Below are 522,332 nucleotides of genomic sequence, written 5' to 3' on the forward strand. Positions count from 1 at the left end.
ATTCAGAGGAAGGAGAAATAAATATAATTAGGGAATTAGGGAAAGTTTCATGAAGAAATTGCATTTAACTAGGCTGTAGATATGATTTGGATAGGTAGAGCTGGTGGAAGAGGACATTCTAGGCTTAGGGAATTGTATGAAGGACATCAAGATCTCTAAATCAGCACTTTTGCAGGGCACATCTAGTGGTCTATTTTGACTATGCTATTAGAATACATTATAGGGAGTGGTTTGAATTGAGACGAAGATTGCAGCCAGATTGTGGAAGGTTTCAAGCACCAGAGTCAGGCATTTGTAAATTATTCTGTTAGCAATGAGAGGTAGAAAGAATTTAAAGTCCTGACTGCTTTCTTCGAAGGGGATTGGACTAGGAGAATCAGAAGTTCCTTTAAGTCTTAAAGTAAGATTAAATTGTTAAATTTTTGGTTGGGCTAGATGATCTTTAATATCTACAATTGATGCTACCAATGTGACTTTGGGAAAATCATTAAGCCTCTTGGTTTTTTTCATCTATCAAGTGAGGGGGTTGACCTACATAATCTCTAAGCTTCCTTCCAGCTCTCACACTTGGTGATTGAATCAATAGTTATTTTTAAGTAGAGGAATGAAATGATCAGTGCAGTACTTACAACAATGAGTAGGATGATTTGAAGAAAGAAGTGAGACTGTAGCTAAAGAAACTAGGTATAAGATTATTAGAATAATCCAACATGGAAGCTGAGCAGGTTTAAACTAAAGTAACAGCAGTAGAAATAGAGTAGCCACAGATGCAAAGTAAACTGTGAAAGTAGAATCAACAAGATTAAATCTATGAGAGAAAGAGTAGTCAAATATGACTGCTAGGTTTTTGAGCATGAATATCAATGGAAAGGGAAGCTAGATGAGAAGAATGAGGGAGGGAGATGATTGGTTTGGATTTAGTAAAACAAAACAAAACAAAAACCATTTATTATGTCTCTTCCATTAAAATGCAAGGAACTTGAAGACAAACAGATGTTCTGTTTTTTTTCTCTGTACCCTTACCTATTATATAGTAAGAGCTTAATAGTCATTCAATTCATTCAGTCAGCATATTTTGTATAACACGTTGGTGTAGAAAGCCTAGGAGATGGTGTGTGTGATAAATAATCCACTGAAAAAAATAGACTCCTCTGAACATAAAAGAAAGTTTATTTTGGCTTTTCTCAGGAAAAGGGCACACTTGAAGTCTCACAAAGGTAGCGAAGATCAAGGAGCTGACCCAAGGTGACAGTTAAGCAAGATTATAAGGCCTAACAAGATCCCCTCCTTCTCTTCCTATGGACCCTCTCTGTGGACTTATTGGTTAGTCTTCAGAGTTTGGGGTTTTTTTTTTCCCCAAGGCAATGGGGTTAAGTGTCTTGCCCAAGGCCACACAGCTAGGTAGTTATTAAGTGTCTGAGGCTGGATTTGAACTCAGGTACTCCTGACTCCAAGGCTGGTGCTCTATCCACTGTGCCACCTAGCTGCCCCCAGTCTTCAGAGCTACATTCTACTTGTGAAAATCTACCCCAGCAACAAAGAAAAGAATGAAAGGTTTTCATAAAATATGACCTGACCATCCAGATGGTGAGAATAAGCTTCAGGATTATAACTATCTTATTGAAGTAACAGTCTACTTATGAAACAATTAGAGTCTTATGAGCTTTATTGGAATGCAAGGTTTTTCTCATGGGAACAGTCTACTGTTCTCCCAGTTAAGATAGTTTTATCATCAAATGACTAAAAATGCAAGGTCTCTCTGGAAATAATCCACTATTTCCCCCCCACTACAGAATTGGGAGGGTGTCTGGCTGGGAATGCAAGGGCCTCTCTCCCTCTCCTAAGAATAGTCTAAGGGTAATAGTCTGTCTGTTTTCAGGATTTTTAACCCTGAGAGGACTTCACTAGCAATGTTAACTCTTAAGAGGGAACATCCCTCTTACTGTGTGATCTTGGGCAGGTGGCTTCCACTCTCTGTTTGGCTCTGTAACACATACATTGCTCACCTGCCTTTCTGTGTTGTTGTGCAAAGGAAAAGAGAACTATTATTTATCGATGCCAATAGTGAACCTTAGAACATGGGCTGCTGATTACAATTTCTATTAGAAATAGACAGAGGGGTGGCTAGGTGGCCCTGGAGTTCAAATCTGACCTCAGACAATAATTACCTAGCTGTGTGTCCTTGGGCAAGCCACTTAACCCCATTTGCCTGGCAAAAACCTAAAAAAAATAAATTAATAATAATAATAATAAATTACCTAGCTGTGTGACCTTGGGCAAACCACTTAATCCCATTGCCTTGCAAAAAAGAAAAAAGAAATAAGACTGAGAGGTGGCTAGGTGGCCCTGAAGTCAGGAGGACCTGAGTTCAAATTCGACCTCACTTAGTAATTACTTACTTGTGTGACCTTGGGCAAGTCACTTAAGCCTTGTAAAAACTAAAAAAAAAGAGAGAGAGAGAGAGAGGGAGGGAGGGAGGGAGGGAGGGAGGAAGGAAGGAAGGAAGGAAGGAAGGAAGGAAGGAAGGAAGGAAGGAAGGAAGGAAGCAAGCCTGAGGAGGCCGTGCAAGCAGGCAGCAGGCGGCACAACAATCCATGGCGTCATTCACCTCCGGGTCGGTGCAAAGTTCAGGGCCCCGCGCCGGAAGTCCCCAGCACGTGCCTGTCCGAGCCCGAGGGCTCGTCGCCATGACGACCAGCGCCGCCTCCGCCGCCACGCGGCGCTCGGCGCTCGCTTGGCCTTGCCTGGCCGCGGCTCGGCGCTCTGCGCCCTCCCCTCGCGCCTGCGCCGTCCGTCCCCTGCCAGTCACCCCGGCTCGGATCGGGAAGTGTCAGCCCGGAGCCGGTCTCCGCCGCGCCGGCTGCCGCCGCCTCCGGAGCCCCGAGGCCCCCGGCCCTGGCCCGGCCGGGCCCAGCCGTCATGACGAACGGTGAGAGCGGCGCCGGGCGGGGGGAGACGTGGCGGCCCGGGGAGGAGGGGAGGCGGGCGGGGCCCGCACTGACGTGGCCTCTCTCCCCGCCCTCTCCGGCCCCGGCCCTCGGGGAGTCTGGGGGGGGGGGCGCGCAGGACCGGTAACGGGGGTGGGGGAGGGGCGGGCTGGCCGCGCCCCCTTCCATTCCTCGCTCCCCGGGCGGGGGGGGGGGCCGGGCCCGAGAGCGCAGGCGCCAGAAGTTTAGAGCCTGGGGACCGGCCCTGGAGGGGAAACTGAGGCCCGGAGGTGCGTCCTCGCGCGGCTCGGGCCCCCGGGTTCTGGCAGAGGCTCCTCCCTCACCTGCGCCCTGGCACCGGCCTGGCAGCGCCGAATTCTGCGGGAAGTGGGAGCGGGGGCCAGAGAGCGAGCTTTCTAGAGACCGGAGGAGCCGGACCTGCGCCGGAGCCTAAGGGTCAGGGGCCCGCACAGCCCAAGGACTTGGCCATTTCTGCCCTGGTCAGCAAGATCGCTAGCTGGCACGAGTTGGCAAACGCAAAAACGTCTTCCTTGTGCCGTCACTGGCCCTGATCCCCGAGGCTTAAAATGACCCCATTCGGATTCTTGCCCTTACGTTGTCCCATGTTAAAATAAAAATTACTCCCTGAGTATTACTCCCATATATTATGTTATGTTATGTTATATTGTATTATATTACTCCCTTATATATTGTTATATTAATCCCTTATATTATTTATTATATTACATTACTTCCTTATATTATATTATTACATAACATTATATTATATCACTCCTTTATATTATGTATTATTATATATTATATAAACAACTTAAAATTCTTTTATTATGAGACCCTTTTAGCTCTAATTCTGCCTTTCCTTATGGGGTCTTTTCCAATATGATTGATTTCTGAGAGTTAAGTTTTAAGATGGAATAGGTTTAGGGCAGTGAGGTGATACAGGGGTTAGAGCACTGGGCCTATTGTCAGGAAAACTCTTCCTGAATTCAAATCTTGGTTTACTAGCCAGATGGTCCTGGGCAAGTCACTTCACTCAGTTTGCCTCCGTTTCCTCATCTGTAAAATGAGCTGAAGGTGAAATGGAGAACCACTCCAGTCTCTCTGGCCAAAAAAAACAAAACAACAAACCATAATGCAGGGACGGGGGGCAAAGAGACAGACACAACTGAGCAGTAAGGTCTAGAGCAGAGTTTGTGTGTCCCTTGAAGGCAGTCTTTGTGAGGTGGCTGGGTAGGCAGTAGTTGACATGAAGGCCTAGGAATTTTTGTGTGAAAGGTGGAAGGATATCAGAATTGTGTGCACAATTTTCAAATTTTTCCTTAGGATTAAAATTTTCCTTTATGGATAGGAAATCTAAGATATAGTTAAAATCATAGATTTAGAGCTGAAAGAAGGCATAAGGATTACTTACTTAGGTCAAATCCCTTATTCTACTGGCGAGGAAACAGGCTCAGAGAAATTAGAAATCAAAAAAGGCTGGGATTTGGACCAAGGTTCCATGACTGCTGGTCTGGCAGCTTTCCTCTGCACCACCCTGTCTTAATCATCTCAAGTTGAAGGAATAAGAAAAAGAACTCAAGACTTCAAAAACCCTGATTTGTCATTCTAGTTGCCACTTTCCTTAGCTCAATAAAGAACCTAACTCCTTTTTTTTTTTTTACTTCTTTAAGAAGTTAGAGGTTTTGTTTTAGGATCTTGTTCTATTTTCTGACTAGTAAGAGAATGCCATGCTCACAGTTGCTAATTATGGACCAGTAATTAAACATATATGAGCTCCAAGCCCTACAGCTTGTGGAACTTTGCATCTTCCTTAACCTGTTGTGCCAACAGGCTCAAATATGATATATTTAGCTGTGAACTTGCCTCTCCTTTCTAAAATAAAAGAATGAGTGTATTATAACAAGAATTTGTTCAGTTTTCTCTGCTTGGCCTCAGAAGTGTCTCCTGGCCAGTCAACCTCTTGTCATCTGTGGTGCATAGAAACCTGATTCTAGAAGAGCTGATGACCTATTTTGTTCTGTTGTTTTTTTGACTGGGGGATGCTATTTTGTTTAATATTATTTAGGTTCCAGACATTAAAAGTAGCAAGTTGTCTCACACTTGAAACTCAAAAGCATTATTAAGACTTAAAAAAGATGGGTGTGTATATCTGTATGTGTCTCGCTTGTTGGCAAGTTTTCAGTGCTATCATTTGGGTGGCATTGTAAAGGAGGGACTCCCTGGGGGAGAGATCCTCTTAGGTAGTCTGGCTTCAGAATTCTTGAGTCCAAGTCTTAGATTCCAGTTTGCCTGTTCCTGAAGATACAGTGGGTTTTGATGGGTTGGGGTTGCAAGACCAGTTATTTCCTGGACCACTCCATGATTACCTCTTGGGACTGTTGTGCTTCCCAGTTCTTTTCCATTCCTTAGGGACACCAGCAATAACTAGGTCATCCTTTGAAACATTGCCCTTTACCTGATGGTTTATGCCATCCTTTTATGCCCCCCAAAACCCCAATGGGGTCATAAAGAGTCAAACATAATTGAACAAGTTCTAGAGCAGTTTGTTGACTGGGTAAGGCAATGCTAGATAACAGACTGAAGCTCCCCCACCCCAATCAAGCAGAATTGGAGAATGGGGATTCCTGCACAGGATTTCTCTATTGACTAGAATCAACAACAGTACTATACTAATAGAATGTAATAAATGAATCTAGTCCAGTTTCAAACTTTTCCAGGATGCCCTTTGGTTAACTGAATACAACTCCCCTTCTGGCCAGATTAGCCTCCCTTCTGGTCCATACATGTGATATTCTGCTTCCTGCCTCTGGGCCTCTGCAAGGGCTGTGCTTCTTCATCTCTCTCTCTTCTCTCTTAGAATCCCTTTCTTCAAAGTTCAATCAAGTATCACCTCCTATATGAAGCCTCTCTTAATTCCCCCAATGTTCTCTCCTCCCCCAATTATATTTATATTGAATATATTTTGTATTTATATACATTCATATTCTTCTCCCTCCTTTGTTGCCCTCCTCTTCCCTCCCACCCCCCCACATGAGAGATATTTTAGACCTATTCCATTTTTGGTTTTATATCTCTACCACCCACCTAGTCTATAAGAGCTGGTTAATAAATGCTTGTGTAATTAATGAATGACAATTTTTTTACCTCTCCAGTATACTTGTGGCAGGTTGACCAGCAAGAATTTGAAGTTGGCCTAAAGGAGGTTTTAGGAAGTTTTTGAGAGAACTAGGGTCCTATTTCATGGTCTTGCTTTCAATAAATATTTATTGGAATTTAACTGAGGTAATTTGCTAATACCAGAAAATTCCTGTTGACCTAACCAGATCAGGTCATTGACTAACTGCTATCCCCCCATTCTGCCCTCTACTAATCATTTGTTATTAAGCCATATTTTGTTTCTTTTCCCTTTCATAGTGTATTCCCTGGACGGGATCCTGGTATTTGGTTTGCTCTTTGTTTGTACCTGTGCCTACTTCAAGAAGGTGCCTCGCCTCAGGACCTGGCTGCTCTCTGAGAAGAAGGGAGTCTGGGGGGTATTCTACAAAGGTGAGATTGCGCTGGGGTTGGAAGAAAAGATCTGTGTGGCCACACTTGAGGCAGGAAGGGTTCTCAGAATCCAAAAGTGAGAGGAGCATTAAAAACAGGAGTCATGAGGAACTCAAGGATTTAATTTGGTGCCTTGAACAACATATTTTAAAATGATATGACAAAAAGTTTTTGACAAAGCTGGAGTTTGTTGAGAAGGCTGTAATCTAATCAAAGGTCTTAGGCCAGCTCACAGTTTTCCAATTCTGGGAAAGATCATCTGGGCTCTCATTGCTCTCTCACTTTCTGGCCTCCTTAGCATGGGGGCAATCAGATAAAGGAACTACAATCTAACAACAAGGGCAAGGATAATTTATGAAGCTCTTACTGTGGCCTAGTGTCCAGTCCAGTTCATTACAGCAGCCCAGTGGCTTTCTCAGAAGAGGTAGGTTGGCTAGGAAGTCCAAAAGTTTTTGAGTCTTTTTTATTGGCATATTTTAATTGCCATAAGGGTCAGTGTGTGGTCTAATGTGAGGTACCAGGAAACCACTATTGTCAGGAGAATAGAAGAAGGTTTCAGGGCAAGGGATATTTGGGGTCTTCTTTACCACAGACATAAACATACAGTTGTGCCTTTGTTTCTGAGAGAGGCTAAAATGCAGAGACTTTCAGGTTACTGGAGGAGGGGGCGGGGGAAGAAAGGAAGAGAGACTTATTTTACCAGAGGCTGCCTTTGAGAATTGCCACATTCTTGTCTGAGTTATGCCAAGTTATGCCAAGCTCTCGTCACTCCTCCTAGGTTGGGATTGGATTGTCTGGGCTTGAGATTTCTGCTTCCTTTTCCCTCTCTTCACTCCACTCCACTTCCCCCCAACCCCTCCCCCCCCCCATAGAAGTTCTTTTAGCTGGGAGAAGTCAGAATTGGAGGGTTCCAGAAAAGGGGCAAGGAAGAAGGAAACATCAGTACCAAAGGCAGACAAACCTCATGGCCTGAAAACTGAAAAAAAAAAAAACAACCCTTTTTTTGACAATCACACTTGGCATCTCAAAAATTTTCACAGAAGGTGAGAAATTGTTTGAAAGACAGGGGGTCATTTTGCTCTTTGCTTTTTTCTTTCTTTTTTTTTTTTTACCAGCTGCTGTGATTGGAACCAGACTGCACGCTGCTGTGGCAATTGCCTGCATTGTGATGGCATTTTATGTTCTGTTTATAAAGTGAACTCTAAGATATCTGAACTGCCAACTGCCAATCAAGGGGCCTGGGGCAAGAGGGCTCTCAGGGACTTATGCCCCCTGTAGAAGAGTCGGACTGAGATCAGCAAAGCCCCAGGATGATGCCGCATTCTCTGCCCCTGCCAGGCCTAGGAAAAAGCTCCTCGGGATCACTCATATTATTCAGGATTGGGGGGATTCCAGAAAGTCTATTTCTCTACCTTCCTCTGATTTGTTTATAAATTAATCCACTGCAAAGAGTCTATGGTGTTCAGCTACATAGTGAACCTCTTGGTAATGACATTACATACCTCTTGCTGAAGAGTACCTGTCATGTGTTTTGTTCCGCAGCAGTTCTTTAGGATCTCACAGAACTGAGCAAACATGAGAAGAGTAGGAAGAGTAGGCTGGGCCATGATTTCTTGGGAGGGAATATTTTTAAAGTCTCACTTATCCCCTGTTTGATCTGGATTAGGCAAATTGGATAAATGGGAGTTATACAATGCCAAGGAAGAGTTTGGCTTTGGAAAGTTCTCTTTTTTTATGTCCATCTGGGGATATAATAGAGAGACACTGCCTTCTGTGCACAAGGAGAGCAGATGAATGACTAGCTGGGTGTTGAATGTTCAGGAGTTCTGCCAAGACAGTTTTTGGAAATGGCTACAGTTGGGTAAGGGCCTGTCTTTTTGGTATCAGGCCAGAAAATAGAAACCTCCCTAGATAAGAGAAAGAGCTGGTATCTAGAAAGGCAGAGGGCTGAGGGTTTTGCCAGACCAAATGGCATACGGAGAATTAGTAAGCTGTTATTTTTCTTAAACCTTGGTAAATTTTTCAAATTTCCTAAATTTGAATGCTGTCATTAAAGAAGTTTGAAATGTAGCCATTGGGGGGAGGGGGAACTTTGAAGGAAAGCACCTTTCAATTTATTTGCAGTTGAGAGTGGGGGATAACCTGCCATATTACAAACATTTGTTATTAGATATTTAGAAAGATTGGTATTTCTACACAATAAACTATTCAGATCCATACTTACTCTTTGAAAAGACTAGGTAGTTAAAGACAGTTCTCAATTGATTACTTCTCCTTTTGTCTGGCTACCTCTTGTGATCCCAATATTATACTTTTCTTGAAAACTACTGTCGTTGGGGAAAAATGGGAAGAGTTGAGGCTGGCAAGGGGGCAAAGTTTTGCCATATGGATGGTCTTCATCCACGTATTGTTTCACAGTATCTAAACAAATTAGGGCTTTTTCATGCTTCTTAAATGTTAGAAACCAGGATGAATTTGAGTTTGAAATTAGGGGAGTTTTCCAGAATGATTGCTCAAGTCTGTTTGGAGAACCCCAGATTTAAAAAAAAAAAAAGTATTGACATCTTCACCTCTCTCCTTTGATCTACAGTGGAATCATTGACCTTGGTGAGGCCAGGGCCTCTGCATCAAAAAATAGACTTTATAATAAAGGCTGAACACATTAAATTACATTGAATAGCAAGCATATATATGAGTCTGTTAATTGTCAAGATTTAAAAAGAAGTGGTTCCACTTTTCCTAAAACTCTCAGAGGGAATGTATTTTGTTCTGCCTGCCACAGTGAATTTATCTTTTGCACCTTCTGGAAAGTAGGGTTTAGGCAAAATGAATCAGTTGGCTTTGGAGCTCCTGGAAGCAGTAAAGAGTCATCAAGTAGGACTCAACAAGAGCAGCGATCTGATTGCTGTGCTCCTTCAGGATTCATAGGATCTTTGAACAGGAAGAAAGCCACTTTAAGTGACTGATTTAGAAAAGATGAGACACCCCCCCCCCCCCCCCCCCCCCCCCCGTGAGTTTGGGATGATTCACTAGAGACCCAGGTTCCACCCATTTTGCACTTACTGAGTTCAGTAGCTTTAATATATTTTCTTTTCCAATATGCCTCACATCTCTGAAGTTGGTGCCTAGAGCAGCCTCATAGTTTAAATTAGTCCCGTTTCACTGCAGTTTGCCCATACCAGTCTTTATTACTTTCTTGAGGATCAGTGTGAACTTTTGAAAGGTTTTATTCTGAAATGCTTTTCTTATCAAAATGAACCAAAAATTCATGGGGTGAGCATATTTACTCCACGGGAAGAAAATACTCATTGTGTTTTTCACAGCTTGTTCAATTCTATATGTAAACAGAGAACCAGGAACTACTTAACCAAGTGAGATTATCAGCTTAGCTAATATGTCCTAACACCCCAAAACAAAACATAACACTACAAAAACATTTCTTTGGGCAGTGATGAATTAGTGGTTGAGGGAAGAAAGATGTCAATGTTGCTTTTCTGATATTGACATTCAGTATAAAAAACTAGAATTACCATAAATCTGTCCCCTTTATGTCAGGTAGATTGAGGAGGGCAGCTCCTTTTTTCTAGTTAAAAATATAATTTTTTTACTTAACCATTGTCTGTACAAATTCTTGGAAATAAAATCTCTTTCCCTATAGCTTTGTCTTCTTCTATTTGTCTTATGCAGATTTTAATGAATCCTGAATACAAGCCAGCAGTCTGCCTCAATATTATCTTTGGGACTCCTTAGTCAACCCTAAAGCTCAGGTCTGATCATGTCACTTACTAGCTCAAAAATACTCAGGTGGCTCTCTGGTCAAGATAAAAACCCAATGCTTCGATTTGACATTTAAAGTCCTTCACATTGGAGTCCTTTGATTCCAGTTATCTTTCCAGACTCCCCCTAATGTATTCTTCATTTCAGCTAAATTGGCCTATTTGTTGCTTCCCCAATTTGGCTTTACATGGATGTGAAATGCTCTTTTCTTGCCTCTGTCTCATGGAATAAATAACTCCATTTAAAGTCCAAGTCAAGGGTCACCTCTTAAAAGAATCCTTTACAGATCACTGCTCATACCCATACCCACTTAGTGTTCCCCCTCCTAAAATACTTTATTTTGTGTATGTTTTATGTTAACATCCCCTTCAGATAATATAAACTTTGTGAGGGGAAGATGTATTTTCATTTTTGTTTTTCTATCTCTGCCAATTGGTACGGTGCCGGGCTTCATAAATCTTGCTGAATACTAAAGAAAAGGGTAATTACCTACTTTTGTGTATTTAAAGTGTTCCAAGAAAGGCTCCTTGGGAAAAATGCAATAACCTCTCATGTATTTGAGAGGGGCAGCTAAGTGGTATGGTTGATGAGTGCCAGACCTGGAGTCAGGAAGACTGAAGGGACTGAGTTCAGAATCTGCCTCAGATACTTGCCAGCTGGGTGACCCCTGGGCAAATCATTTAACCCAGTTTCCCTCATCTATGAAATGAATTAGAAAAGGAAATGGCAAACTACTTTGCCAAGAAAACCTCAAACAGGGTCATAAGTCAGACATATCTGAAAAATGACACAACAGAAAGCCACTATTGTCTTTGTTGATAATAAAAATTTCATTACTCATTTAATACCGGGGAAAAATACTATCCTCTGAGTCTTTACATTTTAATGGGGTAGACCATTTATACATTGCTAGGAACATGCAAGATAACAGAAGATGGAAGATAACCTCAGGGGGGGAAGCAGTAGCAGATGATCAGGGAAGGCTGCTCACAATGGATACTTTTATGATTGAACCTTGAATGGAGCCAGAGGTTCTGTCAAACTGATTAGAAGGAGAACATCTGACTGTGGAGGATCACCAGATGGAACCATGTGTGTGAAGACTGGTAAGTGGGTCAGTCCAGTTGGATTGTAGAGGAAATAGAGGGAAGTAATTTGAAAAAGACTAGAAAAATAGGGAAGGGTCAAGTGTAGAGGGCCAGCATCTGTGGAGTTGGAATGCAGGTGTTCCTGGAACGAAGGTTACCAGAGATCAAGCATGTATCATTTTTTGCTCATTAAATGGAATGGTTGGCTCACTATCAAATCTTGACCTAAACATCTGCTGAGCTCCAAGTGTATGACAAAAATTCTGATAAGGAATACTAAAATACTTCAAAGCCCAAGTATTGTAAATTCAACCAGGGAAGCCATGCATCTGGATTTTGTCTGACTTGTCATGTCTGAGATAAGTTTTGTTATAAGAGTCTGGATATTCAATAATAAAGTTAAGAGAAGGTTATTCACAACATTAAGTTGTTTGTGGCTTTTTCTTCATCCCAGCTGTCATCAATACCCAGGCCCACACAGAACCGGCTGGCTGCAGTCTTAAGTTAGGAAGATCTTTAAAGGATTGTATAACGTCCTTGGAGTAATATGGTACCACTGGAGTTTATTGAGTTGGAGGGTGGGGTGGGAAGAGAAGGGGAATGTTTTCATTTTGCAAAGCACTTTATAGAATGTTCTCTCATTTGGTCCTCATAACAGTTTTAGTAATTAAGTGTTTTTAATTCTCCCTCTTACATTTAAGGAAATAGTCTGAGAATGTGTTGAGTGACTTATCCAGGGTCACATAGCCAGTAAACTACTGAGACAGAATTTGAACTTTGGTTTTCCTGAGTCTAAATTCAGCAATATTCATTGTACCATCTGGGTGTGATATGTGGGAGTTGGTGAAATGAAGTGAAAGAGCAGAGAGAGAAAAGGAAAGAGAGTTTAGGACAGAGCCTTTGGGGAAATTTCCCATTGATAGATATAGCTTGGAGATTCTATAAAATAAATTAAGAAAGGAGTGGTCAAAGATAGGAGACTCAAAAGACAGAAGCACCATAAAAAACCCAGAGAAGAAAGAGGATTCAGGGGAGTGATGTGATTAGTATTGTCTCTTTAAGATCACAGATACGGAACTGGAAGGGTCTTCAGAAGTTATCTAGTCCTATCCATTTTATAGCTGAGGAAAGCGGGACTGAGGAGGTAACTTGCCACACAGGTAGTGAGTAACGCTAGCTGGATTTAAGCTTGGAGATCAGATCAGTACTCTTCCCATTGTACCACCAGCATCAACTACTGTGGGGGTGGTCAAGCAGTAGGAAGATTCTTGCTCCTTCCAGCCTCCCATCCAGAAGGATGGCCCTTGCTCTGACTCTTCCTTGAACCAAGTGGAGCTCCATGGGCTTCATCATGTTGCCTGCTTAACCCAAGCTGCCCTCCCCACCCCTCTATCTCTGCCCCCCCCCAACAGCAAGATAGAGATGATGATCAACCTCAAAGGACATCCTCATTCCATAAGTACAACAATCAAAGACAATTTTGGCATATCTGTGATAGACAATACCCTCTGTATTCGAAGAAACAACTGTGGAGTTTCAACAAAGTTCAAGTACTATTCCCTTTAATTTAGAGAAAAAAAATATCTTATTGGCTGATCTTGTTATCTCTTAGACTTCATTTTTTTTTTGCCCTTAAGGATATGATTTCTCTCTCCTCACATTCAACTTAGATCAATGTCTACCATGGAAACAATGTAAAGACTAACAGACTGCCTTCTGGGGGTGGAGGGAGGGAAGTAAGATTAGGGAAAAATTGTAAAATTCAAAATAAATTTGAAAAAACAAGTATGAAGATTGAGAAAGGGTAATTAGATTTGAAAATAAGAGAAATATAGGTCATTTTGCAGAAAGCATTTTCAGGTGGGATTTGAAAAGGTAGTTTGCAGAAAGTGATTTCAGGTGGGACTTAAAAATGTGATAGGACAGAGGGATAAGGGATTCAAGGATAGAGGATAGTGTTGTATTGAACTGTCTCACCAAGAGTTAGAAACTGAAGAGTGTGACCAGAGTATGGCTTGGGGTGGCTTGGGAAAATTCTAAAAGATGGAGAAATTGGAGGACAAATAAGATAAAGGATCGAAAGGCAGAGGAAGAGATGGAATGATAAAATATCCAATAGAGTAATTTAGTTCTCAAATACAGAAGTGAAACATTTGTGGGTAATGGTAATGTCAAGAGTATGATCATCTCTGCATCTGGCTGAGACACTAAGGCACTAAGAAGACTATAAGAAATTTAGGAATTGGAAAATTATGATATTTGAAGGACTATATATATATTGAAATCCCCCAGGAGGAAAGCAGAAGTTGACGGGGAGAGGGAGACTGTGAGCCACTAATGAGGCACCAAGCTTACTGAGGAAAGAGGGTCAGAGGGTCAGTAGGTAACTATACACTACAATCTGGAATGTGTGGAAAATTTGAATCCCAAAAAATGAGAGATGACTGAATGATTATGGTAGAGGGAGAATGTAGAAAAGTTCAAGATTGTGTGTGTGTATGTGTCTGTCTTTCAGTCTGAATGTCTGTCTGTATTGAAGGTTGGGAACAAATAGATGGTGGGGTGGATGAGGCAAGGTATGACCAGTACTGGACAGGGCAACCAGGGATTCATTATCATCTGAATTAAGCTAGGTATGAGTGAGTACTATAAGGTGGAAGGAGCAAGATAGAAGAGGTTCAAAATGAAGTTGGTTAATTATGGAACAGGAGTTCCAGATGGCACCGTGGGAAGGACAGGTAGATCTGGAGTAGGACATTGAAGGGAAGAGAGTTGATGTGGTTAGGAACAAGAAAGGGGACAGCTGGGGTTGGGGAATATGTTTGCTCATCAGAAACTGGGAATTCATATCATTGAATTCATATCATAGAGGAAGAAGGGGCAGAAGTGTATCATTTCAGAATGATTCCATCAGTGGAGAGAGAGCTTATGCTAAAGGCAGGTAATCAAAAGTTCCAGCATCAGCCCTTAAAATCTCAGCACCCAGGGGCAGCTAGGTGGCGCAGTGGATAAATTACTGGCCCTGGAGTCAGGAGTACCTGGGTTCAAATCCGGTCTCAGACACTTAATAATTACCTAGCTGTGTGGCCTTGGGCAAGCCACTTAACCCCATTTGTCTTGCAAAAACCTAAAAAATAAAATAAAATCTCAGCACCCCCTCATGGCATTTGGTATTTGTGTTCTAGGAATTATTTGGAAACCTGCCTCAAGATAAAAATGAGCAGGAGGAGGGTCACCAGGAACCCAAGCAGGAGGCAAGAGTTGATGTGTTCTAGGGCTCTGCTTTAGCACCCCACTTTCCTGGCAAGCACAAGCAGGGTCTAGCAGCCTGGTAGTTTTGAAGGCCAATACATATATATATATATATATATATATATATATATATATATATATACACACACACACACACACACACACACACATATATATATCACAATTTGTTCAGCCATTCCTCAATTGATAGGCATTCACTCAATTTCCAATTCTTTGCCACCACAAACAGGGCTGCTATGAATATTTTTGTACAAGAGATAGTTTTACTCTTTTTCATGATCTCCTCAAGGTATAGACCCAGTAATGGTATTGCTGGATCAAATGGGGTGCCCATTTTTATTGCCCTTTGGGTGTAATTCCAAATTGCTCTCCAAAAAGGTTAGATGAGTTCACAGTTCCACCAACAATGTATTAATGTCCCAGATTTCCCACATCCCTTCCAACATTGATCATTGTCCTTTCTGGTCATATTAGCCAATCTGATAGGTGTGAGATGATGCTTCAGAGCTGGGAAGCAGCACCTTTAAAAAAAATTTTTTTATTGGTATCTTTTGTTTTTACATTTCCTAAATTTCCCAGTGTGTCCCTCCTCTTCTCAGAGAACATACATTATGAGATACTCTTTCTTAATTTCATTCATATCTAAGGAATTTCTAGGTGATTACCAGTGCAGGTAGGTGCCTTTTCTTCAACTTAAGGTTTTCTTTCTACAGTTGTCTAAGCATGGAGAAGTTAAATGACTTGAATAGGACCACATAGTATGTGTCAGAGATAATACTTGCACCCAAGTTTTCCTGGTTCTAAAGCCATGCTGTCTTTTATACCTTATAATAAATGATGAGGAAAACAAATTTTCAAGATTAAGCAACATATTGGAAAAAGTCTGATGTTCTACATAATGTCTCATCACAGTCTCCTCTCTCTGCCAGGTAAAGATGGGAGTGTAAAGGCCTGTATCTTTAAAAATCTCATTTTTATTGAGAACTTGTGTGTATATATTACCTAGGAATTCCTCTCCTTGTCAAACCATTCCTGTGACAAAGAAAACAAAGTTCATAAAACTAATCACCATATCCAGAAAACCTGGTGTATGCAATGTTTCACAGGCTCCCACCTCTTTAAAGAAGGGGGTGGGGAAAGGTTTCTTTTTCTTCTCTGAGCTAAGCTTTATTATTATAATTTTGAGTCATTGTTTCATTTGTTTTCATTTACACTGTAGGCATTTTGCATAGTTTCCCTTTTTTTTTTCTTACTTTGTACCAGTTCTTAAGAAACACGTTTTTAAGGCTGCTCAGAAGTGACTCATCTCAGATTTGGTGCTTGAATTTTTATTACATTAAAGGAGAAGGAGAATTGAATGAGTGTTGAGGGGAAGCTTCAGGGACTCCATCAAAATAAACAAATATATAAACTTCAAAGACTAATTACAAGGGATTCAATAAGGACAAATTGTTTATTATATATATGTGGAAATGTAAACCATATATCCAAGGTTGTTGTTAATGAGGTAGTTCAAAGGAAAGATGGGAGTGGAGTTGATTCTTAAAAGTAAAATGATCTAGAAAAAAGATTTTTAAAAAAGATAACTTACACAAGTGAGGTATGAGAAGAGTTGATACAAAGGAATTAGATGGGGAAGGAGAGCTGGTAGTTATGGAAACTCATTCATCAGGAATGGCTTAAAGAAGGGCAATGCATATGCTTACATATAAACATACACATATATGTGTATATACATATATATCTATATATGAATATATATGGATATATATATATATATATATATATATATAGAGAGAGAGAGAGAGAGAGAGAGAGAGAGAGAGAGAGAGCACTACAAAAACTGTCTAAATCCAGAAAGAAGAGGAGGGAATAGAGAAAATGAGTTAGAAGGTAAGGGAATAGGATAAGAGGGTATATAAAAGGGTGTGTAAATCAATGTGGGGGGTGTATTAGGATGTAAGGGAGGGACCCTTCGAAGGGTAGTTGATTAAGAAACAAGACAACAAAGTAGCCAATAGAGTAAAGGAGTGAGGAGGGGCTGCTGCTTTCAGGAAATGTTGTATATTTCTCTTGGTATACCTATGCTCTATGTGTGTATGTATGTATATAAGTATACATGTATATATTATGTGTCTGTGTGTAATATACATATATGTCTAGGTTGGTTGGTTGGTTCTTGTCCTTCATTATCAAAGAAGAACAAAAGAACATCACTATGTTTGAGACAAATTACAAGTGTGTCTGACTGGCTGATCAGCCCCATATGAGCTCGGAATGCTCTATCACAGATTGGACACAAATAGTCCATATGAATGCTAGGGTGGGTTCTCCAAACTTACATATGTCACATTTCCTTTGAGCTGCTTCAATTCTGCCTCAGTGAGGGCACCCCATGCTGTAAATCAATTTTTAAGTTCTCCAATGAGACCTTCAGGGTGTCCTGGCATCACTTCACCTGACCCTCTTGTGAGCGCTTGCCCTATGTGAGTTCTCCATAAAATAATTTTTTTGGCAAGTATATATTTGGTATTTTAACAGTGACTGGCTCATTGTAGTTGCACTTTCTGAGGTAATATTGGAATGCTAGGCAGTTCAGCTTGAGAAAGAAACTCGGTGTCCAATATCTTCTGCCAGGTGATCTTCAGAATCTTCCTAAAATAATTTAAATGGAAGTGATTCAGTTTTCTGACATGGCACTGGTTGACTATCCAAGTTTCACAGGCATATAGCAATGAGGTCAAAACAAAGGCTCTGTAGACCTCCAGCTTGGTAGTCAGTCTAATACCTCTTCTCTCCATACTTTCTTTTGGAGTCTTCCAAATATTAAGCTAGCTCTGGCAATGCAAGTGCCCACCTCATTGTCTTTGTGTACCTCCTTGCAAAGGACACTGCCAAGGTAAGTGAACTTGTCCACAATATTCAAAACTTCTCCATTTGCTTCAATCAACGGTTCCACATATGGATGATGTGGTACTGGCCGATGGAGCACTTGTGTTTTCTTGGTATTAATTGTTAGACCAAAATTAGCACAAGCAGCAGAGAATCCATCCATACTTTGTTGCATCTGAGCTTCAGAGGCTGCATTGAGTGCACAATCATCTGCAAACTGAAGATCATGCACTAACACTTCCTCTACTTGGTCTTGGCTTGTAGCCTTTTCAAGTTGAAGAATTTACCATTAGTGCTATAGCTGACCTTGAAGTCAAGTTCATCCTCAGTGAAGGCATTCGATAACATGGCTGAAAATATGCTAAAAAGTATGGGAGCAAAGATACATCCTTGTTTCACTTCCAGGGTGACCGGGAAATCCCAAGAGCATCATCCACTATCCAGAAGCCAGGCATGCATGAAATTGGTGTACAATACTGTTGAACTTTTCCAGGCAACCAGATTTTGTCATAATTTTCCATAAGCCTTCACAAATGACACTATCAAAGGCCTTGGTCAGATCTATAAATGTTGTATAGAAGAATCTTACCAGCAATGACTAAAAGAGAAATACCTCTGGGATTGCCACAGGACATTCTATTCCCTTTACCTTTATGGAGATGGATAGTGGAGGCATCTTTGAATTCTTGGGGATAATCCCTTCAAGCCATATAACCTGGAAATTTCAGTCAGTTTTTGGATGAGCAATGGACCCTCCACCCTTGATCAGCACCAGGTGCTTTGCCACTTGAAAGCATAAAATGGCATTCAAAACCTCTTCTTTAGTTGGAACTTCAGCAAGGGAGTGATTGACTTCAACTTGAGGTAAACAGTCAATGGCTTCTGCATTGTTTGATGATGGTTTGTTAAGAGCCCTATGGAAGTGTTCAACCTGTCTTTCTGGGATCCTGTATATCCCTATGGTTATCAATGTGGATCTAACAGCAAAATATCCATACTTATATCATCCTGGTGAGAGGTGGGAGGGGAAAAAAAAGCCAGGGCACAACAGAGAAGAGAAGAAAACCTATAAGAAGGCAAAGATGGATAATTTTTACTTTTTTGAAGCTAAAATTTGTTTTTATGATGGAACTATGTTTTGTGCATATGTGACAATGTTTTATTTTGTAAAATAAAATAGATAAAAATAATAAATATATCCCAAATACCTTCTACATGTAAAGCACTGGGCATATAAGAAGGAATATAAAATCTCATCTCCTCAGTAGATTTATACTTTAAACCAGGCAAATTCATTCTAAAGAAAGAACTATCTGTAGAAGAGATGAACAGAGGGGCGGACTTATGAAGTAGTGCTCTCCCAGGGCACTCAGTAGATAAAACTGAACTTGTAGTCTGGAATGACAGATTCAGATTCTGAATTTGCATGACCTGGGTAAGCCACTGCCCCCCCTCAGGTACCTCGGCCCCGTGCCTCCCTCAGGGAAGCAGCCTGGCATAATGGGTGCTGCAGGCTCCTGAGGACAGCTAGTGGTGCCTGTGAACCTGAACCTGAGCCTCTGGGCTCGCCCTACCCTAGCGCTGCCAAGCTGTCGGAGGCGGAGGGCAGGTCCCAGCCATTGCATTAGCCCCTCTCTCGGGGGCTCGTAAGGCCGGTGGAGCTCTGTGTTGTTATTCAGTTCCAGATGTTTTATCATGAAGCCATCATTTCCCGGGAAGCCGGCCACGTACCCACCGAGCTGGGCTGGTTCCCGGGCTTCACCGGCAGGGGGCAGCGGCCGCCAGGGGGCAGCGGCCGCCAGGGCTGCGAGACGCTCTATCCGCGAGAGCTCTATGGTTGCTCCCACAATCCCTTAGGGCGGAAAAGGGAGGAAGCTATAAAAGGCGCTGCCGGAAGGGAAGCGGCTCCATAGACGGACGGGCCAGGCGAGCGGTGAGGCTTCCCCGCGGGTGTGTGTGATGCGTGAAGTGGTTGAGTGAAGCGTGCAAGGCGCGTGCGAGGCGAGTGTGTGCGCGCGTGCGCGTGCGAGGCGAGCGTGTGCGCGCGTGCGAGGCGAGCGCGTGCCGCGGCCAGCCGACCCTTCCTGGCCCCCCACACTCTTGATCTTATTTGATCGGGCCGCGCTGGGCCGCCGGCCGGCCCGAGGTGAGAAGCCCCCTCCCGCGAAGCCCCCGGGCGCTGTGCGGCGAGGCCTTGCCACAGGCGGCGGCCGTCCGGCCCCGAGCCGGGCTCAGAAGTGATGAGTTGATCAGATAGACGAGGCGGGCCCGGCCCTGCCCGTGAGTATCGAGGCGATTCTGATCTGAGCCGGCCGGGCCGGGCCGGGCGGGCCCAACCCGGGGCCACGTGGCACGTGTGCGCGTGTGTAGGTGACACGTGACGCCGGCTTAGAGCCGCGAGTTTATGCAAACGGCGGAGCAGGGATCTGAAGGATTTTAGTCATCTCACTAGGCATGCGTTTGGGGTTTATTGTACCAGGGCATTAGATGCTAAGGTACCGAGGAGGGCAGCAAAAGGCCGGCTTCTGAGGACCTGGAATTTTAATGGGAACCTCGGAAGTTCTGGGGGCAGTTGGTCAACTGGTGGATTTTAAATGGAGACGTGAAGGAATCCAAGAAAGAGCTTTCCAAGCCTGGGAGAGAGTGGGTGCACTGTGATGAGGGAAATGTGGTACAGTCTGAGGGTGAAGAACACAAGTAAGTGATGGGAAGGGGAGACCGAGTTGCAAAAGTAAATTCAGATAAGGTCCAGGGAGGAATATTAAGAGAAAAAAATGGCTTCCATCTGGAGGAGAAAAACAGCAGCATCGGGTTGGGGCCTAGAAAAATAGGTCTATGTGAAGCTCATTCTAGGCAGAGATAGGGAGTCAACAGAGACAAAGAAACAGGAAAAGACAGAATAGAATAAGGGCCAGAAAATAGCTTTGGTTGGAACAGTATTGAGATAAGATTGATAGATAAGTTATAGTCAACTTAGGGGAGACCTTGAAAGTCAGAGTCAAAAGTTTGCTTTAACTAGGGAGGCAATGAAAAGCTTAGTAAAGGTTTCCAACTAAAGGAGTGGCACAATCCGGTGCAATGAAGATTATTCAGGAGGAGTGGAAGATGGATTGGGAAAGAGAGAGAGGCAGGAAACCTAATTAGGAAGCTGTTAAAATAATTGAGAGAAGATAAATTCCAGAACTAGCTGACTTCAGAGGGAATGGAGGACTGGAGATGAAAGAAATTTGCAAGTTTAGAAATCCCATCTGACTGCTGAGTTGAGTAAGGAGAGACCAAGTCAAAGGTGACTGCAGGGTTATACACCTGATTGACATAAATTAGGTCTGGAGGAGGCCAATTGAGGGATAGAAGATGAAGTGCAGTTTTCAGTATGTTCAGTTTCAGGTCCCCAGCCAGATAACAGCACTCCACTGGAAATGATGGTTGGTGGAAAGAAGTTTGAGGGCTGGGGCAGGGGCCTGGGGGTTGGAGATAAAGACTCAGGAGTCATGTGAATAGAGGAACTAATGAGCTCCTGAAAATGACACCACCAGTGAAAGGGTATAGAAAGACCATCTTAAGAAACACCTATACTTAAATGACTTTTCACACTTTGACACTGAACAGTCATTACCCAATAAAAAGCTACCCATTTTTGCCTCCATCCCCTAAGGGACAATTACATGTGTCTGATCCTCAAGTCCTGTCTCCCTTCCCTTAATGTTTATCTCTTGTATTCTACCTTTTAATTTCACTCTATCAGCCTTTGTATAGAGCTTTTCCTAATCAAGTCAAATTATCCTTCCCTTTGCTATAGGCTAGAAGCAGGGACAGAATATAAAATATAACTTCCCTGGTGTTACTTTCCTGGCAGAAAAAATGCCAAGTGGGAGAATGAAATTGCTAGTTTATTATGATGACCTAGAAACCAAAATTCTCTTTGCTCTGGATTTTACAATAAATTGAACCTCCTAGACTGCTATTTTGAATGTTCTGATTACATTAAATAAACCACCAGTGTAAGAGATTGGTAACTGTTGCTCAGGGATCTGCCCTTTCTGTAATCTTGGATCTCTATACAACTGAGCTGATTAACTTTCTAAAGTTTGGACTGAGCATCTATTCTATCACCAGTCTCTTAATGTAATGGACATTTCCTCAGTCAAATTGAGACCTGTTAAAAGACCTCAGCTTAAAAACCCAAGATCTCCCACTGCATCCAGGACCACCTCCAGTAGTCCTGATCCGGATCTGGCTACTGGACCCAGATGGCTCCAGAGGAGAAAGTGAGGCTGGGGACTTAGCAAGCCCTCCCCCCACTTCCACCCCCCCTTAAATCCAATTCACTTGCATGTCATTTCATCACCTCCCTAATGTGATCCTCTTTCAAGAGTGAAAGACAGACAGCATTATGTAAGTGCATTACACAATAGATTTCCATCTCTGACTCAAAGGTGGTCCACTAGGTTTCCTCAATTCAAATAGCAGAGAGGTATCAGTACTTGCACTGGATGGTGTTATTTGTTGGAGAATGGTACTTCTCTAACAAGTTACTAGTGTTAGTATTTCATGTTATTTAGATTAAGCTCAAGGGAAATTTGGTTTTAGGTTAAAGAAATTGTGACAAGAAAAGATAGAAAAGAAACCAAAACCTTAGATTTGAAACCCTAATTGGAAGATAAAAACTAACAACTATATCAAAGGGTTCATCTCCAAGTCACCAAAGATAATCCCACAATTCATTTCTGCAGAAGAAATACTGTGGACTCTTGAAGCTTATGTTTGAGAAGACCTGATGCAAGTGGGTATCCAGAGCCACAAAAAGAAGTGACTAACTTGCAAGCTGCTCTTCAGTCATTTCCAACTCTCTGATCTTATTTGGGGTTTCTTTGGCAAAGATCCTGGAGTGGCTTTGACATTATCTTCTCCAGCTCATTTTACAGTTGAGCAAATTGAGGTAAACAGGCTTTAAGTGACTTGACCAGGTTTATACAGCAAGTGTCTGAGGATAGATGAATCTTCCTGACTCCAAGCCCAACACCTAGCTGCCCCTAATTTACCAGCTGTTCTCACCTAAACCTTTGCTCTTCCATTCCAAATCCATGGGGTTTTTTTGTTTTGGTTTGGTTTTTTTGCTTTTTACCTATGCAACTTTTCAAGCCCGGTATCCAGATGTTAAGCCTCCTCCCTTCCCCTAGAAATATCAGATACATTCAAAGGTTTTATCTGAACACAAATTTATTTAATGGAGGCAAGTGGCAGGAGGAGGGACTAGCAGGTGCAGAGCCTCTGCTTGGGTTACTCATGTGGGCAATAAAAGACTAGGTGGAGAAGAATCCACCATCATTCTTGCGGGAGAACCCACCATTGGTGGCTGCATTGTGAGGGGGCACTGCAGAGAAATGAGAGACAGAGTTAGTAGCCTGTGATGCTCAGTTGCCCTCTCCGAGAATCCATCACTCCTGAAGTCTCAGTGTACTGTTGAAGGAGACTCTTATTTCTTGCTTCAGGAAGTAGCTATTTATGGCAGGACTTTGCAGAAGAAGTAAGACTTGCCCCCTTCTGCTGTCTTTTTTCAGTTCTCATACTCTACCCCCATCACTCTCAGGAACTGCCTTTCAGGTTAATTTTCTGGGTAGCCCTTTGTCTCCTTGGGCTAGGTTGAGCCACCCAGGTGCTCCCCTTACCTAATGTTTCCCAGTAGGTGGCAACACCAGACACTACCCAACTCCTTAAATGTCTCCATCTTTGCTTTCAGTTAGGAAGGCATGTGGCTTACGTGCCTTTTGTTTTGTTTTGTTTTGTTTTTTTAGATTTTTGGAAGGCAGATGGGGTTAAGTGGCTTGCCCAAGGCCACACAGCTGGGTAATTATTAAATGTCTGAGGCCGGATTTGAACCCAGGTACTCGTGACTTAAGGGCCTCTGCTCTATGCACTGTGCCACCTAGCTACCCCTTATGTGGCCTTTTTACAAACACCCTCCACAGCCCCCCCTCCCCACTCTTACCTATGATCCCTTGGACACTGTGGATTGAGTCCTTCTTGGGGCTGACCCATTGCCTAATCGTTGCTCGACTAGTAATGGGAGGAAGAGGCTGTATTTCATCTGGATTCTGGAGTTTGATGGCTCTGGAACAAACCAGGGGGAAAAGCCAGAAGGTGGTCATATACAGCTGACTCATAAGAATAGCTTTGCAGAAGCTCAAGGTTCATGTGGTCACAGTCTTTTTTTAAACAGTCACTTTTAAAATGTGATTTAAAACTTAACCTTTATATAGCACCTTCATAGTTAGAAAGCTTTTTGCATACATTTTCTCATTTGAGAAATAGGTAGTACAAGGATTTTCTATGAGAAACAAGCGGGGTGGATTGGTGGATAGAGTACTGACCCTGGAGTCAGAAAACCTGGGTTTTAATGCTAAGATACAACTGAGATACTGCACAAATCGTTCACCTTCTGTAGGCCTTGGTTTTCCCAGATATAAAATGAGAGCATTGAATTCAATGGCCTCTCAGTTCTTTCTGGCTCCAAACCTATGATCCTATAAACCTTTGGACTCACTTGAGTACATGCAAAGAGTAAATGGAAGAAGGAAGGCATAAAGGACAAGGCAGGACTTGGAGTCAACAAGACTCGGATTCAGAATCTTATGGGTCTGAGTTAATTTTCTTTTGTCTTAGTATAGTGGAAAAAACTTTGACCTTGATGTCGGGAAATCTTAATATAAAACAAGTTCTGACCTGATTAATACTTACACATTACTCTCCATCCCTAAGAAGTCTTCCTGGTAGAATTTAAGCTACTCAGGCTCTTATTCGGAGGGCAAGAACATTTTCAATTTTGTTTTTGTATCCTTAGGGCCTAGGCCTTACATAGTAATTTTGTTTTTTAGGTTTTTGCAAGACAAATGGGGTTAAGTGGCTTGCCCAAGGTCACACAGCTAGGTAATTGTTGTCTAAGGCTGGATTTGAATTCAGGTACTACTGACTCCAGGGCCGGTACTCTATCCAGTGCACCACCTAGCCACCCATTACATAGTAATTCTTTGCTGAAGAAGTAAAACTTCCCCTGCTGTAAAAGTCGTCTGCTGTCTTTTTTTTCAGTTCTCATACTCTGCCCCCATCACTCCTTGAAGTAGCTGAATCACAGATTAAACATTTTTAAAACCAATTTTGTCCATTTACCTTTATTCACTTAAAGTTTCAGCCTTAGTATTCTTAATGGTAAACTGGGAATACTATATGCACTACCTTTTTTATAGGGTGGTTATTAGAAAAAGTGCTTTTTTTAAAAAAAATATTTCTTCAACTACATGCAACTGTACTTTTCAACAATCTTTTTCCTGCAAGGTTTTGAATTTCACATTTTTCTCCCTCCCCTGATAGAAAGCAATCTAATTAGGCTATACGTGTATAACCATGCTAAACCTAGATCCATGTTAATCATGTAAAAAAAAGAAATCAAAACAGGAAGAAAACATTAGAAGAAATAATACATAAGACAACTTAAAAATTAAAGATAGCTTGGTCTGAATTTAAACTCCATAGTTCCTTCTCTGGATGTGTATGGTATTTTCCATCTCAAGTGTTTTAGAATTGGCTTTGATCATTGTACTGTTGACATGAACAGATCCATCATAATTGATCATCTCATGTTGCTGTTAATGTGTATAATGCTCGGGTTCTGTTCACTTCCCTCAGCATCAGTTCATGGAAGTCTTTCCAGGCTATTCTGAAGTCCCATTCCTCATGATTTCTTAGAGAACAGTAGTACTCCGTAACATTCATATGCCTCAATTTGTTCAGTCATTCCCCAGTTGATAGGCATCCCCTCAATTTCCAATCCTTTGCCATTACTAAAAGAGGTGCTATATTTTTGAACATATGGGCTTTATATGCCTTTTGGGGGGATCTCTTTGGGATGCAGACCTAGTAGGGTATTTGCTAGATCAAAGGGTACACACAGTTTTATTGCCCTTTGGACATAATTCCAAATTGCTCTCCAGAAAGGTTGGATCCCTTCACAACACCAACAATGCCTTAGTGTCCTAGTTTTTCAACATCCCCTCTAATATTAGTCATGAAAAGTGGTTTGAAAATGTTAAAGGTCTGTATAAATGAGATTATCATTATTCATACCAGCTAAAGCTAGAAAAAAAGTAATTTTCAATCCTCTGAATCTTGAGCTTATGTGTCTCAACTGATGCAGAAAAACTGTAAATTATTTGAAATTGATTGCAACAGTATTTCTGCTGAGCAGCTGGGGTGGGCTGATTTATGAGGATCTCTAGCAAGGGAGGGTATAGAGGATATAAACATGAAAAATTTATCAGGTGTGTGTGTACACACACAAAATATATGTATATATATAAATTAAAATAATATTTATTCAAGCCAACAATTTCTCTTTTGTTATCCTATTTTTTCTTTTTGTAAGGCAAATGGGGTTAAGTGGTTTGCCCAAGGCCACACAGCTAGGTAATTATTAAGTGTCTGAGACCAGGTTTGAACCCAGGTACTCCTGACTCCAAGGCCAGTGCTTTATCCACTATGCCACCTAGTGGCCCCTTGTGATCCTATTTTTGAAAAAATGTGGCCCAGTGGATAGGACCACTAGAGTCAGAATGTCCTAGGTTCAAATTTCTTTATGATATTTAGATACTGGGCTTTTAGTCAATTCTAGGATTTATCTATTAAGTTATATTAAGAAATCAGCTCCTTCCTGAATATTTGGCATAATTTTATTGTAATATTGAAGTGAGAAAGTGGCAGGTAGAGTCAGCCTTCACCTTAGGGCCAAACTCTTCCCCTTAAGGTCCTGCCTGCTCTTACTAGAGTTCTCTGTCTCATCCACTTACCCATGGGTATCATTGATAGTCTCTTGATGGATTAGCACTTGGGCCTTGTCCTGAAGCAATCCAGTATGGTGGTTGTATAGGGATGTTATACGGAAATCCAAGTCATCCAAGGGAATCTGCAATGGAGGCCAGCAGGACAGTCATTTTTCTTGTCAAGCTGTGTCTCTCTTTACTTCTCCCCCAAAGGGCTTAGTAGAGACTCTGCTTGGGCCAAGATTCAGCAGCAAGTCTTCTACAAGGTGTCCCAAAAGAGGGCTTAAAAGCTATTGCTTTGAGGTCTAATTGATTAAAACTGCACTAAGACTTTTGGAACATGCTGCATAAAACAGACTCCTCAATGCTTAACAGGATAATCCCTTAACTATGATCAAGTTTGATTTGCTGATTTAGATGAATCTAATCTCTACTTTCTATTAAAGACCCTGGAGAGGGCTTTAGACTTGTTGAACTATTTTAGAACAATATAAATCCATTCCATACTTAGGCTCCTCTTGCATTTTAGCCAGTGGAAAGTGGGGAACCCAGAGATATAATGACTTGCTCAAGGTGAACCAGAGCCAAGAACAGAATTTACTCTTAGTGAATTTTTTTTTTCCAGAGACCTGAAAATGGGGCTGGAAGTTGACCAGGAGAGTCCTGCATTATTTTTTTTTCGTAGACCTTTGGATTACAGATACAAGGAAGGAAACACCTTCCAAAAGATCAAAGTATGATCCTATTCCTTTAGAAACTATTCTCCTAAATGGTTCCAGGACAGAAAGAAATGAATTCTTAGTTCTCTGTACCTCTGGATCATAGAAATATACATCCCGCCTAATACTGGCAATTGTGGTAGCTGCATGGAGTCGGTTCCAAGGATCCTGAGGCCGAGTATTTTGGTTCTGAGCTTTCTGCAAGACACAAATCACACTTATTAGAAGATTATGTCCTGGTGGTTTTCATGATATGTTTCTCTGCATCAAGAAGCAGCATCTCTACAGTCAGATATAGGATGGCAGTAGTTGCCAGAATCTTGACCCTTGAATGTTTCAAGTCTTGATAACTAGCAGGGTGATGGTTATCATTTAATGACAGGGAAGTCAAAAGGAGATGCTTCTTTGGCTGTAAAGTGAGTTTCAAGTCAAAGATACTGTGATTTGGAGTGACATTATCCAAGTGTAAATACCCTAGTAGGGTGCTCAATCCACTGTGCCACTTAGCTGCCCCTACATACTAGAGTTTGAGGAGAGTGTCTAGAATGCAGGTGGAGATGGAGATCACCTGCAAAAAAGTAATAATTGAAACCATGAGAGTGGTTGAGCTTTCTCCAAGAGAGGAGAAATGAAGAAAGAAAAGCAAAGATAAGAGGAAAAAATTCCAGCAGAAATTAGAAGACCAAACAAGAAGTGGTAAAAGAGAGAGGGAAATCAGGAAGATTTGTCACAGAGACAAAATATAGAATTTTTTTTTTAAATAACGGGTCTGGCCAACTCAGTGTCATGATATGTCAAGGGGAATAAAAAATAATTCATGGGATATGAAAGAAAAAAATTACAAAAACATCAAACCATAGTAACTAGTATCCTAACCTCAGGTAGAACCCCATTACCTTATTGAAACTAATAAAATTATATTAAAACTATACCATATGGTTGTGTGCTTATTTTACCTCTTTAGAGTCAAAATTTTCTGATTTTGAGCTATGTCCTGCAAGCATTAGATTTTTTTCCCTATAAAATAGCAATTACTCGTAATTTCTCTTATCCTTCCCTACTTCAAACAGCTGAATCATTTAAGAACAAGTATTTAAATTCCCAAATAGTGTCAAATCATATCAACACTAACTTTGAATTCAAATTGGCTACTCTATTTGAAATAATGTGCTGGGGGGGGGGGGGGCTAGGTGGTGCAGCAGATAGAGCCCCGGTCCTGGAGTTAGGAGTACCTGGGTTCAAACCCGGCCCCAGACACGTAATGACCTAGCCGTGTGGCCTTGGGCAAGCCACTTAACTCCAGTACCTTGCAAAAACCTAAAAAAAAAGTGCTAGAGCAGGGAATGCAAAAAACTGAGTTCTTTTTCTCAAGGATCTCGGGATCTGTTGAAGGGAACAAAAGAATACACTGATATTTAATTAATAATTAATACTTTAATAATAATATAGGCTGCACGAGAAAATGAAAATTGAGGGAGGGCCTCCACGACCATTTGTGGCTCTGGCGCATTTTTAAAGTCCAGGAGCTGGTCGGGGATGGGGGAGGGTGTTAAGTCAGCTCGGACCCTTTCGCCCTCCTTTGGAGCGCGCGCTTCCGTGGCCAGGAGGGTCCTAGGGGCAGCGGGCTAGTGTGCCCAGCAGCCGCAGGCGCGCACGTCCCTTTTCTGATCACGAATAATAGCGATCATCCTTTATTCGGGGCAGTGGGGCGGCGCGGCTTGCCCAGGCCCCCCGGCGCCCGCTCTACCTCGCAGTCCCTCCTGCCCGCGTAGGTCTCCTCGCTGTGGGCCCGCGCGGGGTCTCGGGGCATCCTGGGCGGGGGGCCGGGCCGGGCCGGGCCGGGGCGCGCTTGTTTGGAGCCCCCGCCGCGTTGCCAGGCGACGCCCCGCCGCCTCTGTGACTCGGGCGGCCGCTAGCGGCGGCATTCGAGGGCCGGCCGGACTGGCAGCGCGCCGGGACCGCCTCGCGAGGTGCGGGCAGGGGGCGGCCCCGGGGCCCGGGGGGCGGGGGGCGGCGGGCACCTGCGCGCGGAGCCCCGCGGCGGGCGGCGGGCCGAGGGCACCAGGGCCTCACCGCGGGCCTCCTTCTCTCCTAGCCGCAGCCTCCGCGCCCCCCGCGGCCGAGCCGATGCCCCCGGAGCCCGGGCCCGCCCAGCGCTCCCCCATGTCTCCGGCCCCCGCGCCGCGCGCGGCTCCCGCCTGGGTCCAGCCGTTGGCCGGCCTCCGGCGCGCGCCCTGCCACGCGCGGCGCGCTCCCGGGCGGTAGCCGGCGCGGCCACGGCCACGGCCACGGCCACGGGCAGGTGAGCGCCTTCCCCGCCGCGCGGAGGGAGGAGGAGGCGGTCGCCTAGGCGACGCGGGCCGGAGCCGGCGGAGGATGGGCGGCCCCGGGCCGGCGGCGGGGAGGGGACCGCGGCCGCCCCACCCTCGCCTCCTCCCCCCCGGCCCCCGCGCCCCGCCCGCAGAAGCGGGGGGCCGCGCACCTGAGGCTGCTCTCTCTCCCGGCAGCGCGATGGCCCGCGCGGGGGGCGCCCCGCACCCTTCCGCCGGGCCCCGGGAGCCGAGGCCGAGGCCGCCGGCGCTGCTGCTGCTGCTGCTGCTGCTCCGGGCCGGCGCTGCCCCGCGGGGGGCCGGAGGAGCCGAGCTGCACGCCTGCAAAGAGGTACCCCTGCCCCGGGGGGCGCGGGCCGGTGGGGGGCGCGGGGCGCGGAGGGCAGGACGAGCGTGGGGGGCAGCCGGAGCATCCAGAGCAGAGGCTGGAAGTCACGGGGAGCCTGGCACGGGAGAGGCACCAAGTGGCAGGACGGGGGGGGCGGACCGGGGTCCACTGCCAAGGGCAGAAGTGGGCGGGGGGGGGAGCCAGGGTGTCCCCCCTTCTTCCCCAGCATAGTCTCCCCCGCTTTTCTATCCGGTAACTTTTTATGCCGGGAAGTGGACCAGAGCCTGTCTTCTCCGTAGCCTTTGAAGGGAGAACCCGGCTTTTTTTTTCTTTGCACCTGCCCGGGATACCATCGCCTTCCAGAGCTCCTTGAGTGCTCCCTGTATCCACTCCCGCAGTCGATTCCGCAACTTGCCTACGAGCTGGATTTTCCAGCTGTTTCTGAAACGTCGATGGCACGCTTGAGCTATTGACTCTTGCAATATTGTCGGGATGGCGGATGTTAGAAGCGGTAAAGCCTCTCGAGTTTCCTCCCATGGACCTGGATGGTTCGGGTTCCCCTCTGAGTAACCCTTCCTAACCATATGGCACAGTTAGTGATAGAGGATTTACGGCATTAGGGGAGACGCAGCAGACCTCACACCGTTATCTCTCTGAAATGTCCACTATTTCAAAACCAGCCTCAGATGTCAAAGAATAATCGCAAATTTCCAATTTGACATTCCATTTGATGAAACTTTTTATTTGCCAGAGATTGTGGAGCGACAGAAAGAGGACACTCGGGATTTCATTCCATTTCTTGGTAGCTTGTAAGCCTACTGGCCAGATCATGGACAGAGAGTTGAGCAGCTTGAGATGACTTTTTAGATGAATAAATGAATATGCTCTCCTTCACATAAATAATTATCCTCAGGATCCGATGTCAGCCACTCTGTTTGGCATTTAAAGGTCTTAGGAAACCTGACTCCCTTCTACTTTTCCAGTCATTTTACACATTTATGAATTTGCACTATGAATTTAGACCCCACCCCCAATATTCTTGAGGCCATCTGGTTTTATTTCCTTTAGAGTATATTAGACCACAGTCAAGCTAGACTATTGTAGCTGGCAGCTAGCATAGCATTGTTTGCACACACCTTCTCCAAACAATGACCAGGAACTCACCAGAGACTCCCCAAGAATCCACCCCTGGGAAAGAAATAAAATCACCTCTTTGTGAGTCTGAATTTAGGAGGGGTTGAATTAGATCCGGAAAGACTCTAGATTTTTAAACCATACCCATAACATAATCTTGCAGAGGGGAAATTTATCTCCAGATTGGTTAGACGATTTCAAGTTTAAGATCTTCATTTGAACTTAAATTAATTCCGGGGAATCCAGCCCAAGGTGTTTAATGCTAGGAAATATTTTGTTCTGAGGCTACAGTCCCCAGCAACACACTAGCATTTAATAACCAGCCAGCATTTACACCATGCTGGAAACACCCTATATGCATTTGCATGTGTGCTTTGAAATCATTGAATGAAGCAAATTCTTTTTAGCAACATTCTAACTGTTTCTAACCCTTCTGACAATTGCTAATGACGCTGCCTTGGTTTCTGAGAGCCAGAGCAATCCCCTTGGGATCTATTAAGGCAGAAGAAACACTAAATCACTTGATTAGTTGGGACAGAAGTGGTAGAATGAGTGTGAGGCCTCGACTCTTAAATGTGTGCTAAGGCTTGATGGAGTTGTTCTAGATTTACCATGGTCGGTGATTGCAGCAATACGAAACATCCTGTTTGGGTGCTTGTTTTTAATTAATTATTTAATGGCCCCTGAGCTAGTGTTGACTCAGTGCCAACTGATGGACTGTTTCTTATGAAAGTAGCATATCTCCATTAAAGAATATAGAAGCCCGAGAATTGTCTTTGATTTTAACTTTGTTCTTTATTCAGAAACCAGGAACTAAGAATACAAGATGTGTGGTTCCCTTATCTCTTTTTAAAAGAATTTATTGAAGATTTATTGAAGAGAAACCTCTAAGGAAAAAAACGATTTCTAATACATGAAATTGAATTTTGGCTAGACTCTGGACCTGAAGAACCCTTATTAGCTCCAAATACTTCCTTAGTACTTGCACATATCAATGGTCTTGTTAACATGGAACTCTCTTCCATGGTGCAGATTACAACCATTCCACACAGTCATCCTGGCTGACTCTTTGTATCCTCCAATAAATTCTCCATAGGGGACCCACCCAAGATGCTAGGAGCCTTCCTCAAGGTCTTTTCATATTCCATGGGTTACTGTGCCCTTTTTGGGATGCCTGACTTTTATCCTTTATTCTTTGATACATGATTGGTCTTATTTTCCCTTCACATCTCTTGGAAAGATGTCTTTGACTTATTCTTTTTTTTTTTTTAGGTTTTTGCAAGGCAAATGGGGTTAAGTGGCTTGCCCAAGGCCACACAGCTAGGTAATTATTAAGTGTCTGAGGCCACATTTGAACTCAGGTACTCTTGACTCTAGGGCCAGTGCTCTATCCATTGTGCCACCTAGCCGCCCCTTTTGACTTATTTGAAACTAGTGAATTGTTGTTTATAATGCCCATCTTGTACTCTATTGCCATTTGGGTTGCCTTTAATTTTGACTCATTGGACACTTAATGTTCTATGATTTGCAACCAGAGAGCATGACAGGAAGACTATTAGATTATTAAAAAAAAGATATTTGTTTCAAGGTAAGCCCTATATAATACATTTTTAAAAATGGCAAATTTTAAAGTACCAAATAGCTAGGTCACTATTACTGGATCACTTTCTATTCTTAGGAAAAATCATTTTTTTTATCATTATTTTTTCCTTTTCTCTACAAGTAAACATTTACTACATAGCAATCACTTTTTTTAAAAAAGTTTTTCTTTGCAAGCAATGGGGTTAAGTGGCTTGCCCAAGGCCACACAGCTAGGTAATTATTAAGTGTCTGAGGCTGGATTTGAACTCAGGTACTCCTGACTCCAGGGCAGGTGCTCTATCCACTGCCCCACCTAGTGGCCCCCTTAATCATGCTTTCAAGTGTCAACTGAAGGCCGACCTTCTGCAAGAGAACCATTCTTGGCCTCGACATTTCCTTCAGCCAATCCTCCTATGACATGGACTGATTGCCCTCCACTGTATGCCCTCTAGTTTATCAGCATCCTTCCTAAAAGGTTGTATTCCAGATAGGGCCTGCCCATGGCAGAGTAAGGTAGAACTATCAACTCCTGACATTCTTGAAAGAATGGTGTGGCCCAAGATTGCATTAACTTTTGGGGTTTCCATATTGTATTGCTGACTTTGCACCCATGATTCACTAAACCCCCCCCCCCCAGATCTTTTTCAAACAGACTATTATCTAGTCACTTTCTCCCTATTTTTGAAGTTTCTTTTGGTTATTTGTTTGGAAACCAAATTTAGATTATCCTTCCCAAATTTCATTTTACTGGTTTTTACCCAGTATTATAATGGATAAAGATCTTTTGTAAGTCTTCACTTTGTCCTCCATTGTGTTAGCTATCTCTTCTAGCTTTGATTAACATGCTAACTATAGTTTCTTGGTTGTTTGTTTTTTAATCAAAATTGAATAGCAAAGGACCAAGCATAACTCCTGGGGTACTCCACTAAAGACCTGTAAGTGGAAGATAACATTATTGAAACCTTTTAAGTCCAATCATTTAGCCAGTTTCAAATCCATTTAATTGTCTAGTTTATGCCCCTCCATATTTCTCACAAGAATCTTAGGAAATATTAGCAACTTTGCAAAAATCTAGATAAACTATATAAGGCAAAAGCATACAGGTGAGAAAAATTCAGGTCTACTACAGGGAACATTGAGCAATTCATATGATTAGTACATACATACAAATAGGGGAATTCATAGAAAATGGAATTAAGCAAGTTGTTTGGAGCCATATTGGGAGTCTTTGAATGTAGTTTTAATTTAATTCAGCTGACAGTGGAAGCCACTGAAGGTCTTTGAGCATAGGAGTGATGTGATCAAAGTGGTGCTGTTGGGACAATTAATCTGATTGTAGTGACAGAACAGTGGGGGATCAGAGACCGGAAGATGACTATCTTATAAGTCTAAAAGTGAGATAGTAAGGTCTTCAATTAGAGTGGAGGGACTAAGATTGAAGATTCTAATTAAAATAATTAGTAGGATTTGGAACCTGGTTATATGTAGTAGGGAAAGGACACTAAAGGCTGAGGAAGTGAGAGAATTAGCTGTGCCATTAACATTTTAGAGCCTTTAATAGATGTTGGGAAGTTATAAGGAGGAGTTTTGCTAGATAATGTAGACACATGGCTTTTCAACTCTAAATTCTCTTTACTGATTTATGTTTATACCAACTGGGAAAACTAACAAGGCTTGGGTAGACTCTTTCCTTGTCTCATAGCACTTTCTAGGCCTTATACAAGTTCTAGTGCCTTATTTGTAATTCCAGCTCTGTAGAAAGAAGGGTTAGTACAGAAGATTTTCAGAAATAGTGTGTTAATATGGCAAATATTGAATTATTCCTTATGTTCTTCAGTTATTTAAATTGGGGGTTGCAAAAGAGAGGAATTTGATTTCCAGAGAGGAAATCAAAGTTCTCTACTTTATTTGATATAAATTTAGATCCCTCTTGGATCATTGCTTTGTCATGGTGAAAGGGCTTGTGTGATTCAATGAAACTATGAAGTTTACCCAAGATGGACAGGTCATAGGGGAGTGTTTTGACAAAAAGTAATTCACCAGAGAAGGAATTGGCAAATCACTCCATTATCTTTGCCAAGAAAACCCTATGGACAGTACTAAGATGATAAAAGCGATGACGCTGGAAGATGAGCTCCTCAGGTTGAAGAGCCTGGCATGCGATGGTTCACTGGGTCAGGAAGAGTTGGACATGACTGAACAACAACAAAGTGATCTATGTAACTGCCATATTTTGTTTGATGGGGTGGAAAGAACTAAAGATTTACATGATCTTGGGACTGGAAGAAACTCAAGAGATCATCTAGTCCCCCTGCTTCAAGGTATAATGACAACTTGTGCAGTTTGTATCATAGAACAGAACTGAAGCCACACAAATAACAAATTCTAGTGAGTTTGGTTTTAAATCTAAAATCGTCCACCTTCATTTCCTAAATAATTTTATTTTCCCACTGTTCCACTAATCACTGTTTAGTGAAAGTCACATGCCTTACTCAGGGTGTCCTTCATTACTAAATCAATATAACCAACTTGGACTGGACCACCTGTACTCGGGAAGGTGGACAATTCCTGCAATTAAGGCAAAAGCTTAGAACCTCTGGGGAATGTTGCCCTTCTGAGGTTTCGATTTCTTCTAGCTATTGTTAATACTCTGTGATGCCAATTGTATGGGGGGATTTAGGACATTGTGAAAGGAAGAGAGTTTGACAGAATGGATAGAGAATAGGAATAACCATACTACCACCCATTTGGGAAACATCCTGATACCTAAGTTTGTTTGGATTAGGTTTTATTTTAGCAACTTAAAATATTAATGGTTTCATAACTATTAATTAAAAATATATAATAACTAATTTAATACATATTTTAACTAATAGCAGTTTGTTGTTTTGTTGTGTTTGACTCTATGGGGACAAAGTCCATGGAGTCTTCTTAGCAAAGATATTGCAGTGGTTTTCTATTTCTTTCTCCAGTGTGTTCCCATTTTACATATGAGGAGCTGAGGGAAGGGGTTAAGCCCAGGGTCTCACAGCTAATAAGTGTCTAAGTCCAAATTTGAAGTCTGGGTCCCTCTGACCTAGGCTTCAGTAACAGTTTAATCACAGTCAAATTCAGTACCATTCTTCTCACCTGTTAAAGTTTGGAAGAATAAAATGCAGAACTTTGGACATTTAAAATTCAAGCTTCCAAGGAAATCATGATCCCTGGTATTAGGGCTTTTTGGAATATCAGCAGTTTTAAATTTAAATTTAAAGCTGGCTTACTCTCCTTCTATATTAGACAAAATTTAAATGCTCTTCTCTGACCTGTTCTTGATATACCTCATTCTGAAAAAGAAATTTACCAGTGAGGGAATCTTATCATTTGTCTATAGGACTTATTATCCTATCCCCAATCTTTCAATAGAGGGCATAGATACTTTTGCTACTTCCTCCTGAATGCTAACATGACCTCATTGGTTTTTATCTGGGACTCTCTAAGGACAATGATGTCATTGTCCAAGGCTTACAGTGTATAATGTTGAAATGTCTCTAACACACTCAGCACAAGTGCTTAATAATATTTGTTCTTTGATTATTGAATGAAAGGCTGTTGAATGTGCACTGACTTTGGAGTCAGGGAGAGCAGGGTTCAAATTCTGGCTTAGTGTTGTGTGACTTCAATAAAGTAACTTCACTTCCCTAAGCCTCAGATGCTTCATTTGAAAAAAGTATAATAATACCTTTATTATTATAAAGTTTTATTATAGAGTTATTCTGAGAAAAGAATTTAGCAAACTGAAGTCCCCAGATAAATGTGAGTGATGAGACAAGGAGTGCTATTAGAATTGCAGGATGGAACCTGGTGCTTTACCCATTAAACATCCACTGAACACCTTTTAAATGGAAAATTTCAGAGACCCAAAAATAAGAAAGCAGGACTAGAGAAATTAACCTCTTATTTTCCAAATTTCTGAGAGGTCAAGTTCATGCCTTTCCAACTTTAGTGCTGGAAGAACTGTTGAGTTTAACCACTATAATTCTTTTTTTTTTTAGGATTTTTTCAAGGCAATGGGGTTAAGTGGCTTGCCCAAGGCCACACAGCTAGGTAATTATTAAGTGTCCGAGGTCGGATTTGAACTCAGGTCCTCCTGACTCCAGGGCCAGTGCTCTATCCACTGCGCCACCTAGCTTCCTGAATTTAACCACTATGAAGGATGATGCAAATTTGTACCCCAAGATGTTTTTAGACAATTATGTTTGATTCAAGGACTGCATTGCCCATCCTCAGTTTTTTCAATTGATCCTTGTGTACTATAGTTTTGAATCCATTTGTCATCTTGGCTTTGGCCCTTAGGACACAATCTAGTCTCTTTAAACTCTTGAATAGAGGAGATCATGGATGGGGCATTACTACATATTGACATTAAATAGAGTAATTAGCACATGGCCTGTAGATTGTGGACTTTGTAGTGAGTTGTCTTTTCTGGCTTCTGGAGCCCCTGTTATATGCATATCGTGTCAATAGACTTGGAATGGGGTTTTGCTCAGCTCCTTCATTTGTGAAATAAAAAGGGTGGGACTAAATGATCTGTAAGATCTTTCTGTGGCCCTCAGTCCAATGGATCTGTTGTGGCAAGGAGAGTTCCCCCACAGGTAGCAGGAGGGTGTATATGTGGCTGGAAAAGACATAAACATCTCCAGCTTTTGTCCCCTTACCTTTCTCTAAGAGAAATAATTCCTGCCTGGTGGTGAGGGCAGGGATAGGGGAAGCAAGAGGTTAGACGTAGAAATCTGGCTGTTTTGCTCTCCTCAGAAAAGGGGCATCAGACTAGAATTACATTTCTCAGCTCCATTAAATAGTCTCGGGGAGTGTGGTTTTCAAGTTCAATCTAACTTTGGATCACTTTTTCTCATTAGGGAAAGGAGAACTCTTAAGCTTTATATCCAAGGCTTGACTCCCTTCTCACCAAACACCAGTTTTACAAAGAACACATATAGTCAAAATCACAAAAACATCCATTTATACAAATCATAGCAAAGCAGGGAAAGTAAACAGAAGATTGCATACCAGACAATACTAGTAGAGTGAAGGAGCTCTCCCAATGGGAGTAAGGTAACTCAGAGTCCTCTATTTCACCCAAGGGGAAATTCCTCAAAATCTCTAGTATAGAAACTTGGGAATAGGGAGCTAGTGGAGAAGACTAACTCCTCTCATGGCGACTTCTTCCCAGAGTCTTTTCCTTCAGCAACATAAAGTGGGATTTGTATCTTCCATCTCTCTTGAAGTCAAAAATACCTGAAGTGACATGAAGAAGCTCTTGGACAAGAGATTGAAATTCTCATTTCGGACACTCTGGCCAACTCCACCCCAGGCGAGTGACTGCCACCAAAAAGGAGAAAGGACTATCTCAAGGAGATTTGGGATTCAGGTTACATTCACTCAAGTAAATGGAACATTAAAACCCAAATCTAGTCAGTCAAGTAGCCTCTGGGACAAAGGGGGGCAATAGGAGAGGTGGGTAGACCTTCACAGGTGCTTTCTGACATATGTAGCATATGTAGAATGAGAAATTGGCAGATTGGCTCTTGCTTTTCTTTTTCTCATTGAGGATTCTTGCCTCTCAGGTGATGAAAGCTGCCCAATTTGTCATATTTTCTTCCAGAGCTGTGCTCCTGGGTCCTAGAGAAATGGAAATGTAATTATGGCTGGCAAGCATTGGAAAGCTTTTAAAAAGAAAAATCGTTTTCATAATTCCTAGGTATTCCATTTTTAAAACCCCATGTGTAAGCCACAGTCTGTAACCTATTTTGAGGTTGTCAATTGCTTTTTTTCAAGGGATTTCCATCATCTTTGGCTTGTCTTGTATTACTTAACCCAGAATTACAGATTAAATCATAGAATTGTGGCATTGGAAGGGATCCTGGAGAATACTTGTATTTAAGACCTTCCCCAAAGCATGAATCCTGTCTATAACAACCCTGACAAAGGGTTATTGACTTCTGATTAAAGACCACTACTGCTAGGGAACTCACTGCCCTCCTGTTTGATAACTCTAATTATTAGTATTTTTTCCTAAAATAAAGTAAAAATCTACCTCCCTATAATTTCCATCCATTGTTCCTAGTTCTTCCTTGTGGGGCCAAACAGAATCAATATTATACTTTTTCCACATGACAACCGTTTAATTATAATTGAAGACAAAATAACATGTCCCCCTTAAACTTTCTCTTCTCTAAGCTAAACATCCTCAGCTTTTTCAATTGATCCTTGTGTACTATAGTTTTGAATCCATTTGTTGTCTTGGCCTTGGTCCCCAGGACACAATCTAGTTTCCAATGTACCTTCTAAAAGAAACATAGTTGCCCAGAGGCCACTCCTTTTGCACAGTGGACTCCTACTGTGACTCACCTGGATGAGCTTTAATCTGGGGGGACCTTTAAGAGAGAAGGATTCAGACTTTTCCACACACTGGTTCATTATGCCACCACCTGAAATTATTTCAGGAAAAAAATTTTAAACATGTTGATTTTTGTTCAGTTGTGTCCAACTTTTCATGATCCTATTTGGGTTTTCTTGATCAAGATACTGGAATGGTTTGCCATTTCCTTCTCTAGCTCATTTTTTCAGACTAGAACTGAGGGTAGACAGGATTAATTAAGTGACTTACCCAGGGTCACACAATTAGTAAATTTTAGTCTGAAGTAGATTTGAACTCAGGTCCTCCTGACTCCAGGGCTGGCACTCTATCTACTACACCACCTAGTTGCCCAAACAAATGTTCGGTATTGCTTGCATCTAGAGTCTTTCCCAAAAGCAATCAAGTCCCTTCCAGAAATTTTCTTAATATGCAGAGTAGTAGGAATCAGGTATAGAATCAGCTGTTTCCTCTATCAAAAAGAAATGCTTAAAATAGAAAAGCTTCATAAGCATGAAATGACATACCTAAAACAAAACAGTAAGCCATAACTCCTGTTACATTTTCATGGGAGATAAGCTACTGAAGACTCGTGAGACTGCTAAATAGACATTTCATTTTCATGTTGGAGCAGGTCTCTTCTGGCCATCTTGGCATGTGTATCTCATGCTCCTGTCTCTGGTCATTTTTGTTTCCAGTTCCTGGAACATCACCAGCTTCCAGAACTTGGACTTCTCAGTGACTCGAGTTCATGAGATAGCCATCAAGGTGAAAACATCCATCTCAAGATTACTATTGTGTCACCTATGCTCAAGGAAAAGAAACACGAACACTAAAGTTTTGTTTTGCCTATTTTAAGGCAGTTGGTGACTTAATAACTAGTCTCAGGGGAGCATGTATACTCGTTGCCTTGTGCTTGTCAAGAAAAAGAGAAATGAGGAGGGGACTTAAAAGGGGGTTTCAAAACTTTCTCAAAATGATATTTGATTCAAAGGTTACACCCCTGACCCCGCCCCCCCTGAACCTGAGAAATCATGCCAGGAAGATTGTTCATGCCCTCTATCAAGGGACCTTCTAGAACATGTTTTTGGAATGATCCCTTCATCCTAAGTGCAAATCTCAATCTCAAATCACAAGTCTTCCAATGCAAAATCAGAATACAGATTACCCCCAGAAGGGCACAGGATACATCCATTCTCAATGCTCTTTACTTTATTTCATATAGTATAGGCAGTATTCTAGATGTGAAGGCAGAATAACAGGGAAACCATGTCTGGTTCCAAATGCTTTGATTAAAGGCAGACTGAGGTGACCTTTATTTTTGTTCATTGTCATATTACCTTGTGGGCTCACATTGAGCTCTAGGTGTCCACCAAAAGGTATTTTTCCTATGAATGGCTAGTACCTGTGTAATTGATTTTTCAAATCTAAGACCAGGATTTTCTGTCAAATTTCATCTTAGCTTTAGAACTTTTTCTGATTCTGTCATCTTAGACAGAACTAACTAGCTTCATATCATCTGCAAATTTGAAGAGTTATCTCTGCAACAAAACAAAGAGGTTTTCCAGTTTGCAAAGGTCTAAAAGAACCTAATATTTAGACTTAAGAATGTAGCTTCCTAAATGTGATTTTCAGTGCTGATGCAAAATGAAAGACAAAATAAATGTAAACTTGAATGATAATTGAGATGCTGTTTCCTATATCTAGTGCAATTAGAAGCATAAGAAGAAGTTACTCCCAGATTGGAATGAAGCTAAGACTGAAAAGCATAATGAAAGTAACCACTTTGTTCTTAGGAAATAGATTAATTTGAACTCAATTATGTAGAATAAAAACAGTGAACAATAAAACAAGAGTATATGAGGAAGCATGGTGTCATAGAAAGAGCCCAGGACAAGTCTGAAAACTCGGATCCAAGACCCTATTCTGCTGCTTGCTGTGTGATACTTTGTGTACAGCTCTTATTTTCTGTGGGCCCCATTTTATCATCTGGTAAAATGGTGGAGTTAGACTAGACAGCATCAAACAAGCTTTCCAACTTTAAATTTCAAATTTTAAAGAGCAGAAAAATAGAGTGAAATAGATGTCTTTATCTAGCATTGCTAAAACCCTTATTTGGAAAGGGTTTAGCTAGAACAAAGTTTTAGGGAAAAAATGAAGTTTAGTGGGGGAGAGGAAATTAAATCCCTTGGATTTCACTGATTTTCTACTTTGTTGCTCATTTAGGAAGAATAAGTAAAAAAGATTATCTTCTTTTGGTAATGATGATGATGGTGATGGTGATATTATAATGCTAGTGATGATGATGTGATGATGATGATGATGATGATATTGCCTCCTTGTTACTGACTTTAACCTGATATAACCTCTGAGAAATTCAGAAGTGCCTTTGCCTTCAGCTGTTCCCACCCTGTGTGTCTCCAACTCTGTGACTCATCCTTTTAGAGATTCCTAATGCTTTTCAAATGCATCATGATGCAATGAAAAGAGTGCTGAATTTGAATTTAGGGAAGCTAGGTACAAATTTTGGCTCTGTTACTCTTTATGGGACCATGGGCAAGTCATTTATGCTGGACCTCAGTTTCCTTGTAATGTAAATTGAGGGGTTGTACCATATGACCTTGAAAGTACCTTGTAGCCCCAAATCTCTGATCCTAAGATTGATTCCTCCTGTGTTCAGAGCCTTTTCGTGCTGTCAACTCACATAGGGATGGAATTAATTTGAGGCATGTAGTTAAAAAGAACATGGAGTCCATTTCTGGGCATACTCCCTCTTCCCATTCTTTTGAACACATTTTGTCATCATTTATACAATTTTAACTTAACTTGAAATAATAACTGATTAAACTTAAATATCTTAAATTTTTTTTTTAATTTTTGTGAGGCAATGGGGTTAAGCGTTTTACCTAAGCTGAATTAAATGTCTGAGATCGCATTTGAACTCAGGTCCTCCTGACTACAGGGCTCTATCCACTGCGCCATTAGCTGTCCCTAAACCTAAAATTCTAACTAAATTATACTTTGAATTATTTGATGTCAATAACACAATATTTATTCTCTGTTCCCTTCAATTCATTATCTTTATTTGCTCATTGATTATATTTTCTGTTTATGGTCTCTTAGCCTAGTAAGATGGGGAGAAATAGAGGGACTGGATATGACTAGAAGTAAATGAAGGTGGTTGCTAACTATGGGCAAGTTTGAGCCTATCTGGGGGACTAGGTAGACTACCCGGAACCTGTCTGTGAACTAGAGATCCCTTTGCATTTCAAATTATTGAAAAATTTCAAGCACATTATGTTTATTACATTACACCTATGAGATGAGTGTTATATGTGGATAATAGGCCCATGGTTTTATCAGTTTGGATATTTCCATTTTTGCATATCATACCATCTCTGTGAATCTTCATCATATGTGATTTCTATCCATATCTCCTCACAAATACTCTAGAAAAGGTGGATCCAACATCCCTGACAACTTTCCTCTGGTTCTTTTTATATATTGAGGGAAACAAAGTGGTACTTGGAATGCCCATATGGAGTTGTCTTTCATTCTCCATACATGACATGACTCATAAACCTCATTAATCACTTTTATTCATTGATATCTTATAAGTCACTTCTTTTTTGGAAGGCAGAAGGAAAAAGGCACAAAGGCACCCCAAATTCCTTTATGAAGATATCTTTTGACATCATCAAAAAGGGTCTGGCTTCTCTGGCAAGAGTTCATCTTCTTGAGTCCAAGCCAGTCTTAATCTTGGGGTCAACCCAATTATTGAAAGCCATCTCCTATACCTAAAAGGTGTTATGGGGCAGTGCCAAACTAAACACTTACTAACTGTGTGACCCTGGACAAGTCCCTTAATATCTGTGTGCTTCAGTTTCCTCTACTGTTAAATGGGATTCGTAAGCTCCCTACCTTGAAGGTCTGTGAAGATCAAATTGATCAAATCAAATAATCAAAATTATTACAATATCTAGTACAAAATAGGTGCTTTATATTTCCTTCCCTCCTTCCCCTTAGCAAGATGAAAATGGGAACCTCTGTGCCTCAGTTTCTTCATGGGAAAAAGAAGGGGATTAGATTCATGTCTTCTAGAGACTCTTTCAGTTCTAAATATATTTATAATCTTGTCCATACACATTTCAAAAGTCACATAGTGAATGAATTCACTTAGTAAAGAAATAAATGAATCAATGCTTGCTGATAGATCAACCAAACAATCAGTTTTTTTGACTTGTAAATTCAGCAAATGGTATAAAAATCTCCCCAGCATTAAGCTCTTATTTTGGAAAGTGCTTCACTTAAGAATCAAATCAGGAGAATTAGGTCCATATCACGGCTCATTGTTTGCTGTGTGACCCTAGGCAAATTACATCACAGGTCTCCTTTGTAAAATGGTAGACTATTAATTGCCCTTTAGGGTTGTTGTGAGGAAAAGTGCTTTGTAAACTTTTAAGTGTTACATAAGAGTAAGTTATTATTGGTACACCCCCAGCATTTCTTTCTGAAGCTTATTTTGACAGTGTGCTTCAAAAGGAATTTTAGATCAAGATCTTGATGACATTGACTTATTGAAGGCTTGTCATATTTTTTTCTGAGACATTACTGTCATCATTTAAGAATTGCTAAGAGAGTTTTTGTCTAATGAGAAAGTCTGGAAAAACTAGAAAGGAGTTTTTGGGAAGAGAATGCAAATTACTTTCCTGAAAACTTTGAAAAATCAGATGGGTGGGGAGCTAGATGGAGCAGTAGATAGAGCACCAGCCCTGGAGTCAGGATGGATCTGAGTTCAAATCCAGCCTCAGACACTTAATAATTATCTAGCTGCATGACCTTGGGCAAGCCACTTAACCCCACTTAAAGTCTTAAATAAATAAAATCAGAAAGAAAATTTAAAGAAAAGAAAAATCAGATGGATGTCTATAGGAGTCAGCAACGAAGAGAGCACTGACTTCGGAGTCAGAGAGCCTTGGTTCACATCTCATCTAGTATGCTTTCTACCCTTGTGGCTTAACCACCTCCTGCCTTAGTTTCCTTTTCTTAAAATAAGGAAATTGGATTAGTGTGTAAAAGGCCTCTCAAGTCTCTTCCAAATCTTTGTCTATGATTCTTTGAGAGCAAGATGGTTTAGATAAATTTAGGAGGAAACTTTTAGCCTAAAAATCTAACATTTAGGAAAATTCTTTTCCTACAGCCAATTCAGTCAAACATTTTTTAGGCACCAATGTACAAGGTACTGTGTCAAGTACTGAGGTTACAAAGACAAAAATGAAACCTTCTCTACCTCCTTGACCAGTATTTGCTTTCATAGTTCATGGTACTGTGATTTCACCTCTTTGCATACTCTTTCCCCTGAAACAGATTGAAGCCCATCTGTGACTTAGATGGTCTTAGAGAGTTTCTGTGTCCAAAAATAATGATCAACCAAGTGATGAATGAACCCTTTAGAGAGAGACTGGCTGCTCCTTAGAAAGCATAAAAATCTATCTCTGAGGCTATATTCAAAGACTTTTCAGTTAGGTTTGGTTTGTCTACTTGCCCTCTTCTGGCAGAGCCTTTGAGAACCCAAGGACATTCATTTCCCCTGCACAATGAGACATTGGATGAGGACTTTAGTGGAGGATTTACAAGTCAGAAAGCATAATTGGTCATCTTATGGACTGGATACATATGTAGTAACAGCTAAAGTTATATAGATAGATATGATATAGATACAGATATATATATATATGTATATATTCATATTTTTGAATCTAAAGAACCTTCGAACATAGCCATTTGGCATACTGTTTGAAAAACGGAAATGGTAGTTTCTCTAAGAGGCACTGTATGTGATTTAGATAGACTGCTGGACCTAGAGTGAGGAGATCTGGATTTAATTCTTGACTCTTAACATTAGCTCTGTGGTTCTGGCCAATCCATTTAAACCTCATTGCTTCTCAGTTTCCTCTTCCAAAAAACAGGTACTTTTAAAAAAAATGAATTTATTAATATCTTTTTGGATTTTTTACATCACCAAAATTTCTCCCAGAGTTGGCCCTTCTCTATCAGAGCCATCTCCTATAACAAATAATGTTTAAGGAAAGAAGAAAAAAATTAGCAAAAATGATTACTACATTAAAAATTATGAAAATATTCACCTCTCATGAACTTCCTAGTTCTACATAGGAGTAGAGGGGGGAATTGTTTTCTCACATCTCTTCTTAAAGCCATGTGATTTTGTAACATTCACCTTGAAATTGTTTTGTAGTGATTATTTTGATCTATGTTGTTAAAGTTACTGTATTTGTGTATGCTTGTCTGTGTATATTTTTCCCCAATCTCTGCTTACTTTGCTCAATATCAGTTCATGTAGATATTTCTATATTTCTCTGCATTCCTCTCATCATTTCTTATAGCCCAGAAAAATTTCATTTATATTTATGTACTACAATTGTTTTATCCATTCTTAATAAATGGGCATCAAATGGAATAATATTGAGTTAATCTTAAAACACAGCATAAAGAAAAGCTGTTGTTTTCTTTACAAGTCTGAGAAATAAAGTCTCTGAGAAAACTGGGACTCTTTATTATATGCATGTTTTACTTTTATTATTTAATTTTAATTAAACAAGACACATTTATTAAGTATCTACCAGGAGCAAAATACTGAACTGAGTGCTGGTGGTACAAAGACTTTAAACAATCCCTGACCACCGAAGAACTTGCCTTCTTTTTTGGGCAAGGTGGTGGAGTGGGGATAAATCCATAGATAACTAAAGACAGATAATATACAGAGAAGTTTCATGAAGGAGAGCCTTCAAAATGGGGGGGGGTGCAATGATGAGGGGGATCAGGAGGCCTCCTATAGGAGGAGATATCAGAGTTGTGTTTTGGAGGAAGTAAAGGTAAAAATGGGGAAGGAATGTATATAAAAGTAGTGGGAGAATTTGTGCAAGGGCAGGAGGTAGAAGTTGGAGTGTTTGGAGAGCAGCTACTATGCCAGTTTGACTGGATTGGAGAGTGAGTATATGGAGGTAAGTAATGTGAAATTAGATTGGAATAGTAATGGGATTTAGATTGTGGAGAACTTTAAATGCCATGTTGAGGATTTTGTATATATTCTGGAGGGTAAAAGGAAGCCACCGAATATTTCTGAGGCAAGAGAAGAAAATATGCATTAGGTATGTGACTGTGTGGGTAGGCAAGCTGTGAGGGGTGGAAAGCAAAAGGGAGAGAGAGTGGAAGCAGAGATCAGTTATGGAGGTTATTAGAATTTAATACATTTGAGAGGCAGTGAGGAACTGCAATAAGTGCTGTGAGTGTAGAGAGAAGGAAACAAATGTGAGAAATATGTAGACAGATTCTATGAGTCTTCTTAAGAGGTGAGGAAGAATGAAGAGCCAAGAATGACTCTGGGGTTATGAACCTGAGTGACTGGGGAACACAGTGATGCCATCAACAAATAGAGAATAGGTCTTGGAGGAATTAAATGAAATATCAGTTAATTTCCTTTTAAATTAAATTAACTTTCCATAATTTTTAAAAGTTAAAAAATTTAAGTTGTACCTGTTATAAATTAGGTTTTATTGTTGTAAAGCCTTACCCAGGCTATGGAAATAACTGAATTTACTTAGGAAATCTTATGTCAGAGGCTTCTTCCTATCACTACTTGCCAATTTACTACCTGTATTCTTTTCTTAAGTAGAAACCTTCCCTGTGACAATATGGTTCAGCAAAACAAATCAACGTCTTGCCCATATCGGTGAATGCCTATCTCATTCTGCACCTGAAGTCCATTATCTGCGTGTCAAGAGACAGGAGTTTATTTCCTTATCAGTTTTTAAAGTCAGGATTATTTATTGCTTTAGTAAGAATTCTGAGCCCCTGACACTTGTTTTCCTTCATATTGCTGTCATCATGCAATTTGTTCTCCTGGTCACTTTGCACCCAGTTTATACACATCTTAACTGAAATCATTGTGTATGTCATTTCTTATCTATGAAGAATATTCCATTTACATTTGTGTGCTTAGATTCAAATAAAAAAGAAAAGTGGAAATGGGAATGTTAAAACATACAATTTGTTCATTCTGTAACTGAGAGACACCTATTTCATCTCTAGTTCTTTGTTACCACAGAAAGTACTGCTTTAAATACTCTTGTACTTAGGGTCTTTTTCTCTATCCTTCATCTACTTGGGATCTATGACCATATTACCTAGTAATAGTATGATTGAGTCAGAGTCTGTATAATTTGGGGATTTCGGGGATAGGGTGTAGTTGCAAGTTGTTTTCCAGAATGATTGAACCAATTTGCAGCTCTACATTAGTGTGGCTATTCACCCTAATTGCTATTTTCCTCTTTTATCATTTTTGCCATCTTTGATGAGTGTGAGATGATGTCTCAAAATTGTTTTCATATTCACTTCTCTAATTATCTATTTGGGGTATTACTTAACTTGCTTATCTTTTGGAAATAACTGGGGTATATGAAAGTAATCTCTCATCAGAGGCTTCTTACTGAATGAAGGATCTGAGTACTTACAAATTTCTCAAACTTGTCTGCCCCCAACCAGATGAACCCTTGGTAAGTCTAGAGTCAAGCCCTCAAAAAGAGGTTGTCAATTCATCCAGTCATCATCTAACATTTATTAAGTGCCTACTGATTGTCAGACAATGTGGTCAGCACATATAAAATGAGACAATTCCTGTCTTCAAAGGGCTTACCTTTTGTGGCAGCCAGGGAGGAATACGATATGTTCATAGAGACAAAGAAAAGCAAAGTGGGTTTTTGGGGGATAGTGGGTATTAATAACTGGGAAAATCAAGAAAAGTCTTTTTGAAGAGGTGGCCCTTAAGGGAAGCTAGAGTTCCAAGAAGCAGAGATGAAGGGGTGGGGGAGGAGAGAGAGAGAGAGAGACAGACAGACAGACAGAGACATAGCCTTCCAAAAGCTAGAAGGAGATGGACTGTTGACAATGAGGAATAGCATGTCTATGAACCAGTGGAGTATGAAGAGTAATGATGTACAATTAGCCTAGAAGATAGATTGAAGTCTGACCATGAATGGTTGGTTATAATTGCCAAAGAGAATAATATTTATTTGATCATAGAATCAATTGAATAGAGAAGTGACCTGATCAGACCTAGGTTTGAGGCAGTGATATAGATTAAACCTACAACAGTTTGGTGGCTTTGTGTAAGATGGCTTGGAGCAAGGAGAGATTCGTTACAGAGACACCAATTAGGAATCTGTATTGCAATAGTCCAGAACTAAAACCTGGCCTTGTAAACCTACTGCTTATAAGGGAAGTTGATATTCACCCACTAGGACAGCATCATGCACCAGGTGCCACTTAGAAGGTACAATCAGACAATTCTCCACAAATGCATTACTTTAGACCCTTGTATTAAAAAAAAAAGAACACAGAAAGGACTCACAACTGAACTTTCAGATAGTAAATCAATGAGTACTTATGATCACCAAGCACTGTGTTAGGTTCTTTCTTTTGCCAAGGGCCATTTAAATATGCATAACATCATTTGCTGGCCATACAAAATTATCGACTTAAAAATTAGTCTGCTATATATTTGGTCAAACATTCAATTAATTCACCCTTAAAAAGCTCCTAGATTTATTGGGTTTCTGTTCTGGCCTGCAGTTGCTTTGGTAGCCCCAGACCAAATGATTTAGAGGGTCTTATACAGCCCCTTTTCTAGGAGTACAAAGAAAGGCAAAAAACTCTTCCTTCTGTCATGGAGCTTATTGTCTAATACATAAATATTAGACTACATAAATTATTAGACAATATATAAATAACTAGGTACAAAAAGATATATACAAAATATATAGAAAGTTATCTGAGAGGAGATGGAACTAATACAGCCTTTAGGCTGTGCTAAGAAGGGGACCAGAAAAGGTTCCTGTAGAAAGGAGTGGGGCGGCTAGGTGGCACAGTGGATAGAACACCAGCCCTGTAGTCAGTAGTACCTGGGTTCAAATCAGGTCTCAGACACTTAATAATTACCTAACTGTGTGGCCTTGGACAAGCCACTTAACCCCATTTGCCTTGCAAAAACCTAAAAAAAAAAGTGTACCTTCAGACGAATCTTGAAGGATTCTAGGGAAACCAAGAGGTAGAAGTTAGGGGTCAGGGCATTCTAGGAAAAGGACAGATAGCCTACAAAGAAGCACAGAGACAAGAATGTTGTGGTTAAAGACTTTGAGTTGGTTGGTGCAGTTGGGTCAGAGAAACTATGGAAGGAAGTATAGTGCCAAAAAACTGGGAAGGTAGGTAGGAGCCAGGTCATGATGAGCTTTAAATACCCCCCAAAAGGTATTTATTTGGCAATAATAGGAAGCCACTGGAGTTTATTGAATAGAGGAATGGCATACTCAGACCTAAGTATCAGGATAGGAACAGATTGGGGAGAGATTTAAAGCTGGGAGATATCTAGTGTGAATAAAAACAAAAACAAAACTTCTGTTTGTGCCTCATCCTTAGCCTACTTCTCTATTCCTTCTTACAACACTTTAGATTTCACCTTGACTCCCAAATCTATATAATATATACAGCCTGTTCCCTTCAGTATCTTAAACTCAACCTGAACAAAACTTTTCTCCTAAACTGTCTCTTCTCCTAATCTATCTTTCCAACTTTTTGTAGCACCCCTAGTATCATCCTTTTTTTCTCTCCTTTCTTCTTTCCTTTCTTCTGTCAGTTATTAAGTCCCATTGATTTTACTTGTGAACTTTCACATCCATCTTTTGTTTTTTTTCAGTTAATAAAGATAGTTTTCAGAATTCATTTTTGTAAGATTTTTCATTCCAACTTTTTTCCCTCATCTCCCCCACCCCAAGACAGCAAGTAATCTGACATAGTTATACATGTATAATTATGTTTAACATATTTCCATATTAATATATTGTGAAAGAATAATCAGAACAAAAGGGTATAACCACAAGAAAGAAAAACCAAAAAACCAAAAATAGTATGCTTTGTCTGCATTCAGACTCCATAGTTCTTTGGAATTGTCTTTTATCATTACATTGCTGTGAAGAGCTAAGTCTATCTTAGTTCCAACACAACGTTGCTTGTTAATGTGTACAAAGTTCTCCTACAGATGTATCTTTTCATGCCACTTTTCCTAATTCAAGATCTTATCTCTCAAACTATTACAGTTGCTTTCGAATTATTCTCCCTTGCCTATAGCTTTTCCCCTCCACATTTCATTCTTCATACACCTGTCAGTTATCTTTCTAATATAAAAACCTGATTGCCTCACTCAAATTCCTTAGCTTAGCATCCAGAATCTTCTACTTTATCCAGACTTTTCTCAAGGTACTATCTTTCACATATATTCTAGACAAACTGTAATACTTTGTCTCTCTCCCAGGGATGTGTGGTGAGGGGCAGGGCAGGGGCAGAGCTGAACCTCACCTCTGATTGTGAACACACCTGGCTCCAGCTTAGTGTGTGCTCTGCCTTACCTGCTGCCCCTCATCACATTCCACTACTGGTGGAACAAAATCTGGTCCCTCTCATATACCCCCACATATCTTTGCTATTCTTCAAGGTGAAACTTCCTCCTTGTTTGTTTTCACATTTTGAGGTGATGTATTCCTCCTTAAATCTTTCAGTCTGGTTTACCCACTTAAGTAATTTTTTTTAACCTATGTAATTTGTGGGAGACATCTGGCCTATGCACAAACACAGATAGTCTTCTGGGAACCTTGGAATTGAACTCATAATCATACTAGTTTTCATGTTAGACAATTAAGGAAAGGCAACCTGAGGTTTCTAAAAATCATTTAAACATAGATGATTCAGGATGGTAATGAAGAGAAAAAGAGCCCATGGTAGAAGTGTTCCCCCATAGTGGAAACAATTAGTAAAGTTATTACTCCCCTTTCTGACAAGTTTCATATTTTCTTTTCCCAAGATGATTACAGATGTGTAGCTGGATCTAGTTCTGTTTTCTAATTTTGTAGAAAACTGAGACTCCAAGAGGTTAAATGATTACCTCCAAGGTATCTGAGACAAGATTCAATACCTCCAAGGTATCTGAGACAAGATTCAAACTCAGGCCTTGACTCTGTTCTTCCAGATTCACCACACCAGTTGTTAAAATTCCAATTACCTAGGAACCTACCAGACAGGTCCCTGAGGCAGACTTTGCTGCCAGCACCCTTAGTTTTATAGTCTTATCACTGTTTCCATCACCATTCTATAGTTTCTGGCTTACCTCTTTTTAGCACTGTCTTACAGTTCTTCATCCTGGCTCATAAATTTCTTAGTCACACCTCTTTTTTTTTTAGATATAATCACTGACCATTTCAATTGATTTGGAACTTTTCTCATAACCCTTCTGTTATCCATGACCCAGGATTCCTCCAAGAGATTCTGGGCTTATCTGGGCCAAATTTGATCCAGGGGGTTTTGAGTACATAGCAATAAAATTTTCTCTTTGACTCTAGTCCAATCCTGGAGTAAAACTCCAAAGAAAGCTCTAAAAAAAGAAAGCTTTTAAAATAAGCCTTAGCTATGGCTCCTATCTGAGGATTCTCCATAGGTAACAGTGTTACTTACCTCTTGCAAAGGTATTCCAGGCCAATCAAGCAATCATTCAATCAATAAACCTTTATTAGGTGACTACTATATGCCAGACAAAAGATAGTCCCTGCCCTCAAGGATCCCATATATCTCCCCCATCCTTAAAAAAACTCTCAATTGATCTGAGCCAACCAGCTCAGCTCCAGTCCTATTTGTTCTCCCTTTCATGACTAAATTATTTGAGAAAATTGTCTATACTACCTGCCTCTACTTTCTTTCCTCTCACTGTCTTTTAAATCTTCTGGCTTTTGATTGATGTCATAATTCAGCAGAATCTCTCAAGTTACCTTAATTGTTAGATCTAATGATTTTTTTTCTCAAAAAAAAAGGTTGAAACCCTTAACAATTGATCAGTCATTTCTCCTGGACACTTTCTCCTCTTTAGATTTTCATGAAACTCCCCTCTTCTGGCTCTCCTCCTACCTTTCTATCAATTCCTCTTTCTTTTTTGCTGGTTCATCATCCAGATGATGTTCACTAATCATGGCTAAGTTCCTTAATTTTTTTAAAGATTTTATTTATTTTGAGTTTTACAATTTTCCCCCAATCTTACTTCCCTCCCCCACCCCCCACAAGGTTCCTTAAGTTTTGGACACTCTTTTCTTCTTCTATACTGTCTCATTTGGTGATCTCATTAGCTCCCATGGATTCAATGATCATCTTTTTAAAAAAAATTAAGGCATTGGGGTTAGGTGACTTGCCCAAGGTCACAAAGCTGGGCAATTATTAAGTATCAGAGGCCAGATTTGAACTCAGGTCCTCCTGACTCCAGGACTGGTGCTCTATCCACTGTGCCACTTAGCTGCCCTAATTATCCTCTTTATGAAGATGATTCTCAGATCTGTTTATTCAGTCCTAATATCTCTCCTGATCTCTAGTCTTATATCAACTTCTTATTGGAAGATAGAATTCTGAGAAGATGCCAAAGTAGGTCAGGAAACTTTCAGCTCTTCAAATTTCCTCTTAAAAAAAAAAGACAACATCACCTCAAAGGGAACCTAGAGAAGGGGAAATAAAGAAAAATTCAGGGTAAAGCAATTGTTTTCCTAAGACTAGTTGAGAAGATCCCAGGAAAGACCCAGCCTCTGGGGCAGAGATTCCATCTGAGGGAAATGTAAACACCTCCAGGAGGATCCTGGAGGATTAAACTAGCCTAGGGACAGTTATTGATGGGAGGTAACCTTACTGTTCAGCCTTAGAAACTTTCATCTCTCAAACAGTGTGTAAGACAGTTTGAGGGTCTGGTGCTTGAGTAGAAGACTGAAGGATCTTGCGCTGTCAAGGGACACAGCTATACAGTTGCCAGGGATAAGGAACTAGCACAGACCTGGTTTTGTGCAGTGGCAGAGGGGCAGGGACCGGCTAGCTTTGGGCAGAGTTTTTGGTTTCAGTTCTGGGGCAGAGAGGATGATTGTAGTTTGCCCCGGAGGGACAGCAAGGGAATAAGATCATTTGTGGAACTGTGTGGCTAGAGGTCCTAGCCATTTAAGAGTGGAGAGGAGAACCCAAGGTTGAGCCCAGGGACAGAAGATAAAAGTAAGAAAAACCTGAGGCTTGGTGGGGGGGGGGGGTATCCTTAGGGCTAGAACTTAATAGCTGCTAAAAAGAAAACATTTTAAAAATGAATGAGCAAAGATAGCTTTTATAGACATGATGGCTACTATAGAGATAGAGAGGATTTGGATTCATATTCAGAGAAAGATAATGGAACTATTAAAAAGCCACTCCTTTTTCAATAAGAAACATCAAATGACCCCAAGCACAAAAATAGTTCTTGTAAAGAACCTAAAAAGGACTTTAAAAATCAGAGAGATTGAGGAAAAATTAGAAAAAAATCAATTCAAGAAAATTATGAAAACATAGTTAACCAATTTGAAATTAAAAACTTAAAAAGATTCTTGAAAACTAGGGTTGGACAAAGGGAAGCTAATGATGTTTGAAGACACCAAGAAATAAAAAAAAATCAAAAGAATGAAAAAATAAAACATCTCATCAGAAAAACAAAGCTGATAAAGAGTTTGAACAAAGTTCAAGGACTATTCCCTTTAATTTAGAAAAAAACTGATATCTTATTGTCTGATCTTATTATCTCTTAATACTTTTTTGTTTCTTCCTTAAGGATATGATTTCTCTCTCATCACACTCAATTTGGATCAATGTACAACATGGAAACAAAGTAAAGACTGACAAATTGTTTTCTGTGTGGGGGGGGAGAGGGAAGTAAGATGGAGGAAAAATTGTAAAACTCAAAATAAAATCTTTAATAAAAAAATTGTAAAACTCAAAATAAAATCTTTAATAAAAAAAGAAAAACAACTGATTTGAAGAACAAATAGAGGAGAAATAAGAATATTCAGATTACCTGAAAATTATGACTAAAAAAAGAATCTTGATATAATGGTATAAGAAACTATCAAGGAAAATTGTTCTGAAGTTCTAAAACAAGAAGGAAAAGTAGAATAACCACTGAAAGGGAATATGAGGAAAAAAACTTAGATTATCATAGCCAAGTTACAAAGCTCCCAGGTTAAGAAGAAAATGATGATGTTTGTCCTTCATTCTTTTTTTTAAAAAAAGTTTAAATTTAAAAATATTTTTAATTTTACAAAGGTTTTATTAATTTTGAGTTTTGTAATTTTTCCCTCAATCTTGCTTCCCTCCCCCCCCAGAAGGCAGTTTGTTAGTTTTTACATCATTCCCATAGTATGCATTGATCTAAGTTGAATGTGATGAGAAATCCTATCCTTAAAGAAGAAACATATAGTATGTGATAAGGCAGTTACATAATAAGATAACATTTTTTTTTAAATTAAAGGTAATAGGGGAGGCTAGGTGGTACAGGGGATAGAGCACTGGCCCTGGAGTCAGGAGTACCTGAGTTCAAATGCGGCCTCAGACACTTAATAATTACCTAAAAGTGGCTTTGGGCAAGCCACTTAATCCCATTGCCTTGCAAAAACCTTAAAAAAAAAAAAGAATTACACAAGATCTAGAAGCTATTGGGGTTAAAAGACACAGATTTTAGAATGCAGAACAAAAGAACTGGGGTTGCAACCAAAGATTATATACCCAGCAAAGTTAAGTATAATCCTGAATAAAAAATGAATATTTAATGAACCTAAATACTTTCAGGTATTTATGACAAAAACAACAGAACTTAAGGGAAAATCTGACATATAACATCCAAGAGGATATAAGATAAAGGTTAAAAACCAATTATAAGGACCCTAATAAGGTTAATTGTTTACTTTTTATATGTGAAAATATTATCAGTACTCTATGGATATCATTATTTAGGGATGTTGAAAGAAAGACTTGAACAGAGCTGGGTAATGGGGTGATGCTAAAAAAATAAAACTTTGTAGGGAGAGATAAAAAAGTAATCTTATTTTTTATTGAAATTTTATTTTATTTTTCCAATTACATGCAATGGTAGTTTTTCAACCTAATTGTACATTTTCTACCATTCTCCCTTCCCTCTCTCCTCTCCATGGTAGCGAACAATCTGATAAAAGTTGTACATGTACATTCGTGTTTAACATATTTACATATTAGTCATGTTGTAAAAGAGGAATTAGAACTAAGGGAAAGAAAAAACATGGGAAAGGATAAACATAAAAGAAGTTTTTAAAAAGTGAAAATAATATGCATTCAAACTCGAAAGCTTTTTCCCCCCCTCTGGTTGTGGGTGGCATTGTCCATAACAGTTCTCTTAGAGTTGTCTTGAGCTCTGAACCACTGTAAGGAGCTGCATTCATCATACTGTTTGTTTGTTAATGTGTACAGTGTTCTCTTGGTTCTGCTCACTTCACTCAGCATCAGTTCATATAATTCTTTCCATGCTTCTCTAAAGTCTAACCACTCATGATTTCTTATAGAGCAATAGTTCTCCTTAACTTTCATATTCTATAACTTGTTCATTCTCCAATTGACAAATGGTCAAAGGATATGAACAAGCAATTTTTAGATGAAGAAATCAAAGTTGTTTACAATCATATGAAAAGATGATGCAAATCATTATTGATTAGAGAAATGAAAATTAAAACAACTTTGAGGGTACTACCTCACATCTATCAGATTGGTTAAGATGACAAAAAAGGAAAAATGATTGTTTTGGAGAGGGTATAGGAAAATTGAGCTATTGTTGCATTTTTGGTGGAGTTGTGAACTGATCCAGCCATGAGCAGTAAAACTTATCATATCTTTGACCCAACAATATTAATATATATTCCCAGAAACATAAAAAACAGTAAAAGCCTCACATGTTCAAAAATATTTCTAGCAGCTCTTTTTTTAGTGGCAAAGAATTGGAAATTGGAAGAGTAATTATCTTAAATGAGATATTAAAAGAAAAAATGATAGAGAAGCTAGTAGAGGATGGTAGTTGCTGGAACCTTAAATGGGTTAAAGAGAGACCTATATGCATATATATTTTATATATATAAGAGTATCTAGAAGGCTATTAAAGTCTTTTAAATTCAGAAAGAAATGAGGGTAAGGGACTAGGGCAGGGGGAGAGGATAATGGAGAGACTCTTGAAGAAGTGGGTAAGTTAAGGAAAAAAGAGAACAAGTTGTTTTTGTTGTAATGGCTAGAATAAAAGCAAAGGAATGAGGAGAAATAGGAATAGGGCAAGAATAGTGGGGAAATACAGGGAGGAGGAAAATATAGAACAATTAATTATAGCTTCAAATGTAAATGGGAAGAATTTACCCATAAAGGGGCAGCTAGGTGGCACAGTGAATAATGCACTGGTCCTGGAGTCAGGAGGACCTGAGTTCAAATGTGACCTCAGACACTTAATAATGACCTAGCTGTGTGGCATTGGGCAAGCCACTTAACCCCACTGCCTTGCAAAAACCTAAAAAAAAAAATTCATATGGAGTAGCAAAAGTTTAGGAACTTCAAAGAAACCAGGAAAAAAAAAAGATGGAAAGGAAGCAGATTCAGTAGTATCAGACTTTAAACTATATTATAAGGTGAGAGCATTGTTGAATATAAAATGGATAATTTTGATTATTTTAAATTAAAATTTACTTGTCTAAATAATACCTATATAGCCAATAATAGAAGGAATGAAGAGAATTGTGGAAGATTTTTTTTCATATACAATCTCAGATAAATGTGATTGGGATGGAATGTTGCTGTGGTGTAGGAAATATGAGTTGATTGATTTAGGAAAAAAACATGCAAAGATTTGGACTTTGAAGGAAAATGCTATCTTTGAAACCTTTGACAAGAGGAAATAAGCACAGTATAATCTATCATATGTATTTATGTGCATATACTTGTATGTTTATAGATATCTATGTAAATGTATATATATGTATATGCATATATATATATATATATATATATATATATATATATATAAAACCATGCTTTATTGTAACTGCCTTTAGGACCTGGGGTGGGGGGGGGGGGAAAGGAGGGGAAAAAATAAAGTAAAAAGCTTACATAGGGGCAACTAGGTGGCAGAGTGGATAGAACACTGGCCCTGGAGTCAGGAGGACCTGAGTTCAAATGTGGCCTCAGACATTTAATAATTAACTAGCTGTGTGACCCTAGGCAAGTCACTTAATCCCATTGCCTTGCAAAAAAAAACCCAAAAAGTAAACAGCAGAAAGCAACATAAAACCTATAGGAAAGCAAAGAAATTCTTGCAGCTTTGAATGCAATGTATAAGATTTATTATGTAGATTTTCTTAAAATGGAAATTTATTGTTTTATGTTGAATCCTCTCATGTTCTGTTGTGTACATGGCAATTTTTTTCTTTTCTCATTTTATTTTTGAGTTTAAAATAAATTTTAAATTTTACAACAAAAAAAGAGGCAGAAGCAAAAAAAAAAAAGCAAAACTTCTTATTGGAACTCTTAAATTGGATGTCTTATAGACATCTCAGAGTCAAAATACCCAAAACAGAATTAAACCATCCCTTCTTCTGAATTTCCTAATACTGGTGACAGAACTTCCATCCTCCCAGTCATCCAAGCTTGCAATCTCAGTATCATCTTTCATCTCTTCCCTCTCACTTATCCCACGTATACAATCTATTGTTTCTGACTTCACAGTATCTTCCTTATGCATCCTCTCTTTCTACTCACATAGCTGTCATGCTAGTACAGGTCCTCATCACTTCACACCTAGACTATTGCCTGCTGGGTGGTCTCCTCACTCCACTCCAACCTCCACCCACTTGCCAAATGATCTTCCTAAAGTGCAAGTCTGACTGTCACCCACTCCCTAGCCCCATTCATTTAACTCTAATGACTCCCTATCACCTTCAGGTGCAGTAGACCTTTACAGGCTTCTTATACCTTAACCCCTCCTTGCTCACCGCCTTTCTGTTCTTGAATACTACACTACATTTCCCAACTACAGGTATTTTCATTATCTGTCCCTTATACCCGTAATTCTCTATGTCCTCATCTCTGCCTCTTGGCTTCCCTGGTTTCAAGCTCCAACTCAAATCTCACCTGCAGAAGGCTACCTTTCCTCCTCCCCTCCTGGTCTTTTCTCTGAGATTAATTCCCATTTACACTATATTTTTTTCAGATATATATAGTTTGCTTATATATATATATATATATATATATATATAAATTGTTTTCATGTTGCGTATATATATATATATGTAAATTGTTTTCATGTTGTTTTCCCCATTAGACTGTGCTTTCCTGAAGAGGGTAGATAGAGAATATTTTTTTCCTTTATGTTTGCAGTCCTTAAGAATAGTGACTGGTACAGAGTAAGTAATACTTGAATGATGCCTAATATTAACAGATATGGGCAAGTTTTTATTTCCTTCACTACAGAATATACATCTAAAGTAATGACTTATAGACATGCATGAACAAATATAGGAAACATGCAATACTCAAGTGACTCATTGGACTTTATAGTCTCATCATTGAAGGCAAAGACACTTTGGGGAACTGCTAAATAACTTTATAAATAAACACTAAATAAGTATAAATTGTCCAGATTTTTCTTTGCCTGGCTTTAATCCTTCAGTTGCAGAATCCATTGGTGGATTTTTTGCTTGCATTTTTTAAATCTTAGAGGACAGCTAGTTAACTTTCAAACTTGGAAACTTTTGAACTCCTCAGTATTACCTAGGCAGTAATCTCCAAGGCTGGAAACCTACATTCTCAGGAACTCTGACATCTGACTTAACACTCAAAAAAGGAAATAAAAAGCATAAGACATCCAGGACTAGGTCTAGAAACTCCCCATCTTACATGGTTTACCTTGTTCCTCTTCTCTATTTTCTCTTTTTTGGGAGCAGGGAGAAGGAAGAAATCCCCTCCTCTAACTTGATATACTCAAGTATGGAAGCAGGGGTATTAAGAGACTTAAATGAGATAATGATAATATAAACTTTTCAAACTTTTTAGTATTCTATAAATGCTTATCATTATTATTATTTGCAGTAGTAGTAGTAGTGGTGGTGGTGGTGGTGGTAGTAGTAGTGGTAGTGGTGGTGGTAGTAGTAGTGGCAGTAGTGGTAGTAGTGGTGGTGGTAGTGGTTGTGGTTGTGGTGGTGGTAGTAGTAGTGGTAGTGGTAATAGTAGTGGTAGTAGTAGTAGGAGGAGGAGGAGGAGGAGGGGGTGATGGTGGTGGTGGTAGGAGTAGTAGTAGAGTAGTAGTAGTAGGTAATGGTAGTGGTAATAGGAGTAGTGGTAGTAGTGGTGGTAGTGGTAGTAGTAGTAGTAGTGGTAATAGTAGTAGTGGTAGTGGGTAATGGTGGTGGTAGTAGGAGTAGTAGTGGTAGTAGTGGTAGTAGTAGTTAATAGTGGTGGTAGTGGTAGTAGTGGTGGTAGTAGTAATAGTAGTAGTAGTAGTGGTGGTGGTGGTGGTGGTGGTAGTAGTAGTAGTGCCTTCCAGTCAGGTGATGATTTCATTCCCTGAAGCCTTCTACTGCACCCCAACAAATTTTTTTAATTAAAAAGCTTAAACAATTTTTTCAATTACATGTAAAGAAAGTTTTTAACATTCATTTTTTGTAAGATTTTGGTAAGTTACACGTTTTTCTTCCTTCCTTCCTCCCCCCTCCCTTGACAGTGGATAATCTGATATAGATTACATAAAACAGATTTTCTTAAAGTGAAAAATAGTATGCTTTGGTCTCCATTCAGACTCCATAGTTTTCTCTCTGTGTATGTAGATGGTATTTTCCAACATACTTATAAGTACTGCTGAGAAGAGCTAAGTCTATTCATAGCTGATCATTTCACTATGTAGATGTTAATGTGTACAATGTTCTCCTGGTTCTGCTCACTTCCCTCAGCATCTGTTCACTCAAGTCTTTCTAGCTCATTTCTTCCAGAACAATAGTTTCCCATCATACTCATATACCACAATTTGTTGGGCCATTCCCCCAGTCGATGGACCTACCTTTAATTTCCAATTCTTGCCACTTCAAAAAAAGCTGCTATAAATATTTTTGTAAAGGTGGATCTTTTCCCTTTTTTAAAATGATCTCTTTGGGATATAGACTTAATAGTGGCATTCCAGGATCAAAGAGTATACACAATTTTATAGCCCTTTGGGCATAAGCCCAAATTTTAAACAATGTTTTATAGAGAAATACAGGGATGTGGTGATAAATGTTTAACAGCTGGACTCCAGAAAAAAATAAGTACACACTTTTAAATTTAATTCTGTATTAGAAATACTCTTTTAAATATAGATAATTAATAGAACTATAAGTCTCTGGTTTGTAGTAAATTTAACAATGGGCTCTTGTGGTCAGAACTGACTTTTCCATCCCTTTGTGGAACTTGAAGGGAGAGAAAGTCATTAAAAGGGAAACAGGGCAAAGGGGAGGGTCATTTCACAATTCACTGATATAACTCCTCCTTTGCTTGCCATTATTTTAAGTTTTTACAGTTTACATAGTTATCCTTTTATCGTAGTTATTTAGGTATATGTCTTAACATTCCTAATAGACTGTGCATCTACCAATAAGGAAACTGGGTTTAGTTTTCATCTTTATATCCTCTACATCTAGAGCAGGGCATTGCATACAGCAAGGGATTAATAAGTATTTGCTTAATTCAACTGAACTGAATTGTTTCTACAATTTTCTTATCATGCAGGAGGAAACACAACACAGACTTGGAGAAAGGCTCAAAATTAAATACACTCTCTTCTCTGTCCCCAACCCTTTTGCCCCTTTAGAATATAATGATATAATTTCCCATTGTAACTGTTGGTTAAGCTTGGTTCTAGGTTTATTTAGGAAAGGTGATGATATTTACCAAAAGTGGGATAGATAGGAACTTTGTATTGACCTTCAATCCTTGCAATAGCTTTCGACACCTGTATTTTGCCTTTATTGTTGTTGTTTCCAGTCTTTTCTATCAAGAAATCAGATTACTCCTGAGAAAAATCCTTGAATCTTCCAACCTTTTCTTGGCTAATGTGAAAATGAACATCTGTCCAGTTGAATATTATGCTTTTATGACTTGTCTCCTGTTGGTTTACTGTTAGGAAGTGAATGCAAGTACAGTCTGCTTCCCCAAATACTTTAAATAAATTTCTCATCTTGATTGTAAGATTTACGTGTAGCAGATAAGGTGGATTTGTGTTCAATATTACTGGGTTTTTTTAGATGTCCTTTTGTGGCTTTCAAAGCAGCTTGCCAACTAGGCTCAGTCTACTTCATTTTCATTTAGCAAAAAGTGACAAAGAGGGTGGCTAGGTGGCGTAGTGGATAAAGCACCAGCCTTGGAGTCAGGAGTACCTGGCTTCAAATCCAGGCTCAGACATTTAATAATTACCTAGCTGTGTGGCCTTGGGTAAGTCACTTAACCCCATTTGCCTTGCAGAAACCTAAAAAAAAAGCGACAAAGAACTTTGGCATCTTGAGTGATGGCCCAGCTAGAGTTCTCCCCAAGAAATCATGTTTTCTTAAGCATTGGATTATTAGGAAATCATTAGCTTAAGCAAAATAGGGAAAGATTGAGCCAATTTTTTTTCTCTTCTCAGAATCACAAAATTTTAGTCTTGGAATGGACTTTGTAGATCATCTCTAGTTGATCAGGAATCCCATTGAGATGAACAGTTAGTTGTACCATCTTGATTTGAAGCTTTCCAGTGAAAGGGAATCAATCCACTGTCTCCAAAAGTGGCCCCAGTAATTTGGAACAGCTTTGATTGTTGGGAAATTATTCATTAGACAATCCTAAATCTGCTTCTCTGCAGTTTCACCCACTACTACAAATTTTGCTTTCAGGAGATAAAAAGAATATATCATCCCTCTTCATATCCCTGAAGACAGCTTTCATTTCCCTGCCTAAGTCTCTAGGCTGAACATCCTTCAACTAAATTTCATATCACCCAGTCTTCATCTTTTTACCATCCTGGTCCTCAATTCATTCTCCAGAGAGCTGTCAAAGTGATATTGCTAAGTCACAGGTCACTCCCCCATCAACAATTTTTTTTAAAAAATAGCATTTCTATAATGCCTATCACACACTTTATAAATATTAGCTCATTTGATCCTCACAACAACCTTTAGAGGCTGGTGTTTTTATTATCCCTATTTTACAGTTGAGGAAACTTGAGTTAACAAAGTGACCTGCCCAAGGCCACAGAGCTAATAAGTATCTGAGGATGGATTTGAAGTCAAGTCTTCCTGACTCTAGTACCACTGCTGTATCTTTTGTGCCACCACCTATTCCTCTGTATTGCCTCTAGGATAAAATATAAACTCTCTACTATTTGACATTTAAAGTTCTTCACATTTCTTAATTCAGTTTTCTGGGTTTATTCTCCATTCTCCATTCACGTTTCCTTCCAGCCAAACTGGCCTTTAACCATATTTTATACAGGACTGTTCATCTGCTATCTTCATGCCTTTGCACAGGCTGTTTCCCCTCCAGGAATGCCTTCTCCCTTCTCACATATACCTCATAACTCCAAGCTTCCTTCAAAGCTGAAGTTTTCCCTCTTACATAAGACTTTTCCTGGACTCCCAACTATCCATGCTTTCCTTCATCACTAATGCATACATATGCACACATATATTATATATAGAACTTAACATTTACATGTTATTTCCTTCAAGCCTTTGAAGCTAGCGGTGATTTGGTTTTTAATTTATAGCTATATAAATATAATATATAAATATTAAAGTAAATACCCATTGAGTACTTGTTGGTTAATTGACAAATCATTTTCTTTTGTACATACCCTAAATGCCTATGTCCTTTGTAAAATATTGTGACCAAAATACTCTGTGTGGTCTACCCAGAGCTGATACAGTGACACTAGGAGACCTGTCTTTATTCACACACTGTGATTCTCTTATTGCATACTTGACTAGCATTAGCATTTTTGGTCACCTTAATAGAACATTGACTCACCTCAGGGTCAACTAAATCTCCCATAGCTTTTTTGCAGAGAATATCATTTATGAACTCAAATGTAGAATTTTGTGGCTTGCTTTTTCCTTTTCTCTTGGTGGAGACCTCGTATTCTACCTGCCAGCCTAGACTGACTTGAGGCAGAGGCTGTTGTGGTCATTGATCTGGGTACCCACCTCCACAGGTACAGATTTAACCCATCCATATTTTATCATCTTATGCAATTATTGTCTATAGTCTACTATAACCCCCCCCTTTCTGGGGAAAGTTTCTCTAGAATGCTTGATATTTTAGGGTGCCAGTAATACACATGAGCCATCTCAGGATAACTATCTTTTGCTCTTGATCCATGACTGGTCCTCTTTTTCCAGTAGTAAATATGATGTCTTTTATTTCATTTTTTTATATATGCAGTAGGAAATATGCTGCAGCCAATTTATGCATATTTTGTTTATCCATCACCCATTGGGTAAATTGCAGTACTAATCTTTTAAGAGACTGTAGTATTCAATGCTTTGTAGCAAGACAGCACCAGTGGAAGAATACTGTCATTAAAAATATAGATCTTTGGGGAGGCTAGGTGGTGCAGTGGATAAAGCACCGGCCCTGGAGTCAGGAGTACCTGGGTTCAAATCCGGTCTCAGACACTTAATAATTACCTAGCTGTGTGTGGCCTTGGGCAAGCCACTTAACCCCGTTTGCCTTACAAAAACCTAAAAACAAAAAAAAAATATAGATCTTTGATCAAGGAAGAGTCTTGGAAGGCTTAAAAAAGTCTTTCCCAAATGCAATTCAGCTCATTGACCTTTTTTTTGTTCAATTGTAGGCCTTGTTCCTTTCCACTTGCAGCAGCTATCCAAGATAGATGTCCTGAGCAGTTTTATGAATTTGGATCCATCTAAATATCACTGTGTGGACAAGTAGGCATTTCTTATTGACTTATTCACCCTATGGGTATACATTTAGATTGAACAATTTTTTGCATGATTATGTCTCTCCCATGTTCTGGGGTTTGATGCAGTGAGTGCAATATCATCCATGAATAGGCATCTAGAAGAGGACCCTACTTTTTTCATTTGGACACTGCACTGGAAATTCTCCATGATAAAGACTAAAACCATTGGTCAGCATAGTTCTTCCTATCTTATCATATAATATATAATATCAGAAGGTTGCTGTAAAAAAAGTTATCTGTTGTGTCTTTTAAGGACTTTTGTCTGATTTTGACTATAAGGGAACGTTTTGAAGTGTAGATGAGAAAATAGAAGCATGAAATGCATAAGTACTTCAAAGTAAGCCTTGAAAATGAATCGAGGAGTGTCTTAGATATATCTTTGTCAATTAACTGACAAATTTGAGCACCTAGGAAAGGCGGCACAGGCATAAATGGATGATGGATTGAGGTATTTGCTCCCTTTTGTTAGAGGGAGGGGAATAATTGGGATGTGACTATATTTTTAAAAAAACCTAAATCATAAAAAAATAAAAACAAAATAAATATTTGTCCATGGAAAGAGAGTTTTGTTGAGTTGAAGTAGGAAATTAGATCACCATCCTACTCTAAAATTTTTTTAGACATCTATGAACCATTTATTGAGTTTCCGCTGTGACCTGAGCTAGATTTAATGGTTATTATATTTGTATTATTATTATATATTATATTATATCATATCATATTATATAATATCTATAAGAATGAAGTATGGTCAGTGCCCACAAGGAGTTTAAAAATGTCCATATAAAAGATTCACGATCAGCAACAAGAGTAGCAGCCTCTCTGCCTCAAGTCAGTCTAGGCTGGCAGGTAGGATACGAGATCTCCACCAAGTTAGAAGTGCCAAATGAATGACAGAGCAAATGAGCATAAATTGGGAGTTTAAACATTAGATTCAATGGTCAGAGAAGACTTTGCAAAGGTCAATTAGTTGCTTAAGGAAGAAATTTGGGTGGAAAAAGGAGGCATAAAGCAGAAGGACATGATCAATGAACAAAAAACTAGGGAATTTTTTTTTCTGACTCTTGCTTGTGATCAGAAATATAAACTTATACCATTGGCAGGGGCTGAGAAGGAATGGGAGTGCACTAACAATACCATTCATCATATAGTAGTCATTGTGATGGGAACAAGGGAAAAGTGAAACTTGGTTTTTTTTACGATTTTTAGTAATGCTCAACAGAATAAAAACTCACTTGGTTCTTTGTAAATAATAGCAGATATTTTAGTCTCATGAGACTTCTAGTCGTTATTGGGATGAAAAGAGGTCTTCTTAACTAGAGCCCAAAGCTACCAGATTTCAGTGTTAAAAAAAAAACAACTTAAAAAACATGCCCAAGGCAAACTTCTATTCCTCATTTGTTCCCAGGTATTAAAGCTTTTGAGTTACAGCGGGAATATTTACACAATAATCAGGAGCTTGCCAGATGGAATTATTTTTTTATGAGTAGGTATAAGTATTTACCAGGGAACAGCTAGATCTAAATAAATTTCTTGAAATTGATTCCACCCTTTGAAGAAATGGATCAAATTTAATAGAGAAAAGCACAACTTTGGGTCAGAATTTTTGTTAGCTTTTTTTTTTCCTGACTTAGGGAAAGCACTGCCCTGGAAGTTAGCATTAAGTAAGGAAAAAAATGTTAAATTCTTTTCTGTTGTCTTCAAATCAATTTCAAGGCCCATCAATGACACTGGAGAAAGAAAACAGGTAGAAAACAGTCAGTCTCCCCAACTTGGACTCTGTATCTTACTACAGTGAAGTTCTAATTGCTAATGGAATTCCCATACTTCCTTTTGCTTCTTGTTGCAAGACAAATGCATTATGAGAGATAGTGTTTTCGGATTCCTCCATAGGTAGCTAAATTTATCAGCTTCTCAATTTTAAAGAACATTTTCCAAGGAGCACATCTTCTGAGAAGTACCAGTGGCAATATCAGAAGCCTCCCTAAAACTGGATGGTGAGTTGCTGTTTTTTTTAGGCTACAGTTTGAACCTCTGTGGTGAATGCTCTTTAGAAGCCTAGAGCTGTAACTGGGATGGTCTGCCTGGAGCTTTTGTTCAAAAGTATTTGGGTCTAAAGGGAAGGGGTACTTCCACTGTCTGGTGGGCTTCCAACCAACTTTGTGGCCATGAAATCCTCAGGAACTCATCAAACTTGCCTTTCCTCATCCTTAAATGCAAAGAGGGAGGGAGAGAGAGAGAGAGAGAGAGAGAGAGATTATTCAGAAATAATATATTATTTATATATATACACATTCACATACAGCGGTATGCACATATACATGGGGACAACTAGCTGGCACAATGAATAAAGGGATGGATCTGGAGGTATGAATACTAACTAGTTGTTTGACCCTAGAAAAATCACTTAGCCTTTATTTGCCTCAGTTTTCTCTTATGTAAAATGGGGACAATCATGGTGCCTACCTCCTAAGGTGGTTGTGAGGATCAAATGAGAATGATAATTGTAAAACACTTAAGAGTAGTATGTGGCTAAAAATAAATTATGTATATTGTTAGCTATTCGTATGTATATATAAACATGTAAACATACCTATATATGTATGTGTGTGCACATATATATGTGTAAAACCTAATTAGCTAAGGATTTTTTAAGGGTCCATTGTCCTTTTATAGTCTTTGATGGGGAAAATTCAGTCACAGATTATTAGGCTTCATAAGATGACCCCCCCCTTCAATTATTCCTCTTTTCCCTTCTTCCCTGAATTTATCCAATATCACTGAAGCTGGTTTTTGGTCCCTGCAGGGAAGATTATAAAGAGTTTCCAATCCAAGGCAGGTTGTGTCCTCAGTTTCTTATCTATCTTGATTTGTGCCAGTGTAGTCATGACTGATTGCATGACCTAGACTGGCTATATCCAGACCCACCTCTTTGTCTTGACCTGAGCATAAACTGTGCCCCCACCCTCCACCCCCTGCTTTGTTCTCAAGCTTTGTCTTGGCCTTACCCGATCCTCCCTTTTATTTCCTCAATCCATCACTATTGTCAGCCCATTTTAAGGAACAGCATGTGTGCAGGAATGGTTCAAAGATCACAAGACAATAGATTTTGAGCTTGAGGGAGCCTTTCATGGCTCTGCACAGACAAGTTAATTCAGGTTCACTGAAATTGAATCACTTGCCCAAGGTAGCAAAGGTAGGAGACTGGGATTTGAACTCAAAGCAGAACTCTTTTTTTCATTGCAAAACGAGGTTAAAAAACCCAGGCTTACCTGTTCCTTCCCCATTTTTCTGGGTTTTACAACTTAGCCCAGATAAGTGATATCATTAAAATAGTTTTTCATTCCAATACCATGACCTGCTATGAGACCTCAGAGATCTCCAATAGTTTTCATTCCAATACCATGACCTGCTATGAGACCTCAAAGATCTTCAAGATGCAGCGTCATACAATGGAAAGAGCCCTGGTCTTAGGTGGATCAGAGACTTGGTTTTGAATTGTTGCTTCTGCTGTTTACCAGCAGTGTGGGAGCCATTTTTTAAGCCTCAGCATTCTCATCTCAATGATGGAGATAATGATCCCTGGAGAAGCCAACTCATGAGGTTTTCATGATTGGCAGAAGAGCTACAACATGTAGATCTTTAGAATCAAAGGGATCTACTGCTGAAAGGTATCTTGGAGATCATAGTCTGTAAATCTTAAATGCACTAAATGAATGTCAGAAACTACTGTCTTTAGAGGAAATGAGAAAAGAATGCTATAAACCAAAAATGTTGGTCCATCTCTGTCTTGGAATCCCTCCTTAAATGGAAGAATAATAAATAAAGTAGTTATTAAGCACATTGTACAAAGCACACATCTATATAAGTAGAGGAGTCAGAGGAGTCCTTGTTCTCAGGGAGTATATATATCCTAGCTGGACATGGAGTGAATGAAAAGGTCCTTTGGTCACTGAGGTACAAGAGCAAAGCAGATGGACAAGCCTCTATGTTAATGTTATTTTCATTGACAAAATCACACCAGTTTCTAATGATGAACCTCTGGATCTCCAAGGACTTTGGATACAAGAAATTTCTTCAGGAGCAGGAGTTGGCAGTAGGTTGCATCTCCATAGGAGTTGCTTCCCAGGAAAATGGCAGAGGGCGTTGGACTGGAAGCATTGCTGTTCCCAAGGCTTTTGGACTTGGGGGCATTAGACTGTCTTCACTAGCATTTGAGGGAAGATGGTTTTATGTGGTGGTAGGAGCCTGGCCCATGCTGCCTCCTAACTCTCCCTCAACTAGGTAGACAGTTAATGGATAGTTAGTAGGGGATAACTGGTCAGAGGAATTCCTCCTGGTGATCACTGTCAGCATTAAACAGGTAGGACTACTGGTCTGGTGGCAGTTTGTCATACGTTGTAGTTTCTGCTAATAGAATAATGATATTAGTAGCCCATATTTATACATATTTTTCATGTGATAACAAGAAGTCTTTAAAGTAGGGGCTAGCTCCATTTTACAAATAGGGGAAACTGAGTCTTGGGGAAAGTTTAGTGACTTTCTCAGGTGCACATTTTAAAAAAAATTATTTTTTTCCAATCACATGCATTTTCAAGTTTATTCCACATTTTTCTACCATCCTCCCTTTCCTCTCCCCTCACCATGGCAGCAAACAATCTGGCAAAAATGGTATATATACAATTGTGTTTGATATGTTTCCATATTAGTCATGTTGTAAAAGAGGAGTTAGAACTAAGCAGGAAAATATCATGAGAAAGAAGCAAAGGGAGCACCTTAGTGACACAGTGGATAGAGCATGGCCCTAGAGTCAGAAGGACCTGAGTTTAAATCTGGCCTCAGACACAATAATTATTTAGCTGTGTGACTTGGGCAAGTCACTTAACTCCATTGCCTTGCAAAAAAAAAAAAAAGAAGCAGCAAAGGAAGCTTAGATGAAATTCTTATATTAAAAGATAATCTTAGATAATAATGATTTAAAACTGGAAGGAGCCAAATAGAGTTAGAAACCCTAGTCTAGGGCTCTTAAACTTTTTTTCATTTCATGGGCCTGGTGAAGCTCTTATACTATTGCTCAGAAATGCATAAAATAAAATACATAAGATTACAAAAGAAACCAATTATGTTAAAATCCATTATCAAAATATAAATTAAGATGTTCATAGAATGATTAACCCTTTCTCAGCAGTGCTGTGACCCAAGAGAACTCTGAAGAAGTTATGATAAAGAATACTATCCATCCCATAGACAGAGCTGTTGGTGTCTGATACCGATTGAAGTATACTTTTTTCCCTTGATTTCTCTTGAGGTTTCACAACATTAGTATTATTTTAATGTTTTTCATGACTAAACATTTTAAACCTATATCAAATAACTTGCTTTCTCAAGAGGAGGTTTGGGGTGGGATGAAGGGAGAAAATTCAGAACTGAAGGGTTTCAAAGTGAATGCTGTATCTTTTTTTTTTTGCATGTAATTGGGGAAAAATAAAATAAAATAGAATACAAAAAAAGTTCACAGAGCCCAGGTTCAGTTCACCCATCTAATCCAGTTCCCTTGCTTTTGAAGACAAAGAAAGTGAGATTCAGAGAGCTTAGACTTTACTCCACCAAACTAGTTCAGAATTCTTCTCCAAAACCATCTGTGCCTCCCTGTCAGCAAATAGTTCAAAACCCTTCTTTTTTACTCATTTAAAAATGAGTCAAACATTTTAAAATCGACCCATTTTGGCTTCAATCTTTTTCCCAACCTTCCACTATTCTTTTTTATACACTAATTCCTATCTTTTTTTTTTTGTCAAGGTTTAACTCAAATACCGTCTCTTTCATGAAGCCTTCTCAGACCTTGCCCTCAGTCAGAAGTGACTTCTCTTTCCTTGTAATTACCGTAGATAGATAGATAGATATAGATAGATTTTATTCTTCTTGGTTGTCTTCACAGTGAACATAGTAGATAAACACTAAATGTATGTATGAATATACAAATAAGCATACAATATTACTATTGTAATGTGTCTGCTCTGACCCCATTCTGAGACCTGATACCTCTTACTACCTGGAAGAGTCGGTCTTCTCTTCCAGTGACTTGAACTCCCACTGTGATTTGGTTTACCCCAAAGTTTAAAGGTTGCTGATACCAGTTTCCTTTAGTCATTTAACTTCATGCTTTTACAAAGTGACATTTACTTCAAAGATACAGCAAGAAGAGACATACAAATATTTGCCTAATATTTGAAGGCCTAATTTCCTTCTGCCCATACCATCTCAGTCATTTGGAAAGGAGAGGGGGCATTAAGATCACAACTTAACTCAGTTCCTACATAGCAATAGCCCCCCCACCCCAAGTTCAGGACCTCCTCCCTCTCTTTCCCAAACTGAGGCTAGCATCAGGAACCCTTATTCCTTGGGGCTTTCCTGCTGCCTTAACTGCAACCCCCATTCTGGTTGTTGCCCTTTCCCCCCCCAGGTGTGTCTTGGCCTAAAAGGTGTAAGAGAAGGAGGTAACTCTGAGGTCCTTCCCCCTTATCTCTTGGTGTGAGTGGTGGGAATGCATAAAGAAAGAGTTCCCCTGGTAATCGGTTAGGCATTTTTACAAAGGCTGCTCCCCATCACATGCTAGGTAGGCTGATGCAGAATGTCTATAGTTGGGTCAGTTCTCCAATCTCCCAGAAGTGGACCTTGGCATCTTCCACATAGGGATGCCATTATAGATTGTTAAGGCAACTGCCAACTTTTTATAGACTATAGAAGATGTGATAAGATGGAACTTAAAAAGGTACTCCCAAATCATCCCTCTTTTTTCTTCCTACTGAAGTGTTAAATTTCCTTGCTAAGGTTCTTTTTTCTTTAGCTCACTTCAAGTATAATTGATTGAGTCACAGCTAGTTCATATACCTGTAAGTCTCCTAACAGAGCAAATTACACTCTAGAGATTCTCAGTATTTCCCATGTTAGGAAGATTATAGCACTACAGTCTGATCCTTAGTACAAGAGTAGTTGTGGTTGTTGTTTGTAGGTCCTCCTTGAAGAGGACCATGATGTCTGGGTGAATTGGATTTAAGTCACCTCAATCCAGTGGCCAGATATTCATCAGGTTGCCTGGAGGTGGTCCTGGAAGAGGTAAAGAACTAGAAAGGGTAGGAGAACTATACTCTTTATGGGCCTGAATGAGAGTCCTTTGCATTTTCTGTTGGATTGATGACTGCTTGGGGGCTGAGGATCCTTTTTCTTTTGTTATGAAGATTTGGATTGGAGTCAAATCCCTCAATTCTCAGAGGAAACCCAGGTTGGGAGCCTGAGGCAAAAAAAGAGATTATGCAAGAAGTTCTCTTTGGTTACACTATTAATAGAATTGTCAGAATGTAGGGGTCTGTAACTGGTATAGTGGATTGAATAAATGAATAATTAATTAAATGCTTAATTGTTTGCAAACCTCTGCACTAAGAGTAGGAGAAAGAAACAGAAAAATCCAATAGCCCCTGCTCTCTAGGTGCTCCCATTCTGATGGGGGGAGACAATATGTGTGAAAGGTTTCAGCTGACAAATGGAAAAGGCCCCATGGTTCTTAAGGTGAAACAACAAAGCAAATGGTCAAGCCTTTTCTCTACTGTCATTTCAACTGAGAAAATCATCCATTTTTGACAGGGTCAGAAGCTTGGAAGGGCAAGAACTTTCTTTTCTGAGACTTCAGTAGTGCTGGCTGTAGCTCCTGCAGGAATCTGCTAGAATTTATCCCCACAGTATACAAATCCTTCTGTTGATGACTGAGGACCCTAGGCTTGGAGGCACTGCTATTCCCAAGGTTCTTGGGTTCAGGGTCTTGGGCTGTCTCCACTTGGGTGAGATGGCTGATGGTAATGGCTTGACTTGCCTGGCTCTCCCTCAAGGTACCCTCTGCTTTTGCTGAGTGGACTTGGCTGCCCTATGGGTGGGCAGTTGGTCGACAATGGGGATGGCTGGCACCTTCCCTAGAAAATTTGCTTCCTCAAGACTGACTGTGAGGGATAGAAATAGGTTTGAGAGCTGACTTTAGATTCAGGAAAACCTGGATTCAAATGATGCCTCTAACACCTCCTGGGCAAGTTATTTAACCTATTATTTAACCTATTATTTCTCTAGGATTGGCTTCTCTATGGAGAAAGTTTCTTTCTTAGGACTTTTCTACCCCAATCAAATCACAAGATTCAGACAAAAATAAATCAATAGAAAAAAAGAAATAATCTGCTAATAATAATCGAGAGGTTGTGCTACTGGGAGTAAGAGGAATATGTTTATCATTTGTTGATCATTTCAGATTATTCTCAAATTAATTCAGCAAGTTTGTATTGTACTTTGGTAGTTAGAGACAGAAAAAAAATATAGGACAGAGTCATTATTTTATCTGCCATCTGATTGGAAAATTAAGTCATACACAAGGAAACAATTAGAAATACAAGAAAATAATGTTATTAATTGCCCAAATAGTTGGAATAGATATATTAGTAGATCAGACTATGGAGAGGTCAATCTGTACTCATTAGTCTAAAAAATTTGGTGGAAGTCTTGGAGAGTTTTTTTAAAGATGACATTGAAGATAGGAAAGGGCATCCCAGTCTTGAAGGACAATTCTAGATAGAAAAGGAATTGGAATAAAGAGATAAGCTTGACTAGAGAAGAAAAACAGCACTCTGCTTGTTAAATGAATGAAAAAAGTATGGTATGATTATAAGTAGGAAAATTTAGGAACATTAATCCCTTACAAATGATATCAAGAAACAGTCATGTCCTATTATAGTATTATGAGGAGGGAGAGTAATAATGGAGGTGATGTCATGACAAGGCCTAGATTGGAATGAGTGAGGAGGGTGCTGTGCTAAATTGCCAGTCTCACTTTCTCCTCTAGAGTCATCTGGGTCCAGTGGCCAGAGATGGATCAGGATGACTGGACATGACCCTGGATATGAGGCAATGGGGTTAAGTGACTTGACCAAAGTCACAAATAGAGTCAAGTGCCTTTAGTCGTATTTGAACTCAGGTCCTCCTGACTCTTAAGGGGAGAGTAGTTTAACAAGGTCAAGTGAGGCCAGATTTTGAAGGGTCTTGAATAGCAGTCTGAAGAGTTGAAATTTGATCCTAACCATTAGGGGAACTATTAGAGACATGTAAACAGGTTCTGCTGACACTTAAGGAATATGAATCTAGTAAATGTTTTGGAGTGGGTAAGTATCAAACCTTTGAATTGTTTTTTATATTTTTCTGATACAGAAAAATGGAGACCCAGAGATTGTATCTTTTTAAAAAATCTCAGTTTAATAGATTACAAAATGTAAGATCTCTTTTTTGTTTTCTAAAATTTTTGCTAATTTTTTTTAAATTTTGGATTTTTGCAAGGCAGTGGGGTTAAATAACTTGTCCAAGGTCACACAGCTAAGTCATTGTCTGAGGTCAGATTTGAACTCAGGTCCTCCTGACTCCAGGGTCAGTGTTCCATCCAATGCATCACCTAGCTGCCCCTTATTATGTTTAACATCTTTAAAAAAATTTTGAGTTCCATTTTCTCTTCCTTCCTGCTCTTCCCCTCCCATTAAGAAGGCAAGCAATATGGTAACACATGTGGAATCATGCAAAATATATTTCATAATAGTTATGTTACCAAAAATCCCCAAGAAAAATAAAGTGAAAAATTATGCTTCATTTTGTACTCAGATTCCATCAATTCTTTCTGGAGGTGGATAGCATTTTTCATCATGAATCCTTTGGCATTGTCTTGGATCATTGTTATTGATCAGAGTAGTTAAGTCTTCCCACGGTTCTGCTTATTTCATTTTGCATCAGTTCATTTATATCTCTCCAGGTTTTTCTGAAATCATCCTGCTTGTCATTTCTTATGAACAATGATAGTATTCCATCACAATCATATATTTCAACATGTTCATCCATTCCCTAAATGAGAAGTATCCCTTCAACTTCCAATTCTTCATCACCACAAAAAGATCTGTTAAAAATATTTTGGTACATGTAGTTCCCTTTCCTTTTGGTATTCAGACCCAGAGGTGGTATTGCCCCGCCAAAGGGTATGCATAGTCGGGAATATGTTTCAAGTCCTCCTGATGATTTTCTTTCTTCCAACTTATTGCAAAACATGGAGAAATCTGATTTGAACAAAAGATCTCTAACATATCCATCTTATACTACTAGTTTGCTGCTGCTGAGATTGATTTCCCAAGAAAATTCTTCTAGGGCTTGAGAGAAAAGATATAGTTCACATATCTCAAGGCTCCAGTTGGAAAATAGACCTTGAAAATAGAAGTTTGTTGATCAAACTAGCATGGTGAGGCGGGCTCAACTAACCCCTCTGTCCCAGAGTTGAAGGTCAGTTGATTCAGCAACACACACAATGCCAAGGAAACCACTACTATTTGAGGGGAAAAATCAATTTTATCACCTAAGGGATTGCAGTGTTGCCTACTCCCTTGTCATTGCTCTAGTCAGGGGAAGTAGTCCTGCAGCCCTAGGTATTAACCTTTAATTTCAGGGTCTCTTGTTTACATATTGTATTACAAGCTACCTGTGTCCTTGGGAGTTTTGAACTCGGTTTGGATAAAGTTGGCTTAGACCTGACAAATATGATTAAATGCTTAGGGTAAATTAAAAAAAAAGATTATATTGATCTTAGTAAGAAACGAAAAGACACACATTTGAGCATATTAGTGTGGGAGAGTTCTCAGACATGTATCCTGAATGGGAACCTTCACCTATGAGGGGGTTAAAAGGATTAAACAGCAGCATCTGGTTTCCTAGTAACAAAGATGACTCAATCCTGGGGATATCTGCGAATCAGCCTGAAAAATCAGATGTGCTTGATGAGCCCACTTCTTTGCGGGTATCTATAAATGTCAGTTCTTAGCTTCCCCCTAGGGATTAGCTGTGGAGAATAGTTTTTTAGGAAGGAGAGCAGAATAAAAAACAGATGTTGTTCCATATGGATGAGGAGAGAGTGATCAGAGAGGAGGGTGAGGGTAGGACAGGAGGTAAACACAAGCAACTGGGAGCAAAGAAAGATATGAATATTGTAATCTTTTTGATAACATCAGAAATGTCACCAGTGCTTGTTTTCTTTAGTCTTTTTGACTGAAAGCATAGGGACTGCCTGGAACATCTCATGTCCTTATATAAGGACATGTCCTTAATAAGGACTTCCTTATTAACTGACTTTTTTTAATCAAAAAAACTCCAAAACCACACTACCAAAGGGAAAAAAATCCAACCCTCATCCTCCGGGAAGCCTAACTATATATTAACTCCACTGTTTTCAAAGTTTTCACTCAAGCCTTCATTGTCTCAGCATGATAGTAAGGATAATAGCTTCCCAGAGTTCTGGGCATGAACTTGCTCTCCAGGTAATTTTCTCTTTTTCTTCTCCCTCCTTTTTTAGACAGTGATCTTACCAAACACCTGGACTGAGTCTATAGACTTTGTACACAGTAGGTTCACTTTAAATGTGATTGACTGCCAGGAGGGCTGGCTGAACAACAAAGGCATCTGCCCTTATTGGGCTAAGACCTTCCCAACAAGAAAATACAATCCCTCTTTTGAGTGATCACAGGAACAATGTCCCCTTCATCTTCACTCTTTGAGGATATTGAGTTTTTTCCCCCCAGAGTGAAAAATGTCAAGCTCAGAGAAGTCATTAGAAGCCTACCAAGATTTCCTGTGCTTCATAGAAGAGGAATACTTGTAATCTGTTTTTAAGTAACAGGAGTGTGTTGAGGGATTGCTAGTGTCTACACATCTTTTAGATCTAGACTTTCTCAAACTGATTAGATTGCCTGCTCAGTGTGATAGCCAAAAGTGTTCTAATTCAATCTTAGTGCAGAAAGCTTTTTTGAGGGGGGGGCATCCTGTATTTCTCTTGCTATCATATCTGAAATTCCATCACTGGAAAGTCACTTTCATTATAAGGTTTTTTTATCTTTGGAATCTCCTTTTTAAAGTGTAAATGCCCAAAATGAGAAATATTAAACCAGGTATGGAAGTAGGAAACTCAGGGCAACTGGAGAAAATAATGAGAACTGATATTTATATAGCGCTTTACTTAAGTTATCTCATTTGATGCTTACAATCTGGTGAAGTGGGCACTACAGATAGTATTTTAAAGATTAAGAAACTGAGGTTTAGAAAGACAGAGTAGTTTGCACATGGTCACATATTTAGCGTCAGAGACATGATTCAAACTTGGGTCTTTCTGACTTGGTAAAATGGCCAAATCTTGTCTCAGATGGACCAAGCTTGAGTTCCAGATGGAAAGATATACAAGACTTCCTTCACATGTCTCTCCCCACTCAACTGTCCTAAGCTTGTTCACCATGTCTCAGATGCCTTCTCACCCTGGATCTTTCCTCTCAATGGTAATTTCCTTCTGGAAGCTCCATTTTGAGGAAATGTACAGGTTAGCTATCTTTCCTTTTCCTCCCTGATCTGTTTCTGATTATTGCCACTGTGCCCCCATGGGGAGGGGGATTACTACATTCTGCTCCTACCTCTGACCCTCATCCTCATTTCAGCTCCTTTTTATCTATTACCTTTCCTAAATAGAATGTAAGTTCTCTTGAAATATGATTGTCTTTCTTTTCCTTCCTTTCCTTCCCTCCTTCTCTCCTTCCTTCCTTCTTCCTTCCTTCCTTCCTTCCTTCCTTCCTTCCTTCCTTCCTTCCTTCCTTCCTTCCTTTCTCTTTTTTACTTAAATTCATATTTTTGTCACAGCACAGGACCTGGTACATAATAAATACGTGTCAACTTGGCCTGTTAACACAAAAATGAAAAGAATAAGAATTGGGCTTGAGGAACAATTTGGGCCAGTGTGAGACTTAACTTAAGAATCACATTCTTAGAATGATTTTTAAGATTTTACAACATTCCCCTCCCCCCAGTCCTCCAAACATACATAATGAGCTTTCTCATCTCATGGAAAATGAGCTCTATTCTCTCGAATTTCATCCTTTCTCAATAACTGGTCACTGAGGTGACTCAATAGATAAAGCACCAGCCCTGGAGTCAGGAGGACCTGAGACATTTAATAGTTACGTGTGTGACCTTGGGCAAGTCACATAACCCCATTGCCTTGCAAAAAAAATTTTTTTCTGAAATTTGGGGAGGGGTTTAGAAGTCACATGGTCCTATGGGTGGGATTTGAGAGAGAGTAGTAGAAAAAAGCAGAGGTTTGGGAACTGGGGTTCCCTGGATTCACTGCAGACTGCTTCTTCTGTGATCTTAATCACAGTACCTCTGGGTTCAGTTTCCTCCTCATCTATAAAATGAGAGGGTAGGGCTCTTAAATTCCCTTTCAAACCCTAAATTCTATAAGCTTAATTAGTGGAGACTAGTTTTAGTATCTATTTTTTTGCCAAGAAAAAGATTTACAAATGCATTGTGAATCATTGATTAAATATTTATTGGATGCAAGGGACATAGTTAGACTTCAAATACATTTCTCTGGCCCTCATGCACACCTATTTCAACATTTTTTTGAATTATATTTCAGCCTAATGCATAGTCCTAGTGGGATGAAAACAGCTACTCCTGTGACTCCCCTGGAAGGTTCTGATTCCCCTGAGCCTGTGGTAGGGCTGCCAAAGAGAGAGGATCGAAGTGGGGGTAGGGGGCAGCAGGATTGCAAATTTCTAAAATGCTTCCCTCTGGCACTAATATGAATCCGGGTTTGTCTAACAACTAGTTTATTACTCAGGCTCAGATCTTGCCAAAGCAAACACTAGAGGCCTGGGTCATGCTGATCTCCTCATTGTGAGAATGAAAATTTGTTCAAGAATGACATTATCACAGAAGCAAAGTTGTTTCAGAACTGGTTGAGACTGCAGAATCTATGTGGTCTCACCCTGATCTGAAAAAAAAATCTGAAAAAAAATCATTTCTAGAACATTCCTAATAAAATGATCATCCAGTCTTTGTTTGAATTAATTATCAAATGGGATATATCCGGGTATTCAAGGAAGACTTAACACTTCTTGTATGAGGGCTGTTCAGGGCTGGTTTTCCACCTTTGGAGTCTACCTGCACTCAACTTTAACTTGTGACTCCAAGAAACAGTTGGGAGCAGCAGCCACACCCTTGTCAAACCATCTTGTCAGTAAACTATGTTGAGGGCAACCAACTGGCATTAAACCTGTTGATGAATTAGAGGGATGTCTGCCTCAAATCTGTGAAGACTTCTTCCAGTGGAATGGGCAGTTAAGAACAATTTGTTTCAACAGTTGCAAGGCGGCTGAAGCAGGTGCTGTAGGATGGTCTCAGATTTTGATCAGACGTGGAAGATGAGAAGGCCACTGCATCTAGGGTCATCATTGCCAGGCATCTTGATTTTGGTCTTGCCACTGGACTTTGATGCCTCACTTAAATGCAAATCCTGGGAGAGTCAAGACCAGTAATGTCATTGGTCCTCTTCGAAAACAAGGACAAATAACAATCAACAAGTACCTACCAAGGGGTTATTATTAGTGTGTTCTGAAACTGATGATGCAAGAACAAAAACAAAATACTCCTAGGCTCACACATTCCAAGTGGATATAACTTAACATTAGAGGTAAAGGCATGATTTAGTGATGGGGAAGGAAGCAGGGAAGGAGATGCCATAAGTAGGTGGCACTTGAACTGAATCTCAGAAGACACCAGGGATTCCAATTGAGAAAGGAGGAAAGGCCATAAGGCCAATTTAGTTGATGAAATATTGTATGTGAGCAATAGAAAACAGGCCAGTATAGTACTATCTAGTGTGAGGAGGGAAGGAATGTGGCAGAAGAGTAGAGGAATTAGCTGGAAAAAGGACCACATTGGGAAAATTATTGCTTCCAAAAAGAAGCATTTCAGGGCAGCCAAGTGGTATAGTGGATAGAGCACCAGCCCTGGAGTCAGGAGGACCTGAGTTCAAATGTGACCTCAGACAATTAATTACCAGCTGTGTGATCTTGGGCAAGTCATTTAACCCCATTACCTTGCAAAAACCCCCAACAAAAAGAAGCATTTATATTATGTCATAGAAGTACTAGGGGGAACTGTGAAGTAAAGAGGTGAGATACTCAATCTCAATGAAGAGGATGGATTTGCTTGGGGAGACACTTGAGGCTGGGAGACCCATTGGGAAGCTAATGCAGTAGTTGAGGTGAAAGGTGATAAGCATCTAAACCAGGGTGGTAACTGGGAGAGAAAGGAGACTCAGGCAGAGATGATGTGGAGATGGAAATGCTAAGATTTGGCAATTAATTTTGGATATCTGGGCAGAGTAAAAGCGAGGAATTGGGACAGCTAGGTGATACAGCCCCTGAAATTGGAAGAATCTGAGAGTTCACATCTGGCCTGTGACAATTGCTAGCTGTTTGGCCCTGGACAAATAATTTTAATTTCATTTGCTTCAAAAAAAAAAAAAGTAAGGGAAAGGTAAGGGTAGCACCAAAGCTGCAAACTCAGATAGCTAAAACGAATTGTTATATCCCATACAGTAAAAGGGGCATTTGAAAGATGGCTGGGTTTGAGAAAGAAAGATAGGGAGTCTTCTCATTTTAGATACGTTGTTTTTTTTTTATGAAATGTCTATGGGACATCGTTTGAAATCTTCAATAGGTGATTGATGATTGTACCCTAAGTTTTCTCTTCTCCTAGCTAAATATATCTAGTTATTTCAACTAATCCTCATATGACATTATGATTTTTCCTCCTGTTGCCCAAAACAGAATCCAATATCTGAGGATAATACATCTTAACAAGAAAAGCTGTGTACATTAGCTTTTGTGAATGTCATATCACATAATGACATTTTTAGCAAACAATTCACTAAAATCTCTAGTTTGTTTTGAAAGGAACCACTGTCTAGCCATACTACCTATTTTACCTGGCCTGAATTGGTAAAATTTATTGTTCTTGAATACAAGCATAAGACATAATTTACAAATAGAACCTCTCCAACTTAACCTATTTAAACAAATTACTTATGCTGAATAAAGGAAAATCTTTAAAAAAGAACATCTGTTCCAGTGCCACAATGGGGAGACCAAAAAAAAAAACCTGGAAACCATCTTAGCCAGGTAATAGGTGACCTCATTGCCAAGTGGAAAATAATGATTTAAAATATAAACACTTTTATAAAATATAGCAAGGAAGAAGTGGAAGGGAAAACATCTTTATAGAAAGCTAGGGCATTCTGACAGCAATTAAGGGTTAAACTGGATGAACATCAAGCTAAGGAAAAATATCTGTCAAGAACAAAATATTTTCTTCATCAAATATGTCACAGTATCTGGAATCTAATATCATAGTCTTCAATCTATTGGATGAGAAAATACAAATGGCATGAAAGAAAATGAAGATGGGAAGAGTAACTAGACTAAGCCATAATACATAATATATAGGGGAAGTATACTTTCAAAGCAATGTAATTTTGATGGAATTGAAGGATAGATCCTTAAGATATCTGATAGGAGGAAGGATCCTTAATAAATGAAAAAAATCATGGATATTATTACTACTAAAAAAATGATTCATTCCTTTTTGGAAATGAGGGGCCATGGTTGTATGATACTTCATATAACATTTAAATTTATTATTATTTAATTTCTTTTTGAATCCTCTCCTTCTTCCCTCTTCCAATATGAATATGTATAGCCATGCAAAACAAATTCCCACATTAGCCATGTCAAGAAAAGAAAAGGAAGATACTTTAATATGCATACTAAATGTTAGCTCTTTATTTGAAGATGATAGGCATGTTTTATCACTAGTCCTTTGGAATTGTTTTGGTTATTGTATTGATTTAGACTCTTCGAGTCCTCCTTTTTTTAAATTTTTAAAAAAATTTAATTAAGGCTGGGGCGGCTAGGTGGTGCAGTGGATAGAGCACCAGCCCTGGAGTCAGGAGTACCTGAGTTCCAATCTAGCTTCAGACACTTAATAATTACCTAGCTGTGTGGCCTTGGGCAAGCTACTTAACCCCACTGCCTAGCAAAAAACTAAAAAAAAAATTAAGGCAATGGGGTTGTGACTTGCCCAAGGTCACACAGCTAGGCAATTATAAAGTGTCTGAGACTGGATTTGAACTCCGGTCCTCCTGACTCCTAGACTGGTGCTCTATCCGCTACACCACCTAGCTGCCCCCAAGTCCTTCATTCTGTAAGTTTTTTTCCAATTTCCTGTAAAAACAACTTTTAATATCTTAAAATTTTTAGTTCCAAATTTCCTCCTTTCCTCTCTCCCCTGTCCCATTGAGAAGGCAACCAATCTGATAGTTTATGTCTATGAAATCATGAAAAACATAGGTCCAAATTAGTTCTTATCCTTCATTATTGAAGAAGACCAAAACGACATCACTATATTAGAAACCAGGTTATCCAGGAAATTTTAATATATTTTAGATAAATGGAAGATAATGTTTGTGATGGAGAAGGTCATGAAGTCTTCAGTAGTAGGTGACTCATGCTGTTGCTGTTTCCAACTCCGTTCCTCCCAAGGACTCCCTGCCATGTCTAGTAGTCTGAACCTGCTCACTCAGAGTAATTAACTTGTCCTCTTTTGATACCTTGATGAGAAAGATCTCCAAGTCTTAATAAAATCTTTGACCATATCAGGGTTCATCATGGTGGGAGCATAAGCACTGATGATTGGTGGCGTGCCAGTGTTAGTTGCATTGTCATGAGCCTTCCTGTCCTTCACAAGCTAGATTAGTTTGAGTTGCAAAATCTACCCCTGCTTCACGCTTCCCTGCAGCACCCCAGAAAAAATGTATCCAGCTCTGGCTTCAGTAAGCTGGCCTTCGTTTGCCAGCCTTGTTTTACACAGTTTTGCTATTTGGTTATGGGTCTTTTGATTCATGTAGGAGTTGGATTTGTGAGGCAGAGTTGACAAAATTGTTACCTTCACTCTCTGTTCCAAAACTGTGGACTGTGGTCCAGCGGTGAGTCCATCATGACAACGTGATGATTCTAAATGCCATGAATGATCTTGGCATCTTCTATTTCTAACCAAGCTCCAAGCACCTACTTCAACTGCTTCATGTTGTTTTCTGCCCATTTCACCAGTAGAAATCTACCCACATGCTTGGAGTAGAACCCCCCCCCCCAACTCACTGACAGGTTTGAGACCCTTTTAGTTACCCTCAATCTGGTTTAGTCCATTTGCTGAAGCAGTTTACCAGGGTATAGCTTCTGTACATGCTATAGCTTCTTGGAGCCACAGGTAAAAGTTAGGTAGCTCAGGTGGACATCAAAGGTGGAAAGCAGCCCTCATACCAGAGGTATGAACAACACCCTATCCTCCAATCTCCATATTATCTCCATATTAGTCATGATGTGAAGGAAACCACCCACCAAAAAAAAACCAAGAAAAATAAGAAAGTTAAAAAAAAAAGTATGTTTTGATCCACATTCATTCAGATTCCATCAGTTTCCTTTGGAGGTAAATAGCAATTTTCATTGGAATTGTCTTGGATCTTTGTATTGCCAAGAATAGTCTCAAGTCTTTTGGAGTTGATTATCATTACAATATTGTTTATAGTTTATCTTCTGGTTCTGCTTTTGTCACTTTGCATCATTTCATACAACTGAAACCATTCCCTTCATTATATCTTGTTTTGTTTTTGTTTTTGTTTTTATGTTTTTGCAAGGCAAATGGGATTAAGTGGCTTGCCCAAGGTCACGCAGCTGGGTAATTAAGTGTCTGAGATCAGATTTGAACCCAGGTACTCCTGACTCCAGGGCCGGTGCTTTATCCACTGCACCACATAGCCACCCCCCTTCATTATATCTTACAGTACAATGATACTGTATAACATTGATACTTTGATTTAATTTAGTATACTTTAGTTTTTGTAGAAAACATTTTCTTCCTTTTTGCTTTGTTATACAGGATAGCTCTCTGCAGGGCGAAAGAAAACAATGGAAAAGATCTTATATAAGACACACTATTTCATTGTAGCTTATTTAAGAAAAAAGAGGTAATTGAGAAAATATCAATAACTACTGCCATTAATAACACATACCTTACTTTCTCCCCCCTTTCTAAAAAAAACTATAACCTTCAGGATTACCTTCACCTCCCAACTCAAATGACAATCAGATTCTTAAATACTTTGTGGGTCCTCACTCCTTACTCCTCTGTGGCACATTCTCCTTTAAAAGGCATTGGACATAATTCAAAGCAAAGACTATTACTGGGGTTACCATTACCCCAGGGTTCACCATAGTACAAATTCATACATCATCAGTGGGAAGAATTGGGTACAGTAAGTTCATTGAGAGAGAGAGGTTCACATATAAAGCATGACCAAAGCAACTCATACTTTTGGCAGTGTCTTCTCTTAATGGTGTCCTTCCATTCCTTTCTCTGGGTGCAGTATCTCTGAGGGGACAGTCCACTGACCTCATGGGTCTGCTTCTCTCTGCAGCTAAACTCGTCTCGTAAGCTGAACCATCAGAGCCTCCTCTCTTTGGGGCACAGGGTCTCCTACTGAGTGTATTTCTGTACTGAAAAAATGCCATTATTAGTGATGGGTGAAGATGGGAGGAAAAACCTTCTCCCTTCCTACTACTTCCCTACCACTTTGGAAGAGGCAAAAAAAGAAAAGATAAAAGATCTATTTCCTCTTATAAGCTATGTTCTTCCTCTATCATTTACTCTCTTTTCTATTGCCAGGGATAACTGCCTCCAGAACTTTCCTTCCTTTATAAAAGTCAGCAGGAAAGGATATTTGAGACACCCAGCCAGATCTGGGAAAACTCCAAAGCCACATCTCTGAATAGCTTCCAAGAAAGATTCAGACTGTTCTTGCCCCATCCAGAGTCTGCTGGTCATATAAGTAGATAGGTATGGTGGCTTATACTTGTGGGGAACACTAGAATTGTGTTCTAGTCTATAAAACGCCACTCCCAGTAGCTTTGTGGTATCTGGAATTCCACATTTTCCAATTTATTACTTTGTCTTAATTTTTGTCTTCTGTCAAAATGCCTGGCTGTGCTAACACATTAAACCATTTGTATTTATAGCATGGGATGAATGAAAGTCTCATTCACTCCTTTTTTGAAAGCAGGTTTGGGTAAGGGGTAAAGAATGTGTGAATCCTCAGCTAGTCCTGGAATCCCATCAATTAATGGTAGAATTTCACATCTCCTTTATCCTTTCTGGCCCTCTGAAAGGGGTGAACCCTTTGAGAGGGAGATTCTGTTTTAATTTGTCATCCTTCATAATCTGAGAATAGGTTACTTAGGGTATATGGCTACAAGATTTTATGTACATGAGGATGAGCTGCAAAAGCAACACCTAAAGGAACATAACTTTAAGATGTCATCATCTTTGTTATCTGACCCTTTTAAGATCCTACCATGTTTGTTGTTAATTTGCTATAAAAAAAAGGATTTGAATTGACAGAGCAAAATGCCACCTTAAAGGCTCTCCTCCAACATGGCGAGGGCAGGAGGTTTCATAATGGCCAGAGTGCAGGGGCCTGGAATCAGGAAGACTTGTCTTCCTGAATTCAAATCTGACCTCAAATACTTACTACTGACCTGCACAAATCACTTATCTCCATCTGTAAAATGAGTTAAAGAAGGATACCACTCTGATATCTTTATCAAGAAAACCCAAACATGAAAGTTGTAAAGAGTTGGCCTCAGCTACACAACAGGCTAGAAGAAGATACAGCAAGCATCATGGTACAATAAAAGAGAATCCTAGCTCCAGAGTCAGAGAACTTGGGTTGATTTCCCTCTCCTAACTGGCTCTTGTCTCATCCACAATGAGATAGAGATCCTTCTCCAAACCCAAGCTGTTGACTTGCCAGAAAATGCTGATGACTCTCAAAAGGGACAGTTATTTTGAAGGCCCCCAGAGAAATCCTGTACAGATTTCAACCCCGGCAATGTTGAATGTAGTTTCCTTGGAAAGAAGAATAAAAAGTCTAATTTGACAGGTGCTGGGATCATCCAAAGGAACTCACAGCAACTTGTACAATCTGTCTATGATGCAAAACATGATCAAAGGCACTACCCTGGTTTTCTGTACAAGATGAGTTCTCGGAATATTTGATTTCCTATTACTTTTTTTTAAAGATAATGACTTACTCCATTGTCAATCAAAAACTTGTTGGATAAAAAAAATCCACAAAATGTACATGAGACTAGATGTGGTTGCTTTCCCTTCTTAAGTTGAATTAGTTCTTGAGGAAAATGACATCAAACTTATACCAAATTGAATTGTTCCCGATCCAACAGGCCACAATGATTAAAAAAAATAAGAATATTCAAAAATTTTTGATGGTACTTTTTTAAAGAGAAAGATACAATTCAAAAGATTGATGAATAAGTTTTAAAAGTTGTATAGTACTGAAGGCTATGTCCTGTGGAATCAACCCTTACTCAGATTTTATAACAAAAATGCATTTGGTCCTTTATGGGGAAAGAAAAGAAAATTATTGATTACAGGTCTTCTGTCAAATTCAATTATAGAATCTAGACTATAGGATTTAGGATATACTCTATACATTTTAATAATTTTTCTAAATTTAAGAGAGGGAATCAGTCACCTCTGCCAACTTGTGAAGGTGACATTCACCATCAGTGATTGTCTTTTTTGTGCTTCTTTTCTCCATTCATCAGACACTCCCAGTTTACTAACAACTTCTCCCTACTCATATCTCTCCCATCCTCAAAAACTCTTATTTGATTCATCCATCTATATTAGTACCAGCCTATATGTTTGCTTTTTTTTGTGACTAAATTGCTTAAGAAGTCCATCTACCATAGGTGACCTTCACTTCCCAAAATGGGCAGTTAGGTGGCACAGTGGATAGAATACAAGACTTGGAGATAGGAAGACCCATCTTCCTAAGTTCAAATCTGGCCCACTAATTGAGTGACCCTGGACTTTGTTGTTTAATTCTATTTGTCCCCATTTCCTCATTTGTAAAAAAAAGCCAAGAAAACCTCAAATGGGGCTAGCAAAGAGTTGAACATGACTGAAAAAGACCCAACAACAACAAAGCTGATTTACTATCCCATTCATTAAAGTAACTTTTCTAAATCTTAAATACTTTTTCTCCTTCCTCAAGCCTCTAATCAACTCCCCTTCTTCCACTTATTTTCACTGAAAAATAGAGCCCATTTTCAGTAAAACAGTTGAATAAAAGATATATAGAAAATACAATATTCATTTTGTATAAAGTACTAGTTTAAGTAGAGCAAGATGTAATCTTAGAGGTTCTCCTCCAACAAGGTGACTTCTGTGGTTATGTTAAGATGTTGCCAGATTCGTTGATAAATGCAAACCAAGGCAATAATTTTGTTAAAAAAATTCTCTAATTAGTGATATCAGTCAAATCATAAAATAGGGAATTGTGCTTTCCAAATGTGTTTAACACTATCATGGAGGAGTCAAAATGGAAGAGGACTTTCTCCAGACGTTCCTGCTTGTATTGATATAGTACCAATTGCCTCAATCCCCCCAATACTCTTGGTTCTTTTCTTCTCTCCCTTTCTCCCCCCCCCCCTTTTTTTTAGGGTTTTGCAAGGCAAACAGGGTTAAGTGGCTTGCCCAAGGCCACATGGCTAGGTAATTATTAAGTGTCTGAGACCGGATTTGAACCCAGGTACTCCTGACTCCAAGGCCGGTGCTTTATCCACTACGCCACCTAGCCACCCTCCCACCCACCCTTTTGTGAGGCATTGAGGTTAAGTGACTTTCCCAGGGTCATACAACTAGTACGTGTCAAGGGTCTGAGGCTGCATTTGAACTCAGGTCCTCCTGATGACTTCAGGGCTGGTCTCTATCCAACTACACCACCTAGCTGTCCCTATAGGACCTTTTCATTGAGATCTACAGAAACTGGTTCAACAGTCCACTCAGGAAAAATCAAATGAATAAAGAATACTCATGTTCAATTCAGTTTAACTCTATTCAATTAAGCAAATTGAGGAGGCAAAGATAGAAGTGAACTTTTACTCCTACTCTGAGGTTTAAATCCTACCCTTAAGGCATTTAGGGTGATTCAGCATGAGCATAGGTTAATAAATACAAGGTAATGTGAGGAGAGATGCTAGGGATATCAAAAAAAATAGGTTTAATAGGGGAAATAATGTGTACACACAACAAACAAACTGGCACAACAAAATGGCAGGGAGCACTAGCAGCTAGGCAACTTGGAAATCCTTGTGTTAAAGAAGGTACTTGAACTCAGTTTTGAAGGAAACTCTAGGGACTCTTGGAAGCAGAGAAAAGGTGATTGTAAAGCTAGGAGACTAGAAGGATACTGGTACCCTTGCCAGAAATAGGGAAATTGGGAAGATGAGGGATTTGGGGTGAGGAAAACACAAGTTAATGTTTGATATGTCTAGAGAGTTAAGATACATTTAGAGTGCAGCTTGATGCAGTAGAGTGAGGATTAGGCTCAAAGTTAAGATGACCAGAGTTCAAATCTCACCTCAAGAGACTTACTAGCTGTGGAACCCTGAGCAAGTCACTAACCTCTCTGGCCCTTGGATGCAGATCTTGAAATCCTGCTCTACTCCATCCCCCAGGAGTGAAACAGTCAGGTCTTCAAGATTCTTGGCATAACAGAATTCACTGACCATGCTTTGCTAGCTCCAGCAAGTCCCCAGGTGCCAGAGACATGGTGCCTTTTCAGGAGTGGAGTAGGAGGCATCCTGAAGAGGGAGATAATTCCTATTTGACTCCAGAGGAATACAACTTTAGTGTTTCCTTTCTTCCCTTCTTTCTGTTCCTGTGGGAATTAAGGTGATGTACTGTGCCTCATGACTGTACCAGTTTGGGGCCCTTCATTCTTCTCCAAAAGAATAGTCAGTGTTGGTGTGAAATTGTGTGGTGTGCCAAGTGGTTGTCTCTACTGACCATGATTAATTAAACATTTTGTAAAATTTGTAAATGCTACCTATATATACTTCCAGGAGGGCCTCAGGTAAACTGAGGCAAGATACCAAAAGAGATGATTTATCCACAGGGCTTTCAGTGCACCTGAGGAATTCTCTTCCCCTCTTTTACCTGTCATTTGCCCCTCTTTAAAGTTCTCATTCACAGTATTATTGTCTCCAGACTTGGAACCATCACAAGCAGAGACAACAGAGGCAGCCACCCTGGTTGTTGTAAATCTATCCAGATAACAAGCAATAAATTAGCACATATTTGAAAGGAAAGATCTGACTGCCATTTGCCCAGGAATCCTCCCACTGCAGGAGGACCCAGGGGAGAACAGATGAAAAAAGATAGAGATGGAATTGTTCCATTCATTTCTCCAAGGGAAAAATGCAATCAGACTGAAGAGAAACTCTTACTGGACACATTAGCTTTTTAATAGCACTTCTGAGAGATGGTGGGGTTGAACCTGGCTGGAAGAGAACACTAACCCACTCAGTTCCTAAACCTAGGACCTCATCTAGGTATTACTAGGTAATGAGTGAGAGGAAGTAGGTGGGGAGGGCTATGCAGCAAGACTCGCCAAAAGCACAGATAAAATGCTCTGACAGACTTTTTGCTATTATCTTCATGCCCAAGATTGTATGCTTGTAACTAATAAAGTCACTTCAATCATTATTCATTACTCCCATTACTTTTGTTGTTCTAAATTTGCTCTTCATGACCCAATTTGAGGTTTTCCCTGGCAAAGATACTGTAGTGGTTTGTCATTTCCTCCTCCAGCTCATCCTACAAATGAAGAAACTGAGGCAAACAAGGTTGAGTGACTTGCCAGTGGTTACCCAGCTTGGGGTATCTGAGGTTAGATTTGAACTCAAAAGATGAGTCTTCCCAACTCCAGGCCAGATGCTCTATCCAATGCTCCACCTACCTGCCCCTTATTTTTTACTTGCTAGGGACAAATTTTTGTTTACTCTGGTGGAAAAGAAAAGGGACTATTTACAGTAAATATTGCTACTGAATAGTAGGAACTTTCTATTTTGGATAATCAGACCTAGGATATACAGTACTCTTAAAAACAATCTAAAGGGTTCAATGCATTACAAATATGTTAACATTCTTCTCCTTACCTCTTTGTGAGATAGGGAGAGGAGGAAAGTAGAAAATAGGATCCCCACAAGGAGCTTGCCTAAAGCATATGGATTAACATCAGGATGAAAACAGGTCTTTCTCTAGCCCTAAACTCTTTCCTAGATATTGGCATCAAGACCTGAAGTAAAGGGTTGTGAGGGAAAAAAAAGAAAATCTCGAAATTTTCCAAATTTTAATCTAACTGGTCTACTTAAAGATTAAACCCTCCTCAGTACTTAATATTTCTTGTGCTGAGTATATAAGTGTTCAATAAATACTTTTAATGATGTATATTGAAACATCATTAAAAATATTTATTGAACACTTATATACTCAGCACAAGATGGAAACAGAAATGAAATGAAATTCCAAAATTGTCATTTTGGCAGGGTGGTCAGGGTTAAGTGATTTACCAAGGGTCACACCAATAGTAAAAGGCAACTATCTGAGGCTAAATATGAACTCACATCCTCTTGACTCCAAAGTCAGTATCCACTCTGCCACCTCTAGTGGCCCCCAAAATTAATTTTTAAATATCTATCAGAAACTCTTTATCTCAGAACTAGAAATAATGTTATTTGTTAATTGATCTTTCCTTTCCAGAGAATAAAACAATTTGTTTTATAAGATTATATTTCCCCATAGTAGACTTGAAAACCATTCATTCCTAGTCTTCATGTAGTTTCTGGTGATTCTTTATTACATTTTTTACATTCTTTATTACACGGTAGAAAATAAAAATGGGGAGAAAGGAACCAAAAATCCAGGTTCAAAGATCAATAAAAATCCATATTCAAAGATTAATGGATCTGGAACTGAAGGGGACCTTAATTGTTAGGGACTGTTGTATGTGGGAGCACGGTAAACTATCATCACCTAGTGGTCTTGAGCACCAGAGCCTTATTTTGCTAAGTGTCATGGGAGTGGGAGAGGATTAGGGATTGGGAAGGTATTTAAGCATAGGTATTTTGGTAAATAAACAGAGACCTTGGAGACCTTGGTGTATAGGGAGAAACTTGTCTTCTGCCCCATCAACCCTCACCTGGGGAAGATTGAGGGAATCCAGAAAGGGACTCAACATGTGACATCCGAACTGGGACTCAACACTTAATGGCCATCTTATTTCCTTCATTTTGATAGTGATGATGATGGTAGCAATTAGCATTTTTTGCATCTTAAGATTTGCAAAGTGCTTTATATCCATGGCAACCTTTTTTCTGTTATTATCCCCATTTTACAGATGAGGAAAAGACATGGAAAGGGTAAATGACTTTTCCAGGGTCATACACATAGCAATAGTTGAGGCAGAATTTGAACTTGGATCTTTTGAACTCAAAGCCTTAACCCTCTCTCTCTGCTAAGGCCACCAAGTTTCATTTTAATAAATAAAGAAACCGAGGCCCAGGAAACTGCTCTCTGCCACCTACTTGCATTTTTGACTTTGGGTAAATCTCTTCACCTGTCTGGTCCTATATCTTCATCTTTAAAATGAGATGATCTATATGCTCTCTCCTAGCTCTAAGATACTCTGAACCGTTTTTCAAGTTTTAAACCATTTCAGTAAGTGGCAAGGTACAGATAAAACAGACAGGGATGAGTCATATTGTGACCAGTTCTATTGTTTGTATTTTTAAAGTTTTAAGTGTCTGAACAATGTTTTAAAAAATAAAAGTTTATAAGGACATTTGGCAGTTCTATTGTGTAGTCTCTCTTTGAAACAATATTGGACTGTTAGCTGCTTAGTCAGTTCTTTCTAGAACTAATAAGATAAAATGAACAGAACTGGGAATTATCCCTTTTATATAGAAGAGAGAGTTTAAAGGATAGTGAATAGATTTTATATCCAACTAGTGTGGGATTAAAAAGTGAGGGCTGGGGGCGGCTAGGTGGCACAGTGGATAGAGCACTGGCCCTGGAGTCAAGAGTACCTGAGTTCAAATCTGGCTTCAGACACTTAATAATTAACCTAGCTGTGTGGCCTTGGGCAAGCCACTTAACCCTGTTTGCCTTGCAAAAACCTAAAAAAGAAAGTGAGGGCCCCAATATCCCGCTGTGTCACCTGTCAACTACAAGGCCTTCCATTGTATAGTGGGAGGGGGCCTGAGAGATACAGGGAGCAACAGTTAGCATCATCAGTTACTCAATTTATATTGTGGCCTGGCCCAACCTCTGTTCTTCAGTTTGAGGCAATCCAAGCTCTCCTCCTTGCCAGCACCGTCCACTCTCCCTGCCCCCCAATAGCTTTTCTGTTTATTTTCTTTTAGCTCTTCTCTTAGTCTTGCTGGCCAGTGTCCTTTTGTTCATCAGGAAATGAGAAAGGATCCTAACATGCCTCTATGATAAACTTGTCAATCCAATGACAGGATAACATCTCAGCCAAGAAAAGCAAACCAAGCCACTTCCAGTGCTGATAATCAGTCTACCCTTGAGTCCTTGCCATCTGGTAGCTGGGGTATTGGGGAACTTGGAAGGCTTGAATTGGGGAAGTAAGGGCCAGCAGGTATGCCTAGGTAGGACTGGGGCTGGGCCCTCCTCACCCTGTGGTATTTCCTCTCTCTCCCCTACAGTCCGAGTATCACTACGAGTATACTGCCTGTGACAGCTTGGGCTCCAGATGGAGGGTCGCCGTACCCCACACCCCTGGACTGTGCACCAGCCTCCCCGATCCAGTCAAAGGCACAGAATGTTGTAAGCAACCATCTCTCCAGACTCACCTTGTGTTTGACCTCTGCCTGTGTCCTTTCACATGTAGTATTTCCTTTAAGTCTTCAATAACCCTTTACAATCAATAAGGAAGGTATTATAAATCCTGTTTTACAGATGAAGACACTAAGGTTCAATGAGTATTTGCCCCAGCTCACTCAACTAGCCCTTGCTTGGCACAGACTTGGCTTCTCTGAGCCCTGTTGCTGCTCAGTTGTAGGAGGGGAAGGGGAGGGAGTGGTCTTGGGAGAATCAGATCTTTTACTATACACTTATCTTTTCTTTTTCGACTTTCTTTGGTAGAGAAACATTTCTTGTGATACAGACTGAATACTTGGATGTAGTTTTTTTCCCCCTAAGCCTTTTGAATGCAGCTGAGCTGCATTTTCAGATGTTTTCTTCTCTTGGGTAGTTAGTTTCCATTATGTTTAGGCATTCTTAGCCCAGCCATTCACTGGGCAACTATAATCACTCGTTAGTGAAGATTGCAGCCCATTTTCATCCTTGGAAAGGAAGCCAGAAAAGATGGATTGCTGCAGAGGCAGACCTTTAAAATACATTGAGTGTCAATTCAGAGAAATAGAAATCTCATTTGGAAGGTGGGACTGATTGTGCATTCAAAAACATGAGGACTTGTCTGAAGCTCACGTTCTCATTTCGTGTAACTGTATTTAATAATCACAACCTTTCAGATGGCTGGCACCTGTTTTCTTTTTTTTTTTCTTCTGATAGGACAGGAAAAGGGGAAAGAACTGATCAGTTGAAAATGTTATTGAATTTTTTTTAATGTATACAGCACCAGCCTTGGAGACAGGAGGACCTGAGTTCAAATTCGGCCTGAGATACTTAATATTTGCCTAGCTGTGGGACCTTGGACAAGTCACTTAATCCTATCAATTTAAATATTTTTTTTAAAAAGTGTATATAAGAAGATTGCTCAAAGTAAGGCTTCCTTTAAAGGGACTTTAACCAGACCAAGAAACCATGAGCAAATGAATTATTTTATAAACCAAAAAAAAAAGAGATAGGAATTTGTATTCTAACTCTGCTACTTACATATTATCTGTGTGGCCTTAAGCTAGTCAATTAACCCCCCAGGCCTCTATTTCCTTATTTTCAAAGTGAAAGAGATGAACTGGAAAATCTCCAAGGTCTTTTTCTGGGACCATCTATGATCTTTTGAAAGCATTGAGACAGTGATGAAAATCAGGAACTTTCAGAGTAGGAAAGGCGCCTCTCAACCAATATTAAACCTGAAGTCAGGTGGCCTGGGAATGAATAGGACTCCTAAGTTAGGGAGCCTAAATAGGCAGAACCCTTGCCTTCTGGCAGATTCGGTTCCTTTCAATGAGCTATCAAGACTTCCTCCCCACCATGAAGAACTGCAACTCATCAATTTTCCCTTGAACAATAACCTTAATATGACCAACTTCTATTCTTATTCTTTTTAGCCTTTTCCTGCAAAGCTGGGGAATTCTTGGACATGAAGGACCAGTCATGTAAGCCATGTGCCAAAGGCCGATATTCTCTAGGCACAGGAATTCGATTTGATGAATGGGATGAATTACCACATGGATTTGCTAGCCTAGCATCCAACATGGAGATTGATGAAGACTTGACTGAGACATCAGAGAATTGTACTTCGTGAGTTTAACTCCTCCTGTGACATACTTACCCCCCAACCCTACTTCTCTAGGAACAAGGTTGCCTTACAGGCCAGTTAGGCATAAGCAAGTTTGGCAAGAGCTTTCACATATGTTATTTCTTTTGAGTTTTCCAATAATCCTTTTAAGGTCAGCAAGGAAGGTATTAACAATCTCATTTTATAGATAAAGAAACTAAGGTTCAATGAGGATTTGCCACAGGTCATATAGCTGGTCTTTGGCAAAGCCAGACCTTGAACTCATTAAGAGCTAAAGTGAAATGCCTATTCACTTGGCTGTCTATTCATTCTAATAAATTGTCATAAAGAAAATACATCTTAATCCCTTACTGTATACAGTACACAGTACCATTAATTACAACTAGGACTTTTTATATAGGACTTTTATGCTTAATGTTAAATGGTTTGATCCTCAGAAGGTTTGGAAGGTAGATTGAGTGAGTTGTCTGGAATCACATAGTAATTGTCTAAGATTAGATTTGAGGGGCGGCTAGGTGATACAGTGGATAGAGCACCAGCCTTGGAGTCAGTAGTACCTGAGTTCAAATCCAGTCTCAGACACTTAATAATTACCTAGGTGTGTGGCCTTGGGCAAGCCACTTAACCCCATTTGCCTTGCAAAAAAAAAACCTATTAAAAATACAATAAAATAAAGATTTGAACTCAGATCTTTCTGATTCTAAGCCAACTATTCTACCACTGCATCTCCTACCTATCTCTTTGTTTTTGTTGTTCTTGTTTTAGTTATATGTGACTCTTTATGACTCCATTTAGGGTTTTCTTTCCTCCTTCAGCTCATTTTACAGATGAGGAAACTGAGGGGAAGTAAGGTTAAGTGACTTGCCCAGACAGTAAGTCTGAGGTCTAATTGAATTCAGGTATTCCTGACTTTAGAAATGGAGCTCTCTATCCACAGTGCCACCTAACTGTCCATAGCTTCCTCTAGTAATGGATATAAAGATGGGGAAGAGAGTATGAGAAAAAGAAGCAAGCTCAGAAGTCATTAGGTTATAGGTGAGAGCAATAACTTGACCAAATCCCTGAGACTATGAGTGGTTTCCCATCACAACACCTAACCTCCTCCTACTATTAGGTGGATACTATTTTCAAGGAGTTAAAGGGCAAAGGGTTCAAGAAAAATTCCTATTTAAAAACAAAAATCCTATTTGGATTAGGTATGTATATTTGAATAGGCTAATTCATTCCATAAGGTTTTGCATTAAGAGCTATAATTTCATCAGTTAACATATGACCTCTAGCAATGCAAATCACAACCTGAAGTCACTCAGTGATCCTTGAAAATATTCTGCCCACTAATCTCTTAAAAAAAAATTATTATCTTTTGTTTTTATGTCATCTGCATTTTCTGATGTGTTCTTTTCTCTGTCTCTTCCCAAACAGCAATCCCACATAATAAACAATAAAAAAGAGAAGGAACTCTAGAGTTCAACTAAATTAATCCATATAATGAAAAATCTTGGCATTATATATAGTGTTCTTTAACCATAGTTGCCCATCTTTGCAAAGAAGCGTTTTCATGTTTGGAATAACTTGAGAACTGTGAGTTCTAATTCCAGTTTGCTGAATGCTTGCTAAGATTCCAAAAGAATTAGTGATCCTGATGGCTGAAGGAAGAAGTTTTAAGAGACTGGAGAAAAGCAGTGTTTTCCACTTTCCCAAAAAGGGGGGTGAGGAGGCAAGGCTATTGGTGACTGAGTGTGATCTTAATTCTTAGAAGAAAAATTTTAGAAAGTATTAAATGGTGATCATGAGAGCCAGCATGATTTCAGCCAGATCAGGTGATGCTAGATCAAATCTGTTTCTTTTTTTTCCACAGGTAAAAATCAAGGGAATGTTGAGTTGACAAAATTTTCATGATGAGATGTAGATTTGATTATAGATGGTACAGTTAATTGAATCCTGAATTGTTGAAGAACTTGATCCAAAGAGGAGTCACTAATGATTTGATGTCACTTTGAAGGAGGTCTTTAGTAGAATTCTTCAGAGAATTGTCCTTAGTTCTAGGATCTTTAACACTTTTATCAGGGATTTAGATGAAGGTACAGATGCTAAGCTTATCAAATTAGTAGAGGTGATGACATAAAGCTGGAAGAGATCAGTGGATGATGGAGTCAAGATGCAAAAAACAATATGGGAGGCTTGAATATTGAATCAAATCTCTAATACTTTAATGGATCCTACAACTCATCCATATCTCTCCTTGGATTAAGTCTGATAAATTTAAATTAAATACAGTTTCATTTATGTTCTGTCAATGGACACTTATTAAGTTTGTGACTGTCACTGGGTTAGGAAGTAGGGAAACAAAAAAATGATGCCATTTCTACTCTGAGAGAATTTACATTCTGTTAGGAGAGATGTATATACATATAAGGATATTCAGAGTAAATACAATATAAATATGAGGGAGTTGGGGAAGGAGAGCACTAGAAATCTGGAGAAGTCAGAAAGGCATCATGTGAAAGCTGGTATTTGAGCTGTCTTGAAGAAAGAAAGAGATTTGAAAAGACAATTTCACAAATATAATATGGAGGAGGCATGACTGGATAGTGGTTCATCTAAAAAAGATCTGGGAGTCTATAGTGCCCAATATAAGTCAATAAATATGGCAGCTAAAATGCTAAGGTAAGCTTATACTATAGTGAAACCCATAGTACCCAGAAACATGGAAGTGTGAAGTATTTATAAATATTCTGCCCATTTATCATATTAACTTCTAAATGTGATCCTTAACAAGTTTTTGTTGAATGATATGGCCCCAGAAGAGCTAAAACATTGGACACTACTGATCTAGACGATTGGATTCTGTTCTAGATACACATTTTAGGGGTGTCATTGATAAACTAGTGATTGTCTAGAGGAAGCTAAGCAAGGTAATACAGGTTTAAGAATGGATGGACTATATCAGATTGCTCACTGCCATGGGGAGGGGAGGGAGGGTGGTTGAAAAATATGGAACTCGAAAGCTTGCAAAAGAATAGATGAATGTAGAAAACTACCAGATTTCCCCATGGATAAGACACTCCCATGTATGTATAAGACACACCTTAATTTTGGGGCCCAGAATTTGAAAAAAAATGTATTACATAAAATTATTGAACTCAAGTTTTATTCATCATAAAATTCATACAAAACCTCATCAGTATCAAAACTCCCATCCATTAGCCTGTCCTGATCTGTGTTTGATAAAGAATCACTGTCTTAAGAGAGGCTCTGACCACTCTCCTGCCTGTGCTCTGCTTTGGGGTTGACCACAAGCACTCCCTGGGCAAGTCTGTGCACGGAAACATGCTTAGTTCATTCTGTCTCATGAACCTGAAACACCAATTGAGTATCCCTGGAAATCAGTCACTTTTTAATCAGCAATTCTTGCCTCCTGCTGAATCATCTTTGTGGACACAGGGATTCCAATGGCACTTTGCTCTTCAATCCATCTCTTCAATTCCATCTCTTCAATTCCATCTCTGCATCAGACCATTGGCTGACTTGCTTCTTATAGCCTTCTTCTTTTGGGGTATTTTCAGTTGTGTTTCTTCTTCCAGTAGCCAGCCTCAGATTGTTTTCACAAGTGGAGGAGGACCAAACTGAGGTTCAGCAGCATGATTTCCATTCACTTTTGCAAACTGGATCACTTTGAACTTGAATTCAGCACTGGACGAAAATCTTTTCTGAGCCATTTCTGGGCAGAATATGGCAACATCACCTAATGTACTGGTAACAAATGTGAAACAATGAGTACAAAGACAACAAACACAAAAAAGTGAGAAATGCAAGTTTAAAAATCTGCAACCACTGCATAAGATGCTTCCAGTTTTTTTTGGAAAAGGGTGTGTTTTATACATGGGGAAATACAGTATCTTTTCATGTAATTGAGAGAGGGATGGGTTGAAAGAACTGTGGATGCTTGATCCAGAGAACATTCAGATGGGACATAATCACTGTCTTAAACAATGAGAATGGCTGCCATATTTATGGGAGAGAGATTTGATTTGTTCCCATTAGACTTGACCCCAGAAAACAGAACTAGGGATTTGGAGAGAAGGCAGACTTAGGTTCTGGGTAAGAACAAACTTCCTGACAAGTGGAAATTTTGAAAGTGGAATTGAGGTGCTTTTCAAGAAGAAACTCATTGTCAGGAATATTAGAGGATTCTTGCTCAGGTCTGCGTGAGATTAGATGATTTCATGATTCCCTTCCAAATCTGAGATTCTGTGAATCATGTACTATTCCCTCTAAACCTTGGAAGATTATAATTGAATCTTTTGAGTCCCAAAATTTGTTACCTGTGGTCCACTTGGTGATTAGTCTGTCTAAAACTACATTAAACCAGTACAGTCTATCACCAAGCCCCAAGTCAAAGCCTTTCTAGCTTGATAGGATCTTGAAGAAGCAGATTAGCATGGTGGAGAAAGTGTTGATCAAGTCTTACTTTCAGAGAAATACTAATCTAAGCAGTTTAGGGGTTCAGGGAGTGGACTATCAGGCTTAGAGAGTCAGGAATACTAAACCTTGGCCTCAGAAACTTAATAGCTGGGTGACCTTACATCACTCTGTTAGCTCCCATTTTCTCATCTGTAAAATGAAGATGATAATAACACCTACTTCCCAGGATTATTTTGAGGATAAAATGGATATTTGTTTTATAAACCTTAAACCACTACATATGATGGTTATTATTCATCCATTTCAGTCAGATCTAACTCTTTGTGACTCTTTTTGGGATTATCTTGGCAAAATATTGCACTGGTTTAATATCTCTTTTTCCAGCTCATTTTACAGATAAGGAAACTGAGGTAAACATGGTTAAGTGACTTGCCCAGGGTCACACATCTAGTAAGTATCTGAAACCAGATTCGAACCAAAACACTACATACATATTGCTATTATTACTATTACTGGGATTGCTACTTAATCTCTGTGGGGTCTTGGTTACTTCATTTGTAAAATGAGAGGTTAGCTTTGATGGCCTCTGAGGTCTTTTCAGTTCTAAATCTATAATTCAGTAAAGCTTCCACTCCATTGGTATTCCCTTCAAGGACCCAGGGTTACCTACATAATACAATGAAGTATTAGAGAAAAAAAATGTTGTGGAAATAAATCTCACTAAAATTAGTCATATATTCTTATTACCCCACATTGAAATATAGTGAACCATGCAAAGGGTTGGGCTTTCTTCTTGGGACCTGGTATCAACTCAACTTTGGTCTTGCAACCAAATCCAAATGGTGGGACTCTTGGGGACAGAGAATGTGTTAATCATTACTTAACTGCCAAAGTCTATTATAGCCTGAAGTTTCAAAAATCTCTCATTTAAAGAGATCTTTGCTAAGAAGTCAAAGAGATACCAAACAGCAGTGTTTATTGGAGATGCTGGTCCAGCACTATCATAATTTTGGATATTTTTTCTTTCATTCAACAAATATTTATTTAGCATTTATTATGTACAGACACTAAACATACATAGACATTGTGAAGGATACAAAGATTTGAGGCATTGCGCATTATGCTTTGTTAAATAGTGTTGACATTGAGAAAAAATGCCATTGATGAAGAAAGAAAACAAATGAGTATTTCCTTTTAATTAATAACAACCTAACACTTAGATACAAGTGAAACACTGGATCAGGTCTTGAATTTGGAAAACAGGGGGAGGCTTCTCAAATCCTTAAGTTACATCTCCTAGAAGCCCCATTAAATCTGCCTGTGTTAAACAGAATAGACATTTAATAGAACAATTGGACTTAGCATTCATTTTTATGTTCTTTGGGCATTAATATGACAACAGGTTTCCTGAGGGATGGGAGAAATTGAGACAAGCTGGTGACAAAAAAAATTAAAAAAAGAAGAGGAGACAGAGTATATAGGGTTAAGAGAACCATGATTAAAGTCCTAATGGAGAATGTAATTTGGTCAGAACAAGATGCAGGCTCAGCCCATATGATCAATTCACTTCCCTGCATAGAAAGGTTTTCTAAGCTCTCTAGAGACACCCCTAAGATAGATTTCAGAGATTATCCCTCAGCTCAGTTCAGTGAAGCAGGATGTAGGATAATATAACATCTCTTTCCTCAGTGACTTCCTTCTAGGAGTTCAGAAGGCTTCTGAGACTGGTTTCATTCATTTCTTTCACACACTTTAAGGACAGGAATTTTTATTTCCCCTAATGAAAAGTGAGAAATGGAAAGAGGTCCACTGGGGTTGGTGATTTACTCAAGATGTCAGAGCAAAGCAATGATTCAATTGGGACTGAAACTCAGAAATAGGGTTTTCCAGGTCTATTGTGTAATTTATCTAATCAGCATTTCCCAGAGTGGGGTTCTGAGATGACCCTTGGTGTTGGACCTGATATAAGAAAAAAATGGGGATCAGAGTCCAAGGAATAAGAAAACAAAGATAATTTGGTCAAGGGAAAGAAAGAGCAAAAAGCTGAAGAAAAATGAAGAAAGGAAACAACTACCAATGAAGAAAATAGAGAATGATCTTAGACCTAGAGTTGGAAGAAGGGTCCTTATAGGTCATCTAGTCCAAGCCCCTGAAGATACTGAGATACATAGGAAGAGAAGTGACTTGCTCAAGGTCATGCAAGTAGTAAGCAACAGACCCTGGATTTGAACCCAGTTCCTCTGATTCCTGATTCGGCCCTCTTTCTACCGTACCTCACTGCCTTGGGAGACCCAACATTTCATAACCCCTGATCTAGGCTATATTATTTCTCTTTTCTCTTTACCAGCATGATGAAGCTAAGATTACTGGTTACTGATTACTCTTTTTATTGTGAAACCTCACTTGTCATGACTGTTCCTTTGTTTCCCCAAGGCCATCATAGTAGGAATGAAATTGCTAAGTAATTCCCCTTGTGATCCTTCTTTTTGTCTATCTAGATCTGGACCTGGAAGTGCTTTTGTCCACGAAGCTTCTCCCCTTTGACAGGGACACTGAGACCCAACAAAAATCAAGGCTGATTATATACAACTTGCAAATGTAACCTACTTTTGGCATCAATTTAATAATTCATCAAACCTCAGAGGTTATTTATAGCTGATGCTGGGTGGCAAGTTTTGTCTTTTTTTTTTTCAGAACAGGAGAAATCAATGCCATTTAGGTTAATGATGAGCTCAGCTTTGGGGAGTTGAAAGGATTTCTATTTAATGAGGAGCACTGTTGCATTTTGTGGCAAAAAGTAAATGGAGGACTCTTTCAGAGAATAGTCTTCAGGGTAAAACACAAAATCCTCTGTCTGGCATTTAAAAGCCTTTACAGTCTAGTCCCCCTTTCCAGGCTTATTTCACATCACCCTCCTTCACCAACTCATCAAAAATCTATCATTCCATCTCCTCTCTCTCGGACTCTATCCATGCCAGAAATGTACACACTCCTCACCTTGACTTTTGAACCTTCAAAGCTCCCTTCTAGCACTACCATCTTCAAACAAAATCTTTCCCTTTCTTCTAATATTACCTTCAATTACACTCTGCATCTCTTGTATGTGTGTTATCGTTTGCATAGTTTTCCCCATTAGAATGTGAACTATTTGAGAGAGTATTTTTGCCTTTTTTTATATTTCCAAAGCTTAGCCAGGTACATAATAGTGCTTAATAAATACTTGTTGAATAATGAATAGATGTATGAAGGCTTTTTTTAAAGGAATATGACAAGATAGGTGACTTGGCCACAAAAAAGTAATATATTGTGTAAAATATATATATTATATATGAATATGTATATACATACATACACACACATATAAATTTTCTAGAGTCAGCATGGAGAGAGAACCTATTTCTAGAGAAATATATTGAGCTAAACTGAGCACCAGAACCCCTGGTTCTACTTGTGTCATTCCTTTTGACTTGTTTTGAGTATATAGATATACTCCAAATAATTTGGATATTTTGACTTCCCTCCCTAAACCTTGGTTGGAGGTACTAGGAGGAAAATGAAGATTTCCATTCGAGAGAGCAGTTAAAGGTCCTGGAGAGTAGATCAAAACCTTAGGATAATCTTTTAATATTTATTACTTTCAAGTTTTCTGCCCCACAACTTAGAGAAAAGAAGAGAAAGAAGAGGAAGAAGAGGAAAAAGAAAGAGAAGAAGGAGAAAAAAAGAAGGGAGAAGGAAGAAGAAGAAACAACCACAACATCGATAACATGCAAGGAGAGAGGGAAAGAAAGGGAGATTCCAAATTAGGGTCTGATGGAGGTTATTTGAGCCATAGAATAATTATTCTCAGTCCCTTATGTCTACTTTAGCACCTTGTAGAATACAAAGCCCTTTATTTTCAACAATGGTTGAGTCAGAACAGACTCAAATCAACCCTATCTCATCCCAGAAAGACTAAATAATTCACTCATGGTCACACAGCTAGATATGAAAATTATAACAGGAGAATTTGCATATATATATGATGGGATTGTGTAGCCAGAATCCTGCATATAGCAGCCCTTAACACGTTTGCTGAGTGGTGTTGGTTAATAGCTACCCCTCCCCATCTCTGCTGAGCTCAAAATAAAAGCACATGAATTTTTTTTGAACAAAAATACATTTTGAACATATGATAGAGCATTGTGGCTTCATAATCTGTAAATTGTAATGCCTTGCTAGTAGATCTTTGAGAGTTGTATGGATGAGTCCAGAGAGACTCACAGAATAGTTTAAGGGTTGTGTTACCTGGGCTTGACAAGATGCCTAGGAAGTCTAAAGCATTTATTTCATTTCTAAAGCATGAAAAGCCCTTGTGATCTATGACATTTAAAGGTTCCCAGTCAATCAGTTTATATTAATCAATGGTTATTCTATATCAAGAAATCAGTGAGTATTTATGAAGTACCTACTAGATACAAAGACTTAAGTGAAAAAAATCCCCACCATCAAGGACTTTACATTCCAAGGGAGAGATAACATGTACATATATAAATACATACAGAATAAATGCAGCTTCTGAGATGGGTAGAGGAAAAAGAGAAGGTTAAGGGGTTGCTAGTACCTGGAGGCTAGGGGTGCAAATCTATCAGCTCTGTGGATTATGATACACAGAATATAAATAGCAGTTGAACTAAAATTAGGTTGTAGTAACCAGAGCTTTATCCCAGGGTGCTAAAATTCAGAGGCTGTTAATAGTGCTTGTACTTTTTAACCTGAAGGAAAAAAAAAAACAGATCTTAATATTTAGTATCTAGCTGTTTCTCGGTGGTTTTTAGGCTAATTCTTTGTGACCCCATTTGGGATTTTCTTGGCAATGATAGTATTGTGGTTTTACATTTCCTTCTCTAGTTCATTTGACAGAGGGGAAACTGAGGCAAATAGGGTTAAGTGACTTGCCTGGGGTCAATCAGAAAGATGTCTTTCTGACTTAAAAGCTGGCACTCTATCCACTGTGCCACCTTGCCCTAGTAGCTAGTAAGCAAGAGTAATTGATTGAAATAGAAAGCTACCAAATGGCCCACTTCCCTCTCACCTTCACTTTATGTCTGTACCCCAGGTAAGTTCCTCTCCTGACTCTGTTCACCTCCCCCATGTTAAGTGTCCTTGTAGTGGTCTTTTGGTGCTCTCTCCAAAGTCTCCATTCACTCTCAACTTAATTTGTCCTTAAAAAGTTGATTTGAGAATTATATCTCATGATGTTTCCCCTGGACACAAAACTTATTAGAATTCAGCAGCAGGGAAGTGCTGAAATACTTCATTCCACACAAATCTGATTCTTTGAGGTTGTAAGTGAATGTTTGAAAATAATCTTAAATTTTAAGGTGGTTGCTATTTTTAAAAAATCCTATGTGAATCTTAGTAAAGCATACTTTTGTAAAATGAATGAATTGGATTTCTTAGTAGCTAAACATCCCTGAGGGTAGACATTAGGCTCCTCTAACTTTCTCAAGACTCTCCAGTGTCCTGCAATGTGATTTTTTTTCTCCAAAAATTTAGCAATGATGCTTCAATTCCCTCACTTTATAAAACAATGGAGTTTTAAATTTTTCAACATTTTTATTTAAAGTGTTGAGTTCCGAATTCAATCCCTCCCTCCAAACCTCTTGAGCTATCAGATAGAGGTTATATATGTGCAATTATATTAAACATTTCCATATTAATCATTTTTTTCCAAGAAGAATCGAAAAAAAATAGAGAAAGTGAAAAATAGCATGCTTCAGTCTGTATTTAAATAATATCAGCTCTTTCTCTAGAGGGGGATAGTTTGCTTCATCATTAGTCTTGCTGAGTCATTTACAGTTCTTCATGGAACAATATTGCCATTGCTTTGTACAATGTTCTCCTGGTTCTGTTCACTTCACTATGCATCAGTTCATGTAATTGCTTCAGCCTATTTCAAATGTCCTTTCTAATAACTCTATGAAAAATTCTTCCTAGTTCAAGGAAACTTGGCGCTCATTGGTTTTGGAATCCCCCAGGGTACCTGCCAGAGGCTTTGGGCAACCTCTCCTTCCAGCTTCCCTCCAATGATTTTGGCTTCTTTCTCCACCCTAGGTCAACCTGGGTTCCCTTGGGTGACTACATCGCCTCGAACACAGATGAATGCACAGCCACATTAATATATGCTGTCAACCTAAAGCAGTCAGGCACCGTATCGTTTGAATATTTATACCCGGACACTGGCATCATCTTTGAATTTTTTGTAAGCTCTCAGGCAGACGGGTTATTGGACTTGCCAAGGGCTGAAATCTGTTAGGAGCCACTAGGGAAAGACTGGGTGGGCAGTGAAGACTAAGCAGGACCATAAAGGCTAAAGAGGATTAGAAGAGCCAGCCCCAAAAGCTCTAGGGGACTGAAAGTATCAGAACTGAGAGATACTGTGGAAGAGGGTGGGTTGGGTGAGAAGGAAATCAGAGCCTGGAAGGTTTCTAAGTGTTTTGATTTGGATTTATTATGCAAATCATATGTAAATTACATTAGTAGTAGTTTTGTGATTTTTTTTTTAAATGAGACTAGTATTACTCTAAGGTCTTGAAGTCTCACTGTTATAAGGAGCAAAAGGTTCCTGGTTTCCACTTCCAGATTAAAGCTGTTGTTCTCAGGTAAATTGGTAACTTTTTTCCTGACACCCAAAAGTTCATTAAGAGTTTGAGTTAGGTAATCCCATTGACATAAAGAGTTTGAGTTAGTATGGTCTCAGGTGAAAAATGAATGCATTCATTCCCTAAGAACTTGAGCTCTGATTTCATCCATCCTTCTGTCCCAGGTTCAGAATGATCAGTGTCAACCTAACATAGAAGACTCTAGATGGATGAAAACTACAGAAAAGGGGTGGGAATACCACAGTGTAAGTATGCTACAAACCTTCTTTCTGGGTATAGCAAAACAAAAACAAAAACAAGTCTTCCCTCCCAACTCATGCTTCTCACTAGTTTCTCCATTCCAAAGTTGCTGTAGTAGTATTAGAGGACAGTGGGTCTGAGGGGATAAAAAAAAAAACTTAATCTCTTTTCTCTGAGATGAATGCACAAATGTGGAATCTTCCCATTCATATGGGTTTGATCAAGGCATGGACAGTTTCTCATCTCCAGATGCTGATTTTCCAGTTACTAGGGATGGAGAGACACAGGTAGTGATGAGAGATTGTCAGCACTTCTGCCCTAGGGCTCCCCAAAAGGGTTGTCAGTGGAGGATGTGGCTGGAATCACAGTAAGAGAGGTCATGAGAGCAGTTGAGGTGAAAGGAGACTTGGCAGGAGAGGTGAAGGAAGTACAAGATGGAATACTGATGTGACCCTGGGCAAATTGCTTCTTCTATTTGGGGTTATTTTCACTTCTATAAGGATGTTGGATTAGGTAATAGATAAGATTCCACCCACCTCTAAATCCTTGGGTAAATAGGGGTAGGGGAAGGTACTAGGCTATTCCTAGTTCAATTCTCTATGCAGATATACAGCCTGAGTCTCCTCTCTCTCTCTCTCTCTCTCTCTCTCTCTCTCTCTCTCTCTCTCTCCTCTTTCCTCTCTCTCCTCCCTCTCTCCTCTGCCTGTCTCTGTCTCTGTCTCTCTTCTTTCCTTCCTCTCTCCTCTTTCTCTCCTCTCTCTCCTCCCTCTCTCCTTCTCTTTCTCCCCTCTCCTCTTTGTTTCTCTTTCCCTGCCTCTCTCTCCCTGTCTCCCTTTCTCTCTCTTCCTCTCTCTGTTAATCTTTCTCTCTTTCTCCCTCTCTACCCCACCCAACTATATCTTACACCCATCTACCTGTTATTCATTGAATGAGCACTGCCTCTTGCAAACTGAGACCTGGGAAAGACCTTAATTTAGAAAGGCTAAGGTCATCCCCTTTGGCCATGGCCAGTCATCTTAACTTTTGTTTTGCCACTGGATGTCAATGACTGGAGGAGAGTGTAAGACTGCGGACTTTGCCCAGCTCTGCCTCACTTCAAGCCAACTCACCAGCAAGTCAAGACATCACCCATGAAGTCACTGGTCCATTTCAAGAAGGAAGGACCACAGCAGCACAGCATCCAAAGTGATTTTCTTAGAGTGCTGCTCTGACCATGTCATTCCCCCTTTAGTCAATTCTAGTCCTTCACTATTAGCCCTAGGATCATACAAAAACTCTTGAGTGGCATTGGAATTTTTCACCAGGCTTTACTCTTCTCCGAGTCGAGCCAAAGTAGTCTTTTTGCTGTTCCTACAAGAGGATGCTCCATGACTCTCCACCTCCTGTCTCCTTGACTTTACTGTGTGTGTGTGTGTGTGTATCTGTTGTGTCTGTCGTCTCCCTTGACAGAATATAAGTTCTTTGAGGAGGACTAGTTTCCCCTTTGTTATTGTATCCCCAGTGCCCAACAGGTGTAAAATAAATGCTTGTTGATTGGCCGACTGACATTTGATAGATGCTAAGGAGAGGAGGGAGGGGGAGGAGAGACTGCGGTATTCCAGGTTCTTTGGTGTGCTCTTGGCTCCCCAATGGAGGGAATGACTCTTTTACTCATGTCTTCAGGTGGAGTTAAATCGTGGCAACAATGTTCTGTATTGGAGAACCACGGCCTTCTCAGTCTGGTCCAAAGTCCGGAAGCCTGTACTGGTGAGGAATATCGCCATTACAGGTACAGAATGTGGGGTTCAGATTCAGCCTCCAGGTACTATGCTGAACCCTACTCTGGACCCAAACTCTGCTTTTTCTCCACAGGGGTTGCCTACACTTCAGAATGCTTCCCCTGCAAACCTGGGACCTATGCTCCAAAGGAAGGCTCCTCTACCTGCAAGCTCTGCCCAGCAAACTCTTATTCCAATAAGGGAGAAACCTCCTGCCACAAGTGTGACTCAGACAAATACTCAGGTGATGTTTCTAAAAGCTAAGGGAGTTAGGGGGACCACCAAACCCAAGGACACACCATAGAAAGTAAGGGAAATGATTATTCTCTTGACTGGCCTTGAAATGGTGAATGTCAAAATCCCCCTTTCCAGGAAGACCCAGATAGTGTGCTACAATTGCAGAAAAGATGTTATTTGGGCAGAGTTTTCTAAACTGAAAAGTACCTTTTCAATGAGAGATATTATTATGCCTCACTAAACTTCAAAAATAAAAATAGAATCAAAATCCCATTCCTACACTTATTTGAAAGAAAAAGGGGGTTCAGTTAGAAATGATTTATTTCCATGATCTTTCCTGATAACTCCCTATCCCTAGCCAAGTTGAGAATCATTGCCTGGGGATGAGGAAAATAATTTCAGGTCAGCATAGCCAGGTATTCAGGATAGTCCTTTAAATGTGAAGGGGGAGAAGGAGGGCAGGGTCTGACACAGAGGGGAGGAAAGAGTTTCCAATGTAACTCTACTGTTCAGGCCTGCCCTCCAGGTTTCAAGACTAGACCTAAAATAAATTGATCAGTTTGGAAATGGTGTACAGTGAGCCCTCTCCCCCCAACCCATTCATACCATTTTCCTCATTTTTTCCCCCTCATACAACCAAATTCAGACTCATTGAATATATTCAAAGATTTGTAGTCCCAGAAACTGCCACCCTATCAACCCCATTTCCTTATAAATCCATATTCACAAATCATCCATTGAAGTGTTTGCTCAGTTAAGAATGGGAATTGACCTAACATTCATTTTCTCACTATTGATAAAATGAAAAGTATTAGTCATTATCAGAGAGCTGGCCAGCTTAATGTAACTTTAGGCAAGAATAGGAATGTTTAGGTCTGGCAAACAAATGGTTTTCTCTGTATGTCTAAATTCCTGTTTTTCCACTTGGATTTCTTTCTAATCCTGTGCCTCCATCAATGGCAGCCTTTGTTCCTGCTCTCAGGCTCCCCTTTCCAGCCCACCGATTGTGCAATGGTTTGAAAGACAAAGCTCTGGCAAAATCGCCTGGGTCTGTTTTGATGATGTAAATAAGTTTGCAGCCTTGGGACCTGAGATTTGTGAACTAGTTTGAGAATCAGGATTTTGTGCTTCCATTCTTTGGCCTCTGACTGAGAAGTTGGCCCTCCAATGTAAATCTTTTGAGTAGGAATTGAGTCTTTTCAGTCTGTTTGGATTTTGGACAATGTGGTGCTAGCACTTTAGCTTGGAGTGTATCATAATGGACTGAGTGAGAGAATGGGGAGAATGGAAGGGGAAAAGGAAAAAGCTTTTATAAAGAACTTACTCTGTGGCAGACTTTGCAGACTTGATCTTTAGGACATCCCTGTGAGGGTAGGTATGATTATTATCCTCCTTTTCAATTGAGGAAATTAAGGCAGACAGATGTTGAGACTCTTAACATTTCCCACAGCTAGTAAGTGTCTAAGGCAGAATTTGAACTTGGGTTTTCTTCACTCCTGGTCTAGCCCTCTAGTTGCCTTAAAAAATTAAGGGAATACAAAGACTAACAGTATCTGGAGCATTCTATAGGAGTTGAAAGACCACTGGGTTTGTAGCCAAAAGACATGGGCCTCGGGTCCAGCTCTTCCACTTACCTAGTTCTGTGGTCACAGATGAGCCTCTTTAACTTCTGAGCTTATTTCCTAATCTGTAAAATGGAGATGTTGGACTCAATGACCTGCTCTAATGGGAAATGATCTGTAATTCTTTGATCTAACTTTTATGTTCATCTGACTGTTTTCAACTGAAAGTACGAGATGCTCTCCGAATCAGAGTTCAGTTGCTCAAGGGCCTATTTTATAGTGAAACATTTCCTCAACCCCTCATCTGTTAGGATCCTCTCTTCTCAAAATTACTGTTTCTACTTCATATTTATTTTCCGAGAGCCTGCATATGTATGTATTGTCTTTCCTATAGGATGTAAACATTTTGAGGACAGGGACTATTTCCTTTTTGTCTCTGTAACCCCAGAATCTAGCACAATGCTTGGCTCATGGTAAGCTACTATTAAATATTTGTTATTTAACTGATAGAATATAAGTCCTTGAGACAAGGACTTTTTTCCCCTTTCTTTGGTTTTTGTATATACCTTGAGCCCAGGACAAAGTAGATGCTTACTAAGTACTTGCTGAATCCAATTGTTGAAATATAGGCAGAGCTAAGGATCACCATAAACTGGGAGATTCAGACTTTGATTTCCTTGATTTTGATAACATTTATCTATTTTGTGGCGGCTAAAATGAGGCTTACAGGAGATTTGTTTTTTCCAAGGATGCTGAACTAGTATCAAAATTGAATAATCAAGGGATGATGCAACCTAGACCAGCCTCTCATATATGAGAGGGTTTGTTGGACTACCTGTGGCATTTGGAGGAGAGAGGATGCCAAAAGGTCATCTAACCAAACTATTTTGACAAAAACCTGAAATTTTACCATTAGTATTTTTTTTTACTTTGTATTAATCAGCTGAGTAAATATGCAGAGATGGAGCTCGCTAACATCTTGGGGCTAAAGAGTTGGTTGATATTTTTGCTTTGCTTTGTTGGAATAGCTAGAGGCAACTCAAAAGAGGGAGGGGCAGAGAGAAAAAGGAGGGAATGATTCAGAAAGGGGACTAAAGATCTGGAGACAAGCTCATCACAGTTTTTTCCAGGGCCCACCCAGCTCAAACCAGTTTCCTTTCCCTTCCTAAACACCATATCCAGTCTCTCTCGTTTTTAAAAATTAGTGGCCCCCAGTTTATGTGTTTCACTGAGACCTTCTGACCAGGAAAATTGAATGTGCCATGACATGAGTTAATCATTGATTAGACCAGACAGTCAACAAGCCAACAGCTGCACCATTTCTATGAAGCCAGAAGGGAGGCTGTCACACAGAGCAAATATTTGCCAAGCCCGAGAAGCCCTCCTTGTCATGCAGATGTTATTTTGCAGTAGGTAACCAGGTGGACTAGAGGAAGAGAGGGAGGGGGGGAGGGGAGAGGAGGGAGGGGGAAAGGGGAAGGGAGGGGGAGAGAGAGAGAGAGGTGGAGGAGAGAAGGAAAAGGAGAGGGGGGGGAGAGGAAGAACTCTTAACTCTCAAGGGTCCTGGGAAAGAGTTTATTTTCAAAACCTTCCCCAATCCTTTTTGAATCAAATCAGCCAGATTCAAGAGGCTCCGGATCTATTAGCCTCCTTGCTTAAGAGGGCCTCTAGCTTGTTAATCTAGTTAATGAGCTGAGAAGGTACCAGCTGCTTCTCTGCCATTAATTCCACCCTGCCTGTACTAATAAGACTGGAGTTTTGGAGAGCTGGGAAATCTGCTGTTTGAAGGAAGCCCCCAAAACAATCACAAGAGCTCACCTCTAATAGCTTTGGGTGATATTGGAAGGGAAGGGGAGGGGTGGGGTGCAGCATTTAAGAAACTACTCCTTGCCTAGGGATGTGGAGGGAGTGCTATTGTCATTTGTATTAAAGCCAGCAAAGGCCTATGCTAAGTGTTGGGACTCAAAGGAAAAGGGAAAATAACTTATCCTAAAGGAGGGGAGATAATCAATCAACTTTATTAGCACTGTGCTGTTAGTAATTCAAATAGGAAAAAGACAATTGTGCCCTCAAAGAGCTTATAATGGAAAAAGAGAAAAATACAGAAAGAAGCTGAAAAGTCTTTGAAGGGGGTGGGGAAGGGTTAGTGAATGAGGTGAGGAAGGTCCCTCTGCAGAGGGGAAGAAAAAAACAGAAGTCTCAAAGCAGTGCAGCCAGGTGACAACTGAGATGTCTGAGGTCGGCTCCTTCAGTGGAGGTGGGATGTTTGTAGCTCTAGTCTCCTTTCAGAGAGACAGAGGATCGTGATAAGATGGAGTCCCAAAGTGGCTTTCATATACATATGTGTGTATGCGTTTGAGTGTGTATCATGGAGTCACAGAGCTGATGAAATCTTTTTTTTTCCTTTTTTTTTGGCAAGGCATTGGGGGTTAAGTGACTTGCCCAAGGTCACACAACTAGGTGTCTGAGGTCAGATTTGAACTGACTACAGGGCCAATGTTCTATTCACTATGCCACAAAATGGATGAAATCTTTTTTTATTTAATTAAAGATTTTATTTATTTTGAGTTTTACATTCCCCCCCCCCATCTTACTTCCTTCCCCCAACCTCCGGAAGAAGGCAGTTTGTCAGTCTTTACATTGTTTCCATGGTATACCCTGATCCAAATTGAGTGTGATGAGAGAGAAATCATATCCTTAAGGAAGAAACATAAAGTATAAGAGATAGCAAAATCAGACAATAAGATATCAGGGTTTTTTTTTCTAAATTAAAAGGTAATAGTCCTTGGTCTTTGTTCAAACTCTGGATACAGATGGTATTCTCCTTTGCAGACAGGCCATAATTGTCCCTGGTTGTAGCACTGATGCAATGAGCGAGTCCATCAAGGTTGACTATCACTCCCATGTTGCTGTTAGGGTGTACAGTGTTTTTCTGGTTCTGCTCATCTCACTCAGCATCAGTTCATGCAAATCCCTCCAGTCTTCCCTGAATTCCCATCCCTCCTGGTTTCTAATAGAACAATAGTGTTCCATGACATACATATACCACAGTTTGCTAAGCCATTCCCCAGTTGAAGGACATTTACTTGATTTCCAATTCTTTGCCACCACAAACAGGGCTGCCATGAATATTTTTGTACAAGTGATGTTTTTATCCTTTTTCGTCATCTCTTTAGGGTATAGACCCAGTAGTAGTATTAAAGCTGATGATTTTTTTTTTGCAAGGCAAATGGGGTTAAGTGGCTTGCCCAAGGCCACACAGCTAGGTAATTATTAAGTGTCTGAGACTGGATTTGAACCCAGGTACTCCTGACTCCAGGGCTGGTGCTTTATCCACTATGCCACCTAGCTGCCCCATGCCACCTAGCCGCCCCTGATGAAATCTTAAAAGAAAGCATTTAACATATATAAATACTAGATACATCCAGAGTAGATGGAAGGTAGCCTTAGAAGGGAAGGCATTAGCAGCAGGAAAAGGCTCCTACATGAAAATAAGTCTTGAAGGATTTTGTGAATGCTGCCAAGTGTACATATATCACAGCTATGGTAAAAGATTCTCATCATCATTCCCAAGATCTGTTCAATGCCTTTGCAGTATTTGGGGCACTGCTAATAAAACCATGCAGAAGCAATCTATGTCTTCTAGGGTCTAAAAATTGGGAAAAGATATGGCTCTATAATGAACATACAATACAGAGGATATGATAGAGAAATTTTCAAGCTAAGTGATATTTGTCCTTCATTTTGAAGACCATGATATCAGGGAGGTAATGCCATGACAAGCACATGATTTGAGTGAGGGGATTCTGTGCTGTCACCAGCCTCACTTTCTCCTCCAGAGCCATCTGGGTCTAGTGTCCAGATATGAATCAGGACAACTGGAGATGGCCCTGGATGTGAGGCAGGGTGTCCAAAATCACCAAGCTAGTGAGTTTCTGAGGTCACATTTGAACTAGGTCCTGACCTGGAGTGGTGGAAGTGAGAGAGTTTTAGCCTAAATCTATGTAGGGTTGAAGATTTTTGCCTCTTCTGATTAGTTTGGGAAGCTTACAGGGAAGAAGGAAAAATCTTCTTTGCTAATGGAAGAGAGTCTACTTGCTGCTCTGGGAAGGGAGAGGGTATCCCAGGGGTAGAGAGACCCTCTAGTCTAACACTAGTTTTCCAAAGGCTCAGTGACTCAGTATAGTACATGTAGGAGGAAGTCTGGAGGCAGCAGTCAAATAATTGTATAAGGAGGGCATGTTTTTCTTCCACCATGGAACAAGAGGACACTGTACCCAGGCAGGGATTATGAGGAGGGCGCTGCTGAAATCTGATAGGTTTATTATCCTGGTATTAAGCCATGTGCATTTGGAACCAGTCCCTTGGCCAAGCCAAACCCTTGACTTTCTATACCATGTCCTCTCCCCCCCCCCCAGCCTCTCCCATAGCCTTTCTTAGTGACTGAGAGCCAGTCTAAAGATCCCACATCTATAGCAGAAGGTGACCTTGGAGGTCAGTAAGCCCAACACTGTCATCATGCAGGAGGAAACAATTCCTAGCAGATAAGGAACTAGGGTTGCCTAGGTGGTAGCCGCACAATTTGCTCTTCTGATTTCAAACCCAGCAGTCTTTCCACTCCCAAGTAATCAGTGCTTTGACACAAGTGAGTAATAAGAGACTCTGGTGCCATTATCTGACCCTGCCTGGAGAGGTTCAGGCTCTGCAGGTGAAATGTTTGCTCTCACAAACCAGCCAAGAAAGATGTCTGTATTGCTAACGTAAGATAATGGTGTTTTCCCCCGCTTTTGGTTTCTAGAACAAGGATCCTCTTCCTGCAAGTTACGTCCTGCCTGCACAGACAAAGATTATTTCTACACACACACAGCCTGTGATGCCAATGGAGAGGTAGGTACAGCGACCACAAAGCCCAAGAGTGCTTGATAGCGGCCAGCCCAGGATCCTATGGGCAGCCTACTGCTGAGCAGTTCCCCAAGGGAATCCCTGGAAAGAGCCTGCGACAGATGGGAAGGTTAGGAGAGCGGGCAGATGGCTCAGGAAGTGGAGGGAAAAGGTTCTCCTGGGTCTCATCATCTTGGGGGTCAGAGGCTGTTTTTGTTTTATTATTTTCACTGTTCCTCAAATCCTGCCCTGATAACTGAGTCATTTAATTTGCTTTGGAGACTCTTGTCTCTGTACTCCCTGACCTACAGGTAATTGAGCAGGACCTCCTCTTCCAACCACTACTCCCATCTCTGGTGAAGCCCCTCAAACAAATTTCCTTACAGAGAAAATCTCACATGTGTGCTCCATTAGCTCTGTAAAGGGGTTGGGTTCTTCCAAGTTGCTTCAGTGGGGGTTGCTTAGATTCTGGAAGTGTGAATTTATATGTTTTAGTGCTTATCCCCAAATTAGAATCTAGCCCTCCAAAATAAACTCACTTCCTTTGCAGCTTGAATTGTCCTTCTGGTGGGCCCCTAGGACCTAGATTTAGAGTTAGAAGTAATCCTAGAACCCTCCTAATCCAAATCCCTCCTTGTCCATATTTGTAACCAGAGGCCCAAAAAGAGAAATCCTAACTCCCAAGTCCACTCCCCACTGCAATCATGACATGGAAGCAACTTCAAAGAATACACAAAAGAGTGTTGGACTCGAATTTGAGTCGCAACTCACTAGTTCTATGACAATGGGCCCTTATAATATTTCTGAACATCATTTTCCTCTTCTTTAAAGTGGGGACAATAAAGTCCCAAGTAAGCTAGGATGACTAGGAGGTCCAGCTAAAGTGTTTTGCAAATTTTAAATAACTAGGTCTGCACACACATGGCAGAGATTTTAAGACTTCCCTATCCATCCAGGAAGATCCTTTTCAGAAGACCAGAAAATCTGGGTTTGTAATTTGGCATCCACTCCGGGAAATTGTTAAACATAAGGACAAGTTGAGCAGAAATTCATAGAGTTTCATTATACAAGTGAATTTTAAAAGAAATAAAAAGACAACAACTTAGCTATTATATTCTATCACTGATGCAATGTTATAGCTTCTCTTTCAGCTCTTTAGTTTTACAATGATTAATTTTAAAAGAATAAATTTCCATTTTAAAGCTTTTGTTCAAAGACAACATATATTTCACGTGTGAGCTAAAATGTGTTTTACCCAACAAGATATATTACACTTTGAAGTTTGTAATCTTTCCCTGTTTTTAAGTTTTAAACATAAATGCAAATTCTAGGTGACCATAGAGAACGACAGAATTGAAGTGTACTTCAAACTCTTTTATTAATCTATAAAATAATATTGCAGAAAGGGTAGAGCAACTTGAAAACATCACCAATGTGAATGGCTCCAGCAAATATCATCTATAAAAATTATTAACTGGAGGACCTTTCTGATCAGGGAAAATAGGAATCACCATTGTTCATTTTGAATCTACTGTTTAAATGCAGGAGCTACAGACAAACTCTTCCCTGAACTGAACTCAAACAGTTTGAACACTTATAAACTTGAGCCTTATAACAGAGTCTGAGGGCCTACTACCATCAAGCAAAAATTGTTTAAAAACAAAAGGGCTTTTTTTTAAGGAGGAAGAGTTTATTGCTAACATTGTTTAGAATTGTCAGCACATGCTGGTAATAAAAAAGCAGACTTAATCAATTTTATTATTTATTATTCATATTGTTGTTTTAATTTTGCTCCCTAACTGATGAAGACTACCTTCAATAAAATCTTTCCCATATGGAACTTCTTTGTTCCTATAGAAGGCACTATTCATCTAGTCTCCCAAGTTCACATATTTGGCATTATTCCTAGTTCCTTATGCAGCCATAAGTTGCCAGATGTTGTTTCCATCTTTACAACATCTAGTGTTTGTCCCTTTCTCTCCCTTCACAGAGCCACCACTCTAATCCAGGTCCTTACCATCTCTCCCATGGACTATTGTAGTAGCCTCCTAACTGATCTCCCTGCCTCAGGTCTATCCCTACTCTTTTATATCCTCCACAGTTGCCAAAGAGATTTTCCTAAAGGGCAAGTCTGAACCACACACTTTTGTATTCAATAGACTCATGACTCTCCATTGCCTCTAAGGGTTAATGAATGACTTCTCTGGTCCTTTATAGTCTGACCTCAAACTACCTTTCCAGCCTCTTCATATATTACTCCCCCTTCTTGGATTCTATGATGCATCTGTATTGGCCTTCTCTATGTTCCTAGCTCTCAGAACTTCACCTCCTATCTCTAGGCCTCCATTTTGCTTGTCTCCCATACTTTTCTTTGGCAAGGCAATGAGTTTAAGGGACTTGCCCAAGGCCACACAGTAAGTATCAAGTGTCTTGAGACCGGATTTGAACTCAGGTCCCCCTGACTCCTGGACTGGTCTCTATCTACTTTGCCACCTAGCTGCCCAATGTCTCATACTTTTACTACAATGTCTCCTCACCTTTGCTTCACAGAATCTCTCACTTCAAGATTAAAGTTTAAGCATTACTTTTCTACGTGAATTGTTGCTAAGAATAGTTTGGTATATATGAGACTCCCCCACCCCCGTCTTTGACATCCTTAGGTTATATACCTAGCCTTGGAATCCCTGAGTGAAAGAGTATGGGTATATTAGTCATAATATAGTGATTCTATATTGCTTTCCAGAATGGTTGTACTAATTCACAACTCCACCAACAGTGGAACCAGTGGTATGCCTATCTTTTGACTATTTCCCATCTTTTGGGATAATATTTTTAATGCTACTTCAAGCATTAAAATAGCACTAATAACATGCTATGATTTAATAGCATTCGCAGTCTGTTTTATCTTTATCCTTTGGGTACCCTACAAATCTGATCCTTCTGAGAGTATGCTGTTCCATGAGTCACAGCCATATATAACTTTATTCTGTAACTATAGAATATAGGCAGGTGGTCACATTTCAAGGCTGACACTTTTTTTATCCCCTTGCCCCAATTAATTATCCCCTTTCCTAAGTGGTTTCTGAGCAATGGAGGGATCCTATCCATGAATTCTAAACCAGGATGTTGCTGATCAATGTGTTTATTTTGATTCTCCTACTTTTACAAATTCTTCTTTAAAGGAGACATCCTGAGGGGTCACCTTTTGTGGAAAGGGTTCCATTATAAATGAAGTAGGACCTTAGCAACCTAGGTACTTGGGTTTTCTTTACAGCAATTGTGATTTGATGATTAAGGGTGGGAGCTAACATTCACCAGCATCATAAACATAGGGTTTCTGCCATTTTTTAAAAAAAATGATGCATAGTGGTGGCTAGGTGGCGTAGTGGATAGAGCACCAGCCCTGGAGTCAGGATTACCTGAGTTCAAATCTGGCCTCAGACATTTAATAATTACCTAGCTGTGTGGCCTTGGACAAGCCACTTAACCCCATTGCCTTGCAAAAACCTAAAAAAAAAATATACGCACAATTTAGTTAGTAGAGTGATTAGAACTGGCATATTTATAATTTTCTATCCATTACTTCCACAGGTATGCTTAAAATCAGGTATTTCAATTGCAGATAGCATCAATTCAAATTGAAATAAAAAAATGTTTTTTCCCTCTCCTTACTTGCCTCATGACTAAGCATAAAAATTCTGAAGAGACACATTTGATTCTATAACAAACCACAGTTTGTTATATCTGCTTCACTGCTTTCCCACCTGTGCACCATAGTCACACTCAAGTCACTTTTCCCCTTAATGTTCCTATCATGATAGTTTGGACAATTGACTTCAGAAGACTGGTAGTCAAATGTGCCTTCCTCTTGGAAGAGAGGTGCATTAGGTACATATTTCAGACAGGACCTATTTGTTGCTCTGTTTTGCCCAATTATATGTATTTTTTACAAGGGAGAATTTTTAGAGAAAGGGAGAGGGGACAGTGCAATCAGAATGTAAATTTGTTTTAAGGAGGGATTATTTAATTTTTCTGTAATTATATACCCAGCTCCTAATTCATAGTAAATGCATTATTGGTGCTTGTTGACTGATTGGGAAGATGACAGATTAGATAAAGTTGTCTTTGTGATTCCTAGAAAAAAAAACCCATACTATTCCTTTTCTTCAACTTGTTATGCGCTCCTAAGTTCTCTTTACCAACTTCCCCACTTCATTTTGTGCTGTAGTACAAGGTGTTCAAAAGTGTGCCCTAAGACTTTTGAAACATTTGTATAAAACATTATTGTGAAGTTACAGGAAAAAGTCATCATCAACTGTGGAGGTGATGGATCAGGAAAAGATTCATGAAATTGAACTTTAAAAACAGCTAGTTAGGGAAGGGAGGGAGGGATTCTAGGTGAAGAGAATGACCTGAGCAGCAATGGAGAAGGGTGAGAACCCAGTGCTATTTAGGGTCATAGAATGATCTAGTTTTGCTAGAGCATAGAGTGTGTGAAAAGAACTAATATGAAATAAAGTCTTGGTAGGTTGAAAAGATGGGTGGATGCCAGGTTGTCAAGAGCCTTGGATGACAGCCAGAGGAGTTTATAATTTATTTGACAGATAACAAGGAACCAGTAAAGATCTGGGAGGGCAAAGCAACATGATCAAATCTTAGCAAAATAGTGAATAAATATTTCTTAAATGCCAACTTTTGAGTGTTTTGTTCACTTGTTTTTTGGTTATGTCTGAATCTTCTTGATCCCATTTGGGGTTTTCTTGGCAGAGCTATTGGAGTGGTTTGCCATTTCCTTCTCCAACTTATTTTACAAATGAGGAAACTGAGGCAAACAGAGCTTAGTGACTTTACAAGGATCATAATCTGGTAATTTTCCAAGGTTAGATTTGAACTCAGGAAGATGAGTCTTCCTGACTTCAGGCCTGGCATTGTATCTACTGCACCATCTACCTACCCCATATATACAAAAAAAAAGAAAGAAAAGAAAATCAAGTCCTTACAATTTAATGGGAACAAAAAATGTACAAGAAAAAGTTTAAAAGGCTGTGAGATGGGGGTGCAATCACAGGTACCAGGTTCAGGAAATCACAACCAAGCAGATGGAAAATGGGAGAGTTGCCTGGAAAGTTCTGGACTGCATAAGAAAGATTTAGGGAGTGATTCATTGCTCCACCTTCCAGCCTTCCAATCAGAGGGGAGAGACTACTGAAGGTGCTGAGCATCAAAGTTGACTCTATCCTCCTGATGATAAGATATATGATGATGAGCCTATTCTGGGGGAGGATGTTCATGGTGTTGATATCAGAGCACCTGAAGGAAAGTAAAATTTTTCTGGTAGTTGTATGAAAGGTAGATTAAAGTGGAGAGAAAATGAAAGCTGATTGCAAAAAAACCCTTTCTAACCATTTATTGTGCGAATCCATATATTTACAAGACATCTTTGTTCTGAAATCCCTCCAGCTTTTCAAACTCAGCATATCCACAACAGAATTTATCTTTTCCCCCAAAATGGCTCTCCCTTTTAACTTCCATATTTATTTCAATGACACCACCAATCACCTAAATCACCCATAATCAGAACCTTAATATTATTTGTTTGAAACTTTGTCCTTCACCTTTCTCATTCAATCTATTAAGTCATATTAATTCAATCTCTTTCAAATATCTCTAATTCACTCCCTCCTTTCTCTTCCCTGTATTTCCATTTTAGCACAATCATTATTACTGGCTGCCTGAAGAATCACTGTGCCAGTTTCCTTATTAGTATGTCTTAACTCCAGTTGTTTCCTATACCAAATCCAGATTTTAACCTATTTCCAGACTAATCTTCTTATGCATAAATTTGACATGTTTTCTTTGCTCAAATCCTTCAAGGGTTCCTTATTGACTACCCAACAGAGGTTAGATTCCTTAACTTTGATTTAACAAGTTGATGCCTCCCCATACTATATCCCTCTGCTTCAACTATAATCCATCCAAATTGTCCTATAGCGCCCAGACCTAAATTGAAAGTCCAAAACCCCACTTGGACTCAAGACCCCAGGCACCACGATTTCTTCAGGTTTCTCTACCATCCTACCTGCAATCTGGGATCCAAGGGGACCATGGCTGGAATTTCTAGTCAAGTAGAATGATGAGGAAGGACAAAGTCACAGAGGAGAAGCCAACATTCTCCAGACCCATCTCTTTGAACTAGGGGGAAAAGAGAAAGAGCAGGGGAGGAACTATGAACTTCACATATGTAGTTGGCACTTAAGAAATATTTATTCACTATTTTGCTAAGAGAGAGAGAGAGAGAGAGAGAGAGGAGAGAAAGAGACAGAGGGAGATAGAGGCAGAGAAAAAAAGAGACAGAGAAACTGAGAGGTCTCAGTCTTGCCAATTTTAAAGTCGACTGTGTAGCCAATCAAAGCCTACCCACCTATATGCCCCCCAAATCCCTCAAGGTTAAGCAATCTGGGCATGCCTTGATTTACACATATGATACTACAGTGAAAATCTTTGACATATAGCTCTTTTCTTTTGTTCCTCATTATACTTTCCCAACCGAATTATTGGATATTATTGAGTATGATTTTAAAACTTTTAACTGTATTCTATTCTACAGTTATCCAAAACAAAGTTACGATTCCTGTAAAACTGAATGAGTTCATTTGTTTAACACAACTCTACTAGCAATGAATTTCTTTGCTTTTCATTATTTTTGCAGATTTGATAGATGTGAGATGGCACCTCAAATTGTTCTAATTTGCATCTCTTTAATTTTTAACAAGATTGAACTTCTTTTTCAAATGACTATCAGTAATTTGAGTTTCTTCTTTTGAAAATTATTCATAGATTTTGCCTATCCATCCTGGAATAGAGTTACCTTTGTAACAGTTGCTTCTATATTTTAGAAATCAGCTTTTTTTCTATTATATTTATGATAAACCTTTTCACCAGTATTTGATTTTTATTACATGTTCCTTTGTTGTACAGATATTTTTAATGTAACCATGGCCTAGAATCTCAAGATGTAGAATTACATAGACCAGGTTCAATCTCAAAGGTGGTTTCCTCAAATCACTTTCTTTGTCATGTGTTGCCCTCTTCTCTCTCCTTGCTTCTGAGAACTCTTAGAATATAGTGCAGACAAGACTTACGTCCATTAAGTCCAAGACTTATGTCCATTTCTCTACAATGAAAGTTAAAGGGTCCACAGAGTCCATAGAAATCCATAAATATTCATATAAGTATAACGTATATGGGGCAGATGATAAAATTTGCAAGGTAAATGCATATATTATGTATAGGTTAGCCTTGAGCCCCACCTATTGAAAGCCTATAAAGGATTAATTAAAGAATTAAAAGTTCTCTCATAAGCCCCACTTTTTCTAAGATCTTAAAGACTTACAGAAAGAAGCCCATCCTATAATTCTGATTCCTTTCCAAAAGGAAGCAAACTTGGAGTTGTACAAAGCACTTCCCTCCTTTTCTCATAAGACCAGTACCATCCAAATAATCTGGATCTATGTACTTAGGTACCAGGGCAGAGTACTGAGGAAGCAATCCCCTCCAAGGCCTCCCTAACTTTAGAAATTATGTACCTCTTAATATATCTCAAGCTCAAGTTCTCATTTTTGGCTGCCACATTTGGGAACCCACATTGAGCTTGCAATTCACTAGGACCCATAAGTCTTTTTCAGAATTGCTGTCTATCAGCTTATCCAATTTTAGAAAGTTGAGGTTGTTTTATATATAAATTATAAGACTTTATTTTATTCCTTTTGAATTCTATTAGATTACTCCAATGCTTTTGGATCCTGACTTTTATCATTCCCTCCTTAGTAGCTATCTCTGCCACCTATGTGTCATCTGGAAATTTGATGAGTATTAATCTGTGTTTTAATTCAGATCATTGATAAAAATGTGTAAGAGAACAGGACCAACTACCTAAGATTCTCCACTGACCCTCCAGCTCTCTTTGACATTAAACCATTAACAACTTTTCTTTTAGTGTGGTCATCTAATCAGTGCTGAATTAATCTGATTGTATTATCATCTAACCTATATCCCTTCCTTTTTTCTCTACAAGACTGTATGACATATTTTATCAATAGCTGTGCTAAAACCTAAGTAATAACAGCATTCCCCTGATTTACCAGTTTGATAATCCTTCTGTCATGAGCTGTTCTTAGGGAACCAATGCTAACTCTTTGTGATTGCTGCTTCCTTTTCTAGATATTAACTAATCCTCTCTTTAATAATTCACTCTAGATTTTTGGTCTTAGGACGTATTTGATACAATTTTGGTATTAGGCATATCTGATGAGAAACCTCTACTTGAGAGCATTGAATTGAGAGGTTAAGTTTGAACTTGCCCAGAATCATATAATTAATATGTGTTGGATGGAAGACTTGGACCCAGTCTTCTGACTCTGAGATCAGCTTTCTGTCCAGTTCTTCATACTATCTCTCAGGAACCTTAGTAACCAACTAAGATAATACTAAAAAAAGAAAAATCATAACCCAGTTTCCCTAATGAATGTAAAAGTGCTGAATAAAATATTAACTAATGGAACACAGTAATACATTAAAATATTATTCATCATGATCAAGTTGGCTTTATATGAGGGATCAAAGACTGCTTAGAAAATCAGAAAAACTCAATAAAACACAACAATTTTTTAAAAAATTCATCCATATAATTTTAATAATTATATAGGTAAGCAATAGAATTGCGGGGAAAAATATGGAAGCAACTTCTCTGATGGACTTAGGATAAAGAAAATTCAATACATCCCAGAGAGAACTGATAGTATCTGAACCCAGACTGAATTTATTTTTGAGTTTTCTCTATCTTGGGGGGGGGGTTATGCTTACTTTTACAAAAAGACTATTGTAGTAATGTAAAAATAAATAAATTTTAAAAATAAATAAAAATAAAATAAAGGGGATCAGGAAAAAAATAATTACATAGCTATCATGGAGAGGATGGTAACCATGAGTTTTTCCAACCTGTGGTTGGCCTAATTTGACACAGCAGAGGTCAGTGAACCAATGAGGAAAAAGGAATCAGGAATGATTTCTGGAGATTTTCACCTTAATAGGTTACATGCAAATTGGATGCCAGATACTATGACCAGTGCTTGGTTAGCTGGAGAAATTCCTGAACTATAAGTTGCTCTGAGGTTTAAGAGGTAATTTCAACTTAAAAAAGCATTTTCCTGCCTCACCTTTATTTATATTATTCTGTATGCCTGAATATATTATCTGGCCTATAAAATATGGAGTAATTTAGGCTATTAGGAATTCTAGCAATAAAATAAGATTATATGTGTGCATGTTTGTGTGTATGTGCATAGATATTTGAAATTCAGCTGCTTCAATAAAAAATGATAGAGGTAATATTATATCATTATTATATAGTAAAATGTATTTGTCATATCCCTTTCTTTCCAAATTGTTAGTTCTTTGTGGGCACAGGTAATATATTCTTAAATTTTTTGCTAAATTTTCTTTTTTATTAATATGAACTTGACAAACTTCTCATTTCCATATACAAAGAAGAAAAGAAAAAAGGACATTGTATGTAAAGTTATGAATTCTTAATACATTGTTCAAGTGTATATATATTCAGTTTAACATGGTAGTTCCAACAGAGTCTATGGATATTTCAATTATCTTTGTCTCTCCCTTATTGTACTAAACACTATGGCATGTGTGTGTATGTATGTATGTGTGTATATATATGTGTATATATATATATAAATATAAAATGTACTAGTCACTAAAAAAATTTGATTGATGTGTAAATGAATGAATGAATCAATAAATGAATGACAATCCCTCTTCTCTATAATTTCCACTGCCCATTGGTTTGATTTCCAATGATCTAATTGTTTATTCATTGAACCCTTTTGATATGTTTGTTGTGAGTCCTACCAGGTAAATGAATGACTAGCAAGCCTTGGATCTTTTCTTTTTTCTTTTTTTTTCTTTTTCAGACACAGCTCATGTACAAATGGGCAGAGCCAAAAACTTGCAGTGAGGATCTTAAGGGAGCAATGAAACTTCCAGCCTCTGGAATGAAGACCCGTTGCCCACCCTGTAACCCAGGATTCTTCAAAACTAACACCAGCACCTGTGAACCCTGTCCCTATGGCTCCTTCTCCAATGGTTCAGGTAATTTATGCTCCTCACCTTATGTCCTGACCTAGTTTTTTATCCATTTGTTTTTCACCCTTCAGTGGTTCTTTGGGTAGGTTGATAAATCCCACCATGAATGCTGAACTCAACTGTTTATCTCCAGAAGAATGGACTAAGAACCGGATGCCTCTGATCTGAGGGGGAACACTAGCTCGAGTGCCATCTTAGGATTCAGGACACCTGAGTCTTAGTCCCTTCCCTTCAGAATCTCTTTCCTTGCTTCCTTTTAGCAGTGAAATTTTACAGACTCTGGCACAGGTGGGTATGAGGTGCCTATGATTCAACAACAGAGACCACTTCTACCTGGGCAAAAGATGTTACCACTAGACTTCCCAGTTCCAAATTGCCCAATTAGATGGGAAATGATAGGGAAGAAAGGAATTAGGAATGAATTACATCTTCTATGTGTTGGGCTTGAAGATGTCCTGAACAATAAGATGCCTCAGGGTTTTAGATTTGAGAAGCCTGCATTTGTAGGTACTTGTCTATCTTTTTTTTTTTTTGCCTTTGCTCTCATCATTCTATATGTCTGGATATGCATCTGATCTATAAAATACAGATCAGGTTTTTTTTTTTGCTATTTTGGAATTTGTTAAATACGGTAAATGAGAATTAGGTTTTTTGAGTTAGTGGATTAGGCATTTTTTTCTGCACTGTGCCTTTTTTCTCCATCTGGCTCCAGTTTGGGTCAATAATCTTCCTGCTTACATTCCCCAGTTGACAAATGATCAAAGGAGATGCAAAGGCAATTTACAGATGAGATCAAAGCAATCCATAGCCATATGAAAAATTGCTCTAAATCATTAATTATTAGAGAAATGCAAATTAAAGTTTCTCTGAGGTACCACCTCACACCTCTCAGACTGGCCAATATGACCAGAAAGGACAATGATCATTGTTGGAAAGGTTGTGGGAAATCTGGGACACTATTACATTGTTGGTAGAGCTGTGAACTCATCCAACCTTTCTGGAGAGAAATTTGGATCTACACCTAAAGGGCAACAAAAATGAGCATACCCTTTGACCCAGCAATACCACTACTGGGTCTATACCCCTGAAGAGATTATGAAAAAGGGTAAAAACATTACTTGTACAAAAATATTCATAGCAGCCCTGTTTGTGGTGGCAAAGAATTGGAAATCAAGTAAATGTCCTTCAATTGGGGAATGGCTTAGCAAACTGTGGTATATGTATGTCATGGAACACTATTGTTCTATTAGAAATCAGGAGGGAGAGGATTTCAGGGAAGCCTGGAGGGATTTGTATGAACTGAGGCTGAGTGAGATGAGCAGAAACAGAGAATCACTGTACATCCTAACAGCAACATGGGGGTGATGATCAACCTTGAAGGACTGGCTCATTCCATCAGTGCAACAATCGGGAACAATTTTTGGGCTGCCTGTTATGGAGAATACTATCTGTATCCAGAGAAAGAATTGTAGAGTTTGAACAAAGTTCAAGGACTATTCCCTTTAATTTAGGAAAAGAAAAACATATCTTATTGGCTGATCTTGTTACCTCTTAGACTTCTTGTCTCTTCTTTAAGGATATGACTTCTCTCTCATCACACTCAATTTGGATCAATGTACAACATGGAAACAAAGTAAAGACTGACAGAGTGCTTTCCGTGGGGGTGGGGGTGGGGAGGGAAGTAAGATTGGGGGAAAAATTGTAAAACTCCAATAATATGTTTAATAAAAAAGTGTAAGACCTTACAAAAAAATAATCTTCCTGCTTAGTAACTCTTGTGTTTCACCTCCTGTTAGGCTGTGTTAGCTGCCCAGCTGGGACTGAACCGGCTCTGGGTTTTGAATATAAATGGTGGAACACACTGCCCACAAACATGGAAACTACGGTTCTTAGTGGAATCAATTTTGAGTACAAGGGCATGGCAGGTAAGCCCCCTCCCCTTTCTCCTCTGTGCCTTCTACCTCTCTGCCCACCTTAGTGACTTTTCAATATTCCCTGGTGTCCTTTAGAAATGAGCATTGCCTTCCAAAATCTTAGTTCTTTTTCCTCTTGCTCTGATGGTTTCTAGGTCTTTGACCAGAATAACTGGATCACCTCATGACCCTTTTGACTGGGGACTGAGGGATTTGGCCCATTTTAGAAATTCATTTTGCCTCATTCTGTGAGTTTGGTCATAATCGACCCTACTGCTCAGGGTCTCAGGAATGCACCCTCTTCTCCCTGATTTTCCAGGCTGGGAGGTGGCTGGTGACCATATTTATACAGCTGCTGGAGCCTCAGATAATGACTTCATGATTCTTACGCTGATTGTGCCAGGATTCAGGTGAGGAATATAACCTGCCAGAAGGGGTGGAAGCTGAAGCTGCCACATATAAATCACAGAAAACTTAAGTTTTTCTAAGAGGTAGTCTGAGGCTTGAAATCTGAAGGAAATCAGTTTCCTGACAGCTGCACATGCAAGTGTACCCTGGAAAACCCCACAAGGGCAGCATAGCATCCCCATTGTCTGGCTGCTTAACAAAGCTGGAAGGGACATTAGAAATTTAGTCTAAAACTTTATTTTTCATATGAGAAAACTTAAGGTCAAGAGTAGCTAAGGAACTCGAGTCATCCATTTACTCTTGTTGAGTAGTTTCAGTCATGTCCAATTCCAACACCCCATTTGGGTTTTCTTGGCAGAGTAGATCTTGCCATTCTCTGGCTCATTTTACAGATGAATAAGTTAAGGCAAATAGGATTAAGTGACTTTCCAAGGGTTATACATTTAGTAAATGTTTGAAGCTATATAAGCTATTGAAGATGAGCCTTCCTAACTCTGGGCCTGGTGCTTTGACCACTATGCCACCTAGTTGCCCTGTTTTACCTAGTTACAGAGCTTATCCTCAATCATAAGCCTTTTCATGACTCTCATACCCATTATCTTTCTAGCATACAATATTTACCCCTCACTCTTGTCCCTCACCATTACAGAAAGGGCATTATTATCTGGTCTCTACAAGAAGATGCATTTTCCCCTTTCATTAAATCTTTTGGTTCTCTTTGGCCAAGAAGTATTATTTGAATATTTCCTCTTCCCTTTCTAAGGAGGATATGAATGGGTATCCTGGAAAAGGTATATGACTAAGAGTAAAGAGACTGGGGGTGCTTCCCAGGATCTAGTCATGGCTTTGTCATTAACCTTGGACAAATCACTTAATCCTTCTGGGCCTGCCTCCTCTCTATTCACATAGACCTGATTAGAACTTTCAAGACCCTTTCAGCTCTAAAATTCTCCTTGGCTTGGGCTCTTGTGAACCCAAGCTAAGATTTTCCTTCTCATCCAATAGTTAATAGAACTATTGGTTTAGGAATAGAGGTCCTGGGGATGTAGGGGGGCTAGAGTGGTAAGCAAAAGTGGATTTCTCCAGAGTCAATGTGAATTTTTTTTGTTCCAGCTCTTTTTTACAAGGGGAAAAAAACCCCAAACTCTCTGATTAACTTTTCCTTTGCCAGTACGACTACCTATTCTTCCTTTTTATTCTGCTTGAATCCAATCCTGAGTTTATCATGAGAGGATATATCTAATTTGGGGGATTTCTGTTGGTGTTTCTGGTGCTTTCTAGTCAAGTGCCTGATCATCTTCCAATAGTCCCCAACACTGTTTCTCTTGTCCAAATTATCAGACACCCTTAGCAAAGGAAAGGGTTGTATTCACAGCATGGGAAGAGCTGGCATTTGAGCTGGGTAGGCCCAGGCAGGCCTTAAATGAAATGAGGCTAGAAATCTGACAGTCTCTTCCAGAGCAGCCAGCATCTCATCCTGCCCTCTCTCCCTTTTGACCTGTGTTGTTCTTTTTAAAATGGCTGTTTATGGCCCCCCAGAAGTGACATCTAACTTTTGTTCCCACAGCCCCCCACATTCAATGATGGCAGACACAGAGAATAAAGAGGTTGCCAGAATCACTTTTGTCTTTGAGACTGTGTGTTCCGTGAACTGTGAACTCTATTTCATGGTGGTAGGTGTGCTTCCCTGGCTTGTTGAGGGATCTCCTGGGACCAGAGGGAGGGTTAGCCTCATCTACTCACTTTGTTAAGCATCTACTGTGTGTGGGATATATGAAGTAGTGGGGAAAGAACCTATTCATCAATGCCCTGAAGAGATTCAGAAGAAGAAGAAGGAACCATCTTGTTCACAGACTAATTAAGAGTCTAATGATTACTCTAACTAGGGCATCATGGTCTACTTGTTCATTCACCGAAATGAGGAAGATGGGATGGAGAGAGCGGGGCAGATATAGGGAGGGTTTCAGACTCAGTGCAAAAGTTCAATACTTGTTTTGGATTCAGGGAATGAATTCCAGGACCAACACCCCAGTGGAAACATGGAAGGGGTCCAAGGGCAAACAGTCCTACACTTATATCATTGAGAAGAACTCCAGCATGAGCTTCACCTGGGCCTTCCAGAGGACCACTTCCCATGAAACAGTAAGATCCTCCACTCACCCCAGCTCTCATCCTCAGGAAGCGTCATTTTTTCAAGAAAAGACAGTTTGGACAAGGGAGAATTCTTAAAACTAGCTTGGGAGTGTGGACTCTAGGAGATCATCTCTCTTCTCTTAACTAATCTGGGATACTTATTTCTGCTATCTGAGATAAATAATCTAGATGAGGCTCTAGTAATATACTAATGATACTCTCCAGGATAGGTGGTGCCTCCCAGATATCTAACAACCTCTCTTGTCACAAAGATCTTCTCTGTGTCTATTCTAGATTTGACCTAGTATTTAAATGGGAAGAAATGCCATATTTAATAGCTATTTAGTAGATATTTGTGGAATGAGCAGATGAGTGGTAGAATGAATACAATAAACACAGCAAAATATTTCTCTGTTTATTCTCTAATTATAGGATAAGAGATTAATCTGTTGATCCCCAGGGACTTCAACTGTGGATTCCTCCCCTGGGTCTCAAATACTTAATCCTTTTTATTTCCTTTCTGTGTCTTGGTTTCAGGGTCGAAAGTACACCAATGATGTTGCCAAGCTCTACTCCATCAATGTTACCAATGTCATGGATGGAGTGGCCTCCTTCTGCCGACTCTGTGCTCTGGAGGCCTCTGAATCTGGCTCCTCCTGTACTTCCTGTCCTGCTGGCTACTACATTAATCGGAAATCTGGGGCCTGCCACTCCTGCCCCCCTAACACGTTCCTGAGAGCACACCAGCCCTATGGCATCCAGGCCTGTGTACCTTGCGGCCCAGGGACTCAGAGTAACAAGGTGCCACCCAATCTCCTCCACCCTTCACTTTCCTTGTCAGATTGTTTGCTATGTCATCAAGTCAAAGAGATCTTAAACTTCTGGGCTTATCCCCAGGATGCCAGAAGCCCAGAACATGTTGGTCCTAGATCACTGGATGTACTTTACTTTCCAAAACCCTGTCCTCCCTCTAACCTTTGGGAGATGGAATGTAATTGAGTTTATTTTGTCCTGTTCCTTTTGGGATAAGAGAGAATTCATTTAAATCTAGAGGGTAATGAGGGCCCTAACAAGTAAAGATGCTTATTTTTCTTTTTTTTTTTTTTAAAGTGGGGGAAAGGAGTGAAAAGGGAGAGAAGGAAGTCCTGCTACCCCAAGTTTCCAGTTCATATCCCTCTAATCCAGCCTGATTGCATAACAATTTGTCTAGTTTGGGGAATCTAATTTTTTTTCTTTGGGGAAGGGTTACCATCACTATCTTCTATGATGACATCCATCTCTTTCTTTCCATGGCACAGCATGACCACCAGGCTCAAATGAAGTACTGTGTATGTGAAGCTTTGTGCAAACTTTAACATGTTCTATAACCATCAATTATTATCAGTTATTAAGATCCCTGAATGACTTCCCTAAAAAAGAAGCAATGAATAAAATGAGGAGAAAGAGAGTAACCAGGGGGTGGGGGTGGGGGGGAGGGGGAGGGTGGTCCTTTCACATCATCCTAAGAAGTGAGATTGGGGAAAAATGGTGAAATAAGAGATTTAGGTTGTCAACCAGGTTATTTCTGTCTTGGAAATCTGAGTCCTGGGTTAAATATGAAGATCATGTTTGGAGAGAGATTCATTATTATTTATTAATTATTGATAATTATTAATCACTCATTATTATCAACAACAATATTGCAATTCTGTCCTTATTTTCTCCTCCTTCCTCTCATTCTGGGCTGATTCAATCAGGGAAAGTGTTCTATCCCAAGTCTTCACTGAATTTAACTTTGATTTGGTTCTTTGGGAGGGTCAAACAATCTGAAAGAATTTCCATTTTCCCTGCAGATCCACTCACTCTGTTTCAATGATTGCAACTTCTCACTCACCAATGCAGCCAGGACCTTCAACTATGATTTCTCAGCTTTGGAAAACCCAATCTCTCTGTCGGGGGGACCAAGCTTTACTTCCAAAGGCCTCAAATACTTCCACCACTTTACCCTCAGCCTCTGTGGAAATCAGGTAAAAAGTGTGCAAGTGTATGCATGGGGAGAGAACATGGGAAAGACTGCTGATAGATGGGATATTTAACACCCCCCCCAAAAAAGATGGCAAAATAATTTTTCCCTCCAGGACATTTTTTTCTTGAATTAAAATTTTAGGATTATATTTTTAAAACTTTTAAAAAATATAATTAAATAAATATTTATTAAATGCAGATGTACAAAGCATTAAACTGGGGCAGATATAAAAATTAACATGAAATAATCCTTGCTCTCATGGAGCTTATGATTTAGTGGAAGGGCATAATATGTAAGAGAAATAGTTCAATATGCAAAATAGAATAAGATAAGTACATGAGAGAGGAATAGATAAAGTGCTGTGAGAATGAGAAAGCTCATTTTAAGCTGAAGAGATTATTTTTATTTTGGAGGGGAAGAAGAAGAGGATAGACATTTATTTGGCAGATTGACCACAGGACAAGGACTGTACAAGTGCTTTTTAAAAATATTATCTCATTTGATCCTCATAATTACATTACAGTTATTATTCTAAACACCTCATTTTACATTTGAGGAACATGAGGCAAACTGATATTAAGTGACTTGGGGTCACACAGCCTCCTAGTCAATGTCAGAGGCTGAGTTGGGACTCAGATCTTCCTGACTTCGAGCCCAACTTGAATATACTACCTAGCTACTTAAGATTTAGGAAGTTCATTGAATCTTTTTTTCCTAATCTTTATTTATTTGTTTATTTATTTTCCAGTTACATACAAAGATAATTTCCAGTTACATGCAAAGATAGTTTATCCTTTTGCAAATTTTTGAGTTGCACATTTTTCTACCACCCTCCCTTACCTAGCTGTGTGACCTTGGGCAAGTCACTTAACCCTACTGCCTTGTAACAAAAAAAAACAAAAAACCTAAAGATTATCAATTCTGTATTTCCCTCCATCCTATCTCCCCCACTTTGTACTTTTCTCTCTCTTTTCCCTTTATCCCTCCTCGCCAATGTTTTGCTTCTAATAGTTGCATTTTTAAAAATCTTAATAGTATTTTATCCTGATTGTACATGTACAATTTATATCAGATTTCTCATTATTTATGAGGAGTGAGAAGGAAAGAGAGGGTGCTAGAAAAATGTGGAACTCAAAAACTTACAAAAAAGGATGAATGCTGAAAATTCTTTTGTATGTAATTGGAAAAATTAAAATGAAAGGGGAAAATAGTGTTTTATTTTACTTTTCCTAATGATGTGTAGGGATAGTTTTAAACATTAATTTTTATTAAATTTTCTCCCTCTCTACCTTACCTCCCCTCTTCCCAAGAAAGCAAGCATTCTGATATAAGTTAAACATGCACTATCATATTAAACATATTTCCATATTAGTCATGTTGTGAAAGAATTAAAACAAAAGGGAAAAAACTATGAGAGAAACAAATTTTTAAAAAAACAAAAATTGTAGTCTGCATTTAGACTCTGTAGTTCTTTCTCTCAATGTGGATGGTATTTTCCATCACAAGATTTTTAGAATTGTCTTTGATCACTATTTTGCTGAGAAGAGCTGAGTCCATCATAGTTGATCATCACACAGTGTTGCTGTTACTATGTACAATGTTCTCTTGGTTCTGCTCATTTACTCATCAACAGTTCATGTAAGTCTTTCCAAGTTTTTCTGAAATCAGCCTGCTCATCATTTCTTATACAATAATGGTGTTTCATTACAGTCATATACTATAACCTGTTCAATTATTCCTCAATTGATGTTGTCTCCTCAATTTCTAATTCTTTGCCACTACAAAAAGATGTTCACTGAATCTTGGTGGATACTTAGAATTTCAGCAGACAGAAAATGGAGTAAGGGGTGGGAAAGGTATTTAAGACATTGATTGTAGCCTGAATATAGGCACCAAAACAACAAATCATTGAACATGAATGGAGAATGGTTAGAAATCTACTGAATTTTCCCATGTATAAGACGCACCTTAATTTTGGGGCCTGAAACTTGGAAAAAATGTATTATATAAATTATTGAATTCAAGTTTTATTGATCATGAAATTCAAGGACTTTCTGCTCATAGCTTTCAGGCATCTGGGAAAGTCTGATGCACGGACACATGCTTAGTCCATTTCATTTCATGAACCTGAAACATCAGTTGTGTCCTCATTTGAAATCAGTCACTTCTTTTTCATTGGCCATTCTTCTGAATTCCTGCTGAATCATCTTTGTGGACACAGGGATTCCAATGGCCCTTTGCTCTTCAGTCCATATCTTCAGTTCCCTCTCTAACTCAGGTCATTTGACTGACTTGTCTCTCATGGCCTTCTTCTGCTGGGGCATTTTCAGTTGGGTTTCTTCTTCCCATAACCAGTCTCAGATTGTTTTCTCTGTTGGAGGAAGACCAGACTGACATTCAGCAGCACAATTTCCATTCACTTTTGCAAACTGGATCACTTTGACCTTGAATTCAGCACTGTATGAAAAACTTTTCTGAGCCATTTCTAGGCAGAAGTTAGCAAAATGTAACCTAATATACCAGTAACAAATGGCAAACAATGAGCACAAATATAACAAGTGCAAAAAAAGTGGGAAATGCAAGTAAAAAAATCTACATGTGCTGTAGAAGACACTCCCAATTTTCAGATCAGAAATTTTTCAGAAATGGGTGTGTCTTATACATGGAGAAATGTAGTAGCTTGCCATGAGGAATATTGTGAAAAGACTACAAAGTCGATTGGAATCATATTATTAAAAACAAAATTAAGGAATTTAAGTTTTATTTGATAGCTGCCAGGAAACTATTGGGGTGGGGAAGGGCAGCTAGATGTTCAGTGCATTGCAAGCTGGGCCTGGAGTCAGGAGGACCTAAGTTCAAATCTGGCCTCAGACATTTGATACTTACTAGCTGTGTGACCTTGGGCAAGTCACTTAACCCTGACTGCTTCACATCCAGGGTCATTTTCAGTCATCCTGATTTCATATCTGATCACTGGACTCAGATAGTTCTGGAGTAGAAAGTGAGACTGGTGACTTGGTACAACACCCCATCACTAAATCTAATTTGTTGGCTTGCCATGGCATTACCTCTCTGATGTCATGGTCTTCTCTGAGAACAAAGGACAAACAACAACATCATCATCATCATCATCATCATCCCCATTTTACAGTTGAAGAAGATGAAGCAGATAGAAGAGAAATGATTAGCCTAGGTCACATAGCTAGTAAATGTCTGAGATTGGATTTGAACTCAGGTCTTCCTGACTCCAGACCCAGCCTCCTATCCACTTTGCTACCTAATTGTGCATTCCCTTCCAGCCCCATCCCACATCCAATGAATGTCAATAATGCCATCTAGAGGGTTAAAAGAAAAGAACAAGCCTACACTCAGTACACTGAGTCCTCCAGATCAGCAGACAATAAGGAGATTGATTGCTTTGTCATCTCAAGTATATCCATCCATCTATCTATCTATCTATCTATCTAAAGATATAGATATGGTATTTGTATGTATATCTATATGTATGTTCATCTAGATATACATATCAAATGTTGGCTTTTTCTAATGCAAGCTTGGAAAGAATGAGGGTAACAACTTGGAACTCAAAATGCAAATAAATGAAAGAATAAATGAAATTAGGTCTCCCATGTCATCACTTCAAACCTGAAGTGATCTCAAACCATTTCACATGAAAAATTTTTTTTTCACAAAAGGAATTGTCATATATTGTCTCAAAAGCCAAGACACATGGGACTTGGTCTTCATTTTCTCCCTAGTTTGTAATTTAGACTGAAATGAGTTATTCCATGTTCTGGAACACAGAAAAGCTGAAATCTTAGACATTAGCCAATGTATCTTCTCTTCTCCTTTGAAGGTTTCTCCTAACAGTTGATCCATTTCCTCCCTAGGGTAAGAAAATGGCTTTATGCACAGATAATGTCACTGACATACGGATCCCAGAGGGGGAGTCAGGCTTCTCTAAATCTATCACATCCTACGCCTGTCAGTCGGTCATCATCCCCTCGGAGGTGACAGGCTATAAGTCTGGAGTCTCCTCACAGCCTGTCAGCCTTGCTGATCGACTTGTAGGTGAGTGATTCAGTCAGCCAGGTCTCAAGGTTAGAAGAAAAAGTCCCAAGAGTATGTTAAGCATAAAGGAATTGTGTTCCTGCCCAGTTCTTCACTTGTTTATGACTCTTGAACCTTTGAACCATAGCATGCTAGGTCCATCAATTCTCCACTCTTTTTGTCTGAACAAATTCATGTTCATTGTTTCTATGACACCATCTATCCATTTCTTCTGCCATCCTCTTTTTTCTTTTTCCTTCAATCTCTCCCAGCATCAGGTAGAGTCTTTTGCAATTAAGTCCTGTTTTCTTATGATGTGACCAAAGTATTTAAACTTTAGCTTCAGTACTTGACCTGCATGAATTAATTTCTTATAAGTATTGACTGATTAAATATCCTTGCTGTCCAATAGACTCTCAAAAGTCCTTTTCATTGCCACAATTGAAAAAACATGATTTGTCAATCTTGGGTGACCCTGTGATCTCATAATTATGACCTATCTGTCCTGGGCTGCCCTGCACAGCATAGCTCATAGTTCCATTGAGCTTTGCCAGTTTCTCTGCCACAACAAAGCAATGATTCACATAGGAAACAGTAAATACGTGAATGAGTAGGTGAATGAATAAATGAAGGAAAAGACTGCATCAATGGTTAGAGATTCAGACTGGGCACTTGAACTTCAAGATTCTATTTCTAATTCTATTCCCAATTCACCATGTTTCTTTTTTCCTTCTTTTGGACCTTTGCCCCATTCATTAACTCTCCCCAGGGGATAGTATGAGATATTGTTTTGCAAAACTGTTGAGATACAGGGCTAGAAGGAATAGAGTAGTTCTCAGCTTGTGTTCTTACTGAGAATTAACTGGGAGACTTTGTTTTGACAGGGGTGACAACAGATATAAACCTAGAGGGAATAACCTCCCCACCTGAACTTTTTCCCTCTGAAAGTCTGAGGGTGCCGGATGTGATCTTCTTTTACAGGTGAGGCACTATTCAGAGGTCTGATATGTAAAGAAACTACCCTTGGTTAAAGTAGTGTGTACTTTGGCAACTGTCCATACATCCATCCATCCATCCATCCATCCATCCATCCATGCATGCATCCATCCATATCTATCTACCCATTCATACATCCATTTCTACTTGGCCATCAGAAATCCTGAGGGTCTTCCCCTTCCAGACTGATTTTTTTGACTAGGTAAAACAGCTATTCTTTGACTCATTTCTTACCTAGCCTTAATCATTGAATGAGTGTGGTCTTTGACAAAATGAGATCTGTTAAAGACCTTAACTTAAAAAGGCCAAGGAACTGCCACTGTATCCAGGACCATCTCCAGGCATCTGATCCATATTTAGCCACTGAACCCAGATGGTTCTGGAGGAGAAAGTGAGGCTGGTGACTTTGCAAAGTCCTCCCTCATTTAAATCCAATTTACATGCATGTCATGACATCACCTCCCTAATGTCATGGTTCTCTTGGATAACAACCTTGGCCACACCCCAACATAAAATTACTGTGACCTAAGAAACATCTGTCTATAAAGGGCAGTTATGGTCCATTGATTATAGTCCACTGACTACAGCATCTTCTGGAATTCTGTATTATCCTTGGGGCAGTCCTGTCTAGGGAGCAAGAGGAAGAGCTCTATGGTCTGTATGAACCTCTTCAAAGATTTTCCAGTCTAAATCAATCAACCAACAGTATTTATTAAATGTCTATTATGTTCTGAGCACTGGGCTGTACACTGGGAATACAATGTACAAAGAATGAAACACTCCATACTCAGTGAACCATATTCTTGTGTTTCATTCCTCAAATCCTTTAAAATCTTTCCTTTTTTTCTTTTAAATTGTCACCTCTGCCTCCACTATAGAATCTTATCTTGTAACAAATAAGTTCAGTCAAACAAGACCATGAAAACATGATCCACATCTGAAAATGTACACCCCCATTCTGCCTCTGCCATTGCTTCTTTGCTGTACCATGAAACCATCTAATCTCCTGATTCTTCCTTTTTCCTGAGGCTCCTGATCTTTCTCCCTTGCCCTCTTTTAGTCTTGAGTAAATATATCCAACACCAGTCATCTCTGCTGTCCCTGAGCATCCTCATAGCCAGCAGAGGACCTCAAGGCCATGACAGGTTGACTCCTCAGGAGCATTCTCCTAAGTGGTCTGGATTCCTTTGCAGGTCCAATGAGGTGACACAATCCTGTGCTTCTGGAAGGTCAACCACTGTCCGAGTCAGATGCAATCCATTGAAACCTGCCGTTGGAAGCCTCTCGCTGCCAGCGTAAGTATAATAGATGAGGAATACTTTCACCCAAGGTATACTCTTTCCCTCAGCTGCATATGTTCTCCATTACTAAGGAAATGGTTAAAAGGAAGGAAGAGAGAAGGCATCTTGGGCCTTCTCAGGTCCTTGGGTTATAAAGTGCCCTGAACCCTCAATAGATTCAGGAACCAATCAATTAAAAAAGCAATTATTATGTGCCTATTATATGGGCCCTAGGGATAGAAAGACAGAAAATAAACAAAAACCTCCCACCCTCAAAAAACTTACCACTTGGAGGAAATAACATGAATGCACATAAATAAATGTAAAACATACATGAAATAATTAAATACACAGTAATCTCAAGAAAGCAATTGTAAATAATGAGCAAGGCTTCACATAGGAGGTGGCCCTAGGGTTGAACTCTAACGATTATGAGATAGAAAAGAGGCAGCTAGGTCAGTTGAGCACCAGCCCTGGAGTCAGGAGGACTTGAGTTTAAATCTGATTTCAGACACTTACTAGCTGGATGACCTTGGGCAAGTCATTTAACCCTGACTGCCTTGCATCTAGAGCTATCTCCACTCATCCTGATTCATATCTGGTCACTGGACCCAGATGAGACTGGAAGAGAAAGTGAAGCTGGTGACTTAGCACAGCCCCCATCACTCAAATCCAATTCATGTTCTTGACATGGCATCACCTCTCTGATATCATGGTCTTTTTCAAGAATGAAGGACAAACATGATGATGATAATGAGGCAGAAGTAAGGAAGGAGAACATTCCAAGCATGGCAGGGGATAGCCTTTCAAAGACTCAGAGATGGAATATCATGGGTGAGGAACCCACAGGAAGATGAGTTTGACTGGACCATGGAGTATGTGAATGGGCATGATATCTAATTAACCTGGAAAGATAGGTTTGTGAAGCCAGATTGTGAAGGACTTCCAAAGAGAAGAGGAATAAATCAATGGAAGATGTTAAATCCATTCTCTACTGTAAAATTACAACTGAGGATCGCTATGAGGGGTGCTGCTCAGGCTAATTTGTTCTTCACAAATACAGAAGAAGATTCTGTCTCTGCATTATATTTTTATACATAATTAACTAGTTATTTTTTTTGGTTGGTTTTTTTTTTAAGTTTTTGCTAGGCAGTGGGGTTAAGTGGCTTGCCCAAGGCCACACAGCTAGCTCATTATTAAGTGTCTGAGACTGGATTTGAACCCAGGTACTCCTGACTCCAGAGCTGGTGCTTTATCCACTGTGCCACCTAGCCACCCCCATTAACTAGTTCTTTAAAGCGGCATGGGAGGTGTGAGCTACAAGGGACCTACATGAGACAAGTGTTGATTTGGAGGCTCACCCTTAGTGGATATTGATGGGCAGAGAGGTTGGGGTACAGTAGGCAACCAAACAAAAGAGGAGTGGGGCAGCTAGATTGCACTGTGACTAGAGCACCAGTCATGGAGTCAGAAGGACCTGAATTCAAATGTGACCTCAGACACTTAATAATTGCCTAACTGTGTGACCTTGGGTAAGTCACTTAACCCCATTGCCTTGCAAAAACAAACAAAACAAAAACACAAGAGGAGACACCATAGATTGGACAAGGCACCTTTAACACACATTTATTTGTATTCAGTGATATTAAAATGGTTATGTTAGCAATTAGGGTAGACAGACCATAGTGGAAATCAAAGTTTGGGAGAAATATGGAGCATCTGGATAAAAAAAAAGGGTAAGTCAGAAAATCTATGAGAAGGGTGGAAACCTAGGATATTCTACCATATGTCCCCTCCCCACGATTAATATTATTCTCCTCTCTCCTCTTAGGAAATGCTCTGATGGGACTTGTGATGGCTGTAACTTCCACTTCTTGTTGGAGAGTGTGGCGGCTTGTCCCCTCTGCTCCAACTCTGACTACCATGCTATTGTCAGTAGTTGTGTGGCTGGAATCCAGGTAAGGTCCTTTGTATGAGTGTTCACTAATCCAGACAGAGTGAAGGTTTGTCACTAAATCCTTGTTTCCCTCCCCAACAGAGAACCACTTATGTGTGGCGAGAACCGAAGCTGTGTACAGGAGGCATCTCCCTGCCTGACCAGAGTGTTACCATCTGCAAGACCATGGATTTTTGGCTCAAAGTGGGCATATCTGCTGGCACCTGTGCTGCTATTCTTCTTACAGTCATGACCTGTTACTTCTGGAAAAAGAACCAAAAGTACACGACTAGATATTTGGGTAGAGAGAGAGATGGAAGGAGAAGAGGAGTGGGGGTGGAATCGGGAGGTTGGGGTAACATCTCACATCCCAGGAGTCAGAATTGCTGGGATCTTTTCAGCCCTCAACCTTGTAAATCTATGTCTAATCACTTATCTTTCTACAAGCTTCTTAAGGGACAATAATAATATTGACCATCATCATCATCAGGAGCTGGGAAATTCACAACCAAAAGTGCTGGGCGTGTTTATTTTTTCATCTTTCTATTATTACCCTGAATATTATTGTTCTCATGGTATTTTGTTATATTTAGATTATGCTTTGAAATTCACCAAAGCAGCCAACATTAGAAAACAGATTATTAGGGGCAACAAGGTGGCACAGTGGATAGAGCATTGACCTTGGAGTCAAATATGACTTCAGACACTTAATACTTATCTATGTGACTTTGGGCAAGTCACTTAATCCTATTACCTTGCAAAAAAAAAATAAAAACAAACCAAAAAAAAGAGAGAGACAACATATTATTGAATTGAAAGCTAAGATAATGTGTAGCCTACTCTCAACCTTGCCAGCTCTTCTCTATAATTCACCTTCCCCTGCTATGAAAGGGAAATAAGTCGCTGGCCAGCTCACACGCATCAACCCAAACTGATGTGTTTTGTTTTCCACTGATGTGTTTGCTTTCCTTACCTTCTCTTTCATAGACTGGAGTACAAATATTCCAAGCTGGTAATGAATGCCACCCTTAAGGACTGTGACTTGCCCGCTGCTGACAGCTGCGCCATCATGGAGGGTGAGGATGTAGAGGATGATCTCATATTCACCAGCAAAAAGTCACTCTTCGGGAAGATCAAGTCGTTTACTTCTAAGGTAAGTTGGGTGAGGCACATGATGCCAAAGGGCAAATGCTAAAGCTGGGCATCAGTCCCAGGAAGGAAAACTCTCTGGGGAACTGAGTGGCCCAGAATTACTCAGTGATGTATGGATTTGCTGTTCCTATCATCCCTATCCCTGCTTTCTACCCTTGTTTTTTTCATTCCAATATAATCAAGCTTTCCTCTAGATATAATACTAATCTTTATTTATGTTTATATTTATTTTATATACATATTTTATATGTATATTCATATGTATATATATATAAGCACAAAGCATTTTGCTCAAAAAACCTTATTTAATAAGTAATAAAACTATTATCTTCATTTACATATGAGGAAACTAAGGCTCATTTGCTGCTGTTAGAATTGGGACTCAAGCCCAGGTTTCCTGACTTTAATTAAGATTAGTGCTTTTCTTGGAATGACAGTTCTATCCAGCATTAACCAATGGAAGAGTCTTAAGATCTGAGTTAAAATCCCAGCCCTGTTGCTTTCTACCCATATGACTTTGGGCTAGGCACTTCCTCTCTTTGGTCCTCAGTTTCCTCATCTGTAAAATGAGGGGATTGGAACAGATGACCCCTAAAGTCCCTTCCAATGGTAAACCTATGGTGGTGTAATCCCATTTCTCCTCGACTCCATCCATGTTCCAGTTTGCACCCTCCTCCAAGGTCTTCTCTATGCAGTTTGGGCCTGTTGATCATCTGACATCCCTCTTAGGCTAAATAAGAAATCTTTCTTTTTTGTAGGCAAACTACTCAGCAACTTTTTCTGGAAATGTAAATAAACCAACCCATATTAGGACCATACATTTATATTGTAGAGAACATTTGGTTTTTAATTAGGCTGCCTCTATCCTTTTGGAAAGCTAGTGCTTTATCAATGTGGACTAGCCTTTTTATTGTTCCTAGGCTAAAATTTGGCTTCAGTCTAATAATGGGCCACCTTATCTAGTCAGCAGAGGGAGCTGTCCCTCTAGACATCCTCCGGAGCAATGACTTGGAGCTGATGTTCATTGTGTGAGTGGCTTAGAGCTGGGAGGGAGAGGGGCAGAATGATGCTCATAAATAAGACCACCAGACCCTGCTTTATGGCTGGGCAGGGAACCAAGCAGAAGACTTTGCCAGTGGGAGTTCTTCTACAGTTCTACCCAGACCCTAATCCCTGCCCTGGACCAAGGGCTTAAAAGCATGGGTGTAATCATAATAACAATAATAATACGTAACACCTACTTTGTGTCAGACTAAATGTGTTAAATGCATTATGCATATTCTCATTTTATCCTGATAACCCTAGGAAATAGGTGCTTTTATCATCCCCTTTTACAGTTGAGGAAACTGAGGCAAACATGGGAAGAAAGGGGAATTGGAGCTGTTGGGGGGGGGGGGGGGAAGGAAGGTCTGAATTCCTGAATGATGGTCGCTTTACTAAGCAGCTTTTTAAATCTCTCCTGTTTTCATTTGTTTATTTGTTTTTCCTGGTAGGTCAATCCTAGAACCTTGGAAGTAGGGAATGGAGTGGGGAGGCACAATATATAAAGATTCATTATTATGTCATAGAGAGGGTTTTGTTTTAATTAGTTTGATGAGGCAGAGGAAGGTTTTCATTTTTCTCTTAACTTTTATTTCTAGCTTTTCTAATTCCCTTGAATGTAAGGTGTCCTTGGGGAAAAAACAAAACAAATCAAGAAGACAATTCAAATACTGATTGAAATTCTCATTTCTATGTAGTTATTGAAATCAGTTTTACCCTTCCACTTAACAACCAGTTTCCTATTCTTTAGTCCCCTGGCAATGCCTCTCCCCCTTCAACCCCTATTTCCTGCTTCTCCCTGTTGGTATCAAAGAAGACTAAGGGTGCCAGCCATCCCCAATTACTGTGTCTCTTCCAGAGAACACCAGATGGATTTGACTCCGTGCCATTGAAGACATCCTCAGGAGACATGGACATGTGAGGAGCCCAGACCTGCCTCTTGCTTCCTCACCTAGGCAGATTGTTTTGTGAGCCCATGGTGACTTGGCTGCCTAGCTCTCACCCACACACCTACAGCTGGAAGATTCTTTATGTGGCCTTATCATAAAATGTTTAAATTTCAGATTTTTTTTATATACACACCCAAACCTCCCACCCTGCTTACCCTAAACCTGCCAAACATACCCACAATTATCTGCACAATTATCTCCTTTGCTTGCTTTCTGTCTGTCAAAATGATCCAGCCTCCCAAATTGTAGCTTTATCTACCAATGGTTCTAATTGTTCCAAAATGAAAAAAAAAAGTTCTTTCTAAATATGGAACTGACTTCTACTGGCTCTTTATCTAAAGGCACAAACTCTCCTTGTATTTCCTTAGTTTCCTGCTGGGGAACTAGGTGCCAAGTCAGCTGGGTTCTCTTGAGTTCCTTTCCTACTGATGATGCTTTGAATAAAAAAACTGCTTTTCCTCTGGACACCCAGTTGAACCTGGAGTGGAGAGTTGACAGGTGTGGCAAGCATAATAGGAAGCAACATTGTTATGAACTTTAAAAGGAGCCAAGGAGTTTTGTTTTAAGGATTTCTCTCCCCTATACTAGATGGTATTTTCCCCTTTCTTATAACAGAGATGTTCTCATTGGAGCCAACTAAGACAGTTAATAAAGAAATTCATTAAAGAATCTGGTCAAATATTTTCCCTCCCTTCATGTGATACTGAAGGATTCCATCTCCATAGTCCCCTGTCTTCCTGCCATCTCCCTCTGGCCCCCAAGGGACAGAGACAAGCCCAAACCTGGGCTTGTCTAGCTCTGCCCCTTTGTTTCATTTTACACCTCACTAAAACTGTAAGAAGAGAGCCTGAAGAAAACTAGCTCAAGAGTCAAAGTCATATTATCCCACTGACAGTTCTCCCTCCACTGTACTGTTTGAGATGATGATGACGGTCCCTCTGCCAATGGCCCACTTCTCAGCTTTTTCTGTCTGCACTATTTAATGGTCAGTTGCTCTCTGACTTGTTTTACAGAATGGGTTATCTGTCCTTCATAATGATTGGGTTAGCTACAGTTGACCTAGAAATTCTTTCATTAAAACAGCCATTCTACTCTAAACCACCCTCAGGAGGGATCCTGATGGGAGGGTAGGGTTTATCAATGGATACACAAGTTCTCTATTTGTTGTGGTTTCTACTGGGAAATTCTCCCCCAGATTTGCACACATTTTACTCTGTAGCTCTACCACTACCATTGCTCCAGTGACCCTAGACCTCTCTATTTGGGAGAGAACTTTTCTTTCCTCTTATCTAGTTTATCCTTCTGCCTCAAAGTACATGGAAAGAGCTCCCAGACCCCTCTCAAAAACAATCATACCTCCTTCAACTCTCAGTTTCCATAGTGTGTAGCCAAAGTCTGGGCCCCTTCAGAGCAACCCTTGAATACCATTGATTTGGTTAAAACATTTCAAAGGTACTTTTTTTCTATTCCTCAGGGTACAGACAGGGGATCTATCTGAGAGACCATCAGGGTCACTAGTAGCCATCTTGAGCTCTTTAGACATGCATTTGTGTTTTGGAAATGTTTTAGATGTGATTTCTGAGAAAGCCTTTTTTTTTTTTTTGGCCAAGGAATATAATATCTTATACAAACTTTCTGAAGGTAATTGACTTTAAAATCTTCATTTGATATGCCCAAAGTCCTGGGACATAGGAATTAGTCATCTTGTCAAGTAATTTCTATGTTTGCCTGAGGGCACAAATGAAAATTATGATGTATTAAAGGACCGGGTGATTTCTTAGGCCAACTACCAAGATTTTTTTGTTGACTTTTTTTGGCACGATTGTACATTAAATATAAGACTGACTATATTTATACAACAGAGACTTTGTAATACATTTTTCAGCTTTGTGAAACCAAAATTCTGTCTTGTCAAAACGGGTTGAATTTCCTTTTTACACTGTTTTCCAAGAATTTGTAGTTTGTTAGGGGATGGGTATTGCATGTAATATGTATGTGAAATAAAAATGTACCTTTTGGCTTTATTTTCCTTGAATGTGGACTTGGGGAGTGGTTGAGTAGATTAAGAGTGAGCATTGGGGGGTGGCTAGGTGGCATAGTGGATAAAGCACCACCTTGGAGTCAGGAGTACCTGGGTTCAAATCCGGTCTCAGACACTTAATAATTACCTAGCTGTGTGGCCTTGGGCAAGCCACTTAACCCCATTTGCCTTGCAAAAAAAAAAACCCTAAAAAAAAAAGAATGAGCATTGGGGGGTGGCTAGGTGGCGAAGTGGATAGAGCACTGGCCCTGAAGTCAGGAGTCCCTGAGTTAAAATCCAGCCTCAGACACTTAGTAATTACTAGCTGTGTGACCTTGGGCAAGCCACTTAACCCCATTTGCCTTGCAAAAAAAAAAACCTAAAAAAAATGGGCATTGGCAAGCAAAAAAGAGCTAAGTGCTCCTCTGTAACTTTAGAGCTAGCTGACTGACTTCTCTGATCAAGAAATACTTACTGAGTGTTGGGTATAAGTCATAGAAGGAGAGAAGATGAAAGAAGCATATAGTCTAGTGGAAGAGTTGGAAACTCCACTAATATCTACAAAAATGGGCCCCCAACAAACATGGCTCTCTAAAAGCTACACAAGGTTTAAGCAGCTTTTAAAAACATGAGGCCCTTTTGAATGCTGGGTTTTTTTTTAACCAGAACAGAAAACAAAACAAAAAGGTGATTAAAAAGGTAAATAACAAGAAACCCCCTCCTACCATCTACACATTTGCTACCCCTGAGAGAATGCACATGTTCCATCCAGAAAACTCATTCTCCTAGTTTTATATCCCTGCTGGAACACCTGTCTCCAGAGCTACCACTTGCTGTAAACCCAAATGAGCTGCTAAGCTATCACTACCTGCTTCTCTGTTGCCTTTTCCCTAGAGAAGAGTAGGTACAGATCTTTTGAGAGATGACCTATTTCAGTTCTCTTGTGAGTCTGCCACATAGTAACCCAGTCAGCATTAGAGAAAAATCCTTTAGGGCAAATCTGCCTCAAAATTCATCCTATTCTCTTCAGTAGCAACTTGAGTTTCGTTAATAGCCCTTCAGCTTCCATCATACTCCTAAGAGCTGACCTACATAGAATCACAGACTTAGAGTTGGAAGAGAACTCAAGAGGTTCTCCAGATTTCAAATGCCTCGTTTTAAAGATAGGGAAACTGAGACCCAGAAAATTAATTTCCCCAAGACCACAAAGTGGCATGATTAAAACTCAGGCCCTCAAGTCTGAAGCCCAGAATTCTTTTTCTAGTACTATACCATTTACAAGCACATTAGCATTAAATTCATTTAGCAGGGATGAATTGGTCACTTTGAAATATTGCAACTATTTTCTAAATCGCAAAATAATAGTGCATTAAAAAAGTTTAAAGAGATTACTTTTGGAAGAGGAGACATGAGAGAAGACATACAGTAAGCAACATTGGAACTTAAGATAGGATTTCAAGGCAAACATTGGTGAATTGGCCATTTTAGACTTAATGGGACTGTGATTGGAGGACATCCACAAGAAAAATTAGCCCACAGAATGCATGTCTTTAAAATACTTGAATGACAGATTATATAATTTATGAGGCAATCAGGTTTTCCTGCTTCTACACTGTCCTCAATTCTCAGAGATTTTCTCTATTCTCATTCGAGGACAAGTTTTTATTTTGAAAGTTCTATTACAAAAACTGCAGACTTTTCCTAGCATGTTAGGAGTGATAGTGCCAGAACTCCATGGTTAAATGTTGGTTCTAGATGAATGATATTCAGACGCTTCTGTAAGAGTGGAAAGTTTTATGTGTCAGTAGTTGTTTTACATGGCTTAACTTTTTTAAGGGAATGTATCAGAGTTGGAGTAAGGGGTGGGAAAGATTAGTAAGAAATGTTGAAACTCCCCCAAATTTTTCAATATATTTTAGATTTTTTTTCAAGGCAATGGGGTTAAGTGGCTTGCCCAAGGCCACATGGCTAGGTAATTATTAAATGTCTGAGGTCAAATTTGAACTCAGGTCCTCCTGACTGCAAGGCTGGTGCTCTATCTACTATGCCACCTCAAGATATTTTAAACAATATTGGCAACTAAATGGTATAATAGGTAGAATTCCAGTCCTGAAGTCAGGAAGACCTGAGTTCAAATTTGACCCCAGAAACTTATTAGCTGTTTAACCTTGGGCAAATCACTTATCCCTGATTGCTTCATGTCTATGGGCCATCTCTAGATATCCTGATCCATATCTGGCCACCAGATCCAGATGGCTCCAGAGGAGAAAGTGAGGCTGGTTACTTAGCACAACCCCTTCACTCAAATCCAATTCATGTGCTTGTCATACCATCACTTCACTGATGTCATGGTGGTCTTCAAAAATGAAGGGCAGCTGGGTGGTACAGTGGATAGAGCACTGGTCCTGGAGGCAGGAGGACTTGAGTTCAAATTCAGCCTTAGACTCTTAATAATTACCTAGTTGTGTGACCTTGGTCAAGTCATTTAACTCCACTATCTTGCCAAAAAAGGCAAAACAAAACTTTTTAAAAAATAGACAAACATTATCATCACTACCACAGAACCCAGATTAAAGATAAGCCATGGCTAACCCAGATGAACCAAGGGAGGAGCTGAAAAAAAAAGATTCAAGGTAAGAGGTTAGGGCAAAGGACACTAAGGAAGGGGATAGTGAGGAGCAAGTAGGGTTTCTGCGATTTTTCAATTATTCAACTTCATTACATGACTGCCTTTATGACAGATTGATCTAAGGCACCTCCAGGACTACAATTGCCCATGTTTATATAATACTTGAAGGTGGAAAGTATTTTCTCCAATACCATACTGTAAAGTAGATAAAACTGACATTTCTTAAGCACATACTGTAATAAACTATGTTGATGGAGGAAGTTGGGGAAAACTTGGGGAAATACAAAGAAACAAAGCAATCCTGGTCTTCAAGGAGCCTACATTCTATTTAAGGAGTGGGGGGGAAATAACTTGCAAGTAAGCAACAAAATTGGTAGTATCCTTATTTTTCAGATGAGAATTCAGAGGCTCAAAGAGAATTAATGTCAAAACAATTTTAAACTTAGATCTCCAATTCCAACTAATCCAGTGAACTCTATAGAAGCTGGTCCAGACACCTCACCTTTCCAAAGTTCATGTTTTGAGATTTAGCTTCTATAATATCTGAACACAACTTTGATTTGTCACTTGGGGATTCATCCCAAGAAATAATATTCAACCCTGTAATTCAACCTACCAATAAAATGATTTGGGAGGAGTTTCAGGAATATCTTGTTTCCCTGCCTTACCACATCTCTGTGGATTACTTCTCTTTGCACCTGCTTGCCCTTGGGTTTAGACACTACCACCCTAGGTCGGCTGAATTGGAGGGGGGCAGGTCCAGGCAGCCCCACTTTGTAAGACTCCAAGGATCCACATGCCAAGTCTACAGCTGTCAGACTTGTTCTGTAGCTCAGGGCCCATTGGCAGAACCTTGTTGGAGAGAGGGGCAAACAGGTTGTAGGCAGGTGGAACTCACATGTTTCTGGTAGACCTAGTTTCAGAATTGTTAGTACAGTGTTCTATGACCTACTTGTGGCTAACACTGGGGAACTGGTGGAAGAATTATAGTTGACTGGGTAGTTTACTAAATCATCCCCCTCCCCATCCCTCTCAGAAGAGGACTTCTCTTTATTCTTTGATGTAAAAATTGATGTCATCTATTTTTTTTAGGTTTTTGCAAGGCAAACGGGGTTAAGTGGCTTGCCAAAGGCCACACAGCTAGGTAATTATTAAGTGTCTGAGATGGGATTTGAACCCAGGTATGCCTGACACCAAGGCCGGTGTTTTATCCACTATGCCACCTAGCCACCCCTGTCATCTATTTTTTATCTCCAATTTATCCTGCATCTGTTATATATATAGCTGTTTGCATGTTGCTCTCCTTGAAAGTAGAGATTGGAATTTTTTTTGGGGGGGGGCTTGTGAGGCAAGGGGCTTTGCCTTTCTTGATATCCACATCACTTAGCATTCAGGAATTAATAAAGGCTTGCTGACTAGACTTCCGTTTGCATCATGTTCATTTCCAAATATACCTTTCTATTCTTCCCGCCTCACTAAACTTTCTCGGGTAATGGGGGGATAAAGGAGCTCCACTAACATCCTCTATATGTTTTGATACACATATATATGTGGAATATATATATGTGTGCGTAAATGTATGCATGTGTATGTATTATCTGAAACATTTCACACCCAGAGCCCCTCTCATCTCTCACAAAAGGAGAAGATGAACCTCTTTCTTAGGGGCTGAGTTCCTTCATTTTAATTACACATTCAATTATGAGGTAGTCCAATAATTGTTTAAATGCCCCCTTACATGCTGATCACTGGGTATACAAAACTAATACCAAAACATTTCTTGTCCAAAGAGTCAGACATGACTGAAACAACTGAATAACAACAAATATAATTGCGATGGAATATCACTGTGCTATAAGAAATGATAAGCAGATTGATTTTTAGGGAAAAACCATGGAAAGACTTGCATGAAATAAATATAGAGGAAAATGAGAGAATATTGTTTATAGTAAGAGTAATAGTGATCAAAGAATAACCATGAATGACTAAACTATTCTGAGTAATATGAACATTGAAATCAACTATGAAGGACTTATGAAGGAAAACTTCATCCACCCCCAGAGTAAGATCTGATGTATTGTAGAGTTCAACATATATATTTATATCTATGGATGGCCTCTAATGTGGGGTTGGGAGGGAGGTAGTTAATGCTCTCTTCCCCACACATCTGGAAATTCCTTCAAATATAATGTTCTGTGCACATGTAGTTTCTTCCCAATAGAAAGGAAGCTACTTGAGAGCAGGAAATATTTTGGTTTTGGTTTTGTGTACCCAGTGATCAGCATAGAGAGGGCACTTAAACAATTATTGGACTACTGCAAAGCTAAATAATGTATTATTAAAATGAATAAGCTTAGCCCCTAAGAGAAAAAATGCATCTAATGATCTTTTTATGCTATCAAGAAGATGGCATTTAACATGGTTCACTAACTCCTCCTTCTGAATAGTTTCTTCTCCCTGTTTTTTCCTAATAGTACTTTTGTGGTTCTCTGTCTGCCTAATTGATTTTTTTTGGCTTCCTCTGCAGGATCATTATCTGTTTCCTTTTCCCCTTTTTAGAATTTTTGCTTCTTTAAAAGGGAGTATATGCTTTTTCACTTTTCAATATGTGGGTAGATCTCACAACTCTATCAGAGGCTCTCTTCTCTCCCTAAACACTCTTTCAATGATTTCCTCAGCTCCTGTGTATTCAACTATTAGCCCTCTGTAGATGATTCTGGGAACTACATAGCTTTCTTCTCTCTCCTGAGTACTGCATCTCCATTTACCTCCTGGATTGCTTACTCATATTGGACGTCTAATAAACATTTCAAATAATTCATGTCTAAAACATAACTAATTATATTTTCCCATTACTGTTAAAAATACATTATCTACATTCCTCAATTAATAAATGACCAAAGAATATGAACAGGCAATTTTCAGATGAATCAAAGTTTTCTATAGTCCTTTGAAAAAACACTCTAAATCATAATTAGAGGAATGCAAATTAAAACGACTCTGAGGGGTGGCTAGGTGGCACAGTAGATAGAGCACCGACCCTAGAGTTAGGAGTACCTGAGTTCAAATCTAGCCTCAGACATTTAATAATTACCTAGCTGTGTGACCTTAGGCAAGCCACTTAACCCCATTTGCCTTGCAAAAAAACCCAAACGATTCTGAGGTATCACTTCACCCTATTAGAATGACTAATATGACAGAAAAATATTATAAATGTTGATAAAGATGTGAGAAAATTGTGACATTGATGCACTGTTGGTGGAGTTGTGAACTGATCCAAACATTCTGGAGAGCAATTTGGAACTATGCCCAAATCAAAACTGTTCATATCCTTTGATCCAGCAGTAATACCACTACTAAGTGTGTATCTTAAGGAGATTTTTTTAAGAGGAAAAGGACATATTTATATCAACTCTTTTTGTGGTGGCAAAGAATTGGAAACTGAGGGGATGTCCATCAACTGGACAATGACTGAATAAGTTATATAGTATATGAATGTAATAGAATACTATAAGATAAATGCCATAAGAAATGATGAGCAGATATATTTCAGAAAAAGCTGGAAAGACTTACATGAACTGATATAAAGTGAAATGAGCAGAACCAAGAGAACATTTATGCAATAAAAACAATATTGTATGATGATTAACTCTGAATGACTTAGCTAGTCTCAGTGATACAATGATCCAATACAATTACAAAGGACTTGTGATTAAATGTGCTATCCAGATCCAGAGAAAGAACTGATGGAGCCTGAATACAACTCAAAGTATATTAAAATTTTTCCCCTGGTTATATGTAAAAAAACAAATTTCAGCATTCTCTTCCAAAACTTTGAATTCCAAATTCTCTCCCTCCCAACCCACTCCCCCTCATTGAGAAAGCAAGTTTACTTGATATAGTTTAAAAATGTGTATCATGAAAAACATTACCATAATAATCATGTAATCATGTAAAAGTAAACATACCCTCCCCCCAAAAAGAGAAACATCAAGAAAAATAAAGTGAAAAAAATGCTTCAATCTGCACTCAAGAACCAGCTCTATCTTTGGGATGGTATTCTTTATCATAAGTCCTTCAGAGTTCTCTTGGATCACAACATTGCTGAGAAAAGGTCTGATCATCTTGCAATATTGCGTTATTTTATATAGTTTTTTAAAAAAAATTAATACATTTATTTATGTTTCAACTACATGCAAAGATAGTTTTCAAAATTCATTCCTTTCTCCCTTCCAGTGATTAATCATGTTTAACATATTTGAAGCATACTATTTTAACTTTTTTGTGTCTTTTTTCCCCCCTTTGGTCTATTTCTTCTTTTATAACATGACTAATATGGAAATATGTTTTACATATATATCAAATTGTTTATCATCTCAAGGAGGGGGTATGGGAGAGAGGAAGAAAATCTGGAATTCAAAATTTTTTAAATGAATTGTTAAAATTTGTCTTTACATGTAATTGGAAAAAATAAAATAATATTTAAAAATAGAGATACCATTATTCTAATTCTAATCTTCTTGGCCCCCATACATGCAACATTGGTTTCTGCCTCAACTCATCATTTTTCATATATCCCATCAACTGCCAAATCTTTTTGTTTCTATCTCACACTAGTTCAGACCATCACCATCTCTTGCCAGTACTACAAGAGGTTCTTAAATGGTCTCTCAGCCTTGTCAACAAATAATTTTCCTGAAGTACAAGTTTAACTATGTTACTTATTGAATAAATTCTAACAGTTCCCTATTGCTTCTTGGATCAAATATAAACTCTTGTTTGGCATTTAAAACTCTTCACATCCTGATCCCATCTTATCTTTACAGCTTTTTTGCGTATTACTTTCCCCCTGCCCACTCTGTGATCCAGTCATATTGGTCAGTCACATACACCATTCTATCTCCAGGTAGTTAGTTAGATGGATCGATGGATGGACAGATGTAGATAGTAGTAGATAGATGAGAGAGAAAGAGAAGGAGTGAGGGAGGGATGGATGTGTGGGCAGCCAAGAAAGGTAAAACAACTCCATTTTATTTTCCTCTATCTTGTCCCTGACTATTTGTATCGTAGCCCCTGCACTAGTGTATGACCTTCTTTGCTGGTGAAACAGCAAGTATCCAGAACAATCTTATCCCCTAGGGATGTCGTTGTTTGTCTTTCATTTTCCAAGAGGATTGTGACATGAGGGAGGTGATACCATGACATACACATGAATTGGATTTAAGAGAGGGATGGCTAGGAAGTCTTCTGGGTCCAAGAGCCAGATATGAATCAGGACAGCTAGAGATGGCCTTGAATGCAATGGGCCTTGGGCTTTTTAAGCTGTTTTTTAAACACATCTCAGTTTGACTAAGGCAATGCCCATTCAGTGATTAATAGGCAAAAAAAAAATGAGTCAAAGAAGGTCCTCTTTTATCTAGTCAAAAAAAAAATATCAGTTTGGGAGGAGAATACTCTCAGGATTCTAGGCCAAAACAGGAACAATTGCTATTTACATTCACTCTGAACTAATTTGGTTTCAAACAATGACCAAGTGATTGACCAGTCAATGAGAGTTGTGATTTAGGTTTAAGGTGTGGTCCTTAAAATGATAATATTCTCCTTCATTCTACAGGAATACAGTGACATCTGGGAGGTGATGCACATGTGAATTGGATTTGAGTGAGGGGGCTTGTGCTAAGGCACCAGCCTTACTTTAGGCCAGATATGAAAATCAGGACTATTAGAGATGGTCCTGGATGCAATCAGGGTTAAGTGACTTCCCCAAGGTCAACAGCTAGTAAGTATGAGGTCATGAGGTCAGATATGAACTCAGGTCCCCCTAACTCCAAGATTGGTGCTAGATTCCCTGGTCCCCCCAAAAAAGTTACTTGATATTTACTAGCTCTGTGACCTTGGGCAAGTCACTCAATCTCATTGCCTTTAAAAGAAAGGAAATAAATCTATAAACCTTAATATATCTAATGAGATTTCAAAGATCAAAATTTATACTCCTTTGGGCAGAACACCTGCTGGTAAAGGCATGGTACCCTTTAAGGATAGAATCTATAAAGAGTAGAGAAATAGCTAGCCCAAACAAATGCCTTTCCTGTTACACATTCCTAATCTTATCCCCAAGTTTCCAGTAACAACCCAATTCATTCAAAAGGTACCTTATACTCAATATGTCTCTAGCCTAATTAAAATCTATATAATCCGTGTCTTTTTTGCTCCTTGGGAAGATTCTCTGACCCACGGATAGGGCTCCCTGGCTGGTGAGCCCAATCCCACAAACCATCTTTGGTTCCTATATCTCTGCTTCTGGTTTTGATTTGTTCCAGCACTGACAATTTAACCCACAAATAGAGTGTTTATTAAGTAATTACTGTCTGCTAAGACTGTGCTAAGTGCTGGAAATACAAAAGTAAACAAAAAGTAGACAAGTCTCTTCTTCAAGACACATCAATTCTGATGGAGGAAGGCAACACATGGAAGAATAGGATCTAATGAGACTAAGGAAGGTGCCTTACTTTCAACCATGTGCAGGAGATGGAAACATTAGAAGTGAGCAGTGCTAAGGAAGCATGACTGGCCTGGCCACACAAATGGAAGTTCCAGAGAAGAACTAGCTGCAATGCAGGGTTGGGGGAGGCTAGGGACTGGACCTGGTTTTGAAGTGAACATGGCCATACTGAACAGTCCATCAAATGGAAGTTCCTGACTCCCTCCCTTTGTACTCACTCACTGCCCTTCCTATCTGGATGTTCCTCTGCTTCTCAGATTCCCTAGTTTTCTTTCTTTTCTTAGCTCTAGTACTTACTTGTGTATAAGGTCTTTTCTGATGCCCCAGTCAGTAATGTCTTTTCTTCTAAGGTTATCCTAAATGTATATATGTTTGTATATAGCATCTCTTTTGTTAGAACATAAGCTCCTTGAGGGCAGGGACTATTTCACTTTTGCCATTGTTTCTCCAGTGCTTCTCACATCCTCAAAAGGCTCTGTGATATCATTCATTCAGGAATACCCTTCTGCATATGGATAGCAACCCATCTATGCCTGCCCATCTTGTGCAACTTTCATCCTCATCTTCCCAAAAGCCTGTCATGCAGGATCCAATCAACATGCTGGAAGGTCTTCTAACATTGAGAGTATACCAGTAGGAACTTAATAAAATGCTAGATTGATTTCCCTAATTATTAGCCTTCCCCATTAAAAAAAATCATTTTGTATTTATCTCGTCGGTATTAGTAGACAGGTATTTACTTAACTGTCAAGTTCATATCTCCCAAAAAGAGTGGCTTGATGAAGAAGACTTTTGGTTTTTTGTCTTTGTACTGTTAGCTGGTACAATGGATAGAAGCTCATTCATCTTCTGAGTTCAAATTTGGCCTCAGACACTTACTAGTTGTGTGACTCTAGATGAGTCATTTTACCCTGTGTGCCTTGGTTTCCTCATCTGTAAAATTATCTTGAGTATGAATTTTTTTGACTTTAGGCCAGGAGCTCTATCTACTGCACCATCTAGCTGCCTGTCTACCTCTACATCCATCCATCCAGCTCTCTATCTCTCTTCAGCATTGCTGAATTCCTCTATTGGTGTGAGCACTGCTTGGGGAGAATACTTGGGTTAAAATATTATTGTTTTTATTTTTCTACATTTTACTTATTTTTCCAATTTGATTATATTTTTTAATAAATTGACCAAGAATATTAATAAAGAATAAATGTTCCCTTTATGTAAAACAAAAGGAGAGAGAAAGTGAAAGAGACAGAGAGGATAGAAACAGAGATAAAGAGAAAGAGAGCAAGACAGAGAGAGAGAGAGAGAGAGAGAGAGAGAGGAGAGAAAGACAGAGACAGAGAGAGAGAGAAACAGAGAGACAGAAACAGACAGAGGCAGAGATAGAGAGAGAGACAGAGACAGAGAGAGACAGAGACAGAGATAGAGATAGAGAGACAGAGGCAGAGAGAGAGAGACAGAGACAGATAGAGAGAGAGACAGAGAGACAGAGATAGAGAGACAGAGACAGAGAGAGACAGAGATAGACAGAGACAGAGACAGAGATAGAGAAAGAGACAGAGAGAGACAGAGACAGAGACAGAGATAGAGAGAGAGACAGAGACAGAGAGACAGAGAGAGAGAGACAGAGACAGAGATAGAGAGAGACAGAGACAGAGAGACAGAGATAGAGAGAGACAGAGAGACAGAGATAGAGATAGAGAGACAGAGACAGAGATAGAGAGAGACAGAGAGAGATAGAGAGAGACAGAGACAGAGATAGAGAGAGACAGAGACAGAGATAGAAAGACAGAGAGACAGAGACAGAGAGACAGAGAGAGACAGAGAGACAGAGATAGAGGGAGAGACAGAGAGACAGAGAGAGACAGAGAGACAGAGAGACAGAGACAGAGATAGAGGGAGAGACAGAGAGACAGAGAGACAGAAATAGAGAGAGACAGAGACAGAGATAGAGAGACAGAGATAGAGAGACAGCGACAAAGAGACAGAGATAGAGACAGAGACAGAGACAGAGGTAGAGAGAGAGACAGAGAGACAGACACAGAGTCAGAGACAGGGTGTCCAAGGTCATGAGCGCACGAGCTCCTCCTGACTTCTCTGCTCTCAGCCCGCCCCGCCCTCCAAGTCCGGGAAGTTGCTGCATCTCCACCGCCGACCGGAGGCGGCGCTCTAGGCCCCCGACGCTCCGGCCGCTCTCTCCGGCCGCGCCTGCGCATTACGCTGGCCTGCCGCGCGCAGCCGCAGTGCGCTGCTAGCCGGCGGGCCGGAGGAAGCCGAGGAGCCTGCAGCCTGCGCCCGGGGAGGAGGCCGGCGGAGAAGGGAAGATGGTGCTGGACCTGGATCTGTTTCGCGTCGATAAGGGCGGGGACCCGGCGCTGATCCGGGAGAGCCAGGAGAAGCGCTTCAAGGACCCGGGGCTGGTGGAGCAGCTGGTGCGGGCGGACAGCGAGTGGCGACGCTGTAAGTGCGGGGCCTCCCCTCGGGCCCCCGGCCCGCCCGCGGCAGGTTGGGAAGGGGTCCCGGGTCCCCCGCCCCCCCCCAGCCCCCCAGCTCGGGCGCAGCCCCCCGGGACCCCTCCCAGGGCCTTCCGGCCGCGGCCGGCGCGGCGCATGCGTGTGCAGAGCGAGCTGTCAGCCTGCCCGCCGGCCCCGGGGCGCCCCCCCCGCCACGCGCGCCCGCGAAGCCCCCGGGACAGCCGCCTTCGGCATTGCGGGCGAGGGGCGGGGGGCCCGGAACGCGGGGTCCCCGGGCCCCGCAGACCGAGGGGCGCCGCGTCCTTTCCGCTTCCCGGCGGCGGAGGAGCCCGGAGCGGGCGCGGCCGCATCCTCCGCCGTCCCAGGGGCTCACTATTTGGCAGGACGCGGCCTCTGACCCGCTCGGCTGACGCAACGCCCGGCAACCAGCCGGGGCCCAGGCGCCAGGGTGATGCGGCCGGGGCCGGGGCCGGGGCCGGGGCCGGGGCCGGGGCCGGGGCCGGGGCCGGGGCCGGGCAGAAATCCCTCCCCAGAGCAGGGGCGCCCAGAATCAGCCGATTCCCTTCGGTGATGACAGTTTAAAGGGACACGTGCAATGCCACAACTTGCCGGAGCATTCACACCCTCCATGTCCTTTCCTGAAGCCTTCTTGTTGCGGCAGAGTCCTGCTGCCTTCGCTGACAGGAGGGGCGGCTACGTGGCGCAGTGGACAGAGCACCGGCCCTGGAGTCAGGAGTCCCTGAGTTCAATTCCAGCCTCAGACACTTCATAATGACCTAGCTGTGTGGCCTTGGGCAAGCCGCTTAACCCCTGCCTTGCAAAAACCTAAAAAAAAAAAACCTGACCAGACACAACCATTATTTATCCTTAGAGAAAAATTAAGCAAGCTCTGACCAAAAGTCAGGAGGCCCAAGTTCTTGAATCAGCTTGGTCCCTAATTTTGCCAAGACCCTGGCCACTCCATATGCAAAAGGAGGTTGTAAAAAGCAAATACACAACTCTCTTGAACAAATAGGCACTTCTTTCCCCTAAATCTGACATCTAAAATGAAGTTGTAACTAATAATTGGTATTGCTTTTCATTGTATATTAATATATCCATTTTCTCATGAAGATATCTCATGTTAGGAATACAGCACATATTAGAATTAGAGGCTCCACATATTTGGTAAGACCCTTTGAGTTCTTCGATAGAGGGAACTCTATCCATGAAAATCAGCAGCTTTTCTACAACTTCTGTTCTTGTAGTAATGTCCATGGCGATGACTCTGAGGGTGACTTAACTGGTATTTATCAGTTTAATCCAGGTCTTCTTGACTCTGAGGCCAGCTGTTTGCACCTGAAGTACCCCATGATAATGAAGTCACAGATTGTGTGACAGTCCACCCCTCCTGCTCCCCTCTTCTTTCCCCCTGTCCCCCTGCCAAAAAAAAAAAAAGACAAGTTTCAGAGAGGTGCTGTTTTAGATTTAGGAAGACCTTGTATACTTCTAGTTTTGTGAATGGATGGGCCACTTCTCTCAGCCTGTTTCCTCATCTATAAAATGGAGATTTTACTTGTAAAGCTCAAATAAATGGTGTAGAGTATGTAAAACTCAGTGCAGTCCATATAGTTGGAAAATGTTTAACAAAATTCAAAAATATACAATACACTATAAATAGGTTATTTGGTTATTTTCTAAGATACTATTTAGCCAGAAGGGATCTGTTTCTATTTGAATTGTATACCACTAGCATAAAGTACCTTGCACACCTCTGCAATTTGTTATTAAACAAATCAATGCTATATGTTTAAGAAGAAATAGGGGCAGCTAGGTGGCGCAGTGGATAAAGCACTGGCCTTGGAGTCAGGAGTACCTGGGTTCAATTCTGGTCTCAGACACTTAATAGTTACCTAGCTTGTATGGCCTTGGGCAAGCCACTTAACCCCATGTGCCTTGAAAAAAAAACAACCTAAAAAAAAAACCAACCTAAAAAGAAGAAGTGAGACTAGCACATCTTCAGAGTGCTTTGAATCCCTTGGATGAAAGAATTTTAAAAGCAGTTCTTTTTAATACAACTATTGGGGGCGACCAGGTGGTGTAGTGGATAAAGCACCAGCCTTGGAGTCAGGAGTACCTGGGTTCAAATCCAGTCTCAGACGCTTAATAATTACCTAGCTGTGTGGCCTTGGGCAAGCCACTTAACCCCATTTGCCTTTGCAAAAAAAAACCCCTAAAAAACAAAACAAATAATACAACTATTGGTCTTCTGGGGCAGCTAGGTGGTGCACTTTAGATTCATCCTCAGACACTAGTAGTATGATTAAAGGCAAGTCACTTAACCCTGACTAAAGGCAAGTTACTTAACCCTGTTTGCCTCAGTTTCTTCATCTGTCAAATCAACTAGAGACAAAATGACAATTCATTCGAGTATCTTAGTCCAGAAAACTCCAATGGGGTGACAAAGAGTCAATCATAACTGAAATGATTGAACAACAGAAAATTGGTTTTCTATGTTTTGAAGCAACAGTAAGCAGTACCAGTTTAATGAGTGTATCATATATTGTAAATAGTTTTTATATTTAAGGTTTACAAAATAGGTTCCTCACAAATTCCTGTGAAATAGGTTAATCTAAATTATTCTTGTTTTACCCAGGAGGAAATTGAAACACATAACGATTGACTTAGGCTCAAGCAACTGGTAATTATTATATAACTTGGACTTGGACAGGGATAGGATCAGCCTAGAGATTTCCAAGGGCCTCCGCAGTTCTGCATCCTGTGATGATAGTAGCAATCAACATTTATGTTATAACCTGTTTCCATTTACAAAGTGCTTTCCCTTCACCAATGTAATCTTCATAAAGGAAGATAAATGTCAAGAGAGTGAAGGATGACTTAGAGGAGAGACTGTTGAAGAGACTGAAGAAGACTTATACTGGGAAATGGCAATAGATGAAGAAAGGCATGGATTTACTAAAGATCTGAGAAGGTTAGGACAGGACTTCATAAACTTATTTTAGTGGAGACAGTGACCTTAGGATCCCCAGTTAGTAAGTATCTGAAACCTGATTTGAGCTCAGGTCCTCCTAAGCCTTGGGCAGCTCCTCTATCTCTCCACTGTGCCACCTAGCTGCTCCTAATCCTTGAAGTTTTGACCCACTCCCAAATTCTCTAATTTCTCATTCTAGCCAAGACACCATATTTGGAACATGGGCCTTCTGGTTTGCTACCAGACAGAAATTCCATGCTCCCCAGAAAGGGTGATTTTTTTTTAAAGATATTATATTAAAAAAAAATTTTTATTAAAGATTTTATTTGAGTTACAATTTTCCCCCCAATCTTACTCCCCCCCCCCACAGAAAGCAATCTGTCAGTCTTTACTTTGTTTCCATGTTGTACATTCATCCAAATTGAGTGTGATGAGAGAGAAATCATATCCTTAAGGAAGAGACAAGAAGTCTAAGAGGTAACAAGATCAGACAATAAGATATCTGGGTTTTTTCCCCTAAATTAAAAGGAATAGTTTTTAGGGTTTTTTTTTTTTTTGCAAGGCAAACAGGGTTAAGTGGCTTGCCCAAGGCCACACAGCTAGGTAATTATTAAGTGTCTGAGACCGGATTTGAACCCAGGTAATCCTGACTCCAGAGCCGGTGCTTTATCCACTACACCACCTAGCCACCCCAAAAGAAATAGTTTTTGAACTTTGTTCAAACTCCACGGCTCTTTCTCTGGATGCAAATGGTATTCTTCATTGCAGACAGCCCAAAATTATCCCTGACTGTTGTACTGATGGAATGAGCGAGTCCATCAAGGTTGATCATCCCCCCCTCCTTGTTGCTGTTAGGGTGTACAGTGTTTTTTCCTGGTTCTGCTCATCTCACTCAGCATAAAGATAATATTTTTTCAGATAAACTTTTTTTTTTTTAGATTTTGGCAAGGCAAATGGGGTTAAGTGGCTTGCCCAAGGCCACACGGCTAGGTAATTATTATTAAGTGTCTGAGACCGGATTTGAACCCAGGTACTCCTGACTCCAGGGCCGGTGCTTTATCCACTGCGCCACCTAGCTGCCCCTCAGATAAACATTTCATCCTTAATCATTTTTGTTTTTCTTCTTTGTACTTTAATGAAAGGTTTCAAAGATCAGAACTGCTGAAGGGAATTTCCTTTATGAAGTCTGCTCATCCCTTCAGCTTAATTTAATCCTGAATCCTTCATTCCTAGGCAGATTTCGGGCAGACAACTTAAACAAGCTGAAGAACTTATGTAGCAAGACAATTGGAGAGAAAATGAAGGTAAGTAAACTATGAAAATGATAAGGATAGGAATGAGATATTTGGCACAGATACTAGTTTCATTCTCATTAAGTTCTATAAGACTAGTATCTCAAGTGCTGCCCCATTTCTTATTTAGTGACTAAATTTATGGGATATTGAGTTAGTTCTCATTTGTATAGAAATTATACAAATCTTCAACTAAGAGCAGTCTCTAGACAGGTGCTAAGAGAATCTATGATTTAATCAATAATAGATATTCCCTTCATTAACATAAATGACAAATCCTCTATGTATTTCATCATAGAGGATCTTCTCTATTTTGGAGATTTTCTTTTTGTTCTCTTTACTTTCTCAAGATTTTGTTAGAACCATACCCAAGTCATTCATCAAATCTTTGCACCATTCTGAAAAATTATGCTGGGAAGTAGATTCCTCTCTTTTTCCAAGTATAACAATTACAGTGCCTGGCACACAAAAGACCTTTAATAATGTTTATTGATAGAGAAAAGGTTCCTTCTGGTGCATTTTAGGCTCATTTCCTCTTGTTCTTTCTTTGCTTTTACACCAGCCACACTTCTAAATAATGCATTCCCCCAAATGAATCCTCCCTTGTAACAAAGAAAAGTAATTAAGCAGGCCAATGAATACATTGACAGAGTGTGTAACATTCCATACCCACAGTCCCTAGCATCTTTACCAAATAAGAAGACATGCTTCTTCATTTCTTGTCCTAAGATTGGTTATTACAATTACTTAGCTTATTATAAAACAGTAATCATTAGTACTATTTTTTTATTGATTGCAAAATATGAGTAGATCAGTGGAACAGACTAAAAAAAGTGAGTCATAAATTATTGAACACTCTTTTAAAAACCCAACAATGCAAACTACTTCATAAGAAAATATGGAAAGTGGGGGCAGCTAGGTGGTGTAGTAGATAAGAGTACTAGCCCTGGAGTCAGGAGAAGCTGAGTTCAAGTTAGGCCTCAGACACTTAGTGATTGCCTAGCTGTGTGGCCTTGAGCAAGTCACTTGATCCCATTGCCTTAAATAAATAAAAAATAAAAAAAAAGAAAATATGAAAATGATTTGGCAGAAATTAGGTTTAAACCAACATTTTGAGAGAGAATTATTTTTGTCCATAATTTTTTTAGAGAAACTATGGCAAAATTAGCCACCCCATTAAAAATGTCTGATGTTCTGAACTCATAATGCCCTACTTCTGCAAAAATGCTGGGAACCTATCTTCTCATCTCTGTCTTTTTTTTTGGGGGGGGAGAAATTTAGTCATTGTGATATCACAGCATAAATCTTTGATTGTTTTATTGTTGTTCTTTCCATTTATGTTCCATTGTCTTGAGAACAACATACACAATGGGTTTAACAATGTGAAGATCAAAAAATTTAAACTTAATGCTACATAATGATAAAGATCAAGCTTAAATTGAGAAGAGTTGAGAAAATACATTCCCTCCCTTTGTTTCAGATGTGGAAAGCTAGGGGTGTGGACTATACTATATATTATCAGCCACAGGTGGTGTTGGTTAGTTTTGTTTGGATTTTTTCACCCTCTTTTAATCTTTGTTTTAAGGCATGACTTGCTGGATAGAAAGGAGGATTGATATATTCAAAGATAAATGTGACATAAAAATTAAAAACAATAAAAATAAGATAATATAAAAAGTACTTAGTTTTTAGCTTTGTCTTATTCTTTTCATTTTCAATATTTTAGTTATTGTTATATTTTCTTCCTGGTTCTGCTTACTTAACTGAATTGGGACAAATTTTCCAAAGGCCCCAAGTTTCTCATGCTTGTAGTTCTTAAGGCTATAATATCTCATCACATTCTACGATTTGTTCACCTATTCTATTTCTCCTGATTCCTTCATCAACAAAGTGATCCCTCTTCTAAAAATCTTTTATATACTTAAAGAAAGTCAAATTGTAGTTCAGCCTCATTTTAGGTAAAATAACTCTTAATACTACTAACCTTGTCTGTGACAAGTTACTTAGTCTCTGTTTGCCTTAGTTTATTCATTTTTATGACTGTTGAACTTGATGGACTCTTGATCATTTGATAGTTTTATGAACTTTCCCTTTATTTAAAAATTACTTTGATCATTTTTCTCTACTTTTTAGATCAAATATTTTTATATCCTTCAAGTTGTGATTGGCTTAAGTGCATACTCTGTGCTGAATAGTAGATACAGAAAGAGGCAAAAGACAGCCCCTAATCTTAAGGAAACCACAGTATCATAGGGTAGACAAAATGCAAGCAATATATGCAAACAAATTATATACGGGATAAATAGGAAAGGGATAAAGAGGGAAAGCCCTAGAAATAAGAAGGGTTGGAAAAGGCTTCCCATAGAAGGTGAGATTTTAGTTTGGGACTTGAAGGAAGTCAAGGAACAGAGATCGAGAGTGTCTGCTAAGTAATGGGGACAGTCAGAGAAAAATGCCTGGAGTTAAGACATGGAGTGACTTGTTTGTGGAATACCAAGAAGTCAAAGTCATTAGATTGAAGTTGGGAGTGTTGGGAGTGAGTAAGAAGCCTGGGAAAGTGTGGGGTGGGGGTGGGGGGGCAGACTAGGTCATAAAGGATTTTGAATTCCAGTGCCAAATGGCATTTTGTATTTGATCCTAAAGGTGATCGGGAGCTGTTGGAGTTTATGGAGTGGGGATGATGGTCAAACTTGGACTTTAAGAAAGTCACTTTGGTGATTGAATGGAGGGTGGATTGGATAAGGGAGGGACATGAGACAGGCCAAACCCACCAACCTGGTATTACAATACTCCAGGGACAGCTGTGTCAGAGGAGAGAAGGGAGTATATTAGAGAGATTCAGTAAAAGCAAATTGACAGGCCTTGACAAAAACTTGGGGAGGGCAGGTGAGAGATAATAAAGATCCAGGATGATCTAAGTGGTGAGCCTGAAGGACTGGGAGAATTATAATAATAGGGAAGGTAAGAAGACCAGAGGATTTAAGGGGAAAGATAATGAGTTCAGGTTTGGACAGGTTGTATTTAAAATGTCTGTGGGAAATCCAGCTCAAAATATCCAATAGACATAAATCCAAAAGACACAGATTTGGATCTGTGATGCAGCAAGATGACCAATGAAGACTCTGCTGGAAAGTTGTTAGTTTTTTTAAGTTTCAATAAATTACTCTTCTACTGGCACTTACTTTTTTTGTTTTGTTTTTTTCTTTTTTCCCATTTATTTATTTATTCTTATTTTGTACAGATGTTTTTTATACATTACTAAAATATTCTCGTTTAAGAGTAAACATAATACCCCCTCCCCCAAAAAAATATAGACCCGCATGAGTGATAAAGAAAAGGAGAGAAAAAAATTAAAATTAATATTAAAAAATAATAATAATAATTGTAGGTATGGCCAGGTGGCACAGTGGCCCTGGAGCCAGGAGCACCTGAGCTCAAGTCCGGCCCCATACATCCAACAATCACCCAGCTGTGTGACCCCATGCAAGCCACCCCAACCCCATTGCCCTGCAAAAACCAAAATAATAATAATAATAATAAAATAGTAATAATAATAATAATAGTAGTAGGGGTGGCTGGGTGGCGGACAGAACACTGGCCCTTGAGCCAGGAGCACCTGGATCCAAATCCGGCCCCAGGCACCCAACAATCACACAGCTGTGCGGCCCCAGGCAGGCCACCTAGCCCTATTTGCCTTGCAACCCCCCCCCAAAAAAAAAATAATAATAAAAAAATGTGCTTCAGTCTGTGTTCTAACACCACCAGCTCTGTCACAGGTGGATCACATTCTTTATGATAAGTCTATCACAAAAGTTACTTCCATATTTTTCCACTGTTGGCACTTTTTAATAAAACTGTTGCATATTTGGCAAATGACCTTCTATGACCTTTAGATATCTATAGTCATGGAAATTATTTTCTCTGGGAATCTTGACTATGTTGTTGTGGAACTATTTGCATACTGTTTGTATCCTGGCTGAGGTCCCAGAACTGTATTATTTCCCTTCTTTCCCTCCCAGTCTCCTCTCCCCCCACTTTCCCCCCAGTGCTCTCTTTGGATATATACACAAACATTGCCAGTCATTCTCCATTGCAAGGAAATGAAACTGTGTGTTCCAATTTTGATAAAACAGTCCTACACTTGACTTGATTGTCAGCTGCATAGTATGGCAGGACAATTTTCTTGACTCCTTTGGAAGCTCCTATTAATTCAAAGAGTTCTTCAGTGAAAAGTGACCTACTGGGTATACTTCCTATCTTTGAGATTCTTACATAGACAACATCCATTTGTGATTTGATATTTAGGCAGTTTGGTTTTCTTCCCTAGATACATTCAACTCAACAAATATTAAGTTGCTTCTAGAGGCAGCTAGATGAGTACATTGGATAGAGTACTAGATCTGAGTTCGAATTCAATCTTGGATTCTTACTAGTTGTGTGATCTTAGGCAAGTCACTTAACATTCCTCTGCTGTAGTTTCCTCAACTCTAAAATTCTCTATATTTACCTCACAGGAATGTTTGTTGTGACAATCAAATGAGATAATATTTGTAAAAAGTGCTATATAAATGTTTATTTCCTCCTTTCATCCCTTCTTTCTATATCATTGGAGACACAAAGACAAAAATGAAGCAACCCCCACCTTTAAGGAATTTATATTCTACCGGATACATTCCTTTCTCCCTTTAAGTCTCATTCAGTGTTTTTTCTTCCCTTTTATCCAAGTCATATTGAGTAATCATCCTTTCCTTTTAAGGAACTGTACATCTTCAATTTGTTTATGCAGAATATAATGATAGGGATACTGAAGGAGTAGTGTCTGCTCTCTACCAGCTATTTCTATAGGAGCAAGTCACATATTTAGGGAAATAGAATTTATAACTAAGAAGCTTCTGGAGATCATGGAGTCCATTTCCCTAATTTTATAGATGGATATTCAGTTCTGGGAAGGGAGATTACTTGCCAATCTTTTTTTTTTAGATTTTTGCAAGGCAGATGGGGTTAAGTGGCTTGCCCAAGGCCACACAGCTAGGTAATTATTAAGTGTCTGAGACTGGATTTGAATCCAGGTACTCCTGACTCCAAGGCTGGTGCTTTATCCACTATGCCACCTAGCCACCTTAACTTGCCAATCTTTTGCAGCAGAACTTGAATTCTAATCCAGTGCTCTGTTCAAGTTGCCATAGCTCCCTACTAGGTCTAAAGAGGGAGCTTGAGCATTTGCCTTGAAAAAGAAATGTCCCAGTGTCACCAGAGCCTTGTATTCTAACTCTGCTCTTTAGTGTTCAGTGTCAGCTATGACTCAATTCTCCCCAAAAGTGTCATGTTCTTTGACTTTCATGGCCTTCCAAACTTCTTATCTGTTGTTGGAAAGGGACAAGTAACTCCCAATTTTCACCAAATGAATTTCTCAGTTTTCTACGGGTTTTTCCCTATCTTCTTTATCAGAAGCAGTATTATATAATAAATAGAGGATCTCCCTGTAAGTTCTGCATCCTGTACTGGTTGGGGGGGTCCCTGGGCTAGTCATTTAACCTGTCAGGTCTCTAGACAACTTTCTACGATTGTAAACTGCAAATAATTGGTACAAGCCAGCATCACTAGAAAGCATTTCCAAACTGGCTTCCTCAGAACTATGAAACACAGGTGAAGATCAAAAATAATTCCCAAGTGTCCCCATATTATTTGTCTCCTAGTCTCTGTGTTTAGATTAAGTGAAGAAAAGAGGATGTGAATTTGTGGACAACCTTACTTAGGTCAGGAGTACTTATTTGAAAGGTACTTGGTCAAGAGTGTGTTTTTTGTAGTTTGGTTGTGTTGAGGAGTGATGATGAGAAGGACTGATAAGAAAAGAAAATTCTTCTAAAATTCTCAAAACATTTACAGTTGAATGGCAACTTTGGGCAAAATGTATTATAAAATAATGGCAAAGAGCCTGATTTCCTAATCCTGCTACATACTGATGGGTTGCTTAAATTTGGACAAAGCACAATGGTCCCAGTTTTGTTTATTTTTAAGTGAGTTATTTCTCTTATACTCCTTCCATTCCTGCAGATCTCAGTCCATCCATATTTTATCCTGTGCAGATATTTTTCCTTTATCTTTCCTTTAATCCTCCTTAGAGAATTAACCCAATACATTAGAAATTTTCTTCCAATTATTTTAATATTTAATTACCTTATTCTCAAGTAGCTGGGCTGCTTCCTTTTCTGGAATATGCATATCCTTTATATTGTCTTTTTAAAAAAAGTTTTATTATATTTTTTAAACATCTGTGTCATTTCTTAATGACTATACCATCCTTACTCCAAAACCTCTTCTAACAGACTACAGTTAAGCAAAACAATCAACACAGTGGTCATTTTGAAAAGTGTATGCTTCATTCTGCACATGTGGCCTCATATATCTCTAACAAGAGCCGGGAGGCGCACTTCTCTGTTACTACTTTGAAGTCAGATTTAGTCACTTCTTTTCTCTTTCATTGTTCTTTTCTCTGACCTTATTGTGATCATCATATAAATCATTCTCCTGGTTGTACTCACTTCACTCAGCATCAGTTGATCTATGACTTGCCAGGATTCTCGGAATTCTTCATATTTTTAATTTTTTTACATTTAATAGTCTCTTACATTTAAATGCTGCTATTTATTCAAGTTTTCTGTAGTTGATAGACCCTGGCAGCTCTTCGCTACCACAAAAAGGACTGCTATCGGTATTTTTATCTCTCTGGGACCTTTCCCTCTGTTTCTGACCTAAGTGAGGTATGAGGATTTCTTTTATGCTATTTCTTCATGTTTGTCCATATTCTAGGATTACTGAAAAAATACTTAAAGTTAATAAAATAGTTTGAACTTTTTCAAAATTATTTTATATCAAAGTCTTTATTAGGTGTACATTTATAGAACTATGTTGGAGTTTTTCTCTTATAGTGTTGGATTTCTTTCTTTTTACAGAAAAAAGAGCCTGTGGGAGACAATGAATCCTTACCAGAGAATGTGTTGAATCTTGATGACCTGACTGCAGACATAATAGCGGTATGTTAGATTTTCTTTTTTGCTGGCACAGCATGACTGAATTCAGTTTTCTGTCCTTTTTTTTCCTGTGATCTTATTCTGAAATTCCAAGTATAGGCACTCAACTCTACTGTCCTTATTTCCTTCAACTTTTCTGAACTTGCACAGTTTGCAAAATAAAAAGCCTAAACATAGGTCACTCCTTTACTGTCCCCTATATTCCAAAGTCTTCATTGTTCATTAATGATGAGCAGATGAAAAATAGCTGTGGAAAGGAGAAATGTAGAGTGGAAATTGAAAAAGTTGGTGTGCTAGACCAACATTTAGGTTTAGGTAATTTCATTTTTTCCTTCTTTACTTCCCAAATACAATCCAGTGTTTTGAATTTGAATCTACAAATATATTTACTGCTGTATGACCATCATTGTACAGTGCTGTGAGAAAGACAAAGGAAGTATCAGGAAACTTTCCTAGGAAAACTATAAATATATAAAACAATTGGGAAACAATAAAAGATAATATCTACTTTATTACTTAATTAGAATTCTCAGGAAGATTTCAGAGAGAATTCTTATGAGGGATCCCATACTATGCTATACCATCAAAACTCACAGTATATAGAGAGGGAAAATGGATGGAAATCCACCTGTGTTCTAGGCATTCCAGGGAAAACATGAATATGATTATAAGATTTGGATATTTTGCATATTTAATCCCTCCATGTACTAATTCTCAATACTTTGAAAACCCAAGTTGTTGTTGTTGTTTGTAAAATGAGACAGTGGTTTTTTTTTGTTGGTTTTTTTTTTTTTTTGTGAATTCACATAATGAGGAGTCAGGTTACTCAGATCTGTTCTTAGCTCTAAGACCCCAACTTAGAGTAACCTGGAACTGGCCTGGGTTTCTTGATGTATAGAGCCTGAAAGTGACACAAATAAAAAAAGTCCGACTCCTCATTGATGAAGCCATTGTCAAGTGTGATGCTGAGAGGATACAATTAGAAGCAGAGCGATTTGAAAGTCTCCGAGAAATTGGGAACCTCCTCCATCCCTCTGTACCCATCAGTAATGACGAGGTAAGTGCAGAAAACCATATTAAGAAAGTATCTTAAATTGCTGTCTCTGTTCATGGGGGAAGAACTGTGAAACATTGGCACTCGCTGAATAACAGGCCCTGGGTCACAAGCAAGTTCTTTGTGTCTTCCTTCTGCCCACCAGTTGGGAATTGAAGCAGTCAGATCCCAGCCTGATTAGGAAGTAGCAGAGGCAGCAGGTAGGAAGAGATGCTGGCACAGAAGTCTCTTCTAAATGGGACTGCTCTCCCACACTGCTTGTTGCCCAGGGAAGCAGGGGGTTTGGTGGGAGGGGTCTGCTAAATCAACCTAACCCCCTCACCCACACCCAACTGAGAAGAGGCAGGTTGAAGGGAAATCTGCATGATAAAAGTTTCCTGTGGAGCTGGAGCTTCCAGAGCACAAAGCAGCTCTGAGCTCAGTCTTTGTTCTATGACACCCCAGCCATAGCAAGGCCCATCTGTGCCTCTTTCATTCATTCTCTGTTGAGCATTAAACTCTCTGAGGCCTGGTGTGCAAGAGACTACAGAGCTGAGACAGGCAGTCGGGGTCAAGGCCCTGAGCCCGCCCCTAGTATGGCCTCTGGACCAATGAGCACCAGCAAAAAAGAGATTGCATTCTCACCAGTATGCAGGCAGTGCTGATTGTCACAAGAAGGTTGCCCTGGTAGGGGCCTTTCTAGAAGGGGGGCAGAGTCATTTAAAAGGGTAAAAGCAAAAAGAGGACTCCAGGTCTCCTGAAAACTCATGATCTCATTCATCATGTTTCCAGTCTCCTGGACTTTCCAATCCAGCATTTATGCCTTGAATAAAGCTCCATGCAATGTCTCTACTCTAGGCTCTGTTTACAGTGAACAAAGCTCAGTTGTGATTAGTTAGAGGCTTTCTTCACAAAACTGTTCACTCTTAGAGTAGGAGTGAGACAAAGCTCAGTTGTGAGCAAGCTAGGGGCCTTCTTCACAAAACTATTTCCTCTTGGTGTAGGCATCAGATAGAAGGTGATTACAGAATGAGGACTCCTTGTTCTCTCTCTCTTTCCTGTATGTATTCAGGATGCTGACAACAAAGTAGAGAGGATTTGGGGTGATTGTACTGTGAGAAAGAAATATTCTCATGTGGACCTGGTGGTGATGGTGGACGGCTTTGAAGGTGAAAAAGGAGCAGTGGTGGCTGGAAGCCGAGGCTACTTCCTAAAGGTGAGATTCGGGAAAGAGTGTCTAGAGAAAGATGAGTCTGTAGAACAGACCAGCCTGCTAGAGAGAACCGTCTTTGTTGTCTCATCTCTATAAGACATTGGTATTGTATTCAAATCCTGTCACTCAAGTGGACAGTGAGAGATTTTGATTGGAGTCAAATGTCAATAGTGAGAGGGAAAAGGTAAAAAGAGCATATTAAATTCTTGTCTGGGGTGGGTTCCATCTACTCATTATTTAGCCAAGAAAGCAGTTAATTCTAATAGTGGGTGATTGTTTTCTAGGCATGAGTGTTTCTTGAAGCCATTCCAAATGGGGCCTCTTTTGGAAAACCAAAGGTCATGGTTTTTACACCTGCTTCCTCACTAAGCAGCTGGGAAAGGTCACCACTATTTCTTATGTCTGCTACCCAGATGTCCCTTGGGAGTGATGGTTAGTCCCAATTGGGTTAGTTTAAAGAGATGTCCAAGAGGGAGGAGGTTGGGGTCTGAACTTCTTTAAATTAGTTAGTCCCCCAAAACACTCATTCTAGACTTGATTCTTTTCACTTCTGAAAAAGTATCCACAGAAATCCCATCATCTTTTTAATTACCCCTAAGCACATGTCATTACTAATGAGAATTCCTATCTCCAGCCAGAATTACTGCTAAAAGAGAACCCAGTGAAAGGGAAATGCAGTGTTTTAAAAAACAAGCTGGAGGAGGCCTTGCTTTGAGTTCCTTTTTAATAGTAGAGTCGGGGGGAAAAGTAGGGTCTGCTGTCATATTTTTTTAATGAATTAAGTATTTATTCATTTTTGGTTTTTGCAAGACAATGGGGTTAAGTGACTTGCACCTAGGTAATTATTAAGTGTCTGAGACTAGGACTGGATAGCCAGGGTATTTTCCAGATTTCAAAGTTTGTGCTTTTCCTCAAAGGGATTTCATTTAGTGGCACTTGGAGGCAAATAACCTCCTGGATTTGTTGCTTACAATTCAGAAGTTTTCTTGGCTTCTTCAGTAATGACTAGATTTTTCTAGGTCCTGTCTACCAAACTCCTCCTGTTTTAATTCTGGCACCTGGCTTAACTCTTCAAGATTCAATAAACTCTTTGTTCCACAGGGAGTCCTTGTGTTCTTGGAGCAAGCCCTTATCCAGTTTGCCCTTCGAACCCTTGCTAGCAGGGGCTACACTCCTATCTACACCCCTTTCTTCATGAGAAAAGAGGTGATGCAGGAGGTGGCGCAACTCAGCCAATTTGATGAGGAACTGTACAAGGTGTGTATCCTGGGACCAAATGGACAATCTCTGTGCATAAGGAAGATAAACCTGCCTGTAGTGGGAGAGAGAGACCACTGGCAAAAATCTTTTAGGGAGCCAGCAGAGTTAGAAGAGAGGAAAAGTGATTACAGCACTGGCTAACTGATGAGAGCTTATTATCTACTTGCTCTTCCCCCTTGTTCAGTGCTTTGGAGGGAGGATCCCTGAAGTTCCAGCCCAGAGGGGCACCTCCCTTGTCTCACTCATCTGAGCCATTCTGTATCAGGTGGCCCAGCTAAACTCAGTGTTTCTTCTTGTTAGCTACAACAGGAGAGGGGAAAGAGGTGGGTATTCCTTCAGTGTAGTAAAATATAAAGAGGGCTTGATTTGGAGTCACGAGTGGTTTGGGTCAGTCAGTTCTGCTTTGCCATGTGACCTTGGGCCAGTCCTTTCACAACCCTTAAGTCTCATTTTCCTCAACTGTAAAATGAGGTTTGTCTAAATGACTTTCAATACCACTTACAGTTCTAAAATCTGGGCTGTGATCCTTGCAGGTGATTGGTAAAGGCAGTGAAAAATCTGATGATAATTCCTATGATGAAAAGTACTTGATTGCTACATCAGAACAGCCTATTGCCGCTCTACACCGGGATGAGTGGCTTCGGCCAGAGGACTTGCCCATCAAGTATGCTGGCTTTTCTACCTGCTTCCGCCAGGAGGTGGGCTCCCATGGTCGTGACACTCGTGGCATCTTTCGGGTTCACCAGTTTGAGAAGGTGAGTAGATAGAGTCAGAATAAGGAGCAGAAATTCCTCTCTATCCAAGATAGCTAGAGGAAATAATCTAATCTGATAGTGAGTCCATTGAGGTCACTTTGGACCACATCCCTCCTCTTTTGCTCCTGCCCGAAAAGTGCCTCTCCTTATTTGTAGGCTCCATGACTCCTTAGTTGTGTCCCCAACTTTCTAGGGAGAGAAAAACAATCTCAGAATATGGCTCTTACTCTGCATCCATTTCTTTCATTGAACTTTCTAGTTTGGGGATTGTTTTTGGTGGAGAACTTAAAGGAGAAGAATTCTGGTTTAATAGAATAATTTATTAAGGGAAAGGGCAAGAGAGTCCTGAATATGTCCTGCCTCTGACACTCATTGTGTAGCCATTGACAAGTCACTGCTTCTCTGAGCCTGTTTTCTTCTTTGTATCTGGGGGATAAAAATGGCTGCAGTGCCTTCCTTACAGGAGATTGCATACCTTAAAGTGTTATCTGTCAGTGGTATTGGGGAGCTCTGACTGTTCTGGGGCCCTGGCATTCAGTGCCCCCGATGGCCATCTCTAGCTGCTGGACCCCATGGGCTCAGGGTGGCAGGTCAACAGCAAAAGAGCCAGATAATTCAATTCTCTACCTCCCCAGTCCTTCTGATCCTCCAGATCCTCTGCTGATCCATCCTAACCTTGCACTGTTGCTGCCTTTGCCTTGGCTCACTCTCTAGATCGAGCAATTTGTCTATGCATCACCACATGACAACAAATCATGGGAGATGTTTGAAGAGATGATCAGCACTGCCGAGGAGTTCTACCAAGCCCTGGGCATACCGTACCACATTGTGAATATTGTCTCAGGTATGCAACCCACAGTGACTGCCCACTGTCTTCGCTGTCTCTTCTCACTGCATCCCAGAGATATCTTCATCATTTGGACTACTTGACAGAGATATAAAACAGCCCTACTAATTGGATACATTAATTAAATGATTATAATTCCATCTGTAAACTGAAATTAAAATATGTGCTCTTCTCACTGCTCTGGAATTAGCATATAAATTTTACTACCTTGGGAAAAGGACCTTTAGTGAGTTTCAGACACCTCCTTTCTGTGCTGCATTCTGTGCTATAGTTGATGGGAATGAGATAAAGGGAAAGTAGCTTCAGCCCAACTTGATAGGGAGTTCAGTGAAAGGAAGTAGAAAATCCCTGAGTCCTGGCAAAGTTTTCCATTCCTCTGTCATGAATTTTGGGGTTTTTCTTCCCAGGTTCTTTGAATCATGCTGCCAGTAAGAAGCTGGACCTGGAGGCCTGGTTCCCTGGCTCAGGAGCCTTCCGTGAATTAGTGTCCTGCTCCAATTGCACAGACTATCAGGCCCGCCGACTCCGCATCCGCTATGGACAAACCAAGAAGATGATGGATAAGGTAGGAGGCCCTGGGCTTAGAGTTAGAGCATAGTTCATAGCAAATTGAAGCCTGCAGAAGGAGGCAAGTCCGGCAGCGTCCAGGGTGGATAGTCAGAGTTGACACCAGCTCAAGTCTTTGGCTTGAGAGAAGGATGACTAATTCCTTGCACGAACTCGTTGAAGATAGTTGCTGGGCTTCAGGGTGGCCAACAGCACCTGGGTTTGAGTAACACTGGGCGGGGGGGGGCACCTTCTTCCAGGTGGAGTTTGTCCATATGCTCAATGCCACTATGTGTGCCACCACTCGTACCATCTGCGCCATCCTAGAAAACTACCAGACAGAGAAGGGCATCCTTGTGCCAGAGAAGTTAAAGGAATTCATGCCATCAGGTGAGACTTCTTCCCCTTGTTCCTCTCTTTCTCTGCTCAGTTTCCCTATACTCTCTTACTACCCACCTTACATCTCAGATCCCAACTGGAAGACACCTTCCCTCCCCCCCTTACCTGTTTCCTTCCTTTTCTCCTCCTAGCCCCCCAATGTACTCAAGAGTTTTCTTGTTTTACATTTATCTCAAACACTTTGTCTTCTGAGCCTCTCAAAGATCATAATAAAGGAAATGAAACAAACAGGAGAGAAATACAAATGTAGCTAAAATCATAGTTCAAGGAAGAGTGTCATTATAAAATTTCCTTTCCTGGAGGGTCTGTTCACTCAGTTCTTCCATGGGCTCTTTACCTCCTACTCCCTAACCATTAGAAACCATTTGGTTTTGTCCTTTTTCCTTCTAGGGCTTCAAGAATTGATCCCCTTTGTCAAACCCGCCCCAATTGACCAGGAGCCATCCAAGAAACAAAAGAAACAGCATGAGGGTGGCAAAAAGAAAATGCCTGCAGGAGATGCGGCTTTGGAAGGTCGGCTGCAGAACATGGAGGTCACTGATGCCTGAACTTAGCTTCCTCAACTTCCCATTCTTTCATCTCTGAAAGCCCCTGTCCCTGCCCAGGGATAACAGAACCACCCATCCCATTCTGGCTCTGAAGCTAAGAGAACCAGTCTGCTCTCACAACACACCAGTCTGCTCTCACAATACACCAGTCTGCTCTCACAACATACCAGTCTGCTCTCACAACGCACCTGCCTCTGCCTGGACATAGGATTTTATTTGATGACTGACAAAATGTATAATAAAGAATCTGTGGAAGGGCCAGTGCTTCTTCACTCATCCTCACTGCACATTATTGCTATATCTGACCCTTGTCACTGCCTTGCTATCTATGCCTGCCCTTCTGCATCAGTTGTCACTGAGTTTTCTGTTTCACAAAAATAATTGCCCTTTGACTTTGAGTAGGGGTATCTCCCACTAGTCTGGAGTACCAAGCCAAGCATGGAAATTTCTATCCAGGCCCTGGAGATCTAAAGTGGAGGCGGGGGGGAGAAAAGTGAAACTTTAGGGAATACAGATTTACTGGCCTGGAACATAGTGGTTTTAATGATGACTGCTATTGGGCAGGGACAACTACATACAATCAATGATTGATTTGTAAAGCTTCACAAGTCCTTTGCTGCAGGGGTGGTACAGGAATACTTCATTAATTCAGATCAATTGAATTAATGCATTAAGTGTTAAGGCCTCTTATGTGTAAGATGCTGCTTAGAGCTGGGGAGACCAGTAGAAGTGAAATCCACTGCCTTCAGTTCTGAGGAGAAGGTGGCAGTGCTGAAACCACATATATGCACAGAAGAAAAGGAAATTGAGCCAGTAATCATTTATTAAGTTTTGTGCCATACTAATTGTTGGGAAAGTGGTTTGGGGTGGGGATAGAGAAGAAGAGAACATCGACAGTTGAGTCATCTTGAGCAGTTCTTGTATAGATGGTGACCAGATATGAAGAAGGAAGAGCATTCTTTGGGCAGGAGACATTCTATTCAAAGATCAAGGGGTCTGATCAGCCTGTCATGTTGGATGTGACAAGGTCAATTTAAGTATGAAGGAGAGTAAGGTGAGATAATGTCTGAAAAGATGGGCTGAAGTAGGTGACCTGGTGGCATGGCAGGAGCAAAGGATGCAAGCAAGCATAGCCAGAGTACTATACTGATACCTTCAAAATGGTGGAAGATATTAAGGAAAGCCCCAACTGGAAGAAAATGGACAACAGTCAGCCAAGATGGACAGCTGTTTGATTAGAAGGAGCTCTAATTGGTGAGATCATAGATCCATTAGAGTATTGAGTATCTAAGTAACAAACTTGGTCATATCCATGCCTTAGGAATATCAGTTTGTTAATTGTGTGAAGGACAGATTGGAAAGAAGAAAGATTAGAAGCAGGGGTTGCAATTAGAAGGTTGGATTGTCCAGTTCTGAGATAATGAGAACCTGAAGCAGGAGGGCAACCCTGTGCTAGTAAGAGGATACTAGAAATGTTTCAGAAGCAGATTCAGCATGACAGCAACCAATTGGACTTGGTGGGTGAGGGAAAAGGAAAAGTCAGGCACCGTGTAAGCACTAATAGGAAGTACAAATGGAATCAAATTATAATATCTAGAAAACAAAGAAGCAGCAGAAAAAAAGTCCCTGTCCTCAAGGAGCTTACATTCCAATTCTGAAAAACAGAAGACAAGGAAAGAGAAGGGGTCTACAGGAGGCATGAATGGAGCCAGTGGAAGGAGGGAGTGAACATGGTAGGTCTTGGCCCTTAAAATGGAGGTTACAGATTGGAAGTAACCAACTAGTTAGAGTGAACCTCCAGGTTGAGAAGGCTACCAGGGCATTATGGAGAACAAAGTCCAATAAGTTGGAATCAAAGCTGGGAAAGGAATGAAGGAGAGTAGAAGACGACTTGAAGCTTGTAAACCTGGGAAACTTAGATGATTATGCTTTGACAAAAATGTGGAAGAATGAAAAAAACCAGTGGTTTGGTTTATGGATGGAATGGATGAGATCCAATCTTGAGCTGATATGAGCTTGAAGAACCTATTGGACATCTAGTGGTCAATTCATAGTGATAAGAGATGGTTGTGCAGGAGAGCTATTAGGGTTGGGCGTGTTTGTTATAGGGTTAGCAGAGGGGATGATAATTGAGCCTAACAAAGTCACTGAGAGAAGAGAGCCCTGAGTTTATACCATGATTGATAATGCAGAAAAGGATATTCAAGTGAGAATGGAGGCAGGTAAAAGAACAAAGAATAGCATCAGGAAAGCCATGAAGAATAGGTAACCAGGAGGGGATAGTAAGTTTCAAAAGCATCAATGAGGTCCAAAAAGTTGAGAAATAAGGAAAGACCATTGTATTCAGTGCAGTCAGAAAGAGTTGTTTGAATTGGGTGGTGAGGTTGGAAGCCAGATTGGAAGGGGTTGAAGAGTGAATGGGAACCCAGACTACGAAGGAGGGCAAAGATGTGGGAAATTGGCTTGAAAGGCATCTCCTTTCCAGATGTGGGAAATGACAATCCAAACCAATGGGTAGCACCAATTGCACAAGATAGGGAATGGGGGGCGGTTCTCACTCCCTTTGTGGTGTTTCCAGCGATAATTTGACACAACCCACCTCCTCCTGGTTCACTGTGATATTCAGAGTCTATATTTACCCTGTGCCTTTCATCCTAGGATCTATCTACAGACACTTTTCTTTAATAACACCTTCTGAGGTCTTCTGACAACCCTAAATGCCAACCATTTATTATTTGTTTTATCCTTATGACATTCCTAAAAAGGTAGGAATAATGATACCCATTGCAACCGGGGGGAAACTGAAGCCAAGAATATGATACGCAGACAGCATTTAATACACATTGTCTCATTTCGTCCTCACAATCCTATGAGGTAGCTTACTCCACTGAGGTTCAGAGAAGGGTCGTAAATGGCAGAGACCGGAGACAAACCTGTGTCTCCTGACTCCAGATCCATTACTAACCGCACCCCACCCCCTTTACACACACACACACACACACACACACACACACACACACACACACACACACACTCCACCTCTACACCATGCTCCCAGTGACAGGCTTCCAGGTTATCCTCCGTAAGTTTTATGCCTTATGCCTGGGCCCATGAATCTCTTGCTGGGACCCTGGCCTGTGGCCTTGCCCATTCGCCCTTTTCTCAGCTCCCTTTCCCAAGGAAAACAGTCCAGACCTCCCTGAGTCGGCCACAAGGGAGCCCAGGGGTCTTACACAGGCCTGCCTGTCCACCAGGAGGGTTGATCCTATTAATCACGCTACTAGAAATCCCGGTCAAACTTGAGGCACGTGAATGGGCCACCGAGACACCCATGGGTCGCCTTGATTGGCTGGCGCTGAGCGGGGGACCCAGGCCTTTAGAAGCCGGTTGAGTGTGTGCCTGCCTTTGCTGGCGCTGATTGGCCCCTGTCACCCCGCTCTGGGATAGATAACAAAGCCAACAGCCTGACAAAGGAAGGCTGCAAGCGGCGCCCATTTGTAATTCAAAAGGCCTTGGAATCTGGCATTCCTGCAGCCCTCTGGACCCAAAGAAAGGGCAGCTTAAAGGGCTTTGATTTAAGAGGCAGAACCAAGGAGGCTCTTACTCTCTTCTGGGAGGCTGGCTGCCGCTTTGCCCCACTGCTCAGCCTCCTATGGGGCGCCAGAGAAAGGAGTTCATGGGTGGCTTTGAGCATCTCTGTCGTCCTCCTTCCTGCAGCCAATCACTGGGGCCCTGGCCCCGCCAAGAAATATTGTTTGATTTGGGAGGACCCTGGGAAGGCCTTTCCTTCGGCCTCCCCGCACCCTCTTCAGGGGTTGGCAGCCTTCCCGCCACCAGGAGGCACTTCTGAGCGAGGCCCCACGGAGCCATGTGGGAGGGGGAGGGAGGGGAGGGCAGGCACTGGAGCCCCTTCAGGGCTGGGTCCTGTTTCTAGCTCCCCCGCAGAGGGAAGGCCTGCCCTCCAATTTCTCACCCAACTCGTTCTCAGGAGCTGGTTGCCTTTGAAGCTGGGCCTCAACTTATCAGCTTCTGCTCTGCCAGGAGAGCCCGGCCCCTCCTCTGTTGTGCTACTTGGTAAGGAGGACTCGGGGCAATCCAGAGGGACCCCCTCCCCTCTCTAAAGCCTCCTGCCCAGGATGAGGAGATGGCACAAGCCAGGCCGCATGCTGCCAAGTCCAGGGGGTTGGAGGAAGCTTCCCAGCTAGAAAGAACCCAGTCCTCCGCCAGTAAGGAAACCTGAACTCTCTTCTCAGGGGGACAGAGAAGCTCAGGATCATAGACTGAGAGTTAAGAGGCCATTGGATTCAACCCTGTCATTTTTCACATGGGGAAACTGGGTTACCCCAGCCAACTTTGAGGGCCAACTGAAGATGAGGTTTCTTCTCTCCACCCCAGCTCCTGGGGATGGATGGGCTGGGGCTAAAGGAAAGCTCAGATCCAATGAATGGGCTGGCCCAGGAAGGCAGGGAAGCTGAAGAGAGATTGCCCTGATCCTAAAAGTAAGCAGAATTAAGGTTAGGAGCTCTTGGGAATGGACTCAGATCCCACAGACAGAGGCTCCACCCTACCAGCTCCCTTTTCAGCCCACGGCTCATTCTCTCATGCCTGGCAAGCCATCCAGCGCCCCATTGCCAGGGGTTGGTCGACTTGGTACAACAAGCCCTGCAGGCCCAGTGAGGTGAATCATGGAGCACCGGGTCCCACACCAGCCCCTAATTCCCACACCTTGGAAGTCAGAGCCCAAGATTCGGGTTCAGACGCTGAGGAAGGCAAGACAGACTGAAAGGGCCAGACCCAGCCTTCATCCTTCTCTCTGGAGGGATGGGAAAACACTCCCTAAAACACATTTTGTTTTCCCAGCAGCAACCTGAAGAATTGAGTCAATAGGGAACCTTAAATATATGGGGAGACAAGAAATAACTAGAAACGAGGCTAACCACCCTACACCCAGGGTGCAACCCCACTTGACTTCTGGAAACTGAGCCCCTGAGGATTTGAGACTTCCCCACTCCCTGGAGTCCCTCTTGCTTTCCCTTCCCGGAGGCTTTTCCTGTCTCCCATGGGCCCTGGGAATGTTTCACTTACCCCCATCACCTCCCACTGAGGCCTGGGGGAGCCCTGGCTGAATTCCCAGGATGAGTCTGACAGAGTTGGGCTGGGTCCCAGAGAAATGTGCGGCTTGTTGGGGCCTGCTAGAGGGATCAGGAGCTTAGTCTGGCCCCCAAGCCACCTCTGCTTTTTGGGACCCCCCCTCCCGGTGGTACACCTGGGCCCCAGCCCCACCTAGTCCCACACAGAAGCAGAGGCACCCCACAGCCCCCCTTCAAGCAGATCCTCAAGACTAGAGATTGGTGTTACCTACTCTGTTATTGCCCTTTTAAGAACCTTCCTACTCTCACTTTGGGGGGTGGGGGGAGGCCGTTGCTGCAGGCTGGCTCTTGTTGCAGAAAGCAGGGGCTCCCAGCCTCTCCATGTCTAGCATCCCCACACCCTTGGTCCTGAATCTCCTCATCCCCCAGGAAGTGCGGTCCCGAGGTAGGACTTAGAGAGGACCTTTGGTTCAGGGAATGATTGTCTTCCAGACTGGATATTCTGATTGCTAATTTTATAAACCCTATGGGTTGATGAGTCGCCCTGGAGACTTCTATATAGACAACTGCATCAGGTAAGGAAGGAATAACTTCTTCCTCCCTCCTCCCTATCCAAACCTGTTCTTAGAAAAAATCCAAGAAGAATCCAAAAAAACAAAACTGCACTGTTATAAATGATGGATGTGGACAAATATGCTTCCTTGCCAGTGGCAGTTTTAGCATCTCAACACAAAGGAAGGAAGATAAAAACTCGTGGAATTTTAAACATCAACTTTGCCAGCCCATGCTATGGAAAATTATATTTCAAGGGTTAGCAGCTGTCTTCAGGCAGTTATCTAAAATAATAATCACAGTAACAGGTGATATTTCTGCAAGTGCCTTTAAGGTTTGCAGAGCACTTTAAACCTATTATCTTATTTGATCCTTAACAAAAACCATGTGAAGTAGATGCTATGATTTTTCCTATTTTACGAATGAAAAAAACTAAGGCTGCCCAACAAATTTAAATGAAAGGTGTTAAAGGAAAGGGTTAAAAAAGAACCATTAGAGACCATTTAACCCAACACAACTCCTCCCCCCATTTTAGAGATGAGGAAACTGAGGCACAGAGAGATTCAGTGCCTTAGCTTGGATTCCACAAAGCATCTGAGATGGGATTCAAACCCTATTCTTCCAACTACAATTCCAATGCCCTCTCCATTATGCCACACTTCCTTCTCATAACATGTCCTGCAGAGAGATACCTAGCCTGTACCTTTATGAAAACAGCCCAGGAAAATGATGATTGTTGTGATGTAGATATTGCTTCAGCAAATAAGGTTATAGTAGTAGTGCCACGCAGAGAGAAGAAGTTGCATTCAGCCTTTTCATACATTAGCTTTGTTACCATGGGTCAGCCACTTAACTCATCTAAGTCTCAGTTCCTTGATCTGTAAAATAAAGATAATGATACTTGGAAAACCTCCCTCACTGTTGGGAGGATCAGTGAAATCTTGAATATAAAATTCCTTTGTAAACCTTAAAGCACCTATTAATTGGCTGGTTTAGTTAGGGTCTGTGATTTTATCTGCTGTGATGGGGAATAACTCACAGTAACCTCCACTAAAGCAAATGACAATATATTTCAGAGAATTTTAGAGAAGATCCAAGGTCACAACACTTGAACTCAGATCTTTCTGAACCTAACTCTAGACCTCTAGCCACCATATCATGCTACCTCTATATTGTTGTTGCTGTTGTTGTTAGTGTAAGTTGTTAGGTGTGATGTTGTATGTTTGTAGTCCTTACTGCTAGGAAGTCTGAGGCTAGTGGAATGCTCGAGCTTGGGAGATAGAGGTGCAAAAGAGTTAAAGTCAACTTGTTATCAGAACTGAGCCCAGTGGGCAGTTAGGTGTAGGTGCCTCAGTGGATAGATCATCAGTCCTGGAGTCAGGAGAACCCGAGTTCAAAACTGGCCTCAGACACTTGATACTTACTAGCTGTGTAGTCTTGGGTGAATCACTCAACCCCCTATTGCCTTAGAAAATTAAGAAAATATAGTGCTGGGTCTGGAGACTGGAAGATCTGAATTCAAATCTGGTCTCAGACTCTTATTAACTGAGTGGCCTTGAGCAAGTCACTTGACCTTTGTTGCCTCAGTTTCCTTAACTGTAAAACAGGAATCATAATAGTACCAGGGCTGTTATGTTATGTTAAATGAGATAATATTTGTAAATTGCTTAGTGCAATGCCTTCAGAAAGGAGGTAAGAGAGGCAGCCGACTAAGAAGGAACCAACTGGTCTAGGTCAGGAAAATGGAGCAGATCAAAGTTTCTGTGCTGATCAGCATTGTTAAGAGGCTCATGAGTGGCCAAACTACCAGTCTGGACAATATAGAGGCAAAGGGAGAGAGAGAGAGAGAGAGAGAGAGAGAGAGAGAAGCAAAGAGAGACAGAACAAAACAGAGATACAGAGAGGAAGGGAGGAAACAAAGTTCTATGTGATTGATGCCCTGAAAGAGATTTATAAATGCATAGATAGGGATTTATAGTAGAGAGAAGTCATACCTAGTTGAGGGCATCATCAGGAAAAGCTTAATGGAAGAACTGGCAACTTAATTTGGGCTATGAGGGGTTTTGATAGGTGAAGAATGTGGGGTAAGGAATCATTCTAAGCCAAGCCAAGATACAGAATTTAAAACAGGAGGAGACTGGAAAATGGCAAATAGCTGTAGAATCATAGAATTCCAATTCTGGAAGTGACTCACAGGTCATCCAGTCCAACTTTTACCTAAAGTATGAATCATATAAAAAAACATGCCTAACAAGGGGTCATCAAGCCTCTACTTGAGCAGGCAGAAATAGGGAACTCAGTGCCTCATGATGAAGACCATTCTCTGTCTTTGAACAGTTCTTAATTGATAGAAAGTTCTTTATATTAAGCTAAGACTCTTTGTAACTTCTACTTAGAAGTTCCAAATCTTTCCACTAGCTCCAAGCAAAATAAATCTAGTCCCTTTTCTGCAAGAGGACCTTTTAAATACTTGAAGACATCCTATCCTGACTTATCGCTTCCAATTGAAAAACTTAAACAGTTCCCTCAACTATTCTTCATTTGACATGAAGTCCCATCAATGTGTTATCCTGATTTATTTAGTTCAGTGTGTGACAATCATCTCCTTTTTTTTCTGGATACTTTAATTTTATTAAAGCAGCCTAATATTAAGGCTAAGCATGAGTCTTTCTGTTAGCCCCATCAAACTGTGAATTTTCAGTCAATAAAAAATACTCAAGTCTTTTTCGTGTGATTTGTGAATAGTTCAAAATCATTTGCTTAAGTCTAGTGTGTAGCAGAGTAGGCATTTAATAAAGGTTGACTTAATTGAATGAAATGCAGTTTAGCTACTTCTCACCTTGCTGGTACCATTGATTTTTTTGAAACTAAGAGCAGAACTTGGTTAACATTTCATAAAGTTTCATCATTCTACATTCTCTCCTGTATTCCATCCAATTTTAGACCTCCTTGTCATTAAACACAATGTCTAGCTTCCTCAGTTTCTTGCCATCTTCAGATTGAATGATAACAGAATCAGTATTTAGGTTGATGTTTAAAATGTTGAACAAATCATAGCAGGTTGATAGTGATCCATTAATTGACACTCTCAGGGTCTAGGTGAGAACTACAGTTCTTCAGTTTGTCTACAAGGCCAGCATTATTTGAGCAAATGCTTTGCTAAAATTAGGGGCACAGTGGATAGAGCACTAGCCCTGGAGTCAAGAGGACCTAAGTTCAAATCCAGCATCAGAAACTTAATCATTGCCTAGCTGAGTGACCTTGGGCAAGTCACTTAACCCCATTGCCCTAAATAAAAATAAATTTTAAAGGCTTTACTAAAATTGAATAATCATATATCCATATAACATTCTCCTAATTTTGGCATTGACTTAAATGGAAATGGAATTAAACTAGCCTGAATTGTTCTTGGTGAGCCCATGTTGGCTCCTAGTAACACTTTCCTTTTTAAATATTCACAAATCATTAAACAAACCCCTCTAGAAATATGCCTGGAATCCACCTCATGTGTACTAATCTGTAATTTATTAACTTCACTTTTTTCCCCTTTGTAAAAATCAAGAAGGTACAGCTGGATGGTACAGTGGTTAGAATGCTAAGTCTGGAGTTAAAAAGACTCATCTTTGTGAGTTCAAATCTGGCTTCAGATGCTCAGGGCAGGTCACCCAACTCTGGTTACCTCAGTTTCTTTATTTGTGAAATGAGCTGGAGAAGGAAATGGCACTTTCCAGTATCTTTGACAAGAAAATCCCAAGGAGTCAGACATAACTGAAAAAAGTGACTGAACAGCAACAACAGCCAAAAAAACAAAAATTAAGAAAATATCTTCAAGATACAATAAGGGGGCCTGGTAGAGAGCTGACCTAGTAGTTTACTAGATTACTGGCTTTGGAGTCAAGAGGACAGGAGCTCGAATCCAGCCTCGGGTATTTACTAGCTGTGTGACCTTGGGCAAGTCACTTAACCCTGATTGCCCCACATCCAGGGCCATCTCCTATTGTCATGATTCATATTTGGCCACCAGATTCAGACGGCTCTGGAGGAGAAAGTGAGGCTGGTGACTTAGCACAGCCCCCCCTCACTCCAATCCAATTCATGTGCTTGTCATGGCATCACCTCCTTGATGTCATGGTCTTCTTCAGGAATGAAGGACAAATCAGTATTACTAAATCACTAGCTTGTGGGTAAGTTGCATAATGTCACTCAACCTCACCTTCCTCTTCTATGAATCGGGGATAACAGTATCTATGTGGAGGGTCTTTGTGAGGTTCCAATGAGATAATAATAATAATAACTAGATTAATATAGCACTTGAAAATCACTTTGCATATATGTTAATTTATTTGATCACCATAACAACTCTGTGAGGGAGATAATAGCATCTATTATTTCTAGTTTATAGATGAGAAAACTGAGGCAGAAAGAGATTAAGGGCCTTGCTATTAAGAGTCTGAGGCAAGGATTGAAATTTGAATCTTTCTGACTCCATGTCTCCCATTTTACATCAATGTAGGAAACAGCAGAGCAGAATTATAACTCAGATCTCCCACTTCCAAGTCAAGGACTCTTCTCCCCTATATACTAAACCCTAAATAAGATTTTGGTTTTATGATGCTTCTAAAGGACATTATGCCTTTACCAATCCTTTGTGATATTGGACATAGAACTGCTTCATCTAGCCAAGAGTTCCTTTAATTTTTTATTTACAACTATTGACAACATCCATTCTTTCTGTCACCACTACTGCAATTGTCTCTCCTTCCCCAGTTCATCCTGCAGACCAGTCACTGCCAGATCATGTCACTCAAATGCTCAAAAATGACTTCAATGGCTCCCTGTGCCTATGGAATAAAGTCCAAGCTTTTCAATCTCCCTCTCCTCTAGACTCCAGATAAACTGGACTGTTCCTGATCACAACCTATACTTTCCTGCCTCAGCTCTATGCTTAAGGCTTCAGGCACTGCTCCCATTTTTCCATGACCCTCAAAGAATACTGCAAGGATTTCACAATTGAATTGATGTGTTTTTCCAGTACTCTGGAATGAAATTTGTCTAAGCCAAGAGGTCTAAATTCATTTGGTGTTGCTATGTGCTCTCTTATACCTCACCTATGTTCAGCAACCAATTTACCCTTAACCATATTTGTTCTGTCCTTCTTAATCTGAAGAGCATTCTTCTTCACAGAGAAAATAGAAGCAAAATATTAGCTAGTAGTTGTTTTGTCGGCAGAAGCAGTGAACCTACCCTTTCTTGTTCCTATTCTTGCATTAAATATATCTTTTAAAAGCTTGTTTTGTCATCCTTTACATATTTCTCAGGTCACCGTGAGTTTAGCCTTCTTAACATTATTGTATTTGTAAAGTGACTTGTATTCAGTACTGGGATTCCAGTAGAAGGAAAGATCCTTGAAAGTTAAAATTGTTCCTTTTAATCTTTTGTGCTCCCAATGCCTTGCAAAAAGTCAGTGCTTAATAAATGTGAGTTTAATTGACTTGTTGATTATTCAGAAGAATATCATGAGAATTTAATTCTTGATAATCTCTCCTTGAGTTAACTTCCCTTTTACAATCTGTGACCTTGGTACTGCCCTATTTTTTTTTTTTTTTTACCTTTTTGAATTCTTCTTTGTCAATGTCTGGATCCTCCTCTGTCTATGCCCCCACTTTTGGTTATCACAAATTCCAGAATGACCTGCTCATATTCTCCCAAGACTCCCATTACTTCTAATTCATGAATCAGTTCTTTCTTGGTTATAGGAATTTGTTGGTAAGAATTTGGGTACCAAATATCTGGTTCCTCCTTCCTTCTGATGTATGAAACTATCAAAAAGATCAGACTCTAATTTACTTTTTCTAGAAGACATCTGGGTCTTCCATCTCTATCATGGATTAGTGTAAAGTCAGAGTTTGAAAGATGCCCAGAGGTTGTACTAGTCCAACCTGAACCCAAATAGGAATCTCACCTATCATCTCACCTATAATATGGGTGTTTATGTAGTCTCTGCTTGAAGACCTCCAGGGTTGGGGAATTCACTCCCTCTAGAGAAAGTCTAGTCTGCTTTTAGGCAGATCTAATTGTTAAGAATTTTTTTCCTGACATGGGACTAATTGACTTTCTGCCCCTTCCACTCATTCTTCTTAGATCTCTATTCTGGGAAGAAGCCCAATTCCTTCTCCACAAGAAAGTCTTATTGTCTAGATAATTCAGGTCCTGTCTCTCCCCTCAAGTATTCTGTTCTTGTAGGTGACACTCCTCCCAGCTCCGAGCATTCTTCACCAACAGTCCTCCATGCCTGAAATGCTCTTCCTCCTCCTCTCTGCCTCTTGGATTCCCTGGCTTTCTTCAAGTCCCAGTTAAAATCCTGCCTTCTGCAAAAAGACTCCCAGCCCTCCTTAACTTTAAAGCCTTCCCTCTGCAATTTATCTCATCTATATCTTTTTTGCACATAGTTGTTCACTTATTGCCTCCCTCATTAGGCTGTAAGATCTGAGAGGATAAGAACTATTTTTTGTTTTTCTTTGTTATTCCTAGGTTTTGGAACAAGGACTGACACCTCTCACATTTTCCCGAAAATAAGACCTAGCATGATTTTTTCAGGTTGTTCGTAATATAAATCCTAGCTTCAAAATAGGCCCCATCAGCCAGATGGACACATTTAGTACATCCATTGCAACACATAATGGATGTATTGAATTATAAAATAATAAGATTAATATATAATTAAATATAACTAAATAATATTGACATTAATCCTTAAAATAGATTTTTGTACATGAATAATGATAAATATTTTGTACAGGAATAATGATGTAACGATAAATTGTTCTATACCAAATAAGACATCCCCTGAAATTAAGCCCTAATGTGTCTTTTAGAGCAAAAATTAATATAATTAATATAAAATCCAATCTTATTTGTGGTAGTAGACTAGATGCTTAATAACAAAGCTTGTCAACTTGAAGGTAAGCTAAACTCAAATTTCTTCAGCTGATCTTTTTAAAGCATCATCTGCAATCTTCTTATTATACTGTTCCAAATTGTCAAAGACCATTCTAAAGCCTGGTGCCCACAACTGAAAAGAATCCTCCAAATGCTGTTTCCCTCAGACAGAGTCCCATAGATCTACTTCTGCCCTTGTTCTAGACACTACGCCTCTGTTAATACAGAGTAAGATGTCATTAGTTTGTGGGGTTTTTTTTGGTTGTTGTTGCTGTTGTTAGCCATACCATACTATTGACTCATTAAGCTTACCACCAACTCATATGAGCTATGAACCATTCAGGAAAGCACTTGCCTAACTCTAGCTTGGTTTTTTTCCTGTCCTGAGCCAGCTCTTAGCTAATTTTAAGTTTTAATGTTTCTGATGCCATTTTTCACAGGACTAAATTCATGCTGAGTCACCTGGTGTTTTTGCATCTCCTCAGTTGGTCAATAAATATCCTGTGCATCCAAATTGTTCTGGTTAGCTCCTTTCCTTTCTCACAGAAGTGAAAAGTAATTACTTCTCACAGAAATAATTTGAGTTCATCAGAATTTTGTTCCTGAGAGCATTCCATTCCTCTTGGTCTGACTTCACTTGGAGGATTTTTAAGATCCTATTCATTTTTAACTCTGGATTCTTTGAAATCTGCTATAGTGTGCATGTTTGACTCAACTTTTCTCCTTATGTATGAGAAATTTCAGGGCAGGCTTTATTTCTTCATCTTTTGAAGAATTACATTATTTTAAAAATAAGTGGTTCTGTTGTTCCTCCTTTGTTTTCCAAGAGGACCAATGCCATCACAGGGTGATGTCTTGACTTGCACATGAATTGGATTTTGGCGAAGCAGAATTGCACAATGTATTCAGCACAGTGTAGTCTCTTCCAGAGTCATTGAGGTCCAGTGGCAAGGTAAAAGTTAAGATGCCTGACTGTAGCCTGGGATACAGTGGATGACCTTGGTGTCTTCTGCATCTGACCAAGATCTAAGTGCTCCACGTGCCTGCTGCCCTCACACCAGAGATGTTAATAAGTGAAGATCACATAGAACTTAAGGGACCTTAGCCTCTAGCCCAGACATCCCAAATTCCTTCAGCTTATCTTTTGATGGTATCATCCATCTCCAGTTTTGGCATCATACTGTTACAGTTTGCCAAAGGTCTTCCTAAAACATGGAGCTCACAACTAAATAGAATGCTTCAAATGCTGCCTGACCCTGGCAGAGTACCATGGAACCATTTCTTCCTTCAACTAGGGAATTCTAGATGATTTCATCTGGTTTGACCTCATAATGTTACAGCTGAAGAAACTTAAGCCAAGAGAGATGGTATAACTTACCCAGGGTTACAAAGAGAGTAAATGCCAGAGCCAGGATTTAAATCCAGGCTCTCTGCCTCCAAATTCATTGTAGAAAATTATCTCTCAAAGTCCTCTATCATTAAGAGATCATTCTCTATGCCATTTGTGATCCACTTCCTAAAGACTTCCTCCTTCATGATCTTTTTTCTTCCATCTGGTCAGGTGGTTTATATCATACATTTGCCATAATGTTTTTTTCTAATTCTTTCTCATTGATCATCTAAATGCTCTCCATCATGCTTCTTCCCAGTCAGTTTAGGGGTTTCCTCACATGACTATTGTTTCTTGAGACTTAGCATGAGTTCATAGTGTACTGGAACTGGAGTCAGGAAGACCTGAATTTAAATCCCACCTCAAACATGACCCTGAGTAAGTCCTTGATCTCTTCTGTGTCTTGGTTTCTTCATCTATAAAATAAGGAGGTTGGATTGAATGACCTAAGGTCCTTTCCAGTTCCAAATCTATAATGCTTTGTTTTCTCCTCCCTCAGAGATTCTTCACTGTTTTGTGTCATAGACCATTTGAAGGTCTAGGGAAACCTTTGGACTTCTCTTCAGAAAGAATAACACTTTCAAATTTGTAAAATAAAATACATAGAATTATAAAGGAAATAAATACATTGAAATACAGTCATCAACATCTTTTTTTTTGTTTGTTTTTTGTAAGGCAAATGGGGTTAAGTGGCTTGCCCAAGGCCACACAGCTAGGTAATTATTAAGTGTCTGAGACCGGATTTGAACCCAGGTACTCCTGACTCCAGGGCCGGTGCTTTATCCACTACGCCACCTATCTACCCCATCATCAACATCTTTTTTTAAAGAAGTTTGGGGGCAGCTAGGTGAAGCAGTGGGTAGAGCACTGGCCCAGGAATCAGAAGGACCTGAAGTTCAAATCTGACCTCAGACACTTAATAATTACCTAGCTGTGTGGCCTTGGGCAAGCCCAGGTCAATGTTCTTTCCACTATACCACATCACCTTCACATAGATGGGGTGTCCCAAAAGTCTTAGTGCAATTTTAAATTTTAATTGCTTAAATTAGCCTCCTATCTGGTTCCCCCATCTCCAGTCTCACCACCACTTCCTAACCATCATACATTCTGATCATGTAAATCCTCCACTCAAAAATTTTCCATGGTTTCTGAACTTTTCATTTGTTATTAAAGATCCAATCATAGAGTTTGTCTATTCTTTCTGACTTCATTTTTCCTTATTTATCAATAATATAGATGTTTAAGTGAAACAACTCTGATGGAAAATTAGTACTGTATGTGGGGGGGGGGGGAGTCCCAAAGTAGCACTGTATATAAGACCAAAAGTCTTAGTTCAGTTTTAAGTTATTAAAACCTAAAACTAAAGAAAGACATTGGAGTTTAAGTAAGGTTATTTCTTTTGAATAAATTTATGAATAATTCCTTTTGATCATTGTTTTAGCTGAATAATATATAAAATGGAGAAGAGATCCAGAAAGACAAATTGAAGCAATATGATTGAGCCTTGAATAACAGACTGAAAAGTTTGTATTTTATCCTATAGGCAACCTGGAACCATAGAAGGTTTTTGAGCTAGGGAGTAACATGATCAGAGCTGAATGCTATATGTAAGATGGTTTGGAGATAGTGATGGGACTGGAAATGAGGAAACAAGATAAGAGGCTCATTGTAATAATACAAATCACAAGGTCATTTTATTCAGAACAACATCAGCTATTGGTTGCATATTAAGAACTTGGACTGGAGTAGTAGAAGAAATGGAAATGGAAATGGAAATGGAAAAATGGAGTAGATATATAAGATTTTGTAGAGGTAGAAACAACAGGATCTGATAGGATTCAAAAGTAAATCAAAGATTGTTCTAACATTTTGAACCAGACCCTAACCTTTCTTCTGACCTCCAGTCTCATATCTCTCAGTTTACTGAATATCTTGAAACGAATGATCCAAGAATATTTTAAATTCATTGTGACCAAAACTGATCTTTTTATGCTTCCCCTCAAATTCTCCCCTCTTCTGAACTACCCTGTTTCCTCCAAGGATACCACTGTTCTCCCAGTCATTCCGGTTCTCAACCTCTTCTCCCCACTTTTTCACCTCTCATGTCCAATATGTTTCAAAGTCACCTTCGTAACATCTCTCATATAAGCTCACCCTACTACTGTCCTCTGTTACCACCACTGGCCTAGTGTAAGTCCTGATCACCTCATGACTGCACTATTAGGCCTGGTAATTGGTCTCCCTGTCCCTCAAGTCTCTGTGCACTGGAATCCATTCTTCACTGAGCTTTGAAACTGATCTTCTTAAAGTGAAGCTTATGTCACACATACACACACATACATAAATACAGACAGACAGACACATACACACACACACACACATATACATACACACATACAAACCTTCCATTCAATAAACACCAATGACTCCCTATTACCTCCAGAATCAAATCTAGAATCTTCTGTTCAGTTTTCAAAGTCTTTCACAACCTGGTGCCATTCTTCCCACCCCATACACTCCTTTCCAATCTTTTTATACCTTACTCATCCCAGGTACTATATGAGCCAGTGATATTAACCTCCTAACCATTCCTTAAAACATTCCCATTTTCTGGCTGGATAATTTTCCTGACTGTTATTCATATCTGAAATTCTCTTCCTCCATATCTCTACCTTCTGTCTTCCCTGGCCTCCCTCAAGTCTCCAACCAAAATCACACAATCTGCAAGAAATCTTTCCTAATTTCTTTTATGTTTTTTTCTTTCTTAATAATTTTTTTCTCCTTAGTTCTAATTCCTCTTTCACAATATGATTGAAATGGAAATATGTTAAACTTGATTGTTCATGTACAACTTATACCAGATTGTTTACTGCCATGGGTAGGAGGGAGAGGGAAGGGAGAAGGGTAGAAAAATGTGAAATTCAAAAATTTACAAAAAGATGAATGTTGAAAACTATCTTTGCATGTAATTGAAAAATAAAAAAGAGAGCTCTTTCCTGATCCCCTTTAAATTCTAACTCCTTCCTTCTATTGCTTACTTCAGTAAAGGACTATATAGGGTGTTTGTACATAGTTATTAGAATATTATCTCTGCCACGGAACTATGAGATCTGTCTTTTGCCTTTGTATTTCCGATGTTTAGTACAGTAATTGGGCTTAATAAATGCTTGTTGACCCACTGATTGATCATTAGCAGAAATGTTTACCATGGAAAATCTGCTATATGGCAACCACTTTCCTAGAGCCATGAAGACTACAGGGACCACAGGGCTTCTGTTCCTGAAGGAGTTGGCTGGCAAAACCACTAAGAGAAAAGATGTGAAAATGGTAGCAACTGCACAAAGCCAAAATGGGACTCTTTTCCCCTAAATCCTCTTCTTTCTAACTTTCCAATTGAAATTACCACCAGTCTTCCCATCATTCACAGCTCTTCCCTACTCTCATTCCCCATTCTAACCAGTTGCCAAGGCTTGTTCATTCTGTTTTGATTTTTTTTTATCATATCTCTTCCCTTCTCTCCATTCATTCCCATGGCTACTATTTTAGTTTAGGCTCTCTTTACTTCTCACCTGACTTTTGCAACAATCTTGTAAATGATCTCTATGCCTCGAGCCTTTCCTCTTTACAATGCATTTTCTACACAGATGTCAAGCTGATATTCCTGAAACATAGGCCTAACAGTCCCATTTAACTGCTACTGCTCAAGAAATTTTAGTAGCTCCCCATTCCCTATTGAATAAAAATAAAATTTTCCCTGTTCTAATACTTAAAGCCCTTAGCAATTCTAGCCTATCTATGATTTACGATGTCTGATTTCTCTCACATTAGTCCTCTTACATTCTACATACTAGATAACCAGATCTGCTTACCACATATACCATATACTAATATCATATACCACAGTCTGTCTCCTGCCAGAGTGAATAGTGGGTGTCCTCAGAATAAGGATGACCTGGATTCAGTCTTTCCTCTGACATATGATGACTGGCAGTTCCTGGGCAAATCCCTTAATTTCTCCATGCCCCCCCCCACTAGGCTTTAAGACTCTTAAGTATCAGAACACTTAACTGATCCACATGAGAGGGGGAGATTCCTCACCATGAATTCTCCATATAAATGGAATCACAGATTGCATCCCATAAATTCAGTAACACATGAAAATGAATTTGTGTTTTACTAAGCATAATAGCATCTGTAAACAGCTAAAATAGCAATGCATATTTATATAAGTCATAGTAATTATTCAGCTTCCAGAATGCTTGTTCTGATACCTCCCAATGGGCTAGGGGTGACCCTAGGTTTACAAAGGCTATGTTAATGGAATGCAAGTCCTAGCAGGTTCTATCTCACCGGAAAGACTTCAGGTGGGGTGGCTAGGTGGCGCCAGGTGGCTAGGTGGTGCAGTGGATAGAGCACCTGCCTTGGAGTCAGGAGTACCTGGGTTCAAATCCAACCTCAGACACTTAATACTTACCTAGCTGTGTGGCCTTGGGCAAGCCACTTAACCCCATTGCCTTGAAAAATCAAAAAAAAAAAAAGACTTCAGGTATAAGCCCAGCAGCTGGCTATGTCTGCTTTCCAAGGACCAGCTTAGCCTAAGGACTAAGAGGTTTGTCCCCAAGACAGTAGCCACTTGGTGATGAAGTCCTTGACTATAGCAACCTAGGAGACAAAGCCAAAAATGGACTTCTGTTCTACTTAACTTCCTGTTTTTTTTGCAGTGACAAAAGGTGGGCAGTGGAAAAAGTGGGCAGAAGTTGCTAAGAATCATGATTTTTTTAAAGACCAACTATCAATACTAACAATACTCTAAACATGAAATCCTTATCTAGGTAACAATGTGTAGTATGCTACTGAAAGAAATATATCTTATCCATTCCAACATACTTGCCATAGATGAAACTGGAAGACAAAGTAAGTTGCCACTTATAGAAGGATAGCTCAGAGCTTGTCCTTGGAGATGCCTATAAAGGAACTTGTGGAAATGGTTTTATCTTCCATTTGAAGCCAATAAGAACATCATTTCATGAGATATTTGCAATGCCTATGTGAAGACTGTGTAAAAAGATCAGAAAGAAGATAATTTGGGCTTATTTTCCAACATCTGTTACAGAGGATACAAAAGAAGACAAATTATATGAGGAACTCAATAAGACCTTTAAATTAAATCAACATATACTTTGTGTTGTTGAATTGTTTGTCAGGCATGTCCAACTCTTTGGGATACCATTTTGTGTTTTCTTGGCAAAAATACAGGAGTGATTTGCCTTTTCCTTATCCAGCTCAGTTTACAGATGAGAAACTGAGGCAAATAGGGTTAAATGATTTGACCAGGGTCATACAGCTAGTGAGTTTCTGAGTCCAGATCTGAACACAGGAAGATAAGTTTTCCTGTTTCTAGGCCCAGTGCTCATCCCCTCTGCCACCTAGCTGCCTTGGTGACATCAATGCAAGGGTGGGCATAAAGGAAGATGACAAAAAAGTATAAAAATATAATGTATGTATTTATGGGTGTGTTTATATGTATGTGCATATATATGTATATGTAGGTAGATAAATAGATAGGTAAGTAGATTCATAAATAGTAAAACAATAATTGAGGAGTAAGAAATGAGAGAGGCCCAAGAGCATACAAAAGCCTGATGTCTATAAATCAAGGCTACTTTCTTCACAAAGGGAGACAGGAGACCATGGACTTCATTAGCACCAACTAAAATAACTAAGAAATGAAATTGTTTGGATTCTATGAGACAGGCAATAAATAACGCTACTGCTGAGGGAATCATTTTCAAATCAGTTATTGGTGTACAATCAGACAATTATTGTTTGCATACAATCAGATAATTATTGACTTGCTTAGAATAAAAATCAAAACCAATACCAAATTTTTAAAAAAGAGTAAAAATAAGAAGATAGGCAGTTCAGTTGGACTAACTCTGACCTGACCTATTTAAACAAGCTATTGACCTGGAAAAATAGGAAGTGGATGAAAGGACAGATATTAAAACAGATTATTGCTACTTCTTAAAGAAGTTTAATAAACACAAGTGAGTCATCTAAATGAGATTTCCAGGAACCTAGGAACTGCTTTAGCTGCAAATAGTTGATCTTGCCCAGCAAAGAAATCTGTCAGCCAAGGGCAGTGTTGGTTTAGAAAATAAACTCATTTGTAAAATCTTATGGGGGAGGATGGTGGGAGATTATTAGCAGCACTACCTAATAAACCAATGAGATGAAATAGAAGGAAAAACACACATTTAAAGAATACTTGGTGAGAAACCAATGAAGTCAGATCATCACAAGAACACCTAAGGCTGAAAATAGGAGGAAAACCAACAGCCAAAAAATTGGGAAAACATCAAGATTTCTGTAACAAATTTTCAACTCTTTTCTATCAGTGCCTGTGGAACCAATACATTTGATCACTAACATCATGATTCCTGATGCATTACTTGAAGAAACAAAAATATTATGAAATAAAACAAAGTTGGGAAAACAGCTGGACTAGATCAAGTGTACAAAAGGGAGGCATTGCTGGAAATGACGGAATTCTAAGGGCAATGAGGATTCTTAAGATGTTGGAAAAGGAGGAAGATGCCAAGTAATTTGGAAAAATAATAGCTTTGAAGATTACCAGGTAAAAGTGATTAAGAAAATAATACAAGCTTACTTTCTCATTTCTACAACATCTTTATGGGATTAATCTACATGTATAATGATGAGCTGCTTGATGAAAGTATAAGAAAGGAATAAGTAGGCTTTCCCAGATGATAGCCTATAACAGAGAGACCTTTCCAGGTCCACAATTAATAGGTGCAGAAAAGACAGGATCCCACTGTGTTTATTTAGTTTCTTGAATACAAAACAAAAGCAACAAAACATTAATTTACTGGTAACCCAAAAATGCCATCTTAAAGGCATCTTTCTATCATGGTAGCTCCATTTTGGTTTTGATTTTACTCCAGATCTAAGCTTTCATTGGCAAAGCAATCTCTTAGTGGGGCAACTCCCTCTGCTAGAGTAGGCCAGCTACTATCCTGCAACCTTTAGACTTGTAGAGTTCTTAGGGAAACTGAGAAGTTAAGTAATTTGTCTAGTCACACAGTTATTGTGTATCAGATGCCGTGTCATGTGATTAAAAAATACAAAGATAAAAAAATGAAATGAGGTCTCTGCCATCAAGAAGCTTGCATGTTACTGGAGGATACAATATATACAGATAAAGTAGCTTTCAGCTATATAGAAAGTAAATACAAAGTAATCTGAGGGGATAGTGAGGTTGGTGGAGGAGGGGTGGGGATGAAATAATACTTTTCTGTATCTTCATTGTTGTGTCACACAGAACTATTCATATAATATATTCTCAGCAAAAAGATTAAATCAATGTTTTATTGGTGACTTTTGTTCCCACAAAGCCAGTACAATGAACCCCCCCTTCCTTTCCCCCCTACACATATAAAAACCCTTCTTTCCTCACAATTAAATAGATAAAATAAGCCAATACTTTGGTCATGTCTGAGGGAGATAGCTTGCAGTGAGCACTCTGAAGTCAAGATTGGTCCTTGAATTAATGTTGATTCTGATGGTTTTCTTTTATATTATTACTTCACTCATTGTCTAAATTGCTCCCCTGGTTCTGCTTGCTTCAATCTGTATCCATTCATAGAAGTCTTCCTAAATTTCTCTGCATTTTTCATATTTGAAAACAATATTCCATTACTGTCACATGCCACAATTTGCTTTCTTCTTCAATCTGAAAACAATATTCCATTACTGTCACATGCCACAATTTGCTTTCTTCTTCAATCAATGGATTCTCAATTTAATTCTAGTCTTTTTTTAACTCAGTAAAATCTTCATCATAAGAAATATGACCCTCCATTCTCTTCATTGACCTATCCTGCCAGTCCCACTTCCCCTTTCCCTCACTTTAACCATTAGGGACAGGGGAAAGGATTGTCTAAGCTTCATGGGTATAGTCTTTCCCTCAAGGGAGAAGGGAGAGGGGGGAAAAGGGAAAGGACAGAGCTTGTGGTTGTTTGGAGACTTTAGATAACTTACAAAGACTGGGAATTGTTCTTGTATTAAGAGATAGAAGGATTTCTTAAGAATAGGGGGGTGAGGGGGATGGCACTGGGGAGAGGCAGGGTTGACTCACCCTAGGGCTGAGGGTGAGCTGCTCAACCTGTCTCTGCCCCTGGGGGGATGGGTAGGGGATTAATAACTATTTTCAGAACATGCATGGAGATCAGGAGAAGAAAGTACCAGGGAAGTGTCACTCCCTGGAGCTGGAGAAGAGTCCCAACTCTGTCTCTCCAAGGCCAAAGGTGCCTGCCTGTCTACTCTCTGACAGCCCTTTCAGAAAGATGACTCATTCCAGTCTCTCTTCCCTCTTTACCTTTTCTCCTTACTCCCCAATCTCCCTCCAGCCAGGGCAGAGGCCCATAGCTACCTGGCACCAACCCCCTTCATACATAAACTCTGAAACCATATTCTATGGCCAGAAGCCAGGCCTGTCATTCTCTCAGCCCCACAATTTCCTCTGGGTTTCTGTTCTCTCCCACCCAAGCAGATTATTTTTAGACACAAAGGGAGAAAAATAAATTGAGAGCCACAGTTCTACCATGTGTTTGGTTGGGACCTTGTTGAAAAAGAAAGTCTTAATTACCCAACCTCCATTCAAGGGATAATTAACAGATGGTATAATTTCCTAGCCTTTTCTGTATCACATATGGCTAGTAGGTGAGGGGCAGAGTGCCCATGCAACCCCCAAATCTTTCCAAATAACAGAATCAAAAGAACCCTAATAGAACAGGGTTCTGTTGTACTGGGAAAGCCCCAGACTAGGAAGTAAGCTGGACTACAGTCCCTGCTCTGCGGTTCTCTAGCTGTGTGAACTTGGGCAAGTCATTCTCTAGGCCTCAGTGAAGAAAAATAATGAGAAGTTAGACTAGATGGATGGTCTGTAGTAATCTGTCTAGCTCAGAAGTTCTGTGATTCTGCAGAGGTCATTTGGTCTGCCCATCTGCCTGAAGAAAGAACTATTCTTTGTTTTTTTTTTTTACTTTTTAATATTTTTTTCCAAATACATGTAAAATTTCTTAACATTTTTTTTAATTTTTGAGTTCCAATTTCCAAATTCTCTTTCCCCCCTTCCTGTACCCCCTCCTTAAGATGGCAAGCAATTTGATGTAGTTATACTTGTGCAGCAGATAGGATTGCCTTTGACTCATCCTAGAAATAATCTTGTTTCTCAAGGTATTCTAACAAAGGCAATGCATTTTGGGGACTGAGGCAAGTGCTGGGGGCTCAGGGCCTAATACAAGAACAGTTCCCACAATTCCATCTCCAGGTAGAAAGAGCCCCAGATTGGGAATCCAGAGTTTTGACTTTATTTCTAACAAGTGGGGTGATCTTGAGTAAGCTAATTCCTTGAGATCTTGGTTTTCTTTTCTGTAAAAGGAGATTGAACAAATTGCTTTCTTTCTACTCCAAAATTCAAAATTTTAGCAACTGAACACATTTATTCAACTTCTTCACCTTGCATCTTTCACTGTTGAAAAATTCTTCATAATAAGAGGTAGAGAAGGTACTAAATAGAGAACTGGCCTCTGAGTCCAGAAGGTCGGCGTTCAAATCCCATCTGTGAACCCTGGGGTCCAGAGGTTCCCGCCTCTGACATATACTGGCAGACTCTGGTCAAGTCCCTTTGTCTGTCCATTGGTATTTGGGACGACTAAGACAATAAGTTGCAGAGAAGGAATTGATCCACTTCGGAGCCAACCAATATTGCCTTAAGTCAATGAAATCACAGGGCCAGTCCTTCATTTGACGGGTTATGCAAGCAAAATCCTGGAGAGGGAAAGTCATTTGTCTAAAGTCACACACATAGAACCCAGATCAGAGATCAGAGGACTTAGAGATCTTCAGCCAACGCCTAGGCCCAGGATCTTGGAGCCACTTAGTGGTCTGGTGAGATTAGAATTCCATGCTCCCAGGCTCTTCCCAGTCCTTCTCCAGGTTCTAGAGCCTTTGTCAGATTCGGGGTTTCTGAAGGTCATTCTGTGCAGGTCCGGAGAGGAGAGTTCTTCTAAGGCTTGGGCACGGGCCCTCTCTTCAATGGAGAGCCAGTGTCCCCACTGCGCCTGAGGGCTTGATGGGCAGGATGACAGAAGTGTTCTTTAGAAGCAAAAATCGGTAGCGGTGTGCCCGAGGGTGACTTTGCTGAGACCAATGCTAAGTTCGAAATGTTGTGAAAATGTAAAAAGGCTTTCCAGATTCAGCGCTGTGCCATTCGGGTTATTAGGCTTAGCCCTGGGCCTCGCCTCTTTGTTAAAGTCTCCGTAGCCGCCGAGGGAGCCTGCGAAGGTGGCCCAGACAAAGGAAACGGTCGGAGGAGCGGGGTCCGGGGTCCGGCATCAGGACCTCGGCCACGGGGCAGGGGCCCGGGGCTGCAGCTGGAGAGGAGGGGGAGTGGGCCGGGAGCTCGGGTTGGGGTGGGCCCACTTTAGCCCGCTCGGGCCTGGCGTCGCCGCTTTAAGAGTCGCCTAGGAGCGGAGCAGGTCTATGGTAATGAGCCGCCCGCAGCCGCCGCGGCTCTGCAGAGCTCACCGCCGGGGAGGCGAGGCGAGCGCGGGGGGCGCGGGCCAGCGGAGAGCCGGCCGGGGCCGCAGGGGGCGCGAGGGGCGCGGGGCCGGCGCTCCGGGGGCCCGGGGGGCGAGCGGGAGGCGCAGGTGGGCGATGGAGTAGCCCTGGGCAGGCTCGGAGGGGGAGGGGGAAGGCGGAGGGGGTGCGCAGGGACCGAGCCGGAGCTGCGGCGGTGTGGGGGAGCTCGCGGGGGTCCGGGGCGCGGGGGGACGGGAGCCCTGCGGGAGAGCCCGGGAGGCGCAGGTGAGAGCCGGGGAGGCAGGTGGGAGTTTCGGGGACAGAGCGGGGGGCCAGGAGAGGAGGGCGGGCCGGAGGCGGACCCCCTCGGAGGGTGGCTCTGAGGGGGGGCGCGGGAGGGGTCCGGGGCGGTTGCGGGGCGCCGCGGCGGGGCGGGGAGCCGGGAAACTCGAGGGCGCGGGAGCTCGGCTGAGGCCCGGGCCCCGGGGGGGAGCGCACGGGAAGGTCCCGGCCATCAGGTGCCCCCGGCCCGGGCATGCGGCGCGGCGGGGCCGGGAGGAGCCGCTGACCCGGCCGGCCGGGAGGAGGGAGAGATGCGGGGCCGGGCCGCCCGCGCCCCCCTCCCGCCGCTGCTGCTGCCGCCGCTGCTGCTGCCGCTGCTGCTGCTCCCGCCGGGCCCGGGCAGTGCCCTGGCCGCGGCGCCCTGCCGCTCCCTGGAAGCCCTGGAGCCGGGCTCCGCGGCTCGCTGCACCCCCCAGCTCTGGGTCTGCCCGGCCGGGACCGAGGGCCACTGGCTGCACGTCGGCCGCTGCCGGGCCGGGGGGCCGGAGCTCAGCAGCCGCCTGGTGCCCCTGGATAGCTTGACGAGGGCCTGGTGCCCGCAGCCCGGGACTGCTATTCCCCTGCCCCCAGCCCCCCCAGGCTGCCCCTGGAGCTGCCGCCTGCTGGGCGCCCTAGGCCGCATCTCCCCACAGGGCAGGCTCACCCTGCCCCCGGGGCACGAGTGTATCCCGGTACCGCAGCTGCGGTGCCAGCTCTGTAAGCTGGCATGGACCCAGGGGCACTGGGTGGAGAAGTGGATGGCCGGGGAGCTCCCAGGAAGTCGAAGGAAACGCAATGTGAACACAGCCCCCCAGTTCCAGTCACCTGTCTATCAGGCCACTGTGCCTGAGAACCAGCCGGTGGGCACACCGGTGGCATCACTGAGGGCTGTGGACCCCGATGAAGGCGAAGCAGGACGGCTAGAGTATACCATGGATGCCCTCTTTGATAGCAGATCCAATCAGTTCTTCTCCTTGGACCCAGTCACTGGAGCTGTGACTACTGCTGAAGAACTGGACAGGGAGACCAAGAGCACCCACGTCTTCAGGGTCACTGCCCAGGACCATGGCACACCTCGGCGAAGTGCCCTGGCCACACTGACCATCACGGTGACTGACACCAATGACCACAACCCTGTTTTTGAGCAATCTGAGTACAAAGAGAGCTTGAGGGAGAACCTGGAGGTGGGCTATGAGGTACTAACAGTTCGAGCCACAGATGGTGATGCCCCTCCCAATGCCAACATCCTCTATCGTCTGGTGGAGGGGCCTGGTGGCAGCCCCCCTGAGGTCTTTGAGATCGATCCTCGTTCTGGGGTGATTCGCACCCGGGGACCTGTGGACCGAGAGACTGTGGAATCGTACCAGCTGACTGTGGAAGCGAGTGATCAGGGCCGGGATCCCGGTCCCCGGAGTGCCACGGCGGCCGTGTGTCTATCTGTGGAGGATGACAATGATAATGCTCCACAGTTCAGCGAGAAGCGCTATGTGGTGCAGGTGAGGGAAGACGTGACCCCGGGTGCCCCTGTGCTTCGGGTCACAGCCACAGACCGTGACAAAGGCAGCAACGCTCTGGTCCACTACAGTATCATGAGTGGCAACGCCCGTGGCCAGTTTTACTTGGACGCCCAGACAGGGGCATTGGATGTCGTGAGCCCCCTTGACTATGAGACGGCCAAGGAATACACCCTCCGGATTCGGGCCCAGGATGGGGGCCGTCCTCCTCTCTCCAATGTCTCAGGCCTGGTGACGGTGCAAGTCCTAGACATCAATGACAATGCCCCCATATTTGTCAGTACTCCCTTCCAGGCTACAGTGCTAGAGAGTGTCCCACTGGGCTATCTGGTCCTCCATGTTCAGGCCATCGATGCCGATGCAGGTGACAATGCCCGTCTGGAATATCGATTGGCTGGTGTTGGGCCTGACTTTCCCTTCACCATCAATAATGGTACGGGTTGGATCTCTGTGGCTGCTGAGCTGGACCGGGAAGAGGTCGACTTTTACAGTTTTGGGGTCGAGGCGAGGGATCACGGCACACCGCCGTTAACGGCCTCGGCCAGCGTCAGTGTAACCATTCTTGACGTCAACGACAACAACCCAACCTTCACTCAACCAGAGTATGCGGTGCGCCTGAATGAAGACGCAGCCGTGGGTACCAGCGTGGTGACAGTTTCTGCCGTGGACCGGGATGCTCATAGTGTCATCACTTACCAGATCGCTAGCGGCAATACTCGAAACCGATTCTCCATCACCAGCCAGAGTGGCGGAGGGCTGGTTTCCCTGGCATTGCCACTTGACTACAAGTTGGAGCGACAGTATGTGTTGGCAGTCACTGCCTCGGATGGCACACGTCAGGATACAGCCCAAGTGGTAGTAAATGTCACAGATGCCAACACCCACCGCCCAGTCTTCCAGAGTTCCCACTATACTGTCAATGTCAATGAGGACAGGCCACCGGGCACCACCGTAGTCTTGATCAGTGCCACAGATGAAGACACAGGTGAGAATGCTCGAATCACCTATTTCATGGAGGACAGTATACCCCAGTTCCGCATTGATGGAGACACGGGGGCTGTTACCACCCAGGCTGAACTGGACTATGAGGACCAGGTTTCCTACACCCTGGCCATCACTGCCCGGGACAATGGCATTCCCCAGAAGTCAGACACCACATACTTGGAAATCCTAGTCAATGATGTCAATGATAATGCCCCCCAGTTCCTTCGTGATTCCTATCAAGGTAGCATCTATGAGGATGTGCCACCCTTCACTAGTGTCCTACAGATTTCAGCCACGGACCGTGATTCTGGATTAAATGGCAGAGTATTTTACACCTTTCAAGGTGGGGATGATGGCGATGGTGACTTTATTGTTGAGTCCACGTCAGGCATAGTGCGCACACTGCGGAGGTTAGACCGGGAGAATGTGGCCCAGTATGTCCTACGGGCATTTGCAGTGGACAAGGGAGTCCCCCCAGCCCGGACACCAGTGGAGGTAATGGTGACTATACTGGATGTAAATGACAATCCACCTGTTTTTGAACAAGATGAGTTTGATGTATTTGTGGAAGAGAATAGCCCGATTGGTTTGGCCGTGGCTCGAGTCACAGCCACAGACCCTGATGAGGGTACCAATGCTCAGATCATGTATCAGATTGTGGAAGGTAACATCCCTGAGGTCTTCCAGCTAGATATCTTTTCTGGGGAGCTGACTGCCTTGGTGGACCTGGACTATGAGACCCGGGCAGAGTATGTCCTTGTAATCCAAGCCACCTCCGCCCCACTGGTCAGCCGTGCCACTGTCCATGTCCGCCTCCTTGACCGCAATGACAACCCACCTGTCCTGGGTAACTTTGAGATCCTCTTCAACAACTATGTCACGAATCGCTCCAGTAGCTTCCCTGGGGGTGCTATTGGCAGGGTGCCAGCTCATGACCCTGACATCTCTGACACACTGAGCTATAGCTTTGAACGTGGGAATGAGCTAAGCCTGGTGCTGCTTAACGCCTCCACAGGGGAACTGAGGCTGAGCAAGGCCCTGGACAACAACCGACCTCTGGAGGCCATCATGAGTGTGTCAGTGACAGGTATGTACTGGGGAAATGTGGTCCCCTTAGAGTTTGGGAGGGGCTATGAGGAAGTCTCAGGGGAGTTTGGGGGCAGGCCTGGCATGGGCCTGGGGATAAGAGGAGAGGTCTAGAGACTAGGAAGGCAATAAGACAGTATTGGGGTAAGGTAAGGGGAAGGGGGCAGCTAGACCCTCTGGAAGTGGAGGGCAGTACACCCTGGCCTGGGAATACACCCAGAGGAATACTAGCTCCTCATATTCTTTCTGTCTTCTGGTCCACAGCTTGGGTTGGTCTGTTGCAGTTGCATGCCCCTGCCTCCCTTCTTCCCGCCCTATTCTGATGTGGAGGGCAGTAGGGTTTATAGATTTTTTTTTTTTGCCTTTGGTACAACTGCCAAGAAACTGAAAAAAATCTGGTGAGGGAGACTCCAGAGGGGCAGGTAGGTTGAGGTGGAGAGATGAAGGCAGGTTTAAATTTAAATTATCCCTTATGCCCAATCTGTCTCCGGTAGCTGAGAGAAGGTCTGGGTTTCCTTCCCACACTTACCCCTGCACTTTGACCATCACCCCCAGGCCCCTGGCCCATGAGGCTTCTGTGATCTCATCCACCAACTAGGGCCAAAGCTGGTCTGGGTATGTGGAGGGGGGAGGGGGAACACAGTAAGGTCAGGACCCCAGAATCCAGCCCCTTCTGGCCTCCTCTCCCTCTAGGCTGAGCAGGAGACTGATGGGGACTTTGTCTAGTACATTCTTTCCCCTCTAGGCTGAAAGAGCTGGGGCTGCTACCCCCCTCCAGAGCTCACTGCAGGAAGTGAGCCCAGAGCTCATTGTCTCTGTCCAAACAAACCCCACTGTCACGGGCTGTGGTTTGGGGTCCTGGTGGGGCAGAGGATGTAAAGTAGGCAGGCACTGGCTGGGCCCCTTGGACTCTTTGAGCCTGTATCTCCCTCCCCCCTACACACACACACACACACACACACACACACACACACACCCCAGGGGAGGCAAACCTTCCCTTTCTCCCATCTGAAAGCTGGATTCCCACAGAGCTATCCTTCCTCCCCCAGGTCAAAGGAATGTAAGTTTAGGGGGTCAGGATGAGCAGTGTGGAGGAAAGGATCCCTAGAACATTCTACCTTCCTTACCTTTTAGGACATTTTCTGTGTGTGTGTGTGTGTGTGTGTGTGTGTGTGAGAGAGAGAGAGAGAGAGAGAGAGAGAGAGAGAGAGAGAGAGAGAGAGAGAGAGAGAGAGAGAGAGATCTGGCCAGAACCCAAGCTGAGGCATTCCTGGTGCCCGGCAGAGCAGTACAGCCTGCAAACTCCCCCGGGGACAGAGTGGAGGGCATTCTACCCCTTTCTGCTAGATACTATCCTCATGTTTAGCATACCTTTGGTTGGTGGGGAGATGAGTCTTGGGACTGAAGAACTGAGATTTCTCCTTCCACACTAAGATGGGGAACAGATGAGATCCCAGTGAGAGATATCAGTCTAAGGTGGAGGAAGTATGCAGAGAAATCATTTGGCGGTAATAGCTAGGGAAGAAGGGTATACCATCTGCTTATCCATATTGGGGTTAGGGTTGTAGAACATGTGGGGTCTTACCAGCCTGAAGTGAGAGGCCAAAAGAAAAGTGACCTCAAGGCTTCTACCTTTCCCCATGGCTATGTATAGGGAAGGAGCTAATTTGGGGGGGTATAAATGCCCCCCCCAGGTTTTGCCAGGGAACTTACATAGGGCATAACTGGGAGTGGGAAATTAAACATACAGTGGAAGAGATAGAAAGAACATTAGAGAACTTCTTGTCTAATACCCCCATTCTGCAGGTGAGGAAATTGAGTCCCAGGAAAGTTAAGTGACTCAGGGAGAGCTCCTGCTTTCCTTGTTTCCTCAGTTTCCCCACTCTCAAGAGAAGTGAAAGAAGTGAAAGCTAAAGTGAAAACTTAAAACTGAGGTTTTAAAAAAAATGATAACTATATTTCAATAGAATTGGTTTCTTTCGTAACCCTATATACTTTATGCTCTTAAAAACATTATTCTGAGGTGTCAATAAAACTCTCAAGGTGATCTGTGACATCCAAAAAGATTAAGAACCCCTACGCTATGGGGATGGAGCTGAGCTCAAGGGGCAAGCATCCAGAGGGCTGGGGCTCGTCGGTAAGGATCCTGGAGGTTATTGAGTCTAGTCCCTTGGAGCAGGAGCACAAAGAGCCAGTAGTGCACTGGGGTGGAAAAAGAGAAAATCAAGTCCGGGAAGGGTACCTCCGGCTCTTTTATCCCTTGCCAGGGCACAGTCTTTCCCAGTCTTGCGTGCCCTTGTGATGCCCTGGTTCTCTCAGAGAATTAAATGGGGAGGGAATTCAGAGGCGCCTTGTGGTCCCACCCCTGCCCCTCCCCCAGATTCAGAACCCCACCCTCTCTCCTAGGCTCTGACCCTTGGAGGCAGTCACTATGGCAACCCCAAAGTTAAGCATTAGGCTGAGGAGGGGGAAGCCAGTTGCTGCCCCTAGACCTTTGTCTCTCTTCCCCTATTCTTTGTCCCCTTCTTTCTCTTTCTCTTGGCCATGTTGCTTTCCTCTCCTCCCAGCCCCCCCTCGCCCTCCTATGCTGTGGATCTCTCTGTCTTTCTTCAGTTTGAGTTTTTCCAGTCTCATTCTATTTGAATTTCTTTTATCTCTTTTGCCATCACTGGCTCCCTTTCTCTGTTTCTTTTTTCTCTTTTCTACCTCCCTCCCTAGGTCTCTCTTTCCAGGTCTCTTTGTTTCTTTGCATGTGTCTCTTTGTCTCTCTATCTAGATTCCTACTTCTGCTTTTCTGTCTCTCTTTGTCTCTCTACCTCCCTTTCATTTTCCCTGGAGCCTACAGAGCCTCAACTTCAGTCCTACCAATTTTCCATTAGTTGGAACCATCTCTTTCCCTCTCCTCCCTTCTCTCTCTCTCTCTCTCTCTCTCTCTCTCTCTCTCTCTCTCTCTCTCTCTCTCTCTCTCTCTCTCTCTCCCCACCCCCCACCCCTCTTTCTCTCTGTCTCTGTCTGTTTTTGTGTCTCTGTCTCTCTCCCTATCTCCCTTGCCCTGGTCCTCTCCCCTCTCCCCTCTCTCCCCTCTCCCCTCTCCTCTCTCCCCTCTCCCCTCTCCCCCTCTCCTCTCTCCCCTCTCTCTCATCCTCCCCTCTTTGATTCCGACATAGAAATACTTCCTATTTAGTGCCCCCGATCCACTTCTCTCTTGGAAATGAGCATTTCTGGGCTAAGTTAGGTCTGTAATAGGTGGCAGAGGGACAGTTTAGGACTGGAGTGGTTTCTGTGATGGCCACTGCCCTGGGGCCATCCCTGAGTAATGAGGGATTACAAATCCCTCCTGGAGGATAGCTGGGTAAAGGGGCGGACTGTCTTCCAGCCTAACTCTCCCCTTTTCCTCAATTTCCCCACTGCTCTCTTCTACACCCATACTTCTCTGGGGCCCTAAGTAGGGAGGATAAGTGGATGGGGTAACAGGGAGGTTGAGGGAAGAAGGAGAAAAGAGAACAGAGTGGGGCAGGTGGTTGCAAATGGAAGACCAGATGGGAAGCAACAGGGTGGAATGGAGCAAGGGAGAAGGGGACAGACAGACACAGATGCCCAAGATGGAATGGGGGAGGGGACAGGGCAGGAGGCTAGTCCTTAGATTCATTCTCTGGAGTGGAGGAAATCCGACCACCTGGACCACAGAGGGGAGAGATGGAGACACATTGATCACCAAAGAATCTTTTTCAACTATTTGCCATGTGATCACACAATCACTTTCTTAAACTCTTTTGTGTGTATAGCTGAGAGCTGGATTCTGTTTGGAGGCAATAAGGAAGGAGGAGAAAATGCCCCTTTGTTTAAGGGGTTCTTAATCTAGTGGAAAAAAAATCTGAGAAATGCACAAGTGATATGAAAACAAGTAGAAATAATTGAGTCCCCCTACTGTTAGTGCCTAATGAGATTATCTTCCATTTACACTGTTTAGATCTTGTATGTACATTGTCTACCCAGTCAGGGACTGAATTCTTGATTTACTTTGTGTCCAAGTGGATGGAACCCTGGGTCTGGAGTTAGGAAGACCCGAGTTCAAATCTAATCTTAGACACTTATCAGCTATATGACCCTGGGCAGATCACTTAACCTATCTGCCTCAGTTTCCTCAGCTGTAAAGTGGGAATGATGATAGCACCTACTTCCCAGGGTTGTTGGGAGGATTGAATGAAATATTTGTTAAGTTCTTAATACAGTGTCTGGCACATAGCAGGCACCATATAAATGTTTATTTTTTTTCTCCTTTCTTTTTTTCACTTCCTTTTTCCCTTGTTTCCCTCTTTTCCTTCCTCCCTTCTTCCTTATTTTTTTCTTCCTCTCTTCTTCCCTTCCTTCCTCCTTTCCTTCCCTTCCTTCCTCCCTCCTTCTGTTTTCCTTTCCTTTCCTTTCCTTCCTTCTTTCTTTCCCCTACCTTTCTTCTTTTCTCCCACCCCTTCCTTTCTTCCTCCCTTCTTTCTTCCTCTCTTATTCCCTTCCTTCCTTCCTTCCTTCCTTCTTCCAGCACACCCAGAATATAATAAGTGCTTAAGAAATATCATTGACTGACTGGCTGATTGTAAAATCTATAGTGGAAAAATTTTGGACTTAAAATCAGGAGAACCAATGTTTCAGATCTGAACTGAGCACTCACTTTAGACAAGGCCCTTAACCTTGAAGAGCCTCAGCTTCCTCATTTTTAAATAGGGGTAATACATTTCTTACTTCATAGGACTGTGGCAAGTGTTTACTAAGCTTGAAGTATTATGTAAATGTGAGTTGTTATTATCATTATGTCATTGGATGTCATGAGGAAAGTGCTTTACAAGCAAAAAAGTGATAAAGAAATATGAGCTCTATTATTAATAATAATTCAATTGGACAAACCTTTATAGGCTTTGACAGTATCAAGTTCACAGAGCTTGAATGTGAATCTTCTGGCTCTCCATAGCTTATGAGCAAGGAACTTATTGCTGTTTAATGGAGGATTGCAGAGCCAGAGGGGGCCAAGCCAGGTTTCCTGGAGGTGGTGAATTAGAGCAGGGTTTGAAACAATGACAAGCTCATAGATTGGTCTAGAGGAGAGGAAGGCAGGGAGGCATGTCAGGTCAGGAAGAGTGGCCTATTTAGAGGCTGGGAGGGCCTAGGATCATAGATTTAGAGCTGAAAAGACCCTTAGAGGTCATTTAGTCCAGACAGATTGAGGTCCAGAGAGTCAGAAGGACCAGCCCATATTCACGTGGGTAATTAGTAGCAAAGGCTTTGGTTCCAGAGAAAGCATTTTATCTTCTGTACCAGAAGTGGGAAGTGGGGGGGGTACAAGGTTTGCTTAACTAGGGCATCAGGTCTTGTTAGGCTAATCACAAGGAGGAAGGGTCCATAGTGGGGCATCTGGTTTATTGCAAGATTATCATAAGGATCTTAAGGGGTCCTCTAGTTCAACTGCTGAATTTTACACAAAAGCCCAAATAAGATATGTATGGGTCAAGGGTGGAATACAAACGACTTTGCATTTATTGTATTATTTAGCCAGGCTTATTCTAGACCTGGATGGTCCCATTTGTTGTTTTCTTCCCTCCCCCTTTCCCCTGCCCCATTTCCTTTTAAAACCAACCCAGGAGCCCCCTCCTCCATGAAAACAGACTCTGCCATCAAGAGGTAAAAACTTTTCCCTTGGACTGCTTTGTATTTTACCTCTCTGATTCATGTATCATGTCAAATTGTACATTACAGTTATTTGTAACTGTGCTTTAAATTCATCTTGTATCCAGCACCTAGAAGATGCTTGATCTCTATGTGTTGAGTTAGGGTCCCACCCAGGACAGAGATTCTCCTCTTCCAGTCTCAGTCACTCATTTCTGTGTGTCACACCCTTCTGAGTATTTTTATGAAGTCCTCCATATTAAAGGACAGAACCGCTCCTTTGCCATGGAGAACAAGTCTGTTGCAGCTTCTATCACTTTAATCCTTCCTAGACCTAAAGGGATTAGCTAGACCAGCATGCTCATTTTAATAATGATAATGATAGTAATAATAATAATAATAACTAACATTAATATGTGAACCAGGCACCTAAATACAGTTTTCTCATTTGATCCTTGCAACAACCTTGAAAGATAGATCGCTAATATTATCCCCATGTTACAGATGAGGAAACTGAGGCAAACAGATAATTTTAGAGGCTGGTCCAAATTATCTCCTGGTCCAGAATCACACAGTTGGTAAATGTCTAATACCAGACTTGAACTCGGGTCTTTCTGATTCCAGGTTGCCAGGTGCTATTTTACAGATGAGGAAGATGAGACTTGTGTAAAGTCAGACAGATATAAGTAACAAATCCAGAATTCAAATCCAAACTTATCTCTATATCTTCTGCTCAACCTCTACATTATAGTTTTCAGCTGATTCATATAGAGAACCTGGCTTCCATTGCTCTTGCCATCTTGGTTGGTCTCCTCTGGATCTGTATAATTGTCTTTGGATCTTTCTAAATTGTGTCCAGAACCTTTTATATGCAGAGTGTGATGGATATCGAGAAACAAAGATTGGGCCTGGCCTTAATGGAACTCACAACTTACAAAAATGCATAATGACTATGGTATAGAATGATAGATGATAAATGCATAATACTAATAACTGACATTTACATTGAGCTTTTGAACTTTGCAAAGCACTTTCCACAAATTATCTCATCTACATCTCATAATAAACCCATGAAATAGGTTCTAGATGGATTATTCACCCCATTTTACAAATGAAGAAACACATTTGAATAGCTTGTGATCCTGACTATAGGAGTCAGAAGTAGGATTTTAATTTAGGCATTCTAGGTTCTAGATTCCTCAATTCTGGCTTTTTATTTTGAGGGGATGGGAGTCAGGGAGGGATGGAATAAAGGCTCATTCCTGACTGGAGGTTCAGGGAGGTCCCCATGGAAGGGATGAACTTTGAATTTGATCTTGAATAAGGGAGGTAGGAAGTGGTGTTCTAGGGATAGGGACTGGACATGCAACTTGAGAGATGGAGGTGGCAGGGTGGGGAGTGGGGTGTATCTGGGTAAGGAAACTCCTATCAATGCAATTCAGACTCCTATCACACACACACACACACACACACACACACACACACACACACACACACTCCTCTCCCTCTCACATGCAATCACACACATCTCTCACATACACCCTGTCTTCTCTCTCTCTGTCTCTGTCTGTCTCTCTGTCTCTGTCTCTGTCTCTCTCTCTCACACACACACCCCTCTCCCCTCTGTCTCTCTCTGTCTCTGTCTCTCTCTCCTCTCTCTCTCTCTATACACTGTTTCTCTATCTCTGTCTCTCTGTCTCTCTGTCTCTCTCTCTCTGACACACACACACCCTCTCCCCTCTCTTTCTCTCCCCCTCTGTCTCTTTTTCCCTTTTTTTCTCACCCATCTCTCTATTTTCAGGTTGCAGCCCTATTTCTTCTATGTATTTAGGAGTGTGTGACTGTGTTTCTGAATACATATGCGCTAGTAGGTATCTTTAAGTTCGGTATGCTACAGGAGCGTGTGCAGTTAAGCATGTATGTATTTATGGTCAGAAGTAGGTGTGCTTATGTAAGAGACTTAAATAGTTCAATGTACAATGTACGTCTTTATCTGTGTCTGTGCCTGTGTCTGTCTGAAGAGCAGTTAGAGAAGCCTTTTGCAAAGACTTTTTGGGGGATGGAGAAGTAGGGGAGACTTGGCAAAGGTCCTATCCTCAAATCCTGTGCCAAGGAAGGACCTGGTCCACAGCACCCATCTGGCCCCTCCCCTCCAGTTCTGAAAGCTCGCATACAGAAGTGTGTGTGTGTGTGTGTGTGTGTGTGTGTGTGTGTGTGTGTGTGTGTGTGTTTGTGTGTGTGTGTAGGGTGGGGTCATTTCCCCACCCAACTAAGGAGGGTTGACTCTGGATTCCCTGGGGTGGGGTTGGAGCTGCCTGGGCCTAGCTGGGCTCCCTGAGGACAGGAGGAAAGGAATGCTTTGTGTTGGGGCAGTTACCATGGGGATGGAGGTCCTGCTTCCAGGCAGCTGTAGGAGCTGGGAGGGGGGTGGAGGGAAGGGGACCTGGGGAGGGGGAAGTTCCAAAGCTAGAGCCCATCATCCATTGTTCTGTCCTACCCTCCTGCTTCCCTAGACTGGGTTGGGGGCAGGGGGTGTGAAGATGATAGTGAGGAGAGACTGGGACCTCTGTTAATCTCCTGGACTCCACTGTCTCTTTCCTGGGGCTTCTGAAGATGCAGAGGAAGGAAGGGATAAATAAGGTCCCTGCCCCCTGGATGGTCCGGTCTTCTGGGAGAGACTCGACATACACACAAAATGAGACAGATTCCAAAAACAGATAGAAAAAGAAGTCTGTCCCACTCCTTCCCATTCCATAGCAAATGAATTCCTGAAAAGTTGGGCATACATAGGAATTTTTACAAATTCAATTAGATCACATTCTAAGAGCACTGGGAAGGTTGGCTTCTTCAAAGGAATCATATGGTAAGACTCCATCCATTTAGCTTTGTCATCAATCAAGAGTTTCCTCAGTGGGGGTTGCTAAAGAGAGAAAGGTCTGTTGGAATAATAGAGACAGCGTGGGAGTGCCACAGATAACTGGAAAGCCAGCCTGATTCTGGGAGTCTTGGGCCAGAGCTCAGCTCTGATGTGAGCTGGCACTGCCACTCTGTCCCACACCTCCTGGCCTCCCCAGAAGGGGCAGGTGCCCGCCTGCACGGGCAGAGGGGGATTTCTCCAGGGGAATTCCTTCCCATGTTGAATTCACAGAGCCAAATAAATAACAACTGACATTTCCTTATACAGGCCCTTGCAAAAGTCTTAGCAGAGAGAGAAAGCTTTCAGTTTAGGGCATCAGAGAAAACTGCAGGAAGATCATGTTGGTATCCCAAGCAAGGCTTTTGGGACAATGCCTTGAAGTTTTTTTTCTTTTAAATTGTGTTTCTTATTGTGAACTTTTGACAGTAAAGAAACACTATTATTTGGTTATCCTCCTTTGGCCTCTATTTCCTCATCAGTAAAATTTAAATAGCGAAGGTTCAGCCCTTAATAAATTTAATATTTAATTTTTTTATTTAATAAATGCTTGCTAGAGCATCTTTGTGATGCAGTGAATAGAGACCTGGAGTCAGGAGGACCTGAGTTCCCATCTTACGTCAGATACTTGATACTTCTTAGCCGTAGGACCTTGGGCAATCCACTTAACCCCACTGCCCAACAAAAACCAAAAAATTAAAATAGTAATAATAAATGCTTGCAGATGGACAGCAACACCCCCCCTAAAAAAAGAACTAATATCCTTCAAAACACTTTGCAAATCTTAAAAGTACTTTTCTCAGGGCGGTGGATAGAGGACCCCCCTAGAGTCAGGAGGACCTGAGTTCAAATCCGACCTCAGACACTTACTAGTCATCTAGCTGTGTGACGCTTAACTCCATTGTCTTGCAAAAAAAAAACCCGAAAAACTATTTTTGTTGTAGAGACCGCAGACTATAAAGTGTGCAAGGGTCACGCGCAGTGGCAGGCCCGGCCTCTTGCAGCCAGCCAAGGAGCCTGTCCTAAGGACCGGGCCTCAGGGAGCGCCTGCTCTGTGAGAGGGGGTGGGAGAGGGCAGCTGGGCACGGGACAGGGGCTCCTTCAGTAAAGGGGGGGCTCTCGGGTGCGGAGGGCAGGGGGCTGGCGCGCCTGTGCAGAAGCGCTCACGAAGCGCGTCTTTATATTTTGGCGAGGTGATTGGGGTTGAGCGGTTGGCCCAGGGTCACACACAGCTAATGGCAAGTGTCTGAGGTTGCATTTGAACTCAGGCCCCGGGGACCTCCCGGGCTTAGCCACTTGGGGGAGGGGAGAAGGGAGGAGCGAGAGCGCGCAGACACGGCGGTATTTGCGGGAATTCCCTCGTCCTGAGGGGCGGCGCCACGAGCACGTGGCGAGGGCTGGGGCGGGGGGGGGGGCAGCCGGGCTCGCCCCAAGCCTCGCGAGGTCCCCGAGTCTCGCGGGGTCCCCAAGTCTCGCGAGCTCCCCAAGCCTCGCGAGCTCTCCGCTTCCCGCCCGCCCCGCCGGCCTCGCGCCGCCGCTCACGACGCCCTCTCTCCCGCCCCGCAGATGGCGCGCACAGCGTGAGCGCCCAGTGTGTGCTGCGGGTCACCATCATCACGGACGAGATGCTCACGCACAGCATCACGCTGCGCCTGCTGGACATGTCGCCCGAGCGCTTCCTGTCGCCGCTGCTGGGCCTCTTCATCCGCGGCGTGGCCGCCACGCTGGCCGCGCCGCCGGACCACGTGGTGGTGTTCAACGTGCAGCGGGACACGGACGCGCCGGGCGCGCACATCCTCAACGTGAGCCTGTCGGTGGGGCGGCCGCCGGGGCCCGCGGGCGGGCCGCCCTTCGTGCCCTCGGAGGACCTGCAGGAGCGCCTCTACCTGAACCGCAGCCTGCTGGCCGCCATCTCGGCGCAGCGCGTGCTGCCCTTCGACGACAACATCTGCCTGCGGGAGCCCTGCGAGAACTACATGCGCTGCGTGTCGGTGCTGCGCTTCGACTCGTCGGCGCCCTTCATCGCCTCGGCCTCCGTGCTCTTCCGGCCCATCCACCCCGTGGGCGGCCTGCGCTGCCGCTGCCCGCCCGGCTTCACCGGGGACTACTGCGAGACGGAGGTGGACCTGTGCTACTCCCGGCCCTGCGGCCCCCACGGGCGCTGCCGCAGCCGCGAGGGCGGCTACACCTGCCTCTGCCGGGAGGGCTTCACCGGTGAGGGCACGGGCATGCCCGCCGGGCGGGGGTGGGTGCCGCTGCTGGGGCGTGGGGGCAGCAAGTGGGAGGGGAGCCGCTGACGGTGCGAGGGAAGGTTCGTGGGTGAGGCGAGGAGGGGTGGCAGAAAGACAAGGGACGGGGGAGCCAAAGAGGAGCCTAGGGCGGCCGGGTGGCGACGAGCCAGGAGGACCTGTGGTCAAGTCCGGCCTCAGACCCTTAATAACGACCTAGCTGCGCCCTTGGGCAAGCCGCTTCACCCCGGTTGCCTTGCAAAAACCTAAAAAAAAGGAAAGAAAGAAAGAGGAGCCGAGGGGCTCCCCCCAGGAGATACAGGCTCCAGGGCGAGGAGCATCTGTCCCCATATCCCCACGAGGAAGGTGAGGCAAGGGCCTTATCCTGCCCACGCAGCCTCCCACAGCTGAAGTGATTTGCCCTTGGTTACACAGTCAGAGACAAGAGTTCAGGTCAGCCTTTATTGAGCGACCCCCAGATAGCTGAGTACGAACACAAAGGCATATCGAAGCGGTCCCTGCTCCGGGGAAGCCGGATGATGTGGACAAAGACAGATAGGGTATAAGGTAAGGAATGGAAGGGGGAAAGGAGATTCTAGGAGTTTTTGAGGACAGAGAAACCACTTTTGGTTTAGGGGATCATGGAGGCTTCACAGGGGAAAGGGCACTTGAGGGAAGTAAACCTTGAAGGGAAAGACAATGAAAGTCAGAGATGTGGAAGAAGAGCTTCTCAGACTAGCTTTCCAGTTTGGCTAGAACAAAGTGTTTGAATCATCAAGAACTTTCAGTGCCAGGCTGAGGAGTCTGAATTTTATGCTAGAAGCATTAGGGAGTCACTGGAGGCTTCTGAGAAAGGGAATAACATGACCATAATGTTCGTGCCCTAGGCTTTCTGAAGATTATTTTGACACCTTGTGAAGGATGATTTGGAGAGCGGAGAGAGTAGAAGCAGGAAGACCAATTATGGCTGTTAAAAAGAGTCCAAGTGAATTAGAGATTTTGAACTAGGGTGCTGACTTTGTGGGAGTAGAAAGAAGGGAACAGATGTGAGAGAGGCTGAGGAGGTAGAACCAACAGGACTTGGCAGATGATCGGATGTGAGAGAGAAGAAGCCAAGATTAGATGTCTGGGAGGCTTGCGCCATAGAGAGAGGGAAGTTTGGAAGGAAAGTCAATGTTGCTATAGAGACCATCCTGAAGGGAGGAAAGGTAGTTCAGAAAAGGGATTATGGATCAGAAGAACCAGAAAAGGTTCGGGAGACTGGAGGTCAGGGTGAGGTAGAAGAGCAGGTTTAGGTGGAGTAAGACAGAGGTGAAAGCATCTGAGATAGAGATCAGAGAGGGCAAGTTGAGTTTAAGATCACAGAGGTGGAACAGTCACCATTGATGGGGAAGTCTTAAGGTGTGACCACTTCTGTAGGGGACTGAGATAGACTGGAGATGTAGGTCATGAGAACTGAGGAGGTGGATGAACCAGGAGACCAGAGTGTTTGAAGGGTTATTGGTCTTAATAAAGGAAGCCCAGTGGGGCAGGGGAGCACAGAAAGATAACAGGAGAGGAAGGAAGGCTTGAAGTAGGCACTGAACTCACTGAGAAAGGAAGGAAAGATGGCACCTTGAGAGTAGAAGATGCTATCAACAAGGTTATGGACACAGGGAATGAGAAAGGAGTGGGATTCAAAGGAGGATCTGGAAGTGGAGGGTGGGGAAGAAAGAGAATTTATTCCACTTCTTTTGGACTTTGGGAGCAAGCTGCCAACACTGGAGAAAGTTGTAAAGGGTAGTTTTCAGAAGAAAACCAGGTTTTTGTGAGTTTCAGAAGCTGGGGAGATGGGAAGCATGTGAAAGGGAGAAGATAGCCTAGAGTGAATGGAGAAGAAGAGAAGGAAGGAAAGAAAAAGAACATTATACTGCTTATTATGTGTTAGACATTGTGCTAAGCATGGAGGATACAGATACAAAAAAATATACACCCTGTCCTCGAAGGACTTGCCCTTTTATAATTTGTTAACGAGAGAAGTTGAGGACTGTGGAACTGGGGAAGGAGAGGACTAAGGCTGGAGGTGGGTGTGGGGAGAGATAACCAAAACTAAATCCTGTGCTCAGTGGAGTGAAAGGTGAGCTGCTGCTGGGCCAGAAGTGGAGGACCAACTGCAGATGGACCCCACTATTATTGCATGGAGTTGGAGGGTGAGAGGGTTGATGCTAGTGGAGGTGGCATTTGAATCCAGTCCTCCTGATTCTGAGTTGAATGCTCTTATCATGTCACCACATGGAGTGGACTTCCCTGAGATAATTCTTCAAATTTTTAATGCATTAGGAATCAAGTTAAAAGGAGAATTCTTAGAAGAGTCTGAAAAGTAGCAGGGCTGTCCCTTTTGCCTGGCAACTAAGAGGGACTCCTGGGTTGATGTGTGTATGATGAGCCTCAGGATTAGGGTGGTAGTTGTTGTTTTTGTATTAGCTGATACCCTAGTATACTGAAGGTCCTAGAATCTGTGACTGTTGAGTTCTTATTAGTGATCTTCAAAAGAACGTAGAGAATAGAAGAGGGCCTGCGGGAGTGGAGGACAGTGGACTAAATAAAAGGACAACAGTGGAAGCTGCACATTTTAAGTGAATCACCTTGTCAATTTCCCTTTTTTTTTTTTTTTTTTTTAGATTTTTGCAAGGCGAATGGGGTTAAGTGGCTTGCCCAAGGCCACACAGCTAGGTGATTATTAAGTGTCTGAGACTGGATTTGAACTCAGGTTCTCCTGATCCCAGGGAGGGTGCTCTATCCACTGTGCCATCTAGCTGCCTCCATCTTGGCAATTTCTGACAAAACTTCTGTAAAACATTATTAAAATGTTGGTTAGCTACCATATAGAAGAAGCAGCAGTGATCACAAAGAACCAACAGGGCTTTATAAAAAAACAGGCCACCCTACATCCATCTTTTTTCCCTTTTGGGAGGATCAGATGGGGAACTAAATTAATAGACTAAAAGAATCTTGTACATACTTTTAACAAAATATTTGCTAAAAATCTCATTATTCTTATGGAAAGGAGAGAGAGATGTGAGTTAGATGAGAATATAGTTAAATGGATTTGAAATTGGTTGAATGACTAGACTGAGAGGAGTCAGTTGGTAAGAGGTCTCCATTAAAAGCCCCAGGATTAGTGCTTGACCTTGTGCTGCTTCACATTTATGTCTCACTTGAATAAAGTCATCAGATCTGCAGATGGCCCAAAGCTGGAGGGATAGCAATGCAGCACAAGATAGATGAAAAAAGATCTTGACAGGCTTGAGCTTGGCAGTTCTCAGGGTATGGCCTGATAACTGTTGGGCATCCCTGAGACCTCTTTAGGGTTCCATGAACTATTTTCATAGGCTCATAATATTATTTACATGATAACCAAAGATGTTTTCATTTCTTATATGGTAAGAATCAATAGCCATAACCCCCACAGAGGTAGCTGGGTTGCTGAGTGGATAGAGCACTGGGCCTGTAGTAAGGAAAACCTGGGTTCAAATCTGGCCTGAGATACTAGCCATATGACTCTGGGCAAGTCATTGAACTTCTGTTTTCCATTGGTGAAGGAAAATGACAAAGCATTCCAATATCTGCCAAGAAAGCTCCATGGACAGCATTGGTATGCTGTGGTCTACAAGGTCATGAAGAGTGAGACATGACTGAATGACTGAGCAACATAATACCCCCCCCCCCATAAAAGCTCTTTGGAGTGTTCAGTAATTTTAGAGTAAAATTTATAGTCTTAAACAATATTCAATTATTTATTTATTTTCACATTACTACAAAAGTTTTATAAAAGTAAACATTATCCCCCCCCCCACAAAGATGAAGAAACTTCAAGAAAAAATGAGAAAGAAAAAAAAATTAACTTCAGTCTGTGTTTAGATACCATCAACTCTGTCTCTGGGGTGGATCACATTCTTTATCATAAGTCCATCAAAAAAGTTGCTTCAATGTAAAATTTATAGTCTTATGCCCCCAAAGTTTGAGAACTTGGACTGAATATAATAGGGAGAAATGTAAAGTCTTACACTTGGGTTCAGAAATTCAAGTACAGGGGCAGCTAGGTTGCGTAGGAGGACCTGAGTTCAAATGTGGCCTCAGATACTTAATAATTACCTACCTGTGTGACCTTGGGCAAGTCACTTAACCCCATTTGCCTTGCAAAAAAACCCCCAACAACAGAAATTCAAGTACAGAAATATAGAGACGGCATGGCTAGATAGCGTATTGTTTTTTAGTAGCTTTTCTGTAACCTCAAAAGCTCCTTATGTTAACAATATGATTTATCTACCAAAAAAGTTAAAGTGGTCATGGGCTTATATTAAAGTTACAGCTTCCAGGACACCTTTGAGCTCTGGATCAATTTTGATCAGTTCCCATCTACATGCTTGTGTTCAGATCACAGACCTCATTGAAGAAGACTATTGATAAACTGGCAGGTCTAAAAGGGGTGGACCTTGGAATCATGGTTTATGAGTATAGTTGAAAGATTTGAAGATATTTCGCTTAGGAAGTAAGGTGGTATCTGTCCTCAGAGAGTAGGAAGAGCTGTCATTTGGAAGAAGAATTAGACTTATTTGCTTGGTCCTCTAAGATAGAACCAGGAGTAATGAAGGGAAGTTGCAAAGAAAAAGGCAGGTTTGATGTTCAGTAAATCTTCCTAACAATTGAAAATGCTCCCATGTGGAATGAGCCCTCTTGGGTGGCAAGTGTAATGTTGGCTGTGTGATTGTTCAGCTCTTTTTAAACATGGGATCCTAGTTCTGCACTGGGAGGGACCTTCGAGGTCATGGAGTACAGCCTCCTCTGGGTCCTCAAAAGGGAAGTGACTTTCCCAGGGTCACATGTCTGTTGAGGCTGAATCCAAAGTCTTCCTGCCTTCCAGTCCAGGCTCTGTCCATCTCATGATTGCCTTTCATCTCAGCAGTATGGAATTCATCCATTTGGGAGTGATTTACTTAGTTGTAGGACAACTGATTATTGGGAAATTCTTCTATATATTTAAGTCTGCAACTCAGTTCAACAATTGCCTGCTGTGAGCGCACAGCTCTGTGTCAAGGATACAGAGATTTATCTGGAGCTTTATAAATGCTTGTTGATGTTTTAAATGGCACAGCCCTGGGAGTGTAATAGCGCTGTACCCAGGGAAGGGTGTGGCAGGGCCAGGATGAGAGCCAGGTGAATGCTTGAGGAAGAAAGAGGGGACTTGTGGATGAGGTTGGAGGCAAGATGAGAGGAAATCATGGAGGAGCTGGCACTCGATGAGCTTAGAAGAAAAAGATTTCAGCAGTTAAGGTAAAGGGAAAGTGCATCCTGGGCCATGATCAAGGAATATATCAGGAGAAGGAGGAAAATACTAACCTTGAAAACTTGACTGTAGCCTGACTGATGAGGGAGTTAAATGTCAGACTGAGGTTTTTATTTTATCTGGAGCATTAGGGAACCAGAGAAGGTTTTTAAGTAGGGAAATGACACGGTCAGACTTTTATCTTAGGAAGATTATTTTTGAAATATATATGAATAATAATAGCTAACCATTATATAATATTTTATATAACATTACTTTCATACTTTATATTTGATCATTATCCCCATGTTATAAATGGGGAATTGAGTCTGAGAGAAATTAAGTGACTCACCCAGAGTGATTTAACTGACTCTCAGTCAAGGCCTTCCTTATTCACTACCCCACCCAACTGCCTAGAAACTAATGCTTTGTAATATATATATATATATATATATATATATCTCTTGGTAGTAGTCCTTCTCTCAGGAGCAATGTAGGACAATCACTACAAGCCTAGTTCTACTTAAGAAACCTTCAGATATTTTAAGGCTTCAGAGGAGCTAGTATTTTAGTTGGGGCCTGAAGATAGAGATTGGGAATGGGGAATTTGTATCCTCCAAGCCTCCTACCCCCCAACACTGTCCTTCTTTTCACTATCCCTCTCCCACAAATATTCTTCCTAGGCAAATATTTGCTGTTCATCGTTCTTCCCTAGACCTGAGGCCTAATTTAATCTAATTTTTAACCAAAGCATCCTCATGCTCTGTCCCAAGAAGTCATTCCACATTCTTAGGAAGACCTAATAGCCTCATTTTGAAGAACTCACCATCAATAAAGGCAGCCCATTTTACTTTTTGATTTCTCTACTAGAAAACTTTTCCTTAAGTTTGCTTCCTAGTTCTGGTGCTGGTTCTGTCACATAGGACCCAAACAGAAATAGCCTAATTCCACTTCCGTATATCAACCTTTTAAATATTTGAAGACAATTATTATCTCTATCCTCTTTTCTTTAGGAGCAAGCATTCTTAAGTCCTTTAGATTTATGAAAAGGCATTTATTAAATATTCTCTTCATATGTCCTAGGCTTGAGACTTCTCATCATCCTTGCCACTCTTCTTCAGGCATACTCTGACTTATCAGCATCTCTATAATAATCTAATGCTCAAAACAGGAACATGGGTGTAGTCTAAGACAGGCTACAGTGGTATTAACCTACCCCATCCATACTTCAGATATTAAACCTCTCTTAATGAAACCTAAGATTGCTATAACATCATCTTGCTGAGAGACATCATGACATGATAGCTAGGGAGCTAACTTTGGAGTAATGAAGATGTGGATTCAAGTCCTGTCTTGGACACATACTGATAGTATGACCCTAGACAACTCATTTAAACTCTTACTCTTAATGCCCCAGCCTATTCTCATGAAATTATAAGTGCAAGATGGTTGAAAATTTACATTGATAATGGTGCAGTGTGTAGAGCACTGGCCATGGAGTCAGGACAGGAGTTCAAATCCAACCTCTGATACTTCTTACTAGCTGTGTGATACTGAGGCAAGTCACTTAATACTGATTGCCTCACATCCAGGGCCATCTCCAGTCATTCTGATTCCTGTTTGGCCACTGAACCCAGATGGAGGAAGTGAAGCTGGTGACTTAGCACAGCATTCTCCTCACTCAAATCCAGTTCTTGTGTTTGTTATGACATGACCTCCCTGATGTCGTGTTCTTCTTTGAAAATTAAGGACAAACATAATTACTCCACAAAAGATATTACAGGTCTTGACAACCCCCCCAAAAAAATTCTCTTGCTGCCCCTTACTGAATTTGTAGTCTACTCTAAATCTTTTTGACATGCATTGTAAACATCCACATCTTCACTCTCTACTGATGCAATTGATTGTTTAAGCTAAGAACAAGACTTTACATTTATCCCTATTAATTTCTTCTCATTAGCTTTAGCTCTCCGATCTTAGCTCATAGAGATATTTTTAGATCCTGATAATGTAATCTAATGCATTATGAATTCCTTCTAGCTTTGTGTCACCAGCATATTTGACAAGTATTACATAAATGTGAGCTATGACATCAACTGGATCTGGGCCAAGGACTAAGTCCTGTGGTGTTCCATCGGAAACCTTCCTGTGGTGTTCCATTGGAAACCTTCTTCTGGGTTGACATCAGTCTATTAGTAATCAACAGGTATTCTCTGGGTTGGTTAAATAGGGCAATTTTTAATCCATCTTGTTATCTTGTCCTCCAGTCCTGTTGCTTCATCTTATCCACAATAGCATTGAGAGAGATTATTGTTAGATATATTGCTGAAATCCAGATAATATTATGTAAATTTTCCTGTCATTCAGTTTTCCCCAATCATCCCCTTCTCTCCTCAGACTACCACCAGATGGGGCAGACCCTCATCACCTCATTCCTAGACAATTGTAGTAGTTGCTGGTGGGAATCCCTCCTCCAGGGCATGTGCAGATCCAAAGTGCAGATCTGACCCTGTCTCCTCCTTGTCACTTCAAGGTGACCTCCCTAACCTGCCCTCCCTCCTCTTTGCAGTCTTCTTATAGTTTATACATGCTCAATACATGCTCCTCAGTCTCAGCCCAGTCTCCTGGCTGGTCCTCAAGAAAGACACCCCATCTCTGACTCCAGCATGTTCAATGATGAACTCTGCCGTGCCTGGGCCTTCTCTTTGTCTCTGCCTCCCGGCTTCCCTGGCATCCTTCAGCCCTTCTGCAGAAAGCTTTCCCCAATCTCCCTTAATTCTAGGACCTTCATTTTCTTGATTATTGCCTACTGATCCTGTATTTCATTGTATTAGACTGGAAGCTCCTGGAGAGCAGGGATCCTCATGCCTTTTGTCTCCCCCCATGCTTAACACAGTTCCTGGCCCATAGTAGACACATAATAGAGCTCCTAGACCAGCTGACCAACTATGGCCCCCAGCAATCTCTAATCTCTATCAGAAAAGAAAATTGTATTTGTCATACCTGTTTTTTCTAATGAACCTAGTGTCTCATAGTGATCACCTCTTCTCTTTTTGAATCTCCCCACTCTGGAATTCTTCTCCATCAAGAGCCAACATTCTACCTTCTTTTCTATCCCATTTCTTAGCTTCTTCCATGAAGCCTCCCTCTCTATTCTCACAGATCAGTTTAATTTATTAGACTCCAATTGTGTGCCAGGCACTATGGATATACAAAGACCCCCCAAAATTGAAACAGCCCCTCATCTTCAAGTAATTTACATCTTAATTGAGGAAAATAAATGAGAAATCTGTAGAAAATACATTTAGAAGGGGAAGATGGGCAGATTGAGATGTCCCAGAAACAAGCCTCAGTTTGTCTTAGATGTAGAGCATGTGACAGATTGATTAGATGTGACTGGGAGGAGAGATGGAACCAGATTGTGAAGGACCTTAAGTTCCTAGTAGAGAACTTTGTATTTTGTCCTAGGGTTAGTGGGGCTCATAAGGCTGCTTCAGGAGGGAAGTGAGGTGGAAAATCAGTTTGGCTGCTGGGTAGAGAATGGATTTCAGTGAGGAAAGACTGGTTCAGAGAACCTGATTAGGAAGAAAGCATCCTCTTCTCTCTTTCCTCCCCCCCATCCAGAATTCCTTTGTTCCTGCTGCTCCCCCTCCTTACATACATCAGATCACACCCTCTAATTCTGTTTGGGGCATATCTGACAGGAAGAACCCCCCCCCAAGATGAGAGGATAGAGAAGTAACCTAGGGTAGGCAGCACTGACAAGGCAGATGGAAAGCCTGTTCATGAACACTGGCCCTGAAGCAGACACAGACTTGGAGCCCTTCTGTCACTTAGGCCAGTCTTTGCAGTCCCATCCTGTCTGCCTGCTTCCTATTCTACTTCAGGTAAAGAAGAAAAGAGGGAGGGGGGAATGGAAACCTAGGAGAAGAGAGGGGTAGTCTTTCTCCAGGAGAAGAGGAGGAGGAAGAAGAAGGGGCTCGGGTGGGAGGACAAGAGTTTCCATGGTAACAGGCGGTCAGGAAGCACAGGATCTGAGAACTCATCTCTAGAACTTAGAGGATTGGTTGGTTTGGGGATGGGGGAGGGATAGGGAATGAGATAGAGTGGGCCAAGTGAGGGAGTCAGGGACATGAGATTAGGATTTTTATTAGACTTGAATTCTATTAATGGCTTTTTGAAAACCTGAATAACCAGAATCCACCTTTAGCTTTTCAGGTCTCCAGCCCCAGAGAATCCTCTGATCCTTACAAAGCCCTCTAGCTTGACTCCAGATCCCAAAAGATCGAGCAACAATGCCTTGATTTTTCCTGTCTGGGAAATAGACAGATTATAGTGGGATCCCTTGCCCCTCTCCCACCTTATGGGTGGGGAGAAAACCTGATCTTACTGTTCATTAGTGACTGGAGTTGAGGTCACTAGGAGCAGGAGATTCTCTGGATCAGTCTCTGCATCTGCCCAAAGAAGCATCCAAGACCACAGAGCCAAGGGGGCAGGGAGCTTGGGCTTTGAAAGCTTAGCCCAACTAAGTTCATGGAATCAGTTTGGTGCATTAAAACTGTGAACCCAGGAGATCAGAGGGAGCAGTGGGGAGGGAAAGGAGTTACAGGGCTATGTATTTGGAGATGACATAGGTTTACCTCTCTCTAAATTAAGCACTTTTTACTGTGTACCTGTGCTATATATTGTGATAGAGTCCTCTGTGTTTGGCAAGAGAGTGGGACTTTAGGGCAGTGAGAGTTTTCCTGGATGGAGGAGATGATGATGTGTTTGTTGGTGGCAAGAAAGAAACTTTCCAAACTTGAAAGCACTCTCTACATATGAGTTAATATTGTTACTACTACTATCCACCATTGTCCTTCTCTGTGACAGGGACAATCTGACTGAGGGAATTGTTCCAACAGGTCTTCTCACTTAGATCCTCTGATTCTGTGAGCCATCCTCTCCTTCCCACAAACACTGCCACCCCCCCATCTACTTTCTAACTCCCTCCTCTTTTCCCTCATTCTCCATCATCTCCTGTTATCTCAAAACTGTTCCCATTCTCCCTCCAAAGACCACCTTGCTAGGGAGAGGGAATTGAGGGAAGGATTTACCCTGGACCCAGGTGAGATTAGAAAACAAACTTGTAATGGACCCAGTCCGCTGGTTTGAGTGATTTCCCTTAGCTTTGTAAATCTGCCAAAATCACAAGGGATTCTTGTTTTATTTCATTCAGGCAAAGCCCCTGACTAGCTGTACCTCATACTTTTAACATGTGAAGTTGATTTTTTGGACCTAATTGCTTTCTATTAAATCTCATCCTGTTAAATTTAGGAGAGTAGTGGGGTACAGTTCAGTGGGGTCAGATTGAAATAAAATCATTTATTTTGAGATCCCATTATCTATGTTGTGTTATATATTTGTTTATTAAGTAGTTCCTAAGAAATCTTGTTTGGACACTTGACTAGTGAGTTTTGCTTCTGTTTGTGGCAAGTTTGACATTTCTGGTGTAGTGAATAGTGAGTGAGCTGTCCTTGAAGCCAGGAAGTCCTGCCTCTTGCCCCTGTGGCTGTAGGACCTGGGGAGTTGCTTCCCTGACCAGTGCTCTGCCACAGTGAAGCCAAATACAAATAGAAAGTACGGCTGCTTAACTGGGGCAACTTAGAAAACCACGTGTTAATGTTTTTTGTATTTATTAATTCAGCATGTTCGAGTTATGTGCTGCTCTGATTTGGCCTCACTCTGGTGTTCTGGGCTACATAGGAGAGAACTCTCTAGGCAGCTCTCAGACTGCAAAGTTGCAAGGGAAGGTGTTCGACTGCATCGGCAGAGTCTCCAGGCTTCTGTCTTCATCATATTAGATCTGACTCAAAATTGTAGTCTCTTAGGATCTTTATTTCCTCCCAATTCTGCCATCTGCCATCCTAGCCATTCTGACTAGCTCTGAGTTCTCTGCAGATGTCATCACGATGCCATCTCTCTTTCTTTCCAGGACTTCAGTAAGCATATTCAGGGGCTCTCCCTTTTAAAGGGGTGACTCCAGCTCACCTTGGATGTTAGTTCTACTCTTCTGAGTCAGGCCATTCAATCTCCTTCACATCTAATCTCCCTGCACTCTCAACTGTCTGGAGTCTTCCTGTTCAGCACAAAAGAACAGCTTAGAGAAATTGTCCCAGGTGCAGCCAGCAATGCCCTCATTCCTCCCACAGCTACTTGATCAGGAACCCTTAGCTTCTTTTTGGACCCATCTTAGGTGCCACTTCCTCTGTAAAACCTCTCCATGGTCTCCTGGTTGGTGTTTCCTCCCTGCTCAGTCGAACACTGGGCCAGACTCTCAGGATACAAAGACTGTAAGAAACAGTCCCTGACCAGGAGGCTGACAGTTTGAATGGGAGAGACCTCAGACAGATATGCAAAGACTATGGGCATATAAGATCTAAATAGCATAAATGAGTGGTCATCTAAGGGGGCATGCACTAGAATTGGGGAGACTATGAAAGACTTTTGCAGAAGTTGGGGTTCAAGGTGAATCTTGAGGGAAGTCAGGCAGCAGAGGTAAGGAGGCATAGTCTATGAGAGGAACTCCAAGGCTAGTGTTGCTGGAGCTCAGGTTGTGTGGAGTAAAGGAAGGTAGATGGGATTTAAATAAAGCACCAAATAGCCTTTTTCTATTTGATCCTGGGGACAGAGGGAGCCACTGGAGTTTAGTCAATAGGGTGGTAATATGGTCACATGGACACTTAACCCACTGGGGTACTGAATGGAGGATGGCTTCAGTGGGATAGTGGATATGAGGGGGGTGACCAAATAGAAGCCTGTTACAGTAGTTCAGGCTGGACATTCTGCTAGCTTAGGTTCTAAGCTCTTTGAGGCCAGAGTTTATTTCCTTTCAGTCTTTATAATGACCATCATAGAGTAAGTGCTTAACAAGTATTGGATTGAATTGAATTGCATGCCTGTTAGGGAGTTATTGTAGTAATAAAAGCCTGATTTGGGATTGTGGCAGCCAGGATGGAGATGACAGCATCAGAAGACATTCCAGAAGTAGAATGGTCAGGGTTTGTTAACTGGTTGGACTTGAGAGGTGAGGGAGGGGAAAGGGAGATTCGAGACAGGATAGAACAGTACCACCACCAGTCATGGAGGGGGTGCTGTGGGTGTGAAGGGAGTGGTGAAAGATTGGGGATTGACCTAGACAGTGTGTGATGGGGCTTAGGAAATTAGGAGATGACAAAGCAGTGAAGTGGAGGATATAAAGTTGAGGGTGAGAGGACAGGGGAATAGAGAGGAGAAGGGGCAGTGTATATATGTCTAGAAGATTGAGAATTGTGTCAATGATGAGGTGTGCATGTGTGTGTGGGGGGATCTAAGGGTGAGAAAATGTGTAAGGGAACAGAATAGTGGAGAGTGAGTGGGATTTGGAACATGGGTGTTGGGAAGAAAGATGTTAGAAGGATGGAGGCCTAGGTCCTAGTGAATTTTCCTTGCATCTTTCTAAGTATCTGAGGTCTTGGATAGTGGTATCCTTGCCAACATGAGTGCTGAGTTTCCTATTGATTCCTCTCTCTCCCATTATTCAGGCGAGCACTGTGAAGTGAGTGCCCGCTCAGGCCGATGTGCTCCAGGAGTCTGCAAGAATGGGGGTACCTGTGTCAACTTGTTGGTTGGTGGTTTCAAATGTGACTGCCCATCAGGTGATTATGAGAAACCTTACTGCCAAGTGACCACACGCAGCTTCCCAGCTCGCTCCTTCCTCACCCTCCGAGGCCTCCGACAGCGCTTCCACTTCACCCTAGCCCTCACGTGAGTGAAGATGGGGAGAATGGCACAGCTTGTCCCAAAGTAAAGGGATTGGGGGAAGTTGGAGAAGAATCCAATGGCCCCAGAAAATGTCTGAAAATTATTTAGCTCCCCTTTATCCTCATATACAAGTTTAAACTCATGCCCCGAACCAGCATGTTTCAGAGAGATCATGTGACACTGGCTAGAGGGTTGGACTTGGAGCCCAGAAGATGCCCCTTCTCATATTAACTAGCTGGGTGACCTTGAGCAGATCACTTCTTTCATTTCTTTGGAACCCAGTGTCCTCTCCTCTGGACTTTGGTGAAGACCCGAGATAATCTGTGTAGAACACTGTGTAGAGCCTTGTAGTGCTCTTTAGATGAGAGAAGTTCCTGGGATTGTTGTCCCTGTCCACCAGGAGCTATAAGCTATAAGCCTTTGCTTGGAACTTGACTTAACCCGAAATGATTGTGCTGTGAAGAGAGGACCTGTGTATTTTTGAGAATGGAGAGGCGGTGACTTGTAATCTCATTGGTCCGAGAAATTCCTCAGAGACATCACTGCATCCACAGCTCCTTCTCTAGTTATTTCAGAGTTGAGCCCTTGGGACTTACTTGCCTTAGGTCATAGGGACAGAATGACTTAGAGGTGGGACTTTAAGTCTCATTTCCCTGACTTTATGATCAACTCTCCACTTGTGTTGTGCTGCCTCTATGCATTTATAATGTACCTATAAATTACACTCATAAAAGTATGCATTTCCAAAAAAGCAATTTTGAAAGTATTCCTTGTTTTGACCCTGAATTGAGCTGTTTCTCTTGGTCTTGGATCTGATCAGAACAGGATAGTAATTCCCCCTGACATTTCCATGGTGATTGATACTTTTCCCTATTAGTTTTCCATCAGTTATCACATATGATCTTCCCAACAACCCTCTCAGGTAGACAGGGAGGTTGATGGGAACCCTATTTACCTATCACTAAGCTGGGATCTTAGGATCTACTAGGGTTGTCAAGTCATTGCCAGGGCTAAGCCTAGACCCCAAGTCTCCTAGTTGTCACCTAGTACAAGCTCTTAACAAATCAGCTTTTGCGGCTGTTTTCCCTGTGGAGTTCCTAGAAGAGGGAGGCCCTTCCTTGGAGAAGAGGGGAGTGGGCCCACCCCCTTCCCATCAGCCCTGACAACTTGGATATTCCTGTCTTCTGGGCAGGCCTGCCCACTCTCACTGTAGCTCATCTGAGGGTTTACTCTCTACATCATCTTGCCTATTTCTTACCCCTTTCCTTATCCTCCATGCAGGTTTGCCACAAAGGAGAGGGATGGGCTTCTTCTGTATAATGGGCGCTTCAATGAAAAGCATGACTTTGTGGCCCTTGAAGTGATTCAGGAGCAGGTTCAGCTCACTTTCTCTGCAGGTGTGTCCTCTTTCTTCTCTCTGAGCCTCATCTACCTTTGCTTGAATTTCTCTGCCTCTTGCTTTCTTTCCCCTCCCCTATCTTTCATCCAAGACCTTGCTCAGACTTGACTTTATTTACCTCTCCTGAGGACAGCAGGTCATCCCAACTTTCACCCCTTCCTATCCAGCCCCTCCTCCTTTACCAGCAGGTGTCTTCCTTTTTCCCAGGGGAGTCAACAACCACCGTGTCCCCATTCATCCCTGGAGGAGTCAGTGATGGCCAGTGGCACACCGTCCAACTGCAGTATTACAATAAGGTGAGTCTTGTCTGGACATTGTCCCAGGAGACCAGGCTCCTGTTGAACCAGGGGCAGAAAAGCCTTAAGCGGGTCATGATGGTGTTCTGAGATGGGAAGGGGAACTGGTTTATTGTGCTTGGCTTCAAGGGGATAACACTGTGACCAGTGGGTAGTCACTTCAGAGAGGAAGAGATCAGCTTCTGATTTGACAATTAATGCTTTTGGCCACCGGAGTTAAAAGTGTGACAGACTGACTAGAGTGTTGGCTACCTCAGAGGCAGAGATGGCTTCAGTGTCTGAGTCTTCCACATGGCAGCAGCTGTGGGACCCTAGGAAAGTCCCACCATTTCTCTTGTCCTCCAGGCAACTTTCTTCTGATTATCTATTGCAGCACAGTTGTTGAACTGCTTTGGTAGAAAGAATATCCTTACCAGGATTTCTCTACACCTCTGAATAAGCAAAATAAATGAGAGTTGTCTTACAGGAGAATACATTTCCTTGGGAAGTATGGGTTCCTCAAAACTGGAGGAAGTTGAATGACTGTTGTGGAGGAAGGTGTAGGGTTGATGACTGGAGGGTTGGACTGGATCCCAGGGTCCTCAAACTGAGGTCCATGGAAAAAAAAGTAATTCTATGAATGAAGTAGCAGATGTGATTCTAAGACAAGTTCCATAGTTTTGGCCAGTCTGCCACAAAGGTCTGTAATATGCCCAGAAATATGTCACACGAATTTGTGGACAAGTGAACCTGAAAGTCTGAATAGATTTCTTCAGAATCTTATTTTTACTGGTATCTTTTCCTTTTCTACCAAACTTTCAATTCTAATTATATCCTCCCTCCCCACCCCATTCATGAAGTCATCTCTTTTCTTTTACTTAAAGATTTTATTTATTTTGAGTTTTACAATTTTTCCCCTAATCTTACTCCCTCCCCCCCCCCCACTCCCAACAGAAGGCAGTGTCAGTCTTTACATTGTTTCCATGGTATACATTGATCCAAATTGAATGTGATGAGAGAGAAATCATATCCTTAATCAAGAAACATAAAGTATAAGAGATAGCAAGCTCAGACAATAAGATATCAGGTTTTTTTTTTCTAAATTAAAGGTAATAGTCCTTGGTCTTTGCTCAAACTCCACAGTTCTTTCTCTGGATACAGATGGTATTCTCCATTGCAGACAGCCCAAAATTGTCCCTGATTGTTGCACTGGTGGAATGAGCAAGTCCAACAAAGTTGATCATCACCCCCATGTCGCTGTTAGGGTATACAGTGTTTTTTGCTCATTTCATTCAGCATCAGTTCATGCAAATCCCTCCAGGCTTCCCTGAATTGCCATCCTCCTGAATTCTAATAGAACAATAGTGTTCCATGACATACATATACCACAGTTGGCTAAACCATTCCCCAATTGAAGGACATTTACTTGATTTCCAATTCTTTGCCACCACAAACAGGGCTGCCATGAATATCTTTGCACCAATGATGTTTCTACCCTTTTTCATCATCATCTCAGGGTATAGACCCAGTAGTAGTAGTATTGCTGGATCAAAGGGTCTGCACATTTTTGTTGCCCTTTGGGCATAGTTCCGAATTGCTCTCCAGAAATGTTGGATGAGTTCACAGCTCCACCAACAATGTCATAGTGTCGCAGATTTCCCACAACCCTCATGAAGTCATCTCTTAAAATAAAGGTAAAAAATAAAGTAGCAAAACCAGCCAAAACATCAGTTGGGCCTGAAGGTCTATAGACATGATACACCCCACCCCTAACCTCCCCTCTGTAGAGACTCTGCTGGCCTCTATAACACTTAGGGGCTGGTGGTTAAATTTATGTTGTGGTCACTACATATTTTTTCCTGGGTACTATAGGCTTGACATCCCAGGCCTTCCCTTTTAAATTCTTCATAGTTAGAGCACAGAGCTAGTCTGTGATCTTTGTACATTATTTTTTTGTTTAGTGGTTTCCCATTTGATGGTCTTCTGATGTGTTTCTGCAAAAAGTGATACTGTAAATATTTTGGTGGACCTGAGAATATATGTTTTATCATCATTATCCTTCAGGAAAATACCTGGCAAAGGGATGTTGGGTGAAAGAGGATGGATGCTTGGATACTTTCCTAGTTTGGTTCCAAATTGCTTCCAGAATGTTCAAGCTGATCCCTTGCTCCAGCCACAATGTATTCATGTGCTGTCAAATCAGCTTTGCTGATTTTCTGGGTCTAAGATGAAATCTTGATTGTTTGATCAACTAACCACAAGTTTTCTGATATGGATGTAGTGCTTAGCCAAGAGGTCACAAAGGCAAAAAAACAAGGAATAGTCCCTGCTGTCCATGGCCTTGCCTTCAGGAATGCTGGGAAGTAAGGCAGCTAGGTCACCTAATGGGTGCACGAGCCTCTTTCTTTTCATTGGTAAAGTGAGGACAACTACAGTGCCTTCTCACAGGGTTGCTGTAAGTACCACAAAAGATAAAAGATGTAAAGTCCTTTGCAAACTTAGATAAATGGACCCCTAAGTGAACCGCCCTTCCAATAGGCACTTGGGTCTGGCCATTCTTTAGATAGGCTATAGGGAGGACCCAGGGAATGGACAGAGGAGTCAAGTGTGCTCAGGTGTTGGCCTCCCCCACAACCCTGAGCCTGAGCCTTTCCATCTCTACTCCACAGCCACTGCTAGGGCGCACTGGACTCCCTCAGGGCCCCTCTGAACTGAAGGTGGCTGTGGTGACGGTGGACGACTGTGACCCTGGAGTGGCACTGCGCTTTGGAGCCGTCCTGGGAAACTATTCCTGTGCTGCCCAGGGGACCCAGGCTGGCAGCAAAAAGTGAGAGAGGGTCCTGGGGTGCTGGGCACATTCTTCCCTCTTTTCCTTTATCCTGCAAGCTATGCTGAGCCTCAGAGGTGTGTAGTGTGTGTGGGGGGGGGGGGTGAAGAGCAGGAGAAAAGAAATCCAAGAGCAAAAGAATTGAGTTAAGGAGTTGCAGAGGATTCAGAGGGAGCTGAATGCAGGTCATCCTGACCAACTGTGGATGTTATCGTCAACTCCCCCCTGAGTCTCTGTGATTCCCCCATCACTGGCCCTACCCAGGGTCTGCCAACTGCCCCTTCTGGAGCCTGAGCTCTGAACAGCTAGAGGTGAAGCATTCTTCTCCTCCCCTTCCCCTTACTTCTACTTCTGTGATGTCTGGATCAGGTCCCTGGATCTGACAGGTCCCCTGCTGCTGGGTGGGGTCCCTGACCTGCCTGAAAGCTTCCCCATCCGAACCCGCCACTTTGTGGGCTGTATGCGAAATCTGCAGGTAGACAGCCGGCGTGTGGACATGGCTGACTTCATTGCCAACAATGGCACTGTACCTGGTAAGAAGGGGCACAAGGAGGGGGACTTTGGGGGGATGACTGACCCAGGTGAGAGCAGTTATTGTCTGCTCTGCCAGTAGCTGCTCTGCCACTAGGCCCACCCTGAGACCCTCTCCCTCTTCTAGGGTGCCCAGCCAAGAAGAATGTATGTGACAGTAACACCTGCCACAATGGAGGTACCTGCGTCAACCAATGGGATACATTCAGTTGCGAGTGTCCTCTAGGCTATGGTGGCAAGAGCTGTGCCCAGGGTAAGCTGACCATTCATAACTGAGCATGGGGCAAGCTTTGCTCACTCTGACTCTCTGCTTCTCCTCCAGGCTTGTGAGCCAGGATGTCTCAGAGACAGAGCGAGGCTGTCTGTGGGTGGAAAAGCTTGCCTGGGCGAAGCTGCCCTGGAGTGGGCAGCAGAGGAGACAATGAGCCCAGTCAGGCTGCGGGTCTGAGTCTGGCTCCTGGGGTGTGGTGGGAAGAGTATTGTGGGGCTGGGACTAGGGGCATAGGGCAGGGCAGGTATCTCTACCCTCCAATCCCCTGGTGGCTTTAACCACTTCTCCTCCAAACTCTCTATCCATTGTTCCATTTTTCTTGACTTGTTCAGAGATGGCGAATCCTCAGCGCTTCCTCGGTAGAAGCCTCATGGCCTGGCATGGCTTGGCCCTTCCTATCACCCAGTCCTGGCACCTCAGCCTCATGTTTCGTACCCGTCAGGCAGATGGCATCCTACTGCAAGGGATCACCAGAGGGCATAGTACCATCACCTTACAGGTGAACATTCAGGGTGGGAATAGAGAAGAGGGGATGGACCCCTGGGGTCAAAGCTAGGAAAGGGCTTCAGAAAAAGAGGAGCTTGTCTTCCTTGGAGGAGTGGACAACAGCGCTATCTGCTGGGCACCTGCATCCCATCACCCTGTGCCCTTTCTATACGAGTTGAGTGGAAAGGTTGGGCAGGAGACTAAGCAGCTATAGAGATGGGAATGGGTATCCAGACATTTTCTCTTCTCTGCTCTCCACTGCCCCAGATGAGAGAGGGCCATGTGATGCTGAGCGTGGAGGGGACTGGCGTCCAAACATCTTCTCTCCAGCTGGAGCCAGGCCGGGCCAACGATGGGGACTGGCACCATGTGCAGCTTGTGCTTGGAGTCAGCGGGGGTGCCCGAGAGCCCGGCCACGCTGTCCTGTCCTTTGACTATGGGCAGCAGCAGGTGGAGGGCAACCTGGGCCCCCGGCTACATGGGCTGCACCTCACAAATGTCACCGTGGGCGGGGTGGCAGGGCCTGGTGGTGCTGTGGCCCAGGGCTTCCGGGGCTGCATGCAGGTGAGCTGGGGAGCTGGGATGCTGCCTTTTTGCTGGCTCTGACACCCTGCCCACTCTGAGGGTTGTGAACCCTACCTGCCCTCCCCCATAGGGTGTGCGAGTTGGGGAGACGGCTGAGGGGGCCAGCAGCCTGGAGCCTAGCAGAGCAGAGCGGGCCAATGTCGAGCAGGGTTGCAGCCTCCCTGACCCCTGTGACTCGAACCCCTGCCCAACCAACAGCTATTGCAGTGATGACTGGGACAGCTACTCCTGCAGCTGTGATCCTGGTACCTAATGGGGCTGGTGGGTAGATGGGTGGGCAGAGACCTGGGGAGGGGGGACCCCGGAGCAAGGGAGGGTGGGAGCCCGAGAGGATTAGGCCCTGATGACTTGGTCTATGACCTCAGGTTACTATGGGGATAGCTGTGCCAACGTCTGTACCCTGAACCCCTGTGAGCACCAGTCTGTGTGTACCCGCAAGCCCAGTGCCCCTCATGGCTACACCTGCGAGTGTCCCCACAACTACTTGGGGCCATACTGTGAGACCAGGTGTGTGGTCTTGGGCTGGGGTGGGGGTATGGAAAGTCTTTCTGGGAGGCTGACATGATGCAGGGGGGGGGTATCTCTGGTAGAGATAGTTGATAGAGTTGGACAAGCCAGGGGGCCTGGTTCTTCAATATGAGTGACCATGTTGGGGCACTTAAGAGGAATTAATGATCAGTGATCCAGTGCAAGGTGGAGTCCACCTTGGGATGGACAGAGATGTGGCCTCAGAGGAGGAAGCCCTGGGCCTATCCTGCCTTTGTTGCCCATTAGAGCTCTGACTCTGGCACATCTGCCACCAGCAGATCAGGTCGAGTAAGCATCAGGAATTCCTGACACCAGGGACATTTAGTCCCTTCAGAAGGTGCCAGATGCTCAGTTAGATGCTGGGGATGAAAAGACCAGAGTGACTGTCCTTGAGGTCGCCCTGGGGCACAGTGGGGGGAAACCGGCCTTAGCCCCTGGAAGTGCTGTGACCATGTGAGAAGTCGCTTCACCTTGTCTATAGGAGAGCGGCAGCAGCATCTATTTCACAGAGTGCTGTGAATGTTAGCTAGTGTAACTGGTATGTAGCCATAACATGTTGGCACTTCTTTATCAAGGAGCTTGGTACCTGGGGGTGAGGAGGAGCAGCCACATCAGGGAGACCCCAAGCATTTGTTCATGGTTTACTTGTGCCAGACCCAGTGTGAGCTCTAGAGCAGACGTGTCCAACCTGCGGCCCATCCATGCGCTGTGATTACATTTTATGATCGTACTTAGTGCTAATACAGGTCAAGTTGTAGTCATAAATGAATGTTACAGTCTACATGTGACCCAGGGGAACTGAAAGCTCCCCATGCTCTAGAGACACAAAGGTAGTTTTAAAAGAATCACTTCTGCCCTTGAGGAGCTTCACTTTCATGCAAGCTTTCACTTGCATGAAAATGGGGACACCAGTGTGGGGTTTCTATAGAACAGAGTAGGAGTGGCAGGGTCAGAATGAGTGGAGGTGGGATTGGAACAGTCTTAAAGAGACATGAGTGAAGGGGGGGGAGCAGTGTGGAGGTATTAGGGAGCCACTGATCTCAGGAGAAAGAGGAAAAGACTGGGCAGCCCCAGACTTCGGTCAGCTCTTTGAGACAGGGAGGAGAGATAGGAAGTGATCTCCTCCACAAGGTAGTGGGTACATGAGTGCAGAGAAGGGGGGGACTTCGGGGTTGGGATGGATGGGCAATGGGAGGCACGTGGAGTGAACTCCAGGCCTCTGTGTCATAGAATTCTGGGTTGAGGCGTCTGGTGCAACCCCTCCCTGGTGTGATGGGGACAACTCAGGGTCAGGCAGGTTGAATCTTGTCATCCAGCTACTTGGCCAGTGCTCTCTGTGCCACACCACTGTAGATGATGTGTGGGATTGCCCCTTATGTGTGTGGTGGCCTTTCTTTGTAGGATTGACCAGCCCTGCCCTCGAGGCTGGTGGGGACATCCCACGTGTGGCCCATGCAACTGTGATGTCAGCCAAGGCTTTGATCCTGACTGTAACAAGACGAGTGGAGAATGCCGCTGCAAGGTCACTGGCACTAGCTGGCTTGTCAAGGAGAATCTGCAGACCTGCTTTACCCTCTTCCCCACCCAACCCCCTGCCTACCCAAGTCCTCACTGCTGTGTTAGGGCCACAGAGGAAGAATGCAGAGGAGAGGGATGTTAGGCAAGAGGTCGGGGGAGCAAATAAGAGGGCCTCCATTCAGATGAGTGCTCTTCTTGCTTCACGGTCCAGGCTTCTGCCCTGAAGATCTTTACCTGAGAGGTCATGGAGAATGGGACCTTGGGAAGAAATGGTTGTCCCTGGCTCTTCTCTCATCATCTCCCCTTCCTTTTTTCCTTCCCCCATTAGGAGAATCACTACCGCCCCCCAGGCAGCCCTGCCTGCCTCCTCTGTGATTGTTACCCCACGGGTTCTCTGTCCCGGGTCTGTGATCCAGAGGATGGCCAGTGCCCTTGCAAACCAGGAGTCATCGGCCGTCAATGTGACCAGTGTGACAACCCTTTTGCTGAGGTGACAGCCAATGGTTGTGAAGGTGGGTGTCCAGGTTGTGGGAGATCAAGTCTGGGCCCCAAGGTTGGCTGGGTAGCATCCTTCTGGGAGGGCCCTGTGCCAAGAGCTCTGCAGAGGGGGCTGAACTCTACCATCACCACCTCCCACCGCTCCCCACAGACCTCCAGGGCTTCTGGGAAGCCTGCTAACCCCTTCTCAGAGAAATAATAAGAGCTTACCCTTAAGGAAGCTTCTCCTGGAGAAGAATATGTGGAAAGGAGTTTCTGTGGTAGCCCTGTCCCACACCCCAGTAACCCTCTCTCATTGCAGTGAATTATGACAGCTGCCCAAGGGCAATCGAAGCCGGCATCTGGTGGCCTCGGACACGATTTGGGCTGCCCGCTGCAGCCCCATGCCCCAAGGGCTCCTTCGGTAGGTTTTCCTGACCCTAGAAAGCCATCTATACTTGGACCCTGCTGAGGATGGAGAAGCTCTTCTACCTGCTGACTCCTCTAATCTGAGTTCAGGGGTCACCCCCTCCTTTTTCCCTTCCCCCTTGGGGGGAGGCAGGGCAGGAGGTTTCCTGCAGCTGCTGGGGAGCCACTACTGATGTTCTGGACCTGGGTACCCTGATGTCCTGTTCCCTGACCTGTCCTGGGCTCCCTGGCGACAAGCTGCTGCTCAGTCAGCCAGCAGATATTTACAGAGCACCTACAGGCATTGGATTTTGGACTGATCAGCCTCGCTTCTCACCCTGGGGTGGGCTTATATTAACTAGCAAAGATTGCCAAGGTTACAGGTGGTATAGGATGGTTCTGGGTGTGAGCTGGCTACCCTCTGACTCTGCTGACAATGGGCTATCATATAAAGAAGAATGGGCTCTGAAGGACAAAGTGGATAAAGCACCAGCCTTGGAGCCAGCAGGCCTGGGTCAGGTTCTGCCTCTCCTGTATTTTGGCTTTGTGACCCTGGGCAAGTCCATTCACTAACAGAACAGTATTGAGGGCAACTCTCTAAGACTGGAGGTGGCAGCCGAGGGGGCCTACCTGCCAGGGTAAAGGCAGTCTCCATACTAGGAGCTCCCTATTTCAGTGAAGGCCCAGGCCCAGACCCAGGCCCAGTCACTCTCAAGGAAGGACAGGTTACTTAGAGGTAGGTAAGAGAATGTCTGTCAAACACTTAGTATTTGGGCTTTGCTCTTTGAAAGGAACATCTAAGATGAGGACCTGTGACTGGCAGGGGCCCAACTTATCAAGGCTTTAGGGAGTAAGTACTTGGAATTCTCTACCTAGCCCAGCTCTCCAGCAGTCAGGGTACAAGGTTTTCTCAAGTCCATTTCCAGCAGGCCAACTGCCTCAACTGCAGCCATCTAAAGAGCAGTTGATCTGATAGAGGATGAGGGACAAGAGCTTGATATACTTGTGACCACCCAGAGGGTAGAAAAGATCAAAAACAGGAGCACGAGGTGAGTCTGGGTCTCAAGAGGTCCCCTCTCTATTCAACAGGGACGGCGGTGAGGCACTGTGATGAACACCGAGGCTGGCTGCCCCCTGACCTCTTCAACTGTACTTCGGTCACCTTCTCAGAGCTGAAGGGCTTTGTGAGTAGTGCTCCCCCATCAGTCTAGGGGATGTCAGGAAAAGAGGCCCCTCCTTTGTCTCTGCCTCAGAGTTAGGACATGCATGGCCTGGACAAGTCACAAGCTGCCCAGCTCTAGGACCTCCCTGAGGTCCTCTCTAGAGGGAGGCCACCTTCGGGATGAGCCTTCTCAGCAGCTATTGTTTCCAGGCCACTGCTGCTTGAAGAGAAGAGTTCCAAATGTACTACCCCTTCCTCCCCGCCCCAACCAAAGAAAGAAAATCAAAACCATTTCAGATACACACAGTAAAACAAAACAGTCCCCTGCTTCGATGGGAATAGAGGCAGCTGGAAGGCTGGACAGAGTCCTGTGCCTGGTGTCAGGAAGATCTGAGTGCAAATCTGACCTTACTTGTTTGCTGGGTGACCCTGGTCAATCACTTCACCCTGTTTGCCTCTGGTTCCTCATCTGTCAGATCAGGATTGTTGTGAGGGTCACATGAGATCATATTTATAAAAACTGCTTAGCACAGTACCCAGCTAGTAGGTTTTTGGTCAGCATTTATTCCCTCCCCTTCCCACTCCAGAGCTCCTCAGGCTTTCAGAGTGTTTCAGGAGGGCATCCATGGTTCTCCTGCTCCCTTCCCTAGGCTACTCAGGTCTAGAGCTTGCTCAGCCATTGCCTCATTAGAGGTACCTTCTGCAATTTGCAGCACTTTGCTACCACAGGCACCACTGCTGTAGATATATTTTGGTATCTGTGGGCCCTTTTCCTCTCTCTTTGACCTCTTTGGGGTCTGAATATAGTAGTAGAATCCCTGCCAGCTTTATAGCTTTTGGGGCAGAGTTCATATTGCCTTCCAGAATGTCTGGGCCAGCCCGCAGCTCCCCTGAGAGACTGTTGGTGACCTCCTTTCCCACGGCTCCTCCAGCTTGGACATTCCCTTTTTTGTCTGCTTTGCCAGTCTGGTGGGCAAGAGGTGGTTTGGCTAGAATGTCTTATGTCACTCCTCTCCATGCTACTTGCGCATGCTACACACTGTCCTTCAGCCTCCTGTACTTCACAGAGAGAAGAAAGGAAGGTTACAGTTCTGCTCCTCAAAGACCCAAACCCCCTCAGGGAAGCAGTGCCCTTGGGGTATCGCCAGTGGCCTGCCAACCTGGGAGTGGGGAAGGTCTGGCTTTATGGTCCCAGACAATGCCTTTAGCCCCCAACTCTTATTTCCTCACCTGACAGTAATCCCAGTAGCGCCCCTGCCTTCCTGCATCGTGAGCCTTGGGTGAAGGGCTCTTCAGGCTGAAGCTCATCATGATATCCTCATCTCCATGTGTTCCCCTCCCACTGGTTTCTCATTTCTCTGTGTCTGCATCCTTAGGCTGAACGCCTGCAGAGGAATGAGTCAGGCCTGGACTCTGGGCGCTCCCAGCGACTGGCAGTGCTGCTCCGAAACGCCACCCAGCACACAGCTGGCTACTTTGGCAGTGATGTCAAAGTGGCTTACCAGCTGGCCACTAAGCTGCTGGCCCACGAGAGTGTCCAGCGGGGCTTTGGGCTGGCTGCCACCCAGGATGTACACTTCACAGAGGTGGGGCAGGGCCCTCAGGGTGGAAATGGAGGTGGGGGTGGCAGGGGGAACCTCAGCCAGGGCCAGGAAGGTCTGACATTAGGAGAGGCTCTCCCCAAACAGATGGCCATTCTGGGCAGGCTGGGCACAGAGCTGGGGTCAGGACCCAATCCTTTCCCTTTAGAAGCTTGTAGGGTGGTCAGAGCAAAAAGTCCAAAGAAATGCCATCAGGACTCAGGCAGATGGCTAGGATTGAACAGAGAAGGAAAGACTTCCTGGAGAAGATGGCTTCAATGAAGGAGACAGGAGGAGAAAAGCTTCTCTGCTCTAGAGCTAATTCAGATTCAGATCAAGACAGGAAGGGAGAATGTCTGAGTGACCTCCTTTGTCCACTGCTGTACCAAGGGAATGGGTGAGGAGAGCTAGGTCTCCATGGCCTGACTCTGCTTCTCTCTCACAGAATCTGTTGAGGGTTGGCAGCGCCCTTCTCGATGTTGGCAACAAGCGTCACTGGGAACTAATTCAGCAGACAGAGGGTGGCACAGCCTGGTTGCTACACCACTATGAGGCCTATGCCAGCGCTCTTGCCCAGAATATGCGCCACACCTACCTGAGCCCCTTCACGATCATCACACCCAACATTGGTCAGCACAAGTCCTTTCTGGGGGTGGGGGAGGTGAGGGGGCTAAGTCTTGGGAGACCTGACCTATCATATCCTCTTCCCCTAGTCATCTCTGTTGTGCGCCTGGACAAGGGGAATTTTGCTGGGGCCAAGCTACCCCACTATGAGGCACTTCGGGGAGAGCGACCCCCTGACCTTGAGACAACTGTCATCCTCCCTGAATCTGTTTTTAAGCCAACAGAAAGTCAAGGTGAGCATTGCTAGGGTGAGATCCTAGGAGGAGATACAGATGGATTGGAAGGCAGAGGTTTAGAGGTTCATGGGGTATCTTAGAGGAAGAGAAGGGGGGAGGCCCTTGAGCTGAAAGTCGCCTGTCGTACTCCTCAGACCATCATCCGGCCAGTGGGCCAGTGGTGCCAGGGGAGACCCGGGAGCAGGAGGAACTGGGACGGCGGCAAAGGAGACACCCAGAGCTAAGCCAGGGCCAGGCAGTGGCCAGCGTCATCATCTACCGCACCCTGGCTGGGCTGCTGCCCCACAACTATGACCCGGACAAGCGCAGTCTTCGGTGAGCTGAGCCGGGGCCTGCTGCCTATGGGGAGGGAGAGGATCCTGGGTGGTAGCAGTCTGCTGTGAGAGGGACTGGCACTCACAGTGCTTTAGGGTTCACACTGTCTGTTCCTTGTATTACTCAGTCTTCACAGCAGCCCAATCAGGGGTGCACAGGGGACGTATAGGATTGTGGATTAGTGTGTCCAAGAAAATGGAGCCACAGCATGTGTGTGCATGGGCTTCTATGACCCTGTCTGGCCCCGGGGGGGTGTCTCCTTCCTCCCTACCAGGGTCCCCAAGCGTCCCGTCATCAACACACCAGTGGTGAGCATCAGTGTCCACGACGACGAGGACCAGCTGCCACGGGCACTGGACAAACCAGTCACTGTGCAGTTCCGCCTCCTGGAGACTGAGGAGCGCTCCAAACCCATCTGCGTCTTCTGGAATCATTCAATCTTGTGAGCTGGGGCCAGGAGGGGATGGTCAACATCAAGGTCCAGGACCCCACGCGTCCCCTGCCTTGCCTCCTTCCCTTCCCTCTGTGCTCACTTAGGTCGCCAGTGGCAGGGACTCAGGGCTGCCCCCCACCTTGAGTGGGCTCCCCACCCTGTTCTCCCCCTCATAAAACAAACTCTGCTTTGTAACTGCTGGAAACTGGATGTGTGAGCAAGGAGGGTTCCAGAGGTTGACCACAGGCCCCCTACCCAGCTCTGGGCCTTGGTTACCCCCAGCCCACTGATGTCCTGCTTCCCTTCCCTTTCCCCAGGGTGAGTGGGACAGGTGGCTGGTCAGCCCGGGGCTGCGAGGTGGTCTTCAGGAATGAGAGCCATGTCAGCTGCCAGTGTAACCACATGACCAGCTTCGCGGTGCTCATGGATGTGTCCCGCCGGGAGGTGGGAGCTGTGGGGCTGGGAGCTGTGGGGCTGCCCAGGACTGGGGGCCAAGGGGCAGAAGTACAGAAAGAAATGAATATCTTGTGCCTTGCCCTGCAGAATGGAGAGATCCTGCCCCTGAAGACAGTGACATATGCAGCCCTGGGGGTGACCCTGGCCGCCTTGTTCCTCACCTTCCTCTTCCTCACTTCCCTGCGGGCCCTACGTTCCAACCAGCATGGCATCCGCAGAAACCTGGTTGCTGCCCTTGGTCTGGCCCAGCTCGTCTTCCTGCTGGGCATCAATCAAGCTGATCTGCCTGTGAGTGACCTGTGGCCCTCTCTATCTTTCCTGGGGAGATCCTTGTCAGCCAGAGGAGACCCTTCCCCTGCCTCAGACCCTTCCACCATCCAGGCCTCCTGTGGGTACCTCCTTCCAGGAGCCCTGACATGCCCTAAACCCTCCCTCCATGACTCAGTGTGCCCCCCACTCCCTGTATAACCCCCTTCACCCCATCCCCCATCCTGTCTCTTATATCTATCTCTGTCTCTTTCTGTCTGTCTGTCTCTCTCTCTCTCTCTATTTCCCTGCCACTTCCTGCCACTTTCTCCCAACTCACCTCTGACATTCTCTATGACACTCCTAGTTAGACCCTCCTTTTCTGTGAGTCTCTTTGTTCTGGGACTCTTCTCAGGATCATATATGTAAAATGAAATACAGAGAATTATCCCAAGTTTCCCCACTCCAGACCCCAGAATAAGAACCCCACGTGACCCCCCAGACTGTAGCTTCAGGGAAGGGACTGCAGAATCTGGGCCCAGTCCCTGGCCTGGTCTGAAAGCTGCTTGGGTCCTGACCGGGCTGAGACCTGGTCCATGCTCTGCTCTCACAGTTCGCCTGCACAGTCATTGCCATCCTTTTGCACTTTCTGTATCTCTGCGCCTTCTCCTGGGCCCTGCTGGAGGCACTTCACTTGTACCGAGCCCTTACTGAGGTTCGCGACGTCAACACTGGCCCCATGCGCTTCTACTACATGCTGGGCTGGGGTGTGCCCGCCTTCATCACAGGTACCCACATCTTGCATAGTAACCCTGTCCCTGCCTGCTGTTGGCACCAGTTTCACCCAGACCATGCAGGAGTTGATCATCTATCATGGAGCTCTGGGACCCAAAGCTAGGCCCCTGTGGATCAGGGTTCTAGTGTTAAAGGGAGCACTTTATGAGAAGCCCCTGGGGAAGAAGGCACCAGAGCCTGGGACCTGCCATCTCCTCCTGTGAGGCAGCTGGGGGCCCTGCAGATCAAGCCTGACTAGGAGGCAGGTGCAGAAACCCTTTCCTCTGTTTCCCTCCACCATAAAATGAGAAGATGGTGATATCTCCTGCCTTCCAGGCATGGGCCTCACCCCCTCTGTAAATGCTGATTAGGGCAAGAATACTAAACATTATCATCCTCACAGATCCTTTCAGGCTTCAGTCCCTGACCCTTCTCTTCCCTGTGTCCACAGGCCTGGCTGTAGGACTGGATCCTGAAGGCTATGGGAACCCCGACTTCTGCTGGCTCTCCATCTATGACACACTCATCTGGAGTTTTGCCGGCCCTGTGGCTTTTGCAGTCTCGGTGAGAGCTGGGAAGTGAGGTCTCCTGGTCCCCAGGAGACATGGAATTGGGGTGTGAGAGTCTGACTGGGAAGGGGAGGGAGGTCGTGTTCAGAAAAGCAAACTGGAAATATTAACAAGTCCATGCTGGGTGAGAGCCAGGTGAGCCGGGCACCACCTGCCCCTGCCCTCGGCCACTCATGTTCAATGGGGAGACCTCTAGGAGCTTGTACCTAGGGTGTCCAAGCTAACATCCTAGATGCACCAGGAGAGGTGGAGGAAAGGCCACACCCTCTTGAGAGAGGGCCCCACAGGTAACACTCCTCTCCTGCCCTCAGATGAGTGTCTTCCTGTATCTCCTGGCAGCCCGAGCTTCCTGTGCTGCCCAACGCCAAGGCTTTGAGAAGAAGGGGACTGTGTGAGTATGGGGTGGCAGGGCCGGGGGGGGGCATGATCCTCGGCTGTGCCCACAGGGGTCCATGTGTGGCCCAGGCCTAACTGGGCAGTGTCTGTGTCTCTTCAGTTCAGGCTTGCGCTCAGCCTTTGCTGTGCTGCTCCTGCTCAGTGCCACCTGGCTGCTGGCCTTGCTCTCTGTCAACAGCGATGCCCTCCTCTTCCACCACCTCTTTGCTGCCTGCAACTGCATCCAGGTAGTAGCTGTGGATGGGAGAGGGGACGGGCGCTGGGCTAGCCAAGATTTGGAGGACAGGGTGGGCAGGGAGGGCTACTGAAGGGCTGAGGGGCTGTCGGGAGTCTGTGGTCACGAGGGGGTGTCTGGGTTGCCTGGATACTCCCTCCCTCCCTCCTCTTCTTCCAGGGCCCCTTCATCTTCCTCTCATATGTAGTACTCAGCAAGGAGGTCCGGAAGGCCCTGAAATTCGCCTGTAGCCACAAACCCAGCCCTGATCCTGCCCTCACTACCAAATCAACTCTAACCTCGGTGAGGGCTCAGGCTGCGGGGAAGGGACCTGGAGTGGGCAGGGAGGGCCAGACGCCTTGGAGGGGGTCTGAGTCTCAGGGCCTCGCAAAGTGACTTGAATGGAGTTGGTGGCAGATGTTTAGGAAATGTTAGTTGGATTAAATATCACTCCCCCGATCCTCTCTGTTCCCCAGAGGCAGAATGGGAGAGTGTTTCTGTCTAGGAGAAAGTAATCATGGGGTGCAAGGATCCAAAAACTTATATCTGACTTGTGGTTCTAGAGGGAACTAGTGGGAGCTTTGGGGAGACAATAATGGGGACAGTTTCTGCCCCCCAGAAATATTTTCTTGCAGAAAGTAGCAAATGCTTGAACTGAGAGGGCCTTGAAGAGGGCTGAGTCCCTTTACAAGGGCCCACTCACCACCCTCAGAAATGTTTTATTTTGCTTTTTACTGCCTGGGGGAGGGACCAGTACTAGGGCTGTGTGTGGGGGGGGGTCATCTTGCCAAACCAAGCGAAAGTGAGGACCAGGAATCTAGGGCCTGCCCTTTGAGAAACAGAGTCAGCTATGGGGGAAGTTCCCTGGCTATCACCGCCTCCCTCTATGTCCATCTCCAGTCCTACAACTGCCCCAGCCCCTATGTAGACGGACGGCTCTACCAGCCCTACGGAGACTCAGCCGGTTCCCTGCACAGTGCCAGCCGCTCAGGCAAGAGTCAGCCCAGCTACATCCCCTTCCTGCTCAGGTGAGGCCCTTGGGCAGGAGAGATGGGCATCCCCAAAATGAGGTGCTCTCATGAGACCGCTTTGGCCTATCAGCTCAGCTGGGCATTGAAAGCTAGAAAGGGAGAGAGATGAAGATGAGGTGGGGTGTGGAAGAGAGCCAGAGCAGAGGGAGAGTTGGAGCTGGGGAGAAACTGAGCAGGCCGCCATCTGGAAATGGCCCCGGCTCCGGGTGGGCTTGTCTCCCTGCAGGGAAGAATCAAGCCTGAACACTGGCCAAGGGCCGGCTGCACTGGGGGACCCGGGAGTCCTGTTCCTGGAAGCTCAAGACCAGCAGCACGGTGAGCTTTGGAGGCCCCCTGGTGGGCATGGTGGGGAATGTACGCCATCCCACACATGCCCTCCACCGCCACCACCCCACCCCACAACTGGGTTCCTCCAGGTTTGTAGCTTTCTGGACTGCAGAGCTGTCTCTGACTCCCCCCCCCCCCATCCACCCTGTCCAGGGCCCGACACAGACTCGGACAGTGACCTGTCTCTTGAAGATGACCAGAGTGGCTCTTATGCGTCCACCCATTCGTCGGACAGTGAGGAGGAAGAGGAGGATGGTGCTTTCCCTGGGGAGCCAGGCTGGGACAGTTTGCTGGGCCCTGGTGCTGAGAGATTGCCATTGCATAGTACCCCCAAAGGTAGATGGGGCAATTGGGTGAGTGGGAGACATTAACCTGGGGAAAGGTGGGTAGATGAATCTGAGGGAGACTCTCCCCAGACCCTGACCTGCTTCCTTCCTCCAGCTGATAGTAGCACAGGGTCTGGCAAAGCGCCCTGGCCTAGTGAGCTGGTGACAGCCTCCAAGGAGGAGAACGGGGAAGCCTTGTGTCGAGACAGCCCCGTGGGCCCCCTGCCTGGACCCACCATGCAGCCCCACAAAGGTGAGCTTAACCTCTAACCTGTTGTTTTCTCACCTAAATACAGCTTCCTCCCACTAGGCCCCAGAGAATGCCCTACCCTTCCTGTACTCTGGGACGGGTGTCATGTTGGGTGGCAGATCCCAGCTCTCCCAAAGAACCAACTGCCATATTCTTAGGAACTCTGCCTTTTGGCTATTCCATAGGACCCGTTTTCTCCACCTCTCTACCCTCCTTGGCCTATTCCTCAGGTCCTAAATACTGCTACTTACTCCCCTCCAGGCATACTCAAGAAGAAGTGTCTCCCGACCATCAGTGAGAAAAGCAACCTGCTTCGGCTGCCCCCTGAGCCAGGCACTGCGTCTTCCCGGGGCTCATCAGCCAGCGAGGGCAGTCGGGCCGGCCCCCTCCCACCTCGCCCGCCTCCCCGACAGACGCTGCAGGAGCAGCTGAATGGGGTCACCCCTATTGCCATGAGCATCAAGGCAGGCACAGTGGATGAGGATTCTTCAGGCTCAGAGTGAGTATATGACCCGGGGAGGGTCCGACAAGCTTCCCTTCTCCTTTACTCCCTCCCCAAGGGAGCCACTCTGGTGGCGGGGGCAGGGGTGGCAGGGTTCCCAGTGCTCTCTGGGGGGTCCTGTCAGTGAAGCCGTTAGCTCTCCCCAGCACTCTGAAGTGGGTCGGGAGGCAGCCAGAAGCCTGGCCCAGGCCAGGGTGGGGACCCAGATTTCAAGTGGGGAAGTCGAGGAAGCCGAGGGCTGGGGGCTCTTTCCTGTTTTCCTTCTGTTTAAAAGCTTCTGTCTCCTCTGCTCTGAAACTAACCCGCTCTCTGCCTTTCTGTCACTTTTCCTTTCCTGCATCTCTAGATTTCTCTTCTTTAATTTCCTGCATTAACCCTGGGCCTGTGGCCCCCACGCCCAAGGCTTCCCTCCCCTCACGGTCACTCTCACGCCCCTATACCGGGTCTTGTGCTTTTCCCCTTGTCCCCCTCCCCCCCCCCAAACTTCCCTCTTCCTGCCCCACAGCAGTGACGAGACATCCATCTGAGGAGCCTTTGGGCATTGCCAGGAGGGATGCCCACTCCCCCAGCCTATCTGTGCCAATCACCCCCTGCCATCTCCCCTTGGCCCCAACGCACTTTGGACCCCTGGGGCCATACTTCCAAGGAAACGTTTTTTCAGAAAAGAGGAAAAAAAGAAAGAAAAAAAACTGGAAGGATCTCCGCTCTTGTGTCTTCAGGGATGAATTTTTTATATGATGAAAACTGACTCTACTCCGCCCACTTGAGGATGGGAGCTCCCAGGATTCTCCCCTACCTCCCCCCAGTTTCCCATCTGCTGTGCCTCTGGGAGGAGGGGAAGGTCCTGGGGGGCATGGGAATTTCCTGCCCCACTTCTGCCATCACCAAAAGAAAAGGACAAAGCCACACACTTCCTGCAGGGGACACTCAGCCTTGCCAGCTGGACCCTCAGATAGACTCCAATTTGGGGGAGAGAAGAGGACAAGAAAGACACAATTGCCCCTTGAAGTGTCCTCTCAAGAAGTGAAGACCCCTGTCTAAGGGCAGGAAGGGTGGTAGAAGGACCAGCCTCCCTGCCCCCCAATGCTGCATGAACAAATGTAAAGGGGAAAGGATGCAGGAGTCCATGACCCCCAGCTGGGGATGGTTCCCCTTTCCTTTTCTCTAGGCCTCTGGCAGTGCTCAAGAACCAAGGTTTTTGCTCAGTTTGCTGACCCAAAAGTGCTTTTTTTTTTCTTTCTGCCCAAACTATGCTGGGGAGGGGCCGTTTACATTGTTTACCTTTGCTCTGGAGATGGATGGGAAAGGTTCAAGGCCCCAGGGGACCAGTCTCTCCCAAGTTGGGCTGGACTGGCCCAAGGGATGAGGAGGGGTCCTTAGGTTTTGGTTCAGCTCTTGACTGCATCTCCCCTGCTGTCACCGGCTGTGGCCTCTGAGGTAGGTTCCAATTTTCAATTTCTTCTTGGAATTGCCTCTCATCTTCAAAGTCCCAAGAACTATTCTCCTCTTCCTTCCTTGTCCTCCCCTCTCTCTTCCCTCTTCCCACCCCCCAATTCCCTCTGAAGAGAGAGATAATATATATTATTTTTAATTTATTTGCCTTTTATGTTGGGATGGGATTGTGTCTGGCCCCAGAGGATGTCATGGATGCCATCTGATGTCATGGATTTAGTGTTTCTCTTGGTCTTTTGACTTGGAGGCCAGAGTCCCCAGGCCTCTTGCTTTTGGCTCAGGCTCCCCATCAAGGGAGAAGCTGGTTTCAGCCCTGTCTCCTGCTGCCCCTCCCCCCATCTTACCAGCTGCCATTCACCTGAGTCAGTTTACCCGAAGCATGTGGACCAAATTCTGATGTCACTGATTTTCCTCCTGGAAGAAAGACTCCAGACTGGTCAACTTGAGGTTTCTTATCTGGAAGCTTAGCTTTCCTTTAGGGCTCTTCCTGTGGCCTCAAAGTGCCCAGCTCTTTCCCAGTCCTTTCCTCCCCTTCCAATTCCTGCAAAGGGTTAAAACTGTAACTGCTTTTACTACTTGAAAACTTTAAAAAAGAAACCACAAAGATGCTGGACTCAACTTGTTACTAATTGTTGGATTGTACAGTTTGATTGTTACTGTAAATATTTATAGGGGTTTTTGTTTTGTTTTGTTTGTTTGTTTGGCCTTCTCCCTCTACTGAATAAAACTAGTTCTGTGCAGGTTTGAGCACTGCCAAATCAGCCCATTTGCTTCTTTCTTCCTAAAGGGAAGTTGGTGTGGACAAAGAAACCTCAGACAGACTTGGGGTGGTGGGCTTTGAGTCAGAGCTTTGGGTGGCAGCCTCCTGCCAACCACCTGACGAGAGCCCCTCTCCTGCCCTGTTTCATCTGACTCCTCACCACAAAACCCCAGGCAGCACCAGAGCTGTCGTGGTCATTCTTGAGGAGCCTGGTCCTGCTGGGGAGCCCACACACAGCTGTTTGGACACGAGGGACTGACCTAGATGGGAGGACCTCACACCCCATGTGGCTACCACAGCAGCCCTGTCACAGCCGTGTCCATGGGAGCAGGGCTGAGAACCTCGCACCTTGAGTCTGGTGAGCTATTTGTTCATGGGACTGGATCCTTTGATTTATGAGAGTGCCTCTTCAGATCCTGCCTCTGCCTCTTATGGGGCCCTCCACGTTCCGGACAAGACCCTCAGCCTATCCAGGCCTTGGTCCTTCATTTGAAGGTGTGATACTGAATGGCCTCTAGGGTCCCTTCTAATTCAACAGCTAGCGTCTGTCTGGAAATTTTTTCCCAGTAGTGCCCCAAAGAACATGGATGGGGTCAGGATCTAGGTTCACACCCCATCTCAATTCTCACATTCCTGTGACATATCTGGTTCAGCAGGTGGGGCCTGAAGCCCCTTGCAGCTCTTATCTGATTCTTTGGCAGAAGAGTGTGCCCTGGGTCTGTGGGGCAAAGTTGTGGCTGAGATTCAGAGGGAGGGGATGAGAAGAGGAAGGAGAATAACAAAAGGAGGGGGAAGGAAAAACCTGGAAATAAAAATAGCCAGGACAACTGATGAGGGACTTGGCACTGCCACGGGTGTAATGGGCTGTGTGGCCCTAGGGGTGACAGAACACACACACATTGTTTGACATCTACACCACATGTCAACACTGGGCTGTTAAAGTTCTCATTTGGACCGACCAGGCCTGACCCTTAGGAAAATGTGACCACTGTAAACTGTTGCTCTGTGCATTTAACTAGGTTGCATTTTTGCTTTCTTGAAGTTAGGTTCTGATCTCAGTCCCCTTCTAGAAGATAAGGTGGGACTCCATGGCCTTGGGCATCATCCAGTTCTGGCTCATGAGCAGAGTACTGGGGATTTGTCTTCACCTGGATGCAGAGGTGAGACCTCAGGCTTGCCATTCTCTATCAGTTTGCTCTGTTCCTCCCTATGGCCTCCCTCTTCCCTTGGCCATCAAGGGTCTTAGGAGAGCAGTAGGGGTGACTAGGTGTAGTGACTGCATTTAGGGTTACTGGTGCTTTCCTCATGCACCGGGGATGGAAAGTGTGGAGCTTAAAAACAAGAAACAGGCTTAGCAAAGTGGGTGAAGTTATTTGTGTCTGATCCAAAAACTGGTAAATACCAACAGTGCCCATGCACCAGGCTGTGTTCACATCCAGGCCCTTGGAAAGAGCAGATTCATGTGCCCTTCCCATGCACAAGCATTTGAATAGGAGTAACAATTATATAAAGAACCTCAGTGATTTGGAAGGCTGCCATATAGAGACCCTGCAGAGGGGAGTGTACCTTGGTTGAGGTGTGGGGGCTCGTGGCCCCGATAACAGAGCAGAGCAGCACACCCCCTCTGGCCTCCCCAGTGCTCAGAGGAAGGAAGGGACAGCCCTGTTGGCCTGCTTTCATTGGAGCCAAGTTTCCAGATGAGGCGCTCACTCTAACAGTGCAGATGGGCTCCTGCTTCACAGATGACAGACTTAAGAAGGTCTCACCCAGGCCATGTGTCTTCCTGAAGGAGGCTAATCTCTTTCTCAGTAACCCTAAATTCTCAGTGTACTTGTGATCTGGACTCTTGAGACTAGGAGGTTCTCCTTCCACCTCCCAAAAACCTGGAGTTTGGAGCTAAGGCTGCTCCAACACCACCACCTTTCAGAGGGAAACAGCTTCCCATGAGCCAAGAGCCCCAAGTCTGTGACTGGGACTGGATTTGTCACTAATTGTTAGTGTTCTCAGATCCTCACCCCAACCCATCCCTCCTCTCCAAAACCTCAAAGTCAAGCAAAATTTGAACAATCACTTTCTATAAGACACAAAAATTATGTTTTAAAAAATACCTTTTTTAAAAAAAGAAAAAAATAGTATGAGAATCATAAAACTGGTCCTTTAGAAACTAAAAAGTATTTACAACAGACAAACTGGAAAAAGAATAGAACTTGGCTCAGCTAGTCCCAAGCCAACATTGAGTCCAGTGGTGGAGGACTCCAAAACACCTCTTTGGGAAGTTGAGATACCGAGACCCCATGAGAGTGGGCACTTTGTAAACAGCTTTGCCCAGCTGGATAATATCTAAAGGGTCAAACCTATAGCCAAAGGGTTGTATGGAGATGAGATGGGAGAAGGCACTATCATTTTTTCACTTTTTTGATGCCAGGTGGGGGGCATATTTGACTTCAGGCAACAAAAATTTCCCCTTCCCTTTCAACCCAGAAATACTTCATCTGAAGCCAGATTCCCCCTTCCCCCCCAAGGGTCTCTGGCCAGGGCCTGGGAGGGCCTGGACCTTGTCCAGGTGGTAATGATGCCAGCAGAGCCTCTTAAAAGTTGGAGGAAGATAGACAGCTTGGGCAGTGGTTTGGTCCTAGGGTTTGTTTTCTCATTACCTAAAAAAGACAGAATGAGGAGCACCTTAAATCACTGAGGTCCCCCAACAGTCCTGCTACATCTGCTCCCCCAGCTGAGCTCTGAATGTTACCCACTCAGCGACTGGGGCAGCAAACTTGAGTAGTATATCATACAATATACCGGTGTGTGTGTGTGTGTGTGTATACATATATATATATATATATATATATATATGTATGTATGTTACCTCGTGAGTCCCTGGGTTGTCACCTTCTTGGGGGTCTGCAGTTGGTTTCGGGAGGCAGCAGAGATTGGGAGGCCAGATCGTTGGGTAGCAGGAACTTGGTGGGGGGAAAACAAAAGAAATAAAAAGGAGATAAAACATCCTTGGAAATCATGGGACCAGCCGTCCCAAGAGCAAAGCCCACAAGACCCAGCTGTTCAGAACCGGGGGTGGGGGGTGTTTCAGAAACCCACTCTCTCTGACTGTCACCCGATCTTTAAGGCATATGAATGAAAAGGAGAGCAGAAAGTTTTTGCTGTTGCCCATTTGCAAGTGTGAAATCACGATGGAGCTATCTGATGTTCTTCCTTGAGGGCCCACTCCCCAAGTCCTTCCCCCCTCACCTCTGAGTCCGGCTGTGCTGGGCCTTGGCAGCCCTTTGCGAGGCAGAGTGGATTCTGGGGGCAGGCTGCCTTTCCCAGACAGGGGACTCTTGCCAGAGAGCAGTGCCTGGCTGGCTGGTTTGGGGATGGCAGTAGGTGTGGGCAGCCTGCTGGGCCTGATGGCTGGGCCCTGCGCTCGGGCTGGACGCTGCCCGGTGTTTGGTGGAAGTTGTGGTGTGAGGGCCGGCCTTGCGGTGGGAGCTGAGCCTGAGGGTAAAGAAGAGTGTTTCTAAGCCAAGAGAAGCACCAGCTCCCCAGCTCCTAGGACCTGTCCCTCCTCCTTACCAGAAGCAGGTGCTCTCCCACTGGGTCCCACTTTTCCCCGGGCTGGAGGGGTGATTCGGCTTAGGGGAGAAGACTGACTTCTGCTGGCAGGCACCTCCTGAGAAGAAAACAGAGAGGAAGTTGAGGGGGTGCAAGGACAGTCACGTTAGAGGATACCTGGGCTGGGTTGGGCAAATGTCTCAATTTGGAAAGGGGAGGGTCACAGAGCAAGTCTCTCTGTCACACAACTGCCCTTCAAATTAACTGCATGTCCCCCTTAAGGTTCCTCAAGTCTAAAGATGCCCCAAAGCAGCTGGGAGGTGCCACTGTGATCAGTGCCAGGCTGCAGCCAGGAAGAAGTGCAAATCAGTGTCCTCTGTATTTGGGATTTAATAACTGTACAGGCTTGGCAAGTCAGGGTGCTCATAAGGGCTAGTTGTTTCAGCACGGTCGTTAGTTCCCATTCCTCTCCATCCCCGGGGTTGCCTTCCACCCTCCCATGTCAACGTTCAAGTGTGGCTGCCAGCTCTGAACGCAACCCTTCCGTCTGGAACCCCATTTGTACAGGTCACGCTAAATGGGCTATGACCGGTCTCTAGGTCCCACCCCCAAGATGCCCCTTCCTTCTCACCTTCTTTGTGCTAGAAGGCTTCTTCACAGATGTAGCTCGAAGAGCCCGGCCTGACCCCTTCTTCTCACTGCTCCGGAGTCGGGGGGTCAGGCCTCCCGGAGTAGAGACCCCCCGGAGGGAGGAGCTCACGGTGGGCAACAAGGCTCGGACGGGGCTGTTCTTCACCACAAATGTCTCCCTTCGGGGACTGGCTTTCACCCGCCGCCCTTTGCCGTCCCCGGCGGGGTCCCTGTCCTGGAGGGCACATTGCTCCAGTCGAGCCGCCAGACGGTTGGCCTCGTCGAGAATTTCCTCCAACTTCTCGGGGCTGAGGGGGCCTAAGCTCAGCCTTAACCCCTGGGGTTCTTCGGCCACCGTATTCAGGTCACTCCGGTGGGCCAGGCCCCGCCTAGGAGGCCGCTCCGGGATCACAGGGTCAGTAGCCTCTTCCTCCTCATGGCTGAGTCAAGAGAACAAACCTAGTTTATTCTAGAAGCAGGCACCACTCCCACCCAGGGGAAAGAAGGGGCAGGAGGGGACTAGGGAACAAGCAGCAGGTCTGTCAGTGGAACCCCAAATCAGTTCTCCACTCTTAGGAGAGAAGTTCTTTCTGATTGTACATTTATAGCCTATATCAGAGGGGCATTTAGATGGCACAGGATGGGAGTTTGAATCCAGCCTCAGACATTTACTAGCTGTGTGACCTTGGACAAGTCACTTCTCTCCAGTCGTCCTGATTCGTATCTGGCCACTGGACCCAGATGATTCTAGAGGGATGGTGAGGCTGGTGATGTAGCACAGCCCCCCTCCCCCACTCAAGTCCAACACGTGCTCGTCATGGCATCACCTCCTGTGTGGTCTCTTTCGGGATTGAAGGACAAATATATCAGATGATTCACTCTCATGGTGGTGCTGGGGGATGTGTGGAACTCAAAAGCTTACAGAAAGATGAATGTTGAAAACTCTTTGCATGTAATTGGAAAAAATTAAATTATAAAAAAAGTTCTTTGGTGGCAGGGTTAAAATAGTTCCTTGTCAGTGTTTACCCCAGTGCCCTGTCCATGCAAAGCGATTCATAATTTCTTTTTTCATCCACTCAAAGTTCTAGTTTTCCTCTGCTGCAGTCTAGATGCTTCTTGGAATGCCAACAAGCATGTTCTGGAGTCAGCTTATTCCGGCTCCAGGGGCGACTGCTCAGCGTTCATCGTGAGCATTTATGTCTCAGAAACTGGCAAATGCTACAAATCAGACCTAGGTTTGCTTTGTGGATTAGCAATGATGAAGACAGTAATACAGCGTCACCAATGAAAACGACCCACGTTGCAACTAGCCATTGCAGCGGCCAACAGACTTGGGCAAAGCTGGCCCTGGAGAATGCCACACTGCCAGTGAGCCAACGTCTTCTCTTTTTGCCATCATGGGGACCACCATTCCCTCCTAGCTCTATTACTGTTAATCCTCGATGGCACCAATTGCCCACCTCCCACCCCAGCCCATTTATGCCAGCCTCCCCAAACCACCCAGCCCTCGAGGCAGATGGGGAGAAAAGGGACTCTTACCCCTCGGAAGGTGAGGGCACGCTAAAATCCAATGTCTCATCCACGATGAACTTCACATCTGGGGGAGGGATGACAAACTAAGGCTGACACCCCTTCCCCGGCCCACCTTGGTCTTGAGACTGCCTCCTCCCAGCCGGAGAGTTCTCACCTTCCTCCAGGTTCTCCATGCCGGCGGCTACAGGAGCAGAGTCAGCTGGAGCCCGGACTGGAAAGAAAGCAAGGCGCTCTGGGCTCTCCCCGTCCCGCCGCGCCAGCACGGAGCCGGCCCCGGGCTTCTGCCAGGGCCGGACGGCGGCCCCGGGCCGGCGGCCAAGCTAGAGAAGCGGATTTTGAGCCGCATAGACTGAACAATAAGCGCCGTCTCTGAAGACGGGGGCGGGGTCTCCCCGCTGGGTGTTCAAGGAGCTGGATAACCTCCGGGGGACATGATGGGGGGGGGCGGGCCGCAGGACCCTCCCCCGACAGACGCCGGACTGTCCGGCACGAGCTTCTGGGCTGTTACACTCAGTTCACTGGCCCTTTCTTAAGCACTACGAGCCGGACCCGCGGGGGCACAGGGCCAAGGACCAGCCCAAACCGCAAGACCCTCTGACTCGCGGGGCGGGGGGCTACGCGGGGAAGCGCACAACATTCACAGATTTAGCAGAAGCGGCCCCGTTCCTGCAGGCGCAGCTCGGGATCGCGGGCCCGGACACAAGCCCAGGCACCGGGTGACGGGTCTGCCCGCTCTGGTGCCCGGAGCATCTGCTCTCCTGCTCGCGCCCGCCCCATTTACAGCTGGGGAAACTGAGGCCGGGGGACGGCGGGCGACCTGCCCAGAGTCTTCCAGAGCCCGGGACCAGGACCCGCCTCCGCCGGGCAGGACACCTGGCGGCGGGGGGCGGGGCGGGGGGCGGGGATGGGGAGCCTGTCCCCCCGCGGCCGCTGCACGTGCGTGCCCCCTCCTCACGGCCGTGCCAGGCGCCTCCCCCCGTGCACGTCCCTCCTTCCGGCCTCGCACCCCCCGCCCCGGGCCCCCGGCCCAGCCCCGCAGCCCCCCACGTCCTGCGCAGCCCCCACCCTCCGCTCCTGCCGCTGCACGCCCCCTGCCCCGGCCCCGGAACCCCACCCCAGCCCCCCAGCCCCCGGCCCCCCCGGCCTTGCGGCCCCCCAGCCCCCGGCCCTGCGGCCCCCCCCAGCCCCCCAGCCCCTGCGGCCCCCCCACAGTCCCCCAGCCCCAACCCTGCAGCCCCCCAGTCCCCATCCCCCAATTCTGCAGCCCCCCCACAGTCCCCCCCAGCCCTGCAGCCCCTGGTCCTGCGGCCCCCCCACAGCCCCCCTGACCCAGACTTGCAGCCCCCCGGCCCTGCAGCCCCCAGCCCCCCCAGCCCTTGGTTCTGCGGCCCCCCCCAGCCCCAGTTCCTCCATCCCCCATTCCTGAAGCCCCCCCCACAGCCCCCCTGCCCCAGCCCTGCAGCCCCCCCAGTCCCTCCATCCCCCAACCCTGCAGCCCCCATCCCCCGGCCCCATCCCACCCGTGGGGAGCCCTCCCCCCGCCCCGTCTTCCTCCTCACCTCCGGCCCCCCGGCGCCCCGCACCTCACGGCTCACGCGCCCGCCGCCCCGCGCAGCCCCGGGACCCCTTTTCTCTGCGGACCCCGAGGCGCGGGCACCTTTCGAATCTCGCGGGCCCCACCCCCTTTCCCCGAAGCGCTCTCTGATTGGTCACTCCGCTCCCGGACTCCGCCCCCGGAGGGGAGGGGCGGGGCGTCTCGGCCGGAAGTTCCAGGGAGGAGGGGCGGGGCGGCCCGAGCGCGGCCGAGAAAGGGGCCGGGGGGGGGGGGGGGCTCGGCCCCGCCCATGTCCCCTCCCCCCCCAGGACCCAGGCTCCGCGAGGGCGGGCGCGTGCACGGGCCGCAGGGGGCGCCACCCCGTGTCACCCCGGTGTCACCCCAGCCCCGCACCAGCTCCGCACCGGCCCCGCACCAGCCCCGCGCCGGCCCCGCACCGGCCCCGCACCGGCCCCGCACCGGCCCCGCGCCAGCCCCGCGCCGGCTCCGCACCAGCCCCGCACCAGCCCCGCACCAGCTCCGCACCGGCCCCGCACCAGCCCCGCACCAGCCCCGCGCCAGCCCCGCACCGGCCCCGCACCAGCCCCGCACCAGCTCCGCACCGGCCCCGCACCAGCCCCGCGCCGGCCCCGCGCCCGCCCCGCGCTCCCCAGTTTGCCGCCCCCTGCGCCCCTCCCCCAGGCGCGCGTCCGCAGAGCTGGGGGAGCCAGGCCTCGGCGCGCCCAGAGCGCGGCCAGGGCCCGCGGCACCTGTCGGGGACCCCCTCGGGGCGCTAGGAGTGAGGGGTGCGGGCAGAAGGCAAGGGCGACGCGGGCGGCCGCGGGTCCGCGGAGCTCCGGCCTGGGGAGGCCTGGGGTCCCGGCAGAGCCCGGAGAACCCGCAGGCCCTGCCTTGAGGGGTCCCCTTGTGCCCCCCGCGCCCCCACCACCCCGTGTCCGCGCAGGACGCGGGGGGACTCGGAGCCCCTTTGAGGCTGGCCCGGGGTTCCCCCCTGACGTGGCAGAATCCGAGGGACAAGCCGGCGCCCCGGGGCCCCCCATGGCTGGGGCTTTAGTTTCCTCAACAGAAGCAGCGCCCCAAACACGGCCCCCGCGGCCTCGGGAACCGCCGCCTCCGCCTCGGCGCGCTCACCGGGCCCTAAGGGCCTGCGGGCGGCCAGACCAAGCCCTGAACAACCCCATTTTACCCCATTCCTTGCTCAGGTGCGCTTCAGGGCGGGGAGACGACCCGCGACACCGGGTGCAGGCGTCAGGAAGGGCTCCGGGGTAGCGCCGCGCTCTTCTGTTCCCCGAATCATCCAGCATCATTTTTTTCATCAACCCTCGACTCGGACGTTGTTGAAGCGCAAAGACACATCTGGCGACCGCACTAGCCGCTCCGGCGTCCAAGGCCTGAGAGCATTTTTCAACACCGAAGTGCCTTCCCTAGACATCCCGGCCAAAGCCAGTCCTTGGTCTGCTCCAAAGCCTCACTCAAAGGCCACCCAGCCTCTCACTCCAAATGGCTTTTCAAGAACCTGCCATGAGAGGGATTTGCATGAACTGATGCTGAGCGAGATGAGCAGAACCAGAAGAACACCGTACACCCCAACAGCAACACGGGGGTGATGGTCCACCTTGAAGGACTCGCTCATTCCATCAGGGCAACAATCAGAGACAGTTTGGGGCTGTCTGCGATGGAGAATGCCGTCTGTATCCAGAGAAAGAGCTGCGGAGGTTGAACAAAGACCCAGGACTATTAACTTTAATTTAGAAAAAAAAAAAAACCTGATATCTTATTGTCTGATCTTGTTATCTCTTTTACTTTGTTTCTTGCTTAAGGATATGATTTCTCTTTCATCGCATTCAATGTGGATCAATGTATACCATGGAAACAATGTAAAAGACGGACAAATTGCCTTCTGTGGGGGCAGGGAGAGGGAAGGAAGATCGGGGGGGAAATTGTAAAACTCAAAATAAAAAAATAAAAAACCTTCCATGATGTAAGACCAGGACCATTTATTTGGGGGGTGGGAAGAAGGCAAACCAACTACAGTTCATTACTTTTAGGGTATGATCTGTGTACAGCCTTAGATAAAAGAAATGAAAAAGGCACAAATGTAGGCAAGAGGGTCCCTCCAGGCAAGACTCACTCAGGTATTCAATGTGATTTTCCCTCCTTCCATTACTCCATTAAGTTCTTGATTTTTATATTGGTTATTAATGTCTTTCGTATGTGTCCTGTCTCTCCTTATGATTTCCTCTTCCTCTCTCCCATCTCTGCCAGGGCACTTCTGAACCCCAATGAGGCTACAATAAAATTCTATATTCTGTTCTTATCACATTCTTGCTAGGAAAAAAGTGTTCCCCCTCCAAACCAAGCCTCATAGAAAAACTCTGAGCATCAATGGCAGATGGTTCTGCTCCCATGACAGAGACAAAAGATGAGCAGAACCTCAGGCTACATGGGTACAAATGAATATCTATAGGAGCAATGATTCAAGGTTAACAAAGAACTTTCTTAACAACCACCATGCAAAATAATAGAAGGAACACCAGTCTCCCCGCCTTCCTCCTTCTATGTAAGTATCTTTCCCATTTTTCATATGAGAAAACTAGGTCTCAGAGAACTGAAATGATTTGCTCATAACTACATGTTTAGAAAGGTTTGAAATGGGATTTGAACCCAGATCTCCTGATATCTAATCCAGAGCCCTTTCCAATACTAACTTCAGTGCATAAGGCTTGGGACTCCGAGTTTCTGCTAACAGAATCAATGTTTTTTGGGAATTTCTGGTCAGAAAGGTCCTTAACCTATCCTGTAGAGATGATCAAGTCTACCCATGCTCTAGAGAGGCAAGGAGCTTATTACCAGTAGACTTTTGCTTTTGACTTCTGGTGACACACCACTTCATACAGCCTCCCCAAACAAGCTTCCTCCACCTTTAGACAGTCACTCCATTCCTCACAAGCAGGATTTGTGAAATCTGGATGTAGAGGTCTTTGCAAAGGCAAAGACATAACATGGTGTCACAATCTCCCCATGACAGGGGGAAAAATGCTGAGTTTGGGAGAATAAAATTTGACTAGAGGATGAGGGTACCTTGTTCAATTGGGGTTTTTTCAGTCTTGTCTAATTCTTTGTGACCCCATTTGGAGTTTTCTTGGTAGAGACAATGAAGTGGTTTGACATTTGCTTCTCTAGCTCATTTTACAGATGAGGAAACTGAGGCAAACAGGGTGAAGTGACTTGCTCAGGCTTACACAGTAAGGGGCTGAGATCAAATTTGAACTCAGAAAGATGAGTCCTCCCGACTCCAGGCCAAGCATTCTATCCACTAGTATCCAATGTACCACCAGGGTACATGTAACCCTAGAAATAAGGATCATGGAATCATACTTTAGAAAAGGACCTTGGGGTAGCTAGCACAGTGGATAGTGCACCAGCCCTAGAGTCAGGAGGACTTGAGTTCAAATTCGGCCTCAGACACTTGATAATTATTTTGCTGTGTGACCTTAGGCAAGTCACTTAACCCCATTGACTTGTAAAAACAAAACAAAACAAAACAAAACAAAAAAGGACCTTAGTGTTTACTCAACCCAAAGTCCCATCTCAGGAGGGAATAGTATCTCCTATTATCTGGCCAACCTCTCTGGCTTCAACACTTCTGGTGAATGAGGAACTCATCTAATAAGGCAGTGTTATGCCATTAAAAACTTAGAAAGTTCTTTACACTGAACTGAAATGCGCCTTTGATTCTTTTTAAAAATGTGTCTTATTTTTATTATTATGTATTTTACACTTTATTTGTTTCTATTTGTCCCTCCTTATCCCTCTCCAGCCCAGTGAACCATCCCTAGTAGCAATGATATGCAAGGAGAGGGGAAAAATCAGTTCAGTAAAACTAGCTTTCATATTGATGATGTCTGACAGAAGGCAATGTTCCCCCACATCTGAAACAAAGGGATGGAGGTGAATTTTCTCAACTTTTTTCTAGGGTCAACCTTCCAGTCCTTAGAATACTATGACAGCTCTCTGGAGTTACGGATAATAAACTTACTCTTCCTTCCATGTAACGGCCCTTCAAATATTTAGACAGCCACGCTGGTCCCCCGTCTCCCCCTCTCCTTTTCCTAAGTTTTAACTTCATTAAACTAAATCTACTATCCTCATGTGATGTCCCCTCCCCATCCTACCCTGGTTTCTCTCCTCTTGTTTCTTTAACCAACTCTGCCTTTGATGGCTTTATAACATGTTCTCCATACCTTCATTCATTCCTTTTTTTAAAAAAGTTTTTGCAAGGCAATGGGGTTAAGACTTGCCCACGATCACAGAGCTAAGTAATTATTAAGTCTCTGAGGTTGGATTTGAACTCAGGTCCTCTTGGCCCCAGGGCCAGTGCTCTATCCACTGTGCCACCTAGCTACCCCTATTCCTTTCTCTAGTGAATGTGATCCCTGCTCTCATTTCCCTCCTTGGATGGAAAATGAATGAAAACTGTACAATGCTGAATACCTCCAAGAAGATATTAGTGTGATGTATAATACATTAGTTTAATAACATAAAGTTATTAAAATTATAGAATATTTAAGAAATAAGTCATGAATGAAAAATCTAAAATTACCAACAAGCTGAGTGATTTTTATCCTTTTTGCATCCTCAGTTTTCTCATCCATAAAATGGCAATAGGATTACTACTTAGACCTATATATCTCCCAGGTTTCTTCTGAGAATAAAATGAAATAATGTATGACAACGAGCAGCTGAGCCTCATCAGTAGTTTCTACCCTGAGACTTTCCCTACCTCAATCAAACCACCAGTCTAAATACAGTTATTCTTGCAGTAAACATGTATCAGATCATCCCAGACAGCTGGGAATTTTCAAAGCCCTCTAGAGAATAGATTCTATAAACATCCTTAGCTTTTCTTTACATTTCTAAAAAAAAAAATCCACACTATCAGAGTTGATTCTTATGTTTAACCAAAATTCCACATTCTGCAGTTAAAGTTAATTTCTTCTCCCAGTGGAGAGGAGAAACAGTTGATGATCATTCTATCTTAGTTAAATAGGTCTTATTTAAATTAGATATTATTTTCCATCCCTTTCACTGGCTCTTCTGTTCCCACATTTTTCATGTCCCCTTTTATCAAACAGCATTTGGATACAGAAATCTAACAAGAGGCTAATGTTGGCTGTAATGGAGCTCATGGTTTCTATGTGCTCACCTTCCCCTTCCTTATGGGCTATGAAAGAAATTAAGAGAGTTGAAAAGCATCCCCCTAACTCCCAGCATGTAGGTCTGGTCAACTTGGTTTTCCTGACTATCCCCATTCTTCTCTGTCCCTAAAACCAATCACTGAGGGGCAGCTAGGTGGAGCAGTGGATAGAGCACCGGCCCTGGAGTCAGGAGGTCCTGAGTTCAAAGCCATCTCAGATGCTTAATTACCTAGCTGTGTGACACTTAACACCATTGCCTTACAAAAAAAGAATAAAGAAAAGAATGAAACATTACACCTCTTTGGTTCCCTGTACCTTATGCTCAACACTTCCCTAGGATCTTTTATATGGATCCTCAAAACATGATCAATTTTAAACCTAACCTCCAAGGTCAGGTCTGGGAGATCAAGGCCTTCTCCACATACCCTGCCAGAGGTAGCTGAACAAATTGAAGGGTTTTCACCTAGACATGGATTGTGTTCCTCTTTTCAGAATAGAAGCTGTTTTATAGGGATACTCCATGGGAGCAGGGGACATTTACTATTTCACCAAAACGGCATTCTGGTGCAGGGGAAAGCCAACACTTTATCAGAGAATGACCTTGTTGGACTGAGGCATTGGATTTGAGCAGAAGCAGCAAGGTATCCTTGGGTGTAGTCAAGGAGTCAATAATATAAAATGATCTTAAGTGTCTGAGGCTGGATTTGAACTCAGGTATTCCTTACTCCAGGACTGGTGCTCTATCCACTGTGCTACCTAGCTGCTCCTGTAATGTTTTATTCTTTCAAAATACTTCTGGAACTCTGCAAGGGGAGCCAACTGCAAAACAGCAAATGACACTCTGGGACCTATTGCATTTTTTACTCTGTTGGTGAGATGCCCAGGTCAAGGAATGATAACTCTCAGGCATGTTCAGCCATCTCTTCTATCCTGCCTCAGACTGGATATATTATCCTTGTAAGATGAGAGCATGATAACTGCTTTGGACCTAACTAAAGTTACTCTCTATGACTTGTATCCCTCATGGGAAAGTCAGTCTTTCTTGGCTACACCATGAAATAAGCATTTTGGTGTCTAAACAGAAATTCTGAGCTGGCAGAGATCTGCTATGTTTTAGATTTAGGCTCTAATTGATAGGGAGAAATGTATTAACCCCCCTCCCCCAACCTGATGATACCCTTTCTCAGGCACCCTATAAATCCACTTTTTAAATTAATTATGTCACATTATATTATGTCACACTGTATGCACATAGTCATTTATGTGTGTGTGGCTGTTTAGGCAAGACTAGCATCTCTGGTGTGAGGACTGCTTCCCATCTTTGGTTTCCACATGCCATCTCACCTGTGGCTCCAAGATATAGCATGCAGAGCAGCCACGTTCTGGTAAAACATTTCGGCTGATGGGCTAAACCAGGTTGAGAATCACCACGGGGTGAATAGAGGTGGGGGGCAGTGTACTCCAAGCCTGTGAAGACTTCTCCAGCAGAATAGGCAGAAGTGAGCAATTTGTTCCCATAGGCCATGAAGGCAGCAGAAGCAGATACTGTGGGACACTTAGTTTGGGTAGGCATTGAAGACACCAAGGTCACCCACTGCATCCCAGGTTGTCAGTCATCTTGACTTTGGAAGAGGTATTATGGTTAATGACTTTGTGCAATTTTGCCCCACTCAAATACAATTTATGCTCAAGTCAAAAGACATCACCTATACCATTTTACCGTTTTTACCTACCTATGGCAACAGGAAAGTGATGAAAAAGCAAGTGTAAATACAGTAGTCACAACCCTGCCCAAGCCATAAGGTCTCAATGAACTAAAACATTAGAAGGATTTGAGAGCCCTCTGATTGTTCTGAGCTTTTCTTAAGAACTGCACTGTCCTTTGTGAGGAAAGGGCTAGAAAGGGTGCTCTAAAAACTGTCTGCTTCACTTAATCGTCTCTGCTCAGTATAGCAGATTGGGATACTACTCTGTGATCAAAACAAAAAAAAATGTATAAAAATTTTTGCAAAGATGATTCCCCACATCATTGGTACACAGAACGTATGCACACTTATGGACAGTATGAAATCCAGTAGATCTGAAAAATGAATTGCTGGGTTTTTTTGTGAAAGAACTGAGAAATTGGAGCGGCTAGGCTGTGCACTGGCCCTGGAGTCAGGAGGACCTGAGTTCAAATCCAGCCTCAGACACTTAATAATGACCTAGCTGTGTGGCCTTGGGCAAGCCACTTAACCCCATTGCCCTGCAAAAACTAAAAAAAAAAGAACTGAGAAATTATCATATTCAAATGGCAGCCCTGAGAGAAACAAGGCTGGCAAATGAAGGCCAGCTTATGGGAGTCAGAGTTGAACACACATTTTTCTGGCATGGCCACAATGAAGCTGGCATACAATTTGTATCCAGTCAATAAACTTGTATGTCTCCCAATAAGAAATCCATAACAATGTGATTGCCAGTTACAGGAAAGTACCATACCACTAACATCAATATGTATGTTCCCACCATGACAAACCCTGATGGGGCCAGAGACAAATTTTAGGAAGACTTGGAGTTCTCATCTTCAATGTGCCAAAAGAAGACAATATTATAATCCTGGGTGACTTTAATGCCAGAGTAGGCGCAACCTATTAGACGTGGCAGAGAGTCCTGGGGAGGAATAGAACTGGAAAGAAGACTATTAAGTCACTTCCTACTGAAGACTTATGTGTTTCCTCATCTTCTTATCATCAACACTGTCTTTTGTTTACCTAAACACAATAAAACTTCATGGATGCACCTCACAGCAAACACTAAGTTTTAATTATGTCATTGTAAGGAGAAGAGACAGATAGGGTATGAGAATGATAAAGGCAATGTTTCGCACAGAATGCTGAACTGATCATAGTCTCATCCTCTCCAAACTAAATATTTGCATCCAACAAAAGTGGCTGACCCCAAGTTAAGATGACTACCGGAAAACTTAATATCAACAGATTAGAACAGTTCTCCAAGCACAAACAGTTCATTACTACCTTGGAGGAAAAGTTGAACCCACACACGGTTGGCAACAGTGGAACAGAAAAGGAGTGGGTAGCTTTCACAGGTCAGAATAATCACAATAAGATTGGTTTGACAAAAATCACAGGGAAATTGAGAAGTTGCTAAATGACAAAATGAGAATCCCACAGGATTTACCAGAATGATAATTTATTTCTCTTTAAGAATGCAGTATTTAACTCCATCAAAAGTGAAACATAAATGAAGTATAGAGAGATGCAGAATTCCTGGCTCAGAAAGAAGGCGGATGAGATTCAGTTTAATAATGATAGTAACAATTCAAAGCACTTTTATGATGCCTTGAAGGCTATTTGTGCACTAAAGATCAATGATAAATCTCATCTACTTAGTGCTAATGGAGTCTTGTTGATTATTATTTAAGAACATGATCCTAGAGAGCTGAATTCTCATTAGATCATCATCAACAAATGCTGAAGTCACCAACCATATACCTCAGATTGAAACCAATCCTTCTCTGGTCAGTCTTCCATTGAAAAAGATTTTGACTGCCATTTGGCTCCTCTACTGTGGCAAAGTTTATGATGTTGATTCTGTACCAGCCGAGACTTGCAAGGCAAGGGGTCCACTGCTCATACAAATGCTGACTGAAATTATCCAGGTTATATGGCAAGAGGAGGTTACTCTCATGTCTTAGTGATTCCGTTGTCCATCCCTATAAAGGTAAAAGAAATAAGTGTGACAATTACATTGCCAGCAAGATTCTTGCCAGAGTCCTCTTTAACAGGCTGATCCTTCACCTCTTAGACAGTCAAATACCCAAGAGCCAGTGTGGCTTCAGAAAAGGCCAAGGAATAGAACAAAACAGAGGTCTGTACAAAACATTCCTCAATCTGACCAAGATCCGTCGGTGATGAGGACTGGAAGATTCTGGGCAAAATTTGGTTGCCAGAACAGTTATCAATATTTTACTCTAGTTCTATGATGACATGGACAGGTGCTTGCTCCCACCGCACTGATGGTTAAGACTACTCGGTGACTTTGTTCACAGCAGACCATTCACTTAAAGTAGCCTTCGAGACTGAAATGCAACAGTGTGGATCAATTTTCTGCTGCTTGTGCTACTTTTGGCCTGATGATTAACACCAAGAAAACAAAGGTGCTCCATCAGCCAGCCCCACACCATTCATAGGGGGGACCATCAGTTACAGTAAATGGAGAAATATTTGATGCTGTAGACAAGTTAATATTCTTTGGTAGAATACTCTCTAGGGTTATGCACATAGATGAAGAAGTTGATATATGCATTGCCAGAGTTAACTCAGTTTGGGAAGCTCCTAAGGAAAGTATGGGAGAGAGGAGGTATCAGACTGACTACCAAAGTGAACGTCTACAGAGCCATTATGCTGGCCCCATGGGCAGTGGACCAGCGCCATGTCAGGGAATGGAATCATTACCATTTGAATTCCTAGGGAGATTCTGAAGATTACCTGGCAAGATAAGGTAACAAACACTGAGGTCCTTCCTTGAACTGAACTGCCAAGCATTCAAACTACTGCAAAAGGCACAACTCAGATGGGTTGGCCATGTGGTCTGAATGCCAAAGGTACTTAAAGAATTTTATTAAGAAAAAATGTTTTATGAAGAACTCTCACAAGGTAAGCACTCACAAGGAGGTCAGAAGAAACGATACAAGGACACTCTCAAGGTCTCCCTGAAGAACTCTGGAATTGATTGTGAGACATGGGAGACCCAAGACCACCAGCATGGTGTGTCCTCCTCAGAGAAGGTGTTGTGCTCTATGAGCAAGACAGAATTGCAGTAGCTCAGAAGAAACCTGAGATGTGGAAATTTAAAGACATCTGTCCTCCAAATGTTCACATGGCCTATTGGTATCCAAGCTGAGAGTAGAGCCTTCTGAGCTTGGATTGATCTGATGAGCCACAGTTGAGACACACTGTATCTGGACCCTGACATAATACCACCATTTTGGTCCTCTTTGACATCAAAGACAACCACCACTCTTATGTAGACTTCCCCAGTGACTGGGATGTGATATTTCTTAGTTTGTACTCTTCTAGGCAGAATACAACCCACAAAAGGGACTCAGGTCCTCTGAAATAACATCCCGGTTTAATACTACTCAGAACCTGTTTGTTTTTTTCATAAGGAACTCAATGGGAACATTAGAGCAACAGAGTCACTAACTCAAGAATCCTGAAGTTAATGAACCTGATGTAAGTCTCCCTCAGGGACAGGATATTAAGGATAAAAGTAAAATATTAGAGTATAATACCATGATTAGTAAACCAAGGAGGTGGGAATGGGTTGTCTTTTTATTTTATGTTATATTTTTGAGAGAGAGGCAATATCCCTCCATCTTCCTTGGACTTAGTAGCTGAGGGTTCATCTTATGGTTTCTTTGGCACCAGAGAGAGCAGTAGGAGAGGATGGGCATAAGGTTGAAGCAGTTGGCAAAGTGCTAGAGGTAGCAGAAGAATATTGGACAACTCCAGATGGTCCAACTAAACAGTTGAGTGAGTTCTCTACTTGTTCCCCCAGTTTGACTCTGGCCTGTTTCACCATAGTTAACACTTGGCCTTGTTTATTTTAGCAAATGAATGTTCATTCACAGAACTCTCTTCGTACATCCACTAACAGGAGAGGTGCTAATTATACTGACCTTGCTGAGTAGTCTTGACTTTTCCCCTAGATTTCAAGGTCTTTCATGCAGTGGCTCCATTGAATAATCAACTATGGATGCTCAATGGAGCAGCCCAAAGGTTTTTGTTTGTTTGTTGCTTGTTTTTTTAATTAATATTTTTATTTGTTTTTCTAACAACATGCAAAGGTAGTATTTACCAGTCATTTTTTGGCAAGGTTTTGAGTTTTATATTTTTCTTCCTTTCTTCCTCCCCCCACCTCCAATAGAAAGCAATCTAATATAGACTCTACATGTGCAATTATGCTAAAAAAGAGATCCATATTAAGCAAGTTGTAAAAGAAGAATCAAATCTAAATGGAAGTGACAGCTAGGTGGTGCAGTGAATAGAGCATCGGCCCTGGAGTCAGGAGGTCCTGAGTTCAAATTTGACCCCAGTCACTTAACTACCTAGCTATGGGACCTTGGGCAAGTCATTTAACCCCAGTGCCTTAAATAAATGGGGAAAAAAAAAAAAGAAATTCTTCCACAAACCCTTCATAGACTGACAGTTTCTCTTTCTTCCTCCCTATCCTGTTGGGAAATGGAACTCCCCAGTCAATCCCTGACCTTTCGAGGATGTAAATACCTTATTGCTGGTTCATTTACCTAGTAATGTTCTTGTTTGTTACAGAATTTAGAGCCTCTGTAAAGTAAGAACTGCCTATGGGGCTTCTCATGGCAGGAAGGCGAATCCTGCTTTCATCCTAATACAACACAAAATGGGGTATAATACAGTGGACTTTGGGGATCCACATAAAATGGGATATAATATGATGGATACTGGGGATCCACACAAAATGGAGTACGATATGGTAGATATTAGGGATATTTTGCTGACGCACACGTGTAAGATTTGGGAAGCACATTTTTCAAGAGCTAAAGGAAAGGTAGTAAACCCTTTAAGGAACCAAGATGGAAACAAGTGAACAGGAAACATGCCTTCCCACTGGTGTGCAGATTTGGTATTTTAGAGGTACTTCATTCCTCTGTGCCTCCTTATGGAACCCCAGATTTCCTCTTACCTTCTTCCTTATATCTGAGCAAAAAGAATTCTCATTAGTAGGGATGGACAATGGAGTCTAAACTACCCCCTCTCAAAAAGCGTGTAGCTATCCAGTTCAAAGACCTAGGATTCACAGAAGTCTCCCAGGTCAGTGTCACAGAGCTATCAATCACAGACTCCATAGCCAAGGGCATGGAGGTGAGGGATGGGGAACTGGGTGGTCTAGAAATCAGAGGGCCAGGATGTTGGAGATAGCTACCATGAACTATTTCAATATTCCTCCTCCTTTAGTTGTCTCCACTGAGAATATGAATTTTTTTTTTTAGGATTTTGCAAGGCAAATGGGGTTAAGTGGCTTGCCCAAGGCCACACAGCTAGGTAATTATTAAGTGTCTGAGACCGGATTTGAACTCAGGTACTCCTGACTCCAGGGCCGGTGCTTTATCCACTGCACCACCTAGCTGCCCCGAGAATATGAAATTTAAGGGTAACCAGCCCCCCCAACCCAAACCTCTTCTTCTGGGTAAGGTTGTCCTTAAAAGGCCAAGAGGCTTGGTTGTTTTTAAATGCTTCCCTACTTTATCTCTGCTTGGGCCTAGAGTAACCCCTGGGGTGACAGACATATTCCTTAATGCTTAGAAGTTCAATCCTGTGGTGATGGTCATGGGGAGAGGGAGCATGTTATCATTGTGGTCACTTGACCTGTTGCCATCTCTTTATTGCCTATTTTCTCTCTAGGGCCTCCATTGCTATATAATTTCCAATTACACAAACTTCTGTTTTCTGCTTTCCTCTACCAATTCATTATTGACTATCAGGGGAGAAGACAAGAAATATGGGAGGGTAATTGCTAATTCCGATTCTAATTCTCCCTTGTCCACTTCCTCCTATAGAACCTATCCCTATAGAACAAATTATCAAGGAAAGAAAATATACAAAGAAACAGAATTTTAAATTGTTAAAAATTAATGTGCAAATATACTGATTTTTCAACCAAAACCAACCCACAAACATATCAAGAAAAATCATACCTCAACAGCAAAAATCTTTCTAAGAACATGCCCCCAAAATAGCTTCAGTGAACAGGGCCCCTGCACCAATTGTTAAAATTGTTCAGAGGTAATCCTTGAGTACAAATACTAAATTAGGACAAAGTCAGGACATCTGTTTCTTTCCTGTGTTCTGAACTCCCATAGCACTTTTTTCTTGCTATGTTTATTATGATCTATTTTCCCTTATATATGTATCTTTTATTTCCCTACTGGACTGCAATGTTCATAGCACAATGCTCTTATACATGTAAGATACTTGAAGAAGTTAATACCTGTATGTGTGTGTCTCAACTTAAAGAATAGCCCTTATCTCACTTCATGTATTTAGGCTTCTGGATCTCCCCATAACTAGACAAGATGCTCACATTCATCATCTTTTTTAGGGGCAGAGGCATTATTGATACAGGGATGACAATATGAGTTAGATTGGCTTGGCCCAGGCAGACTTTCTACCATCAGTGTGGGTCCTGGAACTGCTTCAGTGCTAGGATTTCCTCCGACAGTCTTATTTATCATGAAGGTAGGTGAACTGGATTTCAGCTCTGGAGTCTTCACAACCTCTGGTTGGGAGAAACTGAGCACTTGCATCTCTAGGCTGATAGCTTCAGCTCCTTGGGCTGTCCCTTTCCAGCTTATCCACTTCTAGTTGCAAGGATGAGGGGGCTTTGGGGAAGAGATAATAATAGCTCCAAGAGGAGGGACTCTGGATGTCCATCACTGCCTGGATCCTGGTGCAGAGTGTGACCTCTCCAACCTTTTCAGAGAGCATCAAGAAGATAGCCCAAGGGTGGCTAGGTGGCGTAGTGGATAAAGCACCGGCCCTGGAGTCAGGAGTACCTAGGTTCAAATCTGGCCTCAGACACTTAATAATTACCTAGCTGTGTGGCCTTGGGCAAGCCACTTAACCCCATTTGCCTTGCAAAAACCTAAAAAAAAAGATAGCCCAGATCTTTCTTCTAGAGTCTATGATCTTAGACCATACTATAGGAACTATATAATCCACAGTATTTGATAACTGATTGAATTTGAGGAGAGAGGAAGAGGATTTGAATGGGAATAACCCCTTGGAAGGTCCTTGTAAATGTTTGGGACCTTAAAGCTCAATACTAGACCCTCGTACTTAGTTTTTTTGACCCCTTTTCACCATCCTGCACCCCCAAAATCCAATCAGTTGCATCTGTCCCCCCAATTGCCAATGTGACCCCTGAATATAGTTCAGGTCTCCATCACTTGGTTCCCTATTGCTTTATTAAAGTCTAAACTCGGGCAGAGCCAAGATGGCCACAAGAGAGGATCGTGTCTTAGGTGCTCTCTCATAAATCTTCGAAACTAAGGACTCTAACTAAACTTTCGAGAGACAGAACCCACAGATGGACCCAGTGAGGCAGTTCTCCTACTCAAGGTAACCTGGAAAAGAGCAGAAAGGCTCTGCTCCCCGGGGTTAGAGGGGTGGCCCGCCAGAGGGGTGGCCCACCAGAGTGAAAGATCTTCAGCTTCCCAGAGGCAGCCCCAGGGCACTGGGAGCCACAGCTCACAGCAGCTGGTGAGTTTCCTGAGCTACACCCCGGGGGAGCCCCGGGCACAGAGTGGGGGAACAACGGGGGACCTCTGTCAGAGAGAGCACGTGAAGCCCAGCCCTCAGGGCACACAGCTAGCAACACAGCCCAGATCCAGGAAACAGAAGCAGGTACAGCAGGTAAGCCGGAGCCCCCAGGGCATGAGCCCATTGAACCTAGGGAGGGGAGTGAAGAGACTGCCAGCTCTGTCCTCTGCCCCTGGAAAAGGACTCTGGGGCTCTGACCACATTCAGATCCTGATCGCAGTCTAGGCCCCCCCATAGAACAACAGGGCCCCCCACCTCAGCCCTGCGGCAGAGGTGGGGGCGTTTATGGTCATTCACAGACCAGGAGGGAGGACACAGCCTCACACACTGAGACCCTTGTGGGAATGTCCCAAAAGCTCAGGAAGCACCCCCAAACCAGGCTTAGGCTGGGAAAATGAGCAAGCAGAGAAAAAAGAGGAACACCATTAAGAAATATTTTGCATATGAGCCCAAGAAGGATCAAAATACTCAGTCTGAAGATGAGGAAGCACAAGATCCTGCATATAAAGACTCCAAGAAAAAACAGAAATTGGGCTCAGGCTATGATAGAGCTCAAAAAAGACTTTGAAAATCAAATGAGGGAGTTAGAAGAAAAACTGAGAAAAGAAAGGAAAGAGATGCAGGAAAAACATGAAAATGAAGTCAGCAGCCTAGTCAAGGAAATCCAAAAAAATGCTGAAGAAAATAACATGCTAAAAACCAGTTTAGGTCAAATGGATAAAACAGTTAAAAAGTTATTGAGGAGAAGAATGCTTTAAAAAGCAAAATTGACCAGATGGAAAAAGAGATAAGAAGACTCTCTGAGGAGAACAAATCCTTCAAAGAATGGAACTCAGGGAGATTGATGAATTTACCAGAAATCAGGAATCAATACTTCAAAACCAAAAAAATGAAAAATTAGAAGAAAATGTGAAATATCTCATTGAAAAAACAACTAATATGGAAAACAGACTTAGGAAAGATAATTTAAAAATTATTGGAATACCTGAAAGTCATGATAGGGAAAAGAGCCTTGACATCATTTTCAAAGAATTAGTACAGGAAAATTGCCCTGATATTCTAGAAGCAGAGGGCAAAATAGAAATGGAGAGAATCCACCGATCCCCCCAAGAAAGAGATCCCAAAAAACCAACTCCTAGGAAGATTATAGCCAAGTTCCAGAACTCCCAAGTCAAAGAGAAAATATTACAAGCAGCCAGAAGGACACAGTTCAAATATCGTGGAGCTGCAGTCAGGATCACACAGGACTCAGCAGCAACTACATTAAAAGCTCGTAGGGCTTGTAATATAATATACCAGAAGGCAAAAGAGCTTGGAATGCAGCCAAGAATGAACTACCCAGCAAGGCTGAATGTCCTCTTCCAGGGAAAAGATGGACTTTCAATGAACCAGGGGAATTTCAAATGTTCCTGTTGGAATGGCCAGAGCTGAACATAAGGTTTGATCTTCAGATACAGGACTCAGGTGAAGCATGGAGATTGGAGAAGGGGAAAATATGAGGGACTTAATGATGATGAACTGCATGTATTCCTGCATAGAAAAATGACACTGATAATACTCATATGAACCTTCTCAGTTAATAGAGCAGGTAGAGGGAGTTTTTATAGTTGAAGCACAGGAGAAAGCTGAATTTGAAGATAAAATATGGTGTAAAAATGGAGTCAATAGAAAAAAAGGGAAATGTAATGGGAGAAAGAAAAAAGGAGAGGGGGAATAGGCCAAGATATCTCATATAATAAGATTTTTCTTTATTTCAATGAGCTATTGCAATGATATGGAAGAGGGGAAGGCAAGGGGGAATGAGGGAATCTTCGCTCTCATCAGAGGGGGCAAGAAGAGGAAACAGCATATATACTCAATGGGGTATAGACAACTGGAGTAAGAAGAAGAGAAGGGGAACAGGGGAAGGAGGAGATGTGAGTGATGGAGGAGAGGATGGACCATGGGGGGAGAGTGGTCAGATATAACACATTTTCTTTTTTACTTCTTGCAAGGGGTTGGGATTGGATGTCCTGTCCAGGACCATAGGGCCAGGTGGATTCTGGGCCTAAGGGGTGGTATGGGGGCTCAGGGCTTCTTGGCCCCAGGACCAGGGATCTATCTGCTGCGCCACTCAGCTACTCTACAGCAGAGTCAGAGTGAAAGGAGAGAGAAAATATAGTACATGGTAGTGGAGAAATAAGAAAGGAGGGAGTTGCAATCAGCAATGGCAATGGTGGAAAAATATGGAAGTAACTTTTGTGATGGACTTATCATAAAGAATGAGATCCACGCATGACAGAGTTGTTGGTGTTGGAACAAAGACTGAAGCACATTTTTTATTATTGTTATTTTTTGGGGGGGGGGTACGGGGCAAATGGGGCTGGGTGGCCTGCCTGGTGCCACATAGCAGGGTGATCTTTGGGTATCTGGGGCTGGATTTGGACCCAAGTGCTCCTGGCTCAAGGGCCAATGCTCTGTCTGCCACCCAGCCACCCCTACTATTATTACTATTTTATTTTGGGTCTTCTTTTTGGTTTTTGCAGGGCAGTGGGGTTCGGGTGGCTTGCATGTCACACAGCTGGGTGATTGTTGGGTGTACGGGGCCAGATGTGGGCTTGGGTGCTCATGGCTCCAGGGCTGGTGCTCTGTCCATTGCACCATCTGGCCATACCTACAATTATTACTATTATTTTTTTAATTTTAATTTTTTCCCCTCCTCTTTATCGCTCAAGCAAGTCTATATTTATGGGGGGGAGTATTTCATTTACTCTTAAACAAGAACATTTTATTAATGTAAAAAAACATTATTTGTACAAAATGAGAATAAATATTAAATAAAGAGAAAAAAATAAAGTCTAAACTCCCAAAGATGGAATTCATTTGAGACTTTATGATCAGTTCTCAATTTTCAGTAGTATTCTCCCTGCATTACTTCCTGTTCTCTTTCCCTTTCCTTACCTTTTCATCTTTTTGCTCAGAATACCTAACCTACCCCATCTCAAATCCCTATTTTTGTTGAAATCTTGTGTTTCAATTCAAATGCTCCCATCTCCATGAAGACTCCTCAGAATGCCTGTTTCTTTCCCGTGTTCTTAACTCCTATGGTACTTTTTTCTTGCTATGTTTATTATGATCTACTTTTATATACTATTAGCTATATTATTTTATATACTGTTATACTTGTGTACCTTTGCCTACTACACTGCAGCATCCACAACACAATGCTTTTACACATGTAAGATGCTTGGATGAAGAAGTTAAATCTCTTGTTTTTCCCTGGGATTTCTTACCTTCACTCCACTCTCCCTCAATTAACACATTGGCTAGGACACAGAGCCTTGAGACAAAGGCCATGGACCAGAGTTCAAGAGCATCTCTGTAAACTGGGCTCAGTGGACTTTGTGCTGGGCAGGCATCCTGTTGCCATTTCTTCTGGATGTGTTGGAGCTGGGTCTGTTTAGTGAGAACAAATGACAGGCAGCTGGGGTCTCTGTGATGCTAGGTAGGAGAGCAGTGCTACATATTGAGCCCTGGAAGTACGAGGGCCTCACCTGACACTGTCCAGGCTCCTGGGTGACCATTCATGGCCTTTGGGAACACAACTGGACAGACACCAGTTTCTGGAACACAAATTCCTCTTGGCTTCAGCTCCTACCACAAAAGTACTGGTGAAAGGACAGCTTAGCTTTAACTTCCCTGTGGGGGCTGGCATCGAATTTTTTCCACTTCCCGACGGCTCCCACGTGGTGGTCATGAAAGGTCAAGGGGACTTGCCTCCTTTGGAGGACAAATTCCTATGGAATTTGTCAAGGGGGGTGGGGGCTATTTGGGCTTCACTTTTCTTAGCTAAACAGAGGTCAAGTAGCTCCAACACTGTGACTGGTGTCTAAAGTACTGGTTTATATGATGAATTATTGAGCTTCTATCTCTCAAAGATCCTTTCCACCTTCCCTTAATCCCAACACTAGAGGGAAAATACTAAAGGAGTTACAAGGTTGCAGTAGGCTCTGATCAAGGTTGGCAGCAGCAAAGTAGCTGAGATTGGCTTTAGACAATTAGTCCTTCTCTGTTCACTATTCCCCTCGGCCTGACTTCCTTTTTAGTCTCACTTTAAATAGCTCACTTGGCCAAGACGGTGAAAGGGTAGTGGGTGGGTAAAGGGCATGGGATCCTTGGAAGGTGCAAGTAATTTGCAAGAGGACAGTCACTGGCAAGAGTCCTCTGCCCCCCCCCCCCCAAATCTTCCTTCATACTGAATTCTACCTTTAGGGATTTTTATTCCTTTGGGTCTCATTAAAAAATACAAACATCCTTGGAGGTGTCAATCTACCCCAGCTGGTACCTTAGCTGCTAGTTAAGTGGAAGAGAGGCCTTGAGGGGAAAGGACTCAGGGGTTGGAAAAGGATAAAGGCAGCACAAGCCATAGTCCTATCCTCACCTCACAATGTTGTCCCCACATCAGCCTTCATATATGAAACATCTAATAATGATTTCTGGGACAAGAAGGAAGAAGCAAGTAACTTCATCTGAACTCTCAAGGGGGACAAGAGGACAACTGAGGGACTCAGAATGCCTAGGGATAGGGTCAGCCCAGAATGGAGACATCAGCAACATGCTCTTAGACCCAGCATATCTGATCCTGTTTACTAAACCAGACCAAAGAATCCCTGAATATGCCTATTTCCCATCTGTGACATGGATTGAGTCTTTGGGTAGCCTCCCTTTGGACTGCCAGTTTTAAAAATTTGTTTAAGGTGGGAACAGCAGAAAAACAATCATCTTAACAAACTGTAGCCCAGTCATTTCAATAGATTGGGTAACACAAAGTCCATTCTGTTTTATTTCTAACCCAAATATTGCAAATATACAGAAAAATACCAGTACAAAGTTAAACACATCCAGATTTATTTACATAATGCTAAAGAAATTTTGAGTTTCATTTCAATCTTTTTGACCCTTTCTTGGGAGCTACTAAATATGGAAAAGAGTTGGTGTATGTGTATTTGTGTGTGTGTAATGGCTTTATTGCATAACTGACATGGGTTACTAGGACATGATTTTACTGCCCTACATGCAATTGGCTGTGCCAAGAAAAGAGAAAATGACTATTAGAGCACATGCAGCAATGCTGTCTCCAGGACTGCCTTATGCCTTGGTAGGAAGCAGCTGCCTTCAGATGGGGAAGCACTGGGACCATTTGCTTAGGAAGGGGCAAGAAATAGGCACAGATGTCAAACAGAGAGAGACTCTCATTGTTTTGATCCACTAAGACAAAAGGAGAGTCTAACCAATAGTCGTCCTCCCAGACTTTCTGAAGAAAACAATTTCCACAGAGTTGTTATGTTAACTGAATAGAAAAGTGAGGGTGGAAGTTTCATTAAAATTCTGGGCCACATCAATAAATCATTATTATGTAGAATATAAAGTTTTCATATGTATATACATACATTTATATATATATGTATATATATATACATATATATATATGGTACAGATTAGTTTTATGACTTATGTATAAACAAGGACCATTAAGAATGTACCAGTTTGAAAAAATGCACATAGAAAGCTGTTGTGGATAATTCCAAGTTAGTATTTCAATTCTGACAGTTTCATTATAACTTAAGAGAAATCAAGATCCTGTTATGACAGTCATCCTCTATGGGGAAGAAGCCTGGAGCACTTGTAGGTATGGCTATCAATTCACTGGAAAGGGCAGCGTTCCCAAGCTGGCTGCATATGGGGGATGAGGGCAGGAGGGGACCACGAGCGTCCAAAGGCTGGCAGATGCAGCCAATCTGAACTTTGGTTGTTTAAAAGATGCTGAAGCACATATATATGTTCCCTTGCTTTGACTGGAGAGGGAGGTGCTGGTGTTCAGATTTGCTTACGCAACTGGATTATGGCTCCATCAGATTCTCATGACAGAAGTTAGATGGCCAAGGGGCCCCCCCAGCCTCCCCCAGACCTCTCAGCCCTCCCAGGCATTAGGCTGTGGGGGGTGGGAAGCAGAGGGGCTTCCTGTCCTTTTCTAGGGACTCCAACCTAACATGGATAACAATCACGATTTACAGACTAGAGTCTATAGCAGGATGGGGCAGAACACTCTCACCCACACCGTCTCTAGTTCACACCTGTTAGTGGATGGAGACCAACTCAGGAAAATTAGGGAACCTGGAAGCAAATCAGAGTTGTACTGAATAGTTACAGAATACTTAAGTTGATCAAGAATATTTTCTGGGCCACTGAGGAGGTGAGGAAGGCTGATGGAAGACAGAAAGGCTGCTAGAAGGCCTTTAAAAATAGCTATCCCTCACATCTGTCTCCCGTGTATCCACACACTAGCCCAAGACTGGGGAACCAGAGCACTTGGCCTCAAAGTACTTCTAAAAGTAGAGAAGGTTTCCAGTTCTTTCTCACCGAAATCAAACGGCTCAGTATATCTTGGGTTAGCCCTAGACACTTCTGGCATATCTTTACTTCTATAAATGCTACTAGTTAAAGTTCCAGAACACACTCCTGTTTTCATAGTGTTTAGGAGGGAAATGAATGCTATGGACCCAGCACAAGGAGGATTTAAGTTTCAAGTTCCTTTTTGTCCTAGAAGCAGTAAGAGTTCTGTGAATGGACCAACTCTTCTGCACAAGGATTCTCATCTGTCAAAGAGCATTGAAAGAGTTTTGAAGTTTGCAACTGCAGAACAGCAGTTAAACAGAGTATACAGGAAAATGCCTCCATGATCTAGGTTTCACTAACATTCTCTAACCAACTGGGCTAATAGGTGAAATGATAAGTTGGGTTTTCCTTTATCTTGCAGGCATAAATAGAAATATTATCAAGTCCTTTTCTGAAGACTCATAGTTAAGTCATCAGAAGCTAAAGATAAAAAATAAGTGTCCAGTATAGGATTATAAGAAGTAAAATGGGGTGGCTAGGTGGCACAGTGGATAGAGCACCAGCCCTGGAGTCAGGAGTACCTGAGTTCAGATCTGGCCTCAGACACTTCATAATTACCTAGCTGTGTGGCCTTGGGCAAGCCACTTAACCCCATTGCCTAGCAAAAACCTTAAGAAAAAAAAAAAGTAAAATGTCCGAAGTTGTCTTAAGATGACTGCAGCAAGTTCTGCCCCTCAATGCACTGTAGCCTTGGGGAAGTCACGCCTTTGTCAATTTTATCACCTGCAAAATGGGGATAATCCTAGGCCTACATATTTCAGGAATGCAGAGTATGAAATGTGAACATACCCAGAAGTGCTTTGTATATGAAAATGTAAGAATAGGTAGTAGTCAAGTAAAAAATATTAACTTTTTCCATCGCATATATGTGCTGTCATTATTCTGTGTATTATTTTCTAACATTTACACTAAAGGGAAGACAGTACCAGTTCCTAATTTAATATAAAATGAGCTGGGGGATGAGAAAAATATAAAGTCTTTTCTAAGCATCAGTTTTAAGCAGAAGGAGATGAATTGCTGAAAATATTATAATTTGGAATCTGGTATATTTTCAGAATGATTTAAGAGAGTTTATTAAGAGTTTATTAAAGAAAAACCTTTTCATTCAAAAAGCCTGGTGTTCTCTAGCCTTAACATATGCCAGCTCCTTCTCTAAAAACTGGTAACTTTCTGTCTCATCTTCTCCCTAAGTAATCCTGATTCTCATAATTTACTATAGTTTCAAAGTCTCCTGGATTCTTTTCTCCCCTACTTTCCCTGCCATTGTTGATCCATGCTGCTGATGGAGAATTTAGCCATCTGTTATTCAAGCATGTCAACAAAAGTTAATTTGGCACATTTAATCTTCACTGACTTTCTAACCACAATCTGACCCTAGCAGAAAAACAGTAGCTCCTAAGGACAGAAAAATCCCAAATCATGGTTAAAGGGGAAAATGAAAAACTGTGACCAGCACAGAATATATAAACTCAACTTATTATACTGTATCATGTATAGCAAATATTTAAGCTATAGCAAAACTAATGATTGCAACTTTTGTTTATTCTGTGAGAAAAATAATCTGCTTCTACTTCTATAATTCATTTACCATGGAAAAATATCAAATGAAGGTGGTTCCCCTTTCTTCCCAATTTTTAAATAAAACTTCAGTCATCTGGGCTAGAAGATGTTTTCCAAGCAACACGGCTCCATATGGGCAAGGTTATAGCCAAAATCTTTGAGTTAACAATTTGCTTGGCAGAATAGGAAACAGAGATGAAGAGGGCAATCCAGGAATACAATACATTTTTTAAAAAGCCTGTTAAGTTTGAAAATCTTGGTCCTAACTAACTTGATGAAAGATAACAGCAACTCAAAAAAAGCAAAAATACGCATCTGTTTTTATAATTCAATTAGTGAGGTATTGAAGGGCCAAAACCCAAAAGAAATGGAATACAGCAATGCCTAACCCTATGGAGGCTGCACTGCTCATTCAAAAAAATGAGTTCTTGAAGAAATCATTTAACCTAATCAAGCATCCATATCAAATACATACTTTGCAGCAAGTTCATCAGCACACACATACACAAAGTATGTCTGACAAAATGCCTCAGAAGGAGCAATAATTTCTTCTGTACTTGATTCTAGATCTAATATATATTCCCCTCTATGTCCCCCCTCCCTCCCCAGTTAAGAATATTTCTCTTTATGTTTTCCTGATTTAGTATTTCAGAAGCTCATGGCTCAGTTTAAACTCAGAGGGTAAGGGTATTGCCTGATGAAAATGGGGAAATAAAAACCACTGTGGTCTATGACCCCTGTAAAATACCGGGAGGAGTTGTGTGCTGGGCTAGGGCCTGCTGTTCTTAGATCAGCACTGTCCCCAGATGGAGAAAAACCTGCTAGGCTTATGTCAGTCTTTGCAGCCTCCATCCTCATTCCTGCAGCTGCTTCATGAGAAAGCTCAATGACAGCAGGGAGCACAATGGGAGAGTCTATGCGAGAGCTGGCAGCTACCCTGAGGTAGGCACCATGTAAAAAGACAGCAATAATAATAGCATTAGTGAAATGGTCCCTTCAAATTCCATTTCATTTCCCTTAAAAAAAAATCCCTACCACACTCAGCAGAAGGCCAAATTAAAAAGAAATTATTTAAGAACTTCTTCTCCCCAGAGGCATTGAATCCTGAAGAGTCTTGGGGGTTTCCCTTTCCCATCTTGCATTTCTGTGGTGAAGGTCCTTTGGGTCTCGATGGAAGCAGCAAAAAAAATGGAGCTGGGTTCCTCATATCGGGAAAGCCATTCCCCCGATCAGAGAAACAGGCACCATGAGAGGCAATGTAGATTCATCACCAGCACTTGAGCCTGTCTGTCCCAACTCCTTCAGAAGACTATTCGAGGAGATCCTGAGGAAAAAGAAAAACCAAGACTTCATGTCTTTTTTTTTTCAAGGCAAATGGGGTTAAGTGGCTTGCCCAAGGCCACACAGCTAGGTAATTATTAAGTGTCTGAGACCAGATTTGAACCCAGGTACTCCTGACTCCAAGGATGGTGCTTTATCCACTATGCCACCTAGCCGCCCAAGACTTCATGTCTTGAGACCAGTCGCTCACTTTCTGGGTTTAAAAATTCTTGTAACATTGATGCATTTTCCAGTTAATATCATATGTTAAAAAGAACAAGAACCACATTTGGTGTTTTAGCAGCCTCTCTGCCTCTCTTGGTCAACTTCTCCCATGACCTCATTGGTTGGATAAGCAAGAGATGGTCTTACCTCATCCGAGTCATCGTGGTAGTTACTTTTATTGTTATGGGAAACTGTGTCCAAAGTATCTACTCCGTCAACACCATTTGCCTCTGCGTGCTGCTGGAGAATTGAATACCTGTGTACCAAAAACCTGTAAATAGAAAACTTCTGTCAACCTTCTGCTGAGACAGGGACAGGAACCTTAAGAAACATGGTTCAAACACAGAGGGAACACACTAGGATTGATTTTGTATCTAGTTTGCAGATGCTTAGAATGTAAACTCTCAGAGGGCTGGCAGAGCTTCATTTCTATTTTCATATCCCCACTAGCTACCACACATTGCCTAGAAGACAAATGTTCTTGATGATTGATTGACAGATGATTCTTCAAAAGAATAAATCATGAACAGATTTGGCTGTGATTCTTTCACAAGATCTCTCTACATGTGATCTACATTTTAAGGATAGACCCAGGTGGTTCAGGGGTTATAAGCCATATTCTGGCTATTTTTTCCATTTTTTTTGTTTTTTGTTTTTTTGCAAGGCAAATGGGGTTAAGTGGCTTGCCCAAGGCCACGCGGCTAGGTAATTATTAAGTGTCTGAGATCAGATTTGAACCCAGGTACTCCTGACTCCAGGGCCAGTGCTTTATCCACTGCGCCACCTAGCTGCCCCATTATTTTTTCCATTTGAATGAACATCTTTGCTCCATGGTCCTTACCTGCCCCCACAGACGTATTTCTTTACAATGAGAACGCCGGCTATGATTGTGATCAACATCAGTCCCACAATGGCCAGGATAATTGGAGTAGAATTTGAAGAAGATTTCTTGGTAAAGAGAAAACACACACAAATACTTCTGATAGTAATGTATATTCTTGAGCAGAATTCAGACATTCCCCTCTTTCCTTTTGTAAAACAATTTCCCGTTCCTAATCTGAAGCTAAACAGAGGGGATGTTCCCCACTGCCTCAAACTCAGCAGTTGGAATGTGCAAGTCATATTCCTGGGATAACAATATCTTAGGGTCAAACCACTGAAAGACAAGAACTGTCCCCAGCGATTTCTGATTACTGGCACCCTGGCCTCAAGGGCAGAAGTCCGAGAATCTAGGACATGACAGGAGGTGGATTTGGGACTGTATTTTAGTGTCGAGGGAAAGACTCCTCAAGACTGAGGACCCTAGTTTGAACCAAGATTCTACTGTCAGATTAGGAGTGAGGACCCATCAGTGTAATCAGCAAATGGCTGCAATACTCCCCACTCCTCCAATTTGTATTACACAAATTTCAGCTATTGTTAGTGTTTTCAGTCTATGTGACATTGCACAAGTCTTTAAACTTCTTGCCATCTTCATGTGCAAGAGGTGGGAGTTCAACTAGATAATCTGAGGCCATGGATTCTATATTTAGACTGAAGCTGTCCTCAAATGCTACTTGAAAAGTAGGTATTCCAGTACTTTCTTGTAGAAATAAGGAATGATTTCATTTTCTCTTACTATATACTTTATTTTGTAATTTCTTAATGTCAGAGTTTGCAGCTGACCTACCTAAGACTCAGTACCTCATTAGGAGTGTGTATTTTCCAGAATACACATTAGGGATTCAGTCACAAGCTTTCCCTGTGGATGGGAGTCTTGCTACTATATAAACTTTTGATTGGTCTTACTACTACTGCCCCCCCCCCTCCTCTTAATCATCATACTACCTTGTTTGACTTTATATTATCTGACCTTTCTCCCTGTCCCACAATCTTTAAACAAAAATGTTCTTTGTAAATTTATAGTTCTAAACTAACCAGGTCCAAACTCAAAAGCCCTCACCAGCTCACTCAACTTGATCCTCTATGCCCCCAGCTTCTTGGACCTTTCTTCTTCCCAATGAGTTCCATAAATTTACTTATTTCTGTGCTTCTAGTACTTTGACTTTACCAACCTTTGTTTTTCTCCTGCTGCAATGGGAGTTCAATGTGCTATGCAACCCCCCTGCCCTTTAATTGCTCCCAACTCAGTGGATGGCTGACCTTCTTGGGACAAGAGAGTACCCAACTAGTACCTGCTTGTCCGGACTCAAGTAACTGCTTGTACACTTCTTCTTTAAATTTTTTTCCTCTCGGTCTGGACTCATCCCCCCTTGACATTTGTCTCCAGGAATTTTCCGATATCTGAAATTTCAAAAGAGGCATTCAGATACAAAGAAATGAAGGACCCACTCCTGGAGCTCTCACAGCAGTCACCCTGAAACTTTAAGGACCCTCCTAAGTCTTTGGTTTCAGCATCATGAGAGGAAAAACCCTGGCAAGGACTGCTCTGTGCTCCCCTGCTTGTATCCCTAGGAAAAACACCCAACAAATTCCAAAAGATCTGAAGGACTGTTGGCCTCTCCAGGGGCAGGGAGCCCTAAAAAGTTCAAAACTGTTCCAGGGCTGACAGGAGTGAATTGTCTCTTCATTTCAGGGCAGGTAACCTGGCTGTCAGAGCAGGTGGGACTGAGACATGGGTTAGAACCAGTCCCCTTAACTTTGGAACATAAACCATTCATTCTAGATGTGTCCACTTTACCCTTTTGTTGTTAAATGCTCTTCTGTTCCATAGAGACAGAACTCGAGATCATGGCCCTTCAGCTCAGGTTGTTCTACACACTTGGAATCATTTTCTGGACGGAAGTAGCCAAAATCACTGTAAAGGATAGAATAAAAATGAGAGTCACCTGAAGGTCTATGGAAAGGCTGTGTAAGTAAGTCGTCAGCAAGAGAATGGTTTTGGGGGCAGCTAGGTGGTGCAGTGGATAGAGCACTGGTCCTGGAGTCAGGAGGACCTGAGTTCAAACCTGGTCTCAGACACTTCATAATTACCTAGCTGTGTGACTTTGGGCAAGTCACTTAATCCCACTGCCTTGCAGAGAGAGAGGGAGAGAGAGGGAGAGGGAGAGGGAGAGGGAGAGAGAGGGAGAATGAGAATGAATGGTTTTTATTGTTGCTGTTTTTGTTTTTGGAGGGGGAAGGGAGCAGAGTAATACTCTATTTCTATTTCACTAGAAGAAGAATCTGGGAGAACATTACAATCACTGAGGAAAGCTCATTTTCTTTCTTTTTTTTTTTTTTAAAAAGAAAGAAATATTCAGTCTCATAAGAAAAGACTGGACTGGATGTGAGAGGCACCCTAACCAAGCACCTCAGGCCCAACTTAAGAGGGTCCACAAAGGTAGAGGGTCCAAGCCTGCCAATTCAGAATTAGGATAGGGGGACTCAAGAAAGAAGTAGCTAAGGAAGAAATCCTCATTAAGGGGCATTAGTTTCATGTAAAACTTGTGTTTTAAAGCAGCTTTATTTCCACATTTCTATAACTCAATTTTGTTAAAAGAATATTTTCCTAGGACAATGATCAGTGTCAGAAGGAATGTGGGAAATCTGGGACACTAATACATTGTTGATGGAGCTGTGAACTTATCCAACCTTTCTGGAGAGCAATTTGGAATTAAGCCCAAAGGGTGATAAAAATGTGCATACCCTTTGACCCAGCAATACCACTACTGGGTCTATACCCTGAAGAGATTATGAAAAAGGGTAAAAACATCACTTGTACAAAAATATTCATAGCAGCCTTGTTTGTGGTGGCAAAGAATTGGAAATCAAGTAAATGTCCTTCAATTGGGGAATGGTTTAACAAACTGTGGTATATGTATGTCATGGAACACTATTGTTCTATTAGAAACCAAGAGGGATGGGAATTCAGGGAAGCCTGGAAGGATTTGCATGAACTGATGCTGAGTGAGATGAGCAGAACCAGAGAAACACTACTGTACACCCTAATGGCGGCATGGGGGTGATGATCAACCTTAATGGATTCGCTCATTCCATCAGTGCAACAATCAGGGACAATTATGGGCTGTCTGCAATGGAGAATACCATCTGAATCCAGAGAAAGAATTGTGGAATTTAAAAAAAGACCAAAGACTATTACCTTTAATTTAGGAAAAAAACCCATTATCTTATGTCATTTTGCTATCTCTTATACTTTATTTTTCTTCCTTAAAGATATGATTTCTCTCTCAACACATTCAACTCAGATCACTGTATACCATGGAAACAATGTGAAGACTAACAGACTGCCTCCTTTGGGGGTGGGGGAGGGAAGATTAGAGGGAAAATTGTATAACTCAGAATAAATATAATCTTTAAAAAAAGAAACGAATACTTTCCTTCTAACTTTCAGGCTTCCAAGAAAACAATTCAGGAAAGACTTCTCACCCCTATTAATTAAAACCCTGCCTATTTCAGGGAAGTTTACCTCTTATGGTATATAAAGGGGCATTGCCTTGTGTGTCTCCTAAAATAGTTGTGCTTGGGTCACTCAAGCATTTCCCCATCTTAGCACAAGAAGTAACTGGTCCAAAATGTCAGTGATGCAAGGGAAGGCTCCACAAAGCTTGATAATACCACTTTAGGAAGCTACTGCCTCCATGTCCCCTGCATGGCAGTCTTGACTTCTACCTATTTTGTAGGAGGCTTCCATAACCTGGTGTTCTACCTCTGAACACTAGGCCTCTGCAATTCTCTGAGTCAAATATGCCATAGGCATAGTTTCTTAGGGATTTTTTTCTTGATGTTTTCTACAGATTTTTTGGTTTCATTCTCTTCTCACTTTTTCCAAGTCAGAATTATTGAGTTAAAAGTTCATGGCCCTGCCTCAATTTCTTTCTTTTTTTTTTTTTAAGATTTTTCAAGGCAATGGGGTTAAGTGGCTTGCCCAAGGCCACACCGGCTAGGTAATTATTAAGTGTCTGAGGCCAGATTTGAACTCAGGTACTCCTGACTCCAAGGCCAGTGCTCTATCCACTGCACCACCTAGCTGCCCCTACCCTGCCTCAATTTCACTCAGCTGATGGAATATCCTTCTTCCCTCTCCATTTCCTGTAGAATAGCATTCATCTACTCTGGGAAAGCTCCACAAACATTTGAAAAATACTGAAATTTTGTCAGATTAAAAATAGGTCTATTAAATAAAGACACCCTTAGGGAGACAATGCCTTCCCTAGTGACATGCCAAAAGGGGAAAGGGCAGAGAAGTGCTGAAATGAAGGATGTGTCTACCAGAGAAAGTCCTCAAGGGTGCAGGGGCAGACGGATGGCTGCTTGGTCACCACGTAGTCTCGGCCATTATGACAGACTGAAGACTTGCGCAATCGCAGGTACTCTTCCTTGTAGCCCAGGATACATCCATCATCATGGTCTCCAGGGTCTGTGGAGTGAGCCAGCCATATGGTATAGTCCTTCTCCTCACCTGAGGAAGGAAATGTGAAGCAATGTGAAACAGCTGCTGTACTTCAACCAGTGACATCAGTATCTGACTGCCTTCTCGGGGTTGGGGGGCAGGGGAGGGAATTGTAAAATTCAAAACCTTACAAAAAGTGATAGGTGGAAACTACTATTGTATATAATTGGAAAACAAATAAAATATCTATCTTTAAAAAATCAAAACGAGATACCAGAAGGGGAAAGGAGGGAAGCTATACAACCTTAGCTTCACTTTGGAATTGAAACAGAACCACAGGATAAATCTGGAGCTCAAAACCCACTGAATTTCCATTTATTTGTAAATTGTTCATATCTGCCCCTAATGTGGGATAAGCACTTGGAGTGCAGGTGTTAATTCTCTTTTCATTTCAGGAGCAGGAAACTCAATTGCTAGAACAAAGCATAAATAAGACAAAGATTGTTAAGTCCAATCCTAATATATGTCAGCTTCCAAGCAGAGGGGTTAGTGGTGAAGAACATCAGTTTGGTTGTGCTCACAGTCTATATCCCTAATTTCAGCCAATCATTTTGCAATAGTATGCTGCAGATCTCAAGAGAATTAGACTAGAGACAATAACCCAAAGCTCAGAATAATCTATGACCACAACCAGAAAAACAAATCCAAAGATCAGGTTCTGATGACAGTGGGTAGTGTGACCATCTTGTACATGAACATTGCTAATTTAACTTAAATGCTCTGTAGGATGGTCATAGTTTAGGGAAAAGAGGATAGCTATCTATTCCAGGAAAGCTAGGTCACCTCCCACAGTCTATTTAATTAATTTAGATCAGAGTGACTCATGAGTGCTAAATGAATCTTTAAGCTGCGGAGTCACTGAAATAAGATTTGGAGAGACTGGATAAAAAAGCTCTTATAAATGGTCAAACCTAGAATTTGATTGCATCCTCTTCACAGCATGATAAAACCATCTCAGATACTGTCAACAATCCATGTCACTCATGGATCATTGTCATTCTTGAAGCCCTGCTCTGGACCTGACATCTGTTGTGTCACTTGCCTGAGCATAGAGCCCTTGAAGAATGATCTAAAAATGTTCCTAAGCCAAGAAGTTTCAAGCCCACCTAGCTCCTGTCCTGGGTTCACGCTGTGGACAAAGCAAATAAATCAATGTTCAGAATCTCTTCTCCTACAACAAATTGTGTGAGAACAAATGACTACAATTAAGCCTCTGAATCAGTTAGGTGGTGCATAGAGTGGATAGAGCTCTGGTCCTGGAATTAGAAGGACCAGAGTTCAAATCCAGCTTCAGACACTTAATAATTGCCTAGCTGTGTGACCTTGGGCAAGTCACTTAACCCCAATGCCTTAAATAAACAAAAAAAAATTTTAAAAAGAAAAGCAAATAAGCCTCTGAAAAGCTCCAATAGTAAAACAATGTCTTCTGACATGCCTCAACAATTAAGTCCAAAATCTTTCTTTCATTTTGATTTTGAAAAACATTGCTTGGGGACTTAGGTGGCTTGGCTACAAGAAGATAACCTCCATTGGTTCCTCATGTCTCTCTCCTCCCACAGCACCTCTCCCTGCCCTCTCCTCCCCCCCAAGGTGGGTTCACAGGGCAGGCATAGTAAACACTCACAGTTCCTGACAAGGATGTCTTTAAAATCGATGGTATAGGAGAACCATTTCCGGGAAAATAAAGATTCCGTGAAACCCCAAATACTGATATTCATGGACTTAGCCCCCGGCTCTGATGCTAGGCCAGTGAAATAAATGGGTTCCTTGGAAAATGTGTATAAATTCCAGCACTGTCCTTCATCTGTGGAGAACCTAAACACACATTGGTTGAGAGTTATAAAGAGGTTCTGATGTTAACAGTGGAATCCAGTAAAGATGGGGAGCACTGAGGAGCCACCTTATATTGGCAGGACCAAACTGGAGGCAGCAGTTCAAGCTAAGCAGAGGCTGGCTTCTCTACCAGCTTCATCCTTCTTGCTCACAGTTATTGGGAAAGAAACAGGGGGTTCATTCAGTGAGTCACCTATAATGTTAGATGTGAAGAAGGTCCAGAAAAATTATCTTAAAGGAAAGGATGGGTGAAGATGGTGGCCATGGGCTAAGGTAAGGAGAGGCTCCAAAATCAAATAGAAACTATTCCATCATAACAGCACTGGGGAAATTTATTTTTAAACCAGATTGTCTGAATAACATTCTGAGGCAGGAAAACTGGCAAAAACTCTTAAGGAATTGGAAAGAGAAAGGAAGAGACAAGCCATGACTTTTATTCAGAGTAGATATGCCATCAATGCCTTCCAGGAGCCCTCCCTGATGTTCTGTAGGGTCTGAAGTCCTCACACCCTCCTCTGCCCTCCCACTTCCAGACTGCAGACCATCCCCATATCTGCCCTGGGTGGGGACAGTGTGAGTGGAGTTGAGCTCATGCATACTTAATCACATTGATAGGATGGCCGCTGTGCTCAATGGCTACGATAAGGCCTCCTGAATCCAGGATAGTGTAATAATGAGGTCCTTCTAGCATCTTTGTCCAGGAGTAGCCGCCATCATCGGTGATGTAGACGTCTGGGATCATCACTGAGATGGCATCTCCCACACTACCTGCAATACAAGTCACCACTTCTCATTAGCAGATCCTGGCAGGACAGGGGATTCCTGCCAGCAATTCTGAATGAATGTAATCTGATCTCTTCTATGAAAAGAAGAGCAGGCTATTTAAGAGACAGGATATGGGGGATCTCTGCTCAGGTGTTCTATAAACTGTGTGTGTGAGTGAAGTACTAATTGTCTCTGAATAGGAAATGCAAAGAAGACAAACCCAACCTAGAAGAGTGCTTCTTTCAGTACCTTTAGCTGCCTCCTTACCATGAGCGATGACTATGCCCACAGCATTGGGCTCTGAGAGGGGTGCCATTGGAACATTCAGCTTCTGAGAAATACTGTAGGAGGCATGGATGTGAAGACTACACTGTAAACAGAAACCCAGAAGAATCGGTTTAAGTTGAGATCAAATGGCTATCCTAAACAATAGCTTTTCCAATAAAACGTTTAATTTAACTTAGACTTCAATAAAACATCCCTGATTCAGAAGCATATAATTTTTTATTTTAGGTTCTTTTTTTTTAAGTTTTTGCAAGGCAATGGGATTAAGTGGCTTACCCAAGGTCACACAGCTAGGTAATTATTAAGTGTCTGACTCCAGGGCCAGTGCTCTATCCACTGCACCACCTAGCCACCCCTATTTTAGGTTCTAAAGGGAGTTTTGTTAATTTTTTAATTTGTTAATTTTTACTCCTGTATATAGAAAATTTCCATATAAACTGAGAATGATAATGAAGCCAGACCATCAATAATCAATCTGCTGAGGCTGCTCACAAGAGGCAGCATGACACTAGATCTTAGTCAAGCAGCCCTTGGTTCTTGGGTCTGCCTCTCACAAGCTGCTGGCTAACCCTGGGGAGCTCACTCATCCTCTATCCTAATCTCCAGTCTCACATCTCACATTAAATGTCCCATAAACATTTTATGCTTCCTAAGCCCAAACTCCCATTTCTTCTTTCCCCTGCAAATCTAGACTCTTATTAACTTTTGTTACTGTCAGGTCCTTCATCTTTCATTCTTACTCTCCACAGAAGCTGCAGCTGAGGCCTGTCAATCCCTTTCACAACATCTCTCATTTGTCTCTGTTCCCTTATCAGCCCTGACCCCACTATCACCATGGTATAAGCCTTTATCACCTGGGCCTCCTGCCCCAGTCCTTCCTCTACTCAACTACAAAATGATCTTCAAGAGAAGATCTGACCATTTCACTGCCTGTGTAATAAACTCTGATGACTCCCATAGTTTTTCTTGGGGTCATTTTTGAAGAAAAATCTCATAAGGCCAAGATGACCTCACTCAGACCTGCAGAACCAAAATCCAGATGTCTGTCTTTTCCTTTTCTTACCTCTCAGTCCCAACATGTCTACTTTTTGGATCTCAGGTAGTTAGTCACCTCACATTTCTAGACTTCTTTCCTAAGACTGTTTGTTCCATTTACTGCTCTTGAAAGCACATACTAAGAGTGATTAACTGATTTCCCCTGTATCAGCTCCTAAAGGTAGAGGAGACTTTTATTCTACCCTTACTTGACAAAATATTCTTACATTTCACAGAACTTTGGGAGATCTCGACAGACACTTGAGCTTTTCATATTAAAATCTTGTCATCAATATACTATCCATTCACCATAGCAACAGAATATGCATTGTGCTGATTCCAACATACTAATACCTGAATATGTCCACATCCCAAAATGAGAGATTTAAAAGAAAAAGATATGTCAGACTCTAGATCAATGGGATAAAACAACTACTTTCCTTCTCAAATGAATAATTGCAAGTGCTGAAGTAATTCGCCATCAGCTAAGGTATTTTCACCTCTAAATTCTCCATCTTAAGTTGTGGATCCTAAGTAATTAGATATTAAAGATAGTGATTTTAAGACTTCTGCCGGTGATATAGCATGGGAACAAAGAAACTCTTTAAACAAACCTCCTCTTTATTTTTAGCTGTTGAGTCACACTTGCTGTTTTCAGGTTTCCTCAGGAGCTTCCACCTTCCTCCTTGGTCAAAAGTAATCATAGACTGGATAGAATTATCTGATTGGAGAAAAGAGACACTTAGTATGAATAGTCAAAAGTTCCTGAATTTATTTATATTATACCTCTTTCTCTAAATAAAAAGAATACAGCCTTTTATCTCCTGGAGCCCAGATACCAACAAATATTTATTAACTAGTATTGAACTAGTATTCAATACTACAGAATGATGACTTTCCAAAGGAAATCAACTGGAGTAATGGAAAGATCTCTAAAAGATCTTAAATTGAAAATCTTCCCCCACTCACCTCCCACCCCAGCAAAACCCTTGAAGAAACAAATAGATATATAGCCTTTCTCCATGCTTCTCCTGGAGATGAAGTCATCCAGGAGATCCTCTATGATCTTTATTCCAACAGATTGATGGCACTTGATGGGCTTCAAAGATTCTCTGAGGCTAGTTATTATTTCCAATTTACAAATTAGATAAACTGCAGAGTCTTCTACCTCTATTGCCCCTTGTCCTTTCTATTAAAGCTCTCCTGCTTTTTAATTTCATGAATCATTAAGCACAAAATAAGCTCCCACTACCTCATAGGAGGATAAAAAGACAAAATGAGATCTCTTAGTTTATATTCTCCCTGGGGATAATTGCCAAAAGAGGACTTTACAACTGATCCTAAGGGGAGTCACTGAAGTTTCCCGAGGGCCATGACCAGAACTGTACTTAAATGACACCATGTTGATGACTGTGTGTGGATGGGAGTTGGGAGTAATATTAGACAAGAAGATCCACTGGGATCTTCCACTCTCATAGCCAAAGAGAGATGAGGAGGGCCAGAGTAGTGGTGTTGGCCTTGTGAGCAGAGAAGGAGGAAGAATATATTCATTTCTCTACTGTTGCTGAGGGTGCCTGTTCAGGAACCTCTGAACCATTCCTCTTCATTTTCTGTCACCCCTCTTCTCTGATCAGTTGTCCAAACTTTTCTATTCTGCTATTTCTCTCCCATCTGTTCCCTTTTCACTCATATGATCACTGCCCTGAGATCTGGCCTCGTTACCTTTCACCCAGATTAGTGTGACACCCTCTTCATTGATCTCTCTCCAATCTTTCCTATAACACATAGCTGCCAATGATTTTCCTTTTTTAAATTTTTATTAGTATTGATGTCTTCTTTTTTTGACATCACTTTTATTCACAAATATATTCCTCTCTTCTCTTCCTATCCAGGCACCATCCCTTGTGACAAATACTAAAAGAGGGGAAAAAACAGTGAAGCAAAACTAAGCATCAACTGACCCTAATGGCACAGTGGGTGTTCCCCAGTCATCATGTTCCTTATCAGCAAAGGAGGAAGAGATGCATGCCAGGGATCTTTTCTAAAGCTCAGTTTTGACTCTGTCATGCTCACTTTCAAAGAACTGATGGGTCCATATCACCTCTGGGATAGCCCACAAACTATTCTTGGCATTCTACAACCTGGTTGCAGCATATCTTCCAGTCAGACTAAAGGAGGCAGGCTCACCCAAGTCACCAAGCCCATTGCTGGGTCTCCCCTAAGTCTCAAGTCACTTCTGATAATCCTGCAAGGAAGTCCCCTGGGATGCCACCTCCTAACTAGGGCCTCTCCTCATCCCCCAGCTGCCACTGCCATTTCATTAAAATGATTGTGTTCACATTATCCTTATAGAGGCACATGTTGCTTCAGCCAATACAATATAAGCTCCTCAAGAACAAGATCCAATTTGTTTCTGTCTTTGTACCCTAGGTTTATATCATTGTTCTGGGTAAACAGTAAGTGCCTAATAACTTCTGAGGGGGAAGACTCATCTTCATGAGTTCAAATTTAGCCTCAGATATTTACTCAGAAACTTATCCAGACGTAGGCAAATCACTTAACCCTGCTTGCCTCAGTTTCCTCATCTGTAAAATGATCTGGAGAAGGAAATGACAAATCACTCCAGCACCTTTACCAAGAAAATGGGCTCATGAAGAGTAGATACAACTGAAATAATTTAACAAATAACAGCTGATTGATTTCCCTAGTTTTTAGTTTTACTATATACACATTTGCAAGTTGATAGACCTTATAATTTAAAATAAACAAACCTCTAGGAGTCAGAGTCTTATAATATGCTGCTGTAACATGTACAATAACCCTGTGGGCCATAGCTATTGTTTTCCCTTCATCCCACAGCCACCTTCAAAGAGACCATGGTAGGGTCAGTCAGACTGGTTCAACCTAAGGTCTAGAGACTGACAACTATCACCAAACTTCTTCCTTTGGTCCAGCTCTGCCCACTTTTCCATCCTTCCAAGACTCTCCTGAACAATTTACTTCAAACAGAGGGCTACAATACAAATAGATGCGATGAAGGAAGAAAGACTCATAAAACTGAATTAAAGATAAGACTTCACCTTTTAGAGTCTTATCCTATCAGCTAAGATTCTTTTAGAGAGGGGATTCAAGAGTTCATCCCTTGAAAGCCTAGTCTTTCAATTAGCACAACAAGATAGAAAAGAAATGTGTACATGTAACCCACCTTCAGAGAGGACACTGGTCATGTAAACCCCTCGAAGGGAAGTCACATTGGTGAAGTCTGTGTCCCCTCCTGTTGTAGTATAGAGATGGCGCTCCAGTGATTTGGAATAAACAATGCCTCGATCATCTGAGATATAGATTGTGCCAAATCCAGTATCTGAAACAAACAAAAGCAACTCTTAGAAAGAAATATCAGAGAAAACATTGCAAACCCTAAAGAATTCTTCCTCTTGCTGGTGCAGAGGCAGAGCACTGGCAAGGAAAGCTTAATGCTCATGAAATTCTGACACACCCCCTTTCATCAGAGATATTATAAAAGGCCCTGGGGCAGCTGGGTGGCACAGTGGATACAGCACTGGCCTTGGAATAAGGAGGACAAGAGTTTGAATCCAGCCTCTGACACATACTAGTTATATGACCTTGGGCAAGTCACTTAATCTGATTGCCTCCTCATGTCCAGGGCTATCTCCAGGATCTCTGATTCATATCTGGAGGAGAAAGAGAGGCTGGTGACTTAGCACAGCAACCCTCACTCAAATCCAACTCATGTGCTGTCATGGAATCACCTCCCTGATGTTATGGTCTTCTTTGAGAATAAAGGACAAACATTATTATTATTTTAAAAGGTCATAGAGTAGATATATTCTTTCGGTACCACACTGAACTAGGTCATTCCTATCTCTAAGCTTTTGTGTTCCCCAAGAAATGAACAAATGTACACCTCAAGCACATATACCATCATGTTGGGTGACTTTTTTTAAAAGAGAAGCTAATATATTTTGCTAATAGGATATAAGTAGAAAAGAAAAAGCAGCACTTGAGAATCTGAGAGGCAGCCTGATGAAGGAATAGACAGCTGGCTTCAGAATTTAGACAAAATGGGCTCAAGCCCTAATTTCACACACACACACACACACACACACACACACACACACACACACACACACACTCTCTCTCTCTCCATGTGAACATAAACAAGTTACTTAACTTCTTGGCATCCCAGGCAGCCTTCTTAGGCTAAATTTCACCAAGAAGTTCCCTAGATCAATTAAATAATAAGTCCATACACATTGGAGCCCTCCCTCCTCTGAGAAGTTATGGGAAAACTTTAAAGAGATAGATAGATATTGAAGAACATGCAATGAAAACGAGCTCACCTCCAGGTTCATCAACATGCATGAACACCATATCATCATTGGCAGCTAAAATAGAATAGAACTGTTCCTGTCCCACAGAAGGTAGTTGGGCCATATTCCATGTCTCTCCTTCATCTATGGACACATGAATCCTTCTTGTTGAGCCCTGCAAAAAAGGGGAAGATTTATCCTTCAATCTCACTCAGATGCCACACACACACACACACACACACACACACACACACACACACACTAACATGTGTATATATAGATATATATGCATGCACATATACACACACAGACATTAAAGTAAAGTAATGTCTCATTCATTCAGATGAACAATGAATGACCCAAGGAGAAAAAAGTCAGGAACCTGAAAAAGCAATAATCAGAAAAAGGAGTAATGGAAGCATGGACAACACAGTAGCCCAAATAATCATGGGCTTCCTCTTTGGATAAAGAGGATTTGGGGGTTTTGATAAACTGCAGTTCAACGTTAAGTGAACAGAGTGACATGGCAGACAAAAATGCTAATGTGTACAAGAAGGTAGACATAGCCTATGAAGAGAGGAGATGAGCTCTGTTCTACTCTGTCCTGATCAGACCACACCTGGAGGGAGCACTGAATTCAATCCTGTGGTGCCACGTTTCCGAATGATCTCAACACCTTCCTTCTTAATCAAACAATACTCATCCCTCCATCCTATGGCTAGCAAGCATCGACTTTCTTCTTTCTCTACTGCCTATGATTTAGAGCCTAAACCCCTCCCCCCTCTCTCGTTTCCATTCATCTCAGCCCTCCCTTCTTCCTATTCCGTCTCTAACTCCCATTCTATTGTTAACATACTTTCCTTTGTCTTAGACCATGTCTGATCACACTACTTTCCCCTTATGGGGTGATTGGGTTTCTATGTATACAAGAAAGCAGGGCATCAGGTTTTCCTCTCTGCTATCAGGTAGGCTTTTTCTCATAAGCCCAACCTACTAGGACCAGAGAGCAGACATACTTAGAGCTTCTTGTGAGACTCACAGACATTCTTCCTGCCATTAACACTGAAATCTTTCCATCTTCGATATACACTCTGCCCACCTACAACTCTTTATTGAGATCCTCACTAGCCCCTGGGGTCATTCTCTCTCCTTTCTCAAGTTCAACCCCTGGTTCAGCCTCCCTCTGTCCCCCCAAGTTTTACCTGTGCACTTGTAAATATGAATACATTTCAATATTTCATTATACATGCTGGTGCTTTCACTTCGCACCCTTGCATTTTAGTTCATCAACTTCCTTCTCTCACTGACACACACTAATTCAATTCAGCCTGGTCTACCAAAAAATCACATCCTTGATCTTATCATGTTTGTAAATGATTTACGTTGGCAATTCTGAAATTCCTCCCCATCATCACTTTGCCTCCAAGTCCAGGGCCTGGCCCCCAAGGTTCCAGGCATCATCACCTGCCTCCAAGCATCTTCTGCTTTTCCAGATCCCATAGGTTGTTGTTAGAGAGCTCTTTTGCTTCATAAAGTTGTCTTTAACTTCTTCGTGGGCGTAAATGAGGTATTCTAACTCTAAACTCCTTACTTTTGCTAGATTTACTCTGATTGTTAGGAAAAAACTTTCTAATAATTAGAGCTGTTCAAAATTGGGATGGATCATCTAGAGAAATAGCAGCTCCCCTCTCTCTACTCCCTTCCTTTGTCTTTAAACAAAGGCTGGATGATCATCCATTGCATATATTGTAGGAGAAATTTTTCTGAGGAATGTACTGGATTAGATGGTTACTGAAGTCTCTTCTAATTTTCAAAGTTTTTGATCTGTCATAGATTTGTGCTGTTCTGGAATAATATGACATGATGAAGCAGGAGCTTGTATTCACCTAAATTCCCAATTACCTTTTAGGTAAATAGGTAAATAGCACAATCCATAAAACCATTATCAGCTGCAGCTCTCATCCATAAAACATGGCAATTTAGTATTAATTTTGGTTTCTATATTTCATCCTCTCTTCTGTGGGGAAGGTTGTATTTTTTTTTTGCAAAAATAAGCTTTATTATAACCCAGGTGATTTTTTTTCTTTCAACTGATATTTTATTTTTCCAACTACATATTATGAAAGTTTTTCAATATTTATCCAAATACATATGCATATTTTAAAGTTACATAATTTCCTCCCATCCCATCTCCCTCCCCACAGCAGCAAACATTCAGGCAAATACTATATATGTGTGTGTGTGTGTGTGTGTGTGTGTGTGTGTGTGTGTTTAACATTTATAGTTTAGTCATTTTCAGTATGAGGAATTAAGATTAAGGGAAAAGAAAGAACACTATGAGATAGGAAAGAAATATATAATAGAAATTTTTTAAAAAGTGAATGTAATATTCATTCAGATTCTGCAGGGATTTTTTTTGTTTTGTTTTGTTTTGTTTTTCTTTCTCTGAATGGGGATAGTATTGTCCATAGCTGATCTCCTAGGGTTATCCTACTGAACTGCTGAAAGGAGCCATAACAATGTTGTTGTTGTTAATATGTTCTCTTGTTACTGCTCAAAGGTGTTTTTTTTTTCAAACAGTTTGGACCATTATCTATTGTTTGTCAGCACCTTACCTTCCACCTAGTCTCAGAAGACTGCTTAGATAAGAAAGGACTTGCCTAGAGCCATATGGTCAGTAAGGCTGGGAGGCAGAGCATGAACTCAAGTCTTCCTGATTCCAAAGACAGCTCCACAGGTTTCATGATTATGGGCTTCAAGTTCACTAGCCTTAGGATCTTCTTTGCTACTTCTTTCTTTTGACCTATGTTTAGCTGAGTTAAAAGTATTTAAAATTGTGAACAAAGTCCTTAATTTAACTGAGTTGTTGTTCAACTTATTCAGAACACAGTTATTTAAAAAAAAAACCCAAATGTAAATTATCTTAAAGAAGGACTAAACCTTTAAAATTTTCTTTGGAAATCTCATTAATGGGCCTGATTATAAAAAAGATAAACTTTCTTTTCCCATTCTCTTCTTGGAGAAACCAAAGCATTAGAGAAACCATTTTGAGAGTCTTTCTGATAACAGGGAGACTTTGAGTTCAGAAAACCAGCCTAACTACAGTAGCTGCTAATAGAAATTAAAAGCAAAGAGTGTTAAGAGGGCAGTGTTAAAGGCACTAATATTTATATTCCAGCAAACATCTTGGAGATGTTCACTTATACAATAAATATTATTTATGAGATACAATGAAACAGACTTGAGAATAAGTCCAATAAAGGCCAAGGAAAATTTTAGGCAAACCTTAATTAAATCAAATAAGTTAATATAAGGAAAACATTTTGTGAACCTTAAAGCACTATCTATATAAATCTATAAATCTACATAAATAAACAAAGAGTTAACAAGAATTAATATGTTCTACTCAGGTGAAATATTTTGAATCTTGCTCTAAATTTACTCCAATTTAAAAACAGAATCTAGAAGTCAAAATATATGTTGTTAATATAACAAAAACAAAAAACCATTTTTGCAGGCAAAAAAATTGAATGGATATATTATATATCTGCTATTTTCAATTATCCACATTTGAAGAACACTAAGTTTATAAACTAAAAAAAGAAACCATAATTGACTTGGTGGAAATTACCTCAAGTCAAAGTATAGACTTTAAAATGAATTAAACTCTAAAAAGGCTTTTCTTTAGAATCTCAACCTCCTTTTAAATGATTTTGAATGTAAATAGGACAAGGAAGTCTCTGTATCTTCAACAGAAAAGGTTTTTGAGATCATGTCCTCATTTGGCAAAGCTCAAGAAAAAAAAAGACTTACCTTATCAGCCATTACTGAAGCAAAGAGGAATCGTCCCCCCAAGCCAAAAGAATAGATTTTTACTCCAATGGTCTTGATGCTTTTGCCAAAATCAGAGGTTCTTTTTAATTCCAATACTCCAAGATCAGCTTCTTAAAGAAAACAAAATGTGAATTAACATTTTTTGAAAAATTGTATGTTTTAAGTGGTTTTGAATTCAACAATTTATACTTCAAAATAGTTGCCTACTGAGCTGCTCTGAGCTACAATGCACTTATAGATCACCTTCTGTGGATCATAAAAGTACCTTGAACATTTTAATGCAGTAATGGTGCAATTGTCAACAGATTTAACTTTTCAGGAAAACAATTTTTAGTACAATTGTACTAAAAAGACACAAACTTTTTGTCTCAGCAATACCACTAAACTACATAGATCTCGGGGGCTCAAAGATAGAAAATTACTATGTATAAAAAATATTTTTAACCCTACCTTTCAAAGTAATAAAGGACTCAAAGGAAAGCAAATATTTATCTATTAGAGAATGACTGAATGAACTGTAGTATATGAATGTAATGGAATATAATTGTACCATATGAAATGAAGAATATGAAGAATTAGGAAGAACTTGGAATGACTTGAAACAGAATCAGAACAAATTACATGACAACTACACTGAAGCCCACAAAAAAAATAATATTGAAAGACTTCAGAATTTGTATAAAGGCTCTGCTCAATAGTGACTTTCAAGAACTGACAACAAACTAAGTCTCTCTTCTTTTGTTGGGAGTGTGTGGAAGAAGGCATACTCTTCAGGCGTCACCAGTGTGTCAGTTAGCTTTGCTTGCCTATGCTTTCTTTCTACAGGGAGGATTAAAGGGGAAGCCTTTGGGAGGTGACCTGATGTAAAAAAGAAAGAAAAGTATTTTAAAAAGAAAACAAACAAAAAAAAAAAAAACCCAAAGCAAAAAAGTATTTAAAAAGAAAACAAAATAAAATGAGAAGCACCCTAACCATCAAAGTTACAGTAGCAAACTAGACAATTTCTGAAACTAGGTAATTATAAAGAAAAATGTAAATCAAAACCACTCTCAAGTTTTTACCTCCCACCCATCAAACTGGCAGAAACAAAAGGTGGAGCAGTAAGAGAGGGAGTTGACTGTGGGAAGGGGGGCATGGCAGTTTGGAGCTGATGAAGCTTCAAGCTTGAGCATTCAAGATGACTACAAAGTCCATCTTTTAATCCTGTGATCTAAAGCTAGACATATGCTCTAAGGAGATCAGCAATAGAGGCATCACTGCCATCAGAACATTTGTTAATCACTGGAAAATAGCTTCCATGGGCAAAATGTAATCTGACCATAAAAGAAAGGAGAATCACTGTGGGAAACCTGAAGTGAACTTAGATTTAGTAAGTAAAATCAACAGAACTAGGAGAACCAGATAAGACATTGGTTACACCAATCAACATGGGAAAAAAACCAACAAAATGAGCATAATGATAGTGATCTATAATGGCCCTGAAGAAGAGAACATGTGCTGCCTCCCCCTCTTTACAGAGGAAGAAGCCTACAAATTTGGAACATTGTCTATACTATCAGATTTGATTGATAGTGACAGTAATTTTGCTGGCCTGGCTTTTCTCTTTTTCATTTTTCATTACATAGAATTGTTCAGTAAGAAGGGGGAGAGAAAGGAATGAAGGGGATATAAAAACATCAGTAAAATGTTTTTAAAAAAGAAACTAAGCTATTACAAACTATAACAATGCCCTTCACATAATTTAATTTGTTCTTATTAATAAATATAGAAAATATCAAACATTTGCTTTAAACATTTCCATAAGCAACAAAAATGGTCTACATGTTACAGCAAAAAGTATTTTAACTATACTATAATTTGTTTTAAGACTTTTTGATATATTAATTTATACCAACACATTTGTAGTAAAATTCTTACTTGCAACATAGCAGCTTAGGTTTTATTTCTGACCAATACAGCTTTCTTCTGGGGGGCCATGCACATAAAAATGCACATTTGTTGAATTGACTTACAGTATCTTCCAAGTTTCTGTCTCCTATAGTTCAATGGTTCTCAATGGACACAGAATCAAAGAGACTGGCTAGTCTAACTCTTAATTAACTAAGGTTCAAACAAGTTCAGTGACCTAGTCAAAATTATACAACTAGATAGGGAAAGAGCCTGGAAGAGAAGTCAGGTTCCCAGGGGTTGAGAACTTGATAGCACGCAGGCTATTCTGATGACCTTTTCTAGAAATTAAACATACTTACTGCAGGAGCCATTCACATAGGTGGTGAAAAAGATGGTGTTGTGTAATCCCCTAAAACAAGGCAAAGACAGAAAAAGATTGCAGTTCAGATCTGCTGCTTACTTTGATTGTGGTTCAGTTCTGTTTGTTTTAGGAACAAAATGACAGAAGTTTAACAGGTCTTCATCTTGGGGAGAACAGCTTCTCTCAAAGCTTCTTCACAACCTCCTTTTATCCCAGCCTTCCCATCAATGTGACCCTAAGCAAGTCATTTAACATCTCAGCTTCTCAGTGCTTCATCTTATAAATGAGAAAATCTGGACAAATCACTGAGATTCCTAAAACTCTAACATCAGAAGTAAAACACTGAATGCCATAGCGAGATCATGGGTGGGAGTCAGGAAGCCTTGGGTTAGAATCCTGCTGTAAATGTACTTTCTTCACATGACTCTGAATGAATTGCTTCCCACCATGATGTTTCAGTTTCCTCAGATATTCATTGAGGGGTTTGGCCTTGGTAAGTTCTCAGCCTCCTCTTACAATTCAAAATTTAGGATCATATGATCAATACATCTTCCTGAATCATTTAATTGGGACCAAAAATGATCCCAACCAACTATCCAATTAAGTAATAGATTTTTAAGATTTAAAAGATCTATGATTTCATTCATTTGGGAAATTCCAAGGCAATTCTTAGGTAGTAGATAAATCCTTAGATGTCTGAGGAACACGAAATTTGTGACTTTGGAAATAATAAGAGCTATAAGGAAAAAAACAGTTTTGATATAATGGAACCACAATTAGAATTACACAAGACCTAGCAGCGGCTATTTTAAAAGGCTACAAGTCTTAAAATACTACAGATCAAAGAGCAAAAGAACTGGGGTTGTGGAAGAAAATATCATACCCAGCAAAGTTAAGCATAATCCTGAACAAAAAAAAAAAAAAAAGACATTCAACAAATTGCTAGAATTTCAGGATTTTCTCATGTGGGAAGTTACTGAGATTATCCGGAGGAAATGTCTTGCAAGGTCATAGAACATGTATCAAAATATCAGGATACAAAATGTATTCCCAAATGTTCTGAGACCACTGTGGGTTATAAACCAGCATTAGTCACCTGCTGATTATTAGTAAAGAAGCTCTTTCAAAGGTATTCCACTGAAACAAGGACGTTAGCCAGGCGTACACACTGATGACTCTACTTCAACAAAAGATAGCCCATGTAGAAAAGGATAAACAAACATTTTGAGGTGGTAAGGGAGGGCTGAGCAAGGACTTTCTAATTAATGAATTAATGAAAACTCTATGTCTGCAAAGACAATTTTTTCTGTGTTTAAATCTTTTGCTGCAAGATTTAGAAAACTTGCTCATTGACAAATAGTGCTAATGTGACTTCAACCTAAGGCTTTTACCAAATACCTGGAATTTCAGTTTACAGGTGCAAGAATGCACTCCATTTAGAGTTCATCATAGAAGAAAGAGTGATAGATCTGAACCTGTCTGCTTGAAAATAAAAGCTATACAATTTCTAGCAGAAAAAACTAGGTTAGCAAGTGCTGACATGGGCAGCGAGGTGCAACAGTGAATAAAGCACTGGATCTGGAGTCAGGAAGACCTGAGTTTAAATCTGGTCTCAGAATCTTATTAACTGTGTGAATCTGAGCAAGTCACATAGCCCTGTTTGTCTTAGTTTCCTCATATGTAAATATGAGCTGGAGAATAGCAAGCCACTCCAGTGTCCTTGCCAAGAAAACCCAAATGGGGGTACCATGAGTCATATATGATTAACATGAATGAACAACAAGAAGCACTGACAAAAAAAACATGTTTTGAAAATGAAAATACAAGAAACCAAGGGAAAAATTTTTATGGTAATTATAGCTGACCAAAATCTGACATCTCAACTCTAAAGAACCAATAAGGATACAAATCCATAAAGATAACTTCCACTCTTCAATGAAAAAATAGTTAAAAGGCATTTTCTGAAGGTAGAAATATTTAAAAACACCCCCAATATGTTCAAACATTGTAGTAATCACAGAAATGTAAATTAAAATAGCTTTAGGATTTCATTATATATATTCACTAAATTGTCAAAATAACAAGAATTTCTCATAAGTAGGGTTACATGGTAATAAGTCCTCTACTACATTCTGGTAAGGCTATATATTGATGCAGAACTTACAGCAAAAGCAAAATGGCCAGAGCAACCACAGATACTAATATTAACCATAAGATTTTTGTGTTATTAATATATTATATTACTGAAAGGGAAAAATCAGCTTTCTGTACAAAAATATTCAAAACAAGTTTATTTGGAAAGAGTGAAAAAACTGGAAACAATAAAGTAAGCACTGGGACTAAACAAATTGTAGAACATTTATATTTATTGAACCATTTCAGTATCTAAAGAATCTATTATTTTGATGTTGTAGGTATTATCCCCATGGGCAAAGATTGCTACCTTTCCATAACTCAGTAGATGATGTTTGTTAGTTGTTGATTTCAAGTACCACAAGTCATAAAAGATGACAAATATGAAAATTTTAAAAATTAGGAAAAGAGAAAATTAAACAAAGTAAAGAAAGAATGAAAATATATACATTTACTGTGACTATACAAAAATGGCAATAAAACTTTATAAATATATGTAGATCAAAAGATTAGAAAAAAGAGCAAACTAGTGGTGGCTTTTCAAAGTGCCTGTTGAATAAATTTTCTGTTTTCATCAAAATGTTAACAGCATGTATTTTATGGTTATGCTTCATATTCTATTTATTTATATTTTGGTTACTTAGGCTAGGTTTATAAGAAAACAAAATTAACAAAAAAAAAACACCTCAAGAAGTTAGCAAGAAGCTTTCTTAAGTGTATGAGGCATTCAAACAAGTTTGGAGTACTGAACTTAGAATTACATGAGAGAAATCTTTGAGGGCAGCTAGGTGGCGCAGTGGATAGAGCATCAGCCCTGGAGTCAAGAGGACCTGAGTTCAAATATAGCCTCAGACACTTATTAATTACCTAGCTGTGTGACATTTGGCAAGTCACTTAACACCACTGCCTTAAATAAAAACAAATAAACAAACAAACAAATAAAGAGAGAAATCCTTGCATTGAATTCAAGATTGATGGACTTTATTAGAGAAAGTTATAAAGTTAGTTATAAAGAGTAGGAATGAACAAGTATGCCAGCATCTAATTTATCTTTAAGGGACAATCCCTTTTCTCATTATTAAACTATTTTAAAAAATGTCTACTATATTAAATTTTAAAAATTACTGGAATTTGGGTTAGGGTTACACCATAAGAGTAAGAAACACTAATTCTTATTCATCATCATAAGGGGATTTGATGGTCTAAAAGTATATTTTCCAGAAACTGAAGTTCATACCAAAGTCTTTTATGTTTTTAACCATGTTTAATCAAAGTCTACTAAAATGTATTAATATTTAATTGTGTCTTCTAAAATAATAGGCAGAAAAATGTCTTTTCTTGGCATGTTCAATTCTTGTATCATATAGTAACAACACTGGTTATAGAGTTGTATAAAGTTGTTCATCCTTATACTATATGACTCTTGATTGCTATTCTTCTGAGTTACTATGTTTGCTATTTTCTGTCTTTTAAGACTTAAATTATACAACAATTATCTCATTTTCCTACTGTCAGTAGACTTGCCTCTCATAGTCCATTCTCTTCTAATCTGTTGTGGGCTGGGACATCTGATAATTAAATTTAGAAGAACTGAGTATAAATAGTTTTAGCAAGGTCCTAAAGGGCTCTCCTGCCAGAGAATCATAGAATTGAAAAAGACTAGACTCTAATACAGATCTCTCTTATTTGACAAATAAGAAACCTGAGACCCAGAGAGATTAATAATATGATTTAAACAATTGATAAGAATCCTAGAAATCTAGTCCAATATCTTCAACTCAATTCAATCTTCACTCACTTTCAGAAGAGGAAAGTCAAGTTCCCCAAATATAAAGTCACTTGCTCAAGGTTCAAGGATATTAGTGGTAGAACTGGGATTAGAACTCAAGTAAGTCTCTTGCACCCCAATCTCATGCTCTTTTCTTTCACTGATCATCAGTAATAGAAGCATGCATTAGTGTACAGCAGATTTGCATCTTATGTGAAGATTAGATTTTAAAGAAAATCTTTTTGATTGTACCTAAAGCCCAGTCATAGTATCTTTATACACTTGCAGCTAGAAAGAGACCAGTCTCTTTAAAAGGCTTCATGTGAGATAGCTTTTATTTTATTTTTCATGATGCCCAGATTAGTGGAAGACAGAAGTAGAACTTCTATTCAAATAGAATAGAAAAGATTTGCCTGGCAGGAATACCAAAGATTATAGAAAAGATGCTCTTATAGGGGTTTTTTCACATATGACTACAGAACTTTCTGCTTCCTGCTTCATCATGAAGAGAGGGAAGACAAAGCCAAAGGGATCACAGCCAGGTCTTCTACTAACCAGAGATTTTAGGAAGGCTGAATGAGGTTGTCTCATTAGCTTGACCAGCCTAAGTAGAGTGAATAGACTCTTTGTGGGTGTGATGAAGAAGAGGTTCTAACCTCACTCTCAGTGGGATGAAGAGCACTGAGAAAGGGGCTGAGCACCCAGTGACTCCTTCAAAGTTACATGCACATGCTCAGGGGAGAATTTGGAATAGTTTATCCTGTAAGAGTTAAAACAGAAGTCCAGTTGCACTCACCCCAACCCCCAAATGTATCACCCTCAGTTAGTTACTCACCACTTGGCCAAACACACCGCTTTGTGAATTTCTTCCCATTTTCCACCAAAGTTCCTCGATACCCACAGGCCATTCTGAAAGATCACAAATGACTTGTTAGCTCAATCCAGGGTCTCCCCTAGATGCAGCTGGAACAAGACTTCTGACCTGGGCTGTGGCTAATAGGACAAGTCGATTGGCCTTCCTGTGCCTCTCAACAGCTGACAACCAAGCCCAAGCAGAGTATCTTCTGGGCCATCTCTGTGGATTTCTAAGGACTGTGCAGCTAAAGTATTCTCTCACTGCAGGCTTCCCCAAACACTCCTTAAGTCTCTCCTCTGTATAAGAACATAAATAACAAAAAGAGAGCTTCTATCCTCCAGAACTTTGAGTTTAATTCAGTGGGGAGGGGGAGGATAGGAGTGGGGAGGGGATGAAAGGGCCATGAATGAGCACTTGGTGCTGGGAGTTGGGGAAGCAGGGAGGCTGCTCAAAACAGATCCTTGAGTCCCTGCTTACAGAGAGCTCATATTTTAGGGAGGACAGAAAAGACATCTCTAGAGGGGCTCCTGTGGGGCAAAAGGAAAGGCTCCAGCAATTGTGAGGGCATGGCAGTGGAGAGGACCACTGAGCCTATAGGTTAGGTGGACAAACCCACTCAACTCAGCACAGAACACTGCAGAGAGAAAGGACTGGAATTGGAACTAAGCCTTGAAGGAAGACAGGGCATCTGAGGCTCAGAGAGAACCCACTACAGGCACGAGGGACATGAGTTCAGGGAAGGGGGCAGATAAAAGTGCCCACTTTAGAGAAAGAGTCAAGGGGTCTGAATAGATGGAAGGTAGAGGGCATGAAAGGAAGCAGCATGAATTGCCTATGGCTAAAAATGCAGGCCAGAGCTGGGTGTGGGTGAGCAAAGGAAACTGCAGTGGTTTGAGTTGAGCAGTGTGGGATATGGTCAGAAGAAGGGCCAGAAGAAGACAATTCTGGCAGCTGTGGAGAGCCAATGAGAGAGGAGTGATGAGAAGAAGGAAGGGGATAAGAAATACTGAGAGCTTGGATTAAGTTGATGATATTTGTCTTTCAGTTTCAAAGAACTATAACATCAGGGAGGTGATGCCATGAGAAGCACATGAATTGTATTTGAGTAAAGGGGTGCTGTGCTAAGTCTCCAGCCTCACTTTCTCCTCTGGAGCCATCTAGTCCAGTGGCCAGATTATGGATCGGGACAACTGGAGAAAGCCCTGGATAAGGGACAATCAAGATTAAGTGACTTGTCCAAGGTCACACAACTAGAATGTGCCATCTTTGAGGCTGAATTCGCTCTCCCATCATCCTGGAATCCTCCTAACTTTAAGGCCAGAGCTCTATCCTCTGTGCCAGAGAAATGGATAAGATAAGAAAGAGACAGAATCCACAAGAATAGGCCACTGATTGGGTGGAGAAGAAACTGAGAATTAACTCAGAGGCAATTTCCCTGGGTAAATGAAAAGATGTTACAAAGTCTAGAGAGTGCATGTTTAGGGAAGATGAAAATCTCAAATGTGAGATACCAACCTCAGGGGGAGGCAGCCAGCACGCAGTAGGGGATATGCAATTGGAGTTGAGGAAACTTCTTAAGAATGTGATATATAGATTTAGGAGTTATCAGCATAGAGTCAGCTGAACTCATAGGAGCTAATACAATCACCAAGAGCAAGTGTGTCTAACGAGGAGCTCACATTTGGTGTGGGTTGCATTGTGTTCATGAATTGGTAGTGAATTTTGTCCATGGCCTTTGATCAATTTTGTTGTTATTGAGTAATGTGGATCAGGAAAGCTAAAAGGTTGGACACCCCTGCCCTAAAGAGTGGCTAACAAAGCTGAAGAAGTCACACTTAATGGACCAATTGGTCCACTACATTATTATGTTAACCAGTTTCATTGGCTACTTCCTGGAGCAAGGCAAGTCTCTTATGCCTCTGTTTAAACCTCTTCTCTCCTCAAGCCTTCCATAACACCCCATCCACTCCTCTCCTGGGAGGAGAACAGAGGTAATTTGCTCCCTCTTTTCCCCATCTTGACATTCATCCTCTCTCCTTTATACACAACCAATCCCTGATGAAGAGGTGACCCTTCTAGCCAGTCCCTCTACATGTTCTCTTGACCTCATCTTACCACAATCACTGATTCTCTTTCCATCTTCAATCACTTCATGACTACTGGCTCTCTCTCTGCTGCTATAAACATACCCAAGTCTCCCCATCCTTAAAAGAAAAACCTCACTTTACTATTTTCTTAAATGATAAGCCTATAATCATCCTTCTTTTCACAGTCTAATTCCTAGAAAAACTGTCATCTCTTGTTGCTTTCATGTCTTGATACTGCTTTCTTTTGATTTTCTCTTCCTACTTTTGTAACCACCCTTTGTTGGTCTTGTGGAATCATCATGCCCGTAATGGGCAAGACCAGAGCTTGAGGACTTCTCTTTTCTCTCCACATTCACAATATCCTCATTTGCTTGAACCTCATCAACTTGAATGGGTTCATGTCTTTAGCTCTATCATCAATATCTCCATTATCAATTAGATATTTTGAACTAGATGTTCTATAAGCATTTCAAACTCAACATGTACAAAACAGAAATCATTATCTTCCCCCTTTTTCCTAACTTTCTTATTTTGTTGAGGGCATGACTCTTCGACCTTCTTCTCCTCCATATCTACTGAGCTGCCCCCATAATGCCCTCATGTATCTACTCCTTCAATCTTTGGCTCTCATGATCTCTCCCTTAGCCTATCACCTCTTAAATAGTATCCACACCTCAGGCATCTAACCCTTCTAGGCATCACACTATCGCACATATGTGACCCTCTCCTAATAGAATTTTAGTTCTATTCCCTAATTTTACAGTTCAGGGAACTGAGAAATATAAAGGTTAAGCCATTTACTAAGATCCAAGAGGCTTGAACAGAGGCATAAGAGACTTGTCTTGCTCCAGAAATTACTCAATGAAACTGGTTAACATATTTCTATAGTGGACTAATTGGTCCATTTGTATGACTTCTTCAGCTTTGTTTGCCACTCTTTAGGGCAAGGGTGTCCCAACATTGTTTCTATGAACAAATACAAATGTTGACTTTAAAACCCTTTACCACCAGGTCTAGCACAAGCCTTACTATATCTTATTGCCCTCCAAGTGCTTCATGCTCCAGCCCAAGTGACCTACCTGATGCTCTTCACACAGTCTTTGCCCAGTACCCCACATCTGGAATAGGGTCCTTCCTCATAGATGTCTCTTGGAATTCCCCAGTTTTCTTGAAAACTCAGTTCAAGTACAACTTTCTAAATAAGCAGTTCTTAATTTGGAACAAGTGATTTATACTGAATTTTTTTCATAATTAGATCTGACTTCCTTTTTTAATCTCATGTTTTTTATTTTATGCATTTTAAAATATTATCCTAAGAAAGGATCCCCAGACTGCCAAAGGAACCATGGCAACATGGTGAAAATCCTCTGCTCTAGATGAAGCTTTTTCTGACTCCCTCCAGCTGCTGGTGCCTGTCCCCTCAGAAATTACTTTTTATTTGTTTTGTACATACATATATGCACATGTTGTTTTCTCTAATAGAATATAAACTCCTTGAAAGCAGGACTATTTCATTTCTGTCTCTGTCTCCCCAAAGACTAGTATAAAACCTGGCAGATAATAAATACTTGATTGAATAAATTTGTTTTCTTTGCCAATACTACACTATTCTTTGGTGACTTAAAAATGTAACAGCAAATGTCATATTTACTTGTGAACATTTTTTTTTAGGTTTTTTGCAAGGCAAACGGGGCCACACAGCTACTTGTGAACATTTTTTAAAAACCAAACACAATCATATATTCTAAAAACAGTTTAAGAGACATCTTCATTTTCTATCCCTGACCAGGGGAAATGAGGTACTTAGTAACTGCATCCTTCAGAGGAAGGTAGAACTACATATTTCAGGTGTCAGTGGTAGGAAGTTCAGCCCAAAAGCAACACTCAAATATAGAAAATTCTTTTCAGTTTATTTATGTTGAGACTATAAACATATAAGACTTGATTAGACTTACTTCAGAGCTGACGACCAAAAGATAATCAGAATTCTGGGGATTATAAGTCATCTGAGTCAGAGGGTGAAAAGGCAGATCTGTCTGAACAAAATTCTTTGCAAAGTCAGATGACCTAAAGATTCTTCCTCCATGACTTCCTCCAGACACGTCTCCTGTCAAAATTACCTAGAAGAGAAGATTAACCACTGGATTAGGATAAAATCCTCTATCTATGAAAACTTCAGGTAGAGTTTGGCTGAGAACAATCTTAGTTCACAAGCAAAAACCAGAAAATATCTTGAATAAAACTAAAAAGCAACAGGTGAAAATAAATGTTATCTTCTTTATATTCTTAATATATAATGTCTATACATCTATAAATTTGAATTTGTCAAGGATTACTTGGATGATTTCTAAGCATTCCATAAATGTGAATTAAGTCATGCCAATCTTCAGATTTTATATTGTATTTGCACTAAGAGGCTGTCTTTGGTAGGTTCATGCAGTGGCACCAACTTACAGCCAAAACTGACTTGTAATAAAAGTCTTTTGGTACTTCAATAATTAAACTCATTTGGATAGAATTTCATCCCAGACAGAGCCTTCTTTATTCTGAGTCAACTACAAGGAGAATAGCATTATAATGGGCTTCAACTGCATTCATATAGTATTAAATACATTTTATTCTTTATATAAAAGTTTACTGTTTTATTAATAGATTTCTACAATAACTAAATTTGCTAATCTAAATGCAAGTGTATACTTAAGTATTAGAAAGCAAAGACTCAGACCTTCCCAGAGTTTTCAGGTCCAATCGCCATTCCAAATTCAGTCCGAATAAAAGTGTTATTGATGAGATTTGTGATATCCTTAAAGTTCTTTCCATAGTCCTCACTGAATGAAAAGAGAAAAAAAAATCATTTAGAACACAGCTTCTTTCCCACACAAGGTAGAAGTTCTTTCAAAGGCTTTTACAATTCCATGATGCAGGGGAAAAAATGTGAGAAACAAAGTTCTCTATGCTAACTTTAGGAATACTTAAAAATGTTAGACATTCATTCTGAGAACACTTCCAGAATATAAATAGAGAAAATAAAAAGTCAGTGTGTGATCTTATGCAAATCACTTAACCTCTTTGAGCCTCCTATGGGGATGTAAATACTTGCTCAGAAGGTTATGATGAAAGCAATCTGAAACCCCTGAAAAGCAGTTGTAAAGATAAGTTATTTTTAATTAATACCACTACCTCCCCTGTTTCAAGTCTTGCAACACGATACTAGATCACTAATTTTCATAGAATTTAAGCTTTCAATGGGAAGTGTAGACTCTTACCAATGGATAACTAATAACTAATTAAGAAGCAGTTTTCAAAGGCTTAATATTAAAACTCTAGGCACAAAAGTAAATATTCCAAGAATGAAACTATAGGCAAAGAATTACAAAATAACAGTACTATAAGGGACCTTAAAGTTTTAGTTCTATTCCCTAATTTTACAGATCACAAAAGAGAAATAGAAAGGTTAAAGTCATTTTCTCAAAATCAAATTTCTAACTAAATGGAAGACGGAAGACTTTTAAAAAAATTTTTATTTACTTTTGAATTTTATAATTTTTCCTCTAATCTCGCTTCCCTCCCCTCACACTCCACAGAAGGCAGCAGTCTGATAGTCTTTACATTATTTCCATGCTACATTGATCTAAATTGAATGTGTTGAGAGAGGAATCATATCTTAAGGAATATATATACAGACACACACACACACACACACACACATATATATGAAAGAGATAGCAAAATTACATAATAAAATAACAGGTTTTTTAAAATTCTTTCTCTGGATACAGATGGTATTCTCCATTGCAAGATAAATCCAAAATTGTCCCTGATCGTTGCACTGATGAAACGAGCAAGTCCATTAAGATTGATCATCAACCCTATGTTGCTGTTATGGTATATAGTGATCTTCTGTTCTGTTCATCTCACTCATCATCCATTCATGCAAATCCTTCCAGGCTTCTCTGAATTCCCATCCTTCCTGGTTTCTAATAGAACAATAGTGTTCCATAATGTACATATACTACAGTTTGTTCAGCCATTCCCCAAATGATGGACATTCACTCAATTTCCAATTCTTTGCCACCACAAACAGAGCTGCTATAAATATTTTTGTACAAGTGATGTTTTACCCTTTTTCCTGATCTTTTCAGGGTACAGACCCAGTAGTGGTATGCCTGGATTAAAGGGTATGCACTTTTTTATTGCCCTTTGGGCATAATTCCAAATTGCTCTCCAGAAAGTTTGGATGAGTTCACAGCTCCACCAACAATGCATTAGAGTCCCAGATTTTCCATATCCCTTAATGGAAGACTTTCAATTCAGAACTGAATCAAGTCTTAATTTATGTGAGTAGATCATTATTATAACTTGAGGTTTTCATCTATCTATGCAGGACCTATGATTATATATTTTAAATTGAATGAGAAGAAAAAAGAGGTATTTGTGCATTTATGTGGCTGATTGTGATTCTAGCTACCATTCAAATTTCTTATTAAATACAAAACAGGAGCCTGAAGAAGGTGGACAAAGATCACCAAAACCTGGCAGCTGCTCTGGGTTGCTCAAATGACAATGGTCTACAATCATTTAAGCTCTTGATACTTGAAAGAGAAATTTAAAGTTATGGAAGAGCTACTGAACTGCGTCAGTAGGAAGGAGTACCCACACTGATGAAATCACAAATGTGGATCCCTCCCAAAATAAAGTGTTTGACCCAGAGAATACAAAGACAGAGATGGAATCATTCTACCTTCTAATGGGAGAAACTACCAGTCCACAATATACATGCCTAGGTATTATCTATACTTTTCCTCTTTCCTTTGGAGCAGATAGAGACACAAAATTGTCTATGTTGTCAATACAACATAAGGATAAGATAAGGAACTTGGAGGAGGAATAGGTATTAAACAGCTTCCTATCTTACCCCTCTAGGGCTGTGACTCTAAGAACAGTATTTATCTTTTGATAGCAAGTATATGCAGAAGCAGAGATCCAGGGGTTAGTTATATTTGCAGGTTAAACAGTTCCAGGTTGTTGTATAATGCAATCATTAACACTCTTATGGCCTTGCAATGGCAGGATTTACATTGGTTTTAAAACTTTCCTTCCTTATGCCACACCTAAGAACATTCATTGCATGGGATTCAGGTCAGCTTATTTCTTAAGAACTTGGCACAGCAAACAGATAAACTTGTCCTTCAGAAAAGCAAAGAACAAAACAAAATAAAAAATCTGGCACAATAATCAGTTAACTGGAGAATAATGGAGGAAGATCAATTTGGAAAAATTGAAAGAGGGAACCCTAAAGGACCTTTTTTGGATCCCACAGCTGGGCGAAAACCTTAAATTTGGAAAATGAGGCCCTGGGTTTGAATCCCAACTCAACCCAGCACTCCACCTGTATGTCCTTTGGCCAATCACATGACTTTTTTCTGGGTTTCAGTTTTTTTATGGGGGTTTAAGCTAAAAGACCTTTAAGTACTTTCTGGCTCTAAAACTCTGAATCTATGATACAATTAGAGTTCAAAGTGACCTTGGTAAAGTGACAAAGTATCCGAAAAACAAAACTTCTATTCAATCAGAAATCGTGTATATTTTTTAAAAAAAGTATATGAAACCACACAAATAAGGAGATGGGGGGAAGGTCTAGGCAGCTGATGTTCAAGCAGCAATGAAAGGATGCTATTTGAGTTTTTTTTAAAGCAATTACAATAATGGAGAGCTCAAAGAAGAAAAAGAGAGATTGTCCCATTATGTTCTCTATCTGATTAGAACCAAGAATATAAGGTCCTGTTCTGGACTGAAAAAATGAAGGAGATGTCAAAAATTTAATATGTTTTTTATTTATATGAATGTTTTTGATGTTGGTTACTAAATTAAAATTTTTTTTAAATAAAGAACAAGATGGGGCAGCTAAATGGTGCAGTGGATAGAGTACTGGCCCTGAAATCAAGAAGACCTGAGTTCAAATTCAGATTCAGACATTTAGTAATCACCTAGTTGTGTGATCTTGAGCAAGTTACTTAACCCCATTGCCTTGCAAAAAAAAAAAATAGAATTCATTTCCCTACCTGCATTTTGCCACACCTTGATAGTGCAACAAATGAAACCCCAATCTGCAAAGCAATCTTTTTGTTTTGTTTTGGTTTTTTTTTAGGTTTTTTTCAAGGCAAATGGGGTTAAGTGGCTTGCCCAAGGCCACACAGCTAGGTAATTATTAAGTGTCTGAGGCTGGATTTGAACTCGGGTACTCCTGATTCTAGGGACGGTGCTCTAGCTGCCCCACTGCAAAGCAATCTTGTACAAAGCAGTGGAAGCATAGTGCCAAGTGGTATATGTGGCAAGAGCACTGAATTTGAAATTAGGGAAATTAGGTCTCTTTCCCACTTCTGCTAAGGGCATACTGTTTCTTCAGGCTCCTGGGCATAAGACCTCCATGCTACCCTCATCTGCTCACCTACTCTCACTCCACAAAATCAATCATCTGCCAGGTCTCACTGGTTTGACCTCCTCCTCAGACCCCTTTTCTATTCATGGCATCATTTCCATTTAGACTTTTGTCACCTCTTGCCTCAACTAAAGTAGCTGCCTCCTCTTTGGCTTCAGTTTCCTCATGCTCCAATTCTCCTCAGAATTGCCAAAGTGATTTTCCTTGGGTATAGGCCTGACCATATCAGTCTAGGACACAAACTTTGGTGGCTCTAGCTACCTTTAAATGAGCCCTTCATTCAATGCTGAAAGCCCTTTGGCATGGCCTCTACCCTGGACTCCAGGCTGATCACACATACTGGAGCTCACACTCCAGCCACATTGGCTCCTGGCTGTACACAATGTTCTACCTGCTGTCTCTGAGATTTCCAACAGGTTGCCTCCCATGTCTGAAATGTTCCCTTTCAGTCTCTAGAACCCCTAATTTCATCACAAGAACTTTCAAATTTCCACTGCCATAAATGCTCCTGGTCCCCAAAATCTACTTTATTTTACATTTACTTCCCTATGATTATGTTGTATCATTCCCCCAACAGAAAATAAATTCCCTAAGGGCAAGAACTTTCTCTTCCCTGTGCCTAACAGTACCTGTTAGACAGTAGGTACTTAATACTTATCATTAATTTTTTTTTAAAATAAGAACAATGAGATTTTCAACTAATCATAAAGATGAATTAGGATAATTCAATTTGGAGACTGTTGAAAAAGCATTTACTAATTTTCACAAACGTGAAGGTCACTGACATAATGTTTTCAATTACCAATGAAAACTGGGTAATTTAAAACTAGATAGAACTGCCTAAGAAATTTGGAGAGACATGAGGGACTTTTTCTTCTTGACAGTAAGGTCTGTTAACCACTGGAATGAAACAAGTAGTTACAGAATCTTCCCCTTCCTGTCCCACCCCCCTCCCAAAAAACCAACCAGTATAGACTGTCTCTATTTAGGAAGAATCCGTGGATCAGAGATTTATAAAAGTGATCTTAGAAAATGTTTAGGGGACGGCTAGGTGGCACAGTGGCTAAAGCACTGGCCTTGGAGTCAGGAGTACCCGGGTTCAAATCTGGTCTCAGACACTTAATAATTACCTAGCTGTGTGGCCTTGGGCAAGCCACTTAACCCCGTCTGCCTTGCAAAAACTAAAAAAAAAATGGTTAGGTTAAACTTTGATTTTGCAGATAAGGGATCTGAGGTTCAGACATGTGACACATGTAGAGCTCAGACTCATTACCAGGTCCTCTAACCTCAAATTCTGTGCTTGTTCTTTTGTATCACAAGTGTGAGAACTCAGGAAAGCAAACTAAATGATGGTAAAAGTCCTCTTCTAGACTCAAGAAACCATAATTTGTTGTTACTCTCTAAAACAAAACAGACTGTCTTCCTATGAATTGCTAAGAATTCTTCATAATCCTTTCTTGATCTTACACTGGTATTTATTATTTGTAAACTAATATTCTCTGCCAGAGGGGACACTATGACTCCTGACTCTGTGGCTGTAGGAGAATGTGAATGGAGGTTCTCATCTCTCTACTCAGGAGTCACTGTTCTGGGCCAGCAGCTAACATATAGATTCTCTGTGGTCCCAGAAGACTGCAAAGGAGCTTCCCAAGCTTCCTTCCATGGTTAATTGTGAATTGGACTTAGAGGAAGTCACAATGACTTTTTAAGGATTCTTTGATGAGACAGTCTCAAAAACATTTGTGAGGCCAAATCTCTTTGATCCCTGGTGGGAGCTGACACTGGTACTCATGAAGTTAAGGCAAAAGCTTTTGCAGCAAAAAACAAACAAACAAACAAAAAACTAGAACAACTTTAATAGCTTAAAACTGTTCTATGACTAGATGGTGCAGTAGATAGAGCACCAGCCCTGGAGTCAAGAGGACAGGGGTTCAAATCCAGCCTCGCACACTTGACACTTACTAGCTGTGTGTAAGTCACTTGGGCAAGGCAAAATTGCCTCACATCCTGTTTGCCACCTCACATCCAGGGCCACCTCCAGTTGTCCTGATTCATATCTGGTGACTGGACCCAGATGGCTCTAGAGGAGAAAATGAGGCTGGTGACTTAGCACAGCATCCCCTTACTCAAATCCAATTCACATTCTTGTCATGGCATCTCCTCCCTGATATCATGGTTTTGTTTGAGAATGAAGGACAAACATCAAGCCTTCTGGGCTAACGTGCAAGAATATAATTTTATATTCAAAAACAGAACCCTAGATAACTCTCCTTACAATAAACATGGTGCATTAGGTCTTCCTCATATTAGCATAGTTCCCAGCCATAGGATCTTTACTATTCTTTCCTGACTCAAGCTTACCAGTTCCTTGGAAGGAGTTCTTTTTTTTTTTTTTTACGTCAGGGAGATAACCATAATCAGCATGGGTGAGGGGTGGAAGTAGAAGAGTACACAGATCTGAGGCCCTTTTCAGTTACCAAACTAACAATATTAAAATGTGTCTTCCCTTCTCAAATACACTTATTTATGAGTCTTACCTTCGATAAAGCTTAGACTGCCCAAATGTCATAATCACCAGTGGTACATGAAATGTGGTTAAGACCAGAATGACCTGGAGGGAGACAAAAGCAAACCATCATCAACAGCTGGTTTGGATGGATTTTTTACAGAAAGAAATCAAGTTACTGCTAAGACAGACATGTCAACATTTAAACATCAAATTTTCACCATGTCAAGAATTACTTGGAGACAAATGTCAGAACTCACTGAAATTTAAGATGACTTTAAATCATTAAGTTGGAATAGTTTCCAGCTTTTACATAAGAGAAATGAGGGGTTACTCATGGATTTTAATAATAGGAAGTATTTATATTGTACTTCTGTACAGTACTACTGCAGTTCTTCAGGCTGCTTTGATAGGGGTATTACTGTCAGCAGACAGTGTAATAATGAAGTCAATGTACCTACAGTAAGTACTTGGAGCACTACAATTTAAAATAGGGAAACCTGGAACCACTATAGAAAGTTTGACTGAGGCAGTATTTCTAATTACTTTTCTGTGCCCAGGGTCTAACAACAATGCCTATATTGGAAAATTCCCACCATGCTTGAAATAGGGATATCAAGCACCACTTGATGGCCAAGAGCAAATGGATGGTAATCACTATTTGGCAGAAACAGTTGAATAATAACCTATTTTGAGGAAGCTGGGTGTTATGACAAGTTGGACCTAGTTTTCTGTCTCATTGGTTGTTCTACCATCTCCCCCAATATCCACATTTCTTTGGAGGTTCACCAAAATAAGCCTCTTTTTAATTTTAAACAATCTCCAAGACCCAGAAGATAACCAGTCTCAAGATCCTGAGTCTGCTAAAGATACCATCTTCCAAGAATAAACTAGTCTCAAGACAGTATTTTTGAAGTTGAAACTTTTTAGGTGCTTTTTTGGTAAATTAAGTGAAGGCCAACCTGAAGGCAGAAGAGCCAACTGACTGACCATTCCATTCTTATATTTCTACAGAGACAATAAAATATTATATATTATAATTTATATATATAAATATGCATAAATATTATATTATAGCTCCCTGTTATTTTGTACTTTAGACAAAATGAATTTTCCACAAATAAGGAAAAATTCTAAAAACAATGTCACATAATGACATTTAAGATATAAAATCCTAAAACTGAAAATGTTTGCTATACACACTGTATACACACTGTATACGGGATTACTAAGTTACTTACCCCAGTGCTATCTCCAACCCATGATAGAGACACTAAGCCACTGAGATCATTAAATACATGCTGCAAGAAAAATAAAAAGAAAATTAATCTATTTAAGAATTACACCAATCTCATCCCAGTCTTTGACCTATTCAAACAATTCAAAATAAATTCTTTCTTTACCAAGAATTAAAAGAATGTCAATAGGGAAACACCTTGATTCCTAGAATAGAATATGAGAATCATAGGATTTAAATGACTAATTCTGATACTCAGTGGCCTGGAAAATTTAAGTTTCTCTCCATTTCCCCAATCCATTCCATTCCCTTCCCCAAACAAGTCATGCAGGTGAACTTTCTACCTGTAACAGCTGGGGGAATGTAGTTGCTTTTATCCAATCATCTAAAAAGACAGTATTAGCAAAGTAATTTTTTTTTAAGGTTTTTGCAAGGCAAATGGATTTAAGTGGCTCGCCCAAGGCCACACAGCTAGGTAATTATCAAGTGTCTGAGACCGGATTTGAACCCAGGTACTCCTGACTCCAGGGCCGGTGCTTTATCCACTGCGCCACCTAGCTGCCCCATTAGCAAAGTATTTTTGAAGATGTTTTTAAAAGAGCCCACATTGATAATCAAGCACTAAAACTTGTTCAACCTAAAAAACTTGACCTATTATACCCAACTGATTAACCTATTAACAGAATGAGTAATTTTAATCTTCCCAGTTTTTCTAAGACAGGCAATTAAATAGTCTTTGCATTTCTTTTGTTTTGTGTTTAATTCAAGATGACAATGGCTGAAGAAAAAATCCTCAGAAGTATAAAAATATTTGTAGCTAGAATTTTTAATCTAGGGTCAAAAATAAACTATAGAATCTTTTCTTTTAGCTGCCCCTAAACTATAGAATCTTAGTAAGTATAACTATAGACTGTTAAAAGAAGGGAAAGAAATGATCACTTATCTGGTTTAAAACTTCGTTAGAGTGGGGCAGCTAGGTGGCGCAGTGGATAAAGCACCGGCCCTGGAGTCAGGAGTACCTGGGTTCAAATCCGGTCTCAGACACTTGATAATTACCTAGCTGTGTGGCCTTGGGCGAGCCACTTAACCCCATTTGCCTTGCAAAAAAACCTAAAAAACAAAACAAAAAACAAAACAAAAAAACAAAAACTTCTTTAGAACTCAAAATGTGTTCTGCATGTTGAATCTTTTAGGTTCTGTTCAAAGTTGATATTCTTTGGACATTTCCCGACTCCTCAACTAACCTCTTGGCTAGTCAGGAACCATCTCTCCTAACTTGCCTGAAGTGTTCTTCTGCACACAGCAGTACTGAAATATATAATGACTTAAATACACTTACTTCCTATTCTAATTCTCAAATATTTCACTTACAAAATATCAGATCTGTCAACAACTTTGCTGACTCAAGGCTACCATCTCCATAAGTCTGAAACAACATAAATGAAGAATTTAACTAGTTCACTCTACCTTCATTATTCTGTACTGATTTCAGAGAAGGGACCCACTATTTATCAATACACTTCCTCCTTGACATTCCAGTTGTCATTGTTTTAAGAACTTGTGGCTGAGAAATTTGGTCTTTCAGAAAATGAATCCCTGCTGTGCTATTTAGTAACCTACATGACCTTGAACAAGTCATTTCTCTCATATTCTCAGTTTCCTCAATTGTAAAGTGAGGGGTTTTATTTAATTATGTCAAATCTTAGATGGTCTCAATGTTGGAAGGACTCCAAAAACACTGACATTAATATATTATTGGTGAAACAATGAATTGGTCCTGAAATACAATTTCTGAATTATGCTTAACATGTGACCAAAAGCCTTTTTTCCTTTGAATCAGAGATCCCACTGTTAGGCATATCGCCTAAGAAAGTCAAAGAAATAAAGGCCCCATATCCACCAAAATATCCATGTTCCATTTTTTTTTTTGTGGTAGAAAAGAACTGAAAATAAAAGTTGATATCTATAAGCTGAGAAATGACTAAACATTGTGCTACATGAGATGTAATAGAATGTTACAGTGCTATAAGAAACCATGAGGGGTGGCTAGGTGGTGCAGTGGATAAAGCACCGGCTCTGGAGTCAGGAGTACCTGGGTTCAAATCCAGTCTCAGACACTTAACAATGACCTAGCTGTGTGGCCTTGGGCAAGCCACTTAACCCCATTGCCTTGCAAAAAAACCTAAAAAAAAAGGAAAAAAAGAAACCATGACCATCAAGAATTCAGAGGAGCAAGAAAACAATTCTATGAAAGTAAAGTGAAATAAAAAGAATTGGTATAACCCCCTATGGCAAGACTACATCAATGAAAATGGAAAGAACACTACCAAAAGAAACTGAATGTATTAGTTATGGTGCCCAAAAGAATGTGCACATCCTTCCCTTGGGGTGAGGGTGGGAGCATGGGTGTGGAACACTATGTACATTGTTAGGCCAGGCTGATATTCTTGTTGGTTATGCTAAACTGCTTTTCTTTCCCCTCTTTTAAAAAAAGTCACAAGAGATTAGCTCTGTAGGTAAGGGAGAAGGAAAATATTGTCAGAATTAAAAGTAATGTAAAAACAAAAAGATAACGTCTTCTGTATACTCTAAAAAGCATAGTCAATGCTTCCTTACACATAGTCAATGTTTTGAGAGGATCTCACAAGTCTCAGGGAATAAAGCTTACTTTTGCTTATAAACTACACATCTGAAGAAGTGAGGCCTGGCTGGCTGTATAACAATTTACATTGGCTACATACATAGCAAGACCAGATACTCACTTCATCAGTCCTAAAGTCACTAAAATTGTCTGAAGAAGTCACTTGAGACTCAATAGTGGGAATATTCAGAGGCTACCACAAAAAACAAAATATAAACCACATGGGTTAGCACTGATTTAAAACACAGGCTATCTTTTCAAGGAGGGTCTTACTGGCAACAACTAAAATGGAAGAAAAAAATTCCCAAATAATAGCTCTGTGATTTAGGGTTGCCTTGGTCTGACTGTAACACTCATAATAAGTCTTGTTCCTGCCAGATCTATAGCCTTCCATTTTCAGGCAACGCCCCACAACTACACACCCAGTCATGTTCAATGTAGTCCCAAAGCAGCCACTGCTTCTATTACTAAATCACATAAATATCTTATAGAGCAGTCTTATTTAAAGATAACATTTCTGGAGTTAGAAGCTCCCAATTGCATCTAATGAGTTAAAAATCAAATTCTGCTCATTGATTATATAGATTTGTATTTGTTTTGTTTATTTTTTGTCTTTTGTTCTCAAAGAGGTCCATGAAAAGAAAGCAACATCCAAAGATTCACCTTAGAAACACAGACTGAATTTACAGAAAATTATTTTTAATCTTTCCATTCTGCCCTCAATATTATTTTTCTCTTAACTTCAACACCATAAAAATCATCAATGAGAAAAACCTGGCTTTTAAAGCAAAAGTAACTCATCCTTGTGGGATGAAAGTGGAAATGAAAATAAATTCTAACCCTCAGGTTAAGGAGAAAATATTAGGCGCAATAAGAAAAAAAAATTCAAATATGCTGGAATTACATGATCTAGCAGTGGCTACTTTAAAAGACCACAGGTCTTGGAACTACATATTAAAGAGCAAAAGAAATGGGGTTGTGGACAAAAATACCCTACCCAGCAAAGTTAAGTATAATGCTGAACAGAAAAAAAGGACATTCAATGAACTGCCAGACTTTGAGGATTTTGTTGCACAAAGACTAAGAGAAATAGAAGGGAAATATCAGACTAATTACAGGGGGCTTAATAGGGACAAATTATTTACTATCCATACTTGAAAATGAAAACCGAATGTCCACTATTGTTATTAGTAACTGAGTTGTTCAAAGGAAACATTAGGTAGAGCCAGTAGGATAGGATTCTTGAAAGTAAAATGATGTAGGAAAGGATTAAAAAGAGTTATCTTATAGAAATGAGGTGTGAGAGGAAGAACTGATAAAGAGAAATTAGATGGGAAAGAAGAGCTGGTAGTTCTGGAAACTTACTCATTGAAATAAAGAGGAAACAATCACACACACACACACACACACACACACACACACACACACACACTCATCCAAAGGGTGTAAAAGCCTTTTAAATTAAAAAAGAAATAAGAGGGGATAGGGAGGGTATGCAGTTAGAGGATGAGGGAATAAGATAAGAGGGTATATAGAAGGGTATATAGATCCATGGGGAAGAGGGGGGGAGGGCAAGTTTGTGAGTAGAAATAAAGTAGAATTGTTGCTTTCAGGAAATGTTATAAAAATGAGATACACAAACCAAATATATAGACATCGATGAATATGTATGTGTATATGTATCTATATGCAGAGTATGTGTATATATGTATAAGTATGTGTATATATCTGTGTTTAATTGTAGCTGTCTAGGGTGGAGGATGGGGGAACAGTGCACAGCAGAGAATAGAAAAAAACTTACAAGGAAGCAAAGATGGACAATTCTGAACACAACATGTAATATTAAGTATGTAGGCTTTCTGGAAATGTAAATTTACTGCTTTGGATTATATTATGAATCTTCTCGTAATTTTTCCCTTATTTTGTATTGTTTAAAATAAAAAAAACAAAAAGAAACAAAAACAAATAAAAAAGAAAATAAATTCCAGTAAGTGATTAGAGGACTGTGAGGAAGAATGATCAGAACTGGAAACAATCTCAGTTGGGGGTAGACTTCTATTCTAGGTCTTCAATAGCAGAAGAAATATAGACAATTTAGAAGAAAAAATGGACAATTTACCTTCCAAAGTGTCACTGACAAAGGTCTGTAATCATGTTTTAAAAAACTCTAATACTTAAGGTTTATTATGTTGGTCAGAAGTAACATTTCCTATCTGTATAATAACATTTAAAAATTTAAAAAAACCCAGAAAATTAAACATAGCAGTGTCATTAATTTTGACATCTTTTTCTTTAGGTTGGTTACCTCTGACCTAGAATGTAGGAAGGGTACTGATAAGTTAACTTATCTTAATTCTTTTTTTAATGACATTCTGTAGGCTCCTCAATTATTACTCCATTATTACTTCCTTTCTCCCCCTTTTATGGTATATAATTCATCTTTTGTGTCAAGCTATTATCCATCCACCTCTCCCCCAATTTCAACATATGTTACCCCACCTTCCTACAAGTCTTCCTGGCACCCAACTACAACACAAAATTAATTCAAGATGGTGAGAATATTTTTAAAACATCTTTGCCTACTCCTTTTTTTTTTTAAAAAAAAAGCTTTTTTTAAAAAAAGAGTAAGTTCCTTAAGGATAGTGGGCTATCTTTATGGTTTTAAATGTTACATAATTCCTATGCACAAACAACAACAATTACAATATTCCTGTATAGAACCATGAGCATGGAGATGTTTCAAGCTGTCAATAATAAAACTCAAATCTATTGAACTCCAGTCTTATTAATTTCCAAGAATGGAAAATAAATTTGAGCTGCCTTATCAAAAAGGTTCATGGCTTCTTAGATGACTCTTTATAATACATGGCAAAACATCACTAAAACAGGTTGTGGCTTGTCCCAATAACATAACATTGTTCTTAATTAAAATAAATTTCTTCTTGATATTTTGCTTTTACAAAATTTTTAAAATTAATTTCCAAATATATCCCTATTCCTTGCCTTGGGAAGCATCAATTTGTAATAAAAGATTTTTAAAAAGTGGGAAAAAGAACTAAAAATGAACTAAAAAAATATATCAATCACTATTACAATGGCACACACCCAGAGTCCAACCCACCTCTACCAAGAAGGAAAAGAGGTATATTTTCTCATTCCTTCTCAAAGCTCAGAGGGTCACTATAAATAACATTCAATCTTTGCTGTTCTTTCCATTTACATTGTTGCAAGTTACTGAGAATAATGTATTTCTGGTTCTTCTTATTTTACTTTGTATCAGTTTATATCTTCTCATATTTCTTGGGAATTATGAAATACTTTTAAAAAACATAACCAAGCAAATATGATTTTAAAAGATATCAGAGCAAAGTGATAAAAATAACTAGAATAAAATACAGATTTAGTGCTAAACCAAAGCACCAAGAGAATATTTTATTAAGCAAGACCAAAAGGGGAAAAAAGCCAACAGAATTTGGAAGAACCAAATCAAATCCAGATTATCAAGGGAAACAGTTAAAAAAAAAAGAAAGGATGGAATAGCACTTCTGGACTTCAAGTTATAAAGTAATAATCAAAACTATTTGGTACTGGTTAAAAAATAAGAAAATGGGTTAATAAAACAAGGGTAGATAAGGAACAACTTGAAATCAATTCAATAAGGCAATGTACAATAAACTCCAAAACAAATCACATATGGAAGCACTCCATGTATGACAAGAATGAATAGAAAAACTGGAAGACAGTCTGACAGAAATGAGGTTAAGACCAACAGTTTCCATCACCTACCAGCACAAATTCCACATGGAAAGAAAGACAGAAACAAGCATAGTATGGGCCAGAGTGCGTAAAAATATTATCTCAGTGGATGTGATCAAATGATATAATATGGACAAAGTGCTCTGTAAACTTTCATATGCTATATAAATATTGGCTAGTATTATGCAACTTGAATATTAAGAATCATTTCATTTAAAAAACTGGAAGAGAACCAGAAAAGTATCTTCTGAGTGATGAGAAGAGGATGAATTCTTAACTCCCTAAGAATGTTTTTGTTGTTGTTGTCCTGTTTCTCAATCTCGAAGACCATGACATCAGTCAGGGGAGATGATGCCCATGAATTGGATTTGGGGGGGGGGCATACTAAGTCACCTTCTTCAGTTTCTTCTCCAGAGCCATCTGGATCCAGTGACCAGATATGATCAGAATGACTGGAAATGGCCTTGAATATGAGATAATTAGGATTATATGACTTGCCCAAGATCACACAGCTAGAAAGAATAAAGTGTCTGAGGCTATATTCAAACTCCTCTCCTCCTGACTCCAGTGCTCTATCCACTACATCATCTAGCTGTCCTGGAACCCTAAGAATAGATAGATAATTGCATTATATGAAACTGAAAAACTTTTCCCCTAAGTAAAATTAATTTAGCTTGATAAAGAGATCTATTGACTGGGGGGGGGGTATCACTGCAAAGGAGTGGGACAAGTATCTTCTCAAAGTTTGTTGTTTAAGCTATGCTTGCTCTTTATTATTTTGCAACATTCACTTTTTTTGTAATTATTCTTTCTATATATATATCTTGTAGTCATTTGTATGTTGTTTCCTTGGCTCTGTTTGTTTTATTTTGCATCTTGAAAATTCATAAGGCTTTTCAGGCCTCTCTATAGTCATCATTCAACATTTCTTACAATCTAGTAATATTAGTTTAGGAGATGCCAACTGACTGGTTACAACTAAATATGTTGTAATACATGAAGGTAAAGGAATATTATTGATGAAGAACATGACAAATTCAGAGAAGCATGGGAAGTCTTATGTGAATTTATACAATGGAAAATGAAGTTAAGTGGAGTCAAGAAAACAGAACACACAATGACTACATGAAAAGCTACTAAAAAAAAATGAAGGGCAGCTGGGTGGCACAGTAGATAGAGCACTGGACCTGGAGTCAGTTGACCTAAAGTCAAATTTGGCCTCAGAGACTTATTAGTTATGTGACTCTTGGCAAGCCACTTAAACCCTTTTTACCTCAGTTTCCTCATTTGTCAATTAACTTGGAGAAGGAAATAGCAAACCACTTCAGTACCTCTGCTCTTCAGTACTTCTGCCAAGAAAACCATAAAAGGGGTAATCACAAAGTGCTGGACACAACTGGAAAGCAATTAAAAAACAATGGCAATACGGATGGAAAGAATAGTAGTAAAACAATTGATACTGAGTGCTGTAAAATTATAATGATCAAGTTTAGCCCTGAGGAAGAGCTGAAAAGTCACTTTTTTCTTTCCAAAGGAATGGGATGAGTGTAGAATACTACCATTCTGATAAGACATTTTCAATGTGTTGAATAGATTTGCTGTACTATTTTTGGTTTTTTTAAAAATTTTATTATTAGGGATAGCTCTCTAGAAGCAAAGGATACCTTGGGAAATGTAGTAGATATAAAAACAAATTCTATCAATAAAAACTTATTTGATGAGTTCCTGCTCTGAATTTGACCCTATAAAAATATAATTTTCTTTGGAGTCTATAAAAATTAATTTTTTTTGAAATTCCTTCAAAATGATTCTCAAATCTATGGCTTACTACCATTGCCTCCCCTATCCTCGTTAACTCTTTATAATCTCAATTCTACTTTATCTATTTACATTAGGTTTCTAAATTCCCTGACCCAGTATTTCTTTCATGCAAAGTGTCTGATCTTCTACCACCAAATGCATCTTTCCAAAGTGCTGTTTTGATTACATCACTTTTCTGTTCAAACATTTTTTATGGTTCCTGGAATAAAATTCAATTTCCTAGGGCAGTAGTAAAGGTCCTTCATGGTTTGGCCTCAATTTACTTTTTCAGTCTTATCTTCCACCCTTTATGAGAACGGAATCCTTTGGTTGATGTCTATTTGTCTGACATACCTTATATTTTCTGACCTCTGGGAATGTGACTTTTATCATTTCATCAGGTTGAACACCTTTCCTTTTCTGCTTCACCTATCAAAATCCAACCTACACAGTTCAGCTAAGATTCTAACTCTTACATGATGTTCTCAAATTAGCCTAACTGGAATCTTTCATTCCATCCTCTCATCCTATTCCAGGTACATGACTTGTACAAACAGTAAGGTTATATATCTTTGCTTCCATCAAGAAGATACCTGAACCAGAAACAATTTCCCTATACCTACTCTAAAAAACAGGAAAGCAGATAGATGGTTCAAGGGAGAGAACACTGAATCTCACAGGGTTGTGAATATAAAATTTTATATATATATATATATATATATATATATATATATATATATATATATATATATATATATATATATATATATATAAATATATACATATATAGCTTTGCAAACTTTAGAGGACTGTATAAGTGTTATAATAATAATAATAATAATAATAATATCTTAAAATTTTCACCAAACCAAATAATGATCAAGAAATCCACTGATAAATTTATTCTACATAAAGTCAGACAACAGTCCATGGGCAATGGGACAGGTGGGGTAGTGGGGTTGAGACCTCTTAAGCAAAGGGAACACTAGTGGGTCCAGAGACAGTTTGGAATTTTCTGTTATTTTTAATTTGGAATCATGTTCATATTATATGTCTTTTCATGCCTTTCTGCATTCATAATAGTCATCAATTCTTATATTCATGTTCCATAACTGTTTATCTTCTTCAACACCATCTGTATATAGGAGCATCTGGGGGCTGTCACCCTCTCTAGAGAATCCTTCTTCTATCTGAAGGCTCCACAGGTCAGTCTCCTGAATAATGTAAATACCTTTGTTGAGGAAACATTTTATGTTTCCCCTGATACCATCAAATTAGAGGATCACTGAGCCAATTTATCTGTCACTTTTCCAAGAAATCTTACACAAGTTTACATAAATGAGAGATAACCTTATGGGAATATAGGTTTTTAAGCATGTTTTGTTCTCCCTCTAGTTCAACAAAATGGCTAAGAGGAAGTAAACAAAACTGAGTTGAAGCCACAAAATTACTCAATTGGAACAGAAAAAGTTTCAAATAAGATATAGCTATAGATAATTAGTCAACAAGTCATGGTCCAATTGATCTAATTAAGGTAGAAGAAACTGAATAAGAGAATCTAAAAAAAAGGGGGAAGAGACTTTTTGGAACTTGCAAAGATGGATGGAAAAGTATAGCAGTTCCCTTGAGAAAACTGAAACCCAAACCACCTAACAGAACTTTACTGTCAAAGAATCCACAATATCAAATACTATAACTAAAAATTTACAGTGGTGAAATATGAATAAATAAGTTCACAACCTGGGTGAAGGTAACTGTTTATTCAGGGAAGTCAGTTTCTTTCCGCTTTATAAATGATAGCTTCATGTAGTTACTTTCGTTCATGAGTTGGGACCAAAATTCTTCTTGAGGGAGAAAGATTTTAAAGGATCCTAGATCATACAGCTAGAGTTGAAAGGAATTCTATACACTATCTAAGCCAAGCCCCTTATTTTATAGATGAGAACTGAGACCCAGATATGTGAAGGGATGCATGGAAGTTTACACAGGTGATGAGTACAAATTGGTTCAAATCTGCCATATGTTTTAATTCTGTAACTCAATGCCTGTGTCAGCTTTGAAGGCACAATACTAATCCACTAACATGGAGTTTACAAAAGCTATGATCAAGAAACAGGTACATCAGGTTTGCTAAGAGAGAAGTAGTGATTTTGCTGTTTTCTTGACCAGCCAACTAAAGCCAACACTCATTGTAATAGACAGTAGGTGACTAGACCAGATAAGCAAACCACACTCCACAGGGACTTGATCCTAAACCACAGTTTGGAACCAAATGTATCAGTCTCTAGTAGCCCATGGGGAGAGTGTAGGGGGAAGGACACCAATATCGGCCCAAAGTAGAAGAATCCTTTTCTGGGTGGGAAAATGCTTAAACTGGATGGAAGCTAAGCAGAGTCAAAGCTGGGATTTCAAGCCAAGAATGCTTGATCTGAGGCCTTAACTGCACAAGTCCCAATCCCAAATTGTTAATATTCATCAGTTCCATTTTATCTACCCCAGAAAATATAAGTTCTTCAAATGCTGGAACTCTTGCGTTTTCTTTCCAGATCCTAGTATGGTGTGTGGTACACAAAAGGCCCTTGATGTTTACTTAACTAGGAAAAGCGAGTGTGGAGTAGCAGAAAGACAAGGGGAGCTCTCCTCCAGATCTAGAAAATGCACCAGACTAAATGCTGATAAGAAAATTCAATCACAAGGTATTATTTCCCCAGCCCAGGGAGAAAGAGAGCACTGAAACTGCTGGGAGCTAGGGTGTGCAGCAGCCAGGGAGGGATTGTAGCAACAGGGCAAGAGAAGGTACCTGGGCCTGGGAATGGGAATATAGGCCACCTGGCAGCTTTTCAGAGATCACAGAGTCAAGAGGGTCTAAAGAGGCACCTCCCCACCACCATCTGAGAGGAGCAGAGGGGCTGCAGAGAACCCAGGAGTACATAAGAGCAGTCTCTTCAGCTGAGAGTGAGTCTAACAGCAATCTACCTAGGCTTAGAGGGTGGGGCAAGAGTATAGAGAGCAAGCAGACTTTGCCCTAGATCTGAACACTGAGAGAAGCAGTGAAAACTTGCAGGTCCCTAAAGGCCAGGAACAAAAACACTATTCAACACCCCTAAAAGATATCAACAGGAGCAGCTTAGACCTTCCTTCCAGAAATGTTGCAGAGCCCACCCTAAAAATCTAAAATCAGGAAGGAGACTGGAAGAATGAACAAACAAAAAAGAACCTCACTATAAAAATCTATTATGGTGACAGGGAAGCTCAAGACAGAAACCTAGAAGAAAATGACTCCAAAACATCCACAAGCAGAATCTCAAAGAAAAATACAGATTGGGCATAATAAATTCAAACAGAATTCCTGAAAGAAATTTAGAGAGTTTTTTTAAATCCCTAAAAATTGAAAGGGCTACAGAGAAAAACATTGGAAAAGAAATGAGAGCTATGGAAGAAAAGAAATGGGAAGTGAATTAACAAATTGGCATAAGAAAGACAAAATCTTGCCCAAAAACAAAATGTCTGAAAATTGAAATGGATCAAATTGAAGCCAATGATTTTAAGAGACAAGAAATATTATAACAAAGTCAAAAGATGAAAATTTTTTTTAAATGTAAGGTATTGGGGTGGTTAGGTGGCGCAGTGGTAGAGCACTGGCCCTGGAGTCAGGAGTACCTGAGTTCAAATCAGACATCAGACACTTAATAATTACCTAGCTGTATGGCCTTGGGCAAGCCACTTAACCCCATTGCCTTGCAAAAACCTTAAAAAAAAAAAGTAAGGTATTTCATATTAAAAACAACTGACCTAAACAGATCATGAAGAAAAAAATTAAGAATCACTAGACTACCACCTGAATGTCATGACCAAAACAAAAAAAAGACAAAAACAAAACAAACAAAAAAAGCCTAGACATCATATTTCAAAAAATCTTAAAAGAAAACTGTCTAGATCTCAGAGTGAAAGAGCAAAGTGGAATCCACTATTGTTCCAATTTCTCCTTGCAGAAGGGCATCTTGTAACTGCTGTTCAGCTCCAGTGCATGTTTCTGGTCTTTTGCTCCGCCCAGATTCCTGAGATCTAATGTGCTGCCATCTTTCTAACTTTCTCTGATTTCTGACCCCTACTATCTTGACCTACAACTTCTGGTCCTTTAGATATGCCTGACCTTTAAGTTTTTATCTTGATTCTACAACCTTTCTTCCCTGTTTTTTTGTAATCTGCTTTCACTTAGGTCTAATAGAGTCACTCATTATTCTTGGTGCACATAGCTGAAGTAACTAGGGTCAATCATCTAAACATATTATGTCTAAAGATACTCCCTACATCTGTTAAATATTTTAAAGTTCCTCTATCAAAAGATAAAGATGGGGGCAGCTAGGTGGCTCAGTGGATAGAGCACTGGGCACCGACCCAGGAGTCAGGAGTACCTGACTTCAAATCCGGCCTCAGATACTTAATAGTTACCTAGCTGTGTGACCCTGGGCAAGTCATTTAACCCCACTGCCTTGCAAAAACAGAAAAAAATAAAACAGCAAAAAAAAAGATAAATATGTAGCATAATAAGAATTATGGAGTTCTGGGTTGTAATAAAAGAATCTTACTGGTAAGTTCTAGAGTCATTCATGTCACGGGCTTTTAATAATATACATTTTGACTCTAACATAAGGGATAGGAAAATATATGGTTTCTGCCCTTGCATTGCTTGGAATCAAATTGGGGAAAAGAGCCATAGTTGGCACATCAAAGAACAAAAAACAATTCTAAGGTAATAAATAAGCAATTGTGAAATAGTGCAGTACAAAAACCATATACAAATTGTTATTTTATCAGCTATTTGGACAATGTTATACATAGATAGGTACTTATTAAATGATTTATTATTACTGATAGACTAGCCAAGGTTACAGATGGGTCAGTGATGGACTAAGACCCAGTAAATGAGGACACACTGGCTTCTTTGTGATTTTTTTTCCAAAGGTCATAGTGCAAGACTCTATGATTACTCTCCCATTACCATCTTAAGGCAGCATGAGAAGCAATAAGGATATACATTTTTGTGGACTATGAATTAACTGAGGCATCTAATCTAACAGCACAGACAATTCCTAAGTGTTAATAAATGTAAAATAGTCATAACACTTAATTGAGCTTCACATCTAATTAAACTAGAGGTCTAATTAAATAAGTGTTACTATATTTTAGAGAACTCGAGAATTGGTCCCTGGAGCAATTGCAGCTTGGAAAAAACCTAGTAACGGAGACACTCCTACCTCTTTACTTATATACCTGAAACCTAAAATAAAACCCCTGAAAAGAGTCCAGGGGTGAAAGAGTGAACGTGGATCTATTTTCACATGGGAGGCACCTATTTAAAGTCTGCAGATGTCAGACCAATATGGTATCAGGAATAATATGCTTGACAAGTAAATTAGTGGTTAAATTCAGTGATTGACTGCCATCAATGAGCATAGAAAGGGAATTTCTTTTGCTAAATAGTGCAAAAGCAGAGATAGCAAGTTGATGTTTTATTTTCCCAATCTGTAAGAGATAGATTTTTTAGGTGGACAGGCTGGGAGGTCAATGGTCTCAAGTTCTGGTCCTGACTTAACATTAACTGGCTGAATGAGCTGGATCAAGTAAAACTCTTTGGGTCTTGATTCCTCATTTGTAAAATAGGGATTCTACTACTTGCTCTATATGCTTAACAGGAACATTTAGGTTAGGAGAATACTTTATACTTTGCAAAGAATCATAAAGATGTTCAATAATGTAATTCTAGAGTGCTAGGATAGGACTTTAGGTGATGATTTTGCAATTTCAGCTAGAAAGTGTAAGAGGTAGATAGGATGAGGCAAAAAAGAGGCCTGAAGAATGGTGGATGTGGTGTTCTTGCAAGTGGGGGAAAATGCAAGAATGTGGTTTTTAATATTAGAATATAGTTCTCTTAAATGACAAGGCACTACTAAGTTCATAAAACATGAACTAAAAATAAAACCACAAATGTTGCAGCTCTCACAGAGACTATTTTTAGAAACTGAAAAGTCAAATACAAAACATTTTAAGAAAGCTTTTCATAAGAGACAAAATCCTCAAACATAGGGAGTCAGAAGTGTTCTGGAACAACAGGGCTCTAGAGTAAGCCTTAAAATTCAATTAATTTCTCAAGGCCCTAGTTTCCTTTATGAAATGAGGGATTTAGAGTAGATTATGCCTAAGATACCTACTAGCTCTAAACTTGGTGGAGTTTCTCAGTCATTTAATCAGTGAAGAGTTTGATTATCCACTGCTTCCTATAGAAATGTTCCTTCCATGTTTACACTTAACCAGTAACTACAACCAGATTGAAAATCTGAACACAGTCAAAAATTAAAAGCAGCTAAAATGGGTGATTTCAATCTATGTTCTAAAAAAATTTCCAAGCAGAACTTTGGCTTAACAAGAAACACTTTTAGGCCCTCACTCAAGAGTCTATAGAGTCTTATTTTAGATAACATCCTAATAAGCTTAGTTACCTAGATCCCTAGTCCATAAGAAATCAAAAGAAATAAATCCAATAAAGGAGAAATTTCTGAGGACAGACATATTAATAGAAGAAATAAAAATATTCTAAAAGCAGACAGGAGAACTTCACCTTCAATAGATGAGAACATCATTTTTTAAAATAAAACACAACACAATAAAATTCATTTATGAAATTCCCTTTATCCCTTACAAATACCTTAGGCTTATCTTCAACCTAAGGTCTGTCACTTGAATGTTTCCCTAGCCTACAATCCCTTCCTCCTCTCTTCTCTCAATACCTTCCAACCATTCCTTACCTACCAATCTTTCTTCCTAGGTAGTCCCAACTTTTTCTGAATAGTTTCCAGGCTATATGCTGTCACTTCATTGGAAAAATGTCATGAAACTGAGGTAAGGACAAAACCTCAACTTAGGGCCTCATGGTTGACAATCCATGTTTTCTTTTCTAATAGATTTAGAAAAAGAGGTATCAAGAATAGTTCGTGTCAGACTAAGCAAAGGTCATTAATTCCATTTTAATGTATGTATACATTAATGTTTATAATAGATTAATGTATTCAAGGGCCTGCTGTAGACATTGCTTACATAAATATTAACAAAACATTTGATAAAGGTTCTCATGCTATTCTCATGGAAAAGATGGAGAGATGTAGGCTATTTTAGAAGTATCAAATTCCCAGTCTACTAAATATGGAATTAGGAAATGTTTAACAAAATAAATAAAAATATATCATGGATAATGCAAATTTGTGGTTTCCTAAGTCAATATGCTGCCTGCAAAATCAATTTCTATCTGATCCTAGGTTAGATGACAGGACAATTAGATGAATTCTGAAAAGCAGAACACTTAGCTAAACCCATGCAGTTGAAAGGACTTACCCAATGTCACATAAACAGTTAAGTGTCAAAGACAGAATTTGAACCAAGGTGTCCTCTGACTTCTGAGTCTTTAATCTTTTCACTCTACTATATGGCAGTTTGATTGAAAAAGACATAGGGAACCAAGAGAACAATGTACACAATAAGAGCAACACTGTGAGATGATCAACCCTAATCGAAGCAGCTCTTCTTAGTCAGAGAGCTAGGACAACCATGTAAGACCAGCTATGGACAATGTTGTCCCCACCCAGAGGAAGAAAAACAACAACAAAAAAGAAAAACCAACCCTTCAGAATCTGATGAACACTTTATTAAAATTATCTCATATATATTTCCCTTAATCCTAATTCCTCATACCAAAAATGACTATTATGTAAACATGCTTGTCCAAAATATGTTTGTATAATGCTAACCTGACTGTTCAGTGCTGAGAAGAGGGGGGGGGCGGGAAGGGAGGGTGGAAGAAAATTTTGTAACTTAAAAATATATATGCGCATATGGATGAAAATAAATAAATAAATGTTTTTTTTTAAAAAAAGACTAAATAAGTAGCTATTAAGAAAGATGACAACATTAAAAAAAAAAGAAAGACATAAGGGTTTTAGAGAAATGCAAATTCAGTATCAATCAACAGTTTGTAACATTAATGTGGTCTCAGTCACAATTGAGAGGCAGCTTCCAGGAAGGAGAAGGTGATAATTTCATTCTTATTGCCTTGATGAGGGAGCTTCTTGCATTCATGGATCACATAACATGTTCAGTTCTGCTTAACATATTTTAAGAAAGATAATGATCAGATAGCAAGCTTTCAGAGAACAATAAGAACAATGGAGGTCCTAGAGGTCCTGGAGCTCCATTTGAAGATCAATTTCGCCTAGAGAAATTGGGGGTGGAGGTGGAGAAGACAGGAGAGCTGTTTTCTAGTATATAAAGGAAGAGGGTTCAACTTATTCTATTTAGTCCCATAAATAGAACAAGAATCAATAGAATTAAAGTTGCAGAGATGCAGATTTAGACAATGTCAGGAAAAAACAGTAACAATAAACACCTCATAATAATGAGGTATCAGAAAGTAGAATTGGGTCCTTTGGAGGTTGCAAGGTCTCCCTGACCATTCAACTATTGCTGGGCAACCACTTGCAAGGCTAGCTTGGGGGAATGTTTTTCATGTATGGGTTGAACTCTGTAGTTTCCATCTGTAAAATTCTATGAATTTTCAATTTCATTTCCCTGGGGCTTTTCCATATCTTACAGTTATTCTGGGCAGCCAGATGGGCAAAGTAGAAAGTGCCAGACCTGAAGTCGGGAAGATTCATCTTTGTGAGTTCAAATCTGGCCTTAGACACTTATTATCTGTGTGTCCCTGAGCAAGTCACTTCACCCTGTTTCCCTTCGTTTCCTGATCTCTCAAATGAGCTGGAGAAGGAACTGGCAAACCATTCCAGTATCTTTGCCAAGTAAACCCCACAAAGAGTTGGAGATAACAGAAATGAATGAACAACAATAAAAGAGTTCTTCTAAATCATTTAGCTGGTTGTGATGCACTGGAAAGAGCCCTGGGCTTAGAGTCTGGAGATATTGCAAGTTGTGTGCAAGGTTGATAAAATCAGTAGTGATGAACTCATAACCACATAACCAGGCCTCCTTGTGGCAGGCTCTTCATCAACTTTGATGCTTTCCACAGTCATCTTTCTCTGTAAAACAGTTTATAGATAAGACTGTTTCCCTGCCTTTGGTTACTCTTACCTCATGATATAGTGGATCCTGATTCAAATTCTGCTTCTGTTACCTTTGTAACCTTATACAGGTCAATTAAATTATGTGGTTACACTTTGTTTTCCTTCTCTGTTGTTGCAGAAACTAAGTATGTTTGCCTGCAGATGAAAAAACTTAGGTAGAGACATGGAGATTCAATCTGTTCTGTTAGTGTATTAGTGTATTTAGCAAAGGGTTTGACATACATAATCTCATTTTGTCTTTACAGCAACTCTGTGAGATAGGGGCATAGAAATCGTTAACCACATTTTACAGGTAAGGAATCTGGGATTCAATCAAATCAAGTGACTTGCTGTAGTCACATATTCCTTAAGTGTCTGAAAGCAGAATCCAAGCCCAAGTACTGGTTACATCAAGTACTGTCTCCATCATACCATGCTGCCTCTTAAAATGATGGCATGGAAAGTCAGTGTGGTACATTAGAAAAAACACAGGACATCCAGTTTGAGGACCTGAATTTGAATCTGCATCTGTTCCCTGTGTTTAACCTGTGCTCAGGATTCCTCATCTATAAAATGAGGAGCATGAACCAGATCATCTTTAAGGTCCCCCTCTAGCTCTAAACATGTCGGAATCTCAATTAAAAAATTATTTACAAGTCAGTCTTCTACTTCTATCTACTATAGCCCTAGTTGTACATTAGGTGCTTAACAAAATAAGTTGATTTATTTTGTTTGCTAAACAAAATATAACTTCATTTATTTTCCTAGTACTAGCACCTACCTCATAGGGTTGTGGTGAGGATCAAAAGAAATAATATTTGTAAAAAATACTTATTTAGTACAGTGACTGGTACAAAGTAGGCACTATGGAAATACTTAGTCCCTTCCATCTCTTCCTCTTTCCTCAGGTAAGTCTTAATGAATCAAATTTGCAAGTTGCAAGAGAAAATTATACTTTGTTTTTCAGAAGAGTAAGGAAAAACTTTCAACAAAAATAAACACAGAAACGATAGCAGTCTTAAACCTTGGAAAGGGAGAATGCACAAAGAATATTCTTCTCATGGAAATAAATGGAGCCAATTAGTTTACAAGGAAGTCCTAGTAAGAGGCCCCAGTGTGCAGATGCTACTACACACTAATGGTATGTGTACATCATCCTATTTTCAGACATACAGGCAGCCAGGAAGAAAAGATCCTCAGCTTTGGCAGAAGTCTGTATAAAAAGAAAAAAAAACAAAAACCCCAAATGTACTACCACTTATACTAAGAATGTGAAGCCTTTGGATTGTCAAACCTAATAGCTTTTATTAGCAGCAATAAACAAATTTTATTCAGAAAGAATCAAAGCATCACTTTTTTAAAAAATAGGCAAATATTCTTCTGTACAATAAAAGTAACATTTCTATTTTTTAAAACACTCAGATTTCACTGAAGCAAGATCAGGAGGTGGCAACAAATTACACCCAGATGTGAAAATCTGTACTAGGTTCAAGTTCAGCAATTTGGAAAGCAGACCAACTGCAATTCCCTTCTACTGCTGTATCAGTCATTAAACATTAATGATAGCAACTTTGTGCTTTCTTTTTTCCCAAAAAGCAAAATAAAATTTACACACACACATACACACAAAATAACATTTCTAGTTGAACATCAAGGATTTAGTATTCACTGTGGATTTCTTAGAAAAAGAGAAACTCCCAACTTCAAACTTTAAAAAGTCATGGTTCAGGGCAGCTAGGTGGCGCAATGGGTAGAGTACTGGCCCTGAAGTCAGGAGGACCTGAGTTCAAATGTCAATTCAGACACTTAATAACTGCCTAGCTATGTGACCTTGGGCAAGTCACTTAACCCCATTGCCTTAAATTTTTTTTTAAAAAAAGAAGTCATGGTTCCAGCATTCACCTAATAGCCTTAATGGGTATGAAACATTATTATGATGAATCATTCAACTCAGGTAGCTTTAAGCTACTTTGCATCTAACCATCTGACACTGAATGTGGTCATGACTATATTAACAAATAACTCTGCCAAGAACTAATCAAACTGATCAGCTTATTCCTCTACTCTGGAGTTCTTAGTCTTTTTTATGTCATGGGCCCCTTTGACAGATGGTGAAGATTATGGAACCTGTCTCAGAAGAAGATATAAAATAAAATATACAAGATTACAAAGGAAATCTATTATATTGAAAGTTATCAAAATAGAAACAACAAAAAACAAATTTGGAGATTCCCAGGATAAGAATTTCTCTGCTCTAGGGTTAAAAGTCTGAAAACTACCTAGAGCCTCCATAGTTATCTAAAAGAAGTGTCACTGTGTTAGAAGAAAGAAGCTACAAAACACTAACTACTAAACTTTCATTTAAGGATAGAAAGAAACATGGAGAAAAACATGCAAAAAGATCCTCATAACCAGGATCTTGACAAGGTGATTCACCATTCTACCAGTTCAGTCCTCTAAGTGCTGATGTCAGCAAGGAGAGGCAGAGATATCATCAGACAATGCTCTAACTTTGTTGTATCATGAGTTTAACAAAATAGATAGTTTTGCTTGCTCTGTTATTAACTCTTGATCATGTTAAGTCAATAGGAAAGGCAATTTCTTAGATTTTTCTTTTAAAATTAAGAAGAAAAGAATATTGCAATAAGATAAAGTTACCCTGCTGGTGTGGTCAACTCCACCCTGGATCTGACAGCAGAAAACCATGTTGAACGGCAAAAAAAATTCTGAAGACTCCTAATCAAGAACCTAATGGGTTAGAACAGAATTAGCAGAATGCAGAATCAATTCTGCTATCTTCTGAACTTGAAATTTAGGGTGAGTGAAAAAAATGGGACCCAGAAATTGTAATCCCAAAATAGAAAATGATCATGTTATGAGAATTTCTGGAATATAAAAATGCCTGCAAATCCACGTTCGGAAGGAACTTGTTTATTAATAAGAAATCCAAAGAGTCAAAATCATGTTCAAAACTCATAGTTTAACTGAGTAACCAAAACCAAAAAAACCTAGCCAATAACCCCAAAGCATACACTTATAGTCACTGGTTGCATCATTAAGTAGCTCTACCTCCTCACATCCAATAATTTCCTTGCTAAGATTTTCTCTTCACAAATAAACTACATTCTACTCCTGCAGGTCTGCTTAAAGCTTCATCCTTAATTAAGTCACTTCAAAGGTCCTCTGGTACAACTAAAAGTACAGTCAGGATCAAGATGAGAAGATTTAGGGAGGACTATGCTTAGCACAAGTTTGGAGAGTCATAAAGATGGTCAGCAGGGACTGCTTTGCTCAACAAGGAAAAATGATCAACTGGTTCTATATGAATTCTATTTTGCCAAAAGATTAGTGAAGCATAACCTCTCAAGATAAGAGCCTTAAGAAAAGAGAAGCTAAGCATTTCAATAATTTAGGCCAATGTTTCTCAATCTATCTTCCACAGAACTCTACAATGTTCTGTAAAATAGTCAGTGTTTCTGTGAAGAAAAAAAAATGCAAAGAAAAGCATGCATGCCAAAATACAATACAAAAGCTGTTAATCCTGCAGAGATTGAGCAGAAATTGAGCTATATCTATGGGACCAAAAGGTCTAGAGTCACTGACAGTTCTCAATAGTGTATGGTGGAGGCAGAGTAGACAGTTCTGATTAAGGTGCATGTAAAGTTAATAAATATCCATTTACATTATTTTATTATTATTATTATTAATTTTTTATATTACTGGCCATCCTAGTTAAGGGGATAAAATGAGAAAGTTTGAAGAGGCCAAAAAAAAAGTTTTATTATTAAACCCTACTCTTGATAGTGAAACAAACATTCATAAATCTTGTTCAAGTACCAAATTAAAAAACACAAAAGAAATGCAAACCTGACTGCTCACTCCAATTTGAGTTTACTTCTAGTGATCCTGATAAGGAATGTATATTGTCACAAACTTTTTTTAAAGTTCTGGCAAAGTTATAAGAAGCATTTGCCTATAGAAAAGTAAACTTGGAAACAAAAACTCCTAAGGAAAAATGTTTCTTTTGAAACAATTTCCTAAAAGGTTTACTAACAAAAAGAAAAATGAAAATGGTAAAATATTTTACTAGGTGAGTTACCACAGCCAAAGTTGTTCCCAATTGCAAAAAGTTATTACTAGTGAGGACATAAGACTCTACAAAGTTTTGTTTCTAATACTGTCAAATTCTAGATCTTAGATCTAGAGCCAGAAGGAGTTCATTTAGTCCAACTCCTTCATTTTAGGAGAAAATAGAAGTTGGGGGGAGGTTAAAAACTTATCCAAGGTATATTTCAGATGCAGGATTTAAACCCATCCTTGGTCATCAGTCACTACGCTTTCCACTGAACACACTGTTTTGAATAAAACTGATCTGAAAATACGTAGCTAAAAAAAGTATTCTTATGTAATATGGGACCATTAATAATAAGCATAAAAACATTAATTTCAAAGATTTTACTACAAGGTTACACCAAAGGTTTATTTAAAATAAAGATTTTTTTTTCCCACTACAAAAAGTTTAAGAACTACTTATATGATGACCAAAACAGTTCAAGAAGGCAAAGACCTTCAGGTTTCCTAGCCTGGAAGGCAGTCTGGTGATCCAGGATAAAAGGCTGAGCACTGAGGATCCCACAAGTCTCCAACAGGCACCTTCAGTCCCTGAATAGGCTAGGGCTCAGCCCTGCCAGCACCAGCAAACAAACACACACATTCTTCTCTGTGCTGACACACCACACAACGCAGCTTCTCTCTAGGGCCTGTTTATTTAAGAAACCAAATGCTTTGATGTTTTTTGTAGAAGTTGTGGAGTTATGTGTCAAGAAGAAGTTAGTGACAGAAACAGAGGAGGAGGCTAAAAAAAAAACCAAAATAAGGAACAATTCATGGCTACATAAACCAGGGGTTCAGAAAGTATGGAAATTGTCTAATGAACTGAGTACAAATTCCGAAATTAAGAAAATATAAATCAAATGATGTTATCAAGACATTTCACTGCTTTAAGATGGCATGAATACCTCTATCCAAAGGAGTTCTTAAGGGAGAAATGTTTTGAAGTAATACAACTTAAGCAGTAGAAAATTAATAAATCATCTGAAACAATTTTTCTTTCATTTGTTCAAGAGTTATTCATATCATGAATGAAGCTTTTGCTCCTATCAGTTATTTTCTAAATAGATGTTGATGCATTTATTTTTTAGCATTCATTTAAATTTTTTTTAAGTTTTGAATTCTCTTTTCCCCCCTCCCCCAGCCATTAGGAAGGCAATAAATGTAATTTCGATTATACATGTGAAATCATGCAAAACACATTACCATATTCATCATGCCGAAAACAAGAAAAATAAAATTAAAAAATCATGCTTCAATCTGTATTCAAACTCTGAAAGTTCTTTCTCTGGAGGTGAATAGTATTTTTTCCATCATAAGTCCTATGTAATTATCTTGAATCATTGAACTTAAAAGAATAGCAAAGTCATTCACAGTTGATCATCATATGATACAGCTGTTACTGTGTACAATGTTCTCCTGCTTCTTCTCACTTCATTTTTCATCAGTTCATATAAATTCTTTCTGAGTTTTTTTGAAACTGTCCTTTCTAATGGCAAAATAGTATTCCATCACAACCAAATACTACAACTCATTTAGCCATTCCTCTATCAATCATTTGAAAGAATCAACAAGCATTAGGCCCTAGAAAACAGTCCCAAAAGAATAGGATTCCAATATTTAAGACACTAAAAATTTTTTTTTTTGCTTTTCATTTAGACTATAATAGATTTAGCTCTCTCAGTACAGTAATACAGTAAGCAAAGACAATTCCAAAAGACTTATCGATAGGAAATGCTATCCACATCCAGAGGAAAAAACTATGGAGTCTGAATGCAGACCAAAAGCATACTATTTTCACTTTAAAAAAAATGTTTTCTCATTTTTTTTTCTTTTGTTCTAATTCTTCCTTCACAACATGATTAATATGGTGTTTAATACGATAGTGCACATATAATCTACATCAGAATCTTTGAGGGAAGGAGAAAAATTTGGAACTCAAAATATTTCAAAAATGAATGCTGAAACAATCTTTACATGAAACTGGAGAAAAATAAAATACTTTTAATTAAAAAATAATTTTAGTTATGAGATCATTTCTACTTGTTTTTTGGCAACTCTCACCTAATTCCAAATGGAACTCTATATATTTATTTCTCTACATAGGAAATTTATAATGATTCTTCCATGGGAAAGATAAACACTAATTCTAATTTATCAATTATACTTTGCCAACATTTAAATCAGTATTGAGTAAAAATGAAGAATGTTTCCCCAAAGAGAAATGGATGGAAATACAAGTTATAACCTATATCCATAAGTCTTGTAAAATTCTAAAACATTAGATATCAACTCTTTAAAATATACTGCAATATTTCATTTGATTTTACATTTATGAAAAGCTGGAAATCAATATTTGTCAGTCTAAAAAGTAAAACCAGTCTTATGATTCATAGTACCATTAATAACAGCCATTAAAAATCAATATTTTAACTTGATAAGACCCTCTGAGATTTAAATTTTTGTGTTGTTTCTGTGTTATTTTGTTCTTTTTCATGTTAAATAATAGGAAATCATAAGAAATATTGATCCAAATAGGATAATGGAATCCATACACAGTGGTAAGAGTGGAAAGAGTACTTACTGGCTTTGTTGCCAGATGACCTGAACTTGAAACATGGTTCCAAGACTTACTACAGACAGATTAACTCTGGACTTCAGTTTTCTGTAAGAGAAGGGGATTGGACTAGATGATCTCCAAGATTGCCTCCAAGCTCTAAAATACTGAGATTCAATTCCCATTTCTACTAAGGAATCAATTTGATCTTATACAAGAAAAATTCTCTGTCCTTTTTCACCTCGATAATTGGGGATACAACCCAAAATTACTCTAGCCTAGCTGGTGGAATTCAAAAAGAAACAGATCCCTCAGGCTAGGAAAACCACAAATTAACATTATCTATGCTGTACTGAATTTCAATTTATTTTGTTAAATATTTCTCAATTACATTTTAATTTATTCTCTCACTCAAGAATTTTGCCAGTTTTGCCTCTCCTAGAGATCTGTTACACCTCTGCTGTAGCAATAGCTCTAGCTGCTGTTACAATGACGTTCAAGTATCCATTCACTTTAATGAACTTAAAATCAATGTTGTCTTGTGGAATCTAAGGCTACTACTGAAAGGTAAAAAAGGAATGATTATTAGAGAGCAATTCTCGACTGTGAAGTTAGCTGTTTAGGAGCTACCTTGTTCAAATATCCACAAAATGGGGAGGCTAGGTGGCGTAGTGAATAGAGCACCGGCCTTGGGGTCAGGAGTACCTGGGTTCAAATCTGATCTCAGACACTTAATAATTAGCTAGCTGTGTGGCCTTGGGCAAGCCACTTAACCCCATTGCCTTGAAAAATCTAAAAAAATAAAATAAAATAATAAATAATAAACAAATATCCACAAACTGAAAGTAGTTTCTGACTTATGAACCTTACTTTTTAACTTTTCACCAGAGTATAAAAATGGGAAATAAGAGAAGTTCCTTAAAGACAACTTGGGATAAGTATAAAACAACAATAAGTTAGTGGGGCGGCTAGGTGGCGTAGTGGATAAAGCACCGGCCCTGGAGTCAGGAGTACCTGGGTTCAAATCCGGTCTCAGACACTTAATAATTACCTAGCTGTGTGGCCTTGGGCAAGCCACTTAACCCCATTTGCCTTGCAAAAAAATAAATAAATAAAAACAAAACAATAAGTTAGTGAAGCGGGACAAGACAATAGTTAAGACTATAACAAAGACTGAAGGAATGTATATTACTAGCTGAAATTAAAAAAAAATTTCATGGTCTGTCTTCACAATCTTACTTCTCCTATTCAATTAAATTGATATGAGATTCCAGACTTTCTTAATTCTTAACCCATTGCTTTAAAAAGTAGTGTTGCTAAACTGGTCCTTTCACCATGGGCAAATAAGCATGAACAAACAAAAAGCTGCCTAGGTCAGACATTTTTACAGGTACTGTGGTTAGGAAAGGGGAAATCCCTGACTGAAGGGGTATATACAGCAGCAGCAACAGCAGCCGACAGGAAGGTGGGGCAATCACCAAAGCAGGAATCCCACCAAATGTGGAATAGGAATGCCTAAGACTAACTGACCCAAGGAAAGAAGCTGTGCAGGGAAAAAGTGGAAAGGATGTAAACCAGAGTAGGAAGCTGGAAAAGGATGACTTAAACAATTTTTTTTCTCTCTTTAGTTAGGGAGATTTTCCACATCTCCAACAGTAATATCATCCTGCTGTCACCCTGTCCCAAATCTAAGATCAACTGCCTTCTTAAAAGCTCAATTTAGATACCTTCAAACAACCACCTAGACTGTATATTGAGTCATATTATCTCTGTAAGTAAAATTTGTGAATGCTCTGAGGCTCAGTGAGATTCGTAAGGGCAACATGATATAATGGGAAAAGCATGGTATTGTAGTTGAGTTCTGCTTCTGACCTTTTTCAGTATGAGACAAATCTCTTAACCCCTCTGACCTTCACTTTCCTTCTTCTCCTTAGCTACCACATAGGGAAATATAAATAGTATGCAAATGGTTAGATGATTAGTACTGCATTAAGAGAGAACACTGTAGATTCTGATTTGGGGATCTGGATATTTGGAAAATGGAAACAGACCAAGGAAAGTAAGTAGTCATGAACATGAGTCTTTATCCAAAATAGTTGAAAAGAATATTATGGAATACAATAATATAGAATACCAAAGTCAAGAAAATATCAAATGAAAACACTGAAAATAGTATAACTGACTTCCTTAATTTTTTTTTTAACAACACAAGCTAGGGATTTATAGAATAGTAAGAATTAAATAGAAGTATCTGCAAGGGCCAGATAACAATTGGGCTCCCAAAAAAGAAACTCTGTCGTTGCTTATCACTATGAAAGGACAGCATGATCTTGTAGCAAACACACAGACCTTGGACTCAGAGGTCCTGGATTTGAGTTCTACCATTAGTGAAACTAGTTAAGTTCTCAGCCTGAGTTTTCTTATCTAAACTACTCACTTCATGGGGTTGTTATGAGGAAGAGGGCTTTGTAAACTATAAATCTAATACAAATGTAATTCAATGAACTCAATCTCCTAAATGCAGTAATAGGTATAATCTAGGAACCTTTGCACTACCAAGATAAGGATAATAATGTATTTCATTTGCCAACTTGCTGTGTAAAAGCCAATGTATTCCAATTCTGGAGATATGGGTCAATAGTTCCTAGTACTTTGGGAGATTAGATAACATGGAAGAGAGTAAAGGTACCATCCTTTCACGTCTAAGTAACTTTGTTCCTCTGTTAAAAAAAAGTTTTAAAATAGCCTAAATGACTATTAAACTTGGGAATACACAAGGGAAGACTTAGAAAGACTATTACAATAATGCCAGTAAAGTGACAAAACAGCTGTTTCCTTGAATTTCACCTAGGATCAGGACTTTAAAGAGACACTATTGAGAAAGACAGTGAAATACAGAGAGAGACAGACAGAGACAGAGTGAGACAATGAAATAGTGAGAGTGTGAGAGAAAGTGATAGTGAATGTGTGAGAGACACAGAGACAGTAAACAGTGTGTGTGGGAATGATAGAGAGAGAGAGATGGAGACAGAGAGAGACAGCGACAGACAGAGAGAGAGACAAAGAGAGACAGAGAGACAGAGAGTGAGACAATGAAATAGTGAGAGTGTGAGAGAAAGTGATAGTGAATGTGTGAGAGACACAGAGACAGTAAACAGTGTGTGTGGGAATGATAGAGAGAGACAGAGAGAGAGAGATGGAGACAGAGAGAGACAGAGACAGACAGAGAGAGAGACAGAGAGAGAGACAGAGATAGAGACAATGAAATAGTGAGAGTGTGAGAGAAAGTGATAGTGAATGTTTGAGAGACACAGAGACAGTGAACAGAGTGTGTGTGGGAATGAGAGAGAGAGAGAGAGAGAGATGGAGACAGAGAGAGACAGAGACAGAGAGAGAGAGACAGAGAGAGAGACAGAGATAGAGACAATGAAATAGTGAGAGTGTGAGAGAAAGTGATAGTGAATGTTTGAGAGACACAGAGACAGTGAACAGAGTGTGTGTGGGAATGAGAGAGAGAGAGAGAGAGAGAGAGAGAGAGAGAGAGAGAGAGGGAGAGAGGGAGAGAGGGAGAGAGAGAGAGGGAGAGAGGGAGAGGGAGGAGAGAGGAGTCCCGGTGGGGGGAAGGGTGGCGAAGCGCAGCCCTGGGCCTGGGTTGGGGCTGGGGAGGGGGAGGGGAGGAGGACAAATACGCTTCCCGCCCCCCACCCCGAATTCTCACGAATCCCCGAAAGGTCACAGGAGACAACAAAGCCCCGGGACGCGCCACCAGCCCCCGCGGCCCGGCGCGCGGGGGGCGTCGAGGCAGGAGCCGCCGGGGGGCCGCCGGGGTGCGGGGGGCGTCGAGGCAGGAGCCGCCGGGGGGCCGCCGGGGCCCGGGGGGCGGCGGGGACGGCCGGGCTGGGGGCTCACCTGGTGGGTGTTGTTGACGAGGGCGGCCTCGAAGCCCTGGAGCGGGCCGCAGCCCTCGCTCTCCGCGCCGGGGCTCCGCCGCCGCCGGCCGCCGCCGGGGCCCAGCTCGGCCGCCCAGGGCCGGCTCCCGGCCGAGGGCCCCGGCGGGCCGGCCGGCCGTGCGGTCCGAGTCCCGGCTGCCGGCGGCCGCGGGGCGTCCAGGCGGTCCCGGCCGAGGCCGGCGGGGACGGCGGGCAGCAGGAGCAGGAGGCCGAGGCCGCGGAGCCAAAGCGAGCGACCCCCGACGGCGGCGGCGGCGGCTCCCCGGGGCGGCTCCATCGCGGTGGGACGCCGACGCCGACACCTGCAACCTCAAACGCCCGCTCCCCTCTTTGGCGGCCCGCCACACCCCCTCCGCCGAGGCTCGCCCTGATTGGCCGCCGCCTGCCGGGCCTCTCCGGTCCCTTAGGTCGGCCCGCGAGTCCGTCTCGCCGCTGCCGCGCCCCATTGGCCGGCGAAGCCTCCAGCTTCGGGCGTCTCCGGTTCGGCCGCCCAGGCGCGGAGCCGATTGGCCGAGCGGCGAGGCTTTTCCAGGGCCTTCTCTGATTGGTCGGGAGGGGCTGAGGTCATCGCTCCCCTGTCCAGCGCATTCGTGGCCGGGCTCGGCGAGTTAGCGCCGGAGGAGCCCCGGGGAGGCGGCGGCGGCTCCCGCTCCCGGCCCGGCCCCCGAACCCCGGCTTGGATCCGGGCCCCCTTCCCGGGCCGAGGGGGGATCGGGGCCGTTCGAGCATCCGACGACCCCTGGGGGGGGGAACGTGATGGGGGGCGGGGGCGGGGGCTGGCCACCCCAGGGGGTGCAGGAGCGCGGGGTAGGCCGGAGCCTACCGGCCCCCCGAGCCCGCGGGCCGCCCCGGCTCTGCCCAGGCCCGGGAATGGGGCGCCCTGGGCCGGGAGGAGCGCCACCACGGGGCGAACGTGCCCGGGCACCCGCTCACGCAGCGACGCCCCGTCCTCCTCCAGCCCCGGGGCCACCTTTGATTTCTAGGGCATTGCGGAACGACTCCCTGCGAGTCAGCAATTACCCACCGCGGCTCGGGGCTCGGAGGCGCCTCAGGTCGGACCAGTTCTGTCTGCCCGCTCCACCCTGACGTGAGAAAGTTGCTGCGCCTTTGGGTGCCTCCCCTCTCCCCCAGGGCAAGATGCTAACTCCCACCTGGGGAATGGGGATTGGTCGGTGAAGTGGTGGCGGTGTGTTGGTGAAAAGGGACCCCCCAACACACACACACACACGCACACACACACACACACACACACGTATACACACACACACGTACACACACACACACACCCTTGGTAAATCTAAATGAAAAACAATGCCAGTCTATTAGATCAAATGTCATCCTAATCGTTGTAGGATTCTTTGGATTAGTTTAGAAAACAAAAACTATGCAAGGAGTTCTCAAAATAACAGAAATGCAATACTAAAGTGGAGACAAATTTCAAGCAGAGAACTGAAGAAAACTCAATTTAAATCTCCAGTTGCTAGGCACAAAGAGATAATGCCTGTTGACAAGAGTCCCTGAAAAGCAAAACACTTTGTCCCCACCATTATGATTGACTGTTTCTTATCCACCCTCCACCCCACCCCCCCAAACTTTTAATCTGTACCAACTATGAAGTAGATCACAAGACAGTCAGTGCTAGTAGCCTTGTGATTAATGGAGGGTATAAAGGATTATTTCTTTGTTTGGGTGACACTCAAGGATGAATGGGCTATTGTCTGTTTTGGGGGAAAAAACAGTGCCACCTCCTGGAAAGATCAGCAAAGCACATGCTTACTTTTTATTAAAGATAATTTTTAAGTCAGAAATTCATTTGTTCTGTACAAACTTAGCCCTAAGGTAAATGAACAAGTATTTACTTTAAAATTCAAGAATTTTACAATTATCTGTACCTTTATTTGGTATTCACCGAGCAGCATGGTTCAAAAGAAAGAGAAATTGTAAGAAAAGAGGAGGAAAAAGGAAAGAATAAAGGGAAAGGAAAGAGAGAGGAAAGCAAGGAAGAAAGAGGGAGGAAAAAAAGGGAAGGAAGGAAGGAAGGAGGGTAGGCAGGCTATGGAGATATTTCAAATACTGCCTGATGCTTAAATTTTGATAGTCACTTAACCTCCCTTGGCCTCAAGTCGCCTCAATTACAAATAAAGGAGTTGGACTAAAAGGCCTCTTGAGTCTTCAATATATAAAATACCTCTAAAAAGGTTGGTTGGTTGGTTAGTTCTTGTCCTTCGTTACTGAGGACCAAAATGATATCACTATGTTAGTGTAAAGTTGCACTGAGTTTGACTGTGGCTGACCAGACCAATTCAAGATAAGAACGCTCTAACAACAGGTTGTGCACACATAGGCCATGTGACTACCTCTGGTAGAGTCTCTAAACTTATGCATCTCACACTTCCTTTCACTTTCTTCCATTTTACTTTGCTCATAGAGTATAGCATAGCACCTTCTTTTGTTCCTGCACCAGTGTCTCCCATGTCTCCCAAATCAATTCCAAAGTTCTTCAGGGAGACTTTGAGAATGTCTTTGCATCACTTCTTTTGACGCCCTTGTGAGCACTTATGCTGTGTGAGTTGTGCTCTTGGTAGTAACCTTTGAAGGCTTGGCAGTTTAGCTCAAGAAAGGACCTCAGTGTCTGGTGTCTTCTCCTGCCAGGTGATCTTCAGGATCTTCCCAAGACAATTAAAATGGAAGTGACTGAGTTTCCTGACATGACTCTGGTGGACTGTGCAGTTTTCACAGGCATATAGCAACGAGGTCAGCATATCAGCTCTGTAAATCTTCAGTTTAATAGTTAGTCTAACACCTTTTCTCTTCCGCACTTTTTTCCACAGCCTCCCAAATATTGAGCTGGCTCTGGCAATGCGAGTGTTGACCTCATTGTCAACGTGTACCTCCTTGGAAAGGATACTGCCAAGGTAGGTGAACTTGTTCACAGAACTCAAAACCTCTATTTGCTGCAATCAATGGTCCCACATATGGATGGTGTGGTGCTGGCTGATGGAGCACCTGGGTTTTCTTAGTATTAGTTGACATTAGCACAATAGCAAAGAATTGATCCATAGTTTGTTGCATCTCAGCTTCAGGGGCTGCATCGAGTGCAGGAAAACAAGATCATGCATCAGCACTCCCTCCACTTTGGTCTTGGTTTGTACTCCTTTCAAGTTGAAGAATTTACCATCAGTGCAGTAACTGAACTTAATGGATGTCATCGTCAGTGAAAGCATTTGATGACCTGACTGAAAACATCATGCTAAAAAGCATGGGAGCAAAGACACAGCCTTGTTTCACTCCATTGGTGATGTGGAAATCTTGAGAGCATCATCCACTATCCAGAATCCAGGCAAGCAAACTGATGTAGAATACTGATGAACTCCGGGTGACCACATTTTGACATAATTTTCCATAAGCCTCATGTCTGACGGTATCAAAGGCCTTGGTTAGATCTTCAAATGCTGTATGCAGACCTCTGATCTGCTCTTGGCATTTTTCCTAGAGTTATTGGGCAAGAAACCTTGGACCCTTTCTGAAGCTATACTGGTTCTCAGGAAGGTGACCACCTTCCAGGTGCAGGATCAGCTATTATGATCTGGCAAGAATCTTGCCAGCAATGATTGAGAGAAACACATCTGATTCAATATATAATGCTAAAATACATATTAAAAGGTAACAATAGTAGTGTGTGACTTGTCCTGTCAGCCGTGGTCAGCTGTCCAAGTCAGCTTGTAGTAACTTCAACAGTAAGGCCATCATCTACTTTGTCTCCCCACAATGCCTTCACAGAATAGGTGCTTATTTTGTAACAATTTGTAAATATTTGTGAACTTCACATTTTTTCTTTTCAACATTTCTTCTATTCAATACAAAAGTTGGGAGTCATAAATTACTTTTATCCAATATACTGTTTCCATTTCATTTGTCTAGTCAAAAGGTATTAAAATATTTTATTCTCTATTCAAACTTTCTCCAAGATAATTTTGCCAGGCAAATGGGTTGATATGAATAACAAAAATGCCTTAGAACTTTGAAAGCTAATGGGTATTGTATAGTTCTGTCAATTCAATAGTTTCAAGAGTCAACAAAAGAGAAAATCTTAAATGTGGAATTGTTGTATAAAACATCAAAGTTTGTCCTAGTCAGAGAGCCCGTGAAATTATTTAAGGTACAAAGTGCACTTTGGATTTAGTGGGTGCACTCTTAATAAAAATGAAGCATCAGATTCTCAAAGGAAACACATAAAGCATGAGTTACATACTGTTTAGAGCTGTGGACTAAGTGTTACTCCTAGCTCACAGTTTTCTTGCCAAATTAAGGCACAAGATCATACACACTCAAAAATTTATCACCTCTCTTCAAAGGGGTGAGATGACTTCGATAATTTCTATCCTGGTTTTCATTCATCTAAATATAGCTAACATCATTCTACAATTGGGATGGATTCATTCATTAACTATATTAAAGTGAGTTAAGCCGTAGGAAAATTTAGTTAAGCCAGGATTCTTAACCTCTTAGAGCTTAATGCTAGGGACTTCAGATTCTTTGAAGACACATCATTAAATAAACATTTGCATAATAAATTAATGAATTGTAAGCCATAAATTCTCAAGCAAAGAGGAATAAGATAACCTAAAGTTTTCAATTTTTATCATTTACCAGGAAATGAAGGTGAACATGAAGAGAAATTAACCCATAAGGTAAATTTGACATAGTACCTATTAAAGCATTTCTTTAGAATTCAGTCCTTTTGATTTCAAATTACTTAATTCCTTTAGTTTTCAAATGTGATAAAAGTCCCTATATTAAACAACTTGGTTTCTAATATTGTGTGAACTTGGCAAGTGAACCTCTTTAGGCCCCATTTTCCTAAATTGTAAAGAGATTAGATTAAAAGATCTTTAAAAGCCTTTCTATAAGCTATTATATTTTTATGCTAGAAATTGGATTGAGATTTTAGTTTCTTCCTACAATCAGAACCAATTTAAAATTTATTCACTGATTATTTTCCCAGGTCTATGATTTTATTAGTGTATGGTATTCCCACAGTGAGAAAACTTCAACAAGCAAATGCCAAGAGACAATTGTTTAGGGATTTTATAGTTTAAAGAATTGCAGAGGTCAGTGGGTTTAAGTGACTTGTCCAAAGTCACAAAGGTAGTGATTATTAGAGACAGGACTCGGACCAACTCTTAATTCAATACACCATTCTCCTATTTGCAACTATTAGAACTAGTCTAACATTCTTCAATGCTTTCTTTTTAAACACTAATACATATTTCAGAGTTAAGGAAATAATTTCTGTGGCTCCCAGAGAATTACAATCAACTCTTGATTTTTCCACAATTTTTAATTTTTTATCCTTTCATCCTATTTTCTACCAAATGCAAGGTTTCCCTCCCAAACTTTTGGTTATCCATAATTCTGTCCTATTGATAGTTAAAATTTGAAGAATGACTTAGTTCTGTGCTTCATAATTTGACTAGGTTCTAATACAAGACCAGAATCATGCTTTTACATGACTAATATGGAAACATGCTTAGATGATCCTGTATCAAATTGCTTGTGTCTTGGGGAGGTGGAGATGAGAAAGGGAGAAAATTTTTCAAAAATGGATGTTAAAATAAATGCTGCTTGACTATAAAAAAAAAGAACTAAAAGTGGGAGGGAGGGAGATTGAAAACATGAATTTTATTTCAGGGGTCAATCAGTATTTCCCAGAAATAGTTACCCGACTATACTGTCTCAGTAGACTGCCACCTTATGTAACAGGTCTTATGGGAAAACAAGCCCCAAAGTAGTAAATGGTTTATATTATCCATCACGATTATTTGGGTTAATGGGGGGTGGGGTGTAGAAGAGAGGTGACCAGAGATCTGTTGGATCATCTTCTAAGATCTGTTAAATAGAAGTTTGTTTTAAGTGATAGGGGTGTTCTGTGGCACTATCCTCTGAAGGCCACAAGAGGGAGTTTTGCTAGTTTGAATTCACATAAAACGGGCTGCATGGATGCCTTCTAAGTTATAAGTGCCAGAAGACTCAAGAGATTTGAGGGGGCACACTATTTTTTTTTAGGTTTTTGCAAAGCAAATGGGGTTAAGTGGCTTGCCCAAGGCCACACAGCTAGGTAATTATTAAGTGTTTGAGACCAGATTTGAACCCAGGTACTCCTGACTCCAGGGCCGGTGCTTTATCCACTGTGCCACCTAGCCGCCCCAGGGAGCACACTACTTTTAAGAGTTACAGCATGGAAAAATTAATGACATCTTTTCTTTTACTAATATAAGCACTTACACAGACACAGAGCACCATACCCCTCTACATTATAAGGTATAGTTCAACAAATTAGTTTTCAGTTTCTCTTTATTTCAGTCTTCCTTTATGTACATAAATTGTAAAAAACACATAAACATCAACTACTCTGGGAAACTTCTTCCCAGGGAGTAGAGAGCGGAAATAAAAAATTGCAATCAGGAAAGTTGAAAGTTAAAGAGAGCCACATTGAAACTCTGGAGAGTCCCTCTTCTTTCAAATATCCTTGATAACCTCTTCCAGCTCCTCTTTTGTGAACATGTGGAACTTCAGACCAGGCTCCACTGTGGCCAGCTAGAAAAGAAAAAGGCCAAGATTAGAGAGCTGGGTTGGTTTCCTTCCATACAGAGCACAGAAAGCCTGGTTAAGGAGGGGGCTGCTGGGGGTGCAGCTGTTCACTTAGGGGCTAAAGGATCTGCTGTCCTAAGGATATTTTTTCCAGGCTGGAACTGTTCTGTAGGTCACTAAAATAGCTCTGGGTCTCCAAATTAAAACTTTTTATTTACCAGATCTCTTCCTTTAAAGTGAATAATACTTGGGGGGAATCTAATTCCTTGGATCTACAAGAAAAATACCAAAAACTCAACAGCATGAGAATATGGTTCTGGTAGTTTTGAAGAATGCCTATATTTGCAAACAGATACTCTTTTGTGGTTTTTCAAGATTATGGACCATATGGCAACTTCACCAGTGTTAAAATCTAATTTTTTCCTTCTAAAAACACAGGATATTATTTAACCAGTGAAACAGGAAATCAGTGATAATGAACAGTCATGATCTTTTCTGTCCATCAAGGCACAAGTGAGGGAGGTGAGAAGATATTCTTATGGTTAAGGCTACTGGAGCTTTCAGCACTTCTTCCTTAGTTTCATAAGCACCAATTTTATTTTCACTACTTAGGGAAAAATGCTATCGTACCATTTTGATGTTCAGCTGAAAGTAGTTCAGTTTGTATATTTGGTTTTTTAAACTCATTCCATTTGAATCATACTACTCACCTTTTAAAATGTAAAATTAAATGCCTTTTTCCCAAACATGCTACCATAAATTGAAGAATAGACATTATTGTTACTTAGTGAAGTTTTATAAATGTTAAAATGGTGAGTCAAAGGCTTGACCTGGTTTTGCTCCTTGCTACCTTTCTATGTATTTGGTTTCCTGCCCTGAAAAATGATGAGGTTGAAACTGATTGCAAAGTCCCTTCCAACTCCAAATCTATGCTCCAGCCATAACCATATTACTGGCTGTTTCCATCTCATCTATAATGAAAGGTTTGAGAAAGTTAGAACTGATATCATGGAGATCTGAAGATTTTGCTTTGTATTTGATTTAGAAAGGAAGCATTCTCTTTACCCTTAGCCCCAAGTCTAGACTAGAGTCTTAAGGGCCACATCCAGTACCTGGATATAAGAGCACCCATGGTTCTAAAGAATATAGAGGGGATGGGGTAGCTATCAATTCATTATTATAGAGAACTCCCACTGGAGAAACTTCTACTTATGCAGGTCAACACCTTTTCTGTAACCTATCATCTAAGAAATTTGCCCTAGAACTGTGGCTCTCAAAGTGTTATCTGGGGACTTCTGGAGATCCTCTAAATTCTTTTAAGGGGATGAGGGATTCAGAGATCAAAACTATTTTCATAATAATACTAAGAAATTTAAATTCTTTTTGTTTTTTAGATTTTTCAAGGCAATGGGGTTAAGTGGCTTGCCCAAGGCCACACGGCTAGGTAATTATCAAGTGTCTGAGGTCGTATTTGAACCCAGGTACTCCTGACTAGAGCCGGTGCTCTATTCACTGCACCACCTAGCCCTAGCCACCCCTTGAAATTTAAATTCTAATATGTAGCTATAACTAGATATAACCCACATAAACAAAACCTCTTTGGGGCATTCTCAATAATTTTTAAGAATGGAAGTTTGAAAACTGTGTTTCCCCTAGAGCATAGCTGTCCAATCTTACTTTTAAAATTTTTTATTGAAACAATAAATACATTTTGATTTGCCATTTTTAGTGAGAGTTCTTCAGTAGCTAGGCTTCATTTACTAAAGTATTTAGTAAACCCACAGGCAGGCCACATTTTGGACAGTCCTGCCCTAGAGCACTGTGAAGTTAGGTATCTTGTTCAGGATCATATAGTCAATGTTTCAACAAGGGGACCTGAACCTTGGTTTTCCTGGTTTCAAGGCCAACTCTTATTTACAGCATCACATCCTGACCCTCTCAGTTGCAAAATATTTGTGTATAAATATGCCCACATGAATTATTTTCTCCAACAATTACAAAATTCAAGCACTATTACTCCCCTAAAATTTCATTTCTTTGTGTTTTTCCCCCCTTAATCTTTCCTATCTTACTCACAATTCCTTAATATTGTACCACATAGGTACAGAGGAAAAGAGGAAAGTCAGAGGAAAGAGAGAAAATCAACTCCATCTGAAACTTATGATAAGGTAATAATAGTCTATATAAGGTGGTTTGGAAAATAATGTACTAAACATATAGGAATTGGGGAGAAAGCTAAGTTACAGAACCAGTGTACAAAATGAAGGCTGTCAAAAATGTCATAAAATTCCGAAGATATTTATGGCAAAGATATCATCCTTTGGGTCCAAATATACCTCTACTGGCATCATCATCTTTTATTTCTATCATATTAGTTATTTGGGAATAACCACATGGACAAGAGTTGCAGAGAATGGACAATCATGGATGGACTGCATTTTGCAGTACTGGAGAAGTACCACACCTAAATAAAAACAAATATTCATACTAGTAATGTGGTATGATAACTACTCTACACATCATCTCCTAATGTTTGATTATCAACTCCATAAGAGCTGGGATCACATCTTAGTAATATTTTGTATCTTCTCCAGAGTTAGCACAGCATTCTGCAAAGCTGATACTTGTATGTGTTTCTTTTTTTTTAAAAAGGTTTTTTTGTAAGGCAATGAGGTTAAGTGGCTTGTCCAAGGCCACACAGCTAGGTAATATATTAAGTATCTGAGGTCAGATTTGAACTCAGGTACTCCTGACTCCAGGGCTGGTGCTCTATCCACTGTGCCACCTAGCCACCCCTGTATGTGTGTTTCTTGAACTGAATATGAATTCTTTACTTTTGTAGACTAAAAATATAACAATATATAAACAATAATATACATAATTGCAACAGATGTTATACACTCACATTTGCATGGAGTTGGGTAATAAACTTTTCCCAAGTGTTCTCCGACCTATCATTTTACTCAATACTCACATTATCTGAGCCTTTCAAAATTTGGAAGTCTCCATTGCCACCTACCAGACCTGAATAGGAAGCCCCTCTACAACACACCTGCTGCTCCTTGTTTGATCCTCTAAGGATATCAGCTATCAGCTGCCACATCACAACTGACACCTTGTTTCAAGTCTGCAATACACCAACTCCCCCCAGACTCTTTTCAAAATAATTGCTATTTATCCAGGCCTTCTTCATTTGACATTAGCGGAGGTGATTGTTTTTGATATCTAAGGGCAAGACCTTACATTTGTCCTTTCTGCATTTCATCATACTCTCTCTTTTTTCAATGGTTTAAGAGATGCATTTTTATTAGAATTTCTTAAATATTTCATTTGAGCTTTACAATCATACTTAAATTTTTTTTTTTTTACCTATTTAAGACAATGGGGTTAAGTGACTTGCCCAAGTCACACAACTTGGCAATTATAAAGTGTCTGAGGCTGAATTTGAACTCAGGTCCACCTGACTCCAGGACAGGAGCCCTAACCACTGTGCCACTTGGCTGCCCCTCTGCATTTTATCATATAAGGTATTCTAGCCTACCAAGATTCTTTTTTTTTGTTTGTTTTTGCAAGGCAATGGGGTAAAGTGGCTTGCCCAAGGTCATACAGCTAGGTAATTATTAAGTGTCTGAGGCCGGATTTGAAATGAGGTCCTCCTGATTCCAGGGCAAGTGCTCTATCCACTGCACCACCCAGCTGCCCCCCTCAAGATCTTTTTAGATATTATCCAGTCTATTAGTTACCCTTCCCAGTTTTGTTATATATAGACATTTGATAAGCCTACAATCTATGACTTTATCTAAGTCACTGATAAAAATGTTAAAAAGCGCAAGGTCAAGGATGAGTCCCTAGGGACCTCCCACCTTGGTGATACTGAAAGATTAATAATTTTTGAGTACAGCCATCCACAAGAGTCTGTTTCCAAGCTGATATCAAATGTTTATTTTTTTTGGATACAACTATTCATCTTATTTCAAAGTTCAGTTACTTGCTAAAATCTAGCTTTATTCAGCATTCCCCTGATCCATCAGTCTGATACTTAGAATATTCTGTGCTTGATGACACTGGATGGACTATTCAGATCACTGTTGTTTCTACATGCTCACTATCCATCCCTCTAATAAGAAACTGCATATTTTACCAAGAATCGAAGTCAAGTTCACCAGCTTATCAGCAGTGGACTCCATTCTTTTTACTTTTCTGAAAACTGGAACATTACTCTTCTCCTTTCCTATCTAGTCTTCCAAAGATGCCTATGATCGAGTAATCACAGCTGCCAGTTCTTTCATTATCTCAGAAGGTAGCTCATCTGGGTCTGCTAATCCATATGGTATACTATATTTACTTATCTTGGCTACCAGCTCCCTATTAATTATTTTTGTTCTGATCTTTCTAGTCCAAAGATCACTCTCGCTTAAGAAAATGGAATCGTTACAAAAAAAGTTAATTTTCTCTACCTTCTCTTCATGTTATCCCTTATGTGTCCAAAATAGTCCTATCTCTTCTTTGAGACACTTTGTCTTCAATGGAACTAAAAATCTAAACCAAACATTTCTTGTTCTTAGCTACCCTCAGTCTCAATGTATTCTGTGTTTCAACATTCCTAATATCACAGGTCAAAACTTTGTTTTTCCATTTCTCTTTTGCTACTGTTTTGTTACTACCTTTCATACAGAGGGTGTGTGTGTGTATGTGTGTGTGTCTAAGATATCTAAGGCACTACCTAGCTGCCTCTCATATAGGTATTTTTAAACCTTTGAGATGGTCAGTAAAATCCCTTCTGCAGCCACATCAGTCTCTCCAGACAACTTCTCTTATTGGTCCTCAGCAGAATGGTTTCTATGTCAGTATTCATTCTTGGCAGCTTCTCACCCCTCTTAGGCTGTTCTAGGAAGGTCCTGTGATTTTCCTTTAAGAATTTGCAGGTGAAAATATAGAAAGGAAATTGCCATTATAAGGTCCCCTATCCTTTAGAGGATGAAATTATTCTTTTGCTGTTATTGAGTCATTTCATTGTTTCTAACTCTCTGTGACCTCATTTAGGGGGAGTCTTTCTTTCTTCAGCTAACTTTATATAAAGAAACTGAGGCAAATAGAATTAAATAAATTGCCCAGGGTCGAACAGCTAGTCCATGACTGAGCCCAGATTTAAACTCAGGTCCTTCAGATTCTAGGCCCATTATTCTATCCACTGCCCACCTAACTCATCCTCTTAGCTAAAAATTATTAAACTGTTTTGTTTGGAATAGTGAGAGAACTCTTACTGAAATGTGGACCACCTTTCTAGATCTGTTCTCAACTATTTACATTTTTTCATCCAAGTGGTCTGAAGAAGATTCCACCAACAACCATGTTTCTTTTCTGTCTCTGTTGGGTCTTTACCCAAATGCTTCCCTCTCTGATTCCTCAGAGCTTGGCACAGTGACTGGCACTGATCCAGCACCTGACAAATCCTTTGGTCTGGACTTGACTCTAATAAACATTCATTCCTTATATACAAGGGTATTCTATACTCACCCTACTGTTTTTTACCTGGGCTATTTCTATTCAATAAAGTGCACCATCCCAGAATTATATTTCAGTCATGGGATTTAGCCCACCAGATCTGAATGATACTCCAGGGGTCAAATTTGTCTCCTTGCATTAAAGCTATCTAGGTCACTTTGTTTCTTACCCATACTTTGTGTATTTGGGTTGAGATAGCTGAAGTCACATGTTTATGCTTGTGTTTTTTTCTAGGATCTCATCTGTGAATTTGGGACACTCTTCCTACCCTGGAACTTGTCTCTATCTAGTTTTGTTAGGGACATGTAGACAGTCTCCCCAACCCTGATTCTTATTCAGTTAAATACTCTGATTATATCTGAAAGACTTTAGACAAATACATTTCTAGAAATCTTCGGTAGGTATAGTTATCCTTGGTCAGGAGTTCACCAATCCTATACTTGAAGCTCTGTTAAATTAGGCATATGAAATGAATAGAGTGGAGAAATGCAGAGGTAAAAGCAGGGTTTGTTGATACTTCTCAAGTTCTCAATAAGAATCTCTAGAGCTATATAGTATAGGAAGAAAAAGAAATTAGCCCTCAAGTTACCTCTATGTTAGTTGCATTCAGTTTTTCTTCCATCACTTGTTTGAGAATTATGAGCGATGACTTGATTGCTTCTTTCAGGGTCATAGCCTTGAGGGAGGGGGGGAAGGGAAGAAGAGAAAGAAAGGTTGTGGCTAAGGTATTTCTTAGGAAGCAAATCATCCTTCCTTGAAAAATCTTGTCCTAATGCATTATTGGAACTGTGATTTGGTCCACCAACTATGGAAAATATCACTGCATAAGAATTCCAAGGAAGTTAAAGACAGAAGAAAGACCTTACACACACACACACACACACACACACATATACACATATATATATTATAAACATTGGCAACAACAACATGGCAAAAAATCAAAAATAAAGTAGGTACCTATCAGTTGAAAAATACAGTGATTTTTTTAATGTAATGAAAAATATATCATATAAATGATTTAAAGAATAAGCAGTTTGTGAAGATTATATGAACTGATATACAATGAAATAAACAAGACCAAAAGAAATCAATGACCACCTTAGTGTAAAAGCAAATAACACTAAAAGACAAAGGAATTTAGACCAATGCAATCTTAACTCTGGAAAGTCAGAAGAAACATACCTCTCTCCTTTCAGGAGGAGGGTACTGGACTAAGGGGGAGGAATGGGACATATGTTTTCATACATGTTCATCATATTGGCACATTTTGTTTAGCTTTTATGTCTTTATCACAAAAAAGAATTCTATTAAGGACAAGGGGTGGAAATTTGGAAGTAACAATAAAAGGAAAAAAACCAACAACAAACCCCAAAGAATCAATGGGGAAAACTGGCTTTAAAAGTCTGCCCTATCTTTAAGAAAAAAACCCAAAACAATTGTTAAGTATTGACAAATTCAAAACCCAGATAGGTTAACAAGTGAAATGAATCAATGTTTAAATATATATCCATATGGATTCACAAAAAATCTAAGCCATCAAAGCAATTATAGATAATTCCTCTATGGTTCCTTATCTTAGAGGAAGTTCTGGAAAATGGTTTATTTCTTTTATTATTTAGGTTCACTTTAAAAAAGAAGACCATTTCCTCTTGAGGACCTCCAATAGGTTATATCCTCAAAACACAAAAGTGTCTTTCCTACTTTCCTGCGATCTATCTCCGTCACCTAAATTTGTCCAACCATAAAATAAAGCCTACCTGACACTCACATAAATCAGGGATACTATTGGGGATTATGTGGGCTGATTGCTGCCCTAACCCTCGTGAGTGATGGAGCAGAAAAAGAAGCAGCACAGACATTTCTGTTTCTTTTCCATTAATTTTTAAGCTCTGAGACTGAGAAATCTCAAATGATCTTATGACTCTAGAGGGTTTGAGTTAAATCCCAAGTGGTTAAAGAATCAGGTGCAGCCTAAGTAGAAACACTTTGATCAGGTCTGCATACCTTGTGATAAACTTCCTGCAAAGAGCTCTGGGCACCTTCTGAAGCAGAGCCAATTGCTCGAGCATCACACTGTACAAAGGTTCCTGAAGGGTCCATATGAAACCTACCAGTTGGGAAAAAATGAGAATTAAATACATCACCTGGATGATATCACACAACTCTATGGAATTCAAACACACTTTCTTAAACATTCAGTCAAGTAAAAAAAGGGAAAGGAAGTCCAAATAACACAGTGGAACACAGAAAAAAGCTAGTTAGGGTGCTTAAGAAAACAAACAGCAATTGTTGGGATTTCAAAGAGAGAAATTTTCATGTAAATAAAACACTTGAGGGTACTCATTAAATAATATTTGATCACCTAATTAAGAACAAAAGGACCTGAGAGATGATTTAGTCTAGTGCTCTCATTTTACATCTAAAAAAAATGGGGCTCTAGGAAATGACTTACCCCAAAGTTACAGAGCCAATATTTGAATCTTGGGTCTTTGACTCCAAATGCAGTCGTTTCAAAGAGAAGCTCTGAAATTTTGTATCTTAAGGATACAAAGAAATAGCAAGAGGGACTAGACTTGTGATTTCATCTGTAGAGGAAACTCCCTCTACCAATTCAAGTTGGTACCTTCTCTGCCACTTAGAAAAGTCTTATGGAGATTGTCTGGAACAGAGGAATCAAACGTGTAGCCTACTACTTACTACACTGTCAAGTGCAGCCTGAACCAGATTAAAATTATAATAAAGCACAGATAATACTAATACATGGCTAAGTCAATGTGGCTTATGTAATGGTCTGGTCTTCCCAAGTTCTGAATGGACCTCACTGGTCTCTAGCACTGAAAGGGATGTGATTTGATTGGAGTTCTATTGGTTCTGGCCCCTCATTCTCTTGTGACAGACTTCCTACAAGGAGCTCTGAGTACCTTCTCAAGTAGGGCCAACTGCCGCCACAGTGGGCAGGCTCCAGAATCCAAAGGAAATCTACTGGACATAAAACTCTTCTTTTTAGAGAGTAAGAACTTAGGACCCTCTGTACTGCACCATGCTGCTTAGAGATACAAAACTTCAACCAAACTGAAATACTATTTCTTCCCAAACAGGATTGATCCCAATAGCAGAACTCTGCAAAGAAGCCTTCTCAATTCTCTCTTTTGTGTATATGTGGATGTGGTGTGGGGTGTTGTGGGTGTGTGTTTAAGGAAGTGGGGGGGCACGGAAAGGGAGAGATAAAACAAAGTCAAACCCTTCTGTGGGTCACAGAGTCTGGCTAATTTACTGTAGTTTCTCTTAATTCTCAGGAGAGTCCAGTACTCTGGCCATCATGGAAGCCCCTCGGGTGGGCAATCTCAATGTCAAAAGCTGCTGAAATCCTGCCACCATTAGGTCTATCTCCCACACATACCCAAGTATACCATCTGGGTTTTTCTTTCCCAGACACATATAGTATATTGGGTATGAAATCAGACTAGAACCTAGTAACACTGACTCTCATAAATTTTGGATCAAATTATGCTTTCCAAACTATAACTGCATATGGGAAAAAGCTTAATATAACAACATTAACCATATGATGTATTTGTGCTATTTTCTTGACATCAGTATTACGAAGATACTAGGTAGTGGCAAAAAAAAAAAAGTTATTTCAGATGTTCTCCTAGGTTTAAAATGACCCCCATCCCAGGGATCTTGACCCTGGACAATAATCTAATTCATAAATTTCTCATTGACAGGCTGAATGAGAATTTTCTCATAACTCATTTTAAGTCCTGAGAAGAAAGACACAACAATCAAGACAGGTTAGATAGTAGCAGCAGTTTCTTGTGTTCTGAGAAGCCCCTTTTCAAGAACTTCAGAATAATGTCTATAGTGGCTTAAAGAACATCTCCTTCTAGTGATTGAAAGCTACCACTACTTTGCCAAACGAAAAAAATCCCTTAAAAAGAATCCAAAACTGCAAAACAAAACATTACTTACAGCTGTGGTCCCTTTTCATCAACTCCTCCAAATAATAGTGCCACTCCAAATGGACGAGACTAGAATGAGAGAAAAGTAGACAGACAGATATAAGAAGTTGGTGATTCTATTAGTAAGAGTCCTTAATCATATAGAACAGTAAGAAGACTCAATACAAACAACATACTTACCATGGCACCAGGATCAGCATCCTCTTCCCCAAACTGCAAAGCCAGGTTGGAAACAGCCTGGGTCACACTCTCCACTGTCATTGTCTCATTGTAGGTGAACCAGTGGTTCTAAGAGAATAGCAAAATATAGTATAACCTTCATTTTAACCCTAGTGCTGGATGGCTACAGTTGCAAAGAGAAGACAAGTCCCATGGGCTGAAGGAACCAGGAAGAGAAAGATCAACATACAGTCACAGACTCTTGAGACTTAGTGAAAATGAAGAAAACTGTTTTTGGAAATATCCCTTTCAGGAGCAGCTAGGTGACATAGTGGATAGAGCACTGGTCCTGGAACTGGGAGGACCCGAGTTCAAATCTGACCTCAGACACTTCATAATTACCTAGTTGTGTGACCTTGGATAAGTCACTTAACTCCATTTACTTTCAAAAAAAAAAGAAATAGCCCTTCCATATGAAGTGTCCCAAAAATCTTTGTATGGTTAATGAAACTTTATCAAGATTCCAAGGAATAATTGATGGTTTATCCCAATCCTGAAACAAAGAGCTAATCTCAGAAAACTAAACTGCATCTTTAGTGAATGAATGCAAAAACTTCCCTCAAAGTCCTCATATTAGCCCTCTTTTAAGACTATTAAAATCAAAATTTATATTTACAAATATACTGAAAGCAACATTATAAATAAGTTCAAAGAATTTTTTAGTTCATGACTTTTTTCCTTATTAGTGTGGTCTTCAGATTAAATGTCAACTGACACATAACATTTTAAGGTCTATGAAGCATTTTACAAAATTTTATCATTTAATCCAAGCAGGCACTGAGAAACAGTAAAAACACAACCAAAAACTTCCAATGAAATCAGTATTTCCAATCAGACACTCAACTAAAATCATTATTCACCATAGGAAAAATATTATTTTACTGAACAAAAAAAAGTTAGAAACAAAAGGGACCTTAGAGATAATTTTCATTTTACAGATGTGGAAACCCAAGTCTATATAAAGGTTAATTCTCTTGCCTGGGGGCATCCTGCTAATAAATGGAAGAGTCCCAACTGGAATCTAAGCCTTCACCTTGTTCCCAAGTTCCTGTTGGTATAGTACACAATGCAATTTCTTGTTTCATATCAAAATAAGGCCAACAGAAAAGCAGGCACCAGCTCTTTTGCTGTGGGAGTCCTTTTTGTGAGGAGCTCTGGTGAGTTAGGCTCTAAGCCTCAGACAAGTGAAAATTGTGGGTTCAACTCCGAAGGATCCCCACAGTATTTGATGCTGACCCAAACAAGTACAATACAATCTAGGGTGGCTATGTTACCACTAGGGAAAGAATGTGGGTTGCATGCTAAAGAGGAAAGATGCCTTTGAAGCATTCATTACCTGTGTCTCCACTCTGGCTTTATCAATCAAAGTCTTTGCATCAGCAATTAACCCACTCATGGCACAACCTGCAATGCAGAAGCAACAGTGACCCACTGGGTAAAGCTCTTCAGTTTCCCTCTTGGATGCTTTATAACATTTCACCTATTTATGAAATGCTGCAATTTCTGGAGTGGAACAATGGCAGCTGTTCAATGACCCTCAGGCTGTACTCCCAAACAATTCACTTTGTAACCAAGTGAAATCATGTTGCAAAAAACTAGAGGGAAAAACCCATGGCAGAGATGAGAACGAAGCCCAGCTGTCAACAGTAATGGTTATCATTTAGACAAAGCTCTGAAAATAATATCTATGGTTATCTTAACTTAAAAGATTGTTGAGAGGCTCAAATGCTTTAGGGGTTTGCAAAGAGCTGTGCAGACATTTCATTTAACCCTCTAACAACTATTTCTTCCCATTTTACAGATAAGAAAACTGGGGCTTGGAAAAATTAATTGACTTGCTCATAGTCACACAGCTATTAAGTGTACGTAACTGGATTCAAACCCAAGCCTTCTCACTCTGCCAGCACACTCTCTAAGAAACTACTTTGTGACCACCAAGTAGGACACAGGACCAGGAAAGTTTTTCCAAATAGAGCAAACACTTCCGAGCAATGTCTTTAGCACTTTCAATCTGAGGATCTCAATAGTAATTAGCATTTCTCTCCCCATGAAGAAAGGTTTACAAGTCAAATGAAGAAAACGGTCCTGGGTCCTGACTATGGCTACAGCAAAGGCCCTTTAACATTTCCTAGTCCTAAATTCAGATCAGAAATGAACTGTTCCAAATGAGGAGCTGAAGCCCTAATAGGAGATTAACGCCAGAATAAGAGGCAAAGATGACCACTATGCAACCTCCATAAAGTAGGTGGCCACACAATACTCAGTTAATTGAGTCGATGTGCTGACCTTGAATGGTCACATCCTCTCTGGGATTCAGTTTCCATATCTAAAAATACTACTTAGTATTGAGCTCTTAAGGGGAGCTTTTTCAAGTGAAAAACCTAATTCTGTGGTCTGAAAGTCACCCAGGCGAGGCAAACCACCTGTTCTACCTGAGAGACTTTAGTTCGGTAAATGGAGAGGTCACCACGAAATTGCCTTTGGATAGCTAATTTAAATGCCATGCTATAAATAAGTAGAACTGTTCACCCTGCAATGCTACAAGGATGCCAGCAGCTACAGAAAAGGGACTGTAGTCACAGGGACAGGGTTAAATAAGAGAAACCACCAGAAAAGGGAGATAAGCCATATTCAGTGGAAGGCTCTACTCCACTCCTACTCTCTTTTAACCTTTGTCACTTAGAAGATCTGTTTTAAGAGCTCCCACTTTTCCTAGGGGACAACCTTGGCCCCCTGTATCTGATCATCTCCATTTAGAGCAGGTGGCCCTCTTCCAGGGCTAACATTATACACCAATGAAGACACAGCCACCGTAGGGAGCTGGCCCATGACCAATCCTTTACACATTTCAACAACTCTGGTCTGCCAAGTCTAAATTTGAGGGGGAAGGGCACTTTGGGGAGAAGTTAAACACAAACGAGTGCTGCAGCTGCTGCTTCCTGCTCCTCCAATTATGCCCTATTGGCCTGATGCCTGGAAAACCAGCTATCACAAGCCAGTTACCTTCTGAGGGAATTTCTACACTTCTCAGGATCTCCCCTGATGTACCCACATTTCATGGAATCTGCCTTGAAGCACTGTGGAAGATTGACTAACTCAGGCCTGATCTTATGGACAAGTCTTCCTCCAACCCTTACCTATATGAGCATCGATCTCTACAATTTTCTCAATGCTGCTGGGTTCCATAAGTGGGGAGGTGATTCTCTTCTCCACAGCAAGACATACGCCCTCTGATGTCTGGATCCCAATGGCTGTGGAGCCAAGCTAAAGACAGAGATGCACTGGTTATAAATAGCAAAAAATAGGAACAACAGTGTAAAATCCTGGCTGGCACAAAACTACCTATACAGTTTGGTTAAAACTTGACACTTAACCAAATATACTTCTGCATGAATAGGAACCAATGTTCCCTGGAAAAGTCTACATCTGGCTTAGGTCATACTTGCTATATAGTTTCATGAAAAGAGTACTTCAGAATCAGGATACTGATTATCTGAGCTCTGGCCCTGCCATTTACAGGCTCTACAGCCTTAGGCAAGTCGATGTGTAAAAAATGGGAAGAACATTACTAAATCTGCATCTAGTGAGTCTCATCTGTAAAATGGGAATAATACTAAATAATACCTTACAGAATTTTTGTACCTCTCAAAAGCAAATGCATGTAAGCCCTTTGTAAACTCAAAAGTGCTACATTATTATTGGATAATATTATTGCTATTTCTAAGACATATAAAGTCATAACCTTAAGGTTAATAGTAAAGGGGAGATTCTAGGGGCAGCTAGGTGGCGCAGTGGATAGAGCACCGGCCCTGGAGTCAGGAGTACCTGAGTTCAAATCTGACCTCAGACACTTAATAACTGCCTAGCTGTGTGACCTTGGGCAAGCCACTTAACTCCATTTGCCTTGCAAAAAATAAAAAAAAGGGGAGGGGATTCTAAGTTAAAATGAAGGTTCCAGCCCTAGATGACTTAGAAACAACAGGGTGAACAGCCTAAATCAGAGAACTCAGATAAACTATGCACTTGGCCTCTGCTGTGCCATTCTGATCTAATGATGATATTAATCAGGTTTGAGGGCATAATGACACAATTCTTTTTGCTTAAAACTGAATTTTTAAAACCAGATCCTAAAAAACAAATCACAGTAACATGAATGGCATAATCTTCTTCAGTTTTTCTTCTTCCCATTCTATCTACCTACTTTCCCATTCTATCTATCTACCACTAGTCCAGACCCTCACCTCCTCATGACTACACTGCTACAACAGTCTACTTTCCCTCTGGCTTCTCTTCACTTCAATCTATCCTGCACATTGATGCTCACTGTTTTCATCATGGTCTTTCCCACCTGAAGAACCAACAATGGCTCTCAAGTCCCCCTGCTATCATGCCCAAAATTTCCCATTCTTCCCCAGTTCAAAAGCTCAACTCCAATCTAAGTCATTTCTTTACACTGAACAAGGCTTGCACATATAAAGGCTTTCACTAATATTTCTTCCCTTTTGTGGAAATTCTCCTGCCATATCCAAACCCATCTCATACATCAAAAGTTAGCCCAAATCCAATCTCCTTATTTTGCCTTCTCTGATACTATTTCCCTTCTCAACTCCAAATGCACTTAAAAAAAATTTTTTTCTCACTCTGCCAGCACACCCTCTGAGAAGCTACTTTGTGACCAGTAGGACACAGGACCAGGTGGTAGTACACATAGAAAATATCAGGAAAGCGTTTCCATATAAAGCAAACTCTTCTGAGCGATGTCTTCAGTACTTTCAATCTGAGGATCTCAATAGTAATTACCATTTCTCTCCCCATGAAGAAAGGTTAGCCTAGCAAAGGATCTGGCCACTGCTTATCCCCTTCTCTTTCCATCTCCCTTCCCTGCCCCCTCATTGTTCAATGTATATTAATTATACTCAGTTTTAGTATATTCCTATTATTTCCCCACACCCAAATGAAAACCCCTAGCACAGTGCTGGGAACATAAGTCCTCACAAACACTTGAGTAATTTTGGGAGAAGAAATTCAGTGGCAAATCCACAGAACTGGTTTTTGTCCCAAAAATCTAAATAGCTTTCCTTCACTAGGTTTTTGCTTGAATAAAAAGTCATAATTCTTAGGTGGCTCCAAAGATAGATACAAAATACTCACTTCATACTAAATATCCAGTCTAAGTTCCAAAAACATTCACTCCTCTATCCTGACATTTCTTTCTGGGGATAATTGTACTTTTCCTCACCATAGTGACCAACATCCAGGTATCAAACTAATATTAAAACGCCAGAAATGCTAATATCTTGTATCTACCTTGATTCCAAATGTCAAAACACCATAAAGAACATGTTAATGTAATCATGAAGTTGTCCCTATTTACTGTTTAAAAAAAAAAAATTCAAGGTTGAAATGGTTACAAATATTTGTCTTATATGCTGCTGCTCAAAGCCCACACAAAGGACACTAAATTCTGACAAAGTGATGAAGTAAAAAAGTATGAAGATTTATATGAATGGGAGCTGATGTGACACTTCAGTAACTAATCCCCAGCGTTTTTCAAACATGGGATTCAAGTCATGAAACTGAAAAGATCCTAGAGAAGAACAATTTCAAAATTCTCTGCAATGAACTAATGAGAGATGTTTCAAACAGGTTTGTTGTTATCATACCTTGATGGCTTCAATGGCATATTCCACCTGAAATAATCTTCCCTCAGGAGAAAAAGTATTCACACCCCTGCAATGAAAAACAAGTCACGAATAAATGTCAGCAAGCAATGGAAGTAGAGTTTCTCACTATCAGTTGGAAGTAGAGTTTCTCACTATCAGTTGCTCGGTTAGATTGGTATTATTTTCTTTTCCATATTACTATAGATAGCAATCATTATCACACATTAAATAACACTCTCAAAAGAATGGGGTCTATCCATAGAGAAGACTCTTTCTAGATGGTACCAAGGACATTTATTGCTTATCCCTAACTGGAATAAGAACTCTTTGGTTGTTTTATGCCCCCATATCTCTCTAGGCAATCTTCAAATATTATGACCTTATTCTTGTCCTCTTCTTAAGTTGTCTTCCTTATAGATATTGCTTTTTTTTTAATGTCATGAATTTCTACTTTATTCTCAGCATCCATCAGTGTCCATCTGTGTGTGCCAAGATGGTGCTGCTACAATATGGAAAATGAAAGGATACAGGGATTTGGTGGAGGTCCCAACTCAAAGATTTCTAAAACAAGGATTACTGACTTTAAAAGAAGATATTGCTTTTTAGTTATGCTTTAGTTATTCCTTTTACCTATTTGCTTCAATCCTCTTATTTTAGATTGTATGCTTCTAGAAAGCAAAGAATGTATCTGTGCCCAGGGTCTTGGTCATAGAATCTTAAAACTGGAAAAGACCTTAGTAATACTTTCATTATATGGATGGAGAAACTGAGGTCCAGAGAAACGATAACTTGCCTAAAGGATCACAGTAAATAGTATAACTCACATTTGAATCTAGATCTTCTAATCTGAAATCCAGTATTCTTGTAAAAGTTTATAGTCATAGTTAAGAGCCCTATGGGGGTAAAGGCTATGAGTACTGCTCTCCTCATGTTACAGATAATGAAGGAGTTAGATAAATGGTATAGTCCAGCTAAAAACTGGCATTCCTGACTCTAAATTCAGTGCTCTATTATCCTATTCTACACAAATGTACTTCTGAAAATTAATCCTCTCACCTCCACCCCCATCCCAGTCATATAGCCATTATCCTAGTGTAAGTCCTTACCTTTTATTTATTTAATAATCTCTCAAATCTTCTCCCTGATTTCAGACTCTTTCTACCCCAATCTATTGTACACACCAGAGATGAATTTGCTAAAGTATGGTTGTTATCATGTCACTTGCCTGCTCAAAAACTTTCAGTGGCTCTCCAATGATTTCCAAAAATCTGAATTTCTTAGTTCGATACTGAAAGCACTCCATAAATGGACCTCAAGATATATTATTTACCTTTATCTTATACTATTCCCTTAATCTAACCCAAATTCCTATCTTGATCTGTAAACAAAGTCTTATTTTTCTCATCTCCATCTAGCCATATCATGTTCACCCTTAAAAAGCCACAAATGCTACGTTCTCCACAACCCTCCCATTTGTTCCCTTTGAAACCTAGCAGCATCTTGTTCTTACTCTTCTTATAGTTATTGTCTGTCTTGAATTATAGTTAAGTATATGCAAGTATTACTTTCCACAAGATTGTGTAATCATTATACTTCCCTCAATGTACATGACATTTAGTTAACATTCTGTGAACAAAAGAATGTTTCATTTGCAAGTAGGTTAAAGGTCAGCAGAGATGATGACTTTTTTTTAGTTTTTTTGCAAGACAGTGGGGCAAGTGACTTGCCCAAGGCCACACAGCTAGGTAATTATTAAGTGTCTGAGGCTGGATTTGAACTCGGATACTCCTGACTCCAGGGCCGGTGCTCTATGCACTGCACCACCTAGGTAAAATATGCTCACCTAATGCTGATATGTCATAGCATAGAGACAGTCATTCTCAATGCTCCGGGGGGAAAATATGATGTAAGTCTGGGCAAAGGCAAGTCTTTGAAACTGAAGAAACTACAGTGGAAAGAGTACTGTCCTTGGAGCTCCCAGTACCTGAGTTCGAATCTTGCCTCTGTCGCTACCAGGATGACCTTGGGGCAGGTCTCTGTTTCATCACCCGTAAAATGGGGCCAGGAGGACTAAATAGGCTCTAAGTGTGAGATTTCATATCTATACATTATACATTCACACAGGCCTTTTATTGAATATAGAAAAGGAGGGGGGAAATTACCCTCCTTGTGACAGGACAGCAAACATACTTGATATTCAACTCGGTTCTCAACTTTCTACGGTTCAGACCTGTAGAAGAAAAACACCTTCCTCTCCAGATTCAAAGCTTTTGGCCCATATAAAAACAGAAACTGAAAGCAAAAAGGCCCTTCGGGCTTCCTGCTGCCGCCCGGCGGAGCTCCCTTGCCGGGCCACGAAGCGGAATAGTCAGAAGGAGGCTTGCGCGGGGTGGCGGAGCTCCGCCCGGACCGGCCTTGCCCTAAGGGCCGGCGCGGTGCGGGGCTGCGGGGGCCGGGCCGGCGCGGTGCGGGGCTGCGGGGGCCGGGCCGGCGCGGGGGCCCGCAGGCCCCAGCATGGACGCTGCCGCCGGGCGCGGCCCCCTCCGGAGGACGTCCTGCCGCCCGGCCTCGGGCCCGCTGCCTCGCTGCCGGGGCCCCCGAGCCCCGAGCCCCGAGCGGGGCGGGCGGCCTCCCCGGCCCCGGGCCCGCGCCGAGCCGGCGCCTCATGACGAGGCAGATCCGAGGCCGGGCTCGGGGCCTGGCCCGCTCCGGGCCTCTGTCTCCCCGCGTCTGCCCCGGGACTCGTCCGCCCTCACGCACCTGTCGTACTCGGACCGGGTGAGGAACATGGCGAGGGGCAGGACTCGGCGGCCGCACAGATCGTCCTCGGGCCCAACGTGCCTCCGCCGGCCCCGGACGAGCAGACAAATCCCCCACGGAGAGCCCAGGCCCAGACGGCGCAGGCGCCGGCGACCCTGCAGCCCGCCCTCTCCTCCTGGCCTCTCATTGGCCGAACGCGGGGCCTCCCGAGTCGATTGGGTCCCGGGCTTCCCGGCACGTCTCCGATTGGCTTAGGAAAGCCCAGGCAAGGGGCGGGGCAAGCACAGCTCTTCCGCTTCCAGGGGCGGGTGGTTGCTAGGGGCAGCGGGCGGAGACGTCCAAGATGGATCCATCCACGGGCGTGCTGCTGGCCCCCTCACCCAGAACCCGACTTGGTCCGCCTCTTCCGGGAGCACCTCCTGCTCGGGCCTTGGGATGGCGAGCGGGGCCTGGACGCCGAAGCCCGGAGAAGGCTCCCCGGTCCTCCCGGCCCCAGGCCCCGTGGCGAGCGGCGACACAAAGGCCCGGGGGCCGGCCCGGTCCCGTGAGTCCCGGCCTGACTCACGGCGCATGCGCCTCTGCCCCCCCTCACCCGTGCCCGAGCCCAGACAAAAAGGGGCAGCCCTCGGGGGCGCGGGCCGGGACACGTGCCCTCCGGGCGCCGGGAGCCTTGAACCCCAACTCCACCCATGTGTCTGTGAATCTGAATCCTTGCCCACTGATGAGCAGAGTTCTCGAATTTTGACCTTCTGCCCTCCTCCCCTCCCCTCCCCCATTTCTGATCGCAATTCAGGTCCTCTGAGGACATTATAAAAATGTTTTATTTAATATGGATTTATATTGTGTGTATGATATACTTCATATATATATTCTCTCTCTCTCTCTCTCTATATATATATATATATATATATATATATATCGAATGCTTGTTGATTGCTCTATCTCCTCTGGAAAAATGACAGAATAGCCCCCTAGGAATATTGTGAAATTATTGAATAACAAAGTGTCATTTAATAGATGAGTTTTAGGTGATTGCATTAGCTTCTTAACTGGACACCCATTATCAGAGCTCCCTACACATTGCAGCCAGAATAACTATTAATTATTGTTATATAGATCCTGATATGCCTTATCTGTGACTCTTCTGTCTTCATCTGCTACTGTTACATACAAAGAACTTTGCTTCGGTCCTCCTAAGTCTGTTCTCACCATGACCTTTATTCTTTCCATCTTTCCTTGCTCCTCTAGTCCATCACCCCTACTCTAATCTCTGTTTTCCCTATAGTTTTGGTCGGCTGTGGCTGACCAGTTTGACCATACACCATCAGGTTGCCCCTGTATCCCTTGTCTTATCAGTATTCAAGCCTTGCTAAACTCTAAACTTTGGAGCATCTTCTTTCTCTGGTCGCATTCATATGGTTTGTTTATTTGTTTAGTTTTTCCTAGGCAATGGGGTTAAGTGACTTGCCCAAGGCCACACAGCTAGGTAACTATTAAGTTCTGAGGCCAAATTTGAACTCAGGTACTCCTGACTCCAGGGCAGGTGCTCTATCCACTGCACCACCTAGCTTCCCACATTCAGATGTTTTTGAATCTTTCTGGGAAACCATCAACTCACAATAATTTTGGTCACTATAAGTTCATATTATCTAATTATGATAGACCACTAATTCATTCTTAGTATTCTTTTATTCTTTCATGATTAGCTCTATTAATCCTTTGAGGGTAATTTTTTAAGGATTTTTTGCAAGGCAATGGGGTTAAATGGCTTGCCCAAGGCCACACAGCTAGGTAATTATTAAGTGTCTGAGACCGGATTTGAACTCAGGTACTCCTGACTCCAGGACCGGTGTTCTGTGCCACCTAGCCACCTCTGAAGAAGGAAGTTTCTAACAACTATGCTTCCATCTTCCCTTTTACAACAACAACAACAACAAAAAAAAATTGAGATTGAAGAAACAGAAAGCATCTACTTCTGTTAACCCCAGTCTTGAGTGCATAGAGCCAGTGCTCTATCCACCGTACCACCTAGCCACCACCCCCTTTGAGGATAATTCTAAAATTTCTGTCTCCCCTAAGGCCTCCTAAATCACCCTGCCCCAAATCTCTTAGGGAATTTTGCCTCCTGCTTTGCTGAGAAGATAGAAGCCATCCATTTTCAGCTGTCTATTCTTCATTCGCACTTCATAATAAATCTTCTCCCCCCACCCCAGTTCTCCCCTCCTTTGCTCAAGTTTCTGATTAAGAACTGGATTTTTGTAATGTCCATAAAGGAATTCAGTAGCTTTTCCCCTTCAGTAGTTTCAATAATTGCATTTCACCCCTACCACCCATCTTCAGTCTCTCCTTATTTACTGGATCCTTCTCTGCTGCTTACAAGTATGCTTAGGCCTTTCCTTAAAAACATTTTCACTTTACCCTCAAGCTATTGTCTTATTTCTCTCACTTTCACAACCAAATTTGTGAAAGGTTATCTATTCCCATTGTCTTCATCTCACCTACACCCCCCCCCCCCACTCACCTCTCAATCCCTTATAGTCAGTCCTCTAGTCATTCCACCCAACTACCACTCAGCTTCTTTTAGGTTATATTAAACATTCTCTTAAACCACTAATTGCATTGGCCTTTTTCTTACTAACACTGTTGACTGCCTCTTGCTTCTAATTGCTTTCTCCTCCTTTGTCTTTTATAGCACTGCTCTCTCTTGGTTTACTTCCTATTTTATTGCTCCTCAGTTTCTTTTATTGGATTACCATACTCCTTCTACCTAGGATGTGTAGATATCTCCCAAAAGCTTTCTCTTGGGTCATCTTATCAATACCTTGTTGATCCCAAGGATGGAGTTATCAATCTCAATGACTCCCAATTCTTTCTAATTTTAATGTCTTTTGAACTCTAATCCTGGATTATCAAATGCCTGCTAGGCTTCCCCATTTGAATGTCCATTTTATAAGATTCTCAAACTCACATCTAAAAAGTAAATCATTTTCTAAAACCCTCATTCCTCTTCCAAATTTTCCTTTCTCCATTGAAGATACTATTATTCTTCCAGCTGCTCAGTTTCATAACACAGTTGTCATAGTTTAGGGTGACATTCTATCATACCTGTATTTGACTCACTACCCATGCGTCCCCTTCCATAGTTTATTTACTGATCTCTCTGTTTTCAGTTTCCTTACCTCAATCCATCTTCCAAATTAATATTCCTAAAACATGGGTCTTACTATGTCAACCCACCCTCCTTTATAATTCTAGGATAAGCACAGAATCCTAAGTCTGCTACTTAAATCTCTCCACAGCTAGGCTCCCTCTTACAATTCCAATCTTATTTTATATCACTTCCTTTCAATTCAGTCCCTTTTCCAGGCAAACTTGCTTGCTAATTATTCCCAGCTGAGAAGAAAGGGAAAAGGGGAGCCATTCTAGTTTTGATGAGGGATGAAAAAGTTTTTATAAGGCCAGGTTTAGGAAGGATTGCCTAGAAACAATGATGACCTAGTTGAGGTGATATAACTTAAATTTACTGTGGACTCAGTCAAAAAGGCTGTACTTTTCTTTACCCTTGTTTAGCAACATGTGTATAGTAAGATGAAGAATGATGGGAATGATAAAGGCTATGGCTTGGCAGAGCATAATTATCAGTGAAATAATAAGGGGGCTAGGAACTTAAGTAGGGATAATAGTGTATAATTGAATTGATTCATCAAGGGGTCAGGATCAGAAAATTACCCAGGAAAGAATGGTGGGGTAAAAAAAATGCAAATAAAGAGTAGGATTTTCTTTTTCCTGAAAAAATATTTTCCAGGGTTTTTTTTTTTAATCAAGGCTTTCAAGGTAGACCAATAATTAGTAAATGATCTCTCCTGTATCTATTTTCTAAGCCATTCCCCCCCCCCCCCAGGTACTTTACATTTTCTTCTATTTTTTCAGCCTTTTGGTTTTATTTGATGGAATCTTGGTGTCTCATAGAATCATTAGTTTCCATTTGTCCAATTTATTTTCTTAAGTTAGTTTTGGGTTTCTTTTTTCAGTTGACTAATTTTACTTTTAGAGTTATTTTCCTTTTCCAGTTGGTTAATTTTACTTACTGATGAGTTACTTTCCTTTTCCAGTTGATGGATTTTATTTTGGGGGGTTACTTTCTTTTTCCAGGTGGTCATTTTTACTTTTAAAGGAGTTGATTTCTTTAGTTGATTTATCATAATTCTCCTTTATGGCTATCATTTCTTCTTTTTTCCCATTTTTCTTCCTCTCTTCTTTGGTTTTTAAAATTCTTTTTGAACTCTTCCAAGAGGTTTTGGATTTAAATTCAATTCATAAACTCCTTTGAAGCCTCACATGTAGGCAATTAGTCTGCTTGCTTTTTCTGAGATGTCATTTTTGTTGTCCCTATTAGAATATAGCTTTCTATGGTTAGTGCTCTTTTTGGTTTTTTTTTGTTCATTTTGATAGTTGAGCTCTGCTTCTGGAGTATAGGGGAATATAATCCCAAGATTTTTGTGCTGAGGCAGAGAACTGGTCCCTGGCTTATTGTTTGCCAAGGTGTTGCCTATGCAGCCCAGGCATTGTCTATGCAAAGGTTTGTTTCCTCCTTTATGCCAAAGCTTCCACTTATGCTGCGGTTTGTTCCCAAGTCAGAGAAAGCAGAGGGAGAGGTGAAAAGCCTCACTGATTATTGTTGGTTAAGGGGATTTCAGAGTCCTTGAATGTACAGCCGGTATGGTTGTGGATAATGGCAAAATTAAGGCTATGATCATCTTTGTGACTGAGTTGGGGGTAAGAGTTTATTATTGAGTGGAAGATAATGCACCTCTTCCCAAAGGAGGCTAGAGACAGGAATAGTGTGAGATGATAGGCACACTGTCAGATGACCACTTGGTAGGTCTCAATTCACTATTCTTCCCTCTAATGATGTAGATTAGTCAGGAAAGGACAAAGCTGTAGATGGAAGTCAAACCTGCTTGGAAGAAGAAAAAAAGTCCTATTTGCCACCAACTTTCCTTTTCCTCTTCCCTCAAGGGAGAGGCACAACAGTAGATGGAAGACCTGAGGTCAAAGGGAGGTTGCTCCTCCTTGCTCATGAGGTTCTCCACCTCCTATTTAGACCAGGCAGGCAATAAGAGGTGGAAGCTGCCTTTTGCTGGCACAGATGGAAGGCACTGTTTTGGAGTAGATGAAAGATATTTGATCAGGCCCTTTGCCACCTTCTCTCAGGGTATACAGTGATCTCAGAAGGTGATGAAAGGCACAGGAAGTCAGAGAAAGGTTCAGTTCCTCTTCTCATCTGAGGATCCAGTAAGGTTGAAAATCAGGGTTAAAGCATAGAGAAGGATGGAATCATAACATTATGATCAAGTGCAGTGAGAAAAATGATAAAAGGGATATTTGAAAGAAACCTGGGAAGACTTGTATGAACTGATAGCGAATAAAGTGAGCAGAAACAGGATAATAATATCTAAGCTAACAAGATTAACAACAATGAACAATTTTGAGAGACTTAAAAACTTTGATCAATTCAATGACCAATAGTGATTCCAGAGGACTGATGATGAAGAACATTATCCACCTACTAACAGAGAAGCAATGGATTCATTACTCAGTATGATTTGTATATTTTTGGCCAGTGTAGGAATTGTTTTGCTTGGTTATATATATATATATATATATATATATATATATATATTTATATATATATATATATATAAATAATATGGTAGGGTTTTTTTCTTTTTTCCAATGGAGAAAAGGTAGAAGACAAAATTTTGTTAATTAAAAAAAAGTTATTTGAAAGATTACTACTATTTTTGGTGGTGGTGGTTATCTGTTTTTAAAGAGGAACAAAATGACATTACTATATTAAAGTAAGGTTACAGTATGTTTGACTGTGGCTGATCAGACCAATATGAGCTCAAAGTGCTTCTACTCTACCACAGGTTGGGCACAAATAGGGCATGGGAACATTTGGGGTAGATTCTCTAAATTTGTGCATCTCAAGTTTCTTTTGAGCTACTAAAGTAGCTTATAGAGCACAGCACCTTCTCTGATGAAGACAGACCATGCTGGATAGTACTGTGCCAGTGTCTCCCATGAGTACATTTCAATTCCAGAATTCTTCAGAGAGAACTTTAGGGTGTCCTTGTATCACTTCTTCTGATCACCATGTTAGCACTTGCCCAGTGTGAGTTCTCCATAAAATGGTCTTTTTGACAGACCAAAGGCATCTTCCATCTCTTGTTATCTGCCTGATCTCCTAACTAGGAGGTGTGCTCTGTGTAGTAGAGTTTGAGTAGTAGGCCATTTAGTTCCAGAAAGGACCTAAAGTGTCTGGTATCTTCTGCCATGATCTTCAGAATCTTCCTATGACAAATAGAAGTGATATAGTTTCCTGGTATGGTACTGGTAGACTACCCAGGTTTTACAGGCATACAACACTGAAACCTGCGCAATGGATCTGTAGACCTTCAGTTTGGTGATTAGTCTAATACCACTTCTCTTCCACACTTTGCTTCAGAGTTTCCTGAACACCGAGCTAACTCTGGCAATGCATGTGTCAACTTCATTATGCATCCCTGGAAAGTGCAGTGCCTTCTGACAAAGGACTCATTTCTAAAATATACACAATTGAGTCACATTTAAAAAACTATTCCCCAATTGACAAATGGTCAAAGGATATGCAAAGGAAATTTACAGAGGAGGAAATCAAAGCAATCCATAGTCATATGAAAAATTGCTCTAAATCATTACTTATTAGAGAATGCAAATTAAAGCTTCTCTGAGGTACCACCTCACACCTCTCAGACTGGCCAATATGATCAGAAAGTTGTGACAATGATCATTGTTGGAAGTGTTGTGGGAAATCTGGGACACTATTACATTTTTGATGGAGCTGTGAACTCATCCAACCTTTCTGGAGAGCAATTTGTCCAAAGGGCAACAAAAATGTGCATCCCCTTTGATCCAGCAATAGCACTGTTGGTCTATACCTTGAAAAGATGATGAAAAAGGGTAAAAACATCACTTGTACAAAAATATTCGTAGCAGTCCTGTTTGTGTTGGCAAAGAATTGGAAATCAAGTGAATGTCCTTCAGTTGGGGAATGGCTTAGCAAACTGTGGTATATGTATGTCATGGAACACTATTGTTCTGTTAGAAACCAGGAGGGACAGGAATTCAGGGAAGCCTGGAGGGATTTACATGAACTGATGCTGAGTGAGATGAGCAGAACCAGAAAAACACTGTATACCCTAACAGCAACATGGGGGTGATGATCAACCTTGATGGACTCATTCATTCCATCATTGCAACAATCAGGGACAATTTTGGACTGTCCGCAATGGAGAATACCATCTGTATCCAGATAAAGAACCATGGAGTTTGAACAAAGTCCTAGGACTTATTTCCTTTGATTTAGAAAAAATACTGATATCTTATTGTCTGATCTTGTTATCTCTTATACTTTATGTTTCTTCCTTAAGGATGTGATTTCTCTCTCATAACACTCAATTTGGATCAATGTACAACGTAGAAACCATGTAAAGACTGATAAATTGCTTTCTGTGGGGGATGGGGGAGGGAAATAAGATTAGGTGAAAATTGTAAAACTCAAAATAAATAAAATCTTTAATAAAAAAAAGTGTACTGCCAAACTAAGTGAACTTATCCACAGTATTCAAAGCTTCTCCACTTGCTATAATCAGTAGTCCATGGATGGATAGTGTGGTGCTGGCTCTCCAGTCATTCAGACTTCCAACCTAAGGGTCATCTTCAACTCCTCACTCTCTCACCCTACCCCCCGCCCCATATCCAGGCTATTTCCATAGTCTATCAATTTTACCTTGGTGTTTTCTCTCATAAATATCCTTTTTTTTCCTTTGACACTGGTGCAGGAACTTGACATCTCAAACCTGGACTAGTTTACTGCTCTGCTAGGTCATCACCTTACCCTAGTATCTCTTCCATTCATTTGTCAAAGTGAGCTGTTGGGGCCTCTGAGTTCTTGTTGTTTAGCCAAAATTAGCACAACAGCAGAGAACTGATCTATGCTTGCTTTAGAGGCTGCATTGAATGCACAGTCATCTGCAAACAAAAAAAAATCATGCATTAACACTCCTTCCAGTTTATTTCTAGTGTGTGGCCTTTTCAAGTAGAAGAATTTGCCAATAGTGTAGTAGCTGCTCTTGGTGTCATTTTTTCATCTCCATTGGAGTTATTTGAGATATGGCTGAAAACAATGCTAAAAAATCACTGGAGCAAACACACAGTTTTATTTCAGTCCACTGGTGACTAGGAAAACTCAGGAGCATTGCTGGGCAAGCAATACTGATGAACTTCTCCAGGTAACCAAATTTTACCATAATTTTCCACAAGCCCTCATGACTGACAGTATCAAAGACCATGGTCAGATCTACAAATGCTGTATCCAAAACTATTATTTGAAAGACTATAATTAGATAAAGGAATTTTGAAATTTATGCACATTGTGATGAGAAGATAAATGGTATAATGGTCTATCTGCAGCTGAGAAGGATTTGAGGAAGAGGTCATACAAATTGAGCAGATTGAGGAACCTTATTTGAGAGGGAGATTTGGGAGGGGAGAATTTAGTCAGGAAGACCATTTGAAACGATTATGATTCAGGCCTATAACAAAATCCCAAACTAGGATAATGGTGTTCTGAATGGAAAGGAAGGAACCAATTCTGGAGATAACATGAATCTATAAGTCTTGATGACTAATCAGATATGAGGTATAAGAGAGAAGAAAGAATCATATGACTCCAAAGTTTTGATCCTAGATGACTGGAAAGATAACACCAACCAAAAAATAATTGGGAAATTAATCTCTATAATTCCTTTTTGTGTAGGCACTCACCAGGTGTTAGAAACCAAAAAATTCATGATTTACCTTATTTAACTTAACTGAAGATTTTTTTTGTGGGTAGACTTTTTTCAAACCACATTTCTGATATGTGAATAAAGTTTGAATCCTTGTCTTTTCTCAGAGCAATTGGAATACTTGGCTTTAAAGATGATATGGCAAACACATGATGCAGTGTGCAAAATACCAGCCTTGGAGTTGGTAGGACCTGAGTTCAAATCAACCTCATATACTTGATTAGCTGTGTAACCCTGGGCAAGTCATTTAACCCTGATTACCTGCCCACTCCCCACTCCCACCACCCATACACACAAAAAATAAAGAGGAGCCACATGTCCCACTAAGAAAAGAGAAAAAGTAACCAATGGAATAGTTTAAAAGAGAGATGATGATGATGATGATGATGATGACTGTTATTCTTATCAATTATTACACCTTTATATAGAAGCTTAAGGTTTGCAATGTAGGAATTTGTTTTGCTTTTCTATACATATTTATAATAGCGATTTTACCCCTCTCTGATAGTAGGGGAGAGGGAGAAGGAAAGATTGTTAATTGAAAAAAATATACTTTAGTTAAAGATGGAAAGGTTAGTTAGAGAAAGTGTTGGCTAGACCAAGGAAGGGAACCAGTATGAAGTGTTCCTCTACAGTTAAACTTGGTCTCTATGTAGCAACTCAGCGTGAGAAAAAGAATTGGATTTGGGTAGCTGGGTGCACAGTGGATAGTGTACCAGCCCTGGAGTCAGGAGGACTTGAATTCAAATCTACCCTCAGACACTTCATAATTGTCTAGCTGTGTGACCTCGGGCAAGTCACTCAATCCCATTGCTTCAAATATTTTTTTTTAAAAAAGAATTGGATTTAGGGAGGATCCATGTGTCTAACTTGACTGTGCCTCTTAATGTCTGTCTGATCTTAGTCAAGTCACTACATACCTTTGAGCTTCAAGTTCCACATAGGATCAGAAGTTTGGATTAGATAACCTTTCCAGGATCTTGATTGCATTCTACACATTTGTCTTTGCCAGACTTGTAATCTGTCCTTCTATCCTCACTGCATCTAATAAAATAAATATTACTACATTCAAAAAGAGTGCTCGATGTAGAATTTATTGGCCTTATGATTACAGTGCAAAATGGCAAAAAGAAGATAAGGGATGGGCTTCATTCCCAAGGCCATGACCACAAGTGAGCCCTCTGGACTTTGAGTGGTGGCAGCAGAGGCAAGCAAACTAACTATCAAACAGCTGCTGTACTTCCTTGGATACTGAACCACAAACATAATTTAGGAAGCCTCATGGTGCCTTTTTGAGAGGGAAAAGTGAGAGCCTCTCAGTTTAGAGATAAAACTATCAACAGGTTTTATTGTGTGCCTGCTATGTGGTTACCCAAAATAGATGAGAAATAAGAGAATTACTGGCAACTGGGAGGTCAGCAGAAAATCCAGTAGTTCTGATTCCCAATCTTGATATAGCATAGTGGATCTAATGTTAAATGTGAATTCAGAAAAACCTGGGTTCAAATCCTACCTCTGATATATACAAATTATGTGATTATAGACAAGTCAACCTCTGAGCCTGTTTATCTGAAAATCAGAAAAAATAATAGTAGTACCTATATAGTTGTGTCATTATTATGAGGCTCAAAAAATGATCTCTGATCATATGTAAACTTTAAGGTACTATATAAATGCCCGTTATTATTATTATTATTATATTATTATTATTATTAGCTTTATTTATTTTAAAAAATATTTAAGATATATTTTAATTTTAATTAATTTATTTATTATTTGATAGTACAGATTCAAAGCTATACCTTTTTTATTATAATAATCCTTTTAGGCAAATCCTTGGAAGGCAAAGAGCAAAATGTCATTTTGGCATTAAAGTTGGTTCTATATTCACCTAAAATACTGGGTCTGTTATTATGCTATAATTTAACATTTTTTGAAAGAATATTGCAAAAAAAGTAGTTTCATACTTGTTTCAACATAGAGTTGCGATAACCATTTTAGAAAGCAAAGACAATGAAGTATGACATTGTCTGTCTTGCATTTTCATTGATCAAATTTGATTTTAGATTTTCTGTGCAAAAGTAATTAAATTTTCACAATTAAACTTCCAAAATCATAGACTGTTAGAGTTGGAACAAACTCAGAAACAGGTAAAATAATCTGGCCATTTTAATAGGCAAAAATAGGTCTCATAAGTGCTGAGATTAGCTATCCAGTCACATATATAACCTCTATGACATACTGCTTTAGATATATATATATATATATGTATATATATATATACATATATATATATAGGCGGTCAATTGAAGATTAAAACCATTCACAAGATGTTATATTAACCAAAAATAAGTGTAGGTCCACTGGATCTTCTTAGATGTTTTCCAAATCCATTTGCTTAGATTTATCTCTGGATGGTTTGATTTATTAGTTACATAAACTAGATATTTTTGATTTGACTGGCTTGCTTTATGCTATTTTATTTTGGTCTTACTGAGATGAAAAAGTTTTTTAATATGCTTATCTTTTGTATTTTTGTCGCATTTACTTCCAAATATCTCTTTCCCCAACTCCCTATTCACCGAGTAGTTTCTTGCAAGAGAGAGAGAGAGAGAGAGAGAGAGAGAGAGAGAGAGAGAGAGAGAGAGAGAGAATTCAGCAAAACTAACTACCCAAATCCAGCTTCTGATACTGACTACCTATATGACCTTGGGTAAATAACAAAACTTTGGATACCTCAATTTCCTTATCTGTAAAACAAGAGCTGAATTAGTTGCCTACTAAGGTCCCTTATGGTTAATAGATTTATGATCCTGTAAACTTATAACTGAATCTGACAGTATATGCCATATTTTATACCCATAGTGTTCCACCTCTACAAAGAAGGGAAATGGGTGTATTTTTCTCAACCCTTCTTTCCCATGGTCAAAATTCCTGGTCATTGTAATTATGGAACATTCAATTTTTTTATTTGTTCTTTCCGTTTACATTGATATAGCTATTGTATATTATTTTCTTGGTTCTGTTTACTTCATTCTATATCAGTTCATATAAATCTTTTTCATATCTCCCTATATTTTTCATATTCATTTCTTACAACACAATGATATTGCACTATATGAATTTGCCACGATTTCCTTATCAATTTCCCAGTTGATGGGTGTCTGCATTGTGCCTAGCTTTTTTGTTGCTATGAAAAAATATCTTGAATATTTTGATATATATAGACTCTTTAATTCTTTGACTTCTTTGAACTCTATGGCTAGCAATGAGATCTTTAGGCTAAGAATGTAGATATTTTAATCATTTTTAATAGAAAAATTTTAAATTGCTTTCCAAACTGGTTGTACCAGTCTAAAATGGAATTTTTAAGATAACAGATTTTAATAATCAAATTGCAGGATTTAGGAGTTCCAAGGAACCTTAAAGATCATCTAGTTCAATCAATTTTCAAATAGAAATTTCTTCAAGATTCCCTATAAATTCTCAGTCTGTATATCACCTCCAGTGACATAGAAGCAGCCCATTTCACTTTTTTGCACAAATCTTAACTTAGAGGAAGTTGTTTCCTTATATCAAGCCTCAGTCTATCTATGCAAATTCTTTTTTATTGATCCTAGCTCCACTCTCTCCCGTCAAATTCTAGTCTAATCTCCTTTCACGTAGTTGACAAACTTTTAAATACTTGAAGAGTAAAACAAGGCTGTGTCCTTGCTCCCATGTTTTTTAGCATGTTTTCAACTATGTTATCCTACACCTTCACTGAAGATGAACTTGGCCTCAAGGTCAGCTACTGCATTGATGGCAAATTCTTCATCTTGAAAAGACTGCAAACCAAGACTAAAGTGGAAGGAGTGTTGGTGCATGAGCTTCTGTTTGCAAATGGTTGTGCCCTCAATGCAGCCTTTAAAGCTGAGATGCAGCAAAGTATGGATAGATTCTCTGCTGCTTGTGCTCATTTTGGTCTAACAATGAACACCAAAAAAACCCAGCTGCTCCATCAACCAGCACCACACCATCTATATGTGGAACCATCGATTACAACAAATGGAGAAGTTTTGAGGACTGTGGACAAGTTCACTTAGCTTGTCCTTTCCAAGGAAGTAGACTATTGACAATGAGGTTGATACATGCATTGTCAGAGCTAGCTCAGTATTTGGAAGGCTCCGAAAGACAGTATGGGAGAGAAGAGGTATCAGACTGACTACCAAACTGAAGGTCTACAGAACTGTTGTGCTGACCTCATTGCTGTATGCCTGTGAAACCTAGACAGTCAACCAGTACCATGTTGGGAAAGTGAATTGCTTCCATTTAAATTGTCTTGGGAAGATTCTGAAGATCACCTGGCAGGAGAAGATACCAGACACTGAGGTCCTTTCTCGAGCTAAACTGCCTAGCATTTCATCATTACTACAGAAAGTGCTACTATGATGGGCTGGTCATGTTGTTATAATGCTAGATGTATGCTTGCCAAAAAGACTTTTCTATGTAGAACTCACACACAGGGAAAGCGCTCACAAGATATCAGAAGTGCTATGAGACATCCTGAAGGTCTCTCTTAAGAACTCTGAAATTGGGGCAGCTAGGTGGTGCAGTGGATAGAGCACCGGCCCTGGAGTCAGGAGTACCTGAGTTCAAATCCAGCCTCAGACACTTAATAATTACCTAGCTGTGTGGCCTTGGGCAAGCCACTTAACCCCATTTGCTTTGCAAAAAAACCTAAAAAAAAAGAACTCTGAAATTGATTGTGCAGCATGGGAGACATTGGCACAGGCCCAGTCCAGCATGGCATGCCCTCATCAATAAGGGTGCTACACTCTTGACTGATGTTCTGGTTTTCTTTGAGAATGAAGTATTGATGTCCTTCATTCTCAAAGAAGACTCAGGGAGGTGATGCCGTGAATTGGATTTGAGTGAGGGGTGCTATGCTAAATCACCTGACTCACTTTCTCCTCCAGAGTCATCTGGATCCACTGACCAGATATGGATCAGGACCTGTATGTGAGGCTGATCAGGTTAAGTAACTTGCCCAAGTTCACACAGCTAGTGTCAATTGTCATATTTGAGCTCTATGAAAAGGGTAGAATTGAAGCAGCTTAAAGGAAACATGACATACAAAAGTTTAGAATACCATCTCAGGTGTTCACACAGACTTTTTGTGCCCGACTTGTGGTAGAGCATTTCAGCTCATATTGGACTGATCAGCCATAGTCAGGCACATTGTAATTTGTCTCAAACATAGTGATGTCATTTTGGTCTTCTTTGAGAATGAAGGACAAGAATCAACCATTTCTGCAAACCTGTCTACCCAACATACAAAATCTAATCTCCAAGTTGAACATCTTTGTTCATTCAAACAATTTTCATATGGCATAGTTTCCAGGTCTCCAGCCATCTTTTCTGGATTCATTTCAATTTTAACACCATCCTCCTAAAATGGTCAGTTAAAAAAACAAACTATTTCAAATGTGATCTAACCTATAGAAGAGTACAGCAGAGTATAGGATCTCAACATCCCCTTTCCCACATTTTCCCCAAAGTCATCCCATATATCTTTTAAATCCAAAAGAAAAAGAAAATCAGCATAACTGAAGTACACATTTAAAAAGTCCTAAAATTGTGTGCGATGTGAAGTATAATACATTGTGAAATACCATGAAACACTAACTTAAAGCAAAACTCTTGTGAACTGATCCAAACTTTCTGGTGAACAACTTAGAATTATGCCCAAAAGGCATAAAATGGGAATACTCTTTAACCTGGCATTACCTCTACTTGGGGCTATATTCATGAAGCGATCATGAAAAAGGGAAAAATTCCACATGTATGAAAATATTCATAGCAGTTCTTTTGTGGTGGCAAAGAATTGGAAATTGAGGGGAATGGCTGAACAAATTGTGGTAAATGTTTGTTATGGAACACTATTCTATTACAAATCACAAGGGATAGGATTTCAGAAAAGCCTGAAAAGACTTGCATGAATTGATGCTAAGTGAAATGAACAGAACCAGAAGAATATTATACATAAAACAACATGGGGTGATGATCAACTATAATGAACTTCTTCATTTCAGCAGTACAATAATCAAAGACAATTTTAAAAGATTTATGATGGAAAATAACATCTCAAAATGGAGGTAAAACAACCGCCCAGCTGCCCCCAGCTTGACTCCGGACACCGTTGCTGCCGCGGGGGGTGGAGGGTCATGATCCAAAGGAACTAGAGCAGTTGAGAAAACTGTTTATTGGTGGCTTGAGCTTTGAAACTATGGATGATAGTTTAAGAGAACACTTTGAAAAATGGGGCACTCTCACAGATTGTGTGGTGATGAGAGATCCCCAAACAAAACATTCCAGAGGCTTTGGCTTTGTGACTTATTCTTGTGTAGAAGAGGTAGATGCAGCAATGTGTGCTTGACCACATAAGGTTGATGGGCATGTAGTGGAACCAAAGAGAGCTGTGTCTAGAGAGGATTCTGTAAAACCTGGTGCACATCTAGCCATGAAGAAAATTTTCATTGGTGGTATTAAAGAAGATACAGAAGAATATAATTTAAGAGACTACTTTAAAAAGTATAGCAAGGTTGAAACTACAGAAGTTATGGAAGATGGACAGAGTGGAAAGAAGAGAGGATTTACTTTTGTAACTTTTGATGATCATGATACAGTTGACAAAATTTTTGTTTAGAAATATCATACTATTAATGGGCATAACTGTGAAGTGAAAAAGGCCCTTTCGAAACAAGAAATGCAGCCTGCTGGCTCACAAAGAGGTGGCTCAGGCAATTTTATGGGTCAAGGAGGAAACTTTGGAGGTATTGGAGGAAACTTTGGCCATGGAAGAAACTTTGGTGGAAGAGGTGGTTATGGTGGAGGTGATGGTGGCAGCAGAGGCAGTTATGGAGGTGGAGATGGTGGATATAATGGATTTGGAAGAGATGGTGGCAACTATGGAGGTGGTCCTGGCTACAGTAGTAGAGGAGGTTATGGTGGAGGTGGTGGACCTGGATATGGAAACCAAGGTGGTGGATATGGTGGTGGTGGAGGAGGATATGATGGTTACAGTGAAGGATGAAATTTTGGTGGTGGTAACTATGGTGGCAGTAGGAACTATAATGATTTTGGAAATTATAGTGGGCAGCAGCAATCAAATTATGGATCCATGAAAGGAGGCAGCTTTGGTGGAAGGAGCTCAGGCAGTCCTTATGGTGTTGATTATCGATCTGATGGTGGAAGTAGTGGTGGATATGATAGCAGAAGGTTCTAAAAACTCAAGAGAAGAGGGCTACAGTTCTTAGCAGGAGAGAGAGCAAGGAGTTGTCAGGAAAGCTTCAGGTTACTTTGAGACAGTCATCCCAAATGCATTAGAGGAACTGTAAAAATCTGCCACAGAAGGAAGGATGATCCATAGTCAGAAAAGTTACTGTAGCTTAAACAGGAAACCCTTCTTGTTCAGGACTGTCATAGTCATAGTTTATAAAAAGTGCAGCTATTGATTAATGCAATGTAGTGTCAATTAGATGTACATTCCTGAGGTCTTTTATCTGTTGTAGCTTTGTCTTTTCTTTTTCTTTTCATTACGTCAGGTATATTGTCTTGTAAATTGCGGTAGTGGTACCAGGAATAAAAAATTAAGGAATTTTTAATTTAAAAAAAAAAGAAAAGAAAATAACATCTATCTCAGGCAAAGGAGCTGTAGAGTTTAAATGAAGACAAAAGCATATTATTTTAAATTTTTAAAAGTGTTATGTATTATGTCATTTTTTCTTTCTAATTTTTCTTTCATTTGGATTTGATTCTTCTCTCAATACAATCAATATGAATCTATTGTTTATCATGGTTATAAATGTAGAGCTTATGGCAGATTTCTATCTGTCAGGGGAAGAGGAAGGAGAGAGAACAGAGGGAGAAAATATATAAAACTCAAAACCTGACAAAAAAATGATTGGTAAAAATTTATGTTGCTTTTAGTTGGAAAAGCAAATAAACATTTTTTTTTAAAAAAGCAAAACTCTAACCTCACTTGTTCCTGATATTATGCCTTATCAGTGTTACTTATGATAAAGGTAACTTTTTTGACTGTAATTTCATAGTTCTATTCATATTAATTTTGTAGCCCACCAAAATCCCCAGACCTCTTTCATAAGAACCATCTAAACTATTTCTAGTTAAGTGAAATTATTTTTACTGAGAAATCTCAAAACTGGGTATGACAGAGCAGGTATGGGATTACTTCATTCATTGGGGCTTTGCCCTGTGGAAGTTCAAGAAGAGAAACTATACATACATTTTGGGGGCTTGAGTGATCTTCCCAGGACAAGTCCATATTCAGGACAATACAATGATTACATTTGTAACCATCCAAGTAGGAATCCCGTGAGAATGGCTAAGTTGAATGCATAGTTTTGGGGGCTTAGAATAGTACAGTACAGTAGACCAGAAAGATGAATACATTGCAAAAGACCTCAGCAGGTATCCTGTCCAAAAAATAACTCTGACTGAAGCAAGACTGTCAAATGAAGCTCAGATTACCAAAGTTGGAACTGGAAACATGTTATTCTGGAGTGACCATAGTAATAGGGAGCACTGTGAAGCTGGCCTAGGTTTCATAATCAAAACTAATCTAGTCAACAAAGTTATATGCCTGCCAACAATGGGTAGCTAGGTGACACAGTGGAAAGAGCACTGGCTTTGGAGTCAAAAGGAGTGGAGTTTGAATCCAGCCTTAGATACTTGCCACTTACTAGCTCTGTGACCTTGGACAAGTCACTTAACCCTGATTGCCTTGCATCCAGAGCCATCTCCAGTCATCCTCATTCATACCTGACCACTGGATCCAGATGGTTTTGGAGGAGAAAATGAAGTTAGTGACTTAGCACAGCACCTTCTCACTCAAATCCAATTCAAGGGCTTCTTATAGCATGACCTCCCTAATATCAAGGTCCTCTTCAATAATGAAAGTCTTCCCTGAGTGAGTCCTCTCTGCCTCCCTGGCCCAGTCAGCTCTGCTTGACTCTTCTTTTGTCTTTCTTTACCTATCATTTTTTTTAGGTTTTTGCAAGGCAAATAGAGTTAAGTGGTTTGCCCAAGGCCACACAGCTAGGTAATTATACCTATTTATCATTTTCTTATGTGTTGTAACTTCTTTAATAAATTTTTGTTTTATTTCCAAGAAAAGAATGAAAGACAAACATCATCATCATGCTTCCCAACAGTGTGAACAAAAGATTCATAAGAATATGAGTGCTCCTTGTAGAAAAGTGCCACAATCACCACCAGTGCTTATGTTTCTACCATAATGAATCTTGTTGAAGTCAAAGAAAATTTTTATGAAGATCTGGAGACCCTCATCATCAATTTACCAAAATAGGATAAGGTTGTAATTTTGAGTGACTTTAATTCCAGAAAAGGCACAGTCTATCAGATGTAGTAGGGAGTCTTGGGAAAGAATAAAGTTGGAAATAACAGCAATGGTCACATAATTACTGAATACTTGTGTATCTCATTACTAACACTTGTCTTCTGTTTACCTAAGCACGATAAAAGCATAAACGTATCCTTGAAGTAGACATTGGCATTTAATAGATTATGTCATTGTAAGGAGAAGAGTCAGGATGTGAGAGAAGCAAAGGTGAAATATGGTACAGAATGCTGAACCAATCATAGACTTATTCTCTCCAAGCTAAATATTCGGATTCAACTAAAAGAACTGACCCCAAGGTAAGATGATATCCAGAAGACTTAAATGTCAACAAATTAGAGCATTTATCTAAGCACAAACAGTTCATTGTTAACTTGGAGGGAAAGCTAAGTCAACATAGGGTTATCAACCGAAGAGTAAAAAAGGAATGAATAGCTTTGAGAAATTTAGGGTACAGCACCAAATTCACTCATCTGGGCTTGTACATTTTCAAACATCAATTGGCTTGTTGAAAATGATGAGAAATTCAGAAATTGCTCAATGAAAAATGAGAACTCTATGGAGTTTACTAACAGGATAGTTCCCCATGAAGATAACATTTAATGGGGCAGCTAGGTGGCTCAGTGGATAGAGCACCGGCCCTGGAGTCAGGAGTACCTGAATTCAAATCCGACCTCAGACAATAACTACCTAGTGTGACCTTGGGCAAGTCACTTAAACCCATTTGCCTAGCCAAAAAAAAAAAAAACCCCTAACATTTAATTCCATCAAAAATAAAGTATACATGAAACTTAGATGTAGCATTCTTGGCTCAGTCCAAAGACAGGAGAAATTCAGTTTCACACTGATAGTAATGATCTAAAACACTTTTATGATGTCTTAAAGGTTATTTATAGGTCAAAACTATGGTCCATCTCAGCTACTCAGTGCTGATGAAACCATATTGATCATTGAGAGAAAAAGATCCTGGAGAGATCGACTTCTATAGTATTCTCAACAGATCATCAATGCTGAAACCATTGGCCATATACCTCAGGTTGAAGTCAATCACACTCTAGCCAAATCTCCAAATGAAAGAGATTTTTAAGGTCATCTTGTTCCTCTTGTGTGGCTAAGTGCCTGGTACTGATTCTATTCCAGTTGAGTTTTACAAGGCAAGGGGTCCCCTACTCATACACAAGCTGACTGAAATTTTCTGGGTTATATGGCAAGAGGAGGTTATATCTCAAAAATTCAAGGATGTTTCCATTGTCCATTTCTGTAAAGGATGGGAAAATAGTTTATCCTGTGACAATCACATGTTATAGAAGAGGGGATCCTGTCTCTCAGTCATTGCTGGCAGGATTCTTGGCCAGAGTTCTCTTTTTAACAGGGGGATCCCACACCTGGAATATTATTTACCCAAGAACCAATGTGGCTTCAGAAGAGACTGAGAAATGGTCAGTATGGTGTTTGCTGACCAACAAATCCAGACAAATTGCCAGGAGTAGAAGAGAGATCTGAACAAAAAAGTTTATTAACCTAAGCAAGACCTGTGAGGCTGTTAATTGTGAGGGCTTATGAAAAATTATGGCAAAATCTGGTTGCCTGGAGAAGTTTATCAGTATTATACATTAGTTCCTTGAGAGAATGCTTAAATGGGTTCTGGATAATGGAAGATGCTTTTAAACTTTTCCAGTCACCAGCTGAGTGAAACAAGACATGGGGCTTGCTCCAGTGCTTTTCTTAGCACTTTTCAGTCCTGTCATCAAACAACTTCAATGAGGATGACATGGCACCAAGGTCAGCTTACTACACTGATGCTAAATTCTTCAACTTGAAAAGATTACAAGCCAAGAGTAAAGTGGAGGGAGTATTGGTGCATGATTTTTTTTTTGTTTATAGATGATTGTACAATCAATGCAATCTCTGAAGCTGAGATACCACAAAGTATGATCAGTTCCCTGCTGCTTGTACTAATTTTGGCTTAGCAAAATACTGGAGCTCCATCAGCCAGCACCACACCATCCATATGCGAATCCTTGATTATACTAAGTGAAGAAATTTTGAATACTATGAATAAATTCACTTACTTTGGCAATATATTTTCCAGGGATGTCCACATAGATAATGAAGTTGACATATGCATTGCCAGAGCTAGCTCACGTGTTTGGGAATCTCTGTAGGAAGGTGGAAGAGAAGTATTTGACTGACTACCAAACTGAATTGTGGCATGTCTGTGAAATCTGAACAGTGTATCAGCACCATGCCAGGAAACTGAATCACTTCCATTGGAATTGTCTTAGGAAGATTCTGAAGATCACCTGGCAGGATAATATACCAGATACTGAAGTACTTTCTCGAACTAAACTACCAAACATTCAAACTCTACTACACAGAGCACAACTCAGATGGACTGGCCATGTTGTTCAAATGCCAAATGTGTGATTGCCAAAAATACTGTTTTATGTAGAACTCACAAATGTCAAATGCTCTCATGGTGGTCATAAAAAGTGATACAAGGACACTCTTAAGGTCTCTTAAGAATTTTGGAATTGAAATGTACTCATGATGTTGTACCCCAAATCAGATGCAAGAAACAGAGACCAATTGAATTTTGGAATGGAGTATATTTACCTGGAGGGTTGCTGGGGTAAAACCCAAATCTAACAACCCAGAGAATAGAAAGAGCTCAGTTTTTATAACATTTTGAGGTGCAGGGGCATTGTGAGCAAGCAGAGTACAAAAGCAGAAATAGTAGTTAGATATATTTCCTTGTCAGACTATTGAACACATGTGACATAGTACAGATAGGAGGTAAATAAAAGATGGAAGGGGGTCAAGGTCTGCCTTAGACCTTAATATGTGTCCTGTGGTACAGGACAGTCACAGACCAGAGAGAGGGTTGGGGAGTCGCCTGTGGCACAGGACAGTCACATACCAGGGAGACTTAGGTCTGGTGGAGTTTACTATCTCACAGCTCCAGTTGCACCTGGGGAGGGAGGAGGCAGTTTTAGGAGGGAGCAGGAATACTGCAGAAACAGAAAAACAATTAAGTTAACAAGAACATTAGGTGAGTCTCAGATAAAATTTATAGTATATCTTGTGACCCTCAGGGTCAACTATTTTAGCCCTGTCAGGGAGTTCCCAGATTTAGGGGTATTAGCCAAACTGAGAAGCTTCTTGGGCCCCAGAAGTGTCAAGGGCCCCCTTTATACAAGGGTTACCTAAGTATTAACATTGTACTTCAATGAGGGACCCTAGCATAGAACTACCCAGCATGGTGTGGCCTCATCAAAGAGGATATTGTTCTCTTTGAGCAAAACAAAATTGCAGTAGCCAAAAAGAAACATGAGATGTGCAAAATTAAGTGATTTCTTTACACCAAATGTTCACATGGTCTATTTGTTCCCAAATTGTTATAGAGTCTTCTAAGCTTGTTTTGATCTAATGAGCCACATTTGGACTCACTATACCTTAACCCCCAATATAGTGATGTCATGTGATCCTCTTTGAGAATGAAGGACAAAAATAAACCACTTACTTCCTGCTCATTTCCACACAGACCCATGTAACCTCTCCTTCCTTCTACTTTCTAGCTCCCCTTTATATGGTGTTTTCCACCATTAGAATGTAAGCTTTTAGAGGACAGGGACTGTCTTATTGTCTGATATTTGCATCCCTTGAATTTAGCATTGTGATCGACAAATAGTAAGCACTTAATAAATCCCCTATTTGTAACCACATTTTAAATTAACTTTATGCTGATTTTTTAAAATAGTATTTTATTTTTCCAATTACACATAAAGACAATTTTAACATTACTTTTTATATATAAAGTTTTGAGTTTCAAATTTTCTCCTTCCTTCTTTTTCCCCTCCCTAAAATAGTAAACAATTTAAGTTATTTATGTGCAATTTTGTAAAATATATTTTCCTTATTAGTCATGTTTTAAAAGAAAAAACAAACAAAAGGAATAAACTATGAAAAAAATAAAGTAAAAATTGTATGCTTTGATCTGTATTCAAACTCCATTAGTTCTTCCTCTGGATATTGATAGCATTTTCTAGCTTGAGTCCTTTGGAATTGTCTTGGATCATTGCATTTATGAGAAGAGCTAATCACAGTTGATCATTGCACAATGTTGCTGTTACTGTATACAATGTGCTCCTGGTTCTTCTCATGCCATTCAGTCTCTGTTCATGCAAATTTTTGAGATTTTTCTGAAATCCATCTGACTCCAGGGCCAGTGCTCTATCCATTGTGCCACCTAGCTGCCCCAGTACACTAGTTTTTCATTACATTCATATACCACTACTTGTTCTGTCATTCCCCAATTTATGGTCACCCCCTCAATTTACAATTCTTTGTCAACACAAAAAGAGCTCCTTTCCTTTTTTATTATCTCTTTAGGATATAGACCTAGAAATGATATTGCTGGATCAAAGGGTATGCACAGTTTGGTTGCCCTTTGAGCATAGTTCCAAATTGCTCTCCAGAATGGTTGGATCACTTCACAACTTCAATACCAATTAATTAGTGTTCCAATTTTCCCACATCTCTCCATTTATCATTTTCTTTTTCTGTCATATTAGCCAATTTGATAGGTATGAGGTTGTATCTCAGACTTGTTTTAATCTAATCAATAGTAATTTAGAACATTTTTTCATAAGACTATAGATAACTTTGATTTCTTCATCTGAAAACTGCCTGTTCATATTCTTTGACCATTTGTCAACTGGGGAATGACCTGTATTTTTATAAATATTTCTATTTATTTATTATTTATCTCTATAAATATTTCTCCCTATATATTTGAGAAATGAAGCCTTTATCAGAGACACTTGCTGTAAAAATTGTTTCCCAGTTTTTTCTTTCCTTCTAATTTTGTTATCCAAAATTTTTGAACAAAAATATAGGACCTTATATTAACACATTAATTTTTTATCTTATTATATTTGGCTTATCATTCTAGTCTGTTAAGATCTTTTTGGATACTGATTATCATTAAATTTGTTAACTGTCCTTCCTAATTTGTATCATTTGCAATTTAATAAACATTCTCTCCCTTCATTCATATCCTTGCTAAAAACAAATATTAGGGCAGCTCTTGGAATCAGGAGGACAGGCATTCAAATCCAGATTCAGATACTTGACACTTACTATTTGACCTTGGGCAAGCTTTATGATTTGAAGCTATCAGGGTTAAGTGATTTGCCCAAAGTCTTCTTCAAGAATGAAGGACAAAAATCATCAAAAAACAAATATTAAACAGCTGAGGGCCAATGACAGGTTTCTGGTGCACTTCATGATTAAATACTTTTTTCTCCCTCAGGATAATGTTGACCATTAATCAATCTAGTTTCCTCAACAAACTTGAATTCACCTGATTCTACCAATATCTAAAACCCATCTTTATTTTATGTAAAAGAATATTTCTTTCAAGTCATGCTTGTTCCATATGCTTTTGCAACATTCTACAAATTGAAAAAAAAATGAAAAATTTACAGTAAATGTTAGAGGCATTGAAGAATAATAAACATGGAGCTGTAAATTGGTTCAACTATTTGGAAAAAATTTGTTACATTCCCAACCTATACTTTCACGGAACTGGGAGGTCCATAGGTATTTTACATTGTATGTTTTAAGACTTTTTTACATCTTGATCAGTTGTGCTAATTTTTTTCCACTTCTTTGTCTTTTAAAAATTGCCATTTGTTATATGAAATGATATTCTGAAAGAGGGGAAGGGAAAGGATACTGGGGAAAATGATGCTGTAAAAAAAAGATCAATAAAACTTTCATTTTAAAAAGTTACTTATCTGGGGCAGCTAGGTAGCGCATTAGATAGAGCACCGGCCATGGAGTCAGGAGGACCTGAGTTCAAATTCAGCCTCAGACCTAGCTGTGTAGCCTTGGGCAAGCCACTTAACCCCATTGCCTTGCCAAAAAAAAACCAAAACTTAAAAAAATTATCTATCAGAGGTAGAGGGTACTGAATGGTGTTTGTCAGAAGTCATCACAATGATCATTGGTTTTGCTAGATTGTTTTTCTTTCTTACAGTGTAAAACTGTTGGGAGAAAGAATGATATATCTGAAGTAACTGTTGTTAGGTTAGTTCTTCAATTTTTGAAGAAGATCAATGACATGGGGTGATATCTTGACTAGCTTGTGAATTGGATTTAAATGAAATAGACTTGTGCAGTCTCCATCTTCACTCTCTCTTCCAGAATCATCAAAATCCGGGGGCAAGACAAAAGTACACCTAGGTAGCAGTAGATGACATTGGTGACTTCAATGTCTGATGAAATTCCAACACCAGCTTCAGTTACCATTGGAACAAATTGTTCTCATCTGCCCATTCAGCTAGGGAAAATCTTCACCTACTTGGGGTAATCATTCCTCTAAATCGGATAGATTTGAGGTTTGTTGGTTACCAAACTGTCAATTAGTAACTAAACTATATTTAATTAGATCTGCAGCTTCCACTCAACTGCTCCTGATTGTATCTTCTGAGACCAACAATAAGAAACTTAATTGTCTTTATGATAATTCTCAAGATACTTAAAGTGAATCATCATGTTCTCCCAATGTCCACTCCTCTCCAGGCTCACCATTCCTTCTTTCTATGTGAACCAGTCCTCTTCTCTTGAATCCCTTACCAATGACTGCATTATTCTGTTGCTGATTTTGCCTGGCCAAGCCTTAACCTTAGATTGCTCCCACCGTCTGCTTGCCTCTGCTCTCACTTATGTGCTGCTCACAAAATTGTGCTGCCTGGGACCACTATAAATTTATCTTACATAATTTTGATTGGGCCTTCACTGTACAAAGTCAATACTTTTATGTGTCCCTAATTAACTCATTATCTCATGGTGACTCTTCCAAACCTTTCATTCCTTCTCAGACCTCCTACATCTTCCTCTTCCCCCACTCATTTAGCTGAGAACCTTACTATATTTCACTGAAAACTTGGGACCACTGAGAGCCCTCCTTTCTCTCTTTTCATCTCTCTCCTTGCCAATACAAGTGATCCAATGGGATCCTGTCTTCTCCAGTAGATTGTCTCGTCTCCTTTATAATTCCCACTCTCACTTATCTTCAGTCTCTCTTTGTCCACTGACTGCTTCCTGACTGCCCATAAATGTGCTCATGTTGCTTCATCCTTAAAAACCTCTTAATCCATCCCTATCCTATAATCTCCCTATTATCCCATGTCATTCCTCCCTTTTCTGACTTAATATTCCCACTTCCTTTCCTCTGATTCTTTTCTTAAGGCTTCTCCATGAGTCTTCTGACTTCATCTTTTAACTGAAACTGTTATCTTCAAAGTTTCCAGATGTCTTAATTGCCAAATTTAAGGGTTGACACTATTGTGATAATCTTCTCTTACTTGATACTCTGTCTTTTCTTTTGGTATTCAGGACCCAACTCGCCTTGGTTCTCTGCCTACCTCTGTCTCTGCTCCTGTTTCCTTTGTTGGATGTTCAATCAAGTCATGCCTGCTAAAGGTAAGTACTCTGGCCAGGAACCACTTCTTTTCTCTTCTGTATATTTTCACTTGTTGATCTCATCAGTTCTCATATATTTAATTGTCATCTCAATGTTGATAATTCTCAAATCTATTTTCAAGTCCTAACCAGAGTTACTTCTCCAACTTCACTGGATGATCTATAGACTTCTAAACTACTCACATCCAAAACTGAAATAATTATCTTTTCTCCAAAACCCTCCCTTCTAAACTTGACTGTTACAATTGAGGGTATCATATCCTCTTAGCTGTCTACTTTAAAAAACTCAACTCCTCACTGCCTTTCACCTCCAAATCCAATGTATTTCCAAGAACTATCAATTTCACCCTCATAACATCTCTCAAATATGTCCCCATTTCTTCTCTGGCATTGCTATCATCCTAAAACAGGTCATTATCTCATATCTATACTACTAAAACAGTCTTTTTCCCTGCCCTAATTCATCCTCTAATCAGATGCCAAAGTAAACCTCTTGTTTGCCTGTATGAGTCCCACTATGCAATAAAAACTTCAGTGGTTCCTATAACCTCCTAGCTCAAATGTAAAATCCTCTGGTGTTCAAAGCCAAACTCTGTAATTACACATCTCACTGAAGAAGCTCTGCAATGTCACTTGCCAACAGGAGCTACTGGAGGATTACACCATTAGCAGAGAATCCCTCTTTAAGGTAAATGCTTGGATGTCTTCCATGATAGGGGCATATACATTTGGCAAGTATATATCTCCTTATCTTAGACCTTGCTTAATATTAATAGAAAGTTGTCAAACGAACTTATCTCTGTTGCCATGTCTTTGATAAGACATTTTGTTCTACCAAATCAAATGCTTTTTTTGTAGTCAGCAAATGACAAGCATCTGGGACCTCGCTTTTTGTACTTTCAGTCTATCTGGAAATACATGGTTTGTTGTAGAATATTATTTGTGAAAGCCTTTTTGAACCTTCATCCAACATGTATTCAATGCCTGGGAAGGCTATTCTTACAAAGATTTTTGTCAAAAAATAAAAAGGAGGGACAGCTAGGTGGCGCAGTGGTTAGAACATGAACCCTGGAGTCAAGAGGACCTGATTTCAAATTTAGCCTTAGACATTTGATACTTACTAGCTATGTGAGCTTGGGCAAATCACTTAGTCCCAAACAAACAAAACTGGATAAGAAAAGAGAAGTACCAATTATAGACTTCAAAACTGAACTAATCCTTGGAATCTCTTTGAGAGGCCTACCCAGCAGAAAGACATATCCAAGAAAGGGAGAGAGCACTCAAAGAAGGGAGAAAGGGCTTTTAGCAATATCAGAAGTGGTGAGTTATCCCATTGCTCTTCCATGCATACCTCACTCCGGCTATTCATGTGGACATTATGTATTTGTAGGAGAGTAAATCCCAGGTTTATAGGAGAATATTTTGTACCAACTGTTCTTACTCTCATATCTTTTTTTTTTTAGATTTTTGCAAGGCAATGGGGTTAAGTGGCTTGCCCAAGGCCACACCTTACTCTCGTATCTTAATAAATGACTTTGCTCAAGTTAATTAAGTCTATTTTAAAATTATGGACTTAATAGCTATTAAACAAGATAACTTCCACATAAATAAAAAGAATAAAAAAGATTGCTAATGAAATTCTGATTCTGCAGTTTGCTTCTCTAAGTATAAACAAATTTAATATGTTATTTGAAGGCTATCTGACTTATCTATTCCCTTCTTTTTTTTAGGTTTTTGCAGGGCAAATGGGGTTAAGTGGCTTGCCCAAGCCCACACAGGTAATTATTACATGTCTGAGGCTGGATTTGAACTCGGGTATTCCTGACTCCAGGGTTGGTGCTCTATCCACTGTGCCACCTAGCCACCCTATGTTTCCTTCTAACCTTTCTTCTGTTCTTTAAAATAATATTGCAATGATTCACTTTTCTTATTTTTCTATTTTTTATTCCGTTCTTCTCAAACTCTCCTTCTCCACTCCCCCAAATTGAAAGAAAGATAAAACCCTTGAATCAAATATGTAGAGTCAAGCAGGACAAATCCCCATGTTACCAGGTCCAAAAATACATGTCTCCTTCTCTACTTTGAGTTCATCATGTGATTGACAGAAGATGGATGGCATTTTTTAACACAAGTCTTCTGGAACCATGTTTGGTCATTGCATTGAGCAGAGTTCTTAAGCCTTCTGAAGTTATTTTTCTATACAATGATGTTGTTCTTGTATAAATTGCCCTTTGGTTCAGCATATTTCACTTTGTATCAGTGCATATCTCATATTTGTCTAAAAATATCCCATTTTTAATGGTATAATAACATTCCATTAATTTATATACAGTAGCTTGTTCACCCATTCCACAGCTGATGGTACTCTTTTAGTTTCTATATAAAGAGCAGCTATAAATGGATTTGTACATATGGGATCTTTTCCTTTTTGATTCCTTTGGGGTATGAGCTTAGGCATGGTTTCTCTAGGTCATTTAGGGTATGCCTAGTTGAGGGATATTTTGAGTTTAGTTCAAAATTGCTTTCCAGAATAGTTGCACCCATTCCCAATTCCTTCTAAAATGTAGTTGTATACCTGCCTTCCTGCAGCCCCCCCTTAATTTTCCCTTTTGGGGTCATTTTTTCTTATCTGATGGATGTGAGATAGAACATCAGAGTTGTTTTAATTTGCATTCTCTGATTATTAGTAATTTGGAGAATTTTTTTCATAATTCTATTGATAGCTTGATTTCTTCCTTTGAGAATTATCTGTTCCTAGACATTAATCCTATTGTTTGTTAATTAAAAAAACATTTTGGTGGAACCTCAAAGAGATATAGTTGTGTTAAAAGTCTAGCTCTATAGAGTTATCCCTATAATGGCCACCCTCTGTATACATTTCGGTGAATGGTACAGAGGGGTCATTACATGTGCATGACAAAAGTTCACTGTTTCATATACAGGGTTTTTTTGTTTCTGTATGTTTCAGCGTCTGTTGATTAATTGTTAATAATTTTAAAAGATTTTATGAAGATGGGAAAGTAGACAAATTGATTGGTATTTATTGATATTCATTCAAATGCTTTTTTCAGTAATAATTAAGTCTTTGTTTTCTCCCCCAAGCATATATCCTTCTTTTTTCAGATACTGAAAATCAATATCTCTATGCCCTCAAAATTTCATCATTTCCAGCATAGGCCTTCTCTTATGCACTTGATCTAGTTGAATAACTCTTCCTGTTCCTCTGCAATCTGGCTTCCAAACTCATTATTCAACTGAGACTGCTCTTTCCAAAGCTACCAATGTTCTATTTTAATTTTAGCCCCCCCACCATGATCTTTTAATTGACAAATCTAATAAGCTTTTTTCAGTCTTCATCCTTCTTGGCCTCTCTGTTGCTTTTGTCATTCCTTGTTGATAAGCCTTTTGTCTTGACATTGTTCTTTCCTGGTTCTTCTATCTGTTGATTGTTCCTTTTCAGTATTCTTTGCTGGATCTTTGGGTGTCCCCCATGGCTCTATCCTTGATTCTCTTCTCTTCTCCCTTATCCTACCTCACTTGGTAACCTATCAGGTCTCATGTATTCATTATCATTATTAAATAGATGATTCTCAGAGAAGGGATGAAAATGAACATTTATATAACATCTACTATATGCCAGACACTATGTTGTTATATCACTGAAGGTTGCTGTCAGAAAATCCTGGAAAGACATACCTGAACTGATACAAAGTCAAATGAGCAGAACCAAGATAACATGATACATAAAAGCAATATTGTACAACAATAAATTGAATTGCTTTAGCTATTTTCAGAAATACAAATATCCAAGAAAAGTCTGAGGGACTTATAGTGAAAAATACTATCCACTTCCAGAGACAGAACTGATGGAGTCTGAATGCATATTAAAATATACCATTTTTGCTTTATTTTTCATGTTTTTTACCTATCTTTTACAACATGACTAATATGGGAATATGTTTTACATGACTGCACATGTATAACCTTTACCAAATTATTTACTATCATAGGGAGAGGGAAAGTGAGGGAGGGGAGAGAGGGAGATAATTTGAATTTTAAATAAAAAAAAGAATGTTAAAATTATTTCAGCATATTATTGGAAAAATAAAGAAATAAAATAGTATTTCATTGATCCTCACAACAGTCCTGTGAAGTAAGTAAAATTATTATCCTAATTTTACAGTTGAGGAAACAGAGACAGAGGTTAAGTGACTTGCCTTGGATCACACAATAAGAGTTTGAAGTTGGATTTGAACATAGGTCTTCCTGATTTTAGATTCAATGCTCTATCACATGGTTGCCTTTTATGTATTCATCTGACCCTAACTTCTCTGCTGGCCTCCAGTCTTATATATCCAACTGTTCTGTAGACATTTTAAACTCAGGATGACCAAACGATCTTCATTTTCTTCCTCAGATTCTCCCCCTTTCCAGTTTTTCCTGTTTCTGTCTAGGACACCATCATTGTCCCAGTCACTGAGGCTCACAGCATAGGGGTCCTCTTTCACTCCTCACTCATTCTCATCTCAATCTGTAAACAAATCCTCTTGTTTCTCCCTTCTCAACATATGTCTCCTCCTCTCCATTCACATAGCCCTCATCACCTCACACTTGGACTACTGCAGTAGCTACTGGTAGATCTGCCTGCTTCACTTCTTTCCCTACTCCAGTCCATCCATCTGCTATTCAGTAAACTTCAGAGACTCCTTATAAAATCCTTATCAAACTCCAATATCAAAGATAAAAATCTTCTGCTTGGATTTTAAAGCCCTTCACAATGTGACTCCATCTTATCTTTCTTTTTTTTTTGGGGGGGGTTGCAAGGCAAATGGGGTTAAGTGGCTTGCCCAAGGCCACTCATCTAGGTAATTTTTTATTTTTTAGATTTTTCAAGGCAATGTGGTTAAGCGGCTTGCCCAAGGCCACATGGCTAGGTAATTAAGTGTCTGAGGCTGAATTTGAATTCAGGTACTCCTGACTCCAGGGCAGATGCCCTATCCACTGTGCCACCTAGCTGCTCCCATCCTATCTTTCTAATCTTACATCTTATTTCACTTAGTCGACAATCCAGTGATTGACCTTTTTGCTGGTCTTGGTGCATAATGTTCCATTTCCTGAATTTGGACCTAATCGATGGTTGTTGCCCATGTCTGGGATGCTCTCCCTACTCCAATCAGTTTTCTGGATTTCTTGACTTCTTGAAGACTTATTCAAATACCACTTTCTACAAAAGTTTTTCCTGGTCTCTGTCTCTCCCTGCCAGTAGTTTTCCCTCTAATTTTAATTCCCATTGTCTTGTACCTAAGGTACATGTACTCGAGCTCCTGTGCCAATTAATCATTTTCTATCTCTTAGAATATACTCAATTTTGTTACTTTCTTTTCTTCTTTTTTTTTTTAACTTTGAAGATAAGAAGCTTTGGTCTTCATTCAAACTCCACAGTTCCTTCTCTGGATTTGGGTCTTTTAAAATTATCTTTGATTATTGTACAGCTGAAATGAGCAAGTTTATCATGGTTGATCATCATCCCTATGTTGCTGTTAGGGTATATAATGTTCTTCTGGTTCTGCTCATCTCATTCAGCAATAATTCAATGCAAGTCTTTCCAGGCTTTTCTGAAATCCCATCCCTCATGAACACAATAATGCTCCATCACATACATATACCACAATTTATTTAGCCATTCTTTTTTTTCCTTAGTTTTGTTGCAAGGCAATGGGGTTAAGTGGCTTGCCCAAGGCCACACGGCTAGGTAATTATTAAGTGTCTGAGGCCGGATTTGAACTCAGGTACTCCTGACTCCAAGGCCAGTGCCCTATCCACTGCGCCACCTAGCCACCCCCATTTAGCCATTCTTAATACTTTTTCTTAAGGGTAGTGTTCATTATATAACTTGTCTATAAGACAAGAAACTTCTATATAGTGTGCAAGGTTTGACCTCTTTCTATCTGTGTGTGTGTATGTGTTTCTGTTTCTGTCTCTGTCTCTCTCTTTCTGAATCATATTTTCAAATTATTTGGCATTCTCTTCCTGTCACTTTTGCATTGAAATCACCAAGTATTAAAGTGTTATGATGATTTAATTTAGAAGTTTTATTGAATTTTTCTTAGAATTTCTCTATGTCTTCATAATTAACAATAGATGATAGTGTAGAGGCTGTGATTATATTCCAGGTAGTCTTTTTGCATATGCTTATTGTGACTATTGCAATATGAGAGGACTAAGTGAAAAGGTATTTCTTTTTTTAACCTTTGGACACATGATGAAATCAACTCTGCTATTTACTCTGTTTTCTTCTCTAAGGATAACTTGTGAGTCATTCTTCCATTTAGCTACAACTTTTTTCTATCTTCTAGCTTCATTTATATGATGAATATCAAGATTGACATAATTATTTCTTCAGAAGTATGTTGGTCATTGGATAAGGAACTACTGACATTTACACTGTTAATTAAAATTTATCTTATTACATTTGGCATATCATTCTTGGTTTGTTGAGTTCCTTTTGAATTTTAGTTCCATTACCTATTGTGTTAACTAGATTTCACAGCTTCAGGTTGTATGCAAATTTTAAAAATATACCTTCATCCAAATCAATAATAAAATCCTTAAAGAGGGTAGGACCAAGAAAGCCACACACAGGGGTGGCTAGGTGACGCAGTGGATAGGGCACTGGCCTTGGAGTCAGGAGTACCTGAGTTCAAATCCGGCCTCAGACACTTAATAATTACCTAGCCCTGTGGCCTTGGGCAAGCCACTTAACCCCATTGCCTTACAAAAATCTAAAAAGAAAAAAAAAACCACACACCACCAAAAACCTCTCTAAGCTGGCATCAACCAATTAACCACTTCTTTGGGACTGATCTTTTTTCAACCAGTTTCTAATAGACCTAACCACTTCCATGACATAGCTGCTAGGGCATTGAACTTGAAGTCAAGAACTGAGTGTGTCTAGCCACTTATTAGCTACAAGATGATGGACAAATCATTTAATCACTCTGAGCCTCAGTGTTCTCATCTGCAAAATGGGAATAACAATAATACCCAACTCATAATTTTTGTGAGGATGAAAAAAAGCTGATGTATGAAAAGTGCTTTGCAAATTTCAAAGCCCTACACAAATGAATTATTGTTGCTACTGTTTATACTATCATCACCCACATCTGTCTATTCTGTCTATAAGAATGGCATGAGATGCTTTGTCAAATACTTTGGTGAAATACAACCAAGAGACTTTTATCTATGAAATTTCCTTGAGGCTTCTAAGAGGTAACCATTAAAAGAAGGAAACAAAGTGATAGGATCAATCTTAAAAGATTTGAGCAGCTTTGATGACTCCCTTGGAAAATAATAAATCATTCAGATTTTATTTTATCAACTGGAAAACTGAATCAAAAGGTTATAGAACAACTTTGATTATGACCAGCTTTCAATGATCCACATCATTCTAAAAAGGAGGTCAGACCACCTGTCAATGATGCACCTGCAGTTGTAATTTTTAGCTCTGTCCCTCCATTTTTAGATCATATTCCTCTTTGATATCAGATTCCAGTAACACTTTACTTGTATGGAGGTCATGCTTAACAGCTTCAATGACCTAGAGCATAGATAAAAACAATCTCTCCCCTTCCCCACTAAACAACATGATAATTTAATAAGCATATATTAGTCTGTGACTAATAAAGGTTCCTCTATGAGACTTTTTTCAGTTTCAGAAGTCTTCTGTTGCTTCCTATTGCTTACTAAGTAAAAGTTCAAAATTAGGGTTTCTCGTCATTTGGTTAACTAGCCTATCCTTTTAGCCACATGTCCACACACTCTGTGCTAGGGATTTTTCACCTTTTTTTGTCATGGGTTCCACTGGTTGTCTGATGAAGCCTATTAACCTCTTCTCAGAAGAATACTATTTTTAAAAACTAATAATAATGGGTAAAGTAAATGCTCAAATTAGTTAGAGGTTAATGAAAATTAAAATATAATTTGTTTCTCATCCAAGATCATAGATCCCTTGAAATCTATCTACCAGCTACCTTGGCGGGGGGGTCTATGGGCCCTAGATTGAATTCTTACTCTATTCTATAGCCTATAAGTAAATTACCTTTTCTCCTTGTCCCATCTTTGTTCACATTTTTCTCTATACCTGGAATATCAGCTTCTCTTCTTTTTACTCAAGTTTCTATTTATTAAGACCCAAGTCAAATGTCCTTCTTTATGAAATCCTCTTAATTTCAGTCTTCATCTTCTACCTAGACAATAACTTTTCCCTTCTTGATCTCATAAAATTTTGTACCTTCCTTTACATATTACTTATATGTGGTTTTGTGTTGTAGTTATTTATGTATGCCATATTATCTCCAGAGATATGACCAAAAAGATGCTGAATGCTTTTAGCAATCATGGCCACAAAGTTTGTAGAATGCAGAATCAAGGAAATGCAATATGGGTTAGAGAAGGAATACACATATGAATGAAATCAAAGTTCTGAGAAGAATCAAAGGGTAAATCCCCTTAATAGAATATTGAAATGAAAGTAATTATTCACCAAGTTTAAATTTTTTAGCATCAAGTAGTTAGGTAGAATTTTCCAAAAATAAAAAAAATATCTGCTTAGAAAATATTTCATGGACAAAGGAGGAAAAGTTGGTGATCTTTTTTGTGGGGGGAGTTCAAAAAAAAGGGGGATGACTTTCTTAAATAAAATGAGATCAATGATGCAAACTTTTAAAATTTCCCCCTCCTTTCTAATAGTATTTTTAAATCTTTCCCTTTAGATTCAGAGGAAGAGAGAATCCCTTACCTTATCAAATCTAATCTTTTTGCCTATATCTTTGAACCCATCTTCCCAGCCTGCCTCCTCCATGACCCTGTTCTACCAGAAATCCTTTCTTTTGATTCTTCCAGCCCTCCATCTCTACTGGCTCCCCTTACAAACGGTTCCATAAACAGGTACAAAGCACTATGTTAGATCACAGAATCACAGAAGTTTAGAATTGGAGGGGACTTCAATCACTATCTAACCCATTCCATACTAACAAAATATCCCTATTAGTAGTCATCTAGACTTTGCTTGAAGACATCCAGTAAATGGGAACTCATCCCTTCCTGAGGTAGCCAAGTCTGCTTTGACATAGCCCTCATTGCTAGGAGAAGTTTTTGATTACTTTGACCATTTTTTTCACTGCAGTTTCCACCCATCTGTCCTAAGTCTGCCATCTGGGGTCAAACAGAACAAATCTAATCCTCCACTCACGTGATAACCATTCAGATACTTGAAGACACCTGTCATGTCTCCTCAAGTCTGCTTTCCCTGCTCAATAGCCCTAGTTCTTCTACTGTTCTGGAAGAGGACTAAAGTCTAAAGAAGACAGTCCCTGCCTTTTATTAGTCAATCTTCAAACATTTGTGAATTATCTACTATATAAAGAATAGTTCTACTCAGTGACATAAAAAGTTTATTGAAATGCACTCCTTCCTTTCATAGAGCTATAGTTTACCAGAAAGCATTACCAAACAATATATTGATTTTGATTGTTCAACTACAATGTAACTCAATAACAAATTGGGATACAAAATCACATATCAGCAACAAATTTATATTTGTTACTATGCAGATAAAATAAAGAGTTGCAAAACAAAGTGCTTTGTAAAGTATAAGGGTGAGAATAATTATCAATGAAGGGGATCAGGGAAGATATTATTTATCAGGGAAGAAACAATTGGCTTCAACTTCAAATAATGGGTAAGAATTCAAAAGCCATAAATGGAGAACAGATTCCAAAAATGGAGAACAGAGTGCAACCTGTAGATCAAGGCAGGAAGGTGGAAAAGCCTAGGGTGTGTTCAGGAGCAGAGAATTGTCCAATTTAGCTGGGCAGTAGGGCTGGAAATAAAGCTGGAAAGTTAGACCAGTGCCAGTTTGTGAAGGATACTTTAATGCCACGCAAAGGAGTTTGAATTTTACTCAGTAGGCAATAGGGAATCACTGAAGATATTTGAGTACAGGCTTGACATTACTATATCTGTGCGTAAGGAAGCTTATTCTAGCAACAGTGGGCTTGATGGATTGGAGCAAAGAGGGAGTGGAGGCAGGAAAGCCAGTTAGCAGCCAACTGTAATAGCCTAGGCAGGTGGTTCTGAAAGCCTGTTCTAAGGTTATAGAAATGGGAACAGAGAGTAGGGGATAGAAGCAAGAGCTGCTGAAGATGGAAATTAGACAGCATTGATTACCTACAAAGAAATGAAGAGGGTAGGGATACAAGCAAGCCCAAGGTTACAAACAGGGAAGGGTGTCACAGTGGTACCATAGACCAGGTCCAGAGGTATAGCTTTGGGAGTGGCAGACATAAAAGTAGAGGTGTGTGTATGTGTATAAGAGATTACCATGAGTCAGGAATACCTGAGTTCAAATTCAGCCTCTGGTGACCTTGGGAAAGTTACTTAACCAGTCTGCCTCAATTTTCTCCCATATCAAAAGGGAATAATAATAGCACCCTCTTCACAGGGTTATTGTGAGGATCAAATGAGATACTTGTAAAAAGAGTGCCTGTCACCTTGGCTTGTTTCCTTTTTTTTTTCAAGCAATCCAGTACAGAGAGGGGCAGCCAGGTGGTATAGTGGCTAGAGCACCAGCCCTGGAATCAGGAGTACCTGAGTTCAAATCTGACCTCAAACACTCAATTACTTAACCCCATTGCCTTACAAAAATGGGAGAAAAAAGAGTAAAAGAAAAGAGACAGAGGGCCAAAAACAACTTTGAGGGATGCACATTCAGGAATTAGGTGGAGAATGAAGAGCTAGTTAGAAAGGTAAGTTAAAAAGATCTCTTAGAAAGGTAAGAAGAAAGTATGAAGTCTTCAGAGCAGAAAAGTGAGAGAGCATATAAGTAAGGTTAACAACAATGTCAAAAGTCCAAAAGAGGATAATGGGAATAAGGAATTTTTTAAATTGGAAAACAAATGGGGCAACTAGGTAACACAGTGGATGGAGACTCAGCCCTGGAGTCAGGAGGACCTAAGTTCAAATCCACCCTTAGACACTTAATACTTACTAGCTAGGTGACCTTGGACAAATCACTTAACCCCACTGTCTCAGAAAAATAGAAAATGGAAAATGAAACTGCTGTATGACTGTAATGAACCAATTTCTCCCTGGAAAGGGGATGAGAAAATGTATCTTCCATTCTTTGCAGAGGTGTGGGATTGTGTATGTAATATCACATATATTCTCAGACATCGTTAGTTTTGCTTATCTTCCTTTTCCCCTTCTATTATTTATTATAAAGCATTAATCACTAGATGGGTAGGAATATGAGAGGGATATATTTGGAAATTAAAGTGACATAAAAGCAAAGGCTATTGTAGTACATGATCTGCTACTCCCCCTTCCCCACCTTGACACCAGTAGGCCAGGACCACAAGCAAGGCTCTTTCCTTTCCTAAGGATAACCTTGAGTAGTTTGCGGGTATTTTTTCAATGTTATAGCTCATGAGCCCCAATAATCCCCCCTCAATTATTAATTGATATGTCGGTAAACTTAACTTTTTAAAGGGGATAGTTAATGATGTGATATATAAATAAACACAGTGAATACACAATATCTCCTAAGGAGGCCTCACTTCTAAATGATTTCTTCTTAAGAGTTAGACTGGAAAAACATCACCCAAGTCTGCCAGATATTCAAATCTCTGATTCCAAAGCTAGCTTCCAATTTTATACATTCTGCACCATTTGGAATGTCTTTAATTCAACAGATATGTCCAGATTTTGTTTACACCTTTGATGGATTGATCCAATTGGGATCAGCATTAGGGCTAAATGGGGTAGGCTGGTTGACTTATTGACTCAACTGACCCTAGCCTTATAATACTAGCAATTTTTATTTTTGGGTTTTTGTAACTAGGTAATTATTAAATGTATGAGACCGGATTTGAACCCAGGTACTCCTGACTCCAGGGCTGGTGCTTTATCCACTACGACACCTAGCCACCCCAAAATAACATCTTTTTTTTTTAAGTTTTTGCAAGGCAAATGGGTTAAGTGGCTTGCCCAAGGCCACACAACTAGGTAATTATTATGTGTATGAGACCGGATTTGAACCCAGGTACTCCTGATTCCAAGGCCGGTGCTTTATCCACTATGCCACTTAGTCGCCCCATAATACTAACAATTTTTTAAAGAAGAAAAGACATCACCATTTATAGGATTTTAGTGTGTCGCTGGTAAACATAATGAGAATAACTTCATAAGAATGGTAGGGTGTGGAAACCTAGTTGATTGAGGGATTGAGAAAGAATTGAAGACATTGCAGATAAACATCTTTTTCGAGAAGTTTAATGGCAAAAGACCTCAAGATGGTCTTGAGAAAACCTAAGTATGTTTAAAAGCAAAGAATGGAAGTGCAGGAGAAATTGCGGATACTTGAGAGAGAAAGAGAAGACTATGAGAGACAGATCTTAGTGAAGGTGAGAAGGAATGGAATGAGGAACACAGGTAGAAAGATGAAATGTCTTAATGAAGAGCAGGGTTAGGTAATCTTGTGTGTTCTTCTGTGACCAGTAAGAAGATTGAAATTGTGTGATGAAGCTGAGAAATTTTGAGAATTGAGAGATGCTGAGGGTTCAAACCAAATGGCCTCAATTCTCTTTGTAAAGAGTTAGTAAGTAAGGTTAATAAGACTAGGTTATAGTCTGTAAGTATGGAGGATAAAGAGAAACATTTCAAGGAAGAGAAAGATTTGGAATACATAGCATAAAGAATCAGATATAGAACTGATAACTGTAGTGTTTAAGAACTGTAGAGTTCCCAGATGATGTTTTAGAACATATATTTGTAGAAGATGAAATCACTGCATTTCTGATTTTTCTACATCCCTGGAGTAGGGTTGAAGAAACTGGTGGGGTTACCTGAGGATGGGGGTTCTTAGCTTGGATATTATAAAAGACACAGATTCTTAGGTACTAGGTAATGTAATATCTGAGGACACTTCCCAGCTTTCATAGGAGAACCCCAGGCAGGTCTAACCAAAATTTTTAACCTTTATCTAGAAAATATAGTTACAGGGCAGTGAGATGGATATAATAGATAGAGTTCTAGGCCTGGAATCACCTTTATAAGCTCAAATCTAGCCTCAAATACTGTGTGACCCTGAACAAGTCATTTATCCCTGGAGAAGAAAATGTCAAACTATTCCATTATCTTTGCCAAGAAAACCCCAAATGGGGAGACAGAGACAGAAATGACTCAACAACAAAAAAACCCAGTTAATCCAAATCAAAGTTTTTAATGAAGTAGCACAGTAGAAATAAAGTATTTCCTCAATACACCTAAAACATATTCTACCATAGATACCCACATTACTTTTGGAAAGAGGGATGATGTTTTGTCCTTTATTCTCAAAGAGGACCATGACATCAGGAAGGGGATGCCATAAGAAGCACATGAATTGGATTTGAGTGAGGGGGGTGCTGTACTAAGTCACCAGCCTCACTTTCTCCTCCATAGCCATCGGGTCCAGTGGTCTTTTATGAATCATTAATGATTAGAGATGGTTCTGGATATGAGACAATCAAGGTTAAAAGGTTTACACAATTAGGAAGTATTCAAATTCCTGTCCTCCTGACTCAAAGGCTAGTGTTCTATCTACTACACCATCTAGTTACCCCTATTAGAAAGAGTGGACACAGATGAATATATGAAGGCAATCCATGTGGCTGAGATATATATATGCATGGAGGGGCAAATGGGTAAGAAATGAATGTGATCTGGGGCATTTCATGTGATAGGCTATCTTCTGTTGATGTAATCATACTACTTTACAATTTTTTTGTGGATATATACTCTGCCAGTTTTGGGTCCTTGATATTCTCTTGGCATAAAGAGAGGAAGTAGCATGATGACATCACTGGAAATGCATGGTTATGACATGTTAGAAATGTGAGATGCCCTTCAAGCATTCATCTCTACTATGTGTGTCCTATGTGGGTGCTCTCCATGTATGTTTTCTGTATCTCTACATTTTTCACTGATGATATGAATACCAGTGGAAGAATATACCTTATATTATGAATGTTCTATTGCTATTTCTCTCATCAAGCTATTTCATTAAATGGCTTTACTTTGAACTAATTTTGTTCCAGTAAAAGTAATACATCACTAAAGGGGCTTTTGAGCTATGGTTTTGTTTTGTTTTGTTTTGGGAGGATTTTTTTGAGTGGCTTTAGATCCACAGATTACTTTAAATTTTGTATAGCTCTTTCTGGGGGAGAAAGTTGTCCCCATTTAAAAATCTCCCTGAAATTAAGGCTATATCAAAATGGCCCTAGTTAATTGTGAGTTCTCCATTATTTAGTCTTAGAAGTCCTAGAAGTACATTAATAGGAAGTGTCAAATTGAGATAGGTGAGAGTACCACTTTACTCTGTTCTGGTAAGATCACATCTTGAGTATTATAATTAGTTCTGGCATCTCATTTTAGGAAATACATTGACAAGCTAGAATGATCATTAATTGACTGTTTGACCACTTATCAGATGTATTATGGAAGGGTTCTTCTTCGGAGTTGAACTAGCAGACCATTATGATAATTTCTATTTGAGTCTAAGATTCTTTCAACCCTAGAGATAGAATCTTAAACTCTTAAAAGGAAATTATCTTTATAGACCTGTAGTGAAATTATATTGCATGTATTGGTTACTTTTAAATAACAACAACTCTAATTTTAATAAAGAATGGAACACTGATATAGAACGTTTTTTAAAAATAGCATTTTAGGGGCAACTAGGTGGTGCAGTGGATAGAGCACCAGCTCTGGAGTTAGGAGAACCTGAGTTCAAATCCAGCCTCAGACACTTAATACTTACTTAACTGTGTGACCTTGGGCATGTAACTTTAACCCCATTGCCTTGCAAAAACCAAAACAAGCAAAAATTAGTTCTCTTTGTTTTCTCTAATTCCAAGTAGAAACCATTTTCCTACAAATTAATTTATTTTTTCAACTACATGCAGATGTTTTCAACATTCATTTTTATAAGATTTTGAGTCTCATATTTTTCTCCCTCCCCTTCTCCCTTCTCTTGATATAATATAAGTAATACATGTATAACTATGTGAAATATATTTCCGCATTAGTCATGTGGTAAAAGAAGAATCAGAACAAAAGCTGGGAGCAAACCATGAGAGGGAAAAAAAAATCATAAATTTTTTTTAAAATTTTGGGTTCCAAATTCTCTCTCTTCCTTCCTCCTCCCTGAGATGGTAAACATCTGGATATAGATTATACATGTGCTATCATGTAAACATATTTCTATATTAGTCATTTTATGGAAGAAAACTCAAACCAAAGAACCTCAAATCCCAAAATAAAAAATAGTATGCTTTGGTCTGCACACAGATTCCATGGAGGAAAATAGTATTTTTCATCATGAGTCCTTGAGATCAACTTGGTTTGTTGTATTACTGAAAATGGCTGTCATTCACAGTTGGTCATTATACAATATTGCTGTACAATGCTACTGTGTATAAAGTTCTTCTAGTTTTGCTCACTTCACTCTACATCAGTTCACGTAAGTCTTTTCAGCTTTTCCAAAATCATCTTGCTCATCAATTCTTTTTGTTTCTGAAAGAGATGACCATTTTATTGGTTAATTTAATTTAATTTTTCTTTTTTAAAAATATGGAGAGAAGAAATGATTCTAGTTTTTAATAATACTTTTCCCAATTACAGAAAATTTTAGCATTAATTTTTACAAGATTTTGAGTTCCAAATTTTACTCCCATACTCCTTCCCCTCCCCTCTTCTGAAAATGGTAGGCAGTTCGATATAGTTTACACATGTCCATGTATCAACATATTTCTGTATGTCCATAAAACATATTTCCATATTAATCTCAGTTATGGAAGAAGAAACAGATCAAAAGGGAAAAAACACAAGAAAGAATAAGGTAATTTATTTTTTATTTTTTTAGATTTTTGCAAGGCAAATGGGGTTAAAATGGCTTGCCCAAGGCTACACAGCTAGGTAATTATTAAGTGTCTGAGGCCAGATTTGAGCTCAGGTACTCCTGACTCCATGGCTGGTACTCTATTCACTACGCCACCTAACCGCCCCCTAGAATAAGGTAATTTTAATAAATGTTTCAATTGGTATTCAGAGTTCATCAATTCTTTCTCTGGATATGGTTTGCATTTTCCTTTATGAGTCCTTTGTACTTGTCTTGAATCCTTAACTGAGTCATTCATAGTTGATATTGCTGATACTGTGTACTTTGTTTTCCTGGTTCTGCTCATTTCACTTTGCATCAGTTTATACAAGTCTTTGCAGGCTTTTCTAAAAATCTGTCTGTTCATCATGTCTTATGGCACAATAATATTCCATTACAATCATAAGGTATTGAATTTTTTGAGTGGTAGAAGAAGGAGGGAATCTTTCAGTGAGAAAACGCCCTTGTTCAACACAGACCTGCAACCATTCTACAATTTAGTCTTAGAGATTATTTTGGGAGTAATTAAAAAGTCAAGTACCTTGCTCAGGGTCACATAGTTAGTATAGGTGGCAGGTCCTCTACCATTCCATCTCTCTCTGTAGCATAATGTAATAATAATTTAAATGAGGATCCAGCTGTTTCTTATTCAGAATAGATCAGCCTGGATATAACTCTACTGGATATAATTCTCTCAGGGTAAGGGACCTTAGATCCAGGTCCCCATGCTGAGGCAGCAATTCCAGATGGCCTGAGCCCAGCTCTGGGCTCTTTGCCACCAGAAGCTTGGAAATACCACTTTCTCAATGGGAGTGAATTTCACTAATCATGGACAAATTTTGATTTTCTAAAACCAGTCATTCTGAAATGTCAAGTGGGGAGTTCTGGGAAAGACTCCTTGACAAAGAGAGACAAACTTTGCAAAGCAAATTCCTAGGAAGAACAGAGAATAAAGAGAGTTCTCTCTCATTGGCTGTTTGCCACTGGTTCTCTCTATGACCTTGGCCAAATACTTTAACCTTTCTGTACTTCAGTTTCCTCTACTGTAAAAATGAACATAGATACCTCATGTTTCTGTATAGTTGAAAGAACCTTGGTCTTGGAAATAGAACACTTGAATGGGAATCCAAACTACCACCTTGGGCTTGTCACTAAATTTCTTGGGGTCTCAATTTCCTTATTTTTTATTTTCATTTTTTTTGTTGTCATATAAGAAGAATAATAACTTTGCTAGCTTTCAAAGAGTTTGTGTGAGATTTGAATGAAATAAATATGAAACACCTTAATGTTAGTTGATTAATATTGCTAGCTAGTATAATAGGTTTATGGTTAACAGAGTTTATAAATGGCATTCCAAAGTCCAATCAGTTGCTAAGTCCTGTTAGTATCCAGTGAGCCTTTCTTAGTACTAATTGAATGAATCACTCTAACGTCTTCACATCACATATACACATAATTTCCACTGCCATTGTTTTAATTCACATAACATCTTATTTGGATTATTGTAAGAATCTCCTATTTGTTTTCCTCATTTCCTCTCTTCAATTTATCTTTCACACCACACCCCATTCTCCCTGTTGCTTTGATCTGATCATGGCATAGCACTATTCAAAAAGCTTCAATGACTATTGTTAGCAACAATAAATTTCCAAAACCCAGCTTGGCATACAAGACCATTCACAATCTGGTTCCAAGCTTCTTTTCCAGTCTTATCTCATACTACTTCCCCTTGTAATCTGTATTCTGGCCAGACTATTCAGCATCCTCTGAACATAACCCATGTTCTCCTGCCTCAGCTCCTAGGAACAGGGCTCTGTACCTCTGAAATAATCTTTCCTGTATCCATCTATTGACATACTTTCCTTTCACTTACACTCCTGCTCCCAACCAAGACTTCTTCCATTCTACTTTAGAACACCTTCCACTGCAGTTTCTCCATACTTTATACTTCTCATAGAAACATTCTATACTCTAAGTTGTATCTTTATCTGTATACATGTCTTATTTCTCCACTAGCCTTTTAGATTGAGAGTGGTGGTCTTATTTGCTTTTCCTTTATTTTCTTTTTCTAAAAAAGCCTTTTTAACTTTTTTTTATTTTTTAAAGATTTTATTTATTTTGAGTTTTACAATTTTCCCCCAATCTTACTTCCCTCCCCCCACCCCCACAGAAAGCAATTTGCCAGTCTTTATATTGTTTCCATGGTATACATTGATGCAAGTTGAATGCAATGAGAGAGAAATCATATCCTTAAGGAAGAAATATAAAGTATAAGAGATAGCAAAATCAGACAATAAGATAACAGTTTTTTTCCTAAATTAAAGATAATAGTCCTTGGTCTTTGTTCAAACTCCACAATTATTTATCTGGATACAGATGGTATTCTCCATTGCAGACAGCCCCAAATCGTCCCTGGTTGTTGCACTGATGGAATGAGTGAGTCCATCAAGGTTGATCATCACTCCCATGTTGCTGTTAGGGTGTACAGTGTTTTTCTGGTTCTGGTCATCTCACTCAGCATCAGTTCATGCAAATCTCTCCAGGCTTCCCTGAATTCCCATCCCTCCTGGTTTCTAATAGAACAATAGTGTTCCATGGCATACATATACCACAGTTTGCTGAACCATTCCCCAATTGAAGAACATTCACTTGACTTCCAATTCTTTGCCACCACAAACAGGACTGCTATGAATATCCTTGTACAAGTGATGTTTCTACCCTTTTTAATCATCTCTTTAGAGACCCAATAGACCCAATTGCCGGATCAAAGGGTATGCCTTTTGGAGGAAGTTCCAGATAGCTCTCCAGAAAGGTTGGATGAGTTCACAGCTCCATCCTTTATTTCCTTTCTCAGATCATAGTATCATATTGCTTTTATAGCATGTCTCTAATAAATGCTTATTGAATGAATGAATGAGAGAATGAATTAAATATTGTATCATCATAGACAATTAGTTCTTTTTTTCCTCCGTTTATAAATTCTGGGTGTTTCGGAGTGGGTGGGTGTCACCAAGGTTAATATTTCCAAGATGGTGGTAACAAAAATGCTTTCCAGGTTCATGGGGTTTTAAGCTCACTTATGTAGCACCTTGGTCTAATGGCAAGGCTGGGTCTAGTGATCGGGTGGCTTCACTGCCTGCTAGCCAGGTCTCCAGTGCTTGGGGGTAGTGCCTGAGACCTAGCAGGACCTCCATAAATGTTATTGATTAAGTGATTGAGATCGACAGGATACTCCCACCCTACTGTACCTGCTCTGTAAATTTTAATGTCACGGTCCCTATTGATATTTTCTAGGGTTGGGTCTTAGAAACATTGTCCTCCGAGGAGATTTGTTTTATTTTTTAATCTGGGTCTTCCATTACTGCTAAAGATGAAGAGAAAGAGAAATCCAGTTACCAGGACAGTGGATGGAAGAGAGAGAAAAGACTGAAAGGCTCCGGGACTGGCTCTTAGCGCTTGGTGAAGGGATTCATTCGGGTGAGGGGAGAGAGACAGAGACAGAGAGAGAGAGAGAGAGAGAGAGAGAGAGAGAGAGAGAGAGAGACAGAGAGAGAGAGAGACAGAGAGACAGAGACAGAGAGAGACAGAGAGAGAGAGAGAGAGAGAGAGAGAGAGAGAGAGACAGAGAGACAGAGAGACAGAGACAGAGAGAGACAGAGACAGAGACAGAGAGAGAGACAGATAGAGAGACAGACAGACAGACAGAGAGACAGACAGACAGACAGAGAGACAGAGACACAGACAGACAGACAGATAGAGAGACAGACAGACAGACAGAGAGACAGACAGACAGAGAGCGCGCGCGGGCGCGGGGCTGAGGTGGGGGAGCCTGCCGGGGCCGGGCGGTCCAGCAGCAGAGCTGGCCGTGGCTCGCCGCTCCCTTTAAGGACGGACAAGCTGAGAGGAGGGAGAGCAGCCGGGGGGGGGGGGGGGTCGGAGGGCCGGGGGAGGCCAGAGGGAGGGGTCGGGGCGCGGGCTCGCCACGTGACTCCCCCGCCGAGTCTCCCTGCAAGTTTGACAGAAGTTTGAATCAGGCTCGAGGGCTCGTTCCAGGGGCTGCGGGAGCCGAAGCGGCGGCAGCGGCGGCAGCGCCCCCGGCTCCTGCGCCCGACCAGCCTGGATCCCGGCCCGCCGCCGCGTGGGCTTCGTCCAAGACCGGCCGCGAGCCGCCCCTCCGGCCGCCCGGCCCCCGCTCGGCCCCGGCCCCCGCCGCCCGGCCCGCGCCCGCGCCCGCAGCATGTCTACGCCCGAGAGCCCCGGCCGCTCTGCCGACAGGGATCCCCGGCAGCAGGTACAGTGCCCTCTGCTCCTGCCCCGTCTGCCCCTGCCTCAGTCTCTCTCTCTGCCCCTGCCTCAGTTTCTGCTTCTGCCCCTGCCCAGTTTCCCTGACTCTGCCCCAATCTCTCTGCCCCTGCCCAGTTTCCCTGACTGCCCCAATCTCTCTGCCCCTGCCCCTGCCCCTGCTTCTCCTGGGGCTAAGTCCTCCGTGAGTACTTTCTGGTCCTTTCCATGCCATCTGCTCTCTCTCGTCTTCTTTTGATGTCTGTATGACTCTCAGCTTCTCCTTTCCCCAGTCTGCTCCCCCTCCGGTGTCTCTCTCCCTGTGTCTCTCCCCGTGGGCGCCCACCTCGGACCCCACCCCATTGGCCCTAATGGCAGGGACCTTGTCTCCCCAGGTGGACCGCCTCCTCTCGGGGCTGCGATGGGGGCGCCTGGAGGAGCCACTAGGCTTCATCAAGGTTCTCCAGTGGGTGAGTGAGTCCTCTAACCCCGTGTCTATTTCGGGAGCCTGGGCTGTGACGCTGCCCCGAAGTAATGCGGTCCATTCTGGGGGTGAGCCATGCTGGCCGGGGATTGGGGTGGGGGTGGGGGTGCTGTCATTGGCCGGGGGAGGGCGGTGGGTGGTGACACATGTGGGCGGGGGGGGGGGCGCAGGGGAGGGCAGGGGTGGGCTGGGGGCTGCTTCCCTAGGACCCGGTTGCAGGACTGCAAAGCAGTAAAGCATGTGGAGCCCGGGAGTCGGCCCTTCTATGTGCAAGGATCCCCGGCCCGATGCGCTCACATTTCACTGGGGCGAGAGGACCTGGGTGTAACCTTTCCAGAGCTCTGATCGGGCACATACCGAGCCTCGGCCCAGGGCCCCTGGAGGGGGGTGGGAAAGAGGGAGGGACAAGGAGCAGCCAAGTCTGGCCGGAGGGCGCTGAGGGCAAAGGCAGAAGAGGGGCTACCTTGGGAAAGACTCTCAGGCTCCAGGACCAATGGGCAGGGTCACTAAGGGGATCGCCTTTTGGATGTGATATACTGGAAAGATCTGTCTGGTCCCTTTGGAAGGAAAAGAGTCAAATGAATGGAGATGTCTGAACAGAGCTCTTTAAGTTTTTAAAATGTAAAACCTAGCAGGCCAAGTGAGCCCTGGCACTACAGGGTTAGTCTACCGGGGGGCAGCTCTTACAGTAGAAAGAGCACTGAATTAAGTGTTCAGGAAGCCTGGGTTCTTTTGTCTTGAATCTGCCACTAGCTAACTGAACTGGCGGGAAGTCATTTACTGTCTCTAGACTCAGTCTTATCAGCTACAAAAGGGGTGTATTTAATTGGATGATCCCTAAATTGTCTTCCAATTCCAACATTCTAGAATTCTAATTCAATTCTGCCATTGGACTTACTGGGTAACCTTGAGCAAATCCTTCCTGTGTTTGAGTGACAGTTTCTACATCTGAAACAAGGGAGGTGGGGGGGGAGAGAACTGAGGGGATTTAAAATAAATTCTTCTAGCCTCCTCTTTTCATTTATATTATGAGCCCTAGGGAGAGTCTGCCCTTCCTAGAACTCTTGTTCTCTTCAGTAGGCCTTTCGAGATTCATTCAGCTCTTTCAAATCATAAGGACTTTGGGGACCACATAGTGAACCAGAGCAGAGGAATTTGTAGCTAATCTATGCTCCCAGTGATACATACTAATAAGTAAAAAAAATTAATTCAATGTTAGGGTTCCAGTATAAATAAGCACCTAAAACTTAGGGTCACAGTATAAATAAGCAACAAACATCTAATCAGGCAGGGAGTGAAGTAACTGGAGAAAATAGGAGATGGTTAGAGAAAAATAGGAGGTCATGGTGTTTAAAAGTTCTTAGAACTCCCAGGAGATAAATGCTCACTTATGAGTCAGATGAGGACCAGCAAGCCTGGAATTCAGAGGTCAGCAATATGGGTCAGGAGAGGTTATCCTCAGGATGTCCAAGATCCTGACCCAAGCCCCAGGCTGGAGTCCCAGGCTGTATTTCTCCCTTCTTTCACAACAACCTTCTCCCACTCCCCAGAGTTCCCATACCTGGACAAGGAGACATGACAGTGTCTTTCTGCTGTATTTAATTTAACTAATGGCTTCAGGGTTCAAGCAGACTGAGGCCAACCTCCTGGTCCTGCTGCCCTGATACACTTCACAGGATCACCTACACTTGCCCTGAAGGAGTTCACATGAAAATAATATTAATGCTGTCTCCAAGGGGTTGGCTGAGGAGAGCCATTTTTGAATGATCCAGAGGGTTAAGACAATCTCAAATCTAAGTGTAGAGTCTTATCACCAAATCATAGAAACATAGCTAAGGGAAATTTGAGATGGACGGGTCAAAGAAGAGAGAAAAACACTAAGATTATTAGACCATAAAATTATCTTCTTTAGAGTCTGAAAAGCTTTACCCATTCTTCCCTGCTTCCTTCTCCCTCAATCCCAAACACACACAAGTGTTCAGAGCATTTGAATGAAGCCTTGTATAAGGCTACACTAGAAGAAATGATCCAACCTATCTCCAGGGGCAGAGCAGATGCTCTAAGAGTTAAGAACTGCCTGACTTTCATGATTCTTGACCTCTAAGATAGGGGCTATTCAAAATATAGTCCCATCCCCTCTCATTCAGGCAAATCTGGGATCCTAGTGTTTGGGCTCTGAAATCAGCCTATTTTCTCAGTCTGCTTCCTAGTTAAACATAGTTTGCATTTTTGCCATGGCCATGGTGGCCACTAGAGTTGGGGGGTGGGAGGAAGAGGGCTTGAGTATCACCAGCCCTGAGCCTTTCTTTGTTGATGAGTTACCACAATAATATTCAGGAACCAGTCACACTGGTGTGGGGTGAAAGAGTTTTCAGTGAAGGAAGGACATAAATTGTCATTTGAGCTTTGTAACCATTTCCTTTTTGAAAGAATTAAATGCTCATTATCGGTGGGGGGAGGGGGAGAGAAAAAAAAAAACCAAACTAAATCATTATTGGAATGGTAATTTCCACTAAAAATCCAAAGTTCTGCTGTCAAGATAAAACCTGAAATGAAAGGAGTACTCCATTCCCAGGCTCCCAACTTAAAAGAGTAGGATAGGATATGGTCAAAAGGTGAGGAGCAGAGATGTTTTTTCTTTTCTTGGCAGGGTTTCCTCAAAGAACTGTTCCCTACTTATCTGAAACTATCACAGCTAACATCTGGGAACAGCACCTCTTGCCCTTCCCCCAGCTCACTTAGTGGCAAGCCAGTAGACACTGCCCAAGATCCTACAGCTCTTTGTTGAGTCTGTGCTGTTCTAGAGAACTAATACAGTTCTAACACAATCATTCCTACCAATATTGGTTTCTTCACAAAATCTCATGTCATTCCAATAGACTTTGGTAGTTTTATTCAGGTGTCACTACTTAACATTCACTTAGCTGCTTCAAATAGCATCACATTATGTCATTGGGAAGTGAGCCACACTTAATAACCCAGTTGATGATTTGCATCTTTGAGCTTTGTTGTCTTGACCAACTCTTCAGGACCCCATTTGGGGTTTTCTTGGCAAAGATACTAGAGTGGTTTGTCATTTCCTTCTCTAGCTCATTTTACAGATGAGGCAATTGCCCAAGGTCACACAGCTAGTAAGGGTCTGAGGTGGGGTCTGAATGCAGAAAGAAGAGTCTTTCTGATTCCAGGCCTGGTGCTTCATCCAGTTGCTGTGCCACCTAGCTGTTGAGCATGATCCACAGGCCAATAGCTCACTTTGGTTTCCCCAAATCACTTTATAACTCTATATCTTTACAATAAAAATAAATTGGTTTATAACAACAGCTAGATGTTCAAGTGGTTAGAGCACTGGGCCTGGAGTCAAGAAGACCTGAGTTTAAATAGAGTTTCAAATACGGGGAAAGTTGTGTGACCTTAGGTGAATCACTTAACTTCTGTTTGCCTCAGTTTCCTCAAAAGTAAATGGTGATAATAATAATATCCCAGAGCTATTATGAAGATAAAATGAGATATTTGTAAAATATTTTGCAAAACTTAAAACTACATAAATGTTAGTTATTATAATGAAATTATTAAATCACCTAGAAGTATGTAGACCAGAAAATATTTTAGAACTGCTGCCCTAGAGAATGGCATAGGTGGTGTAAGTTCAGATCTACCATGACTTTCAGAATTGAACTCATTCTTTTTCTCCCAAACCCTCACCTCTTCCTAACTTCCCAATTTCTGCTGAGGAAAAAATCATCCTTCCTGTTTCCCAGTTTTGAAACCTAGTCATTCTCAATCCCAGACTCTCCCTCACCCCCACAGTCAATCAGCTGCCAAGTCTTGTTAATTCTATCTCCTCAGCATCTCTCCAATCTGCCCCTTCTCTCTATTTATATCACAACTACTCTAGTCCAGGCCCTCACTGCCTCTTGCCTAGACCATTGCGGTAATTCCTTAATTGATCTCTGTATCTAGTGCTTCTTTCTCCAGTCCAGCCTCCCCACAGCTGCCAAATGGGTATTACTAAAGTCCAGCTCTGACCACATCACTCCTCTTCTCAAGAAGTCTTATTGGCTCCCTAATTCCTATGAAAGAAAATACAAATTGCTTTTTGGGCATTTAACATTCTTCCCAATTTGTCTTTAGCCTATCTTTCCAGCCCTGTTTCATATTATTCATCCTCATTTATTTTATATTTCAGCAAAACAATTCTCCAGCTATGATATTCTATCTCCTGCCCTCCATACCATTTCACTGGCTGTGTTCCATATGGAAAATGTTCTTTGGTCTCACCTCCTCTTGAAATCGCTAGTTCCCTTCAGGATCAGCATCAGTACCATCTCCTTCTAGAAGCCTTTTCTAATCCCTCCAGTTATTAATGTGCCCCTCCCCCATCATTTTGTGACATATATAAGTATAAATGTGTGTGTGTGTGTGTGTGTGTGTGTGTGTGTGAAACATTCAGTAGAATTTCAGCTCCTTGAGTAGGGACTATCTCTCTTTTGTATTTATATACAAAGTTCTAGCCCAATATCTGGCATACAATACCTAACTAGAAATGTCTGTTGATTGATTTAGGTTGGAAAAGGTCATCTCCCCACCATATATCACCAACATGTCTTCTATAATGGTTCTCCCTTTTCTCCATTGTGTCCTTGTCACCTAGTACTCAGGCATCATTATGACAAACAGTATTATTACTGGGTTCATCTTGAACAAATCAACAGAATCAAAATGTCATGATAAAAAAAATGGATTGGAATGGTTGTGGAGGGGAAGTTTAAGAGAAGGGTACCTAACTTCTAGGAGTCCTGGATCAAAAACAAGTGATTTGTTCCCCAGGACTGATTATACCTCAGTGAAAAGAAACTAGATGAGAGCATGAATGGAACCTTTCATCCTCAAGCCTGAGGACCCATCTCATCTCTTTTCAAATGGGGATAGGGAAGAAGGGAAACAAATGTTCATCAAAGGCTTACTATATCCTGGACCTTATACTGAGCACTTTAGCAATAGCATCTCATTTGATTTTCCCTTCAACCATGTGAGATAGAAGATATTATGATCTCCATTTTACAGGTGAGGAAACTAAGGTTGAAAGTGGTGAAATGACTTGTCTAGGGTCACACAACTAAGAAGTATCTTAGGCTGGATTTGAACCTGAGTCTTCCTGACTCCAGGTCCAGCACTAGATCCACTGAACATCACTAAAGACCATATTTTCTCTTAGCAACCAATTTACAGGAAGAGGAAGCTGAAAATTTGTTTCTGTATGTGTTCATCCAAGGTCCATAAGTACAACTCTGATGGGATGGGATGGAAGGCCACCTCTTCCTGATTGACCTCCCTTTCCTGGAGTCCCTGACTGGCAAGCAGCTCTTCTTTCAGACTCCTTGATTAATCATGTTAATGCATTATTCCCTGGTCACAGGGGTGGTTTCACTGCTGTTCCCCAATGTTCCCCTGCTGAACCTTCTGGGACAATGAGAGAAAAAAGTCCTTGGCACTAGATTCTCCCCAAGGACCACAGCCTTCCCTGACAAAGTAAGCATATTATAGTGTATAGCTGGAGAATAGGGTATTTAAATTTAATTTTTTAAAATACTGGTTAATGGTGATTTACAATGAGATTTAAGTGTGGGTTACAGCTAGGTGGAACAGTGAACAGTGTTTTCTAGGGCTGAAGTCATGAAGACATGAGTTCAAGTCTAACCTTGGACACAGCTGTGTGATCCTTGGGCAAATTAATTAATCTCTGTTTGCCTTAGTTTTTCATATGTAAAATGGGGTTGTTTTGAAGATCAAATACAATAAATAATAATAATAATAATAAAAAATAATACTTAGCATAATACCTAATATAAATAAGCACTATATGGATATTATCTATTATAGTATTAGTATAAAATAATATTTTATATTTCTCAAACACATGTTAAGACAATTATTAACATTCTTTTTTTAAAAATTTGAGTTCCACATCCTTCCTGAGACAGTAAGCAATTTGATATAGATTATACAGTGCAATCATGTGAAACATATTAATACTATTACTCATTTTCAAAGACTCAGAATAGAATATACTTAACACCATATTTACCGTGCATACTTTAATCTGATTCAGAAGGCACTTTAGCACCATCATTACAAATATCAATTATTATCCACCACCATAAGTGTCCCAAGTGCTGATTAAGAGAGGATTCAAGTCAGTACATTGCAGGATATAAGAATATTTATTGCTACAAGTTGGCTATATTCATTCCTTTGGGTCTTTAGGCAACTAATTAGTATCTGTTATAGAATATAAGTCCCTTTAAGGACCAGTTGTGTTCATAAGAACCTAAGCTAAGAGAAGGAAAATACAAAGAGGAGTCAGAAAGTTATAGAGATGAGGAAAGGGTTAGGGAAATCCTTTGAGGAAAGGCTAATTGTAGGGATTGTTGAACTTCAGGAGGAGGAAGTTTATGGGGTAACAGAAATAGAAATCATAGGTTCTTGGATCTAGAAGGGTCCTTAGAGATCATTTAGTTCAAACATCTCACTTTCTAGATGAGGTGACTGCAGTCCAGAGAAAGTAAAGTGCCTTCTGGGACACTACTCCAGAGTCACTAATACATGAAGGATTACTACAGAGAAGGGATTCTTAGCATTTTTATAGATGTGTCATGGATCCTAAATTTAACTGTTCAGTAAGGTCTGTGGACCCTACTCAGAATAATGTTTCTTAAAGATACAAAATGAAACACACTGGTTTACAAAGAAAAAAATTATATTGAATATATATATATATATATATATATATATACATGCATGCATACGTATTTTCATCTAAGTTCATGCAAGCCTTGAAATCTATTCACAGTTGCTGTGGGGGATCTGTGGACCCACAGGTTAAGAACCCTTGTTGTTAAGAATGGTGAGCAGCTACTCTCTAGTTTCATCAAGAGGAAATGAGGTTAAGTTCTACCTCCCACTATATATAGTAGACATTTTGGGGGCCCAGATAAATGATTTCATCAATGAAGTTTGAGAGCTAGGCAATTTATTTGTAGCATGTAGTCTAGGACATTGAGAGGTCAAATGACTTGTGTGTCATTTGGGAGACAGAGGCAGAGTATGAATCCAGATTTCCCTAACTCATTTCCACTTCCTCTATCCATTGTACTAGACTGCCTCTCAGATCAAATGGAAGGAAGGCTTTTTAGGCAGTGGAGATTAGTAGCTGTTGGAATGGGTGAAGAAGGAGGTTGTGTTTCCCCTAAATATATATATATATATATATATATATATATATATATATATATATACATATATATATATATATATATATATAGAGAGAGAGAGAGAGAGAGAGAAAGAGAGAGAGAGAGAGAGAGAGAGAGAGAGAGAGAGAGAGCGAGCATATACCTCCTGGAAGCAGGAAAGTGGACCAAATGGCTTTTCAAGATAATACTTTAAAGATTTAATCCCTTCAAACTTGATCAGGTTTTACAGATATAAATTGGGTATAATGAAACAAAACAACACCAGAGGGCAGTGTGGGGCCTTTACCTGATGTAAGCTAAGGGGGGAAAAAAGCCTTTAGAATGGTCATCACAAAATTGAGGAATGTACAAAGTGGAAGGAATCTTTGAAGTCTTTTAGTCAGGCCTAAAGAGATGGAGAAATTTCCTAAAACCAAGAGGCAGATCCAGGAAGAGAAAGAATTTTTGACTCTCAGTCCAGACGTTTTTTTTTTTTGGTTTGGGGTTTTTTCCCCCATTATGTCAGTGTTCTCCAGATTATGAAACCAAGAAAAGGTGGAAATAGGAAGGATGGATGGTGTTGAGGTGGGGAATTTCAGTGTTAGTGATATTCTAACTTCAATGAAATTGCACAAATATAAAAAAATACTATATAGGACAGTGTTTTACTTCAAAAAATGGGTTGAATTTTCTCTCTTTTGTTCCAAAATTTCCCAGACACCTTATATTTTATCCTGCCTAATGTTCCAAAGGTACATTGAGTCATGGCCCATATTTTATAGGTTCTATCCCTATAGTTCATAAACCAAAGATCTTTGAACAAATGAGTTTAGGAACTCTATAACCCCATCATTAAGACTGAGTTTTGGGCATCTTAGTGTGGGATTTTAGGCAGGTAAGGAAGGGAGGAAGGAAGGAAGGAAGGAAAAGAGGGAGGAAGTCTCCTCTTGGAGAGTTCAGATCAGACCTCTGATACTAGTTGGGCAAACTGGATAAGTGACTTAACCCTGTTTACCTCAGTTTCCTCATCTGTAAAATGAGCTGGAGAAGGAAATGACAACTACTCCAATATCCATTTCAAGAAAACCCCAAACGGAGTCAGGAAGAGTCAGAGACAACGTTAAACAAAATCCCGACACAGCATCACCGAGGGATGATATTTTAGCCCACCAGGTGGTTACAATTTAAAACACCTGGGAACTGAAGAACCCGTGGAAGGTTCAGATCATGAATAAAAAACACTGAAAAGATAATATAGGCTGATAAGAATAAATGCTTATATTGTAGACAAGCCAAGGGTAAGTATACTCAAGTGTAAGCTTAAGAGGAAAATTGATAAGAACTAATTAGTACCAACTGCTGGCCCCCTTCTCTAACTAGACTGTAGTTACTCAAGTATCCTTCTCCCTAGCAGGAAGTTTGAAAGTGTCAGAAAGAAGGAGCCCATTGGGAATTTGCATTCCACTGAACCTCCTACTACCTCCTACTACCACAGCCTGAAAAAAGGGAGGGAAAGAGTTGGGGGTGCTAAGCAAACTAAAGGGAAAAAAACATAATTCAAGTTATTCTGTTGCTTTACTATAGGAAATGATAGCAGGCCAACAGATGTGATAAGGAGAATTATGAAACACGGTCTGGAAACTCTAGTGGGGAAAAACAAAGGTTAAGAACCCAAGAGGAAGGTGTTTCCTGTTTTATGAGCCAAGTTACTTTGTCACAGCAAGGCCAAAGTAGACCTGGAAACGCATCCCAGTTTGGGAAAGGGAGCTGTAAATATGGGGACTAGGGATTTACACTTTCAGCTCTGAATTCAACTCTACTTAAATCCTGTGTCATTGTGAAGCCCTCCACATCCTCCTGCCCAAGTCTCTCCTCATCCTTCCATGTCACCTTTGTCCAACAGCACCTACTGGGCAAGTATGTCTGATCCAAGGAAAAATAGGAAACAATTTCCCTCTTGGTGGTTGCAGCAGGAAAGGTTGCTGAGAGATACTTCTTACTTGATTTGGAAATACAAATCTAAAGGCTCACCTGGTTCTCTTGGGCTTTTAACTTTCTACCCCAGGCTAGAGGATTCTGCATGGTACTCTGACTTGGAAAAATTCTATGATTGAACCAGCATCTTAAGGAAGATGGACATCAATGATTCTCCCAATGAATAGAGAATACCTTTGGGTCATCCTGGGTCTTCTTTTTTGGAATGGGGAGGATTTTTCTTTGAAATCACTCCTCCACAACCCCACTCCATTCTAACCTTATTTATTTGGCTGGTTTGCTTACTTGTAAAATTTGTACTCATCTTCATGATTCCCCTTTCTTTCCCCCACATCCCCGCTCATCCACACTTAAGCCTGACCTGAAATGCTAACATTCTGGTTGGGGGGGGGGCATAGAGCTGGAAGAACTAGAAGGATATAGTCCATTCCCCTCATTTTAAAGATGAGGGAAAAAAGGCCTTTATGGGCCAAGTAACTTGCTCAAATTCACACAGAGAGTAGGTGGCAGAGAGAAATGAAACCCAAATCCTCTGACTGAAGTCAGAGCACTCTTTTTACTGGGTGTTCCTTCTGGAAACTTTTAGGGGTTGTGGGTCAGGCAGTGTTGTTCTACTGTCTCTTGAATAGGTCTTTCTCTTTCCCTCCATTCCCAGCTCTTTGCTATTTTCGCCTTCGGGTGCTGCGGCTCCTACAGCGGGGAGACGGGGGCAACGGTGCGATGCAACAACGAAGCAAAGGATGTGAGCTCCATCCTTGTTTTATTCGGCTATCCCTTCAGGTAAGCAGATGGCCATTGTCACTAGGGTGGTCCCACTCAGGTGGCATCACCTACTTTGTCGTGGACAGATGTGGAAGGAGGTAGGCATCATAAGATTAAGAGGAGGAAAGGACTTTGATGATCATTTAATGCAAGGGTTATTTACCTTTTGTGTGTGTTCTGAATCTCTTTGAGCAACCTGGAGGAGCCTATGGACCTTTTCTTGGAACCATGTTTTTAAATGCATAAAATACAATACATTACTGAGGAAACAAATTATGTTAAAATGCAGATAACAAAAATATTTTAAAAATCATATTCACAGACCACTTGAAATCTATCCCAGAGTGAATTTGGCTTTGGGTTGTAACTTTGGTTTGTAGACCTCTTGCCAGCTGTGAAAGGGAAGTCTAACCACTTACAGCTTCATGGTTTTCTTACTTGGCAGTAGCAGATGTAGGTTCCACAGCTGTAGTGGGTGAATACTCAGAACGGGGAGGATAAGAGCCAGGGTCTCCACATTGGCACTGGCCCCAGCTCTTTCCTAAAGGCTATAAATGCTTTCTAGAAGAAAAAAATGAATAGTTTGATGAAAGTGGATATCTTCCACCTGTTTCCCCTTTCTCTTGGATCATTCTGACAGGTAAGGCAGTTAGGCAATGAAAACCAGATAGAGAGAAGTTGGAGTAGGAAATACCTGAGTAGGGAACATCTTGCTTCAGACATCACTTGTGGGACCCTTTCTGTCTGCCTCAGTTTCCTCATATGTAAAGTGAAGGAGCTGGCCTTTACATATAGGATCCTGTGAGTGTGGGCCTGACAATAGACTGTGCACTTCTCTTCTAAGGACCAGCTTAGGTCACCACCAAAGGACTGACCATCTGATGATAAATATTTGGGCTATAGAGACTCAAGAAGATCATTGATTTAGTCACAAAGAAGCTGCAATCTATCTTGAAGAAATAAATATTTACATCAGTGTAATCAAATATCCCCCCCAAATCTTGAAGTATATGAACATATTATATATATATATATATATATATATATATATATATATATATATATACAAAGATCTGTGCCTCCAAAAATGTCAACTATTATAATTCAGATCAGAGATTGAGAACTAGAAAAACTCCATACCCTAGTGGACAGAGAGCTAGTCTCTGAGCTGGGAAGACCTCAGTTCTACCAATACCTCTGACCTATCCTGGGTATGGAACCCTGGTCTGATCACTTTATCTCTCAGTGCTCTGGGAAACTCTCCTAAGACTTTCAAGTTGTAGAGAAGGGGCTGGCCTGCATGGGCAGAACCAGTTTCTTCATCCAGGAGTTAGTTCTTAATAATAGGTCCAATTTCTATCACTAGGTATATATTTATATACACACATATTTATGCATCTTATACCCACAAAGATAGATGGATAGACAGATAGACAGACAGATAGATCAATGGAAAGTTGGATAGTAGACTAAAAACAGGGCCTTAGGCCAAGAAGGCTGTGGAGAGGAGTGGAAATAGGACTGGATGTGAAAGTCTGTGTATTTGAATCCCAGCTCTGATACTTAGTACCTTCACTTTTCTGGGCTCTTTCTCCTCATATCTAAAATGAGAGGGATGGACTGGATGACTTCCAGGTCTTAGTCTATGATTCTAAAAATTTACATCAAATGTTGATTGGGTACAAATGTCACTTGGGATCAAGTAGGGGGATAACTAGATACTAGTTCTAGAACTGGAAAGCACCTCAGAGGTCACTTAGCTCGACATCTTTCATTTTACCAATGAGGAAACTGAGATCTGGGTAGGTTAAGTAACTTTCTCAAGATTGTAATTAGCAACAGAGACGGAATAAATGTCATTTGGGATAAAGTATGGAAAGGAGAGCAGCAACAAGAAATAGTGGATAGAGGATCAGTCTTGGAGTCAGAAAGACCTGGATTCAAGTCCAACCTTTGGTCCATCCTGGTTTTTTTTACCATGATTGGGCAAATCACTTAACCTAATGGTATTCTAAGGCCATAAACTACAGGTTAATCCATCATTTGAGTGAATTTCAACATTCAACATTTGCATAGCAATTTCAACATTCCCAGAGGTCTGAACCATAAACAAGAAAATGAATGGATGGATGTATACATGGATGGATGGATAAATGAATGTAAGAGTGTATATATGGGGGCGACTAGGTGGCGCAGTGGATAAAGCACCGGCCCTGGAGTCAGGAATCCCTGGGTTCAAATCTGGTCTCAGACACTTAATAATTACCTATCTCTGTAGTCTTGGGCAAGCCATTTAACCCCATTTTACCTTGCAAAATACCTAAAAACAAAAACATAAAAAAATAAAAAAAGAGTATATGTATGCATGAACAAGCAAATAAATAAGAGAAGAAGATAGGAAGAATTTCTCCAAACCTCCACTTTGTCTCTCTCTTGGAATGAAGAATTTTGTTGGTAACTAGATCACTATAATGTAGGATAGTGCTTCTTGGCAAGAAAGTGGAGAAGCTTTAGATTCTTTTTTTAGAGTCAAAAAGATAGGCCCTTCTAGAAATCCCCCATATGTGATCCCCCATAAAGAAAATTTCTTTTGGATCTGACTAGACATTGTAGACAATTCCATCTATTCCAGATAGTCTCTCTCAGGAATCTAATACAGGCCTGGAATCTAGCAGTTCTAATTTTATTTCTAAATTAGCTACAGGGGATAGCTAAGTGACACAGTGGATAGAGCACCAGCCCTGGAGTCAGGAGGACCTGAGTTCAAATCTGACCTCAGACACTTAATAATTGCCTAGCTGTGAAGCCTTGGGCAAGTCACTCAAACCCCATTGCCTTAAAAAATTCAAAAAACAAACAAGATAGCCATCCTAGTCTTTGGCCATTGTCGTTGGGGAGGATCAGGGAGGTGTGTGTGTGTTTGTGTGTGTATGTAGAGCCCGGAGAGTCAGGGCATGGGCATAGGTAGGGAGTTTCACTTCCTAAAGTTTTATAGGTTGGACATGGGGTGGGGTGTGAAGGTCCTGGTTGAGAAGAAACAGAATTTTTACCCCACTGTCTCTCGCCCAGTGGAAAGAATTTGCTATAGTCTTACACTGATCACAAGGTTTTCAGAGAGACAGCTAATTCATGAGTGTCCACTCTCTTGATTCTCCAAATCTCAGGCACCAGAGTAGCATCTGAGCCCTGGCAATCAATCAACAAGTCAGCCAGGATTTATTAAATGCTTCTGATGTGCTGGCCATCATGCTCTCTGATCTCCTTCTGGCCAGGGTCCCTATTGACTCAGGGCTTTTTCCTCCTCCCACTGGGCAGGCTGAACCGGGTCCAGTATGAGATGCCCCTTTGTGATGAAGAATCCACCTCCAAGACCCTGAACCTCATGGGAGACTTTTCAGCACCTGCTGAGTTCTTTGTAACCCTGGGCATCTTCTCCTTCTTTTACACCATGGCTGCTTTGATTCTTTACCTTCGTTTCCACAACCTGTATTCTAAGAATAAGCGTTTTCCTCTGGTGGTAAGTGGATAGGGTTGAGGGCACAGGGGAAAGGAGTCAATAAAATGACTTGAGTGATGGAGAGAAGAGTGACATACTGGGGATCCCCTGCAACCTCTGACATTGAGTTGGGTCAATCTGGAATGATTTAGTCTTCTTATAGTATAAAGCAATTTCTGATTCCTATAGCTATCCATTAGCCATCCCCTCCCAGCCCTCCCCTCTCTCTTCTATGCTGGCTGGAACCATCCCAGAGAGGGGTGTCTCTGGGCTGTCATGCTCCCTTTCCACCTCATCTCTCCCTCTCTTGCCCCCCTCAGCTTCGGCAGAGCCCTCCGATGTTGCTGGGAGCAAAGGAGAGTGCAGGAGGAGGGAGGGGAGGGGGAGTAACCTAGGCAACCTCAGGGTTGAATCGAGCTCCTGATAGTGAGAGACACAGGACAGGCCTTTGGGCTGGAGCTGTCTAAGGGGCCCCCTGGAAGAATGGGCTGGCAAGCCTTGGATGGGGGCAGCCCCCAGGGAAGAAGCTACCTTGGGGCTAGTGTTTGGCTTGCCCAGGGAGACCCAGGCCTTGGCTTGCACCCCCTCCTTATTCCCCAAGATCTAGCTGAGTCATGGATTGGAATGGAGGAGGTGGGAGAGCTGTCAGTGGAATTCCCTCTGAGCAGTATTCCCTTTCTCCCCACCCACTTTAGGACTTCTGTGTGACCGTCTCCTTCACCTTCTTCTGGCTGGTGGCAGCAGCGGCATGGGGCAAAGGTCTGACGGACGTGAAAGGGGCCACTCGCCCTTCTAGCCTGATTGCCGCCATGTCAGTGTGCCACGGGGATGAGGCGGTCTGCAGTGCCGGGGCCACCCCCTCCATGGGGCTTGCCAACATCTCTGTGGTAAGAGTCGTTGTCCCTGGGAGAAGGGGGAATCAGCACAGAGACTCATCCTAGCCAACATTCTGAAAGATGAATGCACTTGTCCCCAGGGCCACAGAGGCTGGCTCCTGCTTGGAGCCTGGCCCACCTCTTCACCCCTCCCCACTCAATGCTACTTCTCCCTAGTGGTCAGGAAGGTTAGAATAACTAATCTCCTGCTACTGGCTGGAGGGGCTTCAGGCTCCCTGAGAAGCCCTGCCTTTCTTGGCCTCAGGTACAGAACACAGGATAATCACTCATGTAGAGAAGGTTGGGCACAGTGGAAGGGTGTGGGATACAGCTTTAACCTCTTCCTTATTTCCTCACTTCCCTCTATCTCCAAACAGAATCTCTGCTTGCCACCTCCCACTCCTCTGGGGTTATAGGTGTGGATGTATATGTATGAACCAGAAAGAATATTATCAAGGAGAACAGGGAATGGGAGCCAGCAAGATGGCTGGAAAGGTCAGATTCTTTATTAGAGGAGGTTAGGGTCAGAGCGAGAAGGGGCCTGACACCAGAGAAATAACTCATATCACCCAGCCTAGAGTAGGGGCTGCAAGAAGGGCATTTAGGCCTGGCCCTAGGCCTCCTTGAGGGGTCGGGAGAAAGACCCTGAGGGGAGGGGCTTCCTTGAACGGGCAGGCCACCAACTCTAATGGTTGAAAAAAAGTGGTGACAGACATTGGCCATGTAAAGCTCCTTCAAGTCCAACACAAAGGCCTCTCTGATGCTCAGCCAATTAACCCCCTCTTCATTATTCTCTATCACCCAGGGAGCCAGATCTTCCCGGAGAGCCAGCTACTCACTGGACATATGTTGGCTATAGATCTGGATACACACTATTGTATCTGTATTAAGTCTTTCAGACCGCTAGGGTACCATTTAGCATGATGGCGACAGTTCCCCTGCCCTTGGATTCCTTGCCTCTGGCACGATCTCTTGCTCTCTGCCTCCCAACCCCTTTCTTTTTTTCTATCCTGTGTACATACCTGTCTACTACACGCAACCGGTCATAAGTGCACGTGATGGCTGTCGCCTCCTGCTTTGGGATTCTTCTCCACCACCCCAGTCTCCAGCTTTCAACCTCTTTCTATCCCTGTCAGTAGCCTATCCACACACAGGCTCCCACCTGAGACCCCACACGACTGAGGGCAATTTCCCTCATGTGCCTGCCTATGTGGGGACACACACAAGTGGATGTGACGAGATCTCTCTCTTCACAACAGGGCTTGACCATCCCTTCTGCTCTCATTGCAGCTCTTTGGCTTCATCAACTTCTTCCTGTGGGCCGGGAACTGTTGGTTTGTGTTCAAGGAGACCCCGTGGCACGGGCAGGCCCAGGGCCAGGAGCAGGACCAGGGTGACAGCAAGGAGAGTGCCGCTGAGCAGGGCGCTGTGGAGAAGCAGTAACTGGCCCTCCTGTCCCTCTCCTGTCCACCTCCCCCGGCTTCTTCGACTTCCTTCCAGGACTTCCCTCCTCCTCTTGTACCTCTCCCCTCCTCGCTGATTCTTCTGGGCTGGGTGCTTGGGGATGATGGATGGGCCGGCACCCCACCTCCCTCCCAGGGGCCATCATCCCTCTGAGTTCCCATTTCCTCTCCTCTGTCCCAGGGTCTCAGGACCTGGGTCTGGGCAGGAACTCGGCACTGCCGGTCTTCTGGTGGTCTTCCTCAAGTCTGAGCTGAATCTGAGGATCAGTATCCTGCTGAACAGGGGCCGGTGGGAGGTCGGAGTAGGGCATGCCTAGCCCGGAGGGCTGTTCCCTTTAGTATCCCCCAGGGATGGTCCAGCCCAGCTCCAATAACCAAGGGTTGGGGGGGAGTAGAAAGGTACAGGAGAGGGGCTGGATGATGGGTCCTCCCTCAGATGGGAGGGCCCAGCAGAGACTTGTCTGCCTTTTATGGGCTGTGGTGGGTCAGACTCTGGAGTCCCTGTTATCTTCATTCAAACAAGTTTTCCCTGTTCCTTCCATTCACCTCTGGGGTCTCTGTTTTCCAGGGGCCAATCAGTCTGTACTGTCACCCAGGCAGGTCCCTGGGGCTCTTTCCCCTGGGCCCACCTATCTGTGCAGATCCAGAGAGGCAAGGCTGAGGCAGGAGAGCTGGCTATTTCCTCCCTGCCTAGACAGATAGGAACACAGGGTCCTGAACACACAGAGTTCTGGCAGGGACAACTCTCTGTATGTTGGGGGCTGGGGGGGAGGGGAAGAAGGCTGGCCTAGAAAATGGACTGTTCTTGAGTCATCCCTGCTGAGGCCTACATTCTGTGTGGCAGACGAATTGTAACTTGGGCCTCCTCCTTCAGCAGTTCTGGGTCTGGAAACTGCTGGCAGAGGCAGTTTTTGCTGTTTCTGAGGGAACCCCTTCCCTGGAGGGAGCTGGGTTGAGCTCTGCCCCAGGGACACCCTCTCTCTACTTGGATGTCCTTTAGCAGCTCCTGGTTCCAGTCAAGTCAGCCCCGACATCAAGTGCCTACTCTGTGAAAAGCCTCAGGGAGATGGGGAGAACTTGAAGGTGAAAAAGCAAGCTAGCAACATCCCTGCCTTCAGGGAGTTTTCAGTTTGTGAAGGAAGGGATCAAACACAAGTGAGATAAGTACAATGCCAGGGGCAATGAGATTAGAAACATAGGGCAGATTCAGATCAAGGGTTATCTGAGGAGAGAGGGCCCTAAGCATCCCTGTGCTCCTTTCCACATTTGGAAAGAGGCTTGTGACACCGATCGATAATTATTTATTAATCAATCAACAAACATTGTTTAAGCATTTACGAGTCAGACACTGTCACCAGAAAGCTCCCAGACCTGCCTCATTTTAGGATTCTGAAAATCTAGTCTTGGCTCCCTTATCCACTCTTTCATCCAGCATCAGAGCTCATGGGTCCCTTGCCTTGCCTTTCTACTAACTCTGCCTAAGCTTTTCTTCCATTCCTCTGAGGAGGCCAGGTATGAGAGGGGTTTCAGAAGAGCCCAAGGGACATACCCAGATATATATTCTAGGTTTCATATACATTGGGTTGGCCTGTCCCCCCCCCCCTTTACTTGGCCTATTTTTCTTGTTTCATGTTTTTGCCGTCCTGATCTTTTCCTTCTCCTTCAATCTCTTGTGGCCCTATCCTCTTTCCATCTGTCTGAACAGGCCAATATTATTGGTGCTTCATCTCTTTGGGACCTTATATTCAACCATGACCCAGTTTCACATTTGCCTCCGTTTTCTCTCTTCCTGAGACCTCTACTAGACCCTTCTGTCTCCCCAAGGTCCTGCGTAAGTGGCTCTTAACCAGAACTCACTGGTTTTCTGAGAGTCCCAGGCCACTATGACGACTTCCCCTGATTTCCTCTTTCCTCTCAATCCCATTCAAGAAAACTTTGGATTAGTTTTACTTTGTTAATTGTCTAGGCTAGAAATCAGAACTCCTGGGTTCTAGCCCAGATGTTGTGATCCCAACTGGGTCAGTTGATCCCTCTCTTGAAATTACCCCACCTATGAAAGTACACTGGAGTCCTTTGAGTGGGAAGAATTAGGGTGTCTGATGAGAACTGTTTTTTCTTGAATGGGGGAAGGGGCTTGGAGATGGAGGAAAAGAGCTTGTCCCCAGGCTTGATCCTGGCCCAAGATGTGCCCATATACACTTAAAGACACCTGTGGATGGCTCTGACCACAGCTCTGACAAGGAATAGCAATGGATTTTTTTTTTTCATTTTTCTTCAAGCTAGCCCTAATGGGGGGCTCTGTGAGTAGTGTCTACTGTGATTTGTTTGAATCCTGTGTTATGTATTTATTTATTTGAAATGTGAAAGAGAAAAGTGTTCAAATGAGCTGGCTGAAATCAGCACCTGGCCCTTCACCAGGGAAGTGGGGTATGCTAAGGATCCCCAGTCCATTTTACTGTGTGGAGGCCAAACTTTCTCCTCAGCCCTCACCACTGATGGGAAGTCACGAGATGTGGAGGAAACAGGGTTGGGATGGGAAATCGAAGGCCGGGGTGGGAAAAGTAACTCTGCTATGTGACACCTGGGTGGCCTTGGAGAAAGTCCTTAACTTCCTTGGGAGGCCTTAGTTTTTCTGTCTCTTCTAAAAGGAGAGACTAGATGATCTTCAAAGGTTCTTCCCCCCAAGTCTATTATCTCGTGACTTCTTTGTGGTCACCAAGAGGCTGATTTGATTTTAGCTAGAGATAACCCTAATTTGGGCTCCTTGGGTGGCCTTATTGCGCTCTCTTTCTCTCTCTCTCTCTGGCCATCCTAAGGAGAAAGATCATCTCATTTTTTTATTACCTCCGGGTGGGGGCAGAACTTGAGAGGGTCCTGGGCTCAGCACACAGGACTGTTGTCCCTTGGAACCAGGGGTCCTTGCTTGGCACGGCCCCGAGTGAGGAAGGCATAAGCAGTCTGTGTCCCCATTCTCCAAGCACAGTGGAGAGCTGGTCCACGGGGCCCTTGGCCCTGGGCTGCTCGCCCGTCCGGGTGCCCGCCTGGGACCCTCGGTGCCATGGGAGCCCCTGCCCCTCTGCTTCACGGGAGTGATGCTGCATGTCGTTTTCCGGTGCTTGTGACTGGAGCTTCAATAAACAGCCGTGTGCCAGTTTGCCATGAAGGCCCCCGTCTTGGCATGTGTCCTCCGTGCCGCCCCTGCCCTGCCCCGGGGGGCCGGCGCCCACTCCCCGCACGCGCTGGAGCGCCGCCTCCCGCAGGGGGCCCGACAGGTGCTGCGGCCCGGCCCCGCCGGCTCCGGGGAAGGGGTGTGGCCTGCGGCCGCCCCGCGGAGGCCGCCCCCGGCGGATGTGCTCCCCGCCCCCTCCGGCGTCCTCGGCCCAGCCTCCCCGCAGCCTCCCCCTGCCCTCTCGGCTGACCCCACCCACCCACCCCGCCGCCCGCCGGGAGGGCAGCGCCGCCGCGGACGCGGAGCCCGGGGCAGGCCGGCCGCCGGGGCCCCGCCGCCGTCGCGAGTGGGGCCCCGTGGAGGAGCGCGCGGGCCGCCGGACCGTGAGCCGGGCCCGCGGCCGCGCCGCCGCGCGCCCCGCCCCGCCTATGAGCGGCCTCAGCATCCTCCCCACCCCTGCCGGGACTACGCTTCCCAGCGGGCTGTGCGCGGGGGCGGGGGCCGGGCGCGGAGGGCCGGCGGGCCGCGCCACGCCTGCGCAGGGCGCGGGGCGGCCCGCGGGGGGCGTGCCCGCGGTGGGGCGGAGGGGAAGCCGGGGGGGCGCGCGGAGGCGCCGGGGCGGGCGCGCGTCCGCGGCGGTGATGGCGGTGCGTGAACGCGCGGCGGCAGCAATGGCCGCTCTGGAGCGGCGGGTGCCGAGTCTCGATGACTTCGCGGGACAGAGCTGGAGCTCGTGGGTGGAGCGGGCCGACCTGCCCGCGGCCGACGGTGAGCGAAGCGCCCCCCGCGCCCCGGGGCCCCGGCCGGCGCCTCCCCTCCCCCCCTCCCGGCCCCCGCCGGCCGAGGGGAGCCGCCGACGGGAGCCGCCGTCCGGCGCCCCGGCCCCCGAACAAAGGACCCGCCGGGTCCTAGTGCCCGCCCGCCGCGGCGGCGCGGCGCCCCCGGGTCCTAGCGCCGGCCGCCGGCGCCGCCGCCGCCGCTCCTCCTCCCCTCCCCCGCCCGGCCCCCGCTTCCGCCCCCCGCCCCGGGCCGCTTCCACGTGTTTCCCACGCACCCCGCTTCCCTGCGCCCCCGACCCCCGGCTCGCCGCTCCTCCTCCTCCTGGGCGCCCCCCCCTGCCCCGGCGGGGCCTCCCCGCGCTCTTTGACCCCGGGGCCGCGGGAGCGCCCGGCCTTTCGGGGTGACAGCGGCGCCGCACCCCCGAAGTTTGCGGGCCGAGGCTGGGCCCCTCGGCCGGCGCGGGACGGACTCGGGAGGGGGCGCCCCCCGCGGCGGGGGGCTCCGCAGGCCCGGCCCGCGGCGGGGGCGCCAGTGCCGGCCTCGGGGCGCCTTAGGAGCCGGAAATGGAATCGGGCGGCTTGGTCAGAGAGGAGCCCCCAGGAGGAGGCAGGGTCGGGGGGCCCTCCCCCCCCCCGGGCCGGCCCAAGGGGGGCCCCCGGGGCCCCGGGCCGCAGTTTGTTTATTCTTACCCCGGACCGTTCCCAGACCTCGGGAGCCGGGCCGGGCCCGGGGGGCTGCTCCGGGGGTCCATCCCCGGTGACTTGGGAGAATGGCCCCCAGGGGCCCTGGGAAGGGCCGGAAAGTGGAGGAGGGTCTGGAATGAAAGGCTCCGCGTTGGGGGGAGGGAGGGGAGCCCAGGCTCGCCCCTTTAAATAGAGGACCGTGCCTTCCAGGGGGTGGCACTGGCCCACGGCCACCGGGAAGGGGCTGTAGAGTGGCCCAGAAGCTGGGTCCTTGAGGAAGTGGCTGCGGGTGGGAGGTGGGCAGCAGCGCTGAAGCCTCTGGAAGGGCCCTTAGGAGCACTTGGAGTGACCCCCAAGGATGCCCCAAATAGCCCTCAGCACCAGGGAATGTTTGCACACCTCCCCACCCCCTCTCGGAGGGTTCGGGCCACACTGACATGGAGAAGAACCACAAGAGGCGAGGTCTCTGGATTGGACGCTTGCAGCCTGGCCACCCAAGGATACCGGGGGGCTCCCCAAGGAGCGACGTGGTGCTGACCCGGCTGTGTCTCTCTCAGGCGCTGAGCTGGAGGAGAGCAACAAGAATGGGAAGAAGAAGCTGGATGCCATGACCCTCATCAAGGAAGGTGGGAGCCGGCAGAGCTGAGCCTTGAGACCCCAGGCCGACCGATCCGCGCTCTTGGGTGACCTTGGGAAAATTAGTTCTCCTTTCCGGGCCTCTGTTTCCCTGTCTGTACGGTGATGGATTTGGCTCGGATGGCTTCGAAGTCCTTTCTATGTCTAGATCTGCCATCTTCACTCCTTGCAAGAGGAGCTTGGTTTGGAAGCATCAGGTCATGGGGATGGTTTCTCTTCCTAAGAGAAGAAGTATGGTTGCCCGGCTCTGTCCCTCCCATATCCCAGAGCTTAGGAGGCTGGGCACCCTCTGGGGGATCGGTGGCATTGGGATGGGGGGACAGCTCAAGCCCTTTTGCAAAATGATGGGAACCCCTGTCATTGCAGACATGTCCATCTTTGGGCACTGCCCTGCCCATGATGAGTTCTACCTGGTCGTGTGTAACCACTGCAGCCAAGTGGTGAAGCCTCAAGCTTTCCAGAAGCATTGTGGTGAGGGACGCAAGGGGCTGGGGGCATGAGGAGGAAGGACCAGAGGAGCAAGGAGGGGCAGCCGGAGGGGGAGGAAGCAGTCACTTAGAGACGAAAGGAAGGATGTTGGGGTTGGTGTATGGCCAACAGAAACTTTCATTCAGCTTGGAGAAGAGGAGAGACCCCCAAAGGGGGTAGTACATTTGGGGGTAAACCTCCAAGGACAATACTCTTGAGAGGAGAGGGGCATGGAAGAAGCTGGGATATAGAAGGAAGGAGGTGGTTGATGCCATTCACTTTGGGTTGCTTTGCCCTTTACTGTGACAGAAAGAAGACACGGGCCCCTCAGCAAACTGTATGCCCGGGCTCAGGCCTCTGCCACTTCTCAGAAATGCCATGCAGTCAATGGGCAAGGTCCGACTTGTGGGGGCCAGGGCCCAACCAAAGCCTCCTCAAAGGAGAAGGTGCCAGGGGGCCGAGGTCGGGCCAATCATCCCCCTGAGAAGGCACAAAAGGACAACCTCTGGTAAGGAGAGGCTGAGGCCTCATCTTGGGCGCCTTCTCACCTTGGGCAAAGAAGGGTTTAATGGAGGAGGCATACCACCCCTGGGCTGGCTGAGGTCACTGCCCAAGGCTGAAGGGTGTACAACCTGTCCTCACCTCCTCAACTGCCAAGATGACCGAGGCCTTTGGCACCCAGTGCCCCCTTGGGAAGCTTCTAAGGCTCCAGGGAAAGCCTCCAGAAGGCAGAGACCCCTAGTGGGGATAGAGCTGAAGCCTTGGGGAAGGCTCTGGCCCCTCCCTGCTCCCAGAGCCTCTCCCTTCAGCCTGCTTCCACTCTTTCCTTCTAGTCTCTTCGTGCCTGTGGTGAATTTGGAGAAGATTTCCAGTCTCCCTAAACCTGATGGACAAGGGATCAGAGTGAACCCCAAGCCTCTGCCTCCTCATTCCACTTTCCTCGGCCCACCCAGTGGTCTTCCTAAGGATGCCCCCGGGAAAGCCCCCACAGCTCCCTCTTCCAAAGAGCTTCCCAGCAAAGGGAGCAACGATTCAGTCCTCAAGGAGGGGCCTAGCCCCCAGGCAGAGAGCAGTAGCCCCCCTGAGAAGGAGCCCAGTGTTGCTCGGCTTCAGCCCAAGGCCCACAAGAAGATGGCGCGTGAGTTGTGATTTTGGAGGCAGGAGTGAAGGGCAGGGATGGGCTCCTCTGCTTTGCTGAAAGGGCTGTCCTAGCAGTAGCAGGTGGAGGAGCCTGGGGGAGGAGGCTTCTGAGGTAGAAGAGGCCAAGAGGCTGCCCAGGGAGCCAGCATGAGGTCAGGCCCTCTGGGGGTTGATACGTAGCATCAGACAATTGAGAATCCCTTGTAACTAGTTTTCCAGGTGTGAGATGCAACCCTTGTTTTCTGATAGGTTTTGCTTTGAGTCTGGATGCCTGCAAAGGGATCTCTCTATCTCCACTTTCCTAAGTGATCCCCTAGCTTCACCCCCAAGGAGAGCCAAAGGCAGCTTCAGCCTAAGCCCATGTGGTTCCCAGGAGCCCCCCCTCCAGGGCTACGTGACGCTCTTGGGGGCCCACAGGAGCTGGGCACTAAGTTGAGGCTGCCCACTCTCTCTCTGCAGGGAAGGAGTGTGATCTGAACAGGCAGTGTGGGGTGGTGAACCCAGAGACCAAAAAGATCTGTACCCGCCTGCTGACCTGCAAGGTATCCGTTGATTGGGGAGGGCAGGCCCAGGCCTAGACCGTTGGGAAGGAAAGGTTGGGGAAACCCTGGTATCCAGAGGGCAGCTTCTAAGGACCTAGACCAAGAACCGGCTGAGGGGAAGAAGCTGGCCCGAGTCCATCGCTCCAGAGACTGGGTGATGGTCTTTGTTTCCAGAAGGTTCAAGCAAGGGAAGAGCAGGTTGGGTGATGAAAATTGGGGAGAACTCAAATACAATTGCTTGTGTCCAAACCCTTTGGTTGAGCTCTCTCAAACCTGTGTTCCAGATTCACTCGGTGCATCAGCGCCGGGAGGTCCAGGGTCGGGCCAAGGATTTTGATGTGCTGGTGGCAGAGCTGAAAGCCAATTCCCGAAAAGGGGAGTCCCCCAAAGAGAAGAGTCCTGGGCGCAAGGACCTGGGCCCCGAGCGCCTCTCTCAGGAGCTGCCTTCCTCAGCCCAGACAGTGGCAGCTCTGCCTGGCAGCACCTTCCCACCCAGGGCCAAGCAGACCTATTCCTACTGTACACTGCCTAGGTAAGGGTCCACCTCTTCCCCCAGATCTGCTGTATCTGTACCCCAAGAAAGAAAGATCTCAGAGGAGTGGTGAATGGGGGGGGCTCTCCTGGCATCCTCCTAGGATCTATTTTTGTCTGGGGGTCAGGTTCTGTTTTTTCAGAGAGGAGTCTCACTCTGGGGAGCAGAGAAGGGAGAGACAGTGAAGGGGATGCTTCTGATCTGGTCTTGATATCCAGACAGATGATCATTATTCCTCATCTCCTTGATGCTGCGCTTGCTCCTTTAAAAAGAATGTCTGGGGCTGGGGGGTCAGAAGCTTTAGGGGACTCAGGAGGGAGGGTGTTAATCCCTCATGCATCCCTGTGCCTTGTGCAGCAGACTGAAGCTTAGTAAGGCACGGACAGGGCCTGGACCCTAAGTGAAATGGGGAACATCCTCTTGATATCCCCTAGGGCCCAAAGTATTGTGCTGGGGATGGGGGTGCTGCCCTCCTCTGGCAGCCGAGTGAGACTCAGCCAGGCATCTCAGCACAGAGGGCCAGGCTGGTCAGGGAGCCAGACTTGACTTAGTGCTTGGAGCCCTGAGAAGGAGGGACAGAGATGGGGTCCTGGAGGAAGTGACAAGAGGCAGGGGGAGTGATCAAGAACTGGGAAAATGTGTTTGGAGGCGGTGCCCGGTGTGGATGTGGAGAGGCCGCTTGTGCCGTGAGTCCCTGTGGCAGCTGAGGTGCCGCTCCTGCCCAGGCTCCAGCAGCTTGGCAGCATAAGGCAGGCTTTCAGAGGCAACCCCCTCCCTGTTCTCTTTGGCCCTTCCAGGTCACGGGTCTCCTCTGAGAGCGAGCTAGATGACGAAGGCCCCTGCGGCAGCGATCGAGACCCAGGCCTGTTTCCTTTTCCTCTGCCTCGGGGTGGGGCCCAGGCCTCCAGTGAGGAGAGTGAGGATGATGTAGCCCCTGAGGACATCCACCACCTCCCCGACTGTCATTATGCAACTCGGCCCCCTCGGCCACAGGCGGTGAGCGGGGGTGGCGGATGGTGCTGGCATCCATGAGTGAGCCCCGGGAGCAGGGCTGGGCCACGGGAAGGCGGTCCCTCATCCCCTTGAGCCCTTCCACGGTCCAATTTCACGTACACTAGAGTGTGCACACGCAGTACATAAAACTGCCCACGTATGTACCACATCTCCACAGCTCTCTCGGGCCCAGGCCCGCTCACGGGCGGTTTCCTTTCCCACCCTAGTTCTGCACCTTTGGGAGTCGGCTGGTGAGCCCGGGATGCTACGTGTTTAGTCGGCGGCTGGACCGGTTCTGCTCGGCGCTCAGCTCCATGCTAGAGCGACATCTCAGCTCACACATGTGGAAGTGAGTCCCCAGCCCGAGGGTCCCTGAGCTCCTTGACCCCACCCCCAAGGGGTCTGCAGGCCAGAGACCCCTCACCCAGAGTCCCTGCTGTCCGCTTCAGCTCCAGAGAATACCCAGTGGTCGCTCGGCCTGTGGGGCTGCAGCTGGGGTTCCAGCCGCTTGGGAGCCTCCGCTCAGACCGGCCCGGGGCGGGGCCCAGGAGCCCTGGACGGGGTGCCGCCCCCTCCCCTCCCTGCCAGCAGGGGCCTGGGCTCGGGGCGGGGCTGGGGGCCCCGGGAGGACTCGGGCCCTCAGGTTGCGCTTGTCTCCCGCAGGAAGATCCCGCCGGCGGCCGAGCCCCCCGCGCACCTGCTCGCCGCGCCCCCGCCCGTGCCCCCGAGCCCCTCCTCAGCAGGCACCTGCCCGCGCCTGTCGGGCGCCGGCCACAGGCCCCCCTTCCCGCCCTCGGCCCCCGTCGCCAAGGACAGCCCGGGCCCCGGCTACCCCGCGGGCTCCCCCAGCGTGGGCGCCGCCTGCAGCCAGGCCGAGTGCACGGGGGGCAGCCAGGCCATCACCTCGCCGCTGCCCGCCAACACGCCTTCGCCCTCCTTCAGCAAGCTGCCTCCTTCCAAGGCCGGCAAGCCGGCCAAGGCCAAGGACGGGACGGACGCCGAGGCGCCCTCGCGCAAGCGCAAGCTGTCCCCCGGCCCCGCGGCCTTCAAACGGACCTGTATCCTGGACGGCCCCGGCAAGGCCAAGCCCACGGGCTGCCGGGCCCCGCCCGCCAAGGCCAAGCCGGGCCTGGGCATCGGGCTCAACGGGGCGGTGGGGCCCCGGGTGAAGCGGGCGGGGCCGCTGGACTGCCGGGGCCCCCCGCACCCGCCCCCCGCGCCCGTCAAGGCCTCGCAGCTGGAGAACCGGGGGGGCGCGGGGCCCCCCGCCAAGGCCCTGCCGCCCGGCTGCCTCTCGGAGGAGGAGGCCAAGAAGAGGAAGAACCTGGCCACCTACTGCCGCCCGGTCAAGGCCAAGCACTGCCCCGCGGGGCCGCCCGCCGACGCCTGCCCCGTGCGCAGGAAGAAGCCCGGCCCGGGCCTGGGCTTCGAGGAGAAGTGCACCACGCTCAAGGTAGCGGGCGCGGGCCGGGGGCGGCGGGGGGCCGGGGGGGCGTCGTGCCCCTCGGGGGCGTCGTGCCCCTCGGGGGCGTCGTGCCCCTCGGGGGCGTCGTGCCCGGCCGGGCCGGCCCCCACGCGCGTCTCTGCCTCTTGTCTTCCGCAGTCAAAAGCGCATTAACGAGAAAGTGCCTGCCCCGCCGGAGCGCCAGGACCCGGGCCCCAGGCCGCCGCCGCTGCCGCTTTTTATAACTTTATATTATTTTTTGTAAGAAAAAAAAACTATAAAAATACCTCAAGACTGTCTCCCTGTTGTTACTGCCAAGGGAAGCGAGGCGGGGCCCGGGGCGGGGCCCGGGGCGGGGCGGGGCGTGCCCGCGGGCGGGGGCCCTTCCGGGGCGCCAGGGGGCGCTGCCCGACGCGCCGCGTCCCGGGGGAGGAGCCGCTCCCGCCGCGGCCCGGCGCCACGCTCGGGAACCCGGAAGCGGCGGCGCGGCGGCCGGGAGAAGCCGGTCCCCGCAGCCCGGCCATGCCGCCCGCGGCCCCGGGGCCCGGCCCGGCCCCGGCCCCGGCCGCGTCCCCGGCGCCCCGGCTGGCCCGCTGGCTGCGCTGCGGCAGCGGCGTCCTGGCGCACCTGGTGGCGCTGGGCTTCACCCTCTTCCTGACCGTGCTGTCCCGGCCCGGGACCAGTGAGTACGGGTGGGGCAGGGGGGCGGGGCGCGGGCCGGGGCGGGGCCGGGGAATGAATGAGGGGCGGGGCTCCGGGGAGACCGAGGGGGCGGGGCGGGGCCGGGGAATGAATGGAAGGGAGCCGGGTCTGCGGGGGGACGGGCGGGGGCGGGGCCGGAGAGAGACGGGGCCGGGGCCGGGGCCAGAGAGGCGGGGGCGGGGGCGGGGCCGGAGCGGCGGGGGCGGGGCCGGAGAGACGGGGCCGGGGGCGGGGCCGGAGCTGCGGGGGCGGGGCCGGGGCCGGGGCCAGAGCGGCGGGGGCGGGGCCGGAGAGAGACGGGGCCGGGGCCAGAGCGGCGGGGGCGGGGCCAGAGAGACGGGGCCAGGGCCGGGGCCAGAGAGACGGGGGCGGGGCCGGAGAGAGGCAGGGCCGGGGCCGGGGCCAGAGCGGCGGGGGCGGGGCCGGAGAAAGGCGGGGGCGGGGCCGGAGAGAGACGGGGCCGGGGCCAGAGCGGCGGGGGCGGGGCCAGAGCGGCGGGGGCGGGGCCAGAGAGACGGGGCCAGGGCCGGGGCCAGAGAGACGGGGGCGGGGCCGGAGAGAGGCAGGGCCGGGGCCGGGGCCAGAGCGGCGGGGGCGGGGCCGGAGAAAGGCGGGGGCGGGGCCGGAGAGAGGCGGGGGCGGGGCCAGAGAGCGGCGGGGCCGGGGCCGGAGAGGCGGGGGCGGGGCCGGAGAGCGGCGTGGCCGGGGCCAGAGCGGCGGGGGCGGGGCCAGAGAGGCGGGGCCGTCTTCCAATGGGGTGAAGGCAGGGGCGGGGCGGGGCCGAGGAGGTGCCCGGGGCGGGGCCAGGGCTCCCCGCGGGGCGGGGCTCCGGGGTGGAGGGTCCTCCTCGGGAACATGCAGGTCCGGAGCCCGGGGGTCCGGGGGAGGAGCGGCCGGGGCCGGGGCCTCCAGCCCGGCGGCCACCGCTCGCCTCGGGCCCTTGTGTGCGGGGCCCGGGCGGGCTGGACGCTGAGGTTCTGGGGTTCCCGAGTGGGGGCGGGGCGGGGCCTGGAATCCAGGAGGAGCGGAGGCTCAGGGCTGGGGGAAGCTGGAGGGTCGGGTCCCTGGAGGGCGCCGGGGTGCTGGGCCCAGGAGGCAGGGTCCCATGGGTCCAGGCTGGAGAGGACTTCCCCGAGGACCGCGGTCAGCGAGGGCGAGCACACAGGGGAAGGGTCTTAGGAGCCAGAGAGGGAAGGGCAGCAGTGTGGGAGGGGAGAGTGGAAGCGCCTGCAGAAAAGCGACCGTGGGGGGAGTGGGTGTTGGTGCCAAGGCAGCCTCTAAGGAGGGCAGAGTTCCCCATAGAGGGAGGTGGTGGTGGGGTGCTGAGGAGGCTCAACAAGGACTCAGAGGGCTGGCTGATGCCTGTGTTCTTGGTCAGCATTTGGACTGGACATGTAGTGGGGGGCTCCCTTGGGATGGAAAGATAGCCCTGGCCTGGGGAAACAGAGCAAAGTGGTCCTCATCCTGCTCGTTTTTGATTTCCAGGTCTCTTCTCTTGGCACCCTGTGTTCATGGCCTTGGCGGTGAGTTGGAACTCTTCACTCCAGTCTTCTCCTCTTTGCCATGGCTTGTGTCCCTAGATTTCTCACTTCCTTCCCCTTGGATCTAGAGTCACATTTGGATTCTTGAGTTACTGAAAACTGGCCTCGGGATGATCCTTTCCCACTTCTAAAGTCTTCAGAGGCACAGTGCTATGCCCTCTCCCTCCTCCCCCTGTGGGTGGCCACCCGTGGGGTTCAGCAGTCCAGATTCTCTCCCTCACTCCCAAATTCTCCACTGTTTGTGGCTTTGGTTAGGTGACCCCTTATTCTTCTGTTGTCCCTCCTCTTGGCTGACCGGGCCACTTAAGATATCCTCCTTTGTATTTGCAGTTCTGCCTGTGCATGGCCGAAGCCATCCTGCTCTTCTCTCCTGACCACTCCCCGTTCTTCTTCTGCTCTCGAAAGGCCCGGATCCGACTCCATTGGGTAGGGCAGACCCTGACTATCCTGTGTGCTTTCCTGGGCCTGGCCTTCATCATCTCCAGCAGGACCCGAAGCGAGCTGCCCCATCTCGTGTCCTGGCACAGCTACGTGGGGGCTCTGACCCTGCTGGCCACCCTTGGGCAATCCTTTTGTGGGCTTAGCCTTCTTTGCCCTCGGGCAGCCAGGGTCACTCGGGTGGCTCGCCTCAAACTCTACCACCTGACATGCGGGCTGGCGGTCTACCTGATGGCCACCCTCACTGTGCTCCTGGGCATGTACTCGGCCTGGTTCCAGGCCCAGATCAAGGGGGCTGCATGGTATCTCTGTTTGTTCCTACCCATCTATCCAGCCCTGGTGATCATGCATCAGATCTCCAGTGCGTATTTGCCAAAGAAGAAAATGCAAATCTGATTGCAAGCTCCTACCTGGATTCTCCGCCCCCCCCCCCTTTTTCCCCTTAGCTTCCTGGCCTCCAGAGTAGGGCAGTTGCTTTCCTCTTCTGTGACTTTTCCTATATTATTGCCCCAGCTCATTGAGACAATCTGGCATTTTAGAAACCCGAGTTGCCATTGGGTGGTGTCGGAAACGTCCAGGAATAGAATAATATTAGAACTGGGTGGAAGAGGTCAGGGCATTGTGAAGAGCTTGGGTTCCTCAGTAGTTAATGTATTTTATTGAGGGGTGAGGGTTTTATTTGGTTATGAAAGGAAGCTAGGGATGGATGCATATTCTAATCTACCAGAGACAGAGTGGTCTAGGAGTCAGAAGACTCACTCTCTGTTCCAGCTCTGACAGAAAACCATCTGGGCTACTTTGGATCAGCTTTCAGGTTCCGGTGAGCACCTCCCCTTTCGCACACAGAGAATGAGGCATTGTGTCAGACTAGCTCTAAGTTTCTATTCAGCTCCTAAGCTGAGGAGGATATCTACCCTCTTCTGACACATCCCTCGGTGCTCTTGTCCTAGAGACCAGCCTGGATAATGGGGCTGACCTAGGGTGGTCATTCTTTACATTTATTTTTGGACTGCCTTCAGGGGAAGAGAAGAATGTGTATGGGGGGCCTCTTCTCAGGGCCAGGGCCAGCTTTATAGGCAGCAAGGGAGCAGGTCAGGCTGGGGCCCATTCCAGGTGTCCTGGAAACCAGACAGGGATGCACTAGAGTCACTTTAGCACTTTGGGGTGAGGAGGGGAAGATGGAGAAACTCAGCCATGCCCTTCCACAGCCTGCTGTCTCTGAGAACTCAGGATTTGTTGGGACTCAAGGACTGAGCACTGTCTTCAGGATGGGCCATACAGGCTGGGGCTAGGGGCTTGCAGGGTTTTCTCTTTCCCCTTAAGTAGAGTCCCCAGGAAAGCGTGACGGCTCCAGCATCTCAATCCTTTCCTCTTTTTTTAGGGTTGTTTTTTTTTTTAGTTTTTTGCAAGGCAATGAGGTTAAGTGGCTTGCCCAAATCCACACAGCTAGGTAATTATTAAGTGTCTGAGACCGGATTTGAACCCAGGTACTCCTGACTTCAGGGCCGGTGCTCTATCCACTGTGCCACCTAGCCACCCCAATCCTTTCCTTTTGTCCTTTTTAGGGTTTAGGTTCTCACTTTGGCAAAGTCCCTTGAGAGTCAGGGAGAGGTTGGATTGACCCTAGTCAGGGCCAGGGCCTGCAGGTGTATGTGAGGGTTCAACTAAAAAGTGTGGTAGGGCAGCCCTTGATTCAGCATATCCTTTGCTCTTCCTCTCCTCATTCTCTATCCTTCCTTAGACCCATCTCTCATCACATTGTATCTTGTGGCACAGGGTCCTGGTTAACTGAACTTGGTGCCAGGAGTCAAGGGGTAGACTACTCTCAACAGAATCTTCTCACCCAACCCACAAACTCTGGTCCTCTTTCCCGATCTTATTAGTCATTCTTCGCCAAGGGGGATTGAGTCCCAGAGTAGGGCAGGAGGGCAGGACTTTGGGAAGTCCATTTCAGAAGAGACTCCAAGGAGGGAGGGACCTCAGGATAGTGAGGAAGGGCTGGAGTTAAGGATGGGGATGGGACCCAGCCAGAGCCCAGCCTTCTGGTAACAATGCATCAATGGGCTTTGGGATGAAGTTCTTAAATATTGCCTGGTGAGTGCCCTGGGCCTGAGATGGTGCCTGGGCAAGGTGAGAGGAAGGATGGAATGGTCTCCAAGATCTCCCTCTGGGATGGGAGGTCATTGTCCCTGGCATTTGAAGGGACAGAGCAGGCTCATCTGGGCAGAAGAACAAGGGACAGAGCAGGGGGGAGGGGGTCCGCCCCCTGTAGCCTTTCTAAACTGGATATTTATGGGGGAACCCTTAGTTGTGCTGAGCACAAAGGCAAGCCTTGTTCTTTAAAGTCTGTATTGGAGCAGAATGGTTGCTAGGGGGAAGGGGGTGGGGGTCTTGGCAAAGTGTTGCCACTCGGGCCCCAGTTGTCCAGCCCCATTTCCTTTCCCCCATCCTGGGCACCACCCTTTTCTGCCCCGTACCTGGTGTGAGGATGGAGATGCTGGATGGCCAAACAGGCCTGACCTGAGAGCCACACAGTGGGGCTCCATAAAGTCTCGGCTTGCCTGGGGTGCTGTAACCTCCCAGGTGGTGAGGGGGTGGCGGGCAGGCGGGTGTGTTGACAGCCAGCCGGCAGTGTGCGTGGGCTGTGCCAGCTGATGTCTATTCCCGGCCCTAGATGGGGAGAAGCCATTTCTGTTCTGCAAGAGGATGGCCCGGCTGCCATGGCCTTCCGGCATCTTCCAGCCCTCTGTTGTCTCAGGGCCCCGCAGGGCCAGGGACACACCAGGATGATGGAAGGCCAATCTGACTGGCTGACTGTAATGTGGGCAGTAGATCACCAGAGGGAGCCCTCTTCCTTGGCAGGAGTTTCCTCCCCCTCCCCCCCTTTCCACCTGGCTTCCCATCCAGCCACAGCAGCTGGACCCCCATTAGCCCTCCGAGCCAGGGCTCTGTCCCTCCAGCTGGGATGGCAGAAGCTGCCGGCTGTTTGTAGCTCTCTCCTCCACCCTCCTCTCCTGCTTCTCCATCTGGGATGCTTGGCTTTATGGAGGGGAGCTGGGGCCAGGGGCCCGGGGCTGACCACTCTCCCCTTGACCTTGCCCCTGGGATGTGGCTTGGGTGGGCTGCTAGCAATCGGGGCTTTTTTTTTTTAAGTTGGAGTGCTTGGATTTCAAGAAACCTTGCATGTCATTTGCACAAATTTGTGTAGACACTGAAACTGTAGAATAAACCCATAATTAGGTTCAAAGTAAATATTAAGGATAATAGATGTATAAAATTTAGATTTTTTTGAGACAGCACAGTTTAATTCAATCCCAGATTAAGAGACTTGCCTCTGCAGCCCTCCTGGCTTGGTTGATCTCTCAACCAGTAGCTTCTCCTTGAACTGGGAATTGGAAGAGAATGGGAATTGGTCCCCCCAGGTCCCATCCTCTGGACCATCAGAGGCCACAGCAGCCTGGTCTTCTCCACTCTGCTGTCTGACCAGGAAGGCTTCCTCTGCTCCCTGACCTCCCAGCTTGTTCCTGGTCCGTCCCATCCCTTTTCTTTGATTTTCACTCTCCCCCTCCCCTTTCCCCTCCTATGCACAGATTCCACATAGCTTCTTTTTGAAACCTCAATGTGGGAGATCCAGGCCCCCTCCCTGAGACAGCTGTGCCGAGGCCTGTTCAGAATTAATAATAATCATTAGCTGACACGGTGCTGGTGCCTTTCAGTTCCAGATCTCTAAGCACTTTGAAGGCTGAGTCAGGCGGCCCTCCCCCTCCCCCCAGGATGGTAGCTGGTGGGAGTCTCATCTAGCCTTTCATTGAGGAGCCTTTCCTTTCTGAGTGGGAGGAGAGAGTCCTGGTGTTCTAGAAGGACTGTTAGACCCATAGACAAGGTCTGGGGAATAACAGTGAAAGTGTCTAGCCCAGCCTGGCATCCGAATACCATGGCCCTGGCCTTTCTGAGACCCCCCCCAAAAGCTCAGGATTCTGCATGTCTGATTTGTATCCTCTGGTGGGAAGCGACCCCCCAAATCAGGAGCCCCGGGCAGGTGCTGAAAGGAGCTACTTGGGTTCATCTACCTCGAAGGGTATCGCAAGATTAACTTGCGGGGAGGGAGGCAGATGTAGTGAAGTTCTGAAGCTGCCACTTACTGTGTGACCTTGGGTGAGTCACTTAACTGGAATCTGCATTGGGTTGCTATCTTGTTACTACCTACCTCATAGGGTGGTTGTGAGGTTCGGATCAGATAATGGCTGTGAAAGCGCTTCACTTGTAAATGCTGTAAGCCTACAAGCTACTGTAACGGAGATGAAAGCACTTTAAACTGGATAAAGCACTAGACACACGACAAGTGGTGGTATTTGATCTTTCTCCTCCTGTCCAGTTGAGTGTTTATGGTGGTCATGGGTGTCTCCTGAAGGTCCACATCACCCTTTGCAGGTTGGGCCTTTCCTACCCAGGGACCTAAAACTTCTTTGTTAGGTTGTTTCATTTTTGCTAGCCTCAGGCTGTTGGAATTGGGATCACAATTCCATTCTTCCCCAAAGCTTTCTATTGAAATCAAAAGGGAGGAAGAAGCCATGAAAGCAGTTCCATTTGCATTAGGGAAAGAATAATTTCCATTCCATTTGTCCGAGAATAGCCAGTAAGTCTGCCAGGGTTAGAAGCAAAGGGGCAGGAGCAACAACAGCAGCACGGAGACCGAAGTATTCATTTCTCATCCTAATTGTTTCTCTTTGTCCCAGGATCCAGGAATGAAACTCTGGTTAGGCATTTGGGGCAGTGCCGTCCCTGCCAGCATGGGACAGAAGATATGAGCTGGTATTCAGCTGAGTGGGCCCATGCTGGAGGCTTGTTTGGTTTGGACAGCCCACAGGGACCAGGCTCGTTTTTGAGAGGAGGCCAGAGTCAAGGGAGAGTGCTCAGAGAGTGGGTGGTGCACACCAGCCAGGGAGCCCCCAAATTCATCTCAAAGACTAGAGATCAAGATTCCATTCATCTAGTTGCCTCAGTCAAAAATGCTTTTTTTCTCCCTCTTTGGATGCCACCTACTTTAGAGTATCTGGCTGAATCTAGGGATCTCATGATTTCTTTCATCAAATAAGGGTGAGTGGTACCCTGGTCCTCTAGACACAAAAAAGCTAACCTAGTGGTGGAAGGGGACCTTAGGTCACAGGCTGATTGGGCTACACACGAAAGCTCCTGTTGGATCAACATCACTGGGGCGGGGGCAGCAGTGGAGTTGAGGAAGAAGTGGCAGGAGCCCACTGGATGCAGCATCTTCCAGGAGCCCCCCATCCATTTTAGGCAGAGGTGACTTCTCCCACCTCTGTCTGTTGGATTTGTTCCATCCCTTCAGCACACTATAAACTCCTTTAGGGCAGGGACTTGTTCCCTGTTGTTGCCACATTCAGTAAGCCCTTCATAAATGCTTGCTGGATTGGAATGAATCACTTAGAATTTCCAGGTTCAACATTGGCTTGCTTTTTGAAAAGGCAAATTCTCTCTGGCAACAGAGAGCCAAAGGCGGTGGGGGTGAGCAGAGGGTCTTAGCTGTCTCTCAGGCTCTTGACCTTTTTCATCTGACATAGGAATGATGAAGAGGCTTGACTCTGGCCGATGATTTAGCTTTCCTCTCAGTACCCCGGAGAGCGAGAGTTGGGCACCGGCTCAAGAGCGGCTGACCAGAGCAGAGCTGCCAGTCCTGCTGCTGAGGCCCAAGCCTTCTCTGCATTGTTGGGGGGGGGGGGAGCGAGGCTCTCCTGTTGGTTTCCTGGGAAACAAGATAAGCAATAAAGGGACTGTAGTTGCAAAGAGGGAAGGAGGAGTTCATAGATCAAGAGAGGAGAGCAGATTTCTGGCTGGGAGGCTCCCAGAACACTTCCCCTTTTCCTGCATTCGGAGGTGAGGCAGCTCTTGGATGGCTCCCCAGCAGTGCTAAATAACAGGAGCCAAAGACACAGCAGCACTGGATCGAATAAGCAGAATGAGAAGGACCAGCCAGGATCTGGGGAAACTATGGGCAAAGACCAAGGGCTAGGGCTCCCCTTCCCCTTAGGGCTGTGTAAGGGGGATGCCAGGCCCGGCCCCAGGATGAAGCTAAGCCAGATGCAGACATCCCTATAGCTAGCCTCTCATGGTCCCTTGGGTGAAAGCGCTTCCAGACTTCCTAACTCATTCCTAACTGTTTCCCTCCTTGTATCCTCCTTTGGGGAGGACATACAGCTAGGAGTGGCCAGAGAAAGTGTTCAGTTGGGGGGGGGATCTAATCTGGTTTCTAACAGAACATAGATGCTCAAAAAGGTGGGGACTGTTAACTGTCCTAGGCAATGTTCAGCACATCATCACCAGCCTATCCCATGGAAGTCCTATGGTCTAAGGTAATAGAAAGTAAAGTGTTTTGAAAATGAGTCAACTTCCCCATGGCCTGGCATTATTTAATGCAATCCAAATGGTTTTCCTAGTAGCTAATGGATAACAGAGTTGGGCCTGTTGCCTGAGCCAGTGACTTCCGGGCCCAGGCTAGACTGCGTCAGAAGGCAGCCAACCTCACAGACAGGTGCGGCGGGGGCTGAGGAGACGGCAGAGCAGTGATTCAGGCCACTGAAACAGGTCGGCTGTCTCTGAAGGTCATTGGTTATGAAATTCTCAGTTGCCAGAATTGGCTATTTATCGGAGCCCAGGTTCATGCCCAGGCCCTGCATCCTGCCCTAGTATCAACCATCCCTCTTCCCCATGGAGAGCAGTGGGCCCTACTCCCAGCTGACACAGCTACTAGAGAAATAAATCAGTCACAACCAACATGGAGCAGACTCATGCCTGGTTTAATGATCACTGTCTATTCTTTGGAGCAGAGGCTCAGACAGATGGTGGAGTCAGGAGGCTGTGGGGTCTGCCAGCCTGGCTGTACACAAGTGGGAGGAGAGGGAACCTGGACACAAAGAGCCCCATTTGCTTTGCCAGCAAGGGGACAAGGGCTGGTGGGGGAGGGGAAGGACAGGAACATACACCAAGTCAGATGCAATATGCTTTCAGCGACCTGCCTGGGCAGGGTGGAAGGCAGCCCCTCTTTATCAGAACCCCACAATACAAGTAAAGAAAAAAAAGATTACACATAAACACAGATTGTGCAGCCACGTCATAACCAGTCTTCAGGGACACCGGCTTCCAAGATTTTTTTCTGTCCCATTAGCCTTCTTTCTACCAATGCCCTGATGGTTCTCTTCACAGGACACCAGGAAACCCTATAATGGTAAAGACTCAATTCCCCAGGCAGGAAGCCATTGAGGGAGGAGGGGATCTATCAACAGGAATCAGGGTAGGGTCTGCTTATCAGAAGTGTATTTCATTAGCAAATCTTGGAGGAACAGGGGCTTTCTTCATTTTGCAGGGAGTCAGTTGGTTGGCCAGTTAACTAGCCAGAGGCCCAAGTCGCTGGGAACACCCTCAGAATCCATTTCATGATCTTTCTGAAGATTCTCAGAATCTCAGAGAGAGTTTGACCTCAAAAAGTTAAACAGCCAAGTTCCCAGTTCTTAACTCTAGGAAAGCAATGTCCCTTAAGGCCTTTGGAAGACCACCAGGTACTGGAATTTCAGTTTTTAGTCTTTCCTCCTCTCCCTGGCTGATGACATGAGTCCCCAGTTTTATCACTTAACTAGTGGTTTGCTGACACTCCCTCATACTCTGAGCCTTGACCAACAAACTGCCAAGACAAATGCCACTTTGGAATCTCATGGCTGCTGTCTAAAGAATATCTTAGATCAAAGTGAAATTTCCAAGGAACCGAGGACCCAGCTCCAAATTCCCTCAAAACCCCAGCAAGTGTAGGAAAGTCACAGGGTGTGGTGATCATAGACTACTACTACTAGCTCACACTTATACAGTGCTTTAGGTTTGCAAAGCACTTTACATAGATGATCTCATATGAGCCTCACAACAACCCTGTGAGGTGGGTGTTATTCCCCTGTCTACAAATGAGGAAAGACAGAGAAGCAAAGTGACTTGTCCAAGATTGTACAGCTAGTGTCTAATTCAAATTCCAAGTTCAGGTTGTTCCCCACTGTGCTGCAATGCCTCTTAGGAAAGGGGTGAAGCTCCAGAAACTCCAGGAGGGGAAAGTTCACATGGCTTTATACTGATTTTGCAGGATCATCAGAATGCCTTTGCTAGAACACAGTATATTTTTAAAGCTGTGTGAATGTGAGGATAACTCTGTGGGTACTGGAAGAAATCAAAGGAGACACACTGGCTAGGTCAAGGCCAAAATGCTGGTGTGCATGCATACCTATAAGATGTAAATAATGGGGAAATGCTGCATCTCTCTACTGTATAAACTGCTGATAACAGGTGGAAAGCAGTCCAAAGAGCCCAAGGATGGATGGGGGCAGCATTTCAAGCACTAGATCCCTTGTACAAGTAACTGGCAACCTTCACCCCTATATGTGTGACCCCGTCCAACTCACTGAACTTCCTAAAACTTGTTTCCGACTGTAAAATGATGGAATGATACTAGATGAACTCTAAGGTCTCTTTTCAGAACTGAATCTCTGATCCTTTAATTCCCCTAGGAGATGCCAAGTTAGGAATGCCTCCTCCTTGGGACAGAAAGTGGTTCAAATGCCTGAAGAGAGCATTCCTGGTTCCAGAGCCAACTGGAGAGAAAACAGGGCCAACATAGGAGGGGAAGGAGCAGCTGGAAAAATGCAGAGGAAAATAGATCTATTCTTCCCCATCTCCAACCTCTGTGTAGCCTGACCTCAGTCGCTCAGAATAACCTTGCCAAGACTGTGGTTCTTAAATGCCATTGGAAAAACTACTGTGTATACATACATATATATATATATATATATATATGTATACATACACACACACACACATATATATATATATATATGAGAGAGAGGAGCTACAGGGTCCAAGCTGGTCTCCACCCTAGAAGGAAGGACTATTTGCTGTCCACCCCACCCCCCCACACCCGTGGTTGGTCAGGAAGTTCAACCACCTTTAGGTGGGAGAGACTTAAGTAAGGGCAAAGGTGGCAGCATCAGCTTCCCTCTTGGGTTTTATTCAACTTATCTGACCTGCAGTAGGATTGCTTGCAAGTTGGAGCAAGTGTAGACTTTAAGCCCATCCATTCCCCAGGCTATTTTAGGACAAGGCATTCCTCTCAAGCTTTGTCTTACTCTACCCTCGCAGCAGGTGAGGAAAATGACTTAAGATCACTGCCCTGAATTTTCAGAGCCCATTAACCTAGACCTGAGAAGGAAACCTTGCCAATTCGAGGAAGCTTCATGTTAAGATTACCCTTCCCTTCACCCAAACACCCATCTATCAGTTTACCATAAGATCATGCTGGTTAATTGCTTCTGTGATTATTCTCTTCTTGGGAAAGAGGAAGATGGAAAAGTTTCAGAACAGTTTTGGGGAACATTCTTGATTCAGGGGAAGGTTTTCAACTCTTCTGTCTATGAGATGTAGGTTTCTAATCAAAGAGGATCTACCTGTAGATGAAGCTACTAGAATTAGGTTAACTGTCCAAATCTGCTCCCATTTAAGACCCACCCCAAATCCCTGGGTAGAGGTGGAAGAACACATTGAAAAAAAAAATCCCTTTTTTCTTTCAAATGTTTGGACAATGACCACTCTCTTATGGGGCCAAAGATGATGTGGTTAATGCTTAGAGAATCTATTTGCCACTGGACCCACCTGTCTTAGACATGTTCCTTCATCATCAGCTGAACTTGCTAGAACTTTGGATAGGGGTGCAGCATTTCCTGAGAGTTACAGATCCATATTTGAAAATCTTCTGCACCCAGGGATGGGGCTTCTTGCCTGTTGTTGCATCTGTGCAACAACACAGGGGGAAACCAAGACCCTCAGGCAGCCCTCTTCTTCCCCCTTTCATCCTTTGGAGGTTACCATTACCTCTTTTCAGGGGATCTTCCCATCAACCCCACCCTACTCACACCACAATGGGTGTATCAGAGAAGACTGAGCTGACTGATTCTGGATCAGACATTTTCCTCTGGCCTTTGGGACCCTCGGGTACAGGGAGGGTGTTGCCAGGCTTTAGTTTGCCATTTTGGCCCTGCCCGGGTCCCGTAGGTTCCAGGAAGGCCACTCGACGGTCAAAGCCACTGTCCTTGCCACCGCCACCAGCCATCGGATCATGGTTTGGGGTGGTGCTAAGCATGGAAGAGCTGAGGCTGTCTCCCTGATGGCTTGTGGGTCTCTCCCCAGGGCGACACCAGCAGCGGCACGGGGTGAGGTACAGATAGATCAGGACCAGGACCACACTGAGGATGCAGCCCACCAGCGTGGTATAGGCCGTGTTGAGAGTGTCATGAGGCCCGTGCTGGGTGAAGTTGTGGACCTTGAGCTCCACAGAGAGCGTTTCGTTGAACACCTCCCCCACCGCATAGCAGGTGTACAGTCCCTGGTCCTCAACCCGGATTTGCTTTAACTGAAGGCTACCGTCATCCAACACCTTCACTGAGGAGTTGACCACCTCCTTCTGAACCCTTTCGTTGTTTGGCGTCACCCATTCCCTGGTCATCTCCTGATACTTGGTGTCGCAGCGAATGATCAAAGTGTCACCCAGGTGGGCTTCGAGCGCATTCTCCTTGACCTCCGGGCAGTTGAGGGTGCTGCTCACGTTGAAGACGCTGAAAGTCTTCTTGGATTCTAAACAGTACAGATCCTCCTGGAAGTCCACCACGGAGCTCAGCTGGCGGTTTTGCCAGCGGGTGAAGAGCTCATATATCTGGCAGGTACAGGTGAGGGAGTTGTTATGCAGGTACAGTCCATTTTTCATCCAGGCTGGCAGATCTTTCAGATCCGAGGTGGGTAACATCTTCAGTTTATTAGAAGATAGATCCAGGAGGGTCAGTCGGGGCAGCTTGGATTGATCCTTGACCAGTTCTACAGGAAAGCGAGTAATCTGGTTCTGGCTCAAATAGAGTTTCTGTAGGCGGGTCATGTCATCGAAGGCGCTCCGATCCACCTCCACGATCCGGTTGTTGTACAATAACAACACCTCCAGCTCCTGAAGTTCACTGAACAGGAACTCCTCCAGGGTCCGCAAGTGATTGGAGGAGAGGTCCAGGTAGCGCAGCCTGGGCACCGGGGAGAAGGCCTCCGTGGAGATGAAGTGCAAGTAGTTATGGCTGAGGAACAAGGAGTGAAGATGGGTCAAGCGGACGGAGGTCCATTGCGCTCGCAGCTGGGTCAGGTTGTTGTGGCTCAGGTCCAGCTGCGCCGTGTAGCGCGGCAGAGACTGTGGCACGTTCACCAGCCCCCGTTTGGTGCAGCTGAGGATGTTGCTGGCACAAAGGCAGGTGGCAGGGCAGCCGAGAAGGGGGCGCCCGGCTCTGGCCACCCCAAGGCTGGACAGGAACAGGGACAGGGGCAGGAGCCAGGTGCCTCGGCGCCCCCTCCGGGGTTGCATAGTGTCACCGGTGGGCTCGGGGGTGTCACAGTGGGAGGCCTGGAGGAGGGGGCACCGGGGAGTGCTCGGCCGGGAGGGGGGCGGCGAGCGGGGGGCGCATAGTGGCCCGGGGCTGGCCACGGGGAAGCGGCCCCGGGGCGGGGGGGGGGGCGCCGGGACCAGGCTGCTCCGGCGGGGGAGGGGCGAAGAGAAAGCTGCGGCCCCTCCTCAGAGTCTGGGGGCGCCCCCCGCGCCCTCTGCTACGGCCGGCTCCCAGGAGCTCTCCAGGGTGCTGCGGGGGAGAGCGCTGCGGGGGAGCGGGGGGTCCCGGGCCCGTCCCCCCGGGGTGGGGGCTCGGGAGGGGCTGCGGCCGCGCCCCCCACAGCCGCCGCCTCGGGCGGGGAGCGGCGGCCCGGCGGCGCCTCAGAGGCCGAGCTGGGCCGGGGCCGGGGCCGGGGCCGGGGCCGGCATCGCCCCCCACCCGCCGCGCTCCGAGCCGCCTCCTCACCCGCCGCCGCTGTCTCGCCGCCGCCGCCGCCGCCGCCTCTGGCCGGGTCTGCGCGGCCCCGGGCTGCAGCCGCAGGAGCCGCCGATCCGGGGGAGCCGGGGGGGAGGGGAGGCCGCTGGCGGGGGCCCCGGGCGCGTGCGCGGGGAGGGGCGGGGGCGCACGTGCGAGTGTTTGTGTCTCCGCGGCTCCGGGCTGCGGGCAGAGCCCCGGGCGGCGAGGGCGCGTGCCGAGGGCGCATGCGCGCCGCGGCGTGACGCGCGGGGGGGCCGGGGCCGGGCCGGCGCTGGGCCGGCGCTCCGGCGGCCGCACATGCGCACAGGCGCCCCTGCGCACAGGCGCCCGGGCCGGCCCGGGTCTCCGCAGACTGACGGGCGCTGCCGGGCCGGTCCTGAGGAGAGTGGGCAGAGGGGCGGCCTGGCCCGCCCGCCCGGCTCTCTGTCTGGCGCCGGCTTTCTGTCCCTCTGTCTCTCTCTCTCACTCTCTCTGTGTGTCTCTCTCTCTCTCTCTCTCTCTCTCTGTCTTTGCCTCTGTGTCTCTCTCTCTCTCTCTCTCTCTCTGTCTCTCTCTCTCTGTCTCTCTCTCTCTGTCTGTCTCTCCTCTCTCTTTCTCTGTCTTTGCCTCTCTCTCTCTCTCTGTCTGTCTCTCCTCTCTCTTTCTCTGTCTTTGCCTCTGTGTCTCTCTCTCTCTGCCGCTTCCTCTGTCTGTCTCTCCTCTCTCTGTCTTTGCCTCTGTGTCTCTCTCTCCCCTCTCTCTCTCTGTCTCTGTCTCTCTCTTTCTCTCTGTCTCTGTTTCTGTCTCTCTCTCTCTGTCTGTCTCTCTCTCTGTCTGTCTCTCTCTGTCTGTCTCTCTATCTCTGTCTCTCCTCTCTCTCTCTCTCTCTCTCTCTCTCTCTCTATCTCTGTCTCTCCTCTCTCTCTGTCTCTCTCTCTCTGTCTGTCTCTCCTTTCTCTGTCTTTGCCTCTGTCTCTGTCTCTGTCTCTGTCTCTCTCTCTCTCTCTCTCTCTGTCTGTCTCTCCTCTCTCTTTCTCTGTCTTTGCCTCTGTGTCTCTCTCTCTCTGCCGCTTCACCCCGCCAGCCCCCACATTCCACTTTGCATTCCCCCGGATCCCAGCTTGTTTCCGTCCTGCCAACCTAGGTGGATGACGGACAGGTGCTCAGGGCCTCCGGCCCAGGCCTGCTTCAGAGAGGGGCCTCCCTGGGCCCTCTAGCAGGTCTCAGTGGCTCTCTGGTCCTCTCCCTCACATAGTAAGGTCGGCAGCCTGGAGCAGGCTCTTGGGCAGTTTGATTGAAGGGTGGGTAGGGGGATGGGGGAGGCTACAGGCCTTTTCTGACTTCTAAGGACTGTGGCAGTGAATTTGGGAACAGAAGGCCTTGTCTTCTACTGTTTCTGGAGCGTCAGGAAGAGCTGAGTTCAGATCCGAGACGTTTAATGGTTGTTTGACCCTGAGCAAGTTGCTTACACCCTGTTTGCCTCAGTTTCCCCATCTGCAAAACAGGCTTAATCATAATTGTAAAGCACTCAGTACATTGCCTGCAGCATAGTAACTGTTTTATAAATGTTAACTGTCAACATCATCCTCATCATCTTCTGTGACCTTGAGGAAGTTTTCTGCTCCTCTCTTTCTTTAAAAGCTGTTGGATCCCAAGGGGTCCAGAGGGCTCCTTTCAGCTCTAAATTCTATGACTTCACTTTAGTCTCTATCTTGTCTCTCAGTATCCAAATTAGAGACTATCTGAAGTTGCTTTTTCAAGTCATTTTTCCCATCGATCCTTTTCATCTTGTAACTTGTCCCTCACTTTGACTGGGTATCAGTCTCTTCCCGGTCCAAATTTCAAATTTTCCTTTTCTGACCAACTGATATTTTTTTCCTTCACCACCAACCTGAAGCCAGTCTTCAAATTTTCCTTGATCTGCTCAAACTATGCAACAGAAGAGTCAGAAAGGATAATGCCATGGGAATGGGTTCAAGGGGGTTCCTTTGGAGAGGGCCTCATCAATCCTCTGGGGTTGAATATTCATATCAACTGGCATTTATGGAGTGCTTTAGGGTCTATTCACTCTGATTTATTTATCAAAACAAGCCAGTAAGCTATTATCCTCATTTTACAGATAAGGAAACTGAGGCTCAGGGAGGTCAATGACTTACTCCTGGATGAACATTAGTAAGTGGAAATGGCAGGCTTAGAACTCAGGACTCATGATGCCCAGTTCTGTGCCCCCTCCATTATCTCACACTGCCTCTTTGAACAAACCCTAGTTTTTAAATCAGTCTCAAGAGCTACCTTCTTTACTTTAAAGCCAAATGCTCCCAATTGGGACATGCTGCTAATTTAAGGATGTACAATCCTTCTGGCCAATTCATAAACATTTTTAGAACATCTGGCCTCCATATTGGTCCAAATTTAGACTACCTCCTAAAATGAGATTTTTTTTTGAAATATTTTCCCAATTACATGTAAAAACAATTTTTAACATTTAACAATTTTTTAAATTCCAAATTCTTGCCCTTCCCACCCCCATTAAGCAATTCAATATAGATGATACATGTGTAGTCATTTCCATATTTTTCAGGTTATGAAAGAAAACACAGACCAAAAGACACACAAAAATTCAAGAAAAGTAAAGTAAAACAGCATACTTCAATTCATATTCAGACTCCATCAGTTCTTTCTCTAGAGGTAGATAACATTTTTCATCATAAGTCCTTCAGTGTTGTCTTGGATGTTTGTATTTCTGAGAAGAGCTAAGTAAATCTCAGTGGATCATTGTACAGTATTGCTAATACTCCGTATAATGTTCTCCTGATTTTGCCCATTTCACTTTTGCATAAGATCATGTAAGTCTTTCCAGGTTTTCCCTGATTTTCACTTTTTTAAAATACAATATTTTAAAATACAATATTCCTTCACAAATACTTGTTCCACATTTCCCAGTTGATGGATATTCCCCCAATTACCAATTCTTTGCTACCACAAAAAGCTACTATAAATACTTCTGTATACATGGGTCCTTTTCCTTTAATTTTTTATTTCTCTTTAGAAAACAAACTTAGTTGTTGTATTGCTGTGTCAAGGGGTTTGCAAACTCTTATAATTATTTAGCTATAGTTCCAGATTGTTCTCCAGAATGGTTGAATTGGTTCACAACTCTATCAACACTGCTTTAGTGTCCCAATTTTCCCACATTCCTTCCATTTATCATTTTCCTTTTCAGTTATATTATCCCATTTAAAAGGTTTGAGGTAGTACCTCAGAGTCATTTTAATTTGCATTTCTCTAATCAATAGTGATTGAGAGCATTTTTTTTTCTTGTGACTATAGATATCTTTGATTTCTTTTTCTGAAAACTGCCTGTTCATATCCTTTGATCATTTATTAGTTGGGGAGTGACTTGTAGTCTTATAAATTTGAATCAGTTTTCTATATTTTTGAGATACAAGGCCTTTATCAGAGGAACTTGCTGCAAAAAGTTTTTTCACAGTTATGATTACTGTCTTCTGGGACAGAGCCAAGATGGGTCTCAAAGCTAGCCTGCCCCTGGAGCTTTTCCCAACACAACTTTAAATGAAGCCTCTACACAGTCGTTAAAGCTACAGTTCTACAAGTTCTCAACTCAAGATATCATGGAGGGTCTTCAGGAAAAGACTGTCTCTTCAGTCAGCAGGCAGACAGGAAGGGTCCCAACCCAGACAAAGCCAGAGCCCTGGGAGTACTGGGGCAACAGATGGGATTGAGATGGGAACAAACCACTGCATAGGCAACACCTTGGCAAGCAATAAGCCAGTGATGAGATCCTGGCCCCAGAACAAAAAGCTTGGGTCTTTATTCTCTGTATCCCAGGAGCAGAGCTCAACTGACAAAATAAGCAAAAAAAAGCAAAAAGAGTGCTAACCATAGAAAGCTACTCTTCAGATAGGGATGATAAAAATGCCATCTCAGAAGAAGAAAAGTATGAACAAATTGCCTACATATGAAGCCTCAAATGATTTATGAATTGGCCTCAAATTTCAAAAAGGATTTTACAAATCAAAGAAAAGAGGAAGAAATGCAAAAAAAGAAATGATATCCATGCAGGATAATTATGAAAAGTTGACTGAAGAAAACAACTCAAAAGTTAACAAAAGAAAATAAAATCCTAAAAATTAGAATCAGATCTCTATGAGACACCAAACTTCCATCAAATAAAATCAAAAGGCTGAAAAAATAGAAGATAATGTAGGAAAAACAAATGACCTGGAAAATCAATCCAAAAGAGATAATTTAAAAATTATTGGTCTACTTGAAAGCCTTGATTAAAAATAAAGAGCTTGGAAAATATCTTTCATGAAATTATTGTGGAAAGCTACTCTAATATCCTAAAACAAGAAGACAAAATACTCCTTGAAAGAATCCACCAATCACTTCCAGAAAGAGACCCCAGAATAAAAATTCCAAGGAATATTGTAGCCAAATTCTAGAATTCTCACCTAAAGGAGGAAATACTGCAAGTAGCCAAAAAAAACCAGCTGAAAAACCTGGTCCCCTTCTCTTGTCCCCTTCCCTTCCTACTTCTGGGTAGAATAAGATACTATACCCAATTGAGTGTGTATGTTATTCCCTTTTTGAGCAGTTCCATTGAGAGTAAAATTCAAGTGTTGTCTGCCACCCCCTCCTCCATTTCATCCTCCAGTTTCTTGCCTCTTTTATATGAGATAATTTACCCCCTTCTACCTCTCCCTTTCCTCTTCTTCCAGTCCTACTTTCTTATTTATTAATTTTATTTTTTAGCTATCATCCTATCTTAGTCAACCCATACCCATGCCCTCTGTGTATACTCTTAATTGCCCAAAATAATGATAAAATAAATTAGATTTTTTAAAATAAAAAATAAAACTGAAAAATAATCCTTCAAGATTACTATTTAAAAATATTTACTGTGAATTGTTGGTTTTTGAGGGGGTGGGGTGGAGGTAACTTTTTTTAACTTAAAATAACAATGTTTTGCTCCCCCACACACACTCTTCCCAAGATCATTTGGATCTCCCTGGAGAGTTGCGGAAGGGGAATTGGTGCTTTTCTCTCACTCCCTTCACATGGCAGCTACTGAACTAGATATTTTAGCTGAGTATTTTGTTCATCTGGACTTAGTGGATTTGTTCTCCACTGATTGACATAGTCTCTGATTGCTCAACTGAAATCCTTGACTAGGAAATTTCTAGACTCTTTCAGAAAGAGTTGAAAATCTCACATTCATTCAATGGTCAGAATGATAGAGAAACTTCTTCAGTTTGATCTCTAGCTAACAATGTTCTACACTCTTATGTAATCAGTTGTGTTTTATTGTTTAGGAAATACCCCAATTTGATTAAGACTTGGTTCACCCCCTTTTATATGAGTATTTGGTATCTTGAATTAAAATAATTATCTTCTTTTCCTCTCCCTTTCTACCTCTTGTTCTGAGAACAGTAGCCAAATCAAAGCTACCTGTACCCCTAGAAAGGGCATATTTGTGGATTTCCCCATGTTCTATTTCCTGTCTTGGTGGCTTCCCAGAAGATAACGCTCTTCCCTGGCTGTCATCTTCTTCTTGTCTCCTCCATTGGAGAATGGGGTCTATGAAATCAGGAGCTATCCTGGTTGATTCTTCAGGGATCTTGAAGTCAACACAAGCCTCTGATTCCCTCTATGCAAAATGGGAATAATAATCACACCTACTTCATGGACTTAACACATTCAGTCCTTTGCAAACCTTAAAGTACATTATGAACACTAGATATGTATTCCTACTATAAATTTGTATTTGGACCCTTTGATACATAGTAAGCATTTTATAAATGATTTTCATTCATTTTTATTTAAAAAGTTTTGTGGATATCTTTTGTTTTCCATTTCTGGAAACAGGAAAATGTTCCCCTATTCCCCCCTACCTCCCTTATAAAAACAAAGGAAAAGAAAAAAGAAAAGCAAGCAAAAGTGACTGATTCAGTGGCTGGATCAATCAATATATGTAACATTTTGGCTTGGTAGATCTTCCCCTTCATTTTTGGCCAAGAGGAAGAAGGCATGTTGAATCTGCACTCCAGAATTAGAGTTATTACAGGTATTATATAAGTTCAGCTTCCTTTTATATATTTCAGTTTATAAAAATTGGATTTAGGGTAAAGTGAGGCTATAGTCAGATCGACACAGAATTAAAAACAGTTTGGCATTAAATATCATTGGTTTTTGTCTTTGGAGTATAACTACAATGACCAATAGATTCATGTTTCAGGATGTTCCATTAACTTTCCTAGAAGTTTCCTTTCTTACTTATCAACTTGTGGCTAATTTGAAGCCTTTGTGACTGGATACTCTGCTCAAAACACATTCTGTAAATTCATTTTAGTTGGTGTGGCCAACCTAGATAACTGAGACATTGGGTTTTAGGAAGATCAGTATCATAATAGGGAGAAGATTTGTGTGCTGTTTCTGTTGGTGTTACTTAGCATTTTAACTCAAATGGAATAAGTTTCTGTTTCCTCATTATATAATGGGTATAATATTAACTTTTCTACCTAACAGAATTGTTATGAAGAACAAATAAAATAACATATATGAATATTCATTGAAAACTAAAAAGTGCTATTCAAATATAAAGCCAGATTGTTGGATTATGGGAAGTGAAGATTAGCTTTAAATATGTACACACACACACACACACACACATTTAGAATTTTCTTCTTCTAATGAATTGATTAAATGATAAAATGGCTAAAATCCCAAAAGGAAGATCCTATTATAGAAGAATATGAAATAAAAAACTTTATTTTAGGGGGTTTTTTTTTGCAAGGCAAATGGGGTTAAATGGCTTGACCAAGGCCACACAGCTAGATAATTATTAAGTGTCTGAGGCTGGATTTGAACTCAGGTACTCCTGACTCCAGGGCCAGTTCTCTATCCACTGCACCACCTAGCTGCCCCCAATAGCAAATAAATTTAAAAAAAAAACCAGGATTAACTCTAACTCTTCTAATGATGTAGTTTTGGGCTAAATACTCATACATACAATATGATATAAAGCTATGATATATGCACACATATATATATGGACATACATTATATATATACAATATATGTTTTCGTTTCCTTGATGTCTTTTGATTCTATACTCATTATACACATTTCTGAATATGCCCCCTCCCCTTCACAGTGAGGATTCCTTTTCTTTTGGGGATGACCTGGACCTATGATGTCATCAATTTAGAGAGCTTCCTAGTGAGGAAAGTCACTCTACCAGCATAGATTGGCAATTGCACTTATGTTTTGGAGAGTTCCTTTAGCACTAAGGGGTTAATGCTGAGGGTCTCCCATCTATTATGTGTCAGAGTTGGAATCTGAAACCTCCTGATAGAAGCCCTTCCTGACCCTGAGCCACTTCTCTTGCAGCTTATCCCAAGGTGCTTCTCTGTGTCTTCCCTTCTAACAAAGATTAAAAAAAAAAACATTTCAGCAAATCCAAAACACAGAGCAGCCACACCTGAGATTATATGCAACATTTGATAACCAAAGTCCTCCAGAGCAAGATATGTTTTTCATCTTTTGTTCTCTAGAACTGAAATTGTTCATTACAGTTAATTTGAAGACATTTGCTTGTCATTGTTTTCTTTACATCATTGTATTTTTCATGTATATCATTCTGGTTTTTGGGTTCCTTTGACCTTCTAAAATTCTCTTATTTTTTGTTTCTTATGGTGAAATAATATCCCATTACATTCATTTACCATAATTTATTCAGTCATTTTCCAATCGATGGGCACCCACTTTGTTTCTAGTTTTTTGCTACCACAAAGAGTCCTACTATGAATATTTTATATATGTATATGGGTTTTCATTCTCTCATTGACTTTCTGACCTTGTATATGCCCACTAGCCATTTGTTTTTGTTGATTGGTCTTTTCTTGCCCAGTCCTCTGTTTTGAATTCTAGATTCTTAACTATTCATTTTATGTCACAGATCTTATTTACTTATAGAGTTTTTAATTCTTTCATGAAAAATAGCTATACATGCATAAAGGATGGTTGGTCTTCCTCATAGAGGAGAGAGTAAAAGAAAGGCTTCCCAGACACTTCTCTGCTTTTTCAGGCTACCAGGGAGAAGATAATGTTCTTCCAAAGTTGCCCTAAGAAGAAAACAAAAGGGCGAAAAAAATCTGAAAAGGAGGAAAGGAATCCACCTGAGATGGAAAGATCCCATAGTGAAGTCAGGAAGGGATCTCTTAGAGCAGTGATTCTTATCTTTTTTCATCTGAGGACCCCTGTACCTTATTAAAACTTATCAAGAACCCAAAGTATGTTATATCTATTGATACTTAAACCTATTGATATTTATTATATTAGAAACTAAAAGATAGTTTAAAAATATTTAATTTATTTAAAATAATGATAAACCCATCTCACATTAGCATACTTTATGAAAAGTAACTATTTTTTCAAAACCAAAAAAAACACAATAATTACATTGTTTTACATATTTTTTGTAAATCTATTGTCTGGATTAATAAAAGATAGTCAAGTTCTCTTATTTGTTTCTCTATTTAATTGACTTTAATACTCTGTTTTGGATGACATATATGATGAAAATCTGACCATAGTTATATAGCAGGAAAAGGGATGGAATGTTTTAATAGCAAATAATATTTAGTGTTATTTTGAAAAAAGTTTTGACCTCTTAAACACCATGAAAGGGTCTTGGGGATCATGAAGGATTTGTGGATCACTCTTTGAGAACCACTAACTAAGAGGATGGAATTGATACTTCTGAGGCAGATTCTTATCTTTAAGGAATGACCTTGTGAATCCACACATGTGACTAGAGGTCATCCAATACTGATCAAAGGAAGAAGAGAAGTAGTCACTGGATAAACTCCCTGCTAAGGGGTCCTGAGGCATGTGTCTATGTGATATATTTTTGGAGCATGAATATGGGATAAAACCGATAGCATCTGAAGACTTTTAAGGCCAGGAGACTACCACTCATTTTTGGGAATCACCCTGGATAAAATTATACAACTAGTAAGAATCTAGAAAGCATAACTAGGGATTACGAAGTCTTAGGGAAAAAATGAAGATTTTAGGAGAAGGGGTAGTATTTTCTTCATTGATGCTTATTGAAGTTTCTGAAGACAAAAGGAAAATTTCAGAAATGATTAAGAAGATGGTGTCTGAGGACTGGATTGGAGTTTTTGGAATAAAATGTAGGATACATGGAGCTTTTGTCATTTATGAATATACAAAATGAAGTCTGCTAAAAATATATTTGCTTATAGTCTTGACAGTCTGATCAAAAAGGCTTTGAATCAAAAGTAGATGGAGAAGAAGAAAAATTTTCCTCTTCTATCTGCCAAACCAGATGCCTTAGAGAGTAGCAGATATATCATAGGAAAAAGAATACGAGAAGAAAGAATTAGTAATTCACAGGGGACACACATCAAGAATAGAGAAAACAATTAAACTTATGGGCTAGAGGTTTATATGTATATATATATATGTATGTATGTATGTATGTATGTATAGATACATAGACATATATACATACATATATATATATATAATTAAATGTGTTATAAGTAAGGTCAACTAAGTAGCTAAATACAGCAAAATAAATTTGACTTTTTAGGAATTCCTGAAATTTGTTGAAGATTTAGAATATAGTTATAAAAGACTATATCTGATTCAAAAGGAAAAGAATAGATGATAGTAAAAATAAATTTTGAGAATACCAAAATCTAAGAGTTAAAAGTGACCTTGGAGGCCATCTAGACCCATCCTTGCCTGTAAAAAGTTTTTCCCCATAATAGCCCTCAAATGAACTTGCATGAGGAAGTCCAGAAACTAGAGAGGAAAAACCATAGTGGAGTAAGGATCAAGGACTGGAGATGTTGCCATACAAAGTCAGGATAAGGCCACCTCTCTGCCTTCAATGAGTTTAGGTCATAAGGTAGAGACAAACTACACTCTCAGTTACTTGAAATAATTGATAGATATTATTTCTAAGACAGTAAGTAGTTTCTACAAGATTATGGAGAGGAATCAGTTTTATAAGCCTGGAGAATGGTGATATTTTGTCTCCATTTTCAGAAAGGAAAGTGAATGAAGACTGCAAATTACAGATCAGTAAATGACTTCAATTCCTAGTAAAGCTCTAGAATTTCCTATTAAAGGGATAGTTAATGAACATTTTTTAAAAGGACGTAGCAATTACAAAGAACCTATCTAGCTTTGTCAGGTATGGATAATGCCAGACTAATTTAATTTCTTTTTTTTTGACAGGTTTACTAGCCTGACATAGATATGAATAAATTATAGATATAGTTTACCTCAGTTGTAGAAGAACATCTGACAAAGTCTCTTTGATTCTTCTTGTGAACAAACTGGAAAAGAAGGCAGGTATTAGAGCTCAGAGGTGGAATTGCTTGAATGGCTAAACCCAAAGATTGATTGTTAAATGGATTGATGTCAATTTGGAAGGAGTTTCTAGTGGAGTGTCTCAATGATGATGTCTGGCCCTGTGCTATTTAACTATTTTTATCAATGACTTAGATAAGGGCCTGGATGACTTGCTTATCCAATGAGTAGATAGCTAAAATCTGGGATGTGGGATAGGAAATAGCTAACTCTCTCCCCATTTCACCTACCAGTGATCTTTTAATTGCCAAATCTAATGGTCTTTTCTCAACCCTCATTTGTCTTGACCTCTCTGAAACCTTTGACACTCTCATGTCCTCCTCCTGGGTTTTCTGGACAGTTCTGTTTTTCCTCTTACCTGTCTGATGGCTTCACTCAGTCTCCTTTGTTGTCTTGTCATCTGGGTCATTTTATTGACCTTGGTGATCTCTTCCATTCCCATGGATTCAATTATCATCTCTGTTCTGATGATTCTCAGATCTATATATCCTGTCCTAACCCCTCTCCTTAACAGGCTTACATCTCCAACTGCCTATTGGACATCTTAAACTCAAAATATCCAAAATTATCTTTCTCCTCAAACCCTTCCCTCTTCCATTATATTATGCCCTAATATGACCATTTCTGGTAACAATATTTCATTTAATACTAGGCTTCATAACTTAGAAGGATATTAGCAAAGTGGAGCACAACAAGAGGAAGAGACCTGAAAGGTGACAAATATTGAAATCATGCCATATGAGGCAGTAGTTGAAAGAACTAGCCATATATAGCTTGGAGAAAAAAGAGTATACATAAGAGAGGGGAATGAAGAAGAGTAAAGTCTTCATGTATTGGAAGGACTGTTAAATTAGAAGAGGGTTAGATTTGTTCTTCTTGCTCCCAGAAGGCAGAACTAGAAGCAGTGAACTTGATTCAAGGACACATTTCAGAGCAGAATCAAAATGGGCTAACTCAAGAGATATTTGTTCTGGAAGATTTAAGGAAGATTTAAGTTCAAATCCTGTCTTAGACATTTACTGGTTGTATGATCACTGGTCAAGTCAGGTTCAACCTCTGTTCTGCCTCAGTTTTCCTTATTTGTAAAATGAGAATAATGATAGCATCTCCCTCCCAGGGTTATTGTGAAGATAAAATAAGATAATATTTTTAAAGTACTTTGGAAACTTTAAAGCACATATGTCAATGTTAGTCATCATCATTATTATTCCTTGGTTATGATTTGGGCTAGTATTTCTTTTTTAATTAAAAATTTGTTTTCCTAATGGCATGTAAAAATAATTTTAACATTTGTTTTTAAAAGTTTTGAATTGCAAATTCTCTCTAACCTTCTCCTTCCTTTTCACTGAGAAGCAGTGATTTGATATAGGTTATGCACGTGCAGTTATGAAAAATGTATTTGCATATTAGTCACATTGTGAAAGAAAATGCAGACAAAAAAACTCTTAAGTTTAAAAAAAGTATACTTCCATCTGCATTCAGACTTCACCAGTTATTTCTCTAGAATGGATAGCATTTTTCAAAATGAATCCTTAGAATTGTCTTGGATATTTGTATTTCTGAGAATAGCTAAATAATTCACAGCTGATTATCTTGCAATATTGCTATTACTGTGTACAACATTGTCTTGGTTTTGCTCACTTCACTTTGCATCAGTTCATGCAAATGTTTCTAGATTTTTCAGAGAGCCTCCTGTTCATCATTTCTTAAAACACTATTCATATCCACTGACCATTTACCGATTGAAGAATTGCTTTATTTTTTAAAAAATTATTTATCAGGCAATTAGGGTTAAGAGACTTGATCAAGGTTGCATAACTAATATGGATTATAGAGTTCCATAACTAATATGGAAGTTGGATTTGAACTCAGGTCCTGACTTCAGGGTCAATGTTCTATTTGCTACACCACCTAGTTGTCACTATTAATGGCTCTCATTTTCATCAATTTGATTCAATTCTATCTATATTTGAGAGTTGAGAATTTTATCAGAGAAGATTGCCTAATAATGAGAAAGCTCTTAAAAGTTATAGGTATCATTTCCCCATGTAGGAATGTTAACACTTCAACATCATTGAATCCCTTATTATTTCCCTTTCTTGTTTACCTTTTTATATTTCTTTTCATTGGATATTCATTTTTCCCCCTGAACTTTTCTACTCACTTTTGCTGGGTAGGTGATTCTCTGTTATAATCCTAGTTCCTTTGCCCTCAAGAATCTCATATTCTAAGCCCTCTGATCCTTTCATGTAGAAGCTGCTAAATCTTGTGTTATCCTGAATGTGACTTTATATTTAAATTTTTTCTTCTCTTTGACCTGGAAATTTGGAATTTGGCTATAATATTTCTGGGAGTTTTAATTTTGGAATCTCTTTCAAAAGGTGACTGGAGGGGCGGCTAGGTGGCGTAGTGTATAAAGCACCGGCCCTGGAATCAGGAGTACCTGGGTTCAAATCTGGTCTCAGACACTTAATAATTGCCTAGCTGTGTGGCCTTGGGCAAACCACTTAACCCCATTTGCCTTGCAAAAAACTAAAAAAAAAGTGACTGGAGGTTTCTTTCAATTTCTGTTTTACCCTCTGGTTCTAAAATATCCTTGATAATTTCTTGAGAGATTGGTTCCTTTTTTGATCATGTCTTTCAGATAGTCCAATAATTTTTAAATCATAGCTTCTCAATCTAATTTCCAGGTCATTTGTTTTTTCCAGTGATATATTTCACATCTTCTTTATTCTTTTGATTTTGTTTTATTGTTTCTTAATGTCTTGTGAAATGATTAGTTTTTACTTAACAAATTCTAATTTTTGTGTGTGGTTTTTTTTTTTTCAAGGCAATGGGGTTAAGTGACTTATCCAATATCACACAACTATGTAATTGTTAAGTGTCTGAGGCCAAATTTGAACTCAGTTCCTCCTGACTCCAGGACCTATGCTCTATCCATTGTGCCACCTAGATACCCCTGTCCAATTCTATTTTTAAGGAAATATTTTCTTTTGTAAGTTTTTGCACCTCCTTTTCCATTTGACCAATTCTACTTTTTCAGATATTCTTTTCTGCAATGAATTTTTATACATCTTTTTTCCATGTGACCAATTCTATTTGTTAAGGTGTTCTTCTCTTCAGTAAATTTCTGTGCCTTTTTTCTTTTACCATTGACCTATTCTGTTTTTTAAGTTTTTTTCCTGTATTTTTTGCGTCTTCTTTACCAAACTGTTGACTGTTTTTCCATGATTTTCTTGTATCAGTCCCAGTTTTTCCTCTTTCTTATTTGATTTTAAAATCCATTTTTTGGACTCTTTCAGGAATTGTTTTAAACCCAAGAATAGTTCACTTTTTTTCCCTCTGAGGCTTTTCAATTAGCAGTTTTGATTTTGTTGTCTCTTCTGAGTTTGTGTTTTGATCTTCCCTGTCTCCTATGGTCATATTCTTGTTTTGTTTTGTTTGCTCAGTTTTAGAGGAGCAGGAAGGTAGCACAGTATCCACTGGGCCCAAAGTAAGGAAGACTCATTCTTCTGAGTTCAAATCTGGCCTTAGACACTTATTAGCTGTGTGACCTTAGGCAAATCATTTAACCCTGTTTGCCTAAGTTTCCTCATCTGTTAAGTGATCTGGAGAAGGAAATAACAAACCATTCCAGTATCCTTCCCAAATGGGGTCACAAAGAATCAGACATGAATAAAAAAACAACTGAACAACATTTTTCATCCCATTTCTTGACTTTTAACTTTATATTAAAGTTGAACTCTACCCCCAAGGTGAAGGTGCCATTGTCTGAGGTTTCAGGTTTATTGTGTAGCTGTTTCAGAATGAGTTCTGGAGATGAGTTCTCTAAAGAGAGGTGTTTCCTACTCTCCTTTCCTATGCTCTGGTTTGTGAGTGACCACAACCTTATCATCCTGGAAGCATGACCAAGTTTCCTCCTCCTTTGTGGTTGCAAGCTCTGGTGTGCCAGTGCTTCTCTGGGACTGAAATCTGGGACTCAGACCTTGATCTTTGGTTAAGGCAACAGATTCCTGCACTCAGTGCTAGAAAAGTGACCTCTGTCATCCCTTTCTGACCAGCTGTTTTACCTACTTATGATCTGTGGCCTAAGAGCAGCTTCTACCATTGCTAATTCAGTTGCCCCAAGACCTGCTATTGTCTTGCTGGGGCATTTGTTTGTAGGGTAATTTGGGAGAGCTCAGGTGAGTCCTTGACTATTTTCTTCTTTTTAAAATAATGTTTAAAATATATTTTCTGTTTATTATATCACTAGAACATTTCAAATAGCCCTCTCCCAACCCCTCGCTCCTTCCTAGATATTCCATATAGTAAATAGTGTTTTTTAGAGAGGGGGAAAAAACATCAGCTCATCTGAAGATCAATATTTCTTTTTCTTTTTTTTTTAGGTTTTTGCAAGGCAAGCAGGGTTAAGTGGCTTGCCCAAGGCCACACAGCTAGGTAATTATTAAGTATCTGAGACCAGATTTGAATCCAGGTACTCCTGACTCCAGGGCCGGTGCTTTATCCACTACGCCACCTAGCCGCCCCTAAGATCAATATTTCTTAACCTTTTATGTTCAGATTCCTTCAGTGGTCTGTAAAAGTTCATGAACCTCTTCTTAGAATAATATTTTCAGGTACATAAAATAAAATGTATAAGATTCCAAAGGAAAATGATTATACTGAAATAAAATTATTTTTTAAAAATGCATAGATTCTGGGTTTAAGAATTTCTGAGATGGATGTTCTTTGAGCTCCTTGCCAATTCTTAGATTCTGTGATACTGTAAGATCAGTGGAATAGTTCTTGTCATAGTCAACCCTTCTTCCCCCCCCTTGAGGGTCTTCATTCAGTTGTGAAAGGTTAGTCAATATGTGTGTGCTTTTCCTCTGGACTCCTCCTGACACCCCCCCCCCAACCACTAAAAAATCAATATAGACTCACCTAGTTCTAAATATGTCCATCAGCATTGTCTTTGTAGATGAAATAAATTAACATGGGTTATCTAAGTCTCTCCTCTCTGTTAGAAATTCAGTATGACAGTAACTATACTGTGTTTGTCATGGGAGTACCACAAATGACTTGGAACTCCATCTTTAACTTAAAATTTTTTTCCTACTTTTAACTTTTTAAAAATAATTTTTATTGATAGTCTATATTACTTACATTTATTTTCATTTCTCAGTATTTCACTTCCCTCTCCTGCCCTCCATTCAAAGAACCATCCTTTAGAACAAAGAATAAAAAGGAAGAGGAAAAAAATCAACTCAACTCAATATATTGACCAAGTATAACATTAAATACAGTGTTCTACATTCAAGGTCTCAAACTCTCATACTTCAAAAGAGAAGGAGGTGCATTGAAATAATCTCCTCTTTGGGGTTCATTTTTAAGTTTTGATAGCTATTCATCAAAGGCATCCTCCCTTATCATTTGAGAAATTACCCCTATCTCTGTGGTACCACCTCATACCTCTCAGACTGGCCAATATAGCCAGAAAGGACAATGATCAATGTTGGAAGGGATGTGGGAGATCTGGGACACTAATACATTGTTGGTGGAGCTGTGAACTCATTCAACCTTTCTAGAGAGAAATTTGGAATTATGCCCAAGGGGCAATAAAAATGTGTATACCCTTTGATCCAGCAATACCACTACTGGGTCTATACCCTGAAGAGATGATGAAAAAGGGTAAAAACATCACTTGCACAAAAATATTTATAGCAGCCCTGTTTGTGGTGGCAAAGAATTAGAAATTAAGTGAATGTCCTTCAATTGGGGAATGGCTTAACAAACTGTGGTATATGTATGTCATGGAACACTATTGTTCTGTTAGAAACCAGGAGGGACAGGAATTCAGGGAAGCCTGGAGGGATTTGCATGAACTGATGCTAAGTGAGATGAGCAGAACCAGAAAAACATTGTACACCCTAACAGCAATATGGGGGTGATGATCAACCTTGATGAACTCACTCATTCCATCAGTGCAGCAACCAGGGACAATTTTGGGCTATCTGCAATGGAGACTGCCATCTGTATGCAGAGAAAGAATTATAGGGTTTGAACAAAAGCCAAAGACTATTACCTTCAAATGAGGGGAAAAAAACCCATTATCTTATTAAGTAATTTTGCTATCTCATACTTTATTTTTGTTCCTTAAGGATATGATTTTTTTCTCATCACATTCAACTGAGATCATATATACCATGGAACCAATGTAAAGGCTAACAGAATGCCTTCTGTGAGGAGTGGGGGAGGGAAGCAAGAATGGGGGAAAATTATAAAACTCAAAATAAATAAAATATTTCTTTAAAAAAAGACTTTATAATCTTCAGTTATGCTTTCTAGTTCCTTCCACAGATATCCCTTTTACACATATAAATCACTAACAAAGTAGAGAACATCAGGTGTAATACATTTTGTAAAGTGGTAACATCCAAGATATCCGCTGCTGGTCTAGTTCAGGATTTCAATAGAGATATAACCACAGACTCCTCTCATCTAATTATAAATGAATTGTTAGCATAGAAAGCACTGGTAGAACTCTCACAAGCAGGCAAGGACAGAAGGAGTCACATTCTTCTATTTCATTGCCATCCTGACTTTCCTTTTTGTCTTCGTCTTGAGAAATGATACCTCACATGTAACCATAGCCCATAATCTGCTCAAGAAGGCAGACTGATTCAGAGGGACCCAATAAACACATCACCGATTTCTATTCAAGAAGATGAGGGGGGACTAGACAGTTTTCTATAAATATGGAAAGGCACCTTTGAGGCACCAATTAAAAATATTTGTTTTCAAGTACTAAGCAGCATGAAGCTACTACTTTTTCCACAGGAAAGTCCTTCCCATTCTTGAAAAATAATCATGTTGCCCCTGAATCTTCCTTTCTATAGGGTAAACATTCCCTTGGATCAGTTCTTTCAGTCAGTTCTCATTTGGCATGAATTCAGTGTCCTTATTTCCTTCAGATCTTTGTTTCAAAATCACTTTCTGATCTCCCCAGTTACTGGTCTTCTCTCCAATTTACCTTGATATATACACACACATACTGTGTGTGTGTGTGTATATATCAAGGTAAATTGATATGTGAATGTATGTAAGTGTTTTATGCTTATATTTATTTGCTTTCCTATTCATTTATTTATTCATCCATTCATTTGTTCAACCATTCATCTATTCATCCATCCTATCATCCATTTATTTTATTTATTATTTATGTTGACCCGAAGAGAATGTAAGTACCTTGAGGGCTGGTACTATTCACTTTTGTCTTTGTGTCTTTAGAAATGCCTTCATCAATCTATTTTTGACTGTTGAAATACATCAATAAATCCACAGGTACACTGCAATTTCTTTGATGAGCCACCCACCTCCACAAATATAAAATCTACACCAGAGGAACAAACTCCAAACAAAAACCAAAATGAAGGTCTAGAAAATATGCCTAGGAAAATAAGACTCACTCTCTTTGGTATATCCCAGGGGGAATCGATCCCTACCTAGAGCAGAGTTCCAGTTACTGATCTCCAGTCTCCTTGGTGACAGTCATCAGTTTCTGCTGATGGCTAGAGAAGTTGTATCCTGTTGCTGGCAGACAAATGGTGATATCATCCAGGAAGGAGGAGGAATGAATTCTAGAGGCTGCCTCATCAGAGAAGAACCAATTAGTGTCTAATCAGTCTTTTTTAACACTCTGGGTTGTGGACATTGATGGGAATCCCACGCTACCAATATGGGAATGACTGTGTCCTATTTGCCAGAACCAGGCATCCAAAGGTGGGCCTAGAATCTAATTCAATGCTCAGGGAGACCATCTAGCTATATTTGGTTAGAGCAGAGTTCCTCCAGATCTTGGGTGAGAGAGATCAGGAACTTGTGATTTGCTAGGTTATTTCATGATACTTCAGTAAACCCAACAAGAGAACAATGATCTCAAATTTTGGTATTGGTAGGAAATCTCTTCTGACTCTGAAATCCAGGGACACTTTGCAAAGGAAACAAGTTTCTTAAAAGAGGCCAGCAAAGATAAGGACCTTAGGGGAATATTTTCTTGAGAAGCTGTCATTTAGAAAAAAAAATGGTCTTGTTCTGTTTGACTTTGGAGGGTAGAAATAGGGGCAGTGGTAAAATTTTGCAGTAGCTACCTTGCTAAGTCTTCATTCAATTTATTAAGACTCTTCTGGCCATTATCAGATCATTTCAGCTTTTACTTCCTCACAGAATTTAAGAAACTTTAGTGACCACCTAATTCATTAGTGAAAGCATTCCCACACTATCTAAGTCATCTAGTTTTGGCTTGAAAATGTGCTAGGAGGGCTCACTTAGGATCTCTTGAGACAGGCCATTCCACTTTTGAACAGCTCTAATTATTAGAAAGTTCTTCCTGTTATTAACCTGAAGCTTGCCTCTTTGTAAATTTTACCACTGCCCCTATTTGTACCCTCCAAAGTCAAACAGAACAAGACCATTTTTTCCCCCTAAATGACAGCTTCTCAAGAACATATTCCCCTAAGGTCCTTATCTTTGCTGGCCTCTTTTAAGAAATTTGTTTCCTTTGCAAAGTGTCCCTGGATTTCAGAGTCAGAAGAGATTTCCTACCAATACCAAAAAAAGAATTCTCATAACAACACAATGAGTGATCACATGGCTTTTGCTTGGAAACCTCCAATGAGAGGATGTGCCATCAGAGGGAGGCCATTACATTGTTGAACTGTTATGATTGTTAGGAAGATTTTTCTGCCAATAAGCCTAAGATTTGCCTTTTTGTGAAGTCTGCCCATCATTCCAAGTTTTATTTTCCAATGCCAAGCAGGACAAATCTTAATCCTTTTTTCACATGAAAGCCCTTCCCATTCTTGAAAGCAATATCATTTTTACCCCTGAATCTTCTCTTCTCCAGAATAAACATTCCCTTAAACCAATTATTTGATGTGGTATGATCTCAAGATATTTAAGTGTCTTGGTTGCCCCCCCCCTTTTAAGGTTTTTTTTTCAAGGCAAATGGGGTTAAGTGGCTTGCCCCAAGGCCACACAACTAGGTAATTATTAAGTGTCTGAGGCTGGATTTGAACTCAGGTACTCCTGACTCCAGGGCTAGTGCTCTAGTCACTGTGCCACCTAGGTGCTCCTTGGTTGCCCTTTTTTAATGGTTCTCCAGTTTATCAATATCCTTTCTAAACTGTGGTAAGAAAGGAAAGCTACAGCCTTGTCCCACTCTTCTTGAGGAGAATAAATCATTTCCCAGTTTGGGAAGATTCTTTCCTATTTGCACAAGCCATTCTGCTACTTGGAGGAGTTTGACAGACTGAGGTAGACATAAAAGAAACTAACTGATGAGATTCTTGACATCTGTTTCCAAATCTGGTCTTCCCAAATGAAGTCTCATAAGGAAACAATGATCTTGGGCATGGTCCTTCTCCAAATCAACTATACAATTGTGATTGCTCCTTGATAATCTTTTCCATAACCCAATAACAAATGGGATCCATTAATTTTTTGTTGTTGTTACTGTTCAGTCATGTCTGAATCTTCATGGCTCCATTTGGGGTTTTCTTGGAGTGCCATTTTATAGTTTCCTTCTCCAGCTTCTTTTACAGATGAGGAAACTGAGATTAAGTGATTGGCCCATGTCACACAACTAGTAAGTGTCTTAAGCCAAATCTGAATTTAGGAAGAGGAGTCTTCCTGACTTCAGGTTCAGCACTCTACCCACTGTGACACCAAGCTGCCTTCCATTAAAATAGAAGTTGCTTAATTCTTTGTCATATTTTTTGATAGATTATAAAATATAATGTCTTTATTCTACATAGATGCTGTCACAGAATAGTATATTAAAAACTATTATTAATTATATTTAAATTAATTTGTAAATTTTTAATGAACCAAAATCTACTTTCTTTCCAACCCATGTCAGATGACATAAATGGTGGTAAAATGGATAGAGTACTTGGTCTGGAGATAGGAAGATTTGAGTTCAAATCCAGTCACATATATTGTTTATATATATATATATATATATATATATATATATATATATATATATATATATAATGTATCTGTATACATGTGTTACATACATATATGTATGTATATGTAATTTTTATACTATCGATGTTATTATAGACATCTTTCTCTTGGTTCTACTCATTTCACTCTGTAACTTTTCATATAATTCTTCCCAGTATTCCCTGAAACTGTCCCCTTCATAATTTCTTACAGGGCAATAGCATTCCAATACAAAGATTATATTTTAACTATAGAAAGAGATATTATTATGGCAGGAGTTAAACTGTTTAATTATTAGAACTGGTAAACTGGTTAAAAAAGAAGAAGAAGAAGGTCAAAAAGATAAGGCATAAAATTATAACTCAACCCTGAACAATTTAAATAAGCAATTAAAAATGGAAAGTGGACAACAGAAATGACACCTAGTATCCAGAAGTTTAACCATTCAAAATTAATTGCCACAAAGGATGCCAAAAGAACCCAGAAAGTATCCTAGTTGGTCAACATCAAACTTATCTAACAAATGGAGAGAGATGACAGTCAAAGGCAACCTCAAAGAATGTAAAATCCTAGAAACAAAGATGATGGGCTGGAATGATCAGTACCAACCCATTAAACAGTTTAAAGAAACCTTAGCAACATATCCAATTAAGCAAGGCCGTCTCAAGGGACATTCAAGCATGAAAATGAAAGGCAGATTAAAGACAGTTTCCTTGTTCAAGGACAATGGAATCTTCATACTTGGATCCTAACATCACAGTCCTTAAAATGCTCATAGAGGAGATAGAAATGGCCCAAAAAGGAATAAAGATGGGGAAAGGAGTTGTATTGTACCAATTATATTTCAAGGACATCCATAGTAGAGGCAGCACAGGTGTGTGTGTGTGTGTGTGTGTGTGTGTGTGTGTGTGTGAGTGTGTGTGTTTGTGTTTTGAGGGACATATATGCATATACACACGTATATAATATAATGTGTTCCAAGAGTTTTAGTGTAGTTTTGAGGTATCAAAATCTAAAATGATGACAGTTAATAGCTATCATTTAAATTGTGCTTTAAGTGTTGTGAAATATTTTACATACACAATAGATACAATTTTTTTTTCATTTTACAGAGGACAGAATAGAGCACTGGCCCTGGAGTCAGGAGTACCTGGGTTCAAATCCGACCTCAGACACTTCATAATTACCTAGCCATGTGGCCTTGGGCAAGCCACTTAACCCCACTGCCTTGAAAAATCTAAAAAAAAAGCATTTTACAGAGAACAAAATTGAGGTTGTAAGAAATTTAAAAACTTGTTCATAGTCATGGAGCTAATTAGCATTTGAGGTAGAATTTGAACTCAGGACTTCCTGAATTCTAGGCTTCATACAACCAAGCGGTACAGTGTTCTTATGGTCAGGGGTTTTTTTTCTATATTAATAAGACCCAAAGTTTTTTTCCTCATGCCTTTTTTGCTTTCCATTCCTTTGGATACACTTAAATCTACTTTGGTAGGCATGAAATCAAGAAGACAGTATTTGAAGTCCAGTCTCAAATACTAGCTGTGTGACCCTGGGCAAGTCACTTAACCTCAATTTCCTCATTTGACAAATAACAAATAATAACATCTACCTCTCAGAGTTGATGTGAAGACAAAATGAAATATTTGTAAAGTGCTTTGCAAACTTTAAAGTGATATATAAATGCTAGTCATTATTATTACAGTACCGTATCTGTATGTTGAAGTGTATTTCAAGAAAAGGAAAATGGAAAAAATTTTAGACCTTAATATTGAAAAAATTTGGCCATAAGAACATCAGTAACTACTGAGCTAAATGTCTCTATGTCCCTTGATACAAAATCTTTTTATGAGAGTCATCTATAACTAATGGAGCTCTCAATAAGGGTATTAGTAGAGAACAAATGGGCATTCACAAGTGGAATTCAGTAGATTGTTTCTTTGTACTCACAACTGCAGTTCTTTAGAACACATAGTTAACTGAAAGATGTAGAGAACATAAGATCCCATTATACTTATTGTTTGTTGATTACAAATAATAACATTTAATTTGGCAGAATAGAAATCTGTCTCATAGGCCTTTTGCATCCATACATTAAAAAACATTGAAGAGGCCTTGAAAGAAATAGCTATAGAAATAACCTATTTAATGACCAGCTGATAATAAAAATTAGTCAATACTTACAACTGAAAGATGTATCTTTACCTAAGGTAAGGGTCAGTCATTGTGATAGAAGAAATTCAGCACTGCATCCAAATCTTAGAGGAATTTCCTGTGAAAAGTTTATTTCAGATACTCCTGTTGGTGGATCAGTGTGCTGATTGCTCAATGATCTGTAATCATTCAGAGTAGTCTAACCTGTCTTTCCACACAGGAAAGATCAAGTGGATGAAGAATTCACTGCTATGTGTTGAGTCATGATATTTTTGTTATTGCATCATTTCAATTGTTTCTGATTCTCCATGTCCTCCTTTGGAGTTTTCTTGGCAAGGATACTGGAGTATTTTACAGATGAAGAAACCAAGGCAAAGAGGGTTAAATGACTTGCCCAGGGTCACACAGCTAGTAAGAATTTGAAGTTGATATTGAACTCAGGTCCTCCTGACACCGGAGTCAGCATTATCTATGTCATGTCATTATCTGAGACGTGGTATACCGCCAAAGAACTAAAAATTAGTATAATACAGAGTATGCAGGTAAGGTATATGGAAAGTGTGAAAAGACTGCAATATATAACCAATGAAACATTCCAAAGAAGAATAGGAATAAAAGATGTCATCAAGGAATTGTGAGATAGAAAAGAATGGTTGCTCATATGACAAGAATGAGAGATGATCAGAGTCCTGAACTGGTGCCCACATGAGATAAGGAGAAAATGAGGAAGGTATTCAAGCATGTAGGGATCTCTTGAACAGATGACATGAACACATCCATTTGTACATATGGTGGAGGGCAGAGATTTTTTTAAGGTTGCTACCTAAATGCCTAATCTGGCTAATTTCCAAAAATCCAAGGTGGGAGCACCCTACTGCCATCTGTGCCTTTACCCGAGTTATTGATGAAATTGTTGTCAATCATGTCCTTTTCCCCATCTTAGTACAGCAAAGACATTAGGGAATTTCCCCTCAAGGAAACTGGGAGCTGAGATTCTCTCTTGCTTGTGAGCTAAGACAATTCACTCCAGGGGGAGTGAATGTATGATATTGGGTTGCTTTTATTTGTCCTTCATTTATAAAGAGGACCAAAGACATGTGTATGAATTGGATTTAAGTGAGGCAGAATTTCACAAAGTTATCAACTTTACTTTTTCCCAGAGGCATCAAAGTCCAGTGGTAAGATAAAAGTCAAGATGACTAGTGATGGCCCAGGATGCAGTGGATGGCTTTGGCATCTTTGATATCTGATAAGCTCTTAAGAACTCCACAGTGCGGGGCGGCTAGGTGGCTCAGTGGATAAAGCACTGGCCCTGGAGTCAGGAGTACCTGAGTTCAAATCCGGTCTCAGACACTTAACAATGACCTAGCTGTGTGGCCTTGGGCAAGCCACTTAACCCCATTTGCCTTGCAAAAACCTAAAAAAAAAAAAAAGAAAAGAAAAGAACTCCACAGTGCTTGCTTCAGCCACCTTCAATGAGAGAAGTCTTCACTTACTTGGGAGAGCCATATCCCTAACTAATGGATTTGAGACCTATTGGGTACCCCTCTGGTTTAGCCTGCCTGCTGACAGGGTTTTGCCCAGAGTATGACTATTGAGTATACTACAGCTTCTTGGAGGCATAGATGAGAACTGGATGAATCAGGTGGACACCAAAGGAAGATAAGCAGCCCTCACTCCAGAGGTGCTAGTCCTTCCTGAATACTCCATCCCCTAATGGCTCCTGAAGAATCAAAGGAAAAGAGGCCAAGATAGAGTCATCTTTTAAAAAGGTCACCTGAGTCATAGATTCTTTCTGCTCAGTGGTCAGTAATAGATTTGCCTTCTCTCTTGAAAGTCTCAAGCCTCCTCAGCACTGAGTCACCTGTGACTGACAGGAAGCAGGTTGGGAATATCTATGCTTGTTCTATGGAAACTTCTTTATATTGTCATAAAGGTCCTTGTTTCCTGTGAGGGAAATCTAGCACACTGTCCAGTCTTTTTTCAGAATACTAGGCAAGGATTTCAAAAGGAATGTCAACAGAAACTGTTTCTCATTTTGGTTTGAGGAGATAGGCATTCCATTCTCTGTCTTCCTCTTCTCTACTCTCCCTTACCACATAACTTGCTAAAAGGCCGAGACCATAAAGAATTTGACAGGTGGTATAAGGAAGTGCTACTTCAAAAACCCATTCTACTCTTTTATGAGAACTGATGTTACTAGATGATAGCCAATGGGATTTTCCCAAATAATGCTCAAGCTATGGGTCCAATCTTGCAGTGTGTTAGTTGGAAAGTGGGACTCTTCCTTAATGATACTACACAGGGAAAAATCAAGTTCAGTTCCTTGGAGTAGGAACCAAACAAAGTTAAAATTAGTATAGCCTCTATCCCATTGGTAAGGGATTCTTTCCTTCTTGGCGGAGATGAATGCCCTACCCTGGTGAGAGGAAGAGCTTCAGTTCTCAGCTTTGGGACTGGTTAAGTTTCAAAATTTCTACATGGACTGAGTTACCTCCATATTTGAGAGAAAAGATGGAAGAGGTAAGCCCCAATTCAACTTGTAGAAGAAAAAGTCTCAGGGAAGACATGGAAGGAACAGGCAATTTCCATCATGTCTCTACCCCCAACTTGCCAATTTAGAGACTTCAAGAAGTTTCCATTTAGGTGAGATGTGGGACTTTCTCTTGGTTGAACTGAGAAGAAATAGGAGAGCTCTTTAACTCTATTGATATGTATATATATACACACATATATATATATATATATATATATATAAAATCTTCTTTGATTTCTATTTTGCCATGATTTGGATAAATGGGTTTCTTTACTATTTTCTATGTGTCCATTGTGACACTTATTTGGTGGGAAAGAAGTCATTGCAAGGGGAAGCCTTACATACAGAATTTGGGGTTCTGGGTTATGATATTATAAACATCAACATGAAAGAACATGCTACCAGCCTTGAAAATAAAAGAGGGAATGGGGTGGTACTCTTAGAATAAGGTTGCCAACAAGGTAGCCACACTGAGAATAAATCCCCACAGATTTTGAATGGAAGCTGTTATATCTGACACATTGAAATGTATTTTTGGTCAGACAGGCTTCAATCAACAGAGCTCTTTGCCATCCCTTGACTTTTTGCTGCTTGTTATATTTGCTTAAATGGTAATTGGTTCTTCTTCCAGACTTAAATAAAATGTATATAATACAATGACAGTTGTAAAAATAGTTCTTTAAACAAGGAAGAAAGGATATAAGGAATAGTGTAGGAAGATCAGAAGTTTTGGTTCTGGCAGAAATGCATAACAAAGACAGAAATATAGAACAAAGCTCTCCATCTTTTACCTTTTTAAGTCTTTTGCAGGCAGTTAGGAGCATGATGGTTGAAAGATTCCTTTCACTTAATGTCTCTGTAGTTTTTTAAAAAGCTGAGTCATAGGATGTTGTTAAAAGGGGACCCAGAATAGAGAAACCCAGAGATATAAGTTCAAAGAAATTTTGGAGCAAACTGGGGTAAGGATTTAGATTGTGGTACTCTAAGAGGCAGAAGACCAAAAAAAAAGTAGTTTATAAATATTTAAAGTTTCTTTAGCTATCCGACTGGCTTCACCTGGCTGGGGGCAAGGTGCGCATCAGTGAAGAGCTCAAAATAGTTCCTGGGGACTATCAAACAAAAGACCTTGAGGACGCCAATCTTTGAGGATACTTAATAGCAACTGGAAGTCTAGAACTGCTGCTCCAGGAGAGAAAAAATAATAGTAATAATAACAGTAATATTATTAGTTAACTTTTATGTGGCACTTCAAGGTTTTCTAAACACTGGCTATCCTCAGGGTATGGGATGCTTGAGACCTCCCCATCTCTGTTTCCTGGCTTTCTTTGAGACTCAGCTTAAATCCCACTTCCCACAGGAAGCCTTTCCCGGTCCTTCCGAATGCCAAGTGCCTTCCCTCTGTTGATGGTTTTCTAATTATTTCCTATATAGCTTGTTTGTACCATGTTATTTTACATGTTGTGTTCCCCATTAGACTGTGAGTTCTTCAGGGGCAGAGCCGGTCCTTTGCCTTGCTTTAGATCCCTAGCACTTGGTCCATGTTGCTGTGACCAGTGGACTGTAGTCCCAATACTGTCTATGGGGTTTTCTTGGCAAAGATACAGGAGTAGTTTGTCATTTCCTTCCCCAGTGGAATAAGGCAAATAGAGTTTAAGTAACTTGTCCAGGGCCACACAGGTAGTTAGTATCTGAATCCTAATTCAAATTCAGGTCCTTCTTACACTAGGCCAAGCACTCTGTTCACTGAACTACTTAGCTTCCTACTGGCTTATAATAGATTCTTTTATTTAGGGTTTTTTTTTGCAAGGCAAATGGGGTTAAGTGGCTTGCCCAAGGCCACACAGCTAGGTAATTATTAAGGGTCCGAGGCCAGATTTGAACTCAGGTACTCCTGACTCCAGGGCTGGTGCTCTATCCACTGCACCACCTAACAGCACCTCCCCCTTATAATAGACTCTTAATAAATATGTATTTAGTGACCAACAAAGCACATTACAAATATTGTTTTATCCTCATAACAACTCTGCGAGGCAGGTGCTACTATTAACCCTTTTTATAGTTGAGTAAATTAAGGCAGGTGAAGTAACTTGCCCAGGGACATGCAGGTAGTAAATATTTGAGGTGGGATTTGAACTCAGGTCATCCAAACTCTAGATACTCTATCCACTGGGTCATCTAACAACCTCAGTAGCTATAATGGAGATGTCCAACTCTTAGCTGCTCCAGAATGCCAGTTTTTAGCCCAGAGAAGTGTGGCAAAGAATATAGAGCAACAGAAGGACTCAGGGTAGTAGAAACAAAACAAAACATCTTGTGTAATGATAGTATTATAGATACCTATAGCAAGACATCAATAGCCTGGCTAAATTGGAGGTGTGAGTTGCTCTGGACTTACATGTATCTTTCCCAGCATACAACTTCCTTGACCAGGTGTTTTCCCTGCATTCTTTCACCTTCTGTTGGTATGGTAACCTGAGAAAGTGTATCTCCACTTGTATGGGAGAAATCTTTTGTCACTTATCCTGCTGTGCTGTTTAAATTTCTTTTGCTTTGAACCATCCTATCCTTTGGTTGGTTGGAAAATACATCACTGAAAGAATATATGGCTGAAAGAAATATATCACTGGAGTTCATTTTGAACTATTCCCACAATGTGACTCAAACCTGAGAAAATGTTCAGGGGGCCCATATATAAAAACGACCTCAGATGCTACAAGATAGAGGCATTAGATTCATGACAACTATTAGTAATACTAATAGTTGTCATGAATCTAATGCTTCAAGATTTAAAAAGATATTTTACTTTTGGTATTATACTCAATTTTCATAATAGCTATCATGTATAGAGGTATCTTAGGCAATGATATCTTTGTTTTACAGATGAATAGCAGAAAGGCAAATAGCAGGCTCCATGTTCCATTCAAATAGCTAATAAGATTTGGGACTCAAGCCCAGGTCTTCTGACTCAGAATTCAGGGTTCTTGTCACAGTATTCTAGTTGCTTCTATCTTTAGAAGGGGGCATCCAGGTGGCACAGTGGATAGAATGCTGGGACTTGAGTCAGGAAGATTCACTTTTCTGGTCTTAGACACTTACTAGGTGCCATTTGACCCTATTTGCCTCAGTTTTCTCATCTGTATAATGAGCTGGAGAAGGAAATGGCAAACCAATCCAGTATGCTTGCTAAGAAAACCCCAAATGGTCTTGAAAAGTTGGACACAATTAAACAACACTATCTTTATTTACCTTAGGTATGTTTATTTAATCAAATTACAATGACTTCATAATATATATATAATATATATATTATATATAATATAATATATATATATAATAATATAATATATATAATATATATAATATATAATTTCAACTCGGTCCCTCTTATAGCCCAGAAATACCCAGAGTTCAACAGGGTCTTAATATTAACGTAGTAGTACTTTCATTTGTCCATGTTGGACTGCCCCCTGCCCCAATCAACTCTATACAATGACAGTTCCAAATTTTCTTCTATCTCCAGCTTTGCTCCATTTTCAAAAGATGAGACAGCCTTTCTTTTTGCAAAAGTCAGTTCTTTCACTAATGTCGTTGATCTCATCTATCATTCCTTCTCTTTCATCACTTTTCCCTCCGTACTTACTTAGAGCTAGCTGGCACAGTAGATAAGAGTACTGAACCAGGAGTGAAGAGGACCTGAATTCAAATGTGACCTCACATACTTACCAGTTGTGTGACCCTAGAAAAGTCAATTAACTGCTAGCTGCCTCAGTTTTCTCATCTGTCAAAGGCTGATAATAATAGCATCAGTGAATGAATGGAGCAAAACCAAGAGAACATTGTAAACATCAACAACAACATTGTGAGTTGATCAACTATGATGAATGAAACACTTCTCAGCAGTTCAGAGATCAAGGACAATCCTGAGAGAACTGCTATGGGCAATGCCATCCACATGGGGTGGGGGTGGGGTAGGAGCAAAACCACAGAATCTGAAGGATACTGTGTTCACTTTTTAAAAGCTTCTCTTATGTTTTTCCTTCCTATCCATGGTTTTCTTCCTTTTCCCTTAGTCCTAATTCCTCATACATAAAATGACTAATGTGTGATTATGTTAAACACAAAAATACATGTACATTTTTACTAGATTATTTGCCACCAAGGGGAGGAGGGTGGTAGAAAATTGTATAACTTATAAATATGCAAGTGGATGAATGTTGAAAAAACCTCTATAATATATATAATTGGAAAAATAAAATAAAATATCAATTTAAAAAGATAATAATACTATGTCTCAGTGTTGTCATAAGGATAAAAGTGAGATATTTGTAAAGTTTTTTGTAAACTTTAAAGCATTATGTGAATATTATTATTATCATTAATGCTATTATGGGCTTCCCCACCAATTACAATCATAATCAGATCTCTCCTATATACACAAAACAAAACAGTACCCTTTAAAATGGCAATTCAAATTTGTATCCAGGAGAGGCTAGATGGTGCAGTGGATAGAGCACTGACCCTGGAGTCAGGAGTACTTGAATTCAAATCTGGCCTCAGACACCTAATAATGACCTAGCTGTGTGGCCTTGGGCACACTGGGTCCCTATTACAGCCCAGAAATACCCAGAGTTCAACAGGGTCTTAATATTAACCTAGTAGTACTTTCATTTGTCCATGTTGAACTGCCCCCCCCATAGCCTTGCAAAAACCTAAAAAAAAAAAAATGTATCCAAAGAGTTTTGAGTTTGCAGTTATTCACTCTAGTATATCAGAGGGATTTTCAAGTAAAATGGTCCTGGCTGGAGCTTCATTCACTGTAAATTTTGAAAACGACTAGAAAATTAGCTAGAAGTTGCAGATGTATGTGATAAATCTGCCATTTCCCCTACTTCTTCCTCAATTATCTCTTAGTAAGAGCTAGGAAGTCAACAAGGTTACATTATCTAATCAGATTGAGGGTTCTTCAAACCCAAAAGAGTTGAGGCATTCCGGATGTGCTGTTGTTTTGTTGCTTTTGTTTTATAGCTACTAGAGGAAAGGACAACCTGTTTCCTTTTATATGATTTCAATTTATTGAGATAAAGAAAAGCCCTTGGGAAAACTGATGAAGTATGGCACCAGGGAAGCTAGGTGGCCCAGTGGATAGTGTTGAGTTTGGAATCAGGAATTTTCCTAAATTCAAATTCAGTCTCTTCCTAACTGCGTGACTTGGGCAAGTTACTTAATCCTGACTGCCTCACATCCAGGGCTATCTCTAGTCATCCTGATTCATCTCTGGTCACTGGATCTAGATGGCTCTGGAGGAGAAAGTGAGGCTGGTGACTTAGCATGTCATTCATGGTGACTTAGCATGTGCTTGTCATGGCATTACCTCCCTGATGTCATAAAGGACATCATCATCAGTACTTCCTCTGGGACGCCCCCAAGCCCTATAGGACTAGACGGTTGGGTTCCAAATACCTGGCTGGCTGCTTCTTCCCCCCAGACAGCTTGAGGGGGTAGAGGGTGTCTAATACTATTAGTCACAAGCTCCCATCTGATGAGCTCCCTATCTTGCCACTGGATCCAGATGGCTCTGGAGGAGAAAGTGAGACTGGTGACTGCTCTCATCACTTAAATCCAAATCACTTGTATGACATGGCATCACCTCCCTGATATCATGGTTCTCTTCAAGAACAAAAGACAACTACAACAATAGCAACAATCGGTTAACCAGACTGGTAGGGGTATTTACTAAGATGATATAAGAAGAGAAATTGATTAAAAAAAAGACCCACAGACTTTCCCCCAAAAGTAAGACTCCCAAAAGGACACATGAAGTATAGGGAAAAGTGAGTTTAAGCTTAGCTAGCATGTGGTAAATGAATACATCATAACCCATGGCTAGATATGAGACCTTATCTCCATTCCTGGATTCAATTTTTTCTTTGATATATGTAGCTGTCTACTGGACTCCAAGGATTGGGAACAATGTATGTAGAGTCCTGAAACTGCACTTCTCTCTGAGTTTTTCTTCAGCATTTCCAATTTGTATTCTCTTAACTCCCTCCTGGATGTTCTGTTTACCACTGGTTCAGTCAGTGAGGGTGGGAAGGAAAGGGAGAGCAGGAACCAGTTTCTAGGACTCACTCTACCTCTTTCTTCCTGCCCTTTGGTTAGAGGCACAAGAATCTGGTCCCTCAAAGCAGTTAATAGAATGTTCTTGCTGTAATTTCTGCTGAAATACATATCCTCAGAAGAATACCTCATTCTTTTTCATCATTCCCAATGTATTTCATCATTTTATTTCAACTAGGAACTAACTGAAGAACATCATGCTTTGCATCTAACATACCTTTGATTGATTGATTCAGTAGTAGTGTCTACAAATTTCTCCACACCTCATTTACACATCTGATTGATCACTTGTTCTTGTAACCCAATCAAAGAGGCATTCTCTCAGGATAAAAATAGAAGGTTATTGAGCATCTTATTAATTACATTAATTGGAGTTTGGAAGTATGAAACACCTTTCTAATATCATCATATAAATTTGTCAGAAAAAAATTATGACAATAAGCCCAATACTTGTTTCATTATTAATTCATTCTAAGAATTTCCCCTTAGAGTTGCAATTATAATTTAAATTGTTAAATGTTAGATAGACTAATTTTTATAATTTTAGCTTGATTTTTTCAAGATGGAAACCTTTAGTTTATTATTTATTATGAAATAGTGTCCTGATCTTATATGGATTCATCTTGTGACTTTTTTTTTAGCACTAATTATCTTTGGATAACAAGAAACATCTCATATATAAAATCTTTAGCTTATACTTTAGGCTTTGTGAGAGTAACCTTGTAAATAACCTAACCCAATGCACTAGTGTATCCAAACAGACAAAAGATTAAAGCATGTGCTGCGACATAAACATATAAAAAAGATATTGATTTAATATTAAATCTTTAAAAACATGCATTTGCAAAGTCCCCCACTTACCCTGTGCTTTCATATCATGTTCTAAACTCATGGAAGGAGCAAGGACTTGGGGTGAATTATTGTTTCAGGGTCCTTCCTCTTGCACCAAATTCTTTTAAGACCAACAAGCCTATTAACCTCAACTCAAAAACAGCTTTTCCCCTCCTTGTTAGTTTGAAGTGTTTTAATCCTCAATGCTCGATCCTTTAATTTTTTGTTGCTGTTGTTGTTATTGCTGTCAGTCACTTTAATGTCTAACCCACATGATTAACTTCTGGGGCAAACTTTCTGTATACTAAGATTCTTTATTGTTCTAGAGCAAGAGCAGGAAACCTTTTCCCTGCCAGGGACCATTTGGAAATTTATAAAATGATTTGCCTTCTATTTTTGGTCAAATATTTAATTAATTCACCTCTAAAAACTCCTAGATTTACTGAATTTTGAATCCCTGCCTTTGGTTGCCATGGCAGAGCCAGACCTTATAGTACTTGAGGGTTGGAAGTTCCCTGTCCTTGTAGGAACTTCTGAATGAGGTCTGATTTATTAAGGATTGGTTTCTGACTTTTTATCTATCCGTTCAATTGACAATGAATAAATTCATACCAAATCTTAGCACAAACAGAAGCTTCTCTGACTAAAATCCAATGACCATAAAAGATCTGGCATGAAGAAATCCCAAAGAAGAAACTTGTTGGTTGCTATTGGATTATAATAGATCTAATTACAAAGAGCTACATCTTGTTTTTTCTTTCCTATTGAATTCTAGGTAACTCCTGTGTTTCCTTTAGCTAGGGAAATTGAATAGACCCAGATTTTCTTTATGGTTTCCTAGCCCACTTTTTCTTACCATAATATTATACAATCATCTACTTTTTTGGCAAGAAAATGGCATTAAGTGACTTGCCTAAGGTCACTCTGCTAGCATCAGTTGTATACTAGTTGGATACTCTGCTGAAATACATATCCTCAGAAGTTTACCTGATTCTGGATTTGAACTCAAACCTTCCTGACTTCAGGGCCAGTGCTCTATACACTGCGCCCCCATGCTGCCCCAGTCATCTAATTTTGATGGCAGTTAAGCCCTAAAACTAAAAGAAATTGAGGATCTTGGGTTCAATTGATAGTGGAGAATGATAATTAACCTCCATGTGGATTGTGTTCCTACAGGACTGAATATCACAGTCCCAGTTTGAAGTACTATTCTAAGCACTCCAAGAAATCTGTGGATCATTTCTGGATCATTATTGAATCCCCAGCAGAAAAGTAATGACCTATAACCTATGGGCTATAAGGGACAGGGTTTACTGATAGCTGACCACTTAAGCTTATAGCTGACAGATCTTTTGAATGATGGAACCAAATGAAAGAGCCCATCAATTATTTCTATTACTTTGGAAGGAATCCAGGATTGAGTTGGAACTTGTTGGTCAAATGTCAGATCCAAAAAATTGAAAGTGGTTCCTGAATTCACCAAAGTCTAATAGGATTCCTAAATGGAGTGTTGGAGCTCCATTGGAAGGAGTAAACACTTGGCTAAGCCCAGTACCTAGAAGGAAAAGATGAAGCAAAGTAATTCCATTACGCTGGAATATGACTCAATTCAATTCAATTCAATAAGAATTTATTAAGTGTATTAAGCACTGTGCTAAACAAAGACAAAAATAAAACAATCTTTATAAAGCTTACATACTATAGGGGAGAAAATTTTTGTACATACCCCTTCAATCTGTGTATATTTATTTGTAAACACCCATTATTGTTCTAATATGTATATTATGTGGTTTATTTGATAATGCAAATTACCAAAATATGAGACAAAAATTAAATAATATTTTATCCTGGAGTTAATAGGGAGCCACTGGAATTAATTGCAGGAAATGAAGGGGTTAGATCTGTCTCTTAGGTTTAGACCATGTCCTTTCAAGTCCTAGCTCATCCTGACCTGTCCAGTTTTCTGTCCTTGTGGTCAGTTCATCCTGAAATTAAACAATCCAATACTCTTTTCCCCATTGCCTACATTTTGAGGAATGGCATTGGCTAACTTGCCTTCATTATTTTCCTGGCCTTGTTCCTGACTTTCCGGATTTCAAAATCATGCCCCCACACTGGTTACCTTCATTTCACCACCTCCCTCTGCCTTTCAGTTCCCTTTCTAGTGTTGTCTTCTTCCACTGGAATATCAATACCTTGAGGACAAGAATTATTTTTATTTTTGCCTGTATTTGTATCCCCAACACAATGTCTGAAACATAGAAGCACATAATAAATGGTTGTTTCCTTCCTTCCTCTGGAAAATCACTTTGGCAAACTGAATGGAGAATGGTTGGAGAGGAAAGAAGCTGGAGGGGGTCACCATGTGAGTAGAGAGAAAAGAGGACAGATGTAAATGATGTGGAAGGAGAGTCAGTAAGATTTGGCAACTGATTGGCTATGTGGAGAGAGGGAAAGTAATGAGTAAAGATGACATTGAAGTTGTGAGAACTAATCCAAGTGACAAGAAAGAGAAAAATGCCCTTGGCAATAGTCAGGGAGTTTGGAAGAGGGAATAGATGGGGAGACAGAGAATGCAATGATATTTTTCAAAGCATAACCTTCCATGCCTGTTCATTCTATGTGATTCATTCTTCCCTACTCAGTTTGAAAAGGGGGAGGCAAGACTCTTTCACCTGTCACTGTGGCTCTCTCTGGGTGGCACCTGCTTCAGCTACAAGGTTATCTGGTGGACAGGTGATAGGAACAAACTGTTGCTGTGAGGTACTGGGACCCCTGAAGGATTCAGAAGCTGAGGGGTTGGGACTTGCACAACAGAAGAAGGAAAGAAATGGAAGAGTGCTGTTGGACAAAGGAAGGTGTGTTTATGTTGAAAACAAGCTCCAATCACCCCATAAAAAGGTTGATCACACTCCAAGACCCTCCCCTCCCAATAGACCCTGGCCCTCCACTGTAGAAAAACTGGTAGATGCAGTTTCCTAAGTTATGAAGAAGACTGTGACATGTAGAGCTAAAGGGAGCTTTCTCAATCAGGAGTTTCTTATCAAATAATCCCTTATCTCTATCCCTATACAAAGGGACATTCTCTTTATTTCCAAATCTTAGCTAACAAAAAAAGTACTGCTAACACGGGGTTGAAGATCAATCTTAATGGACTTGCTCATTCCATCAGTGCAACAATCAGGGACAATTTTGGGATATCTGCAATGGAGAATACCATCTGTATCCAGAGAAAGAATTGTGGAGTTTGAACAAAGACCAAGGACTATTATCTTTAATTAAAAAAAAACTGTTATTTTATTATGTAATTTTTCTCTTATATTTTATTTTCTCCCTTAAGGATATGATTTTTCTCTCACCACATTCAATTTAGATCAATGTATACCATGGAAACAATGTAAAGACTAACAGAGTACCTTCTGTGGGGGGTGGGGGGAGGGAAGCTAGATTAGGGGAAAAATTGTTAAATTCAAAAATAAATAAATAAAATTTTTAAAAAGTGCTGCTATAAATATTTTGGAATATATGAGTACTTTTTTCCTTATCAATGACTTCCTTGGACTATAAGCCCAGTATGATTCAAAGGATATGGAGATTTTAGCCACTTTATTCCTAAAATTCCAAATTGTTTTGGAATTTGTATCAGTTCACACCACCACCAACAATGCAGTAATGTGTTTATCTTTCTACAACCCCTCCAATAATAACTGTTGATGTTTTCTGTCATATTTGCCAATTTGGAGGGTGTGAAGTAAAAATCTCAGGGTTGTTTTGATTTGAATTTCTCTCATTAATGATTTGGACTTTTTTATGTGATTGTGAATATATGCTCCTGCTAATTCATTTGAAAACTATTCCTTCCTTTGAAAGGAATTTATCTATTTATTGAAGCTGCCTGGTCATATTTTGCTCCTGGATATCCTGTCCTCTCTTCTGACACTGTTCTCTCTCCTTTTCTAATGGCTCTTTCTCAGTTTTTTTTCCTGTTATCTTTATCTAGGACATAGGTCATCTCTGCTAACTATCACCTAAGATTCTGTCCTGGGTCCTTTTCCTTCTCTAGTATTTTACTTGGTAATCTCATAAGCTTCTATGGATTTAATTATTGTCCCCATGCAGATGATTCTCAGATCTATTTTTCTAGTGCCAGTCTGTCTTTTGACATCTCCAACTACCTATTAGACATTTCAAAATGGGTGTCCCATAGACATCTTACACTCAACATGTCCAAAATTGAGCACATTATTTTCCCCCTTGTACCCTTGTTGCTGTTGTTCAGTCATTTCAGTTGTGTCCAACTCTTTTTTTTTAGATTTTTCAAGGCAATGGGGTTAAGTGGTTTGCCCAAGGTCACACAGCTAGGTAATTATTAAGTGTCTGAGGCCAGATTTGAATTCAGGTACTCCTGACTCCAAGGTCAGCGATCTATCCACTGCACCACCTAGCCGCCCCTTGTCCAACTCTTGATGACCACATTTGGTCACAAAAGAAAACCCATTTGGGGATTTCTTGGCAAAGCTAATAGAGAAGTTTACCATTTCCTTCTTCAGTTCATTTTACAGATGAAGAACTGAGGCAAATAGGGTTAAGTGACTTGCCCAGAGGCATACAGATGGGAAGTATCTGAGACTGGATTTGAACTCATGAAGATGACTTTTTCTGAGTTCAGGTCAGATACTCTATAACACCTAGCTCCTCCTAGCTTCCTCTTTATTGATCAGGGCAGCACCATTTTCCCAATCACCAGGCTTACAAACTAGGCATCGACTTCAATTCAATCCCCTCCACCACCAATATCCAATCTGTTGCCAAGTCCAGTTGATTCTACCTTTGCAATATCTTTCCTATACGTTCCCTTCTTTTCTCTGACACTGCCACCACCCTGATGCAGGCCCTTCTCACCTCAATCCTAGATTCTTTTACAACCTGCCTTAAGTCTTCCTAAAGTGCTTATTGATGAATTAACTTACCCTTTCCTCTGTACTGGACTTCCCCTATTGTGAGACCAAAGAGAGTCGTTGAAAGGGTGAAAAAGGCACCAATTCAGGGATTTGGTGAAATGAAATGAATGAAGCCAGAGGCTGGACACTACAGATTCAATATCAGTGAGGATCATGATATATGTCTTTTACTGCTAATAAAATGACCTTGCATCCCCAAGTTTTTGTAGTCTATTGGCAGTTCTATGCACAGGCATCATTCTTCCCCAGCCTTTATCCTTTTCCTCTGTAATTATACAGCTCAGATACCTGGGAATATCAAACCTCAAATAACACATGTAACACGTGTACAGTGGGACTGTCTAAGGCCTTATCCTTGGAAGAATGAGAGGAGGCAGTCCCACTTTCAGCTGTTGCCAATCAAGCAGGGCTAGACAGGGCTATCTTCCAGCACTCTAGCTTAAAAGTTAGCAGGAGCACCAGCCCAAATTAGCTTCTTTGATAAGTCTCTGGATCAGTAATCCTTACTTATTTGAGTGTCATGGGTGCTTTAGAACATTTTAAAAATTAATAAAAAAAATAAATAAATGAAATAACACATAAAACAAATAAATGACATACATAAAATATATAAAATAAAAACAGAATTACAAAGGAAACCAATTATATTGAAAGATGATATCAAAATAATTTTTAAAAACAAGCTCACAGGTTAAGTAAGTAACCAGGTTAAAAACTCCCATCTTAGATCTTTTATGTTTTCCAATTCAATGTCTTCTTGCTTTGGTCCTCCTCTGCTTCAATCTTTGCCCCATCATCCTGGTGACATTGTGCCTTTTGCTATGTCACAAAGAGACAAATTGTATCTGGGGAATGGTGCAGTGTTTTCAATGGCCTCACATTTCTCCCTGAAATAAAATCTTGTCTTTTTTAACATTAATATTCTTTTGACTGTGAATTGTAGAATAAAACAATCTCTGAGGAATCAAAATTGTAGGTCATCCAAAGGACAATGCAAAGTTGTGTGGTGAGCATAAATAGGTTGCAGCATATTATGAACAATGGAATGTGTTATAAATGATAATCATCAGAAAAGAGGGCGGGCAAGTAATTTAGCAAGAATGACAGATGACAGATGGATAGTAAGAATGCTGTCCTAGGTCCTAGGACAATGTCAAAAGATGTTGAATAGACTCTCTGAAATAGATTTATGGTAAGACCTGGACAAGAGGTATATAAGATGCGAAGTCATGGGTGAGTTGTGTTTGGCATCCTTGGAGAGAGTTCCCTATCTATGAGATCACAAATTCACTGATGGGAAGGACCTAAGAAAGGGCCTAAGCTTTTGGTTCATTTAGAGTCTATTTTGCTTAACCAGTTTCTGACTCTGCATGATACCTTGAAGAAACTTTTCCATTCCTAAAACAACATCATTTATCTGGTCAGGGAACTGTGCAATGAGAAGGACTCTACCCTCTACCTCCCACCTGCCTACTTTATCTATCTAGCCCACCCAGCCATTCTGAGTTATGGGCCCTCTGGGCCTCTGGATCTGGCCAGGTATTCTACAGGCCACACAAAAGTCAAAACAGTTCTATCCCTAGCCAGTAACCAGTCTTCAAACCTAAAATGGTACACATACAACTTATTTCATCAAAGAAAAGATAGATCACCATAAGAGAGTGGCATTGTATTCAAAACACAGTCCTACAAAAGTTTTCCTCCCTGACCCACACTCAAAGACAGACTGGTTCAAAGGACAATAACTAGACCCGGAGACAAGCTTTTAGAGGATGGCATCTGTCTATGAATCAATCAACAATCCTGATTAGGTATTAGGGATACAAATACAAAAGTGAGATGCTTCTCAAGGAACTGACATTCTATTGAGGAAATAAAATATGTTCATAGATAAACACTATGTGTGTGTGTATGTATATATATATTATATATATATATATATATATATATATATAAATGTATGTATCATTTGTCTTTGAACATACATAGGTACTAGTCACAAAAGTCTTTAGCTTCTAAAGCTAAATCCATGTAAATGGATTGAGTATCATTCTGGGGTAGTTTAAACCCTATAAAAAGTCAGGTTTGCTCTTGAACTCTTTGACTCATTGTCCCAAGGTCCCAAAACTCTGGGTACAATTTCTTAAGGTTTAGAAATGGTTTGTGTCTAGGGTCTCCCCTAAAAGGAATGGATAAACTCATCAATGTACAATGGCAGATCTTATAGATTGGTTATTCATTCTTTTTGTTTTTTGGGTTTTTTTGGTTTTGTTTTTACAAGGCAGTGGGGTAAATGACTTGACCAAGGCCACACAGCTAGGTAATTATTAAGTGTCTGAGCCTGGATTTGAACTCAGGTACTCCTGACTCCAGGGCTGGTGCTCTTATCCACTGTGCCACCTAGCTGCCTCCCCCCCTTTTTTAGAAAGATTTTATTTATTTTGAGTTTTACAATTTTCCCCCTAATCTCATTTCCCTCCCCCCATCCCCCAGAGAAGGCAGTCTGTTAGTCTTTACATTGTTTCCATGGTATACATTGATCTAAGTTGAATGTGATGAGAGAGAAATCATATCCTTAAGGGAAAAAAATGAAGTATAAGCAATAGCAGAATTACATAATAAGATAATGTTGGGTTTTTTTTTTAAATTAAAGATAATAGTCTTTGGTCTTTGTTCAAACTCCACAATTCTTTCTCTGGATACAGATGGCATTCTCCATCACAAATACTCCCCAATTGTCCCTGATTGTTGCACTGATGGAATGAGACTATTCATTCTTCTACCGCAAAGTGAGTGCTTTAAACACAAAAGATTCATACATGTTCATTAACAAATATTTAAAATATGAAATGATAACTCATCACATCTGTTATAGGGGAAATAAAGGAAGAAAATGTGCTTCTGGTAATGTGAAGGCTTAACAAATATCTCAACAACCCTTTGAGGTAGGTGCTATTATTATCTACATTTTACAGTTGAGGAAACTGAGGCAGACAGAGGTTAAATGACTTGCTTAAGGCCACATAGCTAGTAAGTGATTAATATACATTTAGAGAAGGTGAGGATTCCCCAGAAGGGAGTTTTATGGAATGCTGATATTTCATATTCACCTGGGATCAGTATTGTCTCAGTGACTTACAAAGTCCTGCTCTTCTGGACAACTGGGCATGACTTGGGGCTTCTTAGTCCTTTCAGCTGTAGTGTCCTCCTGGTGATGGTTGTCTTTTCTTTTAACAGTGGAATAGTGCAAGAAGCATCTCCTGCTGGGCAACCAGACTTAAAAGTAGAAACGTGAGTCATCTCAAACACAGAGGAAGCTACTGAGACTAGAAATCTTCAGTTCTCAAGATCACTATTCAGTGATCTATGTTCTGGAAAAGTAATACAAAATAGAAGGGTCGTCACACACTTGAGTTCCCATTACTGATTCACATTGTGTGTCATTGTTCACTGTCAGCTGCCATGATTGTTGGAGTGGGGACAGGAGAGGGAGGGAAGGAAGGACAGAAATCCTCTTTTCTCACCTTGCTGGAAGTCTAGAGGGAAGATATATCCCAAAACTTGGATTCATCTAGAGGGATTCAGTTTTTCCATAATTCTTATATAATGGTAATGGTGCCTTCTGACTATATTGTCAATTATCTTTTGACACTTCTATACCCCAGAGAATAACCAGGAAGAGTTGGCAATCCATGTCCTTTAGCAAATGTTCCAAACATGGGGATCTTTAAGAGGGACCAGAGCTCATGGTCAGCCCTATCACTTCTATTAAATATACTAAAAAAATAAAAAATTACTAAGGATTAAGGGAATTAAGAAAGGTCTATTGAAGGAAATGGCACTTGAGTTTAACCATAAAGATAATGAAAGGCAGAGATAATGACTTCATAGCTCTTATTCCGAGAACACCAATAAAATGAAAACTATCATTGCTTCTGAAAAAAATGCATTATTCCCCTACTCATCATCCCTGTGACTTCACCCTTCCCTAACCACCTATCCCCAATGTGTAATTTCCCACTAGAATGGAAGCTCCTTGTGGACAGGGATTGTCCCTTCTAACAATAACCAGCGATGAATCCAGAGTGTTGGGGTGCTTTGTCCATTACTTTTCCACCCATGCACATGATCTAACCTAGCCCTGGGAGAGTCTAATCTGTAATGATAAAGATTAGATTTCTCTTTCTCCCCAGAAACTATTTAAAGTTTCAGTTTTGACTATAATCCAGGGTTTCCGAAAAAGGATAGGCTCAGAAAAGTACTCAATATACATTATGAATCTGAAATGAGACAGGTATTAATTCCCTACATACAGAACAAATGCTCTTTTGATAGATACAAAGTTAAATAAAGGAATACTTAATACAAATAATATTAATATAATATATTTTATATAATATAATTAATTTTATTATATATAATAACAAATAAACTAATTCTGATGGAGGGTTGATACTAAAACCTCATCAGAACATAAAGCAATTCCAAGACCTACTGAAAGCCATCCCATATTTCATCTTGGCTCTACGCTGTCCCATTCAGAGTTGATATTCTTGGGCAAGCCTGATTCAGAACTGAGTTCAGCCTTTTACTGATGGTTGTCCGCTTCAAAAGAACCGGAGAGGTTTCCAGAGACTCCTTCACTCACCATCCAATGGACCTGGCATCTTTGAATCTTTCCAACTTACAATATTGCCTCTAAGCCCAGATGCATCCATCTTGAGGTTGATATTAAATCACCTAAGATGAAGGAAAAAAAAATAAAGACTAGGACTGGCTCTCCTGGATGGTACCTGGGTGTTTGCGAGATGGCAGCATGATGCCTGTGGTTGGGGCTAGGACAAGGAATCCAGGAGGAGATGAGAAAAGACCCCAGTTGAAGTCTCTCCCTTTTTAAAAGTCCATTGAGTCACTCCTGCTCATTGGCTAATAAGGGGATTTTTTTCACAGTCTCAAGGTGCTGGCCACACATGACTGGAAACAGCCAGAGGCTTGTCTCACCCAAAGTGCCTAAGAATTTCAGTCCAGAATTTGGGGCTGCATAGAGAAGGATGGCTTGGTATATTCCTGTTCCATATCCAGGGATATTGTTGAAGCTGGGTCCTTACCATTTGGCGCAGTCAGGTCTGACATATAGCAGGCCTTTTTAAATGCTTTTTTTCATATATGACTCTGGGTTTGCAAACCCACCTGAGTGAAAGGATTGTGGTACCCTGGACAGAAATAAGGAAATTAGGAGGAGTGAGAAAGATGACTTCAGTTTTGGACATAGTTTGAGATCCTTTAAGGTAGAAATACTATGTAAAGCCAAAGTCAATAAACATCTAGATTTATAAGTATTATAAGGTCTATTCTACTCTCCAAGTAAATTGTCTGCTGGGCCAATCACAGATGTAAGATCCCTCAAAATATATAATAATAATAATAATAATAATAATAATAGTTAATATTTATAAAGTACTTTAGGGTTTGTAAATAGCTTTATGTATATTATTATATTATTTGAGTCTTACAATAACACTGTGAGAGAGGCTACTATTATCATCATTTTACAAATAAGGAAACTGAGGTGGAAAAAAAATTAAGTGACTTTTTAAGGCAAAATTCAGACTCAGGAATCCCAGTCTCCAAGTGGAGTAATCTAGGCACTGTGTCACCTAAAGTATTTCCCCAAAACCCCAAGTAGATGTTAATTTGTTTATTGCATAGAGCAAGCTTTAGGCCAAAGGCTCTTAATGGTATTTTGTGTTTTGGATACTATGAGCAGTCTGGTCTACATGGACTCTTTTCAGAATAACTCTTTTTTTTTTAGGGTTTTTTTTTTGCAGGGCAAATGGGGTTAAATGGCTTGCCCAGGGCCACACAGCTAGGTAATTATCAAGTGTCTGAGACCAGACTTGAACCCAGGTACTCCTGACTCCAGGGCCAGTGCTTTATCTGCTGCACCACCTAGCCGCCCCCAGAATAACTCTTTTAAATACATAAGATAAAATACATAGGATTCCAAAGGAAGCCAATTATGTTGAAATCACTATCAAAATATATATTAAAAAAATTCACAGACTCCAGGTTAAGAACTGCTTTAGGGAGAGATTGACTCAGAAGAGTTCATGCTTAAATCAGACTTTTAGTCATGAACCCACAATGGCACTCTTGTTCTTTGTTTTACCAAGCAACTCTTTATGAGCTAATAACCTCTTGTGGGCAAGGATGAGCCCTTGGGCTCTGGGAAATTAAAGATTGTTTTTTAGAGTCTAGCTAAGGCCATGAGATCAGGTCTGTTATGAAAATAGGCTTAATAAATTTGCAAAGTTAGCAGCAGCATAGACCCTTTTCCCTTATCTTCTTTTCACCCTATTTTATTCCTTTCAAACAGTTATAATGCTCAAAGATCCTAAAGTATATAGATCTGATTATGGAGGTAACAGTTAACCTCCCTTTCCTCACCAGTCCCTGCTTGAGAACCCCTCTCCCCCTCCCATAGAAGAAAAATGGTGAAAGACCATTGGCATAAATTAGAGCTGGGACATTTTATTCATGGGGAAACCTCTTTTTGGCTGTACTCCCATGAGCTGATCTGAGACCTCAGGAAGTAGCTTCAGTCTGGCTTTTCTGGCTTACTTGAAAGTTCAGTTTTCTTCTAAATGAAGCTTTTCCTGATCCCTCTTAGGTCTAATACCTTCCTTCTGTTTATTATCTCCAATTTATCTTGGATATATCTTGTTTGTACACAGTTATTTGAATGGTGTCTTTCCCCACTAGACTATATCCTCCTTGAGGCCAGGGACTCTCTTTTTTTGCTTTTCTCTGTGCTTCTAGAGTTTGTTCTTGGAGCACAGTAATATTGACTGGTGCAAGCCAAACTGAAGCTCTGCAAATCCCACAAGACGCTCTGAGACCTCAGTTAGCCATAGAGACTATTCCTCTAATAAATCTCATTTAGATGCATAAGTTTTACCACGTGGGCTTTTTCCTTTTCTTTTGTGGATGTTGACTTACCATAAAATCATTCATTTTAAACATCATCGGCTTCCACCTGGTAGGGAAATATAGACAGGAGAGATTGATCACCTTTCCTTTGCATTTTCCCCTACAAATGTAAAATGACAATAATTCAGGAAAAGAGATGATGGATGGACCCCTGAAAAGCTGATGAGCTCACCCAGAGGGAGGAAGTAGAGAAAGAAGCGAGCTCTTTGAATCCTGGGACTGCGTATAGGAAGCAAGGGTATTGAAGGTGATTCTGCAGAGGAGACAGAGGCATTGGTCCAACATGGAGGAAGAGCCAGGGAAAAGGGACCATCCAGAAGGAGGGTGTGGTCAAATGAAGGATGAAGGCAAAGAAAAGCCTTTAGTAATGAAAATCTCATTGGTTACCTTGGAGAAAGCAGATTCAGGAGAGGAGTCAGTGGGAGGTGAGAAAATAGAGACCAGTACAGACCCCCTCTACTGGGCCATGATTTGGAGAGATGGTAGGACCCAAACTAAGGTTCTTATGAAGATTATGGGCTTGGCAGACTACCAGACTGATAGTCTTGCCTAAAGAGAGCTTATCACTGGTGGTGTTCCCCACCTTTTATGTATGGTCAACACTCAACATGGTGATCAGGAAGGTTGTGATACCAGTGTCCCAGAGAAAGAGGGATGCTTATTCATGTGTATGGTGAAGAGGTGACTGCTTTTGATTTCTTCTCCTCCAGCTTCCCCTAACATTTACTCCTTCACCCCAATATCATTGGGATAATACATTTCATTAGTCTGGAGATAGATAGTGGTAACCTTTTCCTGCTTTTTGGTGTTGTTCAGTTGTTTCAGTTATATTCAACTCTTTATGACTCCATTTGGGATCCTGGAGTGGTTTTCTATTTCCTTTGCCAGCATATTTTTTTTCAGATGAAGAAATTGAAGCAAACGGATTTAAATGGCTTTCCCAGAGTCACACAGTTAGTAAATGTCTGAGCCTGGATTTGAATTCAGGTCTTCCTGCTTAGGCTTATCCTAAAATACCTGAGGTCTGAAGGACCCTACCAAGTTCCCAAAGACTTTCCTAACTGATGTTCTCTTGGATACGTTTACCTAATTTGTCATTCTGAAAGCTGATGGAGCATGAATCCCCATATCATACAAGATACGAATCTATAACTCTGGGTTTATGCTCTTCAACATCTCTCCTCCTCTTCCTCTCAATCAGACAGCATCACTAAGCCACTCCTCATCCAGGTCAGGTGTCTGGGGTGACCAGAATATGTCTTAGCTTAGTTGCCATGGTGACATTAGCATTTGGACTGACGACTGGATTGAAGAGGCAAGAAGAGGCTCATTCTTGGAAATGGGGAGATAGGATGATGAGTGTGGATGGGGGAGGGGTGAAGGGGTAATTCTGCCTCTAAACTCTTTTTCCCAAGGGTCTCTCTTCATTACTCCATCCTCTTGCCAACTCAGTTCTCTCCATTGCCTTGGATCCATTACCAATTTGACTTTGGGTGAACTAACTAAGACTCATACATGGGTTTTGCTAGAGACAATCTGAAGGAGCAGTGCCCTGCTTTGTGTCAGGCTCTGGATAATATAGTTTGTGGCATCCAAAGGCAAAAGTGAAGCAAACCTTGCCCTCAAGGAACTTACAATCTAGCAAAGGAAAACAACATATATCATATATAATACGCAAAATAAAAACAAGATAATTTTGAGAGGGAGACATAGTTGCTGGGGATGGTAGTGATGGTGGATAGTTAGGAAAGGCTTCATATAGAAGCTAGCATTTGAGCTGAGCTTTGAAGGAAGCCAAATATTCTAAGAGGTGATGTTTGTCTCTCATTTTTCAAAGAAAACCATGAAATCATGGAGGTGATGCCATGACAGGCACAGGAAATGAATTTGAGTGAGGGGATACTGTGCTAAATTACCAGTCTCATTTTCTCCTCCAGAGTCATCTGGGTCCAGTGACCAGATATGAATCAGGAAGACTGGAGCTGATCCTGGATGCAAGGCAATCAAGGTGAAGTGACTTGCCCAAGGTCACATAGCTAGTAAGTGTCTGGATTTGAACTCAGGTCTTCCTGATTTCAGGGCCTGTGCTCTACCTACTGTACCATCTAGAAGTAGAGGTTAGGAGGGAATACATTCCAGGCAGGACGTCAGAGGAGGGGCTTGGGAGATGGAGGGTCAAAGAAACAGGAAGAAGACCAATTTAGCCAAATTGATGAGTACATGAAAGTAAATGATGTATAAGAAGACTAGGAAAGTCAGGATGGGGTATGAATGACTTTCTGGAGCCAAAAAAAAAAAGTTGATAATTATTCCAAAAAGGTAATAAGGAGCACTAAGTTTTCTTGGCTGGGGAATGACATGGTAACACCTGCACTTTAGGAAAGTCTTTTTGGTAGCTGTGTGGAAAATGGATTGGAGTGGGAAGAGACTTGCAGAAGGGAATTCAACCAGGAAGTTACTGCAATAAGGCAAGGATAAAGGGAAGAGGTTCTGAACTGGGAACTTAAGGGTGGTAGAGAATGACCTGGTGGTAGAGCACTGGACCTGGAGTCAGGAGGACCTGAGTTCAAATCTGACCTCAGACACTTAATAATTACCTAGCTGTGTGGCCTTGGGCAAGTCACTTAACCCCATTGATTTAAATAAATTTAAAAAATAATTTAAAAAATAAAAAAGAGGGAAGATACAAGAGATATTTTGCAATTAATTGGCCTGGGAAGGAAGGAAGGTGAGAGTGGAGCTAAGGAAGATTCCAGCTAGCCAATCTAAGTGACTAGAATGGATAGAGACAGAGAGATTTGGAAGATGGGTGAGGGTGGGGAAAAAGAAGGTAATCTGCACATAGTGAGTGCTTGGTCAGTCGTTGAATTGAATCACATAGATTCAGGTGACTGACTCCTCAGTCAATAGTGTAGAGGCTTCAGTAAGAGCTATAGTTGAAGAGGATAATCCCAGCAGAGGGGAATGGGGTCCCAAGCATATTTCCCTTTTCCTAATAAATGTTTGTTAAATTTGAATTGAACTGAACTTATACATTTCTGAACTGCTCACAGATCCATATGCATCCTATTAACCTGATCAGTTGGTCAACTTTTTTTAGACTGGATAGTAACAGGCTGAGGATGTGTACAGACTGGAAAGAAATATGAATGGAGTTGGATGGGGAGGAGATGAAAATAGAAATCATTAAAAACCATAGTCTTTATTCTTAATTTTTCCAATCACTTTAAAGTTTAAAAATGCTATGTCTCTACCTGAACTCCCTTAGTACAAAACAAACAAACCAAAAACAGAACCTGTGCTTCTCTCTCCCTTCAGCTTTGCCTTCCTTTCCCATCTCTTTTCCCATTACTGCTCCTACAGACACCTCCCTTCTTTTCTGCCTCCCTCCCTTCCTCCAAGGTCACCACTCAGCAGGCTTTGATAAATGTCATCTTTATTTTTTTTTGAAAGCTGCTTTGGAAAGAAGAGATTTGACTGCAGTGAAACAGAACAGGAAGTCAAGGACCAGCCTCTCTGTATTGACCTGAGCTCAGCTCCATCCAGGGTGTGTACACTCTTTCTGGCACAGCCCTGGCTGTGTGGACATCCTCAGGCCCTGGGTCTTGGTCTCTGCCTTCTCTCTCTCTCTCTCTCTCTCTCTCTCTCTCTCTCTCTCTCTCTCTCTCTCTCTCTCTCTCTCTCCCTCTCTCTCTCTCTCTCTCTCTTTCTCTCTCCTGTCTCTGTCTCTCTCTGTCTCTGTCTTTCCTGTCTCTCTGCCTCTCAGTCTCAGTCTCTCTGTCTCTGTCTGTCTCTGTCTGTCTCTCTCTGTCTCTGTCTCTCTGTCTCTCTGTCTCTCTGTCTCTCTCTCTCTCTCTCTCTCTCTCTCTCTCTCTCTCTCTCTCTCTCCCTCTCTCTCTCCCGCTCCCTCTCCTGTCTCTGCCTGCTTCCAACCCCCTTTGTCTTCTGCCTGTTGTCTCCTGGCTGGTGACTAAAGGTCCCCAAGAACCCCCTACTGCTTTGGGGGCGGGAGCCCTCTCTGCTCTTCTCACAGTGGGCCGCTGATTAGGGTTGGGAATAAATAACAGCAAGCTAATTATCTCTGTGATTGCTGCTTGCCTTTACTAACGAGATTGGGCTGGAGTGGTGGTGCAGCAGGCTGATCCTATTCCAAGCATGCTTCTGAGGATGGGGAAATTTCCATCAGCTTTTCACTCTCCCTTTCCTGGATGTCTCAGAAAGGCAAACATCCTCTTCTCCTGAAGTTGGGGATTCCTAAAAGACGATCTGTTTGCCATCTCAGGCCATTCATTTCAGAAAGTCTCAGTTAACCCAAGGGAATCTTCATCATGACAGCGACAGGGACCCATTCAATCCTGGATAATGCTTTAAGAAAGGCCTGGTAATGGTTGAAGGGCCTGGCCTTTGAGGGGCTAGTGCTGTGGAGTGCTGTCGTCTTTACCTCTATTACATTTATTTTCAGGTCAAGGTATGACATTTGCAGTGAATTGGTCTGGCAGGCATGGGAACTAGGTTTCACTTTAGGCTCCACCACTAACCTAGCTGTGTGACCACATGTATTTTGTTCAGTCTTCTAGGCCTCAAATGGAAAATGAGGGGGGCAGGCAAGAAGAGCTGAAAGGTTCCTTAAAGCTCTAACATTTTGTGACTCCATCTCTGCTATTCAGGCTGAAGGGCTTTCATTCTTCCCAATCCTGGGCTCTTTGGTTTGTGACATTCCAAATTCTTCTCTTGTTCACATATTCAGGCTGAGCTAGTCTGAATCACTGACAGTCTTCTACCAACAAAAATCCCATTCCTCATGATGATATATCACTTGCCTGGGGAATAGAAAAGGTTGGGAAACCCCTCTCTGACCCAGAAAGTTTTCCAGGAATCTTAACCCTGCTGAGATCTAGAGGGAGTAGCTATCATCAGGGAATGAATTGGCAGGAGGGGTGGGGGAAATGGTGGATTGAGTTATAAGTATATGGATTGCTCTGCTCTATCCCTCTCCGAGCTACAGCTCATATGCAAATCTATGATAGGAAAATGAGAGGCTGATCCCTTACTGTTCTGTGGCACCATAGATCTCCACCAACATGGTAGTTGGAAGAGGTTCAACCAATAAAAGAGGGGTTGGAGAGGAGGGGAGAAAAAGTATTTACTGTGTGCCTGACCCTATACTCAGTAAGTGCTGTATAATTAATATTTGATCCTTACAACAACCCTGGGAGGGAGGGACTCTTGTTGTCTACATTTTACAGATGAAGAAACCGAGACAGACAGGGTCAAACTTCAAACAGCTAGTAAATGTCCAAGGTTGGATCTGAGTCTTCCAGACTCCAGGTCCAGACCTCTAGGCAGGTGAGTCACCAATGAAGTTAAGGCATAAATCATTCTGGACATGTCTGTTCTCAGAAGATTAATCCCCACACAACAAAGCAAGTCTGGGCTACCAATTCATCAAGGGAAAGAAAATCTTGAAGGGAGGTGAGATTAGCAATGGACAAAATGGCACTTGGAAAACCATGACTTTTAGAACAGGCTCTGAGACACAAGACTCAGTAATTTAGTGTTAAACATCGAGAGATTTTCAAGACTGACCAAGGGAAATCATCTCTCTGCTTGAGGTTCTAATTCTCACTCTAATCCTGGTTTGCTGTATGGTCTTGGAGAAGTTTCCTGTTCTTTCTAGACTTTGGTTTCCCTATGTAGCTGGAAGCTAGGTGGGATAGTGGATAGAGAATTGGATGTGGGGGTCAGGAAAATCCAAATTAAAAATCCTATTTTTGATCATTTTTAGCTCTGTGATTCTGGGATAAGTCATTAGCCTAGTTTCCTCATCTGTAAAATGGAAATAATCATATCACTGCCTCCCAATGCTATTGTGGGAAAATAATATATAAAGCTCTTTTAAGGTGTTATTCCAATGTTAGCTGACCTTATGTACCAAATAGACTAGTCCCTATTCCAATTACTTGACAAGAATAATATGAAGAGAAAATGAGAAAGCAGGTATGTTAAAATGTTGTGTGAATACAAATAACTACCATTTTAATTGCTCAAATAAATCTAGATACAGATCATAATAGCACTGGCCCTGTTTGTAATATTAGAACAATCTATTACTAGGATTTAATATAATTCACAGACTCAAGGAATGGTTAGAATTGGAGAATACCTTAGAGATCATGTGGCCCATACCCCTCTTTGTAAGGATAAGGAAACTGAGGAAAAGAGAGGAAAGAGTGCTAAGCCAGAAAAACAAATTGTTAGGGCATTTTAAAAACCGGGTAGATTGAGGTTGCTGTGCCATTATTAGTGATCTCTGAAAAATCATAGAGGGGTGTGGGGTGGAAGGAGGTGCTGTAGAATGGGAGGAAAGACAAATGACCCAATTTCCCCAAAAGGGGGAAAAATGGAGTCTGCAAACAATAAGCTAGTCAGTCTGCAAACAATAGGCTAATAGTTTGATTTCTGGCAAAATTCTAGAATGTATTATTAAAGGGATGGTTTGTGAACATCTAGAAAAGAAAGTAGTGATTACCAAGCATCAGAATAGCATCATGATGAATAGGTCATGACATAATTTTCCTTTTCCTCATTTCCTTTCTGAAAATACTGGAAGATCAAAGGAATGTTGTTGCTACCGTTTACAAAAAGTTTTAGCAAAGCATGGGTCAAAAATCTCTTTTGTCATTATTGTGGAAAAAATGGAGATGTGTATGCCAAATGATGCTACAGTTAGGTGGGGTCAAAAATTTAATAACTGAACCAAAAGAGCATTTGATCAAGGTTTAATTTTGAATTAGTAGTTTATCTACTGTTATAAGGATCTGTACTTGGCCTTATGATATTTTACATTTTTAATAGTTTGAATAAAGGTGCTAATCAATTTTGCTGAAGATACAAATCTAAAAAGCATAATTAGCTTGCTGGATGACTGAGTCAGGATTCACTAAAGACTGTGACATGAGACTCAATCTAATGAAATGGAATTGAATAGGAATAAATGTAAAATCTCATACTTGGGATCAAAAATCAGCTTCATACAAATAAAATGGAGGGAGTATGGTGAGTTTTTTTGTTTTGGAAAATAGTTATTTTTAATAAAATTATTTTTGTTAATGTAGAATTATTTTGTTATTTTAAAATTAATAAATAAATATTTTAAAATTTTATCAGTTATAATTTCTAAATCAGAAAATATAAAAAGCTATGACCCATATAAATAAAAATTCTGGAGGGCTCTCAATAATTTTTAAGAGTGTAAGATAGAATCAGTATCAAATGGCTTGCTTTTTCAATAAAGGGGGAGAAGGTGAGAGTTTGAAACAGAATTTTAAAAAATAAATGTTAAAAATTATTTTACTTGTAATTATATACATATATGTATAAATACATATGTACATATATATCCATTTGAATTTTTTTCCAAAAAAATTCAAAGGAGTCCTGACACCAAAACCTGTCCTGTACAAGTACAGATTGAAACCTATCTACACTTTCTAACTATATGCCATTATTATTCCATTTCTTCATCAATTTTGTTTCTATTAAATGATGGTTCTTGTTCTTTTAGGAGCTCAGGGTTATGAAGATAACACCTGGACTATTGTCTCATTTTCTGTTACAGAAATTTAAAAAAAGACATAGTCCCTCCCCTCAGAGATTTTTTCAGTAATTCTTATATAGCAAGTTGAATGTATAGAAGGAAGACTGTCTGGAAGACTACTTGGTAACAGTCTCCTATGACTGACATGGAATTGAGTGTATCAAAACAAATGAAGTTAGTTAGACTTGCTATATTGATTAATCCCTTCACCAAACATACATTAAGAACTTACTACCTGCAATGCCTAGAGGCCCGGGAATGGACCTTAAGCAGCACTAATAGCTTTCCCCCAGATTCACTTCTGTTAACATTGGGTGGAGGTGGGTAAGACAGAAAGGAGAGTGCACTTGGAACCATTGTCCTGGAGATCCTGAAGGACAGAATCCATTCTGAGCTTTTAGAAGATGGGAGAGTCATGCCATCCTATCTAGTCATCTGCCAGAACATCGGGGTCTAAGTAACAGAACTGGCCCTAATAAACATATCACTCTCCTTCTTTTCCTCTTGCTTGGAGAAAAATGATCAGATAAATGCTCCCATCAATCTAAAATCTATTCATAAGCTCTGTGACCATTTAGACCTAAGTTTCCTTCCTTGGCTAATAGTCTCCATTGTGTGTCATATTCCCTCCTCCTTCCCACCCCACTCAGTAGAAAGTAAACTCTTTGAGGACAGGAACTAGCATATTTTTACATTTTTATCCCCAGCATCTGGGGTAATCTGGAACATAATAGATGCTTAATAAATGCTTGTTGATTGATCATTATTTAATGGGTCAGAGATGGATCCAGATGCATCTAGATCTTGGACACTGAATGATATTCCTGAGTCCTAATGCTAAATCTACTGAGTTAATTTGAATAGTAACAAACCAAGTCTGACCTCCCCATCCCCGTCTATACTCATCCCACCCTTACCCTGTTATTGAGAGCAACTTCTGGAGGAGTCCTGATCAGATAAACTCAACCCAAGGTATTCAGTTGGAACTGGACCAACTTGGGCAGGAATAGAGGGAATTTCCACTGGGTGGGTTCCATTTGATGCTTCCAAAATACTCAGAGTAGAGAGTGAGAATCGAAGTCAAGTGCTGTGTTGTTTGGAAGCTGAAAATACTTCAAACAAGTGGGGCAGATTGCCATCCTGAGCTCAAATCATTATGTGAAGTTCTTGGAGCAGTTGGGGATGGAGGAGGAGGGGAGTGATAGTAGAACTGATGACTTGCTTAGAAGGATGAACAAATTTGGGGGGACCAGGACTTTTGGGGAATTGTGGTTTGTGATACAATAGGCTATCACATAGAGTTTAGATGGAGTTCAGCAAGTGTACTCGTCCAAAAACTACAGTCTCTCCCTCGGAAAATCTCTTGGGTTAGATTAGAATTTCACATGTAAAACATTTGAAGAAGAGGGAATCTGTGACATATATAAATAGGGAGCTGGGTTAGAAGAGCTCCAAAGTTGAATAGAAATGAAAAAAACAAAACAAGAAACCCCACTTCCATCAATCGAACCTCAGCACCCTCTCCTGACTGCATTGTTCTTGAGGATCAGCAGCCCTGGACAGCTCCTGAGCAACAGCAACCCCTCCAGAGGTTGGATGGTTGTCTGCAAGTGTGAATTCTTGCACAGAAAAACCTCGTTTACTCACTTTATCGTTCTCAGTGTCTTTCCCTCCCAGAATCAGAGTGGTTTTCCGACCCTCCCCCCCAACAGAATACAGAACCTAGATTGGTTTCAGGGACTGGAGAAAGGGGAGCTAAAAGCTGGGGGTGACAACTGACATAGGTGTCATCTTCCTGGGGGGTAGTGAGCCCGATTTTTCAGGTTCTTTCTGTTTGAAGATTCTGAATTGGACTCAGGTGATCCAAGACCTCTCCTGCTATATATGGAGAAAATTCTCGGGGGGGAAAGAAGTCAGGGCCAGGAGAAACCAGGATTTTTGACTCCCTGTCTCCTAGGAAGGGTGGAAGTGAGCTTCTGTGTCTGAGCAGAAGGATCCCAGTTCCTATGACTGGGATGCTGGAGAATTGCAGAGCCCAGAGATGCTTCTGAAGGGGGCAGCCTCAGCAGCTCCTTTCCTGGGCCAGCTCAGCCAGACACAATATTGATTCCTGTGCTCTCCCACACCCCACTCCCTCCCTCCACCCCGGAAAAACAGCTAATGGCCTGGAAAAATACTGGCCAGATGTTCTCCAGCTGTGACATAATGAGCTCAGGGACAGATCAATGCCAGTTCCAGTATCTAATTAAGCTGGGGAGCTAGCTTGGGTGAGAGTCTGTTGGGAATGGAGTCTCTTTCCTGAAGGCACAGCTTTCCTCACGCCAACTCTCAGCTGCTTTTGGCAGCCACCTGGGCTCTGGCAGCTGGTCCAAGGTTCTTGTTTTTCTGGGGGTGCATTTAGGGGTTCTCCCCTGGATCCTTTGGGAGGGTCTCAAATAGGGACTCCCTAGAGCCCCTTTTACTTTTTTTTTTGGAGGGGACAAATGATCCTCCAAATTCTGGTAAAACTAGGAATTCCAGAACTAGATTAGACAGAGAATGGTTTTTTTTGTACTTCTTGATAGTGAGGACACTCACCTTGAAATTCAAACTCCTTGATCCCGTTTCTGGCACTGTCTCTACTTTGCTCTTCTATCCTGATTGCCTCAGTGGTCCTGCTCTTCCTCCTCCCCCTCCCACCTCCCAATTCAAGGAATAACTCTCAACCCCTTGTGGATTCTCTTGAGAGTCCTGGGGTCTCTAAGGACCAATTCTCAGTCACTTGAAGTTCCTGTTCTCTATGCCCCGTTCCTATTCCTAATCTTGATTGCTCAAGGCCCTAGAACTACAAGAAAGATGCTGGCAAATAGTCTGGCTCTAAGCCCAGCTTTTTTTCTTGCTATTTATACTCTGAGACCAGGGATGGGCTGGATCAGATTCTCAATGTACTAACAGGAATCTGCAGAGGAAATGAGAGTGGAGAGATCCAGAGACAAAGAAAACAAGAGAGAGAGAGAGAGAGAGAGAGATGGAGAGACAGAGACAGAGAGAGACAGAGAGAGACAGAGAGAGACAGAGAGACAGCATGCAGGAATGCAGTGAGAGACAGGGAGGCATCTGTGTGTGTGTGTTTGTGTGTGTGTGTGTGTGTGTGTGTGTATACTCACTCACACACAAAATAAGAGATGTAAAGACAGGAAAAAAAGTGGATACAAGAAATCTGGGATTCCAACCCTATTATGATCCTTTGGTCCAGTCCTGGCACCAGACAAAATATTAGCTTCTCCAGTAGAGAAGCTAAGGTATTGGATAGGATGGGTCCAGGGTTGGTATGAAAAACAAAAGTGATGAGATTGTTTGCTGATTGGTTGCAATATAGATGGCCAGGAGCAGGGAGAGGGGATAGAATAGTGCATCTGAGTGTGTATATCTATGTATGTATGTGTGTGTGTGTGTGTGTGTGTGTGTTGTGTGTGTGTACATATATATTATATATATGTATATGTTTGTGGTTATGAATACACAGAGACATATATAATTATATAGATAGTCTTTGGTTGGGGGAGAGGGAAGAGGAGAGTGAGAGGGTTGTCTGAGGTAAGACCTATCTTAACTTATCTTCTTGATAAGATGCTACTTATTTAGAAGGAAATAGAGTCAAAGGACCTTGTAGGAAAGAAAGGCAAGGATCTCAGGGTAGAGATTGTTTGAGTAGCAAACAGGAACTGAGTCAGGGAGAGGTTAAGAAAGTAAGAGAAGATAAGTGGGGGAGAGTACTGGGACCATCTGGAAGGGTGAGAGGATTTAGGGTCTGTGTAAGACATTTGGGTGTCTGGCCCTGGCTCCAAGGCTTAGTATTTGTGTCACTGTTGAATGTCATAGGATCTCTGAAGCCTCATCTTCAAGATGAGGAAACTTATACTTGCCCTGCCTTTCTACTTGCCTTCCATACTGTTTTGAGGTTCAGATGTGATAATGACTGTAAAAGTGCACAATGAGCAATATGAATGTTCAGGATTCTTTCCTAAGTTCCCTTGAACTCTGGGCTGAGTTTTTGGCTATACACTCTCTTAGGCTCCCTCACCGGGCGGCCCCCACCCCTGCATGCCAATAATCCTGATCCCTCTCCTCACCAATGCCCCAAGGTGCTCTCTGAGATCAATTGACTCCAGATGCACCTTCTGAGAGGTTAAGTGGTGAAGTGGACAGAGCACCGGACCTGGACCTGAATTCAAATTTGACCTCAGACACTTGCTAGATCTGGGACCCTGAGCAAAGTGCTTAAAGCACCGTCTGCCTTATTTTCCTTCACTGTAAAATAAGAACAATAACAGCATTTACCTCAGGCTTGTTGTGAAGATAAAATGAGATGTTTATGAAAGCTAGTCTCAAAGTATCTTAGGTACTTTGTAAATCTTTATTCTCTTCTCTACCTTTCCCACCCCCACAACAAATTTTGTTCCATAAAAGAAAGTCCAGGATTTCTGCCAAACTTTGTTGTTAGATTATTGTTTAATGTATCATGTTCTGAATACTAGACTAGTAAGCAATTAATTCTCCCTCCTTTCTTTTTTTTTTTTAGGGTTTTTTTTTTTGCAAGGCAAATGGGGTTAAGTGGCTTGCCCAAGGCCACACAGCTAGGTCATTATTAAGTGTCTGAGGCTGGACTTGAACTCAGGTCCTCTTGACTCCATGGCCGGTGCTCTATCCACTGCGCCACTTAGGTGCCCCCTCTCTCTCTCTTTCTTCATTTCTCACTTTTTTTCAGCTGGCTCCCCAACTCTCCATGAGGCTCAGTTTAGCATTTCTGATGGGGATAACTTGGAGTCAGACTGACCCAAGGAAGCCCAGGGGTTGGGAAGGGGATCTTGGAATTCTGGGTCTCTTTCAACTCTCTCTCTCCCCCTGTCCTTTCTTTGTTGGGATGGTTGTCCTACCCCTCAAATTACTCACAGAGGTCATTCCTGCTGAGGTCAGGATAGTAAGTTTTATCTAGACATTCATTTCGTGTGGGAGGCCTCATAGGCCAGTCAACAGTGACTCTGTCAGCCCTCTGGCTCCTTTCTACTCCATTTCTGGGTTGAAGGAAGAGAGCCCCAGCTGATGATGCCTCTGCCATTAGGGGCACTGGGTACCCAGAGAGCCCTCTCCTTTCTAGTCATCATGGCTAAATGACTCAAGCATTGGACTTGGCACCAGGAAGATCTGGGCTCAGCCCTCACTCAGACCGTGATGATCATGGTGGCATTAGCCCCTATCAGTCGCTTGGCCTTGCAAAGCCTCAGTTTGCTCATCCAGCGACGCAATGATAACCCTTGTCTCCTAAGGTTATTGTGACAGTCATATGTCATTCATGTTAGCTGCTGTTAATAGATCAACAGGGACCATAAGTTAAGGGCCAAGAGGGAGATCTCAGGAAGGAGGAGAGGTCCCAGGGCCTCCCCAGCCTTCCTCCATCCCCACCTTCCAGACCTTGCTCTCCCCACCCTAGAAGGGGATTCTGGGGATCAATGAGAGGGAACAGTTCCTCCCATGGGATTGCAGTGCCAGCGCTCCCCAACTCTGCAGCCAACACTGCCCCCCGTGGCTGCGAGCCTCAAGTGCAAGCAGGGGCACCTGCTTGGATGCCCTGCTTGCCCCCTGGTGAAGGAAGGCTCCTGCCCTGCGAACCCTGCCCCGCTAGATGGCTTCTCAGAGTCCTGGGGTTGATTGGCCGCCTCCAGGACCTCTCTGTCGGCCCTGAGCAACTGAGGGTTCCCCTTGGAGATTTCTTGGCATTCTTGGAGTCTTCCATCTCCCCCCTGGGAGTGGGCACCCCCTTCTAGTGACTCCCCTAAAGCCTCCGTCCCAGCTCTTTCTGAGGCTGGGGCTCTGCTGCCTGGCTAATGGCAGAGGTATGGAGGAGGCGACACCGGCTCTCCCCTCTGACCTTGGAGCCCTTCTCTACAGGGCACCACACAACTGAATGTGGGTATTAATTGGAGACTTCAAAGATAATCTAGTCCAACCACCTTGTTTACAAACAAGCACCCAGAATCCAAAGAGCCTCAAATGTTGTTTAAGATCACTCTGGTGAAAGATGGCAGAAGCAGCATTTGAACTCAGGACCCGATCCCTCCATTCAACACTTTCCTGGGGTTGGTTATTGGACCAGCACCTGAGTGGACACTAGAGGAGCTGGAGATGCTGCCCTGTCAGATTGGTCCAGGAGACAATGGAGCAGGAGCTCCCCCTAGAGCCCAGAGACCAGATATGACCAGCCCTAGAGGAGCCGAAAGAAAGCTTGGCCTCTTTTCTACCCCCCAACCCTGCCTGGGAGCCCCTAGACTGTAGGGGGTTGAGAAAATGGGTTTGGCACACAGTCTGGGTTCTTGAAGCCTAGGCACTTGGGAAGAAGAACCCATGAGAAAGGGGCAGCACTGGGGGTCCGCCTTGGGTCAGACTGGGAAACTTCTCATAGCAGGAAGGCTTTCCCCTCCAGACCCTCCAGAAGAGTTCAAGAAGGATAGGTCCCAGAACATGTCATTGTCCACCCTGGCTGGAAGGGAATCAGGGCAGCCACAGAGGTCTGGATTTGAAGGAGAGGGGACTTGAATGGCAATTCTGGCTCTTCCAAGGAGTATTCCTTGTGGGTCCTGGCAGCTCAGTTTCCTCCCTTGTAAGATAAGGATTTGAACAGTGGAATCTTGAGCTTTCCTTCATCTCAACCCAATTCTGGGATTATTCTATCCTGTCTAGTGCTTTAGTTGCTTAGTTGTTTGTCTTCTTTCCTCTTTAATAGCTTGTTACTGGAGCCAGGGTTGGCACGAGAAGACAGTGAGTTTTCATTTTCCCTTGATGAAGAGGCAATGTTGTACAAATGGGAAAATCTTTGGACCTAGGTTTGAATCCTACCTCCAACCTCTACATGCTTGCAAGCTTGGACAAATGACTCAGTTTCCACTGCTATAAAAATGAGCATAATAATCATTGTAGTGCTCACCTCACATGGTTGGTGTAATGTTCAAGCGAGAGCATGTATAATAGACAAAAAATCTAAAAAGATAGTAGTTATGATTACAGGTACCCCCAGTACCCAGTACCCAACCCTGGACACTATGGGCCCAATGCATCCTCACAAGTTGAAAGTGGGGCAGGAAAAAATAGGTTGGGAAATAAGGGGGTGGAAAATTCAGTCACTCTTGGCTCCTTGGAATTACTTTGGTGAGGAAAAGATTAAGGAATAGGGATCTTTAAGTTTAGGTTTCTCAAAAAGGGGTTACTCAAATAAGGGGGGGGAGAATCTAGAGACCAGAAGTATGGAAGGAAGAAAAGCTGGGAAAGACATCACCCAGTCCTGGGAAAGAGAATGATTATGTGATAAACCTGGGTAAAGATGGTCTAGTCTTGGTCCTTGAGAGAGTTAATGGACCTGGGAAAATCAACTGCTCCACAATGGGATTTTGGAGCAGGGGAGTGAGGGGCCAGATGATGGGGCTTATTCGTTCGGGGTCCTGGTGAAGCACATACACATTATGTAAGACAAATGGGCATATGTGGAACTCTTCTGCATCTTCAACTGAACCTCGGAGAAAATGCAATTCTTCAAGCTCTTAGATAGAAGGAACTGTTAAAAGTGGTAGAACCTTTAGGGAGGTGGGAGGTGGAGTCTTTGTACCTTTGGAATTCTGTTCTGTCGGTTCCTATAATGCTGCATCATGGCTCACGTGATGCTCTCTCTTGGGGTTTCTTAGTGGTTAAGTGGGAGAGTGTGGTTGGCTCACCAAAAGCCCACCATCATCCGGAGGCTTCCTGGTTGGCTAAAAGCCCGGATTGCAACCAGGATGAATGAACCTCATTTCGGAGTCTGGCTAGGCTGATTCCAAATTGCAGGATCAGAGGATATAGAGCTGCATGAAATTTTTGAGATTACCCAAGTAACCCGTTTACAGATGTGGAGACTCAGTGGTAGGGTATTCTCAGGGGGGGGGGGGGAGTCACTATCTTTATTTTTAGTAGAACATTCTGAGCCTCCAGAGAAATCAGGGCAGGCTGATTCAGCTGAAGGAAATGTTAGCTAGATAGGGTAGTTTGGGAAATTTGGGAGCCATCCAGTCTGTGCTGGGTAGATCTTCTTTATATACCCTTTTTATTACCTATAGCTTACATTAATATTTCTTTGAGTGCTCTTTCCCCTTGTAAATAAATATTCATTAAAAAACAATCACTAGTGGTCTGGAACGCAAAGGAAAGGGGAGGTTTGGGTGCTGAAGCCTGGATATCCTAATAGAGATGCTCCCAAACCTGAAGTTAGCAGCTGCACCCACAGCCTAGGGTATCTTGTAGAGTTTATAATCACAGAATAAATTGCTGCCAAGTTGGGACAGGGCTAGATTCTTATCAAGAAGACTTGCTTTAAGTCCCAACTAAAATTCTACCTACCCTAAAATCCCCTACTCTAACCCCTCTTGATTCCAGTGCCTTCCCTCTGTAAACTATTTCCTGCTTATACTCTATGTAGTTTACTTTGTATGGATTTGTGTGCTCATAGTCTTTCCCATTAGACTATATCCTCCTCGAGGGCAGGGATTATCTTTTCCCTCCTTTTATTCCCCACCTCCACCCCCACCCCCCCACAATGCAAAACCCAGCATCTGATTTGTGATCGGTACTTAATATTGATTAATTGAAGAAGACACTATTGTGAAAAAAGCATTGAACTTCTATTCAGTAAGCATAAAGTCCTTACTATGCCAAACACTCTTTGGAACAAAGAAAAATGATGTTCCCTCAGAGAGTTTATATGCTATTGGAATTTGGAATTGGAGAGCTGGGTTTGCATTTCTGCTCTGTTCTTGTAAGTGACCTTCAGCAAATCAACCTTGGCAAGAGTATACTTTCCATGTCTTAGTTTCTTCACCCTTAAATGAGGGAGATAGCTATACCACCTGCATCACAAAACCAAGAATTCAATGAGATTTTGGATGTCAACACTTTATAAAATGCTATATATGAATGTTATTCCTTTGGGGGTTAAGGTCATCATCTTAGTTTGGAAAGAACATTGGTTTTTTCCCCCCCCAGTGAACTAAAAAGCCAGAAGTAAGGTCTATGATCCTGCCAAATGCAAGGTCATCAGATGAGAGTCCAACAAGCATGAGCAGGAGCAACTCCAGTGGAGATCTTAGTTCATGGGTTCAAAGAGGAAGGGACTTTAGAAGTTATCTCAGCCAGGTTATAGATGGGGAGTCCAGTGAAGAGCCTTGTCCCAGGTTCATTCAGGCAAAAACAAAGACTTGATTTGAACCAAGGGCCAAGTTGCCTCTGAAGAGCAAAGCCCTCTGGATGCTAGGCTTGACTGGGCTGGGTTGATAGATCCCTGTAAAAATAGGCCACTAGGAAGAATTGGGGGGGAGACCCCACTTCCCTTCCCTAGAAATACCCTCCCCCCACCAAATGAAGATGATCACAATAAATGGAACACTAAACATGTTGGGGTAGGGAGAATCTTTCTGTACAGGAAGAAGGGAAAGAAAGCAACGGGGTGGGAAGAAATGGGCAGGTGAGTGTGAATGCTGTTAAAACCACCTGGGAACTGCAATTGGGGGGGGGGTCCTCTCCTGAATAACTGTTTTGTGATTAATGAAGAATAAGAAATCCCTTTTGTGAATTTTTTGACATGAGAGCTTATAATTTTACCATACGTCTATGGAAGGAAGAGTGGGAAGGATCTCCTTGTTCCCCCCTTCAGCCCAGGTCTAGTATCTGCACTGTGGGTGTTCCTGTCACTCTTTGGAGCCCAGTTCATGGGAGGCCCCCAGTTTCTAATCTGGTTGAGAAGGATTTATTTTTGGGTCCTTGTAACCTAGCAATGGGCTCACATGACCAGTAGCAGCTGCAGCTTGAATATACCATTTGGTCCTGGCTCCAGCTAGGGGGGAGTGTGGGCTAAGACTACAGGGGAAGCAAAGGGCTCCCTCTTCTTACCCTAGCATCTTCCAGTTGTGGTAACCAGGGTTGGGGGGAGGTTGGCTGGGTAGGAGGCTCAGCTGGTATCACGCTGTAGTGGACCTCGATATCTGGCAGCTGGTCTGGCATGAGGAAAGATCTATTGGGAATAAGCCACACAGTTTAGAGGGGGTTAGTCTGGGAGGGAGGATACAGTTTGCTGACACCCCAAGAGACCCTATGAGAGGGCTGTCCACAAAGTATGATTTGATGGACATTGAGAAGGGACTCCCTCATAACTTCATCAGAATATCCCATCCCTTTTTTTCTTCTCACTTCCCCCTGTTTTTCTAGGATCACAGCTTTACTCCTTTGCCTTCACATTTTTGCTCTTGTTAAACTGCAAAGACCCATCAGAGAGACCCATTGAAGTATTATTAGTTATCATTTTACTGGGAGTTTATCATATTCTTTCTGGAGAGCAGCCCTGCTAGGGAGGAAGGAGAGAGAATGAAATAGTATTGGAAGCTTGAGCAGAAGGGCATATCACTGAGAGATGCAAGTAGTAGTAATAAGGGCACTAAAGTAGTAGTCGGGGCACTAAAGACGTGACCATCCCAAGAGGCACGGGCAGGTGGCACCATGGGCAATCATCACATCCAGTCAGATGATGAAACCACAGAACCAGCTGTTTTTGATAGCAAGGTTTTTTTCCTCTTTATGACTTCCCAGAGCTCCTTCCTGGGAACCTACATGGCTCCCAGGGGCTCTTTGTCCTGGATGGTTGGATGGCTCTCTGGGCTGGTCGTCTGCATGGCTTCCCCCAGAGGCTCTGATCCAGGTGTGTGCAAATTCCTCGGGTTCTCTCTCCGGGATACATAGTTCTCTGTTCTGGGTTCCTAGTCCTGGGGGCAGCTGGGATGTTGGAGACTAAATCATAGTGTTTCTTGATCTATGAGTGGACTGTTTATTTCACTGGCTTCTGGAACCTATTTCTATCTCTCTGTAGAATATGGATAACACCCAGCAACTGAGAAATTACAATTGATTACATTAGTAAGATGAACTTTCCCTGAGACCAGAATAATCATAACTGACCTAGGGTGGTCAGCCTCTGTAGCCTGAGTCCTTTTCTAACTGGCATCTTTCTAGGATCCTGTGTCAACGTCCTTGAAGTTGTTGTAAAATAACTTCTTTCATGTTTAATGTGATTTATTGTTTATAAAAGATTTTTCACATTCTTTATTTCATTTAATCCTTATGTCAACCTCAGGAAGTAGGCAGGGCAGGACCACGATTATTATCTCCATTTCACAGATGAGAAACCTAAGACACAACAAGTTGAAGGGGAACTAGTACATGATAAGACAAGGATTAGAATTCTAGTCTTGTATGGTGTACCTTCCAAAGTAACCCACTGGAAGCCACTATTGATCATCTCCTACTGAACTGATTTTCTCTCTATGTTTTCATGACATTCCACTCTCCTGGTCCTCAGTTTCCTCTGTTGAATTTACATCCAAGCCACTCCCACTAACTGTTGGGATCTCCCAAGCTCTGACCTGGGCCCTTTCCTCTTCTCTCACTTTACTTATGATTTTATCAGCTCACGTGGGCTCAACTATTATCTCTATGCAGATGATTCTGAGATCTATATATCTAGTCCTGTCTCCTGAGCTCTAGACCTGCCTACCTGCCTTTGGAGTAACTTAAACCAGATGCCCCACAGGCATACATTTCAAATGCAACCTGTCTAAAACAAAACTAGTCTTCCCCATCCCCTTTCTCCTCTGAATTTCTCTATTAGGAGGGAACCACTATTCTCCCAGTCATCCACAGCTCCACTTGGATTCTTCCCATGTATCCAAACTGCTGCCAGGTCTTGCCATTTAATCCTCTCTCCTCTTGGTGGCATTGCCTTCTACCCTGGCTCCTAGTGCCATTCCACTCTTTGACCTTCCTCCCTGCCAGACCCACTCAGGGGAACCATCTGATTAATTCCCACTAATATGTTGATGTCTAATAACATCTTTCATATGACCCCCTCCTCCCTGCCTTATCTCCACTCACATAGTCACCATCCTAGCTCAAACTCTTTGCCCCTTACCAGAATGAATGCAAGTCTTCACGGTCTCCTTGACTAATTTCTTTCTGCTCCAATATACTGTTCACTCAACAGCCAAAGTGATTTTCCTAAAACACAGATTTGACCATGTCACCTTCTTGCACAATGAACTTCAGTGGTTCCCTGTTATATCTTGGACCAAATTCTCTGTTTGATAATGAAGATAATTCAGCATATGGACTCTTCTGATGTTTCCAAACCAGCTATCCTGACCTTCTTGAATGTTCTTCATAACATGATAGCTTCCCTTATACCTTTGAATGACTGTCCCTTATGCCTTTCTCCCTCTTGACTTCTCTGAAAATTCATCTGAAATTCCACCTTCAGCAGGAGGCCTTTCCTAACCTCCTCTGAGGTTACTTTATAATGCTCTGTATATGTTTTGTATTTACATATTGTTTCCTCCATTAGAATGGGACTTCTTTGATTTTACCTTCATTTCCCCAGTGCCTAACATAGCATCTGGTATTTTCTTGTTGATGAGAAATCATCACAGAGATCCCCCTTTGATGCTTCCCAGGGCCCACTTACCAAACAGCTTGGATGAGGATTAATTCCCTCATGAATTGGGTTCCATGACCATCCCTTACTCAGCAACTTTCAAATAAGTGGTGTAAGATCTGCTCTCACATGAATCCTAAAAATTTAGCTAAAATTGGACTGTTTGTATCAATATATTTTCTAATATAATTACCTATTAGCTTTTGATCTCTATAATATTAAGAATGTCTCCAAAGTCTTAGTAAAGCTTTTAAGCTAGCAAAACTTAGAGCTGCACTAAGGCTCAGGGACACTATAATAAAATAAACATGCTTTGCATTTGTTCTAGTATTTATATTTTTATTTTGCTATCTCTATCCTTTCACAAATACATATGTACATCTTTATCAATAGGTTTATTTTGTACTACCTTGTACAAGGTCAAATTCCTAGAAGACAAAGACTAGGTCTAGAATATATATAAACAGTCTAGTAATATGCAATCAGAGGTCAGGCTTAGGAATCATAAGAACATGAGGTCCTCTCTATTTGTAACAGGGGACTGGATACTTTGATGGGGTTTTCACTAAAATGTTAGGTAGGCTAGTAATTTTTACAGCAACAGGCCTTTATCATTTTATATTTTAATTCACATAAGGGAATGCCAGAGGCCTAACCTGAAACATAGTCAGCTCTTTGGCAAAGGGAGACAGGCAAGTTAAGAGAGGCTGAGTGCAAAGGAGACTTCTGAGTCTTAGTCTAGGGGTTTGGAGGCCTCAGGTTCTATAGTTTTTAGGTCACAGCAATACTAATCTTTCCAGGAGGGTCAGTGATGGTCCTTCTTGGTAGATGGAAGCCTCCCCTCTTGACTTCTCGTAGGACACCCATTTCCTCTGCTTTCCTCCTTACTAAGCCAGTTTGGCAAGGTAGTACAAAGTTATGAGTTTATGGGAGGAACATTTTCTCTATTAGAAGCACTTGACTGGTTTCCCATCTCTGATGTCACTGATTGGAAGGTGCTAAGAGACTTGATCTTTGAGGTCCTAACTATACAAGCAAGGAACTAGTTATAGACATTTCTAGAAAATGGAAGTGGGGGACAATGTTAGGTAGGAGGAAGGGGGCAGGTTTAGAGAAGAGGCAGACTGTTGGCAAAATAACCCTAGGGGTCTTAGAGAGACTCCTAGGCCCAGAGATTAAGTGCTTTGCCAAGGTCACAGAGTTAATAAGTGGCAGAGCCAAGATTAAATTCAGTTCTCTTGCTTCCCAGTTTAGTGAGGTTTCCACTATAAAACTATGTTGATGGTGATGATGGCAGCAAAGACATCAAAAATAGTGGCTGATGACAGTTTAATCTGAGGCAAGGGTACCTGGTTTGCTTCTGCTAAACTGGCTCACGATGTTTTCCTTCTCTTGGCAATATAGACATAGTGCCAAAAGGAGCTATGGAAGGGGAGTAGAGGAGAGAGAACCTTTGCTTGGGCAGGTCCTATGGGCAGCATGCTCTGGAATGGAATCATGACCTCTAGCATGACTCTTTTTTTTTTTTTTTTAGGTTTTTGCTAGGCAAACGGGGTTAAGTGGCTTGCCCAAGGCCACACAGCTAGGTAATTATTAAGTGTCTGAGACTGGATTTGAACCCAGGTACTCCTGACTCCAGGGCTGGTGCTTTATCCACTATGCCACCTAGCCGCCCCACCCCAGCATGACCCTTTTCTGAGGATGCCAGCAGATAGAATTTATCAGATAATAACCATTTCATGAGTCTGTTATATGCGCTTTTTGTTCTTTTCCAAGTGTGGGGGGAAGGGGAGGAGTAACTGTGCCCAGAGAAGTCCTCTCTGAGCCCTGGAAACTATCCAGCAGTTTGATTTGTAGAAGTCATCCATTATTTAGAATTGGGGTATCGTCTGAAGGAATATGTGATTGACCTTTTCAATTATTCTTTACTAAGAACCTAACCCCCTACTTCATTCCCTAGAAGCAAGGTCTTGAAAAAGGCATTGGAGTCCCCTACTCCTTTCATACCTAATTCCAGGGGTGTCTTATTTGCCTATATGGCTGCTCCATGCTTCCCCAGGAAAAAAGGGGGAAAAGACCTTCCCTTATCATTAGCCCTCATCAGGCTTGGATGACCATTTCAGGGAACTGTGGAGGGGGTTTGGACCCCACCCCAAGGATCTTGCTTGGTGTGCTGGCTTGGTTTGTGGCACAGTTCCTCTATTTCTGACAACTGATCCAAAAGGGCTGGGGCAGGAAGAAGGAGGTCATTAGGACCCAGAAACTTCTCTGCTTCCTCCTCTGCCGGCTGCCTCTCACCCCTCACTGCAGTGGTTCTGAGCTTCAGCAGGCAGAGAGAAGCATCAGCTGAGTGGGGCTACCTGGGGACCGGAAAGCTTCTTGGGAAAGGTAGGAGTCCATGACTAGGCCAGGACCCCAGGCCAAACCTGGGGCCCAGGAATGGACACTGAGGTACTCTGGAGATGGGCATCTTGTACCTGAAGCACAGGTACCTAAGAGTCCTTATGGTGATGATTTCATTTCTAAGGGATGGGTACCCAGGTATCCCAAAGATGGGTATTTTGTATATAGGGCACTGCCATAGCTTGGCAGCTGGCAAATCTTCTCTAGGGAAGAGCATCTGCATCCTAGGAATGAATTTTTGGTTTCTTTCTAGCAGAAATCTGTTTATTCTGCAGTAAGATCTTTCTATATGCCAGAGACTAATCTGTCTATATCCCAGAGTGGGCCCTTTAGAGACCCAATTGAATGGGCAACTGTTTGGGCATAGGTGTCTCTCTGTCCCAGGAATAGAAATTTCTTTCTTGGAGATACCATAGGCAACTCTCTATCCTAGAGGCAGGCATCACCAGTGTCCTTGGTAGAAACATTCAACCTGGAAACAAGTCTATATGGATGCCAATGGCCTGTCTATTATGGAGCCGAGTGTATTTGTGTCTCAGCAGAATGGAAATTTCTATTCTTAGGGTGGCCAAGAGAAAGGCTCAGGTCCTAATCACTGAGGTAGTAACTGTCTTCAGAAGCTCAAGAGTCCACATATCTGCAGGGAGGGGGATGGGAGAAGCCAACGGAGGGCATAGATGGTCAGAACTAGACAGAACCTTATAAAAGTGAGGCTTCCTAGAGTTCACTTTCTTAAACCTATAGGCCACGGCCGTTACCTTTACTACCATAGTCTTTCTGGGAACCGTTCTGTACTCAGAGAAGAGGTGAAAGGAAGGTCCAGAAAGCCAAGAGATGTCTCTTGAACCAAGAGACATCTTGTGAAAGTGAGTAAGAATCACTGAGGCTTCGAAGTCAGCGTAGGGGGCGGCTAGGTGGCACAGTGGATAGAGCACCGGCCCTGGAGTCAGGAATACCTGAGTTCAAATCTGACCTCAGACACTTAATAATGACCTAGCTGTGTGGCCTTGGGCAAGCCACTTAACCCCATTGCCTTGCAAAAGAAAAAAAAGAAGTCAGTGTAGAAACTGGTGATACTGATGGGAACAATGAAAGAGATATGTATGTATGAATGAGGCCTCCCAGGCTATCTTCTGAGCCCTAAGTCATTGCTATAACAAGACTTCTGGGGATTTTCATCTGCTCTCCCTTAACCTGAATTCTTCACTAGAGTAGCCTTAACACTTCCAAGGATCTTGTAGAGACAGGGTCATTTCTATCATGAAGTTGAACAATATTGGTGGTAGCAGCTTTCAGGATGGTTGCTGCCAGCTCTACTGTGCTTCAACTCCCAATTCTAAGTAGTTATTGTGCTGATAGAAATGGAGATGAAGGGCCCCACCACCCAACCCTTTGCCCCATCTTGTGCTTCTCCTTAAACCATTGTGATTAGAATTTGTTTTGGGTTAGATAGTTGGCCTGCTACTCATAGTTCACTTGGTCTCACCTTCAATTATTATCTTTGCAGAGGTTGAAAATGAGGATCTATTTTAGTGGTGATATGAATCTTGGGGTCAACACAGTCTAGGGTTCAGGATCCATCTTCTCTGTGGAATACTCCTGACATAGAACCAACCAGATATCCTTATGTGGAAAAAGGTTTTAATTGTCCACGTTGAATTGGGAAAAAAGAAATCCTTAATGGAAGAACTCTGTTCATCTTTCCTTGCGTCCCTCAAAACTTTGGCAGCCTACTACTTTTTTCTAGGGTAGATGGAGGGCATATCAGGATAAAGAGAAAATGAAGAAAGCAAAGAATTATGGTGGCATAAGCTATTGCTTTCAAAGAAATAATGACCTGCAGGCTGTTTACCTAGGACTTTACCGAGGGCCTGGTAGCTGAACAGAAAAGTAAACAGATTAAAGTTACTTAAGTTTATGTACTGAACATATAAGGCCCTGAGTTCAGGAATCGTACATGTAAAGTA

At 41.9% G+C, this 522,332-nt stretch overlaps 12 protein-coding genes, 1 long non-coding RNA gene, 1 other non-coding gene and 1 pseudogene across 23 annotated transcripts; 10 read left to right on the plus strand and 5 right to left on the minus strand.

The window, feature by feature from the left end:
- Positions 1-2,744: 2,744 nt before the first annotated feature.
- Positions 2,745-7,785, plus strand: TMEM167B (transmembrane protein 167B). The gene is made up of 3 exons (XM_074188328.1): positions 2,745-2,929; positions 6,363-6,494; positions 7,610-7,785. Exons 1-3 carry the CDS (start codon positions 2,920-2,922, stop codon positions 7,690-7,692), a joined length of 225 nt encoding a protein of 74 aa, XP_074044429.1. The 5' UTR covers positions 2,745-2,919; the 3' UTR covers positions 7,693-7,785.
- Positions 7,786-19,462: 11,677 nt separating this feature from the next.
- On the plus strand, positions 19,463-19,831 carry LOC141490356 (small Cajal body-specific RNA 2). The gene has a single exon (XR_012469186.1).
- A 2,882-nt stretch (positions 19,832-22,713) lies between these two features.
- CFAP276 (cilia and flagella associated protein 276) lies at positions 22,714-29,038 on the minus strand. The gene is made up of 5 exons (XM_074188331.1): positions 28,804-29,038; positions 27,150-27,254; positions 26,365-26,480; positions 23,514-23,635; positions 22,714-22,898 (listed from the first exon to the last, which is right to left on the minus strand). The coding sequence occupies exons 1-5, from the start codon at positions 28,864-28,866 to the stop codon at positions 22,828-22,830; spliced, it is 477 nt and encodes a 158-aa protein (XP_074044432.1). The 5' UTR covers positions 28,867-29,038; the 3' UTR covers positions 22,714-22,827.
- Positions 29,039-29,563: 525 nt separating this feature from the next.
- On the plus strand, positions 29,564-141,556 carry ELAPOR1 (endosome-lysosome associated apoptosis and autophagy regulator 1). The gene is made up of 22 exons (XM_074188330.1): positions 29,564-29,717; positions 91,345-91,465; positions 92,932-93,124; positions 103,641-103,788; positions 104,353-104,433; positions 106,091-106,196; positions 106,280-106,429; positions 112,783-112,871; positions 122,852-123,029; positions 124,820-124,948; positions 125,256-125,346; positions 126,912-127,017; positions 127,349-127,486; positions 128,015-128,278; positions 129,310-129,483; positions 133,373-133,553; positions 134,417-134,513; positions 135,722-135,823; positions 137,640-137,766; positions 137,847-138,025; positions 138,732-138,897; positions 140,797-141,556. Exons 1-22 carry the CDS (start codon positions 29,568-29,570, stop codon positions 140,857-140,859), a joined length of 3,033 nt encoding a protein of 1,010 aa, XP_074044431.1. The 5' UTR covers positions 29,564-29,567; the 3' UTR covers positions 140,860-141,556.
- Positions 141,557-154,271: 12,715 nt separating this feature from the next.
- SARS1 (seryl-tRNA synthetase 1) lies at positions 154,272-172,763 on the plus strand. Its single transcript, XM_074188332.1, has 11 exons — positions 154,272-154,495; positions 158,714-158,784; positions 165,726-165,806; positions 166,702-166,860; positions 167,909-168,052; positions 169,151-169,306; positions 169,843-170,064; positions 170,779-170,908; positions 171,319-171,476; positions 171,718-171,847; positions 172,247-172,763. The coding sequence occupies exons 1-11, from the start codon at positions 154,360-154,362 to the stop codon at positions 172,402-172,404; spliced, it is 1,545 nt and encodes a 514-aa protein (XP_074044433.1). The 5' UTR covers positions 154,272-154,359; the 3' UTR covers positions 172,405-172,763.
- A 24,702-nt stretch (positions 172,764-197,465) lies between these two features.
- Positions 197,466-246,941, plus strand: CELSR2 (cadherin EGF LAG seven-pass G-type receptor 2). 4 transcript variants are annotated; one of them, XM_074188336.1, is made up of 34 exons: positions 197,466-200,886; positions 211,021-211,668; positions 224,550-224,772; positions 226,051-226,166; positions 226,376-226,464; positions 229,113-229,270; positions 229,640-229,803; positions 229,929-230,054; positions 230,405-230,571; positions 230,826-231,122; positions 231,214-231,388; positions 231,509-231,650; positions 233,073-233,193; positions 233,518-233,701; positions 233,989-234,090; positions 235,164-235,258; positions 236,613-236,822; positions 237,262-237,445; positions 237,530-237,673; positions 237,811-237,991; positions 238,266-238,433; positions 238,742-238,868; positions 238,968-239,168; positions 239,740-239,914; positions 240,352-240,464; positions 240,781-240,860; positions 240,966-241,092; positions 241,260-241,382; positions 241,980-242,107; positions 242,337-242,425; positions 242,591-242,773; positions 242,879-243,016; positions 243,275-243,512; positions 244,024-246,941. In XM_074188336.1, exons 1-34 carry the CDS (start codon positions 197,574-197,576, stop codon positions 244,040-244,042), a joined length of 8,748 nt encoding a protein of 2,915 aa, XP_074044437.1. In that variant the 5' UTR covers positions 197,466-197,573; the 3' UTR covers positions 244,043-246,941. The 4 variants fall into 4 exon arrangements, with proteins under 4 accessions (XP_074044437.1, XP_074044434.1, XP_074044436.1 ...); XM_074188333.1 differs by having other exon boundaries at positions 244,177-246,941; XM_074188335.1 differs by having other exon boundaries at positions 244,021-246,940.
- Positions 246,942-247,866: 925 nt separating this feature from the next.
- On the minus strand, positions 247,867-251,642 carry PSRC1 (proline and serine rich coiled-coil 1). Its single transcript, XM_074188337.1, has 7 exons — positions 251,591-251,642; positions 251,443-251,500; positions 249,905-250,343; positions 249,295-249,391; positions 248,971-249,216; positions 248,591-248,684; positions 247,867-248,381 (listed from the first exon to the last, which is right to left on the minus strand). The coding sequence occupies exons 1-7, from the start codon at positions 251,607-251,609 to the stop codon at positions 248,378-248,380; spliced, it is 957 nt and encodes a 318-aa protein (XP_074044438.1). The 5' UTR covers positions 251,610-251,642; the 3' UTR covers positions 247,867-248,377.
- A 20,771-nt stretch (positions 251,643-272,413) lies between these two features.
- SORT1 (sortilin 1) lies at positions 272,414-341,816 on the minus strand. 3 transcript variants are annotated; one of them, XM_074188340.1, is made up of 20 exons: positions 341,721-341,816; positions 313,845-313,904; positions 312,635-312,708; positions 306,384-306,486; positions 305,614-305,778; positions 301,551-301,624; positions 296,813-296,862; positions 294,543-294,670; positions 290,760-290,904; positions 289,604-289,759; positions 287,013-287,119; positions 285,346-285,448; positions 284,913-285,081; positions 284,105-284,295; positions 282,300-282,489; positions 279,769-279,885; positions 279,263-279,371; positions 277,930-278,036; positions 277,236-277,359; positions 272,414-276,867 (listed from the first exon to the last, which is right to left on the minus strand). In XM_074188340.1, exons 3-20 carry the CDS (start codon positions 312,664-312,666, stop codon positions 276,853-276,855), a joined length of 2,085 nt encoding a protein of 694 aa, XP_074044441.1. In that variant the 5' UTR covers positions 312,667-312,708; positions 313,845-313,904; positions 341,721-341,816; the 3' UTR covers positions 272,414-276,852. The 3 variants fall into 3 exon arrangements, with proteins under 3 accessions (XP_074044441.1, XP_074044440.1, XP_074044442.1); XM_074188339.1 differs by having other exon boundaries at positions 294,543-294,673; XM_074188341.1 differs by lacking the exon at positions 341,721-341,816 and adding an exon at positions 314,185-314,204 and having other exon boundaries at positions 294,543-294,673.
- Positions 341,817-346,413: 4,597 nt separating this feature from the next.
- On the plus strand, positions 346,414-350,814 carry LOC141488347 (uncharacterized). The gene is made up of 4 exons (XR_012468656.1): positions 346,414-346,452; positions 348,791-348,874; positions 350,454-350,520; positions 350,728-350,814. It is a non-coding gene; the product is annotated as an uncharacterized LOC141488347 (long non-coding RNA).
- PSMA5 (proteasome 20S subunit alpha 5) lies at positions 348,098-366,792 on the minus strand. Its single transcript, XM_074188342.1, has 9 exons — positions 366,465-366,792; positions 363,705-363,771; positions 361,179-361,305; positions 359,378-359,445; positions 358,003-358,110; positions 357,833-357,891; positions 355,865-355,967; positions 354,447-354,533; positions 348,098-348,358 (listed from the first exon to the last, which is right to left on the minus strand). The coding sequence occupies exons 1-9, from the start codon at positions 366,491-366,493 to the stop codon at positions 348,281-348,283; spliced, it is 726 nt and encodes a 241-aa protein (XP_074044443.1). The 5' UTR covers positions 366,494-366,792; the 3' UTR covers positions 348,098-348,280.
- Positions 366,793-381,489: 14,697 nt separating this feature from the next.
- Positions 381,490-382,625, plus strand: LOC141490034 (heterogeneous nuclear ribonucleoprotein A3 pseudogene; annotated as a pseudogene).
- Positions 382,626-412,483: 29,858 nt separating this feature from the next.
- On the plus strand, positions 412,484-428,914 carry SYPL2 (synaptophysin like 2). Its single transcript, XM_074188343.1, has 6 exons — positions 412,484-412,537; positions 412,923-412,997; positions 422,894-423,018; positions 426,316-426,517; positions 427,192-427,383; positions 428,662-428,914. The coding sequence occupies exons 1-6, from the start codon at positions 412,484-412,486 to the stop codon at positions 428,812-428,814; spliced, it is 801 nt and encodes a 266-aa protein (XP_074044444.1). The 3' UTR covers positions 428,815-428,914.
- A 3,686-nt stretch (positions 428,915-432,600) lies between these two features.
- ATXN7L2 (ataxin 7 like 2) lies at positions 432,601-439,518 on the plus strand. Of its 3 annotated transcripts, XM_074188346.1 has the most exons (11): positions 432,601-432,771; positions 434,024-434,092; positions 434,469-434,573; positions 434,880-435,078; positions 435,404-435,708; positions 436,170-436,252; positions 436,537-436,784; positions 437,582-437,780; positions 438,005-438,126; positions 438,441-439,230; positions 439,381-439,518. In XM_074188346.1, exons 1-11 carry the CDS (start codon positions 432,645-432,647, stop codon positions 439,393-439,395), a joined length of 2,262 nt encoding a protein of 753 aa, XP_074044447.1. In that variant the 5' UTR covers positions 432,601-432,644; the 3' UTR covers positions 439,396-439,518. The 3 variants fall into 3 exon arrangements, with proteins under 3 accessions (XP_074044447.1, XP_074044446.1, XP_074044445.1); XM_074188345.1 differs by having other exon boundaries at positions 432,747-432,771; positions 434,024-434,573; XM_074188344.1 differs by lacking the exon at positions 432,601-432,771 and having other exon boundaries at positions 433,425-434,573.
- A 311-nt stretch (positions 439,519-439,829) lies between these two features.
- CYB561D1 (cytochrome b561 family member D1) lies at positions 439,830-449,303 on the plus strand. Of its 3 annotated transcripts, none has more exons than XM_074188348.1 (3): positions 439,830-439,903; positions 441,409-441,446; positions 441,795-449,303. In XM_074188348.1, the coding sequence occupies exons 2-3, from the start codon at positions 441,435-441,437 to the stop codon at positions 442,296-442,298; spliced, it is 516 nt and encodes a 171-aa protein (XP_074044449.1). In that variant the 5' UTR covers positions 439,830-439,903; positions 441,409-441,434; the 3' UTR covers positions 442,299-449,303. The 3 variants fall into 3 exon arrangements, with proteins under 3 accessions (XP_074044449.1, XP_074044450.1, XP_074044451.1); XM_074188349.1 differs by lacking the exon at positions 439,830-439,903 and adding an exon at positions 440,752-440,784; XM_074188350.1 differs by lacking the exon at positions 439,830-439,903 and adding an exon at positions 440,973-441,066.
- On the minus strand, positions 447,698-453,691 carry AMIGO1 (adhesion molecule with Ig like domain 1). The gene has a single exon (XM_074188347.1). The coding sequence runs from the start codon at positions 453,340-453,342 to the stop codon at positions 451,858-451,860; it is 1,485 nt and encodes a 494-aa protein (XP_074044448.1). The 5' UTR covers positions 453,343-453,691; the 3' UTR covers positions 447,698-451,857.
- Positions 453,692-522,332: the final 68,641 nt, after the last annotated feature.

This window comes from Macrotis lagotis, chromosome 5, assembly GCF_037893015.1.
Source record: "Macrotis lagotis isolate mMagLag1 chromosome 5, bilby.v1.9.chrom.fasta, whole genome shotgun sequence".
NCBI classification, from domain to species: Eukaryota; Metazoa; Chordata; class Mammalia; order Peramelemorphia; family Peramelidae; genus Macrotis; species Macrotis lagotis.

Excerpts from the sequence above, each read along its gene's own strand:
- TMEM167B (XM_074188328.1), top strand. Across the intron at positions 6,495-7,609 it reads CTGGGGGGTATTCTACAAAG|CTGCTGTGATTGGAACCAGA; the intron begins GTGAGATTGCGC and ends TTTTTTTACCAG.
- CFAP276 (XM_074188331.1), bottom strand. The coding sequence starts at position 28,866 with ATGCCCCGAGACCCCGCGCGGGCCCACAGCGAGGAGACCTACGCGGGC. Across the intron at positions 27,255-28,803 it reads CGGGCAGGAGGGACTGCGAG|AAAGCTCAGAACCAAAATAC; the intron begins GTAGAGCGGGCG and ends TGTGTCTTGCAG. Across the intron at positions 23,636-26,364 it reads ACTATCAATGATACCCATGG|AGCCATCAAACTCCAGAATC; the intron begins GTAAGTGGATGA and ends GGTTTGTTCCAG.
- ELAPOR1 (XM_074188330.1), top strand. The coding sequence starts at position 29,568 with ATGGCCCGCGCGGGGGGCGCCCCGCACCCTTCCGCCGGGCCCCGGGAG. Across the intron at positions 112,872-122,851 it reads CCTGTGATGCCAATGGAGAG|ACACAGCTCATGTACAAATG; the intron begins GTAGGTACAGCG and ends TTTCTTTTTCAG. Across the intron at positions 138,026-138,731 it reads TTCTGGAAAAAGAACCAAAA|ACTGGAGTACAAATATTCCA; the intron begins GTACACGACTAG and ends TCTCTTTCATAG.
- SARS1 (XM_074188332.1), top strand. The coding sequence starts at position 154,360 with ATGGTGCTGGACCTGGATCTGTTTCGCGTCGATAAGGGCGGGGACCCG. Across the intron at positions 165,807-166,701 it reads TGACTGCAGACATAATAGCG|AGCCTGAAAGTGACACAAAT; the intron begins GTATGTTAGATT and ends CTTGATGTATAG. Across the intron at positions 170,909-171,318 it reads CATTGTGAATATTGTCTCAG|GTTCTTTGAATCATGCTGCC; the intron begins GTATGCAACCCA and ends TTTTCTTCCCAG.
- CELSR2 (XM_074188333.1), top strand. The coding sequence starts at position 197,574 with ATGCGGGGCCGGGCCGCCCGCGCCCCCCTCCCGCCGCTGCTGCTGCCG. Across the intron at positions 200,887-211,020 it reads CATGAGTGTGTCAGTGACAG|ATGGCGCGCACAGCGTGAGC; the intron begins GTATGTACTGGG and ends CCCGCCCCGCAG. Across the intron at positions 226,465-229,112 it reads AACTGCAGTATTACAATAAG|CCACTGCTAGGGCGCACTGG; the intron begins GTGAGTCTTGTC and ends TCTACTCCACAG.
- PSRC1 (XM_074188337.1), bottom strand. Across the intron at positions 249,392-249,904 it reads AGCCTTCTAGCACAAAGAAG|GAGGTGCCTGCCAGCAGAAG; the intron begins GTGAGAAGGAAG and ends TTTTCTTCTCAG. Across the intron at positions 248,685-248,970 it reads CAGCACAGCCGGACTCAGAG|TTCCTGCTACCCAACGATCT; the intron begins GTGAGGGGGGAA and ends CCCCCCACCAAG.
- SORT1 (XM_074188339.1), bottom strand. The coding sequence starts at position 312,666 with ATGACATTTGGGCAGTCTAAGCTTTATCGAAG. Across the intron at positions 285,082-285,345 it reads GGGCATAGTCATCGCTCATG|GTAGTGTGGGAGATGCCATC; the intron begins GTAAGGAGGCAG and ends CTTGTATTGCAG. Across the intron at positions 282,490-284,104 it reads AGACATCCTTGTCAGGAACT|GTGAGGAGAAGGACTATACC; the intron begins GTGAGTGTTTAC and ends TTCCTTCCTCAG.
- PSMA5 (XM_074188342.1), bottom strand. The coding sequence starts at position 366,493 with ATGTTCCTCACCCGGTCCGAGTACGACAG. Across the intron at positions 357,892-358,002 it reads ATGCTGATCCTGGTGCCATG|TCTCGTCCATTTGGAGTGGC; the intron begins GTAAGTATGTTG and ends CTCTCATTCTAG. Across the intron at positions 355,968-357,832 it reads GATGAAAAGGGACCACAGCT|GTTTCATATGGACCCTTCAG; the intron begins GTAAGTAATGTT and ends CCCAACTGGTAG.
- SYPL2 (XM_074188343.1), top strand. The coding sequence starts at position 412,484 with ATGTCTACGCCCGAGAGCCCCGGCCGCTCTGCCGACAGGGATCCCCGG. Across the intron at positions 412,538-412,922 it reads ACAGGGATCCCCGGCAGCAG|GTGGACCGCCTCCTCTCGGG; the intron begins GTACAGTGCCCT and ends TTGTCTCCCCAG. Across the intron at positions 426,518-427,191 it reads ATAAGCGTTTTCCTCTGGTG|GACTTCTGTGTGACCGTCTC; the intron begins GTAAGTGGATAG and ends CACCCACTTTAG.
- ATXN7L2 (XM_074188345.1), top strand. The coding sequence starts at position 434,243 with ATGTCTAGATCTGCCATCTTCACTCCTTGCAAGAGGAGCTTGGTTTGG. Across the intron at positions 435,709-436,169 it reads GGCCCACAAGAAGATGGCGC|GGAAGGAGTGTGATCTGAAC; the intron begins GTGAGTTGTGAT and ends CTCTCTCTGCAG. Across the intron at positions 436,253-436,536 it reads CCCGCCTGCTGACCTGCAAG|ATTCACTCGGTGCATCAGCG; the intron begins GTATCCGTTGAT and ends CCTGTGTTCCAG.
- AMIGO1 (XM_074188347.1), bottom strand. The coding sequence starts at position 453,342 with ATGCAACCCCGGAGGGGGCGCCGAGGCACCTGGCTCCTGCCCCTGTCC.